This window comes from Pan paniscus, chromosome X (assembly GCF_029289425.2).
Source record: "Pan paniscus chromosome X, NHGRI_mPanPan1-v2.0_pri, whole genome shotgun sequence".
Taxonomy (NCBI): Eukaryota; Metazoa; Chordata; class Mammalia; order Primates; family Hominidae; genus Pan; species Pan paniscus.
Genome location: NC_073272.2, coordinates 98183521 through 98760236, shown reverse-complemented (window position 1 = coordinate 98760236; position 576716 = coordinate 98183521). Strand labels below are relative to the sequence as shown.

General features: G+C 35.7%; 1 long non-coding RNA gene across 1 annotated transcript; it reads right to left on the bottom strand.

Moving 5' to 3' along the window:
• Nucleotides 1–276575: 276575 nt before the first annotated feature.
• Nucleotides 276576–565045, bottom strand: LOC134729840 (uncharacterized). Its single transcript, XR_010111330.1, has 4 exons — nucleotides 564525–565045; nucleotides 559381–559469; nucleotides 494196–494242; nucleotides 276576–279716 (listed from the first exon to the last, which is right to left on the bottom strand). It is a non-coding gene; the product is annotated as an uncharacterized LOC134729840 (long non-coding RNA).
• Between the last annotated feature and the right edge of the window lie 11671 nt (nucleotides 565046–576716).

Below are 576716 nucleotides of genomic sequence, written 5' to 3'. Positions count from 1 at the left end.
TTTTTTTTTTTTTTTTTTTTTTGAGACAGAATTTTGCTCTTGTGCCCCAGGCTGGAGTGCAATGGCACAATCTTGGCTCATGGCAACCTCCACCTCCCGAATTCAAGCAATTCTCGTGCCTCAGCCTCCTGAGTAGCTGGGATTACAGGCGCCTGCCACCACGCCTGGCTAATTTTTGTATTTTTTAGTAGAGATGGGGTTTCACCATGTTGGCCAGGCTGGTCATGAACTCCTGACCTCAAGTGATCCTCCTGCCTCAGCCTCCCAAAGTGCTGGGATTACAAGCATGGGCCCCATGCCTGGCCACATTGATTTTTTTATGTTGTGGGAAGGAGATATAATTTTACTTTTTCCACATGGATATCCATTTTCCCCGGAATCATTACTTGAATAATACATCCTTTATCCAGTCTCTGTAATACCACATCTACATAAACCATGCTCTCCTATATAATTCTCCCAACAGAAGATAAGGGCAAATACTTAATACTGCTTGAACTGCACAAGTACAAAATACTGCTTGAACTGCCTCTCACGAGTTTTGATACATTATCATTTTGTTTAATCCAGATCAAAATATTTTCTAATTTCCTTTCGAATTTTCTATCTGACTCCTGTTATTTAATTTCAAAATATTTGCAAATTTTCCAAGTATTTTGTAGTTATTTATTTCTTGTTTTATTTTATTAAGTTAGGAAACCTACTTGATATAATTTTAACTCTTTTCTCTCTGAGGTGATACAACGTAATTCTAGATAATTTTTTAAGACATATTCTAGGTCAGTAGTTCTCCCATCATCTACATTTAATATGAATTTATACATATACACTTTTTAATATGTTTTTTAAACCCAAAAGTTTACATTTCATTATTTCAATTGTTTTATTTTTAGTTTTCAGAAGTTTTACTTATAGTTTTAAAAATATGCTTGAACACTATAATATCTCCTTTTTCTCCCTCCTATCCTATTTTCAAATTTCTCTTTTTATTTCTTTATATACATGAAATATATGTATTTCTTTTTGTTTTCTAGTATTAGATAAATCCAGTTATTATAGGTTTAACTCTGTAGTCTATTTTATTTTTCCTATTAGTTCTACCTTATACTGCGATTTATGATTTTTGGACAGTATACTGATTATTTTAATATAACTATGTGTTAGACTTCCTTTATTCCCCAAGAATTCATCTTTGCCTTTGTCATTCACTTGTGAAAACTGCCAATATAGCAGCCTATTCAATTAAATTGTTTGCTTGAGGATTTTTGTATCATACAACTAGCTGAATTTGCACTTCATCTGCCATGATGGTTTCTTGGTGGATTTGAATTCTTTCAGGGGATGTTTTGTCTTCACTTACCTAATACCAGGTTTGAGGTAGACAATTTCCTCTCTAACCCATTCCATATGACAGGTTTCTCTTTTACTCTTTTACTGGATGTAAACTTTAAGTTTCCAGTTTTATGTGGGAGATCTCTTGTTAGACATTCAATCTCGAGCAGGCCTTATACTTCCTTTTATGTCCCTGAATTTATACAGCTACTGTGGCCTAAGCTAAAATCTTCCACAGCATTAACAAAACAAAAACACCATCAACAACAATGACGAGAAACACAGAGCAAAATCTAGCTTTGGCTTCCTCTTCTGCTTGGGATTCCTGCTTTTACTTTCTGTTTAACCTCTGAGGCTTCCTTTCTTTTATGGCAATTCTGCAGTGTTTATAAAGCACTTTTATTTACTTTTCTCAACATATTATCCAGACAGGTTTTAAGAGCTTCCTGATGGCTAAGCTTAAAAATAGTGCCTGGGAGTCTATCTAGAAAGGACTTTATAGATATAATGCCTGGGTGAGAACCGTCTTCTTTAAACTTGTATTGTCTTAATTTGTTTGTATCTTATTTTATTTGCCATGGTAGTCTTAGTGAAACAATAGTTTATGCTTGCTAATGAAGTACTCACATTTATGTGCCAAGAGTATTTTTATGATAGTACCCCATTTGTTCTCCAAGGAGACATTCAAACTGGTAATCTATAGATCTTGAAAAACCTTTATTTGAAATTTATCCTGTTTCAACTAAGCATTTTCTACCATATGTGTTCCACATTGCAAGACTCCTCAGTCATTATTTAATTGTTCATGTCCCAGGCACCCTTTGAGAGTAGTCAATCAGGAGCATTAGACTGAAGAATCTCCCTGAATGTCTGATATATAATAATGTTTTATAATCCTAAATGTCTCTAAATGGAGTCACTTATGACAAGTGACTCAGCTTACGGTGAAATTGCTGACCCCTCTGAATGTTAAGCATATGCATAGTAGACTTAGGTGATAAGATGACACCTACTGTGGCCAGGCGCCCCTGAAATCAGAAAAGAAACTGAAGCCAAAAGGCAAATGAAGATAATGGCCATGGACACTTCTGCAGAGGGCCATAAAAACCACAATACGACTGATCGTGGTGAATGTCTCCAGGATCTCTGCCAGTGAGAATCTTGAGGGCTCCTTTTCCACAGCTGCAGTCGCCAGAGCCTTGGTTGGGAAAAAAGCAGTGACCCTTCCCTTTCCCCACCACCATGGATTGGTACTCCCAGGAAAAAAACTGAACCTGCCTGTTGGTCAAAATGCTGGTCTCCTGAGCTATTGCCTGTGAGTGTTGGATATATTTGCATGATTGTTGATGTGTGAAAACCTCACAATAAATTGAATTTGTAAGCATTAAATTGGCCACTAAGTCATCATGAAACCTCTCAGCCAGCCCCCGTGTTAGGGTTAGCACAACTTGACTAATTCAATAATTCCTTAAAAGAGATTGGGGGAGTATATTTCAAATTGGGAGTAGTGGGAATGTTGGATATGTAATAATATGGGTGGTGCTCTTGATCTCTTAGTAAGTACATATTTCATTCTTTGCTAGAATTAAAAAATTGATAATATTCTCTCTAGAGAAAAGAGGAGGAAAGTAGTAAGGCAAGCTTATCTTTTGGGTGATAGATATAGAATTAAGGGATATCACCATATTGGAAGTCTGATGTGATATATAGCAGAAATAAATGTGATGTCTTAGAATTAGATCAGTAAATTAGCTAAAGGAAAAGCGAAAGATGTGGCTAAAAGCAGCACGTGTGACTGCCACAAAAACAATCAGTGTAATCTCAGGCTGTGTTCAGATGAGGTGATAGGCCTACTCATACACTACGCTGCACTGGAATAGTGTGTTAATATGTAAATACCATGCTTTAAAGGAGGCATGCACAGGGAAACCAAAGCTGGGAGACTGGTGGGGAGAGAGAGAGAGTTCATCTTCAACAATTATGCCACATGAAAAAACGGGAAGTGTTACCCTGGGAAAGCCTAGAAAAAGAGTGGGGAAAAGGTGGGGAACATAAATATTGCTTTTAAATTTCAGAAGGACTTTCAGGTAGAAGGCTTCCATATCTGAGCCTAATGGGTGTGTGATACTGTGAAATATATATTTGGTCTACAACTCCATGTGATGGCATACAACTCCTAAAATCCTTGGAATCTTCAAAGTCTTGTCATTTTGTTGACTAGTGGCTGGCAGCCTCTAGGTAGCTTCAGGATGGAGGCTGGTCACTTGAAATACCAAGCTATGATTAGAGGGTTGGGGCTTTCAGTCTCATCCTCCGACCCGTGGGGAGGGGAGAGGGGTTGACACCCCTTGATCATCAATGACCAATGGTTTAATCAATGATGGCTCCATAAAAACCCGAGAGGACAGGGTTTGGAGAGCTTACAGACAGCTGAACCCATGGAGGTTCTGGGAGAGGTGTCCACACAGAGAAGACATGGAAGCTCTGTGACCTTTTCCCCATATCTTGCCCTGTGCATCTCTTATCTGTATACTTTGCAATAAACCAATGAAGTGTTATTCCTGAGTTCTGTGGGTTGCTCTACCAAATTAGTTGAACCCAAATAGGGAGTTGTGAGAACCCCAACTTGAAACTGTTCAAGTTTCAAGAAGGTCTGGAGGCCTAGACTTGCCATTGGCATCTGAAGAGGGGGTAGTCTTATGGGACTGAGTCCTCAACCTGTAGGATCTGAGATTATAACCAGATAGATAGTGTCAGAATTGAATTAAATTAGAGGACACTCACACCCAGCTGGTGTCTGCTGCTTGGTGTGTGAAAAAAAAAAAAGGCACCACACCTTTGGCCACAGAAGTAGTCTGTGCTGATTGTTGTGATATGAGAGCAGAGGAAAAACAATTTATGTGTTTTTTTCCTACCAGAGAGTGGACGCATATTATAGTGGAAAATGCTCTAGAATAGGAGTGAGAGAAACTGGGTTCTAGTCCTAGTGCTGATAAAATTCATAACAGAGTTGTTCATTTTACAGATGTAAAATGGGAACATTTAACTTGATGATTAAGATCTCATTTTGCTTTTATTTTTTATAATGTAAGAGACATTGCTCAATACAAGAATGAATTTTCTAGCATGATGTTTTGTGAAAAGGAAATGGGCTACTTTCAGTAACGATAAGTTTATAGTCACTGGGAGTATTTAAAGAGAAGGATGTTGAGGAAGAGATTCATGAATTGGATAGGTAGTTGGACTAGATTACCTTTAAAAATCTTTGCCTGCCCTGATAAATTTTGATGTGGCTAAAAAGGTAAAAATTGATTTGTGAGCAGTTTTGAATTGAAAGAACATTGCCATCATATATGTTTGTACTTTTCTCTATTACCAGATCTTTTATACTTTTTACCCAGGTCTCAAAAAGGGTTTTTGTTTGTTTGCATTTTTTTTTGCTTTGTTTTTGTATTTTCCAAAGACATTGTGATGGTTAATTTTATGAGTCAACTTGACTGGGCCACAAGGTGCCCAATATTTGGTTAAACATTTTTCTACATGTGTCTATGAGAGTGTTTCTATATGATATTAATAGTAGAATCCATAGACTGAGTAAAGCTGATTGTATTTCTCAATGTGGTTGAGCCTAATCCAGTCCACTGAAGGCCTAAATAGAGAAAAAAGGTGAAGTAAGGAAAAATTTGCTCTCTCTGCCTGTCTCCGGCCTGGGAAATCAGTCTTTTCCTTTGTTTGAACTCAGACTCAGTCTGAAATTTATACCATCAGCTCTCCTGCTTCTCAGGACTTTAGACTCAGACTGGAGCTATATCATTGGCTTGGTTCTCCTGGGTGGGTCTCCAGCTTGTCAACTGCAGATCTTACAGTATTTTATTCTCCATAATTATGTGAGCCAATGCCTATAATCTCTCCCTCTCTTTCTCTCTCTCTAAAATGCATATTTTATTGGTTCCGTTTCTCTGGAGAACTCTAATACAGAGATTCTATAAATACCTTAGATCTATAAATGCTGTCATAAGGCAGTATAGGCGATCCCATAAACTGATGTAGCAGTATCCATACCCATCATTGACACTCTGTAGAAGGACTGGAAAAACTAGGCTTTAAATTCTGGCTTCATTACTCACTTTCTTCATTACTTTTCCTTTATTAATTTTTAAATACATAAAAATGGGGGAAATAATGCTCACTTTAGCAGAGCTGATGTGAATTAAATAGCCTAGCATTCTTCCTAGTGTATTATAAAGCGTAAAAAGTAGTGCTTGAATCTAAGTATACTTATTTTAGGCACAGTCCATATTTCTGTGAGCTCTGACTGGAGTCAAGCAGAAATGAGTTTAACTCACAGTTGTTTTACTTATAATCTGTCTTCTTTTAGGCAATTCATACAGACATTCTTAGCCCCTGTTTCCTAATTCATAAAATAGGAATAATGATAGTACTTTTCTCATCAAGTTGTTATGAGAAATAATTGAGACAATGCACACATAATGTTCTTAGTAATATTAAGTGCCCCAGAAATGTTTACTATTATTAATGGATATAATCCCTGCAAAATCTCAAAGAGTGTCTAATTAGCAATTTTAGCCCCCTGCTTTAAGTTTTTTATATAGCCGCTGCTTGATAATCCTTATCAGGGGAACTAGAAATAATAGAAAATAATGAGTGAGCTCCAAATGTCTCTATTTTTTTTTAAGAATACAGCCAGACATGCATATTTTCCATTTTTTCCTCTGTGTCTACTTTTTGTTCCTGCTACCATCAATGAAGCCTGGGATGAGGAGGAGTGAAAGGATTGAAAGGTTGATTGTATGCAATCAGGAAAATTAGGGCCAGGGTAAAAGAGGGGAGAAGAGTGAAGGGGACACAGATAGAATGTAAAGAGCTCTGAGACCTCCTGACTTCATTAGTATAAATCGTTCAAGAACATACACATAAATTCACAGCAATCCTGTCAGGATTTTTAGAGTGAATCATTTCCGTTTCAACCATTGTGCATTTCCCAGGATACAAATCAAGGATCTGTAAGGGAAGTACAAGAAAGAATGAAGGACATAATAAAGTTTGTGAATTAACCCTTTCTAACTCCTAGCTTCTCGAAAGTGTCTCCATGTGAAATTGGCTGAAGAACCTGTGCAATGGAGGGACATCAGGGAGATGCAATACATGCAGTGGAGAGAAAGCTGCCAGCATTTGAGAAATGAGGCATGAATAGGAGAGTTCTGTCAATCAATGTTTCAGTGTTTCTGAAATTTCTTTTTCCATTTAACAATCACCCACAACCAACAAAACTCTCCTGAGTTCAATTGAGTAGATGAGCTGTAAATCCTGTCTCTTTTACATTTGGGGGAAGAAAGAACTCTAGTCAAAGGACTGTGACTGCAGCTTAAATAAAAACATAGCCAGAGATAAGGTGCTTTAGAAAGGAAAATCATTTCCAGAAAACAAGAAAGCAAAAGGAGGAAAAAAGAAATGGACAAATCCATTAAAGAGAATATAATCAAAACTGAGCAGCCTCTCGTAGTTTTCTTTGTAAAAGAGATAGAGTGTGTGAGGCAAGGGACTCATTATCCTGCTCTTAGCCAGTATTTCATAGAGAAGAGAAACTGACAGTGGGGCGTGCTGCCTAGAGAATTGTAAGTCAGAGGCTTGCCCATTAGTTAACACCACTTACTGTTTACATAATAGGGAGCCAATTGAAAGATTCCCATTATGCTTTGGAAGCCCTTCCTCAGCCCACATACTAAATGCACAATTGACCACGGTAAATTTTCTTCTATTTGCATATGTTTTGCATTTCAGACAATGACAAAGGTGGATCATCTTCATGTAAAAAAAAAAAAAGGAAAAGCAGCAAGGTAACGGACTTGTAACATTTTAAACATTCCAAATACTTATATACAATTGAGATCAGCCTAGCTTTTTTGAGTGAGTGGAAAGACAATTTTGAATGTATTTTTCTAGGGGTAAATTGTTCAAAATCTTATGTGTGGGTCTTCTACGTCAATGATTTTATCTTGCATAAATTTAGGGCAAAAAAATACACCAACAATAGTAGACATATGTAAGTCTTTTTGTATTTAGTGAGCATCTACAATATACCAGTGATTGGGCTAGACGGTATGTGTGTGTGTGTGTATGTGTGTGTGTGTGCGTGCATATCTCTGTATCCTCACAACAGACCTATGAGGTACGAGCCATCACTATAATCTTTTTACAGATGAAGACTGTGAACTGTATATAGGTTATTTAACATCTCTAAAGTCACACAGTAAGAAAATGAGAGAATTTTCCTTTGGACCTGGATCAGGCTGACTCCAATACTCATTTGCCTCTTCAGTATGGCTGTTGCAGATATCAGTGTTTTCACATTAGTGACTATTGACAACAGCCTGTCAGCGTGTGTGTAGTTAAAAGATCACCACATGCTCACTGATGGAAATGGTTCCCCTAACCCACTATCTTCCTTTCTCCCAGCTCATCTCTGTTACTCACATACTCCTTTCAGTAGTCAAGTCTAAAGTCAACCCAATGGGGAACTTTTCACTGGGAACAAAGAAGGATTTCATTCACTCTCCACGCTCTCCAGTTTGTTTTTTTCTTAAATCAGCTGCCACAAATCCAGCTCTCTTAATTTATTGCCATGGAAGCAGTGACAATGATGACAATTGTCTACAGGTACTTCCACTAAGTAGAGATTGAGTATCCTTGAAACATGATATTGCCTCTTTAATGATCTAATTTGTTTTCACACAGGGGCTCTGATTTTATTTTTTGCTCTGTAATTATTCCTTAATTGTCACTCTCATCTTACCTGCAAGACTCGGCTCTTTGAGAACAGGGAACATGCCTTATACTTCTTTTGTTTGTATCTTCTCACTCCTAACTAATGGCATAGTGTTTCACATTCAAATGTTCAGTAAAGACTTGGCTTGGTTGATTAATAAAGAGAATGATGGAAATACTGTACCATTTGGATTATATTAGATGAAACCATTGCAAAATTTAGTGACTTAAACGAACAACTATTAGTTTAATTTATGATTCCTTATGTTGGCAATTTGTACTGGGCTCAGCTGAGCAGTACTGATTCTACTGGGTTCAATCATGTGTATGCAATCAGCTGTCAGTCAAGCAGGCAGCTCTGCTTTTGGGGGTTAGTTGGCTCTCAGCTTGGGCAATGAGGGTACAATACGGGTAACTAGGCTATGTGTTTCTCATTATCCAGCAGACAGACCTGGTGGGATTTCAAAAGTAAGAATTAAGGTATATATAAGACTGCTTGAGGCCTGGGATCAGAACTGGCTTAACGTTGTTTCTGCCATATTCTGTCAGGCAAAGAAAGTCAAAAGGACAGGCCAAATACCAGACAAATCTGTTATCCATATCTTTATGGGGAAAGCTGAAAAGTTTTGCAATCTACCAAAAATTGTTCAAAACTATTGCACAGCTATTTTGTGCAAAGTACTCTTTAAAGATTATTTACATTGCTTCTGCTTAGAGGAGTCAAATAACTTGCCCAATGCCACACAATTTAGTGACTCACTTTTCTCTGCATCTAAATACAGTGCTCTTCCTACTATTCAACATTGTCTCTCAATTAAAAACTGAGAATAAGAAACAATATATTCGTCAACTTGCTCAACATATTTTAAATACACTTCTTTGGCTACCATAACTTAAAACATATATGATTTTTCTCTATCATTTTGGTTGCATTTACATAGTTTTCCATAATTTGGGTATTAAAGTTTAATAGACTTAGTCCAAATATTGGCTCCACATTTACTAACTCTGGGAAAATAATTTAACATCTTTGAGTCTCAAAATGCTCATCTGTAAAATGAGACAGCAATAACACCTATCATATAAATCTGTCATGATAATTAGCTAATGCATATAGAATGCTTAGTACACAGTGTGGCACAGAGCACTCAATAAATAAATATATATGTATATATGATATATGCATATGATTGTGTCTATATATATCAACATACGTATATATTTGCATAAGCAACATCTGCCAAGTAGTATATACTAATAACTTTTTTCTTTAATACTTCAGAGAACCAGACTATCTATAGAGTGACAGAAAAATTAAAGACTGGAAAAATCACGAAAAATAAAGGCATAGGCTTTGCTTTTCCTTCATTATACACCCAGCACTATCAAATTATTGGGAACTCCCACTGTAAGAGATGGATTGTAAAAAATAATGCCAAAGGAAATGCAGGTTTTATTTAAATAGCTGTATTTTCTACTATGTGTCCAGAGAAATGCCTTGGGGCTAAAACTTTGACATTTGGAGAGAGCTGCCTTGTTGAATAAAGGTATGTGTCATTACCTTGAAAGGGAGGCACTATCTTTGGAGTACCCTCTAACATTACAATTGGCTCCTTTGGAAGGGCAGATATACAAAGAATTTTCATGACTACTGCCTTATTTATGAGGTGAATTATTTTGAACTATTGAATTTTTAAAGTTGCATAAATGATTTTTCTATCCAAATTTAAAGGGGAAGTAAATATTTTTACTAAATATTTGAAACAAAATTGAAAGGCTTTGAGATCTAAAAAAAGTTATCAAAAAGATAATATCCCATTTTATAGAAGATATTTCTCAACGTGTTCTTGTGTTACTATTATTTCCATGTAACATCTCAGCAAGAAACATCCTGGGCTGCTAATGTTAACATTGTCTCTTGGTGCTGTAATTTGTAAGCAAATTTGTCTACCCCTTTAAGGTGATAATCATTGCTTCAAAAATTTTGGCAATAATATAACATATTAAGAGTTCCAACTGTCATACTTGCCGTAATTATCCCCAGTAGCTGGGGTATCCATTTAAACTCTCAGGTTATAGTTAATAGGTATTCTGATACCCTTCAAAATTCTTCTCACCAAAAGCCTAGTACAGCAAAAACACTCACAGGAAAATTTTAAATATAAAAGCATAGCGTTCTGGATACCTTTTCATTATTATGAACATTTTACTACACAAAGATAACATCGGAGAAAATTATCTCCTGATATTTCTAAGTTCTTTTTGAAGCATTTTGGTATCAACTATCTCATTTGACCTTCCCTTGTGTAGTTGGTAAGGCAGATATTGATATAATTTTATCTATATTTCTTCACATTAACCTGAAAATTAGCATACAATCCCTGGATCAGGGCTGATTAGTCTTACTTATAGCCATGGAATTATCAGATTGATTCTCTGCCCCAAATATTTATGCTCAGTGCAATATGGTAAAAGGCAGATGTGTCCTTCCACATAATAGAGAAGAACCCCAAAATACGAATCTGGGAGCTTATATATACATTTTCCCCATCCTCTCCTGAGAGTGGAATAAACAATTAACCTCCCTAATGTAAACAAATTCTCCTTGGGAAAAGAAGGGCAGGACCCTGGGTTTTTTTACCTTCGAAATACCAATGAGACAATTGTCTCAGAGTTGGCAACTCCTATAATGGCTCTGAATCTCATCCAGTTATGAAATGTAAGCACAAATCTCTGGGGAGGTAAATCTCTTGTTATGTATTCAGTCATCCTTTAAGTTACAGGGCTTGTTCTTTAACCCAGGTCCTAGTAAATGTTTTCAAGAAAGCTCTACTGTGCAGAAAACATAAAATATATTTTCTCTATCATTCCACGAGTATCCAAACTTCCATTTTATGGATGGGAACACAAGAGATTCAAATAATTTAAATGACATTTTCAAGATCTCATTATTTATAAGCAAGAGAAGTGGATGTTTGATAAGGGTCATTCTGACTTCAAGGTTCATGTCTTTATACTACATTGAGTTAACAAACTTCTATGAAAATTTTATACCTGTACTAAATGAAATATGAATTATCTATGCCCAAGTTTTATTAGAAAGTCAAAATGCTTTCATCCTAAGTAGCAAACACTTGAAATTAGCTGTAAAGCCAAAATTGAGAGACTGAATTTTGATTGATTTAGTGGGAAGAAAAGAACTGCAAAATGTGTTTTCTAAAGGCCTATGAAAAATTAGAAAATAAGTGTCCCTCATGGTGAGGGTGCCTTTAGATATGTAAGAGGGTTTAAGAGAAAAATAGAAATGTGCTTCTGATGAACAAACTTTGCCCGCTTTACCATTTTACACGTGGACCTCTATGTCAATGAAAAGCACCATTGTCAAATGTATTGTATGAGTTGCTTAACACCTGGTATAAAGAGAGAACCCATGAATAAGCTTCTTCAACAAGCATAATCTCAGGAAAATATCAGGAAAAGTTACTATGCTAATACTTAATATCTAGGACACCACTCCCATATTTAACAGGTCAACCATTTCCAAAATATTGATCTTAGGCATCATTCATTAAAAAAGTGTTTGTTAATGCATCCATATTCCAACATTTTTGTTTCTATTTATGTATATTCATATACTACTATGTATGATTTTATGTATATTATAAAAAGTGTAAAAATAGACATTTTAAAATAATAGCTTTAAGTAGAAACTTTAATATTTATTTTCTGCACATCATTGAATTATCTATATAGTACTTGAGCACACCGATGCCCAATTTGAAGATTACTAGAATGTATAGTACTGTTTACTACAGTCAAAATGAAAACACGAGTATTCCTGAATCACTGTGCGAGCTGTTATTTTCTCATTTATTCCTAACCATCCCATCTCATCTGTCTCTTTATCCTCTTTCTAGAATTTTCCATTTATTTTCTTCTCTGGGCTTTTCTATTATCTGTCCTCCACCTCACCAATCTTCTCTAATCTTTTGCTAAAGTCAAGTATTATATTTTTAACTTCAGATACTGCACTTTTTGATTGTATAATTTCCATTTGATTTTTGTTTTAAACAGATTCAAATTCTCTGGAGAAATTCTCTATAGTTTTACTTATTTTCTCCACCATTCCCTTTAATTGATTGAATATATTAATCATGGTTATTTTGTAGTCCTTTTCTTCTATCACCAATATCTGAATCATCTTTAGGTCTTTTTCTCTCATTCTCTTTAATCTTGGATTTTGGTGATCTTGTCCTGTTTCTGGGCATGGCCTTTATGTTTTTGTTAAATGTCAGACTTTGTGTATTAAAATTTGTAGATGATCTGAATGATATGATCTTCCATCTGGAAAAGGTCAACTTTTGCTGGAAAAATCAAGTAGAGGACAATAACATTAATTAAATCAAAGACTGAGCTGCCTTGAGGCTATGTTGCAGTATGTATAAGACTCCAACTGCTTCTGAGTCACTTATGTTCCAGCACAGCCCACTGGTAGTTCCAACTGAGAGACTGAGAGACAAGGGTTGAATGGAAACCCTCTCCACCCAGCAAGTATTTGTCTTCACAGAATCATAAGATTGCTGAATACGCTGGACTGCTTTTCCAGAGGATTTCTGCTTAGCTAATTAACCTCTTGCCCTATACAACTTCAAAACTTAGCAAATGTTATTAGAGGTAAACCAGCCTCATTCCATTTTCAGTGAGATCCTGGACCATTTAGTCTCCAATCTTTTTCCCCCTATGGCCCAATGAAGCTACCAAAAATTCTGCTCTTTTATTTTGTTTTGTTGTTTTTTGCCTCACAGTAGAGGTGAACTACCCGGGTGGGGGATAGGGGAGTAGAGATCCACAATCTCAACCTTTTTCCCTGGTGCCCAATACTAGTAAATACCTGGAGGAAAAAATATATAGTTTCAGAATGTTACTTCACTTCTATGCAGTTCTTCTTTCTCTAGAACTTTATCTTTGCAAGTGCTGGTTGCCTCAGTGGCTTTCAGATGCAGATTATCTACCTATCTGTCTGATCTGTACACAAATTTATAGATTTTAATTTAAATCTAAATTTTATAAATTTTATAGATTTTAATTTAATTTAAATCATATATATGATTAAAATTAAAATTATATATATAAATTAAGATTAAATTAAGATTATATAAAAATTAATTTCCCGCTGGTTCTTTCCAGGAGAGTTTATCTGCCACAAGTGATTATATCTCAGTACAAGTCAGCATTTGTCAAACCTGTATGACAGGATCATCTTGAGCATCTTATTTTAAAATACAGATTCTTGGGTTCTACCATAAACTAAATGAATCAGTGTGTCATAATATGGAGCTTTGGGGCTTGGCTACTTTTGACAAAACACCTAGGTGATATTTATGAATCTATTCTGGAACTAGTAATTAGGTACAAGTGGACTAAGGTAACCTCTGATGCACTTTGCAGCTCCAACATTTAATGTTTTTATTATAATTTCTTATTTACATGAGAAACAAGAAAGTTTAGGAATTCTGCTATCTACACCCTTCACTTTGGGTCAGTAAAAGCATTATATCATTCATCTAACTCTCCAAAATGTAAAACAACAGTCCTTTAGTGTACTTGATTTTAAAGTCACACAAAAATCTATGAAGCATTTGGTTTTATCAGCACTTTTGCTAACATCACAACCCACAGGGGTTCTTAGTTTTGTGGTTATTTCCCTTTTATTTATATATAAGTGAGAGAGTGGAATTTTCACATAATGGCTGCAAAGCATGAACTGTTCAGCAAATTAGCAACGGTTTCAGAGGTTTGATGACAATACTTTCTTGGTAAGCATTCAGCGATATGTATGGGTCTCAATTTTATCTCCATGTATGCATTTTTTCCATCAATGAAAACTTAGGTGATTAAAATCATATAAGGAAGGAAAATTTATCTCTCAGAAGGAAGATATTGTGTCCATGTGTTTATCATGGTATAGAGCTTGGCACAACACCATATAATGGTACTAAATAAAGGCCTTCAAATATTTAATGTTTATAGCACATGAATCATTTCACAATATGATGCCCCTCTGCTAGGTACTTCAGTCACAAATGCTTCTTAAAATTCAAGGAAATAGGGATATGTTTGGATGTTTGCTCCAAAGCAATTATTTTTATGCTTTGAAGTTGAAATAAAAAGTACTTCTCCCGGACAAAGAGCATAAGACCACAAGTTGAAGTGCTATAATAAAAATCGTGTGTGTGTGTGTGTGTGTGTGTGTGTGTATTTGTATGAAAGACAGAAAGTCACATATAAAGACAGAAAATGCAGATTATTTTTTAATTTAACTGTGTATTGGTCAGGGTTCTCCAGAGCAACAGAACTAATGAGATTTCTGTATCTATATCTATATAAACAAGATTTTTTTATGAGAGTCGACTCACACAATTGTGGAGGCTGAGAAGTTCCACCATTCACCATGTGTAAGCTGGAGAACCTGAAAAGCTAGCAGTGTAATTCCACATGTGTCTAAAGGCCTGAGAACCAGAGGAGCTGATGGTTTAAGTCTTGGTTCAAGTCTGAAGGTCTAAGAACTAGGGGCACTAATGTTCAAGAGCAGGAAAAAATGGGTGTCCCAGCTCAAACAGAGAGAACATTCCTTTCTGTGCCTTTTTGTTATATTCTGGCTCTCAATAGATTAGATGATGGCCACTGACATTAGTGAGGGCAATCTAACTCAGTCTACTGATTCAAATACCCTAACAGACACACCTAGAAATAATGTTTTGTCAGTCATCTAGGCATTCCTTATCTCAGTCAAGTTGACAACTAAGATTAATCATTACAAGTCTACCCTTTGTCAATTTGGCACCCATACACATCTCTTTAAATCATACTTAATTCAAATAAAGGCAATACAGTTATATGGTTATAATTCCACCCAACTTGCTAAAACTATCCTGTGTACAATTGAAAACATACCAAACCCTTATCCAGAAGAGAAGGAAAAGTCCTTGAGTAATATTCTGTAACTTAAGTACTGTGATGTAATATTAACAATACTTAAATACTGATATAAAGTCAATGTATTTTATGTTACCTGATGAGGAAATAAAAGAGGAAAAAAATTTATTTATTATTTATATATACACACAAATTAAGGCATAACAAAATAAGAATGAAATACTATGACAATTACAATTCTTGTTTCTGTAACTGGTCACATGGTCATAGCTGATATTTATACAAACTTCTTCTACTGTCCATTCTATATTCCCTTTGCCTCCAGCAAGTATCTTAGCTGATCATTGATGTTTACCTTGTGGAATGACCCAAACCCCCATTCCTAAAACTCTGGGCCATTTGTAGTCCTGCCTGGATTAGGTTGCTACAGTTTTCCATTGAACTTAATCACAGGAATGGTGATACTCAAAGACGTCCTAAAGGATCTTCTGTGTTTCAAACATATTCTTACTTTCTCTATTGTAGAGTAGTCATCTAATTTTCTCTTGGTAGTCCAGATCAATCACCCCAACCAATACCATAACTTCCTTCTTGGCCTGTTGACTTAGAGAAATAAGGGGCATAAAGTGGTCTTCTGGCAGTCTTAATTTCCATTTCAGTGAAATCTATCATTGTTATGTCTCCTGGTAGAAGCATTCCTCCTTCTGAAACTAAGAGCTCTAGGCAAGTGGAGCAGGAAGTCATGAAAACACGAAGCAAAATTTTGCTAGTTGGTCACTAAGGGTAATAGTGAGTAGTGCCACTGCCATTTCCACCCCTGGATCCCTGGACCTATGAATCCTGGCTATCAGAAAAACAGCAACATATATTAGATGCTGATTCAGAGCATATACAGACTTCTAGAAAACCTTGCCCCAGCCCTGAAAACTATTGTGATCTAGCTGACACTATATCTGAGTCTTGAAAAGGCCATTCCACTGTCGTATCAAGCCAGCAGCCTCAGGATTGTGGGAAACATGGTAAGGTCAGTGAATTCCATGAACATGGGTCTATGCCCCACTACTTGTGCTGTGAAATGACTTTCTTAATAAGAAACAATGTTGTGTGGAATACCACAATGACAGATAAGAAATTCTATATCTCTGAAGATAATAATTTTAGCAGAAGTATTACATGCAGAAAAGGCTAATACACATCCAGAGTAAGTGTTTATTCTGGTAAGGACAAAATATTACCTCTCCCATGATTCAAGCAGTCCAATATAATCCACCTGACACTGGGTAGCTGGTTGATCACCCCATGGAATGAAGTCATATCAGCGGCTCAATGTTGGTCACCACTGCTGGCCAATTGAGCACTCAGCAGTGGCCATATCCAGGTTGGCCTTGGCGACTAGAAGTCCATGTTGCTGAGCCCATGCATAACCTCATGACCTGCCGTCATGGTGATTTTGTTTATTTTTTGGGGGGGGCAATGATAGAGTGGCTAGAAGAAGAGGCTGACAGATATCTATAGAACAGGTCATCTTATACATCTGATTATTAAAGTGCTTGTCTGTTGAGGTCACCCTTTGGTGAATATTCACATGAAACATATATATCTTCATGTTTTTCATCCATTCAGAGAGGTTTCTTCATGTACTCCTTCCCCCAAATTTCTGTCACCAATTTTCCAATCATGATTCTTCCAAGTCCCTGACCATCCAGACAAATTCTTGACCATGGCACATTAATCGGCACAAATCATGTTTGGCCATTTATCCTTCTAAGCAAGGTATGCAACCAGGTACACTGCCTGAAGTTCTGTATACTGGAAGGATTTCCCTTTGCCATTGTCTTTCAGAGAGAGATTGTAGTGATTCAGCTGCCCACTTTCAAATGGTATCCACGTATTGTGCAAAGTCGTCTGTAAATCACGCCCAAGTCTTCTCTTCCTCTGTTAATTGAACATCGGAAACTCCCCTTAAGATCATATGTCCAGGCTGGGAGAAAGATGGCAGCAAAACAGGGTTGGGAGCCATGGGTATTCAACTACTTTTTCATGTAGCTTACTTGTGCCTTTAGGAGCTGTTCAGGCTTGATCAGGTATATGAATGTATATATGTATATTATCATGTATAACTGTAAGTTGCTATTCATGCCCAACTTTATGGTTTGCTGGATCAGATAACACAGTATACAATGGGAAGCTCAGATCTCATGGTAACTTGATGATTCATGGTGGAGAGTTCAGTCTCTACTAAAGCCCAGTAGCAGTCTAAGAGTGGTCTCTCAATAGGAACATAGTTATCTGTGGATTACGGCAGGGTCTTGCTCAAAAATTCTAAAGGCTTGTGCTGTGATTTACCTATGGGGGCCTGCCACAGTTTCCAAACAGCATCCCTATCTGCCACTGATATTTCAAGCACCATTGGCTCCATTGGATTATATGGCCCAAGTGGCAGAGCAGCTTGTACAGACAGCATCCTGGGACCTGTTTCAGAGCCTTCTTTAATTCTGGGACCCACTCAAAACTAGTAGCTTTTTAGGTCATTTGGTTAAAGAGTCAGAGTAGCACACACAAATGAGGAATATTTTGCCTCCAAAATCCAAATAGGCACACTAGGCATTGTGCATTCGTGGTTTTAGGAGAAGCCAGATAGAACAACTTATCCTTCACCTTAGAAGGAATATCTTGTCATGCTGTATGTCAACGGATCCCTGGAAATTTCAATAAAGTAGGAGGCCCTTGAATTTTAGTCAGCTTTATTTCTCAACCCCTGACATATGTCTTAGAGTATTTGCTACTTCACACTCACTGTGTTCAATCAACATAAGGTCATCAATATAGTAAACCATGTGATATCTTGTGAAAGGGAAAGTGATCAAGATCCTTGAAAACTAAATTATGACATTGGGCTGGAAAGTTGATATATTCTCGAGGTAGGGCAGTGAACATGTATTGCTGGCCATGACACCTGAAAGCAAACTGCCTCTGGTAGGCCTTTTGAACAGCAATGTAGAAAAGGAATTTTCTAGATCAATAGCTGTATATTAGGTACCAGGGGATGTGTTAATTTCCTAGGCAAAAAAAAAAAAAAAAAGAAAAGAGAAACACATCTGGTATAGCAGCTGCAATTGGAGTCACCACTTAGTTAAGCTTCCAGTAATCTACTGTCATTCTTCAAGATCTATTTGTCTTCTGCATAGGTTAAATAGGAGAGCTAAATGGGAATGTGGTGCATATTTCAAATCTTTGATGATAGCACTAATCTCTGCAATCCCTCTAAGAATACAGTATTGCTTTTGATTTACTACTTATCTAGTAGAGGCAGTTCTAATGGCTTTCTCTTGGCCTTTTCCACCATAATAACCCTCACTCCATAGGTCAGAAAGTCAATTTAGAGATTCTGCCAGCTTCTAAGCATATCTACTCCAAGTATGCATTCTGGAACTAGGGAAATAACCACAGATTGTGTTCAAGGATGCAGGGACCCACTGTGAGATGGACCTAAGCCAAACTCCATTAATCACCTGAACTTGATAAGCCCTTATTCTGATTGAAAGACCACAGTGATATGTTGGGTCTCCTGGAGTCAGTGTCAGTTCAGTGTGAGTGTCCAGTAGTCCCTAAAAGATCTGATTATTTTCATTTTCCCAGTGCAGAGTTGCCCTGGTAAAAGGCTGTAATTCCCTTTGAATAAGGCTGAGAGAAATATTTGTAATATAAATTTTCATTAGTGTACCAGAGTTATTCCTCTAGAGAATGTAGCCTACCCTTCATTCAAGGAGTTTGAGGTACATAAACTGGCTCCAATGTGGGAATTGATTAAGAAGCCTTTACTCTCTGTTTTTATAATTCAAGTTAGACATCTCTTCATTTGACCTGGAACTTTCTTGTTTATACAAATTAAGTAAAAATATAGTAAACTTCCTATTTCTTTCACTTCCAGAAACACCATGATTAATTGGAAAATGCTATGGACCTTCCCAAGTCAGGCTATTCACCTTGCTGCTTTGACTATGTCCTCCCTTACAGTAACTACACCTCCTCACCTTTAGGGGCCTGCTGAGACTTGAGTCCAGTTATAGACATAGAAGCAAAGAGGAGTGGTAGAGGTAGGTCCTTAGGAGAATTAGCATTGTCTTGCATGGTAACTGCCTCAGAGAAAGCTATTATTGTTTCCTTAGACAATGCAAGATTAATACCTTCAGATGGAGGTGAAGAGGCCAATACCACTGTGGGTGGGGATGCAGCTGCCTCTGAAGGTGGGGAGGCCACTTCTGCCAGTTGAAGAGGCTACTTTTCTAAGCATGGGGACACCAGTTGCACAGACAATGGGAAGACCACTTTCAATAGGGGTGAGGAGACCTCTGTCATTAGCAAAGAAGACTCCTCAGAATTTAGAGATTTAATATCCCTAGCTTCATCGGGTTCTTCCTACACATCCCCAGTTCATCTTACAGGATCTCATTTTTTTCCCAACTAATGTTCTCAATTTAATAGTAGACACCCCTTGAGACTGAGAGTTCAAATTGTGTTGTAAGTCAGCCAATCACAGATTTAATTTCTGCGTTTGATTTCTGGCAATTTTAGCCTTGCAGCTACAAGAGATAAGGCTCTCCTCCGGTGCATACTTAGAAGATCTTAGGTCATTTATGCAGTGCTTGAGCTGGGAATTCAAATGCCTGAACTCATCTTTCTTTTCATCACTTTATCCAGAGGCATTAGAAGCAACCAACCAAGGTCCAATGTCATTATGTTCCTTAGTTTTCCAAAAATGATCATATATAGAGTTACTTAGTTCCTTGCTTCTTATAAGTGATTGATTAGAAGTATCCAATACAGATTTTTGCATATATCTATAAATACTTCACACTATGGACTATCAGTTCCCCCTTTACTACTGAAAATAGAGACAATAGCAACTTTAAATCTAATCAGACTAGAGAGACAATGCCACAAACCCCACAACCAATTCAGAAAACTCATCCTTAAAATTCTGTTCATCTAAAACCACTGTTGATATGAAAATCTGTATCAGTCAAGGTTCTCCAGATAAACAAAACCAAAAGTGTATTGTGTATGTGTGTGTGTATATATATATATGTATATGTGTGTATGCACACACACACACACAAACACACAGTGGGAATTGGCTTGCACAATTATAGAGGCTGAGAAGTTTCATGATCTATTGTCTGCAAGCTGGAGAACTGGGAAAGCTGATGATGTAATTCAGTCTAAGTCTGAAGGCCTATGAACTAGGGATTACCAATGATGCAAGTCCCGGTCTCTTTACAAATAGCATATAATTGGATTATGTTGTATTATTTATTTATTTATTTATTACTTTGGGGGATGGAGTCTTGCTCTGTTGCCCAGGCTGGAGTGCAATGGTGTGATCTCAGCTCACTGCAACCTCTGCCTCTTGGGTTCAAGTGATTCTGCTGCCTCAGCCTCCTGAGTAGCTAGGATTACAGGTGCCTGCCGCCACGCCCAGCTATTTTTTGTATTTTTAGTAGAGACAGCGTTTCACCATGTTGGCCAGGCTGGTCTCAAACTCCTGATCTGAAGTGACCCACCTGCCTCAGCCTCCCAAAGTGCTGGAATTACTGACATCAGCCACCACTCCCAGCCAAATTGTTTGCTTGTTTTTAAATTCTTCTCCAATCTCAATCTTTTGATTAATATGTCTATTAGTCTGTTCTCATGTTGTTAATAAAGACATACTTGAGACTGGGTAATTTATAAAGGAAAGAGGTTTAATTGACTTAGAGTTCCACATGGCTGGGGAGGCCTCACAATCATGGCAGAAGGTGAATGAGGAGCAAAGTCGTGTCTTATATGGTGGCAGGCAAGAGAGTATGTGCAGGGGAACTGCCCTTTATAAAATCATCAGATCTCATGAGACTTATTCACTATCATGAAAACAGCACAGGAAAACCTGCCCCCATGATTCAGTTACCTCCCACTGGGTCCCTCCCATGACATGTGGGGATTATGGGAGCTACAATTCAAGATGAGATTTGGGCAGGGACACAGCCAAACCATATCAATATGTTAAATCAATTTACATTTAATGTGATTATTTTAAGGTGTTCATCATTTTGCTATTTATTTTCTGTATGTCTTAGATCTTGTTTCTCACTGCTATTCTATGACTGCCTTCTTTTGTTAATTGGAAATTTTCTAGTGTACCATTTTAATTCCATTGTGTTTTTTTTACTGTTTACATATGTGAAAACTTATCAAATTGGATATTTTAAATATGTGAAGTTACTTGTACATAAATTATATTTTAAATCTGTTTTTTAAAAATAAAATTATTAAGTTGAAAACTACAAAAAAAGAAATATAAGTATGTTTTCTTCCTTTTTATAGTTTGCCTTTTTATTTTGTGGACTATTTTCTTTGCTATGCAGAAACTTCTTAGTTTGATGTAGTCTTACTTTATATTTGCTTTTTCTGCCTATGCTTTTGGGCTCATATCAAAGAAACCATTGCTAATATCAATACCAACAAGTCTTTCTCCTGTTTTCTTCTAAGAGTTTTGAAGTTTCAAGTCTCATGTTTAAGTCTTTAGTTTATTTCGAGTCGTTTTTTGTGTATTTTGTAAGAAAATTTTCCAATTTCACTCTTTTGCATGTGGATATTCAGGTTTTCCAGCACCACCTATTGAAGAGATTATCTTTTCTCCATAGCATATTCTGGGTATCCTTGTCAAAACTCATTTGACCATATATGACTAGGTTTATTTCTGGGCTATCTATTCCTTTCCATTGGTCTACATGTCTGCATTTATGCCAGTACCATACTATCTTAATTTTTGTAGCTTTGTAATATTTTTTGAAATAAAAGTGTAATGCCTCCATCTTTGTTGTTTTTTCTCAAAGGAGCTTTGAATATTCAGGGTCTTTTGTGGTCCCATACAAATTTTAGGATTTTAAAAATTTCTGTAAAAAATTAACTTGACATTTTTATGGCAATGGTATTGAATCTGTATGTTGTTTTGGATGATATGGGCATTTTAGCAATATTAAGTTTTCCAATCCGTGAACATGGGATGTCTTTCTATGTATTTGTAGCCTCTTCAATTTTTTTCAGCAATGTTTTGTAGTTTTCATAGTACCAGTCTTTAATATTCTTGGTTAAGTTTATTCTTAAGTGTTTTATTTCTATTTTATGATATTTTAAATTTGATTTTTTAAATTTCTTTTTTGTAGTGTTCACTGTTAGTATATGAAAATGATACTAATTTTTCTGTTGTTTTTGTGTCTTCAACTTTGCTAAATTTATTACTTCTAAGATTTTTTCTGTTGAATTTTTAGGATTTTCTGCATATAAAATTATGTCTTCTGCTAATAGAGAAAATTTTACTTCTTCCTTTCTGATTTGTATGCCTTCTATTTCTTTCTCTTGACTAAATTGCTCTAGCTAGGACTTCCAGTGCTATGTTAAATAGAGATAGCAAGCATAGGCATCCTTGCCTTGCTCCTGATCTTAGAGAAAAACCTTTCAGCTTCTCATTATTGAGTATTTTGGCTATGGGCTTTTTATATATTGCCTTTATCAGGTTAATTTCATTCTTTTTGGAAGTTTTTTGGAATTTTTTTAAATCATGAAAGGTGTTGACTTTTGTCAAATGTTTTTTTCTGCAACTATTGAGATAATCATGTGACTTTGATCCTTTGTTCTGTTAACGTGTTGTCTCACATTAATTGATTTTGATTATGTCGAACCATTCTTGCATCCCAGAAAAAAATTCCAGTTAGTCATGGTGTATGATTCTTTTAATATGCTAGTGGATTTTGTTTGCTAGTATTTGTTGGGGATTTTTGCATCTATATTCATAAGGGATATTAGTCTGCAGTCTTCTTGCAGTGTCATTGTCTGGCTTTGATATCAGTGTAGTGCTCCCCTTATAAAATAAGGTTGAAAGTTTTACCTTTTCTTCATTTTTTGGAATAATTTGAGAAGAATTAATATTAGTTCTTTAAATATGTGTGGTCAAATTCTCCATTGAGAAGATCATGTCCTGGGCTATTTGTTTTGAGGTTTTTTATTACTGATTTAATCTTTCTTCATTATTTTTCTGTTCAGCTTTTCTGTTTCTTCATAATTCAGTTTTCATAGGTCATATATTTCTAAGAATTTTTCCACATCTTCTAGATTTTCCAGTTTGTTGGTGTATAATTATTCATAGTATTTGCTTATGATCCTTTCTATTTCTGTGATACTAATTGTAATGTTTCCTTTTTCATTCCTTTATTTATTTGAAAATTCCCTTTTTCACTTAGTTCAGCTAAATTCTTGTCAATTTTGTTCATTTTTTCTCATTCTTACATTTGTTGATTTGTATCTATTGTTTTTCTGTTACCTATTTCATTTGTTTCTGCTCCAATCCGTTAATCTCTTTTTTTTTTTCTGCTAATTTTGGGCTTAGTTTGTTCTCTTTGTCTTGTTCCTTGAGGTGTAAAGTTAAGTTTTCTCTACTCATATAGATGTTTACCCCTTTGACCTTCCCTGATAGTTCTGCTTTTGCTCGCCTCTTAAGTTTTGGTTTCTGGTGCTTCATTTGCAATTATTTCAAGATATTTTCCAATTTCTTTTTTAAAGTTTTCTTTGAGACATTGGTTGGTTAGCAGTGTGTTGTTTAATTTCTCATACCTGTAAATTTTAAAGCTTTCCTTTGGTTATTTATTTTTAGTTCTATTTCATTGTGTTCCAAAAATATACTTGATATGATCTCAATCTTCTTAACTTTGTAGGATTTGTTTTGTAGCCTAACATGTAATCTACTTGGAGAATGATCTGTGTGCACTTGGAAAGAATATGTATTCTACTGTTGGTTTATATAAGCCTCATGGCAACCAAAAATAAAATATATATTAGAAGACAAACATTAAAAAAAAAAGAATCAAAGTATATTAGTACCAAAAAAAATCGACAAAATGTAAAGGAAGACAGAAAGAGAAGGAAAAAAAGAGAGAAAAGCTATAAGACAGAAAACAACATATTACAGACATGTCTATTAGGTCCATTTTATCTACAGCACTTTAAGCCTACTGTTTTCTTATTGATATTCTGTCTGGATATTTTATCCATTATTGTAAGTAGGATATTGAAGTCTTATACAATTATTATATTGCTTTCTATATTTATCTTGTCAGTTCAGTTAATGCTTGCTTTATATATTTAGGTCCTCTAATGTTGAGTGCATATGTATTGTAATTGTTATAGTTTCCTGATGAAATAAACATTTTATCTTTATATAATGTCCTTTCTTGTCTCTTGTGACAGTTTTTGTGTTAAAGTCTTTCTTGTCTGGAAATAAGTGCAGAAAATCTTGTCTCTTTTGGTTACCACTGACATGAAATATTTATTTCTATTCCTTTTTTTTTAGCTTATGCATGTCCTTAAATCTAAAGTAAGTCTGTTTAGACAGTATATAGTTGAATCTTTTTTTTTTTACCCTTTCACCCACTTTATATCTTTTAATTGTGGAATTTCATTTTTTAACATATAAACTAATTATTGATAGGGAAGGACTTACAGTTGCCATTTTGTTAATTTTCTGTCTTTTAGCTCTCTTTTCTCTCTTTTTTCTTCTCTTACTGCTTTCCTTTATGTTGATTCTTTTGTACTAATATGCTTTGATTCTTTTGCTTTTTTGAGTGTTTATCTTCTAATATGTATTTTCTTTTTGGTTGCCATTAGCCTTATATAAACCATCTTATAAGATGTTAAGTCTTTTTTAAGTCTACAATAGATATGTCTATTTTAAGCTTATAACAAGTTAACTTCCATTATATATAAATATTCTACACTTTTATGTCTACCATAAACACAGTATATATTATTGATGTCACAACTTGCATGTTTTTACATTGTGTATACATTAACACGCTTTTATAGATAGTTATTTTAATACTTTTTGTCTTTTATACTAGAAATAAAAGTGATTTAAATACCACCATTAAAGCATTATACTATTCTGTAATTGCTACATATTTACCTTTAGCAGTAATTTTATACTTTCCCATGCTTTTGATGTCCTGTTTAGTCTCCTTTTGTTTCACCTTGAATAACTTTCTTTAACATGTCTTGAGTAGCTGGTCTAGAATAAATTCTCTCAGCTTTTGTTTATTTTGGAAAGTTTTTATTTCTTCTTCACTTTTGAAGGACAATTTTGCTAAGTATTTTGATCTTGTTTGGCAGTTTTGTTCTTTCAGCATTTCGATGATATCATCCAAGTCTCTTCTAAGTAGCAAGGTTCTGCTGAGGCATCTGCTGATATCTCCCTTGTATGTAACTATTCACTCTTCTCTTGCTGCTTTCAAAATCCTCTCCTTGTTGTTGACTTTTAACAATTTTATGATAATGTGTCACTGTTTAGACTTTGTATTCATCCTAATTAGACATTTATTGGGGCTACTTGAACCTGAATGTCTACTTCCTTCCCTAGTTTTCAGTTATTATTTCTTCAAATGACTTTTTCTTTCCTTTATTTCTCTCTTCACCTCCTGGGACTTTCATAATGCATATATTTGCTTACTTTATGGTATTCCATAAGTCCACTAGGCTTATGGAACACAGGAGCCTGTTTGGGGATGGGGGGCTAGGGGAGGGATAGTAGGTGATGGGTTGATGGGTGCAGCAAACCACTATGGCACATGTATAACTATGTAACAAAACTGCACGTTCTGCACATGTACCCCAGAACTTAAAGTATAATTTTTTTTAAAATGCCACAAACTTTTTTGTTTTTACTGGGCTTAATTGGTTTTTCTTGTGTAAACTTCCTTCAGATTGTTCTAAGACTTTGGTTAATTTCCAAACTTCTAAAAATGTTAATTTTTATAATGCTATAAATGTTCTCATGGCTTTTATGAGGCAGTAGATTTCTATGCGTCCTCACTCCATCATTCTAAAAGTCATGCCTCTCAGCTAGATTTTAAAGACAAAGTATTATACTTTTTTTGTTCCATCTTGTTATATTCATCTTATTATTGTAGCCTATTGAATTATTTTTATATTTTGATTGCATTGTATCATTCAGATATGCCCTAAATGTCTTTATCCCAATCATTAATTAAACTATTTGATTTACCTTAAGAAGGTGCAAATTGGCAGTATTCTATAGGACTCTACTAGAGACTTCCTACTAAAGCACTTTCAGATTTCTATTATCCACGTACTTTTTGGACATGTCCCTTTATCAAACTGACCTCACCTCTACTGTATAATATATAAATGTATATTTTATACAATTTCAACTAGATAACATTTCATTCATATAGGAACTTCTCAATTTATAACCTCATTTCTATATTGGAGTTGAATCTTTTATGTGCCTATACAAATGCAATTTGCTCCTTGTTGAAGAGTTGGACTTAGAAAATAGAGACTTTAAATTGAATGAACAATTCTGCTTGCATTCTACTCAATGAATATATTTCTTGGAGTGACTGTGAGACGGTACATATGATCTGCTGTCCTCTTAGTTAGTCTAAGTTTCAACATGCTTCTTATAATGCAAACATCTCACCATGCTCCATGTGTTTCTTGCTTTTCATAGTATGTATTTTTCATGCAGTATGGTCCCTAACTGCAATCCAACTATTTAATCTGCTGCTCAGCAGAAGACACAGCAATCTGTTCCAACACAAGAGGGAACCTTGCTGAGGTGGACTCCCTGAGAGTTAGTATGTAGCTCTCAAACATTGCATTTCCCTAAAGTAATTATAGCTGTGTTCTATTTATGCCTTTTGAGCAAACTTTATAATCTACTCCTAAATGTTCTACCCAGATTCATCCATGCTGCATAGCAAAGCTGGGTCATTCCAGAGAAATCATGCCTTGAACAGTGGCAATAGCCTCCATCTTTTGACTTTAGTTCTCAGTTTATGTCAGCATTGATGAAAACATACAAGGCATCCGAGACAGACCTAGCGGGAATTCTGCTCTGTGGAAATTTAATTTATTACAATTTCACAATTATTCTCAATGTGGTGCTCTTTCCAGAGGATATATGAGATGTTGTCCTCCTTGCTCAGTTTTACTAGAAATATCCAAGGCTTTCCGGTACACTACCATGAGGTTGCAAACTCATCACAATGAGCACTCAAAAATTTGATTATAAACTAAGCACAAGTTGAATAAAAGCTTGTCTTTCTATAACACAGCATTATTTAATAACACAAGGGCAGACTTGAGTTTGTGCAATGACCTTAATGTCAGAAGTTCAGTAATAATCATGCTATCCAATGTGGCTCTCTAATTCTTGTTTTAAGCTGAAGATAGTCAGGTCTACACTCCCTAAAGAGTAAACTACCAACAATGCACTGTCAGGAAAATTACTTATGGAAGTGAAATAAGTTTGTTGAGTAAAATAATTCTCCCTCATATTTTTTTGTTTTATTGGTTGAGGGAAATTGGCATTAAAAAACCCAGCAAAGTGATTTTTTTTCTATAAGATAGTATTTCCAGAGGATGGTATTCACAGTGCTTAGCTCAGGATTACCTAAAAAAGTTGTTTAAAATGTGGATTAACTAGCCTTACCACCCCTCCATCAATTTCTTAGATATCCCCAGATGTTTCTGATACAACCTGTTGTGTGAACAGGTACCACTAGATAATTCTAACATAAAGCATTGTTTAAAAACCACTGCTCTAGGCATTGAGAGCATCTCAGAAAGTAAAGCTGATTTGTTGAGTAAAGCAGTGGCAAAGGCTTTTTTCCCCCTCACCTTGCAATTGTTTACTTTGTTAACAATTCAGGTTTATTTCTTTAGGTTTTAAAAGAAGTTTATCTCTTTGCCATTTCAAGTTTGGATCAGTTACAGCCTCCTTATTAAGTAACCAAACAATACTATTCCATCACCCTGTGGTGAGACTCAGAGAGCCTGCTCAGTGGGAAGTGCTCCACCTTTGCATGAGAATCCTGCCACCTGGTCTCCTAGTTGTGCTTTAAGAATAGTTCCACCTGAACTTGGTTCATGAGAGGGTGATTGTGTGCTGCTAGCTGCAGGGTCACTTATTGATTTCAAAAATATGTCGTTTGCTTTCCAAAAGAGGTTGGCTGCCATTATGCTTGTGAGTTACTTTATTTTTTTGTTTGTTTGTTTTTTGAGACGGAGTTTCACTCTTGTTGCCCAGGTTGGAGTGCAATGACGAGATCTCGGCTCACTGCAATCTCCCCCTCCAGGCATCAAGTGATTCTCCTGCCTCAGCCTCCCGAGTAGCTGGGATTACAGGCATGTGCCACCATGCCTGGCTAATTTTTTGTATTTTTAGTAGAGACAGGGTTTCACCACATTGGCTAGGCTGGTCCTAGCCAACTCCTGACCTCAGATTATCCACCTGAGGCTGAGGCCGCCCAAATTGCTGGGATTACAGGTGTGAGCCACCACGCTCAGCCGATTCACTTTATTTTAACAGGAAGAACTGGAGAGGGAATTGTATTGAACGATTTTATTCCACTAGCTCTTTTATCTCCATCAACTATTCAGTTAATCAGTGCAACCTTATCACCCTTAGGGAGAAATGTTCATTCCACTAGATAACTTGTCCAGGTGTGAGAAGCTAACTTTCTCCATTACAGGGTTATGGATGAATCATTAAATGCCATAGGAGTAACATGTTTATGGCGTTTATCTAAGTTTTCCCGATTCTGAGCACTGCTGTTCAACCTTTGAATATCTCTTTGAAATGCAAAAGACATCCATGTTATACATAGTATACACAATAAAAGAAGTTATCTATTAGAAATTTAGTTCATCTGTTATGCTAGTGTTCAGTGAAAGAAAATTATATCACAGAATTCTAGGACTTGAAGGTATACTAGGAAATTACCAGCTATGTTATGTGTCCCTGAAACAACTTTTAGTGATAATTGTCCACATATGCTTTTATTCTCTTTTTCCCATCTATTTCTCAATCCCCTTTTTACCCAGACCATTCTTTTTTTTTATTTTCTTTCTTCCTTTTCTGACTGCCATGGGTGTCCAATTAAATCCAACAACATTACTTATAACCTAAGCTAGTTCATTTTTCTGCATACAGAACTATACTATACTATGCCTTTTATGAAGACAGTGAGGTGTAACAACAATTACATATGCTATTAAGACAAATAAACCTGGGTTTACATTCTGGCTAAACAAGCAGCAGTGTGACCTTACATGTGATTCTTAACCTATTGAAGCCTCATTTTTTTCATCTGTAAAATTAGACTCAGAATTCCTGCAACATAGTGTATGTGAAAGAGGACCACCAGTCATGGCAGGCACTCAGTAAAGTTGCCCTTAAAACTGGTAATTGACATAATTAATTACTTAGCCTCTCTACATGAGAACATTCTCTATAAAATCAAGAGTAGAGTGGAAGTCGTAAAATGTACTCTGTGGTTGGGAAGGATTGAACAAGCTATCACAGGCAAACTTTCATCATGTGTGACATTTATTGTGTGTTCATTGAATGCATTTTATGCAGATTAACAGAAGTACTACTGGTAATAAGGTCATTTATTATGAATTTTCCAAGATAGAATATTTGAAATGGGGACTGTCACCATATTTCATCGAAAATCACATAAATTACAATATATATGTGTATTAACAATATTTTCAGAAAGTAGACCAAACTATCTTTTATCAGATCCCTAGACCTTATTTTAGACTGGGAAATATGATCACCTTGCTTCCTGGGAATTATGTAAAATGATAGAAAAATTTGCTTAGGGCTTTCTAGCCAGCCACAGCAGTCTCCAAACCCCAGAGCCAGAAAAAGTGGTATAAATGATAGTGAGCTAGAGGTTAATCTCACAGAAGACATCAGATACCAATCCACTTTGTATATATCTCCAGAACTCCATTCTTATATCTGACATTTACATGTCTCTAAATGAGTCTTCCTCACTGGCATTTAATAGTGAAGTTTCTGGGAACACAAAAACATTTCTGATCAATAAGATATTTTGTTAAGTACAATTCAATGCTCTGCACTTGACAAGAAACATTTTAAGCCATGCTATTATTTGGTAGCCAGATTGCTGATTTAAAATAAATTAAAGGGATTTGGAGCTGTATTGAATAAATTACCACTTCCCTCCCTTTTCTTTATCCTTCTTTAATTTTTTACATCAATGACTGTACATGTTGAATAGATAAAGTGGACAGGACAAACATATCAGTTAGGCTCTGTGAAGTTCCAATGAGAAGCAGTTAAAGTCTACATGGGAAAACGGGCCAATGAAGAGACCCATGAAACTATGTGAGCCAGAGAGGCTCCATATATCACAGACCATAAAAACAAAAGCAAAACCTGACAATATTTTTGGAGGTTTTAAAATTTAATAAAATATAAACATTGCAAAAATAAAGCTATTTAAATTAGTAAAAACTTTTTCATATATTTTTATTTTGCTTTTAGTATTGGTATTTACATCTGAAATGTTACATTATTGTGCAAGGATGAGACCATATATTAGTAAGTTCCTATAAGGGCAAATAACCTATCTGAATCACAAGAATTTTATATTTTCATAAAAACCCAGATAGCTGTGATTGATTTTAGATACTCAGCTGAATAAAGAACAAAATAAAGAGAATGTAAAACCCACTTTAATTGTGAAGTAAACATGAAAATAAAAATGAAAATAAATTCAATGAATAAAATGAATGCTTTAAACATAAAATACATTATTACTTTATTCTCTTAAGTTAAAGAAAGCCAAGAGGGCAATGGAGCAAGGATTACGTTGGCTTTTATTCATTAGTTTGCAGGAGGAAAAAGGCCTCTGTTTATATTTGACCTTATATTGATTTAGTTCCTTATACAGAAGTTCAAAACCTCTCCTCCCTCCTTTTTTTCCCCAAAGAAATTTTTTTTGGCAATCTTGTTTTCTCAGCAAAGGTTACTTTCAAAGGAAAAAAGAAATCCCGAATGATCACAAAGGATGACAGAGGATGGCTTGTCCTTTTTCTATGTAGGAAAATGTAAGCTATTTGCAAAATACTATAATTGGGAAGTTCAGCCTAAAGGTGAGTTTTTCGCATGTAGGAGAGAAAATATTAAGAGCTGATAGAGAAAACAATTACATTATACCAAAGGAGAAGGAGGAACGTAGGAATTCTCGATGGGCCTATATTTTTCTCATAAATGTTTTGACTTATGGCAAGACCACATCAACCACGTATCTAGGATAAGTGCAAAGAAAAAACCAAAATCTGGACTCATCCATGCCTCCTGAAACAAGTCTATATTTGGATGGGACTTCAAAATGTAGTTCTTTTATACTGGGCAACAATAAGTTGTGTTTGAGGGAGATGGGAATCAGATTTCCAATCCAACTGAAATGAATGTGCTGTTTATTCTCTATCTCCATTACAGAAAAAAACATGAACCTGGAACTAATCTTTGCAAAACAAAATAAAACAAAACACTAGTGATTAAAATCCATCAGGCTGGCAAATCACTGATAATTATAATCACAGTACTATCTACAAACTGGCCATGTGTTCACTTAACCTGGGATAATTACTGCAGATGTCCCACCTTTTCCCTGGCTATTTGTTACTCCTTGTGATTTCTTTTTCTGTTACATTGTGGAGATCCAATAATAGAAGGGGCCCAAGTACAGCTCACAAGCATTCATTCATTCAAAAAACATGAACTCTCTGCTATGTAACAAGCATTGTGCTAATGATAAAAGAGAAAATAGGAAAAAAACGAGGATAGAAGGAAGTGAGGGAAAAAGGAAAGGAGGAATGAAGAAAATGAGAGAGGAAGAGAAAAAAAAGGCAAGACTCCTGCCCTCATGGAGCTTTCAGGCTAGTGGGAGTGAAAAATTATAATACATGCAAGTTAGCAAATGTGGTAAGTGCTAAAAGTAAGAGGTATATTCTGCTATGACAGCATGTAATACCTCTTACTTACTTACTCCTATTATATAATAGGTGAATTTACCTTAGAAAGATTAGGAAAGACATCTCTGATGTGACAACTGAGCAAAGATGAAGTATCAACAGTGAAAGGCAGAGAAAAATGTTTCTGGAATTTCTTTCTATTTTATATACCAGTCTGCATTCATAGTCTGCAAACTGAGATGGACGAGGCAGGAAGCTTAATAATCTTCTTTACCCGCCTGTTCTGAAGCTCCTTCCAGAGCCAGAGCTAGCCTTAAACTGCCTGCATTGACATTCTTTCATCCTAGTTTTTCTTCCAAGGTCTAGAAAGCCAAAGACACTTCCCCGACAGAGCTTATTTCTGACTCAAAATGCACCCTTCCTCACACAATAATTTCAGAGTGTAAAGGAGAAAATAAAGGAATAATCAATTTATGCTTCTCATCAAAAGATAACTTTTATGTCTAAAATAGGTCTTTCAAGCATTTAGAGTTTAGTGTTCTTTCTCTTTCTCTCCGTGTCTCTTTATCTTACTAAGATACAACCTTAGTAAAAACCAATAGTTATTTTTTATTGTCTAGACCTAGAATATCACAATAATATATCTGGTTCACAGAAGCAAACATATAAAAATAATTATATTTAATTATTTTTCCTGATACACGTTAATGTATTAGGAACATCTTGTTTTTCCTGATATGTGTAAATCTTTGTTCTGTTATTTCCAAAGATATTTGTCTTCTCTGTCTCCCTATGTATGTGAAATAATACAAGTTAGATTATTTTTTGTCACTATGTAATATTATGCCTGATATAAATCAGTATTATTTTTTAAAAACATCATTTTAAAAATTAATTTTATAAAAACCTTTTCAGATACAGGAACAAAGGTCTTATGAAATAACCTATAATTTTTTCAGAAGATAATCATTTTGTATTTTTTTTGACTCTTGAAGATGCATGTTTGAAAACAAGAAGTTTCCCATCTTGTAAACAAGAAGTCCCATCAAGAATGGGACTGTAATAGTCAGTTTCTTAAATAGCCACAGATATAATCAATGAGTGCCTACATATTTAAATTAATCTGGTTTATTTAAGTGATTTTTCCATCAAGCTCTAGCCATTCTTAATTTAGTTTTCCCTGATAGGCCTGTCAAAGACTCAATTTTTTATTTCCCACATTCAGTATGCATTAGATACTCATCTTATGTATCACTAGTAATGTGTCTTACTTTGACTACTCAAATCTACATGATTAGGTGAGTTTTTTGTTTGTTTGTTTGTTTTTCTTGAGACAAGGTCTTGCTCTGTCACCCAGGCTGAAGTGCATTGGTGTGATCATGGCAGCCTTGAACTCCTGGGCTTAAGTGATCCTCTATCTTAGCCTCCTGAGTAGGTGGGACTACAGGTACACACCACCAGGCCTGACTATTTATTTTTATTTTTGTAGAGACAGAGTCTTGCTATGTTGACAGAGCTGGTTTCTAACTCCTGGCCTCAAGCAATCCTCCTGCCTCAGCCTCCCAAAATGCTGGGATTACAGATGTGAGAGGTGTTTCTTGTACTTCTGCTAATGATTTGTTTCCTATTTTCTGTGGCTTTCCTATTTGTATTTTATTTCCTTACATATATATTTTAACCAATTAAAAGTTCTCCTTCTTTCTTGCCTTCTTGCTGGACTTATTTGTTTTTAATATATAGAATCCTCTACCACTAAGAAGTATATCTTTATCTGAAAATTGTTGCTTCTATCATAGGTTGATTTATAGTAGCAAATCTGAAAATGATATGAATATAAGATATAGATGTTGGTTTAAATAAAGAATGAAATGTTTACTCATTGTGTTACAGTTATTAAAATGATAATTGCAAAGAGTTTATAAAAACAGTGTAGATGCTTATGCTATAATGTTAAGTAGAAAAGGCAAGCTATATGATTTAATATTTAATATTCAATATTATTACTAAAACAAAAATAAACACCCTACTTACAAAAAATATTGAAAGTAAATATGTGAAAGGAGCAGTGACTATTTCTGGGTAGTGGAACTACAGAGGTGATTTTTTTTCTATTTCCCTGTACTGTATTTTCCAACTTTAGAAAATGAACACATTTTTAATAAAATTTAATATTTTTAACTATCCTCTCTAAATATAGACTTTACTGGTCAAGGCTTTAGAATTACACATATCAAATCACAAAATTATTTGTTTACCATAGAACATTGTGGTAAGTAGCTTCTAAACTGGCTCCCAATGGTTCCAGACTCCTGATATTTGTGTCACTGTGTAACCCCTTCCCCTTGAATGTATGCTGAGTCAAGTGAGTTGCATCAAATAAACAGACTATGGTAAAAGGTATGGGATATCACTTGCAAGATTCGGTTAAAAAAACTAGGGCTTTTGTCTTGTTCTCCCTCTGGCTCTCTCTTGCTTGCTCAGTCTGATGAAGCTAAGTGTCGTGTTGTAATCTGCTCTATAGAGAGATCTATAAAACAAGGATTTGAGGGTGATATCCAACTGACAGCCAATGAGAAGAGGAAGCTTTGAGTTGAACATCCTGTGAGAAACTGAATACTTACAACAATCTCATAAGTGAGTTTGGAGGCAGCACCTTCTCCAGTCAAGGTTTCAGATGAAAGCCCAGCCCATGTAGACACCTTGATTTCCCCATCATGATAGACTAAAATGGAAGACCCAGAAAATCTTCACCTGGACTTCTGATCCCCACCCCAAACTATAACATTTTTTCTGTTAAGCTGTGAAGTCTTGGGATAATTTGTTTCACAGCAATAGTTAGTTGATATAAGTATTTTCTGATACTTTAAAGCATTTTAGGTTTTATTTCACCCAAATATTTTCCAAAAGACAATTGTGATTAAAGGGTGACCCAATGATAAAAATGGAGTAGTATAAATCTGCAATGTTGATTAAATAAAAATATAAAGATAATTCTAATCTGAGATAAATGGTAGTTGTCTTATTTTAATTAACAAGTAGAGTTTGTACACATTTATGATGCACAATATGATGTTTGGATCTATGTACACATTGTGGAGTAGCTAAATTAAGCTATTTAACATAGGCATTGCCTCCGTTACCATTCTTTTGTGCTGGTAATGCTTAAAATGTACTCTCTTAGAAACTTTCAAATATACAATATATTGTTATTTACTGTAGTCACTATGTTCTACAACAGAGCTCTTGAACTTATTCTTCCTGTCTAATTGAAATTTTGTCTTTTTTGACCAATACCTCCCAAATACTCCCACACTCCAGCCTCCCTCACTCCCTCCTTTTGGAGACCCCAGTGTCTATTGTTATCATATTTGTGTCCATGTGTACCCAATATTTAGCTCCCACTTCTAAGTGAGAATGTGTGGTAACTGGTCTTATGTTCTTGCACTAGTTCACTTAGGATAATGGCCTCCAGCTGCAACCATGTTGCTGCAAAGAATATGATTTCTTAATTTTTATAGCTGCATCCTATTCCATAATGTATATGTACTACACTTTCTTCATCCAATCCACTGTTGATGGGCACCTAAGTTGATTCCATGTCTTTGCTATTCTGAATAGTGCCACAATGAATGTATGAGTGCATATGTCTTTTTGGTAGAATGATTTATTTTCCTTTTGGTGTATATCCAGTAATGAGATTGCTGGGCCAAATGGTAGTTCTGTTTTAAGTTCTTTGAGAATGCTCCAAACTGTGTTCCACAGTGGTTGAGCTAATTTACATTCCCATCAATAGTGTATAATCATTCCCATTTCTCTACAGCCTTGCCTGCATCTATTATTTTTTGACATTTTACTAATAGCCATTCTGTCTGGTGTGAGATAGTATCTCATTGTCCCTTTGATTTGCATTTATCTCATGATTAGTGATGTTGAACATTTTTTCACATGTTTGTTGGCCACATGTATGTCTTCTTTTGAAAGTGTGTGTTCATGCCTTTTGCCCACTTTCCCTATGGCTTCTTTTAAGAAATGTCTATTTTATGTGCTTTCCCATTTTTGTTTTATTACTATTGAATTGTTTGTTTTTCTTATATATTTTTGACATTAGCCCCTTATCAATTGTATGTTTTGCAAATATATTCTCCTAATCTAAGGGTTGACTCTTCACTGTATTAATCAGTTTCTTGGCTGTACAGAAGCTTTTAAGTTTCATGTAATCCCATTTGTCTAGTTTTGCTTTTGTTGCCTATGCTTTTGGGGTCATGTCCAAAAAAAAAAAAAATCATTGCTCAGATCAATGTCATGAAGTTTTCTATGACGTTTTCTTCTAGTAATTTTATAGTCACATTTTACTCATTAATCCATTTTAAGTTGATTTTTGTATGTGGTGTGAGATGAGGTTCTAATTTAATTCTTCTGCATGTGTATACCCAGTTTTCCTAGCACTATTTATTGAAGAGATTTTTGTTTCTCCATTGTGTGTTATTGGTGATTTTGTTGAGAATCTATTGACCATAAATGCATAGATTTATTTTTGAGACTTCTGTTCTGTTCCTTTGGTCTATGTGTCTGTTTTTATGCCAGAATCATGCTATTTTGATTACTATAGCTTTGCAGTATATTTTTAAATTAGGTACTGTGATGCCTTTGGCTTTGTTGTTTTTGCTCAAGATTGCTTTGGCTATTTGGGGTATTTTATGGTTCCATACAAATTTTAAGTTTGTTTTTTCTGCTTCTAGGAAAAACTATATTGAAATATTCACAGGGATTGCATTAAGTCTGTAGATTGCTTTGGGAAGTATGAATGTATTAATAATTTTAATTCTTCAAATTCATTTACATAGGACTTCTTTCAATTTATTTGTATCTTTTTCAATATATTTCAATGTTTTACAGTTTTTAGTGTACAAAAAAAATGGTTGTCCTGTTTTCGTTTGTTTTTTTTTTTTTTTGAGACAGAGTCTCACTCTGTTGCCCAGCACCCAGGCTGGCGTGCAGTGGCTCAATCTCAGCTCACTGCAAGCTCCGCCTCCCAGGTTCACACCATTCACACCATTCTCCTGCCTCAGCCTCCCGAGTAGCTGGGACTACAGGTGCCCACCACCACGCCTGGCTAATTTTTTTTTTTTTTGTATTTTTAGTAGAGACAGGTTTCACCATGTTAGCCAGGATGGTCTTTATCTCCTGACCTCTTGATCCGCCCACCTCAGCCTCCCAAAGTGCTGGGATTGTCTTCTTTAACATTTGATGTAATTTGAATCCCCAAAACAAGGATCACCATGGAACAGACTGTAAATATTAGAATTAAAATGGATGAGACAGAGAAATCTATATCACACAGGAGAGTGAATAGGAAATTTGTAACTCATGTATGTTGTCTTTGGAGAAGAAAAGCTCTGTCTCTTATCTTACCCTTGCATATTGGATGCCAAAAGTTTACTCAAAGACAGTAAGCAGTAACAAGACTAAAACAGGAATCCTCAAAGCCTTCTCTTTTGGACTTGCCTCTGGGGACAAGAAAAATGATCAATTTCTTTACATTGTTATTATTATAAATAAGGCAGGCTCTCGTTCTTTCACCCAGGCTGTAGTTCAGTGGTGCGATCCCGGCTCGCTGCAGTCTCAAGATCTAAGCCTCAAGCAATCCTCACAACTCAGCCTGCCAAGTAGTTAGGACTGCAGGCATGCGCCAGCATGCTCAGCTAATATTTTGCATTTTTTTTTTTAGAGATGAGGTGTCATTATGTTGTCCAGGCTGTTCTTGAACTCTTAGACTCAAGTGATCCACCTGCCTCGGCCTCCCAAAGTGCTGGGATTAAAGGCGTGTGCCACCATGCCCAGCCCTAATACATTATCATTCCTAGGTAATTTTCTTTCTCTCTTTTTTTTTTTTGGCAGTTTCTTTTTGTATTATTATTATTATACTTTCCTTTGTAGGGTACATGTGCACAACATGTAGATTTGTTACATAGGTATACATGTGCCATGTTGGTTTGCTGCACCCATCAACTCGTCCTTTACACTAGGCATTTCTTCCAATGCTATCCCTCCTCCAGCCCTGCACCCCCAACAGGCCCCAGTGTGTGATGTTCCCCACCCTGTGTCCATGTGTTCTCATTGTTCAATTCCCACCTATGAGTGAGAACATGCAGTGTTTGGTTTTCTGTCTTTGTGATAGTTTGCTGAGAATGATGGTTTCCAGCTTCATCCATGTCCCTGCAAAGGACATGAACTCATCCTTTTTTATGGCTGCATAGTATTTCATGGTGTATATATGCCACATTTTCTTAATCCAGTCTATCATTGATAGACATTTAGATTGGTTCCAAGTCTTTGCTATTGTGAATAGTGCCGCAATAAACATTCAATTTGCTAATGATCTCTATAGTAGAATCTTATACAACAGTAAAAATGAAGAAATGAAAGCTTTTATATTTCAATATTGATTAATCTCATAACTATTCAATTCAAAAAGCATATTACAGAAGAAAATATAAAGGATAATAAAATTCGTGTAAAATTTTAAATACTATTTATTACAATGTGTATAATACTACCCATTGTTTAAAAAGATGAAGAAACAGTAAATATTTGGGGAAACACATGAAAATAATATACAGCATATACAAGATAATTGTCATTCTCTAAGAGTAAGGAAGGTAATTCACAAAGAGAAAGTTACATTGATAATCATGACAGGAAAAAATTACCTTTACAATTGTTAGAAATGGTAGTCATCACTTCAACCAAGTAATCAAAATTAGTATCATGAATAGTAGCAAAACCTAACATTGCAGACATACTGATGTGATACAATATGAAGCACACAGTGTCCCTTATAATTTTTTGACAAAAATATTTAACTTGTTTAAAATAAAGCCTTTATATCTAACTTCCAGTTTAGAAATAATACAATGGGTAAAAGACCATGTTAAACAACATCCAGAGGATACAATCAAATCCAGAGTGGAGTTATTCTACACAAAAATTGGCTGATGTTTTCAAAATATCATTGTCATAAGAAAGAAAAAGATGATAGAAATTCCATAGATTTAAAGCTTTAAAATGCATTAACTTTGATTGGACTCTGGTTTTTAAAAAGCAGTTATGAAAGACATTTATGCATACAGAGAGTTACAGATCAATCCAGTATACCAATATATTAGCAATGGGTAATAATTATATGATTGCACACTGTCATAGTCTTTTCAGGTGACTATAACAGAATACCATAGACTTGGTGACTGTTAAACAATGGAAATTTATTGCTCACACTTCTGGAGGCCAGGAAGTACAATGTCAAGGCACCAGAAGATTTGATGTCGGATGAGGGCATGCTTCCTGGTTCACGGATGACCATCTTCTCACTGTGTCCTCAACAAGACAGAAGGAACAAGAAAGCTCTGTGGGGTCTCTTTTGTCAGAGCACTAATCACCTCCCAAAGGCCCTGTTTCCACATACCATAATATTGGGGATTCAGTTTTAAAATATGAATTTGGGGAGGACATAAACATTTACCTTGTAGCAAACAGAATACTATTTATTCAACTTCTCTGTGTGTTTGAAAATTTTCATAATAAAAAGTTGATAAAGTATAGATTATTCATTTAGTAAATGTTACTGAGATAATTTATTGTCCACTTGGAAAAAAATAAAGTAGATTCTTGCTTTACCATAAACATTTAGAAGAAAATATAGAATATAGTTGTGCCTTTAGAGCAGGAGAGAAGGTCTTAAACTTTTTGCAAACCACAAATCACATGAAAGAAGTACAAACTGATTATATTAAAATATTGAAATGAAAAGCTCTGTTACATCAAAAGACATCTGAATTCCTCAGAAAGTAAAGCATGATACAAACATTTATGTGTAAATAATTTATCAGGGTGTATGGTCTCAGGGAGCAGGACTGCGGGACAGGGAAAACAAAGCAGGAAAGGTGAGGGAGCCAAGAAAATGATACGTTATCAAATTGGAAACCTCTACAAGCCACTGGTTCCTCTATCTCACGGGACCATCTGATTAGCCATATGAAGCACATCCCAGGATTCTATTTAGGGATAATAAAGGAATGGGATTTTTATGCTAGCTTCCATAATCAAGGTCAAAATTTTGCCCTATGGGATATTCGCTCTTTTGCACTTCGATATTGTATGAAATTTGCAGGAAACTTGAATAGGTTCTTGTAGTGTCGCATGGCCACAACAGCAATAAAAGAGCCCTGGGATGGGAGCAAGAAGTACACTGTTTGTGTCTGAGGTACGATGCTGTGAAATTGCATCTGCATGAAACCGGTCAGAACTGGCACAATAATGGTATTCACAGCAATGGCAGAAATAAGAAAAAGGTGAGGCCAAGAGGAATCCATCATGGGTGTTGCATAGAGTCTTCCCCTTATATCCAAATACAGAATGCAGGATAATGATTACATCTAAAGAACACAGGGGAAATGAGTTGCAAATAAAATGTTAAAAATTGCAAAATGTTAAAAAAAAATTAAAAAATGCAAAAGCTGAGTGGTACATAAATAAGTATTTCTTATATTATTCTAATAATATTTTCTATGATATTCAATATGAGATATTTCAATATAAAATTTAAAAACAGAGTCAGTAATGTTTAAAAAGGTAAACAACTTTTTATAGATTATTTCCTTTCAAATTATCATGGCTTAACATATTCCTTTTTTATCTTTACTAGTTATTTTAATATTCTTGTCTAACTGTCTCAACCCTATGTGGGAGAGATAATTATTAGGTTGATATGTTTATATACAACTTAAAACTACTGAACATTTAAAACCTCTGTGTTTTTTTTACACCTGTCAACTGTAAAAATTTAAGTTTAAGATGTTATTTTTTTGCGTGACTGCCTTCTTTCACTATCAATTTTGCATGGTTCATTCTGTCACTTTTTTCATGTGTTTGTTCCAAACAGAGCCGTTCCATTACTATTCTACCTAAGGGAACATATTTATAAAGCTCTATTCCCTTATTCTACTTTTTATTTTTTGTAGCACATTAGAACGTTTATTTTTCTGTTTACTGTTTGTTTCCCATTAGAATATTAGTTTCATGATGACATATTGTTGTGTTAACCTCTGTATGGCTAGCATGTAGAAGAGTGCTTGTCATATTTTAAGTACTGAATAAATACTTCGTCAGTGAATGAATGAAAAACAGTGAAGAAACTTTGAAGTCATTTTACAAAAATTTCAGATTTATCAAAGTTCTTTGTTATTTTTCACATAAATAAAAGTGGACACAGAAAGACAAAAAGACTGAAAGTATATAAAACACATTACATGTCTCTGTGTGTGGGTATAAAGCATACCCCCCCATATATATATATATATGTATACAAACACATAAATTCATATATGTGTATGTCTGTGCATATATATATATACTCACACACACATATATATATATGTATATCTGTATTACTTTTTTTCCTATCAGCAGAACATGGACTTCCCTCTTATTTAAAGAAGAGGGAAAAAAAGAAACCTTAACAGCAGATATTTGCATTGTATCTATTGGATTCCTTAAAATTTAAGCTCCCAGACTTTCTAGAAATACAGCAACTTTTCAAAACATGGTTCAGCAAAATACATATTATTATAACTTGAAACAGAACTCATTTGAACACCTAGATTTTTATGAGCATGGTTTTCAAATAATTTAATGTATTAATAACATTTATTATAATAACATAACAGAAACATTCCTACATTTTTAATATATCCTTAGTATTTGATAGGTTCTTTATTCTATTCAATTTTTTTGTTTGTTAATATATAAATAATACCTGAGAATATTTTTGTTAAGATTTTGTAGAAACATGTAGAGGAACACAACCCAAACATCGTATGTCTTTACATAAGCAAAATCATATTATGCATATTCCTTTGAGACTTCATTACTTAACATTATGACTTGTATATTGTTACATTACAACACATATACTTGTTGGGAGACGTGTTTCCACGGGTATCTTACGTTTCTGTGAAAAGAGGGGACATTAACTGCCATTTGTTCTGGACTATCTTTTTAAGGATGTTTATAAAACAAACAGCATTGAAATATATTGAAACTATCATTTTCCAGAGCAAAGGATTGGTATTTTTACCCCCCAATATAATGCAGATGTCTCCCTCCAAAGCAAATTTCAATCAGTTTTGTTTACAGCTCATTAGAAAAGATAATGGTTCCCCAAACTTGAGCTTCCTCAGGTGTGACACAAACCTACTGTGCACAGCATCCACTTGTGCTTCTTTGTATTACAGTTGTGAGCCTTGGGGTCAAGAAAAACAGACATAAACATGAAGGTATGCTGCTTGCTGCCTTGTGAGTAATAGATTTATTTGTCTCTGATTGTGAGTCTCATGTCTCCAACCAGCATCCGTGAAACTGTAGCAGGCTAACTTGTTATTTGGCCAGTAGAATATAATATCTGACCCTTCACAGTTCTTGACAGCTATTGATTATGAGGATAGGGTGCTGACAGAGACATGGCTCTCTAGAGGAGAGAGGATGAGGGCCTTACAAGCCAGGCTAGGAATATAAAATGACTATCTGAGATCCATTAGTGCATGCTGTTGCAAAAGTGATGGGGGGCAAGAAGTAAAGGGCTCTGGCTGTCCTACCTGTTACTGAATGTTAAAAAGCTGAGCAGTGAGTGAAAGGATTAAACAAGGCACTCAAATGGTGTTTTGATTGTTTCTACTCTGCTGGAGGAGGGAGAAAGGAAGGTTTTAGTCATGACAATGGAGCCATACCCCTAAGCTTCAGCTAAAAGGCAATGTGAATGCAAGAACTGAGTCAAGGTGTCCCCAAAGCTGAAATAAATGGTGTCAGCATGAATATATAGAACTTTTGGTGGATCTACAACATTAAAGTTCATTTAGTTAAGCCATGAGTAGCTGCCAGGCTTCTCAAAGCTGATAGTGTCTTGTTTACTGGAATGGAGCCACACCTTCCCTCCAGGTCCTCTCCACACCCCCTCTGTTATTCTGACTTCATCTACTTTAAATACAAAGATGATTAGATGTGGAGCTTGTCCTCAGGAGGGACTGATATGGTTTGGCTGTGCCCCCACCCAAATCTCAACTTGAATTGTATCTTCCAGAATCCTCACGTGTTGTGGGAGGGACCCAGGGGAGGTAATTGAATCATGGGGGCTGGTCTTTCCATGCTATTCTTGTGATAGTGAGTAAGTCTCACAAGATCTGATGGGTTTGTCAGGGGCTTCCACTGTTGCTTCCTCCTCATTTTCTCTTGCTGCTGCCATGTAAGAAGTGCCTTTCACCTCTCACCATGATTCTGAGGCCCCTCCCCCAAGCCATGTGAAACTGTAAGTCCAATTAAACCTCTTTTTCTTCCCAGTCTTTGGTATGTCTTTGTCAGCAGTGTGAAAACGGACTAATACAGGGGCCAAGGGCTAATATATACTTAAATGAATATGCTAGAGAATTTTAGGAAGAAAAAGAATTGAAACTTTGAAGACTGTTGGATGTAGTTCTTACATCACCATCCTATCTAATCCCATTGGAGGAGGGGGTGAGACCTGTTTAAACTGATGGACTTTGGACTGAGTTCAAAGTAGGAAAGCAAAGTCTAATGCAATCTTGTGAGTGACGTTTTTCGCATACTTATTATTGCTCTTGCTTCTACATTTGAATTTATAGTAGAAATTGATCTTATATGCCTGTACTTTCTTATCTGTTTATACTGAAGAAGATTATCCCAATTGGAAAGAAGCCACATATAGAGAAGCGCTAGTACCTTTAAAAGTCAAAACCCTATTCACAACTTTGATCTACAAGTCTCTATAACTGATGATTTTTTTCCAATTAGGTATTTTGGAACAGGGAGGCAGCCTTCACATGGAGGCAACCTTGGGGTTTTGAACTTATCCTGCCCTTTTTTAAAGTTTTAAGTTTTGGGGTACATGATGTGCAGGTTTGTTACACAGGTAAATGTATGCCATGGTGGTTTGCTGCACCTACCAACCCGTCACCTAGGTATTAAGCCCAGCACACATTAGCTATTTTTCCTGATGCTCTCCCTCCTTCTGCTCCCACCAACAGGCCCCAGTGTGTGTTGTTCCCCTCCCTGTATCCATATATCCACATCGCTCAGCTCCCACTTGTAAGAGAAAACATGCAGCGTTTGGTTTTCTGTTCCTGCATTCGTTTGCTGAGGATAACAGCTTCCAGCTCCAACCAAGCCCCTGCAAAAGACATGATCTCATTCCTTTTTATGACTGCATAGTATTCCATGGTATATATGTGCCACATTTTCTTTATCCAGTCTATCATTGATGGGCATTTGGGTTGATTCCCTGTCTTTGCTATTGTTAATAGTGCTATAATGAACATATGCTTACATGTATCTTTATAATGGAATGATTTATATTCCTTTGGGTATATACCTAGGAATGGGATTCCTGGGTCAAATGATATTTCTGGTTCTGGATCATTGAGGAATCTCCACACTGTCTTCCACAATGGTTGAACTAATTTAGATTCCCCCCAACAATGTAAAAGCGATCCGATTTCTCACAACCTCGCCAGCATCTGTTGTTTCTTGACTTTATAATAATCACTATTCTGACTTATGTGAGATGTTATTGTGGTTTTGATTTTCATTTCTCTAATGGTCAGTGTGTTTATCCCTCTTTTTGTAAATCAGCTATTAGCTTGCTATTGGGCTCTTATGAAATGGACACCAGACCTAAAAATACCTTGTGACTATTAACTTGTTATTTCTATTTTGGTATGGATCAAGTAAGACTCAATGACTAATAAGGTGGGAAAGACCTACTAAGCCTCACTTTTTAAATGAAAATAGTTTATTTTAGAATGCAGCCATCCTTGCCCCACTAGTATCTTGATTTTACATGAAAAGTGGCAGCTATCCTTTTGGGAGAAAATGTATCACTCACTCTGCCACCTGAAGCAAAGGTGCTGATACAATGGGACCCTCAACTCAAAAATTTTCTCTTAAATTCCTTGTCCTGGTTCACTCATAGGATAATCTTAAACTTGTGTTGTCCACTGCTCTATGGCAGCTGTTCAACCTTAGCTCCAGCTATACAGAAACAAAAATGGACATAGCCACTCTGCTCAAAGACAGAACTCAAGCCTATTCTCATAGATCTGACTACTATTCTTCCCAATGAATCTTGTTTTGTTATTACTGTTGGTAATGGCCTAGTTCTTTGCTATTTGGAAATCTAGAGACTGACAGATTGAAAACCTTACTTTTTGGGACTATAGGCTGTTGAAAGCAGTTCTGGCTACTGACCAAACTGTCAAGAGTCATGTGTGTAGATGCCAGGTAAGGGCCCATCCTCTGATAAGACTGATGTGAATAAAGATTCTGTTCAAGTCTATACTGATCAGATTACCCACCAATACTGTATGAGTCTCTCATAGTACTGCCACAGACAATACATCCATCATCAGAGAGGGGAAACAAAGTAAAGGAGTCTATGTTTCTGATGCAGAGGCCATCAATGCATGCCATGCTTGTCACCCCTGCCAAAATTTACTTGATTTTTTCATGATGGAGGAAAGCCACATAGCACAGGTCATATTGCCCTGTCCACTTCTGGTAGAATGCCTATGTTGGATATTGGAATCCTTCTCAAAGCTAAGGGTTTTATTTCACTGCTGATGACACTTTTTCAGGTTACAGAGTTTCTGTTCTAGTCTTATTAGCTGATTCTGGTCATGTCAGTATGGCCTTTAAAACTAGCAGGTGTCACGTATTCAGCTTTCTGGACCATTTGCAGTCTGAAAATGGAACATTTTTTTTTTTTATCACAAAAGTGACTCAAGAGTAAGCTGATAGTCCAGGTATTATGGCACCTCAAGCTTTCTCCATTCAAAAGTATCTGTTATTGTTATTGGGTATCTTCTAAAAAATTATCTCAAATAATTTTTCATTCTAATTTTCTTATCTTCTCTTGATCCACACACATCAGTAAGATGACTTTTTCATTGGATTTAGCTTTCTTCAGAATGGGATCATTTCCTCTCAGCAGCTTTCTGAATAATAATCAGGACAAAAGGAGTGGGGCTGGTTATAAGGCCCTATACTGAATATTCAGGATTCTGCCCGACCATTCCTGGGCATGATATGTCATTTTCCCCCCAGTGGTAGCCCTAGGCTGATGTGGTCGATACACTCTCAAGGTGACAGCCTGACCAAAAGGGGGACTAGAGAATCCAAATATATAGTTCTGGTTAAGTTTTATAAAAATGATTTTGTGCTTGTTGCACCTGACTCTTCCATATGTAAGATGTGGATGTAAACAGGAGATGACTGGGGAGAAATATAACATTATGGCTACTGATTTGTGAAGGTGGAAAGGAACACTTTACATTTTGGGAGATGTGGGAGAGGAAGGGACATTAATGAATCTTCATCTTTCAAAACCACCTTGGAATCTTTCTTCCAAATGTAAATGCCCTGGTGTGGCTCTCCCATAGCCTTGACAGAACCTTAAATTCAACTTACTACCAAGTCTGTCATCCCCCACTAACTAGCACCAACTGTGAATTAGCCATTATTCTCCTTAACCTTCATAAGTCTATTAGAAACAATGAGAGATGGCTCAAGCTCCTGCACCTCTTGTGCATAACCTTCAGATATTCTCCCATTGTCACTTTTCTTTTCTGTGGGGTGGATGAATACTGCCTTGTTGATGGCCAACAAAAAACACAAGTTTAATTGATTGCCCACAGGCAGTCTCTCCAAAATCAAAAATGATATTAGATTATTAAACTGAATGAAGAATGTTAAGGTCTGCCAGCTACCCAAGAGGCCACATTGTAGGCACTATAAACCCGTGCCTTCTGACTAATGACAAGTTCTGCTGATAGGCCCCCAACCATTGTAAATAACATTTTCTTTCCTTGAGCACCGTGTACACTCTGGGACTGTACTTCTTGTGTGAAAGCCAGGCACTAACTTGCCTCCCTGCAGAAAACATGGTGATTTGTACCTTAGGGATGGCTATAAGAAGCTTTCAAGTATTTTAAGGAACCACTGCCTTGGCTCCGGAAGGTATTCAGTTCAGTCTTGACTCACAAGCCAGGGTTATTATAGAATATAGAATTGTACTAGGTTCTTGTTTATATATCATGGTAGATTCTATTCAATCACTAATACATCCTCTTGTACCTGTATTAATACCTTGAGGCAGGTGGAGAAGTCAGTTAAAAACAACAATTTAAGTGTAGACAAATGCTGATAGAGTAGATTTTAAATGTTCTCACCACAAAATAACTTTGTGAGGTAATGCATATGTTAATTAGCTAGATTTAGCCATTCCATAATATGTTTATATATATATATTTTTTCAACATAAAATGTTGTACATGAGAAGTAATACAATTTTGCCTTTTTTTTTCTTTCCAATTTTTTTTTTTTTTAAGACAGAGTCTCACTCTATCACCCAGGCTGGAGTGCAGTGGTGCAATCTCGGCTTGCTGCAACCTCCCCCTCCCAGGCTCAAGCGATTCTCCTACCTCACCCTTCCCAGTAGCTGGGATTACAGGTGCATGCAACCACGTACGGCTAATTTTTTGTGCTTTTAGTAGAGACGGTGTTTCACTGTGCTAGCCAGGATGGTCTCGATCTCCTTAACTCGTGATCCACCCGCCTCAGCCTCCCAAAGTGCTGGGATTACAGGCATGAGCCACTGTGCCCGGCCCTAATTTTTATTTTACATTCAGGGCGTACCTGTGCAGGTTTTATACATGGGTAAATTGTTTGTCTCGGGTGTTTGGTGTACATACAATTTTGTCACCCAGGTAATCAGCATATCTGGCAATTTTTTAAAAAGCAAAAAAAAAAAAAAAAAAAAAGGATAAATCCACTTGGCTTTCCATTATGAACATGATGTTTGCCCTGCTCCAACCTCCCAAATGTGTATGTTGAAGCCCTAACCCCCAATGTGATTGTCTTTGGAGATAGGGACTTTAGGGAAATACTTAATTAAAGTTAGATGAAGTCATTAAGATGGGGCCCTGATCTGATAAGATTAGTGTTCTGAATCTGCTGGAACCTCGATCTTGGACTTCCAGACTAGATAACTGTGAGAAAATAAACTTCTGTGGCTTAAGCCATCCAGTCTGTCATGGCAGTGCAAGCAGACTGAGCCACTTTCAAAGTTAGGCCCTGATGGTTTATAGTATTTATTCAATTGCTCAGACTTGGAACCCTTTGATAGTAAACTTAATTAAATGACATATGAAACAAAGTAAATATATTTAATCTTAACCCTGTTGATCAGATTAATCAGAGTCACTGATGTAGTGGCATACTCATGGGAAAATTTGACAGATACCAAAATGGTGTGGAAACAAAGGGTGTACATAGTTGGTAGAAAATTTTCCATAAGTCTCTTGTTTTACAAAACTTAGGAGCAGTAGCACTAATGGGACTTTTGTTCAGGATTACCCCTTTTAAAATGTTCATAAGGAAAACAGTCTTGGGGAGGTAAAGGGAATATGGCAGACAGGAGACAGGGATGATGTGTAACTTCCACTTGGACAGACAGAAGAGTGTGTGGAGACACACTGTTGACTTTTGCTCCGGGAACCCACACAGGAGTGTACCAGAAAAAAAAAAAAAAATCACAGATCCTCTGAAAGAAGCAGCAGGCTGCTACAAATTCCATGAGACGGGCAAAAAACTCTGGTGCTCTCTTGAATGTGCCACATCCTAGCTGGAGGCCAACGAATTCAGGCCGTTACAGCAACTTTTGACAGAACAGCCCTGCTCCAAGGAAGGAAAAAAAAAAAACAACAGCTAATCTCTTTGCCTGCAACATCCTGGCCAGTGATCTTGAGTCTGTCTACATGACAACTTTACTGCTAGCATAACCAGCATCTGAGAAAGCCAGAAAACATCTCTAAAACCAAGGATTCTAACAGAGTCTACTTTATTCTCTTGCCACCTCCAACAGAACAGGTGCTGATATCCACAGCTGGGAGACCTGAAGACAGATCACATCACAGGACTCTTTGCAGACATTCCCCAGCACAAACCCAGAGCCTGATAGCCCCACTGGGTGGCTGGACCGAGAAAAGCAATAACAATTACTGCAGTCTGGCTTGCAGGAAACCCCATCCCTAGGGGAACAGGGAGTGCACCACATCAAGGGATCACTCAGTGGGACAAAATAATCTGAACAGAAGCCCTTGAGTTCCAGATTTTTCCACTGAAATAGTTTACCCAAATTAGAAGGAATCAGAAAAGTAATTCTGGTAATATGAGAAAACAAGCTTTTTTCTGAGACAGATTCTCACACTGTCACCCAGGCTGGAGTGCAGTGGCGCAATCTTGGCTCACTGCAAGCTCTGCCTTCCGGGTTCACACCATTCTCCTGCTTCAGCCTCCCAAGTAGCTAGGACTACAGGCACTCGCAACCACGCCTGGCTAATTTTTTGTATTTTTAGAAGAGACAGGGTTTCACCACGTTAGCCAGGATGGTCTTGATCTCCTGATCTCGTGATCCACCTGCCTTGGCCTCCTAAAGTGCTGAGATTACAGGCATGGAGCCACTGCACTGGCCGACAAAACAAGGTTTTATAACACCCCCCAAAACCACACTAGCTCCCCAGCAATACATCCAAACCAAGAAAAAATATCTGAATTGCCAGAAAACGAATTCAGATGGTTGATTATCAAGCTACTCAAGGAGATACCAGAGAAATATAAAAACCAACTTAAAGAAATTTTTTAAAAATACAGGATATTAATTTTAAAGTCTCCAGAGAAATAAATATCATGAAAAAAGACAGTCTCAACTTCTGGAAATGAAAGACACACTTAGAGAAATGCAAAATACATTGGAAAATTTCAAACCTAGAACTGAACAAGTAGAAGAAAGAATATCAGAGCTTGAAGACAAGACTTTTGAATGAACCCCATATGACAAAGACAAGAAAATTTAAAAACTGAACAAAGCCTCCAAGAAATTTGGAATTATGTTAAATGACCAAACATAAGAATAATTGGTGTTCCTTAGAAAGAAGAGAAATATAAAAATTTGGAAAACATATTTGAGGGAATAATTGAGGAAAACTTGCTAGAGATCTAGACATCCAAATAGAAAAAGCTCAACACCTGAGAAATTCATCATCACAGTCATCAGTTTATCTAAAGTCAGGTAAAATAGTTCATGCTGTCTCTACTTCTTGGACATCTATAGTGCTGGTGTGTGTTAATTTTGTTGTTAATACTGTTAATATAAGGGAAATAATATAGAAAACTAGAGAGTTAATTAGAAAAATGATCATAAGAGTATGACTGTGAAAATGAAGTAATTCTAACCTATAAAGGAAAACCTATCAGATTAACAGGAGATTTCTCAGCAGAAACCCTAGAAGCCTAAAGGGACTGGGGTCTTGTCTTTACCCTCCTCCAACAAAATAATTGCCAGCCATAAATTTTTGTACCCATCAAAACTAAGATTAATAAATGGAGAAGAGATAAAGTATTTTTCAGACAAACAAATGCTAAAAGAATTTGCCTCTACCAAGCCTGCACTACATGAAATGCTAAAAGGAGCTCTAAATCTTGAAACAAAACCTCAAAATACACCAAAATAGAACCTCCTTAAAGCATAAATCTCACAAGACCTATAAAACAGTAACACAAATTTAAAAAGGTATTCAGGCAACAACTAGCATAATGAATAAAACAGTACCTCACATCTCAATACTAACGTTCAGTGTAAATGGCCTAAATGCTCAACTTAAAACATACAGAATGACAGAATGGATAAAAATACATCAACCAAGTATCTGCTGTCTTCAAGAGACTCACCTAATGTATCAGGACTCACATAAACTTAAGGTAAAGGGTGGAAAAATATATTCCATACAAATGTAAACCAAAAGTGAGAAGGAGTAGTTATTCTTATATCAGACAACACAGACTTTAAAGCAATAATAAATAAGAAAGACAAAGGAGGATATTATATGATAACAGGAACAGTTTAGGAAAATATCACAGTTGTAAATATATATGCACCTAACATGGAAGCTTCCAAATTTATAAAACAATTATTATGACACATAAATGAGATGGACAGCAGCACAATAATAGTGGGGGACTTCAATACTCCACTGACAGCTCTACACAGGCTATCAAGACAGAAACTAAACCAAGGAACAATGGATTTAAACTATACCCTAGAACAAATGGACTTAACATATTTACAAAACATTCTACCCAACAACTGCAGAATATGCATTCTTTCCAACAGCAAATGAAATATTCTCCACAGAAGAATAAAATTGAAAATTAACTCAAAAAGGAAACTTCAAAATGATACAAATACATGGAAATTAAATAATCTGCTACTGAATGATCCTTGGGTCAACAATGAAAGATGGAAATTAAAAAATTATCTGAAGTGAACAATAATAATGACACAACTTATCAAAACCTCTGGAACACAGAAAAGTGGTACTAAGAGAAAAGTGCATAGAATTAAATGCCTACATCAAAAAGTTTGAAAGAGCACAAATAGACAATCTAAGGTAACACCTCAAGGAATTGGAGAAAAAAAAACACACCAAACCAGCAGAAGAAAAGAAAAAACAAAAATCGGAGCAGAACTAAATAAAATTGAAACAAAAAATACAGAAGATAAATGAAACAAAAAGATGGCTATATGAAAAGATAAGCAAAATTTATAGGCCATTAGCTACGTTAGCCAAGAAAAGAAGAGAGAAGAGTCAAATAAGTTCCATTAGAAATAAAACAAGATATATTACAACCAATACCACAGCTGCTATGAACACCTTTATGCAAACAAAGTAGGAAACCTAGAGGAGATAGATAAATTCCTGAAAATGTACAACCCTCCTAGATTAAATCAGGAAGAAATAGAAACTCTAAACAGACCAATAACAAGTAGCAAGATTGAAACAGTAATTTAAAAAATTTCCAACAACAAAACAAAGTCCAGGACAGAATGGATTTGCAGCTGAATTCTGTCAGGCATTCAAAGAAGAATTGGTAGCACTCTTACTGAAACAATTCCAAAAGATAGAGAAATTGTAAATCCTCCCTAAATTATTTTATGAAGATAGTATCACCATAATACGAAATTCAGGAAAGGATGTAACAGAGAAAGAAAACTACAGACAATATTCCTGATGAACATAGATGCAAAAATCCTCAACAAAATACTAGCTGAATCCAACAGCATATAAAAAAGATAATCCACCATGATCAAGTGGGTTTTATTCTAGGGATGCAGGGCTGGTTTAACATATGCAAGTCAGTAAGTGTGATACATAAACAGAATTAAAAACGAAAATCATATGATCATCTCAATAGATGCAGAAAAAGCATTTGACAAGATCCAGCATCCCTTTATGATTAAAACCCTCTGCAAAACTGGCATGGAAGGAACATACCTCAGGTTAATAAAAGCCATCTCTGACAAAACTACAGCCAACATTATACTGAACAAGAAAATGTTGAAAGTATTCCCCCTGAGAAACAACAGAGACATAGATATCCGTATCCATATATCTTTGTGCACATATGAGAGTGTTTCTGTAGGACAGAGACTTTTTGGTGATAGAAATGCTCCTTATTAGATACACTCATTTATGGGCCAAAAAAGGTGTAATCATTTACACATCTGTCACTACGTTATGAGAATAACACTTTGCCTATAGTTGAAAAACGTTATCTTGTTTTAATATTAATTTCTGGACTACTGGTGAGACTGATTACCTTGTCATGCTTCTTGACTGTATTTCTTCTGTAAATGTTCTTTTCTTGTACATGATACATTTTCTTTCAGGTAATTTATTTTTATTGAATTATAAAAAACTCTTTATATATATAGGAACTTTGTTTCCCTTTGTTGTATATTATGAAACTGTAGTTGCCAGTTATACCACTTCTCATTGAACTATGCTAATAGTGTTTAAGTCACACAGAAATTTAAAAATTTTATAATCAGATTAGTCAACTTTTATGGCTTATAGATTTTCTCTCTTGCTTAGGAATGACTTTGTTATTCTAAGTTTATTCTCCTATATGTCATTCGAATTTCTTCTATTATTCTAATTTCTTTTAGTTTTTTGAAACTGGTCATTTATTACAGCAGCCCACAACTGCATATTGTCTGTGAAAAACTTCTCTGTGAGGATTTAATTTTATAATAATTATACACTCAAAATTATATCATTTCTTTTTTAGCTTTTAAGTCCCAGGGTACAAGTGCAGGTTTGTTACATAGGTTAACTTGTATGATGGGGTTTGTTATATAGATTATTTCATCATTCATGTATTAAGCCTAGTACCCATTAGTTATTCTTCCTGATGTTCTTCCTCCTCCCACCCTTCACCTTCTGAAAAGACCCGGTGTGTGTTGTTCTCCTCTATCTGTCCATGTGTTCTCATCAGTTAGCTCCCACTTATAAGTGAGAACATGCAGTATTGGGTTTTCTGTTCCTGTGCTAGTTTGCTAAAGATAATCTCATCCAGTTCTATCCATGTCCCTGCAAAGAACATGATCTCATTCTTTTTCATGGCTGCATAGTATTCCATGGTGTATATTTACCACATTTTCTCTATTCAGTCTATCATTGATGAGCATTTATGTTGATTCCATGTCTTTGCTACTGTGAATCATGCTGGAATGAACATATATGTGCATGTGTCTTTATAATAGAATGATTTCTATTCCTTTGGATATATATCCAGCAATGGGATTGTTTGGTTGAATGGTATTTTGCCACACTGTCTCCCACAATGACCAAACTGATTTACACTCCCAGCAACAGTGTATAAGGGTTCCCTTTTCTCCTCAACCTTGACAACATCTATTATTTTTTGACTTTTTAAGAACAGCCATTCTGACTGTTGTGAAATACTATTTCATTGTGGTTTTGATTTGTATTTCTCTAATGATCGGTGATGTTGAGCTTTTTCTCATATGGTTGTTGACCACATGTATGTTTTCTTCTGAAAAGTGTTCATGCCCTTTGCCTACTTTTTTATGTTGTTTTTGTAATTTTAAGTTTCTTATAGATGCTGGATATTAGACCTTTGCCGAATGCATAGTTTGCAAAAATTTTCTTCTATTCTCTAGGTTATCTGTTTACTTTGTTGATAGTTTCTTTTGCTGTGCAAAAACTCTTTAGTTTAATTAGATCCCCTTTGTCAATTTTTGCTTTTATAGCTACTCCTTTTGGCATCTTCATCATAAAATGTTTGTTCATGCCTATGTCCAGAGTGGTATTGCCTAGGTTGTCTTCCAGGTTTTTATAGTTTGGGGGTTTACATTTAAGTCTTTAATCCATCTTGAGTGAATTTTTGTATATGGTGGAAGGAAGATGTCCAGTTTCAATCTTCTGCATGTGGCTAGCCAGTAATCCCAGCATCATTTATTGAATAGGGAATCCTTTCCCCGTTGCTTGTTTTTGTCAGGTTTGCCAAAGTTCAGATAGTTGTAGGTATGCTGTCTTATTTCTGGGTTCTCTATACTGTTGCATTGGTCTATATGTCTGTTTTTGTACCAGTACCATGCTCTTTTGGTTATGGTAGCCCTGTAGAATAGTTTGAAGTTGGGTAGCATGATGCCTCCAGCTTTGTTCTCTTTGTTTAGGATGGCCTTGGCTATTCAGGCTCCTTTTTAGTTTTGTGTGAATTTTAAAATATTCTTTATCTAGCTCTGTAAAGAAATGTCAATGTTATTTTAACGGGAATGTGATTGAATGTATGACTTGATTTGGGCAGTATGGCCATTATCATGATATTGATTTTTCCAATCAATGAGCACGGAATGTTTTTCCACTTGTTTGTGTCATCTCTGATTTCTTTGAGCAGTGGTTCGTAGTTATCCTTGTAGTGACCATTCACCTTCCTAGTAAGTTGTATCCCTAGGTATTTTATTCTTTTGGTAGCATTTGTGAATGGGAGTTCATTCCTGATTTGGCTTGTGGCTTGACTGTTGTTGGTGTATAGGAATGCTAGTGATTTTTGCACATTAATTTTGTATCTTGAGACTTTGCTGAAGTTGTTTTTCAGCTTACAAAGCTTTTGGGCTAAGACTATGTGGTTTTCTAGATATATAATTATGTCATTTGCAAGAAGGGATAGTTTCACTTTCTGTCTTCCTATTTGGATGCCGTTTTTTTTCTTTCTCTTTCCTGATTGCCCTGGCCAAGACTTCCAATACTATGATGAATTGGAGTGGTGAGAGAGGGCATCCTTCTCTTGTGCTGGTTTTCAAGGGGAATGCCTACAGCTTTTGTCCACTCAGTATGATGTTGACTGTGGGTTTGTCATATAGGGCCATTATTATTTTGAGCAATATTCTTTCAATACCTAGTTTATTGAGAGTTTTTAACATGAATGGATTTTGAATTTTATCAAAAGCATTTTCTTCTTATATTGAGATCATGATGTGGTTTTTGTCTTCAGGTTTGTTTATGTGATGATTGTTTATGTGATGAATCACATTTATTGATTTGTATATGTGGAGCCAAATTTGCATCCCAGTGATGAAGCCTACTTGATAGTGTGGGGTAAGCTTTATAATGTGTTGCTGGACTTGGTTGCCAGTATTTTGTTCAGAATTTTTGCATCAATGGACATCAAGGACATTGGCCTGAAGTTTTCTTTTTTTGTTGTATCTCTGCCAGGTTTTGGTTTCAGGATGATTCTGGCCTAATAGAATGCGTTGGAGAGGAGTCCCTCCTCCTCAACTCCTCTTTGTACATCTATAGAATTCAGCTGTGAGGAGTCCCAACTCCTCTTTGTACATCTATAGAATTCAGCTGTGAATTTGTCTGGTCTTGGCCTGTTTTTGGTTGATAGGCCATTTATTACTGCCTCAATGTCAGAACTCATTATTGGTCTGTTCAGAGATTCAACTATTTCCTGATTCAGTCTTGGAAGGGTGTATGTGCCCAGGAATTTATCCATTTCCTCTAGATTTTCTAGTTTATTTGCATAATATTTTCTGATGGCTGTTTGTATTTCTGTGGATGTCAGTGGTGATATTCCCCTTGTGATTCCTGATTGTGTTTATTTGAATCTTCCCTCTTTTCTTCTTTATTAGTGTAGCTAGCTGTCTATCTATTTTATTATTTTCAAAAAAACCCCTCTGGATTTGTTGATCTTTTGAATGGTTTTTCATGTCTCTAGCTCCCTCAGTTCAACTCTGATTTTGGTTACTTATTGTCTTCTGCTAGCTGTGGGATTTGTTTCCTCTTGGTTCTCTAGTTCTTTTAGTTGTGATAGTAGGTTGATAACTGGAGATCTTTTAAACTTTTTGATGTGGGCATTTAGTGCTATAAATTTTCCTCTTATCGCTATCTTAGCTATGTCCCATAGATTCTGGTACGTTGTATCGTTGTTCTCATTAGTTTTAAAGAATTTCTTGATTTCTGCTTTAATTTCATTATTTACCCAAAAGTCATGTATGGTTTTGGGTGAATTTCTTAGTCTTTGTTTCTAATTTGATTGCATTGTGGTCTGAGAGATTGTTATTATTTCAATTATTTTGCATTTGCTGAAGAGTGTTTTACTTCTGATTATATGATTGATTTTAGAGTATGTGCCGTGCAGCGAAGAGAAGAATGTATATTCTGTTTTTTGGGGGTGGGGAGATCTGTAGATATTTATCAGGTCCATTTTATCCAGTGCTAAGTTCAGGACCTAAATATCTTTTTAAATTTTCTGTCTTGATGATCTGTTTAATATTGTCACTGGGGTGTTAAAGTCTTCCACTACTATTGTGTGGGAGTCTAAGTCTCTTTGAAGGTCTCTAAGAACTTGCTTTATGAATCTTGGTGCTCCTGAGTTGGGTGTATATATATTTATAACAGTTAAATCTTCTTGTTGAATTGAGCTCTTTACCATTATATAATGACCTACTTTGTCTTATTTTATCTTTGTTGGTTTAAAGCCTGTTTTGTCAGAAACTGGGATTACAACCCCTGCATTTTTCTATGTTCTATTTGTTTGGTACAGTTTCTTCCATCCCTTTATTTTGAACCTATGTGTGTCATTGCATGTGATATGGGTCCCTGAAGACAGCATACCAGTGGTCGTGGTTCTTTATCCAGCTTGCCACTCTGTGTCTTTCAACTGGGGCATTTAGCTCATTTACATGTAAGGTTAGTATTGATATGTGTGTATTTGATCCTGTCATCATGATGTTAGCTGGCTATTTTGTAGACTTGTTTATGTGGTTGCTTTACAGCATCACTGGTCTGTGAACTTCAGTATGTTTTTGTAGTGGCTTGTAATGGTCTTTCCTTTTCATATTTAGCACTTCCTTCAAGAGCTCTTGTAAGGCAAGTCTGGTGGTGAAAATTTCCTCAGCATTTGCTTGTCTGAGAAAGATCTTATTTCTTCTTTGCTTATGAAGCTTAGTTTGACCGGATATGAAATTCTGGGTTGGAATTTCTTTTAAGATTGTTGTATATTGGCCCCCAATCTCTTCTGGCTTGTAGGTTTTCTTCTGAGAGGTCCAGTGTTAGTCTGATGTGCTTCCCTTTGTAGGTGACCTGGCCTTTCTCTCTTGCTGCCTTTAACAATTTTTCTTTCATTTCAACCTTGGAGAATCTGATGACTATGTGTCTTTGGGATTATCTTCTCATGGAGTATCTTACTGAGGTTCTCTGCATTTCCTGAATTTGTATGTTGGCCTCTCTAGCTAGGTTGGGCAAGTTCTCATGGATGATATCCTAACTATGTTTTCTAAATTGATTCCATTCTCCCCATCTCTTTCGGATACAGCAACCTGTCATAGATTCATTTTCTTTACATAAACTCATATTTCTCAGATTTAGTCTCTACATAATTCTATATTTTGTTTATTCATTTGCATTTTTTCTGTATTCTTTTCTGTCTGTCCTATTTAATAAATTCCATCTTCAGAATCTTAGATTCTATCATCCACTTGGTCTATTCTGCTATTAATACTTGTGACTGCCTTATGATATCCTTGTAGTGTGTTTTTCAGCTCTATAAGGTTGGTTACATTCTCCTCTAAACTAGCTATTTTGTCTGTCAGCTCCTGCAATGGTTTATCTTGATTTTTAGCTTCCTTGAATTGGGTTACAATGTACTCCTTTAGCTCAGTAAACTTTTTTCTATCTATATTCTGAATTCTACTTCTGTCATTTCAGGCATTTTAGCCTCAGCCTGGCTTCGAACTCTTGCTGGATAGGTGATGCTGTCATTAGGAGGAAAGAGGACATTCTGGCTTTTTGAGTTTACAGCATTCTTGTGGTGATTATTTCTCATCTTTATGGGCTTATCTACCTTCAATCTTTGAGGGTGCTGACCTTTGCATTTTTTTTTAACAGCCCGGCCACTTTTCCATAGGGCTGCTGTGGTATGCTGGGGGTCTGCTCCAGTCCCTAGTCACCTCAGATTTTCCAGTACTCGGAGGTATTCACCAGTGAAGGCTGAAAAACAACAAAGATGGCAGCCTGCCCCTTCCTCTGGTAGTTCCATGACAGGGAGATACAGACATGTTGTTGGTCCAAATGCACCTGTAGGAGGTGGCTGGAGTCCCTGGATGGGAGGTTTTGCCCAGTAAGGAGGAACAGGATCAGGGACCCACTTAAACAAGTAATTTGGCCATGTTTCTGTAGTGCAGCTGTGCTGTACTAGGGGTCCACTTTAGCCCCTGGTTGCCTCAGACATTCCAAAGCCCAAAGGCCAGAGTGGCTGAGTTGCCCAAATAGCAAAGATGGTGGACCACCCCTCCACTTAGGAGCTCCATCTCAGGAAGACCTGAAACCTCTGTCAGTCAAAGATCACTGATGAGGGTGGCCAGAGATGCTGGTTGGGAGGCTCCACCCAGTGATGGGGAATGTGGTCAGGGACCTGGTTTAAAAATGTGGCAGTCTGGCCACATTTTCTGTAGGGCTGCTGTGCTGTGCATGTGTACCACTTCCACCCCTGTTTGGCTTGGGCTCCCCAAAGCCCAAAGGCTGGAACTGCTAAGTCATCCAAACAGTAAAGATAGCTGTCTGCCCCTGTGTCTGGGAGTTCCATCCCAGGGAGTTTTCAAATCTCTGCAGGCTGAACAACACTGGCAGGGGTGGCTGGAGGCCCTCATTTGGAGGTCCCACTCAGTGAGGAGGAAGAGACCAGAGACTGACTTAAAGCAGTAGTTTGGCCATGTTTTGGTAGACCAGCTATGCTGCACTGGGGAATTCCTTCCACCTCTGGTTGGTTTGGATTCTCCAAAGCCCACAGACTGGACTGGTTTAAATGCACAAACCACAAAAATGACAGCCTGCCCCTTCTCATGGGAGCTCCAGCCCAGGTAGTTGCAACATTGCTATAGGTGGCTGGCTGGAATTCTAAGCCAGTGAGTCTTATTCTGTGAGGTTTCATGGAAGTGGGGCCTACAGACCATTGCTAGGTGACCCCCTAGATTCAGCCTCTTTCCTAGGGATATGCATGGGGGTCTAATGTCCCACTTTGCTGGAGTTGCAGTTATATTCGACAGGAAGCCCAGAGATGGAGTATCTAAAGCTCCCAGGTCTCTGCACATGCCTGAGTGGCTGTTCTGCTGAGATTTCTCATAGCTTTGTGTGTCAGACTGAAGGAGTAAGTTCATGAGGGGATCTCTTGACTCAAGAGTTGCAAAGATCTGTGGGAGAACCATGGTTTCCCAGGGTTGCACATTTACTCACTGCTTCCCTGGGTAGGGAAGGTTCTCTTGGCTCTGTGTCACTCCTGGGTGAGCCATTGTCCTGCCTTGCTTTTCTCCATTCTCTGTGGGTTGCATTGTTTTCTTGATTGGTCCCAATTCCAGTACATTCTCCTCAATTGGTCCCCAATGCCAGTACCTGGTTGTTTCTGTTGAAGTTGCTGTTTTTACTTACCCCTTCCATTCCTCTCCGTGAGAGCGACACAACCTAGCTTCTTCTAGTCGGCCATCTTGGCCACTCCCTAATTATATCATTTCTAATCTGTTAAATGTCACATGCTACTGCTCTACTTTTAGTTAATAGTCCATGTTTATCTAAAGGTAAAAGTATAATATTCTTTATGAATTTATAAAACCCACCTTTATCAGAATAATGAAAATCATATTTTTTCCTTCACAAAGCAATTCCAAAATTTATTCAGAATTTGTTTTACAATGTTTTTTCAAATGAGAATAATGTAACACATGGAGGTGAAGATGCTTGTCCAAGGTCATAAGAAGAATCTTGCATGAGGCTAAAACCCATAGTCTCAGTTATTATGTGTGTGTATATATGTATGTGTTTCCTCACTGAGCCACATTGACTCTTATTTGAGGCTAAAAAAGGAAAATGTTTATGCAGAAATATGTGTGAAAGTTACAGAAGAAAGATTTTAATCAAAATTATGTATTTCATCTCTCTCCACTTCCGTTACCCAGCTGGTATCCAAGTCCTTCCTTATTCCCCTGTTTGGGATAGGAACAGCTGCTTGTGATGACATAGGCAGTCTTCTCCAGCCTTCTGCTTCAGGCAGCAGTTTGCGCCTTTCTCTTTGAAATTAGCTGGAACCATTTTAAGCATTTTCCTGTTTCCTCTAGGCACATGCAATACCAGGATAAGAATTAAAGCATCTGTCCTTCTAAAGATTATGTGAAGTTTTTACAATGTTTCTTGATTATTTGAGGGCCAGCAAATTAAGTAGGTAAGAAAAGTTTGTAACTGGATTAAATCGAGACAGAAAAACAAATGGAAAATGGTCAATGGTCAATATTTGGAGTGTAGAGGAGGAGAAGAGCATTTGGAGAGAGGCAGGGATATTTCATATAAAAGATTTTTCCCCATAGAGAGGAAAACACCAGGTATCTAAAGGATTTAATTTAGTGGTAATAGACACCACTAAGAGAGCATCCCTTTGCTGCATTGGTGAAATAATCTGGTATGCTCTGGATGTACTTGCTGCATGAATTCCCCTGAGAACCTTTTTCCCACTTAGCCCCTTAGAACCCATTCTAATGGAATCTTCCCGCTTCTAGCCAGCCTGCCCTGCTTCCTACCTTTCTCCGCTCAAAAAAAGCCTATTCTCCTCCTCCATTGCTGATGTTCTTGTGATTTTTGGAAAGGCAGAGATTTTGGAAGTTTCCTCAGGGAGAATTAATTTGGCTGGAGATGGACAATTAAGGAAAAAAGGAAGGACATGGACAAAATATTATAAAGAGGATTATGGTAATGTCAGAGAAGATAAAACACAAGGCTCCTACAGAGTACAGAAAGGAATTCCAAGAGTATAGAAGAATAGAATATTCTATCCAGAAAATAGAAGAATAAAAAGCCTTTCAACACACACACACACACACACATACACACACACACACACACACACACACACAGTTACCAAGTTAAAAACTGATGCTTTGGGGTGGTGGAAATCTAGATTTAGTCATTTACTACTTCTGGGAAGCTATATAATATATACTAACTCTAAAAAAATAATAATACAGCTTCTTTTGGCAATGCGATAAAGTCTCTGAATACTGTAAGCCTGGTCCACTTTATGAAGTAGGTGATGCCATTTGCACTTTCTCATTTAACCTACAAGTGCTCACTTTCTATCAAAATCTACGAGTGTTCTGTGTCCTATTCTTCAGTTATTCTCCATTATAATGCTACAGGGGAATATTGTACACTTTAAAAATTCCTGTTCAACATTGAAAAGCCAGGTGCTCCATGAAGTCTTCCTTAACCTCTCCCTTCACAGACGAGATTATTATCTCCCTATTCTGAGCTCTTAAACAAGTTCTGAATATCTATTATTGTACTAAATTCACTGTACTGTGATTATTTGCCAGCTTTTTGTCTCTTCCACTGGATTGTGTGCTGTTTGGCAGCAAAAGTCCTGTTTGTTTGTTTCTTCGTTTATTGTAACCCTAGGACCTATGGCTGCACCTGAAAAAGAGTAGTAACTTGGTAATTGTTTAAAGAAAGTATTGTTCATTTTTATTATTATTACTTATGTTTTGTGTTTTCTCTTTCTTCGGTTCTCCCCAAGATGCTATAGCCTAAGGACTCTGATCTTGTCAAATGTGCATCTGCTTCTATGTAGTCTTTGTTCCTGTTAAAATGCACTTTATCTGAAAACATCTAAGAATTCTTTCTCTCTTCTTTCTATTATACTCTATTCTTTTTTAACATCTAATTTTCCAAATCACTAGGTATATTACACCAACTACTTGATCGCTAAATGTGTTTTTGCTATGACAAATGATAATGCCACTCCTCTCTTTTATTGTGTATTTATGTCTCACATTATAGTCCAAGGATTAAAGAGTGAATACATGTTGTAGATAGACCTGCTGTGACAATATTTTAGCTGCATTGATTTCTGTCATGTGAATTCCAAAAGAAACATATAATAGGATATGTCATTAAATATTTTTACTACACTGAAGAAAATGAAAACATAAGACTATCCTCTGATTAAAGGATAAGTGAACTGATTTGCATTCTAGAAGGTAAAGGGGAAAAGATACTTTTTTAGAAATCACTATCATCACCAACTCTTTCTTACAGCACTGCTTATTGTGAAGTACAGAAATTTCTGGTCTTTAATTTTTGGTGCTACTATTCTATTTATGCCTGTGCTCTTTAATTTCAAAGTGTATGGAAATTCCCAGAAAGACTATGCTTCAAATTCCTATAGTTCTTGGTAATGGTAAAACCTTGGATGGGCAGGCAACCAGGGACGGCCCTGAGCTACATTACCAAGTAGATGACACCGTTTGCACCTTTCCATATCTGTTGTGAGTGTTCACTACTCTCATACTCTAGGGGTGTTCTGTGTCCTATTATTTCAGGGTATAGCCATCAAATAATCCTCTTAATTATGGTGCTGGAGGATAATGTCCTAAGAAGTGTTTCTCACAGTGAGATCTGCTGATACTTTGCATCAGAATTATCTCTAAGGTTATTGTTAAAATGGAACTCCCTGGTTCTAACCCAAGAATTTCTAAAGCAGAAGATCTGAGAATGTGGTACAGAATCTGCCTTTGTAATGAGCTCCAAGAAATCTTAATTCAAAATACAGTCTGTGAACTACAGTCATATGGTATTCTCTTTCCCTAGGTAATAAGGACCTAAGGGAGCCAACCCCTATGATAGATTTACAGATAACTTGGCCCAAAATGGGGAACTAAATATTTTATGGAAGTAGATTATCTCAAAAAATTATTTAATCATCTGTGACATTTCATCCATATGACAATCAAAGTACTATGTTAGGCATACAAATTATACTTGCTCATAATACTTAAATGTATACCCTCTTACCCCTAAAGAGGCCAAGCTGATAAATGTGCTCTAATATGCAGATTAAAGAGTTTTAATGTAATAATATAATTGTGGCTGTAATTAATGACTAGTCTTACTATCCAATTACTTCCAGAAAAGGTGGCTTAAGATCCACTATTGCAAAAGTCATAATTTTTGGTAGGCATTTTGCAATATTTGACTAGTATATTGATAATCACCCTACACAACTGGCAGATTTCTTCCGTCAACTAGGATTATGTTTTTCAAGCAGCTAGTCATAGAGAGGTCACTAGAGAATTACATTGCTTGAGTTTTATGAGTGTTTTTAATGAGTTTTATTTTAAAGATAAGTAGGATATTTGATTATATTCTGTTAAAAATAATCTGAGTTAAAAATTATGAGGAAATACATTATGATACAAAACTCTGGGAACTTGAATTCTTGTTCATTTATGAGATGAAGCTGACTTTAACTATTTGGGGGATAAATCTTGCTCCTTTCTGCGGGTAGTCTCTTGGCTCATTTTCATAAATAAATTCAGTGAACACCTCCTTAGGTAAGTGTCCTCAATGTTACTGAGAAGGCATAAACTCAATCTTATTTCAGTTTTTGTTTGTTTGTTTGTTTTCTCAAGATGAGTCTTGCTCTGTTGCCCAGGCTGCAGTGCAGTGGCATGATCTCGGCTCACTGCCACCTCCGCCTCCCAGGTTCAAGCAATTCTCCTGCCTCAGCCTCCTGAGTAGCTAAGATTACAGGCACCTGCCACCACGCCTGGCTATTTTTTGTATGTTTAGTAGAGACGGGGTTTCACCATGTTGGCCAGGCTGGTCTCGAACCCCTGACCTCGTGATCCGCTTATTAAAGTACATCTGTCTGCACCTAAGAAGCAATATAGATTAGCTGCACTCCTAGATTTGACAAAGAGTATTACTTAAAAGTCTGCCACAAAATACATATCAAAATTTAGGTGAGAGATTATCTCTGGAAGATTACCTGAAATACCTAAAGAAAATTTATTCCTCTAGATAATCTTCAATTTGACTTTGGTTTAAGCCAGACCTAGCCTGCCGCATGACACACCTCATCTGGTCCTAAACACATGTAAAATTTCTTTAATGGCACTAAGATTAGTCATAATGGCATAATACCATTGACATACATTGACCGATATTGCAAAACAGCCTTAAGATGTTGGTTGTTTTCTATAAAGTTGTTGAAGATATTATTGACTACATTATACACTTTAAGTTGTTGAAGATATTATTGACTACAATATACAAGGAATTGCAATAGAAATTTCTCTCTGGTTGTGTTTCTGAAAATAATTTTAATTCTCTTGAACATTTAAAAAAATTATGTGCTGCAGCTAATGTTACATGTTACATTTCATTCTGTACCTCATAGCACGTAATTTTTTTGATATTCACCTTTGGATTAATCTTATTTTACTAACCTTTCTAATTCTTCACCATGATTTTTTCATTACTTAATGAAAATCTTATTGCACTGCTCATATTTGTGCATACCTTCTTACATATATTTGGCAGAAAAGCAGCATATAAACAAACATGATAATCATAAAGCTGAGCCCAGAGATGAGCCACTTTTTTTATAATGGTACTGAAATTTCTTGGTGTTCAGAAAAAGGCTGAGACCGGTCCACCATAACATAAACTCTCCAGGCATGTAAATAGACCAAACATGAAGAAGTACTATATTTATTTCTAGGAAGGGCCTTCTTAAATACCAAAGACTATGCCAAAGATTACTGTACTATCTATATTTATATAAAAGATTTGTAGACTAGAAATGAAATTTAACTAAGAAATTTCTTGTCTGCTATATCTCCTGAGAAAATTACTTGAGCAGGCCACTTCTGTGGATGGATTGTGGTTCTTGTGTATAAAATTGAATGGTTCAATTTTCTAACATTTATGTTTTGGACATATTTGAAACTTATCCTAAGTGTAATTTGTTATCAAAGTCTAGTCAATAATATTCTTAAATGAGTCCTATTAACTTTTGGTGAGGAAATAACTGCTTTCTCTGAAGCCCCCTTTTGAATAGCAGAATGGCTTATTGAGTTTTCTGATATAAGACAAAAAAAAACTGATATAAGACAGAAAATCACTACCCAATCATTATCACAAAAGGGAAAATGATTCCCAACAGTGACCTGGTGTGGAGACATAAGCATGACAAGGACTATATTAGGACTGAAACTCCTGCAACTCTCCTTCTTTGTCTCAGTGTGAGATCAAGTTTGTTATAGATATGGGGTGCCTAATGTTTTATAAGTTGGTATATATACTCCTGGAAAGATCTTTACCCATTGCTTATCATTAGATCATGTATTTCCTCTAGCAATATGGAGAAATATCTTTTCAATTTTTTTTCAAACATTGCATCTCACCAATATGAATACTGGCAGCCATCCAGTAATAGCCATAGTATACAACTGAGACTAAAAAAGGAGTAGTACATGTGCATGTGTGTGTTGGGGGGGGGTACATTCTTTCTGATTCTATTTGATTTTATCTTAAGGGAAACACCCATCCAAAGACACATGTGGAATTTTAAACTGTGGAAATGCATGAGCTTATTTGGAGCAAAAGTATTAAAACAAGCAGGCAGCACATGACTGAGCCTTTTCAATCTGCTTGCCTTTATGCTAACCCCCAGCCTGACATACACTTTTTAATGAGAAATAAGCATATTTTGCTTTTGTCACAGATCAAATATCTAAGATAGAGTAAAATTGATTTCTTTGTTATTCTAAAGATATAAGATAGGGAATGATCCTGTGGAAATGTCACTTATGGCTCATCCAAGAGAAACAGGCTGTCTTTAGGCACTATTCTTGAGGTATACTGCTTACCTAGATGGACTCCTTAGGGTACTAGAATCTAGGGTGCCCCTGTCAGTTGAGTCTACCTGATTCAGTTATTCTTTTTTTCACCAAAATCTCTTTAACTGAGAATTTTACAAAAATAGCAACAAGGACTTTTTGTAATAACAATAGAAGACACACTATTAAATTAGCTATACGTAATTTATTAGCCATTAATAAATTGTATTATTACCTTAGGTAGTGTTGTAGTCCTGCCAATGCACCAAAATGTAGTAGTCTCTCATTTTCTGAGATAGTACCCAGAGTTCTTTGTCTCACATCCAAGAGAATTAAGGAGCATGGACACAAGGGTGAGGCTGGAGTGAAAGTTTAATAAGCAAAAAAAGAAAGCTCTCTGCAGCTGAGGTGCCGGTGGCAGGGGGGTGCTGAATGTGTTGCCCACTATGAGGCTAGAGTCTGCGGTTTTTATGAACTGGGAAGGGGGAGGAATGTGCTTAGTCTGTGGCCTGTCTTGGAGAAACTGTGACTCAGCTTGGTCCGGGACCTTGACCTGGGACTAATCAGGAGATGAAGTGATGATTCACAGGGGCTGCTCAGCTTGGCCCAGGACCTATTAGGAGCTGAAGCGAAAGCTTGACCTAGGACCTGAAATGAAATGAAGTTACATATTTTTCTTAACTATGAATGTAAGCCTGACTAGATGCACCATATATACACTAGTGAGAATAAAGTTTTACAGAAACATACTATCAAGGACCTTAAAAGTTATGCAGAGAGGTTTGGGTCAACCATTTGGAAAAAAAAAATTTTGATTGCAGCACTATTCACAATAGCCAAGACTTGGAATCAACCCAAATGTCCATCAGTGATAGACTGGATTAAGAAAATGTGGCACATATATACCATGGAATACTATGCAGCCATAAAAAAGGATGAGTTCATGTCCTTTGTAGAGACATGGATGAAGCTGGAAACCATCATTCTGAGCAAACTATCACAAGGACAGAAAACCAAACACCACATGTTCTCACTAATAGGTGGGAATTGAACAATGAGAACACTTGGACACAGGGTGGGGAACATCAAACACTGGGGCCTGTTGTGGGGTGGGGGTATGGGGGAGGGTAGCCTTAGGAGAAATACCTAATGTAAATGACGAGTTGATGGGTGCAGCAAACCAACATGGCGCATGTATACATATGTAACAAACCTGACGTTGTTCACATGTACCCTAGAACTTAAAGTATAATAATAAAAAAAACTATTTGAGCATCAAAAAAAATTTTTTTTTTGAGTGGGGGAATGTCATGGTGAACAGCAGAGTTTTAGAAAATTCTGTCTACCAGTGAGATATAGGATGAATAGTAGAGGACACTGTTTAATGGAAACAGTGGTGGGGAAAGTTTAGTCAGAGAAGGAAGATAAATTCTTTTTTTGTAATCCAGGCATGAGATAGCAAGACTCTGGATTAAAGAGTTAGTGGAAATAAAGAAAAAAATTTCAGGAAAAAAAAAATAAAGAAAAAAATCAACAGAAATTGTTAAATAACCTCAGTAGGAAAGATGAAATAGAGACAGAGTTAGGTCATGGTTCTGAGTCTTAGTAACGAATAGGATATCAGTTGTACCTCTGACAGACAGGGATGTCAGGAAGGCACTTTATTAATTATTCTAGTAAATTTTCTACTGGTGAGATAGAGCCAGGTACTATTTTCCCTGTGTCTGATTCTCAAACATTGCCTCCTGAGTTGGCTTTTTGGAACTGCAGCTTTCTAAGCTTTATTGCACGGGATTTGGAAACTTGAGCCTAGAGATGGAAGGCGCATCCTGCACTGCAAATGCAGAAATTCACAAAGCTGGAAATATGTCTTAAGGAACACATCCCATGATTGTGTACCATGCCATACTGCTGAGATACTTTAAATATATTCTTAATGGACAATATTTGGCTCAAATTGCCAATTAAAGCTGTGCACTCAGCTAAAGTAGACTTAACTTTTATACTTTTCCTTTTGGATTTTTGACACATTTCACTGTTTTCTTCAGTCTGTTCACTGGCACATGCATCCTTTTAGGATTAATTTTCCCCCATGAGTTGCAAGGGGGACCCACTATTTATTCCTAGAAGAAAAAAAGGCTTTGATAAATAGTATCACCCATGTGGTTTCATTTCTAGCCATACAATGAGTGAGGTTGGTTCATTTGTAAAATAGGCTATTAGAATGTGTTTCATACATAATGTAAACTGGGGAATAGATGACTCTGGGCAAAAGGCTTTGAAAACTGCCTCTCCATTCTACAGACTCTTAGAATGAGAAATTCTCCCATGGGTAAGCTTGTCCTCTGCTCTTCTCTACCTCTAAACTTCTTTGGTACATCATCCGTAAGGCTTGTTGAACTGTATGTCTAACCAACACATGGGGCTACTGATTTATATTCTATGTAAGATAGATAATTTTTGTGTCAGCTACTGATTGCAAAAGAACTTTAAATTAATAATAAATACATAAATATTACAGAGAACAACATAATGTTGTATATATCTAGATTACTCCTATGAATGTAATGGAAGGCATGACTTGAGGCCTCCGCAAGCATTGGCTTGGGATTAAGAACTATTTGTTCAAAACTGATAAAGTTATTTCACTTATTTTTTTCAAAAGCTACTTAAACAGATACAAATAAGATGAAAAGCCTATATTTAAAAGTGTTCCTGCCTATATTACTAGGGCAGGTGTACTTTAAATCAAAATAACTTGTGACTATTTTGTTCTCTTTTGGGGTTGAATAATGAAATGAGATTAATTATTCATTTTACTTTTTCTTTTTAGATTTCAGGGTCCATTTAGTATGATGCCATTACATTTTGGTCTCTCCATACTGACACACACTGACTTGTTGAGCTTTAAGAATAAACTATCATGAAAAGATTTTTATTCACTTATATAACCTATTCTGTACTTGCTTACAGTTCAGAGTCCCCATTCAAACTAATGGATGTAGGTACCTAAGACAAAGAAAGAAAGGAGCTCAGTAGAATTGGTAAATCTCTCCTTTGAGAATAAAATTTGATTCAATAAGTCATGTTCTATACGTTGAAACTGGGAAAATGTCTTGCTGAGAAAGTAGGAAGAAAATGTTATCCTCACAGATCTTAGCTAGGGTCTGTAAATCTTCTGTTTTGGGTGGTCTGTAGTTGAGACAGATTTTTTAGGATTTATTCTCATTCTGCCTGTTTGTGAGGGTCTCTCACTTGGAAGTCTGGTCTACTCTTATTTAAAAATTTCTCTTTTACCAAGGGGAAGAATGAAGTCTTTGTTAAAGAAGCATAAAGTGAGAAAAATGTGACATTTAGATCCCCAACACGTAAGGGGATGAAAACTAAGCTTATTGCCAAGAAATACATTTGGAATGCATTTCTCCTCTAGTGATGTTTATCAAGTGCTCATATATACATGGCGCCATGCTAAGTACTATACAATACAAATTAAATAGATGTGGTCCCTGCTTCTGCCAGTTTACATCTTCCTTCAATTCAGATGCTATAGCAGAGTGCTTAAAACAGCAAAATCAGATCATGAAGTTCTATCTGTCTCCCTCAAGGATTGGTAATTGAGATTTCTCTTTACATGCTGGACTGGGCAGGAGACACTGGAGAAGTGCTAAGTGCACTCTTTGTGCCTTTCTTCCGCTAACTAGTTGCAAAAGTATCTAAGCATCTGAAGCTTGAACTAGAAATTCTATACATTGTTTCTGGTTAGCATCAGCAGCTAAGAGAAGTCCTTCATTTATTTCCATAGGTTTTTGGGGAACAGGTGGTGTTTGGTTACATGAGTAAGTTCTTTAGTGGTGATTTGTAAGATTTTGGTGCACCCATTACCCAAGCAGCATACACTATACCCAATCTGTAGTTTTTTATCCCTCACACCCTTCCCACCCTTTCTCCTAAGTCCCCAAAGTCCGCTGTATCATTCTCATGCCTTGGCATCCTCATAGCTTAGATCCCACTTACGAATGAGAACATACGCTGTTTGGTTTTCCATTCCTGAGTTACTCCACTTAGAGTAATGATCTCCAATTCCATCCAGGTTGCAGCGAATGCCATTATTTCTTTTTATGGCTGAATAGTGTTCCATGGTATATATAGATACCACAATTTCTTTATCCACTCATTGATTGATGGGCATTTGGGCTAGCTCCATATTTTTGCAATTGCTAATTGTGTTGCTATAAACATACATGTGCAAGTAACTTTTTCATATAATGATTTCTTTTCCTCTGGGTAGATACCAAGTAGTGAGATTGCTGGATCAAATGGTAGTTCTATTTTTATTTCTTTAAGAAATTTCCACACAGTTTTCCACAGTGGTTGTACTATTTTACATTCCCACCAGCAGTGTTCCCTTTTCAGCATATGCAATACCATCTTAGTCCTGAAAGAATTGCCATAATCAAAAAATAAGAGAAGTACATTTTTGTGGAGGCCTAGGGCTGATTGCCTGAAAAGGCAGCTTCACCCTGTGTGTATAACCCCACAATCTTTGAAGCAAATTTCTTCACCTCTATTAAAACCCAAGTGATAAACATAGATAGGCTCTTTGCTACTCACAGTTACAGACTGATGAGTCTTTTAGAAACATTATTAAATTACTTTAAGTGGTCATGAGGTATTGTACGATGGGAAGAGCTCAGACAAAAAGTTAGAAGGACTGGATTTTATTCTTGGCTCAGACCCTAAATAGCTAGTTAATTAGAACAAGTGGTTTCACATTTGGACTTTAGTATTGTCTAAAAATTAAGAAACTGGAGTTAAATACTTTTCAGTTTTAATATTCCATAGGATTACATGTGAAGTAACCACCATATGGGACTTGTCAGTGATCAGAGGGTCAGTAAAAGGAAAGGAAATGTCTGTTTATTTGTTCTATCTTATATTATCAATGTCTTCATAATTTACTCTACAGTATAGGATATAACCACTTTTGAAGTCAAATATTGCAGAAATCAACTAGTGAGATGATTAAAATTGGGAACAATAGCCTAGAAGCCAAATAGAAAGAAGTAATTGCTTCAAGGATAATAACTGAAGATACGACTGATTAAATAGGATCTAATTTTACATTCTGATCAAGTAACATAGTTCCAAATGCAAAAAATGGGTGTTGGGATATCTGCCCAAAATCATTAGAAGTGCATTTTGTTTTGCTTTCAGATGGAGGAGAGAGACATATGACCTAATTTTCTCCTTCTTTTTGGATGTCATGGTAAATGGAAAATGGAAAGAGTCCAGCCGGAAGACTTCCACTAAATATTGAAAGAAAGCAACATGCTTAAGATAAGGGTATATGGAGTAGTCTATTTAAAAAATAAAGTAATATATTGTCTTCCTTTTTGCTTTAGCAGAGCAAATATTTTTGAATCCCATGTGTGAGGAAAGAAACACAATAGAGGGGTTAAATCTTTAGTAAAATCTATTTTCCCCTTTAGAAACTTTGGCTTTCCCAGCAGATGTCTCCACAATGTTTATGTTTATTTTTTCCATCATTGGTTAAAAATATAATCAAAGGGTGTCAGAGCTGGGAAAAAACCTTAGTGATCAGAGAGTCCAAACTATTTTCCAGATGAGGATGTCCTATCTACAGAATTGACTTACCCAGGTTCTTTCGGTTTTTGTTAGCAGAGATAAGGTTAGAAAATAGCATGAAATGTGAAAAATGACAAAGAGAGAGGGAAGTAGAATGAAACATGAGGAAACAAAGGGAAATTGTGAATCAGAAAAAAAAACTTAATATGTACAAATTTGAAAATCTGAGACAGGGCTCAACAAACTGCAATCTACTAACCAAATTCAGCCTGTAGCTTGTTTTTGTACAGCCCTTGAGCTACAAACAGTTTATAAATTTTTAAAGAGTTGTTTAAAAAAATGTGACAAAGACCATACATGGCCCACAAAATCTAAAATATTTACTATCTGGCCTTCTACATAAAACATTTGTAGATCCCAGATTAAAACACGACACTGAGACCACACACGTAGTATAGCTAAGCAAAATCAAAATGACTTTCAGAAAAATCTGACAGTGACTGAATTCATCCAGGAACAATTTGCTTTATCCACTTTCCATTCCAATCAACTATATACAATTCTCTGACCACAGAGACCAAAAGAAGAGATTCTTTTTTCAGAAACCACCAGGATATTTTTCTCAGGAAACGTGTATAATGTTTAGAGTAGGTCTAAGGGTCAGAAAACAAATTACAAACTCTTTGTTCTCCTTCCCTCTTGTAATCTTCAGTTTCACATTTTGAAGCCTTTCTAGGTTCCACTGTGTTTATTTTCTTCTTCTTTATCTCTGACGAAAGTGTAATTATGTTGAACCATATGAAATTGCCGATATTAAATCAGTTTAGACTTAAAAAATGGTAGTCTCTCGTGGTTCAAGTTAATATTTAGCATTCTGGTCACTTTCTCTTCTTAGAATTTTGCCTCTTGTTTTGCTATATTTTGCCTTATTAGTGATTCTTTTATTTGAGCTTATCCAGCTCCCCATTTGTCTAGAGCTTCTTTATATAATACGGGTTTGATTTCTAAGTTTACAGACTACCCTTTGCAGTATCTTAGTTGACTGAAGCTACTGCTAATGTTTTATTTAAAGTATACTGACCTAACCTTCATTATCTACAGGCATACACACAGTCATAGTAAATTCAGTTTACTGGTGAATAAATGGCTTCCATTGTCAATTTTGGATCATCTTATGCCATGCAACTGCATAGTCCACCTGAAAAAGCACACAACTTGTTTTTTTGAAAGAATGTAACCAATTATCAGAAGGTGAAACTATGAAGGAACTGTTAGATATTTTAGCATCAAAATTGTAGCATCCATGGCTGTATATGGCATTGCCTGATAAACTTAACTATGAACTTTCATCATTCCCACCTTTGTCTTACTTAAAGTGGTACTCAGCCAAGCTTGCTGAAATGAACCTTGGGGTTAAGAAATGCAGTCATTTAGAACTGAAGAAGATTTTCTTTTGCCTATAATATTAGGCATCATGGTTCAGCAAGGCAGAGACCACGAGGTCAGGGAGTGTAGATTTCCTCTCACACAAAGAGCTTTGTGAATATCGTTATTGATTATGCCAGTTTATTTAAGCAGAGACATGAGGAAAAGAAATCTAAAAAGTTTAGAGGAAGACTGCTAGTTTACTGCAATAGTTTAAAGCATGCCACTTGGAATTACATCAGTCTGGGTGTGTATCCCAGTTCCTTCTCTTACTAGCTATGGGTACCTTGGGGCGTATTATTTGATCTTTATTTTTTCTTTATAAAATGGACATATCCATGACCCAATTGATTTCTGATGAAAATAATTTGAGGGAGAATGTGTAAAATAAGCATTCAATAATATATTTTTATTAATGTATGAGTAGAAAGACTACTAATGATAAATTAAAATGTATGATAATGAAATTGATTATCTCCAAATTTATTAAGAACTGAAACGCTACAAAAAAATAAATTAAAGTCGCTAAAATGTTGATAGAAAAAAAGTCAAGAAAATGAAATCAAAGAAGAAATATGATGCCTAAAGTTCATAGAAACTATAGTGGAAATCCAGTGCTTGAAATAAGCAGGAAAGAAACTGAAATTCTTATACATTTACTTTATTCATTTACTCATTCAATCACTCTTTAAATATATGTTCCTTGAGTACTTGCAATGCTCAAGGGACTGTGATAGCATGGAAAGAACATAATATAAACAAAATTCTGTACACTTAAGAGTGTTATGGTCCGGGGGTTTGTGAATTTCATAAAATCTCGCATAGACTCCTGATCAGAAACAGAAAAAAAGAGGACCATCTCTAGTTAAACAGGAAATGAGGGAACATTAAACCATATACACTTTCCCCCATTCATCTCAGGATGCCCATTGGCACCTCCACTGACCCTAAGTTTTATGAAACACTGCTTGAAAACCACTTATCTAGTCTGTTATAAAGATGATTTGCATAAAATCCCATTTTATGATTCCCTCTTCAGTCTATAACACAGGTACACTTTTAGAAGCATACATTATAGTAGACGCATAATCAAGTAGGCTATTTTCAATCCCTGTATCCATAATTGCATTATTTAACTGTTCCACAAAGTTGCCGTGAAAAACAAGACAAAATAATGGCAAATTTTGATTAGGAAGGGAAAAGGCATCAGGCAAGTTTGAAAAATGTTGGCATGGTCTAGGAGGACAGGTGCAGAAGGACTCCAATGTGGAGAAGCTAGGAGTAGAATGGATGTTCTAGGCAGGAGAGAAATGCAAATAGAGTGAGAAAAGGATATTTAAAGTCTCCCAAATAATTTGCAACCACATAACTTTTCTTCTGGTAACTTCATGAAGAAAGAAAATTTATTTTTTCTTTATTTAATGGCATCACAAAAAAAGAACTCTGAAGTGGCTTATGATGAAATCATGTGTTTGGCTCATTTCATAAAACAAAAATATATTCAAAGGGCATGAAAAGAGCAAACATGAAGAAAAAGAATACCTTCTTAGATTTGATCAGGTCAGGAAATGGGGAAATGGCAACATCTCAATATGTAGGGAGAAAGAGCTGGTGGCAGATTATTCCAAGGTTTCTTCAAACTTTTAAAAAGTTCCAACTTTCAGCAGTCAGCTCTTAGAAGCGATTTCTATAATAGATAATATAGGACCATTATAGGCATAATACATACATTAGAGATAAATAATAAATCTATGACTCTGAAGTCTGCTAGACACAGTATTCCTAGATGTCAAAATAAATGGAAAGGGACATGTCACCTTACCATCAAATAGAAGGAAATAAAGCAATATCTGGTGCCTTTTCCCCCATATTCCCAGTGAGCTTTCCCAACACAACTTAGCCACAAACTGATAGATTGAGTGTCGCCTTGCCTCTAAGACTTTGTATATACTCTGTCTAAAACACCATTTCTCTTCTGCCATTACTAACTCTTGCACATCCTTCAAGTCTCAGATTAGGTTTCACTTTCAAAGAATGACAACAATGACAACAGTAACAACAGCAACAAGAAAACATCTTTCACTGACTGCCTTCATCTCCTGTTGCTCCAAGTCCGTGCTGGTTGCATTTATGTGTTCCTTTTACTATTGCTGTCATGGCACTTACCATAGAGTACAATTGCCTCTTTAATTGTTGCTATCCCTTACTAGAGTATAAGCCCATTGAGGATAGAAGCATATCTGTTTTGATCATACTGTATACTCAGCACACAGAAAGGGACAGTCACACAGTAAATGGAATGAATCAAATGGAAAAAAAATGACAGAGTGAATAAACAAACAGTTCCACATATCAGTGAATCAGTGACTGCAAGGCTACCTTTGTTTATGATATGATTTGAATGGTGGTAGAAGAAATCTCTTCCCTAAAATAATTCTCTCGCCTACTTTGGTTAGGATCTGAATTTCCACTATTTGCAATCCAAATTTATTTTACTTATAAAGACCATTTGGCACTTCAATAGCTTTTTAGTGATGGTGCAAATGTATCTGGGTGCAAATAATATGTTAACATACCCCGTTTCCACCTTAGTAGAGAATATAGCAGCCCTGAACAATGCACATGCAACATAAAGATTCTAGGGCAACACTAGTAGAACTTTTGTAATATTAGTTCTAGTAGAACTTTTGTAATAATAGTAACATGGCTAGTGCATTTGAGGAACTAAGTTTTTACTTTTATTTCAATTTAATTAGTTTTACTTTAAATAGTCCCATGTAGCTAGTCACTACTATACTGCACAGTGCAGTTCTAGAGAGAAAAGAACACCAAAAAGAGGAAAAAGATAAAATACAAAGCAATAAGGAGGACTTCAAGGACTGCTCTGTAACGCTCACAAGTCCATTTCTGGTTCAGGGGCAATTTGAGTTGGATAGATAATACATGTCAACAACAAAGTCTGAAAGGAACCAAAGATCTGGAAGTTAGATAAGCCACAAAACATGTATCTGGCATTGTGAATGAAGAATACTATTATCTCAACATTCTGGTATTCAAGAAGCCATTTAAATTGGTCAAATCCAGGAAGAATCACTACATTTTCTCAAAGACTGGAATTTCAACAGTGCCCACAAACCTAAATCTTCTTCATGTCATTCGGTTAACGTTAATTAAAGTTAGAATCTCAAGTGTATAGCACATGCTTTCTTTCAAATTTAATCTATCTTTCTACTTGTCCTTGTTTTTAGCATTTTTAATGTTGTTGATTCATTGCATGCTGACATTTTTCATAATGCTTAATGGTACATGATGACTTTGCAACCAGAAACACAGACCATTTAGAAGGCATTCAATGAATGGAACAGTCACCAGAATGAATAAAAGCACTGGTTTATTCCTAAGTTTAAGATAAATCTTTCATGTGTGCAAATAACTTTACTTTTTACTATTGGTGCAAAAACTTCAGATAAATATGCAAATTGTGGTGTTCTTTGACTTTCTGTAATTTGGCATCATTGCATGTGTTTAATGCCCATAATTTATGACTGTGTAAATGCTCATAAAATATGCCATTTCTTCTGGCTGCCAAATATATAGTTGAAAAATGTAAAGTTATCAAAGTTAAAAGTGATAATGAATTTAAATAGTATAAACTGAAACAAAGGTTATTCCTACAATGACACGTTAAAGGGACTAGTATTAGCATTTATTTAGCTGCTTCTGATAAATAACATTTTTACATAAATATCAGGGTAGTTTTCTTGCTCTGCCTAGATAATCATCACAAATTTGTCCAACCAATGTTGAAATACCAATTGATTTAATGACTCCAGTCAAATAACAAGTCAGTTAAATGGGGAAAGGAAACATCTTTAAGCCAATAATTTTACAGTAATGATGGAATAGTTGAATTGACCAGTTGAATCAGAGATGTTGCTCTAAAAGCACAAGATAGAGTCGATCTAGTGTAATGCTTTCTGATAAAATAAAATAAGGCTAACATTGAACCATTTTTATTTGTGACCATACATGCATATGTGTGTATATATAATATATATATATAACATATGTCAATTGCATTAAAATCTGACATGTTATTGAGACCACATCAGGTGAAAATTAATGCAGTTCTATGAATTTAAATCTGTGATTGTTCATGTGACAATGAAGCATTGTAGGTTTAGGATTTTTGATCATATCCTTTTGTCAAATCAATCAGCATGGCCTTCTGTCTTAGTGCAAATCAGCTGAAAATCCAGAAATGTTTGCTTTTTCTGCCATGCTAACATGCTGAGGAACTGAGCTGCTTGGTTTATAAAATACTGTGTTTGGACAACTTTTCAGATTTCTCTTATCTCTGGGGCTGTGTAGATGCAGGATAAATTTAAATAGGGTGAGACAAAGAATGAAAATGAGCATCTACCTAAGTCATAATCTAAATCCACTTTCAAAGTTCAAAGTAATTCTCTGGAGAATCACTTATTTGCCAAGTTCAATTCACTAGTATCCATTTCCATGACCTGCAAGCATAGTGAAGCTCATATTTACAGGTTACATTAGGTTATCATGTGTCTCCTAGCGAGGCAAGGAAATGAAATATTGACCATAGGTCCTTCAGCTACTGTATAAACCAGTACATTGGGAAGAGAAACCATAATGGTCTCATTAGACTATTTATAACCGCTATATGCCAAGGTAAATTCTTGGAGAAAACATATCCCAGTGACCAGAAAATGACATAAATTCCAACCTGACCTCAAATCGCATTGTCCACTCAATAGCTATAGGATTTGGTCAAGTTACTTATCTTCATTATTTATTTAATTTTTAATTTCTGCCTATCTTTTTCCCAGCTTTCTTGAGGTATAATTAACATATAAAAAAACTTCACATAATTTGATGAGTTTGAACATATGTATACACTCTTGTTACCATCACCACAATCAAGGTAATATACATATCCATCATCTCCAAAATTTTCTTGTGTTTCTTTGGGTTCTGTTTGTTTGGTGCGTGTGTGTGTGTGGGGGGGGGGTGAGTGTGTGTGTGGTTGTGTGTGTGTGTGTTAAATATACTTACCATGAGTTCTATCCTTTTAACAAATGTTTAATTGCACAAGCCTTATTTTTAACTATAAGCACTATGTTTTACAGAAGACTTCTGGAACTTACTCATCTTATATAACTAACTTTTGCCCATTGAACAACAACTCCTCCTATTTCCATCCCTCATCTCCTCTTAGCCATCATTCTATTTTCTCCTTCTATGCATTTGATATTTTAGATGCCTCATATAAAGTGAAGCATGTAGTATTTATCCTTCTGTTGCTGACATTTCACTTAGCATAATCTTCCAGGTCCAGCCATGTTGTCACAAATAGTAGGATTTCCTTCATTTCCTTCTATGTATACACAATGTTCCTTGTATGTAGATACTACGTTTTCTTTATCCATTCATCTATCCATGGGTATTTAAGTTGTTTCCATATCTTAGTTGTTGTGAATAGTGCTGCTATGAACATGGGAGTGCAGATATCCCTTTGACATACAAATTTCAATTGTTTTAGATATATAGCCAGAAGTGAGATTGCTGGGTCATATGTTAGTTCTATTTGTAATTTTTTGAGAAAACTGTATACTCTTATCCATAGTGGCTGCATCATTTTACATTTCTACCAACAGTGTACAAGGATTCCAATTTTTTCAAAACCTCCCAGCACTTGTTATTTTTTGTTTTGTTTGTTTGTTTGCATTTTAGGGGTTATTTTGATAATGGCTATCATAACAGGTGTGAGATGACATCTCATTGTGGTTTTGATTTGCATTTCCTCAATGATTAGCATTGAACATCTTTTTGTATGTCTGTTGGCCGTTTGTATATTTTCTTTAGAGAAATGTCTATTCAGGTACTTCACAATTGTACAAAATCTGATCATTAGGTGTTTTTGTTTTTATTTATTTGTTTACTACTGAGTTTTATGCCTGTGTTTTTGTGTGTGTGTGTGCCATAATCAAGAACTCCTTGTTGAGACCAATGCCAATAAGCTTTTACCTAACGTTTTCTTTCAGGAGTTTTATGGTTCCAGAACTTACATTTAAGTATTTAATGCATTTTGGGTTAATTTTTGTGTATGGTGTAAGATAAGGGTCTAATTTCATTCTTTTAGGTGTAGATATCCAGTTTTTCCAATACCATTTATTGAAGAAACTATCCTTTTTCCACTGTATATTCTTGACTCTATATCTGTGGGTTTATACCTCTATTCTGTTCTATTGGCCTGTGTCTATTTTTATGACAGTGCCACACTGTTTTGATTACTTTCACTTTGTAATGCATTTTGAAATCAGAAAGTGTGATGTCACCATCTTTGTTCTTGCTCAAAACTATTTCAGCTGTTTATTGTCCACTCAACAACTGTAATTAATGAAATTAAGTTCATTAATTTTCAAAAGGGGGCAGGATTGGGAAAATCATGAAATAATCTCATAGGAGTATGTGAAAGAGTAAAAGGTATTTTATATATATATATATATATATATATATATATATATATATATATATATGTATATTTGTTTTCCCTTGGAGTCATTCTGTAATCTCTACAATTGTTACTGTAAATCATTTTCACTCTCCTTAAGCCTTTGGCTAAATTCTACCTCCGTGTTCAGTAAATAACTTAACTTCTTCCTTTGTTGAGTAAAAGACTATTCTGCATGAACTCAAAGTTTCTCTGAATTTCTCCTCATTATCTTTTCCTTTTTTTGTCTGTGAGGAAAATGTGTTCCTCCTTCTTTCCAAGACTAACACCTTCTGCTCTTTTTTGGTACCATTATTTCATCCATTAACCCCATCTCTCTTGCATCTCTAATGTTTTCTTATGCCCATTATATATATATATATATATATATATATATATATACACACACACACACATATATACATATACACACACATATATATGCATGTGTGTGTGTGTATATATATATATATATTCTAGCATAGCACTTGGTACATCATGAGACTTCCATGAATGATTTCTTTCTGACTACCATACCACTAGATTTATAATGTCATTGTTTATAAAATGCTAACTTTGGATATATGTATCAATAATTCTGTGTTTTAAGGGGTAATAATGATGATACATATATAATTAATGACTGGTAAGCTATTCATCAAGTCAGTAAAATTCATTACCAGTCATGATTTAGAATGTTGTGACCTCTAAGTGCTTATCTCTGAAATTCTCCCTTTTATATTAATACCGCCTTATGTTTAACTTCCACATATTTACGAAACCAACAGTTGCCATCATTATGACTGGTTTTAATTGCTACTATCCCTAGTCTAAAAGCCATGGTCAAATATTTAATTGTGATTTTTTTCATAGCCTCTTAGAATTCTTAGCCTCTTTGGCTTTTTTCCACATCCAGTCCTAAATCCTGAATAAATTCCCAATTTCTGTTTTCTCCACACTCTTATACAGGCTGCTGAATATTGCTGATGAAAATCAAGAAACTGTACTGATTAAGTTTACCTTCATTTGGTCCTTTGCTTCTGCTCAGCAATTCTTTAATTTATATTTTCTTGGGGCTATTCTGTAATCTCTACAATAGTTATTCTAAATCATTTCCACTTTCCTTAAGCTTTCAGCCAAAATTCTATCTCCGTGTTCAGTAAATAACTTAATTTCTTATTTTGTCGAGTAAAAGACTACCCTGCATGAACCCCCTTGACTTACCTTCTATCCATCTCAAAGTTTCTCTGTATTTCTCTTCATTATCTTTTCCTTCTTTTGTCTGTGAGAAAAATATGTCCCTCCTCTTTTCCACAGCTAATACCTTTGTCTTCTTCTGCTCTCTTTTGGTATGATTATTTCATCCATTAGCCCCATCTCTCTTGCATCTCTAATGTTTCCTTATGCCCATTAATATACTCTGCTCTAGGAGACACCAAAAGGAAGACAAATAATTAAACTAATATTTTTTTTTCTGTGAACAGCTATTCACTGAAGATTATGGCATATATCTAGCCTTTCTTTCACCACCAACCATTCCAAAAATATAGTCTGCAGTCACCTCCTACTTATCACCACCCACTTTTTGACCCACTTGCAGTCAAGCAGCTTCTCCCCACTCCTCTATTGAAACTGTTTTTTGAAGGTCACTAATGACCCTCTTAACTGCTAAATTTCAGCTTTTTCATAGCCATCACTCTGTTGACCTCTCCATAACATTTAACACAATTCATTATACTGACCTCTCTCTATTGAAATGGTCTGCTGTCTTGGCTTGCATGATTCCTCAGCCTTTTGGATATTCCTACTATATGATCATTTGTCTTTGTCTCTTCTGCTGACCTAATTTATTTTTTCTGTTTTCTATATTGTAAGTATTACCTGAGATTCTGTCTTTTGTTGTCTTCAATTCTCTTTTAATAATCTCCACTATAGTGGTTTCATTCATATGTATGATTTCAAATATCATTTCTGTTCAAATGATTTTTCCTAAGCTGTATCTTCAGAAACAACTTCCCTCCTTAGCTCCCAGGACTACAGTTTCAAATGTTGAATTAATATTTAAATATTTTCACCTAGATAAGTACTGATATCTGAAACTTAACACATTCAAAATTTTACCCATTATTGTTATTTTCAGAAATGTTCTGCTTATTTACATATTACAAATCCCCTTGATTCATAAATATAGGAGTCATCTTTAAATACTCATTTCCCCTCAAACCATGCAATTAGTCAGAATTTATTATCAATTCAATCTGTAAAACAAATCTCTCTCTCTCTCTCTCATTCTCTCTCTTTCTCTCTTTCTCCCCCACCCTTCCTGTCTCTACTTACTCCTTTCTGATTTCTTATTTTCATTCTTGCTGCTACTATCTTATTCAGCTTTCTAATATCTCACATTTGGACTTATTCCAATACCTTAGATGCCTGAACTTCTAATGTGTCCCCACTCCAATCTGTTCCGTTACAAAATTAAGCTCCAGCCATTTTGCTCAGTACCTTGAGATACCCTATGTGGCTTTTCCTTACCATAAATGAAACGTAAATTTCTTATCCTGGTATGGAAGTTCTTGTAGTCTCATCCGAACTTAGATTTTCTAACTTCATTCCCAGCTACTTTCCTGTATACACAAACTAGGCTACTTGACATTCCTCAAATCAGGCACTATTTTTCTACCTATGCTTTCTTCTCCTATGAAAAGGCCCTTCTCACATCTTTGTTTTTCAATAGCCTAGACAGTGTTCATGTTTCACATAAAGTTCCCTTTCTCTGAAATGTCTTCCCTGTTTCCCTTTGGCAGGAAGTGATTATTACTTTACATAGGGCCCCAGAATTCTATTCTTATCTCTTTTTATTGCATATGCTCCATATTGCCTAAGTTACTTGCATTTGTGAGTGGTCCTGCTACTCAATTGTTAGCTCCATGAATACATGAATTTAGAATTTAGACTTACTCATTCCTATTTCCCCACACCTAGCACAGTACTGTATACTTAGTAACAGCTCAAAAATACTTGCAAAATATATGCTTAATTCCAAATGGATCAAATGCTTATATGTGGAGCTTTGCTCTATAGAGCTTCAAACACTCTATGGACATTATTGCACACCTTGAAAACAAAGCAAAGGACTGTTGCCATTATCTCTGTGAAGGGCTAAAGGCAAAGCAATTTACTAGAGTTGGTAGCAGAGCTGCAAATCCAAGGCTCCTGACTACCAGACAAGTGCTCTATCCCCTCAACCATGCATGCTGTCAAATTAAATTAATTCAGATTAATCTAGAAGTAAATTTCCATTTCCTTTGTTTATCCAACAGTTAGCTTTAATAGCCACATTTCCCTGGTTGGAAGTCCAAATTGCCTCACTTTTTCCTCTCCCCTCTGCCCACTGGCAGGTCTCACTCCTCACTGTCACTTGTGTGGAAATGCACTCTGCTTGATGTCCTTTCTCCTGGCTGTATAAGCTTCAGTGCACCAGCAATCAGTGGGCTCGTTCAGCCTCTTTTCTTTTCTTTTTTTTCTTTTCTTTTCTCCCCTTTTCTTTTTGTCATTCTCCAAGTGAGTTGAATTTACCTTCACTAAATTTTACATGTCATGGGTGGCCTCACATATTAGAGGGCAGAAAATGGCTGCAGCTGAAGGGAGGATAAGGGAGGATAATAACTCTATTTTCTGCAGAAAGAAATGAGATCATTTTTAAAGATGTCATTTCCTTTTAGATGAAGAAGGTTGTTAGACTCCCCTTTACGTCCTTTTATCATCCAAGGTCATGAAAAAAGTAGGAAGAAGTTGCTTCCTGCAATGATAGTGAAACCTGACTGTCGGGCATCATTTAGGCATAAAGATCATGAAGTACTTTGCTAACCACTAGTGTAACCAAGATGTCTGTGGGCTGGATCATGATAAGCGTTCTACTGTGGCAGTACAGTACATCAGCTTTAGATCTAGCAGTAAAAAATAGGAATTGGAGACAGCCACTATTTGACATCCCTAGTCTTGAGCACACTGTTCAGTGTGTCTATAAGTAATGGTCAGATAGGCATGTGTGTGTGTGTGTCTATGTGTGTTTAAGACATAATTCCTGACAGCAGAACAGCAGAATCCTCTGGAACACGTGATCCATGCAGTGCCTTTACAATCCCAAAAAACAATTTGAAAAAAAAAATTGAAGGTATCTGTTATTTTGTTTGCTTGATAATAAATAACTAGACTGACTCTTGTGGCTTTCCTCTTGATTTGATTGTTCTGAGAACCAATTTTGAAATTCTATTAGTTTTTGTGAATTTGAAGCTGTCAAGAGTTCACCTTTTCCTACAAGGAACAAACCACACCCAGCCTACTTGCCCTTCAACATTACAATCTAAATTTGGAGGACTTATAGGAAGCTCTCACCCTTGGAAGAGTTAGTCAACTCACATTTAATTTTCACTATTGCATGTGACAACTATGCATGTAAAATAATCCATCATCTTTCTAACCAAAAATAATTATGTATTCAATTTATAGTCTTCTACTTCTGCTTGAATCTAGTAAACTGTGTTATATAAATAATAATCAGTAATAACCTAATACATAAAAATATGCTTCAGGTAATGATGAACATTAAAATGCATGAATTATTTCATCAGCAGAATGTGAACTTGTAGAAAAATAATAAGACAAACAGCTTGTTTTGCTTGTCTTTTCCTTATCCTCATTTGCATCTCAAAACCTAACTTCAATGAGAGTTTGCAGTGAAATTTCTAATAGGGAGATCCTGACAAAATGTAATTTAAAGGAGGATGGCCAAAGGCGGTTAAATAGTATAACGCAATATTAAGTGGTTTATATGAATTCAACAAAACTTCCCAGTCAGTGAAAAAATAATATTTTAAATGTACAAAGTTAAATTGTTAAAGGATATTAGAGTCACTGGTATTGAAACAGATCAAGTAAGGGTAGCCATTTTTATTCAGTGGTATGAAAATAACCCAGAAGGATAATTGTAAATGCAATGAAAATTCAAACAGAGCTGAAATTGCCATGTAAATAATAATAATAAAAACTGGCTGCTTCTGCCAAAATACTGTCAACTCATACAGATTGTACAGCACCATAATTATCAGAACTGACATATGCAAAATGATTATAAATTAATGGTTTGTAGAACAAAGTCGTATGTTATAAATTTTACTAGGTAGATACATAATTACCGTGAACAAAGGACCTTTAAACAATACAAAATTATGAAATTAATCTAAAATGGTATACTGCAAACACTGTAAATTATGAGATCATTTTTCATATGATTAAGGATGAATTTATATACCTAGACACTTGAATGAGTGGACTTCATTATATACAGCTATTACTACTGCCTACATGACAGATTTGGTCAGCCTTACTCTAAGTACTTTAACAGTAAGTCAATCCAAGGAAAGGTTACAAAGTTGGAAATCAGAGTTATCACAAATTATGTTTCTGGTTTGAAGATCTAAAAAATAAATTGGAAAGGATATTGCTTTTAAAAATGTACATGAATTAGGCACAGACAACATGCTAGTTTGTGAAAGTGTTTGACCTTATGAATACCTTAAAGCTATTCCTTCAATGATATTTAACTCTTTTCCATTGATAAGTTGAACCATAGTAGTATAATGTTTCCAGAATGCATTGACTCATTTTCCCATGAACTTGAGATTCTTACAGGTCCTTTCTGTTTGAGGTTGTAGGCATGTTGCACCCATTGGATGATTTCTTCTTTGTAGTAAATGCATCCCTACTGTGTTATTTTCTATATTTTACGTAAGTTCAATGTATGACAATGTATATGTGGCAAAGACATATGTAGTCTGCTTTATAAAAAGTGTCTAAGGAAACAAAATTTTCTTTCCTGGTTATATATTCAGAAAGTTGTTATTTTCTGTACATAGTGTGGTTTTGGTTTACTAATGTTTGGCCAATGTTAGAAACATGCATAAATAGAAATTTACTCATAAGAAAATGAGTAATGTAAATCAGAACTGTTTGAGAAAAGACCGTGTGTTAATGTTTTTACCACAATTCCATTTTTCTGAGCAATAGACTGTGTCTTCATGACACCAAAACATCTGGATGTAAAGTGAAAAATGTAGTCAGTCGTCTAGAGGTTTCTAACTATCCAGATGCTTTGTGTTGGTTAGACAAAGATTTCAAATGATTGACTGAATTGCTCACCCTCACAGTTAACGTGAATAGATTATTCCGTCTGGCACTCTGGGGAGGCAGACAGTCAGAAGATAGAAGATGGATCATGAGACCTCATAGAGGAAGGAGTGGTTAGATGATTATTTTATTCTCAACAATTCTCGAAGTTGATTGCTGTCCTTTTTGTGATATCATTAAAAGAATAATGAAGCATTAACATTATCATTTACTTCTTGAAATCCTATTTTTTTTTTGGAATAAGCGTTGTGTTGGTTAACTGCAAAACTGTGTAAACTACCAAAGAATCAATAGGTATTAATAGATATATAAAAGTAAGTAATTTTAAATACTGCCTCCCTCAAGCATCACTGTATTTAAAAACATTATATTATCAAGAACAATTATAAATATCAAAAAGGACAAAAAATTTGAACTTCTGGAATAAGTGAGTAAGCATTTATAGAGCATTTATACATAATTTACCCATTCCTTCAGTAAACAATGAGCCCATCAATGCGCCAGATACTGTGCATAAGATATAGAATGTGGATTAACAGTTTTTGCCTGCAAGCAACACACATTCTAGTAGGGTATATAGAAATGTTAACTGACAATAACGTTAGAGTGAGGTAAGTGCCAACAGAGCTGTGTACAAAGTGTTATTGATATATAAACAATGGAACCGCTGTTTGCCTGTAGTCTTGGAAAGGAAGTTGTTAAGGAGAGTTTGATAGCGGAAATGCTATTTGTTCAAAATCTTGAAAAACGGAGAAAGAGAACAACTAGAAACACTGAAAAATACAAATAAACCCACGAACGCCTGGTTAAAAGTATCAGAGAGCTATTGAAGAAGACAGGACTTGAGGAACCAAGCTTTGACAGAAAAGAGAAAACGTACTCTGCATCTGGCAAACATTTTAATATACATTTCCCTAAAGGGATTTACTAACTCATATGTGGCTTAAACAGAGAGGCTGATAAGCTAAGCAGCTGTGTAGAAATGGTTGCTAAGAGTCAGAGAGGTTGAGCAGAGCTTTTTGTCAGTTTCATGAAACTGAAAGAAAAAAACAAAAAATGAAGTTCACAGCTACCAAAGGAGCCTATAAGTGACTAACAAAGATCCCAAAGAAAACTGAAGAGCAGAGGAGTAAACTTGAGAGTTCAAGCAGGTTTTCCTCCTGAGGTAGTCACCAAATAATAAATGGCACAGGTATAGATGCCTAGCAGAAAGTGGCTGTGAGGAGGCTGAGAAGCCAAGCAGGGTATATCAATTAGGATTTTATCAGAGAACCAGAATCTCTCTGAGTGACATGAAATATAAAAACTTATAGGTGTTGGATCTTATGCAATTGTGGTAGCCAATGAAGAAGACTGAAAAGCTGTTGCCTCTGCACCAGGTGATAAGTCTAAAGTCACTAAGGGTCAGCAGGATCAATATTAGAGAAGAAAACTATGACCTGAAGCAGAAGAGAGACAGGGTAGACTGTAACCCACAGAGACAAAACAAAATCCCAGATGACCAACTAGAACCCATGCTTGTCTATCACAGCTTTGGTCTCCATCAATGTAGGTGACCTCTAGAAAAAGATGGCAACTTTTGCCATGGAGCTGAACATATGCCTAGCTCAGAACTTAGAGAAGCTGAAAGATAACTTGTAGGAGCTGGGGAACCTATGTGCCTGGCTGCTGCTTTAAGCTGACAAATCAGCAGCTCAGTGATGATGTGCATGAACTGCAATGATTCCTGGACCACAATACCTACACAAATCTTTAAAGCATAATGGCTGCTGCTTCATTTCCACCCTGAAAATCTCCCAAAATTTGCCAAGAGGCCAATTCTAACTTAGAGCCGACACATAATATAATTCTAGAAATTGTAGGTTTTTCTTTATACAATACAAAATCACCAAATTCTGACCCTTGTCAATTTAGCATCCATAGGCATCTCTGTTAACAATATTTGTCTTTCATATGGAAACAATAGGCTGGGCGTGGAGGCTCATGCCTGTAATTCCAACACTTTGGGAGGCTGAGGAGGGCAGATCACGAGGTCAAGAGATTGAGAGCATCCTGGCCAACATGGTGAAACCCCGTCTCTACTAAAAATACAAAAATTAGCTGGGCATGGTGGTGCACACCTGTAGTCCCAGCTACTCGGGAGGCTGAGGCAGGAGAATCTCTTGAACCAGGGAGGCAGAGGTTGCAGTGAGCCAAGATCGTGCCACTGCACTCCAACGTGGTGACAGAGCGAGACTCCATCAAAACACACACACACACACACACACACACACACACACACACACACACACAAAACCAATAGCACATTATTCCATTGTCATTTGTAAATACTTCTGGATAGGCTTCACCATTCTAAATGCCATTAAAGAATATTTGTTATTCATGGGAGGATGTCAAAATATTAACATTGACTGGAGTTTAGAAAAGGTGATTTCAACCATAGTAGATGACTTTGAAAGGTTCAAGGCTTTAGTGGAGAAAGTAACTGCAGATGTAGTAGAAAGAGCAAGAGAACTAGAGTTGGAAGTGGGGCCCAAAGATGTGACTGAATTGCTGCAATCTCATGATAAAACTTGAATGAGTCACTTCTTATGGGTAAGCAAAGAAGTTGGTTTCTTGAGATGAAATCTACTCCTGGTGAAGATGCTTTGAAGTTTGTTGAAACAACAACTAAGTATTTAGACTATGAAATGAACATAGTTGATAAAGCAGTGGCAAGGTTTGAGAGAATTCACTTCAATTTTGAAAGAAGTTCTACTGTGTGTAAAATACTGTAAAACAACATTGCATGCTACAGAGAAAATCTTTCGTGAAAAGAAGTCAATCAATGTGGCAAACTTCATTGTAGTCTTACTTTAAAAAATTGACACAGTTACCCATACCTTCAGCAACAACCATCCTGATCAGTCAGCAGCCATCAACATGGTGGCAAGACCCTCAATCAGCAAAAAGATTGTGACTCAGATGATTGTTAGCGGTTTTCACAATAAAATATTTTTAAATTAAAATATGTATTTATTTTTTAGACATAATGCTATTGCACATTTGGTAGACTACAAACTTCAAATAGACTCCAAAATAAGAACATAAGTAATATCTTTGCTAGTAAATTACTAGAAGTAATTTGTTTTTTGACCAGTTAATTTTGGCTATGGGAAAAACAAGACCATGTATTGGTCACTGATGTAGCACATAATTTACATACTGGAGAGTGCTATTCTTACTTCACAGAGTATTACTATCCAGATGGTATCATAATTGAATCTTCAAAGGGTCATTCCTTTGTTCTATCAGCTCAGCTGCTTCAGGGTAGTGGTAAATGAAATAAGACCAGGAATCTCATATACATGAGTCAATTGCTGCACTTCATTTGCAATACAATGAGTTCCTTGATCAGAGGGAATGCACCCTTTACACATTGTACCCAATTTCTTCTAGTTTTCTTATTTCCTTCCTCCCCATCCACCCCCCACTTTGTTGGTAAGAACTGTGTCTCATTCATTTGGGTAACTTTAACAAACGTAGCCTAAGGTTTGGCACATGTTAAAAGGATACTGTCTTAATTCAGGCAGCTATAGCAAAGCATCATAGACTGGGTGGCTTATAAACAATAAAAGCTTATTTCTCACACTTCTGGAATCTGGAAGCCCAAGAGCAGGGGACTACATATGGTTGAGTTCTGGTGAGGGCTCCTTTCTAGGTTGCAGGCTGCCAACTTCCTATGTCATCATGTGGTAGAAAGAGGAGGAGAGAACTTTCTGGGGTCTCTTTTATAAGGGCACTGATCTTTTATCATGAGGGCTCCACCCTCATATCCTAATCACTTCCCAAAAGTCGCACCTCCTAATACCATCACCTTGAGTATAGAATTCAACATATGAATTTGGGAGTGCAGGGACACAAACATTTGTTCTATTGCAGATACTGACTGAATAATAAAAGCATCAACAACTTCAAATATAAATATAGCAGTAGGATCAAACAAAATTAGGAGAAACATCAATAAGGAGGATTTTTATTAGAAACAAAGACCCTATAGAGATAGAAGTAAAGAGTTAAAGTGGAAAGAGAGATAACTGAGGATGGAAGTCTCCCTTACTAGCTATATGAACTTGGGCCTCTGTTTTGGACTGAATTGTGTCCCCTCTGAAATTCATATATTGAAGTGCTATCCCCCAAGGTGATGGAATTTGAAGATGGGGCCTTTGGAGATAATTAGGGTTAGATAAGGTCTTGAGGATAAGACCCTAATGATGGGATTAGTGGCCTTGTAAGAAGAGGAAGTTGTCTATTTCTCTCTCTCTCCATGTTTACACACCAAGGAAAACCCTTTTGAGGACATAACAAGAAAGTGTCTCATGTCCTAACATTTTAAAACCAATCATGCCTTCCCAACAGTCCCCCAAAGTCTTAATTCATTTCAGCATTAACCCAAATGTCCACAGTCCAAAGTTTCATCTGAGACAAGGCAAGTCCCTTCTGCCTATGACTCTGTAAAATCAAAAGAAAGCTAGTTACTTCATAGATACAATGGAGGTACAGGTATTGGGTAAATACAGCCATTCCAAATGGGAGAAATTGGCAAAAACAAAGGGGTGACAGGGCCCATGCAAGTCCAAAATCCAGCAGGACAGTCAAATTTTAAAGTTCCATAATGATCTCCTTTGACTCCATGTCTCACAATCAAGGTCACACTGATGCAAAAGGTGGGTTCCCATGATCTTGGGAAGCTCCACCCTTGTGGCTTTGCAGGGTACAGCCTTCCTCCCAGCTGCTTTCACAGACTGGTGTTGAACGTTTCTGGCTTTTCCAGGAACACAGTGCAAACTGCCAGTGGGTCTACCATTCTGGGGTCTGGAGCACAGTGGCCCTCTTCTCACAGCTCCGCTAGGCAGTGCCCAAGTAGAGACTCTGTGTGGGGGCTCTGACCCCACATTTCCCTTCCACACGGCCCTAGCAGAGATTCTCCATGAGGAGAACATTTGCCTGGGCATCCAGTCATTTCCATGCATCTTCTGAAATCTAGGCGGAGTTTCCCAAATCTCAATTCTTGAATTCTGTGCACCTGCAGGCTCAACACCATGTGTAAGTGGCCAAGGCTTGGAGCATCCACCCCCTGAAGCTGCAGCCCAAGCTGTACATTGGCCTCTTTCAGCCACAGCTGGAGCAGCTGGGACACAGAGTACCAAGTCCCTAGGCTGCACACAGCACCTGGGACCAGCCCACAAAACCACTTTTTACTCCTGGGCCTCTGGGCCTGTGATCAGAGGGGCTGCCATGAAGGTCTCTGACATGGCCTGGAGACATTTCCCCCATGGTCTTGGGGATTAACATTAGGCTCCTTGCATAATTTCTTCAGCTGGCTTGAGTTCCTCCCTAGAAAAAGGGTTTTTCTTTTCTACTACATTGTCAGACTGCAAATTTTCTGAACTTTTATGCTCTATTTCTCTTTTAAAACAATGCTTTAACAGCACCTAAGCCACCTTTTGAATGCTTTGCTGCTTAGAAATTTTTGACCAGATACCCTAAATCATCTCTGTCAAGTTCAAAGTTCCACAAATCTCTAGGGCAGGGACAAAATGCTGCCAGTCTCTTTGCTAAAACATTACAAGAGTCACCTTTGCTCCAGTTCCCAACAAGTTTCTCATCTCCATCTGAGACCACCTCGCCTGGGCCTTATTGTTCATATCGCTATCAGCATTTTTGTCAAATTTATTCAACAAGTCTCTAGGAGGATCCAAACTTTCCTGCCTTCTTCTGAGCCCTCCAAACTGTTCCAAACTCTGCCTGCTACCCAGTTCCAAAGTTGTTTCCTCATTTTTGGGTATCTTTTCAGCAGTGCCCCACTCTACTGGTATTAATTTACTGTATTAGTCCATTTTCATGATGCTGATAATGACATACCTGAGACTGGGAAGAAAAAGAGGTTTAATTGGACTTACAGTTCCACATGGCTGGAGAGGCCTCATAATCATGGCAGGAGGTGAAAAGCACTTCTTACATGGAGGTGGCAAGATAAAATGAGGAAGAAGCAAAAGCAAAAACCCCTGATAAAGCCATCAGATCTCGTGAGACTTATTCACTATCATAAGAATAACATGGGAAAGACTGGACTCCATGATTCAATTACTTCCCCTCTGGGTCCCTCTCACATGTGGGAACTCTGGTAGATACAGTTCAAATTGAGATTTGGGTGGGGACACAGCCAAACCATATCACAAATAAAGAGGTATTTGTAAGGTAATTCATACTCCATATTAAAAAAAAAAACCTTGAAATAGTGTTCATAAAAAAATGGCATGTTGTTATTTAAATGTGCTCCTACCCTAGCATTCACATTAATCTTACAATTTCACCTCCTTTTAGATATGTACACATAATTAATGAGAGTACTTATTGCTCTAGATATCCAGGAGTTTTATTGCTTACCTTGTAAAATAGACAAGTTCTCATGCACCATTGCTGTAAACCTTTAGAATCAGAAACCCTTTGAGAATTGCACCATCACTCCAAATGTCTAGCTGTATTTCTACATACAATTCAGTACACAATTTCAGGAAGTTCATGAACCTTTTAAAATACAAGATTTTAACTCCAGATTGTGAACCTCGATATTATTCCATACCCCCATTTCAGCCTAATTTAAAATATTTAAATAAAATATTCAGTTTTAAAAAATTAACTTGTAAATTATCCATACCTAGAAAATAGAAGGAACTGATAGGTTGAGGAATTTATAGAAAACAGTAAAACAGGGGAACTACCTCAATAACTGTATGTTGAAATGATTTCTTGATCTTTAACAGTGAAGAAAAGGACACTGCTTTCCACATGCTATCTGTATTGCATAGAGATACGCCACTATAAAGGATGTACCAGCCATTATGTTAATGACTAACTGACATCGGTAGCACTGTTGATCAGCTCACATACCAGTCTCTGTTGAGCATATCATTCTTCAGTGAAGCTTACTAACACCATTAGAAGGAGGCTGCCGTTGGCATCTCTGTGTTTCATGAATTAATATAGGAGTCATGATTGACTTTTTCAAAACTTGACTTAACTCTCAAATATGTATTATAATATGTCTGTCATCTCTTTATAATCCTATCCCTCAATGTGGGTTCTCCAAAGACAGTGTTGTAATAGTTCTGCCATCATATTCATTGAGACATCAAATTGGCATCATAATAGATCCTTTTTGGGCTTGTATCCTTATGCATTCTAATCTCTCATTATAATGGCATCATATTGGGGTCCCTGAAGACTTTCATTGAATAAATTGTGAGATAGTTAACATGATGGCAACTCCAGATTAAATTGCACAGGAAGTCAGGATTGTAAAAGAAATAGAAATAAAATCGTGGCAAGTAATTACTGGCTATGCTTAGTGACTATTTTGTTTAAACAACTCTGTTAATTCAAAATGTCCCCCGAAGACAGTATTTCACATGGAAAAATAACTACCTGGCAACCAGAAAAATTGCATTTTTTTAAGTCAGCCAATTTTTAGTTGAAGTTTGGCAAAACATCCAAAAGCATAGTTTGTGCTTTAATAATTGGAAAGTAAGCTGACATTTTCCAGCTTATTTTGATTTTTAAAACAATTGATCTTGAAAAACTAACAAAGAAATTCTGGACTTAAACTGGACACTTAATCAATGGGAACTAACAGACAGGAGTCTCCAATCCAAAACTACAGAGTATGCATTTATCTCATTTGCAGATGGAACATATTCTAAAATCAAACACATAGTCATAAAGCAGGTCTCATTAACTTTTTAAAAATCAAAATCATCCCAAGCACAATCTTGGACCACAGTACAATAAAATGAGAAATAAATATCAAGAAGATCTCTCAAAACTCCACAAATCCATAATACATGCAAATTAAACAACTTCCTTCTGAATAACTCTTGGGTGCACAATGAAATTAAGGCAGAAATCCCAAAATTCTTTGAAATTAATGAAAACAGAGGCACAGCTTACCAAAATCCTTGGGATGCAGCTAAAGCAGTGTTAAGAGGAAAGTTTATAGCACTAGACACCTTCATCAAGAAGTTAGATCTCAAGCTAACAATCTAACTTTGCACCTAGAAGAACTAGAAAAAAAGAACAAACCAATCCCAAAGCTAGCAGAGGAAAATAAATAACTAAAATTAGAAAAGAATTGAGTGAAATTCAGTTGCAAAAATCTTCTATAAATGAAACAAAGAGTTTCTTATTCAGAAGAATAAATAAGATTGTTTGCTGGCTAGACTAACCAAGAACAAAAGAGAGAAGATTCAAATAACTACACTCAGAATTACAAAAATAACACTACAAGTTATCCACAAAAATTAAAAAGATCCTCAGAGCCTTATTATGGACACCTCATAGACAAAAATTAGAAAATCTAGAAGTAGTAAATTCCTAGAAACACAAACTACCCAGATTTAACCAGGAAGAAAATGGAAACTTGTAAAGATCAATAGCAAGTTCCAAAATTGAATCAGTAATTTAAAAATTAGTTTACCAAACTAAAAAAGCCCTAGACCGGATAGATTCACAGCCAAATTCTACCAGATGTACAAATAACTGGTACCAACCTTACTGAAACAATTCCAAAAAATTGAGGAGGAAGGGCTCCTTGCTAACTCATTCTACATCAGCCAGATAGCAAAATCTGGCAGAAACAATTACCAAAGTAAAATACACACCAATATTCTTCATTAACAAAGATGCAAAAATCCTTGACAAAATACTAGCAAAAAAATTCAGCAGTACGTCAAAAAGTTAATACACCACAATCAAGTAGGCTTTATTCCTGGGATGCAAGGCTGGCTCAACATATATAAATGAACAAATGTGATTCACCACATAAACAGAATTAAGAGCAAAAAAACATTTGATCATCTCAATAGATGCAGAAAATATTTTTCATAAAATCCAACATCCTTTCATAATAAAGACTCTCAATAGACTAGGCATCAAAGGAGCATACCCCAAAATAATAAGAGCCATCTATGAAAAATGAACAACCAATGTAATACTGAACAGACAAAAGCTAGAAGCATTACCCTTGAGAAGCAGAAAAAGACAAGAATGCCCACTCCCACCATTCCTGTTCAACATAGTACTGGAAGCTGTAGCCAGAGCGATCAGGCAAGAAAAGACATAAAATGCATCCAAATGAGAAAAGAAGTCAAACTATCTCTCTGATATGGTTTGGATCTGGAACCCCACCAAATCTCATGTTGAATTATAATCCCCAGTGTTTGAGGTGGGGCCTGGTAGGAGGTGGTTGAATCATGGGGCTGGATTTTCCATAAATGTTTTAACACTATCTTCTTGGTGCTGTTCTTATGACAGTGAGTGAGTTCTCATGAGATCTGATAATGTAAAAGTGTGTAACACCTCTCCCTTCCCTTTCTCCTGCTCATGCTTCAGCCATGTAATATGCCTTCTCCCCCTTTCCCTTCTGCCATGATTGTAAGTTTCCTGAGGCCTCCCCAGAAGCCTAGCAGATACCAGCAACATGTTTCCTGTACAGACTGCAGAGCTGTGAGCCAATTAAACCTCTTGTCTTTATAAATTACCCAGTCTCAGGTATTTCTTTATAGCAATTCAAGAACAGACTAATACACTCTCTTTGATAATGATATGATTCTATACCTAGAAAATCTTAAGGACTCAAGAGAAAATCTCCTAGAACAGATAAACAACTTCAGTAAAGTTTTTCGGATACAAAATCAACACACAAAAGAGACTGGTAGCATTTTGCCCCTGCCCTAGAGACGTGTGGAACTTTGAACTTGAGGGAGATGATTTAGGGTGTCTGGTGGAAGAAATTTCTAAACAGTAAAGCATTCAAGATGTGGCTTGGCTTCTACAAGCCTATGCTCATTTGCACAAACAAAGATAACTTATGTTTAAAAGGGAAACAGAACATAAAAGTTTGGAAAATTTACAGCCTGACCATGTGGTAGAAAAGAAAAACTTTTTTTCTAGGGAGGAATTCAAGGCTGTAGAAATATGTATAAGTAAAGAGGAGCCAAATGTTAATAGCCAAGACAATGAGGAAAATGTCTTCAAGGCATTTCATAGACCTTCACAGCAGCCCCTCCCATCACAAGCCCAGAGGCCTAGGATGGAAAAATGGTTTCATGGGCCAGCCCCAGTGCCCAGCTGCTCTGTGCAGCATTGGGACATGGTGCCCTGGGTCCCAGCAGCTCTACCTCCAGCTGTGGCTAAAAGGGGCCAAAGTGCAGCTCAAGCCATTGCTTCAGATGGTTCAAGCCCCAAGCATTGGCAGCTTCCACATAGTGTTGGGCCTGTGGGTGCACAGAAGGCAAAAGTTGAGGTTCGGGAACCTCTGCCTAAGTTTCACAGGATGTATGAAAATGCCTGGATGTCCAGGCAGAAGGCTGCTGCAGGAACAGAGCTCTCAGAGAGAACCTCTACTAGGGCAATGCAAAGGAGAAATGGGGGTTGGAGTCCCCACTGAGGCACAGCCTAGTGGAACTGTGAGAATGTGAGAAGAGGGCCACTGTCCTCCAGATCTCAGAATGTAGAACCACTGACAGCTTATGCATCTGGAAAACCCACATGCACTCAATGCCAGCTCATGAAAGCAGCTGCAGGGGCTGTACCCTGCAGAACCACAGGGACAGAGCTTCCCAAGGCCTTGGGTTCCCACCCTTTGTGTCTGTGTGGCCTCAGTGTGAGCCATGGAGTTAAAGGAGATCATTTTGGAACTTTAAGATTTAATGACTGACCTTCTGGGATTCAGACTTGCATGGGGCCTGTAGACCCTTTGTTTTGGCCAACTTCTCTCTTTTGGAATGGGAGCATTTACCCAATTCCTGTGTCCCCACTGTATCTTGGAAATAACTAATTTGTTTTTTTTATTTTACAGGCTCATAGGCAGAACGGACTTGCCTTGTGTCAGATGAGACTTTGGACTTGGACTTTTGGGTTAAGGCTGAAATTGAGCTAAGACTTTGGGGGACTGCTGGGAAGGCATGATTGTGTTTTGAAATGTGAGAAGGACATGAGATTTGGGAATAATACGGGTTGGCTGTGTGTCCCCACCCAAATCTAATGTTGAATTGTAATTCCCAATGCTGGAGTGGGGAGCCTGTGGGAGGTGATTGGATTACAGGGGTGGATTTGTCCATGTTTTTCTCATGACAGTGAGTGAGTTATCACAAGATCTGATGGTTTAAAAGTGTGTAGCACTTCCCCACCTCGCTTGCTGTCTCTCCTGCTGCCATGTGAAGAAGGTGCTTGCTTCCCCTTTGCCTTCCACCATGATTGTAACTGTCCTGAGGCCTACCAGTCATGCTTCCCATTAAACCTGCAGAATTGTGAGTTAATTAGACCTCTTTTCTTCATATATTACTAAGTCTCAGGTAGTTGTTTATAGCAATGTGAGAATGGACTAATACAGACACCAAATGACAGATCCAAGAAGGTCAGAGAAAACCAAGCAAGTAAAATACACCGAGGCCTATTATATTCAAACTTCAGAAATTAAAGATAGAGAAAAATTTTTGAAAGAGATCAGAGAAATAAAACACCTTATTTATAGAGCAGTAGACATAAGGATTATATCTGACTGCTCCTCAGAAATTATTTAAACAAGAAGAAAATGGAGTAAGATATTTAAACTGTTGAGGGGAAAACAACACCAACCTAGATTTCTGTAGACTTAAATTATCCTATGAAAGTGAGTAAAGCTTTTCTCATACAGACAAATGATAGGAAATTTGTTGCCAGTACACAGGCTTGCAACAAATGTTAAAAGAAATTCTTCAGAGAGAAGGAACATGATATTGGTCAGAAACTTGGGTCTACATAAAGAGAAGGAATAACTAAAGGTAAAATTAAAACATTTATTTTTGTTATTCTTAATTGATCCAACAGATAGTTTGTTCAAAAATAATAATAGCAATTTGTATTAATGACGTATGCATATAAAAAATAGGTAGAGGGATATATATGCTTATGCATAAGTGAAAGGAATGATAGCAACAATACGAAGGATGGGAGAAAGGAATCAGGATTATTTTGTTGTTATAAGGTACTTTTACTACCTGTGTAATGGTGTTATTTGAAAGTGGAATTTGATTAATTGTGTTTTATGCTAATTATAGGACAACCACTACAAAAGTGAAAAATGAAGTATAACTGATATGCTAAGAAAAAAAAATAAATGAAATTATATAAAATGTTCAATTAAAAAAAGACAGAAAAGAGTAGAAGAAAAACAGGAATAAAGATGAAGGATAATACATAGAAAGCAGTAATCATTCTAGTAGATATTAATTCAAGTATATTAATAATCACATTAAATTTCAATGGTCTAAATTCACCAATTAAAAAACAGAAATTGTTAGAGTGTATTAAAATATAAGACCCAGCTTTATATTGTCTACAACAAAGCCCCTTTAAATATAAAAACACATATGGATTAAAAGTAAAGGGATATAGAAAGATATACTATGACATCCACAATTTTTACAAATAACAGGAGTATTATATTAATTTCAGAAAAAGCAGACTTCAGAACAAGGAACTTTATCCAGGATAAGGGGAACATTACATCATGATAAAGGGGTCAATTCTTAATAAGATATAACAATCCTTAATGTATATGTGCCTAACAACAGAGCGTCAAAATATGTGATGCAAACCTAATAAAACTATAAGAGACATAGATGAATTCAATACTAGTGTTGAAGATTGCAACACCCCTCTATCAAAAATGGACAGATCCAGCAAGGAGAAAATCAGTAAAGACATAGTTGAACTCAATAACACTGTCAGTTAACTGGATATAACACATCTATTGACTTGTTCATTCAACAGCAGCAGAATACACATTCTTCTTAAGTTCATTTGAACCTTTACCAAAATACAACACATTCTGGCCCATAAAATATATCTCAACACATGTAAAAGAATAGAAATTATATAACGCCTGCACTCAGACCACAATGGAATTTAACTAGAAATCAAAAACAAAAAGATAGCTAAAAATCCCTTGAACACTTGAAAATTAGACAAGAGACTTCTAAATAGTACATGAGTCAAAGAAGAAATTTCAAAAATATTTTCAACTAAATGAAAATGAAACTACACCTTGTCAAAATATGTGGAACACAATGAAATCAGTGCTTACAGAGAAACTTATATATTTCTAATATATGAATGCATATATTAGAAAAAAAGAAATCTAGAATCAATAATATAAGCTTATAATGTATGAAACAAAAAAAACAAATTGAATTCAAAATAAGCAAAAGAAAAATAATAATAAAAATAAAAGCAGAAATGAATGAAACTGAAAACAGGAAATCAGTAGAGAAAATCAATAAACCCAAAAGCTGGTTCTTTGAAAAGATCATAAAGTCCTTAATCCTCTAGGCTGGAGAACTGAGAATAAAAGAGAGAAGATACAAATTATTAATGTCAGAGATGGAACAGGAGACATTATTATAGATCCCATGAACATTAAAAAGCTAATAAAGAAACATTATGAAGAATTATATGGCCACAAATTTGATAACTTTGATGAAATGGATCAATTCCTTGAAAGACACAATCTTTCATAACTCATACAAAAGTAAATAGACCATCTGAATGGGCCTATATCTATTAAACAAACTGAACCAATGAATAATAATCTTCATAAACAGAAAGCACCAGGCCCAGTTGTGTTCACTGGGAAATTCTACCAAATATTTAAGGACTAAATCATACCAATTCTCTACCATCTCTTTCAGAGATAGAAGCAGAGGGAAATACTGCTAACTCATTTGATGAGGCCAGCATTACCTAAATACCAAAACCAGACAATGTCATTACAAGGAAAGAAAATTACAGACCATTGTCTGTATAAACATGGATGCAAAAATCATCAGAAAAATATTAGCAAATCAAATCCAACAATTTATAAAAAGAATTATACTCCATGACCAAGTGGGATTTATCCAAGTTATACAAGGCAGTTTCAACATTTGAAAAGTGATTAATATAACCAACCCATCAGATCAACAAACTAAGGAAGAAAAATTACATGATCATATAATTAGATGCAGAGAAAGCATTTGACAAAATCCAGCACCCATTTGGGATAAAAAACACTCAGAAAACTAGGAGTAGAAGAGAACTTCCTCAACCTGATAATAAATACCTCCAAAAATACTGCAGCTAAAATTATGCTTAATGGTGAGTAACTAGAAACACTAAGGTCAGAAAAGAAGCAAGGATGTCCCTTCTCACCATTCCCTTTAAACATTATACTGAAAATCTGTACTAATGCAATGAGATGAGACAGAGAATAAAAGTTATACACATTGGGAATGATAAAATCAAACCATTTTTTTTCACAGATGATATGATTGTCTTTGTAGAAAACACCCAAAAATTGACAATAATCCACCTAGAAGTAATAAGCAATTATAGCAAGTTGCAGGATCCAAGGTTAAGATATAAAAAAATCACTTTCCTATATACCAGGAGAAAACAAGTGGAATTTAAAATTGAAAACACAATACCAGTTACCTTAGCACCCAAAAAACTCAAATACGTAGGCATAAATCCAACAAAATATGTACAAGATTTATATTGGGAAAAATACAAATCTCTGGTGAAAGAAGTCCAAGAAGAACTAAAAAATGTGGATATTCCACGTTGATGGATAGGAAGACTCAGTATTATCAAGATATCAGTTCTTCCCAACTTGATATATTGATTCAATTTGATCCCAATCAAAATTCCAGCAAGTTATTTTGTGGATATCAGCAAACAAATTCTAAAGTTTATGTGGAGTGTCAAAATATCTGGAATAGCCAACACAATATTGAAAGGAAAGAACAAAGTAGAAGACTGACACCATCCAACTTCAAGACTTACTATAAACTACAGTGATCAAGAAAGTGTGGTATTGGCAAAATAATAAACAATTAGACTAATGAAATAGAGAGCCCAGGAATAGAACCAAATAAATATAGTCAACCGATCTTTGACAAAGCAGCAAAGACAGTAAAATGGAGAAAAGATGATCTTTTCAACAAATGATGCTGGAACAATTGGAAATACACATGCCAAAGAAAAAAGTGAATCTAGACACAGAACTTATACCCTTCACAAGAATTAATTCAAAATGGATCATAGACCTAAAAGCAAAATTCAAAACTGTAAAATTCCTACAAGGTAACATAAAATAAAATTTAGGCAACCACTGGTATAATGACTACTTTTTAGATGCAACACCAAAGGCAAGATCTGTGACAGAAATAATTGATAAACTAGACTTCATTAAAATGAAAAACTTCTCAGCAAAAAAGCAATGTCAAGATAATGAGAAGACAAGACACAAACTTGGAGAAAATATTTGTGGAAATCATATCTGATAAAAGATTGTTATTCAAAATATGCTAAGACTCTTAAAATTCAGCAGTAAGAGCACAAAAAAACCCTGAATTTTAAAAATGGGTCAAAGACCTTAACATACATCTCACAAAAGAAAATATACAGATAGCAAATAGCATATGAAAGGATGTTCAACATCATATGCCATTAGGGAATTGCAAATTAAAACAGCAATAAAATACCACTACGGTCCTATTAAAATGGCCAAAATCCCAAACACTGACAAATGCTGGTAAGGATGGGGAGCAATAGAAACTCTCATTCATTGTTAGTGGGGAATACAAAATGGTACAGCCATTTTGGAAGACAGTCTAGCAGTTTCTAACAAAACTAAACATACTCATACCATATAACTCAGCAATTGAGTTCCTTCATGCTTAACTGAGTTGAAAACTTATCTCCACACAAAAGCCTACACACAAGTTTTTATAGCAGCTTTATACATAATCACCAAAACCTGGAAGCAACCAAGACGTCCTTCAGTGGGTAAATGGATACAAAAACTGTGATACATTCAGACAAAGGAACGTTATTCAGTGCTAGAAAGAAACAAGCTATCAAGCCAGGAAATGACATAGATAAACCGTATATGCATATTACTAACTGAAAGAAGCCAATGTGAAAAGGCTACATACTATCTGATATCAAGTATATGATATTTTGGAAAAGACAAAAGTATGAAGACAGTAAAAAGATTAGCATTTTCCAGAGGTTATGGGAGTGGGAGTAATAAATAGGTGGAGCAAAAAGGATTATTAGGGCAGTGAAACTACTCTGTATGATACTATAATGGTGGGCACATGTCATTATACATTTATGAAAACCCATGGAATGTACAACACCAAGAGCGAACCCTGTGAACTATGGATTTTGGGTGATAATGATGTGTCAATGTAGGCTCATTGTGACAATGTACCATTCTGCTGTAGAATTTTGTTAGTGGGGAGGCTCTGTGTATGTGGGAGCAGGGGATAGATAGGAAATCTGTACTTTTCACTCTAGTTGCTGTTTACCTAAAACTGCTCTAATAAATGCCATCTATGACAAACCCACAGCCAACATAATAATGAGTGGAGAAAAGTTGAAAATATTCCTGCTGAGAACTGGAACAAGACTAGAATGCCCATGTTCACCATTTCTATTCAACATAGTACTGGAAGTCCTAGCTAGAGCACTCAGACAAGAGAAAGAAATATAGGGCATCCAAATTGGAAAAGAGAAAGCCAAACTGCCCCTGTTCACCAATGATATGATCATATACCTGGGAAACCCTAAAGACTCATCTAAAAAGCTCCTAGACCTGACAAATAAATTCAGTAATGTCTTAGGATACAAAATCAATGCACACAAATAAGTAGCACCGCTATATATCAACAACAACCAAGCTGAGAATCAAATCAAGTGCTCAATTCTTTTTACAACAGCTACAAAAAAAATAAAATACTTAGGAATATATGTATCCAAAGAGGTGAAAGATCTGTATAAGGAAAACTACAAAACACTAGTGAAAGAAATCATAGATGACACAAACAAATGAAAACACATTCCATGCTCATGGATGAGTAGAATCATTATTGTGAAAATGACCATACTGCCCAAAGCAATATACAGATTCAATGCAATTTCCATCAAAATATCATCATCATTCTTCACAGAACTAGAAAAAGCAATCTTAAAATTCATATAGAACCAAAAAAGAGCCCACATAGCGAAAGCAAGACTAAGCAAAAATAACAAATCTGGAAACATCACATTACCTGACTTCAAATTATACTACAAAGCTATAGTTACCAAAAAAACATGGTAGTGGTATACAAATGTGTATGTAGATCAATGGAACAGAATAAAGGACCCAGAAATAAAGCCACATTCTTACAGCCAACTAATCTTTGACACAGCGTACAGAAATATAAAGTGGGGAAAAACACCCTATTCAATAAATGGTGCTGAGAAAACTGGCAAGCCACATGTAGAAGAATGAAACTGGATCCTCATCTCTCATCTTATGCAAAAATCAACTCAAGATGGATCAAAGACTTATATCTAAGACCTGAAACCATAAAAATTCTAGAAGATATCATTGGAAAAACTCTTCCAGATATTGGCTTAGGCAAAATTTCATGACCAAGAAACTAAAAACAGATGCAACAAAAACTAAATAAATGGAACCTAATTAAATGAAAAATCTTCACACAGAAAAAGAAATAATAAGCAGAGTAAAGACAACCCACAGAGTGGGAGAAAATATTCACAAACTACGCATCTAACCAATGACTAATATCCAGAATCTACACAAAAAATAAAAAAAAACAAATAATCCCATCAAAAAGTGGGCAAAGTACATGAATAGACAATTCTCAAAAGAAGATATACAAACAGCCAACAAACACATGAAAAAATGCTCAACATCACTAATTTTCAGGGAAGTGCAAATTAAAACCACAATGAGATGCCACCTTACTTCAACAACAATGACCATAACTAAAAAGTCAAAAATCATAGATGTTGGAATGAATGTAATTAAAAAAAACACTTTTACACTGCTTCTGGTAATGTAAATTAGTACATCCACTATGGAAATCAGTATGGAGATTCCTTAAAGAACTAAAAGTAGAACTGTCATTTGATCCAGCAATCCCACTACTGGGCATCTACCCATATGAAAATAAGTCATTATATGAAAAAGACACATGCACGCACTTTTATACAAGCACAATTCACAATTGCAAAAGTATGAAACCAACCTAAATGTCCATCAGCCAACAAGTGGATAAAGAAAATGTGGTACATGTACAACATGGAACACTACTCAGCCATAAAATGAAATGAAATAATGGCCTTTGCAGCAACTTGGATGGAGTCAGAGGCCGTTATTCTAAGTGAAGTAACTCCAGAATAGAAAACCAAATGTCATATGTTCTCACTTATAAGTAGGAGCTAAGCTATGAGGATGCAAGGTCATAAGAATGATATAATGGACTTTGAGGACTTGGGAGGAAGAATAGGAAGGGGGAGAAGGATAAAAGACTACATATTGGGTACAGTGTACACTATTTGGGTGATGGGTGCACCAAAATCTCAGAAATCATTAAATAACTTATCCATGTAACAAAAAAAATCTGTACCCCCAAAATTATTGAAATTAAAAATAATAAAATAAAGTATATATTTTAAAAAGAAAGAGACAACACATATATTGGTTGGTGCATTAGTAAAAAATTTAAAATAAGCTAAATTCTTCACCTCAATTTTAGCTCATTGCTCTCTAAATAAATTGTTTTTTAAAGTTTTTTTTCATTGTTCATCATACTGACTTATTTTAGCACAAATTAATTCCATAATACAATCAATTTGGTTTTATTTTTAGGCTGAAATAAAAAACAAATGGTGAGGGAAAGCTGATTTGATTCCAGTTTCCCATAATGCTATGACGACTGGCCAGTATAGCATTGTGCTTCTGCTTGCTTGCTGAGACTAGCTGACTATCCAATGTTCTCATTCACTCAATCATTCAAAGAATATGTATTCACCTGGATCTATGAAGAGATATAATTCTTGCTTTTCAGGGATTTACGCTAAATGCCATGTTTTAATACAGGCCTAAATATATTTAAAGTTCCAAGCCAGCTTCACATTATAAATAGGTCTGATGGTAATCCTTGCCTTAAGTGTTTACAATCCTATAAGAAGGGAACTAATAAACACATAAATGTAGTGTAAGGTCAAGTAGACTAACTTTGGGAAGCAGCTTATGCTGTAGGAGTTAAAAGTACTGACTCTATAGGCAGATTTGGATTCGTAACCCTCACTTTGTAATTTCTTAGTTTGTGGAAGGGGGGTAGGCTAGTTACTAATCTGCTCTAAGCCTCAATTTCTCCATCTGCAAAGTGGGAATAGAAGTGGTACTTATCTTATTGCTAAGAGGCTTAATTTAGATAAAGCATATGATGCATAGTTCAGCGAATGGCACATAATTTGTAATCAGAGTTGCTATCTAGCTATATAAACACAATTTTATGGGGATTCAGAGGATATAGGGCTCACATATGGTTATGAGGAGGAGGGAAATCTTTCTGAAGGAGGTAACATTTACTATGGAACTTCCAACTTTCCCCTGCCTTTGTCTTCCCTTAGTCCCTGAAACTGCCCTCACTGATGGGCTCTATGTTTAGGCATAGTACTGTTACAAGTACTGAGTTAATACTAGCAGAAGCATCCCCATTCTCACCATCTCAGCATCTGAAAATAATTCTTCTTAGCATTGGATTTAGTATTCCGATTATAGATAACTCCATCTCCATCATTCTCATTTCTTATGTACATGGATCAGTGTCTAGCTGAGAGTATGTGCAAGTACATTAAAAATGGGTCATAGATATTCTTCTACCTTTCTGTAAAACTGATGTATTGATGGTGCCACATGCCTTGACATAAGAATATTAAAAGGCTTAAATGGGAGCAAAGAATTATAAACAGGAAAACCTGTTCCTGTCTATACTGTTAAAGCAAACCTTTGTTCTTCATCATCAGTGAAAAGATAAATCCATATCAAATGGCACAGTGTAAATTAGACATTTATAATTTATATTAGTCTGTAAGTTTAAAAGATAATTATTAGGAACACCATATTTTCTCACAGTAGAGATGATGGAATTGCCATATGAAATACTTTGCATACTGAGAGGGAAGAAACTGAATAATCTGCTTCTAAATGCTAACAGCTTTAGATAAAGACTATGACAAGTAAGCTCTGAAAAAAAGTCACAGATTTGTATTGCAATCATACTGATGTTGTGGAAGTCGTGAGCTGGAATCATGTCTTGCTATCTCTAACCCACCTTGCTGTCTTTCATTTAAAAAAAATGGACAAAGAAATCAGAACTCTATATACTTTCATTCCTCTCTAACACCTGGCTCTTTTTCTGAGTTAAGTTTGAACTTCATGTATGAGGCAGGACTGAAATGTCTTTTTGGACTCCCCATTTTTATTCTCTGCATGCTGTCTCCCACTTTTAGTAGCTCTTCTCTCTGCCAGTGTTTAGCATGTCTTTCTATGCTCTGAGTTTACAATTAGGAGAAAAACAGATCTGCTGTTATCATAAGCTCCTTGAAAACAGAGAACATATCCTATATGCCTGTGTATTCTGCACCGTGCCTATTTCACACAGTGTGTTCAACGAATATTTCTTAATTTTTTTCATTTCTAATAATAGTTTATACCTATCACATATCTACTAAAAGCTTAATGCATGCAAAGCATTGTTCTAAATACTTGCATTGCTTCATTAATACGTCAGCAATTTCATGAAGTAGGCAGATTAACAATTTTTACGTTCATTTGGCTTAAAGAGGGCAAACAGCTAGTGAGTGTTAGACAAGATTTAGATCTGTTTACTATGAACTCCCATCCCTTAACCACTAAACTCTACTCCCAATGCTCATTTAACACTCTATTATTACTGACATCATTTTGTCAATTGGCTTAGCATATTATATTTCCCCAAAGTATTTGCATTTTATAAGACAGAGCTAAGGAGCATATAAGATGAATAAATCAATCTCTAATAATGGACTTTAAGGCACAAACTGCAGGAGGAACTGGGGTGACATTTTTGCAGTAATTTTTCACCTGTTGTTCAAGTCACATTGCTCGTGTTTTCTCACAAACAGCTAGTAAAAGTAAAAAAGCCTAAGGTCTCCAATGGAAGTAGAGAAAGGAGGAAACCTTGACAATGGCAGAAGTACATTGTTAAACATGTCTTTTTAATGTAAAAATTAGCATATCCTGCTTCCCTTACCCGGCACTGATTTCTCAGTCTCACTGTTTATGTTGTATCTTTCTAGAAATTGTACATGTCTGTGCAAATGAGATCAACAAAATAGGACCAAATTATACACTATTTGCCATACCTATTAATGTGATAAATTATATTAATGTTTCCTAATATTAAACATTATTGAATTCCTAGAAAGAAACCCAAATCATCTTGGTGTATTATTCTTTACATATAGATTCTAATTGCCAATATTTACTTCAGGATTCTTACATCTACATACATAAGTGAGATCAAATTTTAGTTTTCTTTTCGAAGATGTCTTTGTAAGATCTGATGTCAATGTTATTGCTGGTTTTATAAGAAGAGTTTAGGACCTTCCTCTTTCTATTATGAGGAACAGTTTGAATACTTTCAGAATGATTTATTTCTTGAAAGTTTAAGAGAAATTACCTTGTAAATCTATTTGAAACTGGTGCTTATTTTGGAGAAAGGGCATAGTTCTTCAATAAGACTAGATTTTTTTAATGGCAGTTGGTTTATTTAGTTTTTTAAAAATCTCATCTGGAGGCTATTTATGGTTATTATATTTTCATTAAAAATTATGTATTTTATCCAGATTTTTAAATTTATTTGCACAAGGTTGAGCAATGTCATCATCATATCTAATTATATTGCATTTTTCTGAATCTGTGATAATTTTCTCTTTTTCCAGTTCTAATTGTTTGTACTTTTCCCCAATCTTGTTGATTAGATTAGCTGCTGGTTTATTTATTTTATAATTATTTCTAAAGGAAAAGCATTTGGATTTAGTCATTAGTTTCACTGTTTTTTCTGTTTTCTGATTTATCAATACTAGCTTTTATCTTCATTAATTTCTTGTTTCTGCTCCTCTGATATTAGTAATAACTAAGCCAAATGCTTTTAATAGTATACTTGTATTAATACATATAATCCTTAAAACAACTCTAGAAGGTAGATATTACTTGTATCCCCATTTTACAGGTTGACACTCCTCATTTTACAGATTGGGAAAGAAACACTGAGAGGTTAAGTGACTTGTCTAAGGCCATGCAGTTAATGGAATGAATGGTAGAACCAACTAGGATACAAAGTCAGCTCTGTGTTCCTATCCACTGTGCTATATGGTCTCTTTGAGTTTATAATACTGCTTTCCCCCTAATTTCTTGAGTTGAATGTTTAATTAATGTATTTTTAATATTGTTCATTTATCAATAATAGTGTTTAATGCTATAACGTTTCTTCTAAGTATAGCTTTATTAGGATCTTATATGCAATTCTATTATTATTCTCTGAATTTTCTATCATTTCAGGGTTTTTTTTCTTTTTGACTCAATAATTTTTAACACAGTTTTTTTTCCTTAATGTTTGGGTTTTTATGGGTTTTGTTGGTTTGTTTCAATGGTGTTTGTTCTAGTATTTTTGTAGATATTATTCTTCAAGTTAACGATATGCTGTTTTATTCTTTGATTATAGATTTTTGTAGTAAATGAGGAATGGATTTTTTCAACTATTTTCTTCAACAACACATATTAAGATGGTCATATGATTTTTATTTTCTAATCTGTTAACATAGTGAATTACATTGCTTCAGTAGCTCATATCAAAATATATAGGAAACACAGGATTCTATGATATAGTTGTTTTACATTTTTTTTTTTTTTTTTTTTGAGACGGAGTCTCGCTCTGTCACCCAGGCTGGAGTGCAGTGGCGCGATCTCGGCTCTCTGCGAGCTCCACCACCCGGGTTCACGCCATTCTCCTGCCTCAGCCTCCAGAGTAGCTGGGACTACAGGCACCCACCACCACGCCTGGCTAATTTTTTGTGTTTTTTTTAGTAGAGACGGGGTTTCACCGTGTTGGCCAGGATGGTCTCAATCTCCTGACCTCGTGCTCCGCCCGCCTCGCCCTCCCAAAGTGTTGGGATTACAGGCGTGAGCCACCACGCCCGGCTACATTATTCTTTTAAATCACCTTTAGGTCTGAGCTGCATAAATTTATTTAGACTGTTTCCATCCATCCTTACAAGTCAATTTTCCCTAGAGCTTTATTGCACTATCTCTCACATTATTGTTGTAAGGTGATCTGGTTATCTTCATATCTTTTTATTTGCCATTTAATGGTATACCAAGCAAGCTTTTAGTTGGTAAAACCAAAAATCAATTCTGCCTTATTTAAGAAGAAAATTAATTGATCATGAGGATATCATGGAGCCTATACAGTGGGAAGACTAGAGAGCAATGCTTAAGACAACAGACAAGAACAACAGGAAGCAGCTGGAAACACTTGGGCACTTTCAATCACGTCCCTGGGTCTGCCACAATTCAACACTCCCCACCACCATCTCTGGATTCTAAACTCCAGTAAAGTGGCTTTACACAATCTACAACTCTCCCAGCACCTTTTATTCACTTTCTCCATATTGTCAAACTTGGGGAAGAAGCATGTAATCAGCTTCACCTAATATGTGGTAATTACAAAGGATTAGAGAAAGGAAATGCCCATACTTCTTCAATTTCATAATGTTAAGAAAAGTTTAGCAGATGATTATTTTTTAAAAAGTGTTCCATTTTGTTTGAAAAGAAAATAAATTGTCCAATTAAATTTAAAGTTTATTGGTTATTTAATTCAAACACTATACATTTCATTTTTCTTTGCCTACTTGGCAGTTGCTGTCTGAACAAAGGTTAATAGATCCAACTATGACTCTGTATGGATCCATTTCTTCTGAAGCTTTTGTTTCATATGCTGTGTTATATATTTGGTATTTCAGGGAATAAACAAACAAAACCCCACCTTTCCTGCCTGAGTTTAGAACCAATTAAGAGATAGTCACAAGTCATTAACATGAAGATCGAAATGATTATTACTGAAAGAACTGATAGGAGAATGAGGCTTTAGACCCTCAGCCAAGTGATTTTTGTAATACCTTGTCTCTGCTTTAGACACATTTATCCAGCCAGTCTCAGGGGCAGCTTGACAACTGCGTGTCACACTGGCAAGGGCGAATCCCCACTATGCATCAGGATGGATTAGAACACTTGTGTTTGTATAAAGAAAATATAGCTCACAAAGACAAGAGAAAGGGACAGAGACAGACAGAGAGACTAAGCATGATGATTATTATTCCAAACTCTCTTTATTCCACTTTCTGTGGAAAAAAGTAAGCAATCTGCCAGAAGTGTGTACCTAGCGAAAGTCACTAATGTGGAAATAAGAATAGAAAATACATGTTTCTCTCTTAATGCATTAAGTTGAACAATATAGCATTTACAATAATTTCATGTCAATAATTCTTTTTGACCTGAAAATAGTAGTAATTTCATATCTCAATATTATTTCATAAGTTATGTGAAGTTTCATGTGTTTTGTATCTTTGTCTTGCATTATGTCTTTTACACGTATAACCTTGTTCTTTATCACTTTTTAATTTTAAAAATTTTTAAGAAAATAAGTTCAACTTTACACATATCTTGCAAGAATAAGAATAATTCATAAACATCCATATATTCTTTACCAAAATTCATCTATTGTTAACATTGGTAATATTTTACCATGTGCTTTTATACTGTCTCTCTTTATACACATACACACACAACACACATGTGTTTGTGTGTTTCTTTTTGAAATCATTTTAGGATAACTTACATATATCCTGGTCCTTGACATAACAACAGTACAATTATCAACTCAGCACATTTAACATTGATATACTCATTCAATTTAACATTCGTATCCAGTTTTGTCAATTGACCCAATAAGGTACCGGTCTAGGGTTAGGTCTTACATTTAGCTGCTATGTCTCTTTGGTTTTCTTTAATCTGGAAGATCTTTTCTTACTTTTTTCTGACATCAACATTTTTGAGGAATACAGTCCCCACTCACTCTACCTGTTGTTTTTTTGTTTTTACTGTTTTAATAGAATGATGCCCATGTTGAGTTTGTCTGATGTTTGCTAATGATTCAATTCCAGTTACGCATTCTCAACCAAAACACCACATAGTTGATGCTATGTACTAGCCAGGGATCACATCTGGATGCATACAATGTTGATCTACCCCTCACTGGTGATGTAATTTTGATATTAATTTTCATCACCCAGTCAAAATATTGCTCAATTTCTCCATTGTATAGTTACTATGTTTTCCTTAATTAATAAGTCTGTGGACAGAGACTTTAAGACCACAGAAATATCCTGCTCACCATGAACTTTTTTTCCTGAATTTAGCATTATTTGATGAGTCTTATCTGCTCCAATATTTACTCTAATGGTTGAGAAATAGTGTTTTTCCAGTACTCCCTCCACATTTACCAGCTCTTGCCATTCTGCTGTAAGAAGAACCCTTGCTCTCCTTATCTGGTTGTTTATTTGTTTAATTGGTTAGTTATTAATTGGTATGGACTCATAAGATCTTGTAAATGTTTTATAGCTTACTGCACTTAATTACTCTGAATTATTTTACTGTGAATTCTGTTTTGTTTCTTATTAATATTAGTATCCTTGCTTTCCTTTTGTTAAGATTTGCCTGCCAGGTATTTTTTATGCTGTTATTTTCAACCATCCTATTTTAAGTGTGTTACTTGTAAACAGCATGTTACTGGTTGTTGTTTGTTTTATACCGACTGGAAAGTGTCTGTCTTTTAACATGTGACATTAACCAATTCATATTTATCATAATCAGTGATATATTTACTGATGACTTATTTTTGTAATCTTTTTATTATTGTCGTTTCTTTATATGCTATTTTGACTGTTTTTCCTCATTTATGTTTTGTGCTTGATTGAGCAGATTTTACATTAAAATACCTGTTTCTCTGTACCTGGCTGCCTGTTTAGTTGGCAGTCCTGGGGATTCACTAATGAGACATGTCCTAAACAGAAGCACAATCAAAAGCTACCTGTACAGTGTGATACACAGTGTGATAGGTCACCGAAGATCATTGGTTCCAATATTGTTCCTAATCATGCATTGGAATGCATCTGTGCCTGACATATAAGATTTTGTGAAAAATTTCTACTCAAATTCTGATAGGATTTGAATAATTTGCTGTTGTTTCAGTGTAATTTGTGAGGTCACTTTCCATTTATAAGTTTCTTAACTACATGCCCTGCTATATTAAATGTAGAAATGCATTGGTCTTACCTCAACAGATCCCAGTAGGAAACAGGAATAGATATTTCTACTCTGTCTAGTATCCATTCAATTTTGATTATACCTTCCTAAATGAAGATTCAGTATGCATTCTCCTCTTTTTAGCACCTAATGTACAGAGATTCTCAGGCTTAATATGCCTTTCCATGGTTTCTATATTATAGGTTAAAATAGTACTGTCCCTAATCATAGCGATGAAACTATTTTTATGGAATCAATTTCAATTTTAAGAGTAACTTGAGAATTGCGAACAGTTTTGTAAGTTTTTTGGCATTAAACCAGTAGCAGTTCCTAAAGCTGAGATTTTTGAGACTCAGACTATCCATTTTGCCTCAATTTGATTGAGTATAAAGGAAATGGCTCATATAATTGCCTGAGATAAAACTTCTTAGCCATCCATTATAGCACTACCTCCATGTACCACCACATCATCCAGAGAGATCTCTATGTGTATTATGTTTTTGTATTTACAGGTGTAGGTCTTTGTGTGTGCATTTGCCCACGTTAATATTAGACCAAACCAGAATCCTAGAATGCTGAAGGGGGAAAGAGACTAACATCTATCACAACATACTAAGTGCTACAAACTTTATACACAACATCAAATTTCATTCTAATAATGACTTCATGAAGTTAATTTTATAATTTCCTTTTGCAGATAAGAAAACTAGAGTTCAGAAGTGTTACATAACTTGTCCAATGTCCCACTATGTACTGACTTTTATTTCTCTATTATGTTTTCAGTCCTCTTTCTTCTAGTAATGGATTTTCAGTATGGTTTAAATGATAATGTTTCCACGTCTACTTTCAGTCCCAAGGCGTAGCATATAACACAGGTGTAGCTAATCAGAGCATTGCACCCCTCTGGCCATAGTGGTTTGTTTATTTATGTGCACATGATCTAATCCAGACCAATGGAATTTCATCCTGCTACTTATACTGAGACTGTTTAAAGTTTTATCCTCCCTTTCTTCTGGAGGTAGAAAGCTGTTGTGATGTAAATCTAAAGCTCCCTGAGCCACTTGCCTGAAAATGATGGTTACATAAAGAAATGCAGGGGAAAAAAAATTGAGATGGCTTAATGACATCTTCTGATCCCTTAAATTCCAGCAATGTCTGAAGCTAGGTAAATAGTCATAAATCTTATAGTCATAAAAGCAAATAAATTATTTGGTGTCCTAGGTTTTTGTTGGGTTTTTATCATTAAAAAAGAAAAAAGAATATCCCGACTGTTCAAGACTGATACTTAGAGACAATGCTATTTTTTCGAAACTCTACTTCCTTTTTAAAACCCACTTGAAGTGCAATCTCCACTGTAGAGCTTTTCCTGACCTCTCTCTTCCAAATGTACTTTCTTCTTCCTAGTTATGACATACATGTTTTATAGCACTTGTAACATTCTGTCCTAAATTATTCCTTTAATTATTTATATATACCTCATTTTTCCTACTAAACAATAAAAGTTTAGTGAGAAAAAGTTTTTCTTTCATTTCTTGCAATCCCTAAGTAAAAGTAACCTAAAATGCATCTGTCTTTTATCAGGTATTTGATAAATGCAAAATTAACACTGTCTTTTTTCCTTACTTTGTGCTGAAAATTAGAAGCTTTAGAATTTTTTCCTTCATAAGACAAATTTTGGAAAACTTCTCAAATAAAAACCTATTTGATGAACATCATTAATTTACATAGGGTGGGCACTGTCAGATATTTGCAATATCAGGCCATTTCTACACAAATAATTTTTATTTTTGCTATAGCTACCTTTTAAAATAATCCACCCAACTAAAACATAATACTATCATTCAGGAGCCATGTTCAGAAGTTTGATGAATTGCATAATTGCATTTGTTTTCATGCATTAAAAAAAAGAAAAAAAATTTTTTTTTTGTAGTTTGGGCCAAAGAACGAAAATCATCATGTTTCACAAAAATCTATTCTGAGAAACCAAGTAGCTTGATAGTCCCTCAAAATTAAAATATAAATTATAAGCCTATGAAGTATAGAAACCTTTAATCATCTCTAAGAGAACATTTTCAATCAAAATTGGTTAATTACCATAGCTATGGCAAATTGTTTAGGTAAATACAACCACATACTCACATATAGAACAAAACAGTAGGAAAAGAAAAAGTTTACCCCTAAATGCTTTAAAGGATCAGCTCACTTACATTTTTGTCACAAATCAGGAACCTGCTTCTTTAGGATCTCATGGTAAATTGCTAGAATGTGCACTGAAAATATATCACAACGGTATATTCAGCATGGCTTATCTTCTTGAACGTAATTTCCATTCAAGAAAAAGAAAGATTAAAAAAGTTGCAATAAACTAGCAGAGAACCGCAACATGCTTTCCTGTGGTAAAAACTGAGTATCAGAAGAGCCCCAAAATAACTTATTAATTGCTACGGTAGAACTAATTGCAATATACACTATGTGTTCCACCTAAATATATGTAACTCCATAGAGCAAAATATTTTCTAGAGTTCAACTATTGCTTTGGATATTGCTATCCTATCCGTCTTAACATTTATTTGATGCAGGAAAATTTTATATAGATGTGTGTAAAGTAGAAAAATATTACTATAATTAAAACAAAAACACGTTCCCAGTGAAGTCTACTTCATTTTAGGTGGGCTTCAAACATTTTAAAGTCAAGTTTTAATAGAGGTTCCTTCTTTCGTTATTCATCTCTTTTTGGAAAAAAAAATCTCTCTGTGACCTCTTCTTTCTGCTTAACTTGAAAATTAATATTATAGTTAGAAATTCTATCATATTGTAGTTCTAAACTGGATTCCTTATGTAACACTTGAGATCCTGAAGTCACCTGATTACTTATTGTGCATAATCCTAATTAATATAAATACTTATTTCCCTATTTTGTGAAAAAAAATCATCAGTTTTTCATTTGGTTCAAGGACATCAACATTGTATATGAAAAAAATTATTATGGAGTCAATTTGAAAGTAAAAGCAAACTAAATTGAAAAGATCTTTCTGTTCTTTACAAAAGATTGTTTGCTACTTCTGGACTGAAAGTTGACTAATGTTCCTTTAATTAAAATTCCAGTTCCAGTTCCACTAGGCAAAGTAAACCTATTCAATTATTCTTCTGCTTAATAATGTAGTATTAAGAATTAACTGTTTGAGAAAGAAGTGGACGTCATATTAATTAAAATGGTTTTAAGGTTACAATCATTATTTAATACCAAGGGAAAACCTATAGATTGAATAAATAAGTATAAATAAATTGGCCATGCGTGGTGGTTCATGCCTGTAATCCTGGAAATTTGAGAGGGTGAGGCGGTCAGATTGCCTGAGCTCAGGAGTTCAAGACCAGCTTGGGTAACATGGTGAAACCCCCATCTCTACAAAAAATTAGCAGAGCGTGGTGGTGTGTGCCTGTAGTTACAGCTACCTTAGAGGCTGAGGCACGAGGGAATCGCTTGAACCCAGGAGACAGAGGTTGCAGTGAGCCGAGATCATGCCACTGCACCCCAGCCTGGGTGACAGAAAAAGACTCTGTCTCTAAAAATAAATAAAAAATAAAAATAACTATAAATAAATAAATAGAAATTAGTATTTGTGGAATATATGCTACAGGCATATCTCAAAGACATTATGGGTTAAGTTCTACACAACTGCAATAAAGCAAGTGTCACAATAAAGCAAGTCACACTAATTTTTTGTTTTCCCAGTGTGCATAAAATTTGTTTACACTATACTAGAGTCTATTAAGTGTGCACTAACATTATGTCTAAAAAAATACATGCATACCTTAATTTAAAATACTTTATTGCTAAAAAATGCTAATGATCATCTCAACCTTCAGTGAGTCATAAACCTTTTGTTCATGGAGGGTCCTGCCTTAATGTTGATGACTGTGGAATGCTCAGAGTGGTAGATGCTGAAGGCTGGGGAGGCCTGTGGCAATTTCTTAAGATTATAATGAAGTTTGCTTCATCAATTGACTCTTTCACAAAAGATTTCTTTATAGCATGTAGTGCCATTTGATAGCATTTACCCACAGTAGAATTTCTTTTAAAATTGGAGTCAATCCTCTCAAACCCTGCCACCGTTCAGTCAACTAAGTGTATGTCATATTCTAAATGATTTGTTGTTATTTCAACAAAGTTCATAACATCTTTACCAGGAGCAAATTCCATCTCAAAAAAACCCATTCTTCTTGTTGTTGTTAATTTTTATTTTTTATTGATATATAATAGTCCTACATATTTTGGGGGTTCGTGTGAAGTTTGATACATGTTCACGATGTGTAATGATCAAATCAGAGTAATGGGATATCCATCACCCCAAGCATTTATTTTTCCTTTATGTTACGAACATAAAAATTTTTCTCTTCCAGCTATTTTGAAATATACAATAAATTACTGTTAACTATAATTTCCCAACTGCACTATCAAATACTAGAATTTATTTCTTCTGACTCTATTTTTGTATCCATTAACCAAATTCTCCTCATCCTTCATTCCCCTGTTCCCTTCCCAGCCTCTGATAACCACCACTCTCTATCACCATGAGAGCCACTTTTGTAGCTCCCACATATGAGTTAAAACAGGTGATATTTGTCTTTCTGGGTCCGGCTTATTTCGCTAAGCATAATGACCTCCAGTTCTATCTGTGATGCTGCAAGTGACAGTATTTTACTCTTTTTATGACTGAATAATATATTGAAGAGAGATCTGAAGTCTCATGTTTATTACAACAATATTCATAATAGCCAAGATATAGAATCAACCTAAGTGTTCATCAGTGGATGAAAGGATTTTTTTTTTTTTTTTTTTTTTTTTTTGAGACAGGGTCTCGCCCTGTCACCTAGGCTGGAGTGCAATGGTATGATCTCGGCTCACTGCAACCTCCGCCTCCCGCATTCAAGCAATTCTCCTGCCTCAGCCTCCCTAGTAGCTGGGATTATAGGCGCACGCCTCCACGCCCAGCTAATTTTTGTATTTTTAGTAGAGATGGGGTTTCACCATGTTGGCCAGGATGGTCTCCAACTCCTGACCTCATGATCTACCTGCCTCGGCCTCCCAAAGTGCTGGGATTACAGGCGTGAGCCACTGCGCCCAGCGATGAATGGATTTTTTTAGAAAGAACTTTATTTCTTCATCCATAAAGCACTTTATCCAAGTTTTATCCATACAAGTTTTATCATGAGATTGCCACAATTCAGTCACATATTCAAGCTCCACTTCTAATTCTATTCCTCTTGCTATTTCCACAACATCTGTAGTGACTTTCTCCACTGAAGTTTTCAAACCCTCAAAGTAAAGTTTAGAAGGGTTATGTTGAATTTAACCCTTTCAAACTCTTGTTAATGTTGATATTTTGACTTCCTCCGATGAATAATAGATGTTCCTAATGGCATCTAAAATGGTGAATTTTTTCTATACTTTGCCAAGATTCAGCAGAAGAATCACAATCTGTGGCAGCTATAGCCTTATGCAATGTATTTCTTAAAAAAAAATAATAAGACTTGAAGGTAAAAATTATTACTTCATCCAAGGCAGCAGAATGGATGTTGTATTTGCAGACATGAAAACAACATTAACCTTGTACATCTCCATCAGAGCTTTTGGGTGACCAAGTGCATTGTCAATGAGGGTTTGTGAGCTAAAATTATTTCTGTTCACAGAGGACATCATCTTATATGTAGAGAACACTAAAGATTCCACCAAAAATCTATTAGAACTAATAAAAACAATTAGCAAATTGCAGGATACAAAATTAACAGACAAAAATCAGTTGTGTTTCTATACACTAATAATGAACAATCTGAAGGGGAAATTAAGAAAACAATCTCACTTACAATAACATAAAAATAATAGAATACTTAAAAATAAACTTATTCAAGGAGGCAAAAAAATACACCAAAACCTTTAAAACATTGCTGAATGAAATTAAAGATGGAAATAAATGGAAAGCCATCCCGTGTTTATTAACTGAAAGATGCATTACTGTTAAAATGTTCACACTACTCAAAGCAATCTAAGATTCAATAAATTCTGTTAAAATTTTTTTTGCAGAAATTAAAAAAATGCAAAATTTATATAGAACCACAAATAACCCAGCATAGCCAAAGTATTTTTGAGAAAGAAAAACAAAGCTGGCATAAAGACAGACATACAGCCCAGCAGAACTGATAGAGAACCCAGAGATAAAATCATTCACATACAGTCAAGTGACCTTCAACAGGGGTGCCAATTTAAACAGTGTGGAAAGGATTGCCTCTTCTACAAATGTTGAGAAAACTGGATATCCACCTGCAAAATATGAAATTGGCCCATATCTTACAAGATACACAAAAATCAACCTAAAATTTATTAAAGACTTAAATGTAAGACCTGAAACTATAAATCCACAAGAAAGCATAGGGAGAAAGTTCCATGACATTGGTTTTGGAAATTTCTTGGATATTACATAAAAAGCACAAGCAACAAAAGCAAAATTAGAAAAGTGGGACTACATCAAATTAAAGTTTCAGCACAGTAAAGGAAACAAGCCACAGACTGCAAAGACAGCCTACAGAATGAGAGAAAATATTTGCAAATAATATATCTGATGAAGGTTAATATCATATAATTAATTTCTACAACTCAATAGCAAACCAACTAACCTGATTAAAAATGGGCAAGGGCCTCGAATAGATATTTCTCCAAATAAGACATGCAAATGACCAATAGGTATACGAAAAGATATTCAACAACCCTATGCATAAAGTAAATACTTATTAAAACCACAAAAAGTTATCCTCATACCTGTTAGAATGGCCATTATGAATAAACAAAACCAGAAAATAACATGCATTGGTGAGGATATGGATAAATCAAAATCATTGTACATTGTTGCTGGGAATGTAAATGATAAAACTGCTATAGAAAACAGTGTAAAGTTTCCTCAAAAAATTAAAGCTAGAACTACCATATGATCCAAAAATCCCACTTCTGGATATTTATACAAAAGAATTGAAACAGGATCTTAAAGAAATATTTGCACTCCCGTGTTAGTTACAGCATTATTCTCAATAGCCAAGAGGTAGAAATAACCTATGCGTTAATCTCTGGATGAATCTATAAAGAAAAATACAATGAAATATTATTCAGCCTTTAGAAAGAAGGAAAGTCTACCATATTCAGCAACATGGATGAACTTCAGAGACATCAGGGAAAGTGAGATAAGCCAATCACAGAAGAACAAACCCTGCATGATTCCACCAATATGAGGTATCTAATGTAGCCAGACTAATAGAAACAGAAAACAGAAAAGTGGTTGCCAGGGACTGGGAGGTGGGAGGGAATGTAGAAATGGTGAGTTTCTGTTCAATGGGTATATGCAAGATAAAGAAGTTCTTGTCATGTGTTATACAACACTGCATATAGTTAACAATCCTGTATTGTACACTTAAAATTTGTTCAGAAGGTAGATCTCATATATTTTTACCACAGTAAAAAAAATTACCAAGTAGAAGAAGTCAAACACAAAGAAATTCATACTGTGTGATTCTTTTTATATGAAGGTCATGCACAGGCAAAACTATCGTGACAGAAATTAGGAAATAATTGCCTTCAATAGAGTTGGGGATAATGACTAGAAGGAGGCATGTGAGAACTTTCTGGGGATAATCTTGTTCTGAGTAGTAGTTATATGGGTGTATAAAACTGTAACAATTAATTTAAATAAACACTTAAATTCTTTTTATATATATAAATTATTCTTTAGAAGAAATAGAAACAAAAAATTTTAATAACTTCTTTACAGAAGTTAAATAGATTATTTTTCCTCCATAGGAAAAAAATAGAAGAACTAAAAGAATAAAATGTTAGTCAAAGGGTACAAAGTTTCAGTTTTTCAAGATGAGTAAGTCCTGGAGATCTAATGTATTGCATGCTGTCTACATGTAACAATACTGTATTCTATACTTGAAATTTGCTGAAAGAATAAATCCTAAGTGTTCTCAGCATGTCTGTGCATGTGTGCACATGCACACACACACACACACAAAGATAACTATGTGAAGTGATGGATATGTTAATTAGCTTGACTGTGTTATTTCACAATGTTAAAAAAAGAAACATACTGTCATCAGTTGCAGAAAACTTGGATGTTTAAGTTTTAAAAATTGTCTCATATTATGCTAAGCACATAAATAGAAATCAATTGTAGAAGTGGGAGATGGGATTCTAATAAGTTTGTTTATCTAAAAATTTGATAGTAACGATTCACATAAATAATCAATGTTATCCTGTGGCATATTTAGAAAATGTACATGAGAACAGAATGCATTTTCACCTAATATCAGTAGTTATACAAGCAGTAGGTCTTAAAAAAATGACAGAACCTGGGATAAAAACTGATAAGGTAGAGAACTGTGGCATAAGATGCAAGAAAGACAGAATACCATGCCCAAAAACCAGTCTAAGGTCAGAAAACCAGGAAATATAAGATTAGCAAAACCAATATCCAAAGTCAGACTCAGATAGATATTGAGGTTGAGGTTCAAAATTTTAAAAAATTTAAAAAGTTAGAAGTTAAGATATTTTAAAGGTAAACAAGAAATTATTTTCTTTCATAATACAGCTTTCATGCCTGCAGTATTAATTTCACTCTTGGATATAAATAGAAGAGTGTTACAAAGATCCAGAAACCAGACACACACTCAACAACAGTGATTTAAAAACAATCAAGTTTTATTTTTAAAAAATCAGTCATTATTGTAAACCTGCAACAGAAAAAACAAATTAAAAATATGAATTAAATTCTACTTGGGAAAAAAAAGAAATGTATTGATACTGGTTTTGATCACTGGTGAAGACTTACAAAGCAGAGTAACAAGAAAGTTATACTTTGGAGGGAACTATATTATTTTATTTTTATGGTTTAGACTATGGAACAAACATGTTAGAAAGTCTATGAGATATTTATGTCTATATATCTCCAACGTGACCAAAGATGGGAACTAGATGCACAACTTGATCACTGTTTCATTCTGCATTATATGTAATTATATGTAATCTGTCAGTATTTGACTTGTCAAAACGAACACAAATTATATGGCTCCACAGAGCTTGTTGTAGATTAACTCCAACTTGGACCAACGGTCAGCACTTACAAAGGAGGTTTGAGAAAGAATGAACAAACAAATTTGATGTACACACACACACACACACACACACACACTTATTTACTTCCCCTTATGATATAGATTTCAAGCACAGTAGCTTTGGTTTAAAATCTCCCTCATTAATATGAGCCAAAGTAGAAATCAATGATAAATACTTGTTATACTTTCAGCATTGTAAGCACATCTTATAAATTTTCTCAAAGAATTGTAATGCTAGAAACACTTTAATCAAAGTATAGCAATGTGTAAGTTTAAGTAGTCTTAAGGAAAATTCGGTTTTGAATAAATATAGTTACTAAAGAATTTTATGTTCTGCAACATGAAAAGTTGTTAACATTTTACTTTTCCAATATATCATAATATTTTATGTATTATTAAGGTATATTCTTGATGTGCATTCTTTCTATTTTTATGTGCTTTTTTCTCTCTAAATATTTACCCAGAGTAGTATAAAATATGATTATCTAGTCCCTCTACCATTTCCTGCAAATACAAATTCTTTTTAAAATGAAAAATAAATATATTATCAAGTATCTACTTTTGCAGAGCCCAGCAGTTTTATTGAAAAGCAAATGTTCATTAGTATGCACTGATATGAAGACGATCTTACTGACAATTCCCAGAGTGTTTCCTCTTTCATAAACAGATTGTTGATGGCTGATGCATGATCCATCTGAGCATTGCAATAAAAGAAAATATCACAAAATGTGCATAGGGCTTCATAGAAATGAGTGCCAAAAGTTTCAATCAATAGGAAGAGAATATTCGCACGTGCACACACACACACAACTATATCCATTACTTAGATCTGACTGATGCAATTTGCAAAAAAATTGACTTCTGTTGTGTTTTTTATTGAATAGATGTGCCTTAAAATAGGTTTTATTCAGTTTTCTTAATTGAAGCTCTTTATTCAATCAAAGAAAAAAATACTATAACCTACACCAAAGAAATAGTATGGTTTTGAGAGAGTTGAGCTATTTTACCAATGCCAAAGCATTCAGACGAAAAGTAAGGAAATTCTGTTAACCATGCATATGTTTTACTATTTGATGCCAACCATACAGATGTCCTAAGTATCTGGATGTTTTGACATCACATAAAATAAGTGAAAAGAACCCCTGAAAATTTCTGGTAATTAATCCACTTATGTATTTATTCATGCTACAAATATTTATTTTGCACCTAATACATGCAATGTGCTATGTTAGGTGTTGTAAAGAAGGCATAGGTGTTCAAGGATCAGAATCTGTGTTCAAAAACTTAGAATTAGACAGAAGGGATAGAATGTGAACACGATATAATGGGGTCTATGCTTTAAGAGGCTGAAAATTGCCATAAGCATGAATAAATAAAAGATAGTCTTCTTTAGATGATCAAGGTAACGTTTAACTGAAATTTGAAAGAGTGGATAATAGTCTTACAGTAAATGACTGGGAATAAAGTAGGAAATATGTAAGCAAAGACATTTATGCCAGATAATTCCATGTGCATGCAAAGATGGTTGTAATCCAGGGGAATATTGATAGGTAAAACTAGGAAAGTGGGTTTGACTTATATTACAAAGGGCTTTTAATATATAAGAATGAGTGATGTGTATTTTATTTTTGAGTGGTGAGACACCATTAAATTCCATGTAATATGCTGAAAAAGTTTTTAAGAAATCAATTCCTCACATAAACAGTTCCCCTCCCTCTTCGGTTTTTCTACCTGGCAAATCAGAGGGATGCATGATATCAACTCTAAGATCTCTTCAATGTCAAAAAACTATGAAAACAAGATTTCATTTTGTCAGCAAGAATCGTCCAGCCAAGGACTGTGAGCATGAGAAACACAATCATCATAACACTCTAAGAAGTTTTATCTGTTATTGATGTGGAAGATTCATTGAATTTTGAAGAGACCAGTTAGAGGGCCTTTATGACTGTCTTTACAGAGCCCAGTCTGGGATAACAACACTGGAAGTGAAAAGGGATAGATGTGAAAGACCTTTCTTTGCTTTTTGGTCAGGAAAGTGGGCATGAAATCAGTGAAATTTTAAACTTATTTCCAATCAGTCACAGCCAGATTACTTAAATTTTGTATAGTAGAGTTTCTAAATGAGTAGAAAAAGATTCATAATTCCTGTATACCATATGGGAATTTCTAGGGTGTGTTTTTGCTTTGTGTGTGTGTGTGTGTGTGTGTGTGTGTAATTAGAAATGTTCTGATGAAAGATATTTTAAAAACAAAATACTATCCATTATCACGTTCCATATTTTCCTGTCATTCACATTCTCTAATAAGCATTCCCATAAAAACTATATTTACCTCCTTATCCTCAGGTAAAATACATATTGAAACTGCCTTAGAACGCTAATTTCTCAATATTTATCTAAATGTATTTTTAAACAGAGATGAACATAACACAGCCATAGTGGCTCAATGAATAAAGAGATATTGTGTTAATTTTTTATAAAGCTTTGTTTTATACACTTCTGTTTCCAGTGGGAGCCCTTTTTGATATTTCCGAAGCCAAATACCAAAAAAATTTAAAATGGCCCATATTAACTAGAAATAAACATGATACACTATAAAATTCTCTAATTTTGAAAACTGACACATTCAAGTTTGAAACTTTAAGCACTAAACCGCTCTGTGCTGTATTTTTTTTACTTGTCTATAAAAGTTAGAATAATGATATCTTAAAAATATACTGTGCATGTCAAATGAGACCATAAATGAAAGGTCTAGTTCAATGGCTACCACATAGTGTATATAGTAATTATTTTTAAAATATTCATAAGTTAATTGTAGCTTTCAGGTCATCTTTGCAGGTGTATATGAGTGGGATGAAAGCGAAGGCATGGTAAAGAAGATATATAGGAGCAATGAAGAGACAAAGAACCATTTATCTTCTCAGTCATTTCCAGAAATTGGAAGAATATTTGCAAATAGGAGTCAAGACAACACCACGAACTATTCTTATAGACTACTAATGCACTTAATGGTTGATTTACTAATGCTTAGACATTAATGTGCTTTAAATTAAGGTTTTGCTGACTACTTATAATCAGGTATTTCCTCCACATTCTGGACACATTAAATATGTATGGTCTTCACATTGTTTCTCATAATGAAAATTATTAAGAGTATTATAGTGTAAATTAATGAACATGTTCTTCTCATACATATTTGTCTAAGCCAAATATGACAGAGGTGAACAATTGAAAAAATTTACTTCTGGCATTGAATGAAGAGATCTGAAAGAGATAAAAAATGAAACATGGAGAAAAACCAATTCTTTCTAATAGGATCAAATTACTAGTGTTTGTAGTGAGTACCTATTTGAGTCTTTGGCTATTTGAAGTTAAAGTCACCAAAAAACTGAACATGATAGGAGATACATATTAACAAATTAGAAATATACAGTTCCTTACCTTTAACTGTGATAAATACAAATTTATATTGTTTTCTCAGTATGAAGCTCATATTTTTTCACTTCCTTCTTGTGATAACTATAGTTTTTTTTTTTTTCTGGTTCTAGAAGATAGAACTGAAATGTTTTACCTTTGGGCTAAAAAAGTTTGAGTGCCTCCCAACTATCAGCAGACATAATGCCATGGAAGACTCTGATTGTGATTGTGATTAACAGTGTGTTACTCTGCAGACTGTCTCTGGACATTTTATGATAAATTGCAGTTACAAATTTTCATTGCATTTTAATGGTTGATATACCGATGTTTATAAAACCAAAGGTCAATTCAATAGTTGAAAACAGTGGTAATAGTACTGATACTGAATGAACACTTACTTGTAAAACAGGGAAAGAATAGAGAAAATCTGGCTGATAAGGTCACACAGTTGAACAGCCGAATATGTCTAATTGCCCTATTTTCTTCCAAAGGCCATAAACTTTGCCACATTTTGTAAATGCGAGAGTTACAGTATCACATATAGAAATACTCCTAATATGCAATATCAAAGATAGGAGTTCAAAGGTGGATGGAAACAGAACGAAATGAATCCCAGAAAATTATTGCTGAAAAAGGTTTAAGGAAAGTGTGAAGTCAACATGGACAAAGAATAAAAAGAAATGTTTTGAAAGAGAAAATATTTTTAAATTATTCAAGCATCTAGAGTGATCTGGTTTTAGATGTCTACATTTTGATAATATTCACATTTCATTTTGTTCATGAGTTAGGAAAGGGGAGAAGAAAGAAATTATTTGCAAGATATGTGAAAATCTGTGTTTAGCATTTATTTTTCTTTCAAGTTTCAATTTTGATGCTCACGTATTTTTGTTTTAGTGTAAAAAGGAGCAGAAACTATTTACAGTGCTAGTACATAGCTCTACTATTTATTATTTAGGATAATGTACTTGTGTTTTACTTTGTAATTTAATACTTAATTAGAACCCAAACTATATGAAGTTACCTGTCCACTTACAAATTTCTGTCTGGTAGAAAACATAATGACAAAGGTAATGTTTTATTGCCCTGTAGACATTTACCTGTTTGGTTTCTAACTCAGTAAACGTTTCGGATTCCCTTTTCTGGTGAATTATATAACCCCTGTTCTTCAATACGCTTGTTGAACCAGCCTTATTATCTCAAAGGTTTCCATAGTAACTAAATAAGTAATTAATATGTTCATTCTACATTTTCATCAGAGTTTTTTTTTTCTGAAGATTATACTCTAATAGACTGATGGAATTCTATGCAGTATGTAGAAAAGTATTAATGACCAATCAAATAAAAATAAAAAGCCTTAGATAGATATTTCTAAAAGAAGCATAGCTCATTTTTTGTAAATGAAGGTATTAATTTAAGTTATATAATAGCTGATATATTTATTTCTGTGAAAACAAAACTTAATTATTCCATGTATGATATATATGTGTTTCTTTGCTTTTTGGAAATACCAACTTCTATTATTTCAAATACCTTAGTTAAAATGATGAAATATTAAAGCTGTAAGAGTACAAAATTATACCAAGTTTTCACCCTTCAAAATTTCTTTCTCATTTTAAATATCAATCCAAAGAAAAATCAAGCTCTATTAAGATGTCTTTTTAAAATGTAATATTATATCAGAAACAATGACGCCTCCTTGAAAACCATTGCCCTCAATTATGTTAGAAGAAGAAAACATTGGTTTAAATAAAAAACTGCATGATTATGATCATTAAATTCCCACTATATCTTAAACTGAAGGACATTAACCAGAAAGCTGATAATATGCAATTAACAAATTGTTCCATTGAGTTCAGATTTTTTGTGTGCATTAAAGTACCTAATTTTATGCCAGACATACAGCCAGCCTTCACTTACAGGAGTTTCCTCCAGCCCTCCCCACCTCATTCCACTGTTCTTTTACTTTTTAAATTTTCATACAGTACAGTTAATGTTTTGTCTACCATTATATGAATTTTAACACATGTATAGATTCATGCAACCACTATCACCATAATCCAGGTAAAGAAAAGTTCCATCAGTGTCCAAAATTTCCAGTTCTATCTCTTTATTATCATATTCTCCACCCATCCTTAATTACTGATTTGTTTTCAATCATAGTAGTTTTGTGTTTTCATAGTCATATCAGTAGAATCCTATGCTATACAACCTTTTGAAACTACCTTTTTCTCTCAGAATAATGACTTTATATTCATCCAAGTTGCTGTATCAATAGTTTATTCTTTCTTTTTGCTGAGACATATTCAAGATACGATTGCAAAAGAACAGTTCTTAAAGGAAATTAAGTGTTTAGTGCTATAAATTTATCTCTTAGCATTGCTTTAGCTGTCCCACAAATCTTTACATTTTGTGTTTTCATTTTCATTCAGTTTAAAATACTTTCAAATTTCCCTAGAGCATTTCTTGTTGACAAATGGATTAATTAAAATATGCTGTTTAATTTTCACATCTTTTGAGATCTTTTTCTGTTATCTTTTAGTCATTAGTGTGATGTTTAGTTCCATTTTTGTCAGAGGATGTACTTCGTATTACCTCAATTGTTCAAAATTATTAAGGTTTACTTTATGAACCAAAGTATATTTCTTGGTTATTATTCCATGTGTACTTAAAAAGAATGTGTATTTGGCTCTTTTTGGGTAAAGGTTGTTATACAGATAATTGAATCCATTGGTTGACCTTGTTATTTAGCTCTTGTATGTCTTTGCTAATTTTCTGTTAGTTTTATCATTGAAAGAGTGTTGAAGTCACCAACCATAAATGTGGATGTGTCTCTTTCTCTTTCAAGTTCTGATATTTTTCTCCTTTATGTATTTTGAAGCTCTGTTGTTTGGTACAGACACATTTAAGAAGTTTCTTCTTGATAGACTAACCCTTTTTGTCAATATGTAATATCCCTCTTCACTTATGTCATTTTATTGTATTTGTTCTTAAGTTTAATTTATCTAATATTAATTTGGTCACCTTGGTTTGTCATAACTATGGTTTACATATCTTTTGCCATCCTTTTACTTTTAACCTACCTATATCATTATATTCAAAGTGAATTTCTAGGGTTTTCATTTGAATAGCAGTTTACCTGTACAGGCATACCTCAGAAATATTGTGGGTTGGGATTCAGACCACCACAATAAACCAAATATCACAATAAAGAGGTCACACAAATATATTTTAGCATGCATATAAAGGTAATATTGAATCAATAGTTTAGTATATATATGTGTAATAGTATCATGTCTAAAAGCAATATGCATACTTTAATTAAAAATACTTTATTGCTAAACATGCTAATGATCATCTGAGCCTTCAGCAAGTAGTAATCTTATTGCTGATGGAGGGTCTTGCCTCGATATTAAAGGCTACTTACTAATCAGGGTGGTGGTTGTTGAAGGTTGAGGTAGCTATGGCAATTTTTTAAAACAAGAAAACAATGTGTTTGCTGCATTGATTGTCACTTCCTTTTTCTGTAGCATGCGATGCTGTCTGATAATGCTTTACCCACAGTAGAACTTCTTTCAAAACTGGAGTCAATCCACTCAAATCTATCACTCCTTTACCACTAAGTTTATTTCACATTCAAAATCCTTTGTTGTTGTTTCAACAGTGTTCACAGTATCTTCACCAGGAGTAGATTCTATCTCAAGAAATCACTTTCTTTGTTCATCTATAAGAAGCAACTCCTTACCCATTCAAGTTTTAGCTTAGGATTGTAGCAATTCAGTTATATTTGAAGGTTCTGCTTCTAATTCTAGTTTTCTTGCTATTTGCACCACACCTCCAGTGACTTTCTCCACAGAAGTCTTGAGCTTCTCAAAGTCATCCAAGAGGGGAAGCAAGTTCTCCCAAACTCCTGTTACTGTTGATATTTTGACCTCCTCCTATAAATTACATTCTTTATTATATCTAGAAGGGTGAATCCTTTCCAGGAGGTTTTCCAAATACTTTGCACAGACTCATCAGGAGAATCACAATCTATGGCAGCTATAGTTTTATAAAATGTATTTCTTAATTTGAAAAAAAATTCAAATTACTCCTTGATCCATGGACTACAGAATAGGTGTGTTATCAAGCAAGAAAATATCATTAATTTCCTTGTGCATCTCCATCAGAGACCTTGAGTGACCAAGTGCATTGTCAGTAAGCAATAATATTTTGAAATGAATCTATTTTTCTTAGCAGTAGGTCTCAACAGTAGGTTTAAAGTATTCAGTAAACCATGCTATAAACAGATGTACTATCATCCAGGCTTTATTATTCCATTTATAGGGTACAAGCAGAGTAAACTTAGCATAATTCTTAAGTGCCCTAGGATTTTCAGAATGGTCAATAAGCATTGGCTTTAACTTAAAGTCACCAGCTGCACTAGCCTCTAAGAAAAGAGTCATCTTGTCCTTTGAAACTTTGAAGCTAGGCATTGACCGCTTTTCTCTATATATGAAAGTCCTGTATAGTCCAATATAAGGTCATATTGTCCACATTGAAAAATTGTTGTTTACTGCAGCCATCTTCATCATTTATCTTAGATTTTCTCGATAAATTCTTGCAGCTTCTACAGCAGCACTTGTTTCTTCTCCTTGTGCTTTTGTAATATGGAGATGACTTCTTTCTGCTATCTTCCAGCTTTTCTTCTCCTCACTTTCTCAGCTTTCACAGAAATGAACAGAGTTAGAGCCTTGCTCTAGATTATGCATTGGCTTAAAGGAATACTGTGACTGGTTTGATCCTCTATCCTGATCACTCAAACTTCCTCCATGTCGGTACTAAGTTGTTTTTTTTTTTTTTTTTTGTCTGTTTGTTTTCTTATCATTCCTTTGTTCCCTGGAGTAGCATTTTTAATCTCCTTCAAGAACTTTTTGTTTGCATTCCCAACTTGGCTTATGGTTTTGCTACAAGTCTAGACTTTTGACATGCCCTCCTCACTAAGTTTAATTATTCCCAGGTTTTGATTTAAATTGAGAGATATACCACTTTTCTTTTCACTTAACACTTGGAAGCCATTGGATTGGTATTGATTGGCCTCATTTCAATATTTTTATGTCTCAGGGAATAGGGAAGCCCAAGCATAGGAAGAAACACAGGGAAACGGCCAGTAAGTCTGTGGAACAGTCAGAACACACACAATATTTATCTAAGTGTCTTGTGGCACTTCAAAACAATTACAATAGTAATATCAATCATCACTGATCACAGATCACCATAATAGATGTAATGACAAAGTTTGAAATGTGAGAATTATCAAAATATGATACAGAGAAATGAAGTGAGCAAGTGCCATTGGAAAAATTGGTGCCGATAGACTTGCTTGTTGCAAGATTACCACAAATCATTAATTTGTATAACACTCAATATATACGAAGTTTGATAAAGTAAAGCACAATAAAACAAGGTATGCCTGATTAACAAAGGAAAGGACAAGAGGAAAAGCCAATACAGTATTTCATGAATATGGAAGCCACACAAAAATTACAAAAATTTTACCTTCAACAATTTGCACCTGCAAATGGCTAATTTTTCCTGCAATTAGAACTTTTATCTTTAAAATTAATGAATCATAGCTATAATTATTTTTATACACTATCTTTGCACCCTCAACTAACTCTGGGTACAGACAAAAATTTCCCCATAAGCATGTAAGTACGATAAAGATTTTTATCATTGAAGAGGATTCCTTGCTTGTTCTTATGGTATAAATGTATATTATACTTATATTCTGATACTATAGGGATTAAAATGTAATAAAAGAGAGAATTTGTAATGTATTCTCTCCAGTTAAAAAATAAATGTTTGCTGCACTCCAGCCTGGGTGACAGAGCGAGACTCCGTTTCAAAAAACAAACAAACAAAACAAAACTATATATATATATATATATATATATATATATATATATATAAAATGTTTAAAAAAGTAAATTGTCTTCTCTGTGGAAAATTGTTCATATCTACTTAATCCTGTCTTCTTTCTTGTTTTTGTTTTTCGTACAAATATTTACCTTCAAGTACACTTTTAAAATGTTTTATATTTAAATATTCTCAGCAGCTTAATGTTCAATAATGTGTGTGTATATATATATACATGTATTCCTTTTTTTGTCTATCTTAACTTCTTTTGCTTTTTATAGATCTTCCCATTTTCCTAGCAGACGTATTTTTAAAAACCATCTGTGTATTGCTTATACAACTCTTTGCATTCCTCCTTAATCATATTGGCCTGTTCTGTCCTTTTCCATCTTTAGACTTAATTAAGCTGTGTTGCATTGAATTTTTTATGTTACTTGAATATTTCAAGTTTCCCTGCATAGCGTAACAAAAATCTTTATGCAGTACACTCAAAAGTCCTATGGACAGCCCAGTATCTCCTCAAAGTCACCTTCCCTAAAATCACAGGATGCTGCACTGCTTCTTTTATGCTCATATATCTCTTCATATTAGATGAAGAAAATTTCAACATTTTAAACACAACTGCTTCCTTCTCCCTCCAAATATCTTGGAAGAGTTTCTATCTCACATAATTTAAGAGAGAAAGCCTCGGCCAGGCGCGGTGGCTCACGCCTGTAATCCCAGCACTTTGGGAGGCCGAGGCGGGTGGATCATGAGGTCGAGAGATCGAGACCACCCTGGCCAACATGGTGAAACCCCGTCTCTACTAAAAATACAAAAAAAAATTAGCCGGGCATGGTGGTAGGTGCCTGTAATCGCAGCTACCTGGGAGGCTGAGGCAGGAGAATCGCTTGAACCCAGGAGGCGGAGGTTGCAGTGAGCCAAGGTCACACCATTGCACTCCAGCCTGGGCAAAAATAGTGAAACTCTGTCTCAAAAAAAAAAAAAAAAAAAGAGAAAGCCTCTCTTCAGTTTGTAAAATGTGCTTTTATATCACTGATATCGCAGACAATATCTGAGTGATTAAAAACCTTTGAGATTTAACTTCTAACCTATTTCGAGCTTCTCTTATCAGTAAAAGTATTTTCTGATCTGTTTTCCCTCACTACCTTGTAGCTCTTTAATAACCTGGATACTATTGCTATCACTATCTTCTGTGCTCTTATGTGTCAGCTAAAATGTTTGTATTTTTTTTCTCTTTGTATATTCAGTATTCTTTTTTCCACTTTCATCACCCTACCTTATCATTATTTCCCCATTTCTTTACTTGATTTTTTTCTTGAGTTTTAAATTTTCTCATTTTTTTATATTGTTGAAAATTGGAAATATCCAGTGAAAATCATGCAATGTTGAGTTGGGGTCTTTATATATATTTAGCTTAGATTAACTATCATTTTTCTTATTTACCGTTTTAGTTTCGAACTGCTGTATCTGCAGTGGAATGTTAAAGTTTTAGAGGGTAAGAATTGTGATTTTCTATGTAGAACATGCAATTAACTGTTTCATGCGCCATATATTTGCAACACAATAAATAAAAATCAACATTGCTTAAGATAACTGTTATTTGGATTTAAATAGTTTTCTGAAATGTTATCGATAATAACTATTATGTTGTCTGTTTTCAAACAACTTAAGCTTTCTAACAAGGGAATAACGAAACTATAACACTGGCAAGTCTTAGAAACATCAGCCAAATATTGGTGGGGTGTTTGTTTAGCCAGATTAATATTTAGAATCACTTTCATGACTACTCTGTTATACTTTGAGAGTTTAACAAATATTACCACTTTGAAGTTTTATATAGTCTCACTTTAATATGAGTCTTGCCTACCAGGCAATTTTCCATAATGGTAAGAAATCTATCTGCCCACTTTCTGCCAAACACTCTAAAGTTTGCATATGTTTTCTCTGAAATTATCCTATTTGCTTAAAAATTACCCAAAATATTCCACTTAAGGACTGTATAATCTATGACTCATCCCTAAAATCTAACTTGTGCATGAATCATATCGCAACTGGTTTATTTTGAAAATAAATCAAAACTAAACAACAACATCAATACATCTTTTCCACATTTATAAACAATGTTTGAAATGCTAAATTTCCATCTCTCTATTCTAGCATTGACAACGTAAAGGCACATTTTCTGCCTAATAATGGAATTTTTTAAAACCTAAAAAAAATTCTGTAGGTTGTGTTTGCTAGGTTCTTGTAGAATCTTGGGAGGTGGAAGGAGCTCATGTAGGTGAGACATAGAAGAAGCTGGGCAACCCTACTTCCCTGATTTATGTCTAGGTTGCTCCTCCTGCCTCTCTCGGTTGTTAAAAAGACAATAGTACATGTATGTATACTGAGTAATAACAGAAAAGGGCAAAACGAGATTGTTTGCCTTGTGAAAAGTGGAGTGCTTTATTAGTGACCTTCCAGGCCTGAAGGAGCGAAAAAGGTCTACAATTTGTTTTTGTTCTGAGATTCAATTTCCTTAATGGCTTTAGGTCTGGTTAAAATCATGTTTTTTCTGCTCACTAACTCATCTGTTTGCTTTTAGAAATAACTTGCATTTTTTGTCTATAATAAAATATGTATAGTCATTGATCTTGAAATGAACATTTTTGACAAAGAAATTCCCTGCAACTGGCTACCAAAATTTTGGGGAAGTATTAAAAATTGTAAGCACTGAGGAAGCAGGGAAGTTACTTGGGCTGATACAAGCATGTGCTGTAGAAATAGAAATTGCAGGTTGCAATTGAACATAGGAAAAATTAGTTTGAATGTCAGGAAAAGTTGTCATCTCAGAGATTTAATTAGGTAGTGAAATAGTTTCCCAGAAGAAATGGCAGAAATTTATTGCCGAAGCTATTTAAAATTGGCCTGGACAAAGCACTAGGGAATATATAGAAGGGGGCAATCCTTCACAGATTCTCCAGGATTGATGGAGATAGCAATTGGTCTTTTGCATTTCTAATGTTCATGACCATTATTCTAGCATTTCACTTCATAATGCTAAATAAAGGTGTTCTCCTCACCATTGTAAACCTGAAAATCAGAACATTACATGATACTCACAGGGATAGCCACAGCTACATTTTGAAAACAGTGATCCAAGCTGAATATTCCTATTTACTTTATTAGTCACACAGCTGTTTTCTTTATTTCTTTCTTCCTTTTATGAGTGGGCAGAAAGAAAAAATCTCCCAGGAAGCTTCTGATGAGCATTTCATTTTTTTCCTCTCATCTGTATGTGAGGACCAGAAATTTTCCTTCTTTTCTTTTTTTTTCTTTCCTTCCTTCCTTTCTTCTTTCTTTTTTCTCTTTCTTTCTTTCCTTCTTTCTGTCTTTCTTTCCTTCCTTCCTTCCCTCCCTCCCTCCTTCCTTCCTTCCTTCCCTTCTCCCTCCCTGTCTCTCTTTCTCTCTTTCCTTCTCTTTCTTTCTTTCTTTCTTCTTTCTCTTTTCCCATTTTGAACAAATAATCAGTTCTTTCAATAGCTCAACTACTGTTCATTTTTCATCTGAATAAGGGTCCAAAAAAGGGTTTTTTTAATCTTTGGCTCTCTCGCAAAGCCCCCCTGGGTATGCTCATAATCATTACATTTAGGATTCTGGTTTAGCAACTCTTTATTCTGTTCAATCTGTGAATAAGAGAGGGAGGAAGTAGAATATGAAACTAGATAAGATACTACTGATAAATATTTCTTCAATAAGACTTTACAGTCAAATCAATAATTCTGGTTTATGTGAAGTATGTGAATATGCTTCTCTTGAGATTATGTATAAGTATTAGTCCATTTTCATGCTGCTGATAAAGACGTACCCAAGACAGGGAAGAAAAAGAGGTTTAATGGACTTACAGTTCCACATAGCTGGGGAGGCCTCACAATCATGGCAGAAGGCAAGGAAGAGCAAGTCATATCTTACATGGATGGTGCAAAGAGAGAGCTTGAGCAAGGAAACTCCCATTTTTAAAACCATCAAGTCTTGTGAGACTCATTCACTATCACGAGAATAGCACAGGTAAGATCCACCCCCATACTTCAATCACCTCCCACTGGGTTTCTCCCATGACACGTGGGAATTGTGAGAGTTACAATTAAAGATGAGATTTGGGTGGGGACACAGCCAAACTATACATATTATTGTGTGTGTGTGTATATATACACACACACACACTATATATATATATATATGTGTGTGTATACACACACACACACACACACACACAATATTCCTTGACCATACTTGGTAGACTTGGAATGTATTTTAGTCAGTTACAAAATTTCCTTGCTTTGAGTAATGATGTTAGAAATACATCCTGCACCCTAACTAGTATGCAACAAGGTAGATCTTACAGGCATATGATTTTCTAGTCAGTTTTTAGCTCTTCTCCACGGATATTTTTAGCCACTTTAAAATTCAGAGGAGTACCTCCATACTTGCCCCTTCACTGTCCTCCTAATAATAATAGGTAACAAAACAAAACAACATTCAATCTCTGCCAGACAATGTGTTCCTTCCTTTTCATGGATGATTCGCACTGAATCATCACAACCCTTGAGGTAAATATTTTTATTAACCTCATTTTCAGGAAAGTAACTTGGCCCAGGTCACACAGGTAGTAATGGGTAAAATTAAGCCTGGAATGCAGATGGTCTGACACCAATATACATACTCTTAAAACTGCCACACCGAAATGCTTATAGCCAGTTACTGAAATGCCTCTGAATGGGGAATAAGGATGTCTATACAATGCTCTGAAATCTGTGACTTTCAAGATCTTTAAGAATAAGTACCAATGAATTATCTTCAGCATGGTAATGTATGCCACAGTGATATGCACAGAGAATCAAAAAGCAAGACAAATTCTTTTAATATTTGATATTCAAATTCTGTAAGTCCATTTTTCCCACAGATTTAGTTTCCAATGTCTACAAGAGATTCAAGTGGGCTACAAGTTGGGAAGTTTCCATTAACCAGATGTTAGTATCTAAGGCTAATGATTTGAAGACATTTAAGACTCTCCTAGCTCTTGAAAACTAACAAAGATAACTGCTCTCGTGGTCAAAACTTTCAAATCCTGACATAATTCTGCAAAATGTAATTAGGTCACCACCAAGACATTTTTTTTCAAATCAGAATAACCTCAATTCCCTAAAGCTATCATTATTATATATACTTTTGAACTATTTGAGGACAATAGATAGATACTAAGTTAAGCATAAGTGTCTTTCCTAAGGAATGGTGTAAGTAGAAATGAACAGAGCTTGGCAGAGTCTAATGAGGACTTTATAGAGGGAGAGAATCATCTTTGCTATTCTGCTCCTTATTTCCATTCTTTCAATTATTTATGATATTCTAATATATACAACTTTTTATTATTTCTAAGAATGCATTCACATTGCTTGGATCATAATCAATTCCATAATTTAAATTTAAAATACTTGTTTTGTAATATGTATTACTAATATATAAAGGTTACAGAATATCTAAACATGGGAAAACGGATATGCTTCACACTCAAATTTGATATTATTATGCAGTGAATATTCTAACCTCTTTTTAATCAGCAGAAAGTGCTAGAAGTAATATCAGTCTAAGGGGAACAAACTAATTAGCAATAATGATAGTGGCCGAGAGCATACCTTGAAGCTGTTTTCTTTTCTTCTGTCAATACCAAAGAAAACAATAATATCAAATGATAAAGGTAGCTTTGAGGACTTGAACACATTTTCACCAGAAGCAAAGAAACATTACTAGTTGGGTAGTTGGAGACAAGAAGTCAGTAAAGAAAACTCTTATAAGAAATTTATGTACATAAAATAATTTTCATCTTTTGGTCATGTGTTTGTCAGGCCAGGTAATTTTGAAGGGTTGTCGCTAATCAACAGTCTAATTTAAAGTGAAAGATCTGAAAATGCTAGATAAAAATGTGATTAAAAAGTAAAGAATCTGTGAATATTTATTTCCATTTGCTCTTGTTGGGAGAAATTTCAAAACATCACCCTCCCAGAAAAGAATGGATTAGATTTAGTGAAAGCTAAACACCTCATTCTAAATGTCATACAGACAGAAGCTATAAGCAAAATTCTGTGAGCTAAATTATTACTCTTTCTATCACAAATGGGACTGGACTGAGAGCCTACTGGAACCAGAAATCCCGGTAGATCTACAGAGTTTAATATAATGCTGGGAACTGTAAAAATTAGGATATAGTCAGGAGTCTTTCTGAATTAGTGTACAGGACCAAAATGGAAAGAGTAGAGTCATAGTGGAACTATCATTCAAAATTAGTTAATAGAAGAAAAGTACTAATAAAATATATTTATTCATGGTTCAAGCAGAGTTAAAATGCAGAAAGGCCAGGCAGGAAGTGGAAAGAAATGTCTGTGAATATAAGCAACCCAGCATGTTTGATATGAATGGAGTTGGAGAAATGATGTTGTAAAGAAATCTTCAACATTGTAGAATCTTGGGTTTGGGATTAATTTTGTTAGAAAGGGTAAGGAGTTTCCTTACAAAGACAAATTGCAAGGCTCTTTATAGGCTTTGTGATAAGTCAGAATATAAGGTTCAACTATGATGGAGATCAGTTAACTGAGCTACAGGGATTAGAAGAATGCTACAGCTAGGAATTTTAGCAGGTCATTATAATTCCATCTGTACTTCTGGTACTATTTTCCCTGTATCTTGTCTTGGGTACATCAGCCAGCCTGGTACGTAACACTACTGCACATCCCAATAATTCTGCTTGTTCATCTTCTTCAGAGATTGGGCCACTAGGCCACACTGATGACTCTTCTGAGAGGGATATTGTAGAAGCTTTGCTCTTACTTGACCTTCCAGTAGTGTAAAAAGCCCCATACTGATCTTAATTAATAAAATGTTAATCTTCTTCCAGGGTTGATACCTAAATCAACTAATTGCACTCTCTGAGTATACTACTTACCATCACAACATAATACCGGATATGTCAGAAAGTCTCAGGGCTAGCAGAAAGGGTTTTAGCACACTGGCTTCACATCTATGCATCACTTTTTCTATGGCTTATATTACACCTAGAGAAGAAAACAAACCAATAAGTACTTTTATCTTTTGAGATGAAACATGGCATAATGAAAAAAATATATGAGTACTGGAATCAAACAGTCCTTGGGAAGGTTGTCTTAATGCTCTGGATTTCTGTTTCTTCATCTGTAAAAATGAGAATAAATATTGCCTACCAAACATAGTGATTAAGATTAAATGAGACTAAAGAAGATTAAATGAGATAATGCTGATGTGAATGTCTGAATCATAATTGGCTCTCAAAAAGTGTTCATTAAATTTAAGCTAAAGAGTTGTGTTTCAAACAAAAGCCAACTCTCTTCAAGTTAGAGTAATGTTTGTTTTCCACACACAGCATCACTGCATTTAATAACGATTTGTGTACAAAGACTGTAAACATTCCCTTAAAAAGTTTACAGAAAGTTCTAGCTACTAGTGATGCAATTTAAGCAATAGCCTGATAGAAGGGGAAGCACTAATTTCCATAGGTGTGCCTCATACTGAATGACCTATTCAAGTCTATAAGGAGAGCAAAGGATCAATAGCTGTTTTTTCGTGGAACTAAACTAAGGACAAAAATATGCTAAGGTGTTTAGCTAAATTGTGCCAAAATATAAATGTATAAGTTAACTTTCTCTGCCCAGTTTATAGGGGAAAGGAAATGACACAAACCATTTTCACTTATCAGACTATACCCTTTTTTGGTGATTTGTTGTTGTATAAATCCTTTTTGAGGGTATCATTGATGACATTCAGACGAGACCAAACTAAGAGATTCCTCTCCACATGCACATGCAAACACAGGTGCTCCTTGACTCATTAGGGGGTTATGTCCTGATAAACCAATAGTAAATTTAAAATATCCTAAGTCAAAAATTCCTTTAATACACCTAACGTAGCGAACATCATACTTCAGCCTCACCTACCTTAAGCATGCTCAGGAACACTTACATTAGTCTATAGTTGGGTGCAATCATCTAAAACAAAGCCTATATTACAGTAAAGTGTTGAATACCTCATGTAATTACTGAATGCTGTACAGAGAAAAATAAAATGTTTGCATGACTATTCATACTATGGTTTCTAGTAAATACATATCACTTTTACACTATCATAAAATCAAAAAAATCACAAGTGGAAATATCATAAGTCATAAGTTGGGGACCATCTGTACCCACTAACATGCTCTTAGAAACTTCTTAATATGAACCTATATACAAACTGTAGTTATATGTGTAAATGGGGAGGTCTACACATAATAGGTTACATTTTTACAGTTCATGCCCCAAGAAATATTCAAGACTACTGACTTCATTGTTTACACTTCTATTCCTTCCTTTCTTATCCTGGATTTTTCTCAGTGAATGAAAGAATGAGGCACAATTAGAACTTTCTGTGTATTGCTATGATCACACAGTTCTTGTGTTAGGTAGGTCTGTTCTAACTATTGATTAAGGTGAGTTTGTAGAAAATTATTGTTTATTGTAATGAATTCAGTTTAATTGGTGATAAAAAACAATCTGCCTGAATCTTCTGAAATTCCCAATAAACACAGTGATATGGTTTGGTTGTGTCCCCACCCAAATACCATCTTGAATTTTAGCTCCCATAATTCCCCCATGTTGTGGGAGGGACCCAGTGGGAGATAATTGAATCATGGGGGCAGGTCTTTCCCATTCTATTCTCATGATAGTGAATAAGTCTCACGAGATCTGATGGTTCTTTAAAGGGGAGTTTCCCCATAGAAGTTCTCTTCTCCTGTCTTCCACCATGTGAGACGAGCCTATCACCTTTTGCCATGATTGTGAAGCCTCCCAAGCCAAGTGGAACTGTGAGTACTCCATCAAACCTCTTTCCTTTGTAAATTGCCCAGTCTTGGGTGTGTCTTTATCCGCAGCATGAAAACGACTAATACACTTCCATTGGTCTAGCAAAATGTTTTTCAAGAGAGCACTTTTGCCATAGTATGTGCATTACAGAACATTTAGTGTTTGTGGCCCCAGGGCATTAAATGCCAATAATAATTCCCAATGATTATGGAGAAATACCCCACATATTTTCAAACACTCTGAAATTTAATAACTCTCCAGATTTAAGAACCACTGGTAATCTCCCTACATCTCAATAATAGATCTTGAGAGTCATTATGCCCTTAAAATAAAATTGAATTCAATGAATAAATATTTTCTCACTGCAAACTCTGATTCTCTACCCCACTCATTACTACTCCCCTGCTGGTAAGAAAACTTATTGTTATTATAATTGACTCTCATCACTTGCTAGGCAGAGCGTGGGTATTTCACAAATTATTGAATTAATGTACTGCATTATTGGATCAATAGTAATTTACTTGTCATTTTGTAAAGAAATCAGGAGATTATTTGGATAAAGCTTATTGACTCTAGCTGTTATAGGTGAGAAAGACAAAGGTCAACCTTTATGTCTTTTCTTTGGTTGTTCAAATACAATATGGAGGCTAACAACATTACTCTAATATACTATGAGATTATAATTGCATTCAAGACAGGAGGACATATATTTCTTACTAGCCATTTTTCATTGTTGCTGTTGATAACACAGACTTAAAATGGTTCCAGCACTTCTTAGGACCCTCTACTCTTTCATTCACTTCTTTAGACCCAGCAGGCCTGGCCTTTTACATGCCTAATTAGTTGAGTATTGGGTCACTTGTCTCTGCCTGCAAAATTGTTACATATATATAACCTCACAGGGAAATTTCTTCTAGTTCCAATTTTTCTAGTATCACACAGGGAGGGCAATTTCTTCTTTTTTCAACTGTAAAGGTCAAAGTCCAGCTATTTTACTGCCAGGAAAAGACAGCAGCCAATGAGGCTGTTGCCTCTGAATGGAAGTACAACGAAACTGACATATCAATTCCTGATTAATCTTCATGATATTGGTACTACTGCTGCTGATTGTGGCATAAATATTTGCTAAATCATAAGAATTGATATGGTTAAACATTACCTTGTTAATTTTAATTCACTTCAAAATATGGGATTAAACAAACAAATGTTTGCCAGATCAGATGATGACTAAATAGGTGAAGAAGTGAAGATTATTTCCAAATTTTTGGTAAATGCATCCACAAAAAAGGAAGAAGTTAATTTTAATGGTGAAAACTCTGAATTATTGAATATAATATTGACCATTATTTTGAATTATTTAAAAAAATAAAACTATAGATACATTAAGTAGGAGACATATAAAACAGGCACTAAATTTAGGGTGAGGGTGAAGACTACTTTTTTAGGCATACTGAAAAAAAATACTTTATCATTGCATTCATTACTTTAAAGACTGCTTAATTATTCCAATTTTAGGAGTTATAACTGATGAAAGAGAAACCAATAGGTTAGAAAAAGATTACAGAAGATGCATTAGTTTGCTATTGCTGCCATAACAAATCACCACAAATTTAGTGGCTTAAAACAGCAAAAATTATTATCTTATAGTTCTGTAGGTTAGCATTCCAACACAGGTCTCACTGGGCTAAAATAAAGGTGTTGGCTGCTTCCCTTTCTGGCTCCAGAGGACTTTTTTTTTTTTTTTTTTTTGCCTTTTCTAGGTTCCGGAGGTTGTCCACACTCCTTGGCTCATGGACACTATCCTCCATCTTCCAAGCCATCTCTCTATGCATTTCTTCCATAGTCACATCTTCCACTGACCTCATCTTCCACTTTTAGGACTCTTGTAATTACTTTGGACCCACTCAAATAATCCAGGCTAAACTCCCTATTCTAATGTCAGCTGATTATCAACCATGATTCTGTCTACAATGTTAATTCCCCTTTGCCATGTAACCTAAAATATTCACATTTTCTGGGCTTTAGGATGAGAGCATTATTCTGCCTACCATATCAGCTACACAGTAAAATACTGAAAAAGACTGCAGAAGGCTTTTTGGAGGATGTGAGCCTTAAATGGGTCTTTGAACAGTGGTTGAAATATGGACAGGATTTATTTTAGGATGTGAGTGAACACCAAATTGCAGTTAATTCTGAGACGCTCTTTCCAAGCCAATAGTGTTAGTATAGCAGAGAGTACTGGGTTTATATTGAGCTAAAATCAGGATGCCAACAGGACTCCTGGAATCTCTAGGAGAGAATCCTTTTCCTTGCCTTTTCCAGCTTTTAGAGACCATTGACATTCCTTGGCTCACGGCCCCTCCCTCCATTTTCAAAACCAGTAGTGTAGCGTCTTCAAATCTCTATGTGACTCTGACCCTCCCATCTTCCTTTTTTACTTATAAGGATCTTGTGATTGCATACAGAGCCTATCCAGATAATCCAGGATCAACTCCTCATGTCAGAATTTGTTCTGTTTTCACTCTTTTTTTTTCTATAGGCCATCTTCAAGCTCAGTGTTTCATTTCTAGGCCATTGTCACGTCTACAGATAAGTCCATTGAAGACATTCCTCATTTCTGTAACAGTGTTTTTTATTTCTAGCATTTCCTTTTGATTCTTAGTTTCCATCTCCTGCCGAAATGACCTATCTGGTCTTACTAGTTTTCCAAATTTTTGCTTTCAATACATCAATCATAGCTATTTTAAACTTTTTGTCAGTTACAATACGTGTGTCATGTCTGTGTCTGGTTGTGCTGTTTTCATGTCTCTTGGGAGTGTATTGCTTTTCTTGCCATTTCTTAAGCTTAGTGTTTTTCTTTAAGCCAAACATCTTGTAGAGGACAGTAGAAACTGAAGTAAGTAATATTTACGCCTGGAAATGTGCATGCCTTTCATTTCGGTAGGCTTCTAATTCAGGGGTTCCAGTTAATCTAATTAGGTATTGGGCTGGGACTGAAGTTTGTTGTTGCTATGGTTACTCTCGGTATAACACAGGCTTTAAATGCATTTAGTGATAACTTGTGTTTAGGATGGGAGCTGATTTTTCAGAGGGATTTTATCAATATACAGTGAGCCCTCTCTATCCACAGGTTCCACATCTGTGGATTCAATCAAGTGCAGATAAAAAATATTAAAAAAAAATAAAAAAGAATATAAATTTGAAAAATACAGTATAACAACTATTTACATAGAATTTACATTGTATTAGGTATTATAAGAAAACTAGAGATAATTTAAATTATATAGAAGGGATGTTTAGGCTATATGCAAATACTAGGCCATTTTATATGAGGGACTTGAGCATCTGAATTTTCATATCCATGGGGGGTCCTGTAAGCAATCCCCTTAGAACCTTTGGTCTTTCCTTTGTGCTGCCCCTCAGAAAGAATCTCTCTTGCAAATTACAAGTTACTCCACCCTTCTTAGCCTCACAGTGGGGGCTGGGAGATGTTCTCTGTTCTGATTAAACTTCAGTCTTGTGCTAGTAGCCCTTTCCTAGATTTGAACAGTGTGGCTTTCTCTATGTTACTGCCTCTCATAAGACTATAATTCTAAATTCAGTATGCATTTTGCCCCCTACCCTAGTGGTAGAAAGTTATTTTTTTCTTGTTTCATTCTTCTAGGTGCATTGAGTTTTCACTACTGCCCTAAAGCAACAGCATTTCTTGCCCTTCCCCACCCCTACTCCATGCAGATTAGGGCTTTTGTTCCTTAGGACTGATGGAGAGAAAGGTCCCCAGGAAGTTTTTTGCCTCTCCTTCAGTGGCTGCAGCCCTTTCTCATTTCCGGACCACGAGGGAAACTTTCTCAGAACTCTCCTAATCTTTTCAGCAAATCTCCAGTGGGAAAGTGGAGAAGAAGCCTGCAAGAGGGTGTGCACTTCTAGATTTGAGTCACCAGGGGTTTTCACTTGGGAAGTCTTCACCTATACTTTGCCAGTCACCTTAGATAAACTCTTAGTGATTTGGGACTGCATCTTGCTCCAGGGAATCATTGCTCTGTCTGTCTCTGCAGTTCTCATCTCTATTTTGACTTCAAGTCAGTTTGTTGCCCTGCAACTTTAGCACTTGATGGATTAAAGAAAAGTTGTGAACTTGCTGTTTTTCGGGCATTGCTTTGTCATAAAATTAAAAGTGAAGCTCTTTGTAGCTCTCTATACCCATTTTCCACTCCCAGCAGAAAACTAAAGTTCAAAATTGTAAGCCGGGCGTGGTGGCTCACACCTGTAGTCCCAGCACTTTGGGAGGTCAAGGCAGGCAGATGGCATGAGCCCAGGACTTTGAGACCAGCTTAGGCAACATGGTGAAACATAGTCTCTACAAAAAATATAAAAACTAGCTGGGCTTGGTGATGCACATCTGTAGTCTCAGCTACGTGTGTCTCAGGATGCTGAAGCAGGAGAATCGCTTTAGCCCAGGAGGTCAAGGCTGCAGTGAGCCATGTTGTCACCACTGCACTTTAGCCTGAGTGACAGAGCAAGACCCTATCTCAAAAAAAAAAAAATCCTGGTGAAAGACACTGAGAATTAAATAGCCTTTTGCTTGACAGAGTCTATGGGGGTAGTTTATTTTCCTAAACTGTAGGCAACTGCATCAGAATCACTTTGAGTGCTTGTAAATATAAATATTATTGGCCCACCCCAAACAAAGAATAAAAATTTCTGAAAGTGAGTCCAAAGAATATGCATTTCAAAAAATTTTATTTGCATTTCAAGCAATTTCTTTTGTAATTCTTATGCATTCAGAAGCTTAAGAATCTTTGGTACAGAAAGTAGATATCCAAACACTTATTACTCTATCATTGTGTTTTCAAATAGCTAGTACTGTTAGTCCTATCTGATCTTATTGAGTGTAAATTCATTTCTATCCACTGGATTTCTTCTGGATGGGGCCATTTGGGAAAGGCCTTATTTATTTGCTTACTCTAGAATCCCCATTGGTTAATACAGTGTCTGATACATGGTAGGTACTCAATAAGTGACTATTGAAAGAAAAATGATTGAATACTTGATTAATTTGTTGTTGAATCATATCCAGGATAGTGAAAACTTGAATATATTTCTTTTGTGTTGGCATATAATGAACGTTTTAGGGCTAGAGATAGAAATAGAGTTTTGCTCTCAAAAACTACTGTAAGGGCTAAGTGTACTGGAAATTTTAGTGGACACTGAGAAGTCACTCTGTCCTAGTTGGGGTTGGGGACTCAGGTAAATATTTTGCTATAACAGGAAAAGGAATTCCTCAAGGAAGTAAACTGCCCAACATAAACTAAGTAAACTGTGTGTATTAGTCTGTTCTCATGCTGCTGATAAAGACATACCTGAGACTGGGCAATGTACAAAAGAAAGGGGTGCAATGGACTCACAGTTATGCATGGTTGGGGAGGCCTCACAATCATGGTGGTAGGTGAAAGTCACATTTTACATGGCGGCAGACAAGAGAAGATAACTTGTGCGGGAAAACTCTTCTTTATAAAATCATCAGATCTCGTGCTACAATTCAAGATGACATTTGGGTGGGGACACAGCTAAACCATATCATTTAGCCCCTGGCCCCTCCCAAATCTCAATGCTCACATTTCAAAACCAATCATACTTTCCCAACAGTCCCCCAAAGTCTTAATTCATTTCAGCATTAACTCAAAAGTCCACAGTTCGGAGTCTCATATGAGACAAGGCAAGTCCCTTCCGCTCATGAGCCTGTAAAATCAAAAGCAAGTTAGTTACTTCCTAAATACAATGGGGGTACAAGTATTGGGTAAAGACAGCCATTCCAAATGGGAGAAATTGGCCAAAATGAACAGGCTAAAGGCATCATGCAAGCCCAAAATCCAGTGGGGCAGTCAAATCTTAAACATCCAAAATGATTTCCTTTAACTCTATATCTCATATTCGGTTCGTGCTGATGCAAGAGGTGGTTTCCCATGGTCTTGGGCAGCTCCATCCCTGTGGCTTTGCAGGTTAAAGCCTCCATCCTGGCTGCTTTCACGGACTGGTGTTAAGTGTCTGAGGCTTTTCTGAGTGCACGGTGCGGGCTGTTGGTGGATCCACCATTCTGGGGTCTGGAGGTCGGCGGCCCTCTTCTCACAGCTCCACTAAGTGGTGCTCAAGTAGGGACTCTGTGTGGGGGCTCTGACCCAACATTTCCTTTCTGCACTGCCCTAGCAGAGGTTCTTCATGAAGGCCCCGCCCGTGCAACAAACTCCTGCCTGAACATCCAGTCATTTCCATACATCCTCTGAAATCTAGGTGGAGGTTCCCAAACCTCAATTCTTGACTTCTTTGCACCTGCAGGCTCAACAACATGTGGAAGCTGCTGAGACTTGGGGCTTGCACCCTCTGAAGCCACAGCCTCAGCTGTACCTTGGCACCTTTTAGTCATGGCTGGAGTGGCTGGAACACAGGGCACCATTGTCTTGAGAATTAACATTCGGCCCCTCTTTATTTATGCAAATCTCTGCAGCTGCCTTAAATTTCTTCTCAGAAAATGGGTTTTTCTTTTCTATCACATTGCCAGGCTGCAAATTTTTTGAACTCTTATGCTCTTCTTCCTTTATAAAACTGGATGCTTTTAACATGCTAAAACATAACAAGAGTCATCTCCAGTTCCCAAGAAGTTCCTTATCTCCATCTAAGACCACTTCAGCCTGAATTTCATTGTCCATATCATTATCAACATTTTGGTCAAAGCCATTCAACAAGTGTTTAGGGAGTTCCAAACTTCCCCACATTTTCCTGCCTTCTTCTGAGCTCTCCAAACTGTTCCAACCCCTGCCTGTTACCCAGTTCCAAAGTCATTTCCACATTTTCAGGTATCTATAGTAGTGCCCAACTCTACTTTTACGAATTTACTGTATTAATCTGTTTTCATGCTGCTGATAAAGACATAGCAAAGACTGGGCAATTTACAAAGGAAAGAGGTTTAATGGAGAACTCACAGTTCCATGTGGCTTGGGAAGCCTCACAATCATGGCAGAAGGCAAGGGGGAGCAAGTCACATCTTACTTGGTTGGCAGCAGGCAAAAAGAGCTTGTGCAGAGAAACTCCCTTTTTAAAACCATCAGATCTTGTGAGACTCATTCACTATAATGAGAACAGTGCAGGAAAGACCCACCCCCATAATTCAATCACCTCCTACCAGGTTCCTCCCATGACACGTGGGGATTGCAGGAGTTACAATTCAAGATGAGATTTGGGTGGGGACACAGCCAAACCACATCAGAAAGCATCATTTCTTTATCTACCACTCAAAATCCTTACTCAGACACATTTCCAAATATAACAGAATTTATTATGCAAAGTTATCTTCAGGTCTATGGGTGGAAGTGGGGAATAGAATAAAAGCATAACCAAGTTTAAAGACCTAATTGAGGAATCAAGAGACAAAGGATATCCTTAAGGAGTGACTGAGAAGAAAATCCAATGAAGAGAGGCTTCTTACATAAAAAAGAACCGGAGGAAAATCATGGATGGCTCCAAAAATCTTAAGATCTGTTATACTCTATGAGGCACAATGGGTTGACATAAGTAGACTAGGGATGATGCTATTGTTTACCCATGCAAGCTGAGTGATGCCGAAGGAAAAATGTACTTGTACACTCCTCCATCTAAGCTCTAAGCCTCAAATGATTGTTTAGCTAAGTATCAGACTTTTTCAATATTATACTGCATTATCTTTCTTTATATGTATTAAAGTCTAATAGAAAGTTTATATTTAGATATAGGCATTACGTGTGAATTTTCTCCAAATATTAGCAACTGCCTTAAAACTTTATAAAATGTAGAGTAAAAATAGCTTGGAAATAATGCATTTCAGATACTTCCCTAAATGGAAAACCACTCACAGAAGCAGCATCTTCATTTTTCAACTCTTAATTAAGCCAAGGCAAAAAAATTCTCAGGACATAACCTGGTCTTTGCTTTTAGAGGCATTTATTAATCTTGGCTTTGGGCAATCCAGATTCTCCTTGTCTCTGATAGACTGTAACACACTGGAAATCAAGTTCGCTAAAGCTGTTCTTTCAGTAATATTAGAGCTTTCCTACCTCTACAATTTTACGTAGGTAAAAAAATTATTTAAAACTGACATTTGTGTAATATAATTAAAGAATAAATTTTAGTCATGGAAATGTAAATTCTCTTTTGTTATTGTATTTGCTAGTAGAACAAAATTTGTTTTGGAAAATGCAGATTCTTGAATTATTGTTAACAAAGAGGGTTGAAGCTTGGAAGATCATAATTGCACTGGGTGAGTTTCCCTTTTTTTACATCTTTTATCTGTGCTATATTTGGTGGCTAAAAGTCAAATAAAAGTGTCTTACTGGCTTGAAGAAATAGAATACAGAGTTTGAGATTAGCGTGGCAAATGGAAAGTAAGAAGACGGGTCTCATATAAAGGAGAGCCAGAGGAAGATTCCCAAATTTTGTGTGTGAAGATAAATAATAAAGACCAATACTGAGATTACCAATATGTTGCAATTATCATAGAAGAATTTCAAAGCAGCTATGACAAATATGCCTCAGGTCACAAAGTAAAATAAGCCTATAATAATTGGAAAGATAAAAGTGTCAGCAGAGAAATTTTTTAAAATAACCAAATAGGATAGAAATTCTAGAACTAAAATATCAAAATATTGCAAATTTTAAAGACACTGATGGACTCACAAACAGATGACTGAAGAAAAGATTAGTGAATCTGAAGAGAGATAAATATAAATTATTCAATACAAAGAAAAGGGAAACAATTTTAAAAGATAATAAGGTCCTTGGGGAATATGGGACATTAGCAAATGATTCAACATACATGCAACTGAAGACCTAGAGTGTGGAAAAAAGAGAAATCAGAGCAGAAAAAATATTTGAAAACACAAATTTTCCAAATGTAGTGAAAGACATAAATTTATAGATAAAAGAGTCTCAATGACCACCAAGCAGAAAAAATACTAATATAATCACATCTATGCACATCATAGTCATAGTGGTAAAAACCAAAGATAAAGACCAAACTTTGAAACTCTAAAAAATGGCATATTACATAGTCATAAAAATTGATTTAAATTATTATTGATCTGTCATCAGAAACAATAGAGCCCAAACGCATTAGGTCAATATCTTTGAAGAAATATCTAGCAGAAAAAAGTTCAATCCAGAATTTCATATAAAAATTTACTTCAACAATTAAAGCAAACTAAAGATATACTCAGACAAGTGAATATAAAAATAATGTATTTTTATCAGACCTGTACTATAGGAAATGCTATTTTTTTTTTTTATGGATGAAGGCTAATGATACTAGCTGGAAATTCAGAATGTTAGGCAGAAGTGACAAGCACCAGAGATTGAAAGTATGTAGGTAAATGTGAAAAAATTATATTTTACTTTTAATTTTCTTAAAATATGTATGACTATTTAAAGCAAAGGTTTTAAAAGATTGTATTGTGGGTTTTATAACTTATTTAGATGTGATGCAAAAAGTAGGAGTTGCCAAAATGTGGCCCATGTGCCAAATCCAGCCTGCCATCTATTTTTGTATAGCCCATGAGCTAAGAATGGTTTTTTATCTGCATTTTTAATTGCTGAAAAAAGAGAATATTTCATGACATGTGAAATTTGTATGAAATTCAAAGTTTAGTGTTCATAAATAAAGTTTTATTGGATGTGAGCCATGTTCACTTCTTTATATATTGTCTATGGCTTTTTGGTTACTACCTCACATCATATGGGAACATTAACTCAAAATGGATCATATAGCTCAACATAAAACCAGGGTGATGAAATAATCTGTACAACAAACCCTGATGACATGGGTTTACCTATATAACAAACCTGCACATGTACAAGCGAACTTAGTAAAAGTTCAAAAAAACCTGCACTTAAAAATATCTGGAAGAAAGCAATAGAATATCTTTATAACTTTGGGATTGAAAAAGATTGGTTAGACAAGGGACAGAAGCAATAATCAAAAAAGAAAATGGACTTCATCACAATTTTGTAACTTTCATTCCTCAAAAAGTTATATGAAGAAAATAAAGAGGCAAGCCAGACACTAGGAAAAGGCAATTCACAGACTAGAAAATTTGAATTACATATATTCAACACAAGATTTGTGTCCAGAATATATAAAGAGTTTTTACAACTCAATAATAAGATGGATTTGCTTCTTATTGTAAAAAATTACCATAAATTGGCCAGGCACGGTGGCTCAGGCCTGTAATCCCAGCACTTTGGGAGGCCGAGGTGGGTGGATCACGAGGTCAGGAGATCGAGACTGTCCTGGCTAACACGGTGAAACCCCATCTCTACTAAAAATACAAAAAAATTAACTGGGCATGGTGGCGGGTGCTGTAGCCCAGCTACTCAGGAGGCTGAGGCAGGAGAATGGTGTGAACACGGGAGGCGGAGCTTGCAGTGAGCCGAGATCGCTCCACTGTGCTCCAGCCTGGGCAACAGAGTGAGACTCCGTCTCAAAAGAAAAAAAAAATTACCATAAACTTTGTGGCATAAAAACATAAATTTATTTATGTTAACATTCTGGAGATAAGAAGTCCTAACGTCAAGGTGTCAGCAGGACTGCATTCCTGGAGGCTCTATCAGAGAATCTGATTTTTGCCTTCTTTCAGTTTTTGTAGAGGCCACCTAAATTTCTTATCATATGGCCACTTTCTGCACCTTCAAGGCCAACAGCCAAGCATTTTAAACCTCTCTCTCTCTCTGTCTGTCTCTCTCCCTCATCTCTCTCTCTCTCTCTCTCTCCTTTGCTTCTGTGGTCAAACTTGTGATTAGATTGGGTCCTCCAGAATAGTCTATCCATCTGAAGATCTTTAACTTAATTACATCTGAAAAGCCCCTTTTTCTACGTAAGGTATATAAAGGCTTCGGGGATTAGGATGTAGACATCTTGTGGGGAACATTATTTTGCCTCCTACAAAGACAAACAGCCCAGTATTTTAAAAGGCAATGATTTGAACAGATACCTTACATATTAAAATGTAGTTATGAATGACGAATAAGCACACAAAAATATGGTAAACAACTGTACTTGTTAGAAAAATTAAATCAAAACCACAATGAGACACTATTACACACACACTAGAAAAAGTAAAATTTAAAAGTCTGATGAAACTATTTGTTGGTGAAGATTTGTAACAAATGAAAGCCTCATACATTGTTGGTGGGATGCAAAATGGTCCAGCCATTTTGGAAAATATTTTATAGATTCTTACTGTATGATTCAAAAAAGCTACTCTTATACACTTAAAGAAATGAAAACTTATATCCACAAAAGACTTTTATATGAATGTTCATGGCAGCTTTCTTGATAATAGCTCAAAACTGGAAGCAGTCAATTGTGGTATATTTGTGCAATGTGATACCTCTCAGCACTAAACCAACAAAGCACCAATATCTTCAATAACATGAAAGTCTTAAAAAACCTTAAACTGAGCAAAGAAGTAAGAAACAAAAAATTACATACTACAAATGAAGTTCTAGAAGGAGCGAAAATAACCTATGGTGATGGAAATCTTATTAGTTGATGCTTATACGGAGGTGGGGACAATTGATTGCAAAGGGATATGTTAGGTTTGGTGTTTACACAAGTGTATACATTTGTCAAAGTACATTGAAATATATAATTAAATGGATGATTTATTTTGTATTCTAATTATATTACAATGAAGTTGAAAATGTATTATGGTTTTTAACAAGAATCAAAGAGTAAGAAAAAAATAAATGCAACTAAAGGTAAATGATAAAGTATTAATTTGGGTTTGCCTACAATTTAATCAAAGTGAAATGCAATACTGAGCACTTCATATCTCATTGTAATTATGCTTCTTTACTTACTTATTTATTTAGAGATGGAGTCTCGTTCTGTCGCCCAGGCTGGAGTGCAGTGGCGCGATCTCGGTTCACTACAAGCTCTGCCTCCCAGGTTCACACCATTCTCCTGCCTCAGCCTCCTGAGTAGCTGGGACTAGAGGCACCCGCCACCACACCTGGCTAATTTTTTTTTTCTACTTTTAGTAGAGATGGGGGTTTCACTGTGTTAGTCAGGATGGTCTCGATCTCCTGACCTCGTGATCCGTCCACCTCGGCCTCCCAAAGTACTGGGATTACAGGTGTGAGCCACCACACCTGGCTATAATTATGCTTCTTGTCTTAAACACATATTGTATGTCAGACATGTTCTAGTGCTGAATATATATATATGTATATATGTGTGTGTATACATATATATATATATATTAGATATAGCCACAGCCCTAATATTCTGGTGGGAAACAATAGATAATAAACACATTAATAAGGCAATTTCAGATAGTGATAAGCACAAAGAGGAAAACAAAATAGGTAATAAAATAATGACTTATGGGCTGTTGACTACTTGAGCTAGAATAATAATGGAGGCAGGCCTCTATAAAGAAATGACATTTTAACTGAGCTTTATGTTTTGAGAACTAGTCTGTACAATGCATAGTACAAAGCAGCATTCAATGACATGACTGCTACAGACAGTGTAAAAATATAAGTAAAATATTTTGCAACAATTTAAAAAAATGAAGAGATAGGTGTATGATAAGGTAGGTTTGTTTGGAAGGTATAACTTTACAGAGTCCTGAAACTTCACCAGGATCATTAGTGACATGGTTTGGCTGTGTCCCACCCAAGTTTCATCTTGAATTGTAGCTCCCATAATTCCCACATGTTGTGGGAGGAACCCAGTGGGAGATAATTGAATCATGGGGGCGGGTTTTTCCATGTTGTTGTCATGATAGTGAATAAGTTTCATGAGATCTGATGGTTTTATAAAGGGGAGTTCCCCTGCACACACACTTCCTTGTCTGCCTCCATGTAAGAGGTGTCTTGTTTCCCCTTCACCTTTTGCCCTGATTGTGAGGCTTCCTCAGCCATGTGGAACTGTGAGTGAATTAAACCTATTTCCTTTATAAATTACCCAGTCTTGGGTATGTCTTTATTAGCAGCATGAGAACAGATAATTACAGTAAATTGGTACTGGGTACTAGGGCACTGCTGTAAAGATATCCAAAAATGTGGAAGTGACTTTGAAACTGTTAACAGACAGAGTTTGGAACAGTTTGGAGGGTTCAGAAGATAGAAAGATATGGGAAAGTTTGGAAATTCCTAGAGACTTATTGAATGGCTTTGACTAAAATGCTAATAGTGATATAGACAATAAGGTGCAGGCTGAGGTGATCTCAAATGGAGATTAGGATCTTATTGGGAACTGGAGAAAAGGTCATTCTTGCTATGCAAAGGGACTGGAAGCATGTTGCCCCTGCCCTAGAAATCTGTAGAACTCTGAACTTGAGAGAGATAATTTAGATCATGTGGGGTAAGATATTTCTAAGTGGCAAAGCATTCAAGAAGAAGCAGAGCATAAAAGTTTGGAAAATTTGCAGCCTCTAATGATGCAACAGAAAAGAAAAACCCATTTTCTGGGGAGAAGTTCAAACTGACTGCAGAAATTTGTGTAAGTAACAGGAAGCCAAATGTTAATCAAGTAGACAATAGGGAAAATATCTCCAGGGCATGTCAGAGACCTTCATGGCAGCCCCTCCCATCAAAGTCCAAGAGACCTAGGAGTAAAAGTGGTTTCCTGGGCTGGCCCCAGGGCCCCTCTGCTGTGTGCAGCCTAGAGACTAGGTGTCCTATGTCCCAGCTGCTCTAGCCATGGCTAAAAGGGGCCAAGGTACAGCTCAGGCTGTGGCTTCAGAGGTTGCAAGCCCAAAGCCTTGGTGGCTTACATGTGGTATTGAGCCTGCAGGTGCACAGAAGTCAAGAATTGAGGTTTGGGAACCTCTGCTTAGATTTCAGAGGATGTATGCAAATGCCCGGATGTCCAGGCAGAAGCTTGCTGCCAGGCAGAGCCCTCATGGATAACCTCTACTAGGGAAATGCAGAGGGGAAATATGGGGTAGAAGCCCCCACACGGAGTCCCCAATGGAACACTGCCCAGTGGAGCTGTGAGAAGAGGGCCATTGTACTCCAGACCCCCAAATGGTAGATCCACTGACAGCTTGCCCCATGCACTTGAAAAAGCGGCAGACACTAAACACCAGCCCATGAAAGTAGCTGGAACGGGGCTGTGCCCTGCAAAGCCACAAGGATGGAACTGCCCAAGGCAGTGGGAGTCCACATCTTCCATCAGCATGAGCTGGATGTGAGTCATGGAGTCAAAGGAGATCATTTTGGAACTTTAAGTTTGAATGACTGCCCTGTTGGACATCAGACTGGCATGGGGCCTGTAACCCCTTTGTTTTGGTCAATTTCTGCCATTTGAAATGGGTTTATATACCCAATGTCTGTACCCCTATTGTATCTAGGAAGTAACCAATTTGGTTTTGATTTCACAGTCTCAGAGGTGGAAGACACTTGCCTTGTCTCAGATGAGACTTTGAACTGTGGACTTTTGAGTTAATGCTGAAATGAGTTAAGAATTTGGGGGACTGTTGGGGAGGCATGATTCATTTTGAAATGTAAGGACATGAGATTTTGGAGGGGCCAGGGGCAGAATAATATGGTTTGGCATTGTCCTCACCAAAATCTCATCTCGAATTTTAGCTCCCATATTCACATGTGTAGTGGGAGGGACCTGGTGGGAGGTCGTTGAATCACGGGGGCATGTTTTTCCTGTGCTTTTCTCATGATAGTGAATAAGTCTCACAAGATCTGATGGTTTTATAAAGGGGAGTTCCCCTGCACATGCTCTCTTGCCTGCCACCATGTAAAACATGTCTTGTTTCCCCTTTGCCTTCCACCATAATTGTGAGGCCTCCCCAGCCATGTGGAATAGTGAGTCAATTAAACCTCTTTCCTTTGTAAATTACCCAGTCTTAGGTGTGTCTTTATTAGCAGCATCAGAACAGACTAATACAATTAGAAAGGGACAAATATAGGAACCATTCCATAACATCTGCCTCAATTTTCCCTTTATCTTCCCTATTATACAATACTCTAATTCAATCCCTCTGTCTTTTGTTCTTATGATACCTTTTACACTTATAATATTTATTACATGCCACAGCAATTATTCATTGGCATATATGACTCTCCAATTAGATTAATATCCTCTTTCAAAATACAAGCTTGTGTTAATTAGCACCTGGCATCACAGATACTCAAAAAGTCTCAAAAAGTGTTTAAGTTAATGTCTACACCAATAATCATCAAACTGACTTTCTCCCTCTATCTTTATTTCATCTACATCCTTTCTGAACACAGCAATTAAATGTTTTATAACAAAAAAATCCAGAAATGTTTAGTGTTCATACTACACACCATCTCCAAAATGTGAGCTCCTTGAAAACAACTGTCTTTTCATATACTTATTCATTGCTTGATGTAGTCACCATAAAACAATGGGCATGTACACTAAAAATGCTTAAGAGGCACAATACTTAATGGTTAAGTCTATTGTCTCTGGATCGATTCTGCCTATGTTCAAATTCTGACTTAGGTTCAAATCCCAACTCTGCCAGTTAGGCAGCAACTTAATCTTTCAATGTCTCAGTTTCTATATCTGTAAAATTAGGACAACAGTGTCTGTCTCATAAGATTGTTATAAAGATTAAATAAGTAAATACTTTAAAATGGTTAAGCTATTATCTAAAATATAGTATGCACACATTTAAAAATAGCTATTATCATTACACTGTGATTATTGAGGTGAGATTTTGCAAAATGAAGCTGTATAGGTCTGAGATAAACAACGAGTGAAGAAAAGACATTACATTTTTGAAAAAGAGGACAGTGACCTGCTTTATTTGGCTATACTCTTGTCGCTATTCATTCAGTTGAATGACTTCTGTTTATGTTCATTTTTGAACTTTCCTTTTCAGCATTCCTTTTATTACTGAGTTGCACTCTGAATTTGATTTGTAATATGCTATTTTTGATAGTGCTAGTATAAAAATAAATTGAATTGTTTTGTTTTCCATTTAAGTCCAAAGTTAGGTTAACAGTTTTTTCTTGGTGCTTCAAAGATTTGTCAAGCTTAATAATGCATTACTTCTACACTTATAATTAAAACTTTATTTTTAAAGTTTTAAAATGAGATTATTTTATTGAAATCTCTTTAAAATTATTCCTAAATTATTGGTTTAAAATATTTGTTTACATTCAAATATAAGCAGGATACATTTTTGGAGGAACAAAGAGCATAACCCTTATGACAGCCATTTCATTTTATAGCCTACTAACAGAAGTGTGTTTCAAACTAGTCTCTGGTGAATGTGTATAAACAAAATTTTATCTTTCAGTAGATGATTTTTCATTGATTTGCCTGGAGCAAAACTAAATGCTCAGCTAAAAAGATGATGGAAAAGTCATTTAAGCTGTAAAAACAAAACAAGTTTACATCAATTTAAAAGAATGACCTTAAGAAATTATTGGAATTGTTGAAAAGCTCGTGTTTTGTTTTATGATAATATGTTAAATGTAGTTTTTGTTGCTCTACTCTTTTTAAAATGAGATAACAATAGAGAAGGAATTTGCAAAATTATTTTAATCAAAGGTAGAATACTTTTTTGTTTTTTTTTAAAATCATGTTCTATTTCTGTGCATTCTATGGGCTTTTATAGATTTTTCAAATAATCATACACTTTATTAGTGAGTATAAAACAAGAGAGCTTCATTTGCAAACTCTTTAAATCAAGGCCTCATTAAGCATATAGACTTTACATTGTTTTCTGCAGGAAAAGCAGCACGTTATATTCTAAAGTAGGCATGTCGACTCCTAGCCCAACTAACACCAACAACTTAAAATTAAATATTAGCACTGCCTGAAGAAGCACCCCTTGATATATAGGAAAATGACGATCTCTAAGATAACCAGCTCCTATAGCAAAAAAGTGCTTTTGTAGGTTAAAATCAATACTTGGATTTCAGCCAAAAGCAGATAAGCCGTCGATGCCAAAAATTAAGAGCAAAAGTAAGAGTGCTCCATAGAGTTAATACCAAAAAATACTTTTGTACCAACATTGGGTTCAGTCTTTAAATTTAGCCATATATAAAGCAAGTTTACATTAACCAGTGCTGAATCATAATTTCAGGTTTTTAGTGTAAATGTTAAGTACCTTTCTTCTGATTATACTCTTTATATATCATGACAGGTACAATTATTACTCACTGATTTTATCTCAGAGATCAGGGCAGTGCTTTGCTAACAAAATTGGTACCTAATCAATCCTTGTTGATAATTTCTCCTTCAGTAAAATGTCATTTATTGGCCTCTTTTTCGGGTAAGACATGGGTCATTCTGCTATGTTACTTAGCCAGCAGTATGCAAAAGAACATTATTTAAGCAACTACTAGAATCAGAAAAGTTAGTGCTTATTTCTGTTTACAGAGTATGATTTTATGTCTCAATCAATTTATTTTTATGATTATGGTAAATTAGTCCAAAGTTTAACAGAAGCTATATTTGCTAACTCTCATGGACAGAGCAGAAAGCAGCATTGAAATCTGTTATATAAATGTCCATTTATGTAAAAGAAACAGCTCAAAAAATGTTTACCATGGATCATGTGTATATGTGTGTGTGTGTGTGTGTGTGTGTATATGTATATATAATCTCAGTGACAAGCAGTAAAAAGAAGAGAGATCTATGATTCATACTAGTTTTTAAAAAAGCTTTCATTTAAAAAAAAGTCAGTGTTCTATTTCCTAGGTGAGCTGGTAATTTAAGCAATTTAAACACAATTTTCAAGTAGCATGTAATTGCCCCCCAAATGGTTAACCTGTTCAATAGCACTTTGTAATATTTTGCAACAATAAACTCTTATCCACGGCTGCATTCTCCTTTCTTGACATTATCTCTTAATTCTATTATTTGAACAAGCAACACATAAAACCTGTTTCCATATTTTTCTTATTCTAAATTAAATCAACATGAATGATGCGGTAGTTAATTTTTTTCAGGAAAAAAGAAAAATGCTTACGTGAAGTAATAAAATGTGTAACCCAGTGTTAAGTAATTAAAATTACTGCTTATACTATTTTGACCAATCAGCTGTGATTAGTTATGTTTGGCAGAAGTCAATTAGTATATTTTTAATAGACTAATCTTTTTATATTTAATTATTATATCAATAACACCAACATACCCTCAAAGCTAAATTGATAACTATAATATCAACTAATTGAAACCAAAGTTAAAATGTAGTTTCATGAGTGTTCCATTAATGAAATGTAATTTCAAGAGGAAAAAGTAGACAAAAGCAGGTCTTGCTAGTTTTTTTTTTTTAATAAAATTCTAGTTTTTTTATTAAACTAAACATGTCATGTGACTATGTTTGGAGGTGAATAATCCAGAAAAGGAAGTGAATTTCATTGAATTATGTATATATTGGCAATACAAAATAAAATACACATGGATGAGCATGTTATTAAATATGAATAAAAGAGTAAGCATTATCCCTTGAGCTCTTGGATTTTAATTAAAATTTATTCATTTAATAAACATTTCTTTCTCTGAAATGCTGGAAAAACAAAGCTGAGTAAGGTCTCTGCCTCAGAAATGATATAATATATTGGAAGAGACAACTACAATCAAACAGATGCTATGTGATAACTACCAAAAAGACAGGCATGGAGAAAATGCTGTGGGAAAACTAAAAAAGGGAGAAAATAACTGTAAAAAAGTCTGGGAAGACATTATAAAGGAGGTGATAATGAGCTGGGTCTTGAGGTAGATAGAATTTTTCTAAGACAAGACGGGAAAGAAAACACTCAATACAAGTGCAAAGACTTAAAGATGTAAAGGGAAATGACATATGCAAGGAAGTCCAGTCAGCTTGAATTTAGTTTGCACAGCTGAGGAAAAGGGGGAGGCTTTTGAGGTAGAAAATGGCACTATAAAGAAATTGACCGGGTTGAAATTGTGAAGGGCCATGTATGCCAAACTGAAGAGTTTGAAGAGTCAGTGCCATTGGAAATCATTAAGCAAAGGATGATGAGATCATAATTGTTTTAGGAAGATAACTCTTTAGCCAGTGTAAAGAATTGTCTTGGTAACATTATTGAGGAGACAGAATTCCAGGAATCCTTTATGAATTTTTTAATAGAACAAGTAAAATTATAGGGAATGAAACAAAACTGTGACAATGGAAATGAAACAGAGGTTGAGAGACATGTCATAGATAGACTAGAAATGATTCTGAGATCAGCGTGGATTGAAATGAGTGAAAGAGTAAAAGACTAAGCCCAAATTCCTAGTTAGGGCAACTACTAAGGAGGTCGTAAAATTAGTCATTTTAAAAGGAAGTTAAGGAGGTGATACAGGTTTGGCTCTGTGTCCCTACCCAAATCTCATCTCGAATTATAATTCACAGGTGTTGGGGGAGTGGCCTGGTGGGAGGTGATTGAGTCGTGGGGCAGACATCCCCTTTGCTATTCTTGTGACAGAGCTCTCACGAGATCTTGTTGTTTTGATAAGTGTGTGGTGCTTCCCCTCTTCTTTCTCTCTTTCTCCTGCCACCATGTAAGATGTGCCTTGCTTCCCTTTTGCCTTCTGCCATTATTGTGAGTTTCCTGAGGCCTCCCCAGCCATGCAGAACTGTGAGTCAATTAAATCTCTTTCCTTTATAAATTACCCAGTCTCAGCTAGTTCCTTATAGTAGTGTAAAAATAAACTAATATAGGAGGATATGGAGGGAAAGTATAAGTGACGATACATTGGTGACATGTTGATTGAAAGTACCCCAGAAATATCTAAAATAGAGACTAAGGGCAGAAACTCAGGATGAAGTTGGGCTAGAGGTGTAGATTTTGGAGTCATCAGTGTAAGGTTTTTTTAAAGGCATGAATGAAAATACTCAAGGAAAGAGCAGAAAAGATGGCAGGAAACAGTGGACCCTGGAGAACAATATAAGAGAATGCATAGAAGATAAAACAATAAAACAATAAAAATATGAAATACAAAAAATTTAAAACAATGACAGCACCTTTATTATATTCACATTTTAAATTTTCTAAAAAATGATCTTTTAATGAAATCCTTATTTTCTTCATGAATTGTGTTTTTTGCAAGTAACTGCATTAAATGATTTGCCTAAAGTTGGTAACTTTAATTTATAAAATGCAATTCTAGGACATACAGTCACCCCTGAGTATCCATGGATGGCAAAATTCATGGATGCTCAAGTCACTTATATAAAGTGGCATAGTATTTGCGTATAACTTACGGAAATCCTCCTGCTTTACATCATCACTAGATTCCTTATAATACCTAAAACAATGCAAATGCTATGTGAACAGTTGTTACACTGTATTTTTTTGTATTATTTTTTATCTGTATTACTTTTGTTGTGTCATTTAAAGAACTATTTTTGACCTGTGGTTGGTACATTTTGAGGATGTAGAACCCATGGATACTGAGGGCCGACTATACTCAATGACACATGTACCCCTGTCAGTTTGCTGATTTTAATGTTATATAACTATTATATAAAATGTCACCATTTGAGGAAGCTTAGTGAAGGGTACACAGGACTCTACATGCAATACTGTGACTATTACTTAGTCACATAATTTTGTCCCCCATTTCAAAAAAAAAACTTGTTGTATACTATCTGTACATTTATATGGAGTACATACGGTATTTTGTTACATGCATAGAATGTGTAATAATCAAGTCAGGGTATTTAGGATATCCATCACTTCAACTATTTATCATTTCTATGTGTTGGGAACATTCGAAATCCTCTCTTCCAGCTATTTTGAAATATACAATACATTGTGGTTAACTACAGTCACTCTATTGTAATTGAACATTGAAACTTACTCCTTTGATCTAACTACATGTTTGTACCTATTAACCAACCTCTCTTCATCCCCTTTCCCCACCCAAACACCCTTCTCAGCCTCTGGTAGCTATAATTCTACTCTCTACCTCCATGAGATCAAATTTTATAGCTCCCACATAAGAGTGAGAACATGTGATACTTGTCTTTCTGTGATTGGCTTGTTTCATTGAACATAGTTACCTCCAGTTTCATCCGTATTGCTGAAAAAGACAAGATTTCATTATTTTTATGGACAACTAGTATTCCGTTGTGTATATACATCACATTTTCTTTATCCATTCATCCACTGATAAACACTTAAGTTGATTCCATGACTTTGCTGTTGTGGATAGTGCTGCAACAAACATGGAGGTAGAGGTATCCCTTTCATATATTGATTTCCTTTCCTTTGAATAAATACCCAGTAGTGGGAAAATAAATAAAATATTTTCCCAGTATTTTATTGTGTTATTAAATAAAGGAAAAATATTAGTTTAATATTTTAATTTTTTTCATACTGCATAGATGACTTAGAGGTAAGGAAACAAAATTCTTTATAAGCTAGAAACAAAAAAGAAGTCACATTCTTTAAAATGAGAGAAAACTGAAATGAGTCTTTCCTTTCAGTATGTCTCATCCTTTGCAGCATAGAGCTTAGGATGTAACAAGTTACACGAACAGAGAACAGGCCCCAAAGCCCGGGACTAAAACAGGAAACAAGGTCTGATAGAGATAACCCCATAAGGCTGAGGTCCCCAAAGGGCATTACTTTCAATGGCTATGTCCATGTACCTTGTCAGATTTCCTAATTATGAGCTTGCTCACACGTCTTTGGAGATTGAATTCACACTATTTGTATAGCCTGAAAACTCTAAGCCAAAATTTCAGACTGAAAAAATACAAGACCCCAGGAACATGATAAAAACAAGTACACACCCCTTCTGGAAGAACACATTTTAATAAAGGCCTCAATGAGTCCCCAGATCAAATTACAAGGAATATGAAATAACAATAAAAATAAATTACTAAGCACATGAGGAAATAAGTTACAATAAGTAAGAATCAGCAGGAACAAGAAACTAGAGAATTTATAATAATTACAGATATTGAATTCAGTTCACATTCCAAATATAAGTTTATATAAAGTACTTAAAATAAAAAAGGAGTAAACAGATAAGAAAAAAACATGAGAAAAAACTAAGTAGAACATGTAGAAATAAAAAATATATGATCACCGAAATTAAATGCTCAACAGATGGCATAATGATAAGATGTAACAACACTGCAGAAAGAAATTTTAAGTTAAGAAATAGAGCTAGAGAGATAATTCAGAATTTATTAAAGACATATTAAAACTTTAATAATCATGAAGATTAGTATGAGAAGATCCAATATCAATCTAATCAGATTAGCTAAATGAAATAAAGCTTAGATTAACAGCTGATTTCCGAACATCAGCTACAAAGCCATATGTCTGTAGAACGATGTATACAAAGTACTGAGAAAAATGATTGACAGACAATAATTTTATTCTCATTAAAATCAACATTCAAAGACAAATAAATATCAACTGAATGAAACCAGGGAAAGCAGAAGAAAGAAAATGATAAGAAAAAAACTAGGAAGAGAAATTGATGAAATAGAAAATAAAGTTGCAATAGTGAAAAATCAATAAACACAAAAGTTGATTCTCTGAAAACACTAATGACATTAAACAAGCTCTTTAAAGAAGAAGAAAAATGAGAAGATACATATAACCGATATTAGAAATAAAATAAAAACATAGCTAAATAAAAATAGAAGACAATATTCTGAAGAAACTTTTGTTAATAAATTTGAAACTTAGGTAAAATAGAGAAAATCCAAGAAAAAAAATAGTAAGTTACCAAACTTAAATACATAAGAATTGCAAATATGAATGATCAAAAGTTGTTATGGACAAATTCTGACAAGCATTCAAAGAACATACTTAACAAAACTTTCAAAAAAGAGAAAAAATGGCATACTTCTTAAAGCTCTTTATGAAAATTGCATAACCACGACACCAAAACCAGAAAAAGACAGTATAAGATAGAAAATTTGCAGGCCAAACACACTTATAAACATAGAGAGATAACAATCCTCAACAATATATTAGCAAATTAAATATAATAATGTATTAATAAATAACACGTTTGTGAACAAATTAGCCTTTGTTCAGGAATGAAGGGGCATTTGTCCAGGAATGAAAGGACAGTTCAACATCTATTAATGTAATTTGCATATAAAGAGAAAGAAGTAAAAACTCATAATCATCTTTAAAAATTTGGGAAAGTTATTAAATAAAGTGAATAATCATTTGTGATAAAAGGAAAAATCTTAGTAGCTTATTGGTAGAAGGGGATTTTCTTAAATGGATAAAAGACATCTTCCAAAAACTTAGAGCCAGCATGACAGTCATGAAATCTTCAAAGCATTCTTCTTAAAATTAAGAACAAGACTCACCATATTTTTCAATATTGTTTCAGAGATTCTGGCCAGTTGGCTAAAAAAATAAAAGGCAATAAAATATTTAGAAATAAATAAGAGCAAACAAAAGGCTAATGATGATACTGCCTACATGAAAACTCAAAAAAACCTCAAATTATTAGGGTTCATAAATGTTTTGCAAAGTTGCTAAGTATATAATCAATATACAAAAGTTTATTAACATACATGTTTAAAAAATTTAGAAAATGTATTAGTTTAAAATAGAAATTTAGTATTTTGCTTCTTTGTAGCTCAATGCAACTTAAGATAGATCAGTTAGAAAAAATGGATAATATGCAAACTTATTTGGAGAACTGCTAAACCAATGAGGACAATAAAGGCTAAGATTGTGAAGAGGACAGGATCTTGGAAAGGTGAGCTGAGTTCAGCTCCTTCTCCCCTGCCAATTCTGGGTGCAGGCAAAAGGCTGAAAATCTGGGTTTGCTCTGGGAAAAAGCCATTGTTGGAGGATTGAAAAACATATCTACAGTGTGATCCATCTATTCCAAATCTAGATAATTATTGCAGAGAAATTAAAACGTGTTTACACAAAACCTGTACATGAATGTTCATAGCAGCTTTATTTGCAATCACAGATTGGCGAAGAGCAAAAATGTCCTTCAGTAGGTGAATAGTTAAATCAACTCTGGTGCATCTATACCATGGAATATTACTAAGCAATGATTGATGCACAAAACAACTTGGATGGATTTCCAAGGCATTATGATGAATGAAAAAAGCCAGATATGAAAGAGTACATTCTGCATACTTACATTTATATCAAAGATCTTAGGAAATGCAGACAAATCATTCCCAATAAAAAGTATATCAGTGGTTTTCTGAGGTAGGGAAGGGTGGGGCTACCAAAGGTCACATAAAAACTTTGGGAATGATGAATATGTTCATTGTCTTGATTTGGGTGATGGTTTCATGGGAGTCTACACATGTGAAAACTTATCAGATTGCACACTTTAAATATGTTCAGCTTATTGTATGTCAATTACACCTCAATAAGGCTGTTAATAAATTAAAGAAAAAATGCCAGTTGTACATATATGTTTTTTGAACATTTCTTTATGTCTGTTGTACCTCAATAAAAAATTTACTTTTAAAGTAAATTAGGGTAATCTTTTTAAAACTGAGCATATTTATCTAATTTTAAAGCCAAATATGACCCAAATTTTAAATATGTATGAGATTATCTCAATAAATTTTAATACACTATAAAATGGTGTATATTTACCAAGTTATTGCAATTGAATTAAATTCTTCCTTTTATGCCATGATCTGGAATGCTATTTTATTTGAAATACAAAATAGTGAAACCAGAGAAGTTCCCTTATCTCCCTCCCAGGGTGTGTGGCAGGGGTGTGGCTCGCTTCTTTGGTGCCCCGCTGCTCAGACCCCTAAAGGGAGCACGCAGTCCGCCAGGTTGTGGGGAGCGTTTTTGTGCTCCAACCCCACGGCAGCATCTAGGGTTGAGTGTTTAGAGCTCCCGAAGCCCCAGTGGGCATGTGTTACAGTGTGGTCTTTCAGTTTTGCCATCGGCAGGCGGCTTGTGTTAATCAGCTCAACTAGACCTCCTGCCTTATCACAAAGATAGAGGGCTTTCTGTATCCCAGGTTCTTGCCCTAGTGTACCAGAAAAATCAGATCACATGTGGGGTTGGAGGATGGGTGCAAGATTTTATCGAGTGGTGGAAGTAGCTCTCAGTGAGCTGGATGGGGAGGCCAGAAGGGGGATGGAATGGGAAGGTGGTCTTCCCCTGAAGTCAGGCCGCCCAGTGGCTAAACTCTCCTCTCACTGCCCCCGACCGAATTCCAGGTTGTCCTGCCGTTGACGGCCTTCCAGAATCTGCTGGTGCCTGTCGGTGTGCTCTTCTGCTCCTATGCTCCTCTCAACGTCCAGCCACTTGCGTCTCCTGGGTTTTTATGGGCACAGAATGTGGGGCATGGTGGGCCAGAGTAGTCCTGGAGAAATGCAACATATGGATGCCAATATAGGCCCGAGGATAGAACCTTCACCAAGGACCCTGTCCTTCTCTACCCAGCACTTCCCTGCTCCCCTCCCGTAACAATAGTTAACATTGAAAACCCACCAAATATCCCCATAAACCAACATTCTGTGTAATGGCCATCCTTACAAGTGAGCATGTGGCTTTTCTTCCTCTTGCATAATACCACTTTGCATAATACCTTTGCCTGAACCACTCATAATATGTGTAGATTATTTAAAATTTACAGAGAATTGTGTCACATTTCCCTTTGGAAGAGAGCTCGCTTTCCTTTCATATAAAATTTGGTGGAAAGTTATCTTTGCTTGAACCAAAGTTCAAACTCTATAGTCTGGCCACTCCTTGGTTAAAATTCATTTATTCTGAATTTACAAGTTTAATTTTTATTGTATTTATTTAAAAAGTTTCTGATATTCAGCCTAGGAAAAGTTAGAACTACCTTTCTAATGTGTTGATTTTCAACCCTCTCACCTACTACAAAGTATACTATGAGTGATGGTTACTTGAACTTGACATTTCTACATGTTGAGACCTAGGTAACTACTCTGACTCCTCCATGCAGGACAGCTCACCACTGTGCAAGTGAATGAAATTATTGCATTTTATAAAGATAAGCTTTGATTCTCTCTACTATAGCATAATAGAAACGCATGCAAAAATTTTGTTACTTTATTAGTAGAACCAAATTACTTTTGAAAAACGTCACAACTTACATACACCAACAGTTATTTGAGAAACCTGCTGTGTGCCATCATGAAGTTTGTGAAGACCTGTACTATGATAATCTTATTTTTAACTATATCTTGGTTTTGTAACAAGAAAAATTTACTTCTGAAGTGTCATTTTTAAATATATTGACTCTTTTCCTTTCTTCTCCTTCATTTTTCTTTTTTTTCTTTTCTTTCTTTTCCTTTCCTTCCCTTTATTTTCCTTTTCCTTCTTTCCTTCAATTCCTTTTCTTCCCTGAGTAGTACAGCCCTGAAGACACTAGGTGGGACAGTGTAAGGTAGCCATTCACACTAGTGAATTGAGGGGAAGCCACAGTGGCCATGATAAGGGCAAAAGAGCAGAAACTTGGTGAGAAGGGTATCTGCATAGAAGGGCTGTCTGGCACAGGAAGCCCAAGCAGAAGTTATTTTATATTTTAGTTATCTTTACTTTTAAAAAATATTTTATTTTGACATAATCACAGATTTACAGAGAGTTACAAAGAAAGGTACAGGAAGATCCCATGCACCCTTCACCTTGACGCCTCCAAGTTTGATACCTTGTGTGACTATAGTACAATATTGAAACCAAATAAATGTCATTGGCACTGTCCACGAAGTTTATTCAGATTTCACAAATTATACATGCACTCGTGTGTAGGGGTGTGTGTGTGTGTATGTGTATGTGATTCTATGAAATTCAATCACAAGGTAGCTCTGCATAACTACCCCCCCCACAATTAAGATACATGACTGTTCCATTATCTCATAGTAATCTTGCACTAGTACCTTATTGCCACAGAATTCCACACCTGTATCTCAATCCCAAATCCCTGGAAGCCACTATTTTTTTTTCTTCTCTATATTGTTTATTCAAGAACGTTATAAAATAGAATCCATGAGGTTCATGTGAGTCGTGTCATGTATCAATAATTTGTTTTTTCATATTGCTAGTTAGTAGCCCATGCCCATGATATGGTTGCACCAATGTTTATTTGACTATTCACTTATTGTAGAAATTTTAGTTGTTTCTAATTTTTTGCTATTGTGAATAAAACTGCTATGAACATTCTTGAACAGGTTTTTGTGTAGACATAAGTTTTCATTCCTCTAAGATAAATGCTCAGGATTACAATTGTTAGCATGTCTGACAGTGGTATGTTTAGTATTTTAAGAAACTGTCAAACTATCAGAGTGGCAGTACCATTTTACATTTCCACCAGAAATGTATGACTCAACTTTTCTGCATCCTCTCCAGCATTTGGTATCATCACTAGTGTTTTATGTTGGCCATTCTGAGAGGTGCATAATGATCTCATTGTGGTTCTACTTTTAATTTCCCTAATGCCTGATAGTGTTTAATATCCTTTCATGTATCTATTTGACATCTGTATATCCTCTTCAGTAAAATATCTTCTCATGTATTTTGCCCATTTTCTAATTGAATTATTTGATTTTTTTGTTTTCACTATTGAATGTTGAAAGAGCTTTATGTACTCTGAATATTAGTAATTTGTCATTGGTCAGAGATGTAGTTTATAAATATTTTCTCTAAGTCTGTAACTATTCATCTTATTACTAAGACCTTTCACAAAACCTTTAATTTACACGAAATGCAGTTTATCGAGGATCTCTTTGCCTAGGTCTAGATCCCAGTGACTTTTTCCCTACACTTAGTTCCAAAAATTTTATGCTATAAAAATTTACAGTAACGTTCATCTTTTTCAAGTTACATTTTCCATAATATGTTAGACATAGGTCTAGGTTCATTTTTGTACCTGTGGCTGTCCCATTGCTTCAGCACAATTTGCTGAAAAAACTTTCTCTCTCCACTGAAATGTTTTTCTACTTTTGTAAAAAAAAAAAAAAAAAGAAGTCAATAGGGCATATCTGCATGGGTCTATCTCTGGGATCTCTATGTTGTTCCATTGATCTATGTGTCTATTCCTCCATCAATACTACACACAACCTGGATTATTATAGCTGTATAAGAAGTCTTAAAATCACATAGACTAGACTGATTCTTCTCACTTTATTCTTCTTGTTCAAAATTGTATTAGCTATTCTAGTTCCTTTGCTTTTCTATATATGCTTTAGAATAATCTTATCTGTAACTACAAAAACTTAACTAGGATATTGAGCGATATTGTATATCAATTTGGGAAGAATGGACATCTTTACAATGTTGAGTCTTCCAATCAATGAACATGGTTTGTCTCTCCATTTATAAAACTATTTGATTTTTTAAAATCAATATTGTATAAATTTTAGCAAACAAATCCTGTAAATGTTTCATTAAAATAACACATTATAAGTACTCCTCTTTTTAGTTTGAACAATTGAAAATAATACTCTATTTTAAATTTTAGTGTTCATGTGTTTACTATTAGTATATAAATGTACGCAATTTATTTTATTTAAAAAATTGTATAGAGTATTCTGAAACCTTGCTGAACTCACATATTAGTTTTAGAAGATAATTTTGTGGACTGCTTAGGATTTTTCTGTGTAGACCATTGTGTTATCTTTAAATAGAAACAGATCTATTTATTCTTTTCCAGTCTGTATGCCTGTTATTTCCTTTTCATGCCTTATCATGGTTAGCTAGAACTTCCAGCACTGTGTTGAGTAAGAATTGCAAGAGTGCATATGATTGCCTTGTTTCCAATGTTAGGTGAATGATTTCAGTCTTTCACCATTAGATATAATGTTAGCTGTAACTTTCATTAGGTGCACTTTAACAAGTTGAGAATATTCCTCTACATTCCGAGATTGCTGAGAGTTTTTATAATGAATGGATATTGAATTTTGTTAAATGCTTTTTCTGTATCTTTTGATAGGATCATATGACTTATCATCTTTAACCTGTCAATACGGTGGATTTCATTGTTTGATTTTCAAATGATGAACCAATCTTGCATACTTTAAGTAACATGGCATATTATTTATACTGTGCTTAAATTGATTGCCTAATATTTTATTGAGGATTTTTATATCAAACTTCATGAGAGATATTAATCTGTGGTTTTCTTTATTTGTGCTGTCTTTTTCTAGTGTTGATAGTGGGATAATACTGACAATAAAATGCATTGGAAAGTGTTCCCTCATTATTTATTGTTTAGAACAAATGTATAAATTTCATTTGGTGTGAATTCTTCTTCAAATATTTGGTAATATTTCCCGGTGAATCCACCTGAGCCTAGAGGTTTCCTTTTGGAGTACTTTTAATTATAAATGTAATTTCTTTAAAGGTTATACAAGTATTAATGTTTTCTATTTCATCTTAATTGTATTTTGGTTGTTCGCGATTTTTTGTAAATGGTCTATTTTTTTCTAAGTTTTCACATTTATGTGTGTAGAGTCGTTTGTAGTATTTCCTTAGAATCCTTTTAATGGCTTCAGGATATGTAGTGATACCCCATGTTCATTCTTGATATTGGTGATGGGCATCTTCCCTCTTTTTGTCTTTGTCAGTCTTGTCAGAAGTCTATTTTATTTTTGTTTAAAAACACTTTTTAATTCATATTTTCTTGTTTTTCAGCTTTCAATTTTATTGATTTCTGCTCTTATCTTTACTATTTCTTCCTTCTACTTTCTTTGCATTTAATTTTCTCTTTTTTAAATTTCACTAGGTAACAATTTAGATTATTAATTTGAGATGTTTTCTTTTTTTATTTTCTTCCTTTTTTTATATTTATTATTTTTTCAGACAAGGTTTTACTCTGTTGCCCAGGTTGGAGTGCAGTGGTGCTATCATGGCTCACTGCAACCTCAGCCTTCCAGGCTCAGGTGATCCTCCCATCTCAGCCTCCTGAGTAGCTGGGTCTACAAGCACATGCCATGCCCAGCTAATTTTAAAAATATTTTTTGTAGAGACAGGGTTTTGCCATGTTGCCCAGGCTGGTCTTGAACTCCTGAGCACAACTGATCCATCGGCCTTGGCCTCCCAAAGTGCTGAGATGACAGGTGTGAGCCACTGTGATAGGCACTTTTTTTCTAATGTAAGAATTAAATGCTATAAATATACCACTCAGCACTGCTTCAGCTGTGTTCCAAACATTTCGATATGCTCTATTTTAACTTTTTTAGTTCAAAATATTTTTTTAAAAATTCCAACTTATTTTTGACCCATGAATTGTTAAGAAATGTGTCAATTTTCACTTGTTTCAAGATTTCCCTGTTGTCTTTCTGTTATTGATTTCGAGTTTGATTGCATTATGATCAGAGAACATACTCTGTGTAATTTTAATTATTTTAAATGTGTTGAGGCTTGTTTATGACTCAGGATATGGTATATCTTGGTGAAAACTCCCTGGACACTTGAAAAGAATATGTATCTTGCTATTATTGGGTGGAGTATTCCATAAATATCAATAAGATCATCTTGATTGATAGTCTTATTCAGTTCTTCTCTGTCTTTCCTGAATATTTTGTCTAGTTGTTCTATCAAATGTTGCAAGTGTAATTTTGAAGTCACGAACCATAATTGTGAATTTTCTTATTTCTTCTTTCAGATCTCACAATTTTGCTTCATGTGTTTTGAAGTTGTGTTGTCTTGTGCCTTAATGTTTAGAATCACTCCATCTTTTGATGGATAGATTCTTTTAGCCCTTCAGACCCTTTCTTCTTGTTTCTTAGTCTCCTGCTTTGCCCAGTTCAAGAAATTTGTAAATACTTAAAAGAAAACCTGGCAATGTGTCAAGCTCAGTTCAGAGAACCTCCCTTCTCACTGGGTTCATACTGGCTCTTCAAAGCAGTCTTGAACTCTTATTTTGGTCTGTCTTGACCCATAAGTTTGCCAAAAGTTCTACTTATTTCTCTCTCTGGGCAGCAGCCTAGAGATTACTGCCAAAGTGGCAGACTAAAAGTAAGCAAATGCTGTAGAATTCTTACTCATTGCTCTGTGGCTCCCTTTTTTGTATTATCCCTCAAGTAATTTTTGCTGAGCAGGTGTTTGATACTTTCACATATACTTTTTAAAATTTTATCCAGTTTTTCTCGTTGTTATGAGTGGCAGGACTGGTCTACCTCAAGCTCATAACTTGCTTAATTTTTATATAGTTTTAAAGAGGTCCTCTGTGATTGTCCTTTCCTGAAATGGTACCTCACTCTTTGTAACAAATTTTCACAGCAATCAAACATTTTTATGCATATATGACAATAACATTTATTAACCATGTATGTCAAGTATTTTGTAAGAACAAGAATTTTATACTTTGCTAGTTTTTTAAACTTCTAACTGCTTTATGCATATCAAAAGAAAATTTTCCAAGTATAGCCTTTAGAACGGAAGTTGACAACTTTCTCCATTTGTTTTTATGAGCTATATATGTATATCAAGTGTAATATATGATGACTAGTTATAACTCAAGCTCTGCTTACATACGGAAGATTAGCCATACACTGCAATAATTAATCTAACTGCAGAATTATAAAGTGATGTAGATTTTATAGAACCTCACATATCATGGATTTATGTTTGGCGAGTATTCTGAAATGAAGTTGTTCAATAAGAAGAGATTCTGGTGGCGCCTGTTAATCTTCCCTACCACCCCCCATTACCTTTAATTATGATACAAAATTAGAAAGTGGGAAGGTTAACATGAAATATTTTGCATGTGAGGAGCATCTTAGTGAATAGCCAAAAGGCAAACAGTTTTAAGATGACTTCAAATTAAGTAAAAATGCTGGTAAAAATGAGTGAATGAATGAATGAGTGAGTGACCAAGCTATAGGAATCAGGTAACAAACACTCATTCTCTAACTTTAGCATATTTACCATATTTATTCTTTTTTAGAGATTTAACCTTCTTAAGTGTTTGTCAATTAAGTATAATATATGACCTTTTAGTTTAGTATGCCATTCTACCTCAATTACAGAGAAGTAGATGGGTTAAAGCTATGGGATAATCATCCTGAAAATAATGTAAATGCTTTCATTTACATTTTATCTCCTACATTTATCTTTTCCTAATAGAAGTCTAAAATTGTATGTTTTCAGCAAGAAATTCTGATCATATTATTAAAAGCTTAATTGATTAATTCTGTCATTCATGTGTATGAGTATATGTCATTCATGTTTTATATGCAAAATATATATTACACTTACCATATAAATATATGTCATTTTTCTATACATAGAATGACATATCCTATTTCTGTTAAAACTACTTCAGAAAATTTAAACCAAATTGTCCTATAGTAGTTACGTTTTATGAAAGAAGTATTAAAGCAAAATAAACAATGTCATTGGTGAAAGGAATGTCAAGCTGCTTTTGAACTGACTAAATAGCAACTGATGTCCTCAAGGATTCTAGTGTATTATGACCCTGCCCTGCCAATCTGTTTAGCTACTGACGCTTCACCATATGGGGTCAGAGCAGTGATTTCTCACATAATGCCAAATGACCTAGAAAAGCCCGTAGCATTTGCATTGTGAACACTTGCTAAAGAATTAGGCACAGATGGGGAGGTTTTACCTTATATGTTTGGATCTGCTGTCATTAAATTACTGAATATCACTTCCATGTATATTCCGTCCACCATGGGAAAATCCTTGATGCTGAGACTCTAACTTCTGTTGGGGTCTTTCTCAATGTGAAATGCTCCACTTGGAATTGAAGTTGGTACTTTATAGTGGTACACATGAGTCTATAAATGTTAAGAAAAAAAAAACTTGAAATAATTTATTAGCAAAAGGTGTCCTAAGAGAAACTGTCTCTTAAAAGATAAAGAGACGTTGGATATAAACGTGATAGTGGAAAAAGAGGTTAAAATTTTGATACATCTTGATCACTTTTCTACAAGCTTGCTTATATAGAATGGTTATTTCACAATGCCATATGAAAAAGCATCTTAAATGAAAGCAAATGGAACAGAAGATGCCAAGGGGCATGTGTAAGACATCAGGATAAAGCAATTTCAGAGTGTTTACAGGACCGTCAGTGAGAGCAAAGTCTATAGACACAGTGAATAATATTTGACTTTATAGACGGTTAAGGGCAAATGTTGAGTGCAATGTACAGAAAACACAGATACCTAGTTTCAATGAAGGGAAACAGAAGTCGTTGCTCTACCCAATGCTACAAATCATGTTGAAAATGAGCATATTAGAGCTAGGTAACAAAGAAGATTACTGCTAACATTAATGAGGTTTTTCTTAGGGTCAGAAAAGCCAAGAAAATGTGAGTGGCAATTAACAGACATGAGTTTTACTTTAGTTTAATTAAAATAAATGTTGGGGGAGAAATGAATGTCGGGTTGGCGGAGGGCAGGGGGAACTAATTGAAAGAATCATGGGGCATATTATCTGGCTTTGATTGAGAGGCCAAAAAGACATTTTTTCACCCATTGCTCCATGTTCTTCCCTGTTAACTTTCTTTCATTTTTATATTTGTTTGCCGATGAATGTATTTCATTCCTTCTTTCATCGTTTGTGTCTTAATGATGCGCAACATCTGACCTTGGTCTCGCCTCATAAACAGACCACCATTACAACAAATGTCCATAATGCAATTATTACCTTGAAATATACATCCTTCAGTGAAAAGTCACTTGTGTTCTCCATTTTCAATAATCCCCAAATCTGTTCATAATATGAGAGTCCAAAAAAGAGGAATCATCCTGAGTTATTTCACCCAGTTCAGAAACACTGCTAAATCCCCAGTGATGAGTAAACTACAATTTCATTTTCAAATAGCTTGGTAATGTCTTGTTCTACATGATTTTGCATCTAGTGAGCCTGCAAAATACATGCGTTCCAGTTAAATACACACTAAATCTTCTTATTCTGATGTCTGATGGGTGATTGGGTAATTTGTTTTTGGCCTTGGGTTAAGGTCTTACACTCTCTTGCTGATGAGAATATTATCTGTTGAACTCTGATTATGCATTAAATTCCCTTAAAGTTTTCCAACCAAGATTATAGTCAATTTTTAATTGTACCATTTTGGCATAAACAAAATAATATTATCTTAAAACTATCTGTGGTAGCCATGATAAATGTAAACGCTGCAGAACCTAAAAAACAGTGTTCACTTCATTTCTGAAATGAATTATATCATACGAGGATGTACAACTTTCAATGTCAGCAAACCCCAGAAATGATTGTATGTTGCCTTCTCTAGAGTAAAATAAATTAACAGTTTTTCTAAGCTTGCCTGATACTTGTGCTTCTCTTAGAATGCTATCTTTCCTTTATACTTTCTTGGGTGAAAGAAAGTACTTTGTGTGAGCACCTAAAACTTTTTTAAGCTTAAAGAATCTGCTTTAAGGAAAAAACTGCCTGCTAGACAAACTGCCTGCTAGACAAACTGCCTGGAAAAAGAAATGTAGAAGGCATTATAAGGATGAGAAACCTGCACAAGTGGAGACGGTTACTTGGGGAGTGAGTGGTTTGCAGAAGCATGGGGCAGAAGAAAAAAACTGAAGGAACTAGCTTCTCATCCACTTTTAAATTGAATAGTGTCTCTAATAAAAGAAGGTTGATGAAGGTAAGAAAAAACTCAGAGACACCAGACTGTATTTGCATATATGTATGTGATCTCGCATATTTTTTGTAATAGCTCACCAAGGGTAAAAGTAATGTGTTTCCAGGGCCTACTTTTATGTAAATATTTCAGCATGTAGTATGTGCTTAAAATTATAAATTTATGTGCTAGGAGGATAACTGTATGCCTGTTGGCATGCAAAAGTACAATTTGGGTATAGAACATAACATCTGTGTGCAAACCCTTTAACTCTTGACTTCACAGTATGGGATTTTAAGAAAATGCATTTTTCTAACCTATCAGCCAAGGTTACATTCCCCAGTCCCCACTACTTATATTCACACAAAGTATTTGAACTTTTAACTCTGTAGATAGAGTAGGCACATTGCATTTGGGTAAATGACACAGAGGCATCCTAGTTGCAGTCTTCTTCTGGTTGATTAGGCATCCCAAGTAAAATTTTAGAAAAATAAGTCTTCTATGGTATGCACATGAGGAAGATAGAGAGATTGTGAAAAATGAGCTATGACATACAACTTCTGGGTAAATATGGGTCAATGGAGAAATCTTTGGCCAAATAATCGGGTCAAAAATCCTGATATCCCTATGTATGTGCATTTGCAAGTACATTCATTTATATAACTGTAATGCGTCAGACTTATTTACAGAGCTTTTCTAGATCACTGTAGTTATGTGACTGACTCAAGAAAGCCCTTTTTAGGTGCTAAGTACCTGATTTGGGTTTTACAAATTGATTCATAACTAGAGTGTTTTGGGCATGATTGTCAATTATATAGTTTGTCAATCCCATACAGAAATACATTTCGAGGAACATATACTTCTAAAATGATGGCTATATATGCATGTTTAGAATAAATCATTCAACAAAAGAATGGCTTTCATAACTGACTTTTCTACACTTTGTGACCTAAAGTAGACCATTTAATCATTTGGGGCATATTTAAGCCATATATATGCATATACATCTTCCTGGTTGCAGTGCTAAGAGAATGTTTATAAAGCACACCGGAACTCTAAGATGAAAGGTTCTAAAGAAAGCAAATTATTAAACATCCCAATAAACATGCTAATCATGAAAGGTTTAAGACTAATGAACAGCATGCATTTTATTTCTTGAGGTCTTTCTTAGCTTTAGTTATTATTATAAGAAGAAACAAATATTATTGACAGAGACAGGTACTTCAGAAGGCCAACTCACCCAGGTGAAATTGTATTTACATACATACACACATATCTTAAGGCAGATAATTCACTTATTTTCATCAAGAAATAACAGTATGCCTCCAAGTCAGGCCCCTCATTCTGTCTAATACTATGTCTAACTCATGACTTGTTACACGTGTTGTTTTGGTTTAATACTACTTAGCAAGATTTAATTTAAAATTCATGAGTTACGAAAACGGCACACTGTGAGTGGCATTTTGACGAATAGGTAACTGGCAAAATTTCCCTTGTATCTTCTATGACTACCTAGGAATAGAAACAAAATGGCTAAAACGGAATTTGTACTCATTTTCATATCCATAGCTTTTAAATTCTGAATTCACTGGGGCAAATCCTAGGCCTGCTGTTTTGTAGCTGTGTGACCACAGACAAGTTTTGTTTTGTTTTTTTTTAAACTCATTTTCTCATCTGTAAAAGGGGATTAAAAATAAGTACCTCTCAGAGTTATTGTGATGATGAAAAGAGACAATTTATTTTAAAAACCTACCATAGTTCTTGGCACACAGTAAGTAGCAAAATGTTAGGTGTTTCTGTTTGTTATCAGCTGTATCACTCCTACTTCTGCTGCTACTATTACTACTACTCCTGCTGCAGCTACTACTATTACTATTACTTTACTATTACTGTTGCTGCTTCTAATACTCCACTACTAGTACTACTACCACTACAAGATAATATCGCAATAAAAGGTCATTTACAAATATTATAATTTGTCTTAACATAAGCAATTCATAGGTTTCAGGCACAGTTGCTTTCAAATTGTAATCTCTCTGTAGTAGATGCCAATCTGACTTTTTTTTTTCTTTGCAGGGGAATGACTGTGCTCTTTCTTTCTCTGGAAAAACTTGGGCTTTCTGCCTCTGCAATACTGTCAGCACAGACTGTATAATGACATGGTAGACAGGTAGCAAGTCAAGCAGGAATACGAAAGGGCACATAAGTTAACTACAACCACCACCACCACCACAAATATTCAAAAATGTCTGTCTTCTTTCCATGATATCAAAGCCACAACGAACATTGTGTTCAGCTTTGTGAGAAAGCCACATGTGTAACCATAAAATTCAAGCTGTTATCAGTCAAATAAACCTCTTTCATCAGCTTTCTGCGAAACATGTTGCAAACCTGAAGACACAATTTACTTCCGTGAAGTGAATGAATGTTTTATTCTCTCATTTTGACAATGACATAGGAATTTTCCAGGTGAACAAGCTCTCCTATTAAAACTTGCTGTCTTACCAGATGTATGCTTGAAGAAGGGAACAGTGCAAGCTTTTTGTCGGGGAAGAAATGTGAATAAACTTTGGCTTGGTTAGACCAGAAGGAAAGAAACATTGTGTTTATGCTCAATTCCTTTGCCATTTGCATTAATTGTTCCTTTAGATTTGCATATGAGCGGGCAGATGGAGAGTGGATTCTAGGGAACCGTTTGTAAGGAATCCTAAATGCATAGTAGTTAATATTTAGAGAAGTCCAACTTCTGTGTCTTGATTTCTTAATTTCTAAAATGAGATTCTCATAACATTTAGTATCCATCGATAATAAGGCTGTTGGGATGATTAGGTTAGTAATTTAATGGGCTTTGAGATCCTTGATTAAAAGTTAAGGAAAAGTAATGATTGCAATTACATTATCACACAGGAAGAATCCCAGTTTTCTTCCGTGCAATAAACCTACAATGTGGACCAGATTTTCAAAGGAAGGTGTAATGGGTATGCTTACCAAATTTCATGTACATGCGTAATACCCTCAGAAGCATATAATTGCCTATGCAAAATGGATAATTGCATACAAAATTGCCCATTTGTGTGTGCAATTACCCATTTTATGCACACAAATGCTTGTTTGAAAATCTTGCCCTAAAACTCTAGCTATAGAGAAAAATCAGCTTGCACACATGGTTTCTGAAACAGAAATTATGTCCTGCCTTTACTGTGTAACTGCTGTCAAGTATTTAAGCTGTCTTCTTTTCAGAGTTGATTCAAAATGTATTTCCAGACTGTATTAGAAGGCAGGAGAATGAAAGATTTTTTAAAAGATAAACATAGAAACTTTTTATCCAGCTGCCTCAGAAGATGCTGATATAGCTTCTAACACTAGCAGCCAGTGATGAGGGCTGTGTAATCACTGCTGGGTATAAGAGGTTATTGTATGTAGAGGAAAAGGGAATCATGTTTGATCAAAACTGTGAAGCATTACATTTTAAAGCTCCCCACTTTTCCATAGTATAGGATGACTGAAAAGAGCCAATTAAATATTGGCTTAGTTAAAGGTAGACTGCTTGTTCTTTAATTATTACTAAACCTGGCCTTTGTATAACTTGAGGTTTCTTCATTAGCAAAAACCCATCTATGATCTCAGTAGCTTTTGGAGTATATAAGGGCCTAAGAAGAAAATCAGAGTGCCTTACAAAATTAGCTTGTCAGCTTAGAATGTGGATTTAGCCCATTATTTAGTCTAGCTGTTTCTTTCAACAGAATAATCCATTGTTACAGAAGTGAATATCCAAAATTGCTAACCCAGGCTTGGTTATTTCTTGTCCAGAGCCTCTGATATAGTGCTGTCTTCCTAATGGCTAATTTACCCTCTCCTCCACTCTATAGTGACTTCTTGTTTTCTCCACTGAGACCACACTTTCTCTCTACTAAAATGTCTTTCATTAGGATATGCAAAACTTCCCAAAGTGTTTCCTTTCATGGTTTCTTTTGCCTGCTATCTGAGTTCAGTCTGTGTCAACCTCGCTGCTGCTTTCATCGTTTTCTCACTTCTTACTTGACATGTTTTACCAGAAAATCTCTGTCATCCCAAGCCTGGCAAATAGTCTTCTTCCTCCTTTTTAAAAATTAATACTATATGACTAAACTTCTTCAGACTGAAAAGAAGTGAAGTGACAATTACCCAACCCAACTTGTCTGTTTAATATTGTGGGGACAAACTTCATTTTACAAAAATTGCAAACATCCAAAATAGTGTAGCCTGTATCACTGCAGATTCTTGCCACTAAATTATTTATTCCATTGTAAGTTGCATGTATAAATGGGTTCAGTTTGTATTGTATTAATGTAAAGTCATGTGGAGGAAATGAGGTGAGAAGATAGGTTGACTTAGTATCATATATTATAGAGGGTATATTACCTGTCTCAGGAAAATACTAGATTTTACTTCAAAATCCCTTTACCATTTACAATTAACTTCTAAACATATTATTCCATTCAATCCTCTTAAAAATTCTAGCAGAAGGTAGATGAGGTCATAATAGCATATTTTTAGAGTTGGTAAACTGAACCTCAGCAAAATTCTTACTTGACCAAGAAGATATGGCTTGTTAGTGGTGGAGTTATGATTTTTGCAGATTTTATAACTGCAGAATCAGATTATTTCTCCTCCATAATGATGCCAACAATTAGATAATTGAGAGCACACAGAATGAATAATGGACACTGGCATATCCTTACCCTCTATCAGAATCACCACAAATCCCTACAAATATAATTATTCAATCTGTATTAACATCTTGAAATAAATTCAGTTCAGGCACAGTGGCTCTTGCCTGTAATCTTACCAGCACTTTGGTAGGCCAAGATGGGAAAACTGCTTGAGGCCAGGAGTTCAAAATCAGCCTCGTCAACATAGCGAGACTGCAAAATAAAAGTTGAACAATTGAAAATAAAAGACAAAATTTTTAAATTACAAATACTTGTAAAAGAGAAAAATTAAACGAAAAGAAAATTTAAAAAATTAGCTGGGCGTGGTGGCACACTCCTGTAGTCCCAGCTACTAGGGAAGCTGAGGCAGGAGGATCTCTTGAGCCCAGGAGTTTGAGCTGCAGTGAGCCATGATTGTGCCAATGCACTCCAGTCTGGGTAACAAAGCGAGACCCTGTCACAAAAAAAAAAAGAAGGAAGGAAGGAAGGAAGGAAAGAGAGAGAGAGAGAGAGAGAAAGAAAGAAAGAAAGAAAGAAAAGAAAGAAGGAAGGAGAAAGAAACAAAGAAAGAAAGAGAAAGAGAGAGAGAAAGAAAGATTGATTTAGCCTTTAAAAGAAAAAAAACATTTAAAAAATACAACTTGTTTTTACTTGCTAAAGACATTCTTACAAGTATAGATCTGGACCTAATTTCTATAGATTCTCTTACTCTCAGGTATATATTTTTTCCAAAGTCAGAGAGCAGATCTCCAACTACTTTATAAGCAAAATTGTATGAAGCAAGACAACATATGTTCAGCAAATGCTTTAGTACTTGTGGAGAGGGAGAAAGTGTGCTTCTCTCCTGGTAATTTCAACTATAGTTGAAAACTTGCTGTCTTACCAGATGTATGCTTGAAGAAGGGAACAGTGCAAGCTTTTTGTCAACTATATTTCAACTATAGTTGTAATGGTTTCTAAATATATGATTTAAAAATTGTTATTGAGTAAATAGATAATCTAATACCCCACCCCTGTAGTAGAAATCATCATTAGATATATGCACCATGATTTAGGAGCCATTTTCAAGTTCAAGACACAACTTGGAGCATAGACAAAACAAGTGTTTGCAAAATAGAGCACTTAAGAGCTTCAGAGTATCTTCCAGTTGTGTTTAAACCAAAAAGTTTTAACAATCATAGCACATAAATGATAGTTTCCTGATTAAAAAATGTAATGTTTATTATAGAGCTGAATCATTTATATCTGGTAAATAAATACATTTATAGGAAATAAATATTTTGATAGAAAACTAACAGTTTTTAGCATGCCAGTTACAATTAAGAAGAGTAAATTGACTATTTCTATTTATGATTTTAATTGCCAACAGAGGCCGGGCGCGGTGGCTCAAGCCTGTAATCCCAGCACTTTGGGAGGCCGAGGCGGGCAGATCACAAGGTCAGGAGATCGAGACCATCCTGGCTAACCCGGTGAAACCCCATCTCTACTAAAAATACAAAAAAATTAGCCGGGCTTAGTGGCAGGCGCCTGTAGTCCCAGCTACTCGGGGAGGCTGAGGCAGGAGAATGGCGTGAACCCGGGAGGCGGAGTTTGCAGTGAACCGAGATTGCGCCACTGCACTCCAGCTTGGGCGACAGAGCCAGACTCCGTCTCAAAAATAAATAAATAAATAAATAAATAAATAAATAAATAAATAAATTGCCAACAGAAATACTTTTACAATTTTGCATAGAATTTTTTATAGATTCTTTATATCAACATTTGTACATTTCCCAATGGGTATTAGGATAATTTGTGACAACGCGTAATATTTTCTTACTGTCACTTTTGAAAATTCTCAGTTATCAAGAGAATAAGTTTTAAAAGGAACATTCATGAAAAAATTATTTTTCAAATATTGTCATATTCATCTTTGAATTATCTGACTTCAAATTCTGTTTATGGAATGAGGTACAAATAAATACATTTAAACAGGGAGTAAAAAATAAATATGAAAATTGTTGTGTGAAAAACAATTTGGTGAAAAACTATGTAAGACCAATGCTAAAGGCAAATTTGTAAATATAAGAAATATTAATTACATATAGTGTAACTGTGCCAGTTTGTAAAATATTATCTTTGAAATAATTACAGGCTAAGTTTATCTAGTTTATACAAGGATACCCATTAAGCAAGAGAAAAGTAGTTGAAAATAATACCAAAAAAGGCTGAAGAAAGTAATTTACGTGAGCTTGCTGAAACATCCTTTCAGTAACTTCTACTTAAGGAGAAGATAATAAATAAGGAGCCAAGTATATCAAAAATAAGTCAGAATATAATAACAGTTGAAAAAAGTTTGAAGTCATATCAAGTGGTTCTATTGTAATTAAAACTAGAACCTGCTTAACTTAATTGCTGAGGACACAATACTTATATGGCGACGAGTCACTTCTGTTTCATTTCCATGACATTGCAAAGCAGTCCTCACACCAGCAAACTTGAATGCTGACTGAAAGGAGGGAAGGGAGCATGATTAGTACAAATCCATTCCTCCACCTGAAAAACCCAGCTCAAAGCAAGTATATTATCTATGCTTCACAAACATTTCTTTATACATAAAGCTTCTTTCTATTGCTTGAATAAACAGAAAGAGAGGAAGTTCTACAGAAAAACACATTACAAAATGAAAAACAGATTTTGTGAGCTTAAAAAATTGTTAGTGTTTTTATGAAATACAATTGGAATTGTTTTGTAAAAGTGAGACTACAAAAGGCAGAGAGAAGATTGATAGGGTGAAAGTAAAGGCTGTAATTTAGCTCTTGTCATCTTTCATATGTGTTTTGCATAGTGAGTGTGAGAGATTTGGTTTCTGGCAATGTTGTTTACAATGACAACATTTGGAGTTTTATCCAGATTGGGTGGGGACAGGGGCACTATTATTAACAATGATGCAGCCTAAACAAAGGAACACAAGAGAGCCTCTGAGGCCCCTGTTGTCACATTCCACCAACTCATGGTTATGAAATTATGTGTGTTGGTTTTACCACATTATCATATGTTCATATAAAATGAAAAGAAGTCTTTCAAGTTTCCATATCTGGTAAACAGTAAACTTACTCTGACCCTCTCTCTCAGCATACATTCCCTTTTCACTCCCCCTTTCTGACCTGTCATCCCATCATCCCATGATGCACACACTTTGAACACATACACACACACACACACACACACACACATCAAAATGGGGGATAGTATCCCAGGCTGAGTTGTAAATATACATTTTAAATTTAAACAATCATGATCCCTTAACTCCTGAGAGCTATTGTTAATTAGTTATTACTCAAAAAGAGCATCAGCTATCTGCTGCCATGATAATGCTACATAACAAACCATTATGAAACTCAATATCCTAAATTAATAGCCATGTACTATTGCTTAGAGGTCAATTGTGTTGGCTGGGAAGTTCTCATATTAGTTGAGCTTGACAGGGCTCACTCATAGATCTGCAGATCAGTGGATAATATGCCTGATATTGGTCGTCTCACATAACAGAGACTTCATCTGGTGCCACTGGGCTGAATAAGCTCTGTTCCACATGGTCTCATGACTTCCAGCAGAACAGACTAGTTCTGCTCTTAAGAGAGAGGTAGGGGTTCCCCAGAAAAGTACAGACGTGTTGGGTCTCTTGGGGTCTAGACTCAGAACAGGACCATCATCTGCTACATTCTTTTGGCCAAATGAAGTCACACAGCTAGCACAGATTTAAGAAGTGGGAAATCAGCAGCTTTTAGCTATTAATGGGAGGAGCTGTAAAGTCACATTGCTAAGGGCATAGATCCTAACAGTAGTAGAGATTTATGCCATTTTTACAATGAATCCACCACAAAAATAGTCTAATAAAAGAGGATTCCAAAGATTCAAGTGTCACCCAAAATTAGAATCCCCCGATTTGCACAATATGCGAGCACTTATGAAACAGGCTTTCAAATGGAGGACCAGGACATATCTGCTCCCAGATATCTGCTGATTTTCTCTCTCACATTATTTTCTTTCTGCGCAAACTTCACCTCTTCAGAGAGACCTTTACTAACCACCCTCCATTCTAATTAAAATTGTAGACCCACTTCATTCTCTATCCCTTTACTCTGCCTAATTTTCCTTTCTAGCACTTATCACCATATGATATACTATTTGTCACTTATCCTGTCTGCCCCAGCTGCAATGTGAGTTCCTTGGGCCCAGGAATTTTGTCCATCTTGTTCACTGCTATATCCCCGGCATTTAGAAAAATGACAGAATAGATGCTCAATAAGTGATTGTTGAATGAGTGTCTTCACAGAACAAGACTATTGAGACCACTAGGCCCTGCTTCAAGAGCTAGGCATAAAAAGGCACCAATATCAATGACTATTGGTAGTTATATGTAGGTCTGACTTATGCACTGGAATAGATCAAGCCACATCTTTGTTTCTGACTTCCTTGCATGTGTTCAACAATCAACAAGTCTTCATCTTGCTGTGATCATTTTTGAGGCAGAAGCCTCATATGTCATGCTCATAAATTCTATTTAGACCCCCATCCACAGTGAAAACACTGCCATAAGCCACTACAAATCTATTTGATTCTCAATCTGTGTAAGAATGCTTCTTGCTTTAGGAAGAAGTTATAAAACGATGAAAAGTCTGACTGCATTGTGAGCACAGGACCTAGGTACAAAGCTCATTTCTGCTTTGGTTGACTTTGGAGAATCTAATTCTCCTATTGAGACTCATTTTTCTCACACCTGTAAGATAAATGACAGTATCTATTGTACCTAAGCTCATAGCTGTCACTCTTCCTAACAGAAAACCTGGTCCAAGGAAATGGACCACCAATAGCCAAGCTTGTACTAGATGACCCATCCCCAGTCATATTTGAGTGGCCTGAATCTAACCCAGGTTAAATCCATCTCCCCATTCCACTTACCCTTGAAATTGGAAATGAACTTGGGGACTATGGACTGCCATCTTCTGCCATGGAGAATGAGCAACAAATAATTATTCTGAAGAATGACAGAGATAAAGCAGACCTTCAGAAAAAAATGAGAGTCAAGAAATGAGGGGAAAGTGCTTCCTCACTTCCTGACAAATTTTAATTTTCTCAATCCAATTCTATTCTGAGGATTTTTCAATCACACGTTTGGATGTCATAAAACACTCTTGTGTCCTAACAAAGAATGTCCTTTTTCTTTGTTGATCTATTTCATGTTTCTTTTAGTTATTTGCAACCAAAATATCTAAATCAATCTACCTACTCTTGCTGTTGTTGCAAAGATTAGACAATAAGGCCTCAAAAATGCCCAGCAAGCTGTACATTAATTATGATTTAACTCTATTGGAACCATGCTTGACCCTAACCCTAATCTGTGCATTATTTCTGTTTGTGTCCTCAATGACCCTGCTCTCTGCTGACTTGGTGCAACCTGAGAAGGTTCTTATACTAAACTCTATCCAAATCTATTCAATACATCTTGTTCCTTTTCTACTGACCCATGCACTTTTAAAGATGTGCTTACTTTTTTTATCAAGCAGAGGTAGCACAGAGATAGATCACATCTGCTCTCACCTCCCTAGAGACTTTGTTCCTACCTTCACAGTAGCCAAACTGGCTGGAATGCTAGGTCTGACATTTGCTAGCAGTGTAGACATGGGTAAAATACTTAACCCATCTTGTTTCTGTTTCTTCTGAAAAATGGTTTTCACAATAGTACCCACTAAATAAATTGTTGTGAAGCTCCAATTACTTACCATGCAAAAAGCATTTTACTGCAGCTCCTTGAAATTGAACTAGTTTACTCCTAGAATACCTGGGGCCCATTTCAGTCAATATATACCTATTAATCATCTTAACCCACCCCCTTTCAAATACATATTATCATTTGCTGATAGTATTAACTGAAATTAACAGATACTAACACACTAATTCTGATTTTTCCTATTATTTATATTTCGTTAATACTTACAGATGTATTCGATTATTTTGTACTTCCCGGTAAATTCAATTTACATTTAGAATATTTTTTAATTTTTTAATTTTTAATTATTATAGGCACGTAAGAGTTGTACATATTTATGGAGTGCATGTAATATTTTGATGCAAGCATACAATGTGTAACGATCAAATCAGGGTAATTGGGGTATCTATCTCCTTAAGAATTTATCATTTCTTTGAGTTGGGAACATTCCAATCCCATTCTTTTAGTTATTTTGAAATATACAAAAAATTATTTTTCAGTATAGTTGCCCTATTGTGCTACTGAACACTAGTTCTCATTCCTTCTATTTAACTGTATTTTTATACCCATTAACCATTCCCTCTATATCCCTTGCTGCTCATTACCCCTCTTAGCCTCTGGTAACCATCATTGTACTCTACGTCTCTGTGAGTTCAATTATTTTAGATCCCACATATAAGTGAGAACATGAAATATTTGTTTTTCTGTGTATGGCTTATTTCACTTAACATAATGTTCTCCAGTTCCATCCAAGTTATTGCAAATGATAGAATTTCATTCTTTTTTTCCCCCTTAACTATAGTGCAAATTCCTTAAGGACAAGAGCTATATCAGAGTTATTTGCTTCCTCTCATAGCAGTTGTTAGCTATGTTCTATACTTGATTCACAAATGTTTTCTCGTTTTTCACTTACTTATTTTAATTTAAAGAGTTAATATTTAAGAATATGATATAATTTAGATTTACGTCACTGTGATGTCTTGAATCTGTATCACAAATGGAAGAATCAAGCTTGTAATATATTTATTTAGTTTTTTTTAGGTGTGCTTATATTTTGCAAATACTACCTCAGAGATTTTCGCCAGCTTTTTATCTTCATTGTGATATTCTTTTAACTGGAAATGATTTTATTGTACGTAGTTAAAACTGTAGTGCTAGATACAAAATCCCCTAGAGGTTAGATCAGAGTGACAAGGAAATGTACCCCATAGGGTTCCCATTTCTTTAAACACAGATTTTTCTAGAAAATATAATAAAACTATACCAACTATATATTTTCTTTGAGAAACACAAATTTTTTTAAGCTAAAATCTGTTTGCCACTCTCAGTCCTCATGATAGTTTATAACTTTTTGTTCTAAAGTGATTTATAGTGAATTTAGTTATCAGATCCCTACAGATGTGGCCTAATAATGTGTTGATTAAGTGCTTCTGCTTGCATAAAGGTGGTTCGTACTTTAAAGACTATTTGCTCTGTTGAGCTGTTTGGTAAATTCTTTAAGCAACAGAAAATGCCTTCTCTTTCTATGTCTGCTCTCCTGCTGAAATCATAACATTGTTTCAAGGGATTTCTCCATATGCTAACTAATGTAAACAAAATTATCCTTCTCATGTATTAGTTCCAAAATTGTGGATTTACATATAAATTCATTCAATTTGAAGTTGGTTTTTCCATTATCTTAGGTGTAATAATTTACATTACTACATGCTATTCTTTGTCTCTTAATCATTATACACCTCACCAGAATTTTTGATAATTTTAAAGTAATGATTTTTACATGACATGCACAGGCAATAACCTTAATTAGTGTTTAGTTTGAGTCCAAGCTATTCACCCAGAATTGTACTTACCTATTATTTCCAGATGTTCAGGGTTATATTTTTTTCAACCATCTGTCATTTAAACAGTATAAATATACAATAATATTACCTGATATGTTATCTTAAATAATTATCTCTGCAACAGTTTTCTAATACCTTCTAGACCTCTACTATCATTTATGTGTGCTTTTTCCATGCATTTCAATTTAATAATTTGATATATAAGTTTAAGCACAACAAGAAAGTGATTCCAAAGAGCTTCTTGGTATAGAGTATTTGAATAATATGTACTATATGGTTTTCTGGAATGTTTATTTCCATCTCGTATGGTCATATTTCTAAAGGACCAGACATATCTTCTGCTGTAAAATGTTTCATATAACATCATGAAGTAGAATCATTTAACAGTTGGGGTAAGTATGTAAATTGAGGCATTTGTAAGGACAACTTAGTCATATGTATCAGGACTCCTCACAAATCATGGATGTGTTTGCTTCAATGAGCAACTACACAATTCATCTAAGAATTTATACTTAGGAAATGATCATGGATGTGTAGCAAACTTTATAGAAGGATGCCCACTACAAAATTGCTTACAAAAATAAAAATTTGGGGGAGAAGATGGAGAAAGATGGCAGAGTAGAAAGCTCCACTGATTGTCCCCCAGCAAGGATGCCAAGTTAACAACTATCTACACAGAAGAAAACATGTTCGTAAGAACCAAAAATCAGGCGAGCACTTCTAGTACCTGGTTTTAACTTTGTATCACTGAAAGAGGCACAGAAGAAATAAAAAACCATCCTATTTGCCGATGCCACCCCTTGCAGCAACAGTAGCATGGTGCAGAGAGATTTTCTGGGCACTGGGGGAGGGAGAACACAGCAATTATGAGGCAGTGAACTTAGTGATGTCCTGTTAGAGTAAAAAGGAAAACCAGACCAAATTCAGCAGACACCTGCCCATGTAGGGAGCATTTAGACCAGCCCTAGACAGAAGGGAATTGCTGATCCCAGTGGTCCAACTTCTCACAAACCTCGCCATTAAGGGCTACAGCACTCTGTGTCTCCAAGTAAACTTGAAAGGCAATCTAGGCCATAAGGACTGCAACTCTTAGGTGAGACCTAGAGCTGAATTTGGCCCAGAGACAGTGAACTGTGGGGGCATGCGATATACTGAGATACCAGCTGGGGCAGCCAAGGGAGTTCTGGCATCACCCTTCCTCTAATGCCAGGCTCCACAGCTCACGGCTCCAAAAGAGACCCCTTCCTTCTGCTTGAGGAGATAAAAAGGAAGAGTGGGGAGGACTGTGCCTTGCATCTAGGATACCAGCTCAGCCACAGCAGGATAGGGCACCGCTCAGAGTCCTCGGGCCCCCATTCCAGGCTCTAGGTCCCAGACAACAGTTCTAGGTGTACCCTAGACCAGAAGGGAACCCTCTGCCTTGGAATAAAGGACCCAGTCCTGGAATCATTCATCACCTGCTAACTGAAGATTCCTTGGGATCTGAACCAGCAGCGATACCCAGATACTACATCCTGAGCATTGGGTGAACCTCTGAGACTTGCTAGCTCCAGATGAAACTCAGCATGTACCCAGCTGCGCTGGCTATGGGACAGAACCCCTGCTTGAGAAAAGCAGAGGGAAAAGTAAAGGAGACTTTGTCTTGCAACTTAGTTATCAGCAAGGCCACAAGGGGACAGAGCACCAAGTGGGCTCTTGGGGCCCCTGATTCCAGGACTTGACTCTTGCATGGCATATCTGGACCCACCCTGGGCCAAAGGGGAGCCCATTCCCTGAAGAGTGAGTAACAGGCCAGTCAGCATACACTACCAGCTGACTCAAGAGACCTTGGGCCTTAAGGGAGCGTTGGTGGTAGTCTGGCAGTACTCCTCATGGCCTGTGGTGGCAGTGGCTACACAGTGAGGCTTCTCTGCCTTTGGAAAGGGGAGGGAAGAGTGGAAAGCTCAGCTGCAATACAACAGAAAACCAGGTGGATTTCTAAGGATTTTGACTGTAGTCCCTGACTCCTGGATGGCACTTCTGGACCCATCCGTGGCTTGAAAGACCTTGCCTCCCTGAAGGGAAAGACAGAGGCCCAGCTGGCATTGCCACATGCTGATGGTATAGCCCCAGGGCCTTGAGTAATATAAGCCAAAGTGAGGGAGTGGTTACAGCAGGCCTTGGATGAGACCCAGTGCTGTGCTAGCTTCACGTCTAACCCAGTGCAGTTATAGTGTTGGTGTCCACAGGTGTGCTTGTGTCACTCCACCCCCAGCTTTAGGTGGCTCAGAACACAGAGAGAGAGAGATTCTGTACATTTGAGAGAAAGTAAGGGAAAAGAACAAGAGTCTCTGCCTGGAAATCTAGAGAAGAATAGCAGAAGTCACTATGCTTATATCAGACAAAATAGATTTCAAGAAAAAAACTATGAGAGACCAAGAAGATCACTATATAATGATAAAGAGGTAAATTCAGAAAGAAGATATCACAATTTTAAATATATATATGCACCCAATCATGAAGCACCCAATTATATAAAGGCAATATTATTAGAGCTAAAGGGAGATATGGGCCATAATACAATAATAGTTTGAGACTTCAAGAGCCCTCTTTCTGCCCTGGACATATATCTTCGAGACAGAAACTCAACAAAGAAACATTGGACTTAATGTGCACTATAGAGCAAATGCATCTAAAATACATTTACAGAAAATTTTATCCAAGAGCTGCAGAATACACATTCTTTTCCTTAGTACAATGGCTCCTTCTCAAGAAGAGACCATATGTTAGATCAAAAAAGCTAGTATGAAAACATTCAAACCAATTAAAATAATATCAAGATATTCTCTGGTCACAATGGAATAAAACTAGAAATTAATAACAAGAGGAATTTTGGAAACTATACAAATACGTATTAATCAAACAATATGCTCCTGAATGAGAGGGTCAATGAAGAAATTAAGAAGGAAATCAAAAATTTTCTTGAAACAAATGATAATGGAAACACAATATACAAAACCTATGAGATACAGCAAAAGCAGTACTAAGAGGGAAGTTTATAGCTCTAAGTGCCTACATCAAAAAAGAGGATAAGCTTCAAATAAGCAATCTAACTATGCATCTTATGGAACTACAAAAGCAAGATAAAATCAAAATCAAAATTAGTTGAAGAAAAGAAATAATAAACATCACAGGGGAAATAAATACAATGAAAAGGAAAAAAAATACAGAAAATGAATGAACAAAAATTTAGTGTTTTGAAAAGCTAAACAAAGTTGACAAACTATTAGCCAAACTAACTATGAAAAAAAGGAGAAACTATGCAAGGAAATAAAATTGGAAATGAAAAGGGAGACATTACAACTGATACTGCAGAAATTCAAAGGACAACTAGTGACTGCTATGAGCAACTATGTGCCAATAAATTAGAAAATCTAGAAGAAATGAACAAATTTCTAGATAAATACAACCTATCAAGATTGAATAAAGAAGAAATCCAAAACCTGAACAGGCCAATAATAAGTAATGAGATCAAAGCCATATTAAAAAGTCTTGCAGTAAAGAAAAACATGGGACCCAATGGCTTCACTGCTGAATTCTACCAAACACTAAAAGAAGTACTAATACCAATCCTACTCCATCTATTTCAAAAAATAAGGAAGGAGGGAGTACTTCCAAATTCATTATTTGAGGCCATTATTTCCCTGATACCAAAACCAGACAAAGACACATCATGAAAAGAAAACTACAGGCCAATATTTCTGATGAGTATTGATGCAAAAATACTTAATAAAATACTAACAAACAGAATTCAACAATACATTGGAAACATCAATCATCACGACCAAGTGGGATTTATCCCTGAAATGCAAGGATGGTTCAATACACACAAATCAATCAACATGATACATCATACCAAGAAAATGAAGGGTTAAAAACCATATGATCATTTCAATTGAGCTGAAAACATATTTGATAAAATTCAACACCCATTAATGATAAATAACCTCAAAACCTGGTGGTGGAAGGAAAATACCTCAGAATAATAAAAGCTATTATATGAGATACCCACAACTGGTTTCACAATGAATAAGGAAAAGCTGAAAGTCTTTTCTTTAAGATCTGGAACACTACAAGGATGCCCACTGTCACCACTGTTATTCACTATAGTACTGGAAGTCCTTGCTAGAGCAATCAGACGAGAGGTCAAATGACTTTATATGAAAAAGTCTAATAATCCAATGAAAACATGGACAAAAGATTTGAATAGAGAAAGATCTAAAGGGCATCCAAGTTAGAAAGGAAGAAGTCAAATTATCCTTGTTTGCTGATGTTATGATCTTATCTTTGGAAAAACCTAAAGACTCCACAAGAACACTATTAAAACTGATAAATTCAATAATGTTTCAGGATACAAAATCAACAAACAAAAATCAATAGCATTTCTATATATTAACAGTGAACAATCTGAAAAAGAAACAAAAAGTAATCTCATTTATGATTGCCACAAATCAAATTAAATACCTAGGAATTAACATAACCAAAAAAAGTTCTCTATAATGAAAACCATAAAACACTAATGGAAGACATTGTAGAGAACACCAAAAATGGAATGATATTCCATGTTTATGGACTGGAAGAATGAATATTGTAAAAATGTCCATATTACACAAAGCCATCTAGAGGTTCAATGCAATCCTTATCAAAATACCAATGAAATTCTTATCAAAAATTGTAAAAGCAATCCTAAAATTTAAATGGAACCACAAAAGACCTAGAATAGCCAAACTATCTTAAGCAAAAAAGAACAAAACAAGAGGCATCACATTCCCTGATTTCAAATTATACTACAGAGCTATAGTAGGAAAAACAGCATAATACTGACATAAAAACAGGCACATAGACCAATGGAACAGAATAGAGAACCCAGTAGCAAATCTACACACCTACAGTGAACTCATTTTTGACAAAGCTGCCAAGAAAATACAATGGGAAAAAGACAGTCTCTTCAATAAATGATGCTGGGAAGACTGGATATCTATATGCAAAAGAATAAAACTAGACCCCTATCTTTCACCCTATACAAAAGTCAAATCAAAATGGATTAAAGACTTAACTCTAAGACCTCCAACTATGAATCTACTGTAAGAAAATATTGTGGAAAATCTCCAGGACATTGGTCTGGGCAAAGACCTTTTGTGTAATACCCCACAAGTACAGGCAACCACACCAAACACGGACAAGTGGTATCACATCAAGTTAAAAAGCTTCTGCCCAACAAAGGAAACAACAAAGTGAAGAGAAAAATCCATAGACTGCCAGAAAATATTTGCAAACTACCCTTCTGACAAGGGATTAATAAGCAGTATATACAAGGAGGTCAAACAACTATATAGGAAAAAATCTAATTATCCCGATGAAAAAATAGGCAAAAGGTATGAATAGACATTTCTACAGAGAAGACATACAAACGGCAAACAGGTATATGAAAATGTGCTCAACATCATTGATCATCTGAGAAGTGCAATTGAAATGGCTTACATAAAAAAAAGACTGGCAATAGCAAATGCTGGTGTAGATGTGGAGAAAAGGGAACTCTTGTACACTGTTGATGGGGATGTAAATTAGTACAACCAGTCTGGAGAACAGTTTGGAGGTTCCTCAAAAAACTATAAATAGAGCTACCATAAGATCCAGCAATCCTGCTGGGTATTTACCCCAAAGAAAGGAAATCAGTATATCAAAGAGATATCTGCACTGCTATGTTTGTGGCAGCACTATTTACAATAGCGAAGATTTGGAAGTGACCTAAGTGTTCATCAACAGGTGAATAGATTAAAAAAATACAGTGTATATACACAATGAAGTACTATTCGGTCATGATAAAGAATGAGATTCTGTCATTTGAGGCAACATGGAGGGAAATGGATATCACAATGTTAAATGAAATAAGCCAGACACAGAACTACAGCATCACATATTTTCACTTATTTATGGGATCTAAATATCAAATCAATTGAACTCATGGACATAGAAAGTAGAAGGATGGTTAAGAGGCTGGGAAGGGTAGTGGCAGTTGGGGGAGAAGTGGTGATGGTTAATGGGTACAAAAAATAGAATGAATAAGACCTACTATTTGATAGCACAATAAGGCAACAATATTCAATAATAACTTAATTGTATATATTAAATTAACTTAAAGAATGTGATTGGATTGTTTGCAACTCAAAAGATAAATGCTGGAGGGAATGGATACACTGTTCTCTATTATGTGGTTATTTCACATTTCATGTCTGTATTAAAACATGTCATGTACCCCATAAATATATACAACTAATATGTACCCACAAGAGTTAAACATTTTTTAAATTTAAATAAAGAAACTAAAACTTGAAAATAGCTCAAATATTTGAAGGCTATATAATAACATGGCAATAATGATTATCTCTGATAGCTAGGATATGGGGTCAATTTATTTTCTTCTTTTTGCTTACTATATTTAATTAATATTCTACAGTGAATATTTATTATCATTTTGTAAACGGAAATAGAACTACTTATTCAGGTTTTTACTGTTGTAACTTTTCTTCTCTTGATTCCTGATTGAAACAATCTTGGCACTTTGGTCTTCCCCAGATAAGACTATTTAACAGGTCTAAGTAATAATTTCTAAATCCTAATCACATTGGAGTGTGTGTGTGTGTATTTGTGTGTAACCTTGAATAAGTCCTAGAAAATCCATGAACCTCATCGCCTTGTCACTTAATTTGGCTTAGTAATAATTTACATGACTACGTGCAAGTGCCTAAACCAGCTGATATCTTGAGATTCCTTCTACTAAGATTTTAGATTATATGAAATCATGAAGAAAAATCACCTTACAAACACTGTGAGGAAAACTTTATTAGCATTAATATAAGACAACTGACAGCATGACAATAAGCCCCTAGCAGCATTAAAAAAAATTTTTTTTTTGTCAGATCAGGCTGATTTGCCATGAATCTAATTTATACTGTGATGGGCCCTAGTATTGTGTTCACATGGTCATATGTATTTGCTCAATTTTAACATAGAAGATATTTTAACCACAATCTATTTTGATCATTATTTTTACAACTTCATTTTTCCTTTTCTCACATGTTATTTGGGGGATACAACTAAGGAGAAGTTGAATTGAGGGTATGCCATTTTAACTGCAATTTGGAAAAGCAATGCGAAATGTTTCTATTCAGCAAATGAGACATAATGAAGTCTTGATTTAGACATATATAACAGATATCTTTTATTACAATCTTAACATTTATTAAAGAAAATTCAAATAATAATTAACAGATTATGAAAACAAAATAGAATGACATAATAGAAATTATTCTGATATCATGAAGTGAATCATAAAAACAAATTCAGGCCAGGTGCTGTGGCTCACGCCTGTAATCCCGCACTTTGGGAGGCCAAGGCGGGTGGATCACCCGAGGTCAGGAGTTCGAGAACAGCCTGGTCAACATGGTGAGACCCCATTTCTACTAAAAATACAAAAAATTAGCCAGGCATGGTGGCATGCACCTGTAATCCCAGCTACTCGAGGGGCTAAGGCAGGAGAATCCCCTGAACCCAGGAGGCAGAGGTTGCAGTGAGCCTAGATCGCGCCACTGCACTCTAGCCTCAGTGACACAGCAAGACTCTGTCTCAAAAAATAAAAAATAAAATTAAAATTAAAAAAATAAATTCAGATCAGACCAAAGCAATAATTCATTAAGAAGAAGGGATAAGTTTTGAATCGAAATAATAAATAGGCTATTGGATTTTTTGATAATTTAATTAATGAGGAATTAATCAAATGACCACACTGAAAAAATATTTAAATTTTTTGCTGATTTGATGTGAATTACTGACGTTGATAAAAGTAACACAAAACTCAAAATCTGTCAGTAAAACAAGGACATTGTTGGCAAACCAGATAATAAATGCTGTCAATTCTAAGGTTACTTAGGCATTGCTACTGCACAGGAAAACTTGAAATGCCTTTGAAATCTTACATCTAACATATGAAAAATATATGACAGAGGTTTCCCAAGTCTGATAGCAACCCTAAAATTTAAATGACATTGACAATAATGAGTCATAATATTGAAAGAAACTGTTCTAAATTATCAAAATTATAAAAACTGGGATTAATTATATTATTATTATTTTTAAAGCATAACTAATATATTAGATGCACATGTATGCATGAGAATTATACAATATATCAACTCAAAGAGAGGCCAGATGATTGAGAATTAAATGCCCTCTTCATAGAGGAGAAGAAAATGGGGGAATGAAACAACCTGAGGGTATGAAAGTAATAGCAAGCCATTGCAACCCTGGGTACTTCAGGAGCAAAGAAACAAATCTCCTACTCCCAAATAATAAAATACTACGTATCACAAAAAAAGTAAACCAAACATATTTTATTTCCCTTGAGGGATAAACTTCTTTCTTAGTGATTTTTGTTTTTGTGAATTTATCTTAGAATGAAACAAAATGAAAATTAAAAGCCTAGTTCATCAGTGTTGAGCTCAAAAAGGGATACTCCAAAGACTGGCACTTTTACATGCTGAGAGGCCTTTCAAGCTGCCTCAGAATCAAGGTCCTCTTAACCTTGTCTTATTGTCCACTGTTCCCCCAATACCTGCCCCCACAACCCCCATTCTTCACTAAGTGCAGAGAGAGACTCTCTGGAATTTCCTTATCTGAGTAAGAAAACTTGTTTTCAAAAGAAATGCAATCTTCTGAAGACCCCCTCCCAAGGAAACTCATCAAATAACCAGGAAAGATCAATCATCTAAAATTAATCATATTATAATAAAGGCTTTTTTTACCTTCTTATTCTCTCTATATAAACTATGACAAAATAATTTTTCATGTTTACAAGCGATTAGCGATTATACAGAGAAAAACATACAGAAAAAATATTATAGAAGTATTGTGGAAAATCACTTGAAACATTTTGCTTTCTTTTTCTCCATTATGTTTGTGATATTTGACAAGTTTTTTAATGTGTAATGTATTGCAAGTTACTTAGTCATTTTGAATATATATTAACTTTTGTGCTTAGTTTACATACTCAATTGTAATTGATATCTTTAAAAAAATAAAATCTCTAAAAGTTTTTAAGCCTCAGGTCTCAGAAAACTTCGATCTACCCATTATCATATCATTTTATTTTGTGTTAGGGCTTTAGATGAAATAGAAAACTGTGGAAAATCTACGATCACTTTATTCACTAGTCCAGAGTAAAAGAAAATACCAAAAGAAATAATAAAAAATAAAAATAATAAAAAAGAAGAAGAATAATCACCTATTGCATTACTGATTTTCCCATTCAGTTTTGGTAATTTTGTAAAGAAAGAATAGTAAAGATAAATTATTATTGTTGGTGATGCATCTCAGTACCTGAAACAACAGAAAAAAAGTAACAAAACAAGCCCTGCATCGTGGTTGTTTTTCACTTTAGAATGACCAAAACTACTTAGAATGTAAAGTTGTTTAAAATTGGGGATTTTATTTTGCAATAAATTGCCCGTAAAAACAGAAGTGTGAATGCTGAGCAATGTCACCTGAGGCATACGAGATTATGCTACATGTTAAATAAAAACACAGTTTCTGACTATTCATTAAATGTGCTTGAATATTGTAATATTGGGATATGCACTGGGCTTTAGTTCCAGCAGTTGCAGTTTTTGTTACATACTATTTCCCTCATCAGTGGACTTTGGTTTCTTTTATATGTGTGATTCTCAACCTACTGCTTTAAATACTACACAGTACATTTTTCTAAAAGTAATTATTGCATCTTTAAAAAAAGAAAATTTATTCTTACATGTATTCCAACACAACTTTATAGAAGAGAAGCACAAAGTTTGACAATCATCAAGTCTTAGATTCTGTTGGACGAGAATGCTAAAGCAATACAAATATGAAGAAAAGGGGCTCAGAAAAATACTCTGCATTAGTGTTTAGATTTTCTGTTAATTTATTTTACCAAGGTTTGAAACCTCTATGGTTTTTTTGTGTAGACTTCTTTTAGTTATTTGCCACAATAGAAAAGACCACTCTAATTGAGCGATGGCTTTGAAACAAATACTTGGAACTCAAGAGAGTGAACATTTTACTTCTGTAATAAGTAGATGTCTTTACTTAAAGTGTGACTGTTCAATTGTATATTTAATAACTTTATTAAATAACTACTATATGTTGACCTACCCCTAATATGTGTGGGGTCTGGAGCAAGAGTACAAATAAAAGTCCACATACCATATTATAAATATTTACAATTTATAAACCAATATAACAAGCAAAAATATCATCACAGTGACACATTTTTAAAATATGGGTAAAACTATCATTCTTATATGACTGAAAGTCGGCAAAATATCAAAGCTGACATTATTATTATTCTGATGTTGGGTTAGCAATGTTTGCATTAGTTATATATGTAATACAAAAATTGTACTTAATTCCATAAAATGCATTTTTCTTTCTCTTATTTCAGTAGAATCACTGTGTCATAATTGTTTCACATGATTAGAAATTTGTAATCTAAAGAATTAAAAAATAAAATGGCATTATATTCAAAGTACATTTGAGAATATTTTATCAAAATATAAAAAGTAAATGTAAAATTTTTAAAACTAAATTTACTTTTTATATGTGGTTATAACAAATTATTTATCATCTAAAATATTCAAAACATTTGTTATATTTAAATGATAATACAAATTAAATTTAATGAATAGTAAAATTTTAAATCAAATGTAAACAAATAAAATTTTAATTGTATCATTTTTATAAATGTAAGTGTATTTTTTAACATATCTTTATAAGGAAAACTATTAATAATTCTATTCTTTAATGTAAATCAATATCACACTTCATATGTGTTATATCTATACTTCCATAATTGCAAATTTAAGGCTTATATAAATTATTTAATATTGCAAAATATCCCTAAGCTGCCATGTGGGAAAGTCATGCTAATACATGAATATTTTCAAAGCTATAAATTTGAATATGAACTGAAGCAATAAAATGGACACTCAGAACTACTGAGAATTCACACTTCATTTTGCAAGAATCTATTATTTTATATCTGAGATGAAGGATTTTATTATCTACTTTTTATAAAGTTTATTCAGATAAGAACTACACCAAGACCCTAATAGATATACTAGATATAAGCAAAAGACATGAAAAGTCATTTCATTCTAAAGGAGGTGTATAAGGCAAACAACCATGTGGAAACTTGTTCATCCGACTAACAATAAATGTAATAGTCACTACAATAAGAGCAAAGTATTAGTCTTTTATTCAATTAGAAAAGTATTTTAAGTATTTTTTAAGCTTAATAATAGGGGAGCAGAATAGAGAAACTGGCAGAGTCATACCTTTCTGGTGGTGAGGGAAATTGGCACAATTATTCTGGATAGGTATTCAAAATTTCATTAATGTATCAAGAGACATAAAATTACTCATATCATTTCTTTTAATAATCTTATTCAAGGAATTGCTTTAAGAAACCTATTCAAAAAAGAAGAAAAATTCCCTTTATACAAAAATGTATAGATCTTTGTATTAGAAAATTGGAGACATTAATGGTTTCACATGGGAGAAAAAATAAGTAGGTTATGTTACATCACATGTGCAAAGTAGCTATTAAAAATTATAAATAAAAACTCTAGCAAATGAATAAAACTGTTTTTAAGTGAAGAAACAGCATAAAATTGAAGGCACGGTATGCTTAAATGATGTAAAATATTCGTACATATGGCTTAAGACTTGCCAGAGAACAGAGAATTAAAAATAGCTGTGAGACTATGTGGATTTTTTTTTTCTTTTCTTACTTTCTTGATATTACAAGTAATTTTATTTTAACTTACATCTATATCCAACTTACAGGTCATTGTCTATCATTTCCATATGCCTAGGGCCAACCCAGGAAACATCCTGACTCTCCATCTTCTCTTCATAATTTCTGGCAAAATTCCAACCCTGGGTAAAACAATGTCTACCATCTCTGTGCCTACACAAAGACAGCTGATTGCTGTCAGAGGAAATAATATGACCAGGATTTGGGTAGGATTCTAAATTCATGATCATGAACCTCAAATAAGTCCCCAGCTACTCTGGCCGTTTTATAATGTATAATTGTTTCTGTTTGCCCTCCATGTCTTACAGTGATTATTTTAAAATTAGTTCCATTAACTTCAAATATCTAATGTGTCCTCACTCACTTTCAGCACATTATTTCACAGAGAAAATAGAAGCCATTGGATAGAAATACTCTTAACTTCCATATATCACACCTGAAAACCTATCTGAATCTAAGATATAGCATAGCATAATGGTTAAGAACATAAGCTCTAAATCTAGATCTCCTATGTCTGAAACTTAGCATTGTCACTTACTAGCTGTGTGATTTGAGGAAAGTAATTTAACCTCTCTTTAATTCTATCTTCTCATCAGCTAGATAGAGATAATACTAGCCTTACATAAAACTGTTAGAACAATAAAAGAATTTATCTTTGTAAATATATTAGGACAGTATTTGGCCTATAAGAAGGATTCAATAAATTTTAGCTGTTATTATCTGAACCCATCCTTTTTACCTTTCATTTTTATTACAATTCATAAATAACCCTCTACTTTGAATTATGATTGGATTCCATCATCTCATGTCTGCTCAAGAACATTATCCAGTGGAAATTCCTTTGTATTATTATATTTTCAACCACGTCTCTAGTATAGACTCTTTTTCAGCAGGATTTAAATATGTGTAGGTATCTTGCATTCATAGCTAAATTTCTCAAAACAACTGCCTCTACAAGTTATTCTCGAATTTGAGCATACATCAGAATCAACTGAAGACCTTGTTGAAACACAAATTTTGGGGCCTACCCACAGCATTTCTGAGTCAATAATTGTGATGCGGGGCCAGAGAATTTGCATTTTTCAGGAGACCTGAGGTTGTTCATATGCGACTGGTCCAGAGACTACACTTTAAAAACTTCAGGCCTATACCACTCACGTACCCTTACCTACCACAGATTTCATATCAGCATACCTTTACAAATGGTCTTTGTATGATCAACAGTGACTTCCAGGTTGCCTTTTGGATACTTATTTTGTGGTAATCATCACTCTTTTCAATTTTTCTCCGAGAGAAAATATATTGTGAATTTTCACCCTGCACTTTGTTAGATATGATTGGAAACAAACAACCTTAACCCCAAATGATGATGATGTTAAAAACAAAAATAACAACAGTGTTCCAGGGCTCCAGATGAACAAAAGCAATTAGAATGTATAACAATCACATGAAAGATGTCAAAAACTGTGGAGTGCCCAGTGATTTGGATACCATCCCCACAGAATGGTAAAAATAATTCTTCCTTTTTCACAAGTCTATCAGGTGATGTTGACGCAAGTGGGCCTTGGACTACGCTTTGAAAAGTTGTGGCTACTGAGATAAAACCAAAGGTCTTAAGAGCCTGTAAAAGACCTACCTCCAGCAGATGGGTAATTTTGTGAAACATCTGCTCAAGGCTTTTGCCCATTTTTCTATTGTCTGTCTTTTTTCTCGTTGAGTTATAACATTTTTTTCATGTGTTTTGGGTGAGTCCTTTGTTGGATGTATATGTTATGAATATCACTTCCTATACTGTAAATGGGTTACCTTTTTACATTTCTAACGGTTTCTTTTGATGACGAGAATTTCCTAATTCTAATATAGTCCAGTGTTCCATATTTTTCTTCTAAGGCTAGTACCTTTTTGTATGCTAAGAAATATTTGCTTCTTCTAATGTCATGAAAATGTTCTATATTTTCCTCCCATTTTAATTTTTATCATTCATTATTATATATTAAGTCAATTGAAATGGTTTTGTTGTATGGCAGTGATTCTCTTATATTTCAGTCTCAATAATTATCTACAATCTTAAAAACCAGTGAAGACTGCAAAGAGCTTTTGTTTATGTGGGTTATATCTATTGATAGTTACCATAATAAAAAATAAAAAAGAAAATTTTAGAATATTTATTCTATTAAAATAATAATAAAATTACATGTTAATACAGCATGTTTTGTGAAAAATAATTATATTTTATAAAACAAAAGGCCTATTTACTGAGGAGAGCAACATTGTTTTTACATTTTTGAAAAACTCTTCAACATATGGCTTAATAGAAAATAGCTGTATTCTCAAGCCAGGCTCCATGGTGTGTGCCCATAGTCCCAGCTACTCTGGAGGCTGGGGCAGGAGGATTGCTTGAGCCCAGGAATTCATGTCCATCATGGGCAACAAAGCATGACCCTGTCTCTGAAAAAATAAATTTAAAAAGAAATAAATGATCTGAATTCTCATATCTGCTTCTCCAATCTGTTATGCTTTGTGGTTTGGGTTGAAGTTTACTAAGAAAATTTAGTCACACACAGATTTTAGTCGGAAAGGGGAGGAAGAAAAGTATTTTATTAATTTTCTGATATAATTGTGGATATTCTTTAATACTACACTTGACATGTGGTAGTTTCTTAAAGACTAGTTAAAATAGGAATCTGAAGAACTAGCAATGAACTTTTTGTACTTCATTGCTTTAAAAGTAATTGATATATGTTGCACATTGAACGAATATTTTATCCATGAGTGATTTTTGTACCATCTTATACTGATAATTTTAAAAATATTTATTCATTGATTTATGCAGATCTTTCAAATGTTGACACATTTATTTATATAGTATCAAAAATCACATTAGTTAATAACATCACAGATCTCATCACAAAAATGTTTAAGTAGTTGAAAGATATCAGGTTAACAGTGGTACATAAAAGTTTTTCAAAATTCCAAATTTCACTAGAAAGATCAAATTTTATAAAGATATCAGGTTAACAGTGGTACATAAAAGTTTTTCAAAATTCCAAATTTCACTTGAAAGATCAAATTTTATTTTCAATTGACAGGCTGACTTCATTCAGTTTCAGCAATTTGCTCACCCAATAGTAGTCTTAATAACCACAGTTTGACAATTATTCTTTAAGATAAATATGTTGTACCATGTAAAAAAAATGGTTAGTTCAGCTGGTAACTCAGTCACACATGTGTTTTTCTTTGAGACAACTATTAGGCTTTAGTACACAGCAGAAGTCCTTTATATGTATTTCCCATTTGGTCACACAAAATATTAAAAAATAGGTACTAAAAATTGATATTTAGTAAAAGTAATAAGTTCGACTGCTTCATCAAAGCCATTCTTAGATAAAACTGGCTTTTGTTTTTACTGTGAATACAGGGTGTTAAATAATACAATGACCACTGGTAAAGTTTGCTGCCACTGACTTGACTGGTGCGAAGGTATAGCCAGTTTTACCTATCCTTTCTTTTTGCACCATCATTTTAAATGTCAACATGGTATAAAAGGTAGAGTGTGTTAATATTGTTATGAAAATAGTTCTTACGTCAAGGATCTCAGGAACCCCAAAGATTCTGTGGATTACATTTTGATAACCACTAGTGTTGTCCTAAATAAATAGTTTCCATATGGATATCCAATTCACCAAGTACAATTTACTGAAAAGACCCTTCTTTCTCCATTGTATTACAGTATCACCTTTGTCAGTCAGGAGACTGTATATGTATGGGTCTGTTTCTTTGTTCTTTCATCTGATCCATTAGTTCATTTCTTTATGCTTGTGACAGTATCATACTGCCTCAGTTCCCATTGTTTTATAATATATCTCAATAACTGGTAGTTTATGTCCTCAAGCTTTGTTTTCTTACTCAATATACCCTTGTCTGCTCTTGATCTTTTGCATTTTCATTTGAGTTTCATAATCAACTGAAAAATTATCTCAGAAACCCTGCTAATATTTTTATTGTGACGGCATTAAATTTGTAGAATAATTTGGAAAAATTGACACATTTACAGTGTAGAATTTTCTAATCCATTATCACATATCCCTCTATTTCTAGTTTCTCTTAATTATATTCTTTCATTTGTCAATATAGATGTCTTGCAAATCTTTCATTTGACATAGTTTTTAAGTACAATTTAGATTTTTTTAGATTTCTTAAATTTTAATTGTGAAAAAATATACTTAGAATAAAATTTACCATCTTAACCATTTTTAAAGGGTACAGTTCAGTAGTGTTAAGTATATTTACATTGTTGTGAAATTAATCTCCAGAACTCTTTTGCCTTCAAAAACTAAAACTCTGTACCTATTAAACAGTAACTCTCCATGGGACTCTCTCTCCAGCCCCTGGTAGCCACCTTTCTACTTTCTTTCTCTATGACTTTTACTATTCTAGGTACTTCATATGAGTAGATTCATACAACATTTGTCCTTTTGTGTCTGGCTTATTGTCCTTAGCATAATGTCTTCAAGGTTCATCTATATTGTAGCCGGTATCAGAGTTTCATTCCTCTTTATGGTTGAACAATATTGCATTATATGTATAGACCTCATTCTGTTTATCAGGTAATCTTTTGATGGACATTTGGGTTGTTTCTACCTTTTAGCTATTGTGTTGCTACGAATAATGGTGTAAACGTATCTGTTTAAGTCCCTGTCTTCAATTATTGTGGGTGTATACCTAAGAGTGGAATTACCGGAAAATATGGCAATTCTATAGTTAACTTTTTGAGAAACTGCCATAGTACTTTCCACAGCGGCTGCATCATTTTATATTTCCACAAGCAATGTTGGATGGTATATTTTATGAAAATATATTTTGACTTGTATGATGTTGCTACATAGACTCCTTTGGATTTTCTAGATACAAAATCATGCCATCTACAAGTAATGAGAGTTTTATTATTTCCTTTCCAAACCTTATATGTTTTATTTATTTTCTTTTCTTCTTGGACAGACTGGCTTTGCTAATAAAGTCCCAAATAAAAGTGGTGATAACAAGCTTCTTTATCACATTCCAAAGTTCAGTAAAAAAGTTTCCAAAATTTTCTGATTGAGTATAATATGTACTGCAGGGGTTTTGTAGATGCCCTACATCATATTTTTCTTCTAATTTGGTCTTGAGGCCTCTCTCTGAAGAGTGGGTCTAAATTCTAGCCCTGTCCTGATGGATTTCGAAGAGATTTGTTCATGGGTATTTACAGTGTGTCTTTCATAGCATACTTCTTTATCCTGGTGAATGGCATAATGTCTAAGTGTCTGACCCATCACCAGGTGCTCCTCTCACAGGAAACTTGTTTATACTTACAAAATGCTCCTGTGGCTCCCGTCTGATTTGTTTCTAGTTTATTCCTACCAAGAGAGATGGAGAGCCCTGACCAAGAAAAAGTTAAGTTCGGGTGTGTCACTAAAATAAGAAACAGAGGAGACAACTCAACAAAGTACATGAAATAACAAAAGCATTGTATTACTTACAGATCCCAGAGGGAAGAAGGCAGCACACCTCACAGGGCCAACAGGAAGGGAAGAGCGTTCTGGAACATGTATGCTCAACCGGCAGGTGGGCTGCAAGACAGAGAAGGAGAGAGAGAGAGATGGACCTGTGGGCCAACATTTACTGGAATTTAGAGCATTACCCAAGTCGATTTCCTGCAGGGAGTTCTAATTTGTAAGTTTAGAGCAAGCAGGCACAAGTTCCATGGATCCATGCTGTGACTAAGAGGTCACTGGGTGTATCTGTGCAGTCCATTTGAGGCATGGGGTCAGTGGGGCAAGTCAAGTAGGTTGTATCTTGCTGTCCATACAGAGGTGGTCACCAGATGATGGTCGTATAAGGTAAATATCTAGATAGACCACATGGAGGAACAGAGCAGAGAGAGAACTGGAAACTGTGTCAAGGGTGACTAAGCCCTCCTTCTGGTATGAGAAAGTCCAATTCATATTCAAAATGGATGTTGAGGCAACATAAAATTATGAGAATTCACTACACCCTGTGGTAGACAGAATGATATTTCAAGAAGATGTTCATGTCCTAATCTCTGGAACCCATTAATATATTAGATTATATGGAAACAGGGATGTAATTAAGACTACAGGTCTTAGAATAGGGAGATTACCTAGATTATCTGGGTGGACCCAATCTAATCACATGAGCCCTTAGTAGCAGAGCACTTTCTCTGACTAGAGTTAAAGAGATGAAATGTGAGAGGAGGTAGGGAAAAATGCAGAAGAAAAGAAACTCAGAGAGATTGCAAGAATGAGAAGGATTCAATGTACCATTGTACTAGGACCATTTATAAGAACTAGATAGCAGCCTCTAGAAGCTAAGGACACCCCCAGGTAAAAGCCCGCAAGGAAATAGGAATCTCAGTCTTACAATCACAACGAATTGTATTTTTCTAAAACCCTGAGTGAGCTTGAAATCTGATCCTTTTCCAAGCTCCCAGTAAGGAACGAGGCCTTGCCAATGTCTTAATTTCAGCCAAGTCCACCCAGACATCTGAACACAGAAACTGTGAAATAATTTGTGTTGTTTTAAGCTGCTAAAATTGTGGACATTTTTATGGCTGCAGTAGACAACCAACACATGTCGTTTATCTGATTTAAAAAAATTCTTTCTAGTCTTAATTTGCTTAGAGATTTACCATGAAGAGATGCTGATTTTTTTTCAAATGCTGTCTTCATCAAACAGAATGATTCTATGAATTTCCAAAGGTCTTTTATTTTCTGTTGGTATAACTGATTTTCTAATACTAAGCCGTTTTTGAATAACTAAAATAAACTTCAGTTGGATGTAATGTATTTTTCTTTTACTATATGATTTCAATTTGCTAATATTTTCCTACTTTTTGCAACTATGGAAATGAGAGAGACATGGATTACATTTACTTTGCTGCCATACTCAGATTATGGAATTGATGTTATGCTGTTCTTTAAAAATAAAGTGAGGAACTATTCTTCTATTTTCTAGAAGAGTTTGAAAAAAATTGGTGCTATTTCTTTGTTAAATATTTGTAAGAATTTATTAATAAATTCACCTGAGCCTAAAGGGGTGTGTGTGTGTGTATGTGTGTGTGTGTGTATGTGCATGTACATGCATACGTGTCTGTATGAAAAAAATTAACAGCAGATTCACTTCTTTCAAAAGGATTCAGTGTATAAGGATATTCAATATCTTCTGTCAGCTTTGACGGCTCATATTTTTTGAAAGATATTCTATTTCATGCAAATTGTTAAAGGATCTGTATAAAGTCACTCTAATAATCTATCATAATCTTGAATGTCTATAGTATGTTATGATGTTCCTTATTCTCCCTTTTTTTAACCAGTCTTTCTAGAGATTTATTATCTATATTAATGTTTTAAAGAACAAAACATGTTAATGATGTTATCTATTTTATCATTGCTTTCTAATTCACTGATTTCTGTTCTTATCTTTCTTAACTTTCAATTAGTGTTCACGTGGTATATGGATTTCATTTTCCTTTAAACGTGCTCTGTCATTAAATTTAAGTTTTGCATTTTTTAAGTAACGTACAATTGGGTCTTATCTTTTTATCAATTATTATAACTTAATATTCTACTCAGAGTATTTTGTCCATTTTCATTTAATGTAACTTCTACATTTTTGGATTTATATTACTATCTAATTATTTGCTTTCTGCTTAGAAACTTTGTTCTAGGTTTCTTCTTTTCACCTTCTTTTTTCCTCCTTTTTATGACTAATCAAGTATTTCTGTTATTTTATTTTTCTTTGTAGAAACTTTATAGTCAATGTTATTTTACTATTCTTCTAATAATTACCCTGAAGATCACAACCCATAGCCATTAATCATCACAGTTTAATAAGTATTAATATTTGTACCACTTCTATGATACTTATATGAACTTAGAATATTTAAATCGATTTATTCCATCCCCTCAATATACTATTTTAATATATATTTTAAGTTTCTTATAACATGTACTTATTGATGCAAGAGTAAATATTTATTTATACTTATTCACATATTTACTTTTCTCAGCGTTATGAATTTCCTCCTGAATTTTCATTTTCTATATGAGATCATTTTTATTCTACCAAAAGAGTTATCTTTAATTTTTCTTTTAGTGTGGAATTGCTGGTGAAAGTCTTTGTTTTCGGCTTTTTAATAAATGACTTTATTTCACCTCTGTTTTTAAAATTTTAATTTTTTAAAATTATTTTCTTTATTTTCATTTTCTTATTTAAAATAAAATAAAGAAAAACATATTAAACAAATGTGTACTATAAAACAATCATTCTTTTTACCACCAACGAGCTCCAGAAATAGAAGTTGTTCAATTACCCAAGACCTCCCTTTATATGGCCTATTGTAATCACAGTCCCCACCCCATCTACAACTGACCACTATTCTTTTACATAAATTATTTGCTTGCTTTTCTTGATGGTTTTATCAATCGAGTGTGCATTATAGTTTAGTTTTGCCAATTTAAAAAATATGCAATAAATGAGAAAATGATATATTGTATCTGTCTTACAATTAATATATTTCCTTATACTTCCCTTCCTCTCCTTATTATTTACTTGCTGAAGAACCCAAGCTATGAGAATTGTAGACTTTCCCACGGTCTAGATTTTGTTGATTGCATTATTATGGTGTAGTTCAAAACATTCTTTGGTCCTCTATGCTTTCTGAAAATTGGTAGCTAGATCTGGAGTTTAATCGGCAGATTCAAACACTTTAGTGAGAATAGAAGTGGTATTGTGTTTTTTTATCAGGAGAATGGTAATGCCTGTATCTCTCGCTCTCCTTTTCTGTCTCTCTTCTTATGTTAGCAAGCATTGGTATTCAAAGCATAGATCAATTAATTCATTGCTAGGTTAAACAAATTGATATATTAATTCAATTATTTTCCGTTCATTTATTCACTGGGAGAATGTTGTAAGGAGACACTTCCCTTCATCTACTTTTTGGTTATCAATTGGCAAAGTTTATATAAGAAAAGCAGTACGAATATATGATTTATTCTATTTAACTACTTAATTTTCAAAATATTGAATAATTTCTCTGTGATCCTCAGAAGGTAATCAGCATTTTCCTGCTTAATACAATTAGAAACTCAATGGATTAAACACAGTTGATGAATTTTAATTTTTTTTCAGTTTTCTAACACAGTTTTTTTTACCACTTTACACTTCTACTAGCAATGTATGAGTGTTCAAGTTGCTCCACCTTTTTGCCAACACATGGTATTTTTAGTCATTTGAATTTTACCTATTTGAATGCGTGTGAGATGTGTGTATATGCATATGTGTGCTATGTCATTGTGTTTTAAACTGCATTTTACTAATGAGTAATAATATTGAGCATCTTTTCATATGTTTATTGGCGATCTGGATCCTGAATTATAATTGGTGATATTGTCTGGAATTCTTTTCTGCCCCCTTATCTTTTCACTCTTCACTCCTTCCATAGTTCATCTCATCCAGACCCATGGATTTATTACTATTTGTATACCAGTGACTTCCAAGTCCAAACTTGGGCCCTAAACCCTTATGTCTAAATGCGCACTCTACATTTTCCATCACTTATTCACTTTTTTCCTTTTGCCTCTTTGCTCTTCTCTTTTCTTGACTGAAAAATTGATGTGAAGCCTGGAGACACAATAGTTACCTTGTGACCAAAAATACAAGGGCAAAAGGCAACCCATTGAGAATGGCAGAAGATAAAAGTGGAAAAATTCTAGGTCACTGGCAGCATTGTGTGCATTATCATCCCTAAACTGTGTAATAATGAACATTTTATTATATAACACAAATAAGGCACAGTCTTTTTTTAAGGCATTGTGATAGGATTTTATTTTCAGTATAAGGCACTGCTGGTACAAAGGGCCCTCAAGAAATACTACTTACTATTTGATTCTATTATGTTTAAAAAGAAAATCTGAATGATTTGCTCTACAGAATGAGATTTTGAATATAACCTAATTAAAATATGTAGATTTCAGAAATTTGCCAGTTATTTATTTATTTATTTATTTATTTATTTTTTGAGATGGAGTCTTGCTCTGTCACCCAGGCTGGAGTGCAGTGGCACGATCTCTGCTCACTGCAAGCTCTGCTTCCTGGGTTCACGCCATTCTCCTGCCTCAGCCTCCTGAGTAGCTGGGACTACAGTTGCCCACCACCACGCCCGGCTAATTTTTTGTATTTTTAGTACAGATGGGGTTTCACCGTGTTAGCCAGGATGGTCTCGATCTCCTGACCTTGTGATCCGCCCACCTCGGCCTCCCAAAGTGTTGGGATTACAGGCGTGAGCCACCGTGCCTGGCCAGAAATTTGCCAGTTTTGTGATGTCTTTAACATTTATGATTTATTAAAAGGACTAGTATGAACATTTTTATTGATATGTACAGAAAGATACATATATGTGATATTTTACATATTTGTAGTTATAATGTACATATACGTATATTAGTCAAAACTCAGTTGCACATGAGAGAAAGCCAACTCAAACAAGCTTAAGCAGAAAGGATATTTATGGGTTCATATATATAGGAAAGTCAGGCTTAGATCTGGTCTCTGCAAGAATATTCAGAGTCTCAAACAATATTATTAATTTGCTCTCTATTTCCACTTCCTTTTCCTTTCTCTTCACTTAGTGTCTACTTTTTCTGTGCATTGGCCTCATTCTCTTTTACCATATGGAAGCTTTCTCTATATAGATAGAGATATGCCCAAAGGCAGCTTTAGGTTTATATCATATTTTATGGTTCATAGTTGAAAGAAAACTCTCTCTCTCTCTCTCATTCTCAGCTGTAGAAAAAAGGTCCAAGGACAAAGATCTATTTGACACAGTTTTAGTGACTAGCTCAACTTCTAGATTCCTTTAGCAACTGGGTCAATTTATGTTTGGTAGGCCTGGCAAATATTATGTTTTTCAGAGTGCTGGAGAAACTACTCATCAAAGAAATACAACATATAATGTTTTCTCAAGCAGTGGAGAAAAGTTGAGCAAATAATCAATATCTGTTAAGTCCACTCTTCTGTGCAGGTTTAAACATAGGTCTGTTCCTGTCACGTTAAGAAGTATAACAATATCGTCATATAAGAAATATAAATTTTAAAGGTAACATAACTATAGACAAACCAAGATAAGTAATAATTGTCCCAATGAAGCAGGCAAACATTTCATACTAACAAACAAGGATTATCATTACAAAATTAATAAATTTCTGTTTTTTAAAAGACAAAGAGGTTCCTCTTGTGGAATGGTAGCATGAGGAGCTCCATGGCCCCAACCCCTGGTGAAAGAATCATAATTGATAAAAAATAATATGCATATAGGTATAGATATATTGATACAGATAGAGATTATATGTACATAAATAGATATGTCCATCTATATCTACCTATATCTATCCATATCTATATACGTTAAAGTCTCTGTAAATTGACCTAAGGGCTTACAGCAAGCGAAGAAACATTTATTCAAGAAAATCTACTAAAACTTTGTAAGAACAGCAAGAGTCTGTGACATTTGAACGATGAGTCACTTTGTCCTTCATCACTCCCACCTCAGCACAATAGGAATAACTGCAAAGACCACTAACATTTCAAAGTACTTAAGTATAAAAGCTAAAACTATAAAACTCTTAGAAAAAGGCATACATGTAAATATTCATGATCTTGAAATAGGCAATGATTTCTTAGATATGGCATCTAAAGTACAAGCAACAACAACAACAAAAAACAGATATATTGGACTTCATCAAAATTTAAAACTGTGCCTCAAAAAACAAAATCAAGAAAGTAAAAAGATAGAAAGATAGTCCACATAATGGAGAAAATATTTGCAAATCATTTTTGATAAAATATTTAAATCCAGAATATTCAAATGACTCTTATAAATCTACAATATAAAAACAAACAACCCAATTACAAAATGGGCAAAAAATTTAAAAATGAAGTATTTTATCCAGGGAATATATGAAAATGGCCAATAAACACATGGCAAGATGTTGAACACCATGAATCAGTAGGAAAAAGCAAATCAAATGCACAATGAGATACCAACATTATCCTCACTAGTATGTCTATAATTTAAAAAGAAAAAAAACAGAAAATAAAAACTGCTATATTAGGCTGTTCTCGCATTGCTATAAATGCCTGAGACTGAGTAATTTACAAAGAAAAGAGGTTTAATTGGCTTACAATTCTTTGGGTTTTACAGGAAGTATACTGATGACATCTGCTCAGCTTCTGTTAAGAAGTTTGCAATCATCGTGGAAGGTGAAGGGGGAGCAGGTACGTTACATGGCGAAAGAAGGAGCAAGAGAGAGAAAGTTGAGGAGAGGTGCCACACATTTTTAAATGACCAGGTCTTGTGTGAACTCAGAGTGAGAACTCACTTATCACCAAGGGGGTGGCCCAAACCATTCGTGAAGGATCTGCTTCCATGATCAAAACACCTCCCACTAGGCCCTACCTCTAACACTGGGGATTACAATTCAACATGAGATTTGTGTGAGGGCAAATATCCAAAGTATATCACGGCACCCCTGGCCCTCCCAAATCTCATGTTCTTTTCACATTGCAAAATGCAATCACGCCCTCTCAATAATCTCCCAAAGTCTTAATTCATTACCCCATTAACTCAAAAGTACAAAGTCTTATCTGAGACAAGGCAAGTCCCTTCCACCTATAACCTGTAAAATCAAACAAGTTATTTACTTCCAAAATACAATGGGGATACCAGCATTGGGTAAATATTTCCATTCCAAAGGGAGAAATTGGTGAAAAGAAAGGGACTACCGGCCCCACACATGTCTAACACCCACCAGGGCAGTCATTACATGTCAAAGCTCCAAAATAATCTCCTTTGACATCATGTCTCACATCCAGGTCACACTGGTGCAAGGGGTGGGCTCCCAAGGCCTTGGGCAGCTTTTCTCCTGTAGCTTTGAAGAATACAGCCTCCGTGGCTGCTCTCACAGACTGTCAAGTGCCTACAGCTTTGGCAGGCACAGGGTTCAAGCTGCCAGTGGATCTACCATTCTGTGGTCTGGAGGATTGTGACCCCCTTTTCACAGTTCTACTAAGCAGTGCCTCACTGGTGACTCTGTGTGGGGGTTCCAACCCCACATGTCCCCTTGTCATTGCCCTAGTAGAGCTTCTCTTTGAGTTTTCTACCTCTGCAGTAGGCTTCTGCCTGGACACCCAGGCATTTCCATACATTCTCTGAAATCTAGGCGAAGGCTGCCAAGAATCCACCACTCTTGCATTTGTGCACCTGTAGGCTTAATACAACATGGAAGCCACCAAAGCTTATGGCTTGTGCCCTCCAGAATGGCACCCAAGCTGTACCTGTGTCCCTTTAGCTGAGGCTGGTGCTGGAGTGGCCAGGATGTGGGGAGCATTGTCCTGAGGCTACACAGGGCAACAGAGCACAGGGCTTGGCCTACAAAACCATTTATTCTTCCTGGTCCTCTGGCCTGTAGTGCTGCCATAAAGTGGCTGCCATAAAGGTCTCTGAACTTCCTTCAAGGACTTTTCCCAATTTTTTTTTTTTTTTTTTTTGGATATTAACACTTGGCTCCTTTTTAGTTATGCAAATTCCTCTAGCAAGTGGTTATTTCACAGCATACTTGAATTTCTCTTCTGGAAAAACCTTTTTTTTCCTCTGCCACATGGCCAGATTGCAAATTTTCCAAACGTTTATGCTCTATTTCCTGTTTAACTATATATGCCTACTTTAAGTCATTTCTTTGCTTCCACATCTGAGTGTAGAAACAAACAAGTCACATCTTGAATGCTTTGCTGCTTAGAAATTTCTTCCGCCAACTCAAACTTCCACAGATTCCTAGGAAATTCACAGAATGCAGTCAAGCTGCTTGTTAAGGCATAGGATGCATGACGTTTGCTCCAGTTCCCCAAAAATTCCATGTTTTCATCTAAGACCTTGTCAGCCTGGGCTTCACTGTCCATTAGTCTCTAGCATTTTGGTCTCAACCATTTAACTAGTCTCTAAGAAATTCCAAACTTTCCCTCATCTTCCTGTCTTCTTCTGAGCCCTCCAAACTCTTCCAACCTCTGCCTGTTATCCAATTTCAAAGCTACTTCCACATTTACAAGTATCTTATAGCCATAACCCACTCCTGGTACCAATTTTCTGTATTAGGTCATTCTTGATTTGCTATAAAGGAATAACTGACACTGGGTAGTTTAATAAAGAAATTTAATAAAGAAAAGAGGTTTAATTGGCTCATAGTTCTACAGGCTTTACTAGGAGCATAATGGCAACATTTGTTTGGCTTTTGGGGTAGCCTCAGGAAGCTTACAATCATGACAGAAGGCAAAGGGGTAGCAGGCATGTCACAGGATGAAAGCAGGAGCAAAGAGTGTGAAAGAGTGGGAGGGAGGTGCCACACAGTTTTGAAAGACCAGATTTCATGTGAACTCAGAGCAAGAGCTCACTTATCATCAAGGGGATGGCACAAGCCATTCATGAGGAATCCACCCCCACTATCCAAATACCTCACACAAGGCCACACCTCCAACATTGGGGGTTCCATTTCAACATGAGATTTGGGCAGGGACAAATATCCAAACTATATCAAGTGTTCACATGGATGTAGAGAAATTGGAATAATCATAAACTGCTGGTGGGAATATAAAGTAGGGCAGCTGCTATGGAAACAGACTGGTGACTTCTCAGAAGTTAAACATACATTTTCCAGATGATTCATAAATTCCACTCTTAGGTACATAGCAAATAATACTCCCATTGTAAGAATGTCCCACGTTTTGCTTATCCACTCATCAGTTGATGGTAATTTGGGTTGTTTTCATCTTTTGGCTATTATAAGTAATGCTGTTATGAACATCCATATACAAGTATTTGTGTGAACTTCTGACTTAGGTACCTGAGGGTTAATGGTGAAATTTGCACAAAGATTTTTAAGGGGTTATAAAAATGTTTTATAACTAATGTAGTGGTGGTTGCAAAACTTAGAATATTCTAAAAAATTGAATTATACACTTTAAGTGGGTGAATTGTACGTGAATGATATCTCAATAAAGCTGTTAACAAAAAAGAGAAAGATAGAGTAAGTTTTTATTGTAACAGTAATATATGCTCTTCTGTAAGACTGGCTTTTTAAAGGATTTTATAATAAAATTTAAAATAATCTGAATACTCTTTATATTCTAATGAAGAAAAGTATTTTGTGTGTACATAGTACTTGTGTGATTTCCCCCACACTTGAAAAAAGAATCAAATCTATTTGTGTGAAAACTATTCTTGAGACAGGCTATAATGCAGTAATTTAAATATATTAAGTATGTCAGGGTATTCTGAGCTGAATTCTAACTAGTATTCATTAATACAATGGTATATAATTACCTCAGCCAGTAGAAACTTAATTATAAAGGCTATTTGGCTGTTAAAAAAATTCTAATCTGCATTGAAAAGTTTAATGTGTCCACATCCACCCCGGAACAAAGACATTTCATCATGTTGAAATCACTATGAGGAAAAAATTATAAATTTACTAATTCTTGTTGAGATCACTATGAGAAAATAATTATACATTTACTAATAACATGTTCAGTTAGTAGATCTAAAATATTTACTTTTAAGATATAGCTATTTGATTTTACAACTTTATATGTTTTCATATAATAAGAAGCATGTTTAAAACCTCAAAATGAAGGGATCTGATTGCCTGGATCAAAACAAAAACTTTGAAGGTAATAATCCTGTCAAATAATGGCATGTTTACTTAAAGAATTTGCAAACTTTCAGTTATGCCAAATTTGTTTTCCAAAGTTAGTCCAGCTGCACTGGAGAGACTTTCAAAACTATTTGCTTGAAGCAATCAACTTTTATTCAATGTTTCAGGTTAATCAATATTTTTGGCACTTTTCAAATAACAGGACACAACTTGTTTTGACACTGAATGGAAACTTACTTTTGACACTCCCTTCCTTCAATTAATCACTTGTCACTAAATCTACCTTACAAAAAGTCACTAAATTATTTGTCACTAAATCTACCTTATAAAAGTCTCTCTGTTTATGTATCCTGTATATGGCTAGCTTAGGTTGCTCAGGTTTTCATTCTTAATGTCTCTCTTTTCTATCCTTTTGTATATATTCAAAATAGTTACGAACCCTACAGAAGAGAAAGGGGTGATAGGAGTGGTGATACCTAGGTAGTTTTGTGTGTCTGTGTGTGTGTGTATGTGTGTGTGTGTGTGTGTGTGTTTCCTTACATTGTAGAGGATTTCAAATACTTAATTACCTACTTGAAAATATTTGATAAATTTATTCTAGTATTTGATGCAACATGTTATATGTAGTGCTTATCAATAAGAAAGTAAAAGAGAGAGAAACTTTGGAAAATATTTGCATTTTACTGGAAATTTAATACCTCGTTAGAGAAACCAGCACACATTTTTTTTCCACCCAACACTCAGCTTGCTCAGACTCTTCTTGAGGCCATGATGCAATGGGATATGTAGCTAAAATGCTTTATTCTATTCTAAATGGAAAAATGTCTACAAGCTGTCAAAAATAAATTGCAGATAGGTAAATTGATTTGTTTTATAATGTATCAAAAGTTTATATAACAGATCTTTCTCTTCATTGAATCATCAAAATTAACTAATTGTTTTGGCATTTTGTAAACTCAGATATATATTTATCTCACATATATCTCATATATATATCTGAGTTTACATATATATATTCATATATATGTTTATATGTATTCATGCATGTATATAAAAACATTTTGTAATGCGGGGAATTATTCTTGGATCTTTTGGTAGTTTAACAAGTGTACCATATCATCCTTAGTATACATTATATTCTTGAATAGAATACTTTTTCTACTTAAGCACAATCTCATGTACACAGTCTTCTGTACAACATCACACAGTAGAGGTTAAGAATAGACTTTGAGAAAAATTACAAACTGAGGTTCAACAAGAAGGAAGCATGCATTTACCAATCGTTTCATTTTTTGGTAACTATGCTTATTGTATCACTCATATTTTACAGATGGAGAAATGCGAGCTTCAGACTTTTTTAATTGACATAATAATTGTACATATTCATGGGGTATGTTGTTATGCTGCAATACATATAATGTAAACTGATCAGATCAAGGTAATTAGCATATCCATCATCTCAAACGTTTACCGTTTCTTTGTGTTGGGAAAATTCAATATCCTCCTTCTAGCTATTTGAAACTATATATTACTGTTAACTATAGTCATCCTACAGTGCTATAGAACACTAGAAGTTTGTCCTCCTATCTAACTGTAATTTTGTACTCTTTAACAAATCTCTCCCTATCCTCCTACCCACCCCTTCTCAGTCTCTAGTATCCTGTTTTACATTTTAATTCTATGAGCTGATTGAGGCCAGATCATCTAGTAAGTTAATGATGGACTCAAGTTTAGAATGAGTCTCCGGATTCCATATCAGTGTTTTTTTGTTGTTGTTGTTTTTTTTACTCCAGTGTTTCTGAAAATGTGCCCTTTGCATTAGAATTACCCATTTAGTTGCTTGTAAAAATGCAGATGACTGAGGCCCACTTCAGTTCTTTCTCTGTTTTTTTTTTTTTTTTTTGGTCTCCCATGTTTGAACACACGAATGCCACGAGCTCTTGAGTTTTACAATCTCCTTGGGAGAAAAACTGGGGGAAAATTCTGACTGACCTGACTTAAGTCAGGTATCTATCCCTCTATCAATTAATAGCAGATAGAAAAACGATATTCTCACATATAAAGATAAGCCTCTGCCAAGGCCTAGAGGTAGACAAGTGTGAAGCATTTGTGAGAAAGGAGTAGTTTTATTTGAAAAGAGTGAAAGATTCATGTGGCTAGAAAACAATGAAAAAGTAGCTTGGAGTATATTATAGTGGGCTTTGTATGCCAGACAGACTAGTTTGAACTTTATTCAGTAGATAAAAGGAAATTATTGAAGGTTCTTGAGCAGAAAGCAACATATCAGAGTTAAGATTAATCTTTCACCAGTAAGTAAATTGAATTTGAGTGGAGGTGAACCAGACCAGCAGTTCCCAAACTTGTGCATACCTCAGAAATATTTAAGATGCTATTTTTTAAAAAAGCATATTTCAGATTCCTAGCCTCAGAGACTGTAGTTCTGGAGTACATTCCAGGAAATGATATTTATTATCAGCACCTCAAATGTTTCTTACATACTCTAAGACCTGAGAGCTTCTGCTCTGGTTTGTGTTTACTCTGACCTTCTCAACCCATTCATTAGTGATTCACTTGGAGTAGGGGGGACTATGAGACAGAAATCCCAGGCTGTCTCTAAAGCAGGCAGCTGTGACTCAAGTCAAGCCAGTTTTTGCCATGGGACAATGTAGGTCTAATTTTGTTTGATCATCTGATTTTTCAGGAGAAATCAGATATTCCAGTTCTTATGGGACTCCCAATATTCAAATGTTTAATATGAATTGTGTGTTTACAAACCAAACTGAACAGAATTATTTTTTTTTAATTTTTCCTTTGTTTCTTCTTAAAAAAAGTGAGATACACTTGCAGAACGGGTAAGTTTGTTACATAGGTATACATGTGCCATGGTGGTCTGCTGCACCTATTAACCTGTCCTCTACGTTCCCTCCTCTCACCCCCACCCCCCAACAGGCCCTGGTATATGTTGCTCTCCTCTCTGTGTCCATGTGTTCTCATTGTTCAACTCCCACTTATGAGTGAGAATATACGGTGTTTGGTTTTCTGTTCCTGTGTTAGTATGCCAAGGATGATGACTTCCAGCTTCATCCATGGTCTCATTCCTTTTTATGGCTGCATAGTATTCCATGGTGTATATGTACCACATTTTCTTTATTCACTCTGTCATTGATGGGCATTTGGGTTGGTTCCATGTCTTTGCTATTATAAATAGTGCTGCAATAAATATATGTGTGCATGTATCTTTATAGTGAAATGATTTATATTCCTTTGGGTATATACCCAGTAATAAGATTGCTGGGTCAAATGGTATTTCTGGGTCTAGATCCTTGAGGAATCGCCACACTGTCTTCCACAATGGCTGAGCTAATTTATATTCCCACCAACAGTGTAAAAGCATTCCTATTTCTGCACAGCCTCACCAGCATCTATTGTTTCCTGGCATTTTAATAATCGCCATTCTGATTGGCATGTGATGGTATCTCATTGTGGTTTTGATTTGCATTTCTCTGATGATCAGCAATGTTGAGCTTTCTTTTATAGGTCTGTAGGCCACGTAAATGTCTTATTTTGAGAAGTGTCTGTTCATACCCTTTGCTCACTTTTTGATGGAGTTGTTTTGTTCTTGTAAATGTGTTTAAGTTTCTTGTAAATTCTGGATATTAGGCCTTTGTCAGATGGGTATATTGCAAAAATTTTCTCCCATTCTGTAGATTGCCTGTTCACCCTGATGATAGTTTCTTTTGCTGTGCAGAAGCTCTTTAATTAGATCCCATTTGTCAATTTTGGCTTTTGTTGCTCTTGCTTGTGGCATTTTTGTCCTGAAGTCCTTGCCCATGACTATGTCCTGAATGGTATTGCCTAGGTTTCTTTCTAGGGTTTTTATAGTTTTGGGTTTTACATTTAAGTCTTTAATCCATCTTGAGTTAATTTTTGTATAAGGTGTAAGGAAGGGGTCCAGTTTCAGTTTTCTGCATATGACTAACCAGTTTTCCCAGAACCATGTACTGAATAGGGAATCCTTTCTCCATTGCTTGTTTTTGTCTGGTTTATCAAAGATCAGATGGTTGTAGATGTGTAATGTTATTTCTGAGGTCCCTGTTCTGCTCCATTGGTCTGTATGTCCGTTTTGGTAACAGTGCCATGCTGTTTTGGTTACTGTAGCCTTGTAATATAGTTTGAAGTCAGGTAGCATGATGCCTCCAGCTTTGTTCTTTTTGCTTAGAGTTGTCTTGGTTATATGGCATCTTCTTTGATTCCACATGAAATTTAAAATAGTTTTTTTTCAAATTCTGTGAAGAATGTCAATGGTAGTTTGATGGGAATAGCATTGAATCTATAAATTACATTTTGCAGGACAGCCATTTTCATGATATTGATTCTTCCTATCTATGAAGATGGAATGTTTTTTCCATTCATTTGTGTCCTCTCTTATTTCCTTGAGCAGTGGTTTGTAGCTCTCCTTGAAGAGGTCCTTCACATCCCTTGTAAGTTGGATTCCTAGGTATGTTATTCTCTTTGTAGCAATTGTGAATGGGAGTTCATTCATGATTCAGCTCTCCGCTTGTCTATTGTTGGTGTTAAGGAATGCTTGAGATTTTTGCACATTGATTTTGTATCCTGAGACTTTGCTGAAGTTGCTTATCAGTTTAAGGAGTTTGGGGTTGAGATGATGAGCTTTTCTAAATATAAAATCATGTCATCTGCAAACAGAGACAATTTTACTTCCTCTCTTTCTATTTGAATATCTTTTATTTTTTCTCTTGCCCAAACAGAACTCTTGATTGGATTTGGCTCAAGGGCAGCTAATGTGAGGCCTCTGGCCTTTCTTTATACTCCTTTTTTTTAAAAAAAATTATTTTATTTACTGATATATAACAGATACACATATTTTTGGGAAGTGTGCAATACTTTAATACTTTTATATAATCTGTAAAAATCAACTTATTGTAATTGGGGTATCCATCACTTTAAATATCTGTCTTCTTTTTTATGCCAAAGACATTTGAATTATTCTCTTTAGCTATTTTGAAATATATCATAGATTATTATAAACTATACTCATCTTACTGATCTACAGAACATTAGATCTTATTTTTCTATCAAATTGTATATTTGTATCAGCACTCAGCCTATCTTCATTTCCCCCTTCCCCCACCCTTCCTTGATCTTTCTTGACTAGCCTCACTCAGTCAAGGTTGTGTTTATTTTTGTAATTTTTAAAATTATCTTTTTGTGTGATCAGCCTTATATTTACATTTATTTCCATGGGGTTGTACATGTTACTACGGTTTTTAATAGATATCGACTGTGTCTCTTTAAGTTTGCTAAGAGTTCCTCCAAAGTAGAGATCATATTCTCTATTTTAATTCTGCTCTACTTGGAGTGAGCACATTACAAGTGAGGTGGGAGGTTGACTTATGCTCCAGCAACAGTTGCTCTTTGCGGTCACTGTGTTTTAGTGATGGTGACCCTTATAGCCTAATATTAAAATATATTTAATAATTACCTATAAAAAACAATCATTCAATGTGTTATATTTTTATGTGAATTTCCCTGTTGCATACTTTTATGCATATAGATCTTTTCTGCATTATTCTGCCTTCTTTTCAGTAGCATGCTAGCTGCTGTGTGTTGTGCAAATGTTTCCCTACGTTTACTTTTCAAGTGGTTTCTCAGACCAGATGTTCCCCCAAGTGTACTTTCCTCCTCGTTTACTAGCTTTTTTTTGAAACAACAGATTGCTTTTTGGCTGTCTTTTAGGTTTAAGGAGAAAAAATTCACCACTACAGATGTTTGCTTCTCTTTCCCCACTCCAAGATTCTTAGCAACGATTTAAAAAGGAAGATGTATCCTTCTTCCTCTCTTTCATCCTTACCTCCTTAATGTCATATTATAATGCTTGGCTTGCAAATATTTTCTATAGATTTATTGTTTATGGATTTTCCTAACAAAATTGCCTTCTTAGAGTATTATCATTAGATCGAAATGTAGTGCTCAGAGATTCATGAACAAAACTCACTTGTCGGCCAAATAAAATGAAATAATTTTATATTATCCAAAGTTAATTGGAAATAATTAAGAGTGTTGTTATTTATCTAAAGTTGATTTTTCCGATTGGTATCAAGGGGGTCTGTGAGACTAGGAATAAAAATAAGGGTGTCAAATACTGGAATTTACATACCTACTGTGTATTTTAATGATAATTACACATTTATAGTTACCTTACCATATCTTACATTTGAATAGAATTTTGAAACTTACAAAACATTTTTACCTATACTATCTCATTTAATCTTCCCACAAACTAGTTCTGGTTTTATTATCCCTAGTTTTACAGTTAAAGGCTGAGAAATGATTTACCCAAACTCAGGCAGCCTCCAAACTGAGGTGCCAACATCCCAGCCCAAATTCAGTTGTTTATTTGTATTGTATGAATTTCCCTCTCTGCCATTTGTATAATTACTTTCAAAGCATCTTCAACTGAATTTTTGCAGCTTTATTTAAATATAATTCAATTGCATACAATCACCCATATAAAGTGTACAATTTAATGTTTTTCAATATTCACAGATTTGTGCAGCCATCAGTAAGAGCCAATTTAGAACACTTTCATTACCCCCAAAAGAATCATATCTATTAGCATTCGCTCTTCACTCTCCCTTCCTCCATCCCTAGCGATGGCTACTCTTCTTTCTATGTCTTTAGATGTACCCATTCAGGACATTTCATATAAATGCAATAATACAATATGTGGCCTTTTGTGTCTGGCTTCTTTCACTGACCATAATGTTATCAAGGTCCATCCATGTTGTAGCATTTATTAGTACTGCATTCCTTTTTTTTGGCTAAATAATATTCTATTGTATGAACATATCACTTTTTGTTTATCTATTCATTCATTGACAGATATTTGTGTTGTTCCCACTCGTGAATAATGCTGCTATGGACACTCAATTGCTTTTTCACCTGTAATATATCTTCAGTTTTTTTACTTGATGAATGATCACCTTCACCTGGAAAAAAGAGTGGTATGTTCAAAGGCCAGCAGTTGAGTATACTTGTCACTCGTTTGGGTGTCTAAAATAGTTGAGTATGGCTGGAAGACTAGAATAAAGATTTTGAATCAGGGAGGTGAAAGTTGAGGTTAGAACTTCAGGATGGTGTCAGATCCAGCGAGGCCTTACAGACCACTTTAAAGATTTGAGCTTTTTCCAAATGCCACAGAAATGCCAAGAAGTGTTTTATTCAGGCTAGTGATTTATTTGGAACTGTAGAAAAACCACTTTGGTTACATTGTGAAGAAATGATAGGAGGGGAGACAAGAAGACTTATCAGGAGGCTATTTCAGCATTGCCTTTAAAAAATCAAATCTATGCATTATCTTTACATAAAAATAAAACTTCATTCATGTCTGTTACTGAGGCTTCTCTGAAGCTATGGCAGGTACAGTATCCTATGATGTAATAATGCCAAATGCTCTAAAATATTTATCCAGCTTGCTTCAATTGTGATAGGCAACATTTTGCTTTCCAAGTAACATTTCTTTGGACCTTTTAGTTTATATTAGTGTCAGAGCTAGAAGGAATGCCAGAGATCTTCTCATCTGTTTTTGCCATGTTATAGAAAAAAAAAATGAAGCTTCAAGAGATTTTCTCAAGATCATACAGCTGTGTGACTTATGTCTCTTGATTTCGAGTAGAATATTTCTTCCACTACAGTATGCTTCTGTATCAACTAAACATTCATCATTCAACAAGTATTTGTGGAACACCTGTTTGGGACCTAGAACAGTGCAAAGTGCTGTGGAGACTGTTAAGAGTATATAATTGTTTTTGCTTCTGAAAAACCCTGGAAGAGATTAAGCTTATTTGTCTTTTTCTAGACACTGGTAATAGTACTTAGGATCCCTAGATAACTAACACAATGTAAAGTCCACGATGATTTAGACTTCCATCCTGAGGCAAGGTATCTACTCAAATCCCTACCTCATAGCTTTCTGTGAATAATAAATAAGATAGTGTGTGTTTTGTGTTTTGCACAATGTCTGGCACATAGTAATTACACAATAATGTAAGGAAAGAAAGTGCACTAAGGACAAACTCAAAAGGGTATCAGAGAAGAGAGAGATCAATATAGGCTGGCATCATTGGAGAAGTATTCATGAAGGTAATGACACTTCAAATTGGGTGTTGACTGATGGAAAAACACTGTTCCCCTTTCTAGGCCAGTCAGGTAGCATAAAGTTATGGATAGCAAAAGAGTCAAGGGTCACCTTCTAGTAGTTGCCTTCTTCCTTTAGTGGAAATCTGTGGCTGTTTACAGAATGAGTCATGAAGATTAGCAATGTGTTTATTGGTTACAGAAAATGATTTATAATGTGGAAGACACAGGTGACTTTTAAGTAGACATTTTATGAATTTTGAATGCCTGGTTCAAATTTTCTCTTTCATGGACTTTTTAAAGATGTAGTTTCTTATGAAATTGAAATAGTAACCCAACACAACTTTCCAAGCTATTACTATGTCTTTTCTCTTTACTATGTAAAGTAGTGATATAAATTTGAACTCTTAGCCTAGCTTATTTTCTTCTAATGGAAAAGAGATTTGCTCACATAAAGCACATCAGTACACACATGATTGGCCTTACTATCTTGTGGTAGCTTTGATCTCAGGTCCAATTACCTGAAATATTACCTTTTATAGGCCTTGTTTACCAGGCTCTTTCATCCTAGTCAATGAAAATTCTCTAAATGTCTGGAATTTTCTATGTTCTTCATATATATCACAAAGAGATCTAAAAGCACAAGGTGATTCCAAGGTTACTCTATAGGTGGTTCAACCTCTTCAATCCCCAGGCAATCATTGATCTGTTTTCTGTCATCATAGGCTTGATGGATATGTTCTGTGGGTTTGTGTGGTGGTGATGGGGGGGTGGTGGGGAGGGTTTAATGAATGTATTCATAAGTCAAAATTTATCAAATTCTTTATATCAATTATTCATCAATAAGCTGTTAAAATATATATTATATGGTTCAAGGGACATAGAAAAATTAGACATAGTAAAATTAAAACAAAAAACAAAATACCCAAAAATGTACATTATCTGACCCAATAATTTAACTTCTAAGACTCTATTTATTAAAACAATGACATATGTATACAGAGATATATGAATAAAGATATGCATGGTAAAAAAAAACAGTGCAGACAATCTCATCTAATTTTCAGTTTTTGAGGTAGAATTTAAAGCAAGAATGTCAAGTGATACTTAAAAAATAGAATATTTTTAATCAAGTAAAAAAGAAATAAATGTCCATTACTTTTTAATTTTGTGACCTGTGAAAAAATATTTAACCTCTTTCATTCTAAAGCTGCTTTTTAAAAAAACTGGAAATAAGCAACCTACATAACAGATAGCATAAACCATAAAGTAAAATAGTGTATGAGAAAGAAGCTTGCCACTAATAAATCACAATAATTTCCCTTTTATGAGTTCCTAGTTTGTAAAGCATTGCACTAGATATATGTATTCTTTTCCTAGGGTCGCCTTAACGAAGCATCACAAACTTGGTGGCTTAAAACAACAGAAATTTATTTGCTCATAGTGCTGGAGGCCAAAAGTCTAAAACTGAAATGTTGGCAAAGCCACGGTCCCTTCAAATGTTCCAGGAAAGAATCCTTCATTGTCTCTTCTACCTTCTGATTGTTGCTGACAATCCTTGTTTCTTGGCTTTGAGATGCATCACTCCCATCTCTGCATGTCTTGTATGGCCTGTGTGTCTTGGTATTTGTGGACATACTTCTATTTTCTTATAAAGACATTAGTCATATTGAATATAGGGCCCACCCTAATCCAGTATGATTTCATTTTAACTTTACCGCATCTGCAAAAGCTCATTTTCTAATAAGGTCATATGCACAGGTTGTGGGTGGACATAAATTTTTAACTTGGAGGGGTCACTGTTCAATCCAGTATAGTGAGCTATAGTCATTACTTAACTAAATTCTGTTTATAATGCAAGGTAGATATTTATATTTTTTGTCTCACGGCTAAAAAAATTTATCATCAGTGTAATTTGACATCACTCAGCTCATAACTAGTAGAGCCAGTATTCTAGGTTATACTTGACTGAATGCCAAAGCCTTCTTTTCACTCTACCATGATGATGTCTCTCCAGCATTACATGAATATAAAAGATTTTAAAACCTCTAATATTCTTGAAATTGTGGTAGTGCTTATTTCTGTGAAAGGCTCATATTACAAGACAGAATGATAATCTACTAGAATTACATATTTTTAAATGTGAATACATTTTGACAAACTGGCCTACAGAAAGGGTTACATCGATTTACATTTTGTGTAAAAATGTATTATTATAATTTATTCTGTTGGTCTTTACCAAAATGATTGGTCAAAAATAATCTCATTTTTTTCATTATTGTATGTTTATTTGAGTATTAGTAAGGTTAAATATTTTGAAAATAAGTTTGCTAAACATTTGTATTTCTGGTTTTATGAATTGCCTGTGTATTAGTTTATTCTTGTATTGCTATAACGAAATACTTGAGACTAGGTAGTTTAAAAAGAAAAAGATTTAATTGGCTCATGGTTCCTGAGGCTGTACAAGAAGCATGATTCTGGCATCTGCTCAGCTTCTAGAAAGGCCTCAGGAAATTTACAATCATGGCAGCAGGAGAAGGGGGAGCCAACACTTCACATGGTCAGAGCAAGAGGAAGAGAAAAAGGGCAGAGATGCCACACACATTTAAACAACAGATCTCATGAGAACTTCATCATGAGAACAGGACCAAAGGGGGGAAATCCGTCCCCATGATCCAGTCACCTCCCACCAGGCCCTTCCTCCAACACTGGGGATCACAATCATCACGAATTTGGGTGGGAATACGGATCCAAACCATGTCATTTGGCCCCTGGGTCCTTCCAAATCTCATATCCCTCCCACATTACAAAATACAATCATGTCTTTCCGACAGTCTCCAAAACAGTCTCTTAACTCAATCCACCATTAATTCAAAAGTCCGAAGTCTCACCTGAGACAAGGCAAGTCCCTTCCACTTATAAGCCCATAAAATCAAAAACAAATTAGTTACTCCCAAGATACAATAAAGGCACTGGCATTGGGTAAATACTCCTTTTCCAAAAGGGAGAAATTGGCCAAAAGGAAGGGGCTGCAGGTCCCATGAAAGTCCAAAACCCAGCAGGGTAGCCATTAAATCTTAAAACTCCAAAATAGTCTCCTTTGACTTCATGTCTCACATCCAGGGCACATTCATGCAATGGGTGGTCTTTCAAAGTCTTGGGCAACCCCTCCCCTGTAGCTTTGCATGAGTCAGCCCCTGCAGCTGCTCTCATGGGCTGGCATTTTCCAGGTATAGGATGCAAGCTTCCAGTGGATATATTATTCTGGATGGTGGCCCTCTTCTTATAGTTTCACTAGTTAGTGCCACAGTGGGGACTCTGTGTGGGGGCTTCAACCCCACATTTTTGTTCTGCACTTCCCTAGTAGAGATTCCCCATGAGGGTTCTGCCCCTGCAGCAGGCTTCTGCCTGGATATCCAGGCTTTTTTATATACCCTCTGAAATCTAGATTGAGGCTCCCAAGCCTCATCTCTTGCACTCTGCACAGCCACAGGCTTAATGCCATGTGGAAACCATTAAGGCTTATAGCTTGTACCTGCTAAAGCAGTGGCTCAAGCTGTACGTGGGCCCCTTTAGCCATGGCTGGAGCTGGATATCTGGGATGCAGGGGCCAGTATCCCAAGGCTGTGCAGGATAACAGGCCCCTGAGTCTGGTTCACAAAACCATTCTCTCTTCTAGGCCTCCAAGCCTGTGATGGAAAACGCTGCTGAAGAGATCCCTGAAATGCCTTCAAGACCTTTTTTTCTATTGTCTTGGCTATTAGCATTGCCTTCCTTTTAGTTGTGCATATTTCTGCAGCCTACTTGAATTCCTTCCCAGAAAATAGGATTTTCTTTTCTACCAAATGTCCAGGCATAAATGTTTCAAACTTTTACCCTCTGCTTCTTTTTAAAATATGTTTCAGTTTTAGGTCATTCATTTGCTCAAGCATATGGGCATAGGTTGTTAGAAGCAGCCAGGTGACATCTTGAACACTTTACTGCTTAGAAATTTTTTCCACCAGATACCCCCTAAATAATCACTCTCAAGTTCAAAGTTCCACAGATCCCTAGGGCAGGGGCCTCTAACCACTTTGATAACACATAACAAAAGTGACCTTTGCTCTAGTTCCCAGTAAGTTTCTCATTTCCATCTGAGACCCTTTCAGGCTGGACTTCAGTGTCCATATCACTATCAACATTTCAGTCACAACAATTTAACAAGTCTCTAGGAAGTTCCAAACTTTCCCTCAACTTACTCTCTTCTTCTGAGCCCTCTACTCTCTTCCAACCTCTGCCCATTACCTAGTTCCAAAGCTGCTTCCACATTTTCAGGTGTTTTTATAGCAATGCCCCACTCCTTGGTACTAATTTTCTGTGTTATTCCATTCTCACATTGCTACAAAGAAATACTTGAGATTGGGTAGTTTATAAAGAAAAGAAGTTTAATTGCTTCACTGTTCCACAGGCTGTAAAGGAAGCATAATTCTGGCATCTGCTCAGCTTCGGGAAAAGCCTCAGGAAACTTAAAATCATGGCAGCAGGATAAGGGGGATCCAGCACTTCACATGGCTGGAGGAGGAGGAAGAGAGAGACAGGGAAGGTGCCACACATTTCAACTACCAGATCTCATGAGAACTCTATGAGAACAGCACCAAAGGGGGAAATCCACCCCTAATGATCCAATCACCTCCCACCAGGATCTATCTCCAACACTGGGGATTACAATTCATCATGAGATTTGGGTGGGAACACAGATCCAAACCATATCAGGTGTATATATATATTTAACACATTATTATATTAAGGTGTTCTATTTTAATTATTATAAGTTTTTATTAATTTATAAAAATATAAATTTTTTGTTAATTTGTAAAAATTAATATATTTGTATAAAAATTTATATATTTAAGCCATCAGTCTTATATCCCTAGATGTTGCAATTTTTTCTAAGTTTATGATTTTTTAATTGCTCATTTATTTTGTAACAAAGATTTTAATTATAATGCATTTGAATAATTATTTTTGCTCATTGATTCTGAATTTTGTCTCTTGTAAACCTTCTTTACTACAAAATTATAAACATGTTATCCTATATTTTCTTCCTGTATGGGTTAATTTTTACATTTAATGTTTAATTTATATGAAATTTGTTTTGAAAAATAAAACAGTGAAGTATGTACTGACTTGAAATTTTAAAATGGCTCGTCAAATTTCCCAATGAATAACAATTCCTTTGTGCACTAATTTGAAATGCTAACTTTAACATATACTAAAGTCAGTCATGTACAAATTTGCTTTTGAGCTTTCTGAACTGCTCTATATTACTTAACTGCAATATAATATAATAAGTTCAGTGGTTTCTGGATTAAATATAGAATAACGTTGTTAGAAATGCAAGAAGTAGAGAACAGCCTGAACAATCTTGAAAAAATAACAAGGTTTGAGTACTCACACTTCTCAATTTCATAATTTACTGCAAACCGACAGTAATCAAGACAGCGTGGTGCTGGCATAAGAATAGACATATAGACAAAGGGATAGAATCGATAGTTCAGAAATAAACCCATATATCTGTGACCAATTAATTTTCAACAAGGGTGTCAAGATCATTTAATGGAAAAATAACAGTGTTTTCAACAAATGGTGCTGTGGCAACTGGGTATCCACATGCAATATAAAGAAGGAGGACTCCTACCTCACAGCATACACAAAAACTTAACTCACAGTGGGTCAAAGACGTAAATGTAAGAGCTAAAATTATAAAACTTTTTGAAGAAAATTTAGAAGTAAACCTTTATTTCCTTAGGTCTGTTAGTGGTTTTGAAGGTATTAAAAACACAAGCACCGAAAGAAAAAATAGATATGTTGGCTACATCACATTTTCAAAAAGTTTGTGCATCAAAGGATACCCTCAAGAAAATTAAACTGCAACTCATAGAATGGGAGAAAATGTTTGCAAATTTCCAACAAGTACATGAAAAGATACTTAGGGGAGGGAGTGGCCAAGATAGCCAACTAGAAACAGCTAATGTGTGGCTCTCATGGAGAGGAATGGAAGGTATGAGTAAATACAACACCTTCAACAGAAATATCCAGGTACTATCTTTGGGACTAATCAAGAAAACAACTTGACCCATGGAGAATGAAGAAAAGCAAGACAGAACAACGGCCTACCTGGGAGCAACATGGAGCCAAGGTAACCTCCCCTGCCCAGGGAAGCAGTGAGTGAATGTGCAACCCTGGGAAACCATGCTTCTCCCCTGGATCATTGCAACCTGCAGGTCAGGAGATCTCCTTGTAAACCCACTCCACCAGGGCCTTCAGTCTGACAGACAGAGCTACGTGGAGTCTTGGCAGAGCAGCCACTCAGGCATGCATGGAGACCCTGGAGTCACAGATATTTGAGCTATCCAGCAAAAGTTGCTGCAGCTTCAGCAAAGTGAGAGGTTAGACCCCTGTACATACCCCTAGGAAACAGGCTGAATCCAGGAAGCTGAGCAGCGACAGCCTGCAGGCCCCACTTCCATGGGACCTAATAAAATAAGATCCACTGGCTTGGAACTGCAGCCAGCCATGGGTAGTGGCATTGCCTCTTTCTAAGAAGGAGCTCGTGGGGGCTGGGGTGGGTCTCCATCTTTGCTGCTTTGGCACCTCAGCCTTTCCAGCCTTCGGGCTTTGGAGATTTCAAGTTGACTGAAGAGGTGAAAGGGATCCCTGAGCACAGCAATCTGCTCTACCAAAAAATGGTCAGAATGGGATTAAGCTTTAAGCAGGTGCTTAATCCCATTCCTCCTCACTAAGGAAGACCTCCCAACTGGGGCCTCCAGCCATCCCCACCCATGTTCTCCAGCCAACAGAGATATGAATTTTCCCTAGGATGGAGCTCCCAAATGGAGGGGTAGGTGACCATCTTTACTGTTTGGGTGACTTAGCTGTTTCAGCCTTTGGGATTCAGAGTGTGTGAGGTGAACAGGGGCTAAAGCAGACCCCAAGCACAGCACAGCTGCGCTACAAAAATGTGACTAGACTTTTTCTTTCTTTTTTTTTTTTTTTTTTTTTAGCAGGTTCTCAATCCTATTCCTCTTTACTGGGTGAGACTTCCCAACCACAGTCTCCAGCCACTTCCTACAGGTGCTTTTGGGCTGGCCACAGGCCTGCACCTCCCTGGGACAAAGCTCCCAGAGGGAGAGACAGACTGTCATCTTTCCTGTCTCACAGCCTTCGTTGGTGATCCCTCCAAGGTACTGGAAAATTCAACAATCCAGGGACCAGAGTGGGTCCCGAGAATAATGCAGCATCCCTACAGAAAACTGGCCAGACTCTTACATGAGTACCCATTCCCATATCTCCTCAGCAGACAGGTCCTTCAGGTCTGGACCTGCAGCCACGCCCTGCCAGAACTGTTGAGCCAGTAGCAACTTGGCAACTACCTGGACAGAGCCTCCAGGGGCAACTGAAAGCTTCTCTGCCACTCCTTCTGCAGTGGAACTGCCCTTACCACCCTTATACTAATGAAGGAACAAAGACCCTAAGTGCCTTATCCACACCTCCAAGAAGCTGCAGTCGACTCAATGAGAGAAAGCCAGTCTGTCTCTCATGGGTCTCACACACCCCCAGCTTCTCATCACCAGACAGTAAACCCCTGGCTTGGATCAACAGCACAGGCCCTTCATCCTGGGATGACTGCACTGAGCAATTGCTGACCTGCATCTTTATGGGGTGGAGCCGCAGGAGACAAGCAAATGATCCTCAGCCACAACCACTGCTAGGATCTCTTCCTCTGCTGCCTCCAAGTCAAGGAAGGAACATAAACACTGAGATTTCCCCAGAGCTGCAGTGGGCAGCCCAGAAGTGGCAAGTCACAATCTATAGCCAGCACTCAAGAAGGAGAGGAACACATATGTTTAGAGCATTGAGAGGGAACATGGGTGTAACTGCGAGGAAAAACTGGGAGCCAAACAGCCAAGCAAGAGTCTACCAATTGACCAATAAGCCTAAGTGCCACCTGCTGGATCACATCCCAAAGCTTCAACACCAAAAATACCTCACTAACCTACCCCCCTCTGAAACCAGAGACAATAAGTCAGCTTCAAACAAAGACCCTGAACAATGCTTCAGCCCAGTGAAAATATCCAGAAAAGACGCTTATTGACTGTACTCAATCTACATGGCAGTAAAGGAATACCCACATGCAGAGATGAGAAAGATCCAACACAAGAACTCTGTTAATTCAAATGGCCAAAGTGTTGTATGTCCTCCAAAGATCACACCAGTTCTCCAACAAAAGTTCTTAATCAGGCTGAACTGGCTGAAATGACAGAAACAGAATTCAGAATATAAACAGGAATAAAGATCATTGAGATTTAGGAGGATAGCAAAACCTAACCCCAGGAAAATAAGAATCAAAATAAAGCAATACAAGAGCTGAAGGATGAAATACCCAATATAAAAGGAAAACCTATCTGGTTTGACAGTGCTGAATAACACAACACAAGAATTTCCCAATGCATTCACAAGTATTAACAGCTGAATAAATTAAGCTGAATAAAGAATCTCAGAAGTTGAAGACTGGGTCTCTGAAATAAGACAGTTACGAAAAAATAAAGAAAAAAGAATTATAAAAATAAACAAAAACTCTGGGAAATATGTGATTAAGTAAAGAGGCCAAATCTACTAATCATTGATATCCCTCAAAGGGAAGGGGAGAAAGCAAACAACTTGGAAAACATATTTCAGGATATCATCCATGAAAACGTCCCCAAACTTGCTAGTGAGGCCAACAGTCAAATTCAGAAAACAAAGAGAAATTCTGCAAGATTCTACACAAGAAGATCATCCCCAAGACACATAAACTTCAGATTTTCCAAGGTCAAAAGGGAAGAAAGAACGTTAAAGGCAACTAGAGAGAAAGGGCAGGTCACCTACAAAGGGTACCCCATCAGGCAAACAGTGGACCTCTCAGCTGAAACCCTACAAGCCAGAAGATATTGGGGGCCTATATTCAACATTCTTAAATTAAAAAACCTTCAACCAAGAATTGTACATCCAGCCAAACTAAAATTCCTAATTAAAGGAGAAATAAGATCCTTTTCAGATAAGCAAATGTTGAGGGAATTCATTACCACCAGACCTGCCTTACAAGAGATCTTGAAAGAAGCACTAAATATAGAAAGAGAAGACCACTATCAGCTAATTAAAAAAAAACAAAACAAAACAAAAAAGACTTAAGCCCACATACCAGTGTCACTGTAAAGCAACCACACAGAAAACTCAACATAACAACCAGCTAAAAACACAATGACAGGATCAAATACACACATGTAAAACTGACCTTAAATTTAAATAGGCTAAGTGCTCCACTTAAAAGGCACAGAGTGGCAAGCTGGATAAAAAAGCAAAATCAAGTGGTATGCTATTTTCAACAGACCCATCTCTCACATAATGACACTCATAGGCTCAAAATAAAGGGATGGAGGAAAACCTACCAAGCAAATGAAAAACAGAAAAAAAAGGGGGTTGCAATTCTAATTTCAGACAAAACAGATTTCAAGCCAACAGAGATAAAAAAAGACAAGAGCATTACATAATGATAAAGGATTCAATTCAATGAGAATACCTAACAATTCTAAATATATATGCACCCAACACAGGAACATCAAGATTCGTAAAGCAAATTCTTAGAGACTTATAAAGAGACATAGACTCCCACACAAGAATAGTGGGAGAATTCAACCCTACACTGACAGTATTAGACAGATAATTGAGGCATAAGATTAACAAAGATATTCAGAACCAAAACTCAACATTGGACCAAGTGGATCTGATAGACCTTTACAGAACTCTCTACACCCCAAAAACAGACTATACATTCTTCTCATCACTACATGGCACTTAGTAAAGAATTGATCATATAATTAAAAGTATAACACTCTTCAGCAAATGCAAAAGAACTGAAATAATAAAAAACACACTCTTGATCCACAGCACAATAAAAATAGAAGTCAAGAAAAAGAAAATTGCTCAAAATCATGCAATTACATGGAAATTAAACAACATGCTCTTGAATGACTTTTGGCTAAATAATGAAATGAAGGCAGAAATCAAGTTCTTTGAAAGTAATAAGAACAAAGATACAACATACCAGAATCTCTGGGACACAGCTAAGGCAGTGTTAAGAAGGAAATTCATAGCACTAAATGCCTACATCAAAAAGTTACAAAGATCTTGAATTAATAACCTAACCTCACAACTGAAAGAATCAGACAAGCAAGAACAAATCAACACCAAACCCAACAGAAGATGAGAAAGCATAAAAAACAGAGCTGATATGAAGAAAATCAAGACATGGAAAACCATTCAAATACACACATATCAAACTGAATCTAGAAGTTGATTTTTTGAAAACACTAATAAAATAGACAGGCTACTAGCTACACTAATAAAGAAGAAAAGAGAGAAAATCCAAATAAACACAATTAGAAATAATGAAGGGAATGTTATTACTGACCCCACAGAAATAAAAAAAAAAATCAGAAACTACTATGACTGCCCCCCCACACACAAACTTGAAAGCCTAGAAAAGATTAATTCCTGGACACATACATCGTCCCGAGACTGAGCCAGGAAGAAATTGTTCCCTGAAAAGACCAATAACAAGTTCTGAAATTGAGGCAGTAATAAATAGCCTATCAACCAAAAAAAAAGCTCAGGAACAGAAAGAGTCACAGATGTATTCTACCAGATGTACAAAGAAGAGCTGGTGCCATCCCTTCTGAAACTATTCCAAAATTCTGAGGAGAAGAGAATCCTCCCTAACTCATTTTATCAGGACAACATCATCCTGATACCAAACCCTGGCAGAGACACACACACACACACACACACAAAAGAAAACATTAGGTCAATATCCTTGATGAACATCGATGCAAAAATCAACAAAATACTGGAAAACCAAATCCAGCAGCACATAAAAAGCAAATCCACCATGATCAAGTAGGCTTCATCCCAGGATACAAGGCTGGTTCAGCATACACGAATCAATAAATGTGATTCATCATATAAACAGAATTAAAGACAAAAACCACATGATTATCTCAATAGATGCAGAAAAGGCTTTCAATAAAATTCAACACCTCTTCATGTTCAAAACTCTCAATAAACTAGGTATTGATGGAACATACCTCAAAATAACAAGAGCCTTATATGACAAACCCACAGCCAACATTATACTGAATAGGCAAAAGCTGAAAGCATTCCCCTTGGAAACCAGTGGAAGACAAGGATGACCTCTCTCACCACTTCTATTCAACATAGTATTGGAAGTTCTAGAAACAACATTCAGGTAAGAGAAAGAAATAAATAGCATACAAGTAAGAAGAGCAGAAACCAAACTTCCTGTTTTCAAACAACATGATTGTATATCTAGAAAGCCCCATAATCTTAGCCCAAAAGCTCCTTCAGCTGATAAAACAACTTCAGCAAAGTCTCAGGATATAAATTCCGTTTACAAAAATCACAAGCATTCCTATATACCAGAAACAGCAAAGCTGAAAGCAAAATCAGAAAGGCAATTACATTCACAATTGCCACAAAAAGAATAAAATGCCTAGGAATACAGCTAACCAGGGAGGTGAAAGATCTCTACAATCAGAATTACAAAACAGTGCTCAAAGAAATCAGAGAAGACACAAATTAATGGAAAATATGCTATGGGTATGAAGAATTAATATTATTAAAATGGCTATATTGCCCAAAGCAATTTACAGATTCAATGCTGTTCCTATCAAACTACCAAAAACATTCTTCACAGAAATAGAAAAAAAAAACTATTTTAAAATTCATACGAAACCAAAAATGAACCCGAATAGCCAAGGCAATCCTAAGCAAAAAGAACAAGGCTGGAGGCATCATGATACTTGACTTCAAACTATACTACAAGGCTACAGTAACCAAAACCAATAACAGTATGGTACTGGTACAAAAACAGGCAATAGACTAATGGAACAGAATAAAGAGCTCAGAAATAAGGCCACACATCTACAACCACCTGATTTTTGAGATAGCTGACAAAAACAAGCAATAAGGAAAAGACTCTCTATTCAATAAATGGTGCTGTGATAACTGGCTAGCCACATACAGAAGATTGAAGCTGGATCCCTTCCTTACACCATATACAAAAAGCAACTCAAGATGCATTAAATACTTAAATGTAAAACCTAAAACTATAAAAACCAAAAGAGGAAACCCAGAAGATACAAAAAAAAGATACGGTAAACAATAGATGACTGAAAATATTTATATTAAAAATGAAGTCAGTAAAGAAATATTACATTTTAATAAAAATCTATATTTGTAATACAACTGAAAAATAGCTATACTTCAAACACTGTATAAATTGAGAAGAAAGAAAAAAATAGAAAAATAGGAAAATTATATGAATAACCAATTGACAGAATATCAAATCCAAATGGTCAATAAATGTACAAAAATGTTGTAGAAACACACTTGCAGTCAGGGAAATGCAAGTTTAAGTTTCAAAGAGATTGAATTTCCTCCTATCCAAAAGATAATAAAATAAAATGCAATAAAGTACTTATTATTAGTGTGGATGTGGGCAAAATGATACCATCAAAGGTTGAAAGAAGAGATATTATTTGTTACAAATGTTTGGAAAGGCAATCTGTTGGCATTTATTAATATTAAAATGCAAATAAACTTACACAAAATAATCCCTTTCAGAGATTCTACTCCTTAGACATAAAAGAGACAGTAAGTATATTTGTTGCAGAACATTCATTAGAGTATTATCTGTAGTGCAATGAACCTGAGAACAAATTAAACACCTACCAGAAAGGGCATGTTTAAATACATTTGTGGTCATTGAACACCATGGAATCTTAGGAAACCATTAAAAATAATAAATTGCAGATATACCTGTTTGCTGAAAGAGATACTTGTTTGCAGATATACCTGTTTGCTTTTATAACATACAGTTTAATGAAAAAGTAAAGATGCAGAAAATGTATATAGTAGAATTTTTTTGTAAAACAATATCCAAACCTCTCCATATGTGCTGTATTTGTATGTGATTATATAAGTATAAAAATATAGAATTATGCAAAGTATTAGGTATTTACCATGATTTTTGGAGGATATAATTGAGGTAGACAGAGGCAAGTAGGGAACTTGAAGTGGTAAGCTAAAAGCCCCCAGAAAGAAGACTGCTATTCTAAAGAAGCATAAATTTTATATTACAATCCCATCTCATAAATGTCAATTTATTTATACGTTTCTTAAAAATCAATGTTTAAAAGGAATAACTTTGTTATTCTAAAAAGTCAGATTAGATTTGAGTATTTTAAATATTAAAATCAACCTGGAGATAATTAACGATAGGGTATTGAGTCTTCTCATCCAAGAATAGTGTGTCTCTTTATATATTCTAGCACTCCATTAATGTTCCCTTATAGAGATTTTTTCTTCCCTTCATGTAGGTCCATCATATTTTTTTGATGCAGTTTAGAAGTGTAAATCTTTTATGTTTTCTTCTTTCAAAAGCTATATGCTTACTTTTAAAATGGAAATTACAGTATAAAAAACCTTCAGTGAAAACCAAATTATATTATATATTGCCCCATTAATACTATTTGTAAAAAAACTTTAGGCAATCACTTAATGTTTATCACGCATGTCTCTGAAAATTCAAGAATAAAGCATCATAGGTACCATTGCTACTGAAAGTATTCCAAACAACTGAAAAGGAGGGACTGCTCCATAACTCATTTCATGAGGACAGCATCATCCTGATACCAAAACCTGGCAGAGACACAACAAAAAAAGAAAACTTCAGGTCAATATCCCTGATGAACATCGAGGCTAAATCCTCAATAAAATATGGACAAACCAAATCCAGCAGCACATCAAAAAGGTTGTCTACCACAATCAAGTTGGCTTCGTCCCCAGGATGCACGGTTGGTTCAACATATGCACATCAGTAAATGTAATTCATCACATATACAAAACTAAAGACAAAAACCACATGCTTATCTCAGTAGATGCAGAAAAGGCATTAGATAAAATTCAACATCCCTTCATGTTAAAAACCTCAATAAACTAGATTTTGAAGGAATATACCTCAAAATAATAAGAGCCATATAGGACATACTCACAGCCAATACCACATTGAATGGGCAAAACCTGGAAGCATTCCTCTGAAAAACAGGCAAAAGACAAGGATTCCCTCTCTCACCACTCCTATTTAACATAGTATTGGAAGTTCTGGCCAGGATGATCAGGCAAGAGAAAGAAATAAAGTATATTCAAATAGGAAGAGAGGAAGTCAAATTATTTTTATTTGTAGATAACATGATCTTATATCTAGAAAACCCCATCACCTCATCTCAAAAGCTTCTTAAGCTGATAAACAACTTCAGTGATATAAAATCAATGTGCGAAAATCGCTAGCATTACTATACATCAAAAATTAGCAAGCAGAAAGCCAAATTATGAATGAACTCTCATTCACTATTGCTACAAAGAAAATAAAATACCTGGGAATACAGCTAACAAGTAAAGTGAAGAACCTATTTACAGGAGAACTACAAACCATTGCTGAAGTAATTCAAAGAGGAAACAAACAAATGGAAAAACATTCCGTGCTCATGGATAGAAAGAATCAATATCATGAAAATGGTCATACTGCCAAAACTAATGTATAGATTCAATGCTATTCCCATTGAGCTACCATTGACATTCTTAAGAGAGTTAGAAGAAACTATTTTAGAATTCATATGGAACCAAAAGAGAGCCCAAATAGCCAAGACTATCCTAAGCAAAAAGAACAAAGCTGGAGGCATCATGCTACCTGACTTCAAATTATACTACAAAGCTACAGTAATGAAAACAACATGGTACTGGTACAAAAACAGACACACAGACAAATGGAATGGAAAAGAGAATTCAGAAATAAGAATGCACACCTAAAACCATGTGATCTTTGACAAACCTGAAAAAAATTAGCAATGGGAAAATGAGTCCCTATTTAATGAATGGGGTTGGGAGAACTGGCAAGCCATATGCAGAAAATTGAAACTGGACCCCTTCCTTACACCTAATACAAAAATTAACTCAAGATGGGTTAAAGACTTAAATGTAAAACCAAAACTATAAAAACCCTAGAAGCAAATCTAGGCAATACCATTTAGGATGTAAGCATGGGCAAAGATTTCATGATGAAAATGCCAAAAGCAATAGCAACAGAAGCAAAAACTGATGAGTGGGATCTACTTAAACTTAAAAGCTTCTGCACAGCAAAAGAAACTATCATCAAAGTGAACAGACAACCTAAAGAATGGGAGAAAATTTTTGTAATCTATCTGTCTGACAAAGGTCTAATATCCAGAGTTTACGAGGAACTTGAACAAATTTACAAGAAAAAAAGAAACAACCCCATTAAAAAGTTGGTAAAGGACATGAACAGAGACTTCTCAAAAGAAGTCATTTATGTGGCCCAGAAACATAAGAAAAAAAGCTCACCATCACTGATCATTACAGAAATGCAAATCAAAACCACAATGAGATACCATCTCACACCAGTGAGAATGGCAATTATTAAAAAGTCAAGAAACAACAAATGCTGGGGAGGTTGTGGAGAAAAAGGAACACTTTTACACCGTTGGTGGGAGTGTAAATTAGTTCAACCATTGTGGAAGACAGTGTGGCAATTCCTCAAAGATCTAGAAGCAGAAATACCATTTAACCCAGCCATCCTATTACTGGGTATATACCCAAAGGAATATAAGTCATTCTACTGTAAAGACACATGCACACATATGTTTATTGCAGCACTATTTACAATAGCAAAGACATGAAATCAACCCTAATATCCATCAATGATAAACTGGATAAAGAAAATGTGGTACATATACACCATGGAATAATATGCAGCCATCCAAAGGAATGAGATAATGTCCTTTGCAGGGACATGGATGGTGCTAAAAGCCGCTAAATTTAGCAAACCAATGGAGGAACAGCAAACCAAACACTGCATGTTCTCCCTTATAAGTGGGAGCTGAACAATGAGAATACATGGACACATGGGGGAAAACAACACATACTGGGGCATGTTGGGGGGCGGTGGGGGGAGGGAGAACCTCAGGAAGTATAGCTAATTGATGCTGGGCTTAATATCTGGGTGACAGGTTGATCTGTGCAGCAAACTACCATGGCACACATTTACTTATGTAACAAATCTGCACATCCTGCACATGTACCCAAGAACTTAAAATAAAAGTTGAAGAAAACAAAGAAATAAAAGAAAAAATGACTTTGAATAAAATTTTATTTAAAAAGATTAAAGCATCTTAAGCAAACTTTAATATGATAAACAGAACTACTTTGTAAAGAAATATTCTGTAAATTAACTACCATAATGCAGTTTACCTTTATGTTATATTTTTGTCCTATAGTTCAATATAAACCAATATTCAGAATTAGATAAGAATTTCAATATTAAAGTATTATTTCAATATTAAAGTTTAAATATATATGGTATATGGATTTTCTTCTTCATCATATGATTAATCTTTGTGCTTCAGGTTTCTTTATCAAATGAACAAGTGAAAGAATAAAGTTTTTTTTTTGTTTTTTCTTCTTGCCCTGATCTTTTTTGAGAATACTGTTAACTAACTGGAAATCTTCTTAATCATTTTTTAATTGTCTTTCTGTTAATCTGAAAAATGAGAAGACAATTGGTGGGTGACATGAGAAACCTTTTAAAAATTTTTACCAAAAAATATTGCTCCTCTTATTTCCCCCGCCCCCTTTTTTTTTGGCTCTGCTTTCTGCCCCTTTAATCATCACTTTGAAAAGTTTGCAGAGGACCTTTAAAGTGATTGGAAAATAACCAGGCTCAGAGGAGATAGAAATTTACTTAAAACAAAAACAGATGTGATACACATAAAACACTTTTAATATTTCAATCGTGATTGCTTATGTGCCTCACTTTATAAAAACTATGCCTAAAAATATGAATTAATGAAACAGAAAAACTGAGTTAACTATTCACCTCTCAAAGTTATTACCTTTATAAAATGAATCAACCTAGATTTAATTTAAACACTCAAAATGTCTGGGTCATTTAAAATATAATACAATTTAGAAAAAGGAATAGTCTTATGCAAAATTTAAGGAATAATTTGTTGCTTATAGAAAGGTTTACCTCTTTGCAGGTGTCAAGATATGAGTAGGATATAGTCCACTAGTTAAATCCTTCCATTATAAACATGCTTTTTCTGTTACAGCCATTTCTCTTGACTTCTACTTCATTCACTTTTGGTATCCTTTAGAAATGTTGCTTTACTCAGAAAAATATTGATGATGAACACTTCTAGAGACACAACAAGCCTTTACTTGTGAGCCTTAACCATGAGAAGCACTGAATTAGATCTTCTCGTAGTATTTTTCCTGGGTCTGTGGGAAAGTCTTAGAGAAGGAAACCAAAAAATTGATATGTAGACATTTGATCTTTGAGATTACTTCCTTCAGAAAGGATGTCATCTTTTGCCAACCATATCAGCATTATCTACAAGATGGACTTTCAACCATCTGGGTTTGGAATAAGACTGCTAACTTATTGTTCATAGATCACAAAGCAGCTAACAGATGGTAATCGCCCTGAGTCACCATTCATTTTGGATACATTCAAGCTGGTAGCCTATGGACAAAAAATAACTTTTCTAATTCTTAATCCCTCGGCCCTTTATTTCACCCCTAGGCTTATTAATTTAAAATAAGGTATCCAAATAAACCATTCTACTTACCTTCTACATCTCTCCCTAGCATGACATAAATATTTGTATGTATTAAGCTGTTTTATCTGAATGATGGCTTCTAAAACAATATAGTGATTCCAATACATCATCTGTTTGCTGCTTTAAGTTTTAATGGATATGTGAAATTCTTACACAGATCTTCAAGTCATTAACTATTACTAGTCACATTCTCCTTAAAAAATACACATGTGATATGTCCCTACCAAAATCTCATGTTGAATTTTAATTCCCAATGCTGGAGGTGGGGCCTGGTGGGAGGTGTTTGGATTATGGGCATAGATACCTCATGGCTTGGTGCTGTCGACATGATATTGAGTTCGTGTGAGATTTGGTGATTTAAATGTGTATGGCAAGTACTCCCCACTCTCTCTCTCTCTCGCTCCTGCTTTCACTGTGTGAAGTACCTGCTCCCACTTTGCCTTCTGCCATGATTGTAAATTTCCTGAGGCCTCCCCAGCAGCTGATGCCAGAGCTAGGCTTTCTGTACAGCCTGCAGAACTGTGAGCCAATTAAACCTCTTTTCTTTATAAATTACCTAGTCTCAGGTATTTCTTTGTAACAATGCAAGAATGGACTAATACCACATGAGTTCACCAAAGAGACTGTGTGCCAATTGGAGGCAATATTATAACACTTTTAAATTAAAATTAAAATATTTGAGATTTTGGGTAACTCTGGAAGGGAGCATAATACTCATCTAGAATGAGTCTTTCATTTAGAAGGTGAGTGAGTTGCCCAAGGCCACAAAGCTTTCTGGTTGCAGTAGACTCAAGATCCCAGAGAATCAAACTTAGTACCTTGTTGTATGGAGTAGACTGCATGTTTCTCCTCAGAAAGTTCTGCAGTTATCTCTTTTAGTTCTACAGAATTGTTACAGTGCAGTTCCCAATAGTCCCAGTCTCAGCCAGCCAAAATATTTATCTCAACAAACCTTAATAACATTAAATTTTAAAATAACTTTAAATATATCTAGTTATTTCTATGATTTCTAATCCATTCCAGTCCAATCTGTGATTTCTTATATTGGAAACTCTAGGTCAACATAAAGGTTTTTGATACTATTGCTGTTTTACTGATTAAGGAATGAAAGATTAGAGAATTTTAGTGAGCTGTCTAAGACACCACAGCTAGTAAGAGTGGGAGCTGGGATAGAACTAATGTCTCCTGATATTCACCTGTGGGTCTTTACACTAAAATATTTAGGCTGAAAAGGTTTTAGCATCCTGCATTTCTCCTAACTTTAGCTTTCTGCCAGTCATTGTGTCAGGGAGTTATGAAATATCAGAATTTCCTTTTTATTATCAGACATTCTGTATGCATGGGATTTCAGTGACATTAGCTATAAGCTACGCTCATACTACAGAGAAAGACACGGCAAACGTCAGAAATAGATGAAGTAATATAATAAAAGCTGGTAGAGTGCTTTCATGGCAAAGGTTATGCAAGCATGAAGGAAGACTCTTCTCACACATTCCGTCAATGGGAAAGAGAAGATTTTGAAGTGCAATTTAATGGGGAAACAGAAGTCAAAAGCCGACCAAAACTAACTGGATCTTAGTATACTTCAAATGGGATATAAAGTTTTGCCTTGGACTAGTGATGATCTACTTTTTACCCAATAAATGATGAACAATTCTGTCTACATTTACCTGAATTATGATTCACTGGTGTTCACATAAAAAATGTAATTCAATACATTTTAAGGATCCTCAATCAAAACTTATGGTCAATGAGTGAAAGCTTTTAACTGAATCTATAGGAAATAAATAAATTTATTAAATAAATAAATATCCATTGCCTTTGTGAAAGGAAAATAACTCCTAGGGCCCCAAAATCGCTAAGCTAAAGAGAAAAGTCAAGCTGGGAACTGCTTAGGGCAAACCGGCCTCCCAGTCTATTCAAAGTCACCCCTGTGCTCACTGAGATGAATGCATATCTGATTGCCTCCTTTGGAGAGGCTAATCAGAAACTAAAGAATGCAACCATTTGTCTTTTATCTACATATGACCTGGAAGCCCCCTCCCTGCTTCCAGTCATCCCACCTTTCCAGACCAAACCAATGTTCATCTTACATATGTTGATTGATTGATGTCTCATGTCTCCCTAAAACGTGTAAAACCAAACTGTGCTCTGACCACCTTAGGCACATGTCATCAGGACGTCCTGAGACTGTGTAATGGGTGTGCATCCTCAATCTTGGCTAAATAAACTTTCTAAGCTAACTGAGACCTGTCTCAGATATTTGGGGCTCACACCTTCGTTTGAGGACAACTGGCTAACCTGCTCAATGCTCCCTCATACAGATAGGTAGGTTTGAAATACCCCAGAGATCATTGGTGTGCAATCATTAAATATGTAATGACTCACTGGGCCTACAGAGCAGCTGCATGCATCCCCAGTTTTAAAGCACTAACACTTTACTTTCTAAAACACAACTTTGAAAGACAGTAACTCCTGTGCTTGCTAACAAAGACTTTTAAAAAACAAAACATAGAACTTTAGTCACTGATGTTCTCAGTGTACTTATTGTGCTTTTAATCTTCATTGCCATGCATATTTTAAAAAGCATTTTCATGCATTTATTCGCCATTTGTGTTTTCTCTTTGTAAAGTTTCATTTCAAACATTTTTCATTTCAAATATTTTGCTGATTTCCTATTTTTCTATCTCATTTCAATTGATTTTGAGTTCTTCATGTTTTCTAGGTACTAGTCTGTCAGTTCTATGTATTGCAAATATCTTCTATCATTCTATGCTTTGCCATTTAACTGTTTTGATGGTATCATTTGATCAACAGATGTTGTTAAATTTTTATCAACTATTTAAAGTCAACTATATTGAATATATTACGTTTATTGACTATGATGCTTTGGTGCTTTATTATTTATTCATTATTTAAGTTTGTACAAGAAAAAGTTGAAGAGACTTCACAACACTACGAGAGCATATTGAATAAAAAATAATTGTCTCCTTTCGACAATACTCCACTGCCCACACAAAACTAAACATCAGATATTTTTCTAGGCATTTGTGTGTCCATGTGTGCACATGCATATGTGTGTGAGTGTGCATATAAAGAGAAGCAATATGGAGTGGTGATTAGGAGCACAGCTATTGGAAGCAGATACTTAGGTTCAAATACAATCTCCAAAGTTTAGCAGCTAGGTGGCTTTGGGCAAGTTGGTTCACCTTTCTCTTTCAATGTCTTCCTCTGCAAAATGAGGATAATACTAATATCTACTTTATGGAGTAGCTATGAAGATAAAAGCATATAAGGCACTTAAAACAATGCCCTTCCCATTAAAAAAAATAGCTAACATTTATTCAGTCCTTACTATTTGCCAAGCATTTTTTATGTGTTAATCTCTTTAACCATCCCAACAATTATATTCGTTTTCCAGATGAAGAAACTGAAGCCCAAAGGATTTAAGGGACTTGCCCAAGGTGGCACTGCTAGTAAAAGTCAGGATTGGCTTATGAAGCCCAGGTAGTCTGGCTCCAGAGTTTACACTCTTAACCACTATGTTATGTGCTAATCTTCCCATTAAACATACTCAACAGCTATTACCTGATATTACATACATATTCAAATATATGATTTAGTATGCATTTATTACATAAATGACACCATAATACACATTTTACTGTCAATTGCTTTCATCATTACACAATGTAATAGCAATTTTTCCTTGTTAGAACTTTATTTGTTTAAACAGCTAGATCTATACCATAGTGCAGTTGCCTATAATGTATTTAAACATTTCTTTCTTGATGAACATTGAAGTGGTTCCTATCGTTTTGCTACTGCAGTGTAGCAGTGATCATCTTTATACATTCATCTTCTGCGTGTATGTGCAAATATTTCGGCAGAGTGAATATCTAGTAATGGGATTTCCAAGGCAAAGGGCTTGATGTTTGCTTAAGTACTTGCTCATGCAGGGCATCCCTGAGTAAACACAGGTTTTTATATGTCACATATAGATTTTGATAAATTTTCTTTATAGCAACAGAATTTGTTGAATGTTCTTTGCTTGATTCATTCTGCCACTGTCCAAATGCCTAGCTTTGCAAATATCCTTTTATTTCTTTCACTTATATAAAAGGTACCTTTGTAATAAATCCCATCATATATTTAGATAAGAATTTTAAGACTATCCTACTTCCATTCTCCCTTCTTGGAACCAACCTCAAAATGTCTATCAATTCTTTATTGGTAAATTGAATAATCTCAATTTTGTTTTCTTTCTACATCTACACAAACCATCTACAGTATCAGTGCAGTGCAGCCTCTGTGTCTGCTCACCCTCCCTTTACTCTGTAAGCAAGTTATCAATCATAGGAGCAGTCATAAGTAAGTAAAAATTACCTTGTTCAAGAAATAGTTGATTATGGAACACTGTAAAGACCCCTGTGGACTGCATTCTGCCAGGGCTTCTCCTAGAAAGCAGAGACAAACACTATATGCAGTTTCAGAGCCCAGTCTCTTTAATCTTTTTATCTTCCTGGGATTCCTTCCAAGCAACACAACAGAATATAGCTCTACAGCTTGTCTCCCAGTGACACACCTCTCTTGGTCCTCTCTGCTGGCCAACAAGGCAAGCTCTCTACTGATTTTATCCAACTAAAGCAACCTCCACTTTCCTACCTTTTTCTTTTCATTTTAATCAAGTTCTCTTAATTCCTCTTTATAGACTTGAGTTTAGCATTTTGAGAGGCATTTATCTGTGAGATAACTTACACATCTTCAGGAGAGCTAGGGGGAAGCTGTCATCCTTGAAAATACTTTGGCAATATGGGGATTATCTTGACCTCATTTGTGGAGTACATCTCTAGCCTGAATAGGTTTGTTGTTCCCTTTTAACAAAAGATATGTTTTTAGTATTTGAGTCTTTTATATGTGCCTAATAGCAGAATATTTTGCTTCCATTGTAATGCTGGTATACTTCAAGAACAGCAGCCAAACTCATTCACAGAAAGTGATAATGAGAATAACTTACTATATAAACTTGAGTATGTACAAATGTAAGTTTTCTAAAGCTGCCCATTTTGTTTTAAATCAAAAATTTTCTGGGTCAGCTGAGATACTCAGTGTAATTGATGACCAAGGCTAGAAGGTCCAAGTTGCTGATTAACACTTTGAGCGCTCAGTGCATTCTAGAATTTTTAATTTCTTTCCCAACCAGCATGAAGTCAGTCAGATTAAGCACTCTTGACATGTTGGTTTTAGGGGGATGCAGATGTAAAAATAAGTGCATCACCATTTTTATTCCTCACTTGTGTTCCTTCTGTCCCAACCTCCTTTGTCCAATATGGGTACCCAAGGGAAAAAGAGATGCATACAATAAGGAATTATTTAACTACCCAGAATTCCCCATCTAATATCAGCTCCTTGTTTTTTAAGCAAGTATAGGAAAATGTGCAGTAGTTCTAACTGAGATTTACATCTCAAATTCCTACATGATCGTCTATACTGATAAATTGAGCTAGATTATAGGTGAGTTTTAAAAAGATCCATTATTTAAATAAAGTTTTTATTTTGGAATAATTTTAGACATACAGGAAAGTTGTAAAGATAGTACAAAGAGTCCCATATATCCCATACTCAGTTTCTTCGATTTTTAACATCTTATGTAATCATGGTACATTCATCCAAACTATTGACATTGATACATTGTTATTAACTAAACTAGAGGATCCATTTTTTTTCCACTCCAATTTTAGTTTAAACAAGCAATAGAGCATAATCTTGGCATTCCCCGATGTTGGCATTCTAATGGCTGAAAATACTTTGGAAAAGTAGGTATGAAGAGTTTTAGTGAGAAAAGCTTCAAGTACAACAGGAATAAGCCTCCCATTCCCTGTTTCTTTTCTATGATATATTATCGCTAGCCCTGTTAGGCTATGAAAAGGGGGCAGGTTGGGATTTCTAGGCAGAAGACAATCCTGGGCCTATCCTACTGCACCAAATGACATAGAAGAAAGAAAAGAAAAATTGGAGGGAAAAATTAAGAATATATATACCAGAAAGAAATGAGTTGTAAACATTTACACTTTCCACTACAAGTAACATTCCTTACTAAATGTGTGTCTCTGATTCATACTTGAACAACCATATAATGGTAGAAGTTTGTGATGAGGGGAACCCTTAAAATACCTTCATAGGTTAGGATATACCACAAACTGTACTCTATATAAACTGTTATGAAATTATGGTATAAATTACTTTCCAAATTTTGATGATCTTTTTAGGGATAGAAAGTGGATATTTACTTAGAATGAGGGGGAAGAATCATCACAAATGACACATTTTTTTAAAGCTGACAGTACCATACCACCTGAACACGCCCAATCTCATCTGATCTGGTATTGTTACAGTAATTTGTTTTATTGGTAACTTTTTGTCTAAGGAACCAATGACATAAAGTTCAGGATTCTGTAAATATAACAGGAGATCATAATTTCCAAAGGTTGGAGGGGCTTTTAGATACACCTTCAACTGGAAGAAAAGGTTACCTAAATTAGTTATAACATCTCTAATAGTGTCTTCCTGTCTCTCCTTGAACTTTGACATCTTTGGGCAGCTTTGTTTGTTGGAAGGTTTTGTTTTGTTTTGCTGCATTCAGCTAACATTTACCTTACTGTAACTTTAATCCTTTGATTATAGTAGGTCTGAAGGATCCTACTAAAGCAAATACCCAAAATAATTTTTTTTCTTTTGAGAGACTAACACACATCTAAAGCTAGCTATTACCTCTTGCAGACAACTCTTCTCTTTTCAGGGCTAAAATATTCCTGGTTTTCATCAACAAATCTGTCTGAGGGATTTTACTACTTTGTCTTTGATTGCTCTTTGAGCAATCAATTTCAGCAAAATTACAACCTCATTTTTCTTACTAAATAAACACATTTTCTTTTTGTTGAGAGACTGTCTCCATGGGAGTTATGAGTATATGCTGTACATGGAGAGAACTGGATTCAAATCCAGGTTTTATGATCATGTCAAATTACATAATCTCTGAGGCTCATTATTCACCTTTGTACAATGGACTATGGTAATAGTGCTTATCTCAGCATGTTTGTATAACAATAAAAGAAGGTTATTCAGGTAAGAAATTAGCTAGCACTCAACTAGAATTCATCTATTATTGTTCTGTTTTTAAGGTTGTCATTTCATTGAAACAATTTTGTCTTTAACAAATACATGATGTTACAATAAATAATTTATTTTTTAAATGTATCACACTCAAACTAATTTTCTTTCTTTCCCCACCCTCATCCCAAAACATTAGAATCCAAGGAAGAAGGACATTCTTTGCAGAAGGGTATAGGAAAAACAAAATTAAGAGAGAAGCAAACTAGTCTTTATTCCCTTTATTTGCATAAAAATGTTCATTCAGCCTTCACACTATCCCTCTTAGTTACAGGTTATTGTGTCTTATTGTGTCAATGTTATTATTCTATTTCTTTAGTCTTTAATAGTGCTGGTATTTAGTTAGTTTTTGCATTTCCTTTGAGTAGACTTGTCCCAGGGCAGATACTTTATTTGAAATATACCAAAAAATTTTAATTGAATTATCAATCTTATCACATAGATCTGGTTTCTAGGACATTTTTCAGTCTGCTGCTATGATACTATCTTAGCATGGATATCTTGTAGCATTGTTAATATTACAGTAGTAATAAAACAGTCTTAAAACGTGCTACCAAATGGTCACAAATTTTGAAAGTAAAGTTCAGCATAAACAAAGTTCAGCATTTAATTGCATAAATGGATTGCAATAGAGTCTTAAACTTGATTATGTTGAGTCATGAAACTCCACAAAATGTTAAAGATTCAAACATGTCTGGAATATTGGAAAATAATTTGTTGGTGATATTTTAAATGATGTCTAATAAAAATGGTCACCAATTTCTAACACCATGTAGGAAAGAAAGGAAATAGGTATGCTTTCCAAGCATCTAGACTGCATTAACTTAATATTTTATTTGATGGAATCGCAAGTAATTTCAAATTGTGTTTGCTTCAGTAATAGAAAGTGCCTCTCAGACTCAGTTCTATCTTTACATGTGTCTTCTTTCGTGGGTACTGTGAAGAGGCTCAAAAACAAAGCAGCTTATTTGCGACAAAGAACAACATTAAGATGGTTGAAGGTGAGAATTTCAAATAATGCAGTTGTGAAAATAAGAGAGAACCTTTAACAAACTTCAATTTTGAAATTCTTTTTCCTCTTTCTATTTTGGGTCTCATCATTATTGTCAGAATGGTGGCTGTTCTATCAAACAAGCATGGCAGAGAAATAGGTCGGTGGAAAACCAGTTGCACCACTAATCAATGTTGTGAATGGCAACCTGTCCTGGGAAGTGATCGTGCTGCTAAATATTCAAGGAAAGCTGTTGGATAGATTACAATAAACAAATCCTTGTAGTGTATAGTCTAGTGGTAGTAATCCCAGTGGCGCTGCTCATCCTGAATCCCCAGGTTCTAGCGAGTGTCTGCTAAATGTTTTGGACATGTGAATGCCATTGAGGTCCTAACTCTTGCTGTTTATTATCCTTGGCTATAAAACTGTAGAATCTAAGGAACAGACATTCACATGAATATTACCATTCATCCCATCAAAAGAAAAGCCCTGAAGCAATTTACCTATTTTTACTAAGCAGAGTTAGACAAGCGAGTTCTACCATGAATATATTGAAATACTAATATCTTAGCAATGTTTCCTAATCATTGTGTCATGACAATTTGAGCCATTGTCAAAAAACTCTCTGTATGTTGAAATATCCTGAGTTTCTTTACCCCAGGCAGTTCCTTTTTTTTTTCCCAAAAGCATTGTTTCTAAAGTCACTGCTTTCAGCTTCTGCCTGTATCTCAGAGATAAAAGCCAACTAGTTCCTTTGAGGAACACAAACAACTGAATAGGGCAATCAAGATTAAGGAAGAGACCTCCAGTACAAATGTAGTAGTTGTCCTGGACTGAATTCTAAAAGCATGAAGTTACAGACTGCACAGGAAATGCAAATTTTAAAATAAACTAACACTTAAACTCTATGCTATGTATAGAAAAAGTACTCAAAATTTGAAGTCATAGAATTGCCCCAACCCATAGAAGTATTTGTCAAAATTTGAAAAGGTACTGATTAAACATTCAAATGTGACAGCATTAATCTTCAGATATCCAGAAATTGGAGACCCACATTGCCAGAAATTTTATGCATGTAAGTTATAGCATTTTGGTCTCAATATAGTCATGGGAGAAAAATGAGTTGGGAAAATATTTACTGCAAGTAAAATGAATTGATTAAATTTGGAGCTGTGTTAAATTCTAGATACTCCTACAGTTCACTTCACCTATGTGATCTGTTCCTTAACCTCGATTTTCTATTTTTACTTATTTTCAAAAAAGAATGATTAAATCTTGCTTCAGTAATTATTCACTACTAACCACATTTTACAACATTATTCAGCTGACCAAGATATTTTCCTGAAATAACAGAACGTTTCCATTTTTGTACAATTCCTGATTATTGGAAACCAAGCACATGCTAAGAATGTTCTCGTGGACTTGTGGTCCCTCCGGAGTAACTGAAAATAGATGGTTTCTGTTTTCCAGGTCACTTTGCTAAGTAAATTTGGTTATCATAGAATAGGAATTTTTTTCCAGCTTACTTATTCATTATGAACAGAAAATTATGCTGGAGAGTATTTTTCTTCTAGCTGCCTGATAACCTTAAGAATGATTTTCTAGATGCAGCTTGAGGAAATAATTTATCTTACAACAATAAAGATTCCTTCAGAAAAAATGAAATGAAGAACTAAATATGTATTAAATGAATTAGAGACAAGCTGTCCTAATTTGGGTAGTTTAAGGTTCCCAAATCACCTGAATTATTCAAACTCCCTGTCTCTGCTACCAGTTAATTGCTTAACAGTTTTTTTTTTTTTTTTCAGGTTGATAGACCAGGCTCTAAAATACCTGAAATCAATATAGCATTGCTCAATGGTAAAACAATAGAAAGCTGATGTCTTCACTCTATCATTCATTCATTCATACATACACTAAACACATATTTGACATCACTTTTCTTAAGTCATGTTAAACAATTTTTATCAGGGAATTTTAAACAAAAATAACGCATTTAAATATAAAAATGTTCTAAGTAATTGAGAAGCCTTCTTAAGATGAGCCATATTGTTTAAACACTTCACTCAATAAAGCCATGTTCTATGACTAAGAAAGGGATGCTGTATTATTTGATAACAACCTCGAGTGTGAACAGAAGTCCTGGTACATTACTAATATGACATGGGTAATTCATGTAAATAATACTTATATTATAAATGGCTTTATATTTTCCAAAGAATGTTCACACTATTTATATCACTTGATCTACATACAAGCACTGGAAAGGAGATAGGGCAAACAGTACTTTTTTCTATTTTACAGATAATGAACCCCAGCTCACAGAAGGGTAGTGGCTTGCCCTGAGTATATATGGCAGAACTGAGACTAAACCTTTGTCGACAGACTCCAAATCCTTTTTCATTCGGTGCACAGGATGTTTATTAACTGAAGGTCACACTTACTGAGAGAATACATTGTGCCAGAGGCTGCACTATCTTTATATGTATTAGCTCATCCGCAATTAATAAACAAGGAAATCAAGGCTTAGTGAAATAAAATAACTTTAATCAAGGTCATACAATTACTTAACGGCAGGACCAAAAATTGCAGGATGGCCCTGTGATTCTAAGGCTCACCTTTTTAACCACTTCTTATTTTGTAATTTCCTCCATCATCACAGGAAGGATTTTAATTAGGTATAATTACATCCATTTCCACTTTTCATCACGTTAACTTAGAGAACAGACAGGCACCTATCTCTATTAAATACCATTTAGTTTCTATTTTTGCTGTTTTTCAGTTTTCTCTTCTAAATATTCACCTCTAACATTTTCTACTCTTTTAATCATTTTCAATGGGTTCAAATAAATTCTCTAAATTCTTCTCCTTTCTCCTTTTTTTAAATAGTAACTTCTTTTTTGTGTCTTACCTAATCACACAGCTATATATTCTTAATGAAGAAAACATAAAGCACAAAGGAAAGAACAAAAGTTATCCCAAATACCACCAACATAAGATAACAATGGTAATGGTTAAATTTTCTGAATATGTAGAAGTAAAAATAATGACTATGCTCGGTGCTTTCATATATTTAAGGATCACAACAACCCTTGGAAGTAGGTACTATACTTACATTCATTTATAGTTAAGGAAAGTTAAGCTTATATAGATTGAATTATTTATTCACATTCATATAGTTAAGAGGCAACTCTATGATAGAAGTAGAACTGTCCACCTGCCTTCCCAAGTGTATCTGTTTGGATTGATACTGTATAATATCCCTTCTCTCTCTATTTTTGGCCTTCAGGTATATCAGAAACATCTTCCGTATTCAGTAAGCTTCAACACGATTTCTAATGGAAGGGTAGTATTCTACATTAACAATGTAATGTAACTTATTTAAAGAACCTCCATATTTAGGGATATTGTGACTGCTTTTTTTTCTGCCATAAAATTGCAATGAAACATCTTTGTGCTGTTGCACCAAAAGCCAGCATTCTATATCTGGTTTTCTCTGTGATATGGGGTCTATGTTTGTCTGTTTTGTGTTGCTATAAAGGGATACCCTAGACTGGGTAATTTATAAATAAGAGAGGTTTATTTGGCTTATGGCTCTACAGCCTGTACAAGCATGGCATCAACATCTGCTCAGCTTCTGATGAGGCCTCAGTAAGTTTTTACTCATGGTGGAAGGTGAAGTGGGAGCATACATGTGACATGGTGAGAGAGGGAGCAAGACAGAAGGGAGGACATGCCATGCACTTTTAAACAAGCTCTCTTGTAGACTCATTACCATGGGGAGGGCAACAAGCCATTCATGAGGGATTCACCCCCATGAGCCAAACACTTCCCACTAGGCCCCACCTCCAACATTGGGGATCACATTTCAACATGAGATTTGGAGGGAACAAGCATCCAAAATATATCAGCGTCTACGTTTGGTACCTTTTCTGCTCCTTGCCTGAGAGGAGCCCTGCCATCTCCAGGCTTTGTTTATTTGATTATCTTTACTCTTAGGATTCTTAGTGTAGCTGATTTCAAGTGCTGACTTTCAGTGATATTGATCCACAGCAGAGCAGTACCCAGTCTCTCTTGATCTTCACGTTTGCCTCACTTTCACTGTTAAAAATTTCTTTGTTCAGCCGGGCGCGGTGGCTCACCCCTGTAATCCCAGCACTTTGGGAGGCTGAGGCGGGCGGATCACGAGGTCAGGAGATCGAGACCATCCTGGCTAACACGGTGAAACCCCGTCTCTACTAAAAATACAAAAAATTAGCCGGGCGTGGTGGCGGGCAACTATAGTCCCAGCTACTCGGGAGGCTGAGGCAGGAGAATTGCTTGAACCCGGGAGGCAGAGGTTGCAGTGAGCCGAGACTGTGTCACTGCACACCAGCCTGGGCGACAGAGCGAGACTCCGTCTGAAAAAAATAAATTTTATTTGTTCAGTCAGTTCAGGTTCTTACAGTTGCATTAACAGGAACAAAGACTAGCTAACTTGAAAAAAAGAGATGTGTTTAAAGGGTTTCAAGCAGCTTGCAGAATGGATGGGAAGATGGAAGAAGGAAGTTCAGGAAATGAATAGGAACCAAGGGAAGTTAAGCAGCCAAAATAGTGCAGGAATAGTCTAGCTAGGTCCCTATACCGCCACCACCAGAAACACTGCTTTTGAAAACCTTGATGCCAGCACTTCTTTAATGGTTTCTCCTTACTTCTTTGTAAAACTCCCTTAATCTTCAGTCTTGGGTGACTACATCTAAATGAGCCTAGCTCACGTCCCTAGATGCTGCTTGGCTTCCAGGGACTAAAGAAAGGTAGAAGCTCCCTGCTTTAGCTTCTGTGGCTGGAGGCAATTACCCAACCAACAGAACACATAATGAGGAATTTCTCCCACATAGGTAGAGGATTTGAATGCTAGGAAGCTATGGAAATAACAAATATCCACTACAGTTTTGCTTAAGAGATTTTTCTATCTCAGGTAAGCCTGTTATGAAATGGTTGCTCAATCTCTTTGATTTAGTCTTGTTTTCATTGTTCCATACTTAGCAAAAATCTTCCAAGTTTGTGGCACAGGGATGGCACGCTTCTCTAAGTACTCGACTTGATATAGAGTTCCCTCCAACTTTCATGTTATTTCGCAAGTCATCACAGGCATGACAGTGCTTCAAATGTGTACATTACACAAATTAATGCATTTAAAATACAATGACTATATGTATGCAATATTTGAAGACAATATAAAAAGTCTAAATTTGGCCAGGCGCGGTGGCTCACGCCTGTAATCCCAGCACTTTGGGAGGCCGAGGCGGGCGGATCACGAGGTCAGGAGATCGAGACCATCCTGGCTAACTTGGTGAAACCCCGTCTCTACTAAAAATACAAAAAATTAGCCGGGCGTGGTGGTGGGCGACTATAGTCCCAGCTACTCAGGAGGCTGAGGCAAGAGAATGGCTTGAACCCGGGAGGCGGAGCTTGCAGTGAGCCGAGATGGCGTCACTGCACTCCAGCCTGGGCGACAGAGTGAGACTCCATCTCAAAAAAAAAAAAGTCTAAATCTGGGGAGGCCTTTTGTCAATATGCCGCCTTGGCCAGAATGACCCTTCTATATAATCCTCTGCTACACCCCCACTTCCTCCAGTGATTCCCACAAATAGGTTCCTTTCCTTTGATTATTTAAGTCAGTCGTGCAGGAGAAGCATTTAAGAAAGAAGGATTGGATGCATTTACTCAAGTTACCCTCTTTCACAAAATCTCCTGTGCATATATTATTAATGGGATCCTAAAATGTCTGTAATAGTGGGGCAAAGTCAGGGCAATGTTATGTATGATGTAAACTAAACTCTAGATTTCCATATAATAAGCTCTTTCCTTTTTTTTTTTTTTTTTTTGAGATGGAGTCTTGCTCTGTCGTTGGGGCTGGAGTGTAGTGACACGATCTCGGCTCACTGCAACCTCCACCACCCTGGTTCAAACAATTCCCTTGCCTCAGCCTCCCGAGTAGCTGGGATGACAGACATATGCCACCACGCCCAGCTAATTTTTTTGTATTTCTAGTAGAGACGGGGTTTCACCATGTTGGCCAGACTGGTCTAGAACTCCTGACCTCAATACATTCGCCCCCTTCGGCCTCCCAAAGTGCTGGGATTACAGGCATGAGCCACCGCACCTGGCCAATAAGCTCTTTTCTATTTGCCCCTGTATCATACTAATCCTTTAAAAATGTGTAGTATTTCTCATTATTACTTTAAAATAAATTAAACTTTATACCAATTAAACATTTTTGCAGCTGCTAATGACTTGAAGAACTGATAAAGCTTTATTTCTGAGCCTTGGTATTGCTAAATAACATAGTTTCATTTTATATTAGTAATAAATTGGCAACAGTGTTGGTTAATTAACATTGGTTAATTGAATCATTATGGAAACAAACACTTGCATGACCCTCAGGAATTAAATGAGAAAACCAGTCTGGGATGTGCATTGTAAATTCCTCCTAATAATGGGTGATAGGTACAGTAATGCTCTCTTCCTGTCCACCTGATTAATTATGAAGCTTTCAAATCAAGATTGATTTTTTTTCTAACATTGTCTGTCACATTAACACTAAACTTTCTATTAACACAACATAATTGTAGACAAGATTAAGTACATTTTCACATGGTGAGTTCCTTTTTGAAACCATCTTTCATTATCATGAAAATTTAGACACCTGGCCCCAGGTGGGTATATGTTTTTGTCAATATGCTATAGCACTTGAATCCGGTCATAAAAATAAAAAGTAATGAGCTTTTAGTGGTTTGATCACTTTAATTCTTTGGATATATTTTACATGATATAGGTAATTGAAAATGCAAAACTAAGGCAGCATATTTATTTACTGAAATCACTGGAGAATACTGGTTCCACCACTAAATATATTACCTTATTTATATGAACTCGTCACCTGGTAAAGATATAAAAACAGAATAGAGGATATCCTACTGGTATTTGATCATCACAGACTATCGGTGAATTTTTGCTCCCTTTAACCAATGCTACACCTCGCTTCCACAACCAACCAAGTGTTTTTAGTTTACTATTTGGACTCTTTCTTCCTTGTCACTTGATATTGTTCTCATATTGGATCAAAGCCTTACCCTTTTGTGCTAGAGAAGACAATATCCTGACCACACATATAAGATATTCATATCCATTTCCACACATCAAAGCATACACATTCACGTTATTTTCACCTACTGTTTACTACTAGATTTATCTACTGGCAGATGTATTATTTGAAGGCAGAAATCCAGAAATAAAATGAATACTTTTCTGACATGTATAGAAAGTCCAAATCTCATGCAATTCTTAACTAACTTACAGGAAGGAAGGGATGTTGAATATGTTTGGTAGAAGAGGCAAACTGCCTAGTGTCCAGTGCCTGAAAACTGGGAACATTTTATATATGACTTCAGGAAGGAAGATTCCCTATTAATAAAATGACTAAGAAAGTTTAAGCGTGGGACACAGGAAGGAGTAGAACTGATAATACTTCGCTGCATGTGTGGCATGAAGAGGGCAATGGGAATAGAGTTTCAGAGTATCCACAACAAGATGGAGTAATGATGAGAGTTCTGCAGCTATATTTCTGGGATCATTGGTGAGAATTAATTCACTACTGTGATTTGTGGTGAGTTAACAGTCAACAATGAAATGGACTGAGCCAAACCTGAATATTAAAAAAATACAGGCCTGGCGCAGTGGCTCACACCTGTAATCCCAGAACTTTGGGAGGCCAAGGCAGGCGGATCACGAAGTCAGGAGATCGAGACCATCCTGGCTAACACGGTGAAACCCTGTCTCCACTAAAAATAAACAATAAAAAAGAAATTATCTGGGCACGGTGGCGGGCGCCTGTAGTCCCAGCTACTGGGGAGGCTGAGGCAGGAGAATGGCATGAACCCAGGAGGCAGAGCTTGCAAGGGAGCCGAGATCGCGCCACTGCACTCCAGCCTGGGTGACAGAGCGAGACTCTGTCTCAAAAAAATAAAAAAATAAAAAAAACAGATCGATCAGTAGGTTCATTTCACCTCAATAATTTTCCCTGCAGACTGTGTTATGCTCACCTGTTCATTGGATCTTGACACATTTTCTGCTACTTCATCATTTTCAGCACCTTAATTGTGTTTCTTTTCACTAGACACAATTGCTAGTTCTCACCTGAATATAACACTGGCGTTTGTGAGTAATCACCAACTCTTTTATGCCTGTAGGGTAAAATTTGCAGCTGTATAATATCCTGGAAGTACTTCTCCATCTTGTATAATATACGATTTTCACACACTGAGTATTTCAGACAGTCTTAAAAGCTGAATAAGTCCACTTTTAGAAATTTAGTCATTCATATTTATTCATTGTATTATTTAGTCACATATTTTATTTTCTTTAGAAATTCTGTTTGTTTGATCTGGACATGTAGTACCCACTTTGTGTCAATTATGCTGGATACTGGTAATATATTTTTTTCTGCCAATTTCAAAATCAGTATATTCAAATATTTTGTATTTCCCCAAATCTACTTCTTGTTTTCCCTTACCACCATGATCTTAGATTATCCAGTCTGTCTTAGACTCTCTTATCCCAGTACTCACACTCACTCAAACATATCACACTTCTGATTGTATTCAGGACAGGCAACCCCAAAATATGGCACCTGGCATTTGAAAAAACAGCAGAACTGGGAATATCACTTTGTCCTTCACCTTGCCCTTCTCTCCTGAAGCGAGTCATAAAATCCACATTCAAGAGGAGTCCTGCCTATTCTCAGAGGAGGAGAGCCAATGACACAGAGATGCTAAGAATAATCTCAACCAAAACGCCTTGCTAAATTACAACCCCAGTTTATTATCATCAGATCATCCTCCTTTTGTCTTCCGGTTATATTTCCTCACAACTTCTTTCCCCTTACTCTTCCAAGCTTTGTTGATTGTACTGCTGAAATCACATTCACACGTATATCCCACTCCCATCTGCTTGAGTTCAAGTTCTGTTATCTCCTGCCCTACTTAAAGTTCTTATTTTCCCCTACTTGGATTGGTTCTTGTTTCCAATTCATTGTTTCACAGAACTGTCAGAGAGATTTTCACAGTGACCTGACCAAGAAACTCCTTAATTTAAAAGCCATCTGGTTTACTCATATTTTTAGAGCTTCTTAACCTGTGTCTATGAGGTCCTTCATATCTTTGGTTCCTGTCTATCAAAACCACCCCAGTGTATTTCACTAATCCATTTCACTAGGCTACATTCTCTTCTGACCACCAAGAGACATTTCCAGAGTCTGAATCAGGTTGGCTTCTCTCATGATCATAAGTTTCCTGAGGCCTCCCAAGACATGCAAAACTGTGAGGCAATTAAACCTCTTTTCTTTTTTTAAATTTTACTTTAAGTTCTCGGAAACATGTGTGGAATGTGCAGGCTGGTCACATAGGTATATGTGTGCCATGGTGGTTTGCTGCATGTATTTACTAGTCTTCTATGTTCCCTCCCCTCACCCCCATCCCCTGACAGGCCCTGGTATGTGATGTTCCCCTGCCAGTGTCCATGTGTTCTCGTTGTTCAACTCTCCCTTATGAGCAAGAACATGCGATGTTTGGTTTTCTGTTCCTGTGTTAGTTTGCTGAGGATGACGGCTTTCAGCTTCATCCATGTCCCTGCAAAGGAAATGATCTCATTTGTTTTTATGGCTGCATAATATTTCATGGTGTATATATACCACGTTTTCTTTATCCAGTCTATCATTGATGGGCATTTGGCTTGGTTCCATGTCTTTGCTATTGTAAATAGTGCTGCAATAAACATATGTGTGCATGTGTCTTTACAGTAGAATGACTTATATTCCTTTGGGTATATACCCAGTAATAGGATGGCTGGGTTAAAAGGTATTTCTGGGTCTAGATCCTTGAGGAATTGCCACCCTGTCTTCCATAATGGTTGAACTAATTTACATTCCCACCAACAGTGTGAAAGCGTTTCTATTTCTCTACAGCCTCGCCAGCATCTATTGTTTCTTGACTTTTCAATAATTGCCATTCTGACTGGCATGAGATGGTATCTCATTGTGGTTTTGATTTGTGTTTCTCTAATAATCAGTTTTGTCGAGATTTTTTTTTATATGTTTGTTTGTGGCACAAATGTCTTCTTTTGATAAGTGTCTGTTCATATCCTTCGCCCACTTTCTGATGGGGTTGTTTATTTTTTCTTGTAAATTTGTTTCAGTTCCTTGTAAATTCTGGATATTAGACCTTTGTCAGATGGATAGATTGCAAAAATTTTCTCCCATTCTGTAGGATACCGGTTCACTCTTATAATAGTTTCTTTTGCTATGCAGAAGCTCTTCAGTTTAATTAGATCCCATTTTCAATTTTGGCTTTTGTTGCTCTTGCTTGTGGCATTTTTGTCCTGAAGTCTTTGCCCATGCCTTTGTTCTGAATGGTATTGCCTAGGTTTTCTTCTAGGATTTTTATGGTTTGAGGTTTTACATTTAAGTCTTTAATCCATCTTGTGTTATTTTTTGTATAAGGTGTGAGGAAGGGGTCTGGTTTCAGTTTTCTGCCTATGGCTAGCCAGTTTTTCCAGCACCATTTATTGAATAGGAAATTCTTTCCCCATTGCTTGTTTTTGTCAGATTGTCAAAAATCAGATGGTTGTAGTTGTGTGGTGTTATTTCTGAGGTCTCTGTTTTGTTCCATTGGTCTATATGTCTGTTTTTGTACAAGTACCATGCAGTTTTGGTTACTGTAGCCTTGTAGTATAGTTTGAAGTCAGGTAGCATGATACCTCCAGCTTTTTTTTTGCTTATGATTGTGTTGGATATACAGGCTCCTTTTTGGTTCCATATGAAATTAAAAGTATTTTTTTTCTAATTCTGTGAAGAACGTCAATGATGGTTTGATGGGAATAGCATTGAATATATAAATTACTTTGGGCACTGTGGCCATTTTCTCGATATTGATTCTTCCTATCCATGAGTATGGAATGTTTTTCCATTTGTTTGTGTCCTCTCTTATTTCCTTGAGCAGTGGTTTGTAGCTCTTCTAGAAGAGGTTCTTCACATCCCTTTCTATCTGTATTCCTAGGTATTTTATTCTCTTTGTAGCAATTATGAATGGGAGTTCATTCATGATTTGGCTCTCTGCTTGTCTGTTGTTGGTATATAGGAATGCTTGTGATTTTTATACATTGACTTTGCATCCTGAGACTTTGCTGAAGTTGTTTATCAGCATAAGGAGTTTTTGGGCTGAGATGATGGGGTTTTATAAATATAGAATCTTGTCATCTGCAAACAGAGACAATTTGACTTCCTCTCTTCCCATTTGAATACACTTTATTTCTTTCTCTTGCCTGATTGCCCTGACCAGAACTTCCAATACTATGTTGAATAGGAGTGGTGAGAGTGGGCATCCTTGTATTGTACCTGTTTTCAAAGGGAATTCTTCCAGCTTTTGCAAATTCAATATGATATTGGCTGTGGGTTTGTTATAAATAGTTCTTATTATTTTGAGATATGTTCTATCAATACCTACTTTATTGAGCGTATTTAACATGAAAGGATGTTGAATTTTATCAGAGGCCTTTTCTGAATCTATTGAGATAATCATGTGGTTTTTGTCATTGGTTCTGTTTATGTGATGCATGACGTTAATTGATTTGCATATGTTGAACCAGCCTTGCATCCTAGGGATGAAGCCGACTTGATCATGGTGGATATGTTTTTTGATATACTGCTGGATTCAGTTTGCCAGTAGTTTATTGAGGATTTTAGCATTTATGTTCATAAGGGATATTGGCCTGAAGTTTTCTTTTTTTGTTATGTCTCTGCCAGGTTTTGGTATCAGGATGATGCTGACTTCATAAAATGAGTTAGGGAGGAGTCCTTCCTTTCAACTGTTTTAAATAGTTTCAGAAGGAATGGTACTGGTTCCTCTTTGTACCTCGATAGGATTCAGCTGTGAATCATGGTCCTGAGCTTTTTTGGGTTAGTAGGCTAGCAATTACTGCCTGAATTTCAGAAATTGCTATTGGTCTACTCAGGGATTCAGTTTCTCCCTGGTTTAGTCTTGGGAGGGTCTATGTGTCCAGAAAATCTATGCATTTCTTCTACAGTCTCTAGTTTCTTTGCATAGAGGTGTTTATAGTATTCTCTGATGGTACTTTGTATTTCTGTGGGGTCAGTGGTGATATCCCCTTTATCATTTTTTATTGTGTCTATTTGACTCTTCTCTCTTTCCTTGTTTATTAGTCTAGCTAGCAGTCTATCTGTTTTGTTAATTTTTCCAAAAAGGCAGCTCCTGGATTCACTGATTTTTTTTGGAAGGCTTTTTGTGTCTGTATCTCCTTCAATTCTGCTCTGATCTTAGTTATTTCATGTTTTCTGCTAGCTTTTGGATTAGTTTGTTCTTGCCTCTCTAGCTCCTTTAGTTGTGATGTTAGGGGGTTAATTTGAGATCTTTCTAGATTTCTGATGCAGGCAGTTAGTGCCATAAATTTCTCTCTTAACACTGTTTAACTGTGTCCCAGAGATTCTGGTATGTTGTCTCTTTGTTCTCCTTGGTTTCAAAGAACCTTCTGCCTTAATTTCATTATTTACCCAGGAGTCACTCAGGAGCAGGTTGTTTCATTTCCATGTAATTGTGTGATTTTGAGTGAGTTTCTTAATCCTGAGTTCTAAATTGTTTGCACTGTGGTCTGAGAGACTGTTATGATTTCAGTTCTTTTGGATTTGCTGAGGAGTGTTTTACTTCCAATTATGTGGGCAATTTTAGAATAAGTGCCATGTGGCACTAAGAAGAATGTATATTCTGTTGATTTGGGGTGGAGAGTTCTGTAGATGTTTATTAGGTCCACTTGATTCAGAGCTGAGTTCAAGTTCTGAATATTCTTGTTAATTTTCTGTCTTGTTGATCTGTCTAATATTGACAGTGGGGTGTTAAAGTCTCCCACTATTATTGTGTGGAAGGATAAGTCTTCTGTAGGTCTCTAAGAACTTGTTTTATGAATCTTGGTGCTCCTGTATTGCATGCATATATAGATATATGCACCCAATTGCTCTTCTTGTTGAATTGATCTCTTTACCATTATGTAATGTTCTTCTTTGTCTTTTTTGATCTTTGTTGGTGTGAAGTCTCTTTTGTCAGACTAGGATTGCAACCTCTGCTTTTTTTTTTAAACTTTCCTCCATCCCTTTATTTTGAGCCTGTATGCATCTGCACGTGAGATGTGTCTCCTGAATACAGCACATGGATGGGTCTTGACTCTTTATCCAATTTGCCAGTCTGTGTCTTTCAACTGGGGGCATTTAGCCTATTTACATTTAAGATTAGTATTGTTATGTGTGAATTTGGTCCTGTGATCATGATGCTATCTAGTTATTTTGCACACTAGTTAATGCAGTTTCTTCATAGTGTCCTTGGTCTTTATATTTTGGTGTGTTTTTGCAGTGGCTGGTACCAGATTTTCCTTTCCATATTTAGTGCTTCTTTCAGGAGCTCTTGCAAGGCAGGCCTAGTGGTGACAAAATCTCTCAGCCTTTGCTTGTCTGGAAAGGATTTTATTTCTCCTTTGCTTATGAGGCTTAGTTTGGCTGGATATAAAATTCTGCGTTGAAAATTCTTTTCTTTAAGAATGTTGAATATAGGCCCCCAATCTCTTCTGGCTTCTAGGATTTCTGAGAAGTCCACTGTTAGTCTGATGAGCTTCCCCTTGTAGGTGACCTGGCCTTTCTCTCTGGCTGCCCTTAACATTTTTTCCTTCATTTTGTCCATGGAGAATCTGACGATTACGTGTTTTGGGGTTGATCTTCTTGTGGAGTATCTCAGTGGTGTTTTCTGTATTTCCTGAACTTGAATGTTGGCTTGTCTTGCTAGGTTGGAGAAGTTCTCCTGAATAATATCCTAAAGTGTGTTTTCCAGCTTGTTTACATTGCCCCGTCTCCTTCAGGTACTCCAATCAATCATAGGTTCGGTCTTTTTACATAGTCCCACATTTCTCGAACTCTTTGTTCATTCCTTTTCATTCTTTTCTCTCTAATCTTGTCTGCATGCCTTATTTCAGCAATGTGGTCTTCAAACTCTGATATCCTTTCTTCCACTTGGTCAGTTCGGCTATTGATACTTGTGTATGCTTCACAAAGTTCTCGTGCTGTGTTTTTTAGCTCCATCAGGTCATTTATGTTCCTCTCTAAACTGGTTATTCTAGTTAGCAGCTCCTCTAACCTTTTAGCAAGGTGTTTAGCTTCTTTGCATTGGATTAGAACATGCTTCTTTAGCTCAGCGGAGTTTGTTATTACCCATCTTCTGAAGCCTACTTCCATCAGTTTCTCCATCTCATCCTCAGTCCATTTCTGTACCCTTGCTGGAGCGTGTTGCAAACATTTGGAGAAGAGGCACTCTGGGCTTTTGGGTTTTCAGTGTTTTTCTTTGACTCTTTCTCATTTTCATGAGTTTGTCTACTTTTGATCTTTGAGGATGCTGACCCTTGGGTGGGGTTTTTGTGGAAACTTTTTTTTTTATTGTTAATGCTGTTGTTGCTTTCTGTTTGTTTGGTTTTCTTTCAATGGTCAGGTCCCTCTTCTGCAGGGTTGTAGGGCTGCTGTGGTTTGCTGGGGGTTCACTTCAGGCCCTATTCATCTGGTTTGCCCCTGCACCTGGAGATGTCACTTAGGAGCCTGGAGAACAGCAAAGATGGTTACTTGTTCCTTCCTCTGAGATCTCTAACCTCAAGGGGGACCAACCTGATGCCAGTAAGATCATTCCTGTATAGGGTGTCTGACAACCCCTGTTAAAGGGTCTCACCCAGTTGGGTGGCACAGGGAATGAAGCACTTTGACTGTACCTTGGTCCAGGAGGTGTGCTTCACTGAGGGGAAACCCACTCGTCTGGGCTGCCTGGATTCCTCAGAACTACTAGGAGGAAAGGCTAAGTCTGCTGGTCCACAGTGATTGCAGCCACCACTCCCCCTAGGGGCTCAGCCCCAGGGAGATCAGAGTTCTGTCCCTGAGCCCCTGGCTGAAGTTGTTGGAGTTCCTGCAGGGAGGCCCCATCAAGTGAGGAAGGATGGGTCAGGGTCAGGCCTGAAGAGGTGCTTTGGCCACAGTCTACCACAACTGGGGTGTTGGACTGTGGGGGACACCTTTTGGGACCAAGCCATCCAGCCTCCCTGGCTCCAGCAGTGGAAAAGCTATAGAGATGGCTACCACCCTTCCCTCGCCCAGGGAGCTTAGCGTGTTAGGCAGCTATCAGTCCCAGTGCTGGCTGTTGCCTCTTTCCCAAGGAACTCGAAAAGCTGAGACAGCAGGCAGCCATAGCTGTGGTGCTGACCACCCCTCTTCCCAGGAATATGGCAGGCTTAAGCAGATCCTAGCTGAGAGGCTGTTGAGAATCTGCACAGCTCTGGGGTTGGAACCCTAAGCCCCGGTGGCATGGGTTCACCCAGTGACATCTTCTGATCTGTGGTTTGCACAGTTCAGTGGAAAAAGTATGGTTTTCCCAGCTGGATAGCATGCTCACTCACCACCTCCCTTGGCTGGGGGGTGGGGGCTCCCCTGCCCTGTGTGGCTCTCAGGTAGGCCACTGCACCACACTGCTCTTTCTTCCTCTCCATGGGTCACACCAGCCACCTAATCAGTTCTGATGAAAGAACCTGGATACCTCGCTTGCCAGTGCAGGATTCACATGCTATTATGATTCTTTTCGATGGGTGCCTCCAATCACCACTGCTTCTAGTCAGCCCTCTTGGTCCCACCCCAAACCTCTTTTCTTTATAAATTATCCAGTCTGGGACATGTCTTTATTAGCATAATGAGAACGGACTAATAGAACAACCATATAGCAAGTGCTTAGCCATTTCTTAGGATTTTCCAGTAGTCTAGATTGCTACATATCTGATTTTTCCCAGAGTTCTTTTCAAAGTACTATTAGCATTATAGGACTATTTTATTTTCTTTTACATTAAAGTATTATGATGGTTCTTCAATTTAAAGTAATACATACTCATACAAGATAATTACAAAAACAAAAAGTTGGAAGAAGAATAAAACACCCATAGTTTCATTTTCAAAAAAAATCACTATTAATATTTGAAGATATTCCCTTCAAGGCTTATTTGCATGCATCCTTTATATTTTATAAATCATTTTTCTTTTTAAAATTAAAACAATTTTTCATTGTTTTTCTTTAGGTAAAACAGTATAAGTTCATTTAGAATAAGATTATTCCAGGTTCAAAATAATGATACAAGTATATGAAAGCATTTTTTAAAAAATACCGTTGCTGCCTCTTATAGCAGAAAATGGTAAGTCTTCTTTGGCAGAAGTCTAAGAATTTGCAACTTAAATAACTGCTTAAAAAGTATTGGAAACCTTATAAAAATCAGGAAGTTATCCACTACTACAGTTAACATTATTAACCTCTTAATATTGCCTTAAGAGAAAAAAAAGTTGGGCAAGTTAAATTGTTTCACGAAAGCTTTTATCCAGAAATTGTTCTCTCATGAAAAATACTTTTGGAAAGCTGCCTAGAATGCAACATTCAAGCATAAATTAAAGGTCAAGAATATGTTAATGAGAGGCATGCAATGTTCAGAACCACTTCATCCCCAACTGTCTCTTCTAACTCTGATTATTGCCCCTACCTTTGGCTCTATAGATACATTTTGAATCTCATTCATTTATGTTCTTCTATTGCTTTCTGACTCTATTCAGCAGTAGAACCATTCTAGAAATCATATTCACCATAACTCTCAGGAGATCTTATCTAATGATAACTTCAAAAATGTTATTTCCTAGTTTCATTCCCCTTCTCCATCACGATGCTGTTGTCCGTATGGACTATAACTGAAAGATGCCAAATACGTAACATATTTTCTACCACTCTCCACTTCTACACCCAGGTGTGGCCTCAGAATTATTCTTAACATAAAACCTGTGCAACCATTATTTCTCAATGGAATCGGATACTTGAATTGAAACTTTCTTATTATCCTTGGAAGTTAATTAACTAAACTGCACAGGAATATTCTGTTAAGGAAACAAACTCACTTATAGTTACTGGTTATACCATGTGATTAAATACCAAATATGTTGAGGGCAGCCTTTGAGACACAGGTCTCTTGCTGCCTCTAGTTTTCTGTTGCTCTCGATTCTGTTTCCACATTAGATCAGCTACTGCTTTTATATTCCCCTCTTTTTATTTCTAACCTTCCTTTATGTCATTCTGCTACTTTAGTCTTCATTCCAATGTGACACATACTCATATTTATTCCCTAGATCCTGGAAAAAATGTAAATTACTTTCCCTCTGTGACTACATTTCTCTTAATATCAGGTCAAAACTTCTAAAATGAGGATATGGATTTTTCTTCTGCAATAAGGACCAAAGTAACAGTGGTTTAAAAAATATAAAAATGTATTTCTCAAATAACAGTCTAAAGAAAGTAGCCCTGAGTCAATGTTGACTACATGGTGTTCAGAGACCTAGGTTCCTTCTATCTTCTTAATCTGCCATTGTCAACATTAAAGTGCTATATAGTGCTCATATCTTATATGTCTGCTCCAGCTACTGCCATCATGTTAACATATTAGATAGCTAGGTGAGGAGGAAGGAAAGAAAGGGCTTGATCCTCTTTTTAGTGGCATAACTGAGAAGTCTCACACATTACCTTTGCTCAACACCCATTGTTAGAACTTAGTCATGCTATACCAGACTAGAGGGGATACTAGGAAATGCAGTTTTCAGTCTTATGCTCAGCTAAAAGGTGAAAGTTCTATTATTAAATAAACAAGGGGAGAATGCATATTAGTGACAGCTAACCAATTCTGCCCAACTACTTTTTCTCAGACTAGTCATGTTCTCAACTCTAGTTAAATAATTTCCCTGAAATTTTGTCTGCTTTGTTTGGGACACACAGCATTGGCCTGTATCTATAATTTCCTCACTCTATAAGTCTGCTCTCTAAGCATCTTGACTCCTTTCACCTTAAATAATTAACCCCAGAACTTCATGTTTATTCATCAGAAGAGATGTAATACTTGTGAAAAGAGTATGGGTTATGTAGTCAGAGATCCTAGATGTAGGACCTTGGAGAAGTCATTAAATCTTTCTAGCTTCTATGCCATCTTTGCAGAATTATAGTGAACATTCAATGTGATAATGTATGTGAAAGTTGGAAAAGTCTGTTAAAATGCTTTTGGCTGCTCCATTTCATTGTGGTATGTTACAACTGTCTCTCCATAGCATCACTACCCTATAACTTCCTAATTTGACATTCTGCTAAGTGATTTACTTCTCTAGGGTCCCAAGTCTTAACTCTTTGCTCTCCTTATTATTGACACAGGTACAACATAATTATCTTTGAATTATTTGGCCCTAGAGACAATAGGGAGACTTACCCACATAGAATTTTATTGGGGTTTGATTTTTAGTTCTCTTCAGGTTACAGAATGGCGTGATGTTATTCATTTCAGTTAGTACTCTATGCCCTCTAGGAACCCTACTTTGGGTCTACCTAACTAAGGCTAAGATTTGTAGTGATCTTTCTAATCCTTGATGGTATTTAATCTTCACATTCCCGTCCTGGGGCATTTTGTATTTATTTCAGCTATTTAGCATAAGTAATTTTAGCCATATGTAAAATCTGTCGAATTATACCGGTTCTACTGGTAACTATAACATGTGTTCCCTGTTCTCAATCAGAAAGGAGAAACTTTAGCTCACGTAGAAAAGCAAGCTTTGTTTGCTTCAGAAAACAAATATTCTCATCTATGCTAGTCCCTATTATGAAATTGAGAGCCTTATGTAGGGAAGGTTATAGTATAAATTATACAGGGTGTCATATTTTCAGGAAATTGAATAATATGTGACATTAATCATGCTCAAATAGAGTTGATCACGGATTTAAAGTATACTATATTGTAATTTTGCAGGCTTTGTTAGAAATAGGGGTTAGAGAAATAAGTTTTAGGCATACTTTGAAGGCTTGTTGGCATTACACAGTCAATTTTAAAGTCAATGACTTAGAATATACTTGAAATGTTTATGTTTCTAGTAAATAAAAAATATGTGAGAGAAAAGTAACATCTACTGAAGGGCTAGTTTCACCATGTTCTATACTGCCTCTTTTATATCAATTTAATTAAAACTTAACAGCATTTCTTAAAGGTTGATATTCTTAAATATACCTTTTCATAATAAGGAAAATGATATTCAGAGAGATTAAGCATATTGTCTAAGTTACAGAGCTAGTAGGCACAGGACAAACTCTAGTGCACCTGCTCCAAAATCATTATTCATTCTTCAAGATCATGCTACTTTCTTGAAACACATGAAGGTAAACACACATGTTTTAAAATAAAATGTTATTAAGACATTGGTTTGCAACTCACCATTTGTAGCTTTTGTAGAACAAGAATGATGTTTGGATACTGTCAAGCCATGTGGTGTATAGTTACTCTCTTCACAATTTACTGTTGATCAAGTTTAAAGTATAAGAAGCTGTCAGATACAATTAAGGAGTAAAAAATTGTACAATCAATATTAAAAATATAATTTTGTTAAGTATGTCAGTTAGATTGTAGGTAAATCTTTCAAGAAGAAGTGGTTGGTAACTGTGCAGCTGAATTGCTTAAACCTAGTCTTGGCACTGCAACAGAACATGTGAAACATGACATGTACACTGTAGCTTTTAGTTATTATGTTTTAGTAAGGAATGTAGTTGAGCAAGTTGGCCTTATCTTATTCCAATTCATGTCTGAAAAGTTACCTGAAAAGCAAAAAAAAAAAAAAAAAAAAAAAGTTAACTGATTCCACATTTCCATTGATGCCATTATTATTCATTCAGACATGTATTCACCCAAGCAAAATATTTTGGCCAATTATGCAATAATGCAAATTCCACTAAACCTGGTCTAAGTCCTAAAGTTTGAGCTATAATTTCCAAGTATGACTAACCCAATGTTTATTTTGTAGACAAAAATCAAAACTCTCTAACTCTTAAAATGTTCAGAAGAAGAATATGTTTAGGTTTCAAAGACAGTATGAGCTCAGAACAATCAGAGATCAGTTCCAAGGCCAGGAGATCCCTATGGTCCCTTCCAACTTTCTTATTTTAGTCCTAGGATAAATGCCAGCCTCTCTGTCTTCTGAACATAAACAGCATGTATCTTTTACATGTTAAAACTCTGATAACTCTAATTGTATATATGCTATAATATTTGAAGAATCAAAGAAAATTAAAAATACCCTTTTTCCAAACTTGCAAAGCCAGAATCAAGAATGACATGGGGATCCCTCCTATGCCACAACCACCACCAGTGAAGCAAACACATGTAGCCCTGCTCCTGCGGATACCCCACCCCAGCTGACATGTCTGCACTGCTGTGGCTACTGGCATGTGTGAGTGAGCATAAATCCCACAGCCACCACCCTGAAAAATCACTTTGCACAGCACCATGCATTGGCGTTTTGTGGCCAGCAGACTGAGAACAACTTAGCACCTCCAGTACAGCAGGTTTCTAACCTCAAGGGATCAGAAAACAAAGCTGGGGGCTCAATACCAGTCTGCAGATTTAGAGCACACAACCCAGGAGTGCTGAGCTGAGACTTGGCCTCCCAAAATCTTCCAGAAGCCAGTTGACTTAACCCATGGTATACCACAATCAAACACCCAAGTCCATCAAAGAAAAAAAAGCAAACAAAACAAACCAGAAAAAACAAACAAACAAAAAACACCCATCCAAAGGACGACAACTTCAAAGACCGAAGGAACATCAGCCCACACATATGATAAAAAATCAATACAAGAACTCTGGCAACTCAAAGACCAGAGTGTATTATTATCTCCAAAGAACTACATTAGCTCCCCAGCAATTGTTTTTAATCAGGCTGAAATGGGTGAAATGACAGAAATAAAATTCAGAATAGATAGGAATAAAGATCATTGAGATTCAGAGAAAGTTGAAACCCAATTCAGGGATTCTAAAGAACACAAGAAAATAATACAGGAACTGAAAGACATAAGGATCATTTTAAGAAAGAACCAACCAAACTAATCTGATAGAGATGAAAATCTCAGTTCAAGAATTTTTAATACAATCACATGTATAACAGTAGAATAAACAAAGCTGAGGAAAGAATCTAAGTGCTTGAAGACAGGAAATTACTCAATCAGACAAAAACAAAGAAAAAAGAAAAAGCAGATTACATGAACACTCTGAGAGATATGGAATTATGTAGAGACTAAATTTATGACTTATTGGCATCATCTTTATCATCCTGAAAGAGAAGAAGAGAAAACAAGCAGCCTGGAAAGCATATTTGAGGATATCATCCATGAAAATTTCCCCAACCTTGCTAGACAGGCCAACATTCAAATTCAGGAAATGTGGAGAAGCCCTGCAAAATATTATAAAAGATGAGCATCCCAAAGACACATAATCTTCAGATTCTCTAAGGTCAAAATGAAAGAAAAAATGTTAAATGCTGCTACAGAGAAAGGGTAGGTCACCTACAAAGGAAACCTTATTAGGCTAACAGTGGACAATTCAGCAGAAATTCTACAAGCCAGAAGAGATTGGTGGCCTATATACAACACCCTAAAAGAAAAGAATTTCCAACCAAGAAATTCATATTCAGCCAAACTAACTTCATAAGAAAATGAGAAATAAAATCTTTTTCACACATGCAAATGCTAAGGGAATGTGTTATCACCAGATTTATCTTTCAAGAGATTCTTAAGGGGGTGCTAAACATGACAATGAAAGAGCACTACGGGCCACCACAAGGAAACAGTTAAGTACATATACCATTGACGCTATAAAGCAACTACATAATCAAGTCTACTTGACAACCAGCTAACAACACAATGACAGGATCAAATTTGCACATATCAATATTAGCCATAAACATAAATGGGATAATCTCTCCACTTAAAAGGCACAGTTAAAGGTAAGTTAAAGAAACGATACTCAACTGTATGCTGTTTTCAGGAGATCAATATCACATGCATTGCCAGCAATAGGCTCAAAGTAAAGGGATAGAGAAAAATCTACTAAGCAAAGGGAAAACAGAAAAAAAGCAGGGGTTGTTATTCTAATTTCAGAAAAGAAAAACAGACTTTAAAAAAACAACAATCAAAAAAAGACAAAGGACATTAAATAATGGTAAAGTGTTCAACTCCACAAGACCTAACTACCTTAAATATATATGCCCTCAACAAAGCAGCACCCATATTCATGAAACAAGTTCTTAGAGACCGAGATCCAAAGACCTAGATCCAAAGAGACCCAGATAATCACACAATAATGCTGTGAGACCTCAGCACCCCACTGACAGTATTGGGCAAATCATTCAGGCAGAAATCTAACAAAAACATTCAGGATCTGAACTTAACACTTGATCAAATAGACCTAATACCATCTACAGAACACTCCACCCAACGACAACATAATATGCATTCTTCTCATCTACAAACGATACATACTCTAAAATCAACATCATGGTTGGCCATAAAACAATTCTTAGCAAATAAAAAACTGAAATCATACCAACCACACTCTCAGACAACAGTGCGATAAAAATACAAAAAAATACTGAGAAAATAACATAAAGCCATAAAACTACATTAAAATTAAACAAGCTGTCTTGGAATGACTTTTAGGTAAACAATGAGATTAAGGGAAAAATCAAGAAATTCTTTGGAATTAATGAGAACAAAGATACAACATAGGAAAATCTCTAAGACACATCTAAACAAGTGTTAAGAGGGAAATTTGTAGTGCTAAAGGCCCACATCAAAAACTTAAAGAGATTTCAAATCAACAACTTAGCATCTAGAGGGACTACAGAAACAAGAATAAATTAACCCAAAAACTAGCAAAAACAAAAAAGAAAGAAAGAAATAATCCAAATCATAGCTGAAGTGAAAGATGAGATGAAAAGAAAAATATACAAAAGATCAATAAATTAAGGACTGTATTAGTTAGTTCTCATGCTGTTATAAATAAATACCCAAGACTGGATAATTTATAAAGAAAAGAAGTTCAATTGACTCACAGTTCCACATGGCTTGGGAGCCCTCATGAGACTTACAATCACGGTGGAAGGTACCTCTTTAAAGGGTGGCAGGAGAAACAATGAATGCTAGCAGGGGAAAGGCAAGATGCTTATAAAACCGTCAGATCTCATGAGGACTCACTCACATACGAGAACAGTATGGGGGAAACTGCCCCCATAATTCAGTTACCTCCCACCAGTTCCTTCTCACAACACATGGGGATTATTACAATTCAAGGTGAGATTTGGGTGAGTACACAGAGCCAAACCATATCAAGGACTTTGTTATTTGAAAGAATAAATTAGACTCATAGACCACTAACTAGACTTATAAAGAAAAAAAGAGAAGATGCAAATAAACACTATGAGAAATGTCAAAGAAGTCATTATCACCAACTCCACAGAAATACAAAAAACCCTCAGAGACTAGCATGAACACCTCTATGCACACAAGCTAGAAAACCCAGAAAAAAATTGGATAAATCCCTGGAAACATACAACTTCCAAAGATTGAACCAGGAACAAATTGAATCCCTGAACAGACCAACAATGAGTTTGAAATTTAATCAATAATAAAACCCTAACAAACAGAAAAAAACCCAGGACAATACAGATTCACAGCTGAATTCTACCAGATATGTAAAGAAGAGCTAGTACCATTTCTACTGAAACTATTCCACAAAATTGTTGAGGAGGGACTCCTACCTAACTCACTCTATGAGACTAGTGTCATTCTGATACCAAAACCTGCCAGAAACACAACACAAAAAGCAAACTTCAGACAAATATCCTTGATAAACATAGATGCAAAAATACTCAAAAAAATACTATTAAACCAAATTCAGCAGCGTATCAAAAAACTAATCTACCACCAAGTAGGCTTTATCCCTGGGATGCAAGGTTGGCTCAATATACACAAACCAATAAATGTGATTCATCACATAAACAAAACTAAAAACAAGAACCACATGATCATCTCAATAGATGCAGGAAAGGCTTTCAATAAGATTTAATATTTCTTCATGTTAAAAATCCCTCAAGAAACTAGGTGTTAAAGGAACAAACCTGAACATAATAAGAACCATCTATGAAAAACCCACAGCCAATGTCATAATAAATTGGCAAAAGCCAGAAGCATTACTTTTGAGGACCAGAACAAGACAAAGATTCCCTCTCTCACCACTGCCATTCAACATAGTGCTGGAAGTGCTAGCCAGAGTCATCAGGCAAGAGAAAAAAATTAAAGGCATCCAAATAAAAAGAGGGAAAGACAAACTATCTCTGTTTGCAGACAATATGATTTTTATGTAGAAAATCCCAGAGTCTATACTCAAAAGCTCCTGGATCTAGTAAACAACTTCAGCAAAGTATCAGGATACAAAATCAATGTACAAAAATTAGTAGCTTTTCTATATATCAACAATGTCTAAGCTGAGAGCCAATTCAAGAAGGTGATTTCATTCACAATAGGAACAAAACAGAAATACCTAGGCGTACAGCTAACTAGGAAGGTAAAGATCTCTACAATGAGAATGATAAAAAGTTACTCAAAGAAATCAGAGATGACACAAACAAATGGAAGAACATTCCATGCTCGTGGATAGGAAGACTCAATGTTAAAATGGCTATACTACACATGGCAATTTACAGATTCAATTCTCTATCAAACCACCAATGTCATTCTTCACAGAATTAGAAAAAAAATTTAACATTTATATGGAAATCCCCCTCAAAAAAAAAAAAAAGCAAGAATAGTCAAAGCAATCCTAAGCAAAAAGAACAAAGCCAAAGACATCACACTATCTGACTTCGAGCTATACTGCAAAGCTACAGTAACCAAAACAACATGGTTCTGGTACAAAAACAGACACATAGACCAGTGGAACACAGTAAAGAGCCTAGGAATATACTTGCACAATTACAACCATCTGATCTTCAACAAAGCTGAGAAAAACAATCAATAGGCAAAGGACTGCATACTAAATAAATGGCGCTGGCATTACTGGCTAGCCATATGCATAAGATTGAAACTAGACCCTTTCCCTACATCATATATAAAAATCAACTCAAGATGGATTAAAGACTTAAATGTAAAAACTCTAACTATGAAAATCATGAAAGATAACCTAGGAAATGCCATTCTGAACATAGGCATTCTGGCAAAGATTTCATGTTGAAAAATGCCAAAAGTGATTGCAACAGAAACAAAAATTCAGAAATAGGATCTAATTAAACTAAAGAGCTTCTGCACAGCAACAGAAACTATCAACAGATTAACTAGACAATCTGAAGTATAGGAGATAATATTGCAGACTATGCATCCCATAAAGGTCTAATATCCAGAATCTATAAGAAACTTAAATAAATTAACAAGCAAAAACCAAACAACGCCATTAAAAAGTGGGCAAATAACATGAACAGAAAATTCCCAAAAGAAGACATACACATGGCCAACAAGCATATGAAAAAATTCCAACATCACTAATCATTAGAGAAATGCAAATCAAAACCATAGTGAGATACCATCTCACAGCAGTCAGAATGGCTATTATTAAAATGTCTATAAATAATAGATGCTGGCCAAGTGTGGTGGCTCTTGCCTGTAATCCCTGCACTTTGGGAGGCCAAGGCAGGTGGATCACAAGGTCAGGAGTTTGAGACCACCCTGGCTAACATGGTGAAACCCCATCTCTACTAAAAATACAAAAAATTAGCCAGGCATGGTGGCAGGCACCTGTAATCACAGCTACTTGGGAGGCTGAGGCAGGAGAATTGCTTGAACCTGGGAGTGGAGGTTGCAGTAAGCCAAGATAGTGCCGCTGCAATCCAGCCTGGGAGACAGAGCAAGACTCCGTCTCAAAAAAATAAATAAATAAATAAATAAAAATAACAGATGCTGGTAAGGTAAGGTTGCAGAGATAAATGAAGTCTTATACACTCCTGGTTGGAATGTAAGTTAGTTCAGCCATTATGGAAAGTAGTTAAAATGAAAGTACCATTCAACCCTGCAATCCCATGATTGGGTACATACTTAAAGGAATATGTTTTTCTACCATAAAAACATACGCACATGTATGTTCATTGCAGCAGTATTAACAATAGCAATAACATGGAATCAATTTAAATGAACATTAATAGTAGATTGGATAAGAAAATATAGTATATATACACCATGAAATACTATGTAGCCATTAAAACAACAACAACAACAACAACAAGATCATGTCCTTTGCAGGACCATGAATGGAGCTAGAGGCCATTATCCTAAGTGAACTAATGCAGGAAGAAAAAACCAAATGCCACTTGTTCTCACCTATAAGTGGGAGCTAAACTTTGAGTACACATGAACATGAAGAAGGGAACAACAGACCCCAGAGCCTACTTGAGTGTGGAGAGTGGGAGGAGGGTGAGGATCAAAAAACTATTTATCTGTGGGTGCTATGCTTATTACCTTAGTGATGAAATAATTTGTACACCATACTTCCATGGCATGCCATTTACCCATATAACAAACCTACACATGTACTCCTGAACCTAAAATAAAAGTTAAAAAAATAACAACATGGCTTATTTGGCTTTGGTGATGTATATTACTGGGCAAACTGAGAGCTGACTGTTAAGTCACAGTTCCACTCTGGAGAAACCACAGCTTTGGTTGAGAGTGACTACTGGTTAGATTAAATGAGTGACTAACCTCAAAGAGTAAAGCACTAAAACTGGTCCTAGTTTCTAGAATCCAAAACAACAGTCAATGCTTACTATGGTAATTCAATGTAACTAGGGCATTAACAATTTCTAACGTGCCTTCCAGTTCAAAAACAAAAGCTAATGTATAATATAGATGAGGTACATGAGAACATGTTAAACTATCTTTAATAGTATTTTTCTTCTCACCTATGCTATACGAATAGGTTTTAAAAAGTTTGGAAAAGCAATGTAATTGCACAGGTGTCTAGTTACATCATGACCACTGCTGAAGCTAACAAACTGCAGAAAGTACAAAGCTATTCTCCCATAAAGAGGATGTTGCACACAGGGATGGGAAATATGCATATTGAAAATCTCCAAGGATAAATTCCAATAGGCAAAGTTTATCTACAGTATTTTCACTCTAGAGGCAGCAACCTTAAGTGGCCTTCTATACACAAAAATATTTTTTCATTATAGGGTTAAGACCTTTTCATATTAATGTCAAGCACTTTCCTCCATGTTACTACTCAGAGAAAAATGAACAGAGGATCTTCTAAAATTATGAAAATTATGAAATCCTTATATATCCATATCCACATATATAAATATATATTATATTATATATATATATAAATTAGCATTCTTCGACAAAACGGTTTAAATCCAATTTTACAGCAGATCTCAATGTATGTGAAACTGGAGCCTGAGTTTACTCCATTTGTGTTTTTGCTTTCACCTTTCCTGCAATCTTAACCCCTTGAAATGAGTTTCTCACATTTCCCTGAGGTCAGGAGTGCAGAGTTGCATGCAGTAGAAACACGTTAGCTATTTTCTCATGGGCCAGTCCATTATTATTACACAGTTATTAGAACATAAGGAAATAGGCATAGAATATAAGGAAATAGGCACAGAACATTTACCTAATGCCTCACCTCACCTGTAGTGAAGCCTGGTTTTCTTCCCAATAATACTAATATATTTTGGCTCTGTAAATTACAGAGAATAAATGTATACTATGACATGAAACAGAGACACGTGACACTGCCAACTACAGAAAGGGGATGGGGTAAACTACAATGAACAAGTGAAGTTACCCTGAAACCCTTGATGAAAAGTTTTACTCCCCTTCCTTGTGGGTGGCAAATAGTCTGACAAGCTTTGCTCTAGCATTCAGTGTATTTTTTGACATTAAACCAGAAAGACATGATGGCATTTCTAAGTTCACTAATAATAAAATTTCACAGGTAAGCTTTAAGAATTACAAAGAAAGGAGAAAAGGTGGAAAGAATGGAACTATGCACATAGTTTCTAATAAATGTCAACCTACCGTCTCTTGTTATGCTCTAACCAGAAAAAGGGGATGAGGGTGGCTTCCAAAATGTCTCATCAAGTTTTGGTTGCAACATTTTGCAATCATAATAATAAAACTATGAATTATAAGTTCATGAGAACAAGATCTTATTGAAAATAAAATATTTTTAAAAATGATTATAAAAGAACTTAAGAAAAATTGCTTATCTCCCATTCAGTATGATCTAGTATAAAGTCAGAAGATCTCAGTCAAATTGTTCCCTCTCTTATCATTCTATTTTCATTTTTATTAGCTCTTGTTTATACTCAGAAGATGGGGTTATAAAGGTGATAATGGTCAGATCTAGAAGTGAACTCTCTTATTGCAATAACTATGCTTTATTGATTTGTTAAATGTTTATATTCTGAAAAAACATTTAATAGTATTAAAATTTCAATCATTAGCCTCATACTAATTAACATAAATTTCACACCATGCATATCAATCACTTTATTTTAATACAAATAATGCACTTAAAGGAAAAATTTCCCAAATGTCTTTATTTTTGACTTGGCAAATAATGTTAACAATTATATATTCTAATATAGTCGGATAGGGGCTCCATATTTAGCTACATGGGTAAAATTCTGTTTCCATTCTGTGTTGAATATTTATGCTAAAATTTATTTTGATTTTTCTAAGTTGCACATCTCTTTTACATACCTTCTGAAGTAAATGACACCCTCCACATTCAAATCAAAAGAAACAGAGAAGTGGCTTAAAATTCATATTAATAGTTGGATTCAAAATTTAAACATTATTATAAACATAGAACTGCAACAGCTGTTGGCTTAAATTTGTGTGTAGATCCACACAGTCAACTGCTCTGTGACAAAGGAGCAATGATAATTCCAGGAAGAAAAAACAATCCTCAACAAATGGTGCTGGAACAACTGGATATTCATATGCAAAAAAGATTCTATACACAGATCTTAAACATTTCAAAAATAATTAATTTAAAATGAATCATAAACCTAAATTTAAAGCTAAAAACTATAAAACTAATAGAAGATACCATGGGAGAAAGTCTAGGTGACCTTAGGTTTGGTGATGACTTTCTAGATGCAACACCAGAAGCACAATCCATGAAAGAAAATATTGATTAGGTGTACTTTATTAAAAATAAAAACTTCTGCTCTGTGAAAGACACTGTTGGGAGAATGAAAATACAAGCCACAGATTGGAAGAAAATCTTTGCAAAATACATATCTGATAAAGGACTGAGCTCTAAAATGTATGAATAACTCTTTAAACTGAACAAAGCAACAACCCAATTAAAATATGAGCTGAAAACCTGAACAGACATCTGACCAAAGAATGTGTGTGTGTGTGTGTGTGTGTGTACATATATATGATATAAAATATGCTCAACATCGTTTGTCATCAGGAAATTATAAATTAAAACAACAAGGAGATACCACGATACACCTAGTAGAATGTCTAAAATTCTAAATGCTTACAACACCAAATGCTGGAGAGGATGTGGAACAACAGAAACTCTCATTCATTACTAATGAAAATGCAAACAGTTACAGCCAATTTAGAAGAGAGTTTGGCAGCTTTTTACAGAAGTAAGCATATTCTTACTAATATGATTGGCTGTGTCCCCACCAAATCTCATCTTGAATTGTAGCTCTCATAATTTCCACATGTTGTGGAGGGACCCAGTGGGAGATAATTGAATGATGGGGGTAGTTTCCCCCATACTGTTCTCGAGGTAGTGAATAAGTCTTATGAGATCTGATGGTTTTATAGGGGGAAACCCCTTTCATTGGCTCTCATTCTCTTTTGCCCGCAGCCATATAAGTCATGTCTTTCCCTTTCCCACCATGGTTGTGAGGCCTCCCCAGCCACACGGAACTGTGAGTCCATTAAACCTCTGCTTCTTTATAAGTTAGCCAGTCTCTGGTATGTCTTTATCAGCAGCATAAAAATAGACTAATTTACTAACCATACAATCCAGCAACTGCACTCTATGGCATTTACACAAATGAGATGAAAACTTCTATCTGCACAAAAACCTGCACAGATTTATAGCAGTTTTATTTACAATTGCCAAAACTTGAAGCAAATAAGATCTTTCCCAATAGGTCAATGGATAAACAAATGGTATTACACCTAATCAATGGAATATTTTCCAACAACAGGAATAAATGACTTGTGGCAGGGTTTCAAAATGGCAGCATAGAAGCAAACTGGCTTCACTCCCCCTCCACAAAATATAAAAACCAATATACACTGCAGAGACTATCACCAACAATATCCCAGAACTCAAACATGAGAGTGAGGCAGTTCCCAGGACTACAGAGAATTAAAACAAAACAAAACAAAACAAAAAAACAACTCGGAACATATGGTAAGAGAATTGGACCTTCATAACCAGAATGTTCCTCTCCTTAATCTTTCTAGTACCTGCTACTGGTGGTGAATCGGTACAGGTCTGCAGCAACCTCAATTCTAGCCTCCTCAGAAGAAAGAATTTAACTGAGGGGCATAGGTAGAAGGACAGACTGAAGCAAATTTTAGATTTGTACCCCCAGAATTAGAATATTAATCCAGATTTTTACATTACCCATCCATTTGTTGCTTCTGAGTTGAGCCAGAGATCACTGGTTGGTTCAGAGAAACAAGCAAGGTTAGTCTAAGTTGCAGACAAGAATTCAAAAAGTGAAAATTTATTAAAAAGCTTTAGAGTAGTAACAAAAGGAAGGAAAGTACACTTGGAAGAGGGTCAAGTGGGTGACTTGAAAGACAAGTGCATGATTTGACCTTTTGACTTAGGGTTTAATACATTGGCATATTCCTGGGGTCTTGCACCCTTGAGACTTTCTTTGGGGTGGGCTGTCCCCATGTGCACTGGCCTGCCAGCACTTGAGAGGGGAGCATGCACAGTGTGTTTAGTGGAGTTGTATGCATGCTTACTTGAGGCATTTTTCCCTTACATGCTGAATGTCCATTGGAAGTCATATACCAGTTAAACTGTGCCATTTTGCCTCTTAGTGCGCATGTGTAGGCCAGCTTGCCAAACTTCTGAGACCTGATCAGGAAGCTGCTGATCATCAGCTCCAGGTGTTTCTGTTTATTGAGAGACTGCCTTTCCATTGCACTGGTTGTGACCAATCGTTATTTTAGAGACACAGTTAACAACCACCTTACAATCGCCTGATGGTTGCCCAGGATTCTTTGTGCGTGAGGTGTGTGTGTGTGTGTGTGTGTAAGCCCTCTTCTGCTCTGCTCATGTCTGACTAGCTACCTACTGTAACATTTCCTCCCTCAAGATTCCAAGACCCCAATTCTTTGGGGAAAATGGGCAAAGGTTAGTCTTTTGTAACCGCTTCCTGCTGACAGAGGGGTGATGGTGGTTGTTCTGTGGGTCTTGGCCTCTTGCTAGCTTTCATGGCAGGGGGGTGGTTCCATGGGTTGATGAATGCAGTTTCCAGCCAGGTCCAAGGGGGACAGGAGCATGACTTTACCTCTGTCATGTCTAGAGGTCCCTTGTAGAAGGGTGACTCTTGGATATTGAGCGGACAGTATACCTCACTGAGGATTATCTGGAGCTTGAAGGCCTGAAGGTGAGAGGGGACAAAATGAGTTATTAGATTTAGAAGAATGTTAAAACAAGGCTGGGCATGGCTTATGCCTGTAGTCCTAGCACTTTGGGAGGCTGAAGCAAGCATATCACTTAAGGCCAGGAGTTTGAGATCAGCCTGGCCAACATAGCAAAACCCTGTCTCTACCAAAAACACAAAAGTGAGCCAGGCATGGTGGTGCATGCCTATAGTTTCAGCTATCCAGGAGGCTAAAGTGGGAGAATCACTTGAACCTGGGAAGAGGAGGTGGCAATGAGCCAATATTGTGCTGCTACATTCCAGCCTGGGGGGACAAAGCAAGACTCTGTCTCAAGAAAAAAAAAAAAAAGAAGAAGAATGTTAAAACAAAATAAGGGGGTGAGGATGACTCCAAAATTTCCTGAGGCTGCCAACATGCCTAGGTAGTTGGTGGTTATAGTCATGCCTACTAGAACTTGGGGTTTATGAGGTTGCTAGTCAATTCCAATATACCTCCAGAATTAGAATATTGATCTAGAACTTTACATTACCCATCCCTTTTGTTTCTTCTGAGCTGTAGCCAGAGATCACTGTTTGGTTAGGAGGAATAAGCAAGGTTAGTCTAAATTTCAGACAAAGATTCAAGAACAACTGATGGGACTAGAATATAATAATAGGTGTACCATAGTTCTTGAAACATAATTTTTCTCTCTCCAATCCTCAATTTTATTAAAAACAAATTATGATAAGACTGATTTGTTTGCAAAATAAGCTTTAGTCTTATTATACATGATCTCATTATTTGGATAAAGCACAGCAAGAATAATTATTTACCATATAGGCTCTTTTTAAATTGGCTTTGAGGGAACTTTATTTGATAAGGAATCTCAGATAAGACTCTTTTTAAAGCCTTAAGCCCACTCATGAGTTTATGCCATCAAATACCTGTATAACTTGGGTAAATCTCCCCCCTCTTGAGGTCCCAAGAAAACTTAGGGCTCCTGGGCCTGTTAGAAAGTGACACTCTACTTACCACATGTCAGGAACCCTGTACAGGGACTGTTTAGACAAAGTGTAAGGTGAGTTTTCCCAAGGGGCTTTCATTGGCTGTGTAAGTCACATTTGATTCCTTAAAAAGGAATCAAAGCACATCACTCCAGTCAAAGCCTTGCTAAAATAACCAAGTTTCTCCAATTGTGTCTGTTGTAAAAGAAGACAGATTCTTATTGCACTTATGCAAATAACTAAATTGCCATATGTTAAGAATACTCACAAATGGCTTCCAAATTTTGGAGAAATCTGGTAGAAATATGCTCCAAAATTTTTTATAGGAGTATACTTTACTCAATTGTTAAAAGCTATAAATAGCTCAAAAGAAAAGTCTTCTTGGCTTTGAAAAACAAAGGATTTGCAACTTTTTAAGGAAAAAAATCACAAAAGGATTATTTAATTCTCTAGAACATTTATTCCATGCAGTTCACTCCTGTTCTGATTGATATTCATGAACATTTCAGCTCTCCATGATAGTCCTGAAAGCTTTTCTTCTATTTTAATGTCACAATCTCCAAAGTTATCAGAAACCTGCATTTAAGCCTACAGCTGATTATAAAATTAAAACAAAACAATTGTCTGTGGATAACAAAATATCTAAGGGCAGCCACAGTCAAAGACACAATTGACAAGGAAATTTGTTATTTCTGTGGCACATAATAATCTTATATAACAATAATTATTACTGATAACATATACTAAGTCATATCAGAATCATAGGAGTTTTGCATAACTTTAGGACACATACCAATAATACATTTATACAAATACAGCTGAAAGAAATCCAGGTATTACCTTTGCATTAGTGTACTATTGATGTCAAACCCATTTCTTAATAAAACCTCATAGAGAAATCTATACACTTTTATTCAGTCTGACCATAAGTTAAGATTCTCATAAGCTTTTCATAACCCTTTATGATGTTTTTGTTAAAAAGCAGAAAAATTCTCTAAGAAAAACCTGTCATGGTTTTAGTCTAATATTCAATTTACTGGAAAACTGAATAATACCCTTTTAACTTTAGCCAATATGTTCACACACAGAATTTCTTTTACAAGATTAATTTTTTACAAACCTTTCACAACTTGTGCAAACCTTGAGATCTTTCCTATCTAACTTAAAACAAGCCTTAACCCTTTAATCTAGGCAAAAAAAATCCACATTTCCATGCCTTCTTATAATCTTTTACTAAAAACGCATTTTACTTTCCAACACACCTTGTGCGTAAAACTGTTTCTTCAGTACTCTCAACTACATGTTACAATGTTAACTCTTAGCAACTTTTATTTTTGGTGAAAAACCTGGCAAGTAAGTGATTTTAATTATTAAGTATAAAGCCTGGGACACTAGACAGAAGTGCAGATGAGCTGTGACCCTTTCCTGTGTAGCCAGAGGGAATGGATAACTCCACACGTGCCCAGGCATTACCTAAAATCAAATGGTTCCCAAACAGGTAAGTTGAACAATTTTCAATAGTCACAGAAGCAGATTATGACCTTAAAGCATTTAGAAAACTGGATGTCTTACCTGCCTAATTTAGACCAAATGTTTAAATTTCTGAAGATTTTTTATTTTACCAATAATCTTTAAAACTGTCTTTATTTATTAAAGATTACTTAAGTAACATGAAACAAAATGCATTACAGTTTTAATTTTTCTGAAAAAATATTTGATTTAAGCTCTTATTATTTTTAAGCCAATCATTCAGAGCTCTCTCATATATAACCATCACACACGCAACACATATAAATACACAGAAAGGCAGAAGATTCAGTAGTCGTAAGATTTTTCATTTGTTAATTTTAAGTTTCTTATTTGGATTACTGGCTACAGGGTGGAGCCCTTTGAGAAACAGGGCCAGAAAAGCATGCAGGTTCTAGGGCCTAATAAGCAGGCAGGCACATCTGGAAGGCAAAACAGATCCCTGAAAATTAAGGGTCCCATTTTTATACCAGATCCTGGATTCCATATAAGGAAGGAATCAGTCCATCTCCCATGGGAGTCTTACCTCTCAGTGGGGAGTGAGGAGATTGCCATATCTTCTATGTGGGCAAGAGCATGCGTCTCTGATCCAAACGTGCAAAGAGATGCATATCCCACCTTAACTGCAAGTAGTCATCCCTAAAAGTATATTTCCTACCTAGTGATTATACACTAAAGCGCTCTCATAACGTGAAGTAATTTCTGATATCCACAAAAGTCATAAACATCAGATAATGCAATGCAAAACAGAACAGAGCCTTAGATTTTGAGAGAAATGTATCTGCTTTCAATTCCTGTGGCTTTCTGAGGAAAACAGAAGTTTTTCCCAAAATGAAGTTTGTCTCACTTTCTCCGTTTTTCCCAAGATGTCCCAGGCTGTTAGAAAGTATCTTAGATCCTTTCATTTGTGCATCAAGAGTGGCAAGAAGACAAATGGAGAAAAACAATTCAGCTGATTGAGAAGAAAAAAAACCCTTTACTACAGGAAAACACAATCCAAGAAGAGAAAAAAAATATAAAGACCTTTTAAATATATGCATGGTTTAGATATCTGCTTTTAATAAAAATTGAATTTTAATCATAGCATGCTTTTAAATAAATTCTTTTAAATATCTTATTACCCTACTTTAGGTAGGCCATACATCCAATATTTCTGGCTTTTAAACTTTACAAAAAGTAACCTCACAGGCGATATCAACAAGCCTTAACTAAGGTTATGATTTAACCACAAGTGTACAGGGTATTTTCAATAAGGTGGCTAGCAGTTTTTACAGGATCTAGAATCTCCAAAGTAGCTTAGAGAAAGAAAAATTTAAGAAGGAAAGTCAGATATTGTTCATGGAGGAGCAGAGAATCAATAAATGGCAAAGGTCACACAGATATCAAGCAGAAAGCACTGATTCCCTAAGCCAGGAATTTAACTCTGAACCCATGCTGCCATTGGAAAAAGACAAAGCCTTAGCTACTAAACTGCAGCATTGGGCAGTTTCCATTTCTCTTCCCAGAAGGAGGCTAGAGCAGTGAATTTTGAGCTTGAAATGGCTTTTAACTTGCTCAAGATAATTTTGTGAGCTAACTATGACACGAATTCCAAAAATCCTGTCCTCCAGATGGGGGAGATGACCAAGACAAAGTTTCTGAACATGGTTACAAGGTCAAGCTCCTAAGGACATAAAACAAGAAGAGAGGAAAACTTTATTATTTTGTTTTTGTTTTTATGGTTCAGGGTTTTATGGTTCTGCATAGATCTCAGAGGATGGGGGCTGTACTCTGGCTGTTTTCATGACTGGCGTTGAGTGTCAGTGGCTTTTTCTGGTGCATGATGCAGGCTATTAGTAGATCTACCATACTGGGGTCTGGAGGATGGTGGCCCTCTTCTCACAGCTCCACTAGGCAGTGCCCCACTGGGGGCTCTGTGTGGGGGCTCACAACCTGATTTTTCTTCTGCACTGCACCTAGCAGATGCTCTCCATGAGGGCCCTGCCCTTGAAGTAAACTTCTGCCTGGACATCCAGGCATTTCCATACATCCTCTGAAATCTAGGCAGAGGTTCCCAAACCTTAATTCTTGACTTCTTTGTACCCACAGACTCAATACCACATGAAAGCTGCCAAGACTTGGGGCTTGCACCCTCTGAAGCTATGGCTTGAGCTGTACCTTGGCCCCTTTTAGCCAATAGTCATGGCTGGAGGGGCTAGAATGCAGGGTACCAACTCCCTAGACTGCACACAGCAAGGGAGCCCTGAGTCTGGCTCAGAAAACCATTTTTTCCTCCTAGGCCTCTGGACCTGAGAAGGCCTCACAATCAAGGCAAAAGACAAAGGAGGAGCAAAGTCACATCTTATATGGCAGCAGGCAGGAGAGCCTGTGCAGGGGAACTCCTGTTCATAAAACCAGCAGACTGATGGGAGGGGCTTCTGTGAAGGTCTCTAACATGGCCTGGAGACATTTTCCCCATTCCCTTGGTTATTAACATTCGGCTACTTGTTACTTATGCAAATTTCTGCAGCAGGCTTAAATTTTGTCCCAGAAAATGTGTTTTCTTTTCTACTGTATTGTCAGGCTGCAAATTTTTCAAACTTTTATGCTCTACTACCTCTTGAACACTTTGCCATTTATAAATTTCCTCCCCCAGATATCCTAAATCAACTCTCTCAAGTTTAAAGTTCCACAGATCTCTAGGACAGGAGCAAAATCCTGCCAGTCTCTTTGCTAAAACATAGTAAGAGTCACCTTTGCTCCAGTTCTTAGCAAGTTTCTTAACTCCATCTGAGCCCACCTCAGCCTGGACTTCATTGTCCATATCACTATCAGCATTTTGGTCAAAGCCATTCAGCAAGTCTCTAGGAAGTTCCAAAGTTTCCCACATCTTTCTGTCTTCTGAGCCCTCCAAGTCTCTAGGAAGTCCTAAACTTTCCCACATTTTGCTGTCATCTTCTGAGCCCTCCAAACTGTTCCAACTTCTCTATGTTACCCAGTTCTAAAGTTGCTTCCACATTTTTGGGTATATTTACAGCAGCACCCCACTTTACCGTACCAGTTTACTGTATTAATGTGTTCTCATGCTGCTAATAAAGACATACCTGAGACTGGGTAATTTATAAAGGAAAGAGGTGTAATTGACTCACAGCTTAGCGTGTCTGGGGAGGCCTCACAATCATGGCAGAAGGCAAAGGAAGAGTAAAGTCATGTTTTTCATGGTGGCAGACAAGAAGTCATGTGCAGAGAAAGTCACCTTTATAAAATCATCAGATCTCATGAGACTTATTCACTATCATGATAACGACATGGGAAAGATCCACCCCTATGATTCAGTTACCTCCCAACAGGTCCCTCTCACAACACATGGGAATTATGGGAGCTGCAATTCAAGATGAGGTTTGGGTGGGGACACAGCCAAACCATATCACTTGGAAAGCATATTTTTGCCCCAAAGATGTTTGAGGTATTTAGATATTACCAGAGACTGGTGAAAGAATGTTAATTGGTCCCTCAAGTCATATAAAGGGGTGTGAATCTTTTCTATTGGAGGGAGGGGATGCCATTTACTTTGATTGCCCAACGAGACTTGAAGGAGAATTGTTCAGAGAAGGAGATTAGCACAGAGTAGGCAGCTCTTGAACCCAAAAGGGAAAATTATAATTTTACTTGCCACCTCCAGAGTTGCCCTCAGCTTTATCTTGTTGGTGACAATGTCTCATTTGAGAGCCAGCTGGAGCAGAGAGCTCCTTCTGCTCAAAGTTATCAGGGGAAAGAATTCTGTCCTGGGGTCCATCAGCCCTCAGGGCAGTCCTGTTCTAGTGGCTAAGCTTGTGGCAGAGATGGCACACCACATGAGGCTTTTTCCCATTTGTCCCAATGGGGCAGTTTGCCTTCCAGTGGCCTGGCGTCCTGCATCAATGGCACTTATTTGAAGGAGTGTCCTTAGGGAAACCTGGAAGGGGCTGGTGGGCTTGCAGAGCAGCCAATAGTTGAGTCCGCCTCCTTTTGATGTGTTTCTTCTTTTTCTTAGTCCTGTCCTCTTTATTCTACTCTCAGTTATAAAAGACTTAAAAGGCTTATTTGAGGACTTCCTGCTCAGGGGTACTGGGTTCCAAGGCTGACTTGTAAATTTCTCCCTGTTCCTTTTTAAGCCAAACAGTATTAAAAATGAAAACTAGTTTTTTTTGTTGTTGTTGTTTTAAGGTTTGGGGATATCAAACTTTTCCCAGTTTTGGGGGATGCATCCGAGGGGCATGTCCTGTGGTACGTAGACATGATTACTGATCTGTGAAGAAATAATGGAAGAGAAAAAATAAAAAAGGCAAAAGAAGGTTTTTCCTCTACCTTACTATTATCCTTAATGGGGCACCCTTCATCATCCTTAGAATATTGGAATGAACCATTCTTACCCTGTACCCTTGGTCCCATCTCATCACAATTACCCACTTGAGAACAAAGGAGACACTGGAGTGAACAGTGGGCCCCCTGTTCATCTGTGGGGTTCCAGAATGAACTGGTCTTACCATATACCCTAATCTTTCATCTCTGTTCTAATGGTAATCTGTTAGCCTGGGACCACACTTCATCTCTGTCCTATGGGTCTCTCATGCCTGTGGCCTTGGGCCAGCCTACATCCTTGTCTCCATGACCTTATGGTAACTTTCACTTGAAGCACTCAAGTAACAAAATGATTATCTCTTTTCTCAGATTTCCATTTACCATGTTCTTTAAGTAGACAAGAAGCCTATTTTTCATCTAATCACCACAGGGGAATGGACTTCCTTTCTATCTCCCTTTGAATATGACCTTGAAGGTCTTGATGCATTTTGAGAAGGGCATAGAATTAGAGAAATGGAGGCTAAAGGAGAAAGTGGGAGGAAGCAAGAGTAATAGTCATGGAAAGCCTTCAAATGCTCGCAAAAACAGTAGCCCTTAGATTTGAGTGGGCAAGTTTTATTTGTCCTCTGGACATAAAGTAGTAACCTCTGGAGAAATGGGGCTTGGGGTAAGAACTCACAAATGGCAAGGAAAGAATTTTTCTTCCTCTCAAAGGGGTGATGACTCAAAAGTAGGTGGGATCCTTAAAAGGCCAGAGTGAGGCCCTAAGCCGCTGGACAAACTGCTTCAAGAGCCACCAGAAAACTTGGCCCTGGGTCATAACAGGAATGAAAAGCGTATAGTAAGTCATAAGAAGCTGACAGAGCCAGGGTTCCAATTAGTGTCTGTCCCAGCAATGTGCTAGCCGACTGGAAAAGAGTTGGAGGTCATCGGAGCTGGTAGAGTAAGAACAAGTATAAATCTTAGGAATATCACAAGGGAACCCATGCCTTTGCTGCTGCACAAATGCAGTAAAAGCCACAGATACACAAATAACAGGGAGTGTGTGCTTAAGAAGTCATGTGGCACTCAAAGTGGGTGCACAAGGCCATTTCTGAACACACACAGAGAAAACAGGAAAATAGGCAGTGCAGGTTCTTGAGAAAGAGCCCATTTTAGTTGAAAAAGCAGAGGAAACCCCAAACATTGCATGTTTTTGGGATTTAGCCTTACACTCTCACAAACTTCCTGTCCAGGAGGGTCATTAGTGCCTCAGTTCTACTCGGTGTGGACCCCCAAGTTCCTTCCCACCTCTGCAAGCCACCCATCAGGGTGAGCTGAGAGATCATCCAGGGGGACCCGAGTCACTTATGGCCAAGAGGACTTGTTCAGGGGTTTGGTTAGTAAGCAGCAGAGAGAAAAGGAGAAGAAAACCATAGACAGGGTTTGAATGCCTGCAGCCAAAGAAGGTGAGGAATAATCTGTTACCACTAGGGAATGTATCTGAGTCACACAGCATCAAAGTATGTTAGCAGTGGAAGTTATCCAAGTCACATGACACCTAAATATGTTACCGGCAGTGAATCTGTATGGGTCTGCAACAATCTCAATTCTTGCCTTCTCAGAGGAAATAATTTAACTGAGGGGCATAAGACAGAAGAAGAGACCGAGGCAAATTTTAGAGCAGCAGTGAAAGTTTACAACAAAACTTTAGAGCAGGAATAAAAGGAAGGGATGTACACTTGAAAGAGGGCCAAGCAAGTGACTTGAAAGACAAGTCCACGGTTTGACCTTTTGACTTGGGGTTTTATGCACTAGCATACTTCCAGAGTCTTGTGTTCCTTCTCTCCTGATTCTTCCCTTGAGATGGGATGTCCACTGCACAGTGGCCTTCCAGCACTAAAGAGAGGAGGATGCACAGAGTGTTTACTGGAGTTGTATGCATGCTCACATTGGGCATTCATCCCTTACCAGCTGAATGTCCCTTGGAGGTAATATACCAGTTGAACGCCACCATTTTGCCTCTTAGAGAACATGTGTGAACTCACCCAACTCCTGAGATCTTATGAGGAAGTTGCTGATCGATCACCAGTTTCAGGTGTTTTTGTTTATTGGGAGACTTCCTTTCCCTGGCACTGACTGTTACCAATTATTTTAGAGATACAGTTAACAACCACCTGACTATCACCTCGTGGTCGCATGACATTCCTGGTGTATGTGGAGGAGTGCAGTGGAGCCCTCTCCTGCTCTGCTCATGTCTGACTAGCTACATAATGTAACACACCAAGCACATAGAAAATTTTCCCCCAACTCATAGTTTCTGCACTGGAAAAAGTGAGGTTGAGGTGGACAACCTGATTCCCTGTTATCTTGGGTTCCCTGGCAGGAGATCTGTGTTTGCCTCACCCCATAGGAAACATCAGGACTGAAGGGAGAAACATCCCTGAGGACAGCTAGAAACAAAGGAAAGAGGTGCAACTACAATCACTAGCCCTGAAAACTCTGCTCTGTAACTGAGCCAAAGGAAACACCAAATTAGAGTAGCTGTTCCATAGCACCATGCTATAGGAAATTCGAACAATAGATCCTGTGATGGTTAATACTGAGTGTCAACTTGATTAGATTGAAAGATGCAAGAATTCTTCCTGGGTGTATCTGTGAGGGTGTTGCCAAAGGAGATTAATATTTTAGTCACTGGGCTGGGGAAGGCAGACCCACCCTTAATCTGGTGGGCACAATCTAATCAGCTGCAAGCCAATATAAAGAAGGCAGAAAAAAGTGAAAAAGCGAGACTGGCCTAGCTTCCCAGCCTACATCTTTCTTGTGAGTTGCATGCTTCCTGCCCTCAAACATCGGACTAAAGTTCTCCAGCTTTTAGACTCAGACTGGCTCTCCTTGCTCCTCAAGCTTGCAGACAGCATATTGTGGGACCTTGTGATCATGTAAGTTAATACTTAATAAATTAATAGGCTATATATCCTATTAGTTCTGCCCTTCTAAGGAACTCTGACTTATACAGATTTTGGTACCAGAAGTGGTTCTAGTGGAACAGAATAATACAGATGGAGTTCTTTCATTGGTTTTTGGGTTTCTGGAGTTGGCTGCTCAATATGATTAGACCCCAAAATGCTAAGGACTCTACTTTTAATAGTATGAAGAACACTGACAGTCATTGGTATGAACTGCTTAGAAAGTTATGCAAAATAAATGCATTTGTCACTCCTGATTCATCACTCATGAGAGGCAAGGAGTTTAGTGATTCTGTACATAATATCTTTGACCATATGTGGAGAACCAAGGAACATAATGAAGCTCGTTGGTTGGTCCTAAGTTTAGTGGACAAAGTGATGAAAGAAAATGATGAAATCAGTGATTCTGTCTCCTGGCTTCAGAAGCAGGTACTGAGCCATTTAATGTTGCAGCTCAGGGAGTTAAAAAAGGTTCAAATAGCTCGTTTACTTGGTTAGCTGAGATAAAATTAAAAGATGGCCCACTGTGAGTGAGCTGGAAATGCCTGATCTCCCTCTGTTAAATATAAAGGAAAGGATCCAAAGGCTTAGGGAGATTGGAATGGTGGAGTGGATTAGTCACTTTAGACCTACTCATCCCGGCTGAAAGGGTCCAGAAGATATACCCTTGACCAATGCCTTGTGAAATAGATTTGTGAGGGCAGCACCTGCATCTTTGAAGAGCCCTGTAATTGCTCTTCTCTGTATGTGTGATTTAACAGTGGGGACCACAGTTACTCAACTACAAAATTTAAATGCAATGGGAATAATTGGATCCCAAGGTGGTGGGGGCCAAGTGGCAGCACTCAGCCATCAAAGGCAAGGTGGCCATAGCTACCATAATGGACAGCAGAGACAAAGCAGCAATCAGAATAGTCTGACTCATGTAGATCTCTGGCATTGACTAATTAATCATGGTGTTCCTAGAAGTGAACTGATAGGAAGCCTACTGCATTCCTACTTAATTTATACAAGGAGAAAACTTTTAGGTCGAATGGACAAAAGACTAATTTGAAGTATAAAAACAGAGAATAGCAGCCCCTAAATCAATTTCCAGACTTGACCCAGTTTACAGACCCAGAACCACTTGAATGAAGGGGAGGCTGGGTCCCCTTGAGGAAGGCCTCACTACATTTTTGACAATTTATGCAGTGAATCTTTCTCCCTTCCTCCCCCAAGGAGACCTCCAGCCTTTCACCAGGGTAACTGCATTGGGGAAAGGGAAATGATCAGACATTATGGGGACTACTGGACACTGGCTCTGAGCTGATGTTGAATCTTGGGGACTCAAAACATCATTGTGACCCTCCAGTTAAAGTAGGGGCTTACGGAGGTCAGGTAATTAATGGAGTTTTAGCTCAGATCTGACTTACAGTGGGTCCAGTGGGTCCCCGGATTCATCCTGTGGTCATTTCCCCAGTGCTAGAATGCATAATTGGCATAGACCTACTTAGCAGCTGGCAGAATCCCCACATTAGCTCCGTGACTGTCAGGGTAAGGACTATCATGGTAGGAAAGGCCAAATGGAAGCAATTAGAGCTGCCTCTACCTAGAAAAATAGTAAATCAAAATCAATATCACATCCCTGGAGGGATTACGGAGATTCATGCCACCATCAAAGACTTGAAAGACACAGAAGTGGTGATTCCTACCACATCCCCATTCAACTCTCCCATCTTGCCTGTGAGAAAGACAAATTGATCTTGGGGAATGAAAATGGATTATCATAAGTTTAATCAACTGGTGACTCCAAATGCAGCTGCTTTACCAGATGTGGTTTCATTGCTTGAGCAAATTAACACATGTCCTGGTACCTGGTATGCAGCTATTGACTTGGCCAATATGTTTTTCTCCATTCCTGTCCATAACGCCCACCAGAAGCAATTTTCCTTCAGCTGGCAAGGCCAGCAATATACCTTTACTGTCCTACCTCAGGGGTATGCTTTTTGTCATAATTTTATCAGAGAGAACTTGATCACTTTTAGCTTCTGCAGGATATCACACTGGTTCATTACATTGATGACATTATGCTGATTGGATCCAGTGAGCAAGCAGTAGTGAACACACTGGACTTATTGGTGAGACATTTGAATGCCAGGGGATGGGAAATAAATCTGACTAAAATTCAGGGAACCTCTACCTCAGCAAAATTTCTAGGGGCCCAGTGGTGTGCGGCCTGTCGAGATATTTCGTCTAAGGTAAAGAATAAGCTGCTGCATTTGGCCCCTCCTACAACCAAGAAAGAGGTACAACACCTAGTGGGCCTATTTGGATTTTGGAGGCAACACATTCCTCATTTGGGTGTGCTACTCCAGCCCATTTATCAAGTGACCTGAAAGGCTGCCAGTTTTGAGTGGGGTCCATAACAGGAGAAGGCTCTGCAACAGGTCCAGACTGCTGTGGAAGCTGTTCTGGCAATTGGGCCATATGACCCAGCAGATCCAATGGTGCTTAAGGTGTCAGTGGCAGGTAGGAATGGAATGCTGTTTGGAGCCTCTGGCAGGCCTCCATAGGTGAATCACAGTGGAATCCTCTATGATTTTGGAGCAAGGCCCTGCCATCTTCTGCAGATAACTATTCTCCTTTTGAGAGACAGCTCTTGGTCTGTTACTGGGCTTTGGTGGAAACTGAACGTTTGACTATGGGTCATCAAGTTGCCATGTGACCTGAATTGCCTATCATGAACGGGGTGCTTTCTGACCCATCTAGCCATAAAGTGGGTCACACACAGCAGCATTCCACCATCAAATAAAGGTGGTATATATGTGATCAGGCTCGAGCAGGTCCTGAAGGCACAAGTAAGTTACATGAGGAAGTGGCTCAAATGCCCATGGTCTTCACTCCTGCCACCCTGCTTTCTCTTGCCCAGCCTGCACCGATGGCCTCACTGGGAGTTCTTTATGATCAATTGACAGAGGAAGAGACAACTAGGGCCTGGTTCACAGATGGTTCTGAACGATAAGCAGGCACCACTCGAAAATGGACAGCTGCAGCACTACAGTCCCTTTCTAGGACATCCCTGAAGGACAGTGGTGAAGGGAAATCTTCCCAGTGGACAGGTCTTTGAGCAGTGCACCTGGTTGTGCACTTTGCATGGAAGAAGAAATGGAGAGATGTGCAATTATATACTGATTCATGGGCTGTAGCCAATGGTTTGGCTGGATGGTCAGGGACTTGAAAGAAGCATGATTGGAAAATTGGTAACAAAGAACTTTGAGGAAGAGGTATGTGAATGGATCTCTCTGAATGGTCAAAAACTGTGAAGATATTTGTATCCCATGTGAATGCTCACCAACGGGTGACCTCAGCAGAGGAGGATTTTAATAATCAAGTGGACAGGATAACCTGCTCTGTGGACACCACCCAGCCTCTTTCCCCAGCCACCTCTTTCATAGCCCAATAGGCCCATGAACAAAGTGGCCACGGTGGCAGGGCTGGAGGTTATGCATGGGCTCAGCAGCATGGACTACCACTCATCAAGGCTGACCTGGCTACGGTCACTGCTGAGTGCCCAGTTTGCCAGCAGCAGAGATCAACACTGAGCCTTCAATACGGCACCATTCCTCGGGGTGGTCAGCCAGCTACCCGGTGGCAGGTTGATTATATTAAATCTCTTCCATCATGGAAAGGGCAGAGATTTCTCCTCACTGGAATAGAGACTTAGTAGGGATATGAGTTTGCCTATCCTGCACACAATGCTTCTGCCAAGACTACCATCCGTGGACTCATGGAATGCCTTATCCACGGTCATGGTATTCCACACAGCATTGCCTCTGACCAAAGCACTTATGGCTAAAGAAGTGCAGCAGTGGGTTCATGCTCATGGAATTCACTGGTCTTACCATGTTCCCCGTCATCTTGAAGCAGCTGGATTGATAGAACGGTGGAATGGCCTTTTGAAGTCACAATTACAACGACCACTGGGTGACAGTACTTTTCAGGGCTGAAACACAGTTCTCCAGAAGGCTGTGTATGCTCTGAATCAGCGTCCAATATATGGCACTCTTTCTCCCATAGCCAGGATTCACGAGTTCAGGAATCAAGGGGTGGAAGTGGAAATGGCACCACTTGCTATCACCCCTAGCGATCCACTAGCAAAATTTTTGCTTCCTGTTCCCACAACATTATGCTCTGCTTGCTTAGAGGTCTTAGTTCCAGAGGGAGGAATGCTGCCACCAGGAGACACAACAACAATTTCGTTAAACTGGAAGTTCAGATTGTTACCTGGCCACTGGGATCCTCCTACCTTTAAGTCAACAGGCTAAGAAGGGACTTATCGAGTATAGGTAGGAAGATTGACCCGGACTATCAAGATGAAACCAGTCTATTACCCCATAATGGAGGTAAGGAATAGTAAGCATGGAATACAGGAGATCCATTATCCTGTCTCCTAGTATTACCCTGCCCTGTGATTAAGGTCAATGAGAAACTACAACCGCCCAATCCAGGCAGGACTACAAATGATCCAGACCTCCCAGGAATGAAGGTTTGGGTTACTCTACCAGGAAAAAAAAACCCACGACCTGCTGAGGTGCTTGCTGAAGGCAAAGGGAATACAGAATGTGTAATATAAGAAAGTAGTCATCAATATGGACTCCACGTGACCAGCTGCAGAAACGAGGACAGTAACTGTCATGAGTATTTCCTTCTTCTTTTATTAAAAACATGTTTGTGCATGTATATACTTGTACTAAGAAAATATCTTCATTTTATTTCCTTTTTCTTTATCATGTGACATCAGATTTATTGACTTCATATCAGTATTTACGTATTGTTAACTTTATGTAGTAGTATTTGGGTTGGGGACTGATTGGTGCATTTCCGGTTGTACGAAGAATAGTTATATTAACTTAGGGATAATTATGACCTTATTATTGTCTTTATTTGAAGATTATGTATAATTTCAGGAGATGTGTATGGGTTCAAGTTGACAAGATGTGGATTTGTGATGGTTAATACTGAGTGTCAGCTTGATTGGATTGAAAAATGCAGAGTATTGTTCCTGGATGTGTCTGTGAGGGTGTTGCCAAAGGAGATTAACATTTGAATCAGTGAGCTGGGGAAGGCACACCCACCCTTAATCTGGTGGGCACAAATTAATCAGCTACCAGTGCATATAAAGCAGGCAGAAAAACATGAAAAGGCAAGACTCCCAGCCTACATCTTTCTCCCGTGCTGCATCCTTCCTGCCCTCAAGCATCGGACTTCAAGTTCTCCAGTTTTGAGACTCGAACTGGCTCTCTTTGCTCCTCAAGCTTGCAGACAGCCTATTGTGGGACTTTGTGATCGTGTAAGTTAATCCTTAATAAATTCCCATATTTTATATATATAATATATGTTATAAATATATATGATAAATACATATTATAAATATGTATATTATAAATATATTATAAATACATATATTATAAATATATAAAATATTATATATATAATATATACATTGTATATATATTTAAATATATATATTACTATATATAATATATATTATAATATATATATTATAAAATATATTATAATATATATAAATATATAGTTTATATTTATATATAATATATACAGTTTATCTTATATATAAATATATACAGTTTATATTTATATATAAATATATACAGTTTATATTTATATATAAATATGTACAGTTTATATTTATATATAAATATGTACAGTTTATATTTATATATAAATATAAACTGTATATATTTATATATAAATATATACAGTTTATGTATAAATATGTACAGTTTATATTTATGTATAAATATGTACAGTTTATATTTATGTATAAATATGTACAGTTTATATTTATATATAAATATGTTTATATTTATATATATATGTTTATATTTGTATATAAATATGTTTATATTTATATATAAATATATGTTTATATTTATATATAAATATGTTTATATTTATATATAAATATATGTTTATATTTATATATAAATATATAGTTTATATTTATATATAAATATATGTTTATATTTATATATAAATATATAGTTTATATTTATATATATACAGTTTATATTTATATATAAATATATAGTTTATATTTATATATAAATATATAGTTTATATTTATATATAAATATATAGTTTATATTTATATATATAAATGTATAGTTTATATTTATATATATAAATGTATAGTTTATATTTATATATAAATGTATAGTTTATATTTATATACAAATATATAGTTTATATTTATATATAACTATAGAGTTTATATTTATATATAAATATATGTAGTATATATTTATATTTATATATAAATATATATAGTATATTTTTATATTTATATATAAATATATATGGTATATATTTATATTTCTATATAAATATACATAGTATATATTTATAGTTATATATAAATATACATAGTATATATTTGTATTTATATATAAATATATAGCACATATTTATATTTATATATAAAGATAAATAGCATATATTTATATTTATATATATAAAGATATATAGCATATGTTTATATTTATATATAAAGATATATAGCATATGTTTATATTTATATAAAAAGACATATAGCATATGTGTACATTTATATATATAACTATATATCGCATATGTGTACATTTATATATATAAATATATATAGCATATGTGTACATTTATATATGAATATATATAGCATATGTGTACATTTATATATATGAATATATATAGCATATGTGTACATTTATATATATGAATATATATAGCATATGTGTACATTTATATATATGAATATATATAGCATATGTGTACATTTATATATAAATATATATAGCATATGTGTACATTTATATATATAAATATATATAGCATATGTGTATATTTATATATATAAATATATATAGCATGTGTGTATTTTTATATATAAATATATATAGCATATGTGTATATTTATATATATAAATATATAGTGTGTTTATATTTATATATATAAATATAAATAGTATATATATATTTATATATAAATATATATAGTATATATATAAATATATATAGTATATATAAATATATATATAATGTGTATATATAAATATATATAATGTGTATATATAAATATATATAATGTGTATATATAAATATATATATATAAATAGATATCTATTTATATATATAAATATATATATATATATGAATATATATATTTATATATATGAATATATTTATATTTATATATATAAATATATATAGTATATATTTATATTTATATATATAAATATATATAGTATATATTTATATTTATATATAAATATATATAGTACATATTTATATTTATATATAAATATATATAGTACATATTTATATTCATATATATAAATATATACTATATATAAATATATAGTATATATTTATATTTACATATATAAATATATAGTATATATTTATATTTATATATATAAATCTATATACTATATATTTGTATTTATATATATAAATCTATATATATAAATCTATATAGTATATATTTATATTTATATATAAATGTATAGTATATATTTATATTTATATATAAATGTATAGTATATATTTATATTTATATATATAAATATATAGTATATAAATATATATAGATATATATTTAATATATATGTATATATATTTATATATATTTATATATATTTATATATATAAATATTATATATTTATATATATAAATATATACTATATATTTACATATATAAATATATACTATATACTTATATATATAAATATATACTATACATTTATATATATATAGTATATACTATATATATGGTATATATAGTATATACTATATATATGGTATATATACTATATATTTATATATATAAATATATACTATATATTTATATATATAAATATATAGTATATATATTTATAGTATTTATATATAAATATAGAGTATATAGTATATATAGTATATATAGATAGTATATAAATATATATTATATATTTATATATAAATATATAGTATGTATTTATATATAAATGTATAGTATGTATTTATATATAAATATATAGTATGTATTTATAATTATATATAAATATATATAGTATGTATTTATAATTATATATATATCGTATGTATTTATATTTATATATAAATATATATCGTATGTATTTATATTTATAAATATAAATATATATAGTACGTATTCATATTTACATATGTAAATGTATATAGTACGTATTCATATTTACATATGTAAATGTATATAGTACGTATTCATATTTACATATGTAAATGTATATAGTACGTATTCATATTTACATATGTAAATGTATATAGTACGTATTCATATTTACATATGTAAATATACATAGTATGTATTCATATTTACATATGTAAATATACATAGTATATATTCATATGTATATATGTAAATATACATAGTATATATTCATATGTATATATGTAAATATACATAGTATATATTCATATGTATATATATAAATATACATAGTATATATTCATATGTGTATATATAAATATACATAGTATATATTCATATGTATATATAAATATACATAGTACATATTCATATGTATATATAAATATACATAGTACATATTCATATGTATATATATAAATATACATAGTACGTATTCATATGTATATATAAATATACATAGTACGTATTCATATGTATATATATAAATATACATAGTACGTATTTATATGTATATATATAAATATACATAGTACGTATTTATATGTATATATAAATATACATAGTACGTATTTATATGTATATATAAATATACATAGTATGTATTTATATGTATATATATAAATATACATAGTATGTATTTCTATTTCTATATAAATATACATAGTATGTATTTCTATTTCTATATAAACATACATAGTATATATTTCTATTTCTATATAAACATACATAGTATATATTTCTATTTCTATATAAACATACATAGTATATATTTCTATTTCTATATAAATATACAGAGTATATATTTATATTTCTATATAAATATACAGAGTATATATTTATATTCATATATATAAATATACAGAGTATATATTTATATTCATATATATAAATATACATAGTATATATTTATATTTATATATATAAATATACATAGTATATATTTATATTTATATATAAATGTACATAGTATATATTTATATTTATATATAAATATACATAGTATATATTTATATTTATATATAAATATACATAGTTTATATTTATATATATAAATATACATAGTATATATTTATATTTATATATATAAATATACATAGTATATATTTATATTTATATATATAAATATACATAGTATATATTTATATATATAAATATATATAGTATATATTTATATTTATAAATATATATAGTATATATTTATATTTATAAATATATATAGTATATATTTATATTTATAAATATATATAGTATATATTTATATTTATAAATATATATAGTATATATTTATATTTATAAATATATATAGTATATATTTATATTTATAAATATATATAGTATATATTTATATTTATAAATATATATAGTATATATTTATATTTATAAATATATATAGTATATATTTATATTTATAAATATATATAGTATATATTTATATTTATAAATATATATAGTATATATTTATATTTATAAATATATATAGTATATATTTATATTTATAAATATATATAGTATATATTTATATTTATAAATATATATAGTATATATTTATATTTATAAATATATATAGTATATATTTATATTTATAAATATATATAGTATATATTTATATTTATATATAAATATATATAGTATATATTTATATTTATATTTATATATAAATATATAGTATACATTTATATTTATATATAAATATATAATATATATTTATATTTATATATAAATATATAATATATATTTATATTTATATATAAATATATAAGATACATTTATATTTATAAATATATATTATATATTTATATTTATATATAAATATATACTATATATTTATATTTATATTTATAGTATATATTTATATTTATATATATAATATATATTTATAGGTATATATAAATATATATAGTATATATTTATATTTATATATAGAGTATATATTTACATTTATATATAAATATAGAGTATATATTTACATTTATATATAAATATAGAGTACATATTTACATTTATATATAAATATAGAGTATATATTTACATTTATATATAAATATAGAGTATATATTTATATTTATATATAAATATAGAGTATATATTTATATTTATATATAAATATAGAGTATATATTTATATTTATATATAAATATAGAGTATATATTTATATTTATATATAAATATGGAGTATATATTTATATTTATATAGAAATATAGAGTATATATTTATATTTATATATAAATATAGAGTATATATTTATATTTATATATAAATATAGAGTATATATTTATATTTATATATAAATATAGAGTATATATTTATATTTATATATATAAATATAGAGTTTATATTTATATTTATATATATAAATATAGAGTTTATATTTATATACATAGATATAGAGTTTATATTTATATATATAAATATAGAGTATGTATTTATATTTCTATATATAATTATAGAGTATATATTTATATTTATATATAAATATAGAGTATATATTTATATTTATATATATAAATGTAGAGTATATATTTATATTTATATATAAATATAGAGTATATATTTATATATATAAATATAGAGTATATATTTATATATATAAATATAGAGTATATATTTATATATATAAATATAGAGTATATATTTATATATATAAATATAGAGTATATATTGATATATATAAATATAGAGTATATATTTATATATATAAATATAGAGTATATATTTATATATATCAATATAGAGTATATATTTATATTTATAAATATAGAGTATATATTTATATTTATAAATATAGAGTATATATTTATATTTATAAATATAGAGTATATATTTATATTTACATATAAATATAGAGTATATATTTATATTTACATATAAATATATAGTATACATTTATATATAAATATATAGCATATATTTATATTTATATATAAATATAAATTATTTTTATATAAAAGACATCTATTATATTTATATATTTATAATATACATTTATATATTATATATAAAGATATATTATAAATAGATACATAATATATTATATATATGTATATATATCCTATTAGTTCTGCCCTTCTAGGGAACCTTGACTAATACAGATCCCCTGGACACAAATCCCTAGCCAGACATTCCATACTGCCAGAATATTTCCTTTGGGATCTCCCCCATTCAGATTAAGTACCATTGATTCCTTACTAGAACAAAAGAAAACTTTGGCTAAAGTCACCATATACTGCTAAAAATAAGGCAGCATCTGCCAGGTGTGGTGGCTCATGCCTGTGATCCAGCACTTTGGGAGGCCAAGGTGGGTGGATCACCTGAGGTCAGGAGTTCAAGACCAGCCTGGCCAACATGGTGAAACCTCATCTCTACTAAAAATAAAAATTTTAAAAAATAGCCAGGCTTGGTGGTGGGCACCTGTAATCCCAGTTACTCAGGATGCTGAGGCAGAAGAATCACTTGAACCCAGAAGGCAGAGATTACAGTGAGTTGAGATCCTGCCAATGCACTCCAGCCTGGGCAACAAGAGTGAAATTTCGTGTAAAAAAAAAAAAAGGCAAATTACAAAAAAACTCTAAGAAAATGTATGTAATAAAAAACTAAATAACCCAGACAGAATCAATTGGAATAAATAACGAATCCTTCAATGCAAAGGCATAGGTGTACATCCACAAGAAATGGTAGCAAATAAGAAATGGTAGCAATCATCATCTCCTCAAATTGACAAAGCCAAGTACCGGAGACTGACCCTAATGAGATGGTGATATGTAAACTTTCTGATCAAGAATTTAAAATAGTTTTATTAAAAAGTTCAGTGATCTCCAAGATAGCACAGAAAAGCAATTCAGGAATGTATAATAGACATTTAATAAAGAGATTAAAATAATAAAATCAAACAGAAATCTTGAAAGTGAAAAATAAATTTGCTCAACTGAAAAATTCCTAAGGGGCTCTCAACAGCAGAACAGATAAAGCAAAGGAAAGAATCAGTGAGCTTGAAGACAGGTGATTTGAAAATATAGAATCAGAGTAGAAAAAAAATGAAAAAAGACAAATATACCTAACAAGATATAGAAAATTATCTCGAAAGACCAAATCTAGGAATTATTGGTGTTCAAGAGGGCACTGAGCAAGAGCAAGGAGTGGAAAGCTTATTCAAAGAAATAATAACAGGATACTTTTTAAAACTTGAGAAAGAGATAAATATCCAGGTACAGAAAGATCAGAGAACACAAAACAGGTTAGACCCAAATAAGACAACCCTAGGACATAATCAGTCTCTCAAAGTTCAAGGAAAAAGAGAATCCTAAAAGAACAAGGAAAAAAAGCAAATATAATAGAAAAAAACTCAAATTATTCTGTTAACAGACTTTTTAACAGAAATCATACAGGCCAGGAAGGAGTGAGATGACATATTCTAAGCACTAATCTAAAAAAAATAAAAACCCTCATTCAAGAATACTGTACCCAGAAAAACTATCTGTAAAATATGAAACAGAAATAAAGTTTATCTTAGACAAGCAAAAGCCGATCACCACCACTAGACGAGCCTTACAAGAAATGTTAAAGGGAGTTCTGCAATGTGAAAGTAAAAGACAATAATGTGTAAAAAGAAAACATATAAAGGTATAAAACCCACTGGTAAAATTAAGTACAAATACAAACCCAGAATACTCCAATGCTGTAACTGGTGTGTGCAATCCACTCATAACTCTAGTATGGCGCCCCAAGACAATTCTATCAATAACATTATTACCTATAGCAACCTGTTAAGAGATAGGTAATATAAGATATGTAAATTTGGACAGCATAAAGCCAAAATGTGTGGGGGGGGGGGTTTGGAGTTAAACTGTAGAGGTTGTTTTATCATTTTTTCTGTTTGTTTATATTCCTTTTTCTGTCAGCTAAAGTAAGTTGTCAGCTGTTTGAAATAACTGGTAATAACTGTAAGCATTTTTTGTAAGGTTCATGGTAATTACAATGTAAAAACTTACTATACGGTCCTAAAAAATAAAAACCAATAAATTTAAAGATACTACCAGAGAAAATCACTTAACCACAAAAGAAGACAAGAAGAAAGGCAGACAGTAGTTACAAGACAATCAGAAAACAAACAACAAAATGACAAAAATAAGTCCTTATTTATCAAAAATAACACTGAATGTAAATAAACTCACTTCATTTAAAAACCATATAGTGGTTGAATAGATAAAGAAACAAGACTCAATTATATGTTTCCTAAGAGAAAACCACTTCACCTATAAAGATACACAAAAACTGAGAGGGAAGGGGTGGAAAAAGATATTCCATGCAACTGGAAACTAAAAAAGAGCAGGAATGGCTATATTTATATAAGATGGATTATAAATCAAAAACTATAAAAAAAGATAAAGCAGGTCACTATATAATGATAAAGGAGTCAATTGAGCAAATTAATAGAACAGTTATAAATATCTATGCGCCCAACACCAGGGCTTCCAAGTATGTAAAGCAAACATTAATAGATCTAAAGGGAGAAGTTGATTGCAATATGATAATAGTAGGATACGTCAAACACCACACTGTCAGCAATGGACAGATCATCCAGAGAAAAAATTGATAAAGAAACATAGGAGATAAAGTATAGACTAGAAAAATAGGCCTCGCTGATATTTACCGATCATTTCACCCAACTGCTGCAGAATACACATTCTTTTCATTAGCACATGGGACATTCCCCAGAATAGGCCACAAAACAAGTCTCAACAAACTAAAAAAGATAGAAATCTTATCAACTATCTTTTCTGGCCACAAAGATATAAAACTAGAAGTGAACAACAAGAGGAACCTCAAAATACACAAACACATGCAAATTAAACAACATGTTCTTGAATGGCCAATGGGTCAGTGAAGAAATTAAGAAAAAATTTAAAATATTTCTTAAAACAAAAGAAAATAAAAACACAACATACCGAAGTCAATACGATGCAGCAAAACTTGTACTGAGGGAATTTTATAGTAATAAGCAAATGCCTGCATCAAAAAAGTAGAAAGACTTAAAAAAAGCAACAACAACTAGTGATGCAGCTCAAGAAACTAGAACGGCGAGAACAAACCAAACTCAAAATTAGTAGATGGAAAGAAATAATAAATATCATAACCTAAATAAATGAAATTGAGACTAAAAATAATACAGATCAACAAAATGAAAAGTTGATGTTTTTAAAAAAGATAAACAAAATTGACAAACCTTTAGATAGACTAAGAATAAAAGAGAGAAGATTTAAATAAATAAAATCAGAAGCCAAAAAGACGTAACAAATAAGACCACAGAAATACAAAGAATCATTGGACACTATTATGAACAACTACATTCTAACAAATTGGAAATCCTTGAAGAAATGAATAAATTCCTAGAAACATATAACTTATCAACACTGAACCAGGAAGAAAAAGAAAACCCAAATAACAAACAAGAATAATGAAGCTATAATAAAAAGCCTCCCATCAAAGAAAAGCCCAGGAGCTAATGGCTTCACTGCTAAATTCTACCAAACATTTAAAGGAAAAATAATATTAATTATACTCAAATTCTTCAAAAAAATTTAATGAGGAGGGAACACTTCCAAATATATTCTACATTGCCAGCATTTCCCTGATACCAAAACCAGACAAGGAAAAAAATAAAGATAACTACAGGCCAATATCACTGATGAACATAGATGCAAAATTCCTCAACAAAATGCTAGCAAATCAAATTCAACAACACATTAAAATGATTATTCACCGTGATCAAGTGGGATTCAGCCCAAGGATGTAAGAATGTTTCAACATATGCAAATCCATAAAGGTGATACATCACATAAACAGAATCAACAACAAAACTGTATGATAATTTTAATAGGTGCTGAAAGAGCATTCAGTAAAATTCAACATCTCTTTATGATTAAAGCACTCAAAAAACAGGGTATAGAAGGAACATATGTCAAAGTAATAAAGACCACCTATGACAACCCCACAGTTAACATCATACTAAATGGGGAAAAATTAAAATCTTATCCTCTAAAATCTAGAATAAGAAAAGGATGCCCACTTTCACCAGACGATTTAGGCAAGAGAAAGAAATAAACAGCATTAACATTGGAAAGAAATAAGTCAAATTAGCCTTGGTTGCAGATAACATAACCTTACACTTTGAAATACCTAAAGACTTCACCAAAAAACTATTTAATCTTAGAACTGGTAAAAGAAATTTAGGGAAGTTGCAGGATACAAAATCTACATGCGGAAAGCAGTAGCATTTATATATGCCAACAGTGAACAATCTAAAAAAAGTCAAAAAGCAATACCATTTACAATAATTGCAAAGAATATAAAATACATAGGAATCAATTTAACCAAAGAAGTTAAATACCTCTACAAAGAAAACTATAAAACACTGATGAAAGAAATTAAAGAGAATACAAAAAATTGGTATTCCAAGCTCATGGACTGGAAGAATCACATAACTAAATGGCACCAATACCCAAAGCAATTTAAAAACTCTATGCAATCCCTATTAAAATGACATTCTTCACAGGAATAGGAAAAACAATTCTAAAATGTACATGGAACCACAAAAGACTCAAATAGCCAAAGCCATCCTGAGCAAAAAGTACAAAGCTAGAGGCATCACATTAACTAAATTCAAAATATACTACAAAGCTATAGGAACAGTATCAGCATGGTACTGGCATAAAACAGACACATAAACCAATGTAACAGAAGAGAGAATTTAGATATAAACCCATACGTTTACAGCCAACCCATTTTCAACAAAGGTGCCAAGAACATATAATGGGAAAGGGACAGTGTCTTCAATAAATGGTGCTGGGAAAGCTGGATATCCATATGCATAAGAATGAAACTAGACCCCTATCTGCTGACATATAAAAAATAAAATAAAAATGAATTACAGACTTAAATTTAAGACCTCAAACTTAAATTTAATACCTGAAACTACTGTAAGAAAACACCGGGGAAACTCCCCAGGACATTGGTCTGGGCAAAGATATTTTTTGGTAAGACCTCAAAAATGTAGGCAACAAAAGCAAAAATTGACAAATAGGATTACATCAAGCTAATGAGCTTGATACAAAGGAAATAATCAACAAAGTGACAAGACAATCCACAGAATGAGAGAAATATTTGCTAACTATCCATCTGATAAGGGATTAGTAACCAGAATATGTAATATTCCCAAACAACTCAATAGCAAAAAAAGATTTGATTAAAAAATGGGCAAAACATCTGAATAAACATTTCCCAAAAAAAGACATATGAATTGTCAGCAAGTATTGAAAAAATCTTCAACATCACTAATCATCAGAGAAATGCAATTCAAAATCATAATGAGGAATCATCTCACCCTGGCTAAAATGGCTTTCATCAGAAATACAGGGAATAACAGATGTTGTCAAGGATTTAGAGAAAGGGGAACCCTCTCACACTTTTGGTGGAATGCAAACTAGTATAGCCGCTATGGATAATCATATGAAAGTTCCTCAAAAAACTAAAAATAGAATGATCATATGATTCAGCAATTCCCCTAATATATAAATATTCTCTCATTCTGTGTGTGTGTGTGTATATATATATATATGTATATATATATATATATCTCCAAAAAAAGGAAATTAATATATCAAAGAGATACCTCCACTCCCATGTTTATTGCAGGCCTATTCACTATAACCAAAACATGGAATCAACCTAAATGCCCATCAGTGGATGAGTGGGTAAAGAAAATGTAGTATATAAGTACAGTGGAATATTATTAAGCCATGGAAAAGAACAAAATCCTATCATTTGCAGCAAGGTGGATGGAATTGTAGGTAATTCTATTAAGTAAAATAAGCCAAGTATAGAAAGACAAATATTGCATGTTCTTACTCACATGTGGGAGCTATAAAACTGGATCTCATGAAAATAGAGTGTAGATTGGTGGTTACCAGAGTCTGTAAAGGAAAGGGAAGTTGAGTAATGAAGAGAGTTTGATTAATGGGTAAAAATATACAGTTTGATAGAAGAAATAAGACGTCATGTTTGATAGATAAGTAGGTGACGATAGTTAAAATAATCTGTTTTATATTTCAAAATATCTGCAAGTGAATAGTTAGAATGTCTCTATCAGAAAAAAAGACAAATATTTGAGGTAATGGATGTCCCAATTACACTGATTTGATCTTCATAAATTTTATGAATATATTATCACATGTACCTTCTCAAAAAAGCAAGATAATAGATTAAAATACTGTATACTATTTAAATATAAAAACCTGTAAAAAGTAAATAAATGAACTATGAACTCGAGTCATGAAAAGACATAAAGGAACCTGAATGTGTATCACTATGTGACAGAAATCAATCTAAAAAAGGTTAAATTTTACATGATTACAACTATATGACATTCTGGAAAGGGCAAAACCATTGAGATAGCAAAACAATCAGTGAATGCCAGGGTTTCTGGTAAAAGGGAGCGATGAATAGGTAAAGAACATGGGATGTACAGGGCAATGAAACTATTCTGTATAGTACTGTAATGGTAGATACTTGTCATTTATCAAAACTCATAAACTGTAGAACACAAAGAGTGAACCTTAATGGGATTTATGGGCTTTAGATAATAACATTACTGTATCAATACTGGCTCATAATTTGTAACAAATGTAACCACATCAATGTAAAATGTTAATAATAAGGGAAATTGGAAATGGTAGTGAGGAAATATATAGAACCTCTCTCTACTTTCCACTCATATTTTTGGAAACCTAAAACTGCTCTTAAAAGTAAAGTCTATTAACAAAACTAGTGTTCAGGAAGGTAGTGGTTGAACTCAGAATTTCTTTTGCTCAAATTTTATTTTTGCAAAAAGTTAAGTCTAGAAAGTATACGTATGCTGATCATATCTTCATACTAACATATTTTAAGTAAGAAAATAGCACCGTGAAAATCGGTTAAAAATAGAAAATCTATTAAGTAGTCTGTTTCCATGAAAACATCTAATATTTATAGCACAATTTTATAATCCTGCTTATCTAAAATTACATCTTTTAAAGGTTTTAAATGTGATGATTCCATACTTCATTTTACTAATCACTTTATGCATTTGTTGCGTGGTAAATGATGTGAAAAAATGATACGAACTATGTATCCTTGCCTAAATCATAAAATAAAATGATTTTTTATCTAACCTTATTTTCCCTTAAGTGATTACTCAGCTGTCTTGTCTGCCCCAGAGTACTCTGCTAAAGCTTAACCAACTACAGGTTCTCAGTACTCTGTCTTGAATGACACCAACATATTATACTTTTCTTCTTTGAGTCGATCAAGGTATAGTCATATGTAGAAATTAATTCAATCCCATTTAATGCCCATTGCCTTTCATTTTAGGGGCCACCAGCTGCATATACAACTTTCTCAGAAATTGCATCTCACAATCTAGTCGAGACATTTCTAACTTAAATTCCTAGCTTTTCTAGCCTTCTCTTACCTGTTTTAATAACTTTAAATATTTTGACTTACTCAAATTTGCCAATTTTTACACAAGTGAATACATGAATAAAAGTGGATGGCTAAATATTTGTTGACTTCTTTAGAAAAGCAAAATTTGTTCCAGTTAACCCTGATACAGTACACACAAATACGCTTGTGTGTGTGCACGCTCATGTCTGTATTCACCTGAAGGTAAAATTCTGAATTTGGAAGGACATTCTTTTTAAAATATCAGGCTCACTGCTAACATTTGTGAGGCCCAAGTTAAGAGTATAACTAGAGGCAACAAAAATGTGCTTAAATATTTTAAAGTTATTATCAACAAACTATTACATAGAATATGCCCTGTCTTTCTACATTGACAGATATACATTCATAAAAACAAAATTGGAAATATATATATATATATATATATATACACACACAAAGATATGGTTTTTGTATAACTCAAATTTGGCAAAATTTCAAAGATCACTGAATGATATTATTGGGCATATCTAACTCTTCTGTTCATGAAACAGCAATATTTGAATAAGTAAAAATAAAGACCTCTATAGTTTAAAAATTACCATATTGCTATTTCATAAATATTATTATTATTGTTTTTATTTTGAAAAAATACATAGATTGTGCATGCCCAATGAATTCTGGTGGGTCTCCACTGCTCTAACTCCTCTGCTTAATAAGGCCCAGCTGGCTCTGCCATAGCTTCTGTTGAACTGTGACCTTCAGGTACTGAGAAATCTATAGAGCATAAGGAAGATGCCAGGATACCCGGGAATCTCGGGAATGGAGTTAAATCCATTTATATTAAAATAATTACTGACCAAGAGACCAGACCTTCAAGAAGACTGACACACTCCAAACAGATCTTTGGATGGAAGGCATGAAAAGTAGACAGAGGGAGGACACTGACACTAGGTTGAAGTGGGAGGAAGCTGGGAAACCCGCACTGGGCTGCCAAGCAAAGAGACTTATTCCAGGAGCCCAGTGGCTCCTGAAGAAGGGGTGAGTTAAATAGGTGAATAGGGGCCCACTCACCATGGACCTCTCGAATCCTAATTGCAGGAGGCCCCATAACCCAGTGCAGACATTTGAGCTGGCAGGGAGAGCTGCTTGGAGAAGTGACTACAGCCTGTGCAGAATCCAGAGGGTTTGGTGCAGGAATGGCTGCAGTGGAGTATGGCCAGGGATCCAGGGATACCCATCTCCCAAGGCCTGCCATGCTCCTTTAGGTGGCTTTGGCCTTTGTTAGTGGTAGGACCTAGATAGAGCAGGGCTGTCTTGCCTATGGGACAGGGTCAGTGTGTTCTGAGCACCCGTCTCTCTGCTGGGCACTCCTAGAGTCCCTCCCTGCCCATGCATGTTTGCAGTACAGCCTCAAATGACCAACTGGGGTGCTTCCTCGTGGCCACCATAGTTCTGTTAATGGCAAACTCTGCGTAACTATCAGAGCGCTTCAGCAGATGAGCCCCTGCCACCATGCACCCACACTCAGCTTCCCCTCATGGCTTTGCCAGTGTGCACTCATCCAGTGTCTCCCCTTAGCACATTTCCAGCATGGACCTCTCTACCCTGCTGCCACTGGTGCATGCTCATGTGCACAAACCTCACCACCACAGCACCAGCCCTGCCACCATGTGCACATGAGTGAGCGTAGACCCATTGCCACCACCTCAATATAGTGCTTTTGCCAGCACCCCCCATCAGATTGTTGTTGCCAACAGACCAGGAATGCCTCAGCCCCTCCACTACAACAGGTGCCTAACTTTGAGGAGTCAGGAAATAAAGCCATGGGTCTGGTTCCAGCCCCCTAGGGTTACAGCATGCAGCATAGAAGTGCTGAGGTGAGCCTGGGCCCCCTGAAATCATCCAGAAACAAAGCCAGTTGACTGAATCTACCTATTACCACAGTCAAACTTTCAAGGCCATCAAAGAATATAAAATCCAAAAGACTCATCCAAAGGATACCAACATCAGAGATTAAAGGAACATCAGCCCAAACAGTTGAGAAGAATCAGGGCAAATCTGTGGTAACTCAAAGAGCCAGAATTTCTTCTTTCTTCAAATGACCACAGTACCTCCCCAGCAACAGTTCTAAATCAGGCTGAAATGGCTGAAATGACAAACTTAGAATTCAGACTCTAGTTGGCAAAAAAGACAATCAAGATTCAAGAGAAAGTTGAAACCCAATCCAAGGAATCTAAGGAATCAGGTAAAATGATACAAGAAATAAAAGACGAAATAGCCATGTTAAGAAAAAATTAAACTGTGCTGATAAAGCTGAAAAACTCACTACAAGAATTTCATAATACAATTTGAAGTATTGACAGCAGAATAGACCAAGCTGAACAAAGTATCTCAGAACTCAAAGACTGGTTCTTTGAATCAATTCAGTTGGGCAAAAATAAAGGAAAAAAATGAATGAACAAAACCTTGAGAAATATGGGATTATGTAAAGAGAACAAATCTATGACTCATATGGGTCCTTAAAAGAGGGAGAGAGAGTAAGCAACTTGGAAATCTTACTTGAGGATATCACCCATGAAACTTTTCCCCTGTGTTAGAGAGGTCCACATTCAAATTCAGGAAATTCAGAGAATCCCAGTGAGATACTATACAAGATGACCATCTCCAAGACACAGAGTCCTCAGATTCTCCAAGGTCAATGTGAAAGGAAAAATATAAAAGACAGCTACAGAGAAGGGCAGATCACCTGCTAAGGACCCTCATTTGGTTGACAATGAATCTTTCAGCAGAAACCCAGCAGTCCAGAAAATACTGGGTGCGTATATTCAACATCCTAAAGAAAAGGAAATTCCAACCAAGAATTTTATATTCAGCCAAATTGAGCTTCACAAGTAAAGAAGAAATAAAACCTTTTTCAGACAAGCAAATGCTAAGGGAATTTGTTACCACCGGACTTACCTTACAAGAGGTCCTTAAGGGAGCACTAAACATGGAAATGAAAGATCATTACAGGCCACCATAAAAACACACTTAAATACATACATAATGTATTTGTACTACATTATGTACACAAATAATGTACATAATGACTACAAAGCAGCTACAAAGCAAGTTGCTACAAAGCAACTACAAAGCAACTACAAAATCAAGTCTATATAACAATCAGCGAACAACATGACTAGGATCAAATCCGGACATATCAATATTAACCTTGTATATAAACAGGCTAAACTCTCCATTTAAAAGGCAAAGTTGGTTAAAGTCTCCACTTAAAAGTGTTCACTTAAAAGGAAAGTTGGTTGAAGATGCAAGACTCACCTGTATGCTATCTTCAAGAGACCCATCTCATATGCAATGGCACCTATAAGTTCAAAGTAAAGAAAAATCTACCAGCCAAATGGAAAGCAAAAAGAAGCCAAGGTTGTTATTCTAATTACAGAAAAAAAAAAAACAAATTTAAACCAACGACAATCAAAAAGAGCAAAGAAGGGCACTACATAATGATAAGAACTTCAATTCAACAAGATGACTTAACTATTCCAAATATATATTCACCTAACACAGGAGCACCCAGATTCATAAAACAAGTTCTTAGAGATCTATGAAGATAATTAAGTAACCATACAATAATACTGTGAGATCTCAACACCCCACTGACAATAATAGATCATCAAGGTAAAAAACTAACAGAGATATTTGGGACCAAAACTAAACACTTGACCAAATGGACCTAACAGACATCTGCCTATTACTCCACCCAAAAACCAGAATATACATTCTTCTCATCTGCACATGGCACATAATCTAAAATCAATCTCATGCTTATCAGTAAAGCAATTCTCAACAAATAAAAAAAATACCAACCACATTCTTGGACCACAGTACAATAAAATAGAAATCAATACTAGGAAGATATCTCAAAACCATACAATTACATAAAAATTAAACTACCTGCTCCAGAATTACTTTTGAGTAAACCACAAAATTACGGCAGAAATCAAGACATTTTTTCAAACCAATAAGAACAAAGATGCAACATACCAGAATTTCTGGGACATAGCAAAAGCAGTGTTAAGAGGAAAGTTTATAGCACTAAAGGCCCACATCAAAAATTTAGAAAAATCTCAAATTAACAATCTAACATCACACCTAGAGAAACTAGAGAAACAAGAGAAACCAACTATGAGGCTAGCAGAAGAAAAGAAATAATGAAAATCAGAGCTGAACTGAAGGGAATTGAGATGTAAAAAATGATACAAAATGGAGACATTACCACCAACATCACAGAAATACAAAAAACACTTGGAGACTATTAAGAACAACTCTACACACACAAACTGGAAAATCTAGAAGAAATGGATAAATTCCTGAAAACATACAACGTCCCAAGATTGAACCAGAAAGAAATTAAAACCTTGGACAGACCAATTAGGAGTGCTGAAATTGAATCAGTAATAACAAACCTGAAGAAGCCCAGGACAAGGCAGATACACACCAAAATTCTACCAAATGTATAAGTAAGAGCTGGTACCACTCTTCCTGAAATTATTCCAAAAAATTGAGGAGAAAAGAGTCCTCCCAACTCATTTTATGAGTCCAGCATCATTCTGATATCAAAGCCTGCCAAAGACACAATGAAATAAGAAAACTTCCGGTCAATATTCTTGATGAACATAGATGAGAAAATCCTCAACAAAATACTACCAAACCAAATCCAACAACACATCAAAAAGCTAATCTACCACAATCAAGTAGGTTTTATTCCTGGGGTGCAAGGTGGGTTCAATAAAGGCAAATAAATAAATATGATTTAACACATAAACAGAACTAAAAACAAAAACTACATAATCATCTCAATAGATGCACAAAATGTGTTAAATAAAATCCAATATCCTTTTATGTTAAAAACCCCTCAAGAACTAAGCATTGAAGAAATATAATTCAAAATAAAAGGCATCTATGACAAACTCACATCCAATATGATACTAAATGGGCAAAATCTGAAAGCATTCCCCTTGAGAATCAGAACAAGACAAGGATACCCAGTTTCACCACTCCTATTCAACATACTACTGGAAGTCCTAGCCAGAACCATCAAGCAAGAAAAAGAAATAAAAGGCATCCAAATAAGAAGAGAGAAAATCAAACTATCTCTCTTCACAGATGATATAATTTTATACCTAGAAAACCCTATAGTCTGTGCCCAAAGTCTCCTAGATCTGATAAACAACTTCAACAAAGTTTCAGGGTACAAAGCCAATGTACAAAAATTAGTAGCATTTCTATACACCAATAACCTCCATGCTGAGAAGCAAATCAAGAACACAATCCTGTTCATAATAGCGACAAAAAGAAATAAAATATCTAAGAATACAACTAACCAGGGAGGAGAAAGGTCTCTACAACAAAAATTACAAAACACTGCTTAAATAAATTAGCAACAAAAACAAATGGAAAAACATTCCATGCTAATGGGTAGGAAGAATCAATATTATTAAAATGGCCATACAGCCCAAAGACATTTAAAGATTCAATGCTATCCCTATTAAACTACCAATGATGTTTGTCACAGAATTAGAAAATACTGTTTAAAAAATCAAAAGGAACTAAAAACAGTCTGAATAGACAAATTAATCTTAAGTAAAAAGAACAAAGCTGGAGGCATTACACTACCTGACTTCAAACTATACTACAAGGTTACAGTAACCAAGATAGCATGGTACTGGTACAAAAACAGACACATAGACCAGTGGAACAGGTTATAGAACCCAGAAATAAAGCCACACAGCTACAACCATATGATTTTTGACAAAGTAGGTAAAGTAATTGAGAAATGACACCCTATTCAATAAATGGTGCTGAGATAACTGGCTAGCCATATGCAAAAGATTAAAACTGGATCTCTTCCTTTTACCATATAAAAAACAAGTCAAGATGAATTAAATATTTAAGTTCATAACTGAAAACTACAACAACCCTACAAGAAAATGTAGGAAATACCATTCCGGATATACGACCTGGCAGATTTCATGACAAAGGCTCCAATAGCACTTGCAACAAAACCAAAAATTGACAAGTGGGACCTATTTAAAACAAAGATCTCCACAGCGAAAGAAAATAACAGAGTAAATAGACAACCTACAGAATGGAAGAAAATATTTGCAAACTATGCATCTAACAAAGGTCTAATATCCAGAAGTATAAGGAACTCAAACAAATTAACAAACAAAATCAAACAGCCTTATTAAAAAATGGGCAAAGAACATAAGCAGATACAGTCCAAAAGAAGGCATCCATTCATCCAATAAGCATATGAAAAAATGCTCAACGTCACTAATCATTAGAGAAATGCAAATTAAAATCACAATGAGATAGCATCTCACACCAGTCAGAATGGCTATTAGTATAAAGTCAAAACAAAAACATCTAGTAGTGAGGCTGCAGAGAAAAAGGAACAGTTATACACTGTTGGTGGGAATGTAAATTAGTTCAGCCACTGTGGAAAGCAGTTTGGAGATTTTTCAAAGCAGTTACTACAGAACTACCATTCAACCCAACGATCCCATCACTGGGGGTATACCCAAAAGGATATAAATTATTCTACCATGAAGACACATGCACTCACATGTTCACTGGAGCATTATTCATAATAGCAAAGACATGAAATCAACCTAGATGCCCATCAACGGTGGACTGGATAATGAAATATGGTACATATATACCATGGAATACTATGCATCCATGAAAAAGAAGAAAATCTTGTCCTTTGCAGCAACATGGACAGAACTGAAGGACATTATCCTGAGCAAACTAAAGCAGGAACAGAAAACAAAATACTGCATATTCTCAGTTTTATGATGGTGCTAAACATTGAGTACACATGAACACAAAGAAGGGAACAACAGACACTGGGGCCTACTAGAGGGTGTGGGGATGATAGGAGGATGAGGATCAAAAAACTACCTATTGGGCACTATGCTTATTACATAGGTGATGAAATAATCTGTATACTAGACCTCCATGACATGCAGTTTATCCATGTAACAAATCTGCACCTGTACCCCCCAAATCTAAAATGAAAGTTGGAATGAAGAAAAAGAAAAAGAATTAATTATATTGTTATAATAAATATTTTCAAGTATAATAAATATGTGTTGTAGTGACAGTAATGACTTAACAGAAGTTTAGCAAACTTCTCACACAAAGGACTAGAGAGTACAAATTTTCAAATTTATGGGCCAGTTGGTCTTTGTCACAATTACTTGACTCTGCTCTACTAGTGTTAAAGCAGCCATTGTCAGTTTATAAATAAATTATTTTTACTGTGTTCCAAGCAAACTTTCCTGGCTATCAGCTGGTGGCCACCCTCAGCTCCTGGAAGCAACACAAAGTTCCTTACCATGTCTTGATCTCCAACATCCCTTTTTGCTTCCTCAAAGCCAGAAGAGACAAGCTTAAGGAAAATGGGTGCTAAAATATTATATAATCATGTAATCATGTGTATGTAATGATGTACATCCCATTGTCTTTGCCCTATTCTGGTCATTAGAAGAAAGTTGCAGGTCTGGCCCACACTCAAAGGGAGGAATTACATGTGCTTGTGGATATCAAAAGGTAGGGGTTGTGAAGACCACTCCATGAATCTGTACACCACAGGGTGTCCCTTGCTTGAATTTAAGATGGTACTGAAAAAGAGGATAGACCATTTCTCATTGTACTAGATTTATCTAAGTAATTTTGTCATAAATTCTTTAATCATAATGACTTTTTTTTCCAATTTCTTTCCACTTGCTGTGGTATTTGTTCAACTTTTTCAAAACAGCCAAGAGTCCATGTATTCAACTGTAAGGTTCTTTGGTCATTAACAAGAAGAAAAAGGAGGAAGGAAGGGTAAGGGGGGGGAGGTTCAGAAAGAGAGAGGGAGAGAAAGAAGCAGGAGAAGGGGGAGGAAGAGAGGGAAGAAGAGAATGAGGAGGAAAATTGGAGAAAATAAAAGAGAAGAAGGAAGGAAGGAACGAACGAACGAACGAAGGAGGGAAGGAGGGAAGGAAGGAAGGAAAGGATGCATGTTATAACCACCCCAAAATGTAAACAAGAGCACTTGGAAATAGGATGTCAATCATAGAATGTGAATGCTGTCTACTACAACAGGTCAATATGTTTGGTTTGAACAAACGGTGATTTGGAGGCTCTGGATGTACAACTTATAATAAAGTTTCTAGAGGATAATACTTTAATTTTCTTTCTACTTCATGGGTTATACCAACAAGGTCAGATTACCGTGATGTCTGATCATCTGCTTGAGCTGTCTGACTCTGTCCTTCTTCCTAGAAAACTTTCCTCAGGCAAGACAAACAGAATGATTGTTTGCTTACTCAGCTGCCAGGGCCTTGTCTTGGGGATCTGCCCACATATACAGATTTGGATAGTGATAGAGGAAATAATTTTGAACAACCTATTATATAAATCTTAAGGGCCATTCTTCATTAATTGCTGTTTCAAAATTGATTTTGCTTGTCTCTATTACAAACTTTGAAATATCAAATTCTGAACCTGCCGTAAAACTCAGCATCAGACTTAAAGGAATACATTTAAGCTTTTTATATCTATATCCATCCACTGTTCAGAAACGATGACATTTTAAATCTTTATGTATTTATTAGGCTAAATTATATATCACGCCTATATAAAGAATCTCAAGGCACCCAAAATAAATGCTGAACCAAAAGAGCATTATGTGTGCGTGTGTGTGTGTGTGTGTGTATATATATGTATAATATATATAACAACTATATATTATATAACTATATATAATATAATATATAACTATATATAATATATAACTATATGTAATATATAACTATATATAATATATAACTATCTGTAATATATAACTATATATAACTATATATAATATATAACTATATATAATATATAACTATATATAATATATAACTATATATAATATATAATATAACTATATCTAATATATTATATAACTATATATAATATATTATATAACTATATATAATATATTATATAACTATATATATTATATAACTATATATAATATATTATATAACTATATATATTATATAACTATATATAATATATTATATAACTATATATATTATATGACTATATATAATATATTATATAACTATATATATTATATAACTATATATAATATATTATATAACTATATATTATATAACTATATATAATATATTATATAACTATATATTATATAACTATATATAATATATTATATAACTATATATATTATATAACTATATATATTATATAACTATATCTAATATATTATATAACTATATCTAATATATTATATAACTATATATTATATAACTATATATAATATATTATATAACTATATATTATATAACTATATATAATATATTATATAACTATATATTATATAACTATATATAATATATTATATAACTATATATTATATAACTATATATAATATATTATATAACTATATATTATATAACTATATATAATATATTATATAACTATATATTATATAACTATATATAATATATTATATAACTATATATATTATATAACTATATATAATATATTATATAACTATATATTATATAACTATATATTATATAACTATATATAATATATTATATAACTATATATTATATAACTATATATAATATATTATATAACTATATATATTATATAACTATATATAATATATAATATATAACATATTATATAGTATAACATAATATAACATATATAACTATATAATATATGATATATAAATATATATATTATATATATGAGATTTCACATTCGCTGTTTGATTTTAAGAAGGACTATGTGTCAAAAACCTCTCGTATAGTCCCTCTCCAAATCTGAAAAAAGCAGTCCTTCTGCTGTGCACAGATTTGAACTGTCCTCATTTATAACCTTATGGTTTCTAAATCCAGTAGCTTTAAACAGCAAATCAATCATGAAGTGCAATGAGAGGTCATGGGGAATGTTAGAGGAGTTTAGTTTTGTAATTGTATAAAAAACAGAACATATTGCTTCTCTCAAGAGCAACCCATGATAAATAGCCAAATTCAAGTGTCTCACCCACTTTAGAATTAGAATCTGATCAAGTATTATGTCCTGGGCAAACAGGTGTAGTAGAGCTGACTAGTTATGCAATTTACAAAAGTGGAAAATGCTGATAAAATATAAAGATATAACTGAAACTATGAAGCTTCCATTATAGAATACTTTAAAAAGATAGCCCATAAAAGAGTAATAATGCTTACATAAAAAGCGATATTTTGGACTATTATTATAGGATCCTGCAGTATTTGCGGAAGCGTTTCCAAGTGTGAGTGAAATTAAAATTAGTGAAGATAGACTGGAAATAGATTTATTTTATTTACAAACAAACGAATACAACAGAAGGAAATAAGTCCTCACGAATCATTGACACGTGAACCCTGCATCAGGCCCCTCCTTAAACGTGACTGTTATTTTGCATATATACTAGTACTTTTATTTCCCCAACAATCATTAAGGTATTATTCATTGACTGAAAAAATACTCACTGAAAACATTATTTTTCAAGCCAGCAGAACAGAATTCCCATTGTTTTATTGCTATCTACGTAAATTTTACCTTGTTGCTTAATTCAAGCAGAGAAACCAAAAATATTATTCAATACATATTAATCAGCCAAAAAAGGTTTAATTTTAGATTATGGAAAGTACTACAGCAAGAGCTATGGTATTTAAAGAAGTGGATGAGGTAGAACATATTCCCTTATGGAGCTTAACAAAGGCATACGGCTATTGAGTTTGTCATGCATTTATTTTTAAACTAATTATTTAATGGGTTTAGATGTGAAGATAATTCATCTCATAAAATGTGTTTTTCAGCTTCTGCAATAAGGGTCTCATCTGCTGCATTAGTACAAAATAGTGACACAGCAGGCATAATGAATAAGGCTAAGATGCATTTAAAGAAGTTTAGCCCAATAAGTTCATGCTCTGTTTCTCCATAGCGGTTCATTCCATTATAGATTTAATTAGAAACCTTTTCTTTTTAATGTTCAGAAAAAGCATTTTGGTTGTTACTAACTCTCTATGCAGGATTTTCAAATCTTATTAAATGGCTGATTTATGTTACACTAAATCGACTTTTTATTTTTAATATACCTAGTAGGATGATGCTATAAAAGCTTTTAAGGAAGACAGTGAATCTTTCGGAGTGGGCTATATGCTGTTTCAATCAGTCTGTATTAAGCCATGATGGTCATAAGCACCAAATGAATTAATACGGTGTAGTTTTGGGAGCTAGATCAGGTAAAAAAAAAGTTAGCTATGATTAAACTATGTAAAGAATATCCTTTTTATTTTTTACTGAAAATGGTAAGATTTTTATTGTGCAAACTGTGATTCTATTGCATTTGCGTAATGATTTGTAGTTGCTGAAAGTTGTTAGGCATTCTAAAAGCCAAAGTATGAATGGGATTACAATCTACCTAAAATTTACCGCATCCAGTAAAAGACTAAAGCACCCAAGCTTTAAAATCATCTACGGCAAAGACTGTTTATTCCCCATATAAAGTCTGACTGTATACTGTGTCCTCAAAGATATAAGGGCTGCAACCGAGCAGACTGTTAAACACCTCAAATATTAATTTATTGGCTTCCAAAACTGTGCTTACAGAGCATACAGAGTAGCAGATTAGGAGTTGGTAAGAAAGAATAAGAGAGATTTGACAATTCTATCTGAATCTTTGGTAGTTAGAATTGAAATATTTGAAGGTCACATTAGCTGCAAAAGATATTTTGAGCAAAAAGCTTGATAAAGCCTGTTTGGTTTTAAAAGCTGGAGGGATTTCAAAAATTCATTTTACTCTTCAAAAAATAATTAGAAGTGGGAAGCAGTTTATTGAAAAATCAAAACACAAACACTGCAAACTTCCCACAGGCGAGTATCTTCCTATTGTCTCACCCTGTTGGGAGAAACAGCCTATCTAGCACAGGTGCTTCTGCTTTCAAAAGGCACGTTTATCCCCTGGCCTCAGCATTTCATAATTTATTTCTAACAGTCTGGGTGGCAACAAAATCAGGTTTTGTATATTTTACAGTAACTTTTCAGAATGAGTTATGAAACCATGCTTTGGAACAACTTGCATTTGAATAAGAGATACTTTGTGGTGAGCTGACATCTAAGAATGTCTGGCATAGGGAGTGAGATGAGGAAAATAATACAAAGAAGAAAAGGATAAGCAGGAATTAGCTCTCTGCACAGCCTTGGTAACAGAAAGAGCCTATCAGTGTAATATATGGCAATCTATTTTTAAGTATTATAATAATTTAACAAGAAAGAAAAGAAAACGTTCTGCTATTGTGTTGGCTCATACAAAACCCTAGGGTGAAGAAATGAGCAAAACAAGTGATCATGCAACAAAAGATACCCCCAAATTTTGAGACTTATTAGTTTACACATGGAAATGTCTGGTTTGATCTCATTTTTGCATTTTTGGGCTAGTCGTTCCCCTTTCTTTAATTTACCTTAGCACAATATCTTCTATTATTTAAATATTTTGGAAGGCAATTTATTTATTTTTTCCTATTGAAGATTCCTTGGAATTCTGAACTAGTACCTTTCCCAACAGACTTTTCTCACTGCCAGCAGATCACTACTTTATAAACACATTGATGTAGAGTCCAAAAAAAGAGAAGTAACATCCTCCAGACACAGCCAGGTCACACTGAGGGTTAAAGAACAGTATTACACCTCTCTATCGACATATGTGAACTAAGTTCATTCCTCTTTTTTTGGTGAGGGGTATTTTGTTGGGTTGCTGGCAGATTTGGTTTTGCCACTGGTATTTTCTCAGATTTCTAAGCAGCTATCCTTTCTCTCTATGACCTTTGTGTTGGTGCAATTTGGATTTGATTCTCCAACTAGCTCAGTTACCTCATGACCAGTCCCCGGAGCCATACAGTCCCTTCACTTTTCTGCTTTGTAGTGCCAAAACCTTCGTGCCTCACTGAAAACTGCATAACATTAAACACATGCTGCCGATATATGTTCAAATTAGAGATGTAACAAACTATCCATTGAGAATCCACTAAATCACTGAAGCAACAAACCTGCAGGTCCCGAGTTAGCACCAGTAAATTACAATCTACCATATACTTCTCCTTCTGATGATAAAAGTAAAACATATTTTATTTTAAAATGCTGACAATAACTCCTGAGCAATCAATACCTTTCTTGGAGAAGGAAAATTGCATAGCCCCAACTGCTACTGTACATACATTGAAAAGGACAGATGAACTATAGATGTGAGCCCTTCAGCAAAGCCCAGGTATGAAAGGTTTTTGGAACCTGTCACTTAGATTGGATTCAGCAGTCAGCCCTTGAACTCTTTGTGTTACATGCACTGAGCTTCTCACGACTGACAGCATGTTGTCTTGCAAGCTCAAGGGATGTCTAAAACTCAAATGCCAGGACTCTACTGACAAATGTATGACTTTTTCCCACTTCCCTTTTGGGGGATGTGGGCTTAGTTTATGTGATAAAAACAGCAGCAGCAAAGCAAAACTACATGAAATACTATATGAAAAAAATATATATATATTCCTGAAGTAGCAAGTCCCATGCTGAAAAGATGTTACTTCTGCAATGAAAAATAAGACAATTTAAAAAAATAACAAAAAGAATGATTCCATAAAATGGAATTATTCCATAATATGGAATCTGATTCCATAAAAATGTTTGGTGATGTTTTATGCCTCTATTGTGCAAGGGGTGGAGTTGGGGGCGGGGCATCTGGGAGGCTGTGTCTTAGAAAATAACATAAATACTGGAAATAAAACTTATTGGTGGGAAGAGGGGCTGCATAGAAATAGAAGTGGGCAATAAGCATATAAGTACCACTTATTTACAGAATACACAAATCCAAAATGTCTGAATTTGTAATTACTGCATAGTTACATTTTGATAAGGAAAATTTATTAAAAATTTCTCCAGATGAAGCATCAGCACCTTCACTGTAAATATGAAATGGCTTATTTTCAAAACTCGGCTTATTTTTGTAATTGCGCCGTCACCGTAGAGGCATAGAAAATGACAAGAATCTGTATGGTGCTTCAAATAGGGGAGTCTACCCAAGCAACCAACAAAAAGAGTTTTAATAATTTTTCTATGCAAAAAGAAATGTATGAACCTGAAAACTTCCAAAAAAGAAAAGTTGTGCCTTTAAATTACTGCTGTGGACGAGCTCAAACTGATACAATTCTTTCACTGCTTCCATATGTAGTAAGGGTATACCTTGTGCTAGGCATCGAACTAGCAATACATCTTATCTTTAAAAAATGAGTTAGATATGGCCGGGCGCGGTGGCTCACGCCTGTAATCCCAGCACTTTGGGAGGCCGAGACGGGTGGATCACGAGGTCAGGAGATCGAGACCATCCTGGCTAACACGGTGAAACCCCGTCTCTACTAAAAAAAAAGAAAAAAAAAACACAAAAAAAGAGCCTGGCTTGGTGGCAGGCGCCTGTAGTCCCAGCTACTCGGGAGGCTGAGGCAGGAGAATGGCGTGAACCTGGGGAGGCAGAGCTTGCAGTGAGCCGAGATGGCGCCACTGCACTCTAGCCTGGGCGACAGACAGTGCGAGACTCCGTCTCAAAAAAAAAAAAGAAAAAAAATGAATTAGATATTATCTTTGATCCTTTTGTGGTTCTGTCACCTACGAATTTATCCAGAAATGTTATGGAAGCAATTCACATTTTCAGGCTACAGGCTACATGGTCTCTGTTCATTTAGTTGTTCAATCATTCATTCTTTCAATGTTTATTAAGTTATGCTTTTTTATCCCTTTATGACTATGTAACAAAAGGTATTTGCTCTGCTCTCTAAGTGTTCATGGGCTTGTGAGGAGGCAGACCATTAGACAGCTAACTATAATAAGAAAGATTAATTAGAATGCTGTAAGAGAAGCTGGAACATGAGGGTTCATGGAGCCATGCTGGGAATTGCAAGTAGTTTGCTATGCCTAGAGCTTCAGGAGCCTGGAGTGAAAAGCAGCGGTAAGGGAAGGGACTGAAGCAGTTAGGATTAGACTATAATTGGGATCAAAATGGCAGAGTAAGGAGTTTGGAGGTTATCCTACGTGCAGTGAGAGGTCTTTGAAAACTATTGCATAAGAAAATCATACAATTAAACAGGGATTTTTAAAGGTAAATCTTGAAACTAGGTGCAAGACGATTTGCAAAGAGGAGAAATGAAAGATTAGAAATAGATTAGAACAGCATAAGAAGTTAACATAATTCAGGCAAAAATGGTTCAGGGCAGAACCAAGGACGTGGCAGTGGGAATAGAAAAGTGGGTCCTGATTTTGGGCATATTTCAGAGATCAAACTGGCAGGATTTGAAAACTGGTGGCTATGCCATTTTGTGATAATTCAGAGGGTTCTTTGGGAGAGGAAGGCTTGAAAAACACCATGGGATGCTATTCAGTGAGAAAGGAACACAAGAAGAGTAAAACGTATATAAGGGGAAGAAGATAAAGGATTTGTTATTACAGATGTTGACTTTAATGTGTCTGTGTGAGAATCAGGAAGAGATGTCAAACAAGCAGTTAGAAATAAAAGTCTATCACTTGAGAAAGATGAAATAAAAAACCTCTGGCAATAAGAGTTTCCATAAATCTATTCTTCACTTTAGAATGTAGGTTTTCAATGTCTTTTCTATTTTTGGAGATGCTTTTCTCAAGTTTCATCAGTTTCATTCATTCTAGTATTTGGGAATTCAATAAATTAAAATTGGAAAAATGTAAATTATGTCCTCAGCTTAGTTACCTCTTATTAGTTTTAATTTTTTGAAAAAAAATCTGCTCAACCCCTTATTATGTCTTTTTATTCCTTTGCTTTTTGTCATTAGTTCACTGATCATAATTGTTTAATGTTGCAACAATAATTTTTAATCAAAGGGTGGATGATTTTTATTTTCTACCTCCTTCACTCCCCTCTTAATGAAGTACATAGCTTTCTTTTTCTTTTTCTTTTTGCCTCAACAACGCACTAGGCAGATGTATTCAGGGAACAATTTCTCTTGGCTCTCAGAACCTCTCTTGGATTTCCTTCTGGTATAGTTAAGTTCCCTGAGAACGTTCCCTCACACTAAGCCACGTTGCCACTTTGCACAGTCACTGGGGCCTTTCTACACCTTCCTACATCCCTCCACCCTTTAACTGCCCAGAAGAACTTAAGGACAACTTCCAGCTTGAAGACTACCTCGAGATCATTTGTAAGACATTAACCACACAGATCCTTGGGGAAACTCACTATTTGTAATTCTCTGTTTTAGAAATGCCTACTTCTTTCCTAAATTGAAGCAAACTATCTATTGTGTGGTGAAAGTGGTTTGTTTGTTTTATTGTTTGTTTAATTTTGTTTTGTTTTTAACAGACTTTGAAGATATGGATTCTTGTCAAATATTTTTTTGAGAATCTAAATAGATGGTATCTACTGTGTCCCCTTTGTCTGTATGCATATTTTCCCCTAGAAAAAACACAATAAACCAGTCAAATTTCCTCTCGCCTTGTACAAAGCTTGTTGCCTTTTTCTCAAAATATTCTTTGCTTAAGTGTTTGATAATGGAAGTAAAGTATGTTATTTGTCAATGACTCAATATAATTATGACAACAATGAAAAAAATTCCCAAATATTTACATGGTGACTGAACAAAATTAGTAAATATCGTCACTAGAATATACAGAGTTTGTTTTATGATATGACTGTATGTAATAATGCCACAATACCAAAATACTTGTTGTATTTTCTAATGAGTAATGTAGATGAATGTGATGTTTTCTCTGATGTGGGAGGATGAGGTAAAGAGATAAAAATAAAGCTCTAGAGCCACAGAAAAACTACCAAAAAGCAATCCCTGAAAAATAAATAAATGGATTGATTAAAAAGTAGGTGCTTTTGAATCTGACATTTTGGGTTGAAATGACTTTTGATAAAGTGAAGTGAAATACCAGCTTTTAAAAATGCCAGGTTGTTCCTTTCTAAATGGGTTTTTAAGTAAGTTTTTTTTTCTTTTTCACTCACTTAGGAGGGGAAAAATTTCAACCTTTTTGAACATAGTACATATGGTTGCCTCGGTAACAAGCACAATAATAACATCTACAGCATCCATGTGAACCTTAATTATGGCATTTATTAAGCTAGCACATGTTAATTCTTTAGGAAACACATGAATTTGTTACTATAATGAGTATTAGCTAGTAATACATGGTCTTTCAAAGTATTTGCTTTTTTATAAAGATAGTTTTATGACAGATAGCTAAGTATACAAGCAGCTTCTCACGATATTTCAGGAATCAAAGCAAAGACTAATGAACTGGACTTTTTTTTATAGTATGTTCACTTTGTCAATTATTTACTAAGTATCAGTGATGTGCCTAGCTCAGTGGGAAAGATTATAATTATTATTTTTTTCCATATAAAACATGGTCTCTTCTATAGAAGAGCTTAAAAGTGTACTAAGGAGATAAGACTATCGTAGAAAAAAATCTAAGAATATCAGTGTTTAATTATTTTCACATACATTTTCTAAATAAAGTAATATAGTCAAGTGTTGATTTGAATCACGACCATCCTATGGTGTTACTGGATAACCAAATGTCATAAATTTATGGCTTAAGACAACATGAATTGATTAGCTCCTCTCAAATTGTAGAAGTTTTCAGTATTCTATTCTGATATTGTCAACTCCAGCTTCAAGCCAGCAATGGAACATCAAATCCCTCTTGTACTCTGAATCTCTGACTTCTCCTTCTATAACCAGCTGGAGAAAATTTTCTGCTTTTAAAGAGCTCACCTGATTTTGCCAGGCCCTCCAAGTTACTCTCCATATCTTCAGATCAATTGGTTTGAGATTTTAGTTACATCTTCAAAACTCCTTCAGAAATATAACTAGATTAATGTTTGATTGAATAACCAGGGGACAAGAATATTAAGTGACTATACTTAGAATTCTGCCTACCATGGTATGGGATATAAGGAAGGGATGGGACTAACTGGAAAATCTCCAGTATTGAAATGAGACTTGGACTTCTCTTTGAAAAATAGGTACGATTTGAACATGTGAAGAAGAACCAGGCATGCTGTTCCTGACAGAAGCAGCAGCATGAACCAAAGCACAGAGTTTCAGGCAACAAGTAGGCTTTGTACAGGAGAACATTGGAGAGGCTTACGGACTGCTCTAGATGGCACATGTTATTGAACAATGGGAGATAGTGATGAATAAGTTTTTTGCTTATTCACTGCATTTCTTCTATGCCTTTGGAGAGGTCAGTGAATCCTTTTGCCTAAATATTGAAGCCAAATCTTCTGAGCCCATGTACATGCACCTAAACCCTGTTCTTAGAACTTGTAAGATGGAGATTATAACAGTAAGTAATTAACAATATTGACTGCAGCTGATTTGTGTACATTGATAAGGAAAAGCATCCACAAAACAAGTTGAACAACAATATATGATATTGTCCCCCTTGTGAAAAAATACAAATTTTGTCTACTCTGTATTTCTGTACTTATATATTTCTGTCACTCTGTATCTATACATCAATGTGTTTCATTATTAGAAAAAAAGGTATATAACAATATACAGAAAGAGCAGTGGTTACCTTGGGGGATTGAGATTTGGGATGTGGACATGGTAAAGACAGAAGGAGGGTTTAAGATAGAGTTTTCAGGGTTTTTTTTCTTTACATACATTTTTGTTGTTTTAACTTTCAAAATGATCATGTATACATTTTGTTAAAAGTGTGTATATGTGCACATGTGTATGTCTGTGTGTGTCTAATTATGAATTCTGAGGCATCATGACCTAAGTTGAAAGTGAACTTCATAGCTGTGTGACTTGAGCAAGTTATTTAACCTAGTGAGTCTGGTTTGCCCATCAATATATTGAAGGTAATAATACAATAAAACTCACAAGATTATTGGAAATTTTGACCGGTAGATGGGTAGGTGGTCAGACATAAATAGAGAAAGAACAATTATAACTTCTGTTAATGTATACTAGGATCACCTCATCTTTTATCACATGGAGTTGCATCATTAATTCATATTGTTTATAGTCAGCTTTAGGATTATAGGATACCTGCTGATAATTTCTGCCTCTTAGATATATCTTTCATTTTGTACACATTTTAAATTTTAAAATAGTGTTGACCACATATAATTTCATCGTATCTGGATAATTGGTGAGAATATTAAACTAAATAAAATTAAATAAAATCAAATAAAATATTTCAAGGAGGTAAGTAGAAACTCTGCCCTTACTTCCTGTTCTTGCCCCTATAGTTGACACAACACCACTGATTACTGTCATTTGGGTATACATTTTCAAATCAGCTAATAGTCCTTAACAGTAGTGTCATACTTTCCAAGAAAATAGAAAAAAAACTTTCATTTGGAAAAGAATACGAAGTGTTCATGAGGTAAAGACAGATTGATTATACCTTAGTTTTTTACTTATCTATATAACCTATAAATGATTTAATCAACAAAAGTGAATTGAGCACCTATTGTGTGTCAGGCACTGTGCTTAAGAATTACAAAGATGAATAAAATATGCTTTCTCTTCTTAAAGATCTCATACATTGGTAGGAGAGATGTACACATATGCAAATATACATACATATATGATTAATTGTAAAAGTCTTAATATACAGTGTTAATACTTGTTAGGCATTTTATGATACATATTCTGTTAAATTCTGCTGTGTGACATTGTGTTGAGTGTCTATAAGGTATGTAGACAAGTCTCTACTTATTAATGCATTTAGTTGTTCCACCAGCATTTATTGAGTCTTTCTTGTTCGCAGGCTGTGTGATAAACTTCTAATGCAAAAATGAATAAGGAAGAGTCAGTACCCTTAAGGAGCTCACAGTCCAGTGAATATAAGAAATATTCCAAAGAATGTCATGCGAAAGTGATAGTTCTAAATTAATGATCTACGAACCTCATGTAAGCATGAGGCTCAAAGTATGTGGCCATGAGAAACTAAGTGAAACCAAAATTATAGTCTTGGGAGAGTGTATGTGTCGAGGAATTTATCCTTTTCTTCTAGATTTTCTAGTTTATTTGCGTAGAGCTGTTTTTAGTATTCTCTGATGGTAGTTTGTATTTCTGTGGGATCGGTGGTGATATCCCCTTTATCATTTTTTATTGCATCTATTTGATTCTTCTCTCTTTTTTTCTTTATTAGTCTTGCTGGCGGTCTATCAATTTTGTTGATCCTTTCAAAACACCAGCTCCTGGATTCATTAATTTTTTGAAGGGATTTTTTTGTCTCTATTTCCTTCAGTTCTGCTCTGATTTTAGTTATTTCTTGCCTTCTGCTAGCTTTTGAATGTGTTTGCTCTGGCTTTTCTAGTTCTTTTAATTGTAATGTTAGGGTGTCAATTTTGGATCTTTCCTGCTTTCTCTTGTGGGCATTTAGTGCTATAAATTTCCCTGTACACACTGCTTTGAATGTGTCCCAGAGATTCTGGTATGTTGTGTCTTTGTTCTCGTTGGTTTCAAAGAACATCTTTATTTCTGCCTTCATTTCGTTATGTACCCAGTAGTCATTCAGGAGCAGGTTGTTCAGTTTCCATGTAGTTGAGCAGTTTTGAGTGAGTTTCTTAATCCTGAGTTCTAGTTTGATTGTACTGTGGTCTGAGAGATAGTTTGTTATAATTTCTGTTCTTTCACATTTGCTGAGGAGAGCTTTACTTCCAACTATGTGGTCAATTTTGGAATAGGTGTGGTGTGGTGCTGAAAAAAATGTATATTCTGTTGATTTGGGGTGGAGAGTTCTGTAGATGTCTATTAGGTCCACTTGGTGCAGAGCTGAGTTCAATTCCTGGGTATCCTTGTTAACTTTCTGTCTCGTTGATCTGTCTAATGTTGACAGTGGGGTGTTAAAGTCTCCCATTATTATTGTGTGGGAGTCTAAGTCTCTTTGTAGGTCACTCAGGACTTGCTTTATGAATCTGGGTGCTCCTGTATTGGGTGCATTTATATTTAGGATAGTTAGCTCTTCTTGTTGAATTGATCCCTTTACCATTATGTAATGGCCTTCTTTGTCTCTTTTGATCTTTGTTGGTTTAAAGTCTGTTTTATCAGAGACCAGGATTGCAACCCCTGCCTTTTTTTGTTTTCCATTTGCTTGGATAGATCTTCCTCCATCCTTTTATTTTGAGCCTATGTGTGTCTCTGCACGTGAGATGGGTTTCCTGAATACAGCATACTGATGGGTCTTGACTCTTTATCCAATTTGCCAGTCTGTGTCTTTTAATTGGAGCATTTAGTCCATTTACATTTAAAGTTAATATTGTTATGTGTGAATTTGATCCTGTCATTATGATGTTAGCTGGTTATTTTGCTCGTTAGTTCAAACAGAGAGCCAAATCTTGAGTGAACTCCCATTCACAATTGCTTCAAAGAGAATAAAATACTTAGGAATCCAACTTACAAGGGATGTGAAGGACCTCTTCAAGGAGAGCTACAAACCACTGCTCAATGAAATAAAAGAGGATACAAACAAATGGAAGAACATTCCATGCTCATGGGTAGGAAGAATCAATATCGTGAAAATGGCCATAATGCCCAAGGTAATTTATAGATTAAATGCCATCCCCATCAAGCTACCAATGACTTTCTTCACAGAATTGGAAAAAACTACTTTAAAGTTCATATGGAACCAAAAAAGAGCCCACATCGCCAAGTCAATCCTAAGCCAAAAGAACAAAGCTGGAGGCATCACGCTACCTGACTTCAAACTATACTACAAGGCTACAGTAACCAAAACATCATGGTACTGGTACCAAAACAGAGATATAGATCAATGGAACAGAACAGAGGCCTCAGAAATAATGCCGCATATCTACAACTATCTGATCTTTGACAAACCTGAGAAAAACAAGCAATGGGGAAAGGATTCCCTATTTAATAAATGGTGCTGGGAAAACTGGCTAGCCATATGTAGAAAGCTGAAACTGGAACCCTTCCTTACACCTTATACAAAAATTAATTCAAGATGGATTAAAGACTTAAATGTTAGACCTAAAACCATAAAAACCCTAGAAGAAAACCTAGGCATTACCATTCAGGACATAGGCATGGGCAAGGACTTCATGTCCAAAACACCAAAAGCAATGGCAACAAAAGCCAAAATTGACAAATGGGATCTAATTAAACCAAAGTGCTTCTGCACAGCAAAAGAAACTACCATCAGAGTGAACAGGCAACCTACAAAATGGGAGAAAAATTTCGCAACCTACTCATCTGACAAAGGGCTAATATCCAGAATCTACAATGAACTCAAACACATTTACAAGAAAAAAACAAACAACCCCATCAAAAAGTGGGCAAAGGATATGAACAGACACTTCTCAAAAGAAGACATTTATGCAGCCAATAGACACATGAAAAAATGCTCACCATCACTGGCCATCAGAGAAATGCAAATCAAAACCACATTGAGATACCATCTCGCACCAGTTAGAATGGCAATCATTAAAAAGTCAGGAAACAACAGGTGCTGGACAGGATGTGGAGAAATAGGAACACTTTTACACTGTTGGTGGGACTGGAAACTAGTTCAACCATTGTGGAAGTCAGTGTGGTGATTCCTCAGGGATCTAGAACTAGAAATACCATTTGACCCAGCCATCCCATTACTGGGTATATACCCAAAGGACTATAAATCATGCTGCGGTAAAGACACATGCACACGTATGTTTATTGCGGCACTATTCACAATAGCAAAGACTTGGAACCAACCCAAATGTCCAACAATGATAGACTGGATTAAGAAAATGTGGCACATATACACCATGGAATACTATGCAGCCATAAAAATGATGAGTTCATGTCCTTTGTAGGGACATGGATGAAATTGGAAATCATCATTCTCAGTAAACTATCTCAAGGACAGAAAACCAAACACCACATGTTCTCACTCATAGAGGGGAATTGAACAATGAGAACACATGGACACAGGAAGGGGAACATCACACTCTGGGGACTGTTGTGGGGTGAGGGGAGGGGGGAGGGTTAGCACGAGATATACCTAATGCTAAATGATGAGTTAATGGGTGCAGCACACCAGCATGGCACATGCATACATATGTAACTAACCTGCACATTGTGCACATGTACCCTGAAACTTAAAGTATAATAATAATAAAAAAAGAAAAAAAAAGAAAAAATAAAAATATATTAAAAAAAAAGAAACCAAAATTATAATTCCCAGAATTTAAAAGCACAAAACAGAAAACTACAATATGTCTTTAATTGATGGGGATACATATTAAAATTGGTCATATTTGCCAGGCTTCCTTTGGGTTGAATATGGCCCTTTCTATGGTGGCCTTTTAAAATGCAAATGTCCCTGGGGAGTTAATCCATTTAATCAATATCACATTAGTAGTGTTTGTCTCTCATAGATGGGGCCAGAGCAGCATGAAGATATAGAAGTTGATGGGGAAGGAGGGTTTCAAAAAGAAAGTCCATCTATTTTATATTTTTGCTGAGGTTCTGATGCTGCATTTCTATCTTAACTACAACACTTATTTTAAATTGAATCATTTTAACTAATCAGCACTCTCAATTTTCTTTGCATATCTTTAATATATTTCTATTTCTCAATCCACTTTTACTAAAGACATTTAATTCTGCCTCCTTAGGAGCAAAGTGGCCTATATGAATTTATATAATACTTTAGTTACAACTCTTTCTTGCAACTTTGAAATGAATCATAAATAAATATATGTCACAAACACTTTCAAAACTATTTAAGTATAAAGATTTATCTTTATTTCACATAAGTGGATGTATGACCATAGCAGTTGGTGTCATTACAGGCAAGCCTTCACAATGATTTCCAATAAAAGATTGTGCAGAGACAAAAATCTTTATCTTTAAATGTACGATTTGATTTTCTACTCTTCTTCTGTTTGGGAATTTAGCTAATCTTTCATTTACTTTACAACAGTAGACTTTCCCTAATCTTCCTAAACTACTTATCATAGAGCCTAAATAAAATATACAATATATTGATATGGTTTGGATGTTTGTCCCCTCCCAAATCTCATGTTAAAATGTGATTCCCAATGTTGGAGTTGGGCCTGAGGAGTTTGAGTCATGGGGCCAGATCCCTCATGAATGGCTTGATGCCCTCCCCATGGTAATGAGTGAGTTCCTTCTCAGAGATCTGCTTGTTTAAAACAGTGTGGCACCTCTCCCCCTCTCTTTCCTGTTCCCACTTTCACCATGTGCTGTGCCTGCTCCCCCTTTGCCTTCCACAATGACTGGAAGCTTCCTAAGGCCCTCTCCAGAAGCAGATGCCAGCACCACACTTCCTGTATAGTCTGAAGAACTGTGAGACAAAATAAGCCACTTTTCTTCATAAATTGCCCAGTCTCAGGTATTCCTACATAACAACACAAAACCAGACTAACACATACTTCCAGTGAATTTTGCTAAATACTTTTTAACATAACTGCATGGTGAAACAATATTATTTTTCTTCTTCTATAATTGGTTTATATCAACACTGTTTTCTTTACAACTTTATCTTATGTTTCCTCCTTTTCATTTCCAAATAATTAATGAGATATGGCTAAAAATAGTGTTTCCATTTTATGTATCTATAGAGTAAATACTAACAATCTTCTCTAATATCAAAACAGAAAGCCACCAGACACATTTTTTTCTCATAGCTATAATGACAAGAGAGCTACCATCGTGGTCTGACTACAGCATTTGAGTTTGGAAGCTTTTTAATCCCACTTAATATTTCTAATTCTGACTACATTCTTGGATAAGCTATTTAACATATTTGCCTTTATTTTCCCATTTTCAAAGGCAGAATGATTCTTTTTACATCAAAGGAGAGCATTAGACCAATTAATAACCTGAAAATGACCTACAATTTTTCAGGTGAAAAGAAGAGTCACATGTCCCTCACTTTAAATCAAAAGCTCAAAATGATTAAGCATAGTGAGGAAGGCATGTTGGAAGCAGTGACAGGCTGAAAGCTAGGCCTCTTGCAAAAGGCTAATGCTGCCATCAATAGTGATTCCTCTGATGAATCTGGGCGAAGCAAATTGAAACATTTCTGGAAAGTATTTACCATTTCAGATGGCATTTAAAATATTGGTGATTCATGGAAGGATGTCAAAATATCAACATTTACAGGAGTTTGGAAGAAGTTGATTCTAACCCTTATGGATGACTTTGAGGGGTTCAAGACTTCAGTGGAGAAAGTCACTGCAGATGTGGTACAAATTGCAAGGAAACTAGAATTAGAAGTGGAGCCAGGCTGGGTGCAGTGGCTTACGCCTGTAATCCCATTACTTTGGTAGGCTGAGGTGGGAGAATTACCTGAGACCAGGAGTTCGAGACCAGCCTGGGAAACACAGTAAAAATCCATCTCTACAGAAAAAAAAAAAATTAACTGGGTATGGTGGTGCACTCCTGTAGTTCCAGCTACCCAGGAGGCTGAGGGGGAGGATTGCTTAAGCCTGAGAGGTTGAGGCTGCAGTGGGCTGTGATCATGCCACTTCCCTCTAGCCAGGGCAACAGAGCAAGACCCTGTTACAAAAAAAAAAAAAAAGTGGCTCCTGAAGATGTCACTGAACTCCTGCAATCTCATGATAAAAATTGAATGGATACAGAGATGTTTGTTTCTTATGGATGAATAAAGAAAGTGGTTGTTCAATGTGGAATTTATTTCTGGTCAAGATATCATGAGCATTTTTGAAATGGCAACAAAGAATTTAGAATATCACATAAACTTAGTTGAAAAAGCAGTGGCAGGGTTTGAAAGGTCTGAAAGAAGTTCTACTGTGGATAAAATGCTATCAAACAGCATCGCATGCTACAGGGAAATCTTTTGAGAAAGGAAGAGTTAATTGTTGAAGCAAAATTCATTGTAGTCTTATTTTAAGAAATTGTCACAGCAGCTGTAACTTTCAGCAACCACCATCCTGATCAATCAGCAGCCAACAACACCGAGGCAAGGCCTTCCAACAACAAAAAGATTGTGATTCACTGAAGGCTGAGATGATCCTTAGCACTTTTTAGCAGTAAAGTATTTTAAAATTAAGATATTCACATTTTTTTTAATAATGCTGTGGCCTACTTAATAGATTACAGTATAGTTTAAACCTAACTTTTATATGTACTGGGAAACCAAATGTTGGAGTGACTCACTTATTGTGATAATTTGCTTTATTGTGATAGTGGCTTTATTGCAGTAATCTGAAACCAAACCACAGTATTTCTGAGGTATGCCTGTATTAAGGGCAAAAACTTGAAGTTTAAGGTGACAGCTGGGAAAATTCATTCCATAAAAAGTGTCAACTATGAGTCTGTAAAAATTTGAGTTCACTGTAGGATTTTTTCAAAGACACATTTTAACCCTTTATGGAAGCATAACATGCATACATAAAAGTGCACATGGCATAATATTTAAATGCTGTTTGGTCTACATTCTAATCAGGAATAGAAATTTAAGCAGATGTATTGCATAAATGTAGTTTAGTATAATAAAATCAACTCTGGTTAATTCCTTTCTTCTCTAGGTCTGTCCCTTGCTGCCTTTTTCCCTTCCTCCTACCTTCCCATCTTCTTACCTTTCTTTGTTTACTTCCTCTCTTCTTTCCATCAACAAATACATTTGAAATATTTTTATTTGCCAGATGCTATGCAAGGCATTAGGGATGAAGCAGAGAACAATACAGAAAGTTTCAGCCCCCACAGATTTTTTAGTCCATTAAGAATGGCAGAAAAATAAACAGAATGCCACAATAAAACATTAAGAGGTGATAGGGGAAATACATTATGCTATGGGAGCAAATTAAGAGTTGAGCTTTTTCCTTTCCTTGCTGTTGTTCTGGCTGAGTGAGCCCAAAGTGAACCTTTTGGTCTTTTTAAATATTACAAACTTTATCAAATTTACAAATGCCTTTGCTCCTAAGACCGAACATACTTTCTAACAATAACAGCTGAAAAGTGTGGTTTTCACTTCCCCTTTCACACCATGGATCTATTATAGCTCCATTCCCTGTTACCCAGCTCAGAAATGTTTCATTTTCAGTGATTCTCCTAACAACTCAAGAATAGCACCTACTCTTTTTAATCAACTAGGCAGTTAACATATAAGCAGTTGAATCTCTAGATAGCTGTTCCTGAATCTCAAGTGGGCATTCAAAAAGAAGGGTGGAGGATCTTGGACTTGTGCACTCTTAATTTCAAACTTTTATTTTCTACTTATTATTCTTGGCAGAACTATTAATTCATCCCTGACAATTTCTGCTATGTCATAGGCTATTAAGACACACACACTCCCTCCCTCTCCCTCTTCGTCTCCCACTCCCTCTGTTTTACTTTATCTCTTCCATAGTTCCTCATTTTCAAACTCAATTTCACTCTAGTTATCCAAATCCATGTATTTGTTGTATGTTACATGGGGTAACTTACAGCAATTGTCTAAGTCTGGGCTGCTACAGTGAAATACCTTAGACTAGGTAGTTTATAAACAACAAAAATATACTAATCACAGTTCTAGAAGCTGGAAAGTCCATGATCAAGGCACCAGCAGATTTGGTGTCTGGTGAAGGCTTGTTCTCTGCTTCAAAGATTGTGTCTTCTTGCTATATCCTCACATGGCAAAAGGTTGGGGGGCAGGATGGTGGCAAACAGGTTCCCCCAAGCCCTTTTACAAGGATGCTAAGCCCATTCATGAGAGCTCCACATTCATGATGTAATCATCTCCCAAAGGCCCCATATCTTACTACTATCTCCTTGGGAGTTAGATTATAACAAATGACACTGGGGGGACACCAACATTCAGACCATGGCAGAAATCATTCAAGTTTACTTTGCATTCTGAGGCCCACAAAAATACATGTACAAACCCCTATGGAATATAGTATGGAGATTTCTTAAGTAACTAAAAATAAATCTACTATTCAATCCAGCAGTCCCACTATTGGGTATCTACCCAAAGGAAAAGAAGACATTATATGAAAAAGACACATGCACATGCATGTTTATAGCAGCACAATTCACACTTGCAAATATATGGAAACAACTTAAGTGCCCATTGGCCAATGAGTAGATAAAGAAAATGTGGTATATATACACCATGGAATAGTATTCAGCCAAAAAGAGGAATGAAATAATGTCTTTTGCAGCAAATCAGATGGAGTTGGAGGCCATGATTCTAAGTGATGTTAACTCAGTAATGGAAAACCAAATATTGCATGTTCTCATTTATAAGTGGGAGCTAAGCTGTGAGGATGCAAAGACATACAGAGTGATATAATGGACTTTGGGGACTCAGGGAGGTTGGGCGGGGGTGAGGGATAAAAGACTACATATTGGGTACAGTGTACAATGCTCTGGTGATGAGTGCACTAAAATCTCAGAATTGACCACTATAGAATGAATCCATGTAGCCAAAACCACTTGTATCCAAAAAGCTATTGAAATATAATGGTTTGATCTGTGTCCCTACCCAAATCTCACGTTCAATTATAATCCCCAGTGCTGTAGGTGGTGCCTGGTGGGAAGCAATTGGATCATGGAGGTGGTTTCTCATATTTGGTTTAGCATCAACCCCTTGGTGCTGTTCTCATGATAGTGAGTGAGTTATCATGAGGTCTGGTTGTTTAAAAATGTGTAGCACCTCACCCCTCGCTCTCTTCCTCCTGCTCCGGCCATGTGAAGTGCTCACTCCCTCTTCATTTTACACCATGTTTGTAAGTTTCCCGAGGCTTCCCCAGAAGCTGAGTAGATGCCAGCATCATGCTTCCTGTATAGGCTGCAGAACCATGAGCCAATTAAACCTCTTTTCTTTATAGTTAACCCAGTCTCAGGTATTTCTATATAGCAGTGCAATAATGTACTGATACAATATGATAGCTTTATGATGAACTTTTTCTGATGAAAAGTTGTGGCTTCTAGTTAACAGGACACATACATTAAATATTTTGAACAACAGAATTTTGTGTGCCGTTCCTAATAATGTCATTATTTCTAGTAATTTGTGCAGCTGAAGCATGAAAGCATCGAGAATGAGGATTTGTTCTTAATTCAAGAAATACAAATCATACTAGAAAATATACTGATTCACAGGTGAAAGAACTTAGATTCTAGTTCTGTTATAGCCACTTACTATGAATTGCTTCAGTGTCTCTGGACCTCAGTAACACTGTCTGGAAAATAAAGATACTTACGCTGCCTACAAAAAAAAATGACCCATGTTATCTGTCTCACATGGTTATCATAAGGCTCCAATAAGATGACGAATAATTTTGGAATTGCTTTTAAAAACTGTAAAGCACTATACAAATGTGAAATTTTTGTTTAGCTCTTAAATGTAGACACTTGATTTGTCTTTACTGCTGCTTTTGTAACACATTTTGTTTTAGAATCTGACAAAGCAAACACTCATAAGATGGAAACCATAGTCGATTCTAGGTTCCAAGAGAAACGTTTCTTTTTATTAATTACAGTGCTATTTTTATTCAAGTTATGGTAACTGGTATTACTCTCTGTGAACTGAAGAAAAACCAGTGCCTACTCCTTTAGCGTGTCTTAGCCCCATCTTGCTATCTCACACATTTCCCTTTGAATTTAACACATTTTGAATGAAACAAGCTTGAAGCAATATTTTTGATTCCAGAGTTTCCAAAAATAATGATGAAAAGGTTTATTTAAATATTCTGTTTTGTTATTTGTACTACACGAGAAAACAACATGTGAGTTTAGCTTGCCAGTACCTCTAGTTCTCAATCCAACTGAAAATGGGAAGGGGATCATTCTTTAGGAAAACAAAGAGATATGGTAGTAGAGAATGTACGCACCAGCATGCAGTGGAAAGAAAATGCCATGACATACCCTCAGGACCTTATTTCGTAATCTGTAATTTTAGGATCATACAATTCTGCAATTCAAGTATGCACTCATCTGAAAAATGGTTCCTACAGGTAAATAGGCTTAAGCAAGTGCTAATTTTAGAAAATTCAATTTCACTTAAGGAGAAATATTAATTTATTACCTACACAGTCAATTTATATCGTCATCTTCCTAAAAACATTTGTGTGTGTGTTCACGTGTGTGTACTATCGTGTGATACAGATATGCTTTAAGTAACGGGGTCCCCAACCTAAAAATGTATTGTTGTAAATCATTCCTACAAAACAGTTCCACCTAATGTCAGAAAAATACCTGTTGTCTTATTCCCACTGCAGTCACCAAATGGAGCTCCCACTATAATAATAAAACTCAAACTTTAAGAACGACTAGCACCACGTTGGCTCAACAAATACTGTCTTGTTATTGTTATGTTCTTACTTCCCAATGATATCACTCTTTATTGGAAGGAAAACAAAGGAAAGGAAGGGACGGAGAGGGAACGGGTGGGGAGAAAGAAAGATAGAAAATGTTAGAAAGTAGAAGAAAGGAAGAAATATTGGGCATGTGGCTTTTCTAAAGATCCTGACATAAGGAGGTGGCTTTATCCAGTTTGAAATAGTACTCAATTTAGAGCTGATAAGTAGCTTGGTGAGAGGCAGAGTGGTAGGCACACAATCACTGACCTGAGAGCCAGAAGTCTGGAGTTCAAGTCCACCTAACTGCCGCATAATGACTTTGTGTAAGTCATCTCCTTTTTCTGGACCTCTATTTTCTCTCTTGTAAGACGAAAAGGGTAGACTAAATTATCTCTAAAAGTCCTTGCATTTTGAATATTCTACACCTGATTTAAGAAAGAGGATACTGTAGGCCAGGCGCAGTGGTTCACTCCTGTAATCCCAGCACTTTGGGAGGCCAAGGTGGGTGGATCACCAGAGGTCGGGAGTTCGAGACCAGCCTGACCAACATGGAGAAACCCCATCTCTACTAAAAATACAAAATTAGCCGGACGTGGTGGCACATTCCTGTAGTCCCAGTTACTCGGGAGGCTGAGGCAGGAGAATCGCTTGAGCCTGGGAGGCGGAGGTAGTGGTGAGCCGAGATTGCGCCATTGCACTCCAGCCTGGGCAACAAGGTCGAAACTCCGGCTCAAAAAAATTTTTTAAATAAATAAATAAATAAATGAAAGAGGATACTGTAAAGAGGCTTGTGGATCTTCACAGATGAATAATTCCTCTGAATTAATACTAAAATGGCGCTTCAAATTAATATTTTGTTAGTACTGGCCCTTTCTGTTTTATAATTAAATGTGTCACACAGTGTAGTGAGAATACAATAAAAGAACTGGAATCCGAAGTTGCTCTTTCTACCACTGAGTCCTCCAAGAAGTACCAACAGATGTCTTACTTCACCTCAACATTTAAACTGTTGTGAGGTGTATTATGTATGAAATCCTGTATATTTCAATCTGATCTCTCATAATATTGCCAAGTCAATAAAGTTTCTTCCTTGATTCTTTTCTCCTCTATCTGGATCATTCTCATTCTACATAGGACTTTAATCTCAGATATCCCAAATAACACCTTGAATTATTCCTCATTTTAGAGGATTATACTTGTAGAATTTTATACATTGTATCACTGAGGAGATCAAGGCAAGGGCCTACCTTAAATCATACTACTATGGCTTACTTTAGGGTGTCCACATCTGTTTATTGTTTTCTACATTCTAAGCATCTCTGCCTGATAGTAATAGTGATTGTGAAAGAATCACTAATTCAGTATTACCTCAGGCAAGTCACTTCAGATCTTTGAGCATGTTTCCCCATATGACAGCTGAACTAGGTAATTCCACCTTAAAAATATGTGGTTTTACACTTTATTTACAGAGTTTGGCATTTTAAAGCCATACGACAGCAGGAGCTGTATCATAAGTATTTAGGTAATGTTTGTGCATAGGATCCGTGAATGGATGCACCCATGTAAATCCTAAAAGTATAATTTCTGTCATGTTGTAAACTAGTTAGGCTTCAGAAGCCTGTGGATAGAGCTTATATCTTATTACTACACAGGGAGAGAAAGCAATCCACTAATCCTTCTCATTGCTTCTTAGTTCAGTTGCACCCTCCAAAGTGCAAGTTTCAGGGGCAGATTTATAATCTGAAAGTGAGACACTGGATACCGAAAGTCTTGGTGGAAAAACCCCAAAGGGCTTGCAATTATTCTTCTGCACACACGTTCATAAAGTTATTAGATATCCTTTTTGGAAAAGAATGTCTGACAAGGGACACAGCATGTGGTTCAGCTCCCGCCATGAATTTGATATAAGGTTTTCAGGAAACCACAGCAAGGGCAGTATGAGTCTACTTATCAGCTCTCTAGTTTTCTTATTTCCACTCTATGTGTCTGGCTTATCCCTTACTTTATATGGAACTGCTTGACAGAATTAAAAATGCCTTCTAACAGAAAATCATGCTGCTATAGATAGATTTTGGACATTCTATTTGTTTAGAGAGAATGTCTAAAAAATAATACCACAATAAAGCATATGCATGAAGGATGGTAAGGAATTTACAGATAAGAATCGAATATGTTAGGTGAAATAACAGCTCTTCTCTGCTGCTCATGCATGACTAATCATTGAAAAACAATTAGAGGGCATATAGATGAAGAAACCTGCAGATATGAAATGCCAATAGTTAAGTGTAATAGCAATCACAAAACTGAAAAGCAAATGACAAACTAGAAAAAGTCCATGTAGAATAAATATATCCTAGAGTAAGATTTCTATCCTCAATGTAAAAAGAGCTCTTAGACATCAAATAAGGTACAGATGACCTCTCCACAAAAATTGGCAAAGAACAAGAACAGTCAAAACAGGAAAAAAGAAAATTAAATGGCGAATAAATTTTTTAAAAAATGATGGGCTGTGCCAAAGAAATTACATTAATAAAACTAAATCACAGTATTTTTTTCATCAAACTAGCAAAGCATTTTAAGAAATAACAATACTCTTTATTGCTAAAGGTGAAGGAAATAAAGATTGTCATCTGTAATTTGTGAAACCATAAGTTAGTGCAGTCTTTTTTTTTGGAAGAGAATGTGTCAGTATTCATCAAAGGTATGGAATTTTGCATGACCTTTTAAATAATATATGGATTTATACTAAGGAGATTATGTATGTGCACCAAGGGGTTACTACAAAAATATTTTGCAGTGTTATTTATAACATTAAATAAATAGCAACAGATTAAATATCCAATAAGATTCACTAAATACTATACATCCATACTAAAGAAACATTAAGCGATTATTAAATATGATGCTGATAAGAAAGATTTAATATGTAGAAAATGTTTGTGACAAATAATTAAATGAAAAGATTGTATTATCTTGATGTGTGACTTTGAGTTTTTAAAAGTGAAAATGTGCCTCACACACACATATGCACATACCCAATATAAGCACAGGCTATACGCCTAAAAAGAAAAGTAGGTGCAATCAACATGGGTGGTGAGATTTACAGACCTTTCTCATTCTTTAAATTTAGTTGTATTTTAATGTTTTTTAAAATAGATATTCTATGGTAATAAAATATTTTAAAATCTCAAATTTACTTGAAGATTACAAAATTAAAGCATTCAAATGTGTGAATTTTTAAGGCTACATATCTTAAAAGCAATACATAATAGATAACATGAATTAAATTAAAAGAAAATCTCTTAAGTCTCCAATAAATTGGTTATATTAATAGCATGAAACAGACTTGTAGATGTCAATTACAAAAAAATACAAAGAAGAAAATGAAAATCATCCATCCCAGCACCCAAAGATAACCAATTGTATCATGGTTGATATTTTATTTTAATAATATTTGTTAATATTGTTACTATTTTGGCATATATACTTTTTTAGATATATAAACATATAGATATATAATCTTTTTATAATTTTTTCAGTAAAAGTGTATTTATAACATGATTTTCTACTTAACAATATATCACAATCATTTCCTTTAAATGTAATTCAAAAAAATTTATTGGTATCACATTATTTTATAATATAAATATACTGTTATTTATTTAATCAATCTCCCATAATTGGGCCTGTAAATTCTTGCTATTTTAAGAAGCTATTACAATGAACACTTATGACGAATATCTATATAGATTAATCTTGCAATTCCTTTCTGATTTTCTCTTAGGATAAATTTCTAGAAAATCACTGCTTCAAAGTATTAAACTTTGCCAAATTGCCATTAAGGCAAGTTCTATTAATTAACGCACTACTTTAATTGTATGGGACTTGCTAGTGCTCCACAACTTCTTAAACATCGAAGATTACCATGCTTTACTTCTTTTGCCAGATTGAATAGTGAGGTTGCATCATTTTTTCCATATTTTTCTTTCGTAATTTGCCCATTGCTATATTTTGTTCTTTGATTTGTTGGTACTGATGTTATTCTTATTGACTGATTAAAACTTACTTTATATTGGTAATATTTGTTGGGCAGGACTAACATTAGGGACATTCAGAAGAAAATTGGGTTAGATGTGCTTGACACCAAACTAAGGAATAAGCCAATGAAGTAGATACCTTGGAGTAAGTATCCACCACGTTTTGAGTTTCTGTACTTTTTTTTCTATAGTACTTCTATTTCTTTAACTAAGGTTAAATAAAATATTGTATGGTGACATTCTACATTTTCTTTTACCTTACAATGATTTATATTCTATTTTCTGATTAGGATATCTGTGCCTTATCTATATTGGCTTTTTCAGATATTTGTATAGTCTTGTTTCTTATCTAACATACTAATATTACAAGGACATACAGAGTTCTGCTAAATACGCTCAGCACTGAAAGTCAGAGGGAGTAAGTTGATTCATATGGAGACAATGAAATATTCAGTAAGTGGAATGCTTATCATAGCACATGAAGCATCCAAAAGAGGAAGAGTTTATCAGATAAAACTTGTGAGAATCAACTGCTCCAAAGTATGGGTTAAGACTACTAAGTAAAGTCATTTATCTTTCATAATAATGACTGTGTCTTCTTACAAATGGAGAGTGATGGGTGAGCACTGCATTGAGAGGGAACCATGAGAATCATTGTTAATGCAATATTCATATAAAATTTGTAAAAGTTCGAACCTTTGAGCTGAGCTGAGACACTGCATTTGCTACTTCCATGCTATTGATTTACAATTAACCTGATTATAGCACCTAGGATTTTGCAAGGTAGAATCCCCTGAGTCTTCATGAAGTTACACCAGAGTTCTCAAGAAGGCTATGACCATTAAAGGAGGCTTTAGTACTACGTTGGTTTTCACATAGTTACAAGTTCCCATTGACTGTCACCATAGGCCTTAAAAATTTCTGGTTATTTCTTTAGGTAAAGATCAGAAAGGATTCTTTCTACTAGAAAGAAAGAATCACTTAAGAATGCATTTATAGATAGATCCCAAATAGGCTAAGCAATCTGATCTGTAATCTAAATAAGAGTGTTAGTTATCCTTTTATAAATAGCAAGGCAACTCTATTTACCTGATCTTAATGACTGAATGATTAATAACGAAAAAGTGCTAAAAAAAAAAAAAAAAACTTAACTGATAAGAACCTTTATTTACTGTAGAAGGAACCAAGGGATAATTTCTGTAGAAGTTATGGTTCTTAGCGGCAACTCAGAAAAGGATAACAGCTATGCAAAGCAGATCACTATAAAACTTTATCAGAAGCAGACATAAAAAACCTCTGCTAAATGAGTATGCTTTAAAAAAGGTTAATCTGTATCCGGCATAATTGCACTGTTTTGAAAGAACTCAGTCTGAAAAGCAGCCACACTGTATACTGGAATTAAAGAGAAAATGTTTATGACTTGAAAATGATGCATGCTGAAATACTAAATAAAATACTGTCAGATCCTGGAATTCCCAATTTGGCCTGTTTTAGAAACCCATGAATAGCATGGTTCTTCTGTTTGCTGTCCAGTTGTAAATGTGCAACTTGCTCATGATCCACCCCTGAATTGACTTCCTACAGGCATGGTGTACTCATCAGGATAAGACAATAAAGGTAGGATGAGAAAAAGGGGAAGAAGAAAAAGAAATGCGTGCTAAAGAGCAAATGTAGTCCCAAATGTCTTTCACTTGAAAAATGTTTCTAGTCAACAAAATGTAGCCAAGTTTTTCCAAGAATATTGACCTTTTGTTTCAAATTTCTACAGAAGTAAATGCATAGTTTCCTTTCAGGTACAGTCTTACAGACAAGCAGAATTAGCAGCTACGTACAGGGTATGATATAAGGGGTAGAAAAGACCTTCTTCCTCCAGGGCCTTCTCATCCTGTTTTCTTGCCTGGTCTTCAATTTATACCTTTAGGATATCTGTGACTCAGATTATAAGAGAAATATCTTTAAAGTCAACTTTTTATAGGAAAAGTTTAAAAACCACAGGAATGTTGAGCTGATAGTGTCCCAATTTCCTCATTTTACAAAAGAAGAAACTAAAGCCCAGACGGAAAAGTGAGTTGCCCAAAGTCCCTCTAAATGGACATGTTACCTTTAGCGAAAGCTCTAGCCACTCTCAAGAACAAAGTAGAAATCAATGATACCATTAGCTCCCATAAGGGCTTTATCTGATTAGCTAGTTTCTATGTTAAAAGAAAAACCATTCTTAAAGGAGAAAAATCAAGACAAAAAGAAAAAAACAAGCAGCCGAGTTTTGAGAAGATTAGTTACAAAGTAAACCAGAAAACTTATAATGCAGTCTCAGGAGAAGGATGTGGCAGCAAGAGAATAAGATACAAGACACAATCAGGGAACAGAAGATAATGGAAACAATCATTGCCAGGTTTACAATGTTGTCTAGCTTCCTGATTCACAAATAGAGGAGCAGGAGCTAAATATATAATTAATTTTCTCCAGTAAGAAAAATTATTCTTGGGACTAATTTAAAGATGCAAAGAAGAACTTTAGGGTAATATATGGAGAGTATGCAGTAATTCCCCTATTTTTGATTTGTAGTTTATTCTTTCTCTTCGATTTGTCCTTTCTTTTTGGCCACTTCATCAGATAGCCAAATTTACACTTTAATTTTTCACATTTTCATTTTATCTAAAAACATGAAACTACACACAAAAAGAAAAAACAAACTTTTTCCAATGGTTTTGATGGGGTAAGTTAAGGTCAATGTTTTCAGCACTAGCTCTGAATGTCCTTGTTTTTATGAATTTAAGTCAGACTTCTAATATACAATTTAAATACAGCTTTGACTGCCTAGGAAATGTTATTTAAAATCCCCAGAAGACATAGATCAAAGGACAGTAAAAATGCATCCGATATTTGTTTTAATGATGCTTTGAATTAAAGTAAAAGGAACATATGTTGAAACCTTGATCCATTGATTATTCAAGTTCAGTTTAAGACTAACCTGCTGTAGTTTCACAGGAATCCATAGCCTAATATATAATACCTAATAGAAACTACCTGTTTGTAATAAAAATCTCGATATGACTTCAAAGCTATTCTAGGTTGCCAAGTCCAATTGTGTGTGTTGTGTTTACAGTTTTCTGTAGTGTTTATAGCTTTATATAGCATTTGTAACATTGCCTTTTACTTCTCTTCCAGAGAAGATCTTATTTCCTTCTGTCTAGCCCTGGAGGAACTTAAACAAGGGCCTTCACCATTGTTTCTCTGTCTAGTGACAACTGGAATTTCTATTTCAGGCTCTAATATTTTTTTTTCACAGTACTTTTCATTGAGCTCGGTGAGCTCATCTTTCCCACTTTCATCTCCATTCATACAACATCTGAAAGATTGCTACCTTCCCCTCTCATTGTATGTCACACTTTGCCATGTATTTTACCCAATACAGGGACTTCTGCTATCACTTCTTTGCAGTCACCTCGTACGTATGTGACATTCAACTATAGTCTGAACTCCAGATCCATGTTTCCTAACGTGGGCCTCATATCTCCTATTGGATACCTCACCTGTCTTTTCTGCATACATCCTTCTTAAACTATACTTCCTGACTTTCCTTTTCTGTTAGTAGTAGAACCCTTTTTCCCAGTCACTCGTATTTGAGCACTTCAGTCACCCTAGACTCCTTTCACTCTTTGGCCCTTCGCATGCAATCAATTTCCAAGTGCTTCTGATTCTACTTCCTTAATATCTCTTGCATCTGTCCCCTCTCCTTTTTCCACTTCCAATACTCTGGTTAATTCTGTCATTACTTTCATCTTGAGCTACTGAAATAGTCTTCTAATTGGTCTTTCACCACTTATTCCTCTTTATCTGACTGTATGCTGCACATACTGTCAGAGTAGGCTCCCTTAGGGTAACTCTGATCAAGTCCCCACTCAAAACTTTTAACACTTCCCCATTGCCACCCAATCAGGTAGTAACTGCTGACTCTGGCATATAAGATCTTCTATCACATGATACCAAACTTCATCTGTAATTATTCTTCCACATTAAAGCTGTGCTCTAATGAAACTAGAATGCTGACATTTTGAAAATAACCTATGATACCCAGTAATTTGCCTTTGATCATATTGTGCTTTCTCTCTGGTTTGTCTTTCTCTTCCTCTCTCCATGTAGAAATACCAGTCATTCTTTAAGGTCAATGACTTCTTCCATGAAGTCCTCTATACCTGCCCATGTGCTAAAATTGTAATCCTAGAAAGAAACTTTTGAAGGCAGCATGGAGAAAGGGTAGATCGACATTACAAAGTTCGTGTACACTGGCCTGAAGCTCAGCAGAAGTAATCTTTGAGGGCCACATAGAAAAATATTCTATGTGAATAATCATTTAAAACCAAAAGATAAGATAAACTAGGTTGGGCTATATCACGTATGGCCAATACCTGGCAGACATTCTACCTATTCTTTTGTTTATGTGCATGGTAGATACAAGACAATCTTTTGTCCATGTGCCTTTAGACTGGGGCATAATTAATTCTATGGCCTTTAGCTGAGAAACATTGAACCAAGTAGCTATCTCTGGTCTAGGTATTTCTTAATCCTTGGCTACTCATTTATCTTTGAACCCCATTTGCTTTGGGCCTTAGTTATATTATGGAATATTTTCCTCTACTTTGCACTATGCACTAAGCAGGTATTGGCTAAACAAATACATCATCTGTATATTACTATTATTTTCCCCTATTGGGCCATAAGATCTTTGTGATAAAAGACTATGTCTCAGTAGTTGCTGCTCCATTATTATAAGAGGAATGCAGGGATAACAATCTAGTCAGATGGGTGGGGAAGAAGAAGATCTAGGCTAGGAAGTCACATTTGCTTATCATGTATACTATTTTACTCAAACTATATGTATTTGTCGTGGCTTGGTGGGTGCTTGTGGAAGTCATGAAAATGCAATAAACTCTCTCAAGCCACCCTTTGTCATTTAAACTGTGTCTTGCTCCTCATATACCTTTACATTCTTTACAGCAGATATAACAGTAGCTATAACTCTGCACACAGACTTCTCAAATACTATTATCTCCATTATATTTCCACATGGAGAATACTAATCTAATGCTAATTCTAATCCTGTAGAATACTAATCCCACACTAATCCTTCCTCTCCCTCTCTTATCCCTTTCGTTCCTTTATTTCATTTTTCTTTCTCCCTTCCTCTTCCTTTCCTTTGTTTATTTTCTTTCTTCTTTTTTTTCCTTCCTTCATTTCCTGTCAAGAACAAAATGGATTCTTTGAGATTCAGAGAGCAACTGTGGTACAGTGGGGTTTGAGAATCAAACAGACCTGAGTTGGCATCCCAGCTCTGTCGGTAGCTGTGTGCCTTTAAACAAATGACGTGACCTCTCTGTTCTCCGTTGTCTTTAACTAAAGGTTTTGTAATAATGGTTTTGCTTTAAAATATACAATGGAGAAGAAGCAATGGTATACCAAGAAAAATAATGCACAAATATACAGATTTTGCTTATGTTTTCATTTTGTATAGTGTGGATTCCTTCAACAGTTCTTTGAATTTATATACGTGAATGAAATTGATTACACAAGGAACATATATAGAATAGGAATAGTGTCTATATCTTTGGTGTAATTTATGTATTTTTGTAATTTCTGCACTATAATTAGAAATTACTCTTTGTTCTTAAACAAATTAAGAACGCTTGTGCAGTGAAATGGTGCAAATGCTCATTTCACTTGTGTTAATATTTTCAGAAAACTTCAGCACTATCTATTTATGATTCTGGTAATGTAGATGGATATTGTTTTGCTATCATCGCATCAACTCTAAAACTACCGAATTTTACCATCCTAATGGGGCTTATCTCAATAAAGATTTGAGGAAATAATTTTGCTGTCATTTGGAAATCCTATTATCATCTCCTCAAAATTTGGCACTAAAATAATATTTTCTTTTTACTCATTTGCTTTTGGAAGAAATATGAAATTCAGAACAGGTTTTCTAGTAAAATGGTGATTCTCTAATTTTTTAAGCAGATTGTCTACATTTTACCTGCTGTTCAGCATGAATTCAAGTAGCTAATTACTATCTATAAAATGCTACACAATGAAAATATTTTCCTCAATAAGTACAGGTTTCCTTTTATATGGGTGTATTTTCCTGGTTCAAGTAACTCAAAATCCAGAGGCAGAGCAGTCTTCAGGGCTGATGTAATACAGAAGCTTTGGCTCCACTACTCTGTGATTCTTATCTTGGCTCTCCTCTGGGTGGTGGTGGCTGCATTCTCAGGTTGATATTGAAATGGCTACATCAGTTTGGGTTCATGTCCAATGAAGATAGTGTTCAGAAGGAAAGAGGTATGTCTAGCTTTTTGTTTAGTTTGGTTTGGTTTTTAAAATTTGTTTGTTTTTAATGAGATCCAAGGTAATATAGGCTTCTCATGACCTGAGTCAAAGGTAGTAAGCAGGTATTGGCTAAACAAGTACACCAAGTGTTTTATAAATGGAGAACTTTGCCATCTGGTGTTACCTCCACAGAGAGGGAGTCTATGACTTCTTTCATATCCTCTTTAATATATTTTAAGTTAAATAATTTTTTAAATTATATCTAAATTCTATCTTGATACATTTTAAGACTACATTTTCCTAATCTGCCTTTTTGACCAAGTGTCAATGTCATTATAGTAAATCCCAATATGCTCAAAGAAAACATGATTATGTGTATGTACGCTGAGTAACTGATTAAAAATGGGGAAAAGTAATGGGAATTATATGTCTAATGCCATGTAAACAATTTTAACATATTTTTTCCTTGGTGAAAAGACAAAAATTCCTTTTGGAGTTCATAACACCTTCCCTCTATTTATCCAGGCAGAATGCAGACCAAACAGCTAGATATGCAAGTAAGAATCTTTATTCTGCCACTTACTACCAATGTAACTTTGAATAAATTACTCAAACTTTCTGAGCCTCAGTTTCCTCACCTATAAAATGGACATAATAATTTTTATCTCATAGCTTTGTTGTCATTCATTAAATATTGGTTTCCTTCTCTTTATCATTCATGTTTTTCTTTGGCTTTTGCACTTTTTCCCAATTAAGGTTTAAACTTAATACTGGTAACTGAAGTAATATCGGCTGGTGACATAAGTATCCAAGAATGTGTGTCACCAGCCTTGCAAACGTATCCTAAATCATTCCCCAATAGACTATAGTGCTGTTATAGAACATGTCCCTTCATTTAGAACTGATTCAAAATAAAATATTTGAAATTAATTTTCAGCATATAAAGAAAGCTGTGAGGTGGCTAGAATTATAAATGTCAAGGCAATCTGATGTGAAACATTGTGTTTTTTTAAACACCTGTAAGTGATGGATTGCAGACCACTTCAGGAATACTATAATGAAGCTTCACTGTATTTACTTAGAAGAATATTATTAGCATAGCAATTTTGTAAGATTAATATTCTGCTAAATTGTCTCAAAGGTTTCAGATAACTCTTCTAATTTTATGGGAAATTGTTACCAAAATTACATCTCTTATGAAAAACACATATTAATGTACCAGACAAGCTAAATATATTTTAATAAATAAGCATTATGTTACAAGGGAGTTACATCTTATTTGAACGTGATATAATGAGTAATGGAGCATTCAACTTGATACAATGAGTAATGAAACCTTTCGACAACATTGATGATTCACTATGTCATTAAAATATACTGAAATTTTAAAAGAGAGACATTAAAATCATCACAGACACCCATTCAGAGTCTACAAGAATAAAGCCTGAATTATTTTCCATGCTCTGGCAGAGCAAGAAACAGAAGCTGCTTGCAGAAGTTGTTCATAGAATCCTAAAAGGAGCAGAGTCTGAATAATTTATTTCCCCTGAAGTTGCCCAATACTGTACTACAAAATGGTATAACTGATGAAACTACCCATTGTAACTTGACATCTTAATGGTCTAGTGTTAATTTTGACTAGACTTTATAACGTCATTTATTTTTCATTATCTCTGTAGATTTGCACTGGCTTCGTAAGATTGTTAACAACTGAATGTAAAATTAGAGTTATAAATCAAGAATGAAAATGGGAAAAGTAACTTTCCTATCAAGTCATGTTATGTCATTTCCATTTCAATAATAGGGTCAACTAAGTGCAACTCTTTGTTTGTTATAATCAAATTTCTTAATTATAAAGACATCTTTTTCTCCTTTTGGAATTATTTCTAATCTCTCCTTGCTCTTCCTATATAGATTTTCAGGTGCTGTTTTTCCCTTAACATATATGTGATATCTAATTCAATGTTGCTGATGGCTGTGTTTTTGTGCTACATAATGTTAGATTGCAAAATTAGAGTGCTACTATTATCATCCAATTTTTTCAAATCACCTTCTTGAATCAGAGTTGAGCAAAATATATGAACCCCTCCAGGTAAGTAGGTTCAGGGAAAGTAAAAAAATATATATATGTCTAAAGATGTCAAATGTTAATTGCCTAAGTCTTTCTTTAAAATAACTTCCTTGAAATTCAGAAAAAGGATACTTGAACTTTCCGAGTTCATAAAATTTTTGCTGGAAAACCTCCTTACAAGATATCATTCCAAATATAAGTTGGTTTTCAAAAACTAGCTGCTTTAGCACTGCAAAGAACTTCAGCCCCAACTAGCAAAGTTTTATCTCTAGAATTTCACAACCAATCTAATTGTGTCCATTTTGCTGTTGCCAGTTGAACTCAATGATTTCTTCTGTCACTTGGAATCTGTCAGACATGCTTAGACATAATATTCAACACCCAACCTGGAGGTCACTAATTTGTGCAGATTAGAAACCAGTATGACTTCAACAACACAAATGCAAATGCAGTAGTTGTCAAAAAAAAAAAAACCCTATGAGTTTCTCATGGGATTAAAAATATAAATATAAGGTTAGATAACATAGTCATCAATCAAGACTCTGAAAGATAGTTGTCTTGGGCTCACTTAAGGGAATAGTTGTGATCAATGTGGTTGTTTTGACTGGCAGCTTTTTGCTCTTTCTCTTGTCTGTTTCTTACCTATACTTTTTTACATAGTTTTGGTGCACTATATAATGATACTTCCATACTTATTAATGATTCTCTGGTAATGCCTGTCAAAAATACTTTAAATTTATTTTTACTGTTATTTTCAGACACCAAAGTGGCATAAACAAATTCCTCGGTGTGAGACCTATAAGTAATTGCAAGCTTTTATGGCTAATTTTTAGTATGGTCAGTAATTCTTCCAAAAACTAATCTCCCTTGCTAGCTTGAACCTATTACTTGTGTCAGTACTGTTCTCTCATTAAAAAGATATTTGCACAATGCTACTAATAAGTATTAAAAATTCTTAAGTTTTCTGTACATATAGCTTATTTAGTTATATGAAAATAATGTTTTACAACAGCTATTCAATTAAAGTAGCATTGTTTAAAGTATTTAAGTAAGCCTGCATTATATATCCCATTCAAAAATGAGTCAGAAGTTTAAAAAGCTATGTCTTGAAAATAATGCTCTCCTGAGTGTGTTTCAATAGCAACCCAAGCCCAAATAGTACAACTTTAGTGAATGACACAGAGGAAATTTAGTTTTCACATGAACATGTTTGGTCACAATGCCCTCAATTATTCTTGCCATCTTGCCAAATTGCTTCATCCTAAATCTGGCTGGAATTTACTCTCCAATGCCAAATTATATGTTGACTCATCTCCTTCCATCCTTGTTCAGGCAACAGACAGGAAAAATGTCTGTGTGCTGAAAGTGTATTCATTTTGTTTTCCCATTGTGAGTTTTATTGTTCCCTCTCCTTTTGTCTGACAAAGATTTGTCAACATCTATCTTGAGTACACCAATATCAGTACCATTATGAATATTTAGTAGGTACAACTCCACACCCACATAGAGGCCAGTAGTCACTTAATTTTAGGCAAGATGAGGGCTGACTAATCTTCCAATACTTCCTCAAGCTTTTTGTTAACTCCTTTGTTTTCCTGTGCCAGATAACTGGAAAAGAAAGAGTTAAAAATGGTGCTTTACCAAATCAAATATTGCTAGGAATGTTCCCCTTTAAGTCAGCTATTGATTTAAGAAAAGTTAGGTGATAACACACCTTGGCACAGATTGTACTATTGACTGTTTTCTAACAAGTACAGTCAAATTTTATTTATCCAAATGGAATTAATTTGATTAAACTAATGGTCAGATGACAGAGAAAATAAGAAGCATTTCAGATTAATATTCATGTCTTGCAAAAAGACCTCATTTAGTTGACAGGTTTGAGGTAAGAAAGACTCTGGTGAAGGAAGTTCAACTGTAGATTTCAGTTCAAAAGAAGAGAGGAAACTTTTCTAACTGCATTTGCATCACATGTTATAGGCATTTTCTTCTGCAATAAATTGAGGTTGTTAGAGTCTTTAGGGAAATGTAAGGATTAATACCTTCTCATCTGCTGTTGCTCTTTAAGATAGCTATCAAAAATGTTATATCACAATGAAAAGTATTCTTGTGAGTAAAACATCCAATGTCACTTTAAGGCTTACAGTTCTCTGCACATTTCATGCAAATAAATTTTAATTTTTCAATAAGGAGTCAACTATTTAAACTGATGCTGAAACACATTGATCGACCTAATTAGACATAAAACCTGGTGACTAAAGTCACCAAGAGTATATGATCTCATGCCCTAGGTAACACATTCAGTGTTTTTATTATTATTGTATGATAATTCCCCCAGCTTTTTTTGTAAGGAACTCTCTCTGGGCTAGGTAATTGGTAGTTTCTCATGCATGTTTTAATAGTTTTCAGAAAAAAAGGTTTCTGAACAAATGCCATCTACTATGGAATACTATTTGAACTGCATTTATTTCTACAGCAGATTTCCCTAGTTGGCCAATTAATTGCAAGGTATAAAGGTCTTTTTAAAGTCACTTGGAAAAAAAAGCACAGCAGTTACGGCTCATTGTTCCAATCTTGAACTGACTCTAATAATGCAAGTAGTGTACATCATAAATACCTTTCCAATATTGTTAGAACAAGGTATAAATATATATAGACTATTCAAAATTCTCATTAATTATATGGTATGGACTTTGATTTTATTTTTATCAGTTTTGTGCTTGGAGAATGAAAAAAAAAGAAATCTGTACATAAGCATTTTTTAACCATTGCTCAAGAGGAATTTTAAACCAATGGAACAGGCCGAGTGTGTTGGTTCATGCTTGTAATTTCAGCACTTTGAGAAGTTGAGATGGGAGGATCGCTTGTGGCCAGGAGTTCAAGACTAGACTGGGAAGCATTGTGAGACCCCATTTCTACAAAATAATAATAATAATAAATAGCTTGGCATGTTGGCATGCGCCTCTAGTCCAAGCTACTTTTGGGGGTGAGGTGGGAAGAACACTTGAGCCCTGGAATTTGAGGGTACAGTGAGTAGTGATCACTTCACTGTACTCCAGCCTGGGCAACAGAGTGAGACTCTCTCAAAAAAAAAAAAAAAAAAAAAAAGAAAGAAAAAGAAAAAAGAAATTTAAAAAAAAACCTATAGAACAGTTACCATAGTCAGTACTGAAATGTTTAAATTTAATTAATTAAAGAAATAAGATCACAATGCAGTAGAGATTGAATTAATTTCTCCTTTTTGTGTATTTGTTCTTGGAACCAAATTATCATTTTTTTAACATTAAGAGCTTATTTTTGGAGGTTCTATCAGGAGAGCACCGCTATTCATAAACTCTTGAGCAAAGAAGAGTCCTCATATTTTCAGAACAATTTTTGGAACCTAGGTTTTGGCAGATTATATATGTTTTTAAGGTAAATCTTAAAAATGACTAAATATATTTACTAGCCATTTAGTCTCCATTAATTGATGACAGACAAGATAATTATTTTCTCTCACACAAAGTAAATTAACTTCAAACATCGTATCACCATGACAGAATCTAAAATATACTGGGATTTTGGATATTTCAGAATCCTATTTATTTGGTTACCTGGATCCAGAGCTAAATTTTAATACATCTATATAAAGCTGAGAAATCTCAGAATCACAGTAGAGATAAAATGATGAGAATCATGAGTCAGAGCATTTTCTAGACTTAATGTTATTACACATTCCCAATATCAAAGAATTCACATACAGTGCATAACTTGTAGTAGGCACTTGAGACATATTTCATGAATGAATGAATGGGAAAATTACATACACGTTTTAATCACAATTGTATATTTGGCAAATATCTACATAATAAGTGATTCACACAAGCTTAACCTGCGTGTTTTTTTTTAAGCAGTAATTATACGTAACCATCTAGGTGGATTCACATGTAAGTCACTGGCTATGAGAAATATTACTATATTTTAGGTTGAATTTGCTTTCCAACTAGTCTTTTCACTTTCGAGAGTTATCAGCTAGAAAGTCTATTTATCAGAAAGGCACTTTTTGCATTTTAGAAATGACTGTAACCCCCTAAGTCAGTTTTGAAATTTGTAAAAAGCCTCCCCAGGGCTCCAGCTGATATTTTGACCTGACCAGGAGAGCTGGGCCTTTTTTCTTTGGGCTCACTGCTGGTAATACTGATATGGACCTCTCACTTCATTAGCTGTGATAAGGGCATTATTTCCCCCGCTGCTTGTGAGAGACAAGACTATAGAGATTCTCTAGAGCGGTAGGAAATTCTGCCCTTATCACACACACAAAAAAAGGGAGTCTGTTCTCATACACCCTTATCACATTGGAAGGCATATTAATCACAAATGCACTTTGTGAAGAAGCTCGGTCCTACATCTTTAAAAACAGTTTTGATTGGTTTGGTGTATTTTTGAAATAGGTTTGAAACAGCTGCAAGAAGTAGTTGCAGGGAAACAGACAGGACTATGTAGAAGATAATAAGGCTGGAAAACAGTGCTCTTGATATGACAAATAACGCATGGCCCAGAGGCAGTTTAACATAGTAACTACTATTACTACTAATAATGGCTAGCTTGTATATAGCACTTATTATGTACCAGACCCTAATTCTAAGTGCTTTATATTTCTTAACTAATTTAATCTTCACTTAATCTTATTACATTGCTAGTATCATTAACCCTATGTTATATATGAGGAAACTGAGGCAGACTAAGTGAATAATTCACCCACAGTCAAACAGCTAGTAAGTAATGCAGTCAGTATTTTGTTTTGTTTTCTTTTGTTTTGTTTTTCAGCTTTTATTTTAGATTTAGGAAGTACATGTGCAAGTTTGTTATGTGGGTATATTGTGTCAAGATGAGATTTGGGTATTAAATGGTCCCATCATCCAGGTACCCAATAGTTGGTTTTTCAACACTTACCCCCTGCCTTACCTCCTCCCTCTAGTAGTCCCCAGTTTCTATTGTTGCCATATTTATGCCCATGAGTACCCAATGTTCAGCTTCCACTTATAAGTGAGAACATGGTGGTATTCGGGCATCTGTTCCTGCTTTAATCTGCTTAGGATGCTGGCCTCCAGCTGCATCCATGTTGCTGCAAAGGACATGATTTTGTTCTTTATTATGACTGCATAGTATTACATAGTGTATATGTACCATATTTGTTTTATCCAACACACCATTTTTGGGCACATAGGTTGATTCCATGTCATTGCTATTGTGAATAGTGCTGCAATAAACATACAAGTGCATGTGTCTTTTTGGTAGAAAAATTTGTTTTCTTTTGCTGTATAACCAATAATGGGATTGCTGGGTGGAATGGTCGTTCTGTTTTAAGTTGTTTGAGAAATCTCCAAGCTCCTTTCCACAGTGGCTGAGCTAATTTACATTCTTACTGACAGTATATAAGCTTCCCCTTTCTCTGCAGCCTTGCCAGCATCTGTTGTTTTCTGACTTTTTAATAATAGTCATTCTGACTGCTGTGAGATGGTATATTATCGTCATTTTAATTTGCATTTCTCTGATGATTAGTGATGTGGGGCATTTTTTTCAAATGTCTGTTGACCACTTATATGTCCTCTTTTGAGAAGCATCTGTTCATGTCTTTTGCCCATTTTTAATAGAATTATTTGGGTTTTTTTTTTTGCTTCTTCAGTTGTTTAAGTTCCTTTTAGATTCTGAATATTAGACGTTTGTTAGATGCATAGTTTGTGAGTATTTTCTCCCATTCTGTCCATTGTCTGTTTATTCTGTGATGGTTTCTTCTGCTGTGCAGAAACTCTTTAATTACATCTGACTTTCAATTAATATTTTTGTTGCAACTGCTTTTGAGGACTTAGTCATAAATTCTTTCCCAAGACTGATGTCTAGAATGGTGTTTTCTGGGTTTTTTTTTTCTAAGATTCTTATAGTTTGAGGCATTGCATTTAAATCTTTAATCTATCTTGAGTTAATTTTTATATGGTGAAAGGTAGGGGTCCAGTTTATTCTACTGCATATGGCTAGTCAGTTATCCCTAGCACCATCATTGAAGAGACTGTCCTTTGTCTAATGTTTATTTTTGTCAACTTTGTTGAATATCAGGTGGTTGTAGGTGTGTGGCTTTATTTCTGGGTTCTCTATTCTATTCTATTGGTCTATGTGTCTGTTTCTGAACCAGTACCATGCTGTTTTGGTTACTGTAGCCTTATGGTATAGTTTGAAGTAGTGTAATTTGATGCCTTTGGCTTTTTTTATTTTTCCTTAGGATTGCTTTGGTTTTTCAGGCTCTTTTTCAGTTCCCTATGAATTTTGTAATAGTTTTTTCTAGTTTTGTGAAAAATTGGATTGATAGTTTGATAGGAATAGCATTCAAACTGTAGATTGCTCACTACAGGCTGTCAAACTCATTTCGTTTGTGACAAGAGCTGGAATTAAACTTTGTTCCCCAGAGATGTGATGCCCATGTATTAATCTGATCTGTGCTTTTTTCCAAGCCACCTTCTATATTGCTATAGCAGCTTTCCTTTTTGCTGCTAAATCTATCTTATTTGTTTGCTTGTTTCATTTGGAAGTAAAGAGAAAAGCATTTTTGTGTTCGCCCTGTTGGTAGAAAGAACTTTCATTGCCTCTGATTGGCATGGGGTCAGCCTTCTACTGAGCTCTAGCAGGCTCAGGCAGGCCACCTAATCATATGTCCTTTATTTGCTACCTGCTTCTCTGGCTCTGGCTCTGTCTCCTCTGATTTATCAGCCATCTCTGATGCTGCAAAATAACACAAAGCTCACATATTGAAGAAGCTTCAAACTGTCATACCTATGTCAAAGGATTGCCATTTTTACATCTCATCTGAGATGGCAAATCATTTGCCTTTATATTTTGTTTTAACATGACCAAGGGAGACCAAATCATGTAGTCCTGGGTTAGATGGGGTGGTGGGTCTTAAATATTATCAGTAAATGATGATAGATAAATGGCTGAGTTCCATTTTTAAACTTATATGCCTTTGGATCAGCATTAACATATCCGTTAAGTCTTTTTCTATAAGAAATCATATTTTTAAAATATTAGAATATAAGAAAAATATACTTTTAAATGTTGCTCAGATAGCATTTCCCGGCTGAAAAGACTGAGGTCATTATAACTGTCTTAATTGATTTTGAAGTTGAGTAAACGCAGAGATTAAAATAGAATACAAATGTGTCACTTGCTATCATAATTTAATAAAAAGTAATGCATGGCCTCTGGGAATGTATATTAAGTTTAAGTTTTGGTCAATCAAATTAAAAGCAATGCCTACTTATTTGAATTGAACGATTTGAGGAAGACTCTGAATACTATTATTTTAGAAAATGATTTTTCAAGCTAAGAAATATAATTGGACTTAATGCAGTATTAATGGTCACATTGTGGTTTCCCTGACATTTTAAAACACTTTTATGCTAATAGGAGTGTCAGTTCATGTTGCCTCTCAAATACTAAATGACTTTTGATTGGTTATTGGGAGGAAGTTTTTTTTTTTTTTGGCACAATGTCTCAGCATGAAAGTGTGTTGGAGGGCATACTTGTTGAAAAAAATTTCAGGTATATGCTGGGTAGCCATCAGCCTTCTTGCTAATTTGATTTAATTTGCAAACCCCATATCAGAACATCTGTGCATTTAGACTGTCTGTCTAATGGAACCTGGAGCCCAGGACCCTTAGAGGGATATAGCAATCAGATTTTATTCATAAGGCTTTTTTCTTATTTTTCCCATTGTACCAGGTTAGTTCTAGGCCAATTATGGGCACTGATTTTATTGGGTCAATTGTTAAACTAAACACCTAAATTAATACTTTTGAAAATATTCTGTCAATAGAAAAAGTATTTTGATGAATTTTTACCCTTAGAATCTCTGAACATACATTGAAACTGCATCCTAATGATATGCTTGACTTATGTGACACCTTTCTAAAGACCTTTGAGTACAGTTATGAATTGAGAATGTGTAGCAGGATATATTTTTTCTCCATTTTCCCTTAAACATGGAAACTAAGGTATAACCAATACAATTGCCTCAAGGTCACAGTGGCAGAGGTAGAATATAACTGTAGTTAGAAAAAGGGCATGGTTTTTACTTCGTCACACAATTGTTTGTCTAGGCCAAATGATACCTATCATTCTTCCTTCCATCTCAAAATGATAAGGAAGCCTTGAGTGGCTTCATTTATTCACTACAGACCATGGGCAGGCCTAGAAAGCTAGTCACTTCACTCTGGAGTATTACTAAATCTTTGTTTAGAGATAAAGAGTAAAACTAGGTATGCGTCCTACTTCTATGTATCCTAATCTCTTTCTTGCCTACAGTAACAAGACTCACACATCTCTATCTGAGAGGGAAAATTAAAAGATTAACAATACTCACTCTTGACAATGGTATGAGAGAATTGTTACCTTCATTCACCTTTGTTGAGAGCATACATTGATTAACAGCTTTTTGGAGAGCAAATGGCAATATGGAACAAAACTTAAAGGTGTATATCTTTCTTTTTTTTTCTTACAATTTATATTTTAAAGAATTTATCCGATACTGTAGCTTCCAGTGATAGGGCAAATTTAAATATCTGGGAGACACAATGAAGAAAATACTAGATTCTGCGTAATTATAATATGTATTATATTGCTTGGAACACATAGAGTAAGGAAAATCTCTGAGATTAAGAAAATGTGAGCTAAAAACAGAGGCGTGAGCAGAAAGCACATGAAAAGACAGGATTGTCTAATAATAAATGCTGAAAACCACATTGAAAGGAAAAAGGGAGATACTGGAACCCAATATTCCTGAGTGAAGCGTAGGCCTCTGAATAAGTGATTAAAATGTTCAAGGTTACTAGCACCCCACGACTCTCAGAAAAAGCAAACTCAATTCCTCTTTGGAATATAGAAAGATGAAGAAGAAAACAACTCTAAGTTCATATTCAAAGATCACAAAATTCACCAAGAAATGAACCATCATGAGTTAGGGTCAGCAGGAATCAGCAACAATAGCAAAATCCCAACAGATTTAGACTCATAGAGGTTTCTGAATCTAAAATTATCAAATCCAGAATACATGAAAATTACAATGAAATGAAAAATCACCATGAATAAATAATGGATAGAATTATAAATTGAGTAATCAAGAAGAAACTACAAACTGTGTACAGGCAATAAAACTTACTATAATACTTTGGGAGGCCGAGGCGGGCAGATCACAAGGTCAGGAGATCAAGACCATCCTGGCTAACACAGTGAAACCCCGTCTCTACTAAAAATACAAAAAAAAAAAAAAAAAAAATTAGCCTGGCGTAGTGGCGGGTGCCAGTAGTCCCAGCTACTCGGGAGGCTGAGGCAGGAGAATGGTGTGAACCCGGGAGGCGGAGCTTGCAGTGAACTGAGATCGCACCACTGCACTCCAGCCTGGGCGATAGAGTGAGACTCTGTCTCAAAAAAAAAAAACAAAAAAACCCTTAAGATAATAAAAACTATCATTGTTGAAATAATAAAATTAATGGATATGTTAAAGAGTGAACTCACACACAATATTGAAGTGAAACTAAAAGAGAGCTCAGAAAGAAACCAACTCGGTATATGGCAGTTTAGCATATAGTGATGGTAGCACAGGAAGGCTTTATTTTACCCTCTTTTTGACCAGAAGTCAGCTAACTATGGCCTGTGGGCCAAATCTGGCTCACCACATCCATTAAATTATGTACTATCTATGGCTGTTTTTGCTCAACAAAGGCAGAGTTGAGTAGTTGTGATGGAGACTATGTGATCCTAAAAGTTTAAAATATTTACTATCTGGTCCTTTACAGAAAACTTTTCTGACCCCTATTCTTGAAATGTTACTTTGCTAGGTTTACAATTCTAGGAAGACTAAAATCTTAAGTATAATAATTCTTTCCAAATTGATTAATAAAGCCAATGAAAATGCAATTAAAATCCTAACATATTATTTTGAGGAAGCTCACAAACAATTCCAAAATTCATAAGAAAGAAGAAGCGCCCAGGAAGATTCAAAAGAAACGTGAAAGAGGAAGTGGAGGAGGAGACAGTGTGAGAAATTGCTTTACCAGATATCAAAAATTATTATAATGATATGAAAATTATGAAAATATGACATTGGCTCCAAAATAATCATAATCATTAGTAGTAGTCATGCCAGTAGTAATACCTAACACTACATATTAATGGTTTTAATCTTTACAACAACCTTATGAGAATAGTGTTCATTTTCTCCATTTTAAAAATTTAAAAACTGAACCACAAAGAAGTAATAAACAAATTGACCAATGGAACAAGTAGAGATTCTAGAAGGAGACATTGTGTTCTGTTTATCTAATGCTGTGTAAAAAAAAAAAAAAAAATCATTGTCAAATTTGGTGGCTTGAATCAACAACAATTTACTCTCTCTCACAGGATCTCATTAAGTTGCAGTGAGATGGTAGCAAAAGCAGGGGTAATCTAAAACCTTTGGTGCCTGGGATGGGAGGACTCAAACAACTGGGGATTGGAATATTTGTGGTACCTTAGATACTTCTCTTTATTTTCACATAGTTTCTTTGGTATAGTGCCTTCGGTGTAGCCAGAATTCTTCCATGGTGTCTTAAGGTTCAAAAAGCATGTGTTCTGAGAGATAGCCAGACAAGGAGCTGCATCACCAATTATGCCCTAGCCTAAGAAGTCATGCAGTTACTCCATTGTAATCACTGGCATGACCAGATTCAAGAGGAGGAAACAGGCTTCAACTCTTTATGGAAGAGTATCATGTAACATTGTAAAAAGAGCATGTTACATGGGCTCTGTTCCTGTGGCCATTTTTTGGGCCATACTCTGATGCATGTGGCAACAATATGCCTGAGGTGTCATTGAAGATTAGTTGGGAGAGGGCTGATCAATGTCATACATTGTACTGATAAAGTTGGCGGTATGTAAAAAAGAAAGAAATCGTACATTTATCTCACCGACCTCCCCCCAAAATTTTGATAAATGATTTAAATGTGAAAGGCAAAACCTGGAAGTTTATGGAAGAATAGTTTTATGTTCTCAAAGTAAGGAAAATATTTTTTTGAGACACACTAATTGCTAAGCATAAAATAGAAGACGAGCAAATTTAATTATATTAAAATAAGAATGTTCATGAAAAGACAAAATAAAAAAGTAGGAAGACAAACTAAAAACTAAGAGAAGATATTTGAAATACATAAAATAGACAAAATTTTGTTATCTAGAATACATAAAGAACTCTCACAAATCAATAAGATAAAGACAAACAATAGAAAACTTGTCAGAAGCATGAATAACTATTTCACATAAAGGAAAAAAACAAAAGTATGAACATATCAAAAAGTGTTCAACCTCATTTGGAGTAAAGGAGATTCAAATTACTAGCAAAATGATATAGAACCTCAAAGTTGGCAAAAACTAGTAAATCTGATAAAATTCATGTGATGATATCAATATGTAAAACAATCATAATACTTCTTTTCTAATACTATTTTTATGAACGTTTAAATTTCTACAATCATTCTGGAAAACAATTTTGTAGTGTCTTGGACATTTGAAGATGCATATATTATGTGATCCAGCAATACAGGAGAATGGACTATTAAATTGTAGGACAGTTACAAATTGCAATAATTTATAAGAGGAAAAATGAATGAACCATAACTACACACAATAATGTAGATAAACTCAATATAATATTGACGGAAAAAGAAATTTCAGATTACATACAAAAAAATATGTTTATAAAGGTCAAAAACATGTAAATCAAATACACTATGTGTTCAGGAATAAAAGAAAACCCTTTTAAAAAGCAAAATGCAAAAATTCAGCAAACTAAGTAGGTTGCAGGCAGTGGAGGCAGGAGAATGAGAGAGGGATAGAGTATATGGAAATAACAAAGGAATCATAATGACTTACTTTTTGAGTAGAATGATGGATTCATGCTTCTTAATTTTATTATTTGGCTTCATATTTCGCATATATGTTATAGTTATTTTAATCATATCAAATAAAACCTGTTAAACATAATGATTAATACCAAGCCTCCAGTATACAAAAATTATTGCATAACTATGTAAAGGCATCTGTCAGAAGATGTTCATTGTAGCATTATCTTTAATAGCAAAAGACTGGAAACCACCAAAATGTTCATATCCAGAGAGTAAATAAATAAACTATAGTACATATGAATTGAAGTGCTTTGCATCCATTACAAATAATGTGGGACATTTGTATGTTTTAACATAGAAGTTTATCTTTGATGTGTTTACTGAAAAAAGGTTGCAGAGAAGTTCTTTTCTATAATTCCATTTTTTGTGAGAAGAAATGTTATAATGTATATATATTATATATATACATTGATGTGTGTGTTTTTACACACATGTGCTTTTAGCACTTTACAAAAGTGCTAAATGATACACATTAAAATTTTATTGGTACTTGTTTCTTAAGAATATGTGTGAGGAAAAAGGAGAATCTACTTTTAATTGTTTATATTTCTGTATTGTTTGACTTGAAAAATCGTGTGTGATTTTGTAATAAAAAAACAAATGCAAATGAAAATTAGGCACAAATCTCCTCTTTCTAACTCACATTACCATACTGGGTCTGCCAAAGTCAATTATTTGCCATTCTACTTTTTTTCTAAGGTAATCCAAGCACTATCCACACTGTAATAAGAGAGCTCCCTGCTATGACCTGGCTGGCAGTGTACCTGGGTTATGATTTGATGAGGAGGAAGTGTCTCAGAATCCTTTTGTGTATCAAGGCCATTGTCACACATGTGCTCTATCTCAGAGATTGCCTGAATATCAGTAATAAATGAACGTACATTCTTCTTGTCATGAGCAAAAGTTTCCCTCAGGATGTTTTACAGTTATTTTCTCACTTGTTGATGGCATTCCTTTTTTGTTCTCCTGTACCTTTTCCAAAAACACAAGATCCACTGAAGCCCCTGTAAATATGGTCTTGCCAATGTTTCAAAAGCAGTTAGATGCTTCAAGCCAATGCAGATGCTTCTATTTACCAGAACAGCTCTTCTCCCTTCCTCACACCTTTTCTATGAAACATTGTATCAATGGGCTCATAGAATATAAACATCTGGATCCAGCAACTGTATTAAGAAATTATATGATTTGTTTACACAGGTGTTTTCCCTCATATTTTTTCAATCTAATGACATTTTCCTTCTAAAGATCCTTGTCACAAAAGCTATTAATAGCATTTTTCCCCGATGGTGCTAATGGCCATTTCACATACGAAAGGAAGGTAGCAGCAAGGCAGTGCCATGCTGACTTTTCTGACTGCTATACTTCTTGTCCATTATAACCCAAACGCTTTCTTTCTCAGGCCTTTCTTCTCTCCCACCTCTATCAGCCCTTCAAAAGGGCCCTTTGCCTTGTAAAATATAAAAGATTTTAAAAAATCTCTGCTGTGAATCAAAGCCTCAAACTGTCCACTTTCATTTCTTTAAACAGTGTATTATGAAGTTGGAAGAATTGCCACAATAGCAGTATAGAGTGAAGAGTATAAAACATCTCGAGCTGAGAGCATAGCAAAAGGTTTTTTCTGGGCTTGGAAAACTGACACACACACACACACATTTATATATGCATATACATATATCCACATTTACCAAGTTGTAAAATTTGAAACAGAAAAGTGGAGAAGGTAATAGTTGTAAATCATTTGTGACTTTTTTTTTTTTTTTGAGACAGTCTTGCTCTGCCGCCAGGCTGGAGTGCAATGGTGTGATCTCAGCTCACTGCAAGCTCCGCCTCCCGGGTTCACGCCATTCTGCTGCCTCAGCCTCCCGAGTAGCTGGGACTGACTGTAGGCGCCCGCCACCACGCCCAGTGAATTTTTTGTATTTTTTTAGTAGAGATGGAGTTTCACTGTGTTAGCCAGGATGGTCTCGATCTCCTGACCTCGTGATCCGCCTGCCTCGGCCTCCCAAAGTGCTGGGATTACAGGTGTGAGCCACTGCGCCCGGCCTCATTTGTGATTTAAAGAGACAAAAACTTCAAAAGCAATATGGAATTAAAATGAGACATGAAGAAAAGTGTGACTTAACTAAAGAATACAATGAATAACTGGTTAAATAAATAGACTTCACCAATAAATTTAAGCATGAGTTGTTCAGACATTCTCTTGTAGGGAAGAACACATCGGCAGCTTAAAATTCCTCTGGTATACTTCGTAAAATGATCCTCACTGGCAAGTTATAATCCTGTTCAAGCTCCTTTCATGCCTTTTCCTCCTCCTCTTCCCCCTTCTCTCCCATTCTCTCTACTACTTCTGTTCATTCCATTGTCTACATCCTAGAAATTTACTTTCTCTATTACAACTTGCCAAAGCAATTCCACAGTTGCTTACCTGATAGGTCTCTGGTCCTGACTTTCCATATTTGGCTTCTCCCTGGCTCTCATCACCTTTCTTAGGTTATATGCTCTCCTTTCTCCTCTCCCTTTCTATTGATAATTGTTTCAGCCTACAAGGTAGTATGAAAAATGAATCATTTATATTTGAAAATTATATCTTTGACTTAAGATAACAAGGCTGCCTTTGGAGAAAAGAAAAAAAAAATGGTGGCTACATGTTTAGTTGCTAAGCTTTAGCCAAACTAGGGCCAGAGGGCAGGCTTTCTGCTTATGGAATCTAGTGCCAGTAGGAGTTTGGACAAAATGTTTTGGCTGTCATCCTTCAGTAGCACCAAGCTGTGTTATCTTTTGTGCCAGGCTCCTGTGATTAGGACCACAGGAGACTGTCACTTTGAGGTACATGCAGAACAAAGCATAATAAGATTTTAAAAATTGAAATGTGAGGGATATATTTTTTTTACTATTAGTTTCCACTGAGAAGGAACATTTCTATTAGAGACTTCCTCTTTTCAAGACAAAAGCAAAAAAGAAATCTAAGAAAATAGTTTAAAGTTTAAATGGTTATTGACCAAAATATATCCATTCCCTGAGAAATCTGTTTCTTACAGGTTAAAGTGTCTGGTTCATCTATGGTTGCTTGAGAATTGCCAGTTGGAAAGCATCAAACCTCCCACAGTGCTAGCTCCTCCACTAATGGCACTCAATAACAGTTTAATAATGAACTGTTTGTGGATGCGGTAGTTGAATTTTTCCCTATTTTGTCACTTAGTCATTTGCAAAGTAAAAATTCCATGGGTTCATAAATATTAGAATAATTGTTAGGAATAGAGCACTAGCTATTATAATCCCCAAAAGTAGACCTATACCACCTGATAGAGACCTGCAATTATTTCTTGGAGAAATAAGGCTTAGTTTCTTAAGCCAATTTGCTTGTATCAGAAAGTAACAATACTCAAAATATGCAAAGCAATGAGGAACTATAAGATAATTCTAATCTCGGCAGGTCAATGTATATCTATACTCGGTGTAGTTTTTCAGTCTGGGAAACAAGCTGGGCAAGACTGAAATTTTTACACTTGGCCTCTATGAACTTGGTTTCTTGTAACTGGATAAGAAAAAACATGATCTTCCTTATAGTGGATTTAACTAAGGCATTTCTATGTAATTCCAAAACCATAGGCTAGGTTAGTTAGCTCAATCAAACATCTAGTAAACTCAGTGGTTTAAAAAAAAATCTCAAGAAATAAGATACTTTTTTTTTAATCCAAAAACCATTTGACAGATTTTATTTTTCTTTTTGCCAGTTGAATTTCCATTGCGTAAAGGGACCCTAAGGCCATGATTCCAAATACTAGTTGTGTTAACAACTGAAGTTGTCTCCAAGAATGTCAGAGGCTGTCAAAAATTCTCAAAACAAAATTACCTTTAATTCATTTCAAATCACCAAAAATATGCTACAGAGCACAGTTATTGAAAGTCATGAACTCAAATACTTAAAGTGTCACAATTTCAAATCAGACAAGAAATAGATGATCCAGCCCGACACTATCATAGAGCTATTTTTCTCTCTAAATTTTCAATAATGTGGGTTATTAAACGAGGTTTTCAGGAATGGTGGTGAAACATGTTGATTTTTAGTGTGGTGAGGTTTTTTTTTAATCATCTGCTTGTTACATTATTATTATTTTTGATGACACTTCAGAAAGTGTCCATTAATTGCTTGTTGGGGATTTGAAAATAATTCCAGCTACCAGTTATGTTTCTAGGTGTAGTTAGGGAGGTATTCTGTGGAGAAAACAACTGTGTTAGAATACTTTTGCTTACAAGTCACAGAGACCAGTCTGAAGTTGGCTTAAGTGATTAATAATGATGATGATGATGGTAATGCTGATGATAATAATCCATTTTAAAGAATTTTGACTCATAAACTGAAATGTCAGAGTATCTAGGAAGAAGAAGGAATAAATCCAGCAGCTTAAACCTTTTCATCAAGACATGATTTTTCTAATCTCTTGGCTCAGCTTTTTATCTGTACTTGCTTTACATGCTTTGCATTGTTGTGTCTTTTGTCTATGCAGGCAGACTCCCCCCATGTCATGACAACAGCCCCAGTGGTATATCAATAAGCTAGCAACCCTAACATAAAGAAGTGGCTCAATAAAAATACTAGAGCTCATTCTTATTTGCTCTGGGTCATGTTCATGTAGATGAACAAACGTCTGTGAGGATGATCAGATCTGGGTCATGCTCCTACTTTTGAGACCAAGGGCTCAACTTTAATCACATGGATTAGAAGAACTGAAAGGTGATGGTCCTTCATAGGAAAATGAAGGACTTGGTGTTTTGCTTCCCCACATAAACCAAAAAAATAACATCTGAACATGTGTTCTTGATTTGTTTTTCAGAAACCTGGACCTTCACCAGATGGAAAACACTGACCACTATCATGTAGCCCTAAGGTAAGAAGGAACTGAGGACTGAACACTGACGAAGCTCTTTTTCTAAATTGCTTCCTGCAGAGCCTGGCGAATCATGCCTACAGGCCAGGCGAAACCTTAACATTCCTTTCTTCTAACCCCAAGTTTTTACACAAAGCCTTCCTTCCTTAACAAATTGCAAATCATAGAGTCTCTGAATCCACCTATAACCTGTAAGCTCCCACTTCAAGATATCCCACCTTTTTGGGAGAAACCAATGTATACCCTCTATGTATTAATTTATAATTTTGCCTCTAACTTCTGCTTCCCTGAAATGTACCCCTGCCTTTCAAAACCTTTGCTTGTAAGACATCAGGCAGTTTGGGTATTAAGCATTAGCTTCCCAATTTTTCTTGCTTGTTGTCTTGCAATAAATACCTCACTTTCTCTGACTGCAAATCCTGGTGTCAGTGTTTAGCTTTTTTTTGCACACTGGGTAAATAGACCCAAGTTTGGCTCAGCAGCAGAAACAAAGGCTCAAAGGAGCTAAATTATTTGCCTATAAACACATAGCTAGCTAGAAAGAGTCTAAGCTAGGATTTGAACTCAGGTCTGTATAGACTGGAAGCCTGTGTATACTATTTTCACTGCGTTATTGAGCACTCCTTATTTATATTGTTCTTGCCCATATAAAATTTTATGTAAATGACAAACTATTACACTTTGATACTAAGAAGTTAGAATGGCTTGAGTGCAATCTAAGAAGGAAGAATTGAAGAACTGCCTTGACACTTGAAATCTGACAATAGTAAAAGCAGTATTCTATGTGGGAAGCAGAGCAGAGTGAATTATCTCTCTCATTTGACAAGACTGCTGACAACACTAACCACATTAACATCTCAGAACATCCTTGATCTCATCATTCCATCTTTTGATTTCAAGATAACTTTACCCTGGGAATTAAATATTGCACTCATCATTGATGCTGCCTATAATGTAAATAGAAAGCGTTGCATTAGCTTTTAAAATCATTTTTGGCGATGCTCCTTTTCCATAGAAGTTAATGCTTAAGAACATTTCATTGAAGAACAAATCACAATCAACCACAGAAATACTGAACAAGCCAATTGAAACTAGTCAACTCCATCATGCAGAAAATCACACATTATTTATAAAAGAAAATCTGGGAGTTATTCCAGAGAACATACCAAAAAGTACAGATAGGGCTTTTCAAATATTTTAAACTTGAAATGAGTATTCTAATACATTAACAATTTATTTACTAACAACATTTATAGTGCATGCAGTAGTTTTTTCTTTCTTTTTTTAAGTATCAAGTGAATCTTTCATTACAGTCATTTATATTATGAAATCAGTCTTTCTGTACTTGGAGATTTACATTTTAGTGGGCAGCACTGGACAGCTTTCTATGCTTAAAGTTTGTCAGTATTTTCATTATCAGCATTTCTTTTTCTCCCTCTGAGCTATTTCACAACCATTCTAAATTGTATCTGGCTAAAACTTGGCATCAAATTGCCAGCTTAGAAAGAATTCCATCTCAAAGAAAATCCCAATGTCAGTCTAATGAGCTGAATTGTACATACAGCACAGGCGTTTTTCAATAACTCAAACCACTATTTTTAAATTCAGCTATAACTAAAATATTGAGATAATTATGATATACAAGTCACTGTAGATGAGAAGACAATTAGAAAATCAATTTTCTTATTAATTTTCTCAACTATGTCCAGGAATTTTTGAACCATTGTCTTCATTCTAAGATGAAATAGATTCATTTCAGCAAAGTTGTGGCAAAGTATTTTTCTTTTTTAGTTGTTATTTGGCATAACTCACCTACTTGAATGTTTGCTAAAGTGTTACAGTTTAGCTTAAAACTTTTTGTTTGAACATTGACTCAGACTGTCTTCCCATAGTTAAAAAGGGACAGAATCGATGCATTGTAGGCGTCCTCTGCTGCTTGGTGTGATAAACACTGTCTAACAAGTCTGGAAAAATCTATTTTGATGCTACTTCCCCAGTTAGACCTGTTAAATGGTCTTTGAATGACTGAATTTGGTTTTGGTTTTACACCCAGATAGATTGTTAAGCTAATGTTTTAAAGTAGAGTAAACTAAAGAATCATTAACATTAATTTCCAAGAAGTACTTTTTTTTTATCAAGTCTGACTATAAGCAAATGAAATTCTAATTGTTTTGTTGAGATTCAGTGTAACTTGATTACCCTCTAACTACTCAGTAATTTTTGGAAATTCTGTTCATTCAGTCTGAACAGTTGCAGATGACTTGTATGTGTATAAGAAAACTCTGTCATTAGCATATGTTCTGAGAACACCTTCGAATATGTGTACATATTTGAAAGCTCCTGAGGAAAAGATGTCACATTCATTCAAAAACTATTTACTGAGGCTCTTTGTCACCTTGTGCAAGGCTCTGAGGTAGTTCTCTGAAGGATGTAAATTGATAAGATAGCACACACATTCAAGGCACTTGTTATTTACTATGAGAAATAACATCTACAAAAAATCTTGAAAAGTAAGGCAATATAGGATATGGGTTCAACAGAAAGAGATTGCAATCCCTGAGAAAAGCTGAGGGCTGTTATTTCTGCTTTATTTCTAAAATATACAATGCAAATATATTTATTATTTGAGGTACACTAATCCAAACTCTGGTTTTTTAGTACTATTTGATGAACTCTGATCAATCAGGTTGCTACATGCTGACATAATTTAGTGGGTCAAATGAAACTGCTTCATAAATTTGGCAATTGTCAATCCTTCTGTAACAGGCTTGGTCAATAAATTCTCATAGCATTGTTTTCTTAAATAGCCAGATTATAACTAAGGCCATGTAGAAGCTATTAAACTATTGCCACCATGATTTTATTGATGTTCAAATTTGTATTTTCCAAATGACAGTTCCATTTAAATCTGAACTAGTGCCTTTTTCAACCCTGGATCCTTCAGAGCATTTGCTAGTCTGTAAAAGTACAGATAACCTGTTTGTATTAGTCCATTCTCATGCTGCTGTAAGGACAGACCTGAGACTGGGTAATTTATAAGGAAAGAGGTTAATTGACTCACAGTTCCACATGGCTTGAGAGGCCTCAGGAAACTTACAATCATGGAGGAAGGGGAAGCAAGCATGTCCTTCTTTACAAGGCAGCAGGAAGGAGAAGAATCAGCACCCAGTGAAGGGGGAAGCCCCTTATAAAACCATCAGATCTGGTGAGAACTAACTCACTATCACAAGAGCAGAATGGGGGAAACCGCCCCCATGATTCAATTATCTCCATCTGGTCCCTCCCACAGTGCATGGGGATTATGGGAACTACAATTCAAGATGAGATTTGGGTGGGGACAAAGCCAAACCATATCATTCCACCCGTGACCACTCCCAAATCTCATGTCCTCATATCTCAAAACACAATCATGCCCTTCCAACCGTCCCCCAAAGTTGTAACTCATTCCAGCATTAACACAAAAGTCCAAGTCCAAAGTTTCATTTGAGACAAGGCAAGTCTTTTCCACCTAAGAGGCCATAAAATCAAAAGCAAGTTAGTTACTTCCTAGATACAATGGGAATACAGCCATTGGGTAAATACATCTGTTCTAAATGGGAGAAGTTGGCCAAAAAGAAGGGGCTACAGGCCCTGCGCAAGTCCAAAATCCAACATGGCAGTCATTAAACATTAAAGTTCCAAAATGATCTCCTTTGACTGAATGTCTTACATCCAGGTTATGCTGGTGCAAGAGGTGGGCTCCCATGGCCTTGGACAGCTCCACCCCTGTGGCTTTGCAGGGTACAGCCCTCCTCCTGGCTGCTTTCACTGGCTGACATTGAGTGTCTGCAGCCTTTCCAAGGACACAGTGCAAGCTGTCAGTGGATCTGCCATTCTGGGGTCTGTAGGACGGTGGCCCTCTTCTCACAACTCAACTGGGCAGTGCCCAAGTGGGGACTCTGTGGGGGGTCGAAACCCACACTTCCCTTCTGCACTGCCTTAGCAGAGGTTTTCCATGAGGACTCCAAGCCTGCAGCAAAATTCTGCCTGGACAACCAAGCATTTCCATACATCCTCTGAAAACTAGGCAGAGGTTCCCAAACCTCAATACTTGACTTCTGTGCACCCACAGGCTCAACACCACTTTGAAGCTGCCAAGGTTTGGGGCTTGCACCTTGTGAAAGCCATGGCCTGAGCTGTACCTTGACCCTTTTAGCTATGGCTGGAGTGGCTGGGATGCAGGGCACTAAGTCCTCAGGCTGCACACAGCAGAGGGGCCTTAGGCCCCACCCAGGAAACCATCTTTCCCTCCTAGGCCTCCTGGCTTGTGATGGGAGGAGCCACTGCAAACGTCTCTGACATGCCCTTGAGACATTCTCCCCATTGTCTTTGTGATTAATATTCAGCTCCTTGTTGCTTATGCAAATATCTGCAGCAGGCTTGAATTTCTCCCCAGAAAATGGGTTTTTCTTTTCCATTGCAGTGTAAGTCTGCACATTCTTCAAATGTTTATGCTCTGCTTTCTCTTGAACACTTTGCACTTAGAAATGTTTTCCCCCAGATACCCTAAATCATCTCTCTCACATTAAAAGTTCCACAGATCTCTAGGGCAGAGGGCAAAATTCTGCCAGTCTCTTTGCTAAAGCATAGGAAGAGTCACCTTTGCTCCAGTTCCCAACATGTTCCTCATCTCCATCTGAGACCACCTCAGCCTGAACTTTATTGTCCATATCACTATCAGCATTTTGGTCAAAGCCATTCAACAAGTCTCCAGGAAGTTCCAAACTTTTCCACATCTTCCTGTCCTTTGAGCCCTCCAAGTCTCTAGGAAGTTCCAAACTTCCCCCCATTTTTCTGTCTTCTTCTGAGCCCTCCAAACTGTTCCAACCTCTGCCCGTTACCCAGTTCCAATGTCACTTCCACATTTTTAGGTATCTTTATATCAGCACCCCACTATGCGGTACCAGTTTATAGTATTAGTCCATTCTCACATTGCTATAATGACATATCTAAGACTGGGTAATTTATAAAGGAAAGAGGTTTAATTGATTCACAGTTCCATTTGGCTAAGGAGGTCTCAGGAAACTTACCATCATGGCAGAAGAGAAAGCAACCACATCCTTCTTCACATGGTAGCAGGAAGGAGAAGAATCAGTGCCAGTGAAGGGGGAAGCCCCTTATAAAGCCATCAGATCTCATGAGAACTCACTCACTATCATGAGAACAGGATGGGAGAAACTGCCTCCATGATTCAATTATCTCCACCTGGTCCCTTCCACAACACATGGGGATTATGAGAACTATAATTCAAGATGAGATTTCAGTGCAGACACAGCCAAACCATATCACTACTTGTGAGAGAGAAAGAGAAGGAAAACTAGATGGTTGAAAAGCATGAAATATTAACAAGAATAGCTTTTATGGTGTTTACATAAAACACAATAAAATAACTTCACTTGACAGATATTTCTCTCCTAGTAGAAATTTAATGTTTTAAAATTAAGATTATTCCTCTGGATGTAATCTTGTACCCCAGCTAATGCCATGTGTTCCCATTGAATATATACTACTAATTCATAAACTACCACATAATTTTTGAGATAGAATCACCTTAATCAATGGCCACACATAATAAAACAAATGTAGTAACACTATTTATTAGAGTTCAAGTGATGCTATGAAATTTTAATTAACTTTTTCGAAGAATTGCATGATCCAAGAATAATAAAGAATCAGAATATGAATATGTACAATTTTGACTACCTACACAAACTACTTGAAGGTCAAGAGAGAATTAAACACATTTGCTCTACTTACATTTTCCTGTGCAGTTTAAAATGTCCCCATGTTTTTGTCCTTACAAATTTCTTGGTACACTATACTCAGTTTTTTCCCAATACTTCACTGTAATCACTAATAATCAGGGTATAAAATCATGATATACTGCTTAATACTCACGGATTTTTTTGTCAAAATTGTTTTGTAAGAGTGTACTAAGTTATTACTCATGATTTAGGTGACAATGAATCTACTCCTATTGATGAGTAACCAATCATTTTTAATAAAGCATTTAATTTTATATGATCCTTTTCAATACCATTTTGAAAATTTCTTAGAAATACTAAATTCTGCCTTTCAAACTGGAGTATGCAGTGGTATGTGAAAGGGCTTGTATGAAGAGTGAATTTTACTTAGTAATAAATATTTTTTAATTATAACAGGCATTGATATAATATAAAGTGAAATGCCAAATCAAATGATTGTTTAGATAAAATATATGACATAAAAGAAATCTTCACCCTACAACAGTTCCTAATTTACCTGACTCCATTTTTTCCCTCACTCTGTGGGATATATTATCATCTGGTTTTTATAAGTTTACTTTGATGGAAGCAAGCTGAGAAGCAGCAAAAAATTACAACTTGGGGCACAGAAAAAATAATCCAAATGCATAGTGTAACCTTGACTCACTGACATGCTCAACCCCAGAAATAGTCTCTTTTTCTATTAAAAAAAATCTAAATGTGGTCACAAATATAGTCCTGGATTAGTGATCGTAGCATTTCTTATTGATGCTATCTGTGGCAGGTACAGAAACAGAAAGCCTGCTCTATTCTCAGAAGGCCATGAAAGAGAAAGGTTAATGTACATCTTCCCCTGTTCACAGTGATCAAGTAGGGAGTTGAAAGACTTGGAGACAGGAATGGGGGAAAGCTTTCTGGTTGAACAGGATTCATAGAGCAGCTTGTTCCTAAGCTGTAAGCATCACAAAATAAATATAAATACTGACTGTGCTTGCTGTCTTTAACTGCCTTCAGGCTAGAAGATATTCCTAATTTAAGTCTGACTAAAAAGGCATTTATTATTTCATGTAATTGTCACAGAGACACTACACATGAAGGTACTCGCACATGAGTTTTACAGATGAGAAAACATTCTTATGAATGTTAAATAACTTGCTTATGATCACACAGAGTTCTTTTCCTTCTACCCTTCTGCTTTTCTTCTTTGATTTCTCCTTATTGTTTGAGAATATTCCCTGTGTTGTCCATTATAAGACCTCACACCTCTCTACCTGATAGTTTAGAAATTTGAACTGTGGGACAATTTTCAGGTTCCTTGTTTTAAATACAAAAACTTTTCACTTATTCTCTTACGGGGGACTAAATCACTTCCTTTTGTGCTAAAAAGCTATTAGGAATTTAAACTCATGACTGTTAGGTCTTAGAATGAAACCACCAACTCAGTCTTGTGTTAATCTGAATATTTTAATTATTTTTTATTATAACAACTGAATTTGCAAAAGTTACAACAGTGAAATTAATTATCATATAAGTAATGGAACTGTTGCTTTTCTACATGAAATTTTTTACTGCTTCATTACACACCTATGTGGTAAGAAAACTGAAACATGGCTCCTAAATTCTAATGTAGATATGTTTCCAATTTTTGGAAAAGGAATGGATTCTGTGTTTAGGAAAGGATTCAATAAACATATATAACAATTGCAGTAAAATGTCTTGTGAAATATAAATTTTTCTGGATATGAGACTAGTATATCCTTTTTCCATAATAACTGGCTATTTTTCAAGTAGGTTAATTGTTGTTTGGTAGCCTGAGATAGATACATATGTGTATATATATGTATTTCAAATTTATTTTTGTCATCTCATAATGTCATAAAAATCAAATCATATAAAATATGAATTAGCATTCTAGAGTTTTGATGCATTGCTGTTGAATCCTTTACATTCAGAATAACTCTCTTTATGTTCAAAGTAAACATCTAGGCAGCAAATAGAAAATGTATGTGCCAGGGATCTTATAGGAGCATAAATTGCAATAATAACTTATAATAAAGAAGAATCAATGACACAATGTTGGGATGTAAACTTTGGTTGTTGTTGAGACTGGGTCTCACTCTGTCGCAGTGGCACAGTCTCAGCTCACTCCAACTTCTGCCTGCTGGGCTCAGGCGATCCTACCACCTCAGCCTCCTGAGTAGCTGGAACTACAGGCACCTGCTACCATGTTCTGCTATTTTTTATTTATTTATTTATTTATTTATTTATTTATTTATTTATTTATTTTGTACTTTTGGAAGAGACAAGGTTTCACCATGTTGCCCAGGCCTGTCTGAAACTCCTGAGCTCAAGCAATTTGCCTGCCTTGGCCTCCCAAAGTGCTGGGATTACAGGTGTGAGCCACCGCACCTGGACACAAGAGAGGGATCTTTTAACGCCCAGTGGTCTGGCCTAATATTTTCTGGCTGCTCCCCAAGGATAGCTTGACAGATGACACTGCACAAGCATTTGGAAAGCTTTCTTCCTTGTAATAGTTACATTTGTTTCTATGTTTGCTCAGGAAAACATAAGCACCTAAACATAAAATACAATAAAATAAGTAGATTCCAGTTCAGCTAAAGATTTTAAAAGTCTTCCTTTGGTTTACTTTTTAAAAATTGGGATAGTGAATTGACACATAATGTTAATAGGAGAAGAAGAAAATAGTTGGGAATTCATGTCTTAATAAAAACTCATGTTTTAGGCTAAGATTTTTGTAACCATTTATTGAACATTTAAAAAATATATTTATTTTTAAAATATAACATGCAAATTAGCAAAAATGAAAAAAGAAACCATAATCTCATCTTTTGAGATAAATGATCCATTAACATTTTAATCTGTAGACTTTCAAGGGTTTTTTTTTCATTTATTCCATAAATGAGAGCACATTTTTCATATTGCTTTTTTCACTTCATCGTATGTCATAAAGTTCATTTAGTTCATTAAATACTTTTCTACTGAATCACTTTTAATAACTGCACGGTATTCCACACTACTTTTTATGCACCCTCAAAAATATGTAACAAAACTCTTGTTTTAGGGCATTTAGGATATTTCTCATTTTTCACTGATACAGCAATATTGCAATAAAGATTCTATTATATATATTTTTGTGCACCTATTTATTTTTAAGATAAATTTCTCTAAGTAGATGTTCAAAGAATATGAATATCCTTAAGATGTTTGGTACATATTTCTAGACTTCTCTCTGGAAAGGTTTTATGAAATAAAGTTCCTACCAGTCATGTGTGATAGTGTCTATTTCATCTTATGCTCCCCCACACTGGAATGCTACATTTAAAATGGCATTAGTTATCTTAGGTATTTATTCACTGGGGACCAGGCATGTGATATACACCCCTAAAACAAACCATTACTCAAGTAAATATGCAAAAAGAAGTAAAAAACAACATGGACCAGCATACAGGAAGTTGCAAGACAAGCTTGTCCAACCCATGGCCCACCGGCTGCATGCAGCCCAGGACAGCTTCAAATGTGGCCCAACACAAATTTGTAAACTTTCTTAAAACATTATGTGAGTTTTTTTGCAATTTTTTTTTAATTTTAGCTCATCAGCTATCGTTAGTGTTAGTGTATTTTATGTGTGGCCTAAGACAATTCTTTTTCTTCCAATGTGGCCCAGGGCAGCCAAAATATTGGACACCCCTGTTGTAAGGAGTTGTTTAGTTCAATCCAATTCTGTTCAAAGCTTATGAGTTAAGGTAGGAATAGACACATAAATGACCTATTCTAAAATGCATGGAATGCAGGAGTTGTCTATTGTTGAAGATTTCTGCTTTTGCATTGTTCGTGAGGTTTTTTGTTTTTGTTTTTTCTGCAGAGTACCTAACATACTTAAATATCCTTGAGGGGACCATCGTCACTTTTATCTTTTTAAATACTTTATGTTAACAACAACATTCTAATAAGTTTGATTTTACCAAAGAAATAAAGGAGCCAAAATCTTATTTTAGGGTTATATCCTATACTTTATTTTGAATCATTTAGAACTTCAGATAAATCTTAACTAATGCCTAACTATGGCTGTTGATAATAAGTTGATTAGTGTCCCCCAAAACTTCATGTCTACCCAGAACTTCACAATGTCATCTTATTTGGAAATACACTTTTTGCAGATGTCATTACTTAAGGATCTCTAGGTGAAAGCATTTGAGATTTAAAGTGGGCCCTAAACTCAATTGCTGGTGTGAACTTATGAGCGGAGAGGGCTATGAGACACAGAAGAGAAGACCATGTAAAGATGGAGGGAGACATTGAATGATGTGTCTATAAGACAAGAAATGCCAAGAATTGCCTGCAACTATTGAATGCTAGGACCGAGGCATGGGTGGTTTCTCTTTCAGAGCCTCCAAAAGGAACCACCCCTGCCAACACCTTGATTTTGGACTTCCGGCTTCCTGAACTGCAGTAGGATAAATTTCTGTTATTTTAAGCCACCCAGTTTATGGCATGTTGTTACAGTAGTCACATAAAAATAATATGTTTAATAAGCTACTTAATTCAATACTTTCAATAATTAATTTGAGTTAAACCCTCCTTGCCTTTGCCTACAAGTTTTTCATCTTCTCCATTGGTCTATCACTTGAGAACACTCTACATTGACCAGCAATAGATGTTAATAACAATTTACCCTTCTCTGCTGCCAATGAATATTTGGGACTGTGAAGATTTGAAGTGTCTCAGCTTTCACACTGAAATCTATATTTGTGTTTCACACAAAACAACATAAAATAAAAAAAGAAAGGAAAAACAACTACACTTTCACAGTGAAATTACAGAAAGATATGTCCTCTGTCCATTTTGGCATATCTCCAAATTGAACCCTTTTTCTTGTTGTCTCTCTTTTCAATTTCACCAATTGCATGAAAGAACAAAAGCATGCCAGTATCCCCAGTGTTTACCTACGGTCAGGTATAAAGCTGAGCTCTGGCGTAATTAGCTAAATATATATGGTAATACCTAAGGGTGAGAAGTATTTTTTTATTGGAGGAGCTGAAGGAGAATTTCATCTTAATTAATTTTGTCTTACAGTCAAGCAAGACTGTAATGTAATTTTCTCTCTATTTTCACACTTCCCTTATTGCAAATTATCATATTTGCTGTCTGAACCTTTCCATGATAGAAGTCCCACATCAACACTCAGATCATGCTAATGCTGTGAAGTGATTGTAAAATGTAGCTTCTTAAAGACAGCTAGACTATTCAAAGTCCTTGGTATCTAAAGTATCTTCTTCAGTCAACAATCAAGTTTTTAATTTAAAACATTATGTTTCATTACCTTTCATCTACATTGCTAATAAAAAAGAAGATCCTTTATCACAATACACGAACAATCATAAAGAATGCTACTGTGGTGTATTAGTAGTCTATAGTGGTCTAGCAAATCACCCCAATATACAGTGGCTTATAACAGCAAATATTTATTATCTCACATTTTCAGTGGGTTAGGAATCCAGGTCTGCCTTAGTTGTGTGTCTCTGAATCAATGTCTCTCCCAAGGATACAATCAAGTTATCAGCAGGGGCTGCAGTCATCTCAAGGTTCTAATGGGCAAGAATTCACTTCCAAGTGTACTCACAAGCCTGTTGGAAGGCTGCAGGTCTTCACTGGCTGTTAAATGGCTATATTAGTTCCATGTCATATGGTAATCTTCATAGAGAAGCTCAAAACATGGCATCTGTTTTCCTCCCAGAGTAAGTGAGAGGACAGTGAGAAAGTAAGAAAGTGCTCCCACGGATACAATCTCTTGGTAACCTATTCTCAAAAGTGACATCCCATCGCTTTTTCTGTATTCTATTGTGTAGAAATGAATCACTAGTTCTGACTCACACTTGGTGGCATGGGAGATGACACACAGGTGTGTATATCTGGACACAAGGCTCATTGGAGGCATTTTAGAGGCTGTCTACTACATATGGCTAAAATGTCACTGGATAAAAGAGCTGCAGGCCCTCTCTAGAGCCATTATATGGGTATATACAAATTTATGAGTATTTTAAGTTCCTCCATCCTACAATTATTAAAAACATTGTGATTTGGTCAAATTTAGGACTTCAAAACTAAGTATACATATTTCTAAACTTGATTTGTTCTCTTAGTGTAGGACATTTTAAATGGTCTCTCTGAGACTTTTGAATAAATAAAGCCTGAGTCTTGAAGAGTTGCTGATTGCTAGATATTTTATTATCCATTAGAAAAAATGGAAATTCCTCTGTCCTGTAAGGACACCACTTCCTAAGGAGAGTTCTTTCAGGCTGTGCATATACCAGTGAGGTCAATCAAAGGAGTGAGTAAATCATCCTGAGCTAAGGCTTAATTAGTGGAGAAAAGCAAACTTAAGAAATTCATTATTCCTTTTTTGGTCCAAACCTTAGTTTTCATGGCAAAAAATCATGAATAGTCTCTGGAGTTTTGATAATTTGATAATTTCTTCATCAGGGGCTCAGCCAACTTGACAGTGCATAAAATTTCCACATAGATTTTTAAATGCATTTCACATTATTCATCTCATGTGGTTGGACATGCATGACTTTTCAATCACTCATAATACTGTAACATCAGCCCTGAACATACAGTTCATACGAATGCACTCTGGAGTCTAAATTAGGCCTACTTTATATACTATAGTGTCTCCTTACTGAGGCTGAAGATAACCAATCTCTTCAATCTTGCACAGCTGATATATTACATTTCAGATGAGTAATTTCAAGCCCCATTGCATGAGTATCCCACCTTCTTAACCTATATCTTAATGCTGATCTTAGGTTTAATTGATTGGGTCATAATTGGCTAAATTTTGCTTTATGGAAAGTTAGACTGTCCTCACATATTTGCATTTATGCCTGAAATTTTTTGTTTTTGTGATTCAGTCAAGCTTTTTGCTGCTGATTAAACATGCTGCTACTATTTCCACTGACATGTTTTTCTGGGTGTGTGTGTTAGTTCAGTGAATATTTATGAGCTTATCTGATTCATGTACATAATATTTAAAAATTTGTTAAGAAAAATTATGTTGGCTGACAATGTTGTGACAAATGTGCACCTCAATGGTAAAAAGGACGAAAACATTTACCTGCAAAATGACAAACCACGATAAATATGAAAATCAGACCTTGTGATGAGGTTTATGGAGGAAAGAAAAAACACCCATAGGAGAAATAAAGGGCAGCAAATGCACCTATATCACAAAGCTTAATGCTTATGTTGCCAAATCAGTAATAAGCAAAGCACGTATAAAAATAAGCTGCTGCATGATAATTGATCAAGACCGATGAGGAAACTCACCAAGCGATTAAGGTAAAAATGCCATTGTATTAGAATTAAAATATTACCCAGAAAATAAAATGAAATGGTAGGAAATTGGTATATTAAGGCAAAAAAAGAAATTAAAGAAATTTAAATCATGATACATAAAGATGTATTGGCAAGAATTGATTGGAAACAGGATATAGTGGTTGGAAATAAGATATAATCAATAAAAGTTGTTTAATCTCACAGAATAGTGGTATTTAGCTAGAAGCTTAGCACAACAATATAAAAGGATGAAAAAGAGTGTCAGTGAGATATGAGGCTGATGTTGCCCACAGTCCCTTGGTATTTTCTTCACCACAGTTTATAAGAGACGAAAGTTATATTTCAGAGATTACTGCCAAAGAATGGGAAATGTTAAAACAAAGGCAATTATATTCATGCCATGGCAGGTAGCAACACAATTAGAATGATTAAATGCTGATAAAGTCCAAGATGTAGAGAACTAAATTCTAACTTGTAGTAAAGTTGCAGTAAGTCCAAAGTAGCCATCCCTTAATGAAAGAACTGCCCTTTGAAAACGGCATGCACTGGTCAAAGTTAGAGCATTAAACTTTGGTAGCAAATGAAGAATTTTATGTCACTCTATGACTAAGCAGTTTTACTCTTGATTATCAAATCAGGCCTCTTCAACTACAATTATGTCTATTAAGTTTTAAAAGTTGAAATTTGATTGGGAATCCTTCCAGGTCTGTGTGATGACTGCTCAAGTTTTCCCATCATGACTCAGGATATTTAGAACCTTGGAGAAGGGGAAATATATTTTGGTGGCTAACAGTGTGGTTTCTGGCATTAGACAACCTAGCTTCGAATCCTGGGTCCTACCACTGAGGAGTTTGGCACTTTGGGAAATTTATTTAAGTTTACAAAACTTCTGTGTCCTGACGTGAAAATGAGAATAATAGTAGCCAAATCCTTGGATTGTTGGAAAAATAAATGAAAGAAATATAATTAGTGAAACACTTTAGCAAGTGCCTGGAATAATGGAATTCAACTGAGGTGGTCCTTGAAAAAATTGAAAACATAATGCAAATGAGGCATTTAGCACAGTACTTGGCTTAATGTAGTAAGGCTCAATATAGATTACTTATAATGACAATAATAATTATAATAATGTTATTGAAATTTTAGCTATAATTGTAGGAAATAATTTGGAGGTATGGGAAAATGCTGACACACAACAGCTTGCAAATTTAAAGTTAAATTTTTAGATGACACAAGTAATAAATGAATGAATGAATAAGTAAATGTGTCACATATCACAGAAAGATATCAGAAAAAAATTGTAATGTGTCCTCCTTTCACTCCAGCATCAATGCCAATAACCTGGCCTCCTGAAAATAACCACTGCTATCATTTCCCCTTTTGTATATGTATGCATGTAAATGTATGTGGCTGTGTGATCATACTTGATGTGTTATTCTACAACTAGCTTTGTTCCTTGCTGATATGCCTTGGAGATCATTCCATGTCAGTACACAGAGATCCATCTCACACTTATGTTAAAATATTGCATAATTATCTGTAATATAATTGCACATGACTACATTTAACTGTGTCCATAATCATGGACTTTTAACTTGTCTCCATTTTGTTCCCCTATAAACAATGCTTCAATGAAAATCTGTGTAAATGGCTCTTTGTGAATATATGCAAATAACTATTTAACTGGAACACAGTCCTAGAAAAGGAATTGCTGGATTGAAAAGCATGCACTTTTAAAATTTGGGTAGATACTGTAAAATTTTCCTTCAAAAGGTTGTTCCAATTTGTACTCCTTTCAACTGTGTATGATAGAATTTGGTTTGTCACATTCTTACCAATGCTAGAACACTAGACATTCTCTCTTGCTTTTTGTGTCTCTTACACCTTTTCTCTTTTTGTTTCTCTCATAGGAAAAATATGCCATCGTTTTAATTTGTATTTTCTGAATTTTCAAAAGGTAAAATGAAAATTTATCTTATGTATTTTCATATGTTTATTGGCAATTTGTATGTCTTTTTGTGTGAACTATCTATTGATATCCTCTGTCTATTAATTTATATTTGGTTGTTTGGCTTCCTCCCAACCTCCCACCTCCACTTCTCATATTTATAGTACTTTCTTTATTCTTGATTTCAAACATTTTTCTTATATAAAACATAAACATTTTTGCCCAGTTTATCACTTCTTTAAAACTATATGATATCTTTTGGAGTTTAGATGTTTAATTTTTTTGCAGTATTATCCATCCATATTTTTCTTTTATAACTTCAAAGTTTTGTATCTTGCTCTTCATTGCAAAAAGTACTTCCATGATTTTCTTTTAACACTTATAAAATGTTTCTTTATGCTAAATTTCTTATTACATCTTAAAATTATTTCTAATTCTAGTGTGACAGCTGTATCTAAGTTTTTCCTTTTTATGGCCAAGCAGTTATCTATAAACACCCAAGTACCTTTCATTGAAGAGCTCATCTTTTCCCTGCTGATTTGAAATGCCACGTTAATCATGTATTAAATCCCTTAAATAAATTGATTTTATCTAGACTCCATAACTTTTTTATTGTATATTTGTCTATCCCTGTGGCCTCTTGCCATACTGCACCATTGTAATTATTACAGCATCAGAGCATGTTTAAAATCTGTTGGCACAAGTTCCCCTACCAATTCTTTTTTTATATATCTGAGCCATTCTAGTGCATTTTTTCCCAGTAATATTCACATCAAATTATCAAATACCATAAAATCCTTGTAATATTTTGATTCAAATGCATTGTGTTTATTATATTAAGAAGTAGAGATGATCTTGATGCTAAGAAATTGCTTCTAAGAAAATTTACTATACATCTATTTAATACTGTATTGAGCACATTTTCCTTTTAATTTCAACTTCTATTTTAGATGCAGAAGGTAAATGTGGAGGTTTGTTACATGGGTATATTGTATGAGCCTAAGGTTTGCAGTATGGATTCCATCCCCTGGTAGTAAGCACAGTACCCAATAGGTAGCTTTTCAACCCATGTTTCCCTCATCCCTCCCCACTCCTCCCTCTAGTAGTCTGCCATATATGTTGTTCCCATATTTCTGTCCATGTGTGCTCATACTTAACAAGTGAGAATACACAGTATTTGGTTTTCTGTTCCTGTGTTAGTTTGCTTAGGGTTGTGGCCCCCTGCTATATCCATGTTGCTGCAAAAGGACATGATTTTGCTATTGTGAATAGTGCCGCAATAAACATACGTGTGCATGTGTCTTTACAGTAGAATGATTTATAATCCTGTGGGTATAGCACATATACACCATGGAATACTATACAGCCATAAAAAAGATGAGTTCATGTCCTTTGCAGGGACATGGATGAAGCTGGAGGCCAACACAGGAAGGAACAGAAAAACCAAACACCCCATGTTCTCACTCATAAGTGGGAGTGAGAACGCATGGACACAGGCAGAGGAATATCACACACTGGAGCCTATCAGGGGGTGGGGGGCTAGGGGAGGGATAGCACTGGGAGAAATGCCTAGTGTAGATGATGGGTTGATGGGTGCAGCAAACCACCATGGCACATGGATACCTATGTAACAAATCTGCATGTTCTGCATATGTACCCCAGAACTTAAAGTATAATTTTTAAAAGGGCATGATTTTATTCTTTTTTATAGCTGTGTAGTATTCCATAGTGTATATGCACCACATTTTCTTTATCCAATCAACTATTGATGAACACTTAGGTTAATTCTGTGTCTTTGCTATTGTGAATAGAGTGGTGATGAGCATACAAGTGCATATGTCTTTGGGTAGAATAATCTGTTTTCCTTTAGATATATACTCAGTAATGGGATTGGTGGGTTAAATTGCTGTTTTAAGTTCTTTGAGAAATCTCCAACTGCTTTCCACAGTTGCTGAACTAATTTATATTCCCACTAACAGTGGATAAACGTTCCTTTTTCTCTGCAGCCTCACCAGCATCTGATGTTTTTTGACTTTTAAATAATAGACATGCTAACTGGTGTGATATGATATCTTACTGTGGTTTTGATTTGTTTTTCTCTGATGACTAGTGATATGGAGTATTTTTTCCTGTTCGTTTGCCACTTATATGTCTTTTTTTTTGATAAGCCTCTGTTCATGTCCTTTGCCCACTTTGAAATTGAATTATTTGTTTGTTTCTTGTTGATTTGTTTAAGGTCCTTACAGATTCTGAATATTAGACCTCTGTCGAATTTATAATTTGTGAATATTTTCTCCCATTTTGTAAGTGGTCTGTTTACTCTAGTGATAGCTTTTGTGCTGTGCAGAAGCTCTTTAGTTTATTTAGGTCCCACTAGTCAATTTTTGTTTTTGTTGCAATTGTTTTTGGGGATTTAGCCAAAAATTCTCTGCCAAGACCAATGTCAACAAGGGTATTTCCCAGGTTTCTTCTAGCATTTTTATAGCTTGAGGCCTTACATTTAAATCTTTAACTCCATAAATATACACCTACTATGAATCCCAAAGAATTAAGAATAAAAAAGTTAGAAGTAAATAAATATAGAAATAAATATTTAATCCATCTTGAATTAATGTTCATATATGTTGAAAGGTGAGGGTACAATTGCATTCTTCTGCATATAGCTAGCCAGTTATCCCAGCACTATTTATTACCTAGAAAGTTCTTTCTCCATTGCAATACACTTTGTTGAGGACCACATGGTTGTAGGTGTGTGGCCTTATTTCTGGGTTCAGACTCTTCCATTGGTCTATGTGTCTGTTTTTGTACTAGTAACAAGCTGTTTTGGTTACTGTAACCTTATAGCATAATTTGAAGTTGGGTAGTGCGATGCCCTAGTTTTGTTCTTTTTAAAGTACATTTTTATAACATTGTTATCTGGTCTTGGACATACTTTAAAATTTTTCCTTGATGTTATGAATTTTGTTGCAATTATAAATATGACACTTGTATTTTATTTTCCAATTAGTTAATTTGGTATACAAGATTGTCAGGAATTGTTGTATATATTGTATCAATCCAGTTTGTGAATGGTTACAGGTATTTTACTGGATTTTTAGTTGCATCTTTTGGATTTTCTATGTTGACCAACATATGGTCTATGAAGAATGGCAACGTTGTCCTTCCTTGATGTGGTGCATACCATGGGTTGGCTTGTTCAACATGTATTTGATCCCGCTTTTAGCTTCAGAGGATGAAATCTAAAAACTGTATTTCCCAGAATCTCTTTTAGCTAATGGTTTTGGATACGATTTAGTTTCAATCAGTCATATACACTCAAACCCAACTTTTATTTGGAAATAAGTTATGTGGTGAGAGAGGCAGATGCAAATCATTCATTTTTTTTTCTGGCACATGTTATAGCAAAGGTAACATGGCTCTAAGGGAGCATAAAGTTCAGAGGCTTTCTCATTAGCAGGCAACTTCCTGATATGACAGCTTCCTGATGACAGAGACAATAGCTCTCTTGGTGACCCAATTGTTTGATGTGGTTTTAGGAGTCATTCTTGGTAGATTCTGTTTCTTCAGCTTTCCCATGATTTATCAATACCATTGTGTTTATTAGCTGTGGTTTTTGTTATCTGAAACCAATAAAACCTAATATGCTTTCCAATATTTAAAATAAATCAAATTTTCTTGTCTTATTGCAATGGGTAGCAATTCAATAATGATGTTGAATTAGTAGCAGTAATAGTTGGAATCTTTATCTTATTTCTATAGCAATTCAAATGTATTGTATTTTACGTTAAGGATAATGTTTGCTCTGGCTTTATATGTTAATACTATTTTATTAAGCTATGGGATTCACTTCTTAGTTTGCTAAGAAGAGGTTATTTATCTTAATATCAAGAATGTTTGTTGACTACTGGTAGAAATATAAATTAGTTCAGCCACTGTGAAAAGTAGTGTGGAGATTTCTCAAAGAACTTAAAACAGAACTACCATTTGACCGAGCAATCCCATTATTGGGACTACACTCAAAAGAAAATAAATCATACTACCAAAAAGACACATGCACCTGTATGTTCACTGCAACACTATTCACAATAGCAAAAACATGGAATCAACCTAGGTACCCATCAATGTTGGACTGGATAAATGTGATACATATACATAATGAAATACTACACATCCAAAAAAAATGAAATAGTGTCCTTTGCAGCAACATGGATGCAGCTGGAGGCCATTATCCTAAGGAAACTAACACAGGAACAGAAGATCAAATACCACATGTTCTCACATATAAGTGGGACCTAAACATTGAGTACGCATGGATACAAAACAGGGAACAATAGACACCAGGGTCTACTTGTGTGGGGAGGGTGAGAGCAGTATGAGATTCAAAAAACTACCTATTGGTAGTAAACTACTTTGTTTACTACCTGGGTGATGAAATCATTTATATACCAAATCCCAGTGACATGCAATTTACACATGTATAAACCTGAACATGTGCCCTTGAAGCTAAAATAAAAGTTGAAGAAAAATTTTAAAAATTAGGTATGTTGAGATGTATTAATTACTTTTTCTATATCTGTTAAAGAATGACAATTAGATTTTTTATTTTTTCTGTAATTTGCTAATATGGATTTTTTTATGTTATGCCATCTCTGAAGTTTGAGGATAAATATTGTTCATAAGTTACATACACTTAATACACAAATTCATTTACTATCTTCGAATTGTAATTAGAATTGTGCAGTTTATGATATTGCAAAAATTTCTATTTTCCTGCCAAGAAATAACTTTTTTTTTCTGTAGATGGGACAAAACAAATTATCATAAAGAGAAGCCATATCTATAAGCAGCTAACTGTTTTCTGTGACAGAGAAGGAAAAAGTTGTTGCCTTGCAATCCTAGAAGATACCATGCCATCCTCTGCATGCTAGAAATTAAAAAGGGACTTAACTAAATGAATGAGTGAGAAACAAGGTAAGAGAAAGTATCTGCTGATATAATTTGCTTGAAGATACAGACTGAAGGCTCCTTGGAGTGATAAAATTCATCATGCCAAGATTAAAGTGGATCTACAGAATTTCCAAGTACACCTGGGCTCTTCATTTTCTTAAGATCAGAAGCTTCCATAAAGGTTTGGTAAGATTTTCTCTCTCTAAGACTTGTATACAATAATTCAAGTGACGCTACCAATCTGTTATTGTGCATATTTATTGATTAAATGACTCATGTTCTAAGATCAAACATTTTCCTTCTTTGCCAGGTATTCATTTTTTTCTGCACATCAGTTAAGCAAGTGGAGAGAACCAATCAAGATGGAGGGTAGAGCCTCAAGCTTGTGGGAAAGCTATCTAAGACTAAAGCCCTGATGTGTGAAATTATATACATATATATAATCAATTATATATAATTAGTATGCAGTATAAATTTATGTATATATAATCAACTATCCCATTACCAGTTTTAAAGGCTACTTCCTGTTTTCATGAAACGATAGCTGGATATTATAAATTGAATACAGAAACTATGAATTATCTTCATAAGAGTTCCAGATGCATGTGTGCAAATGTGTGTGTCTGTGTGCATGTACTTGAAAATTCATAATTAATACATTTACAGAAAATTAGGATTTAATATTCATATGTACTTTGTTCTAAGGTTCTACTTAAATTTCTATATTTATAGACATAATATTCCTTTGTTAATTAGACATATTTATATTAACATCTTGATTAAACTTTCACAACTTAGATCAGAGACAGACAAATTTTTTTCTGTTTCAGATAAGTCATTTTTGGCCATAGGTTTCTGTTGCAACTAATTAACTCTGCCATCGCAGACTGGAAGCAACAAGCAGTAAGCCAAATTTGGCTAGCAGGTTACAGTTTGTCAACTCATGGCCCAAATATTTGTTCAATATTTAACATAAAATATTAGACCAAAGATTCTACAAAAATATGTACCCACTTAGCAAAACAATACTGAAAATGTGCACCAGTTTAGTAAAACAATGCCAGTGCTATTTACTATTTCAAGACAATAAACTTCAATAAAGTGATCCCTGGCTAAGAATACATATACAGATGTTATTACTTTCAACAAAGATCAATAAGATAGCGAAAAGAAAAAAATGGGATTTTTGAAGGTACAATTTTTGACTGCATTAACTTATTTAGTTTAAGCTTTTTAAGAGATTGTGTTTGTGGTATGTAGTCAAAGTCTGGCAGGTAATAATACTAAATAATATTAAATAAAAATATTTAGTATTTCTTACTGATATGCTGCAGCTGTCCTTTTTGCTTAAATAATTGACTTCACAACAAAGTAGAGAGTGATGGAACAAACCGGAGTTCAAAAGGAAGGGGGCACTAATTTTTCATTGTTCTCCTGTCTATATTGATAAGTATCCAATATAAATACAAATATATATGTGTGTATATATATATATATATATATATATATATATATATATACATAAAACAACCAATAACAACCCAATTTTGTTTCCTTGCAAATTTCCTCAATTACTGATGTGGGAGTGTTGAAATCAACTGTGATTGTGGAACTGCCCATTTCCCCCTTCACTTTGATCAGCTTTGTTTTGTGTATGTTAACATTCTGTTACTAGATACATGTACATTTAGGGTTTTTATGTCTCTTTGATGAATTAATTTTTTACTTCTTATAAAATGTCCATCTACATTCCTGGTAGTACTCCTTCTTCTGAAGTCTACTTTGTCTGATGTTAGTATAGTACTCTAGCTATCAGTATTTGCATGATACATTTTTTTCTGTCCATTTACTTTTATTCTCTGCCATTATCTCTAAAATTTATTGTAGATATCATATAGGTAAGACTCAGGTTTTTTATCCAATTTATAAATCTATGTCTTTTAATTAGAAAGTTTAACCATTTATATTACAAAGGTGGCTGCGTTTATATTACAAATGTGGATACCCCTTATTTTATTACCTTCCTTTGTGTAACTAGAGATTTCAAAAATTGATTTTATTTTGTCTCCTCTATTTGCTTATTCATTATACCTCTTTATTAATGGTGGCTGTAGCACTTACAATATACATCTTTGTTTTATTTGAGTCTACTTTGAAATAATATGATTTTTCAATGTTTATTATATTTCAGTGCCTAGTAAGGTATTTGATACAGGATAGGTGCTTAATAAATATTTATATTAATCCTCATTTTGTGTGAGGAATTCTAACTCCATTCTTTCTGTGCCTCTCTCCCCATCTCTTAAATACACTTTCTAAATAGCCTTCTCTTACTAAATCTACAACTTTCTAAATTGATAACCTTCACTAAGTTACGTGACTGAGTCTTAGTTTTCTCATTCTCAAGTGGAGACAATTCCTACCTTGCTGGTTTGACATGATAATTAAATGAAATAACTGATGTAAAAATGGCTGTGGCATAATAGGTGATCAATTAATATGTTTCATTTTTTCCAGGCCCAGTGGCTGAAAGCCAAGAATAATTTTTGTCTTTATCTTATATAGACTATTTTAATATTTTTGAATTTTATATTTTGGAGTTTTAAGTGAAAGGGTTTTAGAAGGCAAGCATATCTTGTCTTTGCCTTTCCATTTATCATTTTCCCTTTTCCTTGTGCCACCTAGAAACATCACTCATACTTCAATTATTAAGCACATACTATGTGCTATTCCCTTTGCATCAACTATCTAATGACAAAACAATTGCAAGTATTAACACCAAAACTTAATTTATGCAAAGCAACAAGAAGTGATTTTTATAAAACTAGGGTGTCTTAGTAGCAGTTGTACCAATCTTTGCTGAATTGGCTGGGTGGTCTACTGGCTTCAGCTAGATTTGTTCACATGGATGGGAGTTGACTGGTTCTTAGGTTATTTAGGGTGAGCTCATCTAGAAAAACTGAAGTGAACTTGTGTCTCTCTATCTCCAGCAGATTAACATGGGCATGTTCTCATAGTAATGGAAGAATGCAAGAACAAGTTGGCCAATCACACAAGCACATTTCAAGCCCATATTTGCATCACATTTGCTAACATCTTATTGGCCATACCTAGTCATATGGCCAAGCTCAGAATTAGAGTTGAAGAATACTAGAGGTTGACAGGTAAAGGGTATGGATACTGAGAAGGATCAAAATTTATGACTGTTAATACAATCAAATTCTCATGCTCAGTGTTACATACTAGGGAGACAAAGGGGTGAGATACCATCATTCTCCTCAATGAGCAGAGCTCAAAGTCTAGGGTTAGGGAGATAGATATGTAACAGATAAGTGTAGTCACATTTTAAGGTGTTCAAATAGAAAGTCATACATGGGACAGTGGCTGATACAAATAAAGACAGGGTGATGGATTCTCTCTGGAAAGGGAGAGGGAAGAACAGATATGAGAAAAATCTTCATTGAAGCAATGTTTGACATGAACTTCCAAAGAAAGTAGATATTATGGAATAAGGACATCTTGTTCTGATATTTTGAATGAGCCTGAAAGATTACCTGGCATTCATTCATTAAACCAATTGCTATCCACAGACAACCTATTAGATTAAAAGTGAGAGAAAAGCCAAAACAATATCTTAGTATTTTTGTAATGATCTCTGACAATATTTTGACATATATGGGCTGTTATTTTCAGTGGACATGAATATGATTTTTGCATTTATTTTATAGAGATATGCTGAGTCATTCTAGAAGCAAATTTATGTTTCTTAGTTTATGAAACTTTTATTTTGTGCACTTATGGAGTTCTGAAAATTGGAAATAACTAAATATTATAATATGTGCTTCTGCTATTTGTATGCTGGTGTCAAATCCAAGAAGTAATAAAAATGTCAAATGGATTGGCGGGAAATAAAAATTAGAAACTATTTTTGGCTACATGATGAGGCCAGTTTTTTAAATGAAGATATTCAGATGACAGTCAATTTCTTGAAATATTAATATTATGGAGTTTTAGATAATACTTAAGCATGATAGTAAATGTAGTCAATTTAGAAGAGCATCACCGTTCATTGAAAACTCATTTGGCCTTAAATTTATGAATTCACATATCCCCAATTTTCTCAAGCCCTTCCTAGTCCCTTAACTAATCTTATAGCTCTCTCAACCACCATCAAATTGCTATTATTTTTATGTAAATAACAAATGTAAGAGACTACCTCCAAAAAACTGACAAGAAAAATTATTAGTCTCATCTTTGCAAATCAAAATGGAATTTAATTAGTCTGCTATTTAATAGCCAAGTATGCACCTTCTAGCCATCATAAAATAAGAGGAGTTATTACTAGAGATACCAAATTAGAGGAATATGTTTTAAAAGAAAACACCATAAATTCTAGAATAAAATGGTAGAAGACAAAGAACTGGACCTAAAGCTTGAGATATGTACTGACTGCCCTCCAGAAGCCTCACGCTCATTTGTTTTCCAGAAAACACTTGATACTATACATATGTATATTATTTGTGTATACGTGTAAATGCATACTATACTATGTACATTAATGGAAACCTATTGAATGAATGACTATTGAATGTTTTGCTTTATCAAACCACCTTACATAACGCTTTAATGTATGTGTCATGTGTGTAAATTTTCCACGGGTAGGGACCATAAGTACAACATATTTTCCTATTTTTTCTCGGTCTTAAATAGAAGAAAAATCTTAGGGTGGTGGAGCAAGATGGTGAAATAGAAGCCTGCACTGTTCATGCCCACTGCTGGAACACTAAATTTAAAAAACTATCTGCACACAGAAAAGCATCGCCACAAGAACCAAAAGGCAGATGAGCAATCACAGTACCTGATTTTAACTTCATATCAGAGAAAGAGGTATTGAGGAAGGCAGGAGAGACAGTCTTGTATTGCCATTCCCACCCTTCCCTCATCCCCCAGCAGCAGCTGTGCGGTGCGGAGAGAGAAACTGTGTACTTAAGGGAGGGAGAGCACAGTGACTGGGGGACTTCACATTGAACTCAGTGTTGTCCTGTTATAGTGGAGAGCAAAGTCTCAATGGGCTCAGCTAGCACCTGTGCATGGAGGGAACATTTGAACCAGCCATAGTCAGAGAGGAATTGCCGATCCCAGCGTTTGGAACTTGTGTTTCTGTGCAAGCCTTGCCACTGTGGGCCAAAGTGCCCTGGGGTCCTAGGTAAACTTGATAGGCAATCTAAGACACAAATACAGCAACTCCGAGGCAAACCCTAGTACTAGGTGGGTCTTAGAGCCAGTGGACTAGGGTGTCATGTGACCTAGGGAGACACACTCTGGGGTGGCTAAGGGAGTGCCTGTGGAGCCCTCCCCCACCTCAGGCAGTGCAGCTCACAAAAATGAAAGTGACTCCTTTCATTTGCTTAAAGAGAGGAGAGCAAAGAGTAAAGAGAAATTTGTCTTGCATCCTGGAGACCAGCTCAGCCATAGTAGAGTAGGACACTGAGCAGAGTCATAAAGGCCCCTGTGCCAGGACTCACGTCCTGGATAACACTTATAGATGCACTATGGACTAAAAGGGAACTGGCTGCCTTGAAGAGAAGTACCCAGTCCTGGAAGGATTCATAATCAGCTTACTAAAGAGCCCTTGGGCCCTGAATAAACAGCAGCAACACCTAGGGAGTATGCTGTGGGCCTTGGGTGAGACTCTGAGACATGCTGACTTCATGTGTGATCCAGCACATTCCCAGTTATGCTGGATATGGTGACAGAATATTTCTATTTGAGAAAAGCAGAAGGAAAAGTAAAGGGGAGTTTGATTTGTACCTTAGGTACCAGCCCAGCCATAAGAGGGAAGAGCAACAAATAGGCCCTTAGGGTCTCTGAGTTAGGCCTAGGCACTTAAACAGCATTTATGGATCTGCCCTGGTCCAGAGAGGAGCCCACTGCCCTGAAGGATGAGTGCAAGACTTGACAGCATTTACCATAAGCTGACAGAGAAGACTTTGCTCCTTAATTGAACATTGGTGTGGGCTATCAGAATCCCTTTGGACTGGTGGTGGTGGTGGCCACAGGGAGAGGCTCCTCTGCCTGTGGAAAGGTGAAAGAAAAGCAGGAAGGACTTTGTATTGTGGTTTGAGCACCAGCTTCGTTGTAGTACAATAGAACATCAGGTAAATTGCTGAGGTTTTGACTCCAATTCCTGGCTCCTAAACAGCATCTCTGGACATGCCCAGGGCCTGGAGGATCTTGCCACCATAAAGGGGAGGACCTCAGGAAAAACCCAGTGCTGGGTTAGGTTCAGGTCTGACTCAGCATAGTCCTAGTGGTGATGGCCACAGAGGTGCTTGCATTACTACACCATCAGTTCCATGTGGCTCAGCACAGGGAGAGGGACAAAGTTTGGCACTGTGTCCCGACCCAAATCTCATCTTGAATTGTAATCTGCATAATCCCCACGTGTCAAGGGAGGGACCTTGTGGGAGGTGATCAGATCATGGCAATGGTTTTCCCCATGCTATTCTCATGATAGTGAGTGAGTTCTCATGAGATCTTAAGATTTTATAAGTCTTTGTTACTTCTTCACATGCTCTCTCTTTGCAGCTGCCATGTAAGACTTGCCTGCTTCCCCTTCCACCATATTGTAAGTTTCCTGGAGCCTCCCCAGCCATGTTGAACTGTGAGTCAATTAAAACTCTTTTCTTTATAAATTACCCAGTCTTAGATATCTCCTTATAGCAGTGTGAAAACAGACTAATACAGGAAATTGGTACCAGGAGTTTGGGGCACTGCTATAAAGATCCCCAAAAATGTGGAAATGACTTTGGAATTGGGTAAAAGGCAGAGGTTGGAACAGTTGGGAGGGCTCAGAAGAAAACAGGAAGATGTGAGAAAGTTTGGAACTTCCTAGAGACTTGTTGAATGGTTTCGACCAAAATGCAAATAGCGATAAGAACAATAAAGTCCAGGCTGAGGTGGTCTCAGATGGAGATGAGGAACTTGTTGGGAGCTGGAGTAAAGGTCACTCTTGCTATGCAAAGAGACTGGAAGCATTTTGCCCCTGCCCTAGAGATCTGTGGAACTTTGAACTTGAGAGAGAAGATTTAGGGTATTTGGTGGAATAAATTTCTAAGCAGCAAAGCATTTAAGATGTGACCTGGCTGATTCTGAAAGCATTCGGTCATATGCTTTCCAAAAAGATTCCCTGAAACTGGAATATTTATTCAAAAGGGAAGCAGAGCATAAAAGTTAGAAAAGTTTGCAGCCTGACAATGAGGTAGAAAAAACAAATTCATTTTCTGGGGAGAAATTCAAGTCAGCTGCAGAAATTTGCATAAGTAATGAGGAGTCAAATGTTAATTGCCAAGACAATATGAAAAATGTTTCCAGGGCATATTGGAAATCTTCATGGCCACTTCTCCCATTACAGGTCTGGAGGCCTAGGAGAAAAAAATGGTTTCGTGGATGGGGCCCAGAGCCCTGCTGCTTTGTGCAGCCTTGGTTCTTGGTGCCCTGTGTCCCAGCTGTGTCCCAGGCTAAAAAGGGCTGAGGTACAACTTGGGCCATTGCTTCAGAGGGTCCAATCTCCAATCCTTGGCAGCTTCCACATGGTGTTGGGCCTCTGGGTGCACAGAATTCAAGAACTGAGGTTTATTAACCTCCACCTAGATTTCAGAGGTTGTAAGGAAATGCCTGGATGTCCAGGCAAAAGTTTGCTCCCAAGGTGGAATCCTCATGGAGAACTTCTGCTAGGGCAGTGTAGAAGGGAAATGTGAGTCTGGAGCCCCCACATGGAGTCCCCACTGGGGCACTGCCTAGTGGAGCTGTGAGAAGAGGGCCACCATCCTCCAGACTCCAGAATGGTAGATCCACCAACAATTTGTACCATGCACCTGGAAAAGTCACAGACAATCAATGCCAGCTGTGACAGAAACCAGGGTAGGGGGTGCTGTATCTTGCAAAGCCACAGGAGTGGAGCTGCCTAAGGTCATGGGAGCCCACCCTTTGCATCAGCATGCTCAGGATGTGAGACATGAAGTCCAAGGAGATTATTTTGGTGCTTTAAGATTTAATGACTGTGTCTCTGAATTTCAGATGTGCATGGGGTCTGTAGTTTCTTTGTTTTGGTAATTTTCTCCCATTTAGAATGCAAACATTTATCCAATGCCTGTACTACCATTGTATCTTGGAAGTAACTTGTTTTTGATTTTACAGGCTCAAAGGCAGAAGGGACTTGCCTTGTCTCAGATGAGACTTTAGACTTGTAGTTTTGGGTTAATGCTGGAATAGGGTAAGACACTGAGGGGTTGTTGAGAAGGCATGGCTGTGTTTTGAAATGTTAGGAGGATATGAGATTTAGGAGGGGCAGGGGTGAAATAATATGGTTTGGCTCTGTGTCCCCACACAAATCTCATCTCCAGTTGTAACCTTCATAATATTTACGTGTCAGGGGAAGGACCTGGTGGGAGATGATTGGATCATGGGGGTGGTTTTCCCCTTCCTGTTCTCATGATAGTGAGCGAGTTCTCATGATATCTGATGGTTTCATAAGTGTTTGACAGTTCCTTCTCCACATGCTCTCTCTCACTTGCTGCTGTGCAAGGCATGCCTGCTTCCCCTTCTACCATGATTGTAAGTTTCCTGAGGCCTCCTCAGCCATAAAGACTGTGGGTCAATTAAACCTCTTTTCTTTATACATTACCCAGTCTCCTGTAGCATCTTTATAGCAGCATGAAAATGGACTAACAGAGAGAGAGAGAGAGAGAGTCTGTTTGTTGCAGAAAAAGTAACAGAAGAGAATAAGAGTCTTTGTGTAGTAATCCAGAAAATTGATCCAAATATTATCCAAGACTACTAAGGTGGTACCTCTATGAGACTGCAAAAACCATAGTGCTATTGGGCTTGAAGCCCAAGTCTCTTTAAATGCCTAGAAAGCCTCCACAAGAGGGACAGGCACAAACAAGCCTAGATTGTGAAGACTTTAAGAAATGCCTAATTCTTCAATGCTCAGAAACTGACAGACATCTACAAGCATGAAAACCATCCAGGAAAATGTGAACTCACGAAATGAACTAAATAAGGAACCAGGGATTAATCCTGGAGAAACCGAGATATATTACTTTTCAGACAGAGAATTCAAAATAGCCATTTTGAGGAAACTCAAAGAAATTTGAGATAACACAGAGAAGGAATTCAGAATTCTATCAGATATATTTAACAAAGAGATTGAAATAATTAAAAAGAATATAGCAGAAATTATGGAGCTGAAAAATTAAATTGGCACATGAAAAAATGCTTCATAATCCTTTAATGGAAGAATTGATCAAGTTGAAGAATTGGTGAGCTTAGTGTATTTGAAAATACACAGTTAGAGGAGAAAAAAGAGAGAAAAATAAAAACAATGAAACACATCTATAGGATCTAGAATATAGCATCCAAAGTGAAAATCTAAGAGCTATTGGCTTTAAAGAAAATGTGGCAAAAAATATATGAATAGAAAGTTTATTCAAAGGGATAATAACAGAGAACTACCCAAACCTAGAGAAGGATATCAATATCCAAGCACAGAAGATTATACAGCATTAAGCATATTTAACTCAATGATGACTACCTCAAGACATTTAATAATCAAACTCCCAAAGGTCAAGAATAAAGAAAGAATTATAAAAGCAACAAGAAAAAGAAACAACATACAACACAGCTCCAGTATGTCTGGCAACAGACTTCTCAGTGGGAACCTTACAGACTAGGGGAGAATGGCATAATACATTTAAAATGCTGAGTAATTAAACCTTTTACCTTAGAATAGTATATCTGATGAAAATATCCTTCAAACATGAAGGAGAAAAAAATACCTTCTAGGACAAGCAGAAGCTGAAGAATTGTATCACCAGACATGTCCCATAAGAAATACTAAAGGGAGTTCTTCATTCTGATAGATAAAGATATTAATAATCAAGAAGAAATTATTTGAAGGTATAAAATTCACCAATAATAGTTAGCACAAAGACAAACACGAAATAGTATAATACTGTAATTAGAGTTTATAATTTACTCTTATCTTAAATAGAAAGACTAAATGATGAACAAATCAAAAATAATAACCACAACACCTTTTCAAGACATAGACAATAAAATAAGACATAAAGAGTAACAAAAAAAAGTTCAAAAGTAGGGGACAAAGTTAAAGTGTAGAGTGTTTTTTTTGGTTTTCTTTTGGTGTGTTTGTCTGTTTATGAAATAAGTGTTAAGTTGTCATCAGTTTGAAATAATGAGTTATAAGATATTATTTACATGCCTATGATAACCACAAATCAAAAAACGTTCAATAGATACACAAAAACTGAAAAGGAATAAATTAAATTATACCACCAGGGAAATTCATTTTCACTAAAAAAAGACAAGATGGACGAAAAGAAGGAAGAGAAGACTGCAAAACAATCAGAAAACAAATAACAAAATGGCAGGAATAAGTCTCTACTTATCAATAATAACACTGAATGTAAATGGACTAACCTCTTTAACAAAAAGACATAGAGTGGCTGAAAAAACAAGACCCAATGATCTGTTGCCTACAGGAAACACCCCTCACCTACAAAGATAACATAGACTGGACTGGGCGTGGTGGCTCATGCCTGTAATCCCAGCACTTTGGGAGGCCGAGGCAGGCAGATCACCTGAGGTCAGAAGTTCAAGACCAACCTGGCCAACATGGTGAAACCCCATCTCTATAAGAAACTACTATAAGAAAATATTAGGTAAACTCTCCAGGACATTGGTCTGTGCAAAAATTTCTTGAGTAATACCCCACAAGCACATTCAACCAAAGCAAAAATAAATAAGATCACATCAAGTTAAAAATCTTCTGCACAGCAAAAGAAACTATCAACAAAGTGAAGAAACAATCTACAGAATGAAAGAAAATATCTGCATACTACTCATCTGACAAGAGATTAGTAACCAGAATATATATATAAGGAGCTGAAACAACTCTATAGGAAAAAAATCTATTAAGTCAATTTAAAAATAGGCCAAAGATTTGAACAGATATTTTTCAAAAGAAGACATGCAAATGGCAAACAGGAATATGAAAAGGTGCTTAACATCATTGATCATCAGAAAAACGCAAAGCAAAACTACAAGGAGATATAATCTCACCCCAGTAAAAATTGTTTTTATCCAAAAGTCAGGCAATATCAAATGCTGGAGAGGATGTGGAGAAAACAGAACTCTTGTCCACTATTGGTCAAAATGTAAATTAGTACAACCACCATGGAGAGGAGTTTGGAGGTTTCTCAGAAAACCAAAAATAGAGCTCCTATACGATCCAGCATTCCCATTGGTGGCATATACCTAGAAGAAAGAAAATCAGTGTACCAAAATGATATCTGCACTTCTATGTTTGTTCCAGCACTATTTAAAATATCTAACATTTGGAAGCAACCTAAGTGTCTGTATTAGTCTGTTCTCACACTGCTATAAGGAAGTATCTGAGACTGGGTAATTTATAAAGAAAAGAGGTTTAATTGAGTCAGAGTTCTGTATGACTGGGAGGCCTCAGGAAACTTACAATCATGGTGGAAGGTGAAGGGGAGGCAGGCACCTTCTTCACAAGGCAGCAGGAGAGAGAATGACCAAAGGAAGAAATTGCCCAACACTTATAAAATCATCAGATCTCATGAGAACTTACTCACTATTCCAAGAACAGCATGGGGGAAACCACCCCCATGATTCAATTATCTCCACCTGGTCTCTCCCTTGACATGTGGGGATTATGGTGATTACAATCGAAAATGAGATTTTGGGTGGGGACATAGCCAAATCATATCAGTGTGCATCAAAAGATAAATGGATGGAGTTAAATGTGGTACATATACACACTGGAGTATTGTTTGCCCAGAAAAAAAGAATGAGATCCTGTCATTTGCAACAGCATGTATGAAACTGGAGATCATTATGTTAAATGAAATAAACCAGGCATAGAAAGACATGCATCACATGTTCTCACTTATTTGTGGGATCTAAAAATCAAAACAATTGAACTGACGGAGATAGAGTGTAGAAGAATGGTTACCAGAGGCTTGGAGTGGTGGTGGGGTGGTGGGTGTGAGATGGAGATGGTTAATGGGTAGAAAAAAAAAAGGAAAGAATGAATGAAAACTGGTATTTAATAGTACAACAGGGTGACAGTAAATAACAATTTAATTGTACGTGAAAAATAACTAAAAGAGTGTAATTGGATTGTTTGCAGTACAAAGAATAAATACTTGAGAGGATGCTCAATTTTCCCTTATATGATTATTACATATTGCATGCCTGTATCAAAATATCTCATGCATCCCATAAATATAACTACTATGTACGCACAAAAATTAAAAAATTAGAAATTAAAAATTTAAAAATAAAATCAATAGAAACACTGATATTATAGACAGTTCGAGAAAAGAAAACATTAATTCAAAATATCACATCTTATCATAACTTCTTGTCAAATTATTATTTTCCAATTTTTGCCTGTATTAAAATATCTTCTACATGATTGAAATAATTTGGTATATCTAGTTGTATACTTTAGAAAACAATACCTTATAAATATTTCCATGTTTCTATATAATTTTCTTCAATATAAGTTTTAACAGTGGCAAAATATTTAATTAAGATAATATAGCATACTTTTATTCGGTATTAATTTATTAAATAATCAACATGTGCTTTTAACCTACTCTTTTACATGTAGAATATTTTCAGTTGTTTTCTCTCCTATATGATGCTACAAAGAATATGTTCAATTATATAGGATATATTTCTATAACAAGCCATACTTGGTCACAGACCGTGCATGTCTTTACTGGCCTTGGTATATACATCCATATTTCTTTCCAATTTTAAAATGCCACCAAAAAGGATATATGATTACCTTGCTAGCACTGGACAGTATGACTTTTTAAATGGTGATAACATGTATAATCAAAATCTCTATAGTGCCTAGCACAGTAAATTCTTCAGCAGTAGTGAACAGAAAATAAATAAACATTCAATAAATATGTGGTATATCACACTATGAGGTAGAAAAATGAGGTGATACTAAAGAAATTATATTGACATACTGGAGAAGAAAATGCTGCATGAGTCAAAGTACTTCAAAGAGGAATGTCCAAACACGACAAATACATAACAATAAAGAAGGACAAAGAAAGAGCATTAACAACCATAGATATATTATAAAGATGAAGTGAGAACAAGATGTATAATATATTCAAAGTGCTTAGAATACTATCTGGCATATGTCATATGCTATATGATTGTTTTGATGATGATGATCACAATGAATTTGATTGCATGTTTCAACTAAAGCCATTCAGTTCTCTAAATAATCCTATGAAATAGGTATTATTATTGCTGTCATCTTGTAGATGAGAAAACTGAGGCAAAGAGACATTAGGTAACTTGCTTTATGTATACACTAGAGCGAAAGAGATGACTCCAAGAACCACGCTTTTAGTGATCGCACTAATCTGCCTTTAATCAACAACAGTTGTTGATTATATAAGTAAAGAGACGCCTCTAAAATAACAGGCTATATTAAAAATTTAGTGTAGAAATCAGGAAAATTTTAGATGGAAGAGGAATAGCTTGAGAATTTTATACTTGATAGTCTTTAAGCACAGTGTGATGGCAATTTTTTTCTAAGTGAACTATGTAGAGGGGAAAGCAGAAGATTGGAGCTTGAGGAAGAGGAAAAATGCTAAATAGACATTGTGAAGAATGATTTATGGATTCAATTTATTCCTTTATTCAACAAATATTTATTCAGGTCCTACTATGTGCCAGACTCTGCATTAAGTGCTGGAGATACAGTAGTAAATGTGCACACATATACACACTCAAAGTTCCTGTCCTCATAAAACTTACACTCTAGGGGATAAGGACTTAAAAAAAGTAAATATGTAAGTAAATAAATACATAGACACACACACACACACACACACACACACACACACACACACACAGATACATTATGCCCAATGGTGAAAAATGCTTAAAAAGGAAAAATAAAGCAAAGTAAGGGGTTTAGAGAGCGCCAGTGCTAGTGGAGGGAGAGTTCTATTTTATTACAGATGGGGGCATTGATAGTCTTTCTGATAAGATGGGATTTGAGCCTAGATCTGACAGAAATGAAGGCCATAAATCATGCAGATATTGGGGGCACATCATATGACAGACAAAGAACAGCAACACAAAATTCCCAAGGTGGAAGGATGCTTGGTATTTACATAGGTGAGAAATGAAACAAATGTGATGGAATGAGTAAAGGAGAAAGAACAGGATATGAACTAATGAAAGTGGTGATGAAGGTGCTGTGGTTATATAGCATCCTGGAGGCTACTGTAAGGGCATTTTACACTGAATGAGATGGAAGGTCATTGCAGGGTTTTGAGTAGAGAAATAACACGATCTTACTTATGTTTTGAAATAATTCTGGTTGTTGTGTAGAGAAGGACATGGTGGAAGGAACAAGGGTGGAAGCAGCAGCTATTGCAATAATCCAGGCAAGAAAATATGAGAACTTGGGCCAAGACAATGGTGGTGGAAATGAAGATTAGTGGATGGACTCAGAATATATTTCAGAGGTAGAGCAGATTGGATATTCACAGACTGAATTGAGTAAGAGATAAAGAAATAAGAAAACTCAAGGGTAATGGTTAAATTTTTGGTTGAAGCAAATATGTAGATAGTGGTGCCATTTAAAGATAGAAAAGTGTGGAGGAGGAGCAGATAGGTGCAAAATTCAAGAGTTTAGCCTTTCACTTATTAGATTTAAGATATCTATTAGACATCCATATGGGGAAGTTGTAGACTATGCAGTTGGAAATACGAGTCTGTAGTTCAAGAATGAGGTCTAGATTGAAGATATTAAGTTAGGAGCCATCAGTGTAAAGGCAGTACTTAGAGTCAAGGTATGAGATCATTAGGGAAGTGGGTGCAGATATAAAAAAGAGGTTCAAAGGAGGTCCAAGAACTTGTGTACTGAGCCTGGAGAAATCTGACGATTAGAGGAGGTTTTGAATAAGAGTAAAGCAAGTGGGGCACCCACCTTGGGCCCAAAATTTAAAGGGGCACCAAAAAACTCAGTAACCAAGAAAAACTACTTTAATGCAATATTTTCTAAAAATAAAAATGAATGACCGGGTGCGGTGGCTCACTCCTGTAATCCCAGCACTTTGGGAGGCCAAGGTGGGCAGATCACGAGGTCAGGTGTTCGAGACCAGCCTGACCAACATGGTGAAACCCCGTCTCTAAGAAAAATATAAAAATTAGCGGGCAACTGTAATCCCAGTTACTCGGGAGGCTGAGGCAGGAGAATCGTTTGAACCCGGGAGGCGGAGGTTGCAGTGAGCCGAGATTGCACCATTGCACTCAAGCCTGGGTGACAGGGCAAGACTCTGTCTCAAAAAAAAAAAAAAAGTTAATGCAAAAATCCTTGATGAACAAAATACTAAAATTTTAAGTAAAGATAAAATCAGCATTGGTCATTTTTCCCTTTGCCTCAGGCTTCAATATGGCTCAGCTGGGCATTGTTTCAGAGGTCCAGAAGATGAAGAGGAACAGGTGAAGCAGAAACTTTGATGCTGTCTTCAATTGACTGAATTAAACTGTAGAGGAAAGACTTCTACTTACAGTACATCAAATCTGCTGTTTTAGACCAAGTTTATTATTGACATAAGATGTCAATAATAAACTTTAACTTTATAATTTTGAGGCTTTAACAAGGGGAACTAAACATTGATAATAAATTTTATCTTATAACAATTTTAAAATAGTGCATAGAATAAGATAACTGAAATAGAATCAAAAGGCAAATGAAAAACCAGCAAGAAAACGCAGCACTTGCAGGAAACAAATAGATAATTTCCCAATTTAAAAAGAACTCCTACATCAGAAAAATAAAAAGGCAAACAACTTAATGTTTTTTAAATGGGCAAAGGGTGTGATCGGGTCACTTAATAACAAAAAAGAAATAGAAGGAACTTTGTGTTTAAAACTCCCTCTTAATTTAAAAAATCCATATCCACATGAGACATAATTTTGAATTATCTGAAAGGCTAAAACTAAAACAAATAAAAACCCAGTATTGTTGACAGTTGAAAAAGCAAAGCACTCTCCAACATAGCTGATGAAAATCTAAATTGGTTGAATTTTTTATAGGGCAGTTTAGTTATACCTATCAAAATAGTACATTCACATACTGTTTGATGCAAAAATTTCATTGCTATAGATTTACTTTCTGTATTTCTTAGCCAAAATATGTAAAGATCTATGAGCATTGATTTTCTTTGCAACATTGTTTTTAATAGTAGAAAACTGTGTATACACACAGATAACTATCTATATAGAGATAGATAGATATAAATCTTAAAACTGTTTATGATAAATAACATTATCATAATATTATAGTGTTTATAGATACTTTGGGAGTTTGTATATATTTTTTTATAAAAATAATAGAGAACATGCAATAAAATGTAACCATTAAAATAATAAAGTAAATCTGTATGTGCAGATGAGTAAAGATACTAACAAAAAAAAACAAAGCTTATTATAATCTCTAAAGTACAGTAGCGTATCATACCATTCCCATAAATAAAAAGAAATTGCATTATGTGCATTTAAACAGGGATGTTTGTATGTCTGTATATGTGTGTGTATTTAATCTGGAAGAACGTGCAAGAAATGTTAAGAGCATTAACCTTTGGAGATTAGGACTAGGAAGAACTAGGGAGTCTTTTACTTTCCATTATATCTGTCTGCATTGTTTAAATTTTGGGCTAATGTGCATGTAGTATGTTTTGTAAATGTTACAGGTGAGGGAATTATGAGATTTTTTGTGTGTGTTTCCAAGATATAAAATGGAATCTAATTTAAATTTTTAAAAATTTATAGATGACAAATTACTTAGGATAAAAATTTATAACACAACTGTATTGGCAGATAAAAATTTATTTTATAATGAACTTACCAAAGATTTATTTAAGTAATCATGACAAATTACATTGAATGATTTTCTTAATAATTAAATGTATGTGCAGCATCAAATTGAACATGTATACAATTTTAGTCATCTTAGGGAGATGTTTATTGCCTAAAACAAGGCAGCTAACAGGGAATTTCTTCTCTTAAAATTTGGTCTAAAAAGAAAACATTACAAGTAAATATCATAATTTTGTCATAGTATTTGCACTTTAAGACTTATTTGATATTTTCATCAGATTTTCTTTAAATATAATTTTTAAGTGTTTTCAACAGTTACATCTAATTTTCCTCATGTTTTGGGATACCAGATTATTTCTTGCCACTACATGTAGTCTGAAAATAAACTGTAGAATGATTTGATTAATAGAACTGTACTTGATATCTGCCTTTATTGAGTATGAACTCGGAAGTTACAATGTTTGAGTTAACATACCAGGATATCGTGTGGTTACTGTGTGATCTTCGGTAAGTGACTTAGAGTTTTTGTGTCTCAATACTCTCAGTTGTAAAATGAGAATAATAGTAGTCCATGCCTCACAGACTTGTAAAGTCTGTGTAAAGTACTTGGGATAGTATGTAACATAAAATAAGCACTACATCTGTTATCTATTGCAGTTTTATCTGTAAGAGTATTATATGTCCGTGGGAATTAGTGCAGAGTAACTTAATAAAGATGACACAAATAAAAATTCAGAGTCAAAAATGTATAAGAACATACATGTAAGACTTTTGTTCATAAACTACATTTAAGTTATACATTGTTACCATATAAAGTAGCCACAGGACTAGGTTGCTTAATTATGGTTACAGTGGTGTGCATGTTAAATTAGGAGTCAAGAGAAAAAGGATTCTGTAATGCCAGCACTTTGGGAGGCCAAAGCGGGTGGATCACTTGAGGCCAGAAGTTCGAGACCAGCCTGGCCAACATGCCGAAACCCTGTCTCTACTAAAAATACAAAAAAATAGCCAAGTGTGGAGGCTGAGACATGAGAATTGCTTGAAGCTGGAAGGCGGAGGTTGCAGTGAGCCAAGTTTGCACCACTGCACTCCAACCTGGGCAACAGAGTAAGACTCTGTCTAAAAAAAGAGAGAAGGATTTAATCCACCTTGCCACTGTGCTCAAAGATGTGCAGCTTTGGACAAATTACTTATACTCACTGAACATATTTCTTCACCTATAAAATGAAAGACATATGTTAAACAGCCTATTCTGTCCCTTCAGGCTTTAAAATTATTGTAATCCTTAAGTAGTTGTTGACCAAATAATTGAGGCATGAAACTTGTTGATAAGAATGAGTCTGGTAAAATATCTAATTAGTGCTGAATGAAAGAGCAGTGTGTGTGTGTGTGTGTGTGTGTGTGTGTGTGTGCATATTTTGGGGAGGGGGATACAATGAATCAGTGCTAGGTACATTTTTCTTTTACATTAATGAAGTAATTTGGATGTTAAGTTTATCAAATGAAGAATTAAATAATCAAAAGCTATGAAACTTCAGTTCAGATCTACATTCTCATTACTTTTAATAAAATCTTTCCTTCAATCGTTCCTCTACTATTTTGTACATTTGTAGATAAGCTTAGCACCTTCCTTATCAAAGACATTATGAAGTAAGCAAGCACAGCAAAAGGGCAGTTCATTCTTCTTACACTGTGTCCAATTTGTGTAAAAAGTTGTGTGAAAGCTATGCCTATCTCCCTCACATATGAAAAATATCAGTTTGGGGAACTAAAATAGTGGGGGAAAAAAAGTCTGCATTTTTAGGCAAACTGATTTAACAAGCCTCCTGCAGATGCATTTTACTGGGGCAAACTATCCCTGTGTGGGCTTTCCAGGATCTTGGTAGCAAATTAAACCAGCAAAAGAGAGATGTTAATAATGCCTTTGAAAGAAGTGAAACATCAGCCAGGCCCAGTGGCTCGTGCCTGTAATCTCAGCACTTTGTGAGGCCAAAGTGGGCAGATCACTTGAGTCTAGGAAATACCAGCCTGGACAACATGGTGAAATCTTGTCTCTACTAAAAATAAAAAAAATAAAAAAATAAAAATTAGCTAGGCGTGGTGACCCATGGCTGTAATCCCAGCTACTTGGGAGACTGAGGCACAATAGTTGTTTGAATCCAGAAGTGGGAGGCTGCAGTGAGCCAAAGTTGCACTAGTGGACTCCAGCCTGCGAGACAGAGCAAGACTCTGTCTTAAATAAATAAATAAATAAAACAAAGTGAAACATCAACATTAATAAAATCTCCATTACTAGAAAAGCAGCGGCATTTTCCAAGCTTCCCATGACCTGAACCAGTGTTCCATTCTAGGACAGAGGAAGAGCAATAGCTGCAGTATCAATACACACTCATGCAATTGACAAAATTTACAAATTTAATGAGGTTGCTCTCATCTCCTGCCTTCAAATTATTGGGTATAGATGTAAAACGCTATCAAGCAACCACTCTAGGCCAACAAATGAGGCTGAAGTTGATTTTTATAATATGTCTTTAATTACGATCCCATGACGAGGGCTGCCAAATTGTACAACTTCAAAGGAAACAATTCATAAAGAATTGTGATCTATGTGAACTGCAATCCCTCAAACAAATATAAAGGCTGAACATGGCCTTCTAGAGTTGTGCAACGTGACAGTCATGCCTATGAGTGTTTGAACATCTATTTAGCAGGTGTTGTATTTAGATCACATTTTTTGGTACTAGTGATAACAACATCAATAACCTTGCCAATTTTGTAGGTTTCTCTTACTATTTCTTCCAGATCATTTATCTTGCCAGTCTCCGGAGAAGTCATTAGGAAGTAACACCAGGGACCTGATTCTGTCAGTGAGCAGTAATCATTTACAAAATGAATATTAAAAGTACCCTTAAAGAGTTAGTGTATAATGTTTTTTTACTCCCTTTTCACTGTTAGAATCAGTTCTGCCATGCTGTATAGTGGAAGAAATCTTGACAGTTTACCTGTCATCACAATTTTTCATAAATGGAGGTTTAGGGTGCTTAATGAGTAATCTGGACCCACAAACTGCATCCATGTATTACCACACCCCTGCACATTTCACTATATAATCAAACTGAGTCAAAATATGACAAATTGGTGAAGATGGACAAGGCCAGGTGAAAATGGACTTAGCATGTATGTAACTGAGAAGAAAATAAATTGGGTTTCTCACACCCACAATGCTATGAATCATGAAGGAAAATCCAAAACAATTCTGTGACTTAGTTTGTCCTTTATCTCTCTTAAATTTAAAATTCAAATATTTTCCAATTCATTTGGATTTTCTTATACTTTGAGAAAATACGCAAGTGTTTCAAGCAAAGACATAGAAGTACAACTCTATGCTCCTTTATCCATTGTGTAGGTTTCACATTGCCAATCTTCCACTAGGTATTAACAAAAACAATCTAGGCCTAGTTATAACTGATAACAAGGCCATCACTGTCAACTGTTGCCGCATTAGGCAGTCCCTGCAGCCTTTCCACAGATGGATAGAGGTGAAGTTGATCTCACTGATTTTCTAAATGTTCATTCTGTCTCTCTCCAATCCTGAGTTGGCTAGGTTTGCCTGTTTCCTTGACTTATCTCCTAGATACCCTATTAAATAAAAAATGTAAATGAGAAATTTTTTCCCCTGAGGACTTATCCTAAACCAGAAAATGACATGGTTGGCACTAGTGCTACTGAGTTGCACCTGCAGGAATATGCAAGGTGCATGGACAGATTCTAAAGTGTACAACCAATGATCCCTATCTCAGGGTTCACATATTTTTGTAATCCGCTTTCCCTGTATCTGGATGAGACCTGTGACTTGCTTCTAAGAAACTGAATATGGCGAAGGTGATGAAATGTTGCTTCCATTAGCAAGTTACATTATAAGACTTCAACTCGCTAGCAGATTTGCTCTCTCTCTCCCTTGCTAGCTTTGAAGGAGCAAAGTTCCATAAAGTAAGTGGTCATGTTGGAGAAGCTCATATGGAAAGAAACTGTAGGTGGTCTTTAGGAACTGAGGAAGGCCTCTAGCAAGAAACAAACCCTTGGTCCTGAAGCAGCAAGAATATGAATTCTGTAACAACCTGAGTGTGCTTGGAAGCAGATCTTTCCCTAATGAGACTATAGCCCCATTTGACACCTGCTTTGCCAACTGGTGAGACTGAAGCAGAAAACCCAGCTAAGCTGTGCTGAGGCCTCTAATCTACAGACACTGTGAAATAATAAATATGTGTTGTTTGTGAGATAATAAATACGTGTTGTTTTAAACGCCACTGCGTTTGTGATGATTTGGTTTGCAGCAACATAAAACTAGTACCAAAGGATTTCTGAAAGATATTAGAATGCACCAGTCACCTATGAATCAGTTATGTAATACTGTGGTCTCATCAGCAAGCCCTTCATACTGACTGACTTATTTGAACACCCTGAGATTGCATAGCACCAGGAATTAGCTGGTATCTGGGCTAGCATTTTGGCAAACCTTCCACTGAAAGATAAGAAGTTCATTAGTAAACTGATCGGTGCTTTATGGAGGATTGTGTGGAGGACTCTGAAGAATGAGGCAGCACTCTGTTCAGTGATGTTATTGTGCTTCTCCTCATTGATGCTCCTATTCCTTGCCTATACACACTCTGGAAAAAAAAAAAAGTGAACCAACCACTCCATATCAGCCCTCTATTTTTGTCTCTGTCATCTTTTTTGTTTTCATTTCCACCCACTCCAACTCTTCCCTCTAATTTTGAATTTCCCTAAACTAGGTAAGTATTAAAATGGGTATAATCAGAGTTTCAAGTCACATAAAAAGGACAAAATAAATTACTTTTTTCTGCTTCTAGTCATTTAATTACCTCAGCCTCTGACATTTTGCCATTTTATAAGCAAGATATTGGATCTCTTTGAAGAGGTATATGGTTTCGCAGATAGTACAGCATATTCCTAAAAAAAGGATGATGTGACTCTTATTCAGCTCAACTTAGTTGGAAAAACTGAATGTGTGCAAGTGTTTGAAGAATCTTAGGCTTATTGTTTCAACAATACCATGACCAAAGGCAGATATAAGAACACTGATCTTACAAGAGTCTCAGAAAAAGTGAAAGCCAAGTATTAAATTGAATTTCTTTATAGGAGAGTTAAACAGCTTTTTAAAACACAGAAAAAAGTAGTAAAATTCTTTTGGTCACATTATGTTACATATCATAAGATTTACATAAGTCTATTGTTTTGAGGCCTTATCAGTATTTTGTGGGATTAATTAACAAAGTTTTCCAGTACCTCTAAGAGAGTACCTCTAACAATTATAACATTCAAATGCAGAGAAGTAACTTAAAATATTAAATTAAATAAATTATTAAAGTCTAAATGGGACCTCAAAATCTCAATTCTGTCTTTATTTCCAGCCACAAAAAAAAAAAATCAATCTCATTCCCTTACTAAACAAAAAAGATTAACAAACACTTTTATTTTGATATTTCATGAACATAAAATGTCCTCTACAAAGACAATTTCCATTTGAGAATAAACATATTTATTTCAAATAAATGAATAGGCACTATAGACATGAGTATGTAATATAGACTATGACTATAAATTCCAATTCCTACCTTCATACCTTACAAAACACTGGACATACCCAGGGGATAATCAAATACACACTGAGTTGAAAACGAAATAGGGAGACTTAGCTAGATTTTCTGAACTATTATATATTACAAAAATACTAGTGTTCATGGGATATTAAGGATTATACATTGAATGCAATAATTCTGATAATTATCTGACTTTTAAAATTTAATGTCTCAGTAAAATGATGCAGTCACTTTGGAAAATAGTTTGGCAGTCTCTCAAAAAGTTGCATGTAGAATAACCATATAACCCAGAAACTTCACTCCTAGATATATACGCAACATAATTACAAACATACGTTCACACAAAAACTTGGACATGAATGTCTATAGCAGTATTGCTCATAGTAGTCAAAATATGGAAACAACCCCTATGTTCATGCACTGATGAATGGATAGACAAATGGAACGTTATTTGACAATTAAAAAATGAGATACTGGGCCGGGCGCAGTGGCTTATGCCTGTAATCCCAGCACTTTGGGAGGCCGAGGCAGGTGGATCACGAAGTCAGGAGATCGAGACCATCCTGGCTAACAAGGCGAAAACCCATCTCTACTAAAAAATACAAAAAATTAGCTGGGCATGGTGGTAAGCGCCTGTAGTCCCAGCTACTCGGGAGGCTGAGCCAGGAGAATGGCGTGAACCCGGGAGGCAGAGCTAGCAGTGAGCTGAGATCACGCCACTGCACTCCAGCCTGGGCAACAGAGCAAGACTTCGTCTCAAAAAAAAAAAAAAAAAAAAAGAGATACTGATACCTTTTACAATATAAATATACCCTGAAAACATTATGCTAAGTGAAAGAAACCAGACGCACAAAAGGTCACATAGTATACAATTTCATTTAAACAAAATGTACAGAATGAAGAATGATAGATTAGTAGTTGCCTAAGATTGGGCTATGGAAGAAAGAGTAAGTAAGTGGTAATGAGTAGGAGGTTTCCTTTTTGGGTGATGGAAATGTTCTGGAATTAGATAATAGTGATGGCTTCACAACTCGATGACTATACTAAAAAAATCATTAGTTAATTTTATGGTATGTGAATAATACCTCAGTAAAATTGTTATTAAAAATTAGATTGTAATGTATAAGGTAAAAATTCTTCAATATTTGTATAACTGTTAATTGTAGTAATAAGTATGTAATAATATACCCCTAAGAAACAATATGACAAATAACAATAGCAGGATGTCTTCTTATGAATATATATAAAGGAAGCTTGAAATGCATATTGTTATCTAGACTTGTCATATAATTTCACATATTATTTTTTATTAATATGATGCAATTATTTTAAAAAATATATAGTGCGTTATAAAGATTTAAAGAGCATCGAAATCCAATTTTGGTCTTTTCTTTCAGTGTATCTGAAAGAAGTATATTTACCATCTACCTTAAGCCAAGTGAGCTTTATATGCCATGAACTACTATTGGTGTTCTAGCATTTACAAAAAATGATCTGTGAACAAAAAAAGTTTTTTTAAAGAAAAGCCTTCTTCATTCAGGACTTGACAGGTGGGCAGGAATGATAAATGGTTGATTTAAACAGGTTGCCTGAAATATGATACATGATAAATCAAATAAAATGATTGGATAGTTTTGGAGCTAAAAAAATGGCAGTACTGTATTGTAGTATGCATTCAGGAAATGCTTGTTAAGAAATCAGAAAGAGGGCCAGGTGTGGTGGCTCACGTCTGTAATCCCAGCACTTTGGGAGGCCAAGGCGGGCAGATCACCTGAGGCCAGGAGTTTGAGACCAGCCTGACCAACATGACCAAACCCCGTCTCTACCAAAAATACAGAAAATTAACCTGGTGTGGTGGCAGGCGCCTGTAATCCCAGCTACTCAGGAGGCTGAGGCAGGAGAATTGCTTGAACCCAGGAGGCAGAGGCTGCAGTGAGCCGAGATTGCGCCATTGAACTCCTCCTGGGCAACAAGAGCGAAACTCCGTCTCAAAAAAATAAAAAAAAAGAAATCAGAAGGAATAAGCCAAACAACCAATTCTAACCTATTCTGTTTGTTGCAATGAACCTTGCAGAATCCTAAGACACATTTAGGATATGGTTGGAAAAAAAAACACATACAATATTAAAAATAATTAACTAATTAGAAAACACATACAGTGAATCAATCTTACTTTCTTTTTGGAAAATGGTTTTACCCAGAAGGGTGTTTCAAGTTGGGAACAACTGACACTCAGTTGAAATTTATACTAAACTGTGATCTAACACAATTTGTTCCATCACTGTTTGTGCAAACAACTTGCGGAGTGGAGGGACATATTCACAACCCTTAGAGAGGCTGTTTTAGGCAACATGTTTAAGTATGTTAAACATTAACTTGCTCCGTTTGTAAGAGCCTGTTTACTCTCTCATGATATTTGAGTTCCTTATAATGGCAACAGTATAGAAACTATGAGACCTTTCTTAAATTCTAAAATACCTTTATTAGTTGCTTTTTGATCAACAAAGATTGGGAGTACTCTTTCCTTAAACTGAGATTCCTCTTAACTCCTTTCTCCAAAAGACTCGTATCAATGGTTTCTCCCATTCTTGTCTCCTCAATTCAAGACGGCAGCTTTCCTTTAGCGTGCCCCAGAGAATTAGTTGATAACCTGGATATGGCATTACTTTGCTTTTAGCCTGGCAAATACTTCCTATGCAGATCTGCGGATTACTGTCCTGGCCCCTATTTTATCCAATTACCCACCAAGACAGGACTGTAATTGTGACCACAGAGATACTCACTACTCACTTCTTTACTTGAAAAGAGGCTTCATTGTTAATGTGTACTTCATAACCCTGGAATACAAATAAATACAAATAACTATGAAGTGGTTGCTGGGCACAGGATTGGGGGAAGGTAAGGAGCATTAACTGAGACATTCAAAATTGTAAATTAAAATTTGTTGATAATATTTATTGAAAAGGATATTTGAACAAGAAAGACAGAAAATGCAGTGTGTCTATTTCTTTAGTTTAATTTCTCTTTCTAGTTTAATTTCACTCACAAAAGCTGTGGAAGCAAAGATATTATTAAACAATATTGCATAATGGGATATTTGGATCCCAACTGTTTCTTTCTCTTTCTCTCTCTCTCTCTCTCTCTGTGTGTGTGTATGTGTGTGTGTTTGAGTGTGTGTGTTTATACCTATTTTGCTTCTCACCACTGGCAATAATGCAGTATCCTTATGTCTTCTTTTCAATGGTAAGCTTACACTTTCAATTTGTTTCTGTTTAACAGTCACTGTGAATTCTGATTAGTTCTTACAGACAAGAGGATAGGGAATCTTGCCAAATGCAATTACAAAGTTTTAAACAAAATGTTTTCCTTTTATTGTAGCAATATATATTAGGTGGCAACAAAAAAGACCTCACCATATGACTATGCTTATTCTCTAAGTGTGCTCAACTTTGAATGATATATTCAGTCTTTTGGATCAGTGGGTAACTATTTAGTAGAGCTATACAGCATTTTGAGAGAGTTTCTGCCTAAAAGGTACTACCTAACTTAGTTTCTATGAGTGTCTTAGTGTTAGGGACTGAACGTTTGCATGTCCCCAAGATTCATATCTTCAAATTTTAACCCCCAATGTGATGGTATTAGAAAGTAGAGTCTTTGGAAGGTGGATCCCTCATGAGTGGGTTTACTGCTCTTATAATAGAGACCATAGAGTGCTCTCTAGCCTTCTTTCTGTCACATGAAGACACAAAGAAAAGATGGACATCTATAAATGAAGAAGCAGGCCCTCACCAAACACTCTATCTGCTGGTGCTTTGACATTGGACTCCCAGCCTCCAGACCTGTAAGAAATAAATGTTGTTCTTTAAGCCACCCAGCCTATGGCATTCTGTCATAGTAACCCAGACTGACTAAGATACTTATTTATCTAGAATGACCTTTGTTTGGAGAATAATCTTTTGTGTAAATTCTGGATGTCTACTGTACACAGAGAGTCAGGGTAACATGGTTGTATTTCTGCTGAGATTGTTCTTAACAATTCACTCTTACAATCTCATTAAACACTCAGGCTGATAAAAATCATACTGCGTGCAAAAAGTTGTTTTGTCTTATTATTAGTACAGCTTTCATGATGCTTTTTAAATATAGTGTTGAATGGTCATCCAGCCTCTTTAATTGAAATATGTTAGTTGGAACTTTAAGAGCCATCAGGTTTTGGTGAAGTTAATTGATTGGCACCTTCTAGCCAAAATAGTATTTCATAAATAAACATTACAACTTTTTTATACAGATCCATTGTATACCCAATGAGTATTCTCATATGAATCATGCATACTTAATGAAAGTTTTCATGTATTTTAGCGAACAGGGTAAATAAATGAAAGACGATAAAGTGTGAATTTGGATCACATTTTTATTTGCTGGACATTATAATATAAAAGGAACAGATAAGCTTATAGGATATTTAGAACCATTCTATCCTATTAAATAGAAAGATAACATTCTAGCTTATTAATATTTTAGAAATCTTTCTGATTCAGCTAAGAGCAAATAATTTGGTGTCAGATTTTTATTAAAGAATGTTCAAAATATTTGATCAGAGAATCTTGGATTTTTATCTTTTTAAAACATATTGTTAATATTTAAAGACAAATTTTATAAATCTTTAAAACATAGACTTTGAGAAAGTATCTGTTTGCTTTTTGCTACAAATAATTAAACTCAACATACAAAAAATCATAACATCAGATGCAATGAAACCAAAGAGAATAGCTTCTGACAAAATTAAATGATGAACACCAGAGATTTTCACTTGTATCAACTTAAGCAGGCAAAGAGGTAGAGCAATCAAAGTCCCTTTCTTCTTCTCGGCCTCAACTAATATTTACTGGGTCCATGAAACAAAATAAATGTGCTGTGTTCAAAGACCTTTCTCTCTTTTAGAAAATTTTTAATTTTTTTAACATTTATTGAGAAGTAGTTTATATATCATCAAATTTATAAGGCAAAAAATTAAAGCCTAATTTAAAAAAAAGCATATGTATACATCCCTATATTAGTTCATTATCATGTTGCTAATAAAGACATACCCAAGACTGGGTAACATACAAAGAAAAGAGGTTTAATGAACTCACAGTTCCACATGGTGGGGAGGCCTCACAATCATGGTGGAAGGCAAAGAAAGAGCAAAGAGATGTCTTGCATGCTGGCAGGCAAGAGGGTGTGTGCAGGGGAACTCCCATTTATAAAGCCATCAGATCTAATAAGATTTATTCACTATCAGGAGAACATTATGGGGGGGAAATCAACCCCATGATTTAATTATCTTCAACTGGCCCCACCCTTGACACATGGGAATTATTACAATTCAAGGTGAGATTTGGGTGCGGACACAGCCAAACCATATCAACCCAATTCAGCTTAAGGAATAAGTAAAACGAACAAAGTGAAGACCTCTGTATACCCTCACAAATCAGATTCTCTTCCTTTTACTCTGGAAAAATAACAATGCTGATTTTTATTTATATTATTTCTATTCATGACTTCACACTATATACTACATATGCTGATACAGTTTGGCTGTGTCCCCACCCAAATCTTATCTTGAATTTTCACTTCATGTGGGAGGGACCTGGTGGGAGGTAATTAAATCATGGGGGAAGGTCTTTCCCATGCTGTTCTCATGATAGTGAATAAGTCTCATGAGATCTGATGTTTTTAAAAGGGGGAGTTTCCCTGTACAAACTCTTTTTGCCTGCCGCTATCCACATAAGATGTCACTTGCTCCTCCTTGCCTTCCACCATGATTGTGAGGCCTCCCCAGCCATGTGTAACTGTAAGTCCATTAAACTTCTTTCTTTCATAAATTGCCCAGTCTCGAGTTTATCTTTATCAGCAGCAAGAAAATGAACTAACAAAGCAAACTGGTACCGGGAGCGGGGCATTGCTGAAAAGATACTTGAAAATGTGGAAGCGACTTTGGAACTGGGAAACAGGAAGGAGTTCAAACAGTATGGAAGACTCAGAAGAAGACAGGAAAATGTGGGAAAATTTGGAATTTCCTAAAGACTTGTTAAATGCTTTGACGAAAATGCTAATAATGATATGGACAATAAAGTCTGGGCTGAGGTAGTCTCAGATGGAAATAAGAAACTTGTTGTGAACTGGAGCAAAAGTGACTCCTGTTATGTTTTATCAAAGAGACTGGGAGAATTTTGCCCCTTCTCTAGAGATCTGTGGAACTTCGAACTTGAGAGAGATGATTTATAGTATCTGGCAGAAGAAATTTCTAAGCAGCAAAGCATTCAAGATATGACTTGGGTGCTGTTAAAGGCATTCAGTTTTATAAGGGAAATAGAGTATAAAAGTTCAGAAAACTTGCAGCCTAGCAATGCAATAGAATAGAAAAACCCACTGGGGGTTGGGGGAGGAGTGGTGTATGCAATTCAAGACTTCTTTTTCTATCTCTCCTATGCCTATTTCAGCAACATGAATTAAAAACAAGGAACTATGAGGCTCACCTGATTTTTGGTTCTGACGAAGGTGGTTTTTCTGTGTAGATAGTTGTTAATTTGGTGCCCTTGCTGGGGGGACGATTTATGAAGCCTTATATTTCACCATCTTGCTATACCTCCTCTTTGTGATAAATTTAAATAGTATACACTTCAATGAAATCTGTACACATGTATATAAGTAGATGTATAGAAGAATGTTCATAGAATATTGTTAAGAGCAAAACAGTGAAGACAGCACTCACGTATGCCAAAAAATGAAAAAAAAAGAAAGGATGATTGTGCTATATTAATTCAACAGAATGCTACCTTAAAGTGAAAATACATAATACAGATTCACATATGTCAGCATGAAAATATTCAAAATATAGTGTTGAGCAAGGCACAAAGTTGCAAATTGTACCATTTATATGCAGTTATAAATACTCAAAACAGAGGGAGATGGAGAAAGATGGCAGAATAGAAAGCTCCACTAATTGTACACCCTGCAAGGACACCAAGTTAACAAGTATCTACACAGAAAAACACCTTCATAAAAACTGAAAACCAGGTGAGCAGTCGTAGTACATGGTTTTTAACTTCATATCATTAAAAGAGGCACTGAAGAGATAAAAAATAAAATAAAATAAAAAAATAAACCAGTTCTGAATTGCCAATGTCACCTCTCTTCCTGGCCCCAAGAGCAGTGGCCTAGTGCAGAGCATCTCTGGGCACTGGGGGAGGGAGAACACAGCAATTACAAGGCATTGAATTCAGTGATGTCCTGTTAGAACAGAATGGAAAACCGGACCAAACTCAGCTGATGCCTGCCCATGGAAGGAGCATTTAAACAACTCTAGCCAGTGGGCAATCACCAATCCCAGTGGTCCAAACATGAATACCTACACACCTTGACACCCAGGGCCACAACAGTCTGTGTCTCCAAGTATACTTGAAAGGCAGTCTAGGCCATAAAGACTGCAACTCATAGGCAAGTCCTAGTGCTGAACTAAGCCCATATATGGTGGACTGGTTGCAGAGGCTTGTGATATACTGAGATACCAGTTGGGGCAGCCAAAGAATTGTTGGCATTACCTTTCCCTTAACCTCAGTCTGCACAGCTTGTGGCTCCAAAAGAAACCCCTTCCTCCTTTCTTCCACTTAAAGAGAGGAGAGAGAATAGTAGGAGGACCTTCCCTTGCTGCTTGGTAACTACCAAAGCCACAGCAGGATATGGCACTATCATGGGGCCCTGGGTCAGATTCATGGGGCCCTGGGTCAGATTCATGAGGCCCCTGTTCCAGGCCCTTGCTCCCAGAGGACATTTCTAGACACAGCCTGGGCCAGAAAGGAACCTGCCCTGCTTTGAAGGAAATTACCCAGTCCTGCCAGCATTCATCACCTGCTAGCCAAAGAGCCCCTTGGCCCTGAATAAACAGGAATGATACCAAGGTACTACTATATTAATGGTTTTGGGTGAGCCTTGCTGCTTTCAGGTGAGACTCAACATGTTACCAGATGTGGTAGCTATAAGGCAGAACTTCTTTTGCTGGAGAAAAGCAAAGAAAAATGTAAAAAGGGCTCTGTTTTGCACCTTAGTTACCAGCATGGCAACAGGAGGGTAGAGCACCAAGCTGGTTCTCAGTGTCTTCAATTCTAAGACTTGACACTTGGATGGAATTTCTGGACCTGCCCTGGTCCACAGAGGAGCCCACTGCCCTGAAGTGTTAGTCCCAGGCCTGGAAGCATTCACAGCACTCTTACTTAAGAGATTTTGGGTCAGGCATGGTGGCTCACGACTGTAATCCCAGCACTTTGGGAGGCCAAGGCTGGTGAGTCACCTGAGGTCAGGAGTTGGAGACCAGCCTAGCCAATGTGGTGAAACCCCATCTCTACTAAAAGTACAAAAATTAGCCAGGTGTGGTAGTGGGTGCCTGTAATCCCAGCTACTCAGGAGGCTGAGACAGGAGAATTGCTTGAACCCAGGAGGCAGAGGTTGCAGTGAGCTAAGATTGCACCACTGCGCTCCAGCCTGGGCGACACAGAGAGACTCCATCTCAAAAAAAAAAAAAAAAGAAAGAAAGAAAGAAAGAAAGAAAGAAAAAAAAGGAAAAGAAAAAGAAAACAAGAGAGAGAGAGATATTTTGGGCTTTAAGGGAATATCAGTGATCAGTGGTAGTCTGGTAGTACTCATCATGGCCTGGAATGGTGGTGGCTATATGATGAGGCTCCTTTGCCACTGGAAATGGGAGAGAAGACTGGGAAAAACTGCATCTTGCAGTTTGAATACCAGCTCTGTCATAATAAAATTGAACACAAGATAGACTTCTGAGGCGTTTGACCCTAGTCTCTGACTCCTGGATGGTAGTTGTGGACCCACTCAGGGCCTCGGTGACCTCACCACCCAGAAGGGAATGACACGGGTCTGGCTGGGTTTGCCACCTGCTGATTGTAGAGCCCTAGGGCCTTGACCAACACAGGCATTCACCAGGGAGTGGTTACAGCAGGACTTGGGTGAGACCCAGTGCTCTACTGGCTTCAGGTTTAACCTACAGCAATCATAGTGTTGGTATCCACAGGGGTGCTTGGGTCACTCCATCCCCAGCGTTATGTGGCTCAGAAGAGAGTGAGAGACTCTGTATGTTTGGGAGAAAGGAAAGAAAATGAGAGTCTCTCTCTGGTAATCCAGAGAATTGTCCCAGATCTTGCCCAAGACCATCAAGGTGGTACCTCTATGAGTCTGCAAGAACTACAGCATTACTGGGCTTGGGGAGACCCCCTAAAGCACATACAGCTTAGATTACAACACCAACTCCTTTCAAACATCTGGAAAGCCTTCCTAAGAATGATGGCTAAAAATAAGCCCAGATAGTGAAGACTACAATAAATAAATACCTAACTCTCCAATGCCCAGAAACCAAAGAACATCTACTAACATCAACCCCTCCAGGAAAACATGGCTTCACATAATGAATTAAATAAGGCACCAGGGACCAATCCTAGAGAAACAGAAAAATATGACCTTTCAGAAAGGGAATTCAAAATAGTTGTGATGAGAAAACTCAGAGAAATTCAGGATAACACAAAGAAGAAATTGAGACTTCTATCACATAATTTTAACAAGGAGAATGAAATAATTTTAAAAAATCAAGCAGAAAGTCTGGAGGTGAAAAATACAATTGGCATACTGAGGAATGCATCAGAGTCCTTTAATAGCAGAACGGATCAAGCAGATTTTATCCTTTATTGTGTTGATATGATGTATCACATTGTTTGATTTGTATATCTTGAACCATCTTTGCATCCCAGTGATAATTCCTGCTTGGTCATGACAAATGATCTTTCTAATGTCTTGGGCATTCTGTTTGCTAGCATTTTGTTGATGATTTTTACTTCAATATTCATCAAGATATTGGCCTGTAGTTTTGTTTTTTTGATGTGTCTTTGTCTGGTTTTTGGTATTAAGGTAATACTGGCATTGTAGAATTAGTTTAAAATTATTCTCTCCCTCTTTATTTATTGAAACACTCTAAGTAGGATTTTTACTAGTTCCTTAAGTGTTTGGTAGAATTCAGAGGTCAAACCATCAGGTACTAAGGTTTCCTTTACTGGGAGAAAATTAGGCTTCAATCTTGTTACTTGTTATTGGTCTGTTCAGATTTTGAATTTTCTCCTGGTTCAATCTTGGTAAGTTGTATGTGTCTAGGAGTTTGTTTATTTTTTATATTTTTTTAGATTTTCGAATTTATTGGCATGTAGTTGCTGTTAGTAGGCCCTAATGATCCTTTGAACTTCTGTAGTGTCTGTTATAATATCTTCTGTATCATTTTTGATTTTATTTATTTGGATCTACTCACTTTTATTCTTAGTCTGGCTAAAGGTTTGTCAATTTTGTTTAACTTTTCAAAAACACAATTTTATATTTCATTGATTTATTGTCTTTATTTTAATTTTATTTTTTCTCTGATCTTAATTATTTCTTTTTATTTGTCTAATTTTTGGTTCGATTTGCTCTTGCTTTTCTAGTTCTTTAAGATATATTATTAGATTGTTCATTTGAAGTTATTTCTCTTTTTTAATGTAGGCACTTATAGCTATAAACTTCCCTCTTAGTACTGCTTTCACTGCATCCCACAGGTTTGGTATATTGTGTTTCCTTTATTATTTGTTTCAAAGAATTTTTCAATTTCCTTCTTAGTTTCTTCAAGAGCATATTGTTTAATTTCCATGTATTTGTATAGTTTCCAAAATTCCTCCTGTTATTAATTTGTAATTTATTCCATTGTGGTCAGAGAAGATGCTTGATATTATTTCAATTTTTTTGAATGTTTTAAGACTTCTTTTGTGACCTAAAATATGGTCTAAACTTGAGAATGATCCATGTGCTGAGGAAAAGGATGTGTATTCTGCAGCTGTTGGGTGAAATATTCTGTAAATATCTGCTAGATCCATTTTATCTATAGTGTAGATTAAATCTGATGTTTCTTTGCTAATTTTCTGTCTAGAAGTTCAGTCCAGTGCTCAAAGTGAGGTGTTGAAATCTCTAGCTATGATTGTATTTGTGCCTATCTATCTCCTTAACTCTAATATTGGCTTTATAAATCTGGGTGCTCCAGTGTTGGGTGCATATATGTTTACGATTGTTATATCCTCTTGCTGAATTGACCCCTTCGTTACTATATAGTGCTTTTTTGTCTCTTCTTATACATTTTGTTTTGAAATTCATATTATATGATAAAAGTATATCTACTCCTGCTCTTTCTTGGTATCCATTGGCATGGAATATCTTTTTCCATCTTTTTATGTTTTCAGTCTATGTGTGTCTTTATAGATGAAGTGTGTTTCTTATAGGTAACAGATCATTGGGACTTATTTTTTCATCCATTCACCCAGACTATGTCTCTTGATTACAAAGTTTAGTCTATTAACATTTAATATTATTTTTTATAAGAAAGGACTCACTCCTGCCATTATCATTTGTTTTCAAATTTTAAAATTGTCTCTCTTCTTTCTTTCCTTTCTGTCTTCTGCTAGCTGAGGTAATTTTCTCTGATGATCTGATTTAGTTACTTGCTTTTTTGTTTTTTATGTATCTATTGTATGATTTTTTGGTTTGAAGTTACCATGAGGCTTGCAAACGCTACCTTACAACCCATTATTTTAACCTGATAACAACTTAACACTGTGTGCATAAACAAACTAACATGCCAAAAGGAACCTAATGAAAACATTATGCCTTCACTTTGTTCTCTGCTTTTTAACTTTCTGTTTTTTCTATTTATACCTTATCGAACTCACTATGTCTTGAAAAGTTGTTGTAGTTATTATTTTTAATTGGCTCACTGTTTAGTCTTTCTACATAGGATTAGAGTAGTTTGCACACCACAGTTACAGTGTTATACTTTTCTGCATTTTTTTTTATTACTTACTATTGCCAGTGAGTTTTGTACCTTCAGGTGATTACTTACTGCTACTTAATGTACTTTCTTTCTGACTGTATTTCCTTGACCATTTCTTGTAGGACAGGTCTGGTATTGATGAAATCCCTCAGCTTTTGTTTGTCTAGGAAGGTCTTTATTTGTCCTTCATGTTTGAAGGATAGTTTTGCCAGATACACTATCCTAGGGTGAAAGTTTTTTCCTTCAGCACTTTAAATATGTCATACCACTCTTTCCTGGCCTGTAAAGTTTCCACTGGAAAGTCTGCTGCCAGACATATTCAAGCTCAATTGTATGTTCTTTCTTTCTTTTCTCTTGCTGCTTTTAGGATCCTTTATTTATACTTGAGCTTTGAAAGTTTGATTGTTGAATGCCTTGAGGCAGTCTTCTTTGGATTAAATCTGCTTGGTATTCTACAGCCTTCTTGCACTTGGATATTGATATCTTTCTCTAGGTTTTGAAATTTCTCTATTATAATCCCTTTGAATGATCATTCTACCCTATTGCTTTCTCTACCCTCTCTTTAAAGCAAATAACTCTTAGATTTGCCCTTTTTATTTTCTAGATCCTCTATGTATGTGTCATTTTTTAGAATTCGTTTTTCTTTTTTCTCCGCTGACTTTGTATTTTCAAATAGCCTGCCTTCAAGCTCACTAATTCTTTATTCTGTCTGTAATGAAAACACCTGTTTACCCCATAAATATATACACCTACTATATACCCCAAAAAATTAAAAATTAAAAACTAAAGCAAATAAAAAATATATAAATTTAAAAAAATCACATTATGCCAAATTATTTTCCAGATGGACTGTATCTACATTCATGTTCTCAAAGTTCAATTTCTTGATGGTCAGACTTAAAATTTTCAATTGCAGTAAATGCAAAATGGTATATTCCCAGAATTTAGTTTGCATTTCTTGAATACTAGTGAGGTTCAGTATAGTTTCATACACTATGCACCATTTAGTTATTTTTTTGTGAATTATATATTCATCTATTTGTAATTATTTCTATATTTGGAATTTTAGATATTAGTTTGTTGTCAGGTAAATGGTTTGCAAATATTTTCTCTTAGTCTGCGTTTTCCTTTAATTTTGTTTATCATTTTAAAATTCTGCTCAGCGTTTTTTATTTGCCTGTTTAATTTTGTTCAAATAATCAATGTATTTTGTAAGGTTGTAAAGATGAGCTTCTTGTATCTTTTTACAGAAATATTTCTCTATGCAAAGTAATATATATGTGTATATTTCTATATTTTAAAAGTTCTAAAGTTTTGTTTTTTATATTTATGTCTAAAATCAATTAAAATTATTTTTGTGTACAATTTGATGTAAGGACTTATTACATTTTTTATATAGCTATCCATATTCCAACTGCAACTTATTTAAAAGTTTTTATATAAAGTTTCTATTAATGCACATATATTTCTGGGCTTTCTCTTGTTCTAGTAGTTTATTTGCCCATCTCTGAGCCAACATCATACTGGTGTAATGACCATAACTTGATGGTATTTTCATATCTATTAGGAAAATTCCTCCACTTTTTTCTTCTTTAAGTGTGTTGCACCTATTCTTAGCCCTTTGTATTTCTATACTGTTGATTAATTTTAGGTGTCGACATGACTAGGCTAAGAGACACTCAGATAGCTTGTAGAATATTATTTCTGGATGTGTCGGTGAGAGTGTTTCTGGAAAATGTTAGTGGGTATCATCCAATTCGTTGAACACTGTACAAGAACAGAAAGGTGGAGGAATAGCAAATTTGCTTACGTTCGAGTTGAGGCATCCACCTTCTCCTTCCCTTACACATCAGTCCTCCATCTTCTCCTTCCCTTAGACATCAGTCCTCCTGGTTCCAGGCATTCAGACTCCAACTGAGACTTACACAATGAGCTCCCCTGGTTCTCAGGATTTTGGATTGAATTACATGACTGGTTTTTCTAGTTCTCCAGCTTGAAGATGACAGTTGTGGAACTTCTTGACCTTCATAATCATGTGAGTCAATTCTTATGATAAATCTGTGTGTGTGTGTAAGTGTGTATGTGGATGTGTATATATATTTACACACACATATTTACACACATGTGAGTGTATGTGTGTGTGTGTGTATTATTCTTTTCTGTTGGTTCTGCTTCTCTGGAGCATCTTGGCTAATACATTATATAAATTTTAGAATAAATTTGTTATTTCTGCAAAACAACATTGTTAGGATTTTTATTAGAATTTAATTGAATTAAATTTATGGAATAATGTAAGACAACTTGTCATCTTTATGACACTAATTCTTCCAAACCATGGACATGGAGTTTCTCTGCAACCATTTAGATTTTCTTTAATCTCTTTCAAATGAGTTTTCAAATTACCTTTTTTAAATGACTTGCATTATCTGTTGAATTTATTTCTAGGTACCTAATATTTAATATCATTTTAAGAGGCATCCTGCTTAAATATTTCACTTTATTTGTTCCTAGTAATTAGGATTGCAACTGGTTTCAGAATATTGATCTTATACTCACAGACCTTTCTATAAACTTTTATTAATTCTAATAATTTATTTATAAATTCTCTTGGATTTTGTATGTGTGCAATCTTCGTGACTGTGGAAATGAACACTTTGTTTCTTTCTTTCTTATACTTGATCATGTTACTGACTTAGCTGGAGATGTTAATTATAATGTTGATGGAAAGTGGTGATAGCAGGAATCCTTGTCTCACTTTTTTTATTATACATTGAAAGCTTTTAACATTATACTATTAAGCATATTTACTAGAGTTTTAGATCAATACTTTTTATGAGAATAAGGCAGTGTTTTCCTCTATTCAATTTACTAATTAAACATGGCAAATTTTGTCAAATGATTTTTCTCTGCATCTAATGAGGTAATCACAAGTTTTTCTCCATTAATCCATTAATATGGTTAATTATATAAGTGGATTTTGATATGTTAAATCAACCTTGCATTAATAAGATAGACAATTTGGTTGTGATTTTTTCTAATACATGCTCTGTATTCGACTGCTTATATTTGTTCAATTTTTACATCTATATTCAAAGTGAGATTAGCCAATAACTCCTGCCTCAAAATTTCTTTATCTGGTTTCAGTGTCAAGAACATACTAGCCTCAAAAAATGAGTTGGGAAGAATTCTCTGTTTTTGTAATATTTGGTAAGTTTTTCAACATTTGGATTTATGTATTCTTCCAATATTTGCTAGAATTAATGTGTGAAAGTCTGGGCTATTTACTTGTGTGGCAGTGGGTTGATTAGGAAAGAATGTTAAATACTAATATGATTTCTTTAATGATTATAAATCTAGTCAGGATTTCTGTGTTTGTGTTGATCCTGTTTTGAAGTTATATTTTTATATAAAATAGTCAATTTTGTCTTATTCCTTTAGAATTTTTGACATAAAATTATTCATAGTTACAGTTATTGTGCTTTAACTTCTACTGACCATATAATTGAGATGAAGTGTCCAATTTTATTAAACATTTTTATTGTTTAAATGTTTTAAAATTGTTATTTTTAATTTTCCCTTTAGCTTTTTCACATCAGGCATCCTAATTATTTCATGATTATCCTTATAATGGTAATATATATCATTGATTTAATGAATTCTAATTTTAATTAATACCTCTTCCCTTCTCTCAATCAATAGAAGGGTCTTAAAATACATTGATAACTTCTTCCATTCTCAATATTATTGTTGACCAACAATTTAATTTAACCTTGTTTTCATATCCTTAATATTAGTTGTTGTTATTGTCACTGTCATTTTATCACCTTTATCATTACCATCTTTTGCAGTCCATATTAGTTTAAATTAGAGGTCACAAAACTTATTTTCAAAAGGGCCAAATAGTAAACATTTTCAGTTTTGTGAACCACGCAATCTCTGTTACAATTGCTCAGCTCTATTGTAGTACAAAATCAGCCATAAACAATACAAGAATGAATGAGTGCATTAGTTAAGTTTCTTCATAGAAACAGAACCAATAAAATGGGGTATGTGTATGTGTGTGTGTGCATGAACGTGTGTGTATTTATATTAAAAATAGGCTAACACAATTATGGAAGCTGGCAAGTCTCAAGATCTGTAGTCAACAACTAAGGATTCAGAACAGCCAATGGTATAGTTCTGGTCTGAAAGCTGACAGTTTTGAGACCCAAACAAAGCCAGTGTTTGAGTAAGTTAGGAAGAAACCAATTTCCTGGTTCAAAGGCAGTGAAACAGGAGGAGTTTCCTTTTACTTGAAGAGGATCCCCCTCTTTGTTCTACTCAGGCTTTCAAATGATTAGATGAGGCCCACCCACATTAGGGAGAGCAATCTCCTCTACTCATTCTACCATTTGATTCAAATGTTAATTTCATCCAGAAACATCCTCACAGACACACCCATAATTATGTTTGACTAAATGACTAGACACACCGTGGCCTTGTCAAATTGACACATAATATTAACCATTGGAGTTCCAGTGGCACAACTGGTTAGCATGCCATACTTATATAGTATTAACCATCACAATGACCATGGCTATGACCCAATAGAACTTAATTTACAAAAACAAGTTGTGGGCTAGATTTGGTCTGTGGGACGTGGTTTACCTACCTCTGGTATAGAGAATCAACGTTTACTAATATTTTTTTCTTCCAGTCTTTCTGGTATCTTCTTCATTTGAATTTTATTTTTACTCTTCTTAAAGTTTGTAATTTAGAGTGGTGCTTTCAGCACCTTTTCTTATTTTACTGTATCCTGGCCTTGTGTCATATTTTGATGTCCACCTTTAGAACTCTCTAAGCATTTTAAACATATTTATATGTATCTGATCTTTCCAATAGCTGATTTTCTTCAGGTGTTAAATTTGAGGATTGGTATTTATGCTGACTCTTAATTATGGAGGCATCTTTCCTTGTATACTTTATAATTTTCAATTATTTGCTCATATTAAACTTAATTTCATCTGTGAGAATATTGCAAACCCTGGCTTGAAGATACTCCTTACCAGATAGTATGTGCAACTGCTTCTCATAGGTGTCTTGGGGCATTATTATTTCAGGCTACTTTACATTGAAGTCTCTCTTTAGGGATTCCCAGAACTTGGATGTAGTATAAATGTGAACCTGACACCTGATTATGAATTAACAGTATAAAACTATATTTTTTATCCCAGAGGAAGGCTGAGACTAATGGTGTTTCCTGTTATCTCTCTTTGCAGGCAAATAGAGTTCTTGTAGTGCAACTTTTCATTAAAGTTGAACATAGTAATTCATAGATCAGACTTTATGTGGAGTTTTCAATTCTGACCCCCACACCCTACCTTACATAGGAAAAAAATCTTGGCTGCTGTTCCTTCACAGCTTTTACATACCAAGCACCTATCTAATAGAGTTCTCATAGTGATAAAAAATTGAATAGGAGAAGCTCTTAGAAGAATAACTAACAACCAGTAAACCCTACATATGTTTTTATAATAACAACAATTATCATTATTGTTGTTATTATTTGCCTTTCCATCTGCTTATAATTATTATCACTCTTCCTTAGAAATCATCTCTTTATTTTGACAACTCAGATATATTAGTGACAGAAACTCGATGAAATATGTAAGAAATATTTAATAAAGTAGGAAGTTAGTCATAGACTGTTGCTCTCATTTTTGTAATGAAATAGAGATAGACAGAGGTTAAATCTCAGAATAGCTGTAACTATTTTTTGTCAGTATTGCTGGAACAACACTGTCTGGAGGAAAATCTCAAAAATATTAGCAAAAGCCGTTGCTGGGCTTGATTATGTATACTAATGGATATTTGTGTTTTGTTTTTGTTATGTCGTTAAGATACAAACTCACACACTGAAAGAACCAGGGACTACAAGTAGACAATGCATGTGAAAAAGCCAAAAAAAAAAAAAACCCACACACACATTATGTATGATATGTATTAATGATAACTTATTACAGAAGAGATTCAGACTTTAAATGAAAAAATGCCTCAAAACATCAGACTATAAGAGAATGTCAAAAAAAACTCTACCAATAGTGTTAAAAATGCTAACATTGAAAAATGGAAAACTTGGGGGGTGGCCAAGATGGCTGACTAGAAGCAGCTAGTGTCTGCCGCTGTCACAGAGAGTGTATTATTAAACTCTTGCACTGCTATAAAGAAATACCTGAGACTGGTTAATTCATAAAGAAAGAGGTTTAAGTGATTAATCATTCCACAGGTTGTACAAGAAGCACGGCAGCATCTACTTCTGGGGAGACCTCAGGGAGCTTTTACTCATGGCAGAAGGCAAAGGTGGAGCAAGGTGTCTTACATGGCAGGAGCAGAAGGCAGAATGGGGGAGGTGCCACACACTTTTAAACAACAAGATTTCATGAGAACTCACTATTTTGATGACAGCACCAAAGGGGGATGGTGTCAAACCATAAGAAACTGCTCTCATGATCCAGTCAGCCCCCACAAGGTCCCACCTCCAAAACTGGGGATTACAATTGAACATGAGATTTGTGTGAGGACAAAGATCCAAACTATATCAGAGAGGAACAGAAGGGGCAAGTAAATACATCACCTTCAACTAAAACATCCAGGTACACGCATTGGGACTAATCAAGGAAAAAAAATGATGAACAAAGAATGGAGAAAGCAAGGCAGAATGATGGTGCACCTAGGAGTAACACAGAGCCAGAGGAACCTCCCCACCTAGGGAAGTGGCTTGGCAGAGTCTGTGGGGACCAGAGACTGGTCCAGACCACCAGCACAGAGCAACCACCTAAAAGAAAGTGGCCAAACTGTTCTCTACACAGATGCTGGTCCTCACTTCTCACTGGGCAGAGCCACCTGAACTGTGACTCTACCACAACCACACTACCCTTGCCAGATCACCACAATCAGAAGCAGTGCAGCATTTCTCCAAGGAGGAAATCTCAGAGTCAACCCACAACCCCTCTACCTTCTGCCACTACAGTTACAGTGGTGCAGTCCTAAAAGTCACCGGGCTGGGGAAGGAGCAAAGGGCCTAGTCACTACGCCAGCACCTTCAGCGTACTGCATCCACCATACAGACAGAAGCCCAGGCCCTCTTCTCTGCAAACTCCCACCCCTCCCCTTCACCAGACAGGCCCCTGGCTCATGAATGTACAAAAGTCACCCCACCCACAGCTAAGCATACCCACTGTTAGTGACCCAGAGTTCCCTTAGGGAGAGGCTTAAAGAGGCACGGGACAGCCCCTCTGCCATTGCTACAGCAACAGTTCTATTCCTGTCATCTTTGGTCTGGGAAAGAAACAAAGGGCCTGAAGGGTACATCCAAGCTTACAGCATGCCACAGCCATCATACAGACAGACGATCAATCTCTCCTTCCTGTGACACTTTGACCCCCTGCTCCCCAACAAGTGGAACCCCAAGCTCACGCCAGTAGTGCAGCCACCCCACCCCACTAGCTTAACACTCCCAGTAGCAGCAGCTCCATGTTCCTCAGAGGTGGAGCTCCAGTGACAACTAAAAGCCTCTTTGCCACTGCCTCTGCAGTGAAGCTGCCCTTGCTACCCTCAGATTAACGAAAGAGCAAAGACTGTAAGTGCCTTATCCTCACCTCCAACAAGCTGCATTTTACACAAGGAGAGGAGACCAGTGCATCTCCCACTGGTCTGACCCATCCCCCAATCACCACAGCTAGTTACCAGGCAGAGAACCCCTGGCTTGGGCCCACAGCATAGATTCTCCATCCTGGTCTGACTGCACTGAGCAATTGCTCTCCTACACCTCTCTGGAGTGCAGTCCCCAGGAGAAAAGCAAAAGACCCTTGGCCGCAACCACTACTAAGTTCCCTTCCTTTTCTGCCTCCAAACTGGAGAGGAAACATAAACCCTGAGATTGCCCCAGAGTAGCCGTGGGCAGCCTGGGAATGCCACACCACAAACTACAGCCAGCACTTAAATAAGAGAGAAGTACACATTTTCAAAGCATTGAGAGGAGCACAGCTGCAACTATGAGGAAATATAGGAAAGCCACACGACTGAGTGCATTAGTCTGTTCTTACACTGCTGATAAAGAAATACCCAAGACTGGGAAGAAAATTAGGCTTAAGGACCCACAGTTCCATGTGGCTGGGGAGGCCTCACAATCATGGCAGAAGGCAAGGAGGAGCAAGTCACATCTTACAGGGATGGCAGCAGGCAAAAAGAGAGCTTGTGCAGGGATGCTACCCCTTATAAAACCATAAGCTCTCATGAAACTTATTCATTATTGTGAAAACAGCATGGGAAAGACCTGCCCCCATGATTCAATTACCTCCCAGCAGATCCCTCCCACAACATGTGGGAACTCAACATGAGAGTTTGGTGGGGACATAGCCAAGCCATATCATTCCACCCCCAGCCTCTCCCAAATCTTATGTCCTCACCTTTCAAAACAAATCATGCCTTCCCAACAGTCCCCCAAAGTCTTAGCTCATTTCTGCATTAACTCAAAAGTCCACAGTCCAACATCTCATTTGAGACAAGGCAAGTCCCTTTCACCTATGAGCTTGTAAAATCACAAGCAAGTTAGTTACTTCCTAGATACAATGAGGGTATAAGCATTGGGTAAATACAACCATTCCAAATGGGAAAAATTGGACAAAACAAAAGGGCTACAGGCCCCAAGCAAATCCAAAATCTAGTGGGGCAGTCAGATCTTAAAGCTCCAAAATGATCTCCCTTGACTCCATATCTCACATCCAGGTCATGCTGATGCAAGAGGTGTGTTCCTATGGTCTTGGGCAGCTCTACCCCTGTGAGACTGCAGGGTACAGCCTCCCTCCCAGCTACTCTCACTTGCTGGCATTGAGTGTCTGCAGCTTTTCCAGGCACATGATACAAGCTGTCAGTGGATCTACCATTCTGGGATCTGGAGGATGGTGGCCCTCTTCTCACAGCTCCACTAGGCAGTGCCCCAGTAGGGACTCTGTGTGGGGGCTTCCAACCCACATTTTCCTCCTGGACTGCCCTAGCAGAGGTTCTCCATCCCCTGAAGCAAACATTTTTCTGGACATCCAGGAATTTCCATACATCCTCTGAAATCCGGGTGGAGGTTCCCAAACCCCAATTCTTGACTTCTGTGCACTTGCAGGCTCAACACCACGTGGAAGCAGCCAAGGCTTAGGGCTTGCACCCTCTGAAACAACAGCCCTAGCTGTACCTTGGTCCATTTTAGCCATGGCTGGAGTCTCCGGGATTCTGAGCACCAAGTCCCTAGATTGCACAGAGCAGGGGGGCCCTGGGCCCAGTCCATAAAACCATTTTTTCCTCCTAGGCCTCCAGACTTGTGATGGGAAGGGCTGCTGCAAAGGTCTCTGACATGCCCTGAAAACATTTTCCCCATTGTCTTGGTGATTAACAGTTGGTTCCTCCTTACTTAGGCAAATTTCTAAAGCCAGCTTGAATTTCTTTTCAGAAAATGGGAATTTTCTTTTCTATCACATTGTCAGGCTGTAAATTTTCTGAAATTTAATGCTGTGTTTCCCTTTTAAAATTGAATGCCTTTTACAGCACCCAAGTTACCTCTTGAATGCTTTGCTGCTTAGAAATTTCTTCCATCAGATACCTTAAATCATCTCTCTCAAGTTAAAAGCTCCACAAATTTCTAGGGCAGGGACAAAATGCTGCCGATCTCTTTGCTAAAACATAACAAGAGTCACCTTTGCTCCTGTTCCCAACAGGTTCCTCATCTCCATCTGAAACCACCTCAGCCTGGCAGTTCTCACAACACATGGAAGTTCTTGAGTTCCCAGAACACATGGGAACTCAAGATGAGATTTGGGTGGGGGCACAGCCAAACCATATCACTGAGCAAGAGCCTACCAACTGAACACTAAGCCTAAGTGCCACCTAGTGGATCCCAAAGCTTCAACACAAAAAGAACCTCGCCAACACACCAACACACCAACCTGTGAAACTAGAGACAAGAAATCAGCTTCAAACAAAGACCCTGCACAAAGCCTCAGCCAAATGAAAACATCCAGATGTCTATTAGCTGCACTCAATTTACACTGCAGTTAAAAGAACACCCACAAGCAGAAATAAGAAAGAACCAGTGCAAGAGCTACAGTCACTCAAATGGCCAGAATGTCTTATGTCCTCCAAACAATCACACTAGTTCTCCAGCAAGGAATCTTACCTGGGCTGAGTTGGCTGAAATTACAGAAACAGAATTCAGTATACGGATAGGAACAAAGATAATTGAGATTCGGCAGAATGGAAAAACCCAATCCAAAAAAACTAAGAATCACAATAAAATAATACAGGAACTGAAAGATAAAATAGCCAATATAAAAAACAACCTAATGAATCTGACAAAGCTGACAAACACAATACAAGGATTTCACAATGCAATAACAAGTATTAACAGTAGAATAAACCATGCTGAGGAACGAATTTCAAAAACTGAAGACTGGCTTTCTGAAATAAGAGTCAGACAAAAATAAAAGACAAAGAATGAAAAGGAATAAACAAAACCTCCAAGAAACATGAGATTATGTAAAGAGGCTAAATCTACTAAACTTTGGCATTCCTGAAAGGGAGGGAGAGCAAACAACTTGAAAAACATATTTTAGGATAATGTATATGAAAATGTTCCAACCTTAATAGAGAGGCCAACAGTCAAATTCAGGAAATACAGAGATCCCTTGCAAGATCCTAAATGAGGAGATCATCCCCAAGACATATAATCATCAGATTTTCCAAGGTAGAAATGAAAGAATGTTAAAGGCAGACAGAAAAAAAGGGAAGGTCACCTACAAAGGAAACCCCATCAGGCTAACAGTAGACCTCTCAGCTGAAGCCGTACAAGCCAGAAGAGATTGGAGGCTTATATCGAACACCCTTAAAGAAAAATTTCTTCAATCAAGAATTTCATATCTAGCCAAACTAAACTTCCTTAGCAAAAGAGAAATAAGATTGTTTTCAGACAAGCAAGTATTGAGGAAGTTTGTTACCACCAGATCTGTATTATAAGAGGTCTTCAAAAGAGCACTAAATACAGGAAGAAAAAAAAAAAACAAACCTGTTTCCAGCCAATACAAAAATGCACTTAAATACACAAATCATTGACACTATAAAGCAACCACATAAACAAATCGGCAAAGTAACCAGCTAACAACACAATAGCACCATAAGAAGATCAAATCCACACATATCAACACTAACTTTGAATGTAAACAGACTAAAAGACTAACAGACTAACTTTGAATGTAAACAGACTTAAAAGGTGCAGAGTGACAAGCTGGATAACAAAGCAAGACCCAATGGTATGCTGTCTTCAAGAGACCAATCTTACACATAATGACACCCATAGGCTCAAAATAAACAGATAAATGAAAATTAACCCAAGAAAACGGAAATCAGACAAAAGCAGGAATGGCAATCCTACTTTCAGGCAAAATAGACTAAACCAACAAAGATCAAAAAAGACAAAAAAGAGCATTACATAATGGTAAAGGGTTATATTAAACAAGAAGACCTAACTATCCTAAATGTATGTGCACCCAACATAGAAGCACCCAGATTCATAAAGCACATCCTTAGAGACCTACAAAAAGACATAGACTCCCACACGATAATAGTGGGAGACTTGAACACTGCACTGGCAGTACTAGACAGATCATTGAAGCAGAAAATTACAAAGATATGCAAGACCTGAATTCAACATTGGACAAGATGTATCTAACAGACATCTACAGAAGTCTTCATCCAAAAAACACAGAATATATATTGTTCTCATCACCACATGGCACATACTCTAAAATTGACCAGATAATTGACCACAAAACAATCCTTAGCAAACACAGAGGAACCAAAATGATACCAAACACACTCTCGGACCACAGTGGAATAAAAATAGAAATCAAGACAAGAAAGTCACTCAAAACCATGCAATTACATAAAAATTAAATAACATGCTCCTGAATGACTTTTGGGTAAATCATGAAATTAATGCACAAATCAAGAAGTTCTTTGAAGTGAATGAGAACAAAGATGCAACATATGAGAATCTGTTGGACACAGCTAAGGCACTGTTAAGAGGGAAATTCATAGCACTAAACACCCACATCAAAATGTTAGAAAGATCTCAAATTAACAACCTAACATCACAACTGAAAGAAATAGAGAAGCAAGAGCAAACCAACCCCATAGCTAGCAGAAGATAAGAAATAACAAAAATCACAGCTGAATTGAAGAAAACTGAGACAAAAAACTATTCAAAAGATCAACAAATCCAGGAGTTGCTTTATTGAAAAAAATAAGATAGATAGGCTGCTAGCTTCTAATAAAGAAGAAAAGAAAGAATATCCAACTAAACACAATTAGAAATGACAAAGGGGATGTTACCACTTTGAATACCTGCTCCTCAACAAGTAGAACCCCAAGCTCTTGCCAGCAGTGCAGCCACCCTACCACAGAAATAAAAATAACCATCAGAAACTCCTAGAAATACTTTTATGCCAAAAACATGAAAATCAGGAGATGGATAAATTGTCGGACACTTAAACCCTCCCAAGACTGAACCAGGAAGAATTTAAATTCCTGAACAGACCAATAACAAGCTCCAAAATTGGACCAATAATAAATAGCCTACCAACCAAGAAAAGCCCAGGATTGGATGCATTCACAGCCAAATTCTGCCAGATGTATAATACAAAGGAGAGATAGTACCGTTCCTACTGAAACTATTCCAACAATTGGTAACAAAGGACTCCTCTTGGTCTCATTCTGTGAGGCCAGAATCATCCTGATACCAAAACCTGGTGGAGACACAACAGCAAAAAACATCAAGCCAATATCCTTGGTAAATATTGATGCAAAAATCCTCATCAAAATACTGGCAAAATGAATCCATCACCACATCAAAAAGCTAATCTACCACAATAAAGTAGGCTTCATCCCTGGGATACAAGGTTGGTTTGACATATGCAAATCAATAAATGTGATTTATCTCATAAACAGAACTAAAGACAAAAAACACATGATTATCTCAGTAGATGAAAAAAAGTTTTCAATAAAATTCAACATATCTTCATGTTAAAAACTCAATAAACTATGTACTGAAGGAACATTCCTCAAAATAATAAGAGCCACATATGACAAATCCATAGCCAACATCATACTGAATGAACAAAAGCTAGAAGCATTTCCCTGGAAAACTGGCACAAGACAAGAATGCCCTCTCTCACCACTCCTATTTAACATAGTATTGGAAGTCTTGCCTAGAACAATCAGCCAAGAGAAAGAAATAAAGCCCATCTAAATACAAAGAGAGGAAGTCATACTATCTGTTTGCAGATGACATAATCATATATCTAGAAAACCCCATAGTCTCAGCCCAAAAGCTCTTCCAGCTGACAAATTTAGCAAAATCAATGTACAAAAATCACTAGCATTCTTATACACCAACAACAGCAAAACCAAGAGCCAAATCAGGAAAGCATTTCATTCACAATTGCCACAAAAATAATACAATACCTAGAAATACAGCAGAACACTATTTTAGGAGCACAGCCATCATGGAACTGTATTCTGTCCTGTGGACAACAGCCTCTCTATCTCCACATCCTGGTAGCTGACACTAACATTTCCCAGTGTCCACTCAGAGGATTACTGTGGTACAGAGCTGGCTGGACCCAAAGGTACTTTGAGGTTCTCAGTACCTTAGCCCACAAGGAGTGCTGTGCCCCAAGGACATGACAGTGTAGCACACCAAAAAGCAGCCCCTGGTACACCAAATCATGTGCTTTTCAGAAGCTACGAACACCCTGTATGGGGCTGTGGGAAGTGATTTTATCCCCAGTAGTGGCACAATCTTTGTACCTGGCTTGGCAAGTGAAGAGTGAAATTTCCTTCCACCAGTGGAGTGTTGTCTGTGTGAAGACTCTCATGCAGAGAATGAGTCCCCTCCTCCTCCACCACCCAATGGCTTCTGCTGCCACCAGAGGCCAGGGTGGGTGAGCCAGAAAGCTATCAGTCTGGGGCAGTGAGTTGTAATTGCAACCCTACTGGTGGCATGGGCTCTCTGTGTGGCTTCTATGTGAATGTAGGGTTCCTACCCCCTTTGCATGGTGCAATGGTGCTGCTGCTCCAGAGAGCAAAAGAGCCTAAGAGTGGCATTTCTGGACCTTTGGGGGGTGAACCCACACCACAGCTAGAGCAAACAGCAGCTGGCACCACTCAAAGCCAAGAGGGTTGCAACACCATTGCTTCTACCATTGCCCACACCACACCAGCTGCTCAGGGATCCAAGAACCCACTCAGCCCACAACTATTGCTAATAGCATCTGAGTAAGCCATCTGGAGTCCCAAGAACTGGGCTTCTAGTAACTGCCAACACAGGTACCAGCATATACCACCCCGGGGCACAAAAGCTGATACAATCAGTCCACTGCTGCCTCCACTGAGTCTTGAAGACTGGTCCACCTGGCTTCCCAGTCTCTAGCACAACTTCACACAACTTCACCACAGCCTCCATTAACAACGGCACCCTAACCCTCCAGTAAATCACAAAAGACACTAACACTGTTTACAACCAAAGAAGTCATACAGAGACTACACTACTACACACATCCAGGATCAAAGCCAAAAATACTCTACCCAACAAACACCACAGATATATTTTCAGAAAAATGTCTTCCACTACAAAAGTAAATTCAAAAACAGGAAGAAGCAACTCTTACATCTGATGTGCAAATGTCAATGTAAGGGCACAGAAAGCATGAAAAAGCAAGAGAATATGACACCTCTAAAGAAACACAATTATTTTCCAGTAATATATCTTAGTAAAAAAGAAATCTTTAAAATTCAAGATAAGCAATTCAAAATATTGATTTCCAAGAAGCTCAGTAAGATGCAAGAGAATTCTAAAAAACAATATGAAGAAATTTTTAAAAATCAGGATAAGAATAAGAAATTTTCCAAAGAAATACATATTTTTAAAATAACCAAATAAATATGGAACTGAATAATTTATTGAAGAAAATGCAAAAGACATTAGAAGATCTCAATAACAGACAGAGGAAAAGAGGCTCAAAATTTGAAGACAGGTCTTTTGAAATAACCCACTTAATAAAAAATAAAGGAAAGAGAATGAGCAAAGCCTTTATGGTACTTGAACAACAAAAGTAACCAAATATACAAAGTGTCATTATCTTTAAGAGTGAAGAGAAAATGAAAGGATTAGAAAATCTATTTCACAAAATAATAGATGAAAACGCCCCAGGTTTAGCAAGAGATTTAGACATTTGGATACAGGAGGCTCAACATTCCCCAGGAAGATACAATGTAGAAAGGGTTTCTCCATGATACATTATAGTCAGCCTGCCAAAACTCAAAAATAAAGAGCCCATCTTAAAAACAGAAAGAGAAAAGTGCCTAATCACCTATAAAGAAAACCCCATCAGACAAACAGTGGGTTTCTCAGCAGAAACCTGGGATGACATATTTAAAGTGCTTTAAGAAAAAACCTGCAGCCAGAAATGCTATATGCACCGAAATGATCTTTCACAAATGGAGAAATAAAGTCTTTCCCAGACAAGCACATAATTAGGGAATTTGTTATCACTAAAACAACCATACAAGAAATGCTCAAGGGAGTCTTAAACCTGGGAGCAAAAGAACAATATTTACCATCATGAAAACACATAAAAGAATAAAATACACTGGTAAAACAATCACACAATGGAGAGAGAGAAAGGTCTCAAATGGTACCACTAAAGAAATTCATCAGACCACAAGAACAAACAAAAAGATAAAAAAAAAAGGAACAAAAGATAAATAAAACAACCAGTAAACAATTAAAAATATGAAAGGAACAAAACCTTACATATCAATAATAATGGTTAACATAAACGGATTAAATTCTTGACTTAAAAGATATAGAATAGCTTGATGCATTAGAAAAAAAAACATGATCCAACCATATGCTGTTTACAAGAAATGAATGAGTAAAGACACAAATACACTGAAAGTAAAGGAATGTAGAAAGATATTCCACACAAACAGAAAACAAAATTAAGCAGGGGTAGTTATACTTACACACGATAAAACAGATTGTAAGTCAAGAACAATAAACATAGAAAAGGAAGGTCATTATATAATGACAAAGGGATCAATTAAGCAAAAAGATATATAACAATTATAAATATATATGCACCCAACACTAAAGTCACCCAGACTCATAAAGCACATATTACTGCATCTAATGATGAAAACAGACTGCAATATAATAATAGTGGGGAACTGCAATACTCCACTCTCAGCATTAGACAGATCAACTAGAAAATTAACAAATAAATATTGGATTTAAACTAGACTTTAGACCAAATATACCTAACAGACATTTACAGAACATTTAATCCAACAATTGTAAAATATACATTATTTTTATCAGCATGTAGATCATTCTCCAGGATAGACCATATGTTATATTGCAAAACAAGTCTCAACAAATTTTAAAAGTCAAAATAATCTCAAGTACCTTCTTAGACCACAATGTAATAAAACTGTAAATAAATACCAAAGGGTATTTGGAAACTATACAAATCCATAAACAACATACTTCTGAATGGCCATTGGGTAAATGAAGAAATTACAAGGCAAAACAAAAAAATTTCTTGAAACAAATGAAAATGGAAATACAACATATAAATCCTATGGGATACAGCAAAAACGTGTTAAGAGAGAAATTTATAGCAATAAATGCCTACATGAAATAGGTAGCAAAGTTACAAATGAGCAATCTAACAATGCACCTCAAGGAGATAGAAAAGCAAAAACAAACCAAACTCAAGATTAGTAGAAGAAAAGAAATAATAAAGGTCAGAACAGAACTACATGAAGTAGAGACTAAAAAATTCATTCAAGTAATCAACAAAACAAAAGGTTGGTTCTCCAAAAAGATAGAATTGATAAAGTGCTAGCTATACTAAGAAAATAAGAAAAAGTATCTAAAGAATATAAGAAATAAAAATGGAGAAATTACAACTCTTACCACAGAAATACAAAAGATTATCAAGAATCTATTATGAACAACTATATGCTGACAAACTGGAAAACTTAGAGGAAACTGATTAATTCCTGAAAACTTGCTACCTACCAAGATTGAATCATGAAGATACAGAAAACCAGAACAGACCAATAACAAGTAGTGAGATTGCATCAGTAACAAAAAATCTCCCAACAAAGAAAAGCCCAAGACTAGATGGATTCTCAGCCACATTCTACAAAAATGTATGAAGAACTAATAAAAATTCTCCTGAAAATATTCCAAGACATCGAAAAGGAGAGAATTCTTCCTATCTCACTCATTCTATGAGGCTTCTAGTAACTGGTAGCAACCTGATACCAAAACAAGAGAAGAACACACCAAAAAAAAAAAAAAAAAAAAACCTACAGGCCAACATCTCTGGTGAACATCAATGCAAAAATCCTCAACAAACTACTAGCACACTAATTCCAACAGCATATCAAAAAGATAATATGCCACAATCAAGTGAGGTTTATTACAGGGATGCAAAGATGGTCTGACATACATAAACCAATAAATATAATACATCTCATCAACAGAATAAGGTGTAAAGCCATAGGATCATCTCAATAGTCACAGAAAAAGAATTCGATAAAAGTCACAATGCCTTCATAATAAAAGCTCTCAACAAACTAAGCAGATAAGAAACATATCTGAAAATAATAAAGGCTGTAAATGCCAAACCTACAGCTAACCTCATACCGAATGGGGAAAAGCTGAAAGCCTTTCCTCTAAGAACTGGAACTGGGAAGGATGCCAAGTTTCACCACTCACATTCAATATAGTTCTGAAAGTCCTAGTCAGAGCAATCAGGAAAAAAATGCATGAAAATAGAAAATGAAGAAGTAATATTGTCCTCCCTTGCTGATAATATGATTGTGTATCTACAAAAGTTTAAAGGTTCCCATGAAAATTCAGATTTGATAAATGAATTCAGTAAAGTTGCTGGACAAAAAAAAATCAATGTATAAAAATTAGTAACATTTATTTATTTTTACTTTATTTTATTTTTTTGAGACAGGGTCTCACTCTGTCACCCAGGTTGGAGTTCAGTGGCACAGTCATAGCTTACTGCAGTCTTAAACTACTGGACTCAAACAATCCTCCTTCCTCAGGCTCCCAAGTAGCTGGGACTACAGGCACATGCCACCATGCCTGCCCATTAAAAATATATATATATTGCAGAGATGGGATCTTGCTTTGTTGCCCAGGCTATGTAGCATTTATGGACACCAATAACCGACTAGCTGAGAAAGAAATCAACAAGACAATCCTATTTACAATAGCTACCAAGAAAATAGCTACCTAGGAATAAACTTAACAGTGAAGATAAATTATTTCTACACGAAAATCAAAATATTGATGAAATAAACTGAAAAGGACACAAACAATTGTAACAGCTTTCCATGCTCATGGAGAGAAAGTATTAATATTGTTAAAATGGCCATATTACCCAAAGCAGTCTTCAGATTCAATGCAATCTCTAACAAAATACCAACATCTTTCTTTGCAGAATTAGAATAAAAGAATCTTAAAATTCATAGAGAATCAAAACAGAGCCCAAATAGCCAAAGGAATTCTGAATAAAAAGAACGAGGCTGGAGACATCAGGCTATCTTACTTCAAAATCTATTAAAAGGCTATTGTAACTAAAACAACATGGCATTGGTATTAAAATAGATACATAGACCAATGGAACAGAAGAGAGAGCCCAGAAATAAATCCAAATATTAATGGTCAGCTGATCTTCAACAAAGCTAACAAGAATTTATATTGGGGAAAGGACACCTCCTTCAATAAATGGTGCTGGGAAAATTGGATAGCCACATGGAGAAGAATAAAAACGGACCCCTATCTCAAACCATATAAAAAAACAACACAAACTGAATTACATTCTTAAATGTAAGACCTGAAACGATAAGACTACTGGAAATAAACTAGGGAAAAACCCTCCTGAACATTGGTCTAGGCAAATAATTTATGACTAAAACTTCAAGAATACAGATATAGACAAATGAGACTTACTTAAACTAAAAAGCTTCTGCACAAAGAAATAATCAACAGAGTAAAGAGACAATCTGTTGAATGGGAGAAAATATTTCCAAACTCTTCATCTGACAGGGAACTATACAAGGATATCAACAGGCAATAAACAAGTCCCATTAAAAATTGGCCAAAAAGCATATGAATGGCCAAGAGCTACAAGAAAAAAAATCTTAACATTGCTAATTAGAGAAATGGAAAATCAAAACCACAATGAGATACCTTCTCTCCCCAGTCAAAATGGCTATTATTAAAAAGACAAAAAAAATTGCAAATGTTGGCAACGATGCAAAGAAAAGGGAATTCATAAACTATTGATAGGAATGTACACTAGTACAGCCACTATGGAAAACAATATGGAGATTTCTCAAAAAACTAAAAATAGAATTACCATTCGATCCAACAATCTCACCATTGGGTATCTACCCAAAGGAAAAGAAATCAATATATCAAAATATACCTGCATCTCCATGTTTATTGCAGCACCATTCATAATAACAAAGACATGGACTTAACCTAAATATCCATCAGTGGATGAACAAATAAAGTGTTTACCCAATGCAATACTATTTAACTATAAAAATAACGAAATCATGACATATGCTGCAACATGAATGGAACTGGATGTCATTATCTTAAGTGAAATAAACCAGGTATAAAAAGACAAATATCATATGTTCTCGCTTTTATTTGGGAGTTAAAAAATTTGATCACATGGAGATAAAGTGAAAAGACAGGTAACATAGACTGGGAAGGGTGGGGAGGGGAAAGGTGGGAGGTTGAGGAGACGTAGGTTAAAGTTCACAACCATACAGTAAGAAAGAAGGAATATATTCAATGTTCGATAGCAGAGTAGGGTGACCACACTTAACAAAAATGTATTGGGCTCAGGTGATGGACACCCTACATACCCTGACTTCAAAACTACACATTATATACATGCAACAACATTTCTATGTGTCCCATAAATTTGTACAAATAAAAAAAAAATCTTTCAGTTTAAAGAAAAAAAGAAAAAAAAAACAAAGGAAGAGTTTCACTGAATGGGTGAGATGATTAATGTTAACAGATGGGAGAAGTTTGAACCATTTCAAACTTATTTTACTTTGATATCTTCCAGCAAGTAGTAATGGCTTTCCAACTGGAAAATCTAGAACAAACATCATAAAAAATATCATAGAGCTTCCATTTAAAGCCCAATAAAATTGTGGTGGCATTAAATGAGCTTACATGTTCCCCAGAAGCTTCATCTAAAAATGTGCAGGTTTGTAACAGTGTCAATGTAAATAACAATTGAGGACTAATGTAAAACAAAAAACAAGTTTAAATATTGGAGATAGGGCCATATAACCTGTTTTCAAAAATGAAGGGGAAAAGGCAGTTTTCAGAATCTATGGGCCAAAAATGCTGGTTTTAATTTTTAACAATAAATTTCAAAACAAATTGTTATCAAGATTTCTTTGTAAAATTTAGAAAAGAATAAGAATAATCAGTAGGTGCCAATGTGGGTTCACACAGCATAATAAAACATGATAAGCTAAACTTTTTTCCTTATTAGATAGGGCTGTTAGGTTGCTATACCAGGAAAATGCTCACATGTTGTAAGTAAAGAATTTGACGAAGTCTCAGATAATAATCTTGTAGTCATATGCTGAAATATAACTCAGATAGTTCAAGTTAGGTAGATTGAGAACTGGTTGTACAGCCTTACCATAATGACATCAATGAATTAATTGATCAATGTCAACCTAAAGTGCAGTCTCTTGCACTGTGCCATAGGTTTCTGAGGACAAAGATGGTATGTTGCTAGTTTGGAAGATGACTCAAAGCTGTGTATAAACTACTATAATATGTGCCAGAATAATGATTCTAAATGATATAAACAGGTTGCAGCAGTAGACTGAATCTAATTAGGTAAAAATTCAAGTAATACTTTTAACCAAAAAGCAGGATTTGATAAGTATAACATTAACAAGACCTGGCTTGGAAGCCATTTATGCCAAAACAACAGAAAATCTGAACATGTAATTGGTCACAGAGAAGTCATCAGGGTGGGTCAAATCATCTATTTTTCCTCTGGTTCCAAGTCCATGGTAGGACTGTATGTCCTCAACGCCTTTGAATTTCATTGAGGACAACTGATTGGCTTTGGAAACTTGAAAAGCCAGTGCACAATTCACCATTTCTCTTTTCAGGTCTTGTTGACTATGAAAGTAGATACGGTAATGGAGTTTCTGTCAGCCTGGATTCCTGAATTACTGTGATACGTATTGGATATTCATTGTAAGTGGGAAATAAATGTTTGTTGTATAAAGTCACCGAGATTTTGTAGTTCTTTGTTGGTATAACATAACAAAGGCACTACTGACTGATAAATCACCCCTGCTCCAACTCCAAAATAAACTAAACTTAATTTTAATCTTTTTCAAAAGAAGTTTTGTATAGAGTTAATGAGATAAAATAATCCCATTCTACTTTGCAGCATTAAATTATTTCTGAAGTATTGATTTAATTCTGGGTGTTACAATATCAGATTAACTTAAGCAAACTAGAGTGGGTCTAGAGGAAGGTAACCAGGATGATGATAATCTAAAAAGCATATAAATGATAAACTACCAAAAGAACTAAAAAGACATAGAGACTACCTTCAAGTGTTTTGAAGAATTTGAAAAGGTTAAAGAAAAAAGATAAGATAAATATTGTGTAGGTCCAGAGAGTATAATAAGGACACTTCTGAGTTTAAAGAACCTTTTAATGACTTCCCCTTGTTGATAAAACCTAAACTCAGCACAGAACACCCTCAGATGCCAGCCACTTTTTGATATCTCCATCCTCATCTTCTACTACTCCTTCATTCACAGGCTTTGCTTCAGCAGAGCAAAACTTATTAGAGCTCCTAAATGTGTAGTACTTTCAGTGATGTTCTTCAACCTAGATTACCTCAGCCTCTCCCACTTCAAGGTTCAGCTCAAGCTGTACTGCCTCTGAAACTCACTGCTTGACTGTCCCTTCCCACTCCCTTTATTATTTTTTGCTCAAATGGGATTATATACTTCATCTTTCTGTTCCAATAGAACCTGTGCATAGATTAATGCTACAGGGAGATGGATTTTGGTATGATAACTATATTTTTAAATGAGGTTCTGAATAATTTCTTGCAAAGTTGTAATTCATTGCTGTTGGAAACATTCAAGGAGAGGCATTTCTACTTAATGACAGTTTAAATTAAATGACCTCCATGGTTTCTTCAAGCTCTAAAACCATGGGGTTGACTTTACTACATTCAGGGTACAGATTCCATAGTGAAATGTGTTCATCATAAGAAGATACCAGTATTAAAATAGTAGTGGTTAGTGAATAGTTCTTTTAAAGACCTGGTTGATATTGAGATCCAGGGGTCTCACTGATTTTTTGAGTATCTTTTTTTCTTTTTTTGTGGAGATCCTTTGTTTGAGATGTAAAATACATTTTATGTAAAATTGGCCTTCTTATCGAAGTCTAATTTTCTAATAATGGTAACATCCTTTTGCTTTTCTATGAATTTAACTCTTTATTTTTCTACTTTTTATGAATACTTTAACTCATTTAACCATAATGTAAATGGCACGAGCTCTGCAGAATACGAATGGCACTTATCCTAAAGCACGTAACTAGTTACAAAAAGAATTGGACTAGATGCAGCTAGCCCCTCTTACAGGTTTCTAAGTATAAGTGGAGAGACGTGTTCCTAGATGGAGGCATTAAGTGTTGTTAAGATTTCAGTTTAGAGGGTGGCTGGCAAGATGGCCAAATAGAAACAGCTCCGGTCTGCAGCTCCCAGCGAGATCAATGCAGAAGGCAGGTGATTTCTGTATTTCCAACTGAGGTACCTGGCTCATCTCATTGGGACTGGTTAGACAGTGGGTGTAGCACCCGGAGGGTGAGCTGAAGCAGGGTGGGGCGTTGCCTCACCCAGGAAGTGCAAGGGGTAGGAGAACTCCCTCCCCTAGCCAAGGGAAGCCCTGAGGGACTGTGACGTGAGGAACAGTGCACTCCGGCCCAGATATTTTGCTTTTCCCATGGTCTTCGCAACCCACAGACCAGGAGATTCCCTCGGGTGCCTGTGCCACCAGGGCACTGGGTTTCAAGCACAAAACTGGGTGGCCATTTGGGCAGACACTGAGCTAGCTGTAGGAGACTTTTTTTTTCATACCCCAGTGGCTCCTGGAACACCAGTGAGACAGAACCCTTCACTACCCTTGAAAGGGGGCTGAAGCCAGGGAGCCAAGTAGTCTTGCTCAGCAGATCCCAGCCCCATGGAGCCCAGCAAGCTAAGATCCACTGGCTTGAAATTCTTGCTGCCAGCACAGAAGTCTGAAGTCAACCTGGGACACTCAAGCTTGGTGGGTGGAGGGGCACCCACCATTACTGAGGCTTGAGTAGGTGGTTTTCCCCTCACAGCGTATACAAAGCCACCTGGAAGTTCAAACTGCGCAGAGCCCACCACAGCTTTGCAAAGCCCCTGTCGCCAGACTGCATCTCTAGATTCCTCCTTGCTGGGCAGGGCATATATGAAAGAAAGGTAGCAGCCCCAGTCAGGGGCTTATAGATAAAACTCCCATCTCCCTGGGACAGAGCACCTGGGGGAAGGGGCAGCTGTGGGCACAGCTTCAGCAAACTTAAATGTTTCTGCCTGCCGGCGCTGAAGAGAGCAGTGGATCTCCCAGCATAGCACTTGGGCTCTGCTAAGGGACAGACTGCCTCCTCAAGTGAGTCTCTGACCCCCGTGCCTCCTGACTGGGAGTCACCTCCCAGCAGGGATCGACAGACACCTCCAGCTGGCATCTGGCAGGTGCCACTCTGGGAAGAAGTTTCCAGAGAAAGAAATAGGCATCAATCTTTGCTGTCCTGCAACCTCTGCTGGTGATACCCAGGCAAACAGGGTCTGGAGTGGACCTCCAGCAAACTTCAGCAGACCTGCAGAAGAGGGGCCTGACTATTAGAAGGAAAACTAACAAACAGAAAGGAATAGCATCAACATCAACAAAAAGGATGTCCACACAGAAACCCTATCCAAAGGTCATCAACATCAAAGAACAAAAGTAGATAAATCCACGAAGATAAGGGAAAACCAGGGCAAAAAGGCTGAAATTCCAAAAACCAGAACGACTCTTCTCCTCCAAAGGATCACAACTCCTCACCAGCAAGAAAACAAAACTGGACGGAGAATGAGTTTGATGAATTGACAGAAGTAGGCTTCAGAAGCTGCGTAATAGCAAACTCCTCCAAGCTAAAGGAGCATGTTCTAACACAACGCAAGGAAGCTAAGAACTTTGAAAAAAGGTTAGTGGATTGCTAACTAGAATCACCATTTTAGAGAACAGAAATGACCTGATGGAGCTGAAAAACACAGCAAGAGAACTTTGTGAAGCATGCACAACTATCAATAACCGAATTGATCAAGCAGAAGACAGGATATCAGAGATTGAAGATCAACTTAATGAAATAAAGCGTGAAGACAAGATTAGAGAAAAAACAATGAAAAGGAGCAAAGCAAGCCTCCAAGAAATATGGGACTTTGTGAAAAGACCAAATCTACGTTTGATTGGTGTACCTGAAAGTGATGGGGAGAATGGAACCAAGTTGGAAAACATTCTTCAGGATATTATCCAGGAGAACTTCCCCAACCTAGCAAGACAGGCCAACATTCAAATTCAGGAAGTACAGAGAACACCACAAAGATACTCCTCGAGAAGAACAAACCCAAGACACATAATCGTGAGATGCACCAAGGTTGAAATGAAGGAAAAAAATGTTAAGAGCAGCCAGAGAGAAAGGTCGGGTTACCTACAAAGGGAAGCCCATCAGACTAACAGTGGATGTCTCTGTGGAAACACTACAAGCCAGAAGAGTGTGGGGACCTATATTCAACATTCTTAAAGGAAAGAATTTTCAACCCAGAATTTCATATTCAGCCAAATTAAGCTTCATAAGTGAAGGAGAAATAAAATCCTTTTCAGACAAGCAAATGCTGAGAGATTTTGTCACCACTAGGCATGCGTTACAAGAGCTCCTAAAGGAAGCACTAAATATGAAAAGGAAAAACAGATACCAGCCACTGCAAAAACATACCAAATTCTAAAGACCATTGACACTATGAAGAAACTGCATCACTGCATCAACTAATGGGCAAAATAACCAGCCAGCATCATAATGACAGGATCAAATTCACACATAACAATATTAACCTTAAATGTCAACAGGCTAAATGCCCCAATTAAAAGACACAGACTGGCAAATTGGATAAACAGTCAAGACTCATTGGTGTGCTGTATTCAGGAGACCCACCTAACATGCAAAGACACACATAGGCTCAAAATAAAGGGATGGAAGAATATTTACCAAGCAAATGAAAATTTAAAAAAAGCAGGGGCTGCAATTCTAGTGGCTGATAAAAGATAGTTTAAGCCAACAAAGATCACAAAAGACAAAGAAGGGCATTGCATAAGGTAAAGGGATCAATGCAACAAGAAGAGCTAACCATCCTAAATATATATGCACCCAATACAGGAGTACCCAGATTCATAAAGCAAGTTCTTAGAGACCTACAAAGAGACTCAGACTCCAACACAATAATAGTTGGAGATGTTAACACCCAACTGTCAATATTAGACAAATCAATGAGACAGAAAGATAACAAGGATATTAAGGACTTGAACTCAGCTCTGGACCAAGCACAACTAGTAGACATCTACAGAACCCTCCACCCGAAATCGACAGAATATACATTCTTTTCCGCGCCACATCACACTTATTCTAAAATTGACCACATAATTGCAAGTAAAACACTCCTCAGCAAATATAAAAGAATGGAAATCTTAACAAGCAGTCTCTCAGACCACAGTATAATCAAATTAGAACTCAGGATTAAGAAACTCACTCAAAACCACACAACTACATAGAAACTGAACAACCTGCTCCTGAATGACTACTGGGTAAATAACAAAATTAAGGCAAAAATGAATAAGTTCTTTGAAACCAATGAGAACAAAGACACAATGTACCAGAATCTCTGGGACACAGCTAAAACAGTGTGTAGAGGGAAATTTATAGCACCAACTGGCCACAGGAGAAAGCAGGAAAGATCTAAAATTGACACCCTAACATCACAATAAAAAGAACTGAGAATCAAGAGCAAACAAATTCAAAAACTGGCAGAAGACAAGAAATAACTAAGATCAGAGCAAAACTGAAGGAGAAAGAGACACAAAAAACCCTTTTAAAAAATCAATGATTCCAGGAGCTGGTTGTTTGAAAACACTAACAAAATAGATAGACTGCTAGCCAGACTAATAAAGAAGAAAAGAAAGAAGAATCAAATAGACACAATAAAAAATGATAAAGGGGATATCACCACTGACCCCACAGAAATACAAACTACCATCAGAGAATACTATAAACACCTCTACACAAATAAACTAGAAAATCTAGAAGAAATGGATAAATTCCTGGACACATACACCCTCCCAACACTAAACCAGGAAGAAATCAAATCCCTGAATAGACCAATAACAAGTTCTGGAATTTAGGCAGTAACTAATAGCCTACCAACCAAAAAAAGTCCAGGACCAGACGGATTCACAGCCAAATTCTTCCAGAGGTACAAAGAGGAGCTGGTACCATTCCTTCTTAAACTACTCCAAATAATAAGCATCATCCTGATACCAAATGCTGGCAGAGACACAACAAAAAAAGAAAATTTCAGGCCAATAGCCCTGATGAACATTGATGTGAAAATCCTCAATAAAATACTAGCAAACTGAATCCAGCAGCACATCAAAAAGCTTATTCACCACAATCAAGTCAGCTTCATTCCTGGGATGCAAGGCTGGTTCAACATACACAAATCAATAAACGTAATCCATCACATAAACAGAACCAATAACAAAAACCACATGATTATCTGAATACATGCAGAAAAGGCCTTCAATAAAATTCAACACACCATTCATGCTAAAAACTCTCGATAAACTAGATATTGATGGAATGTATCTCAAAATAATACGAGCCATTTATGACAAACCCACAGTCAATATCATACTAAATGGACAATGGAAGCATTCCCTTTGAAAACCGGCACGAGACAAAGATGCCCTCTCTCACCACTCCTATTCAACGTACTATTGGAAGTTCTGGCCAGGGCAATCAGGCAAGAGAAAGGAATAAAGGAATAAAGGAAGAGAGGAAGTCAAATTGTCTCTGTTTGCAGATGACATGATTGTATATTTAGAAAACCCCATCGTCTCAGCCCAAAATCTCCTTAAGCTGATAAGCAACTTCAGCAAAGTCTCAGGAGACAAAATCAATGTGCAAAAATCACAAGGATTCCTATACACCAATAACATACAAACAGAGAGCCAAATCATGAGTGAACTCCCATTCACAATTGCTACAAAGAGAATAAAATACCTAGGAATACAACTTACAAGGGATGTGAAGGACCTCTTCAAGGAGAACTACAAACCACTGCTCAAGGAAATAAGAGATGATACAAACAAATGGAAAAACATTCCATGCCCATGAAGAGGGAGAATCAATATCATGAAAAGGGCCATACTGCCCAAAGTAATTTATAGATTTAATGCTATCCCCATTAAGCTGTCATTGACTTTCTTCACAGAATTGAAAAAACTACTTGAAATTTCATATGGAACCAAAAAAGAGCCCAGATAGCCAAGACAACCCTAAACAAAAAGAACAAAGCTGGAGGCATCATGCTACCTGACTTCAAACTGTACAACAAGGCTGCAGTAACCAAAACAGCATGGTACTGGTACAAAACCAGATATATGGACCAATGGTACAGAACAGAGGCCTCAGAAATAATGCCACACATCTACAACCATCTGATCTTTGACAAACCTGATGAAAACAAGCAATGGGGAAAGGATTCCCTATTTAATAAATTGTGTTTGGAAAACTGGCTAGCCATATGCAGAAAACTGAAACTGGACCCCTTCCTTATACCTTATACAAAAATTAACTCAAGATGGACTAAAGACTTACACATAAGACCTAAAACCATAAAAACCCTAGAAGGAAACCTAGGCAATACCATTCAGGACATAGGCATGGGCAAAGACTTCATGACTAAAACAGCAAAAGCAATGGAAACAAAAGCCAAAATTGACAAATGAGATCTAATTAAACTAAAGAGTCTCTGCACAGCAAAAGAAACTATCATCAGAGTGAACAGGCAGCCTACAGAATGGGAGAAAAATTTTGCAATCTATCCATCTGACAAAGGGCTAATATCCAGAATCTATGAGGAACTAAAACAAATTTACAAGAAAGAAACAAACAACCCCATCAAAAAATGGGTGAAGGATAGAACAGAGACTTCTCAAAAGAAGACATTTATGCAGCCAACAAGCATATGAAAAAAAGCTCATCATCACTGGTCATTAGAGAAATGCAAATCGAAACCACAATGAGATACCATCTCATGCCAGTTAGAATGGCAGTCATTAAAAAGTCAGGAAACAACAGAGCTGGAGAAGATGTGGAGAAATAGGAACACTTTTACACTGTTGATGGGAGTGTAAATTAGTTCAACCATTGTGGAAGACAGTGTGACGATTCCTCAAGGATCTAGAACCAGAAATACCATTTGACCCAGAAATCCCATTACTGGATATATACTCAAAGGATTACAAATCATTCTACTATAAAGACACATTCACACATATGTTTATTGCAACACTATTCACAATAGCAAAGACTTGGAACCAACCCAAATGCCCATCAATGATAGACTGAATAAAGAAAATGTGGCACAAACACACCATGGAACACTATGCAGCCGTAAAAAAGGATGAGTTCATGCCCTTTTGCAGGGAAATGGATGAAGCTGGAAACCATCATTCTCAGCAAACTAACACAGGAACAGAAAACCAAACACTACATATTCTCACTCATAAGTGGGAGGCGAACAATAAGAACACATGGACACAGGGAGGGAAACATCACACACCAGGGCCTGTCAAGGAGTGGGGGGCTAGGCGTTGGATAGCATTAGGAGAAATACCTAATGTAAATGACGGGTTGATGGGTGCAGCAAACCACCATGGCACTTGTATACCTATGTAACAAACCTGCACATTCTGCATATGTGTCCCAGAACTTAAAGTATAATAAATTTTAAAAAGTCAGTTTATCCCATATTTTTTACACTTTATTCAATCAAAATAAAATTGCCAATCAAGTATTTTTAATATGCCACAATTTTTCTAAAATTTATTGTGAATAGTAAAAAGGCAAGAATATCTAAGAAATTACTTAAAAAAAAGGAAGAAAGTCATCTTTCATTAAAGGTATTTAAAACATCAATGCCTAAAATAGTGTGATTCTAGTTTAAGAATAACCAGACGAATGGAGCAAAACAGATAATACAAAAATACCCTAGAACTTATAAGGAGTATATGGCAAAAGTAGAATAATAAATTATTGGATAATTGAAGGATTAATTCAAAAAATCCTACTGGGACATTTGATTATCCTTTGGAAGTAAAACACTCATGTTGTTACTCTACAAAACAAGCCCCAGGAGAACAATAAAAATAATTATAGTCAAACCAGAAAGAAATATGAAATATACACCTATTAATAATAATAGCCACCATTTATTTAGTGTTTGCTATATGCCAGGTAGTATGCAAAGAGTTTTATATATATTATGTCATTTAATTATTACCATACACTGTGAAATAGGCACTATTATTGATAGTCTTACTTTATAAATAAAGAAACCAAGACCCAGAGAGACAGGACCTTGTTCCAGGTAACACAGCCCATCAGTGTCAGAAATCTGAATTCAGACAGTTCTTACTCCAAGTCTCACTATATTCTGCTACGAGTATCTGATTGGGGGAGATCTGATTGTAAAGTCAGATGCAATTGAAAGACTAGATAAATCTTACTATATAAAAATAGATATTGAAAGACTTAAAAGTTCTTTTGATGGCAGGACACAATGCAATGTCACTTGGATAGATGAAAGGCAGTACGCTTTGTTACTTATATCTTCAAATGAGGGAATGCTGCCAGGCAGGGCCACATAGGGAGTTACTCACGGGGACAGGGTAAAAGCAAGTAGGAGCTGTAGGGGGCAGCTTAATGTATGGCAAATGCAGTGGGGTTAATTTGGTTTCACAGGTTCCCTGTGAATTGGCCAAGTAGGCTCTGGGGTATAGGGGATGTCTCTAGTTGTCTGATACCTGGTCCCAGGGCAATTAGGGTAGGTGTAGAGTGGCCTAGAGGAGGAGTGTGAAAGCTCCATAAGGAAAGTAATTGGGGTGTGGACTTAATCAGCTGCTCAAGAAGGGAACTGACTAGCATTGACCTCAAACTGGGTCAAGACAGCATTTCAAAAAACAAAACAAAACTATATTACAACATAGGCCTCATCTGTAGAGCAAAAATTTTGTAAACAAAAACAAAGGAGAGAGTTCAAAAGTCACAGTAAAATAAGGATTAATCAAATAGACTGGATCATAGGTAAGAAAAACAATACCCCCATTCCCAGAATCTTTCACTATTCCATGAAGCAAGGGTGGGGCTGGGATCCTGTAAAAATCTCCAGGGGCTGGGGTTTTTGAGGCTACACATATTTCCTCACAGTCCAGATTATCTGATATGTGTTCTATGCATCCACGTCCTACAGCTCCCTCCCCAGCCTTGAGAACTTCCTTAAGAATCACTACAGTGAGAAAACTATAAGAGAATGTCTTGTGCATGTGAACAGTTCAGAAGCAAAAATATTGAAAACAATTATATTGTAGCAGGCTGTCCTTACACAACTATTTTTAGCCTGATAGAGGATGGTTTGACAAAGACACAAGTTAAAATTGAAAACAAAATGAGCTGATGGGTTTTTAGCATAACTCCCACCCATACTCCTGTACTCATTAGCAACTCCATATAAGAGCAAAGAAGAATATGACCATGTCTATATTTCAGTTGCTTTCACTTTTCTTTACATATCTAGGAAGTGTTAGCTTATGGGACCTGCCAAAATTTATTGACATGTAGGCTGAGTCATTACACTAAAAGAAGAAAGATTTGTAAACATGTAAACCTCTATAAAACACGCCGCTTAACAGCCCAAATAAATTAGAAATGACACAAACAAATGAAAAAAAATTCCATGTTCATGGATAGGAAGAAACAATATTGTTAAAATGGACTTACATCCCAAAGCAGATTCCATGCTATTTCTACCAAATTACAAATGACATTCTTCACAGAACTAGAAAAAACTATTATAAAATTCATATTGAACCAAACAAAGCCCAAATAGCCAAGGCAATCATAAGCAAAAAGAACAAAGTTAGAAGCATCACATTACCCAATTTCAAACTATACTACAATGCTATATTAAGCAAAACAGCATGGTGCTGGTACAGAAACAGACACAGACGAATGGAACAGAATAGAGAGCCTAGAAATGAAACCACACACCTACAACAATCTCATCTTCAACAAAGTCAACAAGCAACGGGAAAACTATTCAATAAATAATGCTGCAATAACTGGCTAGCCATATGCAGAAGAGTGAATCTGGACTCCTTCCTTACACCGTATATAAAAATCAACTCAAAATGTATTAAAGACTTAAATGTAAACCTATATATAAAACTTATAAAATGATACAGAATACTTATAAAATTATACATAAAACTATACAACCCTGGAAAATAACCTAGGAAATATCATTCTGGACATAGGACCTGGCAAATATTTCATGTTGAAGATGCCAAAAGCAATTGCAACCAAAAAAAAGTTAACAAATGGGACCTAACTAAACTAAAGAGCTGCTGCACAGCAAAAGAAGCTATCAACAGAGTGAACAAACAACCTACAGAATGGGAGAAAATATTTGCAAACTATGCATCCAACAAAGGTCTAATATCCAGCATCTATAAGGAACTTAAACTAACCAGCAAAAAACAAACAACCTCATAAAAATGGGCAAAGGACATGAACAGATATTTATCAAAAGAAGACATAAAGGTAGCCAGCAAGCATACAAAAAAAGCTCAATATCAATAATCATTAGAGAAATGCAAATCAAAACCGTGAGATGCCATTTCACACCAGTCAGAATGGCTATTATTAAAGTAAAAAGAAATCAGATGCTGGTGAGGTTGCAGAGAAAATGGAATACTTATACACTGCTGGTAAGAATGTAAATTAGTTCAGCCATTGTGGAAAGCAGTGTGGCAATTTTCCAAAGAACTAGAAACAGAACTACCGTTCAACCCAGCAATCCCATTATTGGGTATATGCCAAAAGGAATGTGAATTGTTCTACCATAAAGACACATGCATGCATATGTTCATCGTTGCGCTACTCACATTAGTAAAGACATAGAATAAACCTAAATTCCCATCAACAGTAAACTGGATAAAGAAAATGTGGTACACATACGTCATGGAATACTATGCAGTCATAAAAGAGAATGAGCTCGTGCCTTCTGCAGTGACATGGATAGAGCTGGAGACAAGTATCCTAAGCAAGGTAACACAGGAACAGAAAACCAAATACCACATGTTCTCATTTATAAGTGGGAGCTAAATATTGAGTACACATGGACAAGAAGATGGGAGCAACAGACATCAGGGCCTATTTGAAAGGGTAGAGTGGGAGGAGGGAAAGGATCAAAAACTACCTATTGGGTACTGTGATTATTACCTGGGTGACAAAAGAATCTGTACATCAAACCTCAATGATGTGCAATTTACCTAAAGATATGAAAAACCTGCACATGTACCCCTGAACCTAAAAAGCTAAACGCTAAACACACACACACACACAGTATTTATCACTTATTTTATTTATTTTAACGTACAATCTTCACATCACAGATATTCTTATGTGTCACATGAGGGGTGGGGTGGACATTCATTGTAAATAGAGAAAACAACATTTTAAAAAGTTTTACTAGACAATTTAAAATACTTTGGCACATTCATTTGCAGAAAAAGTCTAACATTTACATAGGAGGGAGCCATTGTCTCCATTACTACAATGAACATAAGGTGATTAAGGAATATTGAGGAATCCAAAGAAAATGCACCATTATGGTATGAAATAGTGGTACTAAGCAGATGCGATAATGAATCTTGACGAAGACTGCAGTGCTCAAAAGGAGATGGTGCTGTCCAGTAGAAATGACTCCTCTCTGAACACACAAAAAAGTGGTAATGTATATCACTGGGAGGTGGAGGAGGCAAAACATAGAGAACATGGAAAGGTAATCAACCATTGACAAGGCTTATTTATCAACATATAGGAAATTAAATTGGGAAATTCCAAAAAAAAATCTTAGGGAATTTAACGAGAGGTCTGGAAATCCTGCATTAACAGGTCCAGAGTAAAAGCCAACAAAATATGTTAGGAAAAAGCAGAAAAAAATCCATACCTTGATACCAAAAATTAGCTGAATACTCTGTATCATTCGTTTTGGTTTTTGTTTCTTGTTTTTAGAGACTGAGTCTTGCTCTGTTGCCCAGGTTGGAGTGCAGTGGCACAATCTCAACTCACTGCAACCTTGGCCTCCCAGGTTCAAGTGATTCTCCTGCCTCAGCCTCCTGAGTAGCTGGGATTACAGGCACATGCCACCATGCCCAGCTAATTTTTGTATTTTTAGTAGAGATGGGGTTTCACTGTGTTGGCCAGGCTGGTCTCAAACTCCTGACCTCGTGATCCGCCCACCTCGGCCTCCCAAAATGCTGGGATTACAGGCCTGAGCCACCTTGCCCAGCCCTCTGTACTACTTTTAACTTAGAACTTAAAATTTAAGGTTCCCAGTCTTAGGCTGAGCTGAGAGGTCAAGCAAAATCCCGACAAACTTTTTCGATCTGTATGCACACACAAATCATTGCTTATCCTAAAAAGAGTATTTTCTCTGCCATGAAAAAGACTAAACATTTGACAAAAAAATCTCACAAAGGTTACTAATCTCATGATGATCCTACAGCAGCTATAATGCAGTCCCTGGGGGAGGGGGAAGCAGATTTCTAAGTCAATCAAGTTTGATTTTATTTGAATTATGGAATTTTTAGAGAAGTGTTTTATCCCTATTATTAACTGTGTGTTTCACATAGGAAAATAATCATGGGTCACTGAATTAATAACTTTTCATGCCTTAAAGAAGCATATTTCTGTTTGATGGATTGGCCAATACCAAAATCTAGTGTTTTAAATGGTTAATAATCCCAGGAAATTTCAGATTGATTTTGCTCCTTTCACCGATCAATATGCTAAGGAGTGTGATAAAATATGATTAAGAAACCCTCAATGCCATCATTCTGCTGGATTTGTTTTTAAGTTGAAGCTTTAAAGTAATTAAATAGTACTTGATGAATTGGAAATCTCTTCCAGTAATTTCAGAGATGGTTTGCTTCTTCATGTTTTGCAAGGCTTTTAACATTGTCTTCATACATACTAATGCCAGTTTAAGGGCTCTCTCTATATATACATACTTACTCTCTCCCTCGATCATTCCAACATGGATATAAACATACTGTTTTGTTCTACCATGGCTACACCTTTGCCCCCTAGGAATTTCTATCCTCTCCAAATATTATTAAAATATTAAACAAAGGAGCAAGTTTGCTGGAGATAAGTATTTATATAAAAAAATAAGAAGTTTGATGCTTAAGGTTTGTGGAAGAGTTTGTAGAAATATTAAAAAGAAAACACCAGACAGGCCTCTCCAATCGTGTTATGCCAATCCTCAAATAGCACTTAATCCTGGCATCATTCTATTGCTTGCTAGTAGCTCTAAAGCCTATGGTGGAAAAGAGGAACTGGGGGAGGGATAGCTGGAAACATTTAGGTCCAGGTTGTCTCAAGCTTATTCATGGAAAAAATTTCAGTTTAAACTTACAAAAGCAACGGTGATTTGGGTTTCTTGGGCTCTTCGTGTGTGTGTTAATTTATTTATTTATTTTTTTCCAGTTTGGTAACTCATTTCAACAATAGTCAGTATTTCTATCCTGTCAGGTTAGAAAATCAATGTGAAGACAACCAAGCACGGAGATTGGACCAAGAAAATATCCAGACCAGTGCTTTATTAGAGGAAGGAGCACTGAACCTGGCTACCAGGAAACTCGGTTTTGATTCCACTTTGCTACAAGTTGCCTTGTTCTGCTCCTTCTTCATCTGCAATATGGACAACATAATATTGGTAACATTTCTATTGACCATGTGAGATGAAGAATGTTGAAGTGTTTTGAAACCCCTAAAAACCAATACGAAGTGTTGCCATCTTAAGAGAAAGAGAAAGAAAAGAGGATAGGTCTTAATGTCATCCTCACTCTCAGATTAATAAAGCATAAAGGGTCCAAATGAAAGCATATTTATAAATTATAGATGAAATCATAAAATTGGTCTAGTGGTAACAGGTACGTACACACACACACACACACACACACACACACAGAGTATTTATTCATTTTTCTAGGAATGTTGCCTCTCAATTATATGTTAACCAGAGGCCTTTGGATTCAACTAGCTTTACAACATGAAGAAAAAAGGACACCATGCTTAGAGATACTTTTATTATGTTTGACCTTATATCCAAGACTTTCTGTATTTTCTAGTTGTGGACTGTAATTATTGATTATTTTTAAAATACTCTAGTAAATTAGCTTTTTTCTAGAATCCTTTAGTTTTTCCTTTTAATATTTAAAACCTTATGTTTAAAACAAACGTTGCACACATAGATAATCAAACCAATCATCCCTAGACACAGGAAACTCCTTTTCATAATGCTCAACATTTTCTCTTTGATATTATTTTTTGATATGTCCAATGTAGTCCTCATTGACATTGTTTAAACAGTATGCTTGCTGTTCATAAAGTATATACACATGGCTCAGCTCAAAGTTTCAGACAATATCATAAGTGACAGCAAGAGTATAGGCTCTGGAGACACACATTTAAGTTTCTTATTCTTATTCCGTCATATATTAACTGTCTGACCTTCAGCAAGTTATTTAATCTCTCAGAATCTCACTTTGGGTGATAACAATTTCTACTTCACAGGACTTATGAGAATCTTAAAACACAAATATACTCACTTTCCACTGAAGGGTTTGGCACCTAGTAGGTAAGTGATAAATGTTACTATTAGAATAATAACTATAGACTGGATTAAACAATAAGCAATTTCAATTACCTGACAAATATCATTGGCAAAGAACTATGCTTTGGGATTTAAAATCCATAGTGTCTATTGCTTGTATGCCTTCATATGTGTCTCTTTGCAAGTTCTATGAGGATTGGTTTTCACCCTTACAGTTTGATTCAGCAGAAAATTATTGACTACATATTAAGTGCTAGTCACATTATTGAGTGCAGAGGACTCAAAGATGAATAAAGCAGGGTCCTTGCACTAGAGGAAACCTTGAGGATTCAGAAGTGAAGGCACTCATTTTATCTATCTTTGTACTGAGGAAAGGAGAAAAATATTGATGATTATCACTAGAATTATGTATTTACATTTTGATAAATACCATCTAATATTGTTCTTTGTTTCTTAAAGTGTAAAAAGTGAAAAAAAATCCACTCCCTTTCACTTTTCATTAATCTACTATGTGTGCAGACAATGAACATCAGAGAAGCAAGGCACCCACCAACATTATATTATAAATTCTCTCAGTATTTCTTCTGTTTTTATTGCTTTTTTTTTAACACGTCTTGACATTTTCATGTGAGTGAAATATAGTTCCACAGTCAAGTTCTTTTCAGTCAGGCCTACAAAGAGAAAAGTCATTCAATAAACATAAAAAACTAAAGGAAAATGCTAGAAGCCAATCCACTGCTGATATCGGTTTGAGTGTTCTTCTTTCACTTTGATTAAAACTGCATGCAATCATGCATTTGAGGAATATGATTTTGCTGTTGTTATTGCCAAAAAGATATGGGATTAGACCAGTTAGAGTAATTACAGGTACTGCCTTGGATGATGAGAAAGTCCTCTAGGGATAAAAATGTTTGCCTAATTATATAATTCCTGACCAGATTATAAAAATGTTCTGTTTGATCCATGTTCTTGGTGGAAGGAATCCAAATTTTTGACAGCAAATGTGGTTAGTTGTAAGAGCCCTTTGGGTATCATCTCAACCCCAGAATTCTGGACTACAACTGTGGAATGGCTCCAGGTTCTTTCTGATACAGGCAAGGATACAGAATTTTCATTATTTCAATACCAGATACCTCCAGTCTCCAAAGAATTCCCCAGTATGGTATCAAGATTAAGAATGCAGAATTTCTGTGACCTTGGAAAAATTACTTAACCTGTCCATGCCACAATTTTTCCATTTGTTTGATGATGATAGTATCTAACTCAGAGGATTATTGCGAGTTTTAAAAAGTTAATAATACATGTAACACGCTTTGACTTATGCTTGACATGTAGGAAGTGTTGATTGGTTTTATTAGCACCCTTTTTGGCAGTTAACTGAAAATCCTGTCAGGGTTTCCGATAATTTTTTTAGAAAATCAGTTTTAATTTTTCAATTATTAGGAAGAAATTGAGTACTCACCCTGTGATCAGAACTATACTGGTTCCTGAGAAAGAGAAAAGTGTAAAAATCTGGGGAATAGAATGAGCATAACTGGCATTCACATAGTCTTGATTCTGCTGTAGACTAATTTCTGAAAGTAAGGAACAAAAAGATGCTTCACATTCTAGAAACTATTCTAATATAGTAGCTTTGAAAATGTTCTTTTACTACTATTATTTAACTTTAGGGATGTCACATCACAGCATAGTTTTGTTCCTGTTTTCTCTCTCTCTCCAATATAGGCAGAGTTTTGGAAGATTTCCAGTCTGTTGAGAAGTTCAGCGTCTTCACCAGTCGCTTTCACTGAATATCTGTAGCTATGTATTACTTGCAAAAGTCTTCAAAGAGTGTTCTTTATAGTTATATTAATGTGGGTGACTTTCTCTAACTCTTCTGAGGCATATATGAGGGCATTTATTTAAACATGCAGTATAGGCAAGTTAAGTATTAGAATTTTCTGTACCACATATATGAATTTTTGTAACATTTTCTTTTCTTTACATTTGGAAGACATAATTGTTTTTGCTTCATTTCCCAATTTGAGGATTTTCCTCCTATGTTCTCCAAAGTAGTTACCTTACCATGATTCTCATCCAAAAATTCTAATAAGAATCTGATATGTACACATATTTTGAACATGATCAGCCTCTTAAAACTATTTCATACTTATACCTATTGTTTTCTGAAGAAATTGATCTGTCTTTCAATTTAGGTGTTCATATTTTCCTTTGGGTCTTTCAAGGTATATGCAAGAATATTTCTTGTTTTTAATTTTTGTTTCACCAAATGAATCTGTCAAATACCATGACCTGCCCTTAAATTCTTGTATAGGAAAAGGATGATTTTAGCTGGAATTCAAATTGAAATTTGTTCCAAAGATGAAGTGGGCCAATAGGATTCAATGAGAGCATAACCCGGTATATTCTCCTACTGCATATGAAACAAGAAGCAGTTGCCTTGCTTGTGACAAGGAATGATATGACATTGTGAGGTTGTGGAGAGAAATGACTAGCTCTTTCTCTTGGTTTTTTGAACAAAGTAAGTTAATGGTCTACTGAAAAAAAGATTAAAAGTCTGCTTTTAATCTACATTTAGACAGAAATATCTGACCTGGATACATCAAACTCTCATCTAAAAGTACCTAATAATAATATTTTCTTATTTTCTGTGTTATTTTGTCAGTACCATTTCCAATGAACAACATTCACTTCCAGAATATTTGAAATCTTAGGTACTAGGAATAGGGAAGTGTGACACAATTACTTCCCCATGGGAGCCTTGCTCAGAGCTCATTTAAGCTGTGACCTGCTTAAGCTGTCAGGAAGTGCTAGTATTTTTGTTGCATCTTTTAAATGGAGATCCAGAGTGAAGCACAATGCATCAGAATTAGACCTTTTTACACTAAAGCAAATGAATAATATAAAGAAGTATATTTTCTTTCATGGAAAATTGTTTTACAACTTTTGCCCTTTATCAGATCTTCTTAATGGAGAAATCTTATCTGTGAAATTACTTTTTTTTCAGTAAAAATTGTTCTATGCAAATTGTGCCTCTTGAATCCTAGAATGTTGGCTAGCAGCAGCCAGATTTAAAGTCTGTGAATATCTCAAGCCAAGTATAAAATCCTCTGAAGACATGGGGGTTGATGTGAGTTCATGGGTGAATAAAGTAGTGACGATAGAAATATTGTGGGTACATTTGTAAATGAAATTTTTTATATGGAGCCAAGAACAGACTTTTAAATAGTGTTCTGATGTTTAAAAAGAAAAGAAAAGAAATAGGGGTGGAATACAGAAAGGAATACCTGTTCTTGTTTGGGATAAAGTCCTTCAATTGCTAGATTCCCTTTAGACAAAGAATAGCCTAGGCATAACATCAGGAATAAACATGGGTCACTTTTTTTTTTTTGAAACAGAGACTTACTCACTCTGCTGTCCAGGCTGGCGTGGAGTGGTGTGATCTTGGCTCACTGCAACCTCTGCCTCCCGGGTTCAAGTGATTTTCCTGCCTCAGACCCTCCCGAGTAGCTGCGAGTAGCTGCAATTACAGGTGTGAACCACCACGGCCAGCTAACTTTTCTTTTTGTATTTTTAGTAGAGACAGGGTTTCACTATGTAGGACAGGCTGGTTTCGAACTCCCGACTTCAAGTGATCTGCCCACCTTGGCCTCCCAAAGTGCTGGGATTACAGGCATGAGTCACTGCATCCAGCCACATGGCTCACTTATAACAAAAAAGGTTTATGTTTTCAAGACTTAAATTTCTGAATGTGTTCTTGTTCTTTGGTCTTTTGCTGTTTCTCCTGTGAGAAGCATAGTCTCCCCCTGCATTCCCAATGCTTTCTCTTCACCTAACTAATTTCTTATAAAAAATTCCTAATTTAAACATCACTTTCTCCAGGAAGCATTCATTCCATGGCACTTCAGATTAAGGTTATGAGGGATTTTTTTTGTGGCTTCCATGGTGACTTTGATTCTTCTAGTGTAGCACACATCACATTAAATACTTATTTGCTTATCTTCTCCCCTAATTGTAAGCTCCCTCCACTATAAAAATAATAACTACTATTTCTTAAGTATATACTATGTGCAAGATACTTTTCTAAAGACTTTATATATTTTATATTTACTCCTCATAGCAATTGTAACTTATCAAGCCAATTTACAGATGAGCAAAGTAAGGTACATAGATGTATAAGTATCGTGCTCAACACTACACAGCCAATAAGTTATAGAGACAGAATTTGAATCTCACTTCAGAATGTAGTTCCTTAGCCATTACTTCTTACTATTTCCTTAATGACAAAGGCCATGTCTGCTGGCTTTACTCTTCTATTCGGAGACTAAAACAGTGGCTAGTAGATAGAAGGTACATAATAACATACTTGTGGAATAAATAAGTGTATCATGAATAAAAGCATATATTGTCATGCAGACAGCATAATACTGTTGCACAGTAGCAGGAATATAACTGGCTCTTGATCAGAACCCTTCTGAAATTAAAATGAATGTATCTAATTATCAGATTAGCCTTTTGCTCCTACTCAACTCACATCTACAAATGAACACGGTCTGTGCATTAAACTCTTCATCTCTTGTTTTTCCCATGTAATCAATGTATATAAGGCATGAAGAGAAACAATGCATACAACGTAAATATACATAGAGAGAAAGTCTGAGTTAGAATGATCAGCTTTAGTTAGGGCTGGGCCAGACAAGAGGACCAGATTGACAGTGCCCCAGCTGATATGTGCTCTGAGTAATGAGTACTTTAATTCACATAAGATTTGTACATTCAAAAGCAAATGAATATACTATTTCTACCTTATGTTTCCCCAACAATTTGCAATTTCATCTAAGACAAACCTATTTTAGGTATACCTGGTTAATGGGTATGCATACATACACATACATTTGTCTAAAATAATATGCTATACTTGTGAACATAATTCTTGTAAAATGTCAAAAGTTAAATATTGAGTTTGACATTTTCCATAAGTTTGAAAAAAAAAAGATTGCTTTCTAAATCCTGGTTAAATTGGTTCTGCATGAAGTACTGTCAGTTCCAGTATATGGCAGCATTGTGTGGAATCTTAGACAGAGTCCGATGGTGCTCTAGAGAGAAAAGATTATCTAGTGGAATATGTTACTGAGTGACATACAGCGGAGGGATCAGAGGATCCCTTGAGTTTTCTTCACTCAAAATTGCCTAGTGTACTTTAAGTAAAGCCATCAGTAATGTTGATATGTCAACATAATTTAATTTACGATCTTATGAGCTATTGCCCCTGAAATCATTAAGCGGTCTAACAAAAAACAGTAGAAATGATCAGACAGTATAACTTACAAAAGCCCTAAGACTTCTGTGACCTTATGAATACAAGTAATGGACAAAAAGAATTTTCTTCAGGGAGATCCTTGAAACAGTATCCAATTACTCACAAATCTCAACGGAGATTGACATTCATATTAAGAAAAAAACAGAAGTAAGTAATTTCTCATATTAGAAATTGTTTTATTGAGGTTCATGATTATGTTTTCTAGCTTCTCTGCTAGACCTTCTTACTCAGTGAGCTTTCCATGGTTTAAAATTGGCTATCCTTTGAAAGCCAATACAGATGAGTCATGATGTAGTAAAGAGTCATATTATTAGAACATAAAAGTGTGTTTTTACTCTAGACATTATAAAGTATATAACTGTACAATTGTTATTAAACTAACTTTTGTAAACCACAGATTAGCATATTCCTAAAGCAAGAAACATATGTTGGGGGGAGGGAGGGTGCATATCAAGTAGCAGTGATGTACAGGTTGTTCCAAGAATGGCTACAAAACACTTCATTGTTTTTATATTCCAGTCCATTCTTTATATCTACAAACCTATGTCCACTCTCCAAAAAGAGTTGCCCAACTGACTAAGGTAACAGTGTGGACCATTTCCTTTCCTGCTGCCTTGGTCTCATAATTTTAGTGGGTTTTAGAAATGAAATAAACAGGTGTGTTTCTTCTTTATAAACAAGGAGTGTGCCAGACACCCCCACTATGCATTTAAGTATTACATTAAAAATGTTTACAACAGAGAGAAAAAATAATGACTCTGAGATATATGCATATGAAAAGCTTACTGCCACTTGGCTCTGTCCATGATACGTCATTTGGGAGAGAGTTTATTCTTCTTGATTTAGTAGGATAATAAAAAAATATTTTTGTGTGTGATGTTATGATTATAAACCCTATTAACTTGAGGGTTATAAGTTTGTGTCCTTTGTCCTTTATCGGGGGAACCCACCCCTTGGTTCAGGGTCCCTGACTTCCCGCAACAGTCCTCTAAAGAGCATTGAAATGATACAAAAATACAGTTTTATTATATTCTGTCCTTCATTTTAGGTATTTAAAATCTACATATTTTAATTTTTGTGCGTTACACAAGTTACATACATGTACTAGCTACATATTTTGAATTTAATATCATCTATTGCTAAATAGTAATATCAACTCCAAAAATGATAGAGACCAAAGAGTAAATGTTTCTTTTCCATTCAATAACAAATTGAAAGCTAAAAAGATCACTCCGTTTTAGTAGCTTGGCACTGTCTATGGTTTGAACATGTCTCCAACAATTGAGGTGTTGAAAACTTAATTCCCAATACAACACTTTTGAAAGATGGGATCTTTAAGAGACAATTTAGGAGGCAGAGCCCTCATGAATGGATTAATGTTGCTATTACAGGAGTGGGTTCATTACAGCAAGAGCCAGTTTGTGGAGGCAGAGCAAGATGGCAGAATAGGAAACTCCACTGATTGTCCACACTGCAAGGACACCAAGTTAACCACTATCTACACAGAAAAATCACCTTCATAAGAACCAAAACTAAGGTGAATACTCATAGTTTAGTACCTGGTTTTAACTTCATATTGCTGAAAGAGGCACTGAAGAGATAAAAAAAATATGTCTGGAATCACAGGCCACCCTGCTCCTGCACCACCAGCAATTGTGGCGTGGTGCAGAGTGTGTCTCTGGGCATTGGGGGAAGGAGAACATAGCACTTGTGAGGCACTGAATTCAGTGCTGTTCTGTTACAGCAGAAAAAAACCAGACCAAACTCAGCTGACACCCACCCACAGAGGGAACATTTAAACTAGCCTCGGACAAAGGGGAATCCCTGATTTCAGTCATGCGAAGTTTAGTGCCCAGAAACCTTGCCACAGAGGGCCAAAGTGCTCTTGGTTTCTAAATAAACTTGAAAGGCAGTCTATGCCATAAGGACTGTAACTCTTAGGCAAGTCCTAGGGCTGAACTAGATCCAGAGACAGTGGACTGGGGGGTGGCGTGTGATATACTGAAACACCCCTTGTGCAAGCCAAGAGAGTGCTGGCATCACCCCTCCCCTAACCCCAGGCTGCACCGCTTGTGGCTTCAAAAGAGACCCCTTCCTTCCACTTGAAGGGAGGAGAGGGAAGAATGAGGAGGACTTTGTCTTGCATCTTAAACACCAGCTCAACCACAGCAGGATAGGGCGTGGGTCAGAGTAACGCTACTCTCATTCCAGGCCCCAGTTCCCAAACATTTCTAGACACACCCTGGGCCAGAAAGGAACCCGCTACCTTGAAAGAAAGGACTCAGTCCTTCCAGCATTCATCATCTGCTAACTACAGAGCCCTTGGGTCCTGAATAGCCAGCAGTGATACCCAGGTACTACATCAAGGGCTTTGGTGATCCTCTCAGACTTGCTGGCTTCGGGTACCAACACCATCACAATGAGGTAGAGCACCAAGCAGGCACTTGGGGTATCTGATTCCAGGACTTGACTATTGGTGGTGCTATGGTTTGGCTCTGTGCCCCCACCCAAGTCTCATGTTGAATTGTAATCTCCAATGTTGGGGGAGAGACCTGGTGGGAGGTGACTGGATCATGACAGTGGATTTCCCCCTTGTTGTTCTTATGATAATGAATGAGTTACCATGAGATCTGATGGTTTAAAAGTGTGTAGCACTTCCCCCTTTGCTCTCTCTATCCTGCTCTGCCATGATAAGATGTGCTTGCTTCCGCTTCACATTCCACCATGACTGTAAGTTTTCTGAGGCCTCCCAGGCATGCTTCCTGTACAGCCTAGGGAACTGTGCATCAATTAAACCTGTTTTCTTCATAAATTACTCAGTCTCAGGTAGTTCTTTATAGCACTGTGAGAATGGACTAATACAGATGGCATTTCTGGACATTCTCTGGACCAGAGGGGAGCCCACTGCCCTGAAGGGTAAGTATCAGATCAGGTAACATTTGCCACAAGCTTACTTCAGAGATTTAGGAGCTTCAGGAAAAATCAGTGGTAGTCTGGCAGTATTCCTCATGGCCAGGGGTGGCAGTGGCTATGAAGTGAGGCTTCTCTGCCTTTGGAAGGAAGCCAGAAGAGAGAGAAAGACTACATCTTGTAGTTTGAGTACCAGATTATCTATGATACAATGGAATACCAGGCAGACTTCTGAGGTTTTTAACTCTAGGCCCTGACTCCCAAAAGCCACTACTGACATTTTTAAAGTGATGATGGAAAAAAACTTTTACCATAGAATAGTATATCCAGCAAAAATATCATTGAAACATCAAGAAAATAATAAAGACTGCCTAGATAAACAAAAGCTGAGGGATTTTATCAATATCAGACACATTCTGTAAGAAATGCAAAGGGAGTACTTCTATCAGAAAAAAAGACATTAATGAGCAATAAATAATCACATAAAGGTACAAAACCTAATGGTAAGTACACAGAAAAATGCAGAATATCATAACACTATAACTGTGGTGTGTAAACTAGTCTTATCCGAAGTAGAAGGACTAAAGGATAAACTAAACAATAATAGTAACTACAACAACTTTTCAAGACATCATCAGTATAAGATATAAATAGAAACAACAAAAAGTTAAAAAGCTGGGAAACAAAGTTAAGGCAAGTACTTATTAGTTTTCTTTTTGCCTCTTTGTTTATGCAAATAGTGCTGTTATTGGGTTAAAATAATGAGTTGTAAGATAGCATTTTCAAGCCTCATGGTAATGTTAAATGTAAAAACATACGATAGATACACGAAAGAATAAGCAAGAAATAAAATCATATCACCATAGAAAATCATCATAAATACTGGGAGACAGAAAGGAAAGAAAGAAGAGAAAACAAAAACACAACCACAAAACAAATAACAAAATAGCAGGAGTAAATCCTTACTTATCAATAATAACATTGAATGTAAATGGACTAAACTCTCCAATCAAAAGACAAAGATTGGCTGAATGAATGAAAAAACAAGGCCATTAATCTATGGCCTACAAGAAACACACTGCACCTATAAAGACCCACATAGACTGAATACAAAGGGATGGGAAAAGACATTTCATGCCAATGAAAACCAAAGAAACCAGGAGTTGATTTTTTTATTTTGTTTTTTTTTTATTATTATTATTATACTTTAAGTTTTAGGGTAAATGTGCACAATGTGCCAGTTAGTTACATATGTATACATGTGCCATGCTGGTGTGCTGCACCCATTAATTCGTCATTTAGCATTAGGTATATCTCCTAATGCTATCCCTCCCCACTCCCCCCACCCCACAACAGTCCCCAGAGTGTGATGTTCCCCTTCCTGTGTCCATGTGTTCTCATTGTTCAATTCCCATCTATGAGTGAGAATATGCAGTGTTTGGTTTTTTGTCCTTGAGATAGTTTACTGAGAATGATGATTTCCAATTTCATCCATGTCCCCACAAACGACATGAACTCATCATTTTTTATGGCTGCATAGTATTCCATGGTGTATATGTGCCACATTTTCTTAATCCAGTCTATCATTGTTGGACATTTGGGTTGGTTCCAAGTCTTTGCTATTGGGAATAGTGCCGCAATAAACATACGTGTGCATGTGTCTTTATAGCAGCATGATTTATAGTCCTTTGGGTATATACCCAGTAATGGGATGGCTGGGTCAAATGGTATTTCTAGTTCTAGATCCCTGAGGAATCGCCACACTGACTTCCACAATGGTTGAACTAGTTTACAGTCCCACCAACAGTGTAAAAGTGTTCCTATTTCTCCACATCCTGTCCAGCACCTGTTGTTTCCTGACTTTTTAATGATTGCCATTCTAACTGGTATGAGATGGTATCTCATTGTGGTTTTGATTTGCATTTCTCTGATGGCCACTGATGATGAGCATTTTTTCATGTGTCTGTTGGCTGCATAAATGTCTTCTTTTGAGAAGTGTCTGTTCATATCCTTTGCCCACTTTTTGATGGGGTTGTTTGTTTTTTTCTTGTAAATGTGTTTGAGTTCATTGTAGATTCTGGATATTAGCCCTTTGTCAGATGAGTAGGTTGCGAAAATTTTCTCCCATTTTGTAGGTTGCCTGTTCACTCTGATGGTAGTTTCTTTTGCTGTGCAGAAGCTCTTTAGTTTAATTAGATGCCATTTGTCAATTTTGGCTTTTGTTGCCATTGTTTTTGGTGTTTTAGACATGAAGTCCTTGCCCATGCCTATGTCCTGAATGGTAATGCCTAGGTTTTCTTCTAGGGTTTTTATGGTTTTAGGTCTAACGTTTAAGTCTTTAATCCATCTTGAATTAATTTTTGTATAAGGTGTAAGGAAGGGATCCAGTTTCAGCTTTCTACATATGGCTAGCCAGTTTTCCCAGCACCATTTATTAAATAGGGAATCCTTTCCCCATTGCTTGTTTTTCTCAGGTTTGTCAAAGATCAGATGGTTGTAGATATGCGGCGTTATTTCTGAGGGCTCTGTTCTGTTCCATTGATCTATATCTCTGTTTTGGTACCAGGACCATGCTGTTTTGGTTACTGTAGCCTTGTAGTTTAGTTTGAAGTCAGGTAGTGTGATGCCTCTGGCTTTGTTCTTTTGGCTTAGGATTGACTTGGTGATGTGGGCTCTTTTTTGGTCCCGTACGAACTTTAAAGTAATTTTTTCCAATTCTGTGAAGTAAGTCATTGGTAGCTTGATGGGGATGGCATTGAATCTATAAATTACCCTGGGCAGTATGGCCATTTTCACAATATTGATTCTTCCTACCCATGAGCATGGAATGTTCTTCCATTTGTTTGTATCCTCTTTTATTTCATTGAGCAGTGGTTTGTAGTTCTCCTTGAAGAGGTCCTTCACGTCCCTTGTGAGTTGGATTCCTAAGTATTTTATTCTCTTTGAAGCAATTGTGAATGGGAGTTCACTCATGATTTGGCTCTCTGTTTGTCTGTTATTGGTGTATAAGAATGCTTGTGATTTTTGTACATTGATTTTGTATCCTGAGACTTTGCTGAAGTTGCTTATCAGCTTAAGGAGATTTTGGGCTGAGACAATGGGGCTTTCCAGATATACAATCATGTCATCTGCAAACAGGGACAATTTGACTTCCTCTTTTCCTAATTGAATACCCTTTATTTCCTTCTCCTTCCTAATTGCCCTGGCCAGAACTTCCAACACTATGTTGAATAGGAGTGGTGACAGAGGGCATCCCTGTCTTGTGCCAGTTTTCAAAGGGAATGCTTCCAGTTTTTGCCCATTCAGTATGATATTGGCTGTGGGTTTGTCATAGATAGCTCTTATTATTTTGAGATACATCCCATCAATACCTAATTTATTGAGAGTTTTTAGCATGAAGCGTTGTTGAATTTTGTCAAAGGCCTTTTCTGCATCTATTGAGATAATCATGTGGTTTTTGTCTTTGATTCTGTTTCTATGCTGGATTACATTTATTGATTTGTGTATATTGAACCAGCCTTGCATCCCAGGGATGAAGCCCACTTGATCATGGTGGATAAGCTTTCATATCAGACAAAATGAACTTCCAGAAAAAAAAAAAAAACTATTGAAAGAGACAACAGAGGTCACTATATAATTATATGGGGGTCAATTCAGCAAAAGAATTTAGCAATTCTAAATGTATATGCACCCAACACTGGGGTTCCCAGAAATACAAACCAAATATTATTACAGATAAAAAGAGAGATAGGCACCAATACAATAATAGCTGGAGACTTCAACACCCCACTTTCAGCACTGGACTGAACTTTCAGTTCAGAAAATCAAAAAAGCAACGTTAGACTTTATCTACACTACAGACCAAATGAATCTAATACATATTTATAGAATATTTCATGCAAGGGCTGCTGAATACATATTTTTTGTCCTCAGCACATGGATCTTTCTCAAGGACAGACCATATTTTAGGTCACAAAACAAGTTTTAAAACATTCAAAAAATTGAAATAACATTGAACATCTTCTCAGATCACAATGGAATAAAACTAGAAACTAAAAACAAAAAGAATTGTGGATTCTCTACAAAAACATGAAAATTAAACAATATGCCTCTGAATAACCAGTAGGTTAATGAAAAAAATAAGAAAGATATTGAAAAATATCTTGACACTAATGATAAAACACAAAATACTAAAATCTATGGGATACAACAAAAACATTACTGAGAGGGAAGTTTATAGCTATAAGTGTTTATATCAAAAAAAGGAAAAACTTCAAATGAACAATCTAATGATACATTTTAAAGAACTAGAAAAGCAATTGCAAACTAAATGTAAAATTAGTAGAAGAAAAGAAATAGTACCGATCAGAGCAGAAAGAAATGAAATTGAAATTTAAAAAATGATACCAATGAAACAAAAAGTTGTATTTTTTTGAAAAGTTAAACAAAATTGACAAGCCTTTTGCCCAATTAAGAAAAAATAAAAAGATGAGATCCAAATAAATAAGATCAGAAATGAAAAAGGAGACATCACAACTGATACTGCAGAAATTCAAAGGCTCATTAGGGGCTACCATTAGCAACAATATGCCAATAAATTGGAAAGTCTAGAAGAAATGAACAAATTCCTAGATATATACAACCTACCAATATCGAATCAGGTAAAAATCCAAAATCCGAACAGACCAATAACAAGTAACAAGATCAAAGCTGTAATAATAAATCTCCCAGTAGAGAAAAGCCCAGAACCTAATGGCTCCACTGCTGAACTCTACCAAACATTTAAAGAAAAACTAATACCAATCTACGTCAAACTATTCTGAAATACAGAGGAGGAGGGAATATTTTCAAACTCATTCTATGAGGCCAGTATTAGTCTGTTATTGAAGCCAGAAAAAGACACATCAAAAAAAAAACAAAACTACAAAACAATATCTTTTATGAATACAGACGCAAAAGTCTTCCACAAAATACTAGTGAACTGAAGTCAATATTACATTAGAAAGATCATTCATCATGACCAAGTGGTATTATCCCTGAGAGGAAAGGGTGGTTCAACATTCAAAAATCAATTAATGTAATATATCATATCAACCAAATGAAGGATAAAAACCATATGACCATTTCAACTGATGCTGAAAAAGCATTTGATAAAATTCCACATCCATTCACAATAAAAAAACCCCCAAAACCTGGGGATAGAAGGAACATACATCAACATAATAAAAGCCATATATGTAGACCCACAGGTAGTATCACACTGAATGGTGAAAACTGAAAGCCTTTTTTCTAAGATCTGGAACATGACAACGATTCCCACTGTTACCACTGTTATTTACTATAGTACTAGAAATCTTAGCTAGAGAAATCAAATAAGAAAAAGGTATAACAGGTAACCAAATTGGAAAGGAAGAAGTTAAATTATCCTTGTTGGCAGATGATATAATCTTATATTTGAAAAAACCTAAAGATTCCAGAAGAAAACTATTAGAACTGATAAATTCAGTAAAGTTGCAGGTTTTAAAATTAACACAAAAAACTCAATAGCGTTTCTATATGCTAACAGTGACCAATGGTGACAAATAAATTTAAAAAGTAATTGCATTTACAATAGCCACACATAAGCCGAGATCGCACCATTGCACTCCAGCCTGGGCGACAGAGGGAGACTCCATCTCAAAATAAATAAATAAATAAATAAATAAATACAATAGCCACACATAAAATTAAATACCTAGGAATTAACTTAACCAAAGAAGTGTAAGATCTCTATAATGAAAACTATAGAACACTGATGAAAGAAAATGAAAAGGACACCAGAAATTGAAAAAAAATATATTTCATATTCATGGATAGAATGAATACTGTTAAAATGTTCGTATACCCAAAGCAATCTACATATTCAATGCAATTCCTATTAAAATACCAATGAAATTCTTCACTGAAATAGAAAAAAAATCATAAAATTTATATGCAACCACAAAAGATCCAAAAGAGAAAAAGTTATCCTAAACAAAAAGAACAAAACTGAAGGAATCATATTACCTGACTTCAAATTATACTACTGAGCTACAGCAACCAAAACAGCATGATACTGGCATAAAAACAGACACACAGACCAATAGAGCAGAATAGAGAACCACCCCCCAACCCAAAAAAAAAAACCACACACCTACAGTGAACTCATTTTCAATAAAGGTGTCAAGAACATACCCTGGGGATGTGTTCAGAGGCTGACTTTTCCCCCTCTCACTCTTTGGTAACTCACAGTTTTTCAGCTGTCTCACAGCATTTGCAGTGGCAAGCCACTTCTTTCAAAGGGTCTGTGAATTCTTTCAATCTTTCTGGTATGTTCCTGCAGTGGTTCTTGGAGCAAAAGTTCACAATGTGAGTCTCCAGATGCTGTTCTGTTCATCTAAGCGGGAGTTTAATCCTGTCTCCTATTCACCATTTTCCCCTAATTATCTGTATTCAAATAACGTTTTATAACATCCCCAAAAGATCACACTAGCTCTCCAGCAATTCATCCAAACCAAGAAAAAATGTCCGAAGTGCCAGAAAAAGAATTGAGAAGGTGGATTATTAAGCAATCAGGGAGGCAACAGAAAAAGGTGAAAAACAACTTAACGACATTTTTAAAAATTCAGGATATGAATGAAAAAGTCTCCAGAGAAATAGATATTATAAAGAAAAGACAATCACAACCTCTGGAAATGAAAGACACACTTAGAGAAATGCAAAATGCGCAATAGAAAGTTTCAACAATAGAACTGAACAAGTAGAAGAAAGAACTTCAGAGCTCGAAGACAAGGCTTTTAAATTAACCCAATCTGACAAAGACAATGAAAAAATAATTTTAAAACATGAACAAAGCTTCCAAGAAGTTTGGGATTATGTTAAATGACCAAACATAAGAATAATTAGTATTCCTGAGAAAGAAAGTAAATCCACGAGTTTGGAAAACTTACTTGAGAAAATAAGGAAAAATTCCCTGGTCTTGCTAGAGATCTAGACAACCAGATGGAAGAAGCTTAAAGAACACTCAGGAAATTCAACACAGAAAGATCATATGCTGTAATAAACATTATATATAATGTGAATTTTGTCCTAGATCATAAGAATTTTAATACTTAAGCTATGTTTCATAGATACAGTTCAACTCTAATGTGTTAGTTAATTGCTTAGAGTAAATGGCAAGTGGACACACAAAAAATAGATTTAGCGAACTGAAAGAGGTAATTGAAAGCAAGGAAGACAGAAACAATGCGGAAACACATTCTAAGCAATACGATATAACTATAACTGGTTGAGACTTCACTTTAACTAACAGAAAATCTGTTCTTAGCTCTGAGGTGGTTCTTTTTGAGCAAAGCTCAATTATACATTCAAGGAAAAGGGTTAATATTGCCCTGGTCTTTGTAATAGTTGGTACAGTAGTTAGTTAAGCATACTCAGTGTGAATTCTGTCAAGCACAGAATGTAGAAGTAAATTGAGTTGTGAAAATTGTTAAGTTTTTTTATCATCTTTCTAGGCATAATGAGTGTACATTGGTGACAGGAAACCTGTCAATAGTTCCTTCTTCAAAGTAAAACAAAAACCCAGGAAAAAGTTATTGTCTTTTAAAATAACTCTTGTGATCTGTAGTATCAGCGGAAACAAAACAAAATTCTTGATTTATAGCGGAAATAAAAAACTTGTGGGGAGCAGGTGGGGGAGGGGAGTTATCATCTCTGTAGTCAATCAACTCATGATTTATCTGGTACCTGGCTGTTTCTAATGGGCTCCCTTGTCATTTCAGCCCAGAGGAAGCTCGGGACCAACCTAGTGATATCTCCAATCATTACACCACCAATAAAACCAGTTTAATTATTTCTCCAAAGTCCTAGAGAATCTGAAATCACCAGATTCACTCCAGTCTTAATGTGAACTGAACTCTCTTTAACGGGAAAATCAAACTGGTTTATTGTTTTTCAGGCTTCAGCATCATTCCAAGTGTCAAGGCTAATAGACACTCAATTAAAACTTAATTTATACAAAACTCTGGCTGGTAATTTTACCTCCATGCAGACAACAGACTTTCTAACTGTAGGAAAGGACTAGAAAAGAAAAAACAAAAACTGCTTGGCTGTAGATTAAACCATTAGAAATGTTGAGCCAAAATAGCATAGGTAATAGGCCAGAAATTGAGTTGAATGGTATCAGATGGTGTTCATAATGGATTGATCATAAAATCATGTCTAAGGAGCTATGTATTAAGATGCACTAACTGAATTTTGCATTTACATAGTTTACATTACAAACAAAATTATGGTTTTGTCATTCCTATGAATTTAACAAATTTTACTCAAGATTATATGTAACTTAAAATTATACTTCTATAAATTAGATTTAATAATTTATTTCTAATTTTGAAAAGAGTGTACGGAAGTGGTAAACTATGTATTTAAAGAATAGATCTCATAATTTTATCACCTCATTGTAATTTTGGTATATTCCCTTCCAGTGTCCCTTTCCACTTTAAACATGATTTCATTTTTATATAGCTATAATGATACAGTTGTAGACATTTGTATCATTTTTCCATGTAATATTTTTCCATGTAATATTACAGATGTAATATTACAGATTGTCCCTGCCTCACATTGATTCCATTTATGATTTTTCAACTTTATGATGGTACGAAAGCCATATGCATTCAGTAGAAAGCAGTGTAATACCCTCTTGCGATTCTGGGCAGCAGTAAAGAGCAGCAGCTCCCAGAAACAACTGACACTCTAGAGTTTAATGTGTTACCAGATGATTTTGTCCAACCGTAGGCTAATGTAAGTAAGTGTTCTAAGCATGTTTAAGTTAGGCTAGGGTAAGCTATGATGTTCAGTAGGTTAGGTGTATTAAACACATCTTCAACATACGGTAATTTCAATTTTCAATGTGTTTATCAGGTTTTAACTCATCATAAGCTGAGGAGCACCTGTATATGCGCAAGCTTTTTTTTAAAAAAATTGTTATTATGCATTTTGTTACCTTTATTCTCTTCTCTAACATTCACAATCCTGTCACTATAACTTAGCAATACATTTTGGAAATGTTTATATTAGGTCTTTATTCTTACACATATATAATTTACATTACTAAAATTATTCCTATTCATTGACATGCCAAGTATAGCTTCATAAAGATCAAGTTCAGTGGTTACCTAAAAATCACTCACCTGTGGCTAAATCTTTGTGTTGCCTCCACTACTATGGATAATGCCTGTCATTTGTTTTCAGGTTTGAAAATTGGTATTTGTTTAATAAAGGGGCTATTGCTTTAATTTAATAGTATATTTTATTGGAAACAGCAATATACTCCATTTTGTGTGGACTTCTTGCTCTACTGAGTTCAACCAAAAATGAGCCTAATTTTAGAGTTTAAGCTACTCTAAAGAAGTACTACCATTTGTCTTTTATAGGTATTTCTTGAGCCCCTTACTGTGTGCCAATTTCTGTGCGAGGTTCTGGGGCTAAAAATATAAAAATAATCTAGTGCCTTTTAAAAAGCTCAGAGACAAGTCAACCATTAACATGTAGAATTATGAGACAGATTGGTATTGAAATTTAATTTTTTATAGAGAAATCCCATGTAAATGCTACAAGTATTTGTTCCCCCATCTCCAGTCTTACTCCTCTCCAGTTCTTTTTCCACACTAAAACCAGAGTGAGCTTTCTAAAAGGGATGTCTGATCGAGTCTTAAAATAATTCAGTAGCCTTACTAGACAATCATAATTTCCTCAAAAGTTCCTCTTTCACACTTTCAAACCTTCACAAAAATGTTTTTTTCTACTTGAAACCCTCTTCCGTCTTTTTCTTCCCCAATTCACCTAGTTAATTCTTATACTTCTTTGAGTATCAGCTGAAATTTTACTTTCTCTGAATCATCTGAACCAGCTGGAAGTCTATGCTCTGGACTCTGCCCCTTCATGCCCTAAATGTTCCCTTTTAGAATTTATCACAATTTAAATGCATGTTTAACAACACATGTTGTTTTTATACAGCTATTATTATACAGTAAGTATACATTTGTGTTATTATTTAATACTATATTATACACAAGCCTCTAAGTTTTAAAAAACATTATTTCCAATGGCTATACGATATTTCATTGAGTGGATGACACTATGTAACTTACCAACCACTTTCTCTATCAGTGGTTTTCAATTTTTCAGTTACAAACAAACCGTGACGATCTTTGTGCATAATATATATTGTGTTGAGGATAATTTCTGTATTAGTCAGTGTTCTCTAGAGGGACAGAACTATTGGAATAAATACACATATAAAGGGGAGTTTATTAAGTATTAACTCACATGATCACAAGGTCCCACAATAGGCCATCTGCAGGCTGAGGAGCAGGGAGAGTCAATCCAAGTTCCAAAACTGAAGAACTTGGAGTCTGATGTTTAAGGGCAGGAGGCATCCAGCAAGGGAGAAATATGTAGGCTGAAAGTCTAGACCAGTCTCTTTTCACATTTTTCTGCCTGCTCTATATTCTAGCCACACTAGCAGCTGATTAGATTGTGCCTACCCAGATTAAGGGTGGGTCTGCCTTTCCCAGCCCACTGACTCAAATATTAGTCTCCTTTGGCAACGCCCTCACAGGCATACCCAGTATCAACACTTAGTATCCTTCAATTCAATCAAGTTGACACTCAGGAATAACCATCACAAGCCCACCCCTTGTCAACTTGAACCCATATACATCTCCTGAGATCATACACAATCTTCAAATAAAGACAATGATAAGGTCATAATTTTGCCTAACATAATACAACTATTTTTCATACAACCAGAAACACACCAAACTCCAACCCAAATACTATTACATAAAGTTAACAATACTTAAATTCTGATGTGAAGTCAATCAATCTTATGTCACATGATATAAGAGAAAGGAAATAATACTTTCTTAGTACAAGTGTGTAAATGCACAAACATGTTTTTAACAAAAGAAGGAGGAAATACTCATGACAATTACCATCCTCATTTCTGCAGATGGTCACGTGGTCATGGCTGGTATTGATGACTACCTTCTTCTACTACCCATTCTGTATTCCCTTTGCCTTCAGCAAGCACCACAGCAGGTCATGGTTTATTTTACTGGTGGAGTAACCAAACCTTCATTCCTGAAGGGTCTGGGTCATTTGTAGTCCTGCCTGGATTGGCCTGTTTCCCATTGACCTTAATCACAGGGCATGATAATACTAACAGATGCCCTAACTGATCTCCTGTATTCCATGCATACTCTTCCTTAGTTCTGATGTGGAGTAGTAGACTGATTTCATCTTGATAGTGCAGGTCAATCACCCCAGCCAACACTGTAAGTCTCTTCTTAGCCTGTTGACTTAAAGGTAGAAGCAGCCCGAAGTGTCCACGTGGCAATCTCAACTTTCAGTTTAGTGGAATCGTTGTTGTGTCTCCTGGTGGCAGTGTTCCTCCCTCTGGAACTAAGATCTCTAGGCAAGCAGAACATAATGCTGTGGGAACAGGAAGCAAAAATTTTGCTAGTGGATCACTAGGGGTGATAGCGAGTGGTGCCATTTCCACTTCCACCCCCTGATTCCTGAACTCGTGAATCCTGGCTATGGGAGAAAGAGTGCCATATATTGGACGCTGATGCAGAGCATGCACAGCCTTCTGGAGAACTGTGTCTCAGCCCTGAAAAGTATTGTCACCTAGTGGGCGTTGTAATTGTGAATTCAAAAGGCCATTCCACCGTTCTATCAATCCAGCTGCTTCAGGATGATAGGAAACATTGTAAGACCAGTGAATTGCGTGAGCACGAACCCACTGCCACACTTCTTTAGCCATAAAGTGAGTGCCGTGGTCAGAGGCAATGCTGTGTGGAATACCATGACAGTGAATAAGGCATTCCATGAGTCCACGGATGGTAGTCTTGGCAGAAGCATTGTGTACAGGATAAGCCAACCCATATCCCAAGTAAGTGTTTATTCCAGTGAGGATAAACCTCTGCCCTTTCCATGATGGAAAAAGTTCAGTATAATCAACCTGTCACCAGGTAGCTGGCTGATCACCCCGAGGAATGGTGCCATATTGAAGGCTCAGTGTTGGTCTCGGCTGCTGGCAAATTGGCACTCAGCAGTGGCCATAAGCAGGTTGGCCTAGGTGAGTGGACGTCCATGTTGCTGAGCCCATGCATAATCTCCATCCCTGCCACCATGGCCACTTTGTTCCTGGGCCCATTGGGCGATGACAGAGGTGGCTGGGGAAAGAGGCTGAGTGGTGTCCACAGAACAGGTCATCCTATCCACTTCATTATTAAAATTCTCCTCTGATGAAGTCACCTGTTAGTGATCACTCACATGGGATACAAATATCTTCACAGTTTTCTAACACTCAGAGAGGTCCATCCACATACCTCTTCCCAAAATTTCTCACCAATTTTCTAATCATGCTTCTTCCAAGTCCCTGACCATCCAGCCAAACCATTGACTACAGCCCATGAATCGGTATATAATTGCACATATGTCCATTTCTCCTTCTACGCAAAGTGCACAACCAGGCACTCTACTTGAAGTTCTGTCCACTGGGAAGATTTGCCTTCACCACTGTCTTTCAGAGATGTCCTAGACAGGAGCTGAGTGTTGCAGTTGTCCACTTTCAGGTGGTGCCTGCATATCGTGCAGAACCACCTGTGAAAATGGCCCTTGTCTTCTCCTCCTTTGTCAACTGATCTTAAGGAACTCCCCATGAGGCCATTGGTGCAGGCTGGGGGAGAGAAGGCAGGCTGGCAGAAGTAGAGACCATGGGCATTTGAGCCACTTTCTTATGTAACTTACTTGTGCCTTCAGGATTTGCTCGGGCCTAATCACATATATACCAATACCATTTGATTATGCAATGCTGCTGCGCATGAGCCACTTTATAGCTAGATGGGTCAGAAAGCACCCAGTTCATGGTAGGCAGTTCAGTCACCTGGTGACTTGATGACCCATAGTCAAACGTTCAGTTTCTGCCAAATCCCAGTAACAGGCCAAGAGCTCGCTCTCAAAAGGAGAGTAGTTATCTGCAGAAGGTCCCAGGACCTTGCTCCAAAATCCCAGAGGTCTTCACTGTGATTCACCTATAGGGGCCTGCCAAACGCTCCAAACAGCATCCCTATCTGCCACTGATACCTCAAGGACCATTGGATCTGCTGGGTCATATGGCCCAAGCGGTGGAGCAGCATGAACAGCAGCCTGGATCTGTTACAGAGCCTTCTCCCGTTCTGGACCCCACTCAAAACTGGCATTCTTTTGAGTCACTTGATAAATGGGCTGGAGTAACACACCCAAATGAGGAATGTGTTGCCCCCAAAATCCAAATGGGCCCACTAGGAGTTGTTCTTCTTTCTTGGTTGTAGGAGGGGCCAAAGGCAGCAACTTATCCTTCACCTTAGAAGGAATATCTCGATAAGCCCCACACCACTGGACCCCTATAAATTTTACTGAGGTAAAAGTTCCCTGACTTTTGGTCAGATTTATTTCCCATCCTCTGGCACACAAATGTCTCAGCAATAAGTCTAGTGTGTTTGCTACTTCTTGCTCACTGGATCCAATTAGAATAATGTCATCAATGTAATGGACCAGTGTGATATCTTGCAAAAGTGAAAAGCGATCAAGCTCTCTCCAAATAAGATTATAAAACAAAGCTGGAGAGTTGATATACCCCTGAGGTGGGACAGTAAAGGTATTTTTCTGGCCTTGCCAGCTGAAGACAAATTGTTTCTGGTGGGCCTTATGGACAAGAATGAAGAAAAAGGCATTTGCCAAGTCAATAGCTGCATACCAGGTACCAGAAAATGTGTTAATTTGCTCAAGTAATAAAACCATATCTGGTATAGCAGCTGCAATTGCAGTCACCACTTGGTTAAGCTTATGATAATCCACAGTCATTCTCCAAGATACATCTGTCTTCTGCACAGGTGAAATGGGAGAACTGAATGGGGATGTGGTGAGAATTACCACCCCTGCGTCTTTCAAGTCCTTGATGGTGGCATTAATCTCTGCAATTCCTCCAGGGATGTGACATTGTTTTTGATTTACTATTTTTCTAGGTAGAGCCACCTCTAATGGCTTCCATTTGGCCTTTCCCACCATAATAGCCCTCACCCTACCAGTCAGGGAGCCAATGTGGGGTTTCTGCCAGCTGCTAAGCATGTCTATGCCAATTATGCATTCTGGCACTGGGGAAATGAACACAGGATGAGTCCTGGGAACCACTGGACCCACTGTAAGTCAGACCTGAGCTAAAAACTCCATTAATTACCCAACCTCCATAAGCCCCTACTTTAACTGGAGGACCACAATGACATTTTAGGTCCCCTGGAATCAACATCAGCTCAGAGCCAGTGTCCAGTAGTCCCAAAAATGTCTGATCATTTCCCTTTCCCCAATTCACAGTTACCCTGGTAAAAGGCCTGAGGTCTCCTTGGGGAAGGATGGGAGAAAGATTCACCGCATAAATTGTCAGTAATGTAGTGGGGTCCTTTCTCAAGGGGACCCAGCCTCCCCTTCATTCTAGGGGCTTTGGGTCTGTAAACTGGCTCAAGTCTGGAAACTGATTGACAGGCCATGATTCTGTTTTTATACTTCAAATTAGTCTTTCGTCCATTCGACCTGAAAGTTTTCTGCTTGTATAAATTAAGTAAGAATGCAGTAGGCTTCCTATCAATTTAACTTCTAGGAACACCGTGATTAAATAGCCAATGCCAGCGATCTACAGGAGTCAGACTATTCTGATTGCTGTTTTGCCTCTACTGTCCATTACGGTAGCTATGCCCACCCTGCCTTTGATGGTTGTGTGCTGCCACTTGGCCCCTGCCACCTTGGGATCCAATTATACCCATTGTATTTAAATTTTATAGTTGAGTGAGTGTCATTCCCACTGTTAGATGTGACATACAGAGAAGAGCAATTACAGGGCTCTTCAAAGATGCAGGTGCTGCCCTCACAAGTATATTTTGCAGGGCAATGGTCAAGGGTATATCTTCTGGACCCTTTCAGCTAGGATGAGTAGGTCTAAAGTGACTAATCCCCTCCACCATCTCAATCCCCCTAAGCCTTTGGATCCTTTCCTCTACATTAAACCAAGGGAGATCAGGCATTTCCAGCTCACTTACAGGGCCATCTTTTAATCCATATTTCAGCTAACCAAGCAAATGAACTATTAGAACCTTTTTTTAACTCCCCGAGCTGCAACACTAAATGCAGAGACCCTACTAAGTGGGCCAAATCAATAAATTCAATCTGATTCATCTCTATGTTCCTTCCATCATTATCACACATGCTTAATATCCATTCCCATTCCCGTTCTCCAGATTTGTTTATATAAATTAGAAAAGTCAAGCAGTATTTTTTTTAAATGTAGCACAGCTCCTCATGGGTCACACTCTCAGCCTCACCTCTAGGGGCCCCCCAGGACTTTAGCTATAGGTCTAGAAGCAAACAGGGTTGTTGGGGGCGGCTCCTGAGGAGAATCAACATTACCTCGCCTGGCAACTGCCTCAGGGGAGGCCATCATAGTTGCCTCAGGCAGCGCAGGGTTTATCTCCTCAGACTAAAGTGGAAAGGCTGATGGCAGCATGCGTCAGGGAGCAGATGTTGCCACTAATGGGAATGGGAAAGCTGTTTCTTCTGGCAAAAAAGGTTCATCAGAGTTCACAAACTCAGTGTCCCCGGCTTAATCAGGGTCCTCCCACACATCTCCGTTCCAAGTTGTGAGGTCCCATTCTTTTCCAATTAATGCCCTCACTTTAACAGTACACACCTGTTGAAGCTGTGCATGAACCTTTCATTGCAGGTCAGCCACTCACGTGGTAAGAGCTTGTGTCTTTTTTTCCACAATTTCAGCTCTTTCTCTACAGGCCATAAAACTCTCACTCAGGGCAATCTTAGCAGATTTGAGGTTCAGTATCTGCTTCTGAAGCCGGGAGATAGAATCCCTGAGTTCATCATTTTCTTTCATCACTTTGTCCACTGAACTTATGAGCAACCAACAAGCTTCATTAAGTTCCTTGGTTCTCCACATAAGGTCAAAGGTATTATGTATAGGTTCACTAACCTCTTTGCCTCCCATGAGCAATGAATCAGGAGTGTCAAATGCATGTATTTTGCATAACTTTCTAAACAGTTCATGCCAAGGACTGTCAGTGTTCTTCATACTATTATAAGTAGGGTCCTTAGCATGTTTGGGTCTAATCATATTAAGCAGAACTCCAGAAACCCCCAAACCAATGAAAGAACCCCATCCCTAATATTCTATTCCTCTAGAACCACTGCTATTGCCAAAATCTATATTAGTCAGGGTTCCCTAGAGGGACAGAACAATAGAATAAATAAATAATAAATAAATAAATGCATATATATATATATATAGAAGTTTTTTAAGTATTAACTCACACGATCACAAGGCCCCACAATAGGCCATCTGCAGGCTGAGGAGCAAGGAGAGCCAGTCCAAGTTCCAAAACTGAAGAACTTGGAGTCTGATGTTCAAGGGCAGGAAGCATCCAGCATGGAAGAAAGATGTAGGCTGGGAGGCTAGGCCAGTCTGTCTTTTTACATTTTTCTTCCTGCTGTATATTCTAGCCATGCTGGCAGCTGATTAGATTGTGCCCACCCAGATTAAGGGTGGGTCTGCCTTTCCCAGCCCACTGACTCAAATATTAGTCTCCTTTGGCAACGCCCTCACAGGCACACCCAGTATCAATACTTTGTATCCTTCAGTCCAATCAAGTTGACACTGAGTATTAACCATCACAATTTGCAAAGCATTGCATCCTAAAGGTGAGCTTATTGAATCATAGTAAGATCATTTTTAAGAATGCTAATACTTATTTTCAAATTGCTTTCCTAATGTGTTTACCAAATTCACTTCCACTGACAATATATTAGAAATCCTGTTTCCACATGTCTTTGCTAGTACTGCACATTTTCATTATTTTAAATAATTGCTAATTTGCTCAGAGAAGTTTTTTTTGTTTTAATGTACACACTTTATACTACTGGTGAGCTAAAGAATTTTCCATAGATTTGTTTACAAATCCCTTGCAAATTGCTGACATGTTTAAATTTTTCTGAAAGTCCCCAGGGGTATCTCACATATGTTCATGTTTAGTATTTACGTTCCCTTTTTATGACTAAGTGAACTTAACAAGAATAGATAGAGCTCTCTCTCTCTCTCTATATATATATAATATATATAATTAATATATATATTTAATAATATATTATATATAATTATATATGCATTTCATATGAATTATATAATTCACAAAATCACAATATATATTATTTTAATATATATTATATATAATATGTATAATATATAATACATATTAAATTAATATATTATATATTAAATATAATAATAATTAATATATATTAATTTAATATGCATTATATTATAATATATTTAATATGTATTATATATTTAATATATATTTTACATATTATATATTATATATAATATATTATATATAATATATTATATATTATATATAATATATTATATATAATATATTATATATTATATATAATATATAATATATAATATATATTATATATAATATATATTATATATAATATATATAATATATATTATATATAATATATATTATATATAATATATAATATATATTTAATATATAATATATTAAATATATAATATATATTTAATATATTATATATATTTAATAATGCTTATTTGAACTTAGGCGGTTAGACTTTAAAAAGCAAAATAGTTTACTTTTTCTGTCCAAAAGCACTGACACCAAACATTTGCTTGAAAACCACTTGGGAAATTTGAGCTGGAAATTTCAGTAGGGAAAGACTATCTAAGGAAGAAAGAGGTCTCTTGGAATAGTTTAGTCTTTAAGATTGCATCCTTAAAAGGAACCTGGGGAATGAATGTGTGTGAGTGACTTGAAAGGGAAACAGGAAAAATAAAAACAACAGTGAATAATTTAATTATAATTGTAACTGCTATCAATATTAAATCAGTGGTTTAAATAAAGCCTGTGCTTTTTATTTTACCCAAATTATTTTACAGATCTCAGGGTTCTTTTCACATATGTTATTTCCTTATGTAATTAAAACTTGTCACCTGGTATTTATTCAAGTTCCACAATCACAGTTATTTACTGTTTGGGTTAGGCTCTCTTCCTGTCTGAGTTATCTAGGTGTCAGTGGTAAGTACTATAAAAATAAAGAGACAGAAAACAGCAGGGTAAAGGACTTTTAAGACACTTAATGGACTGTTTGACATGTATTCTAGGCATGTGACAGGTAATAATTAAGACTGCTTAATTAGTTTCTGAATATTGGGATGAGGAATAGCAGCAAAACTGAATAGTACTAACGAAAGACTGAATTACTATAATCAAAACACTATTTTCTTTTCAACAGGTAAAAGACTTTCACATACAATAAGTGTACTGGCTTTCTTTTTGTATAAGAGAAATAAGAGTTAAATTTCCACAGTGATTAAAACCGAAGTTCTGGCCTAATTCTTATAATTAAAAGTATTCTGTAATGTTAGAAAAGAACTTAAGAAATTAGGCTAGACTTTCTCACATAAATGAAAGCTTGCATGGTGAGGCAAACACAGTATTTCAGTTACATTTCTGTGTATATTTAAAAATTAGATGGAAGGGATTAACATCCTGTAAATGAGATAAAACAAGGAAGATACTAAACTATGAAATCTGAAAACCACACTATTATTTCTTTTTTCTAAAACTGATCATTTAGGACAAAGATACACACCCCCAATTTACTCATTATTTCTTAAATCTAACATAACTGAAGCACTTTGAGATCCTATAAAATTAGACAACATACACCTTATGTGGCTGGGTCTATGATTTATTTTTCTATCTTCAGATTCTATTACTTATATAATATGTTTAGCAAATATCTGTTCAATGGAATTTTAAGTGGCTGTCAGAATAAATCAGAAACTCCAAGAACATTTTCAGTATATTTTCTTTCTTTATTCTGTTGCCCAATTACGACTCTGTGTGTGTGTGTGTGTGTGTGTGTGTGTGTGTGTGTGCGCGCGCGCGCGCGCGTGTGCAGCTTCCCTCTTTAAAGCCAAACAGCTGGGGCTTCCCTCACTATTAAGAGTCAGTAACTGCTAAACTCAAGTTTTAAGATTGCAAAATAGATGGAATTCTCAGGAGTGCTTTGTCCCAGAGGATGTGGAATTTGAAAGCAAAGCAGATGGAGTCCTGGAGAAAGACAGCTTGGTGATGATGATTTTAATGATTAAATGGAAATCGAATGAGGGACCACTGAAGGGTGGAAAGAGCAGAGAAGCTGTCAGAGGGTCACGGAAGGAGAGGAAAGGAGAGTTTCAGAAATTCTCTGTGAACCAGACTAGCTTTCCTTAAGCAATAAGCCATAGGCAGGAACCATAATGCTCTAAGAGCCCTGAAGCCCAAGGACAATAGATGTGTGTACCATCCTGATTAGTGATGGCAGGAGACACAGATGGCTGTTCAACTCGTTAGGTAGTCAAGAAGGACAGCCACCAGGGAATATGTGGCAGCTTCATGCAGCCAGACCCAGACAGGTGGCAGACAGCTTGAGCTGGGCTCTTTGTGTTTGGTTTCTGACCTTATTTTAAATAACAGTAATAAATGCCTATTAAGTTTTAGCTTCACTTTTTTTTTTTTTTTTTTTTTTGCCAAGTGTTGGTGAATGGGAGAGCTGTGTCAGGAAGCTAAGTCTCAATTTTGCTTTGATATTTTTATCTTCCCCATTTCTAGTGATTCTAGCAGATGTGATCTTTCTCTGAAAAATGTAAAAAAAAAAAAAGTTTGATGGTGACCCAGTTAGTTCTTCCTTTAAGTGAACTAACTTCTCATCCTCAAAATTTATCCAAGTCACCCCCCATACTAAGCAGCACAGTAGCCTGGCTCTATAAATGTATGAAACTCAAGGGCAGCCATGTCAAATGCAGATGTAACAGCAGGTAAATTCAGTAGGTGAACATACCTCTTGTAACTTGTTTTATTTATTGTTTGAAATACATAAAAATGCTTTAGGGAATATTACCCATTAAGGCAGACACTCAAGAAGCTGATGTACAAGTATATAACCTATGCGTTGCTCTAGGCATTCTTTGATTTGTGGTTAATCCAATTTTTGTGGCTTCTCAGTTTTGCATTTAAGCAAAAGCAATTTTAAATGCTGTAAAATAAAACAAAAGTTGTTTTTGTTGTACAACTGCAAGGAACGAGAATTCTAAGCATGCCTTTCATATGAGGTGCTTTTGACACAACATTTATTTGGTTCAGAAGAATGTGCTATGATCTTCACCATTCTTATAACAGAGGGAAAAGCAAAGCAAGTTAGAAAGAGATGCCTTAAGTAATAACCAAATAGGGTCAATTTCAGACCAGAAATTCTGTGGGGCTATTCTTTATGAAATAATTGTTCTTTCTAGACCAGAAAAATATTAAGAAGAAAGAAGGAGGAAATGGAGGGAAAAAAATGGACTTGTAATTCCCAGGCTTCCATTCTGCTGCAGCGTGTGGGTAAGGTAAGCATTATTGATAGGAGTTAGTTCTCTCAAAAAATAAGTTTGAAAAATATTGGGTTAAGCAAAGTTGAAGAATTGTCTTTGTTACAAGTCTTCTCAGAGTCTTTTACATGATTAAGTACATTGTGAAATTTTAAAAGTTTATATACAATGTTTGCTAAACTTATTTGATTATATAAAATCCCTTTGTCTTTTTTTGTTACCGGGCATTTCATGAGTTAGTGAGCCAAGAGACAAAAGATTCTTTCAGAACTGTGAGGCTGAGCCATCCGCTGTGTCATATAGAGAAATAAATTATGTGAGCATCAGTTGAAAGCAAGGTTAGGCACAAATCTGTGAAGATGAGGAAATAATAGCTTTAACTCAATAGTTTTCTAACTCAACATTTCCTAATGTGTGTTGTGCAGATTATTTGCTCTGAATAATATTATTACATATGGGTAAAAATGAGATCTTGTAGTCAAATGAGTTTAGGTAAAGTCTGGGTCAACAAAATTAAGCAGATTTCTTTTAAAAGGCACTTCTTAGAATGTTTCTAAAGGCAGAAACTTCTTGGGGTGGCTACGCAGTTCACAAAGATTTTCTCTTCTCTGGGAACTGCCCCGTCTTCATTTGTTCAGGCTGCTATAACAAATTCTTTTAGACTGGGTAATTTTTAAATGACAGATATTTATTGCTCACAGTTCTGGTGACTGAGAAGTCCAAGATCAAGATGCCAGAAGATTCAATGTCTGGCAAGGGCTCATTCTTCATAGACTAGGTGTCCTCATATGGGAAAAGGGGCTAATAAGCTCCTTCTGCCCTCTTTTATAAGGGCACTAATCCCACTCATGAGGTCTCCACCCTCATGACTTAATCATTTCCCAAAAGCCCCCACCTGGTAATACTATCAAACTGGGGATTAGGTTTCAACATGTGAATTTTGGGGAAACGCAAACATTCAGATCATAGCATACCCCTATTACTCAGAAATATGTCTTCTGAAGTCAAGTATATTCTAATTCCCTAGCCATAGCTGTTTGGCCACGAAGTAAAATGTTTGAACCTCAAAGGCCCCATTAGAATAATTGTCCTTATGCAATTTTGAGCTGAGAGCCACAGAAGCTGGGCATTGCTGATGTCTGTGGCATTTGATACCGGTACATGAGAAGTGGATCCCAAATCTGGCTCCACTTCATACTCATGTGGGAAGTTATGCAAAAATGCTGATTCTTGAGCCCCATCCCAGATCTCCACATCAGAATATCTTGTGCCTGATTTGCACATAAAATGTTTAATAAGGATAGCTAAGAATTATTGAAGACTCACATGCAATGTGTACCAGACACTGCAGCCCTTAAGATTTTTAGGATAATTTTATACATTCTGGCCAGCACTGGTCTAAGACTGTACATTCAGGAAACTCCATGAACTCTTGCTGCTGAGATATTCTAATTCCTTCTCTTATTGAGGTTCAGTTGTTCAACCGTTCTTTTGATTTCTGTGAATTACCATAATTTTTTTCCAATTAATTACCTTTTAGCTGAAGCTAGCTCAAGTTGGTTTCTGTTACTTGCAACCAAAACAACCTTAACTAATACAGCACTGTAAATTTCCTGGAAGGTGATTATAGCATATAGTGCTTAACAAATTTATTTGACCACTAAATGCTTTTCTTAAGGAGCTTTTTATTAAACCAGTGTTCTGCCACACATGCTTTGGGAAAGCACTAGTTTAAGGTAATCGATTTAACATTGCTGTGACTTTTCTACAGGACATTTATTGAGTGTTGAATTTTAAGCCCAGTTTCTTGGGGTTTCATTAATTGTTATAATATATGTTCTTAGAATTAGGGACACTCGGTGGTGATACACACAGTTAGATGCAAATAAATAAAGCCTTGATACCCAGTTTTAGGATTGCTCTGGAAAACAAGAAGTCAGGGCTCTTCCTCATTGATGAAGTTTTATTTGCACATGATAAGCCATCTTTCACCTACAGGTATTACATAGAAGACATCTAAATTTGCAATACACCTAGAGGCAAAAGTGGTAGAATCAGATGGTTTAGTACAGGGCTGATAATTCTATGGCCATAAGTACAAAAGAAATAAGTATTACTAACTGAATTGACATAAAGTAATAATCTTCTCTTTTAAATATCTAAAACGTTGTGGAAACTCAGAAAAATAGCAGGATAAAATGAATGCAGTGGAATAGCAGCAGCCATTTATTAGCTCTGTCACTTTGAATAAGGTCCTTTACTCTAAACCTATGTCTTGTTCTATAAGATAAAGATAATACTTTTTCTCCTATGTTTCGGGTTTAGTACTAAATAAATAACAGTTAACATTACTAAGATATTCCTACCTGCCAGACACTATGCTAAATGCTTTAAATTCATTACTTTATTTAATTTTCTAAACATTTCTATGAAGTGGTATATTAGTCCATCCTGACATTGTTATAAAAAAAATACCTGAAACCTGGGTAATAAAGAAATGATGTTTCATTGGCACACGATTTTGCAGGCTGTACAGTAAGTATGGTGGCATCTGCTTCTGGGGAGGCCTCAAGGAGCTTTTACTCATGGCAGAAGGCAACGTGGGAGCAGGCATCTTACATGGCAGGAGCAGGACCAAGAGAGAGGGTCCTGATCTCTTAAACAACCGGATCTCACGAAAACTCACTATCATGATGACAGCACCAAGTAGGGATGGTGTTAAACCATGAGAAACTGTCCCCATTATCTAATCACCTCCCATCAGGCCTCACCTCTAGTATTGGGAATTACATTTCAACATGAGATTTGGGTGAGGACACAGATCCAAACAATATCAGGTGATTTACCATTTATTTTTTCTATTTTGTAGACGAGAAAACCTAGGCACAGAAGCATTAAGAACACTTGCCTGAGGTTGCCTAGTAGACAATACAGTCAGGATACAAACCCAAACAGTCCGATTCCCATGCCTACATATTGCAAGCATTCAGTATTTAACCATTTTCTCCAGGGAGCTACCTCCTTCCCTTTTGACTAATTGGCAGTAGAGAAACATATTATCATGAAAATATATACAGACTATGATGAAAAAATAAATAAACGTGTGTGGATAACACTAGTGAATTCTGGCTTCTATTCTTGGTCAAGTTAGCCACCTTTGAGAGGATGATTTCAGTGGAGAAGGGAGAGGATTGAATCACCAAGATAACCACAGAAAAACCGACAGGAGCACCTACATCACATATACAATGCTGCAGGATTCCTGGAATCTGGGTGGGATTAGTGAAGGAATGTCATCTGAAGTAAGAGTTTTAACTAGAGTATGAATGTTGTTTGGTGGAAAAGAACAGGCTACTATAAGCAGGAATAATATGTTCAAAGTCTGTCTGAGTGACAAGGAAGAGCAAACTGGTTTGTTTAGAGTACAAGACTTAGATTAAAGCATATAAGAACAATAAGAATGGCTAGATTGAGAAATGGCTAAACGATAATGTTTCCCTCACACCACTGATGTGGGAACTAGCATTTATTAATTGGATACTCTATGTGAGGTACTCTCCTAATCATTTTACTTGCATGAAATCATCTAATCATCACACCAACCCTAAGAAGTTGGCACAATCACTAGTTCTAATTTACTGTTGAGGAATATGAAGCACAAAGAAGTTCAGTAACTTACACAAGGTTGCTAGGAATTGAAAGAAGCAGAATTCAAATCTATTAATTGAGATTCAGACTCTATGATCTGTACCAGTATGCTATACTCATTGTAGCCTGGATTTGCTTTATTATGTTACTCCCTTTCTTAAAAAACTAAAGTGGTTTCTTATTATGATTATTAACAAATACACATTGATCTTTCTGATCTTTAGAGACCTCTATCAACTTGCAACTGTTAATCATTAACACCATTTTTCATCAGTCTCCCTAAATGAACCCTCCTCTATTACACATAAACGAATGAGTTCCTACTTAGAATGCCCTCTCTCTGCTGATCCATCTCTCTGAGCTTTAAAATTCAGCTCAATAAATTTAGCCATTGCCTCCAAGAAGCCCCCTCTGACTCTTTACATTGAATATCAATTCTAAATTACTCTTTTTCTCACAAAATATATTATCTCAGTAGATATTAAGTGGATATTGGTGATTATTTTGCCCTTAGTAACCTTACTTGATAAGCAATATTGACTCTATGTATCTTGAACACGTATTTTTTCACTAAGTGAATTATCAGCTACTTGTAATTAATATAATGTATCTGCATGCAATATACATGCATTTCATGTTAACCGTGTAGAATAGGTAGAAATAGGAAAATAGCACTAGTAATACAAGGGCAATTGTTTTCTTTTCTCCTCATTTATCTCCTCAATAAAAATAGATTTATTTAAAAATTCAAGTTTTCTCTGATAAAAGCTTAAGTTCAGACTGTTAATATTTTTCCCAATCAGAAAGTAACACCAATGTTGTCAAGGTTAAGGCTCATCTTCTTGTTTGTGAAAATGAAATCACTGGTTCAAAAAACAACAGAATTTAGCTTAGAAATAAGTATAAATTAATTGTGCCTTTTTTAAAAAAGCAAAGGTTTTAATTATACAGGCCCTGCAGAGATTGTTTATTTCATCATTACTGAAAAATGGCAAGTATCCCACATAACAACCTTTCCTTTTGAATATGAAAATGCACTTACACAAATGCAGATATTTGTTTGGCAACTAGACAATGGAGAAGATTCCCATTTGTGCTCAGTGGAATGGAATGAGTTGGTCCTCACTAATTCAGCCAAGATTCTCTCTGCTAATGGCAAAACATGCCTGTCCCTGTAGCTAAACAAACACTGGATTATTCATTTTCCTTTTGGCAAATGCCATCATGGTAATGCTCACGATACTTGTTGTTTATCATGAATGACTGTTGGGGACATCCTTGTTAAAAGAAAAACTGTACAAACCAAGTTAATAAGGATGAATTGAAATGTTGCAGAATTCTGTGTATATGTGTATGTGTTGATGTGTATCCAAGGCTTTATGTGATTTTTGTTTTGTCTGAATATCTCATGTTTCATGTTTCAACGGAATTTTTCTTTTGTGGTCCTCCAAGCTTAGATTAAAGGAGCTAATATAAGTGACCTAGGATATACTCAGCATCCAGATAGTACCTGGCTCTTTTTTGAATTGTTAAAGGTATATAATGAAGGCTACTCATGGTGTCTGCCCTCAAAAAATTTTGTCCTTAAATAGATACACAATCATATATCTGAGTAAATGGTTGTGAATAAAAAGAATATGTAGAACCAGATCAGCGTTCCGCAACCTTTCTGGCACCGGGGACTGGTTTTGTGGAAGACAATTTTTCCATGGAAGCAGGGGGTTGGTTTTGGGATGAAACTGTTCTACCTCAGATCATCAGGTATTAGATTATCATAAGGAGTGTGCAACATAGATCCCTCGCACACGCAGTTCACAAAAGGATTTGAGCTCCTGTGACAATCTAAATCCGTCATAGATCTGACAGGAGGCGGAGCTCAGGGAGTAATGCCCAATCCCCGCTGCTCACCTCCTGCTGTGAGGCCGGGTCCCTAAGGGTCGGTGGCCTGGGGTTGGGGACCCCTGAACTAGATGGACAATGGTAAGAGCGATGATTTTCATCAGAAATTACAGAAAAGTGTTTAAATAGATTTAAACACATCATTATTATATTCCAATTATCTTAGTTGGTTAAAGCAAGTTGTTAATGAGGACAAAGTATAATGGAATTAGAAATTAAGCCAGAGTCAGAAGACCTGAGTTCTAGTTTTAGTGCACCAATTACGTCACTATTTGACATGAGCAAGGGTATCACTCTTGTTGCCCTCACAAATAAAAGTGTATGCTTGTAAAAATACAGTTCAACCTTGATTAGGAATATGCATAACAGTAGCCAAAAAGAAAAGCAAAAATATGGTTTTGGAAATAAGAGACCACTTGGCCAGAATGTTGAGACAACTCATTTCGCCCTTATTTTTTCTTTCAGAATACAAAATTCAGGCAGAGCATTCTTTAAATGAGGTGACAATTTCATCATCTTTTTTTTTTTTTAGATATTTCATAAAGGATAGCCCATTATTATGTGTGTAACTAGGGCAAATTACATAACCTACCTAAGATTTAAGTTTCTCTCTGTAAAGATAGGGATATTGACTGAATGAAATTATGCCCATAAAACATTTAACATAGTGCTTGCTACATAGTAAGTGCTCAATAAATAAACACTAGAGGCAGTAGAGTATTATGAATAAGTCCACTAGAATCAGAATATCTGTGTTCAAATACTGGGTTTTCCAATTAACTGCTGTGTGACCATTGAACAACTTATTTAACCTTGCTAAATTTAAATTTTCTCTTTTGCAAAATAGGGATGATGGTATCTACCCCATAGCATTATTGTCAACATTAAATGCAATGATACTTATAAAACAAGGCCTGGCATATAAAGTTCAATAAATGTAATTCTTTCATTGAACAAATGCTTATGGAGCATTTACCATAAGTGTGTCACTGTTTTATGTGCTGGGATACAATGGTGAACCAAGACAGAGAACAGTCCTTCCTCTCAACCATCTCATATTCTAATTGGAAAGATATATAATACATAAACAAATAATGTCAGATATAAGTGCCATGAAGAAACTAGATCAGAATAAGGGACTACAGACAGACTGTAGGGGTAGGACACATGCTATTTTACTTACGGTTGTTTGGAAAAGCTTCTCTAAAGATGTGGCACTTGATCAGAGACCTGAAAGACACAAAAAGAGACAGCCATGAAATAATCGTGTTGGGGTGGGAGGGTGGGCAGGGAAGAACATTTCAGGCAGGGAGAACAGGAAGTGTAATGTTCTTAAAAAGGGAAAAATGCTATTAACGTTCTCTAGGAAAGACAAAGACATCATTGTGGCTGAAAAATACAGAGTGAAGGGAAAAAGAGGAGTAGGGCATGAGATCAGATAGGTAGGCAGAGCCAGATCATGTTGGGTTATGTCTAATGCTAGCTATCATCATTGTTATTATTGTTAAGCTCCAGGGGTTTTGATTATTGAAATAATGCTTTATCTCATTTGGTAAATTCTTTTAAGATTCCACAAAGCAGAAACTTATGATAATAATAATGGCTGACTTTATCATTTGGCCTTTTACAAAGTGATTCACATATCTATTATCTCATTTACTCTTTTCAGAATCCGTGTAAGTTAGATAATTATTAGTACCTTTCTTTTGAGGAGACAAGGTCACAGAAGGTAAAGTCCTTGGGCACAGTCAGACAACAAAGGATGTAGAAAGTATAGGGTTCAAAGTATGTCTCTCGATTGTTGCTTTATTTACAGGATGCATCTCTGTCTTGTTGACCAGGTAACAAAAGTGATTGACAGAAGAGGATCTGATTTAGCAGGGAAATAGAGATCAGTTCCACAGTTACAAATAGAACTCAGTATCCTGATTTAATGCTTTTAATATTATCAAGTCCTATACTCAGGGTGCCTACTTGCTACTGAAGAAATAACTATTTGTTCTTAATATTCATGAATTTCATGAATAAAATTTACAAGTGCAAGACAGTGACTTTGAAGAGTCAGTAAAAATGGATAATATTTGGACACTGCTTTTAGCATGATAAAATTCTGTAAAAAATGACTTGCTTGTTCTCACCCTCTAGTGTTTTCCGTTAGTTCAAGGATAAGACTTATGAGGAACAACATCTGAATTTGATTGAACAAATGATAATCTCATTTAGGAAGAATGAGACATTTCAAACACAAAGATGCTGGCAGCTTGGTGCCAATCCATTCTATATATAACATTTATTAAGATATATCAAATGATGACCAAGTTTACTGTGAAACAGAAGATACAGAATCAAGCTGTTACTTTGTATTCTGCTTTAGATATTCCTGAGGTTGTTCTGGAAGACAAAAAATGTATAATGATACACAGTGAACTGTAAAATAGAGTAAAACTTTTTTAAGCCATATGTATTGTTCAAGACTTTTTTGCTTCCTGACATTCCAGCAGCTAGTTTTGTTATGGTTGCCTCTCTCTGCTCTGTGCTATGAGGTAAGACAGTCTGGTCAGCATTCCTAATCATATTAATGGCCCTACTGATATTTTCCAAAGAGACTTAGTTTACTATTGTGAACTATATCACACTAAGCCAATTAGCCTGTTAACATACCAGTTGATTAGTCTGGTCGATAACATTATTAGGTGTGATGGGAGACACAATGATATGCATACACAGTTTCTGTCCTCCAGAAGTATGCAATCCAGTCAGGGAGTCCAAGCATGCACAAATACAAGTCGACTAATATACAAGAGCTTTACAATATACAACCAGTACGTTTGATGCATAATCTTACAATTTAGGCAATTTTCTGCTTTATAGAAATCCCTATTACACAAAGTCCACATTTTAAAACATTTTAGAAATGACCTATATCTTAAGCAAATAATGCTGGAACAGAAAATAAAATACTGCACTTTCTCACTTGTAAGTGGGAGCTAAACATTGAGTACGCATGGACATAAACATGGAAACAACAGACACCAATTACTAGAGGGGAGAAGGAGGGGAGAAAGTGCGGGTTGAAAAACTACCTATGGGGTGCTAGCCTCACTCCCTGGATGCAATATATGCACATAACAAATCTGCACATATACCTCCTGTATCTAAAATAAAAGTTGACTTTAAAAATAACCTATAACAATACAAGTGAATTCTGAAAGTCCTCTATAACATCCTAAACTGGATATGTTATCTGTCTGGTGAATACAAATTAGAGTGTTTGACTTGAGACTTACTTAAAAAGGTAACTATTATATATGAAAATGTATAGAGCTAGAAAATTATTATTGCCTATTCAACACTATAGAAAGGATATTAGGACACATTTTGTTGAGTAAAATTAGAAATGATGGTTAGGCATTACTGAAATATTACTATATCCACATACATTTGGAGATAAATACACTTCTATAGTCCCAACTGAGGACCTAACCATCATTTATAGCATTGTTTCTCAAAGCATTGGCTGTGTATCACTTTCATCAAAATTGTCTGTAGTGTTTATTAAACTGCAAAACCCTGAGCTTCAGCTCATATCTACTGAACCTAAATATCTTGAAGCAAATTTCTGGGACTCTATATTTGTAACAAGTTCTCTACCTCCAGGTGTACACCAAAAGATTGGAACCACATTTAAAGCGTAACCACAGTCTTTATAGAGCAATACATGCCATTCTAAAATTACTCACCAATTTTGTATATAGAGCATTAATAATTGAGAGAGGCATGTTCCCTTCCTTTGACAACCAGTAATGTTTTCCCACTGCCCTCTTTTTTTTCTATTTGTTTTTCTTTTACAGTGGCAAAACATATATAACATTAAATTTACCATTTTAATCATTTTTAAGTGTACAATTCAGTGACATTAATTATATTCACAATGTTGTGCAACTATCACCATGATCTATTTCTGAAATTTTTTATCACTCCACACAGAAACTCTATACTCATTAATGAATAACTCCACATACACTTTTCCATCAATCCCTTATAACCTCTAATCTACTTTCTGTTTCAATGAAATTGCCTATCTTGTATATTTTCTATATGGGAAGTCATACAATATTTGTCATTTTGTGTTTGGTTTATTTCACACAGCATAATGTTTTCAATGTTTGTCCATGTTGTAGCATGTATCAGAATTTTATTCCTTTTTATGGCTGAATAATGGTCAATTATACGGTGTCTTAATCAGCTCAGGCTGCCATAAAAATGCCATAGACTGATTTGAAGTGGTATTTCAGTTTGGTTTTTATTTGCATTTTCCTAACGACTAATGATATTGAGCATTTTTTCATGTGCCTATTGACCATTTGTGTATCTTCTTTGGAGAAATGTCTATTCAAGCCCTTTGCCCATTTCTTAATTGGGTTTTTTGTCTTTTTGTTGTTGAGATGTAGGAGTTTCTTATATATTGTGTATATTAAGTCCCTCTCAGATATATAATTTGTTAGTATTTTCTCCCATCCTCTAAGTTGCTGTTCACGCTCTTTTTTTTTCTTTTGGGTTAAGCCAACTAGTGTGCCTTTCTTTTATTTTTATTATTATTGTTATTATTATATTTTAAGTTCTGGGGTACATGTGCAGAACGTGCAGGTTTGTTACACAGGTATACACGTGCCATGTGGTTTCCTGCACCCATCAACACGTCATCTACATTAAGTATTTCTCCGAATGCTATCCCTCCCCTGGCCCCACACCCCCCTGACAGGCCCCGGTGTGTGATGTTCCCCTCCCTGTGTCCCTGTGTTCTCATTGTTCAAATCCCACTTAAGGGCGAGAACATGTGGTGTTTGGTTTTCTGTTCTTGTGTTAGTTTGCTGAGAATGATGGTTTCCAGCTTCATCCACGTCCCTGCAAAGGACATGAACTCATCCTTTTTTGTGGCTGCATAGTATTCCATGGTGTATATGTGCCACATTTTCTTTATCCAGTCTATCATTGATGGGCATTTGGGTTGGTTCCAAGTCTTTGCTATTGTGAACAGTGCTGTTCAGTCTCTTGATAGTGTCCTTTCAGGTACAAAAGTTTTTAATTTTGATGAAGTCAAATGTGTCCATTTTTAATTTTTTAGCCTGCATTTCTGGTGTTGTATTTAAGAAGCCATTATCAAATCCAAGAGCCTACATATTTTCCCCTGTGTTTTCTTCTAAGAGCTTTACAGTTTTAGCTCTTCAATTGACATTTTAGTTAATTTTTGTGTATGATGTAAGGTAAGGGTCCAACTTCATTCTTCTACATGTGTATATTCAGTTCCCCTAGCACCATTTGTTAAATAGACTGTTCTTTCCCTCATTGAATAGTCTTGGCTTCCTTGTAAAAATTACATTGACCATAGATATATGGGTTTATTTCTGGACTGTCAATTCTATTCTATTGGTATATATGTACACTTTTAAGCCAGTATGACACTACTTTGATTACTGTAGCTTTGTAATAAGCTTTGAAATCAGGAAGTGTGGGTCCTCCAATTTTGTTCTTTTCCAATATTTTTTGACTATGGTGGGTCTCTTCAAATTCCATATGAATTTTAGAATGGGTTTTCTCATTTCTGTAAAAAAAAATGCAATTGGGATTTTATTGGGATTGCACTGAATTTGTGGATTGCTTTGGCAGTATAGTCATCTGAGTAGTATTAAATCTTCAAATCCACAAATATAGAATGTCTCTCCATTTATTTAGGTCTTCTTTAATTTCTGTCAGTAATGTTTCATAGGTTTCAGTGTACAAATTTTAAACTTCTTTGAAAGTTTGTTTATATGTATTTTTGATAATATCGTAAATGAAATTATTGCTTTAATTCCCTCTGTACATTATTCATTATTAGTGTGTAGAAATACAATTGATATTTGCATGTTTGCTTTGTATCCTACAATTTTGCTGACTGTTTTAGCTCTAACAGGTTCTTTTGTGAATTCTTATGGGTTTTCTAGATATAAGATTTTGCCATCTGCAAATGCAGATAATTATACCTCTTCCTTTTTATTGGATGCCTTTTCTTTCTTTTTCTTGACTAATTACTTCGGCTAGAACTTCCAGTACTATGTTCCAGTACTATGTATCTTGTTCTAGACATGCTAGTTCCTTAAGCTGCATAGTTAGGTTACTTGCTGATTTTAAATATTTCTTTTTTACTGTACAAGTTTACAGCTATAACTTGACATCTAAGCACTCCTTTAGCTGCATCTCATAAATTTTCCTGTATTGTGGTTTTTTTTTTTCATTCATTTCAAGGAATTTTCTAACTTTCCTTCTTCTTCTGTGACTTTCATATGCATATGTTGTTTTGCTTGATGGTACAGGTGCATTAGGCTATGTTCACTTTTCTCATTCTTTTTTCTTTCCGCTCCTCAGACTAGATCATTTTAGTTGGCCTGTCTTGAAGTTTGCTGAGTCTTCCTTCTGCCTGCCCAAATCTACTGTTGAACTTCTCTAGCAATTTTTTTCATTTCAGTTATTGTGCTTTTCAGCTCCCAAATTTGTTTGGTTTCCTACTGTAACTTCTATCTCTTCATTGATATTTTCAGTTTGTTCATACATCATCTTGCTATTATTCTTTAGTTCATTTTTATGGTTTCATTTAGCATTGAACATGTTTGAAACTTTTTATTTAATGTCTTTGTCTAGTAAGTCCAATGTGTGTGGTTCCTCAGGGATGGTTTCTGTCTATTTATATTTTTCTTTGAATGGGCCAAAATCAAGCACTAGTCATTCCTGAGGCTTCAGGAGAATTGAGGAGTTTAAGATTTATTGTATGGAGTTGGAAAAACCAATTCATTTTTCATGTTACTGTTAATTCTGGAAAAGAATAATCACTGCCCCTTCCAATGTTGAGGGGGTCTGATATAATGAATTTGTCACAAATGTCTGGTTCATTTCCTTGAGAGATTTTACCAACTCAAAAGCTCAACATTAACTGCTGACATTCAGACAGGTCAGAATTTAGTAGAGAGAGCAGCTAGATCATAATTTGTGTGAAGGAGTCATGCAGTTGAACTTGGGCAGAGCCTCCATTGCTGCCATCGTGGTTGTTCTGTTCATGTGCCCAATGTGCCACCACTCAGGGATGGTCAAGTACAAATGACGACTAATTTTTCACTGAATGAGTTAGTCTATCTATCTGGTTGTTCAGTGCCTCTCTGTGGTAGACGTTTTCTTAGGCATTAACACAAAACATGCAGTTTCACACCAGTTTATGCCATTTCCATTGGTCCATTAAAATGTCTGTTGCCCAGAACTCCTTGTCTCTGACCTTCCAATTTTGCTTCTTCCATATCTCTAACCAATCCAATATGTCACTGACAATTGACTATGAGCCCCTACATTCTTAACTCTAGGCAGTTTTCTCTCCATTGACAATAGGCATGGGAGATTTGAGGAGATCTTATCATTGGGGAGATTTCCCTCACTACTGTTCTACAAAGCCACCCCTGAGTGGTGTGATAGCATACCAGCAATCAATTGCTTGCTTCCACCAACATACTGAGTTGTCTCATCTATGAACCAGACTCAGGAAGTACTGGGTTTATGTAGCAGCAATAACACTAGAGCAATATGAAATCAATAGTAAATATAAGGATTGTGGAGTTGTCTGGCTTTTGTTTATTTTCTTGAATACCTTAATAAAAAGAGAATGACAGGCTCAAGTCACCCATTAACAACTCAAAACAAACATGGAATGCATGAGGCTAATGTATTAGTTTTCTAAGGATTCCATAAAATATTACCACAGTCTGAGAATAGAAATCTATTTCCTGACAGTTCTGGAAGTCAGAATTCTGAAATCAAGGTGTCAGAAGCATTGGGTTCTTCTGGAGGCTCTAAGAAAGAAATTATCTCAGAACTCTCTGCTAGTTCCTAGTGGCTGCCAGCAAGCCTTGGCATTCTTAGGCTTGTAAGTGCGTGACTCCAGTCTCTGCCTCCATCTTCATTTGACCTTCCCCCATGTATCTCTGTGTTTTCTCCTATATGTCTAAGTATACTCATAATTGAATTTAGTGGCCACCCTAAATCCTGGATGATCTCATCTTGAGAGCCTTAACTTAATTACATCTGTAGACAACCCATTACCAAAAAAGATCACATTTATAGATACCAAGAATTAGAACTTTGGCAAGCTTTTAGGGCCACTATTCAACCCACCACAGCTACTATGGCAGTATTTAGCAAGATCCTCATCTTCTGCAGTCCTAAGGCAGACTGCTAAAAAACAAATATAGGATTTAATTGTAAGGATAACAGAGATACAAAGAGATAAAATATGCAGCTTGACAGGTCTCATATGCTAAAATCAGGGCCCTATCTGATAAGGATGGCATAAGATTCTGAGACCTATGAGGTAGAATTTTCAATAAATTCATTTGATAAACGAATGGAGGTAAATCAATAATTTGTGGCAATTAATTCATTATTTCATTTTAAAATATTTTTTCTAATTTTAAGATAATTGTAGATATATAAAGACCTAACATACACAGCATATCAATTATCATATTTAACGAACAATATTTTGAGATATTTGTTTGAGCTGTGTTTTTTAAATAATGTTACCTTTCCATTCTTCTCTCTACCCTTACTCAAAGGGAGCCATTATAGTAGTTAACAACAGCCTCTCTGATAAGGTGACAAGTATATGGAAACTTGAAGGAGGAGAGAGAGAATAATAGAGTCATATGTATATCATTCATAAGAACATAAAATATTATTTGTGTTCTTAAACTTTACATACAGCTTTCAATTTGTTTTTGCAAATTTTTTTTTCCTTAATGCTGTGTTCCAGATTTATTCATATTAATAGTTGACATGGTCATTCTGCATAAGTAGGATGAACTCCTTCATCCAAAATTTGGCTCACATATTAAAACTGTGGTGATGCTAGCACATATGCACCAAGAGAGTACTAAAAGGTTTATTATACTTTTATAATAAGACTTTCTGAGGAGAGAAGTGAAAGCTCCCAACCTGAACTGAAAACTATTTCAGAGAGCTGAGAAAGAAGACTGTCTTGGCTTTTATTGTGATTAGGGGCTGTGGCTGCAATGAGGTTTCTGTTCATGGGCCAAGGTTTGCATGCTTTAAACTTCCTGCCAGTACCAAAGGTGGAGCCCCAGGGCTTTCTTATCAGCTTGGCCAGGAGTGGGCATGAGGGAAAGAGGGAGTGGTGGGTCTTGAAAACTGTCAGCAGTCAAACAAAAAAAATGAAGTCAGGTAGTATATCACAATAATTGAATATCTAGTATATTATTTTAATCACCTTGTAATATTTGTTTATCCATTTATTTATTGATGGGCATATATGTTGTTTCCAAATTGAACATATTAAAAAATTATCTCCTTGTGAATACTTTCAAGATTTTTACCTAGGTCCATGCTACTCAAAATGTGGTCTTTAGATCAGTGCTAATCCATTAACTGATAGTTACATGTCTGTAACGAGATAAGGAGCTGGTCCCAGAATGCAAATCAACATGCTAACTAAATTTACTATATAATTCAGTTGATAATTATTTTCATAATAAGAATTTCTCAATAAAGAAAGCACTGAACTAATTTACACTTTGACACAGGCTCCTTATCTCATGGAAGACAGATAAAAAATAGTCCTCAGACCAGTGACCCTGAGTAGCTTTTGTTCTGATTAAAAGTGGAATTTCTGAGTCCTAGGATGAGTGCATCTTCAACTTCATTAGCTATTGCTTAATTGGCCTGTAAAATATTTGTTTTGTTGTTGTTGTTGAGGAATGACATTTTATTTTTTAATTTCTGTGGGTAGATAGCAGATGTATACAATTATGAGGTATGAGATGCTTTGATACAGGCATGGAATGAGTAATAATCACATCATGAAGAATGGGGTACCCATCCCCTCAAGTATTTATGCTTTTTGTTAAAAACAATCCAATTATATTCTTTTAGCTATTTGTAAATGTACAATTAAGTTTTTTAACTCTAGTCACCCTGTTATACTATTAAATATTAGGTTTAATTCATTGTTTCTATTGTTTGTACCCATTAACCATCCCCAACTCATGCCCAATTCCCACTACCCTTCTCAGGCTCTAGTAATCATCCTTCTACTCTCTGTGTTCATGAATCCAATTTTGATTTTTGGTATCTAAAGATGCCACAAATAAGTAAGAACATGTGATGGTTGTCTTTCTGTGCTTAGCTCATTTCACTTAACATAATGACCTTCAACAACCCATGTTGTTGCAACAACCCATGTTGTTGCAAGTGACTGAATTTTATTCTTTTTTATGGCTGAGTAGTACTCCATTATGTATAAGTACCACATTTTCTTTATCCATTAATCTGTTGATGGACACTTAGGTTGATTCCAAATCTTGGTGATTGTGAACAGAGCTGCAACAAACATGAGAATGCAAATATATCTTTGACATATTGACTTCCTTACTTTTAGTTTTATACCCAGCAGTGGAATTGCTGGATCATATGGTAGCTCAATTGTTAGTTTTTTTAGAAATCTCCAAACTATTATCCATAGTGGTTATACTAATTTACATTCCCACCAACAGTGAACAGTGTTGCCTTTTCTCCATATCCGTGAAAGCATTTCCTATTGCCTGTCTTTTGGATATAAACCATTTTAACTGGGGTGAGATGATAGCTCATTGTAGTTTTGATTTGCATTTCTCTGATGATCAGTAATGTTGAGCAACTTTTCATATGTCTGTTTGCCACTTGTATGTCTTCTTTTGACAAATGTCTATTCAAATCTTTGGCCCTTTTAAAAATAGAGTTATTAGCTTTTTTCATGTTGAGTTGTTTGATCTTCTTATATATTCTGGTTATGAATCCCTGGTCAGATGGGTGGTTTGCAAATATTTCCTCCCAGTCTATGGGGTTTTCTCTTTACTTTGCTAACTGTATCCTTTGTTGTGCAGAAGCTTTTTAACTTAATGTGATGCCATTTTCCATTTTTGCTTTGGTTGCCTGTGCTTGTGGGGTATTACTCAAGAAATCTTTGCACAGACAAATGTCTGGACAGTTTCCTCAACGTTTTCTTGTGGTAGTTTTACAGTTTGAAGTCCTGGACCATCATTTTTCTCTGTATGTTAATTCTTTGGTATTTGTTCTTTAATCCATTTTGATTTAATTTTTATATGGCAAAAGATAGTGGTCTAGTTTCACTCTGCCTATGGATATCCAGTTTTTCTGTCACCACTTATAGAAGAGACTGTCTTTCCCCCAGTGTATGTTCTTAGCAACTTTATTGAAAATGAGTTTGCTGTGAGTGTGTGAATTTGTTTCTGGGTTCTCTACTCTGTTTCATTGGTCTGTGTGTCTGCTTTTATGCTGGTACCATGCTGTTTTGATTACTACAGCTCAGTAGCATAATTTGAAGTCAGGTAATGTGATTCCCCTGAGTTTTGCACTTTTTGCTCAAGATAGCTTTGGCTATACTAGGTCTTTTGTGGTTTTTATAAATTTTAGGATAATTTTTTTCTACTTCTGTGAAGAATGTCATTGGTATTTTGATACAGATTGCATTGAATCTGTAGATTGCTTTGGGTAGTATGGACATTTGAACAACATTCTTCCAATCCATGAACATGGAATAACTTTCCATTTGTGGTGTCCTCCTCAATTTCGTTCATCAGTGTTTTATAGTTTCCATTATAGAGATTTTACTCCTCTCTGGCTAAGTTAATTCCTAGGTATTTAATTTTATTTGTGGCTACTGTAAATGAAATTACTTTTTAAATTTCTTTCTCACATTGTCCGTTGTGGGCCTATAGATATGCTACTGATTTTTCTGTGTTAATTTTGTATCCTGCAACTTTAATGAATTTATCGATTCTAATAGTGTTCTTATGGCATCTTTAGATTTTTCCACATATTAGATAGGATAATTTGACTTCTTCCTTTCCAATTTGGATGCCCTTTGTTTCTTTCTCTAGTTTGATCACTTTAGGTAGGATTTCCAGTACTGTGTTGAATAACAATGGTGCAAGTGGGCATTCTTGTCATGTTCCAGATCTTGGAAAAAAAGCCTTTCAGTTTTTCCCCATTCAGTATGAAACTTGCTGTGGGTCTGTCATACATGGTTTTTATTATGTTGAGGTATGTTCCCTTCATGGGCACTTCTTTTAGGGTTTTTTAAATCAGGAACAGATGTTGAATTTCATCAAATTCTTTTTCAGCATCAATTGAAGTGATCATATTGATTTTGTAATTTATTCTGTTGATTTGATGTATCACATTAATTGATATGCATATTCTGAACCATCCTTGCCTCTCTGGAATAAATCCCACTTGGTCTTGATGAATGAGCTTTATAATATATTAATAAATTTGGTTTGCTAATATTTTATTGAGAATTTTTGCATAAGTATTCATCAGAGATATTGGCATATAGTTTGTCTGTTTGTTTTTGATGTGTCTTTGTCTGGTTTTGTTATCAGGATAATATTGGCCTTGTAGAGTGAGTTTGGAAGTCCTTCCTCCTACTCTATTTTTCAAAATGGTTTGAGTAGGATTGTATTAGTTCTTAACATGTTTGCTAGAATTCAGCACTGAAGCCATTGGTTCCCAGCCTTTCCTTTACTGGAAGAATTTTTATTATGACTTTGATCACATTACTTATAATTGGTCTGTTCAGGTTTTGGATTTATCCCTGGTTCAATATGGGTAGGTTGTATATTTCTAAGAAATTTGCCCATTTCTTCTAAATTTTCCAACGTATTTCCATATAATTGCTCATAGTAGCCCTGAATGACCCTTTGAATTTCTGCAGTATCAGTTGTAATGTCTCCTTTTTCATCTCTGATTTTATTTATATGTATCTTCTCTCTTGTCTTCTTAGATAATCTGGCTACAGCTTTGTCAATTATGTTTAGCATTTCAAATACCAACTTTTTGTTTCATTGGTCTTTCGTATTTTTTATTTCTATTTTATATATTTCTGCTCTGATACTTATTATATATCTTCTACTAATTTGGGGATTGGTTAGCTCTTGCTTTTCTCATTTTTTTAAGATATATTCTTAGGGACAGTCAAAAACCATAGAAATCCATCCAGTGTTCTATCGTATTGTGGCTGAGCTGGCACTCAAGCCACAAGATGCAGTTTTTGTCACTCTTCTCTCCTCTTTCCAAAGACAGAGGAGCTTCACCCCATGGCCACAATCACCTCAGGCCCACTGGGAGTAATGCCAGACTACTGCCAATGTTCCCTTAAGGACCAAGGGCTCTTTGGTCAGCTTATGGTGAGTGTCTCCTAGCCTGGGACCCATCCTTCAGGGCAGCGGGCTCCCCTATAGCCCAGGGCAGGTCCAGAAATGCTGTCCAAGAGCCAGTCCTGGAAATGGTGACCCCAAGATCCCACTTGGTGCTCTACCTTACTGTAGCCAAGTGGGTACATAAGATTCAAGACAAATTTCCCTTTGCTTTTTCCTCTGCTTTTCTCACATAGAAGGAAGGACTCTCATGCTGTAGCCGCCACAGCTGGGAATGTGTTGAGTCTTGCCGGTGGCCAGCAAGTCTTAGCATCTAACCCAAGGTTCCTGTCATAGTACCTGGGTATTGCTGCTGGTTATTCAGGGTCCAAGAGCTCTTTAGTTAGCAGGTGATGAATGCTGCCAGGACTAGTTCCTTCCTTTCTAGGCAATCAGTTCTCTTCTGGCCCAAAGTGTGTCTAGAAATGTTTGATAGCTAGAGCCTAAAAAGGGGCTTCATGACTCTGACTAGTGTCCTATTCTTCTGTGGCTGAGCTGATTTCTAAGATGCAAGACTAAGTCCACAACTCTTCCATCTCTTACTCTAAAGCAGAAGGAAAGAGTTTCTTTTGAAGACAAGAGCTGTGCAGACTGGGGTTAAGGAATGGGTGATGCCAGCACTTCCTTAGCTGCCCTGGCTGGTGTCTACATTGGTTGCATGCCCAACCCAGTTCACTCTCTCTGGGCCCGGTTCGGCCCTAGGACTCACCTAGGTTTTACAGTCCTTGTGGCCTAGATTGCCTTTCAAGTTTATTTGGGGTCCTGGAATGCTTTAGCCCACTGTGACAAGGCTTGCAGGAACTCAAGTTCCAACCACTGGAATTGATGACTCCCCTCTGGCTATGGCTGGTTTAAATGCTTCCTCCATGGGTAGGTATCAGCTGAGTTTGGTCCATTCTTTGCTTTCTGGTATAACAAGGGCAAGACTGAATTCAATGCCTCAAAATTGCTGGCTCTCCATCTCTCCAGGGCACAGAAATGCTTTCTGAACCATGTCACCACTGCCGGTGAATAGGAAAGGCATTGGCAATTTAAGATTGTTTTTCCTACCCCTTCAGTGCCTCTTTCAGTGATATGAGAGTTATTTACCGACTACCTACACAACAAAAGTACCTTCATAAGGACCAAAAATCAGGTGCTTTTGTTGTGTAGGTGGTTGTTAAGTTGGTGTCCTTGTCTGGGGGGGACAACTGGTGGAGCCTTCTAGTCTACCGTTTTGCTCTACCTCTCAAGGCTGTGAGTGTGTTAATATACACTCACACCAATGATGTGTGTGTTTCCTCACATCTTCACCAACACTTGATATTATTGAGTTAATTCTTTTTCAAACATTATGAGAAGTAACATCTATTTGTTTTAGTTGTTCATCATGTCTTTTCACATATACAAATTTATGATTTTACTATAATCACCTGTGTCCATCTTTTTCTTTATAATTTGTAACTTTGTGTATTTTTAAGAGATGATTTGTTATCCTGAGATTACAAAGGTATCCACTTAAATTTTCTTCTAAATATTTTAAGCTTTCTTTTTCACATTTAGTCCGTTAATGACAAAATGAAAATTATTTTTCATGTGTAATATGAAATAGGGATGAAGGTCATCTCTTTTCATATAAATCACAAACTTTCCCAATAAATACCATTTATTGAATAGCTGAATCTCTCACCACTGTATAGTAGTTTCACATCTATCATATGATAACTTACCATAACTCTGTGGGTCTGTTTTGAGGCCATTTAGTATGTGTCAGTCTCCATTTGTCCATGCCTAAATCAAGATCACACTATTTTAATTACTATAGCTTTATATTAATTATTGACATTTGGTAAGAAAAGTTCTACCTAATTATTTTTCTTTTTATATTTTACTTGGCTGAGTTTTTGGCCATTTATTCATTGCTGAAAATTGAATGTGTTTTGCAAAGTCTGTGTGTTGGCAATTTAATCCCCAATGCAAATGTGTTGAGAGGTGAGACCTTTAAGAGGTGATTAGGTCATAAGGGCTCTGCTCTCATAAATGGATTAAGGCCATTATCATGAGAATGGGTTATTGTCTCTGGATTAGGTTTCTGATAAAAAAAGATGAGTTCGGCCTCATTTTTCTCTCTCTGCTCCTCTTGTTCTTTTTCACTCTCTTGCCTTCCATCACGGAATGAGGGTGCAAGAAGGCCCTCACCAGATGCAGGCCCCTCAACTTTGTACTTCCCAGCCTCCAAAACTCTAAGAATTTTTTTTTTCATTATCAATTGCCTAGCCTGGGGTATTCTGTTAAAGAAGCACAAAATGGACTAAGATACTTATATATAAGAATTTTCAAATAAGCTCAGCAAGTTGTGCAAAAAACCCCACAGCCCAACAACACTATGGGTTTTCTAATTATATAGAGAGTTATATTGAGTTTATCAATTTTAGAAAAGCAAGCCTCTTCTCATTCATGAATCTAATCTATCTATTTTAAGTCTTATTTTATGTACTTAGGTTGTATAATTTCTCCTTAAATACATTATACTTCTGTTTGAAGAAGGTCTAGGTATACCTCACAAGGAATGCTCTCCCCTCCTACTACCAGAGCCAAGAGGCATTCTCTCTCATTTATTTATCATGAGAACCTAGTGGGGTTCCTGGAAGTCAAACCCCAAAATGTGCAAGAAATTTCTCACTCTTACGCTAATCCAAATGCAGCTTCCAGCAATTCATCAAAATTACTATGTAGGTGATTCTACTAGTTTATGACTCCAGTGGCTTCTGATCTAGGCAAAGAGATCTTGGCTCTAATTCTCCAAATTTACTTGTCTCTCCAAATTTAGGGGTTGCAGATTGCCATGTGACCTCAGTTCTATGACATCTGCAAGAAAAGTACTTGCCTAGCTTTCCCTTAGTGTAAAGATATGAGTGATAGCTTACAAGTTCTTTACATGTTGAAGTTGAAACCGACAGACATCCTTGGGATGGATTTTATGCATTATTTAATATTTTGTAAGTCTAAGCTACAAAATATGTTTCTAAACATTGAAAAGTAGGTTCAAACCCAATAGCAAGTCTCTTCCTAGAAGAAGAAATACTATTCCTATTTCAAACACCAAATAAAATATAAAATATTTTTCCATTCACAGCTCTGAAAATCATAAGAATTCTACTATTTTACAATTATAGGAAATGTAGGCAAAATTATCTGTTTCCTAGGCTTCCACTGTAGTGGATCACAATGTCAAAATTTATTTTACACATTGTTGAATTTGCTTCCAAATATTTTATTGTTTATGATTCTTTTATCTGTATGAGATTATCCTAAGTTTTTCTTTATTGCATGAATAATATCCAGATTTTAGGTTAACACAATACCACATAGAATTATTTGAGGACCTTTGATTTTTTTGTACTCTTAAGATTTTGTATTAGTGAGAGCTAATCTATGTTTTAAACATTTGGTAGAATTTACCTGTAAAACTATCCGACCTGGTTGTTATCTACTCTGGTATCTTTGGTTTGGGGTTTTTCTTTTTTTGGTAAATATTATTTTGTTTTTGTTTTGTAAAAATAGAAAAATAAATTTGATTTACTTAATGTATATAAGTCTATTCAGATTTTCTGCTTTGTAAATTGGATTTGATAGAAATTATTTTCATATTTATTTGATAAATTTACTTATAACTCATCCTTATAATTTTGTCAATGTCTAATTAATGTTATGTCATCTTTCATTCTTAATATTTTTACTTGTAACTTTACATTTTTCTCCAATTCAGTCTAGCCAGAGATATGACTATTAGTCTTTACATAGAACCAGCTTTTGGTTATGCTGATCCTCTAATTTTTTCTATTACTTTAATTTTTGCCTTACTTGGTATCATCTTTCTTTTCATGTTTGATATTTTGATTTTCTTTTTCCAGCCATTTTCATTATAAACTGAACTTATTAATTCTCAATCTTTCTTCTTTTCCAATAAGTACATTTAGAGCTCTACAGTTTGATGTATGTATTTTTTGCCTGTATCCCACATAGGTTTTCCTTGTATAATGTTTTGTATTGTCATTATAATTTATATCTTCACCAATGAATTACTTAGAATTATTAGATATTTAGAACACATGTCTGTTCTAAAGTTTCCAGGTCCACGGCGGTTGCCATATCTTTGTTATTGACTTACAATTTTATTGTGTATTGGTTGGAGAAGATAGTTTATATGTTAATTCTTTGGTATTTGTTCAAAATTCCATTGTAGTCTGGTATGTGTTCTATTTTTATAAATGTTTTATATTTGCTTGAAAAAAGTATAACGTTTTTCATTGTTGAGTGAGAATTCTATAAATATAATTTCTTTCAAGCCTATTGTGGTTGATGCTCAAAATTTTATATATTTAGTAACAGTTTCCTCAAGTCTATCAATTATTAAGAAAATGTTTTAAAATCTCCCCTAGATTATAGCATTTTCATTTTGATGCTATGTTTTTAGGTAGAAAATGATTCAGAACTGATTATATATTCCTGATTTTTTTCTTTTATCACCATGTAATTATATAATTTATCATCAAGAAGGCATATTTTCTTGAACTCTATTACGTTGGATATTCATATTACTACATCAGTTTTATTTGGATATTCATTAATATCTGGAAATGAAATATCCAGAAAAAAGCTGATGTAGCAATTTAATACCAATGTATTTTTCTACCTTTTTACATTCATCCTTTCTGTGCCATATATTTTAGCATGTCTCTTATAAATAGATAAAACTAAATTTTTAATTCAATCCAAGCATTTATTTACCAAATGACTTTAATCTTTTAAATTTTACTAATTTTTAAATGTATTTAGATTATGCTTTTGTTTTATTTATACTTTGTAATCCCTTCCTACATTCTATTTTGCTCATTGGATTTTATTTGTCACTTGCCGTATTCCTTCTGTACTTGTGTGAAGGTCATTAATTTTTCTAGTGGGTACACTACATGTTTCATATGTATACCTGACTTAAAAAATTATAAAATTAATGAATATCTCCACTATACTCATAAAACAAGGACTTTCAAGTGCTTTTATACTATTTATCCTTTACCAGTTCTATTTTATTATTGCCTTGTGTTTTATTTCCAACTTGGTTTAAGCTCCAGACTATTACTTGTGTTGTTTTCTTTGCTTAGCAAATGCTTATTAAGATTTGTTTATATTTCTACCAATTTTAATGATCATTATTGCCTCTTGCATTCCATTTCCTCTTTCCTAGTTCAGGTTAATTATATAAGAGATTTTTTCTTTAGTCGTTCTTTCAATTAGGACTTGGATATAGTATAGTAGATAATTCTTTTTCTAACTATAGCTTAAATTTGTTAGTTCTGAAAATTCTATTATCTGAAGTTTAAGGGTTGCTAATCTTTTGTTTATTGTATCTTCTGTTTCTTCCTTATGGAGGATCATATCCCTTTGTAGTATTTCATTACTTATTGTGATCTCATCTTTATCAGTGACTTTTTTATTGAAATCACATTTACCCTTGGTTTTGTGTTACTATAAAGTGGTTTTAGCCAGGCATAGTGGCATGCACCTATAATCCTAAGTACTCAGAAGGTTGAAGAGAAAGGATCACTTGAGCCTAGGAGTTTGAGATCAGCCTGGGTAACATAATGAGACCATATCTCTAAAAAAGAATAAAAAGAAAAGAAAAGTAGTTTTGCATTTCATTCTACAGATATCTTAGGATTTTGGTAGTCTGGTATGATACTACGTTATTTTCTCAGAGAATTCCTGTGACATACAGGTAGTATGAGTTTACTCTCCAAACCTGAGGGTAGCATGGGTCTATAGCTTTCATATTAGTATGAGAGTATATTAGTTCGCTAGGGTTGCTGTGGCAAAGTACCACAAACTGGTACCACAAACTGGTTTATCCCTATCTCCTCATTCATTGAAAAAAGACTTGTGTTCTTTTCTAACTTCCAATAACCTCTCTCTGTACTCTAAAGATGCTAACAGTGGAAAATTCTTAATCACAAAACATGACAATGTTCTTTAGGCCACAGAGTCTGAGACTGCAGCCCTTGCCATATCAGCTAGTATGACCAGCTTCTGTCATCTAGTTATTTGTCTTGATTGCCTCCTTTTTTCTATCTGAGAGGATAATTTCACTTTTTTCCCCTCTGACTTAAACCAGTCTTTTAATATCACCCAGTGATTTGGATTCATGAGTATCTAACTACCTTTACCCTGCCAATGCTTTAGGCCCAGCCATCTGCACAATGGGTCTAAGAAACATTTCAGTGAAGCATCATGATAGGCCAACTTTGGAACTAAAAAAGTCTATTTGGATGTAAATTAGGAATTTGAGTCGACAGACATACTCTAGATTTTCTGGCTTAGTGTCTCAGTATCTATTTTAGTTGAAACAATTCTGATTAAATCAGATGTTCTTTTCCTTTGTAATTTTCATTATAGAGTTAAATGTCTTTTATAGTGAAGCAGAATGTTTCAAAGTATTTTAGAGAGTACAGATTTCTATTCCAGCGAGGCTCTTCTTAAAAATTACTCTATGAAGTCTTAATTTCTCCTTGACCTGGAAATAAGTAAAATTTGTTTCTATAGATATAGCAGAAAATAATTTCAATTCATATTGAAATATTATTATTTGCATCCTAAAATTTACCATAAGAGTTTGTTCTAATTCTCATATTCTTACAAGAAGTTAAGAAAAGTCAGTTTACAAGAATAACAAACTGTTTTACCTCCAGCTAGAACTTCTTGAAATAAACAAAAAGAAAAAGAAAGAAAAAGGAAAGAAAGAAAAACAAAGAAAAGAAAGAAAGAAGAAAGAGAGAAAGAAAGAGAAAAAGAAAGAAAGAAAGAAAGAAAGAAAGAAAGAAAGAAAGAGAAAAATGGTGTGTGTCTGTGGTCCCACCTACTTGGAAGGCTGAGATGGGAGGATCGCACGAGCCTGTAGGACAGACGTTGCAGTGAGCCAAGATCACACCACAGCACTCCAGCCTGGGTGACAGAGCAAGACCTTGTCTCAAAAAGAAAAAGAAAAAGAAAAAAGGAAGGAAAGAAGGAAGGAAAGGGAAGGGGAGGGGAGGGGAGGGAAGGGAAGGGAAGGGAGAAGGAGGGAAAGAGGGAAGGAGGGAGGGAGGGAAGGAAAGAAGGGAGGGAGGGAAGGAGGGAGGGAAGGAAGGAAGAAAGAAAGAAGGAAAGAAGAAAAAGAAAGAAAGAAAAAGAAAAAGAAGAAAGAAAGAAAGAGAAAGAAGCCATATTTCATAAGGAAGTTATTAATGCTCATTATTAGGTTATATCCAATTGTAGAGAAATACCATACTTAGTTTGTATATTATTTTTGTAAAAACATACATATTTTTTCCAAGTTAAAAATATATGTGAGGCTTCTAACTACCTACTAATTTCAATTACTAGGGCATTCTTCTAGGAGTTTTGAAACGGTACAGTACAATCCTGATATTTGAATACTCCATTCAACTAGTAAGATGCTGCCTGGTTAATAGTATCAGAAGCACCTATATCATAGCTCTTAACATCACTTTATTTTTTGTGTTTAATCCCTATGCTGTACGTATTATCTTTTTCTGTTTCAGGCATATGGTAAAACAAACAAATCTAGGGTTAATAATGCCCTTATTTATTGGGGAGGTTTTCCGGTAATTCATTTTATCTGGATATAATTTTTAATAGTGCTCCTCTCACTCTCAAAAGTGTTTTTGTTTAGAGAATGAATTATATGCTCACTCTAAAAATAGAAGAATCTTGGATAGACCTGTATAACATAAAATTATCTATGGTGCCTAATTTACCTTCTTCTCTCTCCAGGCACTTTAAGGTCCCAGTAATTGAAATATCTAGTTGTCAATTATTACTGCTTTTTTTCTGTCTCACTTAGTATTAATTAAAGTGAAATCAGATTACAATACTTAAATATTTCTTCCAAGCTTTCATCTTGACTTATGTGATGTTAAATGGAGAAGGAGCATTATGACCAATAAGAGAGTAGTTTCTAAATGGTTGCTCCATTTATTGAATGTCTCAAGGAGAAACAAGCTACTTGGAAAGATTTCAATACAGTGTTTTTCTCAGAACTTTTCCTATCAAGTGGATATAAATGTTATTCATATGACTTGTGTAAGTCATGTTCTTTTGATGAGGAAAAAAATGACAGTCATGAAATTGTAAAAAGAAAAAATAGTTAATGACATGCATATATTAACTAATATAAAGAAAGACCCTTTTTCGTATCTTTCATAACGCATTGCTTGGCATCTCCTAGGGCTTGGGGCCAGGTAGAAACCAAGACTGTGTTAAGTTAGTGTCAACCATCCATAATTGGAAGCTATCAGAGAGACATTTGCAGAATTTAAGGGTAATTTAGCAGGTGAACAAGACACTGAGTAGCTCTTGAGGCAGTCTCTCAAGCTATAATACAGAAACAGAATGGGAGATCTGAAACTGCAAATGCTGTAGGGTTTGAGAAATACAATGTGGGGTCCAGGTAGCTTGGCCAATTCTGCAGACCTCTATCCGTGCATAAGTTACTTTTCCTGGGCCTCTTTTGCGGACATGGTGGCTTTACCCTAACACCTCTTAAATAAATGTGCCACCTGGAATCATACCAGATACCATCTAAGAGTATCCTTTCTACTCTTAATAAAATGTTAAAAGTTACTGGAATCACTTCATACGAGGTATTATTTTTCTCCTTAAAATTTTAGAGATTGCCTTTTTTTTTTGCAAGCCAACTGTTTTTGGGACAATTTGGATCTCTGTTTTGATTTGAGTGAATTTTCAGTCTTGTTCTCCATAACAGAAAGCCAATTTACATGGAAGGTATCCCCAAAAGCAGTTTATGTGTTAGAAATAATTTTAAAAGTCAATGTTTCCACATTTTTAAATAAAATAATTTGTATTGCTTTAGCTTCTCTTTTAACATTAGTATTCATGTCCATTTCCGAAAAGTGCTTAATTTCTAAAATCTGTGTGCTTATTCCTGATATTTAATTATTTTGTATCCTTCTTGCTTTAATTTCAGGAAAAGTGTGAATTTGAGCTGTAAAATATAGTGTCAATGTTTATAAGAAAAAAACAGTGACCTACCTGAGGCTACACACAATAATCCTAGGTCCGCCAAATGTCACTGACAGGAGGCAGGCTCACCTACAACTTTTGCCTCTCATTATTATGGAAGTAAGGAGCCAAAAAATCAGAAATATAAGGGAAGGTACAGTCAACAATTTTGCTTTTGTTTAGCATGTTTATTTTTAAAAGGATCAACCAAAACAAATACGCATAACCTCTGAGAAATGAAATTATTGTTAACACAGTATGAAGCCCAGAGAGGAAAAATCTTGTCCAAAGTATGTAGATATTCACAGACATAAGTAAGATCGCAGGCTCTAAGAAACAACTTCCCTTACTTTCTTTATATCCTATGCCTTTTAAAAAATACTTTTTAATGCTAGAGAAGTTGAATCAGTCACTGTTAACAAATCTACCCTAATACATTCCACCCTCCAGTTGACTGATGAGAAAAAGAGCAACAAAGCATGAGCAATTACTGTATAAGGATTCAGCAATGATAAAAGCTTAGCAGTATCTTGGGAATAAGATACAAACAAAGCATTACAAGGGTTATGGGCCTACGCAGGAGTAGGAGTGTGTGCCCAGTGTTGGTTCCTCTTACTTATACCTAACAACAACCTTTCTTTCTGGAAATGCTTTTGTTGTATGTTTGTTGGGGAAATACCTGAAATTCTGGCTTGGATTTTAAAGACGCTATCAAATAATAAGAGATCAGAGCTCAAAGGGCCTTTAGGAATGGTTTCATCTGGGGTCTATATGGTAGATTGTGATGGTTAATTTATGTGTCAACTTGGCTAGGCAATGGCGGTCAGTTGTTTGGTCAAACACTAGTCTAGATGTTGCTGTAAAAGCATTTTCCAAATGTGGTAAATTTCTATAACCAGTTGGTTATAGTAAAGGGGATTAACTTCAATAATGTGAGTGGGCCTCATCAAATCAGTTGAAAGGCTTACGTTTCTGAGAGAAGAAGAAATTTTGCCTGAAAATGTAAAAATTCTGCCTGAATTTCCAAAATGTGAACTGCCCTTTGGATTTCAGACCCAAGACTACATCATCAACTCTTGTCTTAGGTTCTAGCTTGCTGGCCTGCCCTATAGACTCTGGACTTGCCAGCATCTATAATCACATGAGCTGGTCCCTCTAAAGAAAAAAAGGAACATCCTATTTGTTCTGTTTCTCTGGAGAAACCTGAGTGACACAGAGAATACATGTTTCTTTTGTAGGCTATCATAGTGTTCTAAAGTAATTTTTAAACTAGAATGCATTTGGGAAGAGCATATGTTCTAATTTTCCTAGGTAACTACCATTCCCTGTTGTCCATACATCTAGTAGTTTTGTCTCTGAAATTACCTGAGTATGAGACCGGTATCCCAAGCTACCCCCTCAGTTTACATATAAGGAAACTGAAACACACAGTTGTGAATGGGTCTTGTATGAATTCCTAGGATTTTTGCAGAATTAAGACTGAAGCTTAGGTGACCTGGCATCTAGGGCAATGTTCTTTCCATGACTCTTGCTGTCTTCTTCTCCTTTCCCTTTGTAATTCTATCAACAGCTTAGACTTGGGATTGGCCAAGATGGCTGAATAGAAGCAGCTAGGGTGTGTAGCTCTCACAGAGATAAATGAAAGGGGTAAGTAAACACAGCACCTTCAAGTGAAAAATCCAGGTACTCACATCGGAACTAATTAAGGAAACAACTTGACCCATGGAAAAGGGAGAAAAGCAAGGCAAAATCATGGCCAACCCAGAAGTGACACAGAGTCAAGAGAACCCGCCCCATTCCAGGGAAAGCCATGAGTGAATGTGCGACCCTGGGAACCCAAACTTCTCCCACGGATCTTTGCAACCACTGGGTCAGGAGATCCTCTCATGAACCCACTCCATCAGGGCCATCAGCCTGACACACAAATATATGTGGAGTCTTGGCAGAGCAGCTCCTCAGGCATGCAGAGACCCAGGAGCTTTACATACTCTAGCTCCAGGCTTGCCAACAAAAGTAACTGCAACTCTGGCAAAGTGGGAGTTTGGACTTCTGATATGATTTGGTTGTGTCCCCACCCAGATATCTTGAATTGTAGCTCCGATAATCCCCACATGTCATTGGAAGGACCTAGTGGGAGGTAACTGAATCATGGGGACGGGTTTTTCCCATGCTGTTCTCATGATAGTGAATAAGACTCATGAGATCTGATGGTTTTATAAAGGTCAGTTCCCCTTCACACACTCTCTTGCCTGCTGCCATGTAAGATGTGCCTTTGCTCCTCCTTCACCTTCTGCCATGATTGTGAGGCCTCCCCAGTCATGTGTACCTGTGAGTCAATTAAACATGTTTCCTTTATAACTTACCCAGTCTCAGGTATGTCCCTATAACAGTGTGAGAACAAACTGATACAGTAAATTGGTATCAGGAGTGGGGAGGTGTTGTAAAGATACCTGAATATGTGGAAGCAACTTTGGAACGGGGTAACAGGCAAAAGTAGGACAGTTTGGAGGGCTCAGAAGAAGATAGGAAAATGTGAGAAAGTTTGGAACTTCCTAGAGACTTGGAGGGCTCAAAAGATAGGAAGATGTGAGAAAGTTCACAACTTCCTAGAGACTTATTGAATGGCTTTGACCAAAATGCTGATAGTGATATAGACAGCAAATTCCAGGCTGAGGTGGTCTCAGATAGAGATGAAGAACTTGTCAGGAACTGGAATAAAGCTCACTCCTGCTATGCAAAGGGACTGGCAGCATTTTGCCCCTGCCCTAGAGATCTGTGGAACTTTGAAATTGAGAGAGATGATTTAGGGTATCTGGTAGAAGAAATTTCTAAGCAGAAAAGCATTAAAGATGAAGCAGAGCATAAAAACTTGAAAAATTTGCAGCCTGACAATATAATAGAAAAGAAAAACCCACTTTCTGGAGAGAAATTCAAGCCTGCTGCAGAAATTTGCATAAGTAACAAGAAGCCAAATGTTAATTGCCAAGACAATGGGGAAAATGTCTCCAGGGCAAGTCAGGGGTCTCCATGGCAGACCCTCCCATTACAGGCCCAGAGGCCTAGGAGGGAAAAATTGTTTCATGGGCTGGCCCAGGGACCCACTGTTCTATGCAGCCTCAGGACATGTCCCGGCTACTTCAGCTTCAGCTGTGGCTAAAAGGGGCCAATGTACAGCTGAGGCCATTGCTTCAGAGAGTGCAAGCCCCAAGCCTTGGCAGCTTCCATGTGATGTTAAGCCTGCAGGTACACAGAAGTCAAGAATTGAGGTTTGGAACCTCCACCCAGATTTCAGAGGATGCATGGAAATGCTTGGATTTCCAGGCAGATGTTTGCTGCAGGAGTGGAGCCCCCATGGAGAACCTCTGCTAGGGTAGTGCAAAAGGGAAACGTAGGGTTAAAGCCCCCACATAGAGTCCCCACTGCCTAGTGGAGCTGTGAGGAGAGGGCCACCATCTTCCAGACCCCCTGACAGCTTGCACCATTCACCTGGAAAAGCCACAGACACTCAACACCAGCCCATGAAAGTAGCCAGGATTGGGGGGCTGTACTCTGCAAAGCCACAGGGGTAGAGTTGCCCAAGACATTGGGAGCCCACTTCTTGCACCAGCGTGACCTGGATGTGAGACATGTAGTCAAAGGAGGTCATTTTGGAACTTTAAAGTTTAATGAGTGCCCTGTTGGATTTCAGACTTGCACAGGGTCTATAGCCTCTTTATTTTGGCCAATTTCTCACATTTGGAACAGGCGTATTTACCCAATGGTTGTACCTCCATTGTATCTAGGAAGTAACTAACTTGCTTTTGATTTCACAGGCTCATAGACTGAAGGGACTTGCCTTGTCTCAGATGAGACTTTGGACTTGGACTTTTGTGTTAATGCTGGAATGAGTTAAGACTTTGGGGTACTGTAGGAAGGGCATGACTGTGTTTCAAAATATGAGGACATGAGATTTGGGAGGGGCCAGGGGCATAATAATATTATTTGGTGGTGTCCCCATCCAAACCTCATCTTGAATTGTAGTTCCCATAATCCCCACGTCATGGGAGGGACCCTCTGGGAGGTAATTGAATCCTGAGGGCAGGTTTTTCCTGTGCTGTTCTCATGACAGTGAATAAGTCTTATGAAATCTGATGGTTTTTAAAGGGCAGTTCCCCTGCACATGCTCTCTTGCCTGCTGCCAGGTAGGACGTGCCTTTGCTCCTCCTTCACCTTCTGCCATGATTGTGAGGCCTCCCTGCCGTGTGGAACTGTGAGTCAATTAAATCTCTTTCCTTTATAAATTACCCAGTCTTGAATATGTTCTTATTGCAGCATGAGAACAGACTAATACAACCTCCATACACACCCCTAGGAAAGAGGCTAAATCTAGGAGGTCAAGCAACAATGGCCTGCAAGCCCCACTTCCATGGTGTCTCACAGGATAAGACCCACTGGCTTGGAATTCCAGCAGCTACTAACAACAATGTTGTGCCTATCTGGGACAGAGTTCCTGGGTGTAGGGACAGGCTGACATCTTTGCTATTTGGACAACTCAGCCATTCCAGCCTGCAGGCTTTGGAGAGTCCAAACCAACCAGGGGCAGAAGTGATCCCCCAGCACAGCACAGCTGCTTTACCAAAACATGGACAGACTTCCTCTTTAAGGAGTTCCTGATCCCATTCCTCCGGACTTGGTGAAAGCTTCCAAGCAGTGTCTCCAGCCACTTCCTACAGGTGCATTTTGGCTGGCAACAGGTCCATACTTTCCTGGAAGGGATTTCTCAGAAAAAGGTGAAGGCCACCATCTTTGCTGTTTCACAGCCTTCACTGGTGATGCCTCCAGGTACTGGAAAATACAAGGTGACTAGGGATGGGAGCAGACCCCCAGCAAACTGCAGCATCCCTATGGAAAGGTGGCAAGACTGCTAAAAGAAAAAAAAAATCCAAAGGTCGGCAACCTCAAAGATTGAAGGTAGGTAAGCCCAAAAGATGAGAAAGGATCAGTGCAAGAATGCTGAAAACTCAAAAAGCCAGAGTGCCTACTTTCCTCCAAATGACCGCATCACCTATCCAGCAAGGGTTTGGAACTGGGCTGAGGCTGAGATGGCTGAATTGGAATTAGAATTAGAAGTAGAATTCAGAATATGGATAAAAATGAACACAATGCAAAGAAGCTAAATATCATGATAAAACATTGCAAGAGCTGACAAAGTAACCAGTAGAGACAAGAACATAACTGAACCTGATAGAGCTGAAAAACACACTAAAAGAATTTAATAATGCAATTATAATTATTAATAGCAGGATAGACCAAACAAAGGGAAGAATCTCAGAGCTTGAATACTGTATTCTGAAAAATAAGACAAATAGACAAGAATGAGAAAAAATATTGACAAAAAATGAAGAAAACATCTAAGAAATATGGGATTACGTAAAGAGACTGAATCTGTGAATGATTGGTGTACCTGAAAGAGATGGGGAGAATGGAACCAATTTGAAAAATATATTTCAGGATACTGTCCATAAGAAGTATCCCAACCTAGACAGACAGGCCAACATTCAAATTCAGGAAATCCAGAGAACTCCAGTAAGATACTCCACAAGAATATCATCCTCAAGACACACAATCATCAGATTCTCCAAGGATGAAATGAAGGAAAAAATGATAAGAGCAGCTAAAAAGAAAGGCCAGGTCACCTACCAAGGGAAGCCCATCAGACTAACAACAGCAGACCTCTCAGCAGAAATCCTACAAGCCAGAAACCCTACAAGCCAACATTCTTAAAGAAAAGAAATTCCAAACCAGAACTTCCTATCTGGCAAAACCAAGCTTCGTAAGTGAAGGAGAAATAAGATCCTTTTCAGATAAGCAAATGCTGAGGGAATTTGTTTCCACCAGACTTGCCTTAAAAGAACTCCTGAAGGAAGCAATAAACATGGAAAGGAAAGATCATTAACAGCCACTACAAAAACACACTGAAATACAGAGACCAGTGACATTATAAAGCAACCACATAAACAAATCTGCAAACTAACCAGCTAACATAATGATGACAGGATCAAATACACAGATATTAATAATAACCTTAAATGTAAATGTAAACACCCCAATTAAAAGACACAGAGTGGCAAACTGGATAAAGAACTAAGATCCATTGGTATGCTGTCTTCAAGACATCCATCCCACATGCAATGATACACATAGGATCACAGTAAACAGATGGAGGAAAATCTACCAAGCAAATGGAAAACAGAAAAAAGCAATCCTAGTTTCTGACAAAACAGACTTTAAACCAACAAAGATTTTAGAAAGATAAAGGAGGGCATTACATAAGGGTAAAGGATTTAATTCAAAAAGGAGATCTAACTATCCTAAATATATATGCATGCAACACAAGAGCACCCAGATTTGGAAAGCAAGTTCTTAGAGACCTGCAAAGAGATTTAGACTCCCACACAATAATAGTGGGAGATGTTAACACCCCACTGACAATATTAGACAAATCATCTAGCAGAAAATAACAAAGATATTCAGGACCTGAACCGCAGCCCTGGATCAAATGGACTAGATAGGTATGTACAGAACCTTTCCCAAAATATAACAGAATATACATTCTGCTCATCGCCACATGGCACTTACTCTAAAATCAATCACATAACTGAAAGTAAAACACTCCTCAGCAAATGCAAAAGAACTGAAATGATAACAAACCATCTCTCAGACCACAGTGCAATCAAATTAGAATTCAAGACTGAGAAATTCACTCAAAACCATACAATTACATGGAAGTAATTCACTCAAAACCATACAATTACATTCAATAACCTGTTATTGAATGGTTTTGGGGTAAATAATGAAATTAAGGCAGAAATCAAGCTCTTTGAAACTAATGAGAACAAAGAGACAATGTACCAGAATCCCTGGGACATAGCTACAGGGTTAAGAGGGAAATTTATAGCACTAAATGCCCAATCAAAAAGTTAGAAAGAGCTCCAGTTAACAACCTAACATTACAAGTAAAGGAACTAGAGAACCAAGAGCAAACAAATAACAAAGCTAGCAGAAGATAAGAAATAACCAAAATCAGAGCTGAACTGAAAGAGATAGACACAAACACAAAATTCCAAAGATCAACAAATCCAGGAGCTGTCTTTTTGAAAAAAAAAATAAATAAATAGACCACTAGCTAGACTAATGAAGAAGAAAGGAGAGAGGAATCAAATAAAAACAACCAGAAACAACAAGGGGAAAATTAGCACTGATCCCACAGAAATACAAATTATCAGAGAATATTATAAACACCTTTATGCACATAATCTAGAACATCTAAAAGAAATGGATAAATTCCTGGACACATGCAACCTCCCAAGACTGAACCAGGAAGAAGCTGATTTCCTGAACAGACCAATAATGAGCTCTGAAATTGAATCAGTAATAAATAACCTACCAACCAAAAAAAGCCCAGGATCTGATGAATTCACAGCTGAAGTCTACCAGATGTACAAAGAAAAGCTGGCACTATTTCTACAGAAACTATTCCAAAAATTTAGAAGAGGGACTCCTCCCCAGCTGATTCTATGAGGGCAGCAGCATCCTGATACTGAAACCTGACAGAGATACATGAATAGTAAAAAAACAAAACTTCAGGCCAACATCTTTGATGAACATTGATGGAAAAATCCTCAACAAAATACTGACAAATCAAATCCAGCAACACATCAAAAAGTTTATCCACCACTATTAAGTAGGCGTCATCTCTGGGATTCAAGGTTAGCTCAACATATGCAAATCAATAAATATGATTCATCACATAAACAGAACTAAAGGCAAAAATCACATGGCTATCTCAACAGATACAGAAAAAGCCTTCGATACAATTCAATATCCCTTCATGTTAAAAACTCTAAATAAACTAAGAATTGAAGGAATATATTTCAAAATAATAAGGGCCATCTATGACTAACCCACGACTAACATTATACTGAATGGCCAAAAGCTGGAAGCATCCCCCTTGAAAACTGGAACAAGACAAGGATGCCTTCTCTCACCAATCCTATGCAACACTGGAAATTCTGGGCAAGTCAATCATGCAAGAGAAAGAAATAAAGAGCACTCACATAGAAAGAGAAAAAGTCAAACTATCCCTTTTTGCGGAAGACATGATCCTATATCTAGAAAACCTCATCCTCTCAGCCAAAAGCTTCTTAAGCTGATAAAAAATTTCAGCAAAGTCTCAGGATACAAAATCAATGTGCAAATATCACTAGCATTTCTATACACCAGCAACAGTCAAGCGGAGAGCCAAATCAAAAAGGCAATCCCATTCACAACTGACACAGAAAGAATAAATACCTAAGAATACAGCAACTAGGGAGGTGAAAGATCTCTATATGGAGAACTATAAACCATTGCTCAAAGAAATCAGAGATAACACAAACAAATGGAAAAACATTCCATACTCATGGATAGAAAGAATCAATATCACTAAAATGGCCATACTGTCCAAAGCAATTTATACATTCAATGCTATTTCCATTAAACTGTCATCGACATTCTTCACAGCACTAGGAAAAACTATTTCAAAATTCATATGGAACCAAAAGAGAGCCCAAATAGCCAAGGCAATCCTAAGCAAGAAGAACAAAGCTGGAGACATCATGTTACCCAACTTTAAAACTATACTACAGGGCTACAGTAACCAAAAAACCATGGCACTGGTACAAAAACTGACACATAAACCAATGGAACAGAATAAAAAACCCAGAAATAAAACTCCACACCTACAACTATCTGATTTTTCACAAACCTGACAAAAACAAGCAATGGGGAAAGGATTCTCTAATCAATAAATGGTACTGGGATAACTGGCTAGCCATATACAGAAAATTGAAACTGGACCCCTTCCTTACAACATATACAAAAATTAATTCAAGATGGATTAAAGACTTAAATGTAAAACTCAAAACTATAAAAACCCTGGAAGACAACCTAGGCAATACCATTTAGGACATAGGCATGGGCAAATATTTCATGATGAAAATGTCAAAAGCAATTGCAACAAAAGAAAAAATTGACAAATGGCACCTAATTAAACTAAAGAGCTTCTACAAAGCAAAGGAGACTATCAACAGAGTAAACAGACAACCTACAGAATGCAAGAAAATTTTTGCAAACTAAGCATGTGACAAAGGTCTAACAGCCAGCCTCTGTAAGGAACTTGAACACATTTACAAGAGAAAAACAACTCCATAAAAAAGTGGGCAAAGGACCTGAATAGACACTTTTCAAAAGACATACATATGGCCAACAATCATATGGAAAAAAGCTTAACATCACTGATCATTAGAGGAATGCAAATCAAAACCACAGTGAGATACCATTTAACACCAGTCAGAATGGCTATTATTAAAAAGTCAAAAAATAACAGATGTTGGTGAGGTTGTGGAGAAAAAAGGAACTCTTTTACACTGTTGGTGGGAGTGTAAATTTGTTCAGCCATTGTGGAAGAAAGTGTGGCAATTCCTCAAAGACCTAAAGACAGAAATACCATTAGACAAAGCAATTCCATTACTGGGTATATACCCAGAGGAATATAAGTCATTCTATTATAAAGATATGTGCATGCATATGTTTATTGCAGCACTGCTCACAGTGGCAAAGACATGGAATCAACCTAAATGTCCATCAGTGATAGACTGGATAAAAAGTATGGTTTATATACACCAGAAAATACTATACAGCCATAAAAAATAATGAGATCATGTCCTTTGCGGGAGCATAGATGGAGCTGGAGGCCATTATCCCTAGCAAACTAACACAGGAACAAAAAACCAAATACTGCATGTTCTCACTTATAAGTGGGAGCTAAATGATGAGAACACAGGGACACATAGAAGGGAGCAACACACACTGGGGCCTTTCACAGAGTGGAGTGTTGGAGGAGGGAGATTAGGAAACATAACTAATGGGTACTAGGCTTAATACCTGGGTGATGAGATAATCTGTACCAAACCCCCATGACACAAGTTTACCTATGTAACAAACTTGCACTTGGACCCCTGAACTTAAAATAAAAGCTAAAAATAAAAAATTTTTTAAAAAAAGAGCTCAGCCTCAGCCTTTTTTCTAGCGGCCATCCAAAAGTGAACAACTCAAAAGACAGCCTAGTTTGAACCCTCTCTGATAAGGCCTTTCATTCAGACTTAACAGTTCTTGCCCCTGTACTTCCTCCCCAGCCAATATAAGAAAGGATTTTGAATGACGGCCTGCATAAAAAAGAGATTGTGCTTATTTTTCCACTATAGATGAGGGAACTGTTGCAGGATAGGGTAGAGCCAGCCAGGTTTCTTCATGGTCTCAAGAGACAGACCTGAAGTGTCAGAAAGCCAGAGTAAGTACCAGAGCCTCGGTATACTTGAGATTCAGTGGCAGGCAGGTCTTGAACTCCATTCAAAAAGGTTTAGTTATAGGGCTTTTAAAAAAAGTCCTTGTTGCAGAATGGGTTCAAATTTATGTCATCCCCTTGCAAGAACACAGAGGAGAGCTTTATTATAAGCTTTGTTGACATTTTACTTGCTATGTAAGGAATAACATCAGAGCTAAAAAGTACCTTTCAAACAATGTCTAACCCCTTTATTTGTCAGAAGGGAGACTACTTAGAGAAGATAAGTGAGTTACAAAAAACTCACAGAAATGAGGTTTGGTATACAGAAAGCTCATAAAGGAGTCATGATATACAGGACACTCGCAGAGGAATCAGCATTGGAATCCAAGCATCCTGCTCATATGCAGTGCTCTTTCCATCACACCACAAATTTTAAATGTTCTGAGACTCATTAAAGCCGCACTAAATATGCAGTTGTCATTTGTAGATTATCTGGGTTTTTCTTTGCTAAGAGCACCTCAGGACTGTGTTTTCAAAGGCAATCCCACTTTTATTTTTGAATTTGCATTGATTTGTTTGCTTTTGTTTGTAAAGAAGACAGCATTCAATCAAAATGCTTAAATCCACTCACAGAGATGCTTGCTTACTTACTCCAGTGAATGGAAAAGGAAAACACACAGAAGAAAATGATTCCATGTTGTAAAGTTGCACTGTCCTCTTTTCTTCTCAGATTAATGCTCTCTGACATGAACATTGCAATTCACTGCATCATGAAGAAAATATAAACAGACAGCTTTTCTGAAAAGCAAACCACAGTTTTTAGGAATATACGTAAAATAAAAAGGAGCATGTAGATGGCTCTTCTGGTCAGGCACATGGAAAATGCTTTTTATTTGGCAGCATTTATCCAGAGGCCAAAAGATTTTATGACCAAGAATTTTGCTATTTGTAAAACTGTGGTTTTTTCGTTTGTTTTTCCCCACTTTACTTTCTCCTTGCTACATTCTACTCATCTTTTCCAAACTGCCCATTCTGCTACTTCCCCCATGCAAGCTCTTAATTGAAAACAAAAAATTCATGACTTGAATCCTTTTTACCATTCTTTCCATCTCCATTCCTCTCAGTATTTACTAAATCAAAAGAATGATGCAAATAGTGTATGTGGATTTTTCCAAGGAATATGACAAGCCCTTATGTTATTTTTGTGAAGAAAATGGATTGATGTTAGGACACAGGTCAATTCATAGCTGACTAAATAATAATACTCAAAGAGTTTCAATTAAACAACCAAACTTAGAGAGAGTTCTCTAGTGTAAAACCAGAGGAACCTGTCTTTAGTCATTCTCTCTTTTTTTATATTTGGGAATGGCCTCACCAGACTAGGATCACTATGAAGCTAGACTTTCACTCAGTGTTTGACATAAATTAGGAAGCCAATAAATATTTTTTTAAGAATCAATGATGAGGATGAGCATACTGATAATATGCTGATCAAATCCATAGGATCAGGAATTGAAAAAGCAATCTCAACCTATTATTGATGACCTTAGCAATGAACCAGATCTATTAAGAACTTGGCTACAGACATATCACAATTTCTCAGATATAACAAAGAGGAAGTGTGATTTAAGAGCAGACTGTGTTTAATGTATAATTTTTAAAAACAACTCTGAGATAAAGCCAGCTCAAAATATTATAAAAGCATGATAGAACTGCCAATTAAGCCAATAGTATCTGAAACTGCACTAAAAAAATGGGGTCCTGAGCTAGAAAATTGAACTCCTAGTCCAGTTTTCAGCAGAACACCCACATTGGCTAAAATCAGTTTTACTAATGATCCAATATCCAATATCCAATTTCAGTTTGACTAAAATGGAACTTGCTTTCAAGTGATTTGGCATCCATTCAGAGATCCTAAAAATAAAATTGTATTATATTATAATTAATTATATTATATTAAATATAATTTTATATTATAATTAATTATTTTATATTAAATATAATTTTATATTATAATTAATTATATTATATTATATAATTATATATTATAATTAGCATATTAATTATAATATATTATAGTAAATATAAAAATAATATGTATATTTAAATTATATCATATTAAAATTAAGGGATAGGGGCTTTAGACAAACCAGCCAAAAATTTCCTAAGTAAACAAAAGAGGAAAAGGCATCCATTAGAAAAACAAATCATCTCACCATTCATAATAAGCAGCACACTTAAGAACTACCATTAAAAATATAAAATTGTGTCTGAAACACCCCTTTACATATTAAATTTAGAGTACCTAAAATTCCAGAAAGATGATAAAAGCAAATGCAACATGATATGAGTGCAAAAGCACTTAGAAAAGCATTGCAGTTCAGATGAAAGTCGCAAATAACTTTCAACTTAGTTTACATTGACACAATTACAGCTGGACCATTGTACAATAATTCACCCTTATCCATGGGCGATACGTTCCAACACCCATATTAGATGCCTGAAATTGTGGATAGTTTTGAATCATATATATATATATATATATATATATATATATATAGGTTATATAAATATATGGTTTATATATATATATATGGTTTTATGTATATATATATTCCTATACATATATACCAATTATGAAGTTTGATTTACAAATTAGGCACAGTAGGAGATTAACAATAACTAAAAATAAATTAGAACAATTAAAACAATATAGTGTAATGAAAGTTACGTGAATGTGGTCTCTCTCTCTCTCTCTCAAAAAAGTCTTATTGTCCTGTACCATAAGTAAAACAAAAAAACAGAAAGTGAAATTGTGGATAAAAGAAGACTATTGTACATATGGTTCCTGACTCGCCATGGTTCAATTTACAATTTTTCAACATTACAGTGGTGGGAAAGCGATACACATTCAGCATGCTCCTTGACTTATAATGGGGTTTGCCTTAATAGTATTTTCAATTTATGATGAGTTTATCAGGTTGTAATGCTGTGGTATGTCAAGGAGCACCTGTACTCAGTTCTGAATGCCCACTGAGAAAATGTAACATGTTCACAGAGGAGAAACAAGAATGATTGGAAGACTTGAAACCATGTCATTTTAGGAAGACATGAGGGATCTCCAGATTATTTGCATGGAGGAGAAAGAAGACTCATGTTGGACACAATATTTGACTTTAAATATTTGAAAGTATTTAGTATACTTATTCTGTTGGCTACAGGAATCCTACCTAAAATTAATAAAATTGATAAAGATGCAAATCTGGGCTAAAGATATGATGGAAGGCTTGGCCAGTTATAGTTTTAAAAATTTGTAATGGCTACCTTGGAATTACATTCTTAAGACTGTTTTGCAGGTAACTGATTACATTTTTAATGTATCACCAAGGTTATTTATAAATAAACTGTAGGACTGCAATTTAGAAATATTCTACTGAGAGTTGAGACTTTGGATTTCTATCCTAGGCTTAGTATTTACGTCTTTCTCTCTGCAAATTCTCTCCACCCATAATGGCTGCTATGACTGTGTTATTTTCCTGATTTTCTTTTGAAATGAAGTCTTATGAACTGTAACTTGGTTTTTATTTGGAGATTAAGATTCTGCAATTTTAAGCTAGGCAGAACACAAGAAACTGATAGCAAGAAACATAATTATTTGCCATCAAACCCATGACATAATGTCCTTCACCTACTTGTGTCAAATGATCACAGACTTATTTACTTAGTGTCTTATCCAAAATATAACAGAAATAGTATATTAGAAAGGTAAAACTATGGGTGCATTATAGGTACATTGATCTCAGTGAAACCTGATATAATAGCTCACAATCCTGAGGGACAAGATAGCCATAAACAGTGAGCTGGAGCATAAAGAATATGTCTTTGCTTACCTTTTGGGCAAACAACACTACAGTCTCAGTAGCATCTTGGGGCATCTCTCTTTTTCAACCAAAAAGAATGATCATTATGTATAGTAATCAGTAATTATCAAAGATAATAGTCCTATTAAATTATCTAATGGATATTGTCCTTAAGAAGTTAGAGAAATGTTTTAATTGTTCTTGAGAATTTTAAAAAACATAGTTTATATTTTAAAAGTCAAACCAATAGAGAGATTGACATCAGCTATATAAAGTCATTTTTGTAAAGTGCACCTATGCCTACAGATGTCAGATAAGCTTCCCCATACTTGATCCTGTATTTCACTTTTCAATCTTGTTTCCTTTGGGTTTATATAATTAACAATATTAGTTGTGTCTAGGAAATTGGCATTATTCCACTTCCTACCCTAGGGATTCACAATTGTTACTAATTAATCATATGGGGTAGGGGTTGGTAAGATAGGAATAACCTCATACATCAATATTAACATCAAAATATTCCTGGACATGGGACATTAGAACCACATACCAAGTAAACAAAATGTTTATTCCCTAAGCTAAACTATTCAAAGAATGTTTATTTCTCCCCTGAACTATGTTATTTAATGTTTGCAGGTTATTGTTGCCTTTTCAATATTTAACCATTTAATTACTAGCCAATTACATCATATTTGGACATTACTTGATATAACTAATAATTACCACCCAGAAAAATGGCTTGTAAAGCAAATTTGTGTAAAACAAGTTATCTTTTTCTATCAACCTTTATAATAATTTAAGGAATGAAGAAATGTGTCCCTGAACTTTTGCAGGTTTTTTTTTTTTTTTAATGTTCCTGCCCAAAGGTGATTATAGCACAAGAGGGGTACAGTTACTCCACTAACTCAAAACATCTGCCAGCTGCCTGAAGCCATGGCTCAATTCAGGCATGGAATGCAGGAAGTCCTGCTCTTTCCACCTTGCTTTAGTTTCAAATGTTTGCCTCATGCAGACAACTTCTCATCCCCCATTGCCACAGCCTAGATTTGATGTCACATCCAGGATCAAGCTGTGGGAGATACGAGTAGCAGCTGGTCACATCCTGCTGTTTCTGTGGCAAGGTACAGACAACTGGAGAACTCATTTTGTATATGCTCTCAGAAACTGTTTGTCTGCTGGCAAATTTCAGTTCATGTGACATTTCTGGAAGCATATATTGAATTTATTCCCTACTTTTCTGTTATGGTAAATGTCTAGTTGGTGAAACCCCACATAATGGGGTACACCTGCACTGTCAAGAAGCTGTGAAGCTGCACAGTAAAATTAACCGTTGGCATTTGGTGTCAGGACACATTACTGTATTTACAAATTCACCCAATAAATCTACAGGCTTTTAATATTTCTTTTTGTTTGTTTGTATGTGTACATTATATACCCAGCTAAGAAACTATCACATCTCCTGGTTGCTTCACACCATGACTCTGTGTTTAGGCAGCACTGAATCAGCATTCGAGAAGACACTGTTACTGAAAGCTTTGTCCTTGAGCTAAAATGTACAATTAAAGTCCTGACTACTTTGTACTGACTAATTATCTAGTGTGACTTTTTCAATGATATGGACATCAATTAGCTCCAGTGTCTTAAACTAATTTTAAATTAGGTAATTACATTGTATACCCTGCAATTTCTTCTGGGAAACACGTTCTTTACTTCCTGTCTCTAACTGATGGCCAGCTGTTAAATAGCTTCCAAGTTTTCTCTAGAGATGGTTATACATCAGAAATGCATCCTTTATAGGATTTTTTCAGAACGTTCAAGATGAAAGGAACTGTGCAAGTGGTACTGTTATTGTTTATTATTATTATCAGTGACAACTCTTTTCACAGCAGCATTGCATTGGTAATTTGGAGGCAAATGACAATACTGTAAGATGAACCTCAGGAAATACTGTTAGATGAATTTTTGCCTTAAAAACTATTTGCTTTACTTTAATACTTCCCAAGTTCTTACTAAATGCATACATGTTGGCAGAAAAGAATTTTAAACTCATCTCGATTTGAAATTTTGTCCAAGTGTGAGGGGGGGCCAAGGGGAAGAGAAAAAAGTAAAAAAGTAACCTGAAGCCTCTTTTGAAAAACATTAGAAATAATATTCAAGGTCTTGAGTACTCTAAAGGACGAAATATTCACTAGTGATGAAAGCAAAACATAATGTGGGAATTTGTTTTGTGAGCTACCCATGTTTCCTCAATCATGAAAACAAATTCTATCAGCAGATGTCAGGTATTAGACATTCTGAGTAGATTTCTCCTCCCCAAAAATCCAAGTGCAAAAAGCCACATTTATTTAGAGACCAAAAATTTAAATCATACGTAAGCACTGATCTATTTATTATAACTCAGTTTTTAATGGTCACATATACATTCCAAAACTTAAGGACTATATATAGTATTATGTGTTTGCATATAGACAATCTGAGTCCGTAAATATGAGAAGTGTGAGTTATTTTGTGTATAGAAATTGTGCTGGTCATGTCAGCTATTTTGATAGTCGTTGACGTTGAGACAACTCCTAGTTAGCAAGTTGCACTTTAATGGAATCCATGTTATCTCTTTTTAAGTTGCATTATCACAGTAAGTACATAAGATCCTCAGAGAGGGGAGGCATTCAATATTTAGTAAGTCTAATCATCTATCCTCTGAATCTACTAGACTGAGACAGCGCTGTGGATAGACAGTTCCCCTCTGTGACTCATTCTTTCAAGATTAACACTATAATCACAAAAATCCCTAGTTCTCTTAATAATCCTTTGTAGATTTAAAACCCATTTTAAAAAGTATGTCTTGCATGAGATTAGCATGTGTATGCTCCTTTAGAAAAGAGACCATGCCTTATTCATCTTTGTAGTCACTTCCCTTTGTAGAGTAGTGCACTACAGGAGCTCAATTAAAAACTGCTGAATGAAAAACTTAATGTTTTTTCTTTTTTCAGTCTTTATCATTTCTTGAAATATAACAATTTATATGATTAACTGTGTAACAGTATTTCCTTTAATTCATCCTAAAACTGTGTCTTTATTGTTTCAGAGGCTACCTTTTGTCACTCTGGAATTTCGTGAATGCATCTGTGGTCATCCAAGTTATTTATTTGCTCAACAACAATTTATCTAGCCCCTCCTACATACAAGGTCTGTGAAGATACAAATATGAAAAAGCCAGGCCCCTAAAAGAGCTTCCTTCCTACTGGAGAACGATAAAACAGTAAAAAGTCACAAGTTCCCTAATACAGAAAAGGAGAGAAACATGATATTGTGTGGGAGATGAATTAGGTAGGAAACTATCCAGCTTATAATTGCAAAGTGAAACTTTCTTTTGTTTAGGAGGGGTTTCTTCAAAATCTTGTCCTACTGGCATGGATTGGTTGTCATCTTTTAATCCCTCTGGGAAACTATTTCTTATTCACAAAGTTATTGATTTTTTTAGGTAAACTTGACCTGCTCAGAGAGACTGCTTTATTCAATGGTTACTGTGTGATGTCATGCCAAGTACTGATATGTTAAATGTTCTTAGGAAAAAACTTGTCTCCCCTAAGGTATTCCATAAAAACTTTGTACCATTCACATCACTTATAAAATCACTTTGCAATTCCAAAATTATTCTAAAAAATACCTTATGTGTATACACAGTCACCAGTCAAGCCAATAGATAAATTCCTAATCAAACTTGCTTCTTCAGAAAAGAACTATCTTTCAGATCACCTTAATTTTGTTCTAAAATAAGTTGTAGAGGGACAAGTCAAGCACGTAGAAGTCATTGGCCAACCTGCTATTTCTCAGCTAATAAGAAATGTCTCCTGTGTTTCCATTTATTACAAATTATTATGATAAGAAAAGGGCAAGCACCAGCAGTCATTAGTCAATCCAGTAAAAGAAATCAAACCTTACTAGAATTGAATGACAAAACACTGTAGTCCATTTCTTTCCTGAAATCCATTAACCTCTATTTCATATGAAACCTCTCATAGAATTTATTTTGATCTAAATACACATTTCTTTCATTATCATTTACTGCACCACATACTGTATTAAATTTACTCTGTACACATTAAGAAGTTAGGTGTCCCAGAAATTAAATAGCTATCCTGTCATGTGATAATATAATATCTCTTTGAAAAACAAAGAGATCATTGATGACATAATCTGGGATTCAAGAAGACAGTTTTCTAGAATAATGGATAAAGACTTAGAGTCTCATTCATGAAAGAGAAAAGTTATCTTACTTTAAAGATGATTGAAAGGAAATTACCAGGCCTCAAGTGATATAAACATTTAACTCACTATTCTTTCCCTCCTATTCTCATTTCATGAATATTAAACAAATTAGTCTTTTGTTACTGTAAGAACAAAAACTTGTTTGATTGATGAGGAAATATGATCTTTACAGGAGTCCATTAGTTCTTTCCATAATAACACAATCAAAAATATATTTCTCAGTTTAAATTTTAGGGAAGAACTCTCAATACACCAGAGTTAATACCTGCTACATAACTACTCAGAAACTATTCTTACTTATGCTTTACCATGCTAAATTGGACATCTTATGGAAAAATATATCTTTGAAATACCACAGCAGTCATTCAGTATCTGCTAGTAATCTATACTAGCATTTTGAGAACAGCACACTTGGAAGCAGTGTTATAGGGACTCCAAAGGGATCTATTTTCTTTTATCTAAAATAGAAAGAGAAGTAATTACAACAGCAACCACAACAACAACATAAAAAAGGAATCTCTCACACATTAATTCAATTTTGTATGACTCTAAAACAATGGGTTGAAAAATAAGAACTTCAGCTAATTGCTCATTCTACATGATTATAAATAATCAAGTCAGAAATTTTCCAAGTATTTATTTGACTTACCCCTTTGGTGAAGTGACTATACTGCATTGGGACAATTTGGACAGAGTCTGACCCATAATATGAAACATAAGGGATCGATAAACTCCTCAGGAGTAATGTGAAGATGTATTTGATAACTAAGTATTAACCAAGTATTTTATCAACAATATATGGCATTTATGAAACCAAATAATTTATATTTGCAACTCATATGGAGATGACTGTAATGGAGTTTACCGCCTTGTTCTAAACTCTGGAAAGTATTTTTTTTAATAAGTATGATAATGTATGTACTTCTCTGGCATGAAGGAATGTACTTGCCCTGAGAAAGACAAACTTTACAGGATTCCAGAACAGATATATTTTATTGCAAATGAGTGTATACAGAAGGGTAAAAAAATTATATTTTCAGATGATTTGGGGGAAAGTTAGATCAATATCACTTTTCCAACCATATAAAACTTAGTGATGTATGCTTTGTACATACTCATGCTGTAATTTAATAGTTTTGGCGCCTCTCCCACATCCATTTACTCCAGAAGTATGACTCTCAAGGTGGATGATAAAAGTTTCCTGAAATGAACTGGTCAAAATAGTTCCTAAAATATGTTAGAAACAAATTTGTGAAAGACAGAAAAATAGATTTTTTTTACTGCTTTTGATAAGCACTGTTATTTCATGGGGTGGCTAAGTAAAAGTTCTTCAGCTCTTTCCCTCTGGAAACACTCTCACCCGTCCAAATACACACACACATACACTTGTACAATCTCAGCCATGAAACCACATCAAGAGTACCATTACTAGTCTAGAGAAATTATTATAATAATTCTAGATAGCATATAGCCAATAACCTCTACCATACCCCCTTGGGCAGTGTAATTATTCTCATGCTAAAAAAAATGTGGGCTTTTGTGGGCTTGCTCATGTGATAAGAGTGCCACAGAGAACAATAGATTTTAAAATTATGAGTCCCAAAGGAAAAACACAACAAGTAAGTTGGCTAGAAGGCTGGCTTTATTTGTATATGACAGAAGTGACTTATCAGGACCCATTTCATTGCAAGTGACAAGAATCAAATTCAAACTAGGTTAAATCAAAACTGAGAATATGCTTAGCTCATACAGTTTAGAAGGATATGAGATAAACTAAAAATGGATAGAAGAACAACAGAAACCAGGATTTCAGGGACTAGAAACAGAGGAGAGAGAGAGAGAGAGAGCAAGAGATAGAGCAGTCACATATATGTGGTGTCTTTTGATTAGCTATGAAATTTTCATTTTGAAACACCTAATGCTGTTCAGTTCAAAAGCAGTGACATTGCATTACAGACCTACTTGAAATACGTAAATTGCTGATTGGCGATTCTTAGGGTATATTCAAGCTACATCTGTGGGGGAAAGCGAACAAGAACTGCAGACAGAATAGACATTTCTCAGTGAGCCAGAGAAACAATGATGTGATTCAGAAAATAATAAGTTGATTAAAGAACTTAATGTCTAACACTTAGTAAGCATTCTTGTGCTGTACTTTTCATAATTTACCTTATTTAACCTTCACAACATCCAGATAAATAGAAAGTCCCATTTTACAACTGAGAAAACAAGGGGGTCAAGCAAATTTTGCAAAGTCACATAGTTTATGACTTTCAACCCAGCAATCCCACAATTGGGTATATACCCAAAGGGAAAGAAATCATTATATAAAAAAGATACCAGTAGTCGTATGTTTATCACAGTGCTATTCACAAAAGCAAAGATGTAGAACCAACCTAAATGTCCATCAATAGAGGATTAGATAAAGAAAATGTGGCATATATATATATGTATATATATGTATGTATATATATAATATGTATATATATGTATGTATATATAATATATATAATATGTATATATGTATGTATATATAATATATTATATATATACTAAGGAATATTACTCAGCCATGAAAAAGAATGAAATCATGTATTTTGCAGCAACATGGATGGAACTAGAGGCCATTATCCTCAGTGAATTAACTCAGAAACAGAAAGCCTAAGACTGCATGTTCTCATTTATAAGTGGGAGCTAAACAATAAGTACACGTGGCTATATAGAGTGGAATAGACATTGGAAAGTACAAAAGATGGGAGGGTGGGAGGAGGGTGAAGACTGAAAAATTACCCATTGGGTACAATGTTTACTATTCAAGGGATGGGTACACTTCAGACCCAGACTTCACCACTATGCAATACATGCATGTAAGAAACCTGTACTTGAATCACCTAAATATATATTTTTTAAAAAGTTTAAAAAATAAATTAAATAGCTATTAAATACATTTCTCACTCTAAAAATAAAAATAAAAAATATAGAATTGTCTTAGTCCATTATCCATTATTATAACAGAATATCCCAGACTGGGTAAATTATAAGCAATAGAAGTTTTCTTGGCTTATGGTTTTCTGGAGGCTGGAACTTCTATGTGAATGGCAGCAGCTTTTCATGAGGGCTTTTAAATTGCATAACATAACGGAAAAACAGAGGGGCAAGTGAGGGCATGTGAAAGAGACCGCAAGAGGGAGCTGAGCTTGCTTTCATAACAACCCCCTCTTGTGAGAATTAATTCACTGCCTTCGTGATGGTGTTAATGTATTCATGAGGGCTTCACTCTCATGACTCAATCATCTCCCAAATACTCATGCTCCTAATAGTGCTACATTGGCAATCCAGTTTCCAACACATGAACTTTTGGGGGATCCATTCACACCACAGCAAGAGTGATAATGCTATATTTACTTTTAGCATATAATAATATTTAATAAAAAGCTGCCATGTACTATAAAAGTAACACACTTAGATCCTGGAAATACAAATAAGAGAACATCAAAGGCTCTCTGGAAGACAATGATTTTATTATACTGAAAGCTGCACAATTTTACAGCCTGTGAAAGATTACTTTTAATTCTATGAAAGGAAAAGGACAATACAAACAAATATTATCAGTATTAGCCCTTCCCTAGAAGTTTTCTTTTTAAAAAGAAAAGGCAGGCAAGTTGAAGCTTAACTATAAGAATTTCCTCAAATCATTATTTGTCCTTGAACTTTTATCTCTTATACCACGTCCTCTTTCTGTAGCAAAGTATACACATAAGGGAAAAAGGGATTCATTATCCTCTTAGCCACACAAACCTGACAAAGGTCCCTCAAAGAACCCTACATAAAACAAAAAAATGGTTATATAAATGATTTATATATAAAAATAAATGTCTACTCTCATTTCCTGTTCCACAAAGCCTTGCACTGTTGACTGAGGTTCCAGATAAAGAAAGGCACACTAAAAATCACTTTCCACATGATAAAATCTATTGCTCCTAATATAAAGAAAATAAGAAAATTACCAACTCATTTAATGAAGATGATCTAGTTTTATTTGTTAGAGAATAAGAACTTATTATTTTTACTCATGGGATATGGCACCTTCTGGTGTTGGCAACTGCCAGATTACATTGGCACCTGCCAATAGTGGTTAGTGAATTGGGGAAATATCAACAACTTTATGAACATCTGTGATTGCTATTACTTGTCCTAAGGCATTACTCCAGACTTCTTCAAATCTATGGCAAACCAATGTAAAATGCATTTAGTGACAAGATTGTTGTCATTCTGAGTTTCTAAAAGTGTCTGTTCTTATATCCATAGAGATTCTTTTCTTAGTTCCTGGGGACAGATTTTTTTTAAAAAATAAACTTTATTTTGTAATAGTTGTAGATTTAGAGAATTATGGCAAGGTTTGTTCAGAGAGCTACTATATCTTCCACACCCAGATTCTCCTATTACTATCATCTTACATTAGAATGGTACATTTGTTACAATTAATTAATCAATTGAACACATTTATTAACCAAAACCCAACCTTTATTCAGATTCCCTTGGTTTTTATCTAATGCCCTTTTTCTGTTCAAGGATCCCATCCAAGATATCACATTACATTTAGTTATCGTGTCACATTAAGCTCCTCTTGGCTGCAATAGTGTCTCAGATTTTCCTTGTTTTCGAGGACCCTGACAGTTTTGAGGAAGAGTCGGGTATTTTGGACAATATTCATCAATTGGGATTCATCTACTTTTTTTATTAGAATGGGGTTATGTGTTTTTGGTAGGAAAACTACAGAGGTAAATTACTATGACCATCATATCATAACAGAGGTGCATACTATCAATGCGAATTATCACTGTTTTTTATGGTTTTATTTTTTATTGATGCATAATAGATATACACATTTTGGGGGTATATGTAATTATTTAATACATTCATATAATCTGTAAGATCAGTATAACTGGGATATGCAATGACTTAAATATTTGTATTTTGTTCATGCTACATTCAAATTATCTTTTCTCTAATTATTTTGAAATATACAATAGATAATTGGAAACTATAGTAATCCTACTCATATATCAAACACTAGGTCTTATATCTTCTATCAAACTGTATTTTTGTACCTATTAATCAACCTCTGTTCATCACCCCTGAGACCTTCCCAGACTCTGGTAACCAGCAATCTGCCCTCTATTTTCATGAGATCTACTTTTGTGGCTCCCATATATGAGTGAGAACATGCAATATTTGTCTTTCTGTGCTTGAGTTACTTCACTTAACTTAATGACCTCCAGTTTCATTCCAGTTGCTGCAAATGGCAGGATTTCATTCTTTCAAGAGCTGAATACTCCATTGCACATATATACCAAGTTTTTTATATCCATTCATCCATCGATTGACATTTATGTTGATTCCATATTGTAGATACAGTGAACAGCACTGCAATAAACACAAGAGTGTAGATATATATCTCTTCAATACATTAATTTCCTCTTTTTGGATATATGCTCAGTAATGGAATTGCTGGATCATACGGTAGTTCCACTTTTAGTTTTTGAGGAACCTGCATACAGTTTTCCATAGCATCTGAATTAATTTACATTCCCACCAACCGTGTATGAGGGCTTCCCTTTGTCCACATCCTTGCTGGCATTCGTTATCTCAAATTTTTGAATAAAAGTTATTGTATGATTTGCATCTCTCTGATTATTAGTGATGTTGACCATTTTTTAATATACCTGTTGGCCATTTGAATGTCATTTTTTTGAAAAATTTCTACTTACATATTTTGCCCAATTTTTAATCAGATTGTGTTTTTTGTTTTGTTTTGTTTTGCTACTGAGTTGGTTGAGCTTCTTATATATTCTGGTTATTAATCACTTGTCAGATGGTGATACGGTTTGGATGTTTGTTCCCTCCAATACTAATAAGTGCATCAAAAATATTATTTATTTCTATGGTATTTAATTTTTCAGAATTTCCTTTTTATTTATTTTTGTTAGAATTTCTATGTCTCTGCTTACATTACCTATCTATTCTTACATATTGTCTGTTTTTTCATTAAAGGACTTAACTTATTGATCATAGCCATTTTAAATTTTATCTGGTATTTCCAACATCTGTGTCATAACTGGATCTTGTTCTAATGCTTGCTTTGTCCCTTCAGCCTGTGGATTTTTTTCTCATCTTTCAATGTGCCTAATAACTTTTTGTTCAAAGCCAGACATATTGTATTAGATAACAGAAAGTAAAATAAATAGGCATCTAGTGTGAGAATATATGTTAATATGGCTAGAAATCAGCCTTTCTTAAATATTTGTTGTAGCTGTAGGTTGCAGAGGCTTCCAATTCCTCTAGCATCCTTACTTTTGTCTTCCCTCTTGAAATAGTTTGGCTGTGTCCCCACCCAAATCTCAAATTAAATTGCATCTCACAGAATTCCCAAGTTTTGTGAGAGAAACCCAGGAGGAGGTAATCGAATCTTGGGGGCCAATCTTTCCCATGCTAGTCTCATGATAGTGAATAGGTCTCATGAGATCTGATGAGTTTATCAGGAGTTTCTACTTTCCTTCTTCCTCATTTTCTCTTGCCACCACCATGAAAGTGCCTTTCACCTCCTGCCATGATACTGAGGTCTCCCCAGCCATGTGGAACTGTAAGTCCAATTAAACCTCTTTTTCTCCCAGTCTCAGGCATGTCTTTATCAGCAGCATGAAAAAAGGACTAATACTGTAACCTGGTACCAGTAGAGTGGGGTGTTGGTGAAAAGATACCTGAAAATGTGGAAGTGACTTTGGAGCTGGGTAACAGGCAGAGATTGGAACAGTTTGAAGGGCTCAGAAGAAGACAGAAAAATGTGGGAAAGTGTGGAACTTCCTAGAGACTTGATGAATGGCTTTGCCCAAAATGCTGATAGCGATATGGACAATAAAATCCAGGCTGAGGGTGTCTCAGATGAAGATGAGGAACTTGTTGGGAACCGGAGCAAATGTGACTCTTGTAATGTTTTAGCAAAGACACTGGCAGCACTTTGCCCCTGCCCTAGAGATTTGTGGAATGTTGAACTTGAGAGAGATGATTTAGGGTATGTGGCAGAAAAAATTTACAAGCAGCAAAGCTTAGAAACTCAAGAGGTGACTTGGGTGTTGTTAAAGGCATTCAGTTTAAGGGAAGCAGAACATAAAAGTTTGGAAAATTTGCAGCCTGACTATGTGACAGAAAATAAAAACCCATTTTCTGGAGAGAAATTCCAGCCGGCTGTAGAAATTTGCATAAGGAGCAAGGAGCCCAATGTTCATTCCCAAGATCATGGGTAAAATGTCTGAAGGCTATGTAAGAGACCTTTATGGCAGCCCCTCCGATCAGAGGCCCAGAGGACCAGGAGGAAAAAGTGGTTTCATGGGCCAGACCCAGGGTCCCTCTGCCCTTTTTTCCAGCTGCTCCAGCCATGGCTTAAAGGGGCCAACATACAGCTTGGGCTGTGGTTTCAGAGGGTGAAAGCCCAAGCCTTGGCAGATTCCACGTGGAGTTGAGCCTGCAGGTGCACAGAAGTCAAGTATTGAGGTTTGGGAACCTTCGCCTAGATTTCAGAAGACGTATAGAAATGGCCGGGTGCCCAGGCAAAAGTTTGCCACAGGGGCAGGGCCCTCGTGGAGAACCTCTGCTAGGGCAGTGCAGAAGCAAAATGTGTTGGGAGCCCCCACAAAGAGTCCCTACTGGGGCACTGCCTAGTGGAGCTGTGAGAAGAGGGCCACTGTCCTCCAGACCCCAGAATGGTAGATCCACCAATGGCTTGCACTGAGCACCTGGAAAAGCTGCAGACACTCAGCACCAGCCCATGAAAGCAGCTGTGAGGGAGGCTGTACCCTGCAAAGCTACAGGCGCGGAACTGCCCAAGACCATGGAACCCACCTTTTGCATAAGCGTGACCTGAATGTGAGATCAGGAGTCAAAGGAGATCATTTTGAAGCTTTAAAATTTGACTGCCACACTGAATTTTGGACTTGCATGGGCCCTGTAACCCTTTCATTTTGGCCAATTTCTCCCATTTGGAACAGCTGTATTTACCCAACACCTGTACCCCCATTGTATCTAGGAAGTAACTAGCTTGCTTTTGATTTTACAGGCTCACAGGTGGAAGGGACTTGCCTTGTCTCAGATGAAACTTTGAACTGTGTACTTCTGGGTTAATGCCGAAATGATTTAAGACTTTGGGAGACTGTTGGGAAGGCATAATTGGTTTTGAAATCTCAGCACATGAGATTTGGGGGACCAGGGTGGAATAATATGGTTTGGCTGTGTCCCCACCCAAATATCAACTTGAGTTGTATCTCCCAGAATTACTACTTGTTGTGGAAGGGACCCAGGGGAGGTAATTGAATCATGCGGGCTGGTCTTTCCTGTGCTATTCCTGTGGTAGTGAATAAGTCTCACAAGACCTAATGGGTTTTTCAGGGGTTTCTTCTTTTGTTTCTTTTCCATTTTCTCTTGCTGCTGCCATGTAAGAAGTGCCTTTTGCCTCCCACCATGATTCTGAGGCCTCCCCAGCATGTGGAACTGTAAGTCCAATTAAACCTCTCTTTCTTCCCAGTCTTGAGCATGTCTTTATCAGCAGCATTAAAATGGACTGATACATCTCTTGATATTGAATTTTTTTAAATTATTCCTCCTCAGAAAGAGTCTGTGTCTTCCAGCTCTTTCAGATATAATCCACTAAGATATCGGAGACCTGTTGCAGAGATGAGTAGGGGTGGGAGATGGAAAGCATTCTATTTTCTTTTAATTAAATTTTAAGTCTTTTAGTGGTCCTGTGTCTCTGGCTTTGACCTTCACAACTGTTTCTTCTACAGCTTTTTTTATTTCCTTCTGAGTAGGTAAGATAGGAAGAACTGAGGAGACTGTGATAAGTAGTATATATTTTCTTTCAAGGAGAACTACAAACCACTGCTCAAGGAAATAAAAGAGGATACAAACAAATGGAAGAACATTCCATGCTCATGGGTAGGAAGAATCAATATCGTGAAAATGACCATACTGCCCAAGGTAATTTATAGATTCAATGCCATCCCCATCAAGCTACCAATGACTTTCTTCACAGAATTGGAAAAAACTACTTTAAAGTTCATATGGAACCAAAAAAGAGCCCGCATCACCAAGGCAATCCTAAGCCAAAAGAACAAAGCTGGAGGCATCACGCTACCTGACTTCAAACTATACTACAAGGCTACAGTAACCAAAACAGCATGGTACTGGTACCAAAACAGAGATATAGATCAATGGAACAGAACAGAGCCCTCAGAAATAACGCCGCATATCTACAACTATCTGATCTTTGACAAACCTGAGAAAAACAAGCAATGGGGAAAGGATTCCCTATTTAATAGATGGTGCTGGGAAAACTGCCTAGCCATATGGAGAAAGCTGAAACTGGATCCCTTCCTTACACCTTATACAAAAATTAATTCAAGATGGATTAAAGACTTACATGTTAGACCTAAAACCATAAAAACCCTACAAGAAAACCTAGGCATTACCATTCAGGACATAGGCATGGGCAAGGACTTCATGTCTAAAACACCAAAAGCAATGGCAACAAAAGCCAAAATTGACAAATGGGATCTAATTAAACTAAAGAGCTTCTGCACAGCAAAAGAAACTATCATCAGAGTGAACAGGCAACCTACAAAATGGGAGAAAATTTTCACGACCTGCTCATCTGACAAAGGGCTAATATCCAGAATCTACAATGAACTCAAACAAATTTACAAGAAAAAAACAAACAACCCCATCAAAAAGTGGGCGAAGGACATGAACAGACACTTCTCAAAAGAAGACATTTATGCAGCCAAAAAACACATGAAAAAATGCTCACCATCACTGGCCATCAGCGAAATGTAAATCAAAACCACAATGAGATACCATCTCACACCAGTTAGAGTGGCAATCATTAAAAAGTCGGGAAACAACAGGTGCTGGAGAGGATGTGGAGAAATAGGAACACTTTTACACTGTTAGTGGGACTGTAAACTAGTTCAACCATTGTGGAAGTCAGTTTGGCGATTCCTTGGGGATCTAGAACTAGAAATACCATTTGACCCAGCCATCCCATTACTGGGTATATACCCAAAGGACTAGAAATCATGCTGCTGTAAAGACACATGCACACGTATGTTTATTGCGGCATTATTCACAATAGCAAAGACTTGGAACCAACCCAAATGTCCAACAATGATAGACTGGATTAAGAAAATGTGGCACATATACACCATGGAATACTATGCAGCCATAAAAAATGATGAGTTCATGTCCTTTCTGGGGACATGGATGAAACTGGAAATCATCATTGTCAGTAAACTATCGCAAGAACAAAAAACCAAACACTGCATGTTCTCACTCATAGATGGGAATTGAACAATGAGAACACATGGACACAGGAAGGGGAACATCACACTCTGGGGACTGTTGTGGGGTGGGGGAATGGGGGAGGGATAGCATTGGGAGATATACCTAATGCTAGATGACGAGTTAGTGGGTGCAGCGCACCAGCATGGAACATGTATACATATGTAACTAACCTGCACATTGTGCACATGTACCCTAAAACTTAAAGTATAATAATAATAATTAAAAAAAAAAGAAGTATACATTTTCTTTATGGCTCTTAGATAACATTCTGTTCAAACCATTTCCCCTGGAGGCCCAATCCTCTGTTATGGAGAAGGTCTGGGTATATCTCAAAAGAAAAACTTTTTCCCTCCCACTGCCAGAGCCAAAAGGTATTATTTCTCACTTATTTACCATGAGAACCTAGTGGGGTTCCTGGAAGTCAAACCCAAAAATGTTCAAGAAATTTATCACTCTCATACTAGTGCATAATCAGCTTCTAGCTATTCATAAGAATTAACATTTAAGTGATTCTACCAGTTTATGGCTCCAATGGCTTTTGTTCTAGGTAAACAGATGTTGGCTCTGACTCTCTAAATTCACCTGTCTCTCCATATTTGGAAGTTGTGATTTGCCCTGTGACCTCAATTCTGTGATGTAAGCAAGAACATCTTTGTCCGGTTTTCCCTTAGTGTAAAGATATGCTAAATCAACTTTAGCTGAAAGCTGCCTCCTTACCTATTTTAAGTTCAGCCTAAAGGTTTCGCTATGCATCGTGAACTATAACAAGTGAAAGTATAAACAGACTGTACCCTACGCTGTGCCATTCACTGAGTTTTAGCCAATCAAATATAGCCAACTGTTCAAACTGTGTTCAAATAAGGCAAACGCCAACCTGCAACCAATCCAGCTGTTTCTGTATCTTGCTTCTATTTTCTTTATGTCACTTTCCTTTTTCTGTCCATAAATATTCCAACATGTGGCTGTGCTGGAGTCACAGAGCTCCAGGAGGCTGCCGGATTGATGAATCACTCATTGCTCAACTAAACTATTTTAAATTTAATTTGGCTGAAGTTTTTCTTTTATCAGTTGGTGTCAGAAGTGGGATCCAAAGTATAGCTTCTAGTGACCCCCAGGAGCTCTGAATGACTGACTGAGAAACCACCAAACCCATTGTGTCTATTGATCTCTTGAAGCAGCTGGGGATCATGGTAACTTCTCTCTCAGATTCTGAAGCTCCATAGATTTCTTTTCTGAATTCTCCAAGTTTCTTTGAGCGAATTAGTGATCCAAACTGGGTTTGGAAGTGAACAACAGAAACTGGACTGGGTTCAGGATTGGATTGTATCTGGTAATTAACTGTCTTGGATTAAGTAAGAGGTCTCTTACATCTGACTGCATCTGAAACAAATGGATAGTAAATGACCATATTGCAGGGGGTATCAAATTTTGCTATTGAAAATTTGCAGGGATTTTTGTGTTCTACCACTTTGTTTCATTTTTCTTGTGTGCTTAGGTAGGAAAAAATCATTGGCTAAGGTGATCAAGAGGACCTGACAGCAAAGTCAATATTTGAAATAAAAATGGTATTTTTAATTTCTGAAGAACTAAATTTCTTCCAGCTTATACACGCATAAGTGTTGGACCCTGGAAGCAGCAAAGTCTTAAAGAAATGGTGAAATCTTACTCAAGATAACTTACAGTGGAATATTCAAAATGAACAACACTGCACTGAAGAGCATTTAAAAATGAGGGCTCCCAAATTAGTCTCATCTAGGGATGCCTATTAATATGCAAAGCTTCTAAAAAATTCAATATTTTTATTTAAAGACTTTATGAAAGGCAAATAAAAACTTTAAGTGACTAATTGATTAAAATAATTAAATCTGCTGAGCTTTGGCTTAGTTATGATCCTGATCCAAAGGTAATAGACAGTAGCACCAATTGGCCAACTTTGAGTAAGTTGTGGGGTACATTTTACCTGTGTAAAGGATGGAATTGAGCTAGAGGCCCTCCCCTCAGTAAAGTCCCTCTTGCTTAAAAATGGATATGGCACTATAGGATGTTAACTGCTATTCTCTTTGGAATAATCTACCTTGCACTCTTTGCTGATGGGTATGGGTAACAGGGTTAGGCAGGTACTAGATCACTGGACATGGGAAACCTTTTTCTCCCTACGAGGGAAACTTGAGAGCTGATGGGACTGCTGGAAAAGATGAATTGTTGTGACTGACAAGGGGCTGCCTCAACTATTGATTCAGTGTTGTTGCAATCGGTGGGTCTTTCTTTGGCCTTCCTGAACTCCTTGCCTTCCCCACCCTGTTGCAGGCAATGCATTTCTCCTTTCCCTTTCCTCTCTCTCTGTGCAAGCCAGTTGTAAGAATTGCAAAAATTACTATCTCTTCCAAAGTTTTAATTAATGAGAAAAAGGATTCATGAGGCTAATATTAAACTGTAGCAAATCTGGTGTAATTTGTCCTGTGAATTTGTCTTTCTGCATTGTTCTGTCATAAAAAATGTACCATAAGATAGAATGTAGGCCTAGGCCCCCATAAGCTTGCTGTTCAAGATGACCCAGCAAGCTGATCAGTAACAAACAAACAAAATGGGATGAGGTTTTCATCTTGTCTTTTGTTATGTCCTTGGGAACTTGACCTTGTAACCATGTAGCAGTACTTTCTCTTGGTCTCTGCCATCAAGGGAACAGGAATTTTGAGGTTCATGTCATAGTTAGCTTTAAAAATTATCTTCAGCAGGTAAAAGGCTTTGCAAGCTCAAAATTGGCTGCTCTAGATTCCTTCTGGGAAGAGCAATGGAAAGTGCTCAGTACTGTAGCTTAGCTGCCAAAGCTTGGCTACTGCCAAAGCTTGGCTACTGCCAAAGCTTGGCTTTGTCATTCCACAATGTCAACGCAGGTTCAATCCTGGCCTGGGGGATGAGTACTCTCTAGTTGACATCTGTGTGACCTTTACCATTTGTTGATTCTCTTCTCCATGTACAATTTCTGGCTTCCCTTCTTGAATTTTCCTTTAGCAAAGAACCTGGGAGGTTACCTTTGGTAAAGTTCAAAAGCCAGAAATATTGGCTGTTTGGCTTGGCTAAACTCGGGCAATATGAGATTTAAAAGGATTTTTATTTAAAAGTGCTATGGTTAAAAGTCAGCTTAATTAAAAGTGATATTCAAGTTCTAACATCCTGGGACTTCTTGAGAAAATCGTATTCAAGTTCTAACATCCTGGGACTCCTTGGGCAAAAATAGTCACACATGCTATTTTGGGGAAAAAAAACTCCTCTCATGGAACCCCAGGAATTGAAAGTGGATAGATCCCTCTCAAAATCTAAGGCTCTGTTCTGCTTTGAATTGGGTTATCTGACATTTTTTACTTTTGGGGGTATATCAGAAATTACTTCACATTATGAGAGAACTTTGGTGTGTAATAACTAGGTAAGAAATATACCTTTAGGGATAGCTAATGGCATTATGGGGCAATAATGTCAGTCATGGGGAGTACTCAGCTCTTTGCATGTTTGGATCATAGAAGCATGCTCTTGGCCACCTAGAACGTATGGAAATTCCCCCACCCCCACTGAGAGATAAGACTCCCTTGAGGGATGGGCTTATCACAGAATAAACTGAGACACTGGGGTGCTTTGCAATGAAATACATGGTGAAAGCATTGCACTGTCTTCTTCCATAGAATTTCCCTCTTTTGGGGGATCCAGGATGTGATATAAAAATGGGACCCTTAATTTTGGGGATCTGTTTTTGCCTTCCAGCTGTGGCTGCTTATTGGGCCCTAGAAACTGCATGCTTTTCTGCCCCTGTTCCTTGAAGGGCTCCACACTAAAGCCAGTAATACAATTAAGAAACATTTAAAAACTGGCAAATAAAAAATTTTACAACTACTGGATCTTCTGTTTGTCTATGTATTTATATGTGTTGTGTTCATGATGTTTATATAAAAGAGCTCTGATCAATGGGTTTAAAGATAATAAGTGCTTATATCAAATATTTTGTCTGAAAAAATAAAAATTGTAATGCCTTTTAGTTCATGTGACTGTAGTAAGCTTTGGAAACAAAAAGTTTTAAAAATTATTAGTAAAATAAAGACATTTGGTCTAATTTAGGCAGGTCAAATATTAGGTTTGCTTAATGCTGTAATCTGCTTCTTTGACTGAAAAATTTTCAACTTACCTGCTTTGAAGCCATTAGATTCTAGGTAAGGCCTTGGGACATGTGGAGTTAGCCAAGCCCTCTAGCTATCCTAGAAAGAGTCAAACTATATCTGCACTTATGTCTGGTGCCCTAGGCTCCACACCTAGTACATAATTAAAATCACTTACTTCCCAGGTTTTTCACCAAAAATAAAAATTGCTCAGAGTTAACATTGTAACATGTACTTGAAACTACTGATAAAAGAGTTCTACATGCAAGATGTGTGAGGAAAGTGAAATGTGCGTTTAGTAAAAGATTATAAGAAGGCATGGGAATAAAAATTTTTGCCTAGTTTAGAGGATTAAAGTATTGTTTCAAATTAGATAGGATGAAGCTGAAGGTTTGAGCAAGTTGTGGAAGATATGTAAAAAAAAAACTTGTAAAAAATCGTGTTTGTGAACATATTAGCTAAATTTAAAGGTGTATTATATATTTGTTTGTTTTTTCTGTAAATGGAACATTGAAATAAAAGCACAACAGGATTTTCTTAGAGCACTGATTTGCTCTTTAACAAAAATTTGCAAAGGGTTATGAAAGGTTTATGAGAATCTCACCTTATGGTCAAACTGATTAAGTTGGATAGATTTGTCTATCAGGTTTTATTAAAAAGTGAGGTTGACATTAATAGTACACTAATGCAAGAGTGAAATTTGGCTTTCTGTCTTGCACAAGATTTTCATGTAATATTAAAGGATAATGAAAGATTTTTGTTTGCCTTTTGAATAAACTACATGAAAAAGAAAGGGAAGACAAGAGACAGAGTGTTTGGAAAGCTAAGTCATCCCTTTATCAATGAATAAAGGTATTTGCCCTTTTAAAATTTTTGAGTCATCATTTTGGCTAAATGAATGACTTATGGTGACCTGGAATTCTATTTTATAATATCAAGTGTTTTAAAATGTTAACATATTTGACAGCCTTCCCCAAATTAAATTTCAGCTTCAAAATTGTCTTTTCTGACCTCTGACTTTGGGATGCTACAGAAGGCCCCTGAAGCATCCAAAACAGAGGTAAACAGGATAATTTGACATGTTGAGTTGCATGGGAGCATTATCAAAATAAGATATAATTGTTAATGTTTAACCTTCTTCAGGTTATATTTTAGTGAATGATATTAATACATGTTCCAAAATTGTATAGGATTTCTAAAATTCTAATGTCTGAGTATATGCTATCAATCATAATTATGATTATTATGTTAAGTTATTGTAGACCACAGAAATAACCAAATTTCCTTGTCAATTGTGTCTTTAACTATGACTATTTAAAGCCATTTCCACAGTTAATTGCTTAATGCTGATGCAATTCCTGAAAACTTCAGAAGCATGCAAAATTCTAGAAGATAATGTCTTTTAAGGGTTCCTGAAAGGATGAAAGAGACCCTGAAAAGCACTCTTGAATACAGGTTTCTGGTAATGTTAGAATCATATCATTTGGACTGGGTAAGAATTCCTGGAACTTTAATGAAAACACTGACTGGTTTATAAAACTGCTAACCCAAGCAGAACAAAAATTAATACCAAGAAAATACTTTGCCAGATTTTCATGCTAAATCAGCCAATACTGAAATTGTTTAGATATACAATTTGAATGAACTCCATGGTCTAAGTCAAATGGTCTATGATAACCCATCAGTTATCAGTGCTAAGTACCTAAATTGGAGAAACAACTGGTATTCAAGAGGACATAAGTCCAATGCTACGCATGCACTCATGGAGAACCAGGACAGCTGCCTTGTCCCTCTTGAGTCATTAATGCTTTTGTTATTAAAAGTTCTGTATTTCATGACTCATCATGGAAAAGATAAATGATCCAAATTAAATATTATATACATTGGTGTGGTGATTTCTAAATTACTGAAATAGTTTATGACCAATGTTTTGTTTGTTAAACCCGTATTTCTGAGAAGATAATCAAAGCTTTGGGTATATTTGGCTACCTCATGGCCATTTAAACTTTTATAGAGGGTTTTCATTCAATTATCATTTTCAATTCATGTTTTCTGGTTGTATAACAGCTTTCCCATGCAAGAGGGATGTACACGGTAAACCCTAGAGCAACCACAAAAATGTAGTAAAAAATTTATTAAAGTAACTAAAATAAGACATTAGAAATTATTCACTTGTGCAAAAGAAAGAAGCAAAAAAGGAATAAAGGAACAAAAAAGACATGAGACATATATAAAACAAAAGTAAAATGGCAAACATAAATATATCAATGATAACAATTAATGTTAATGTATTCAATAATTCAATCAAATGCAAAGATTATTAGACTGGATTTTTTAAAACATAATTCAACTATATATTGTCCATAGGAGACAAACTTTAGAGTCAAAGATACAACTAGATTGAAAGTAAAAAACATAGAAAAAGATATAACATTTAAGCCAATCTGTCAGGAATATATGATAATTATAAACATATATGCACCTAATAGAATACCAAAATACATGAAGCGAAATGTTATAGAAATTAAGGGATAGACAGTTCAAAAATAATAGGGTAGACTTCAATACTCTACTTTTAATAATAGATTGGACAACTAGACAGAAGATCAAAAATAGGAAAACAGAAGAATTAAATGACACTATAAAATCAACCGGATTTAACCATACATGTCTAGATTACTCCACCCAAAAACAACAGAATATACAGTCTTATCAAGTTCACACAGAACTTTCTCCAGGATAGCCCATATGTTAGCCTATAAAACAAACTTCAATAAAATTAAAAGGAATAATACAAAGCATGTTCTTTGACTATAATGGAATAAAATTAGAAATTCATAACAGAAAATAATTATAAAATTCACAAACGTAAAATTAAACAACACACTCCTAAATAATCAATGGGTCAAAGAAGAAATCAGAGGGAGAATGAGAACATACTTTAAGATGAATAAAAATGAAGACAAAACATAAAAAATTATACGATGCACCTAAAGTAGTGCTTAGTGAGAAACCTGTACTTAATTTCTGTATTATGAAAGGAGAAAGATTTCAAATTAACAGCCTAACTTTCTACCTTGGGGCACTGGACAAACAAAAGCAAACTAAATCTAAAGAAAACAGAAGGAAGGAAATTATAAAGGTAAGAGCAGAAAGTAATGAAATAGAAAATGGAGGGGGAAAAAAAAGAAAAACCAATGAGACAAAAAGTTGATTGTTGGAAAAGATTAAAAAAAAATTGACAAACCTTTAGCCAGATTGACAAAGAAAAAAAAAAAAGAGAAGATTCAAATTACTAGAATGAGAAATAAAAGTGAGAACATTACTACTGGCCCTACAGAGATGAGAGGCATTTTAAAGGAATACATGAACAACTGTATGCCAACTAATTAGAGAACTAGATTAAATGAACAAATTCCTCGAAAGACATAAACTACTAAAACTGACTTAAGAAGATATAAACATTATTAATAGATCTGTAACAAGAAAATAAATTGAAATAGTAATAAACAAAAAGAACTACCCACAAAGAAAAGTCCATGTGCACATGGCTTTACTGATAAATTCCATTTAAAAAAAAAAAGGCAATTTTCACAAATTTTCCAAAAAAAAATCAAAGAGGAAGGAACACTTCCCAATTCACTCTGTGAAGACAATATTGCTCTGATACCAAACCAAAGATACTGCAATAGAAGAGACCAATATCTCTTATGAATATGGATGCAAAAGTGCTCAACTTGGCAAGATGAATCCAGTAATACATAAAAAGAATTCGACACCATTACTAATTGGGATTCTAGTGACCAGAATGGCCAAAGAAGGCTTGATATTTAAGTATACTTTGCTATCCTGTATTTTGTCATGCTCCTAATGCCCAAAAACTTTCAATAAAAGGCTTTTATAACCAAGTTTTGGGTTAGTGTTCTACTGAGAGAATGTTAGAGTAGGTCCAGTGTAGCATACCTATACAGCAACTGCATGTTTGAAATACGTGGAAGCATAATGTGGATCAAGAAATTGGCAGTATTAGGAAATCAAATATAGAAGAGACTAGGGAAAATGTCATTTCCCCAAGATCTCTAATGATTCTGTCAAAGAATCATTAGAGATATTGGGAAAAACCCTGGGTTCCCCACCACACGTGGTTGGGAATATGAGGCAATTTATGTAAATCTTAAAGGACAGGTTGACCTTAATGCATCAAAGGACTTTGGCATAATTTAGGTGACTATACTAATCTACTTGCATAACAGCAAATATTTAATGTGTCAGAACTAAAATTAGAACCTCAAACTCCTAATTTTAGTCTAGTCTTCTATACTTTGTCATTTACTTGGAGGAAAAGAGAAAAGAAATTCTATCATTTGTGCATTTTTAAACGAGAAAGTCTAAAAGGTACAAATGTATAAAATTATACATATACAAGCTTCTGAATTTTAAAGTTTTTGTTTGGTTGGTTGGTTGGTTTTTTTTGAGACGAAGTCTCTCTCTGTTGTCCAGGCTGGAGTGCAATGACGCAATCTCGGCTCACTGCAACCTCCGCCTCCCGGGTTCAAGCGTTTCTCCTGCCTCAGCCTCCCAAGTAGCTGGGATTACAGGCACCCACCACCGTGCCAGGCTAATTTTTGTATTTTTAGTAGAGATGGGGTTTTGCCTTGTTGGCCAGGCTGGTTTTGAACTCCTGACCTCAGGTGATCTGCCCTGCTCGGCCTCTCAAAGTGCTGATCTTACAGGCGTGAGCCACCACACCCAGCCTTAAAGCATTTTTAATAATAAGTTTATCTTTGTGACAGAGGAAAATTTTCTGGAAAATCTAGCCACTGCCCCTATTTCTTACTAGTCAGCTGTTTGAAAAACAGAAACTTCTCTGTAAAATAGCAGCCAAAAAGGGAGTGGTCTCTTCCCCCATCATTTCTATTCCCTAACTGGAAAGCATTCAAGAGATTCTGCATGTTGAATGTTGCAGGATCAGGCCATGTGACAGAGCAGGTTTTACTAGCAATGGCATTGTTGACCTCAGATGAGGGAATGGTTAAAAAAATCTGTAGAGATAGTTCACTTTTTGACAAAGGAGTTAGGTTGAAAGAAAGCAAACTAATAGACTTAGCTGCTCCTTCTTCTAATCCCCTTTACTAATAAGGTTGGGAGGAAGGATTGCCATTCATCTTGGTTGGTATAGATGCTTTTAATATGGGACTTGCAAAATTGATGTTCAGAGAGGTACATAGTACGGCTTAATAAAGGGGATCCTTTTACAAATGAGCTTGGAAGACATTGGTTTTAAAAAAAAATTACTGCAGAGCGTCTCAAAACTTTGAATGATATTTCATATGTGAATATCCAATGGGAAAGAGAGGATGCTGTATTTCTCACACTATCTAGAAGTGTTTCTAAACATCTATCAGGTCAGAGTTTTGACATCTAACCATTTTTTCTCTCACCAGCTGTCAATGATCTCTCTTCATTAAAAGTCCAAAATACCAATTGGTTTAGCACCTCCTTCCATGATATTTCTTGTCTAATATTTTATAGTTTAGAAAGTACTTTCACTTCCTGCCTCATCCCAAATTGATTTTCTGTCACTTAATATAATCTGGGTATACAGACTAATAATTTTAGTGTTATCCTATGTGATGGCAAATTTTAGATTCAACTTGACTGGATTACACCTTGAGAAGTGGTAAAACATTATTTTGGGGTGTGTTTATAAGAGCGTTTCCAGAGGAGATTTACCTGGTCTAAGTGGACTAAGCGGGGAAGAGCTACCCTCAATGCGGGTGGGCACCATCCAATTGACATGGAGTCCAGATGGAGCAAAAACAGAGAAAAAACAAATTGGCCTCTTTGTTTCTCAGAGCTGGGACACACTCTTCTTCTGCCCTTGCACATCAGAACTCTAAGCTCTCTGGCCTTTAGACTCCAGGAAAGTGCAACCTCAAGCCCCCAACCCCCACCTCACCTGCCCCAGGGTCTCAGGCTTTGAACTTTGGCCAAGCCACAGTAGCAGCATCTGAAAGTCTCCAGCTTGTGGACACCCTGTTGTGGGACTAGTCATCCTTCATGATCTCATGAGTCAATCCTTCTACTAAATTACGTCTCATATATCTGTATATATCTTATTGGTTCTGTCTCTCTGAAGAACCTTGACCAATACGTCATACCATTAATACTTTTAAACATAAAACTTCAAGACTGTTTTGTCTTTGTCTTCAATTTAATAGCTATCAATGACTATTTCTCCTTAACTCTATATATTTAATTTCAAAATGCATTTCCAGTGCTTGTTTACCACAATGTTTATATTCTTGAGATTTTTATTTTTATTTCCCTCTCTCTTGTCTATAACATCTAACACATCTTAAAGTAACTTTTCAGAATGGGCACAGGAGTAAGATCTTTTCTAATCTCTTGCACATGTGGAAATACTTTTATTATATTAATAGTGTTCATGTATGTATTAGTTTTCTGTGGCTGTTGTAGCAAATTACCATAAACTTGGTGGCTTAAAATAACAGAAATTTATTTCTCATCATTCTGGAGCCTGGGAAACCCAACATCAAGGCACTGACAGGTTCAGTGTCTAGTGAGTAATCATTTTCTGGTTCTTATTTGGCTCCTTATGGATGTGTCTCCACATGGCGGAAGGGGTGAGCTGGCTCTCTGGGTTCTCTTTTATAAGGTCACTAATATCTTGCTATTACATTCCATACGATTTCAACATAAGAATTTGGGAAAAACATAAACATTCAATCCATAGCAAGCCTGTGGTACACATTGCTTCTCTTTGGAATACTGAGCCCCTTTTTCTTCTCCTAGACTAGTACTATCCATTATTCACATCTAAGTTTCAATAATATTTCCCTTAAGAAGTTTTTTTTGGTCTCATAATATTGAATAATATACTTTGCCTATATGTACCTAGAACACCTTGCACTTAGGTAATCACAGCGTGTATTATACTACTGTATAATGATCTGTCTTTCCCACCAGACGATGAGCAACTTGAAGGAACAAATTATGACTTGTTCACATTATATTATCAAAACGTAGCATAGTACCTAACATCAGTAGGCAATCAATAAAAATTTGTTAAATTGTAACATTAGAATATGTCAGTTATATAAGTTCTTTGAACCACCAAGGATTTGTTTGGTACCTCTATCTGGGTTCACATAATATCTTGTACTTACTTTTATCATAAAACATATCACAATGTATAGTGATTTGACAGTAACAGTAATAAGGATTTATTAGGTATTTACTATGTGTTAGACACATGCTAAGCAATTTATTTGTATATGCTAAGCAATTTATTTGTATTATAACCTTTAATTTAGTCCTCACAATTGTCAGAGTAGACAGATAGTTAGACATGAGTGGGAAAGGAAGGAAGCACTGGAAAATCTCACACCCCAGAGACCACCCAAAACATGTATGCTAAATATGAGCAGAGAGGAGGGTAAATACCTATGCAGAGAGGAATGCCCCGAAACACCCTTTAAGATGCCCAGTAATTGCTCACTCTGCAGTTAACCTGTCGGAATGTAGCTAGCTTCATGCTGATAAGAAGGGAAAAAGGGGGGCCGGACGCAGTGGCTTATGCTTGTAAGCAGTTTGGGAGGCTGAGGCGGGCGGATCACCAGGTCAAGAGATCGAGACCATCCTGGCCAACATGGTGAAACACCACCTCTACTAAAAATACAAAAATTAGGTGGGCGTGGTGGCACATGCCTGTAATCCCAGCTACCCAGGAGGCTAAGGCAGGAGAATCACTTGAATCCGGGAGGCGGAGCTTGCAGTGAGCTAAGATTGTGCCACTGCACTCCAGCCTTGGCAACAGAGCGAGACTCCATCTAAAAAAAAAAAAAAAAAAAGAAGGGAAAAAGGACAAAGGGGAAATTCTTAAGAGTTACACAGGCACAAAAAGTACCTATTTGACCACTACATGACCTTGCAGGGACGGTGGTCATGAGTAACTCTGTCATTAGGTAGAATCTATATTGATCACCAGACCTGCACGTGTGTATCAACTGAGAGTAAGTGACAATTCCACAAGGCAAGGACAAGGCCAAGACTTAAGAAAGAAGCAGGACACCATACAAAGACAAAGGCGGAGACTTAAGACAGAGGCGGTAACTTAAAGAAAAAGTCCAACATAATAAAAACTACAACGCAGAACTCTCAGGGCTGCTCCCAGCCAGGTCAGCCTGTTCCTCACTTTGAGTGTACTCTTATTTCCTTAATAAAACTTTTGCTTACTTTACTAATTGTCTCTTGGCGGAATTATTTCTCCCAAGTAAGATAAGAACTGAGGATCCACATACTTCCCAGTAACATATTGTGGTGCTGTGACTCAGAGAGCCTAACCTGCAAATGGTTCTTCAAGATAAGTGCCATGGTTGTCTCAGACTACCTGGTCAACTACCTCTGCTTCTTCCTGGGCTGTTTTACTAAAGTTTTGAGAAAAACCTCCCACTCCTAATGCTGTTCTTGCCAATTTAAAATGAGGCCTTCCTTTGCTCACTCTTTCACATTCTTACAAATCTCCAGTACAATTCCCTTCAGCCACTGTGACTATGCTAACTCTGGCTGATTTCTCAGTTGACTCTGATGGGGTGACAAGTGAAGGTGGAAGGACTTCAAGGTCCACACCACATAGATCTAAGCCACTGTAAGCCTCCCTGAGAGGAGGCTAGTGAAGGTGGTGGGGATTAAGACTAGGCCATGCAATGACTGAGGATCTTCGTATCTCTTAACTAAAATGGTGATCCGCTGCCCACTTTCACCACTTCTACTCAATATTGCACTGAAAGTCATAGCCAGAGCAATTAGACAAGAGAAAGAAATAAAGGGCATCCAAATCAGTAAAGAGGAAGTCAAACCGTCACTGTTAGCCAATAATATGATTGTATGCCTAGAAAACCCTAAAGACTCATCCAAAAGCTCCTGGACCTGCTGAATGCATTCAGAGTTTCAGGATACAAAATCAATGTACACAATTCAGTAGCACTGCTACACACCAACCACAACTAGGCTGAGAATCAAATCAAGAACTCAATCTCTCTTACAACAGCTCTTAAAAAATAAAATACTTAGGAATATACCTAACCAAGGAAGTGAAAGATCTCTACAGGAAAATCTACAAAACACCACTGTGGAATGAAATTATCCACAACACAAACAAATGGAAACGTATCCCATGCTCATGGATAAGTAGAATCAATATTTTGAAAATAACTATACTTCCAAAAGCAATCTACAAATTCAATGCAACTCCCATAAAAATGCCATCATCATTCTTCACAGAACTAGAAAAGAAAATCATAAAATTCATACGGAACCAAAAGACAGCCCACATAGCCAAAGCAAGGCTAAGCGAAAAGAGTAAGTCTGGAGACATCACGTTACCTGACTTTAAACTACACTACAAGATTATAGTTACCAAAACAGTATGGTACTGGTATAAAAACAGGCATCTGGACAAATGGAAGAGAATAGAGAACCCAGAAATAAAGCCAAACACTTACAGCCAACTGATCTTCAACAAAGGAATCAAACACATAAAATGGGGAAAGGACACCCTATTCAACAAATGATGCTGGGATCATTGGCAAGCCCCATGTAGAAGAATGAAGCTGGATCCTCATCTCTCACCTTATACAAAAGTCAACACAAGATGGATCAAAGACTTAAATCTAAGACCTGAAACCATTACAATTCTAGAAGATAACATTGGCAAAACTCTTCTAGACATTGGCTTAGGTAAAGAGTTCATGACCAAGAACACAAAAGCAAATAAAACAAAAACAAAGATAATAGATGGGACCTAATTAAACTAAAAGGCTTCTGCACAGCAGAAGAAATAATCAGCAGAGTAAACAGAAAACCCATACAGTGAGAAATAATATTTGCAAACTACACATCTGACAAAGAACTAATATCCAAAATTTACAAGGAATGCAAACAAATCAGCAAGAAAAAAAAAATCTCATCAAAAAGTGGGCAAAAGACATGAATAAACAATTCACAAAAAAATATATACAAATGGCCAACAAACATGCAAACATTCTCAACATCACTAATTATTAGGGAAATGCAAATCAAAACCACAATGAGAAACCACTTTACTCCTGCAAGAATGGCCATAATTAAAATATCAAAAAATAACAGATGTTAGCATGGAGGTGGTGAAAAGGGGCACTTTTACACTGCTGGTTGGAATGTAAACTAGTATAACCACTGTGGGAAACAGCATGGAGATTCCTTAAGGAACTGAAAGTAGAACCACCATTTGATCCAGCAATCCCACTACTTGGTGTCTATCCAGAGGAAAAAAGTCATTATATGAAAAAGACACTTGCACATGCATGCTTTTAGCAACAAAATTCGCAAATGAAAAAATATGGAACCAGCCTCAATGCCCATCAACCAACGAGTGGATAAAGAAAATGTGATATATATATATGTATACCATGGAATACTATTCAGCCATAAAAGGGAACAAAATAATGGCATTTGCAGCAACCAGGATGGAGATGGAGACCATTATTCTAAGTGAAATAACACAGGACTGGGAAATCAAACATCATATATTCTCACTTATAAGTAGGAGCTAAGCTATGAGGATGCAAAGGCTTAAGAATTACATAATGGACTTTGGGAATTTTGCGGGGAAGGATGGGAGGTGAGTGAGGAATAAAATAGTACACATTGGGTGCAGTGTACACTGCTTGGCTGATGGATGCACCAAAATACCAGAAATTATCACTAACAATTTTTTCCATGCAACCAAACACCACCTGTTCCCCAAAAACCGTTGAAATAAAAATAAATAAATAAATAAATAATAGTATAAAATGGTTATCCTCCAATAATTTCACTGTTAAACTTTCCTTTCATTGCATTTTACCCCCTTCTCTCCCCTGAGTGGGTGCTAGCAACCACAGAAAGGAGGCATGCCCCCATGGACAGTTAATCTCACAAATTAGCTTACTCCCTGCTGTGTCTTCGTTCTCCACAAGGTTTCTTTGAATTCCTTCTTCATGCTTAGCCTCCTAGCAGGATCTGCTCCTCTGGTTCCTCCTGCAACCATTTAAAGCATGCTTCATTTATTACCAGGCCTTTCTAGCCTGGCCACCCTTAGTAAACACATTAGGCTTTAGCTTCTCAAGTGGGCTGTCTGGCTCCTCCAGGTAGCCATCTGCGGCCCCCACCTTTTCTTCCTTCTGTCTCACTTTACAACTGGAGTTCCTTATGGGCCAATGGGATGTTCTTCCTCTGTCTCTTAAGACCATTATTGTCAAACTCTGAAACCCTAAAGCATTTTTTGCTTTTTATTAAACAAACCAACAGAAAATGTCCCTGGGCTCCCCTTGCCATTCATGTAATTATATAAAAAACTGGAGTCAAGAACCTAGTCCACTTAGCCTGGGACCTAGGAATTACCATGCCTTCTCAAGCATCTTTTCGGCATAAGCCCTAAGGAACCTCCTCAAAACAGGGGAAGGTTTCAAATCTTCCCTGACTCCTCTAACCATCTACACCATTTATCTAAGTGTCATTATAGACTAAAACAACCCTATGTGGAGGTCTCTTCTCTTCAAGTTTTGGCGGAGGTACAACTATTGGGTTTCTTAAAGGGCCAGGATCATTGAGAATATAAAAGGCAACAAAATTACTCCTGTATCAGATACTACTCCACCCCCTTGCCTGGAATAGAGGCAAGAAAGATGTCACCAGTAAAATATTAACCAAAAGGAGACTGGGGAAATCTTTCTGATTAAAAGAGAGAAAGCAGAGACAAAAAGAGCACACAGCAAGAATCAACCAAATCCAGAGCTCCCTAAGTGCAAGGTGAGGGGCATTTTGCCTTCCTTGGTCTGGTGAGGGATGCCTCACCTTCATAAGTCATTGTAGGAATGGACAGGGAGACACCTCTTTCATCCTACAGTTCTCCTTTGTCTTCTCTTTAAAATGGATAACCAGACTTCCATACCCCAAGATTCACCCCTTCTGAGATGCATCCTTAAAAATTTAGATAAATTCAACCCTCAAACCCTAAAGTGAAACAAAAAACCTATTTTTCCTTTATAAAACCAGAGGAAATCTGGCTGGAGAACAAAAGTACAAATTTTAATACCATCCTCCAGCTGGACTTTTTCTGCTGCCATCAGGGCAAATAGTCAGAGCTCCCCTACTTACAAACCCTCATGGCTTTGAGGGAAGACTCTAATCTTTGTAAAGCTTATAAGCCAGATCCCTCTGTCCTACCTATGCTTAGCCACCATAAACTAGGGGCCAAAAGAAAATCCTATAGCCTTTCTTAAAAAGCTACAGGAAACCCTTATTAAGCACACCAACTTAAACACAGAATTCCCAGAGGGACTAGGCCTAAAGGACCATTTCTTCACTCAAGCCACCCCAGACATTAGGAGAAAATTGCAAAAGTCAGCCTTAAGACTCAGTGCCTCTATGCCAGAAATCCTTAATTTAGCTTCATTGGTCTTTTATAACTGGGATCAGAATGAGGAATACAGGGTCAAGAAGAGAGAAAAACAAAGAGACAGGAGGAGGCAGGCTCAACTATTGGCTACTTTACAAGTCTTCCAGACCCCACCAAGCTGCCGTAAAAATACGCTCCCAGGTAACTGCCATCAGTGCAAAAGACCGGGCCACTGAAGAAGGAACTGCCCAACTGGAAGAAAGCCCCACATGAACTCCCCCTTTGCCATAAGCTCAGCCACTGGAGTAAGGATTGTCCCAGGAGCCAAAAGACTCCCTCGCTGGATCCCCCATCTAATGATGGCCTTGAGCTGAAGGGGCCCTCCACTACAGCCAGCTCCCAGATCAGACATAATCATTAAAGGAATAGAGCCAAGGGCAACTCTGGAAGTGGCAGGTAGGACTATAATTTAAAAAAAAAAAATACAAGGGCCACCAAGTTTGTGCTAACCTTCTTTGGAAAACTTTCCTCCAAATCTAGTTAGGTGATGGGGGAAAATAGCACCCCCCAATAAAGATTCACACCCACTTTATATTGCATATGGGGATCAATTACTATTCTCCCACCAGACCCTGGCAATGTCCGAATGCCCCACACCCCTTTTGGGAAAGAATGTACTTCCCAAGGTGGGTGCCTCCTTAATATTTACCCAACCTCTGGATTCATCTTTCCCCCAATGGCCTTATTTCTCCCGGGAAAAGCTGCCTAAACCTTTAACCAATGACTTCAATCCAGGCAGTCCTACCTCTGGTTTTGTAGACAGCTCACACATCCATAAAGCCCTAGCAAGAAATCTAACCAAGCTATTCTTGATGAAAGACAACTTCTACAATATATACATAACCTACTCCTTTGCCCCACCCACCACAGAGCTTGTACAACAACATGCAATACAAACCTTAAACTTTCTAGCAAAAGAGGATACAAAGTATTCAAAGCTAAGACAGAATTTCATACCTAGAACTAACTGAATATATACACAGAGTACTGCCGGCTAGTGACCCCTTCAACAACCAACAACTTGTATACCTGCCAGGGTCGCAAGTCCTCATTAAAACCTGGAGAGACTGGTCACCTGGGTCTCAGCTAACCCCCTTATGGAAGGGTCCTTTTACTGTCTTACTTTCCACCCCAACAGCTATCAAAGTTCCTGACATCTCTAGTTGCATATATCACTCCCAAAAAAAACCCTGGGAAGGCTCCAAAGAACAGGAAAAGAACCAACACCCAGTTACTCTTCTGAGCCATTGGAAGACCTGAAGCTTCTCTTCAAACAAAAAGATAAGCAAATGGCTCCTCCCTCCTCATCTCAGAGTTTTCAGGCCCAAAAACATCAAACAGATAATGTTACCTAGGTCATAAACCGTTTCAATGACTTTTGATAATTATTCAACTTGCCTGCTTTAGAGTAATTAAATTCTTGGCAAGGCCTGGGGACATGTGGAGCTAGCTATGCCCTTGGCTATGCTATAAAAAGTCAGACTTACCTATTCCTCTCTAACAATTGGAGGGGAACTTGCTCATTAATTTATCTTTCCCTTGATGTGGCCCTCCTAAACCAACATCAGTCAGTACCTATCCCCCTTCCCTCCGAGTCCACATCTCAAAGAGTGGTCATAGCCTTCCTTCCCTTACTTACAGCTCTGGGATTAAGAACTGGAGTAACTAAAATAAGAACAGGAGTGTAGGAATTTTAATCTTTCAGCAAATGCATACCACCTTATCCCATGAGCCAGGACAGGCTCTTGAAGAGACAACCAAAGCCATTGGTTGTCCAATGGCTTGACCAGCAATTTAACTCCCTAGCAGGGATGGGCCTCCAAAACCAACACGCCTTAGACATCAGCACCTCAGCCCAGGGAGGAACCTGTGCTACGCTCAAAGAAGAATGTTAACCAGTTAGAAATCATACAGGGCAGCATTCAACAACCACAAGAAAAAGCTAAACATCTACAGGCAGCTTCAGGCCCATTCTCAGGGACATGGAACATCCTCAGTTGATTCTGACCTCCTCTTGGCCCACTCTCCACGGTGCTCCTTCTTCTCCTCTTAGGCCTTTGCTTGGTCAATTTGTTAACTAAATTTATTTCTTTCTGCATTCAGGCTACCAGTCATCAAATGAGATTACAGCAAGGATATAACATATTACATTTGCAGATCCCAACACCTATGTAAACACCTCTCCCTTGAATGCAGGAAAAGGTTCGAGGAAAAGGAGGGGCTCCTGACAGAGGGCAAGAGAAGGAGACCCTGATGAGTTAATTCTGTATCAGCAGGAAGTAGTTACAGAAGACCCAAGATACTCCTAGACTCAAAAATTGTTAGGGTCTCAAACTTTTGAGGGGGGAATTTTGGAGTAGGCAGATAGTTAAACATGAGCAGGAAAGGGAGCCCCTGAAGGAGAAAGCTCTGGAAAATCTCATGCCCTAGAGACCACCTAAAACATACATGCAAAATATAAGCAGATAAGAAGGGAAATACCTATGCAGAAAAGAACACCCAGAAATGCCCCTTACAATGCTCAGTAGTTGCTCACTCTGCAGTTAACCTGTCAGAATGTAGCTAGCCACATGCTGATAAGAAGGGAAAAAGGATCAAATGGGGAGGGATAGCATTAGGAGATATACCTAATGTTAAATGACGAGTTAATGGGTGCAGCATACCAACATGGCACATGTATACATATGTAACAAACCTGCACGTTGTGCACATGTACCCTAAAACTTAAAGTATAATAAAAAAAAAAAAAGGGAAAAAGGACAAAGGGGAAATTCCTAAGAGATAAGCAAGCAAAATAAGTACAGATTTAACAGCTATATGACCCTCCAGGGGTTGTGGTCATGAGGAACACCTTAGGTAGAGTTTGTATTGATCACTGGGCCCACATGTGCACATCAACTGACAGTAAGGGAGAATCTCACAAACCTGAGCAGGAACTACTACATGGAGACAAGGGCAGAGACTTAAGACAGAAGTGGGAAACTATACAAAGACAAAGGCAGAGACTTAAGAAAGAGGAGGGAACTTAAAGAAACAGTCCAACATAATAAAAACCACAATGAAGAATTCTTGGGTCTGCTCCCAGCCAGGTCAGCCCAGTCCTCTCTTGGAGCGTACTCTCATTTCCTTAATAGATCTTTTGCTTATTTTATTACTTGGTTCTTGACTGAATTATTTCTCCTAAGTAGAACAAGAACCAAGGACCCCCATACTTCCTAGGAAGATAATGACCCTGTAAGTTAGCATATTATTTTCCCCATTTCAAGATTATGAAATGGGCACAAAGAGGTTAAGAGTATTATTCAAAGTAACAGAGTTAGCAAACAGAGAAGCTTCTAACACAGACAATTTGACTCCAGACATCATTCTATTAACTAGTATACTATACTTCTCATGTTTCCTTCTCTAACACCAAACTAAAAGAAAATTCTCGGAGGAAGGTATTGTACCTTCTTCCCATTGCCAAGCATGTTATTGTAGGTACCATAGGCTCTTGGTCCCTTAAAGGTTTGCTAAAATTCACTGATATCAGGCAGATTGATTAACAGGAGAAAAGGCATACAGTTGTATGTAACGCATACACACAGTAGCTTCAGACTAAAGACTCAACTTTCCAGTGACATACAGAAACTTACCTAGTATCCCAAGGACACAGTAAAGAATGCAGATTCACAGCATGACCAGAAACAGGTTATGTTGGTAAATCAGGTTTAGTGGCAAGATGGCGTGAACCCGGGAGGCGGAGCTTGCAGTGAGCCGAGATCGCACCACTGCACTCCCGCCTGGGGGACGGAGCGAGACTCCGCCTCAGAAAAAAAAAAAAAAGAGAGAAAGAAAGGAAGAAGCTTGGCTAGCAAAGGTGGCCTTAATATGTAGATGAAGCCTCTTTCTGAGAGAATAGATGGCAAATATTTCTTTTCAGACTTTTAAAGGTGTCGGGCTCAATCTCTTCTGGATCTTGGAAAAGTCATATAAAGGAGAGAGGGAAATGGCTGCATTAATGGGGATTCTCTACAAATGCAAATTTTCCCCACTCAAGACAGCTTTGCAAGGCCACTTCTGTCAGGATGGCCAAGCAGAAGCCATTTCGAGATATGTCAAAGAAATATATTTTGGTGTAAAATATTTTAATTTCCTTCGTTATATAATTGTGTAATAGCTGCTTAATATTTTCTGTATGACTAAATGATAACATGAAGTAAAGTTCAAATTAATGCTCAATGTGAGTTCAAATATATTATTATTTCAAAAAATGACAATATACCAATAACTTTTATATTGTCTTCACAGAATTTTGAAAAATATCTATGTATTGATACACAGCATTAAAAATATGAGCCTCCAAACCAACTCAGATATGCTCAGATATGCAGCATAGGTGCCTAAAGAGATATTAAAATGTTTATTTCCATATATTATATAAAGAATATTTAATAATTCTACATATATCTTGATAGAATTCATTAACAATGAGCCAAAACTTTTCAAAATAATTTGAATTCTCAAAAATTGATTGAGTTAGACTATGTATTCCTTGGAATGTGATTTTCCTAATCTTATATATCTTTTTATGCTTTTCATAAATTTTCAAACATGCTCCTACCAGCTCATCATGTTAAGGGTCTAACACTCAGATGAATAATACCTTCACCTTCAAAAGTAAAATGTTCTTCTAATGTAGGTGCTATTTGATTCTTTCACCTATTTCACAGAACATTATTAACTCAACAGCAGCCTACTTCATGTCTCTTTCCAGTTACTATCCACCACCAAAGACAACCATTATCCAGACTTTTAATGCAATACAATATTTGTTAGGTGTTTGTTAAATGTTATAGAAATGTAATCTTGCAGTACTTATTCCTTGTGTTCAGCATCTTTTTGTAAATATGTTTTCTGCAATTCATCCTTACTGTTTCAGGTAGTAATGATTTTTTCCATTTTTTATTACTGTGTAATAATACCTTATATGAACACACTATCCATTTTACTGTTGATAAATATTTGGATTGTTTTTAGTTTGGGGCTATTCTGTACAAAGCGACTAAACACATACTTCTATGTGTATCTGGTGAATATATGCACTCATTTTTCTTGGGAATGTACCTAGTAGAAATCGTTGGATTATATGTTCAACATATGCTCAGCTTTAACCAATATTACAAATTTTTTTCCAAAATGTTTATGCCTATTTACACTTTCAACAGTGTATGAAAGTTGCAATTGCTCCATATCCTTTCCAGCACATAGTATTTTTAGTTATTTAAAAGTATTCATTGTAGTGAATGTGTAGTAACTCACTGTGGTTTTCATTTGCATTGTCCTGATGATCTTTTATATGTATATTGTCCACTTGAATATTCTTTTTTTGGTGGGAGAGGAAGAGCCTATTTAAGTCTTTTGCCTTTTCTATTTCTCTTGAGTCTCCCTTTACTTTACTTATTGCTCTGGATGCATGTCTTTTATTGTACAAAAACTTTAAAATTTATTTTCTCATTTTATTGCTTTCCTTTCACTCTTTTATGTCTTCTGATGAAAAGATATTTTTAATTTTAATGTGGTTGAATTTATGATTTATTTTCTTTATGGACATTACGTTTTGTATACTGGTTTAGGAAATCTTTGCTGACTCCAAGCTTTAAAAGGTTTCTTTCTTAACCTTTAGTCTTACCTTTTATGTTTATGTCACAATACGTTTTGAATTGATATATTTATATACTGAGAGGGAAAGATCAAGGTTTCATTTGGATATCTAATTAATCCTGTACTCTTTATTAAAATATGTATTCTTTCCCCAATGAATTTTAGTGGAGATTTGATCATGTGACTCTATTTCTGAACTGTCTATCATGCTCCATTGTTCTATTAGTCTATTTATGCACAATTTATAGTGTCATAATTACTGTAGCTTTAAAATAAATATCTGAATATTTGTTGGTGTAAGTCTGATAATATTAAATCCTCTAGCTTTCATCTTGTTCTTTAAGATTGTCTTGGCTATTCTTGTCTATTCTATTACAATTTCTTATAAATTTCAACATGAACTTGTCAAATTATATGCAAACATACATACACACAAACTGGCTGATTTTCGGGGGGGCTTGCATAATCCTACAGATAAATTTGAGGAGAATTGACGTATTTATAATATTGAGATTTCCAATTCGTTAGACTGGTTTGTCCCTTTATTTTACCTTATTTAGGTTTTCTTTAATTACTCAGTAGTGCTTTTCAGTTTTTTCTTTAATTGATGTTGTTTTGAATGTGGTGAGTCTTATTTTCTAGATTTTTTTTTAAAGATTTTCTCTTTCACATTAGTTTTAAGCAGTTTTATTGTTATATGTCTATGTGTGGCTTCTTTTTATATTATTCTGCCTGAGGTGCATCACAATTTTTGAATTGGGGTTTAATGTATTTTGTTCATTTGGGAAAAATGAACGCTACTCTTTTGCTGTCTATTTTCCTGAAGATATTGATGATAATAATTTTAAAGTCAAAGTCTGATAACCAAACAGACAGATTCCAAGTGGGTCTTTTTCTGTTGTCCAGATCCTTCTTTTGAAGTTTATTTTTGTTATGCTGGTTAATCTTTTATTGAGTGCCAGGCATTGCCTATGAAAAATTATGGAAGCTCTCAATTTGATTGTCTTTCTCCAGAGAAGATTAACTCTATCTCTTATCCAGGCTGCAAAGAGGCAAGTCACCTGTATCTAATCCTGGAGTGACATGATCCAAGACTAGTTTGCAGTCTCTATAAATTCCTTCTCCCATTTTGCTTCCAATCCTAGACTTTAAACCTTCATGGTTTAAATGAGAGCCTGTAGAGTCTCTCAGCTATGCTACTTCATAAGGGATCCTGAACTCCAAATTTTTGCTCCCAGGTCATGAAACTGCAAAAAACTCCACTTTGCTCTTCAGCTGTTTTCGGCTTGGTTTCTGACGATTTTGCCCTGTGCAGCTTAGTGAGAAAAGGGCTCGAGGAGAAAAATGGCATCAAGTATTTAACCGAAGTATTTGTGCTTTCCTTCTCTTTGGGATCTTATCCCCTTATGTTATGATTCCTTTGCATATCAGAAGTTCAATATCTGTCCTGCCATTCTATGAGATTAACTAAAGCTATCCTCGCTTCTCTGCCTCTTTCTTGGGACTATGAATCAGCAAATGGACCAAGGGGAAAAATAATAGATAAAAACTTGAGTTTAGTTCAGTTACCTTTCCTTCTCTTTAGGATCTGGGCCTTGAAATTCTAGTTGTCTTTGAAACTATCCTGAGACCTTCAAAATAGATCTTGAATTTTATCCAGATTTTCTCTGTTATCATCAGGAGCATTGGTTTGCTGCAAGCTACTGTATCAAAGCCCATAACATGTATTTCTCTTTGAATTAATTCTAGTATGACAGAATATCATGGGTTAAAAATTCCACAAAGCACTCATAAAATACGATATTTATCATGTACTAACTCACAAAGAATAACTCAATAAAATACAAAAGCAAAAAACATACAAATTATTTTACTTTTTTCAACTTCAGGGAATCAACTAGAAAAAAATCAAAATACTAGCCTGAAACACAGAAGATGACTTAAAATGTTTAAAAAACTGTTCTAATTAACTTGTTTTAAGAATAAATCAAAACTGATATACAGAAAACTTAGATATAAAGAAAGCATGAAATCATTGCCTCTCAAAGTCTTAGTCTTAAAGTGGTTGCAAGAAGAATATGTGTAACCTTAACTGCTTTTATTGAAAACAAGTCACATAAAAATATATTAATTGCAAATTTATCTTAAGAGACAAGAAAACAAGAAGATATTCTGAAATAAATTGATACAAAAATACAAAAATTATGACAGAAAAATTAGAAAAATAAATACATAAAACAGTTTTTTAGAAATACAAATAAAATGAACAGATATTTGGAAATTCTCACCAAAAAACACACACAAAAAATTTAAGAATGATAAAATGTCATAGCTATACATATAAAAGAGAAACTGCTTTCAAGATGTAAAGGAGTTTTACAAATAAATTTGTAAATTTTGATGAAATGAGCCACCTTCTGGAAAATTAGAATTGAAAATAATTGTCTTAGTAGAGGAGATAATATTAAGAACTCAATGACCAAAGAAAAAGTTTAAAAGTGAGGAAAATCTGTATTCCCACAAAGGCCACAGGTGAAATTTTGAAAACTGAAATTTACTATACTTAAGGGAAAAATATAAGAAGATAAAGTGGAAGCAGAAGAGGTTAAGCGACATAACCAATGTCACACAGCTGGAACCTAATGGAGCCTTTTTTAAAAAAAAAAACTTCTCTAGTGCATAAAAGCTGGAATAACATTGATATTAAATCAACAATATTTTAAAAATTAAAGAGTGTATATACTGATTTCACATATGATCATAGATGCCAAAATAACTAAAATATTAGCAAAATAATTTCAGAAAAGTCTTCAAGAATATATTATAAACAAGTAGGGAAAAAATTCTAATATTGCAATGGTGGTTTAACTGTAGGAAAAATATAATTGATAGGTTAAAGAAAAACTTATATGACCATCTAAACTAATGCTGACATAACAATAAAATGGAAAACAAAAACAATTTTAACAGAAAAAAGAAAATAATTAAAAATTATATGTAGCCTAGAAATAGAAGGATATGTTTTCAATGTAATAGATAAAAATCAAAAATAATAAATCAACAAATCAAAAATAAGAAATCAACATTTTATTTTCTAGTGAAACACTGAAGACAATCCAAGTAAAGTGAGGAACAACACAAGGATGCCTGATAACACAAGTATTATTCAACATGGATGTAGAATTCCTAACAAATGTAATTATACAGCACAAATAAGAAAAAGATATAAATATAGGAAGAAAAGGATTATTATTATTTGTGGCTTATTTGATTTTCTACTTACAAGATGTAATAGAATAAAAATTTAAATCTTTAGAACTAATAAGAAAATTTAATAAAGTGCCTGTATGAAAAGATTAATGTATAAGAACCATTAATGTTTTTATATAAAAACTTTAGCCAATTAAAAAAGGGAAAAAGATGTCACTCCCATAACAACATTTTAAAAAGTAAAAATAAACATAAGATCTAAGACCTATGAGAAGAAAGCTTTACTGAGAGACATAAGAAGTCTGAATAAATGGATAAAAGTACCGTCTTCTAGAAAACACAGAATCAATATTTTTGAGTCAATTCTCCCCATGTTAATCTATGGATTTAATGCAAAAATTGAATCAACATCTTAATGAGATTTAGGTGATTCTAAAGTTCATCTAGATGATCAAATGCATACTAACTGTGAAATTTGTAAAAAAAAAAAAAATTATTACAGAGGCACTCTTCTACCAGTTTTCAAATCCATTCTAAAATTTTAGTGATTAAAATAATGTAATATCAGTTCACATCAAGACATGTATTTCTAAAGAAAACAATATATACTCCAGACAGGCCCATGTGTATATATGCATGTCTCTGTGTTTTTATTCTTATACAAGATAAGGCAACATTTAAAATCACTGTTGAAAACATAGACAATTGAGTAAAGTGTGTTGACAAAATTAGAAATTTATTTATAAACCAGTAAATGCGCATCACATCCCCACACCACATCATATACCAAAGTAAAATCTAGATGAATTGGTGATTTAAAAATTAAAAAGAAAATAAAACTGAGGAGGAATAACTTCAAGAGCTCTATTGTACATTATAGTGACTATAGTTAATAATAGTATAAAGTTTACTCAAAAATTGCTGAGAGCAGATTTTACATGTTCTCACCACAATAAAAAGTGATAAGGCTGAGTGCCGTGGCTCATGCCTGTAATCCCAGCACTTTGGGAGGCTGAGGTGGAAGGATCACTGGATGCCAGGGGTTCAAGACCAACCCTGACAACATAGAGATAACCTGTCTCTAGAAAAAAAAAAAACAATTTTCTGGGCATGGTGGCATATGCCTACAGTCCTAGCTACTCAGGAGACTGAGGTGTGAGGATCACTTGAGCTAGGGAGGTCAAATCTGCAGTGAGCTGTGTCTGCACCACTGCACTCCAGCCTGGGTGACAGCAAGACACTGTCTCAAGAAAATAAAATGATAAGAATGAGATGTAATCCGTATGTTAAATAGCGTGATGTAGCCATTCCACAATGCATACATTTTTCAAACATCATATTGCACAACATAAATTTATATAATATTTACTTGGCAATTAAAAATAAAAATAATGTTGGGATGGGAAAGACCTTACTAAGAAAGAAACAAAATCCAGAAGCCATATAGGAAAAGATTAACAGATATAATTACATAAGAAGATAAAATATCTGTATTACAAAAGACACCATGAAAGGAATGCAAAATAATAGACACAAGAGAGACCAACCCAGGGGTCTGAGAGATATCATTTACAGAAGTAAAGTATTAGAATTCAAAATGTATAAAGAACTTCACATTCATATTTTAAAAATCAAATACCCAATTAGAAATGTGACCAAAAGTATATATACTGACAATGCACAGAGTAGAAATGGCAAAATTCAATAACTAATTGAAAAAATTTATTCAACCTCACCAGTTGTCAAAATGCAAATTGAGAAAACAATAAAATACCATTTCCCTTTCAACAAACTGGCAAAAACAAAAACAAAAGAGTGATATCAATAATATCCAATTCGTAAGGGCTTTGAAGAATCAACATTCTCATACACTCTTGACAGTGCAAAATAGTACTGCCTATTATTTATGGGGCAATTTGACAATGTGTATCAAAATTGTAAATATCTGCACCTGAAAGAACAAAAATCCCTTATTTTTCTCCCTAAACAAGTAGCATGAAGGAGGACAGGTGTTGTTAATAAACTTAAACAATCGAGACTTTTTGAAAGTTTAATTTTAAAGTAATAGCAAAGATCTTTAAACTGTTAAAAACAAAACAGAGTTTGGGAAGTAAGCCTGAAGAAATTAAAATATCTCTGTACAAAAAAAACAGGAAGAATTAAATTTTCCTTGCTTCTGAGAAACAGGATAGAGGGAAGAGAAATCAATTACAGAAGGGATGGGAACACGGGAAGAAAACCCTTGCTTCTTGGCACAGTGATCAAAGACTTTTAAAAATGGGAATTATCATAGTAGGTTTTGGGCATTTTGTGTTTCTTCAATGCAAAACCTATTATAACTCCTCAAATCTTGAATAAAGTTGTCTTTATCTCACACACACACACACACACACCCAAACATGCACACACCGTTCTTGAAAGGACACACTTCTCTTGTTTGTTAATTACATATGGCAAGGAAAGACCAAATATTGGCTACAGCCAACATTAGACATAAAGGTCTGCCAGCCCTCAACAGTTCTATAAATTACAAACCAAAAAATCCAATAATCAGAATTTAAAAGACGAAGCGTCTATTTGAGTGTTTTATTTTTATATAAAATTGACAGACAAAAGCAGAGTTCTACATTTGGTACAATGTGGTACAGGATAGGGACCCCATTTGTTGGATGGCAAGATTATTCATAAACTAATTCACAGGAAACAGGAGCTGAGAAGCAGGGATGTCCACGAGAGAGTGAGATTCTTATGAATTTTCAATGATTAGAGATGGAATAAATCTTATCTACTTATCTAGATATAAAAAGCAAGATTAACCCAGTTGATATTGGTTCATACTCTGCAAAAACTGAGTTCCAATTCCTGGGATCTATCCTAAGGAAATGGTAGCATAAACATCCAAAGCTTCATGTGCAATGATGTTTGTTGCAACATTATTTGTGTTCAAAAATTTGGACATTAACTATATGCCCATCAATAAGCATGGTTAAAGGATAAGAAAAATATGCACCGGAGGGCAGTTCCAAGATGGCTGAATAGGAACAGCTCCAGTCTACAGCTTCCAGCCTGAGTGACACAGAAGACGGGTGATTTCTGCATTTCCAACTGAGCTTTGAAGAGAGTAGTGGTTCTCCTGGCATGGAGTTTGAGCTCTGAGAACAGACAGACTGCCTCCTCAAGTGGGTCCCTGAACCCCGAGTAGCCTAACTGGGAGGCACCCCCCAATAGGGGCAGACTGACACCTCACACGGCTGGGCACCCCTCTAAGATGAAACTTCCAGAGGAACGATCAGGCAGCAACATTTGCTGTTCAGCAATATTCACTGTTCTGCAGCCTCCGCTGCTGATACCCAGAAAAACAGGGTCTGGAGTGGACCACCAGCAAACTCCAACAGACCCGCAGCTGAGGGTCCTGACTGTTAGAAGGAAAACTAACAAACAGAAAGGACATCCACACCAAAACCCCATCTGTACATCACCATCATCAAAGACCAAAGGTAGATAAAACCACAAAGATGGGGAAAAAACAGAGCAGAAAAGCTGAAAATTCTAAAAATCAGAGCGCCTCTCCTCCTCCAAAGGAAGGCAGCTCCTCACCACCAATGAACAAAGCTGGATGGAGAATGACTTTGATGAGTTGAGAGAAGTAGGCTTCAGATGATCAAACTTCTCCGAGCCAAAGGAGGAAGTTCCAACCCATCGCAAAGAAGTTAAAACCCTTGAAAAAAGATTAGACAAAAGGCTAACTACAATAACCAATGTAGAGAAGTCCTTAGAGGACCTGATGGAGCTGAAAACCGTGGCACAAGAACTACATGACGAATGCACAAGCTTCAGTAGCCGATTCAATCAACTGGAAGAAAGGGTATCAGTGATTGAAGATCAAATGAATGAAATGAAGTGAGAAAGGAAGTTTACAGAAAAAAGAATAAAAAGAAATGAACAAAGCCTCCAAGAAATATGGGACTATGTGAAAAGACCAAACCTACGTCTGATGGGTGTACCTGAAAGTGACAGGGAGAATGGAACCAAGTTGGAAAACACTTTGCAGGATATTATTCAGGAGAACTTCCCCAACCTAGCAAGGCAGGCCAACATTCAAATTCAGGAAATACAGAGAATGCCACAAAGATACTCCTCGAGAAGAGCAACTCCAAGACACATAATTGTCAGATTCACCAAAGTTGAAATGAAGGGAAAAAGTGTTAAGGGCAGCCAGAGAGAAAGGTCGGGTTACCCACAAATGGAAGCCCATCAGACTAACAGTGGATCTCTTGGCAGAAACTACAAGCCAAAAGAGAGTGGGGGCCAATATTCAACATTCTTAAAGAAAAGAATTTTCAATCCAGAATTTCATATCCAGCCAAACTAAGCTTCATAAGTGAAGGAGAAATAAAATCCTTTACAGACAAGCAAATGCTGAGAGATTTTGTCACCACCAGGCCTGCCCTACAAGAGCTCCTGAAGGAAACACTAAACATGGAAAGGAAGAACCAGTACCAGCCACTACAAAAACATGCCAAATTGTAAAGACCATCAAGGCTAGGAAGAAACTGCATCAACTAACGAGCAAAATCACCAGCTAACATCATAATGACAGGATCAAATTCACACATAACAATATTAACCTTAAATGTAAATGGGCTAAATGCTCCAATTAAAAGATACAGACTGGCAAATTGGATAAAGAGTCAAGACCCATCAGTGTGCTGTATTCAGGAAACCCATCTCACATGCAGAGACACACATAGGCTCAAAATAAAGGGATGGAGGAAGATCTACCAAACAAATGGAAAACAACAAAAGGCAGGGGTTGCAATCCTAGTCTCTGATAAAACAGACTTTAAACCAACAAAGATCAAAAGAGACAAAGAAGGCCATTACACATGGTAAAGGGATCAATTCAACAAGAAGAGCTAACTATCCTAAATATATACGCACCAAATACAGGAGCACCCAGATTCATAAAGCAAGTCCTTAGAGACCTACAAAGAAACTTAGACTCCCACACAATAATAATGGGAGACTTTAACATCCCACTGTCAACATTAGACAGATCAACGAGACAGAAAGTTAACAAGGATATCCAGGAATTGAACTCAGCTCTGCACAAAGTGGACCTAATAGACATCTACGGAACTCTCCACCCCAAATCAACAGAATATACATTCTTCTCAGCACCACATCACACTTATTCCAAAATTGACCACATACTTGGAAGTAAAGCACTCCTCAGCAAATGTAAAAGAACAGAAATTATAACAAACTGTCTCTCAGATCACATTGCTATCAAACTAGAACTCAGGATTAAGAAACTCACTCAAAACCGCTCAACTACATGGAAACTGAACAACCTGCTCCTGAATGACTACTGGGTACATAATGAAATGAAGGCAGAAATAAAGATGTTCTTTGAAACCGACAAGAACAAAGACACAACATACCAGAATCTCTGGGACACATTCAAAGCAGTGTGTAGAGGGAAACTTATAGCACTAAATGCCCACAAGAGAAAGCAGGAAAGATCTAAATTTGACACCCTAACATCACAATTAAAAGAACTAGAGAAGCAAGAGCAAACACATTCAAAAGCTAGCAGAAGGCAAGAAATAACTAAGATCAGAGCAGAACTGAAGGAAATAGAGACACAAAAAAACCTTCAAAAAGTCAATGAATCCAGGAGTTGGTTTTTTGAAAAGATCAACAAAATTGATAGACTGCTAGCAAGACTAATAAAGAAGAAAAGAGAGAAGAATCAAATAGACACAATAAAAAATGATAAAGGGGATATCACCACCGATCCCACAGAAATACAAACTACCATCAGAGAATACTATAAACACCTCTACGCAAATAAACTAGAAAATCTAGAAGAAATGGAGAAATTCCTGGACACATACACCTCGCAAGACTAAACCAGGAAGAAGTTGAATCTCTGAATAGACCAATAACAGGCTCCGAAATTGAGGCAATAATTAATAGCCTACCAACCAAAAAAAGTCCAGGAACAGACAGATTCACAGCTGAATTCTACCAGAGGTACAAGGAGGAGCTGGTACCATTCCTTCTGAAACTATTCCAATCAATAGAAAAAGAGGGAAGCCTCCCTAACTCATTTTTTGAGGCCAGCATCATCCTGATACCAAAACCTGGCAGCAACACAACAAAAAAAGAGAATTTCAGACCGCTATCCCTGATGAACATCGATGCAAAAATCCTCCATAAAATACTGGCAAAGCAAATCCAGCAGCACATCAAAAAGCTTATCCACCATGATCAAGTGGTCTCCATCCCTGGGATGCAAGGCTGGTTCAACATATGCAAATCAGTAAATGTAATCCAGCATATAAACAGAACCAAAGACAAAAACCACATGATTATCTCAATAGATGCAGAAGAGGCCTTTGACAAAATTCAACAGCCCTTCATGCTAAAAACTCTCAATAAATTAGGTATTGATGGGATGTATCTCAAGATAATAAGAGCTATTTATGAGAAACCCACAGCCAATATCATACTGAATGGGCAAAAACTGGAAGCATTCCCTTTGAAAACTGGCACAAGACTGGGATGCCCTCTCTCACCACTCCTATTCAACATAGTCTTGGAAGTTCTGGCCAGGGCAATAAGGCAAGAGAAAGAAATAAAGGGTATTCAATTAGGAAAAGAGGAAGTCAAATTGTCCCTGTTTGCAGATGACATGATTGTATATCTAGAAAACCCTATCGTCTCAGCCCAAAATCTCCTTAAGCTGACAAGCAACTTCAGCAAAGTCTCAGGATACAAAATCAATGTGCAAAAATCACAATCATTCTTATATACCAATAATAGACAAACAGAGAGCCAAATCATGAGTGAACTCCCATTCACAATTGCCTCAAAGAGAATAAGATACCTAGGAATCCAACTTACAAGGGATGTGAAGGACCTCTTCAAGGAGAACTACAAACCACTGCTCAATGAAATAAAAGAGG